At 42.1% G+C, this 548296-nt stretch overlaps 4 protein-coding genes and 1 long non-coding RNA gene across 15 annotated transcripts; 3 read left to right on the top strand and 2 right to left on the bottom strand.

Moving 5' to 3' along the window:
* The first annotated feature begins 155100 nt into the window (after positions 1-155100).
* Positions 155101-156821, top strand: LOC148006253 (dual specificity protein phosphatase 3). Of its 2 annotated transcripts, XM_087659699.1 has the most exons (2): positions 155104-155688; positions 156781-156821. In XM_087659699.1, the coding sequence occupies exons 1-2, from the start codon at positions 155122-155124 to the stop codon at positions 156793-156795; spliced, it is 582 nt and encodes a 193-aa protein (XP_087515825.1). In that variant the 5' UTR covers positions 155104-155121; the 3' UTR covers positions 156796-156821. The 2 variants fall into 2 exon arrangements, with proteins under 2 accessions (XP_087515826.1, XP_087515825.1); XM_087659700.1 differs by lacking the exon at positions 156781-156821 and having other exon boundaries at positions 155101-156200.
* A 1578-nt stretch (positions 156822-158399) lies between these two features.
* LOC147994768 (uncharacterized) lies at positions 158400-173281 on the top strand. 2 transcript variants are annotated; one of them, XR_015686402.1, is made up of 6 exons: positions 158400-158965; positions 159562-159777; positions 163287-163504; positions 170863-170944; positions 171398-171611; positions 171966-172219. It is a non-coding gene; the product is annotated as an uncharacterized LOC147994768 (long non-coding RNA). The 2 variants fall into 2 exon arrangements; XR_015686403.1 differs by lacking the exons at positions 158400-158965; positions 159562-159777; positions 163287-163504; positions 170863-170944 and adding an exon at positions 171022-171197 and having other exon boundaries at positions 171966-173281.
* A 4471-nt stretch (positions 173282-177752) lies between these two features.
* Fam3c (FAM3 metabolism regulating signaling molecule C) lies at positions 177753-226440 on the top strand. 3 transcript variants are annotated; one of them, XM_087657177.1, is made up of 11 exons: positions 177835-178753; positions 178911-178990; positions 191030-191083; positions 194994-195098; positions 203314-203343; positions 204269-204392; positions 210858-210916; positions 211952-212002; positions 214620-214704; positions 223775-223901; positions 224474-226440. In XM_087657177.1, the coding sequence occupies exons 2-11, from the start codon at positions 178921-178923 to the stop codon at positions 224561-224563; spliced, it is 795 nt and encodes a 264-aa protein (XP_087513303.1). In that variant the 5' UTR covers positions 177835-178753; positions 178911-178920; the 3' UTR covers positions 224564-226440.
* A 2728-nt stretch (positions 226441-229168) lies between these two features.
* On the bottom strand, positions 229169-244051 carry Wnt16 (Wnt family member 16). 3 transcript variants are annotated; one of them, XM_087658615.1, is made up of 5 exons: positions 243676-244047; positions 243258-243505; positions 241138-241424; positions 233951-234407; positions 229169-229268 (listed from the first exon to the last, which is right to left on the bottom strand). In XM_087658615.1, the coding sequence occupies exons 1-5, from the start codon at positions 243768-243770 to the stop codon at positions 229237-229239; spliced, it is 1119 nt and encodes a 372-aa protein (XP_087514741.1). In that variant the 5' UTR covers positions 243771-244047; the 3' UTR covers positions 229169-229236.
* A 31281-nt stretch (positions 244052-275332) lies between these two features.
* Cped1 (cadherin-like and PC-esterase domain containing 1) lies at positions 275333-547587 on the bottom strand. Of its 5 annotated transcripts, NM_001431797.1 has the most exon segments (23): positions 275333-277315; positions 298136-298282; positions 301130-301217; positions 301854-301955; positions 302187-302407; positions 314352-314488; positions 321944-322061; positions 388349-388517; positions 390002-390188; positions 395035-395085; positions 397876-397946; positions 401423-401580; positions 403835-403939; positions 405051-405218; positions 406437-406509; positions 407506-407648; positions 439617-439785; positions 443259-443391; positions 470408-470483; positions 484110-484216; positions 516371-516554; positions 546463-546618; positions 547405-547587. In NM_001431797.1, coding segments are annotated over 20 exon segments (2568 nt in total). In that variant the 5' UTR covers positions 484137-484216; positions 516371-516554; positions 546463-546618; positions 547405-547587; the 3' UTR covers positions 275333-277090.
* Between the last annotated feature and the right edge of the window lie 709 nt (positions 547588-548296).

Below are 548296 nucleotides of genomic sequence, written 5' to 3'. Positions count from 1 at the left end.
TGCTAGCAGTCCTCAGTTGAAGATGTAGAACTCTCAGCTCCTCCGACACCCTGCCTGCCTAAATGTTGCCATGCTCCTGCCTTGATGATAATGGACTGAACTCTGAACCTGTAAGCCAGCCCCAATTAAATGTTGTCCTTATAAAAGTTGCCTTGGTCATGGTATCTGTTCACAGCAGTAAAAACCTAAGACACTCATGCCTGCCAGCATCCAGGGTTTCTGGCCTTCCAGGTGTCCAGTCAAGAGTGATGGAAAGAGTTTATGGAGCAGAGGTTCTTTGTTCGTAGAATGGCAGCACACCCTTGACTTAGGACGTGCGTAAACTGATTCTACTAAGGGACTCTTCAGTGACTTATCTTGAGAATCCTCTCCATTTCTTACAAACATCCATCTAAGGAGCTACAGGGAAGGTTCAGTGGTTAAAAGCACTTGCTTCAGGCTGGAGAGATGGCTCAGTGGTTAAGAGTACCGACTGCTCTTCCTGAGGTCCTGAGTTCAAATCCCAGCAACCACATGGTGGCTCACAACCATCTGTAATGAGATCTGATGCCCTCTTCTGGTGCGTCTGAAGGCAGCTACAGTGTACTCATATACAATAAAATAAAATCTTTTAAAAAAAGCACTTGCTTCTCCTACAGATGGCCCATATTCAGTTCCCAGCACCCACATGGTGGCTCATAACCATCTGTAACTCCAGTTCCAGGGGAGTTACCATCCTTTTCTGTCCTTGACAGGCTCCTTAATCCAGGCTGAACACATAAACTCATGTACACATATACATAATACACATAAAAAATAATTAATTAAAAAATTACAACACACCTGAGGATCTCTGGACTCCGGCTGCACCTGGTAACACACTTTTCTCAATCTCTCCCCAATATAGGGATATTTCTGTTTCATCATCTTTATGACCCTAAAATGCAAGGCTGACTTGGTTGTATCCATGACCCCATGTCGCACTCACCTGAAATGCTTACCTAGTCTTCTTAGTCCAAATAAACTCAGAGTCCCAAATATAACTACTCTCTGACAGAGCTGCCCAGATAGCCTTTCACACTTGAGATTCCCTAGGAGATACCTCAACCAGAAGGAATACTTCTCTGGTCAGCAAAGTGGGCCAGTTGAAGAAATGTCCTAACGGGAGGGGCAGGCATCTGTCAGAACTTCCTGTCATAAGAGTGATGGTCCTCAGCACAACTCTGCATGAAAAGCCTCCTGAGAACTCACTTTTCAACCTCTTCTCATGCTTGGATGTTCCTGACTAGAATGAGGAGACTATCTGCTTCTCAGATTCTTACTTGGAAGCCCTGGTCCATGACTTCAACTTGGAATAGGTGTCTGCTATTTTGAAGTCTGAGCTTCCACTTTATAACCTTGTTATAACAGGTTGCATATGTTCTATATTTAACAGCTTCCACTTTTACATATACCAAACTGCCACAGGCCTCACCCAATTGGGAATTAAAATTAAAATAAAAAAAAAGAAACATGCAATCCACTTATTTTGAAACTATGTTGGCAGGAGCGCCAACTAATAATTACCACATCCTCAAGTGTTCCAAAGATATTTTAGGGAGTTTACCAAAAGGGTGCCACACATATGCCCACAGCCCAATCTGTAGCTGTGTGGTGTCTGCCTTTTCCTTCCTTTCCTACTCTCACCTATAATTTTCCAAATTCTCTCTTTCCAGATTTGAAGGGTGTCAGCTCATTTCTGGGTTCCACGCAGCCATGGAGGCAATAGTCCCCTTACATATCACACACTGCATATGCTCACCGAAACTCTGAAATGGCTCCTTTCTCTGAAATGAACTGTGGGCCATCTCCTACTTTCTATAATCTTTCAAATAAATTAATATCCCTTCCCAGTCAAAAGCAAGACAAAACAAACAACAGTGACATTATTTCCCTGACCACTCCTTTTCTTGGCCAAAGCTACTCCTATCCTTAGCTCCCCAAAACCACAACCTCCGTGACCAAAATTCCTTCCTTCGTCCCCCTCTCATCCTTACAGAAAACAGAAATGCCCATGCATGTTGATGGATGGCAGGGAAGGGTGACACAGACAGGTCATTTCTGAGTCATTGCTCTGAAACTAGGGATCCCCACTGTTACACTGCTTTTACACTTTAAACTTGAAGGCCATTCTGGAGATGGGGAAACAGAGTGGCTGACAGTGTACATCTACTTGACGGAAGTGAAATTATAAATATGTAAATTTTACAAATGCAATAGAAAAAATGTCTCTGGAAAGATGTCTAAGGAACTGAGTCTTGGAAGAGGCTGCTTCCAAGAAGAGACGTTGTTGACTGGGAAGAGCGGTAATGAAGATTTCCTCTCAACTGAATCTTATTTTCCATCTTTTCGAGTGTTTTACATGTGCCTATATTCGCCATTCAATATAAATTTTTAAATACTACTCAGTGAAAAGACTTCTAATTCTCCGGCTTTGAAGTTGTTGCCTATATGTCTTTATTAGCTCTACTGAGAAAGAATTTGCAATGGAGAGGGGGTTGGATAGTGGGGAGAGAGTTTTCTCTTTTCCTCCTTTTCACAGGCACATTCTTCAAAGCAGTAATATTCTTTTACAAAACATATCATTCTAAAGGCCATCCATTTATTATATTCTGATAAATATAAATTCAGTAAGTCTTCATTTCTCCAAGGAATTTAGACAATGATAAATTACAGAGTGGCTGATTTTTGTATATTCTTTCTATACATGGTTTCTTCCACAGTCCCTGATGGATCTGGCCAATGTTCTTTTAAATGAACAATATCGAAAGTTTCAAGCCAAGAGCACACATTTCAACATTATTATCCTATACATTTTTAATTTAGCCATTCTAAATGTCTTCATAGCATCGTACCCGGGGGTGCTTCTACTTCCGATGTCTGAACACTCCACTTGATCACTTGTTCCGTTCTCTCCTAGGCTTTCCTCACAAGGTAATATAAAAAGCATTTTATGTAAAAACAGACAAGTTAATTTGTTGTCTTTAAGAGACTCAAGGAATGTCTGTCACTGGTGCTGAAGCATGGCCTCACTTTCTCAAATCCTTAGCAACTGGGCTACAGTCAGGTACAAGGGTTGCTAGAGAAGGATCCAGGGAGTAATTTGGGAAATGGTACATAGAGTCAACACATGCAAGTATAAATAACACATGACATCAAAGACATTATTAGTACTGTACTCTCACAGGCAAAAGTCAGAGATCTCAGCTTCCCTTCTTCCCTCTAGGTCCTTGGTGTGACCAAAAATCTTCTAATAGGTGGAGGTTTCTTTGACCTGAACATTTCATGTACATACATGTGCATATGCACAAGCACACACACACACACACACACACACACATACACACACACACACACCAGTGTGTAACATGCCAACTAGAGGTAAATGGTTACATAGACATAAACATAACACAGACACATGGAGACATACACACATACAGACACCCACAGCTACTCTCTCAAAGCTGCATCGCCCAACTCCAGGTTCTCAAGTGACATGGAGCCACAGGGCTATGTGTCACCTCCTTTTCCTTCCTCCCTCTCCCTCTGCACTCTTCTTCCTGTTCCACACATGGCTCTCCTTTGAATCCTTGTTCACTTCAAAGGCTGAAGCAATGTATGCTGGTCATTCTCTGTGTACCTGGCCTCTCTCAGCATCTGACATTGTAACAATTCTTTGGGAAAGTACATTTGTCTGTGAGCTTCATGAATTTACTCTGTCACTGCTTTTCTCTACTTTTGTGATTATTCAGTTTTGGGAGTTTTTTTGTTTTGTTTTGTTTTGTTTGCACAATTTTTTCATTGTTAGTATCATCAACTTAACCTATATTTATATAGGGCTCTTTCTAGAAGACACAAAGACCGCAAGGTTTCTTTTCCTTCCCCATAGAACATGCTAGCAAATGGAGATGAGACTCAATAAAACTGGCAGTTATAAAAGTAGCAGGTGTCAGGACTACAGCTAGGCCAAATTGGGGCTAGAGCAGAAGCACTTGAGCCTTTAGGTGTATGGGCAGAAATATTATCTGAGAGAAATGTTAAGTTTAAGTCTGAAGAGAAGCAACCATACACAGAAGGGGTTACTCTAGGTTGAACTGGATCAGCTGTTTTCCCTGGAACCTCAAGAGAGAGAAGTGGGTATGAGAAAATAAACACTCAAAAATTGGGGTCTGGAGATTCAGGGATTGGGTAGTCATAGGAAGTTGCAAGGGCTGGTGACTCAGGCCAACAAGACTATGAATGTTACAGCTCCCCATGCACCCCTCAAATGAGAAGCAGAAAACAAGTCAGTAAAGGGCATCAGACAGCAGGGAGCTCAGAGCAGCTCTTGTTTCTCTTTTCAAGGTACATGCTGGTACAGTAGTCAAAGCATTTCACATCTCAGTATCTGGAACGTTGACCACAGCTTTAGAGGGAAACTGTCAAGCTTTAGTCTCTAGCCTCAGCATCCCCAGAGCCTTGGCACCAATCCATTGCTGGCTTGGCCAAGCATGACCCTGACAGGAAACAGAAGCTTGGCACTCCTTGTTCCAATCCACAGGATCCTTTGACCCAACACCTGACACCAGTCAAAGGAAGCAAATCCGTAAACGAGAGAGCATCACTCCTTTGAAGAACTAAGGTGGTTTCACAATCACTTCAATGACATGAGATTTGATAACTTCCATCACTGGTGTCTACTGAGAGCTGAGTTCTAGGGGATCCACTATTTGATATATTCTCTAGTTCACTTCAAACAGTGCCATAAGACAGTAGTCAATATATAGCTAAAAGTTTACTGTTTCTTGGCTATGGTAATGTTTAATATATCTGAATAGGAAGCTTGTTTTATTTTAAAGATTAATTTATTTATTTTATGTGAGCACACTGTCACTCTTTGCAGACAACCAGAAGAGGGCATCAGATCCCATTACAGATGGTTGTGAGTTACCATGTGGCTGCTGGGAATTGAACTCAGGACCTCTGAGACAGCAGTCAGTGCTCTTAACCTCTGACCCATCTCTGCAGCCCCCATAGGAAGCTTATAATCATAAAGGCGCACCTTCTCTCTCTCCCTTGCCTCCTCTGTCAGTTTCCCCTTTCTCCCTCCATTTCTCACCCACACCTGTTTGTTTCATGTCTATCTCCACATCACCCGTTCACACGGGTTCACAGAGGGTCATACCCATTCATGGAGGGTCATACCCATTTACAGAGGCAAAGGCAAACCCAGGCAGCACACACGGGACCTCAACATAAGAAGTAAAACTAAAGCTTCAGGAGAGTTTGTTTGTGGCGATGGAGCCCCAGGACCAGGAGATCAGAAACAGTGAGAACATAAATAAAGAAAAGGGGAGACATCGAAGAATTGGTTGGCAGCAAGGAGAGGAGAGATGCCCAGAGGGACTCTCATGCTCAGGAAAGAGTAACAATAGAGGGGGCATATACCAAACACATATTTTTTAAATGTGTTTTTACTAGTGCATTCTGTTTCATTAGTGATTAAAACTGGCTGAAAATCATCAACCCCAAGTTTTATGGACAATTCCTTATAAGAGAAATAATACACTCACAAACAAGTTTCCACCATTCCTAAGAAATAACATTTTTTAATTTTATTTTTTCTTGGACATTTTATGTATTTACATTTCAAATGTTATCCCCCTTTTTCCCCTCTCCCATGTCCCCTCCCCCCTCTGCTATACCCTCTTCCCCTTCTCCTGCTTCTGTGAGGAAGGTCTTACTCCCACCCACTCACTCCAACCTCAACGTCCTGGCATTACCCTACATTGGGGAAATGAGCCTTCACAGGACCAAGGGCTTTTCCTTCTATTGATGCTGGACAATGCCATCCTCTGCTACATATGTGGCTGGAGTCATGGGTCCCGCCATGTGTACTCATTGGTTGGTGGTTTAGTCCCTGGGAACTCTGGTTTGTTGATATTGTTGTTCTTCTTATAGTGTTGCAAACCCCTTCAGCTCCTTCAATCTAGCTCTTTCTCTAACTCCTCCATTGGGGTCCCCTTGTTCAGTCCAATGGTTAACTGCAACCATTCTCATCTGTAGCAGTAGGGCTCTGGCAGAGCCTCTCAGGGGGCACCCGTATCAGACTCCTGTCAGCAAACACTTCTTGGCATCAGCAATAGCGACTGGGTTTGGTGCCTGCATATGGGATGGATCCCCCGTTGTGCAGTCTCTGGATGACCAGGAAATAGCATTCTTGATAGGCTCACTACCATGATTGACTCTATTTGTTAGAAAGACAGGTGATCTTCCCTTTTCAGTCTAGCTTTAGACTAGGAGCAGAGCTTCCAAACGAGCACAGAATACATGGTCTGCATAAGCCCCATGTTTTATGTGCTTTGTTCTATGTAATCCACCAAGTAAGCTATGCATTATTATCTTCATGTTACCTAGTGAGTGCAATGACAGCTAGCAGTATCAGATAAACTTGTCTGGGAGACATGAGTGGCAGAATGCAATGGGGGTAAAAGCTTCGAATGCATAAGTCCAAAGTCTGTTTCTACTGTCCCCATGTGTGCCTCCTTATGATTGGTAGAGGAATCTCGGGTATCTGTGACTTCCAGCTGAACTGTCTAATCCTCTCTACGTTAGGGTAGAGGTTGGCACACCTGAAAAGTATGCACAGGAAAATAGTGTCAACATCTACTTCAGCAAGGTTTAATATACTTTTAACTTTAATGTTTGTTTTCTGTTTCTTCCTGTGTTAGAACAGTAGATGTTGTACAATGATTTACATGTATTCTGTGTACAGTGTTTTCTCACAGAGTGATTATCATCGTTGGTGTCTGTGATAAAGGAGAATGGGGTGCTTGGATTCACTGCCCTATTGCTGAGAATCATTATTATTTGAATCATGGGTATTACCATTGAATGAAAAATGAAAGGTGATCAGCTTTAGGTAGCAGTACATTTTCTGTCAAGCAACACATGTAATAGTGGACTGAGATGGAGCAAAGCCATTTCTCTTGGGTGTTTAAGTTGAGAAAGAACTGGAAGAGCTTGAAGGGGCTCGAGACCCCATATGTACAACAATGCCAAGCAACCAGAGCTTCCAGGGACTAAGCCACTACCTAAAGACTAAAAAAAAAAAAACAAAAACAAAAAAACAAAAAAAACCAACCAAACAAACAAAAAAGCACAGTACAGGTTTTAATGCTCAGTCTCTTAATGGGGACCCTGGGGAGTCTATCCTTGCTGAAAATAATCTCATTCTTGGAAAATAATCCTATGTGACACAGAAGACACCACAAAAGGGGAGGGGAAAGTACCCTTTTTAATCATCTTAACCTCAACCAAATTCTTTTTCTTCATTTTTTAAAAGACGTATTCATTTTATTTTATGTGTATGAGTGGTTTGTCTGCATGGATGTGTATGTACCACATAAATGGCAGGCGCCCATAGAGGTCACATAGGGCACTGGATGCCCTAGAAATGGATGGTTCTGAACCAACAAGTGAGTTCCGGGAGCTAAACCCAGATCAGGTGCTTTTAACCACTGAGCCATCTCCAAAGCCCCCAGCTGAATCCTTCTTATATGCATAGCATCTTTTCTTTCCCCTTTCAACCAAATCTTGTATAATTCAAAAGTCAAAGGCAAACACCCTTGGAAGCAACTGTAGAAGCATGCAGTTTACATGTATGTATGGATGAAATGCCATTGACCTTTATAAACTGTTCTGTGGAGTCCCCACTTCCAAAATAAGTTGAAAACACAACATTTCCCCCTTGGTTTTTCAAATTTTGTTCACCTATAAGAATCTTTCTTTCTTGAAAGTCATACTCTGCTTAACTTTTGTCTGCGTGTTATGCTTTAGTTTTGCTTTCGTATTTGAGACAGTTCTCATGTAGCTCCAGATGGCCTAGCCTAAACCCCACTACGTACCTGAAGATGACCTTGAACTTCTGGTCCACTTGCAGCTTTTAATTCTGCAGTCCAAGATTCCGCCATGCCAACTCTATGCTAGAGAATGAACTCAAGACTTCACGTATATGAGATAAGCGCTCCACGAAATCTACACTTTCATTGTCACATTTTTGTATCTCAGTTGAACCTCAAACTTTTTTTTATTTCAATCCTGTATTTTCTTATGATCTCTTCTAAATAAATGCCACAAGGTTTTAAAAGTGCCTTGACATTCAGTTTTATCTCTCTCCTTTTGTTTTTGATGTAGAAACTGAGACTCATGAGGCTAGAAGGATTTGCTCATGATTGTTTCAGAGACAGTCACAGCACAGTGTGTACATTGAGTAACTAATTGCATGATCACAGATGAGTAAGCTTGCAGAAGTCAAAGAGTTCTCAAACAGAGGCACTGCCGGGACAGCACCCTCTCTAGTTCTAGTCTTATTACCGAGACTACCCTACGTTGTCTTGAAATTGGAGGTTTCATGGCATTACATAAAAGTTCAGACTGTGGAGTTGTGATGTCCTTCTTCACAACAGCTTTTATAACACTTACTCAAAAGTCTGTTTTATTAGTAAAGAGGCTACGTCATGAAGAGATAAGCTGCTGGGCTAAAAGCCTACATACAGTCGAAGAAAGAATAGGGAGAATCCAAACCCGAGTCTTGAATGCTCTTTTTGCAAGTTTCTTCTCTTTCCATGATTCCACCAGTTCAGAGATAAAACAATTCATCTGTGCTGATTTTTCCTCTTTTTGATATACAGGGCGTCGTGTATCTCAGACGAGCATCAAACTCACCACACTGCAGAGGATGATCTTGAACTCCAGACCCTCCTGCCTTCACCTCCCTAGGGCTAGGAGTACAAGTGCACATCACCACAGCCAAATCAACTCTACGTTTTGAAAGACAGAAGAAATATTTAGGTTTAACCAAACTGATAGCATGCATATTGCTTTTGTGTTTCTTCCCTCAGGTACTTATTCAAAAGGTAGTAGACACTTGAAACACAGGGCATTAATGCACCTCTTCAGGGGGAAAGAAAACAGGATGTAACCTTCCAGGGTGTTCAGCAGAACAGAACTCTCAGCTACGAGCTCTGATTACTGATTTAATGTATGAAAAACATTTATTTAATATGTTGTTCTAGGATGTATACTAGGAAAGAAAAGGAATCTGCAAATAGCATGATGATTAAATAGTCAGAAAGGTGGGAGTTACACACAGGGAATTATACTGTCAACTCAAGAGAAGTCAACATAATAATAGTTTTCCAGGGTATGAAAGACTATTATCCTGACAACGATGACAGATTGTTCTCCATTTCCAAATAAAATAAAACCAGAGGAAATGTAACAAAACCTGGAGAGTTTAGTCTGTTGAGCATGAAATTTAAAACTTTGTTTTAATTCATGGTGGGGAAAAAATTGGAATTTCAAGGACAATGGAATTTTTATCTCATGAAACTCCATAAATTATTGTTTAACCCAGGGTGAACCTTTGATTTTTTTTCCCTAAGTCTCTGAAATTTCCAGAGTTCTATAATATGAATTGTATTTTTAATATCGTTTCATTAAAAATATAATCATACCACTTCCTACATAAGAGTATTCCCAATTAGTTTTGCCATGGCCTCTGCAATCTGGGCATCACAGTCTTGGTCCAGTTCTCCCACCTGTCTACATGTACTCTGAAGTAGGCTGGGTGCGGCGTCAAAGTCCCAGGAAACAGTTTCAAGAGTCCAAGGGTAGCAGTGTTCCTCTGAGGGTCACGAGGACCTAATGAATAGAAACTTGGCACACAGAAGCTGAAGGATGGACTGAGGGGACTCAGTGGCATGCCAGCCGCATTCAGCGACACCCTGTGAGCTGTGCTTTTGGTCGACGCACCTTCAAGTAGTCAGTGATGGCCATGCACTTTGTCGGCTCTGGGCAGGACCGACTTGCCTATCTGTGTTCTCTGCTATGGGTAAACTTAGTGGGTTCTGTCTACCTAAAGCTTTGCTGTCGTCACAATTGCAGTCTGTAAGGGTGGTTGCTCCTTTGGAAGTTCTCAATTGTTAAGAGTCCCCGAGCAAGACAATGATCGGTGATGAACCAGCAAGACAATGCAATGATAGATCTGCTATTGGGCAGCACAGATCTCCACAGGCAGTGTGGCCTTTGAAGAGACACAGAAGAGGAAGTGGGTTTGATCCTGAGGTCTACCCCTCAACCCCTCTCTTCCTGATGTTTCTTCCTGACAGAACAGAGGCACAGTGAAAGACTGGAGGCCATGGGGATACAGAAAATACCCACTGGAAGTGGGACAGCTTTTACTCAGGAGGCAGAGACAGGGAAATCTCTGTAAGTTCGAAGCCAGCCTCATCTACAAAATGAGTTCGAGGACAGCCAGGGCTATACAGAGGAACACTGTCTACAAAAGAAAGGGGGAATGGGAGGACTGCAGACCAACAGAGCCTTTTATTACTGACCCTTTCCTGTGCAAGAAAGAGGACAGTCAACTAATACACTGTAAAAAAACTAGTTTGGGGGCTCCAATTTCTAGACCTCTTCCAATTTTCAATCTACCACTCACTTATTCCACTGCTCTGTATCGCTGATTTAATTTAAGTCTGATGATTTACTTGAATAGTTATACTCTGAGCTTGTTTTTGACTCTTCAAAATTATTTTGTTAGCCAACTATCCCCAGAGTGCCTAAAACTTGAGGGTGGAAATAACTTTTCATTTTTGTGCTCTAATTACCTATATGGGCCACACTGGATTTCCTCACTCAAAAACTGGGGGAAAATATCAGTCTCAGATTGAAAGTGAAAATAAGAACTTGGAGCCCATGGGAAAGAAGAGACTTATAATGAAAATATTTCCTAACAGAGCCCTGATGAAACTCAATAACACAAGTGTTCGAGATAACTGAAACTAGATTTCTACATGGTACCATCTGAATAGTAAAAAAATGTCTAAATCTTGTTGGCCCATGCATTTGTGCCTTCCTTTAGAAAAACACATGTCACATTTTACCTCTTCAAATACTGATTTTTTTGATTCAATCTCTTAATATAGCCTTGTTTTACAAAATGTGAGACTAAGGGCGCTGGAGAGTTGGCTCAGAGGTTGAAGCACTGACTGCTCTTCCAAAGGTCTTGGTTTCAATTCCCAGCAACCACATACTGGTTCACAACATCTGTAACGAGATCTTCTGGCATGCAGGCATATATGCATGCAGAACACTGTGCACAAAATAAATAAATAAATCTTTTTAAAAAACACAAAATGTGAGACTATTTTGTACAGTTGAATAAGCCACGGATAGATGGCGTATGCGATTTGAAATTAAGCTTGTTCTATGATGTAATTGAGCTGACATGAAGTACATAACTCTGTCCCCACTGTGTTTGATCTTTTTTCAAAAACATGAGAATTAAAGGCATCAGCAAACCTAATTACCATGAATTCCTATGGATCATCCCAAATCTATTGTCATACAATGAATGTTCCAGAAGCGAGAACTGTTTGAAATAAGTAGGTCACGCTAATGCTGAACGATAGTTCTTGACGTTTTGAAATTATATTGCTCTGGCCGAGATTTCCTACAAAATAAGGATTTGGCATAAAACTTACCGTTTTTCATTCACCAAGAAACTGTCCATGGTTGAGAAGGATGCAAAACCAATATGCACTGTCAGGATCTATGCAAAGTTTAAAGGAATACAAGCATTTATAAGCAGTTTGCACTTATTGAAAAGAATCTGCAAAAAAATAACTTACTGCTGTAAAGATAAAACAAATATATGCTATTGGGAGAGGTGTGTGTGTGTGTGTGTGTGTGTGTGTGTGTGTGTGTGTGTGTATACATATATGCCAATATCCTGAAGCTATATAAAATAAGTGCCAACCAGATGGGCGGACACCAACATAGGAAGAAGGTAAGGTTTCATCACATTCAAATGGGATTGTATTTTTTTGCCTCTATAAAATGTTAACCTAAAGAGATAGAATCATTGTGAATTTAAAATTAGCATGCAAAATGGCCATGTGAACCTGAGACTGAAGAATGTAGGTTAGAGGAACTCTGAATAAGTCTATGTGGTTCCATAAAGTAGACAAGGATGCTTTATCTCCTAGGGTATGTCTAGACTACGAATGCTAGAAACATGGTGGCAGGGTGGCATTATTCAAATCTTCCCATATTCATCTGAACATTCTGATGGGCAGAGAAGTGCTGACCTTGCTGATTTCTTGTGGCTATCCAATAAATGTGACTATTTTTTTCTCCATCTTTATTAAATTGGCTATTTCTTATTTACATTTCGATTGTTATTCCCTTTCCCGGTCTCTGGGCCAACATCCCCCTAATCCCTCCCCCTCCCCTTCTATATGGGTGTACCCCTCCCCATCTTCCCCCCATTACTGCCCTCTCCCCAACAATCACGCAGGACCAAGGGCTTCCCCTTCCACTGGTGCTCTTACTAGGCTATTCATTGCTTCCTATGAGGTCAGAGTCCAGGGTCAGTCCATGTATAGTCTTTAGGTAGTGGCTTAGTCCCTGGAAGCTCTGGTTGCTTGGCATTGTTGTTCATAAGGGGTCTCGAGCCCCTTCACGCTCTTCCAGTTCTTTCTCTGATTCCTTCAACGGGGGGTCCCGTTCTCAGTTTAGTGGCTTGCTGCTGGCATTTGCCTATGTATTTGCTGTATTCTGGCTGTGTCTCTCAGGAGAGATCTACATCCGGTTCCTGTCAGCCTGCACTTCTTTGCTTCAACCATCTTGTCTAATTGGGTGGCTGTATATGTATGGGCCACATGTGGGGCAGGCTCTGAATGGGTGTTCCTTCAGTCTCTGTTCTAAACTTTGCCTCCCTATTCCCTGCCAAGGGTATTCTTGTTCCCCTTTTAAAGAAGGAGTGAAGCATTTGCATTTTGGTCATCCTTCTTGAGTTTCATGTGTTCTATGCATCTAAGGTAATTCAAGCATTTGGGCTAACTCACTTATCAATGAGTGCATACCATGTGTGTTTTTCTGTGATTGGGTTACCTCACTCAGGATGATATTTTCCAGTTCCATCCATTTGCCTATGAATTTCATAAAGTCATTGTTTTTGATAGCTGAGTAATATTCCATTGTGTAGATGTACCACATTTTCTGTATCCATTCCTCTGTTGAAGGACATCTAGGTTCTTTCCAGCTTCTGACTATTATAAATAAGGCTGCTATGAACATAGTGTAGCATGTGTCTTTGTTATATTTTGGGCATCTTTTGGGTATATGCCCAAGCTATACCAAGAGAGGTATAGCTGGGTCCTTAGGTAGTGCAATGTCCAATTTTCTGAGGAACCTCCAGACTGATTTCCAGAATGGTTGTAGCAGTCTGCAAGCCCACCAACAATGGAGGAGTGTTCATCTTAATAGATGTGACTATTAAAAAATAAATAAAAGTGACTATTAAATAAAATGGTGTTTGGCACATATCAAGTACTCAAGCTAGGAGAACCAATAAACTAACACACTTAGGTAACCTTGTGCAGGACTTGGTTTCCCAAAACCTCACAGGGTTTCAGTGGGCATGTTTTTAATGTGACAATTCCTTCTAATAAATACAGAAGTATCCACTGGAGGACTGCTAACCTTGGGGAAACATACTGAAGTGTTTCCTACACCTGCATTTAAATAAGGAAGGTGCTAGGCTGAGACAGACAGGGCTGTGACAGCAAACCTACTGGTGGCATGTTGTCAGTCATGAAACTTAGCCACTGGCTGTTCTGGATGGGCTCACGGTCTTAACACATGGACCACCGAAGCACTCTGAGAGCATCTGCCTCTACCCTCTGTTGTTCTCAGCTAGCACCTGGGTGGTTCTGGGAAAGTAGATGACAGGTGTGCAGTTCCCAGATTATGTGGCACCTTCAGAAAGCCACCCAAGATCCTGTGAAGAACTCCCCAGAGATCACTGTGAGAACCTTACTCAGCTGGGGACACTTTGAGGGTGCTACTACAAAATGTAGCCATTTGGGGTGCTTATTGAATTCTGGTGAACAGAACTAAGGATCCAACGCATCCTCATTCTATTTAAATTAAGAATTTAACCTAAAAATTTTGTGAATTGTTTTACTAGGTAGCATTAACATATATTACTCAAGTATTGGAGTAGGAGCAGGAGAGATGGCTCAGTGGTTAAAAGCACATACAGTTCTTTCTCTGTCTGCTTCTATCTCTCTGTCAGTCTTTCTCTGCCTCTGTCTGTCTGTCTGTCTGTCTGTCTCTGTGTGTGTGTGTGTGTGTGTGCGTGCACGCATGCACTCGTGCCCCTGTGTATATGCCCATACTTTGCTTACAGAGGGCCTGAATTCAATGCCCAGCACCAACATCAGATAGCTTGCAATGACCTGTCACTCCCGTTCTGCGGGGTTCTACAGCCTCTAAGAGTACATGTGGCATATATTCACACATGCACACATTTGTGCACACACACACAAACACTACAAGATGAATAAATAAAAACAAATACTAGAAATAGAATTACCAGGCAATGTTTCTTCCAAACTGGGATCATTGGACATGGACACAGCTCAGTGCTACAGTGCTTGCCTAGCATGCACAAGGCCCTGGGCTCAAGTTCCAGAAGGACAAAAGAGAGATGAGGGAGGGACAGCACAACTGAAATACTTGTCAAGTAAAACAAATATACAAATGAGAAAAATATTAGTGCTTGCGGTGCTAACTGGCTGATTGATAACGAGGGCGTATTAAGGCTGACATAACTAGTGATTCTGCTTACACGTCATTTCCGGAGCCCTCTGCTTCCAACCTCGTTAACCTGCGACAACTGCCTTGACGTGCACATTAAGGAACATCAAAATGGACAAATTATATAAAAGACAGATTTTGAACTTTGGACGGTTAGCAGTCCAGGACAAGGATGCAACAGAGAAGAGGAACAAATAGGGTAAATGCAACACAGAGTATATTTGCCCAAACTTCCTTCCTTAGTTAGGGCTACTGCTGCTGTGATGAAACACCACGGCCAAAGCCTCTCGTTCATCATCAAAGGAAGTCAGGGCAGGAACTCAAATAGCTCAGGAACCTGGTGGCAGGAGCTGGGGAGGCCATGGGGCAGTGCTACTGATTTGCTTGTTCATCAATAGGATATGGGGGAGCAAATCAATCACTGATTTGCTTGTTCCTCAATCACTAACTAAGAAAATGCTCTACGGCTAGAGCTAACAAAGACATTTTTCAATTGCGGTTCCCTCCTTTCAGGTAACTCTAGCTTGTGTAGAGTTGACATAAAACTAGTCAACCCGGACTGGAGAGATGGCTCAGCGGTTAAGAACACTGACTCTTCTTCCAGAGGTCCTGAGTTCAATTCCCAGCAATCACATGGTGGCTCACAACCGTCTGTAATGGGATCGGATGCCCTCTTCTGGTGTGTCTGAAGACAGCTATGGTGTACTCACATACATAAAATAGGTAAATAAATATTTAAGATCACACAAATATAGAGTTATTTGATAGAGTCCTTAAAACAGTTATAACTGTGCTCGAAATGTTCAGTAGCGTAAGAGCAATCTTGAGACCTCAAAGATGATTATGGAAGATTTTAAAACAAGCAAGATACACAGTGAACCTCTAAAAGGGAAAGTGTCCTACCTGGGGTGGGAAAACTGTTCTGAAAAAGTTAACAGGCACTGTTGACCAGGAATATCAAAAGTTAAGTGGCAACCAAAAATTGTCACAATATATACCAAAATGAAATCGCAGAATATGGCTATTTTTACACTGTCTGGGGTCTTTCCCTGACTTGGTTCAGTTTTTCCCTTACAGATATTTTTGTCATATTAAAGTTCAGTGCTTTTCCCTTGGCAGTGTCTGAATCTATAGTTAGAATGACCTAAAACTGGGAAAGATGTTTGACACGGTGACATTTAAAAAAAAAAAAGTCAAGAGATTGTTGGCATTCCACGAAATCATTCTGCTAAACACTTCCAATGGTTTCTAAATAAAGTATAAAATCTATTTAGGTTTAATAGCACTGTGAGGTACCCAAGGGGGTTTGAGGATGCTCAGCTCGATGATGACAAGAAGGATGCAGGCATGTGATACTTTGGTAATGTATCCTCATTCATCTCCTCCTTTATCACAGCAATAAAAACTTCAATTACTCAGTTATGAAGAGACTATACAATCATACAGAAATCAGCAACCCACAAGTCTTGACAAACGTAATATAATGGGCCCATCACTCCAAGTGGAAAGCCTCCCTATGTTTCTTGAACCAACAACAGCCTTGTTTCCCTATGAACCTGTCTACTCACCGATATTTCATCCACACCAACATATGTAAAAGCAGCCTCGATGTTAAATGTTTGACTTACTTTGTAGGATTAATAATAATGCAGTAGGATATTTCACCAGATGAAACTCCAAAAGTTTTTCACTAATTGTGTTGATGGAATTTTTTTTTATTTATTTTTGTTGTATTTGTTTATTTATTGGGAGTGCTTTAAGACAAGATTTCACTACTGGTTTTGCCGGTCCTAGAACTCACTATGTAGACTTAGCCTGCCTGGAAATCCCAAATATCCACCCGCCTGTGCCTCCTGAGTACTGGGGTTACAGCGTGTGATACTGTATCCAGCTGGCTTTTAATGGCACCATTAGAACTAACTTACTTGAATTTCTGTGTGAGGGAGTCCATGTCTTCTACATAAATGAGCCTGACTGCTTGTAGAAGCCTAAGGGGCATAGCACATTAATAACTACTGTTTCATTTTTAGCACATGTAAAAAGAAATGGGTTGGTAGTGGTGGTTCATGCCTGTAATTCCATTGTTCAGAAGACTAGGGCAAGAGGATTGTAAGTTCAAGGCCAGCCTGGGCTTACAATACATTCCAGCCTAGGCTAGTAGACTATGTTTTCAAAGAAGGGGGAGAGATAGGAAGTAGAGAAATTCGTTTCAAGGGATTCATTTGCTTTAGGTGTAAATGATCCAATGCCTTTTAAGGCAGCCACTACTCCAGTAGGCGTTAATATATCGTCAGAATATTTTTGTCGTCTGGATTTGCAGTCAATAATGTCACAGCTGCATCTTCAAAGCTTACACTTTCTCACCACGTTCATCCTCACCGTCGCTGAGAAACAGAAAGTAATTGCTTATCTTTCCACTAAATATGTACTTCGGTTTGGTTTCCTCTTTTCTTTTTCTGTGATACTGGAAACTGAATCCAGGGCCTTTCCCACGCTAAGTAAATACTCTATTATTAGATCCCAAATATGGCTATTGTTTTATTATCTACAGACATGACAGTTTATACAAACACCTTCCTGATCATTTCTGACTTATCACAGCATTTATTTGCGTGCAACTTTTCTGTCCTGAATTGTTTCGTGAGGTGCAGGGCGCTCTTTTAGCTTTGGAATTTATGATCATGCATGCACTTAGGACTGGCTCCATACAAGTGCGCTGAATGAATATGGCCAGGAAAACAAATTGCTTATTTTTTTAATTAAATAATTTTCTCAAAGAGCCCTTTCTTTACTCTCAAGTTGAATTAGCCTTGGTGAAGTAAACGTTAATCACTTTTATCCTTCCCTTAATTACCAAAAGATATTATAAAACCTGTCAGGTGGGGCTGGAGAGATGGCTCAGTGGTTAAGAGCACCCGACTGCTCTTCCAGAGGTCCTGAGTTCAATTCCCAGCAACCACATGGTGGCTCACAACCATCTGTAAAGAGATCTGATGCCCTCTTCTGGTGTGCCTGAAGACAGCCACAGTTACAGTGTACTTATATATATAATAAATGAATAAAAAAAAAAAAACCTGTCAGGTGGCATGGTCCCTGCCAGCTTCCTTGTGGTTCTGTTGGGTCTGTTCACTGCATCCCGAGTCAGCAAGGTGTAAATGGTCCTTTTACTCCCCTCTATCTGGCCGGGGCCTAGGTATGCTTTTTCTGATATGCTGGGCTTTCTTGTTCTTTCTATAAAGCTTTTTAAAAAAGACTTATCTATTTTATTTATATGAGTACACTGTCGCTGTCTTCAGACACACCAGAAGAGGGCGTCAGATCCCATTACAGATGGTTGTGAGCCACCATGTGGTTGCTGGGATTTGAACTCAGGAACTCGGGAAGAGCAGTCAGTGTTCTTAACCGCTGAGCCATCTCTCCAGCCCTCTATAAAGCTTTCTTTAAATAAAATCTTCCTACAACGTCTAAAGACCACACGAATGAGTAAAGAAATTAGTCTCCTTGAAAGTTAAGAATACATTTGAAAATTCAAATTACACCAAACATCACATAAAATAAAATCAAGTAATAAGACTATTGGGTTATTTGATAAGCAAATTATATGCACCCAGTGGAAAATATTTATACTTTTTCTTACTTTGACATGAAGTATTAATATTCACAGGTGTGGATATACGTCAAATGCCCTGCAGGGCTTGTCAAAACAGAGATTGGTAGAGGGTATGGGGCTGCAGCCCCAGAAGGTTTGAATCAGTGGTCTGGGGTCAGGGTTGGATGAGAACTTGTAAGTCTGCTTAGTTGTTTCTGGTGTGTTTCAACTGAATTCTGATGGTTCAGGGGGCCACACTCAAAGAGCAGCTGGTTCTCTTAAATAATCAGAAAATCCTGTTTTAATCTCTGTTCCTTATTTGCATCATAATAAAAACTCTGTCGTTTAAATGTTGCTTTTCAAGAAGCCTTGTCCTACACTAGTGGCGACTCTTCGAGGAGTTTACTTTTCTTTTCCTTTCTCTTTGCTTTCAGGAGTAGAAACCCCTGTCTTTAACATACCAGCACGACCACAGCATGGGCTCATTTCCAACATGAATGCTCGAATAGTTAAATTCTGCAATGTTGAGAGGCAGGATTCCATTCTCTCCAAGGTTGCTTCCAAGTACTTGCATAAAAATTATTTAGTCTTTGTACTTCAAAAAGAAAACCAGAAAGCCTAAGAGTCCATGTGTCTTTAAAAGCTTGTCTTCCCGGTGTAAACTGAGCCTACAATGGAATTTGAGTATTACACTTTCTGAGGGAGAAGCGATAGCTAATAAATGGTATTCAGGATTCAGTTAGCTGTTCCACAGAACCCACAAGAGTCAGTGGATTGAGGACATTGGAGTCATTTCCACTTCATTAGCAGGTGATGGCTGATTGTAGATTGCTTGGCACCCGTAACTGCCACTGGCTGTTTTCTGAGTTCTGCCAGATGTTGGGCTGCTTCTGGAATGGTCGCAGACAGCTTCTTCTCAGGGCTTCATGGAAAGTACAGGCTTGTACTGCATTTAGTAGAAATCTGATTCTTTAACTGCCCACTCTTGCCCTGAACTTCCCGTAGCATCTACTAGGGAAAGGAGGCACCTGGTCAGTCTGCTCAGTGGGATGCGTGTCATTGACTTAAACCTAAAGCTGTCATCTTAAAGTGTTTGAGTGAAAGCTTTTCCTTCTTCCGTCTTCGGTGGCAGATGAGTTTCCCAATCTTCTCCTTCAAAACTTATAAGTGAGAGATAGTAAGAAGGTCCCTCGTGTGACTGATGAAATGTTTAGTGATTTCTCCCTGGAAAAACACAGGGCGTCACACTATAACCAAGAACATTCTCGGTATTGAAGTTCATGATGAGTTCTAAGCAGCGAAACAGACATGCTCATACTTACTCCTCCAAGTATAACTAGGACCCTCAGGGTTGGTTATAAAATAGAAAACAGGGGCTGGAGAGATGGCTTAATGGTTAAGAGCACTGACTGCTCTTTCTGAGGCCCTGAGTTCAAATCCTAGCAACCACATGGTGGCTCACAACCTTCTGTAATGAGATGTGATGCCCTCTTCTGGTGTGTCTGAAGACAGCTACAGTGTATTCAAATACGATAAATAAATAAATCTTTTTTAAAAAAATAGAGATAACAGGAGGGCAAAGAGTAAAACACAGGCAAAGAAGAATCTCAGGACCCATGGGAATAATCTACAATGTGTGTTTTCGGAGTATGTTTATGTGTATAGCATATGTGTATGTGTGCGTGTGTGCATGTATGTGTATATGGATATGCATATATTAATGTATGTTTGTATATGTATGTCTGTATGTATATGTGTGGATCTGTGGATATGTGTGTGTTTCTATGTATGTGTGTGTTATTTGTATACTTTAACCCCTCATATATCGTAGATATGAAGTAACTAGAAGAGGCTGGTTACCTTGAGATGCCAATGGATGTGGAGCGGAAGTAAGGTCCATAAAAAAGCTTGTTCTTTCTAACCAGAGATGGAAAGGAGATAGTCAAGAAAGTAAGATTTTAGATAATCACTGTGTGACTTTTGACCAAACATGATGATAGGAAAACAACAAAACCGTGGTCCCATGTCCATCCAGGTTGCTAAAAGTCAAGAATGGAGCCAGGACAATCACTCCATCCTCTAAGGAGTGGGAACTTGGCCTGTCCCCTCATTCAGTCGTCAGTAGAGGGCAGCAGGGAGCAAGGAGGAGACAGTCTACCCTGACACTGTCATTGTTATGAAATCATTATGTAAGTTACCAATAAAGAGCACAAACGTAATTTGATGCTCATGACACTGTAGCTCATTGGTAAAGCAGTTAGCCAGGGAAAGCTGGGTCAAGCATCCCCAGGATTTTCTTTTGGCCCTCTTTAGTGTCTGTCTTATTCCATAAGAACTCGAATGCTCTAGTTTCAAATCTGTTCTTGGGATAATGTACATCAGTGTCATGGTCACCCTGCAGTCTTTTTGCCAGTTGGTAATGCATCCTGAAAGGTATCAATTTGACAAACGTTCTTGTTTTGGAAAGCAAACATTCTTCTAGCGAATGAATGTTGAACGCCAGGTTTAAAATGACAAAGAAACCTGTCGGGTTTTCTGAAGATGAATTTCGCCCTTGCCATTAACAGTACATTCATAAAATAGCAGGCCTTTCCCAAGGGGTATTTTCTCTAATTGTTTCAACTAGGAATCCTGTAAGCTGTAAAAGGGAGCTGAACTTATATATTGCTAACACACATGTACGTGTGTGTGTAATACACATACGTACATGTGTGTGTGTGTAATTTATCAGATTTCCAAACTTTGATCAAGTTTCATATGTCTGATTTTAAAAGCTATGAACACTGTAAGGGTTTAAACTGAATTTTTTAAAAGGTACTTAGATTCCTCTCTCTAATGAGTTGTTCTACTGACCCACAAAACACTCACCATGCAGTCACTGCTATTAAGAAAGAGAGAAATCTAAATTTTAATATGTGTGTTTATACATATGTAAATGATTTTATACACATATGAATGCACATGTGTGCGTGTGCGTGTGCGTGTGCGTGTGTGTGTGTGTGTGTGTGTGTGTGCATGTGTGTGTGTGTGATGTGTGTCCCTATATAATTAAATTTTGACCAGGAAGAACAGACATAGTTGATCTCAACAGGAGATCCCTAATGAACGCCCAAGTGCGCTGACCTAGAATTTCACTCACCCTGCTTTGCGGTGGACCAGGCTGAGTTGATCCTCGGGTGTCTTCCTCGCTGTTTCCACACCTCAGACTGCGCCTCATCGGACACTGGTTTTTGGCAGAACCTGCCCAGCAGGGGACCAGCGCACCTTATACTTCCACATCGTTTTGTCTTCCTAAACAATATCGATTCTCTAGGTCATAGGTAAATAGGTAGGTACCAGTATATTCTTTTTACAGAGCTTTGAGAAAAGGTATTTACAACATTAGAAACCAAAAGGGGAGGGGGGATTCTGATATTCAGTGGTCCACGCTCTTTTTGTCCTTTTCAAAGCCAACCTCATCTCCTTCTTTAGCCTAGTGCCTTTGCACCAATAGAAACACCGCACTCGTGAGGCATCCAATCTTTCTCTTCCCAAGAAAGTACCCGCTTTCTAATTGAAGTATGCGGCAGTCTTGAAGACTTTATTAACGTCTTACAAATTTCCACAGTAACGCAGTATCCTGCTTCAATTTTTAATATTAAATTCAATGTGTATTCTAGCCTTATGTTAACTTTAATTGGAAAGTTATGCAGAATGTATTTTAAAAGGAAAATTGTACCAGATTAATAAGAATTTCAAGATAAAAGGACAATTGAAATATTTGCTGAGAACCATGTCTTTTTATTCAAATAAGGCCAAAGCCATGACAAGGTTATAAGATTTTTTTTCCTCAGTATCCCAGAGCAGAACAAGCGAAATCGTGAAGACCGTTACTCACTCCTGCAGAAAAATTCAGAGCAGCAGCCTCCGCGCAGAAAGCGTTTGGGTCGAATACAGATGCTATTGCTCGTCTACATCACTAGATGGCGCCATAAGAATCTAAAATAGCCAGTCCCGGAGCATAAATCCTGAAACAGCTTGTCAGCATTTCTTAAATTGCCGAGCTTTCCACTTTCAAAGAAAAAAAAATATTTTTTTCCTTAAAATTACTTTTAGCAGTTTTGTGAAAAAATACTTTTCGCTAAACGTTTTACACGACAGGGAATTCCAATAGAAATTGTATTTGCTATTGTATTTAAGTCTTGCCACTTTTTTGAAAATACTTTCCTTCTCTGGTTAAGCACGGTCTATGATGATTAGTCAGCCCCGCAGTGTTCCGCCAAGCCGAAAGGGCTGCATTACTGTACCTTAAAAGCTCTTTCCCAAAGAGGCTATGAATGTCAAAGAAAGCAGGGGAGGATGTGAGAAGTCTTTAGAAGTGGAACAGGGAGAATTAAAATACAATCTCAAAAACTAAACAAACAGAAAAGCTTCCCCGGCTCCCCGCATTGCATACATTTCTGAAATAAAATTAGAAATAGTGGTTAATAGAAAGTGTCTTGCCTAAAGTCGGATACGCAAGGTACTTGCCCCACGGAGCCCAGTTTTTCAGATTGTGCAATCCAGAGTCATCAAACTGTAGTTTCTGTGACTTCACGGGTTAGGTCTAAAAACTATGGCCACAGACAAAGCCGAGTCTTTATTTTGATGATGTTGGGAAATAGCCTCTAATTTCCAGATTCGGGGTCATCTCTTAAATAGATGAAATTTGTCAGTTTATGATTTCCACTTGATACAGAACATATTAGGACATATTTTTCCTCTGTTAAGTTATTAGCTAAAGTGTCGCCATCATGATGCGTCCCTTGCACAGACTCTTAAGGAGGAGGTGGGGCGGCCAGGCATGGTGTATTCAGCCACTCTTCACAACTCTTCTACTCACTCAGAGTGATTAAGTATCATGGACAGAGCACAGACACGCACAAAATAGGTAGTGCTTAAAATACTAGCATGATCGTTTGTTTGGCAAATGAGTAAGTGCACCAAAGCCATATAAACTGCTTTTTTAAAACTGAAAGTGCTCTCCTTTCTAAATCTCTGAAGTGCAAATTATTTCCAGAGAATGTGTTACTGTCTGAGCTTCTTTCTCCTCTGAGAAAGGAGTACCTTTGGGCTTCCATTTACTTGGGAAGAAACAGAGAGGAAAGGATCCTCACCTTGGCCACCACTCTTCATCAAACATGGGGATGTCTCCCCACCCTGCCTGAGACAAAATGGACCAAACAGCAAAGGGATCACATACACACACACACACACACACACACACACACACACACACACACACACATACACACACACCATACCACACACACCATAGGCACACACACCATAGGCACACACACACACCACACCACGCACACACACACACCACACGCACATTCATTCACACAAACACACACACACACCACAGGCACATACTTACCCACACACACACACACATTCACTCACACAAACACACACACACACCACAGGCACACACACACACATACCACAGGCACACACACACACACAGGCACACACACACACACAGGCACACACACACACAGGCACACACACACACACCACAGGCACACACACACACAGGCACACACACACACAGGTACACACACAGGCGCACACACACAGGCACACACACAGGCACAGACACACACACAGGCACACACACACAGGCACACACACACACCACAGGCACACACACACACAGGCACACACACACACAGGTACACACACACACGCAGGCACACACACAGGCACACACACACACACAGGCACACACACACAGGCACACACACACACGCACACCATAGGCACACACACACAGGCACACACACACACACACACGCACACCATAGGCACACACACACATAGGCACACACACACAGGCACACACACACACACACACACACACACCACAGGCACACACACACACACACACAGAGGCACACACACAGGCACACACACACACACACAACCTGTTGCCAGTAGACCAGACTGTGTCTGCAGGTGGTTCAACTTAAAGCTTTTATAGGCTAGGAAAGAACTGACAAACTGTGGACCCCATGTACTTGACCTATCAGGCAAGATGTGCCCAGTGGTACAGTAAAGGGGTGAGTACTCTGGGCTGAAACCAGCTCCTTCCTGATTAGCTCTGATGCCCCCTTCACAGGAGGGAATGCATACTTATTTGGTAGACTTACTTGGTCAAAAGCCTATGGTTAGAGAGATCATAGACAGGCCCTCTGGGAGAATCTACCAATATTTTCCTTGAACAAACATAGTTGAAATGCCTTCTAACTATTTATGGTGATACCCACAGACTAGTCCAGCTTTCAACATTGGGCAGAGAAGCATCTTTTGGCAGTGGGGTATGTAGGTTGATGTCGTTATGCAGGTAAAGGCAGGTACAGGATAGAACGAAGCCTGTCATTGGACGAGAAGGAAGGATGGGCGGGAGAAAAGTTTTTAGAGAGGCAGAGGAGGCCGGAGCGAGGAAGGAAAGCATCTGAGAGAACGTGGCGCTGAATATTAAGATTCCTCTCTGCACATATTACAGGTTATTATGACTATTCTTAAGGAATAGATGTTGACAGGATGTTGTGTTGTCTAGATGGGCAAATTATATCTTATCAGTTGGATCAGAGGATATGTGTGGTGTGTTCTTTCACGTGGCGACGTAACTGAGTTCAAGAGAATGTACGGTGGCAGGACACAGAGGACCCACCATGTAATTGGGATGTGTATGCTTCCCTTGATGGAAACCTGCCAAGAGAGCTGTGAGTGAGGGCGGGGCGACCTGACAGGGTGCCGCATTGGACCAGCTGGTGGACATCGGGTCAGAAAGTCGATGGACGTAGCATGGAACCGCTTAGGTAAATTAGTGCCAGGGTACTCAGGAACCATTCACTTCTTTATTTTTACCTCAACAGTGATACACACATACAAATAAATAAATGTCATTAAACTTTTTATATAGAACTGAAAGACAAAGGTAAAAATAATCTGACTGATTCCTATTACCGATTCTAGGATCAGGCAATAACTCAATCATTTAATAAAATAGTGTTTGTGTGAGATGGACAGAGAAGCTTGGCATTGTGGGAAGAAAGAGGCAGGAAGAGAACTGGGAGGATAAAAACTGGTTTTGTTGTCTCACAGCACTTCCCTTATAAGACTAAAATTTCTGCTGAGCAGTGGTAACACGCCTTTACTCCCAGCACGTGAGAAGCCGAGGGAGGTGGAGCTCTGTGAGTTCATGGTCAGCCCAGTCTACATAGTGGGACAGCTGAAACTACAGAATGAGACTCCATCTCGAAAACACAAGAGACACACACACACACACACACACACACACGACTTCAGTTTCCTTACTTACAAACAAAACATGTCTCACAAACGCCACATGGCCAGCATGCACGAGGGTGTCAGAGGACAGCCTGTGGGATCCGTTTTCTCCCTCCAGTCTGTGAGTCCCAGGAGTGGACAGGGATCGGCAGCAGAGTTGAACATTCCTTCCGACCTCAGCATCCGTACTGCATTGACTCAGGCTCACTCAGACTTAAAGCTTAAAAGACCAGACAGTGTCGCTGTATTTTAGTTTGATATAACGCACTTAACAAAAGAAACCATTCTGGCTTTCTCCTGTTCTGCATAGGCTTAATATAGGAGGTGAGTCAAAATAAAAAAATGCCTCCGTAAACTTTGTTAATGATTTTATGGAGAGGTATGACAGGGACCTATTGTTTGAGAGCTGAAGACCAGGCATCTTTAAATATGGTGACTTAGGCTAGGCATGGTGGCACATGCCTATAACTTCAGCACTCAGAGAATCTTGAGTTCTGGGGTCACCTTTGTGGAGAGGACATAGACGAAAAACATAAATGTTCACATTAAAGGGTTGAATGAATGAATCGGCATTGAACTCTGACCGTGTTCAGCCCTGTGGGTTCAAGCCTTGGTGGATGGTAATAAGTTATCATGGAGGGCCCTGGCAGCTGAGCCCCTTGCAGTTAACTGGATGTTCTTGAGGGTTTCGTTGAGTCTTAGTGGCTTTTCTATAAGAGCATGCAAGTGCAGAATGTGGCAATGAATAGTGGATTTCTTTTTTTTTTTTTTTTTTTTTTTTTTTTGGTGTCATTATGGCTATGACAGTGGTTTATCCCAGGATCAATCCAGTCCGTGTTTGGGTGACAATGGGTCAGTCCCACAGGCATGCATTCAGTCGGCTGCGTTTTGCTTCTAGGGCTGCTTCATAGCATAATCTCTAGGGGTGAAAGGTCATCCACAAGGCAACCTAGAGGCCATGGGAGTGCTTTGGGAACTCATAGTTTTGTTCTCAGTGATGGCGAAGAAAAAAAGAGGGAGAAACTTGGAAAACACTGACTGATCCAGAAGAAAATTGGAAAAACTAAAAATTTGTTAAGGTTGACAAGCCCCCCTTCTCGATAAGAAGATCACATCTAATCACAAGTGACAAAATTAGTTTTTCAATAACGGGGAAATAAATCAAAATGGAATCTCAACCAAACACAGGATGGCTTCCTTATCTGTGAGTTCAATGCAATTTACAATAGGGGACAAAGTAGGTCAAAAGACGAGGGAACTGTTTTCTAAATCTGATCATCGAAACATGTCTGCTATAATGTTCTACTGAAATGAAAATTATCTCCTGGTTGCCGTGTTTTGATCGAGGATAACATCAAAACCATTCCTGATTACAAAGTAATGTGGTCTCTGTTTTATTGGATTTGGCCTGGTTCTCTGTACAGGACAGTAAAAATGGTAGCTTACCACATCTTTATTAAGTTTGTTTTGCAGAAAGCTGTCCTTGGAAACTCTAGGTTGGGCTGTCATAAATGCCTTGGAACTGGTAACCAAATCACAGATCCATCACCAGATCTATCCTTTTCTTAAGATCCCCAAATGTCCTGAGGTTCAAGGATCAACCAAAAAGTACCCTTTCTAACTCCACTTGAAGGCCACCAAACCACCTACAGGCCCTAAAGCCAGGGTTTCAGAACTGTTTTCCCAAAGGGAATTCATTATCATTGGCTTCATCAAGTTATCCTTTGTTTCTCTGAAAGACCCCGGGAGAGGACCTTTCCCTCAGGAGGAGTCCCAAGCGCCCAATGACCGAGCCGAGTCCACTCGGATGCAATCAGCAAGAGGGTTTATTGGAAAACACAGGTACCTGCGGGCACACAGTCTCTTCGGAGGACTTGCGCGCCCAGCAGCTCCAGCATGGGGCTTTTATAGGGTTTGGGGAAGCAGAAGCGGGCGTACAGAAGCAGATGCATAGTTACGGGGATTGGTGGATTCAAACGAGGCACATAGACATGTTCATATATGATTGGCTATTTCACATGATGAGGTAATAAGGTATAGCTACACACATTGGCAGGTTTGGGGCGTCCTGAATGTCGGGGGCTGGGGGCTTATCTCTTCCTGCCAGGTGGCCTGTGAGTCAGATCCGGTACTCCAGGTCTGTTCTGCATTCCTTTCCTTTTATGGTCTGTTAGTTCTAGCGGCAGGGCGGGGCTGCCTGGACTTGCTTTTCACAGTGTTTAGTCCTGAGGTTGTGAATTTTGAAACATACTTTTTTAACTTCATATTTTTAAACCCCAAATCTGTATAATTTCCCTTTCATCTCAAGTGTCCACTATGTCAGGCCAGACAAATGTCATTGTCATACAACTCAGCAGACATAGTCTTAGGTACATAACTAAGGCTTTCAACTCTGCCTTCTCAGAAACAAAGAGAGCAGTCCTTGAATCTCTGTGTATAGCTATGCTGTCGTGAAAACAAGATAACTTAATAAAAGGTAGATACGCTGTATTTCTCTTTACAAAACATGATGCATTAAGTTGCTATAAAATGTTTATTAAGGCTCCTTAGAGCCAGAGCACAGAACTCTGAAGCATCAGCAGGATTCTCTCCAAAACCTGTTGTCCATCAATTTTATATGCTGCTATATAACTGTTAATTCCACTAAGTCTTGGGGTAACAATATCATGAATCCATTTTGTTCTAAAGCTCTGAAAACCCTGACTCAGTCCGCTGGTATGGCCTCAGTGTTGCCTGGGCAATGCCGTCAGAAGTTGCATCCGTACATGTCCAGCACCGTCTTATCCCGTGGGGCTCCATGATTGACGATGATGCACTCTGGCCAGTAGCTGATTGCAATGGTTTCAAGGTGGCATCACAGCCAAACAAAAGTGTTCTGTAGAAGGCTAACACTTCAAAGGCCTGTGAGTTAATTATTGATGATTCTCCAAAGTCAGAGGTCTGAATAAGGTAACACTATCGTCACAAAGAAACACGGTCGGCAAGGAAATCTGGTTGTTTCTATAACCCGAAGATTAATGTCAATAGAAAAAGTTAGAGACAAAATATATATATAATGGGGCTGGAGAGGGCTCAGTGGTTAAGAGAACTGACTGCTCTTCCAGAGGTCCTGAGTTCAATTCCCAACAACCACATGGTGGCTCACAACCATCTGTAATGGGATCTGATGCCCTCTTCTGGTGTGTCTGACAGCTACAGTATACTCACATAAATATATAAATATTAAAAAATCTTTAAAAAACTTTAAAACATATATATAATGTAAAAACTAATGTTGTTTTCAAAAACTAGATATTTTATATAATTTATAAAAAATGAACAAAGGTTGTTTTAACTTAGAAAAAAGTTATCAAATAATCCTGTTATATAATATACTGTTAATAAGCATTCAGTTAGAATATGCCAAGAATGTGCTAATACTGCTAAGAAGATTCAGTATTTCCAGAGTAGGTAGACTACGTACAATCTTTACAATAAGGACACAATCGTATGCATAAGTAACTCCTCAGCTCAGAGCACTGGTTTAGAGGATTGACCTTAGTTAGGGAAGTAAACATGCGGCTACCAAGCTAGCATGTTCATAAGGGAGTGAACCCATGATTCCTTATGAAGATCACTCTCCTGTCTAAGACAGAAATAGATAGCGTTAGGTATCTGTACATCGGATACAATGTGCTGAAATCTGAAGGGATTGGCTCACATTATTTATTTTCTGCGGTGTTCTATGGCAGTTAATGAATTCTGTGAACCCCTTTCTAATGTATATGAAGTGGAAATCCTTAACTCGGGACAAATCACAACATCTTCATGAAGTTCTGGTCTTACACTTAGCAACCATTTGCGTTGCCTTTATCTATGCTTTAAGTCCGTCATCATGTCTCGTTCGTGTTAATCTGTCTGTCTCTACCACTCCACCAATTAGAAGAGCAGCACCAACAGTTCTCTGCCCGCTATACACAGAGCTGCACATACCTTGTGTGTGCGATATGATGCTTTAATACGTTACTAACATGGGCAGATTATTCATACACAAGCAAATCCACAGAACTAGCATCTCTCACTGTCACCTTTTGCAGATGAAACAAGAATGAAGATCTATTCTTGGCCATTTCTGGTATATAATGCGATGTTAGTAGCTGCAGTACTCGTGCTGTGCATTATAGTAATACCCTTCAAAACTACAATTGTGTACAGTTTTATATGCACATTGCCAGTCGTCTGGCTTCATCCTCAACCCTGGCGACTGACTTTCTACTATGCTTCTGTGTGTTCAAATAATCACCACACATTCCCTAAGTATTGAAGATTATTCTAGGCACACTAGAAGTTAAAATATATAACAAACACTCACCTACTTGTGTAGAAATTAATATCTTTCAAAGTTAATATCTTACATTTTATTTGAAGTGGGCTTTGGTGATTTAGGAGGTTTCCTCACTATGGTGACAGTCTCATACAGAGACGAGTCTGACTAAACAAAAATACAGACTCTAGAGGGACTCTAGAGGGCAGTCACTGAGCTTCTGGGCACAGCTAGTGATTGGTGTCCTTTACACGGACATTGCTCATCTCCATCCCATCCAGAGCTGACCCTTTCAAGCCAGTGGGCCTTTTCTTTATGCTAATATAATGGTTTTAGTCAAAAGTCAGTTTGCATAGATAATATGTATGAGGTAGAAGGAGAGACGTTAAAATGGAAAGTCTCTAGTCATTAAACTGTGTATTTATTCTCGACATCTTGCCAATATTATTTAAAACCACAGGTGTAAGGCCTGGAGACATAGTCCAATAGCACATTCTCTAAAAAGATAACAGATTCTGTATGAAATAGACACACAGTATGAAATGGTTCAAATATTAGTTTAAGTTTTTCTCAGGTAAAAGTCCGAGGTTTCTAGGCTGGGAAAACAGCTGGGTGGGTAAAGTGCTTGCTGTCCACACATAAGAATCAGAGTTTGATTTCCCAGGATCCACATTTAGAGCCAAGAATAGCCATGTGCTTCTAATGCAGACACATGAATCATAAGAGATCCCTGACCACCTAGCTGTAGATCTGGTGAAAGATCCTGTGTCAAGAAAAATAAGGAATAAAGCTATAGAGGGTGATAGTGAAAGTTGACCCTTGGCTTCCACAAATGTACACAGGTGAACACATGTAAACACACACACACACACACACACACACAGACACACACACACACACACACACACACACAGTCCAGTGTTTTTAACTTTATCAGTCTGTAGATTTTAAGTCATTTGTAATTAAGATGTGGGTATGTCTCTCACATTAGAAATTTGTCCTCTAGAACATCACCACATGCAGCCAGCAAGCAAACTAGAAGTGTGTGTGCAGAAACACATTCTTCTTAAAATCTTTGACCCAGAATGAAACCCTATGTTATATGGGGATGTTGTATTAATGCCAGGACAACTATAGCTATACAATGGTCTAGGAAATGGAGTGTCACTGTGTGACATTGAGGAAAGAGCCAAGATTCTGTGTGACTAACTAGTACTTAGAGGGAGTAAGAAAGCCCAGGGAGATTCACAGCAGTAAAGGGGCCCGGTTCCCTCCAGGATTTACAGGACGTTGACTGGTGGTTTTCTGCACGTGTGCAGTTGTACAACAGAAATGGGCATCAAACAATAAAGACTCAATATGTCGGGGTTGGGGATTTAGCTCAGTGGTAGAGCCCTTGCCTAGGAAGCGCAAGGCCCTGGGTTCGGTCCCCAGCTCCAAAAAAAAGAACAAAAAAAAAAAAAAAAGACTCAATATGTCTTGCTTGAAATGAACTCCTTTAATCCAGCTGATTATAAAGGCCTGCTCTGTGGATAGGACTGTGATGTCACCCACTTTCTGATGGGATACTGATGGACTCTTGGACTCTTCAGGGGCATTTATTTATTTATTTATTTATTTATTTATTTATTTATTTAAACCAAACTCCCTACTCTGAGTGAAAGAAAACCCAAGGCTTCAGGTGGAAAGAGGTCTCTCGTGGGGATCTGGAGACTTATGGGGTGGTCATTTTCACCTTGACATTTTTTTTTTAATTTCTTCTTTGACAATTTCACACCTGTATAGAATTTGTTTTATCTCATTTTCCCTCTCTTGTCCCACTCCCATTTCTGTGGAATCCCTTCTTTTGCCCCCTTTCTTTTGCCAAATAAGTCCCTCTCCCAGTTCTACAATTGTTAAGTGACCCACTGGCTTTAACTTGGGGCTCTTCCCATGAGAATGAGTGAGAAGTGTTTTACTGAAGCAGGAGCAGCTTACTAGTGGCCACAACACTGAAGAAAAATTCGCCCTCTTCCCTAAGCAAGCGTCAGCTGCCTAAAGCTCCTCACTTAACGATGGGGCCTTGAGAACTCCTTCCTCCACCTTGCATCTTTTTAAATCAAACGCTTTGCAGAGAGGGCTATGGTAGTACATGCCTTTGATCCCAGAACTGTGCCGGCAGAGACAGACAGATCTCTGTGAGTTTAAGATCAGCTTCATCTACATGGTGAGTTTCAGGCCATTCAAGGCTTCGTAATAAGAACCTGTGTTGGAAAAAAAAAATTCTGCAGAGACATCTTCAATTATTTTGTTGCTCTAGGAAAACAGTGGAGCAGCCTCAAATAGTCAGGTGGAAAGAATTCTGACTTACAGCTGAGTGTACCTAGCGATGTGAACAATTAACCATCAACACGATAAGACACTTCTGTTGTCTTTAAAAACAAAAACCCTAGCTGTTTGATTTCACCAATGAAGACTCAGGAGCCACATGCGGGGGTAAAAGCCTGAGAGCTCAGAGAGGCAGAGAAAGCACCCAGCTGACCTTCCTACTCCAGTAAAGTCCCAGAAGGAAAAAGCTGCTTCTCCTTCTGAACCGTCTTGCAAGTCAATGTCCCTCCATTCCAATTCCTTAGGTTCACTTCCTCTCAGCTGGTTGCCTGCGCTGCCTCTTGAACTATGGTTGACTTCATTTAGCCCTGTTTACAGAAAGCTCTTTGGATTAAAGGTGCCTGCTAGGGCTGAAGCACACCACAGCAAGGTTTTTCCAGTTCACTCTCTTGGGGGTTCACAATGTGATCAAATGTCCTGCAACACACTTCATCACAAGCAGAGGTTTCAAAACATTTTCCACCCATCATCCCTTTCTCAGAGATATGCTGAAAGAGGTTTTCCACCAAAATGAGGGCACAGACTAAGAAAGAGAATGAAGGAGACAAAGGAAGTAGGCACGCTTGCAAGAGATAAAAACAATCCACAGAACATCTGTTCCTCAAAATCCTCCCACAGAACAATTTCCCCCGAACACGAAAGCAGTGGATTACCAGATAATGTTTGCATGGCTGCGATAAGATTTACACAGCCAGAGAGAGCTAGGAGAAGCTTACAGAGAAGAAGGAGCCACAGTGAACCAGTTTATAGAAATGATCACTGCTCTTCTCCCTTTTTCTCCTCCTCTACTCTCCAATCTCCTCTCTCTCTCTCTCTCTCTCTCTCTCTCTCTCTCTCTCTCTCTCTCTCTCTCATTCATCAAATGATTATTTGATATACCCAAACATTAGAGAGGGGGAGGGGAAGAGGGAGAGAGAGAGGGAGAGGGAAAGGGAGAGGGAGAGGGAGGTTGGAACATAGAGGACAGAAGGGTCATAAAACAAGTAAATGAAATAACTATGTTCTACTCCCAGGAAAGAGGTAGAAAGCAGGGACAGGGCAGGACCTCAGGCATGAATTCTTATCTGCAGCCACAGTGCACAATAACATCATACCTACAACATCTGGTCTCAAAGTTTGAATTCACTGGTGCTACTCAAGGAGGATGCTGATTTTGTCCTCTCTGAAGGTCACATCATGACCTAACAAAATGCCACAGGCAGGAAATTGGGCTGTATACAAGGTCCTTCCAGACCCACAAATCGAGGCACACCTTGTCTTTGCCTATAAGACCTGGGAATTTTCTATAAAAGTCACTGTCTCCAAAATCTTGTCCCTTATTTGGCTGCCTTTGCGGTCAGTCAGCTCTTTTTTCTTTCTTTCTTTCTTTCTTTCTTTCTTTCTTTCTTTCTTTCTTTCTTTTTTTTTTATTAACCTGAGTATTTCTTATTTACATTTCGAGTGTTATTCCCTTTCCCGGTTTATGGGCCAACATCCCCCTAACCCCTCCCTCTCCCCACCCTCCCCCCATTGCCGCCCTCCCCCCAACAATCTAGTTCACTGGGGGTTCAGTCTTAGCAGGACCCAGGGCTTCCCCTTCCACTGGTGCTCTTACTAGGATATTCATTGCTACCTATGAGGTCAGAGTCCAGGATCAGTCCATGTATAGTCTTTAGGTAGAGGCTTAGTCCCTGGAAGCTCTGGTTGCTTGACATTGTTGTTCATAAGGGGTCTCGAGCCCCTTCAAGCTTTCCAGTTCTTTCTCTGACTCCTTCAACAGGGGTCCTATTCTCAGTTCAGTGGTTTGCTGCTGGCATTCGCCTCTGTATTTGCTGTATTCTGGCTGTGTCTCTCAGGAGAGATCTACATCCGGCTCCTGTCAGCCTGCACTTCTTTGCTTCATCCATCTTGTCTAATTGGGTGGCTGTATATGTATGGGCCACATGTGGGGCAGGCTCTGAATGGGTGTTCCTTCTCTGTCTGTTTTAATCTTTGCCTCCCTATTCCCTGCCAAGGGTATTCTTGTTCCCCTTTTAAAGAAGGAGTGAAGCATTCACATTTTGATCATCCGTCTTGAGTTTCATGTGTTCTATGCATCTAGGGTAATTCAAGCATTTGGGCTAATAGCCACTTATCAATGAGTGCATACCATGTGTGTTTTTCTGTGATTGGGTTACCTCACTCAGGATGATATTTTCCAGTTCCAACCATTTGCCTATGAATTTCATAAGGTCATTGTTTTTGATAGCTGAGTAATATTCCATTGTGTAGATGTACCACATTTTCTGTATCCATTCCTCTGTTGAAGGGCATCTGGGTTCTTTCCAGCTTCTGGCTATTATAAATAAGGCTGCTATGAACATAGTGGAGCACGTGACTTTTTTATATGTTGGGACATCTTTTGGGTATATGCCCAAAAGAGGTATAGCTGGATCCTCAGGTAGTTCAATGTCCAATTTTCTGAGGAACCTCCAGACTGATTTCCAGAATGGTTTTACCAGTCTGCAATCCCACCAACAATGGAGGAGTGTTCCTCTTTCTCCGCATCCTCGCCAGCATCTGCTGTCACCTGAGTTTTTGATCTTAGCCATTCTCACTGGTGTGAGGTGAAATCTCAGGGTTGTTTTGATTTGCATTTCCCTTATGACTAAAGATGTTGAACATTTCTTTAGGTGCTTCTCAGCCATCGGCATTCCTCAGCTGTGAATTCTTTGTTTAGCTCTGAACCCCATTTTTTAATAGGGTTATTTGTCTCCCTGCGGTCTAACTTCTTGAGTTCTTTGTATATTTTGGATATAAGGCCCCTATCTGTTGTAGGATTGGTAAAGATCTTTTCCCAATCTGTTGGTTGCCATTTTGTCCTAACCACAGTGTCCTTTGCCTTACAGAAGCTTTGCAGTTTTATGAGATCCCATTTGTCAATTCTTGATCTTAGAGCATAAGCCATTGGTGTTTTGTTCAGGAAATTTTTTCCAGTGCCCATGTTTTCAAGATGCTGCCCTAGCTTTTCTTCTATTAGTTTGAGTGTTTCTGGTTTGATGTGGAGGTCCTTGATCCACTTGGACTTAAGCTTTGTACAGGGTGATAAGCATGGATCGATCTGCATTCTTCTACATGTTGACCCCCAGTTGAACCAGCACCATTTGCTGAAAATGCTATCTTTTTTCCATTGGATGGTTTTGGCTCCTTTGTCAAAAATCAAGTGCCCATAGGTGTGTGGGTTCATTTCTGGGTCTTCAATTCTGTTCCATTGGTCTATCTGTCTGTCTCTGTACCAATACCATGCAGTTTTTATCACTATTGCTCTGTAATACTGCTTGAGTTCAGGGATAGTGATTCCCCCTGAAGTCCTTTTATTGTTGAGGATAGTTTTAACTATCCTGGGTTTTTTGTTATTCCAGATGAATTTGCAAATTGTTCTGTCTAACTCTTTGAAGAATTGGATTGGTATTTTGATGGGGATTGCATTGAATCTGTAGATCGCTTTTGGTAAAATGGCCATTTTTACTATATTAATCCTGCCAATCCATGAGCATGGGAGATCTTTCCATCTTCTGAGGACTTCTTCAATTTCTTTCTTCAGAGTCTTGAAGTTCTTATTGTACAGATCTTTTACTTGCTTGGTTAAAGTCACACCGAGGTACTTTACATTATTTGGGTCTATTATGAAGGGTTTCATTTCCCTAATTTCTTTCTCGGCTTGTTTCTCTTTTGTGTAGAGGAAGGCTACTGATTTATTTGAGTTAATTTTATACCCAGCCACTTTGCTGAAGTTGTTTATCAGCTTTAGTAGTTCTCTGGTGGAACTTTTGGGATCACTTAAATATACTATCATGTCATCTGCAAATGTGATATTTTGACTTCTTCTTTTCTCAACTCTTCTCTTGATGATCATATTTCCAGGTGCATTGTGGGTAACCAATGGTCTCCATCTCCCATAGAATGTGTCCCACTGTTTTAAACCCAACTCTTTCCTCTTCAGGATAAGCAGGATGTTAACCATTAGGTAGATCCTAAAGTCGGTGTCTTAAAGATGTCAGGCTAGGTCTTGTCTGACTATGTGGAGAGAGAAATCTAAATAATTTCCCAGGTTCGCTGGGTGGGAGAAAATCGGTATTTAGCTACTGATGACGTGTTTGCTCTCACTGATACACCAAACGAGGTAGAAGGCTCCTTTGCATCTCAGCATCCGTGTCTGAAAAATGATGCACTTGGACCTGGCAGTAATATAATAGATCTTAGGCCAGTAAACACTTATGGTAAATGCTAATTTGCTCTAACTTGCTGAGAGCCACATATTAAATAGTAGACCTAAAATCCAGGTGTCCAATGAACTAGAAAAATATTCATAATAAAGGAGAGAGCTGATGAATCTGAGAAACTCAGAGAAGGATTTCAGGAGAAGGGAGGGGGAAAGGAAACTACAGAGTGTATTCAAAGCTTAGAACTCTGTTTGGCCCGATGTCAAAGGGCTGTGCTTCTCAAAGCAAACAGATACAATTTGTGCCCACAAAAAACAGCAGAGTGTAGCATGATATCTTGACTGCGGACAGAACTCCAGTTGAAGTGAGGAAGAAGAAAGATTTGAGGGAAACCAGACAAGGAAAAGCCATAGGAATTGAAAACCCAGTGAGCAAGGAGCCCCTCTGAGTCAGCGCATGGATCCCGCAGCCGGTATTTGTTTTGGCGTCGCTGACCTCAAGCATGCGCATTCTTTACTTTGTCTGGTTTTATTACACTCATTTCAATGTGCTGCAACTAAATTTGCCAGCAAAAGTAGCAACCGTCGTCCACAAGAACATAAATGGTGGTTTTGTGGAAGGATGGAATAACAGGTTCGGTTTGTTTCCGAGGCCTTGGCTCTATCTCAAATTACAGAGTGGAGTTAGGATATTGACCAGGTGCACACAATGAGTAACAGTGGCAGGAACCTTCACAGGGTGGTTGAAGGCAGAGGCCCTTCTGGTTTAAGGGGTGAGGTGGTAGGTGGGTGTCCCAAAGGAAGAGGTCACAAATAGTCACAGAGGCTCTATTTGTAATAGTCAAACGCTGGACTCCATCCAAGTGAAGGAATTGTGCGCCTTACCCCCAGACAAGTGCCTCAGGCTGGGTATGATGAGTCCCGGATGGAACTTCTAGCCAGTACACACCGAACGCTACTTCCTCATCTGAAGTCTCAAGTGCCCGGTTGGAAACGCACCACGAATTCTGAGGCTTCCTCAAAGACAGATTTGGAAATACGAATAGTTGCTCTATCCCGTTAGGGTTTTGAACCTAGGAATATTGAAATATTGAATATTGAAAAAAATATGAGTGGATAGTTTTGGCTACCTCACAGCTTCCAAACAAGATTTAGCACCTGCTTACTAAAGTTTTATGTAAGTCTCAAAGTGGCAAACAGGGGACTGTGTCTGACTGAAATCAGCTCAGCAAGGAGACTGGCTAGGTATGGTCCTGAAGGATAGCAGTAAATATACAGTGTCCTGTAAAGAAATGCATTGACACTGTCTTTGGTTGTCCCTAAGGGAAAAACTGAAATTTCCCTGATAGGAAATAAAGAAGACAGCCAGTAGGCTTCTCAAGCACCTCACTGTCCTCTGGCGGAATGAGAGAGCATGCTGATGCCTATGCTGTATATTGGTTTAACTGATAGTGCCGTGTCCCTTACAGCTCCTGGATACAGAGCACCAGTATACAAGGCCCTTGCAGAGTGTACTCCTGCCCTGAAGGCTGTTAATATTTGCTTAATATGCAAAATCAAAGCAATCAGAAATCTTCTACACAGCATCTCTCTTCAACCAATGCTCTCTTTTCCATTACCGATTATTAGAGACCAGTTATTTGTCGATTACTAGACTGTTATAAAATATGCGTTTCTATGAAAACAATTTAAGAGTAGAGCATGTTCAAAGTTCAAGACCTAGTGGAGCTGGGAAATAAAAAGTTGGTATTGAGTCGCTCCTCTTCTTTTTAAAGTCACAATTTTCTCCTGCCTCCTCTTATCCATCTGTCTGAGCTATAAAACGTAGATAGGGATGTAGATCGCTCCTGAGAGACACAGCCAGAATACAACAAATACAGAGGCGAATGCCAGCAGCAAACCACTGAACTGAGAACAGGACCCCCGTTGAAGGAATCAGAGAAAGAACTGGAAGAGCTTGAAGGGGCTCGAGACCCCATATGTACAACAATGCCAAGCAACCAGAGCTTCCAGGGACTAAGCCACTACCTAAAGACTATACATGGACTGATCCTGGACTCTGACCTCATAGGTAGCAATGAATAGCCTAGTAAGAGCACCAGTGGAAGGGGAAGCCCTTGGTCCTGCTAAGACTGAACCCCCAGTGAACTAGATTGTTGGGGGGAGGGCGGCAATGGGGGGAGGATGGGAAGGGGAACACCCATAGAGAAGGGGATGGGGAGGGGTTAGGGGGATGTTGGCCCATAAACCGGGAAAGGGAATAACATTCGAAATGTAAATAAGAAATACTCAAGTTAATAAAAAAAAAAAAAAAACAAAAACAAAAACAAAAAAAACCTTCTCTTAAAGTTGTAAAAAGACCCATGAATTTGGGAGGGAACATTACTTCTGTTAAGCAAAAATGGTTTTATTTCTGCTTCTAGTTTGAAGTGGTGGTTAAAATTAGATTTTATGCCAATGGACCTCTAAGTTTAGCATAGATCGGAATTATCTGTTACGATGGATTGTTAAGCTGTGCTGGAAGTTTCTGATTCGTTCTGGCTGGTTGTGGGACCTGAAAATTTGTATTTTCATGAGTTTCTTGATGATACTGGTCCAAGGAACAACTTCAAGAACTACTCATTTGGGAGCTGGGGAGCTGGCTCTGTGGGCAAGTTTAAAGACCTGAGTTTAGATCCCCAAGACCTACATAAAAGACAGAATTCCAGAACCTGAATGATGAGATACGAGGAGAGACAGAAAGATTCTTGGAAGCTTGGGAACACTGGATATTGTCGTCTGACCTCCAAATGCACTTCTGCACACAAATGCTTATTGAAAGGCTAGTCAAGGTATAGCTCCCTCTACAGTGAGCTTGCTTAGCAAGCATTAAACCCAAGATTCCATCGCTAGCAACACCTAAATCAGGCATAGTGGCAGGGGCTGATAATATCAGCAGTCTGAAGGTAGAGGCAGAAAAGTCAAAGGTCTAGGTGACCTCTCTCTCTCTCTCTCTCTCTCTCTCTCTCTCTCTCTCTCTCTCTCTCTCTCTCTCTCTCTCTCTCTCTCTTATTCCAGTGTACAAACTAGTACAGACTGGAGAAGAAAGAGACTCAGAGGGCATGCGGTACGACCTGGTAATGCCCCCGAGTATGTGAACTGGCTGTGATTGGGTCTCTTTTCTCTCATTATTGGTTACTTTTATGGTTATATGTATGACAAGCCAATATTTATAAGGGAAACGATATTTGAGCATTAAAAAAACCAAAAAGAATAGAATATATAAAAGGAATACACTGATTGCATCTCTTTGCTTCTCTCTGTCCATTTCTTCTAGAAAGCCTACTCCAGCCAGTCCTTGGAACGGGAGCAGTGTGTAGCCATGTTGACCTCTAGCCTGATCAGCTATTGACAACATTGTCCATACTATCAGAAGTGTGTTCATTCTGTACTCAGAAGACGTCCTCTACCTCTACATCTTCTCCTCATCCCTCCATCCTGGAACCAGACTCGGCCAGGAAACCTACCTAGCAGAAGCTAGCATATCCAATGACTGGATGGGGCCAATCAAAATGATTCCTCTTGAAAAAGCAAGTCACATCACACAAGCCAGAGAGGTCAGTTTTAGTCCCTGTTCCTGGAATGTCCGTGGGGTCGGGACTGTGTTTTTCATGTTCCGGAAGAGTCACAGGAAGTGGTGCGAGAGAGTCTGAGGAAGTAGAGAGCTACGGGGAAACCGTGAAACCGGGAGGCCTTGTGAGAGTTTGCCCTAACAGCTAAAGCTCCTCACTTCCCGTTTTCAGAGCCAGTCAGCCTGCTGGGCCTGCCTGCCTGCGTGCCTACTGGAAATATCTCCCAAGGGTTCTCTGAGACTTCCAGGAATCTTTAGTCTTGCTTCTTTTTATGTCAGCTACTTTTGAAACAATCCCTTTCCCTTAAAAATCAAATCACATCGAAACATCCAACAAGTCCCAGCTGTAATACCAGCCCTGAGAGCTGAGACAAGTTAGCTGCGAGTTTGAGTGTAGCTTCCGCTACAGTATGAGTTCTAGGCTAACAGGAGCTAGAGTGAGACCCTGCTCGAAATCAAACCAAACGAATACCACAGCAAAACTAAGTAAAAAAACACATTTTGAAGAAAGCTGCTGCCTAAACATGGACCCAGAAAAGTCTTGTTCAATCTGGTGTTTTTGCTCTCTGAGCTGTGTGGCGATATTGTGTTCCAGCATCTCTTGTGTTCGGGGGACACTGGTTGTTCTCCTTTTTCTGTACAGAAGTAGGAAGTGTGATAATAACCCTCAGCTGCCTTCTAACACCTTCCTAGAAATTACCCGTGGTATGTTTTAGCTCCGAGGTGGGGAGATTTCTCAATCATGATCCAAGCTGTCTGTAACAAGTTTCAACACAAACTATAAATAGCCAAGGCGGGCCATCTGCTTCCCATCTTTTTATATAAGAAAAAATGAGGGCAAAAGCTGCTTGGCGTCATCAACCTGAAGTAGTTTGTTGCCCTTCGTAGCCAGGGCAAACAGTTTCTTCCCTCTTACCCTGAACTCACCAGTGCGAACGCTGCTTTCCCCACCAGTATAGGTAAATGGGATTCGGTGGAAGAATGGCTTTGATGAGATCAGGTTATCTTTGCTAATGGGCCTTAGGGTCAGGCGCGATTTTCTTTCCCCTGTTATGCTCCAACATCTTTGTACCCACAGCTGGGATACAATAATTGAAGTTCCTTTTCGTGAGCAAATTATCTTTCAAAGAGTTTCATTGTGCAGGAAATAGACATGTATTTTCTTGTGTTAATTGACTTATAATTTGGTGATTATATTCCCAGACCCAACCATTGGATTTTATCTATTTATTTCTTTGTTTTTGGTTCCTTCTCTTCTGCTATCCATCTCCTAGTTCCTCTTTCCTCTTCCTTGTCAGCAAGGAGTAGGATCTTACAGGATCAGATGAAATGAGGTAAGGAAGGGGACTAGTAAGAGACAGGTGTGTTTATATGGCATAGCTACTCATCTGGGGGACAGAATTGGAGTAGCCAGAAAGAAAAGTGGGACAGCTACAGGAGAACCCTTACACAGGGTTTGACGTGCGTCTTTTCTTATAGGAGATTATGAGATTGAGTCATGCAGGCCTAAGATGGCCTTTACTGTCCTGTGGAACCTGACTTACAGTACTCACTGCTACGAGAGTTTCCTACACTTCTGCCCTCTGTATAATGTCTAACTCAATCATCACACCCCATCCTACCCTGTGCAAGGCAGGGGAAGACAGTCCATGTTGTAAGCTTAGAGCATATTAGTAGGGTTGAAGAGACATCTCAGTGCATAATGGTGGTTGTTGCTTAATCCTGGGCACTGAAGTTCAACCCCTGCCGTAGAGTCCACCTAAGCATGAAAGAACAGAACTGACTTCACAGAGTTTTCCTCTGGTCTCCACTGTGTGAGGTGGCACACACTTCCCCTCTTCCTCCCCCTCCCCCCCATCCTCTCTCTCTGTCTCATACACACACACACACACACACACACACACACACACACTTCTCCTCACCACACACACACTCACACTTCCCCTAATCTCACACACACACTTCCCCTCACCACACACACAAACACACACACACACTTCCCCTCACCACACACACACTCACACTTCCCCTCATCTCACACACATACACACATACAAATTTTTAAAGATCTATATACATAGAACTATGCATGCTATGATTTTAAATATAATTTTAATTTGATATGAGTCAATTAGTGATTAATATCTTATCTCAAGACTGAAAAGGAAAAGAAAGTCTTATTCCAACAATCTCCCATCCCTTGTTGCCCCCCCAAAAAAGAAAAAGAAAAAACCTCTTCTCTTCATAGTTACTTCATGATGAACTTGTTAATTTTCCCTGACTGTCCCTTTCCTGAACGTGCATAGTTTTATTTCAACAAAATTGTGTTAGTGGGTAAATGTATCCTACAGATTAAACACATACAAAGTACGTTTTCAGGTGTGTTCAATACCTACACAGCAGAAGCACTGGCAAAATAGAGCGGATACATAGCCTGGCTTTCCTGGGAATGCAGAGAAACAGAAGTCACAGACTTCATGCAGACTCCACAAAGTTCCCATTTAGCACAGTATGGACCATGGACATAGGTGCATGTTGGCCCAAGTTGCAGCAGACATAGCTCCTTAGGGATCAATAGGTAGATGGGCACAGTGAAGAACTATGGGGAGAGGCAAGCCTTGCACCATCCAGGCGAGACATCCAAGCACTGTATGACAAAGACAACTATGGCCATCTTTTTTATTCCAGTGTTAGAGGGGAAGCACTTATTCTTTTATAGTTAAATACAAAAATTATTCGTTAACTGTGAAGACTGTTTTGGTTTGGGATATTTGTAAACTTTACTAACACAATTCCGTCTTATGGTTTGCTTAGAATTTTAAAAAATTCATAAATTAGTATTGAATTTAGTCAAATCCTCTTTGGGGCAGCATTGTCATCCATTGAAATTATCATATGAATTTCTCCTTTAAATTCATGAATGTGTTACATAATTTTTAATTTAACACCCATCTTTACATTGCTGACCTAAGCTCTCATTAGATACATTATCTTTTTTATAAATCAATTAATTTGATTTAAAAGAATCTTTAAAGTATCTTTTATATATGTTTATGAGTTAAATCATATATAATTTTCATTTTGTCATGTTCTTATATTATTTTGGATATGCTATTATCTATTAGAAATTTAGCTAAAACTTTTATTAAAATTAATTACATCAGGGAATTATAGTGGACACATAACTTCAAAGCAACTCCGAATCCACATTGTAGCATTTTATGTATATAGGTTCTATTCTGTGGTCTGACTTAATTTCCTGTTATATATCATGTCTTCTTTTATATTTCTTATTATATATATATATATTGGTACACATGATGTGAACGTGTGTGCATGGGTTCCCAAAGAAGCCAGGGTATCAGATGCCTTGGGGCTAGAGGTACAGGTCTTCGTGAGCCACCCAGTGTGGGTGCTGTGATCTGATGGCCCTCATGACAGAACAGCAGGTGCTGCTGAATGCTGGTCACCTCTCCAGCCCCGTGCATCGTATACTGTCATGTTATGACAGCCAAAGGGTTCACCTAGGTTTGTTTTAAAAAGTGAACTATAGTGATTTTTAGCATTGTTTCTCAGGTTTGTGAGCCTGTTTGTTAATCATTATTATCTTAAATTTGACTTTGCTTGGGGGGTGTTGATAAACTTTTTAGTCCTGGGCTGATTTAATCCATCTATTCTTACTATTATTATGCGTGCGTGGGTGGGTAGGGGCTAGGGGTTGACAATCTACAGAAAATGTACAGACAGCGGGGCGGGGGGGGGGGGGGGACAACGCGCAAGAGCTGGCTCTCCTTTATCTTGCTGAGGTAGAACCTCCATTGAGGTTTACATCACGCTGGGGACTCTAGGCTAAGCACCCGAGAGCTTCCACGTGACTCTCCTGAGTCCACCCTCCATCTTCCCACGGGCTTGCTGGGATGGCTGCCACAGCATCTAGACTTTTCACATGGGTCCTGGGGATCGAACTCAAGTTACCAGCTTACATAGCCAAGAGACTCAGCCAACAGAAGTATGTCATGGGCTCCCGGGATGAAATTTAGAAACTGAAATTGGAAAAACGGATGTTTAAGTGTGTGCTTTGGCCCTCTGGTGAACGAAAAGAAGGGCATGACTGCTCTTGCCTGTGGGTGAGGAGAGAGGCTTCATTGTAGATATGGAGAGGACAGTCAAAGCATCCAAAAGGATTCAGACTGAACTGGGCCATGAAAGGAGAGAGAGGTGGAGAGAGCAGGACAAGAAGCTACAAACACCTAAGTGCTTATAGGTTCCTCCCTGATCGCATGGCTAACTGGGAGTTGCTCACTGAATAAGAAAGGTCACGTGGACAAAGAGAGGAGCCAAGAGGGGGCACACACACCCACAGATATAAACTCACACACATAGATGAAAGTAAAATACACTTATTGAAAACTAAGTAATAAAACTGTTACTTGGTTTTAATGTCAAATCTATAGGATGTCTATATTTATAGAGATCTGGTTTATATCTGTGTTTCACCCTACTTTCTTATCTTCTTTGTAGATAATTAAATGATTGTATAAAATATCTCCCACTATTACAGACAGACAGACAGACGGACACACACACACACACACACACACACACACACACACACACCATATACTGTATTACTTAGACTTTCCCATTAGGGTGACAAAGAAACAATTTAAAGGGGAGGATTATTTATTTCAGTTCCTGTGTGTAAAGATTTCAGTCCATCATGGTAAGGAAGACATCATGGAGCAGACATACAACCAGGACGCAGGTTGATGACTATATGCAGGTGAGGACTGGCACGAGTTAGGTCAAGGCCATGATTGGACAGTAAAAATATAAGGTAGGGACAAAGCTTTTCTAAGCCAAGAGAGGGAGAAGGAAGGGGAATCAAGATGAAGAGAGAAAAGGATGACCCAGATCCAGGTGGTCTAGCATTGCCAAGGTAGTTGGGATGGATTTCTGTAGGCAAATTTACCTTATCTGGTTGAGCGGTTTACAGCCTTATCAATTGGTTGTAAGTTTATTGTGCGGCTGTACTGTAGGTTGAGAATTTAGCATATAAATCTGATCATTGGGTTGCAGTTTGTTGAGCCTTGATTTTAATGGGTTGTTGGGAGTTTATACCATAACTATTAGGGGGCAGATGTTGGGAATATAAACAGAGCAGTGGCAGAGAGTTATGAGAGGGTAGCCATGGCTGGGAACAGGAGCTGGATGCTGGAAATGTGAACAGAGTCCACAGTAAGAGAGCCTTGAGATAGGCAGTCTCTGTATGAAACTGGGGTGGCAGCTACCCCACTGGATCAGAGAGACCTTGGGGGCAGTGTGGAGCCGCTGAGATAAATTAGCGCTAGCTTCAATGGCCCTCTGGAGACCGAACTAGTGAGAGCGCAACCACCAGGGTACTCCAGGGAACCGGCCCTTTTTTATTTTTAACTGCAACACCAAGATGGACAGCCAGTGACCAAAATGGGCCACGACAAATGTTTCCACCAAGTTCAGTTTCTGGTGATAGACTGCCTACATCTAAGCTTAACTTCTAGTACCCTCCCAGAATATCACGTTAGTTTAAGCCCATCAGCATTTAAGTCAGAGATGGTGTGATCTAATTACCTCTAAAACCCAGAGATGTGCTGTACTAATCTTCTAGATGATTTTCAGTCCAGTCATACTGTCAATCATAATTAACCATCACACTTCCATTAAAGCATAAAATTAGTATTCACATCCTTTCCCTTCTTCTTGCTTCCCCAGTATACTTTAGAGACTGCTTCATACTGTGTATGAAATTTAATATTTATCTGTTATCATTTTACACAAATATAACAATTTACTGTGTAGGTGATCCATAATTTATTTAGCTGGTCTTATCCTGGTATCACTGGGTTGTTTTCATCATTTATCATATCAAGTGACAATAACTTATGTATTCATCTACTCGTTTACTGCTGTGTATGAGCATGTGTGTGCAGGCGTGCATACCAAGACATACATGTTGAGGTCAAACAACATTTAGGAGTTGGTTCTCACTTTACACCATGGGTTCTGGAGACCAAACTTAGGTGATTGGACTTGGCATCAGGCAACTATCTTCTGAGCCATCTCACCAGCCCGAGAAATCACATAAACCTATGTGTTTTCAAGCTTTTCTAGTGTATGTATGGTTGGACTAGATTTATGGAAGTGAAGTTCTGGGGGGGCCAAAAATAAAAATGACTGCTCACGTGCTCACATTAGGTGTTTTCACATTTTCCCCTCCAGTGGTGAGCATAATATAGTTTCTTCAGCTTTGAGTGAGCAAGTCTGCTTCCCTGTAACCTCAGCATTGTACTGGGCTTTTGAACGCATGAAAGCTTGCCCATCTGATGGCTGGGGATAAAAGTCCCTCCACTACCAGTATCTTGAGGTTTTCATTTATACTGCAAAGAACAAATTGTAAACCGCTTTGCACAGTGTCCCGGAGCCTAAATGAGGGTTTCATTTACCGTGTAATTTATTTCTAGTTCTTATTTCTGTCCTGAACAAGCTTTTGGGTTTGAGGTTATAAACAAAATAATTTGACTGTTTACTTGTGGTTGAACAAATGGCATCAACATACACGTGGAAAAAATCCTTTTTGAAGGGGGAAAAGTAGGGTAATAGTTTCCAAAAATTATCATCTATTTGTATGACAGACTTTTGATTCGGTAAGGTTGTTAAAACACTTGGTTTCTATTATTTAAAGGGCTTTTCTTTTTCCAGTCAGAAGACCTAGGAAAACTGGCTGAAAATATCTGGTAGTCATTTGTTTTTATAACTCTTCTCATGAGAGTGGCTTGTGTTAGAGTCTCGAGCTTTGCTCCCCACTGCTTTAGAGATTTACTTTTTTTACTTCAAATTGTGTTTGGTTTTCTACAGGGTGACTTGCGTTTTGTTCTTTCTTGTTTTGTGGAGTTTTTTTGATGGGGTCTTTTGCCCAGACTTTCCTAGAACATACTATATAACCGAGATTGGACTTAACCTCTTGACTCTCCTGTCAAGTTGACTTGACTCTCCTTAAGATTGCAGGCATTTGCCTCCATGCCTGTATCTTTTATCTCTTAAACAATGACAACAACAAACCAATGTTATTTACTCTTCTTTGCTGGCAGTCATTCCTTTATTTTGCTTACCTTACCTTTCATCTTGGTTTACTCTTTCTCTGCAGCCAACTTTATCACCTGAGTCTTAGTTAGGATTTCTATGAGTGTGAAGAGACACCATGACCATGGCAACTCTTATAAAGGAAAGCTTTCAATTGGGGATGGCTCACATCTCAGAGGTCCCTTGTCATCATGGCAGGAGGTAGCTGAAAGGTAGCTGGAGAGCGGGCAATAGGAAGAGAACATAACATTGGGCCTGGCTTAGATTTCTGATACCCTAAAGCCACCACCCAGTGATACACTTCCTCCAACAAGGCCATATGTACTTTAGCCATACCTTTCAACAGTGCCACTTCCTCTGAGCCTATGGGGGCCATTTTTATCAAACTACTACAGTCATGATTTACAATGCTCCAAAATGAAGACAGTCTTGAGTCTGTATGTCTATCTGGGTCTGTGTGCGTGTACGTCTGTGGAGTGCTCTGCAATACTCTTGATATTTACTAGCCTAGGCTAGCCTTAAGCTTCTGATACTTCCCCCTTATCTCAAATCCTGAGATTGCCGACATACCTATTGTGATGGTTTGTATTTGCTTGGCCCAGGGAGAGGCACTATCAGAAGGTGTGGCCTTGTTGGAGTAGGTGTGACACTGTGGGTGTAGGCTATAACACCCACATCCTAGCTGCTCGGAAGTCAGTATTCTGCTAGCAGCCTTCAGATGAAGATGTAGAACTTAGTTCTGCCTGCTCCTGGTCCATGCTCTCCTACCTTGATAATAATGGACTGAACCTCTGAACCTATAAGCCGTCCCCAATTAAATGTTGTCATTATAAGAGTTGCCTTGGTCGTGGTGTCTGCTCACAGCAGTAAAACCCTAAGACACCTAGCTAAAGATATTGCTTTTAAAAAAAAAATGGTGTCTTAGGGCCAAAGAGTACTTCTATCTATAAGTTACTTGTCTTCTAAGAACAAGGATCTAAATTTCATTTCTAAAGATGCTGGCCCACTCCTGTGTTCCCAATACTGGAAAAGCTAAGACAGTAAGTAGTTGGGGTATTGGGGCCAGCCCCAGAACCTACTTAGAGCATTCCAAGCCAAGACAAGACCCTGTCTAAGGAGAAAAAGAAGAAAAGAAGGAATGTCACTTGAGGACAATGGGTTGTTCTCTGACCTTCATACACACATGTGCATGTCCACTATATGAGTGCATGAGCAGAAACATGTGCATATACACAGTATTGTGCTCCCTGACCTGATAAGCTTAACTCTCATAGACAACAAGAATTACAGGTATAAGGCTGTAAGACTTGCACATTTGTGCTTTCTTCATGTACCCTTGATGATTCTCTGCATCTTTCTCTTTCCCCCACTGATCAAACGTTCTTGGTGTACTTAATAAATTCAAACTCCTGAAGCAGAAAGGAAGGACACATAAACGCAACAGTGTTTCTGTTCTGAGAAGGCTCATCATCTAGTGGCCAGCTGATTCTAGTCAGAACAAGTGACTCTAAAGGGCAAGTGGAAATCTCTGCCCATGCCTGCCACCCTCCTCCCTCCTGGATGGCTGACTCCTACTAATGGGTTACAGTTTCGTCTCGGTGGCCAAATGCATGAGAAACTTAAAGGATGATTTCCTTGGACTCATGGTTCAGGAGGTTTGGGTAATGGTTGCTTGGCCCCATGTTACTTGGTGGCCGTAGGAACCTGTAGAGGAAGGTGTGCTCACCTCAAAACGGACTGGTGACAAAAGGCCAATGAGGAAAGAAGGTTCAGGGACAAAATATTCCGAAGATCTGCTTCCAGGCAGGGCTACCTCCCAAAATCTTCAGAGCTTCCCAGCACAGTGCCAAGAGCTGGGAACTAGCACCTTGATCGCTCCACAAGAGATGAGTCGCTTTTTGGAGGAACGGGTGCACCTCATAGGCAAGCTAGCACACCTACTCACCTTTTCACTGAATTTCCCGAATTCTCCAGGAATCTGTTCCGACTGACTTTTTCCGTTCCCACAGTTGTTTGGTGCCCCTCATGGGGGCTCTCAATGCACGATAACCATTCCTCCTTGTCACTTTTTTACTATAGTATTGTAACTGTGTCTTTTCTTAGCTTGCCGGGGGTGGGGTGGGGGTGGGGGAGCTCTTCAAGTCCCACATCAGATTTTATCATCCCAACACAGTGAGCCATCTGTGAGATGTTCAAAAAGTGACCATATGAGTGGATCACACATAAGTACATATTGTGTACAGTGAACTAAAGAAGTCAACAGAAGAGAAACAAACCACACATCCCAGTGAAAACAGAACAAGCCAGGATACTACCAACAACCTCTCAGAAGACTGATTGGATGAACATACTGTGGATATTGTGCTCTCGTGGACCTTTAGTGTGTTTTAAAATGACTGCTGATTAAACTTATTGAACTTCCTTTAGTGGTAGGGATTGCTACCTACCATGTAATTCTAATGCATAATTCTTTGTGACATTTATAGGCAAGTAAGGTGGCTAGATAAATCTCATGATGTTAATCAGTAATTCCTGAGAGCTCAGGCACCATTGTAAACTCAGACCTTTAGGAACACAGTGAGCAGCGGTTGCATCTTTCCGTGCACAAGCGTAGCTGAAAAAAGAATTAAAGCACGGTGTGCGTGGATTGGGGAAAGGCAGCTTTTCACAAACACTATGTTTTCCTATAATTTTCTGCTTATTATTAACCTAATAGGAGAGAAAGCAGGCGTTAGTTTCTTGATAGGCTGAGTATTTCTCCCGGAGTGAATTTATTTTAACTTTTAAATTTACTCTGTGTTTTGTTAATTTTAAAAAATTTTTTAGATTTATTTTATATCTATAAGTGGTTTGCCTATGTGTATGATTCTGTAACCACAGGCAGGCCTGGTGCAGATAGAAATAAGAAGAGGGCATTGGGTCCCCTAGAATTGGAGTTGCAGATGCCTGTGAGCTGCTGTGTGGGAGCTTGGAATGGAACCCAGGTCCTCTGCAAGATCAGTCAGTGGTCTTAACCACCAAAACATTTCTTCAAACCTGTAATTCAGTAGATCGTTTATCTACATGATTCATTTGCTTCTATAGAGATTATCTCAAATTATTCCTAGATGAATCTTTCATCTTCCTTTTGTGTAAATCCTAATCAACTTTCTAAAACCTCTAATTTTCTTCTATTTTCTCCCTCATCTCCGAACCTCCTAAAGCTTCTTCCACTTAGATGCTCATTCTACAGCATCTGCTTCAAGTTAGTTCTAGAGGCTACGCTTTGGGACCCAAGACAACTTAGCTGAGAAAGTTGCTTGTCAAGGACCTTTATCAGGACTGGCGATGTGTTTGCCCAGTATGCACAAAGCCCTGGGCATCCACACCTTTGCCTAAAACTGGGCATGGCGGCATGACCGAGCCAGCTCATTCAGTCAACAGGTTCTGCAAGGAGGGAGTGAGGATTTAAAAAAGAAGGAGGAGGAGGAGGAGGAGGAGGAGGAGGAGGAGGAGGAGGAGGGGGAGGGGGAGGGGGAGGGGGAGGAGGAGGAGGGGGAGGAGGAGGAGGAGGAGGAGGAGGAGGAGGAGGAGAAGAAGAAGAAGAAGAAGAAGAAGAAGAAGAAGAAGAAGAAGAAGAAGAAGAAGAAGAAGAAGAAGAAGAAGAAGAAGAAGAAGAAGACAATTAGACAACACTTTAGCATGACCCCAGCCAGTTCTGAGGCTAAGGCAGGTTTATTTTTTTTCCTGGTCTGGTTTTATACCATTTTAATTACGTGCAAGTAATAAGTTCAGTTCTAGGTTAAGGGAACAAGAAAGGCAATAAACACAGATAGTCAAGGAACAAGCAAGGCAGTAAACAAAGTCCCGTGATCACTGTTTCTAGGGACTTTTCAGGACTGTTCTAGTCCAAAGCCACACTCTTGTCTGAAGACTACTTCTTTGTTCTAACCTAAAATCAGATTCCTATTTGAGCTTATTTCCCTGTCCTGGCCCAACGTCAAATTCCTGCCAAGTTTCTAGAAGCAACCCCAAAACCTCTCCACGGTGGTACACTCCTATAATCATAGCACTTGGGAGGTAGAGGCAGGAAGATTAGGACTTCAGGGTCATTCTTAACTTTGTACAGAGTTTAATGCTAACCTGTGCTACATGAACTCTGCCCCACCCCACACACAAAAAAGACAGCTGTAACATTACAGATTGTAGATACTTGAATGGGAGTGCCTCTGCTTTTGTTTTCAATGAGTATTTCTTTATCATGATTCTTGTGGAGAAAGAAGCACGTAATGGCTTGATTTTCATTTCCCAATTTCCATTAAAAGGCCAGCTGCTGCCACGGTTTGTATTGTACTGCCCTCTGCATCAGTACAATCTGTACTAAACAAACTTAAAGCAATACTCTGGAATTTCTTACATGTGTTGTGTGTCTGTCACAGGTTGGTAAAGGCATTCCTCCCTTCTTTTAAGGACCCAAACTACTAGAACAACCACTATTTCAACTGTTACTGCTTAGTGTAATAAAGAGAAAAGTCAATTTTTCGATGTTTGGCAACAGTGTTTCGATGACTATATAGTTTTTGAAAGTGAATGGTTTTGGCTGGAATCAGTCACTGAAGGACCCTAGGGGCTTTCACCAGCCTTACACCCACCTATATAGTTACCTGGAAGGATCTAGTGGAGGACTCCCTCCTCTTGAATAAAAACCTTGAAAGAGCCAGAGATGGGGTCAATCTGAGGCCGGTGGGAAAATTCCACCACAAACCTCCAAGCACAGAAAGACCCCTCCCTTCCAGGAGGAGTAGAGCTAGTTTAGTTCCTGGAACAGCTGCAAGCCAAATTGTTGAACGAAGCCACCTGTGACTCCCCATTTCTTGGAAAGTCCTGGAATGGTCCACTGACCACAAGTCAGTTTGGAGGTCGCTTTGCCCCACCAATAGTACCCTGCCTAGTTACCATTGTTCAAATTCTGCCCTTATTGTTAGAAATCTGCCTCTATCAAAGATATATAACTCCCTATTAAAGTGTGCTCGAGGTTGTCTCTCTCCAAAGGGAGGCAACCCCGGTGAGTGTTGGATCAATAAAGCTCCTCTTGCTTTTGTATCGATCACCACCTCTGTGAGTCTCATTCAAGGGGTCCCAGAAGGGGTTCAGATCGGACCTCACAGACTTTTTATTTTCTCTGAGACTTTTGCAGGTCCTGGCCATAAAAGAAAAGAACCCTATAGAGACCAACGAGTCTGTAAAGAAGAGCATCCTCCAGGACCCTTCCACAGTGGATCTGCTGCTAATAGATCTTCCACCCCCCAGCCCCTCTACCATGGCCCTGGTTCCTACAGCCCCTTCTCAAGGATCTCCCTTGAGCTCATGACCAGTGTCCCTTTCCCCGCCTCCTCCTGCCCCAGCAAGAAAGGAGGGTGGGGAGGGACCCTTGGAACAGGGACTGGCCACGGGGACTCGGAGCAAAAGGGCCACTTCACCTGATACAACAGTAGTCCTCCCCTTCCAAGCCTACAGACCTATTGATGAGGTTGGCAATCAGGCCATGCAATACTGGTCCTTCTCTTCAGCCAACTTGTACAATTAAAAGGACCAACACTCCCCATCACTTTTTCAGATAAACCCAAGGGACTAACTAATCTATTTGAGACTGTTTTATTAGCCCACCTGGGATGATATCCATCAACTCATGAGAGTGCTCTTCATGACCAAAGAGTGAGAGAGGATAATACAGGAAGCCAGAAAGAATGTCCCCTCAGACACAGGACACAGGGGCACCACACATTGACCAGGCTGTCATCAACAGCAGTTTCCCCTGACTAGACCTGGCTGGGACTTTAATACAGCAGGAGGTATGGAGCACCTGAAGGTCTACCACCAGAGCTCTGTTGGCAGGTCTCAAGGCACCCATTTGACCAAGGAACATGAGGTTAGACAGGGATCAGATAAATCCGCTGTTGTAGGACCCTCCTTGGCCCCCTCAGTGTTTTCCCCTTGCTGAGCCTTGCTGATGCATATGAAAGCTTTTGTCCCTGACAAAGGAACATCTTGACATTTCTGTTTGGTACCTGGGTGGTAATACTTGGGCAGTATACCTGGTCAGTAACACTGTTAAGTCAGTTCCTGTTTTTTGTTCCTGTTTTTCTCCTGAGGGCAGAAACTTGTTTTTCCACTGTGCTTCCTGGAATTTTCTACCTGGTGGATTTGGGGTATATATACTTTGAACCTCAGTAAAGCTTTGGCACTCTCATAACACAAATGACCTGAGTATGCGTTTTTTCTTAAATCCCCCAGGCCTATGCCTGGTTCTCGGTACCCTGAGGGCATAGGCACTGTCATCCTGCTGCCTTTCTAGAGCAGCTCATGGAGGCTTCACACTAATAGACACCCTGTGACCCCAGCAGTGAGGAGCATAAAGCTACTATGACTATGGCTTTTAGAGACCAGGTTAGTAGAGATATCAGGAAAAAGTTTCAGAGACTAGAGGGACTACAGGATAAGTCATTGAGGAATTTAATGTAGATTGCTGAGAAAGTCTATCTACCATATCAGGGAGACAGAGGAGGAGAAGGAGCAGAGAGTGAGAAAGGAAGAAAATGAAAGGGAGATGAAAAAAGAAAAGAGACAAGAAAGGAATTTACAGAGAATCTTGGCTACAGTAGTTAGAGAAAGCAGAGAAGAGAGACTCCAACCAAAGAGATACAGAAAACCCCTTGAAAAAGACCAGCATGCATATTGCAAGCAGAGAGGCCACTGAAGCCAGGGGTGGGAAATCCCAGGCCTTCAGAAGAGCACCCCCAACACCAAAGGCATTAACCCTGGGGGAAGACAGCGGCTAGGGAGGACAGGGTTTGGACCCTGACGTGCTTGAAAATAAACCTCTTGCTTTTGCATCAATCTTCATCTCTGTGTCTCACTCAGGACATCTCAAAGTAAGTACCACTGACTGAGGGTCAGGAGGTTTTACATCATAGCCCCACCCAAATCCAAGAAAGCAAAGTCTAAGTCTAACAAATAAAGTGGAAAGGTCCTCGAAAGGATAGGAGATGATTGGTGAACATTCCAGATGATTGAGTGACTGCCCCAGCACACTCAAATAAAAAAAAAAAACATATTAAAGTAGGACATTTTGGAGAAGTGTGCACTAGTGTCAATGTCAGGGACCAAATAAATAGGGTAAGTAAATTAGATTAGATTTCAGAGTGTTGAGGAACTCAGTTTGGATCCCTTACATTATTGAACATCAACACTGTAAAAGACATTCTATCAAATCATTTTGAGCTGGAGAGAGTGGTTAAAAACACAGCTCTTGCAGAGAATCCGGGTTCAGTTCAGGGGAGCATGACAGCTCAGAACCATCTGTAACTCCAATTCCTGCCATCCTCTTCTGTATCCTTGAGTTACACATATACACATGCAGGCAAAACACCCATGCACATAAACTAAGAACAAAAAGTAACTGCACATAACTGTGAGCATTATAGTGTTTTAGAGTTATGTAAGCACTGTCGAGAACTTTCCAAGTTATGTCCTTTTCCTGAGGTTTGGCAGTCTTCTTGAAAAGTCTTGAGTTATAGAATCTTGAATAATGTAAATAAGTTCTTTTTATGATACCTTTTGCTTCCAGAAAAGAACTAACTTGCAACTACGGTGATAAAAATAAACAATCAAACTAGCTAACTAACTAATACAGAAGGCCCATTGCAAACATATTAATTACAATGAAAACCTACATTCTTTTTTTCTTTTTGTTTTTTTCTTTTCTTTTTCTTTTCTTTTTTAAAGATTATATTTATTTTATGTGAGTACACTGTTGCTCTCTTCAAACACATTAGAAGAGGGCATCACCAGATTCTGTTGTAGATGGTTATAAGCCACCACGTGGTTGCTGGGAATTGAACTCAGGACCTCTGGAAGAGGAATCAGTGCTTTTAACTGCTGAGCCATCTCTCCAACCCTTGAAAAGCTACATTCTTAATAATCCATTATTTTTTGTGATGCATTTTTCTGTAACTACCTTAAGAGCTGTTGTTTATTAATAATTTGTGACTATAATTAAAAACATGGCCTAAGTAAATGCCACTTTTATAAAACACTAGACTGTGAGTTCATTTTCTGTTGGCTGTCTATGGCTTGGACATGCAATCAACCATTAAGAGTTTGTTTCACCAGTGGGACTCCCTTGGAAAAAACTAAATTTTCATTATCAAGTGATTATTTATTGACGACTGCTTCTGGTTGAGGAACAGAAGCATGTGCCCACTTCTTTCAGCTCCAGTGCCTCCAGTAGTGCAGACTCATGCAGTCCCTGAGCATGCTGCCTTATTCAGTTTCTGTAAGTCCATATGTGTGTGCATGGGTCATGTTGTTTAGAGGGCCTTGTTTTCTTGGTGTCTTCCATTCCCTGTGGCTCTTACAGTCTTTCTGTCTTCTCTTCTGCAGAGTTCACTGAGGAAGGGATTTAATGGAGACATCATATCTAAAACTGAGTCTTTCATAGTCTCTTATTTCATGCAAATATCTGGCTGTGGGTCTCTGAATTTGTTACTGGAAGCTTCTCTGATGATGGCTGAGCAAGGTTCAGATCTATGAGTGTATAAAGTCATTGGGAATCATTATTGCTATTATTATTATCATTATCATTATTATTCTCCTCCTTTCAACAGTAGCATCTGGTTTTACCCTAGGTTTACCCTAGGCTAGCTAGTCTCAGGTTAGTGGTCATCCAAGCAGTTGGGTTGCATCTTGTAGAGTGGGCCTTAAATCAAATCAGACATTGATTGGTTACTCCCACAAGCTTCGTGCCACCAGCTGTTTCTCCATGTTCCATGAGTCCCGTAGGTGTTATCTTTACTCAAGTCAGTTTCTGGAGAGCAACCTATAGTCTTGGCAAAAGTCTGGGTTGTTTGAAGATGCCTATGGGAGTCTTTTGGCTAACTACTCAATTAGATATAGCCAATTCCATTTCTAGAATCTTCATAGGAGATGTCTTATTGGGGTTCTGTCTTATTGGAAGTTCTTCCTTGTCTAATAACTTTCATATCAGGCTTTTTCCTTTTGTTCATTCTTTCGTTCTTCCTTCCTTCCTTTCTTTTTTCTTCATTTTAAATTTTATCTTATTTTTATTTTATTGTATTTGTATATTTATTTTCTCTTCTCTCTTTTTACCCCACAGGTCCTTTGCCTATGCAGCTTCCAGTTCAATGTCTTTATGGGATTCCTGAGTGTGCAAATGAGTGAGCCTCTGTATCTATATCTGTTTCTTATTCCTTCTTTGAGTTCTTCTCCTTCAGTCTGTTTATTTTGTTCTATTCTAACGTGTTAGTTTCTGTTTTATCTTATGATAAATGGTCTGATCAATGGAATACAATATAAGACCCAGAAATAAACTTGATTTTTGACAAAGAAGCCAATACCATATAATGAGCAGGGTGGGGGTAGAGGGAAGCATCTTCAACAAATGGTTCTGGTCTAACTAGATGTCTGCATATAGAAGAATGCAAACTGATCCATATTTATCACCCTGCACAAAACTCAAGTCCAAGTGGATCAAAGATCTCAACATAAAACCAGACATACTGGATGTAATATAAGAGAAAGTGGGAAGCTGCTTTGAGCACATTAGCATAGAAGACAATGTCCTGAACAGACCAGCAATAGTTCAGGCACTAATTTCAATAATTAATAAATGGGACCTTAAGAAACTGAAAAGCTTCTGTAAGGCAAAGGATACGGAACAAAACAGTAGCCTACAGAGTCAGAAAAAATCTTCACCAACCCTTTATCTGACAGGAGTCTAATATCCAATATATATAAAGAACACAAGACATTAAACATCAAACAAACCAAATAACCCAATTAAAAATGGGATGTAGAACTAAACAGAAGATTCTCAAAAGGGGAATCTCTAATGGCCAAGAAGCACTTAAAGAAATGTTCAATATCCTTAGTCATAAAAATTGCAAATCAAAATGACTCTGAGATTCCATCTTAAACCCTTCAGAATGGGTCAAAAACTCAAGTGACATCACATGCTGGCAAGGATGTAGAGCAGGGGGAAGCGTTCCTTCATTTCTGTTGGGAATGCAAACTTGTACAACTACTTTGGAAATCAATCTGGGGTTCTCAGAAAATTGGGAATAGTTCTACCTCAAGACCCAGATATCCCACTTCTAGGCATATATGCAAAAGATGTCCCACTATGCCACAAGGACACTTGCTCAACTATGTTTATTGAAGCTTTATCCATAATATCCAGAAATGGCAAACAACCTAGATGTCCTTAACTGAAGAATGGATAAAGAAAATGGAATACATCCACACAGTGGAATACTATGCAGCCATTAAAATCAAAGACATCATGAAATGTGCAGGCAGATGAATAGAATTTGAGAATATCGTCCTGAGTGAGGTAGCCCAGGCCCAGAAAGACGGGCATGGTCTATACTCACTTATAAGTGGACATTAGCCATAAAGTGCAGACTAACCATTCTACAATCAACAGACCTAAAGAAAATAAGTAACAAGGGGGTCCCAAAGGAGGATGTGTAAAGCTCACTCTGAAGGGGAAACAAAATAGATATTGGAAGTGGTGGAGGGAGGAAATTGGGTGGGAGAAGGTAAGGAGGGGAACGGGGATGGGAATCAGGTATGGGGAGATGGGAGGCAGGAGAGAATGGAAAGTGGTGGGAGGCACCTATGGAACAAGCCTGAGACCTGGGATGGGTGAGGCTCCAGGAAGTCTATAGGGATGATCATAACTGAGATTCCTATGAGAGAGGGCTATGAAGACTGAAGTGGCCACCTCCTGTAGCCAGGCAGGACTTCCAATGGAGGAAGAGGGACATCAACCCACACACAAAACCTTCAACCCAAAATTTGTCCTGCCTACAAGATTCACAGGGATAAGATGAAACAGAGATTGAGATAATGACCAACCAATGACTGGCCCAGCTTGAGACTCATCACATGGGAGAGAGTTAGCCCCTGACACTATAAATGATAATCCTCCATGCAGGAGTGTGTGGTGAAGGATCCTGCCCTTACTGCGGTTAGTTCATTCACGCTGACAGGGCAGTTAGCTCAATTCCTGGAACAGGGTGCTATCCTAATTTCTTTGGACAGTGTGTTAAAGTCCGAGCCACGTGGTGTTTGCCTAAGGCAGCCTTTGTCTTTAAGTTTGAATCTTATACTTGCAGACGGGAACCTAGCATAACTGTCTCCTGAGAGGCTTCATCTCGAAATGGATGGAAACAGATGCAGAGACCCACAGCCAAACATCAGGCAGAGCTTGGGGCATCCTTTTTCTGAGGGTTTGTGCAGGTGGGACTGAGAGGAGAGGAGAGGGGTTGGGATTGAGATGAAAGGTGAATAAAAATATTAATAAAAAATTATCTCATCTCTAGAACTTTATTTATATTTTTCTTCTCTTATTTTACCACACAGGTCCTTTGCCTATATATTGTGTCTTCCAGTTTAGTGTTTTTATGAGGTTCCTGAGTATGCAAATGAGTGAGTCTCTGTATCTCTGTTCCTCTGACTTTCCTTTGGTTTGCTTGTTTTGCCTTATTCTGATGTGGTTTTTTGTTTGTTTGTTTGTTTGTTTGTTTTATCTTATTATATTCTATGTTATTATTATCCCTTCAAAGACTGTTTGTCCTCTAGAGAAACCAGAAAGTGAGTGGGTTGAATGGGAGGAGAGGGGAGGTATCTGAAGAGTAGAAGGTGGGGAAACCATAATAGGATATATTATGTAAAAAGATAGACTTCTACATATCACTAAATGTCAATGCCAAAGTCTTTATGTGGTAGATAATAATTCCTGAGATTCTAGTTATTAGAATCTCCCTGTTCATAATTATCTGTACTTAGGTCTGTTTTTTCATTGTACTACAAGAGCTGAATTCACGTGTGTGTGTGTGTGTGTGTGTGTGTGTGTGTGTGTGTGTGTGTTGCACATACATAACAGGAATATATGGCATTTTTAGCTATAGAAATAACCCCATTTCTTTGAGTATGATTCTGACTTCAATTGAGCAAACCTGCCTTCTTTTTCTCTAAAACAGTTGAACATAAACACAGCCCACAGCCTTAATCTTTCTTATTCTTCTTCAGGGAGACTTGCATGGAGTAAAATTATTCTTATAAGTGTGGGGTAACAGGGAACTCTTCTCCCTCTTTCTAAATATTAATGTCTACAAATCTGCTGAACTGAATTGGTAATAGGGAGAGGAGGAGGAGGAGGAGGAGGAGGAGGAGGAGGAGGAGGGGGGGGGGAGGAGGAGGGGGGGAGGAGGAAGAGGAGGAGGAAAGGCACAGGGACTTCTTCGACATGCGTGAGGGCAACCGATAATAGCGCTATGCAAAAATCCACATACCCTTCTGCACAGGGAGAAGAAAATGGGGCTGGAGGCAATGTGGGGGTAGTCAGTGATCTTTGTGAAAGACAAGCAACTCTGGAGACTGTTGCTGGTCTTCGAGAAAGTTCTCTGGGCTCTGGGTGTGGTATTTGGCTTTCAGTCATCTCTTCATGGTATCCGTCCAATCCAGCTTGGAAAATGAACTGAAGGCGTTCTGTTCTCTTTTTCAGCAGGTCTGCCTTTGCGTAGATAAGACGACTTCAAGGACAAGCATTTCCTTGAGTGACCGGATGGGTGGGTTGAAAAGGGCGAAGTCAGAGCCATCTTGGTTCTGAAACAGCTCGTTTGGTTTTCAGACTTCCTTCACTTCAAAGTACTTGGCATGCTTAAACACTATTTAGAGTATGGCTTTCTACGCCCTCAAAACACAACAACCACTCTAAGGAAGATGGAGGGTCTGTGGCAAGATTCCCATGTAACCAATCCTAATGTACTTTTGAGACATGTTCTGTCAGGCAACTGGGCCCTTTGAGTCCATCCAGGCGGTGATTAGGAGGCTCTGGGGTCCCAGTGCCAGCCTAAATCCCAGACCTGGCAATCCTTCTCCTGTCTGGTCTTCATCTGCAAATTAAGGATAATAGTAGTATCTACTTCATAGATTCTTTGAAGATTTAACCAGCAAATACACTTTTAAAAATATTTGGTGCACAGTAAGACAAAATTTATGCTGCTTTTCTCCCTTTCATTTTTCCTTCTTTCCTTTTTTTCCCTTTCTTGGGTTGAATCACAAATGTGACAAATGTTTAATTGCTACTTTACAAGTAATTGGCTTTTTTTCCATTAAAGTAATTGTCATCCATCAAAGGAAAAGAAATTAGAGTTTGTGACTTAATTGTGGAAACGTGGAAACACAAAGTCAGGCTAATTAAGACCCATGTACAGCCATTGCCCTCAGAAAAATAAGATGAGGCATGAAATACAATTGAAAATAGTTTACAGTGGCATGTGAGATTTATTAACTCCAATATGTCTGGTACCTGAAAGATAACACCCAGGTACTAGAAACTGTATTATTTTAACCAACCTCCTCCCACTAGTTAAGTTCCAAAACACCAAGCAGGATTTGAATCAACATATTTTCTATGAAACTACAAAGAACAAAACGGAGAAGGTACTCCTTTATTCAACTGGAGGCACAGTGTTTGTGGTTTTCCTTCTATGTACTTCAGCTTTTGAGAATTGTCCAAGACTTCATCAAGATGTGGTTCCTGAATTACCGAAAAGTATCTTTTCACTGAGTCATCAATACTGAGAGAGAATGGTAAGTGTTCAGTGTTTCCTTTGCCTCTAGCTCCGTGCATCCCCATATTCAATGTCATCTTAGAGCTAGGCCCTCAGGGATCCCTGTTCGAATGTTTTAAACCAGTTTTCTAGACTTAGTTTTATTCATAGTTCTTAAAAGTTCCTGGGCTTGGCACGATGGCATATGCCTTTAATCCTAGTACTCAAGAGGCAGAGGCAGGCGGGTCTTTGTGAGTTCAAGGCCAGCATGGCTACAAAGAAAGTCCAGGTCAACCAGGGTTACATAGAGAAATCCTGTCTCAAACAAACAAGCAAACAAACAAAAAAATATTACTGGATATTACTGGATAGATTTTTACTTTATTTACTACAATTATGACAATAATTTTGTTTTCTTCGGGGCTAGAGAAATAGCTCAGCAATTCAGAACATGTACTTCTCTTATAAGGACTTAAGTTCAGTTCCCAGTACCCATGTCTGGCACCTTACAAACCGCCTATAATTCAAGTGACCTGATGCTTCTTACCTTTGGGGTCACCTCACTCATCTCACTCATGCTCGGATACACACACACACACACACACACACACACACACACACACACACACACAAAAACTTTTTTTTCCCCCAAAAGTTTTGTTTTCTTCCCTGTATATTTGCAGATGCTAAATAAATACCAGTTAAGTAACTGATTTTTTTCCTATCTATTCAAATATTGCTGTTCTGTTTAGTTTTAACTGTCAGCCTGACACAACCTAGAATCATCTAGATAGAGAATCTCAATGAGAAATTACCTAGATCAAATTTGCCTGTGGACATTAAAGTGGGAGAACCAACATACCTCAATGTGGGTGGCACCCATGCCTAGGCTGGATCCTGAACTGAATTTACAGTAAAAAAAAAAAAAAAAAAGGAAGGAAAGAAGGAAGGAAGGAAGGAAGGAAGGAAGAAAGGAAGGAAGAAAGGAAGGAAGGAAGAAAGCAAGCAAGCAGGGGGAAAGGGAGAGGGAGGGTGGGAGTTACCCAGTACACAAGTGAGCAGGCATCGTGGGTGTATTCATCCCTCTGCTTCCAATTTTGATGTGATGTGAGTGGCTGCTTTAGTTCCTGGTCTAACTCTCCTTGGTTGCTTCTCAATGTAAAATGGTGGACTCTTTCTGCTCTTTGATGAGCTGTCACCAGTCTTTAAGCTTAGACCTCCTTCTATTACTTATTCTGTTGGGCACTGGGGTCTCTGCTACAGTGTAGTTTCCTTTACTGTGGTCACATTAGCATCTCTCCGTGCCTTTCATCATCTGAATGGATGCTAAGGTGTTCAGCTTCTCTTCTCCCAAGGCCAGTGCTATCATCTGGTCTGGAGCGTCCTACCCAGTCCCAGAGGCTGGGGTCTAGGCCTCTGAGGCAGTACTATTAGGGCCTTGGAGTATGTAGACAGGTCATGGGACCTGGCCTTGAAGAATCTCCTAGAATCGTAGCCTTCTTGTCTCTTCTTGTTTTCTGGCCACCATGAAGTGAGCACCTGCCCTTCACCACACATTCAGCCATGTGTTCTGCTTTGCGATAGACTAGAAGCAGCAGGGCCAAGCAACCTTGGAGTGAAAACCTCTGTAGCCATGAACAAAACACATTTCACCTCTTTATAAATCATTTCAGGTATTTTTTGCCACAACATTAGAAAGCTAACACAGTCATCCATTGTAGCACTCTTTATCTTTATCATGCAAAATGACTTTCACAATGAAGTAACCATCCAAGGCATACTCTACGGGTACAGTTCGCTTTTGCTTCGTATCCTATTGTCTAAATGTATTCAGTGGAATGTTTATACTGCATTTATCCTAAAATTGAGGTAAAAATTTACATAAACTCTGGTTGATGTCCTCAGAAAGATAACCTAGAATCCATATAAGAAAACAGATGTTAGCTGGGTAATACTACTACTGCTAGTAGTGCTCAGTAGAAGTTAGTGCTAATGGTAACTTTGATCAGGACTCTCTTGCCGCTCATTAAAAAATATCTCTGGTTTTGGGTAGACCCAAGAGTTAATCCATCTAGGCCTGTCAATCACCTGGCCAAGGAACTACTCCTTAGGGAGGCTAATTCGCCTAAAACCAGGCAAAAGAGATGGGAGTAATAATTACCCCCTTTCCTTCCCAGAAGCCACACTCTTGGTACAGTTACTTTAGAGATGCTGCCATGGAACCATAGCTGGGCTAATCCTGCTTCTACCATGTGGCTATTTGTTTGTACCATAAAACTCAAAGTGAGTCTTAAATACCGGGCAACCCCCCAAGTGAGACACGAGAATGGAGTTCGATGCAAACGCAAGAGGTTTATTTTGTCCAACTTGTCTGGGTTCACCCTTGTGGCGAATGACTCCCTTGTGCCCAGTGACTAGAGGGCGACCCCAGATGGCTATAATAAGCAGTTTTTGTACTTTTTAGGGGTACAGGTTACATCAACAAGGTTACAGTTTATACTTATTGGCTAAGCATACTGGTCTTTGAATCTATTGGCTAGCAAGCATATGACATACATTCGAACTCTATCTGGGACCAGAAGGTCAGGTGACTATCAGTACATTCTGCAGTTTTTCAAGAATGTCCCTGCTCCTCCCTAGAACTGTGGGTGGAGAATGGAACTTGGCCTAGTCTTGACACGAGGCAGGAAGCTGATACTTGGCCTAATATTGACCTGAGGTGTAAGGCTGATGAAAGCCCCTAGGGTCCATTACATGAACCCCGTAACCTTCCTACTTTCTACCAGGCCAACCCTCTTAATATCTCTTATACTTCAGTAAGAATTAGGCTCCTTCAGTATAATATAATATATAATAATATAAATTATTTCCTCCATCTTTCCTATTTTCCATCTTCCCTCTCTGGGCAGGTGCCAAGATTTATAATTTGCCAACCTTAGGGTATCTCTGTTTTCTTTTGAAATACCTTTTTTGAAATTTGATTACTCATAGATGTATTTATTTTACGCATATGAGTATATAGGGGTACAATGTACAGAAAATGGCATTGGAACTATGGAATGGCATTCTGGATGGTTGTGAACCATCGTGTGTATGCTGGGAATTGAACCCAGATGTACCTGCTGCAGTGCTCTTGATCTACAAGCAGTCTCTCCAGCTCCTTCTTTTAAACTGTAGTAAAACCATCCCATGCTTCTTCTGAGTCTGTTCTTAAGTTCCTTTATTATTAAGACTAAGAACCCCTAAGATATGATCCCCAAATTCTCCAGTAACAATAGAGTACTTGCCTAGCTATAGGGAGGAGCTAGTTCAATCCCCAGTGCCACAAAACAGATTTAAAATAAAATAAAATAAAATCCTTTTCAGCTAGGCTGGATTAATGAAGTCATGTGTGGTGATTGTAGTGCTTTAAATAGGGATAGATGGCCCCCATAGACTCATGTGTTTGAATGTTTAGCCATAAGGAGTGGCACTATTTGGAGGTGTAGCTTCATTGGAGAGGGTGTGGATTTGTTGGAGGAAGTGTGTCACTGTAGGGTCAGGCTTTGAGGTCTTACATATGCTAAGGCTACACCCAGTGTGACACAGCCCTTCTGCCTGCAGATCAACAGGTAGAACTGTCGGCTCCTTCTCCAAGGCCATGTCTGCCTGCTTCTTACAATGATGATAATGGACTAAACCTCTGAAACCATAAGTATTTTCCTGTATAAGAGTTACTGTGGTCATGTTGTCTCTTAATAATACTTTAAGACAGTAATAAAAGCAAATCCTACACTATCAAGTCCTCGAGGGAATCAACTGACAATATTTAAATTTAACGTAAATTTGAATGTAAAAGTACTTCATCTATTTCAAGTGCTCAGAAACGATACGGTAACACCCACATGCTTTGTTTTCTGCCTATGAACTGACATTTAGAGGTGATGTGAAGGCCACTGATAACAATTTGCATCTGTTTACATAACTGTTTAACTATGTAGAGTTATTCAGTTTATATGCTGTGGTCCCTAAAATACGAACTGTATATTGAGAGGCTGGTGTCATATACCTAAGGTAACTGAAGTTCCTATGTAGCAGAGCAAGTAAAAGTGAAAATTTCTGATATATGAAAATATCCATTTTCACAACCTAAGTTTGTGTTATTCTGAAAAATGACAAGAGAAAAAGCAGTTTAGTAAAGGGTAAGGCAAAAGGTATAAATCTATGAATAAAACAAAGAGACAAAAAGGGGAGAAAAAAGAAATTAGGCTAGAGAAATGTCCTGGGTAGATTTATGTCAACTTGACACAAGCTAAAGTCATCTGTGAAGGGGGAAGCTCAATTAAGAAAATGCCTCCAGGGGCTAGAGAGATGGCTCAGAGGCTAAGAGCACTGTCTGCTCTTCCAGAGATCCTGAGTTCAATTCCCAGCAACCACATGGTGGCTCACAACCATCTATAATCAGGTCTGGTGCCCTCTTCTGGCTTGCAGGCAGAAAGCTGTATGACGTATACATAATAAATAAATAAATGTTAAAAAAAAATCTTAAAAAAAGAAAAAAGAAAATGCCTCCAAATAATGCCAACCAACCAGAGCTTCCAGGGACTAAGCCATTACCCAAAGACTATACATGGACTGACCTTGGACTCCAACCTCATAGGTAGCAATGAATAGCCTAGTAAGAGCACCAGTGGAAGGGGAAGCCCTTGGTCCTGCTAAGACTGAACCCCCAGTGAATGTGATTGTTGCGGGGAGGGTGGTAATGGGGGGGAGGATGGGGAGGGGAAGCCCAAATAGAAGGGGAGGGGGAGGGGGAGGGGTGTTGGCCCAGAAACCGGGAAGGGGAATAACAATCAAAATGTAAATAAGAAATACTCAAGTTAATAAAGATAAAAAAAAAGAAAGAAAAAGAAAGAAAGAAAATGCCTCCATATGGTAGAGCTGTAGGTAGGTCTGTAGGGTATGTTCTTATTTGGTGATTGATGGAGTAGTGCCTAGCCCATTGTGGGTGGTAGTTACCCTGAGCTGGTGGTCCAGGCTGAGCAAGTCATGAGGAACAAGCCAGTAAGCAGCACCCCTTCATGACTTCTGCATCAATTCTGGCCTCCAGGTGCCTGCCCTACTTAAGTCCCTGCCCTGACTTCCTTTGATGATGAAGTATAGTGTGGGAAGGTGATCCAAATAAACCATTTCCTCCCCTTGGTCATAGTGTTATGTCACAGCAATGGTAAACCTGAGACAAGAAAATCAGTCAAGTATCTACGGACACAATGTGCCTCTATTCAATACTTGAAGACTGTATAGACTCAGGAACCAGGAAGTTCAGAATGAGTCATTAGGCCCCAGCCTCATCAGACTGAGGGACAGTCAAACAGGAAGGTTCCCCCCGATTTCCACTTGAAAGGACCTCCTTTATTAATACTGTACTGAGCTAAACACCAGGCATCCCCTGAGAGTGAAGTGAAGTTGCCTGGAACTAGAGTCCCCCCCCCACCATGACTATCAATGGCTACTACACCCAGAGAAGCAGTGTCATACTTGATACCATGAAAAGGGAAATCACCCAGAAAACAAAAGCAATATCTGAGTCCTTAGGTGGGCCGGTGGAGTGTGTTTGGTTCTGTCTGCCAGTGTGCATACTTGGCCACTCTCTTCCACTCAGTCTGAAGCCTTCAAATATCCCCTAGAGTATCTTCCTTATCAGAACTGCTATACCACAGAGGAGAGGAGAGCACATTCTATATCCTATCTAGAGCCTCCCATAAGTTCCTGCCCTATAACAGTTCCTATGGGGAATGGTGCAGTTAAATTAATTCCCCAAACCACTGCTTAATATCTTATCTAGTACCTGTCTTTACTAATCTTAATTTGAGACTCTTCACCTCTAAGCTTCTAAAATTCATACATGCAAGGAATGTGCACTTAGTTTGAGTTGCTGTTGGATCTCTAACTCTGTCCCACCATGCTGGCCTTAAGTACTCAGTGTTATTTAAGTGATCATCTGAGATCCTCTCTGTTTACCTCTGTACTGAACTTGGAAGAACTGGCCGCCCAAACCCACAGACTTTATAGAAGAAACCACTCTCTCAGGCAACTGCTGGTGCTGATGGCTAAGAAGCTTAAGGAATTCTCAGGCGCAGCCATAGCTACAGGAACACGTTTCAGGACAAGTCAGTATGGAGATAAACTGACACCAGAAAGCCAATAGAAGTGCTACTCACAGAGCCAAAGTGGGCAGTGCAGACGCAGAGCAAGATACATATTTCATTTCTCTTTTTATCAGCAGTGAAGCTGGAACCCAGAGCCACACACGTGAAAGGTGTGCACACTGCCACTCAGCTTTGCCCTTGCTCCGTTTCGTATCTTTTATTTTGTGATAGGGTCCACCAGTGTGCCCAGGTTGGTTTTGTACTACACAGCAATCAAGCCAGCCCTTCAGCTTCCAATTTCCCTGCCCATAATCTCTCAAATAGCTAGGATTTCAGGCCTGTGACACCAGGCTCAACTTGAGTTTTTGGTTGTGTTGGGGTTTTTAAGACAAGGTACTCTGTGGCCCAAGTTAGACTTGAACTCACTACACAGCCTAGACCTTCTATCTCTCAAGTATACAAGGGCTTGCCACCACACCCAGCCACACAGGAGTGTCTTAACAACAGCCACAGATCTGTGGCTTTTGAAGTTACCTTGTTCAGAGGGTGTCATTGACAAGTAGACCTGCCCTTTGTGTTAGGACCCCTTTAGCATACCCGTTTCTCATCGATGAACAGTTACTGAGCAAATTGTAAGGGTTTGGAACAGTCGGATGAATATCTTCTATCCTCTTGTTGACCTTTTTCAAGTCTTGTACTGGCCTATAATCTCCAGTGCCGGGTTTCTTATCAGGCAGAAGAGGCGTATTCCAAGGCGACCGGCAGGGGACTAGGATGCCTTGATCCAGAAGCCTCGTAATGTGAGGCCTTATACCTTGATAACTTGAAGGGGAGTTCTGTGGGGGCCAGTTATTTGGGCCCCTCCTTCCTCAAAATGAATTTGTGTTTTTAGTTTGGTGAGCAGGTCACGGCCCAGCAGAGGGTATGGGCAGTCCAGAACATGTAAGAAGGAATGGGTCACCTTACCGGTAGCCAGCTGAACCCGGCGGTCCGTAGTCCATCGGTATTGTTTTTCACCAGTAGCTCCTTGTACCCAGGCCGTCCGGTCGCTGAGTTGTCCTGAAGCTTGGGTGAGGACTGAATGCTGGGCTCCTGTGTCTACCAGGAAAGTAACCGGCTGCCCCCCAACTTTAAGCGTTACCCTGGGCTCAGGGGGGGGGGGGCTCCTGGCCCTGACCTCCCTAATCTTTATCTAGAGCCAAGAGGGAGGTTCGTGGTCAAGGCTTTCGGGGTCCGCCAGGCTTCTTGGGGCACTCTCTGGCCCAGTGCCCTTTCTCTTTGTAATAGGCACATTGATCTTTATCCAGGTTCAGCCCCTTTCGAGCTCCCCCCTATCTCCCTTCCTTTCTTGGCCCTGAACTACGGCGGCCAAGATTCGACTCAATTCTCTCTCTTCCCTCTCTCTGCGAACTCTATCTTCTTTTTTTTTTTTTTAGCTTCTTTAAGTAAATCCTGTAATGTATAGCCCTGCAAATTTTCTAACCTCTGTAACTTAGTCCTGATATCTGGAGCAGCCTGCTCGTCATTTGTCCTGGGTCATCTGGGTCATAGGGAGTGCACATACGGTAGGCCTCCTTAAGTCTCTCTAGAAAGGCGGAGGGAGTTTCCCCTGCTTGCCGTAATACCTGTTTTACCTAAGCCAAATTAGTAGGGCATCGTATAGCCCCTCGGAGACCCGCTAGAAGCAACTGGCGATAAAGGCGTAGGTGTCCCTTACCTTCAGCTGTATTAAAATCCCAGTTTGGTCTCTTAAGTGGGAATGCAGCATCAATTTTCTCAGGCAGCTGGGTGGGACGCCCATCATCTCCCAGAACATGCTTTCTGGCCTTTAGGAACACTCTTTGTTTTTTTTCTGAGGTTAAGAGGGCCTGTAAGAGCTGTTGGCAGTCATCCCAAGTAGGCTGGTGGGTAAGTAAAACAGATTCTATTAGGTCGGTGAGTGCCACCGGATCTTTGGAGAAAGAAGGGTTGTTTTGTTTCCAATTGTAAATGTCAGCTGCTGAAAACGGCCAGTATTGGGTCTGGCCACCGGTTCCCTGTCTAAGTGGGAAAGCCTGGGAGGTTGTATCTGGCATCACCTCGCGCTTATTGCGCAATCTCCCTGCGACAGGGGAGAAACCCTTATCAGACTGTGGCCCGGCAACTGATCTGGCCAGCGGCTCTGCCTCCTCCGTTTTAGCCGGGCCTGTCAGAGAGAAGATCTATGAGAGGGGAGTTTGGGTCTGCCGGGAGGGCAGGTTTCTTAGAAGGCTCTGATTTCACAAAGGTAGAGAGAGGAAGACGTGGCCGGCAGACCGGGCGGGGCCGAGGGGACAGGCTGGGGGTTGAGGGGAGGCCAATTCGGGTCCACGAAGGGTTCCGCCCAGGAGGGGGGTTTTAAGGTGAGACTCTCTCAAGTGATAATATAAGGAACCTGGTCAGGATGTCTGTGGACGACCCGATCTTTAACCTGTAAAATAATGATCTTATTAAATGTGTCATTCACTGGCCATCCCGCTCCGAAAGTGGGCCACTCGGATGTGTAGAGAGTCTGCCATTTTCCTTTTTTTTTAACCTCGACGGACTGGTTGTGTGCCCGGTCGTGGACGTCTTTCTAATGATCAAGAGTGAGACTTAGGGGCGTTGTTAGGGACTGTCCCATGTTAGTTCTAAGGAAGATTAGAACACAGAGAAAACAAACAACACCAACAGTCAAACAAACAACAGACAGGCGTGCTGCACGGCTTTGGTACCAAACTGAAAGCAAAAAGTCAGATGGAGGTGGCAAAGGTCCGGGGCCCTCTGAAAGCCAAAAATACAGACAGAGGTGCCATTAGTCCGGATCCTTCTCCTCTAACCAGAGTCCCAGATTGGGCCCCGAAAAGTCGGGCCCCTAACACCCTTGGAACGTCTTCCAGGGCTGCGGGGCGAGAAGTCCGAGCTCGTCAGCTCCTTCTTCGTCCCGCCCAAATTCCAAATAACCTGGCTGAGCGCTCACAGAACAGACCCGGCTGAGCGCTCACAGAACAGACCCGGCTGAGCGCTCACAGAACAGACCCGGCTGAGCGCCCACAGAACAGACCCGGCTGAGCGCTCACAGAACAGACCCGGCTGAGCACCCACAGAACAGACCCGGCTGAGCGCTCACAGAACAGACAGAATAGGGCAGAACGAGACAGAATCAGACAGACGCCGGCCGGCTTACCTCCCAGTGGGTGGTCGGTGGTCCCTGGGTGGAGGATCTCCTTTCCCGGCCAACGCACCAAATGAAAAGCTCTCAGGGAGAACTTTCCCTCGGGATGGAGACCCTCCAACTCTAAAGACCAGACTGAGACACCACAGGATGCAATCAGCAAGAGGATTTGGTTTATTGTCAGGATACACAGGCACAGGCACCTGCGGGCGCTTCAGTCACTCGGGGGACTGGCGCGCCCCACGGAACCAAGGATGGGCTTTTTATAGGATTTTGGGGAGCAGAAGCAAGCATACAGAAGCAGATGCATGGTTACAGGGATATAATTGGTGGATTCTAATGTGGCAAGGGTTCAGCCCGGGGGCAAGTTTCCTAGCTACCTTCCTGAAACATAACGACTGACTCGGCCCCCCAAGGGTTCAGCCTGGGGGCAAGTTTCCTAGCTACCTTTCTGGAACACAACGGCTGACTCGGCCCCCCACCAGGGTGTGGGACCTCTCCCGGGGCTTTTCTCATTGTCAGGTGCTCAACCGCAGTCGTCCTGTTGCCAGGCCTTCAACCAAACACATCCTGTTTGGCAGCCGCTTTGTACTCAGTGTTTTAACCTTTCTCTGAACCAGTCATCTTAAGTACAGCCTTGCAAAATGGCGTTACTGCTGCTAAGCTGGGGTCTTTCAATACCACATATACAATACACATACCACATACACACAAACACACACATATTATACACTACATACCACACACATACATACACACATACACACACCACATATACACAAATACACACATACTACACACTACATACCACACACACATACATACACTATACACATGTACCACATACACACAAACACACACACATACTACATACCACATACCACACACACACACACACACACACACACACACACACACAGCCCACCAGGTACAAGACAATGCTGAGATGTGTCCAAGGACTAACAGAACCCTAATCTGTATCTTACAGAGGCAGGGATGTCCAAAATAATACTGTCCTCCTCAGCACCATGGCACAAACTGCTTCAGCAACCCAATATCTCTCTCTCTCTTCCCTGTCACTGACACGCAGAGTCTCCCACAATCAGTTCTGGCCCCTCTCCTCCATCCCCTTTCCTTTCCATTAGAACTATTGCCCTAGGGTTCATCCTCGGTCTCAATTTTATTTCTTCTATCACTGGGAAAATCTCTCTTACGTAGGACTGCCTACACAGAGTCTGTGTCATTCTAGAGAGGGAGAGAGACAGAGACAGAGAGGGAGACAGAGACAGAGAGGGAGACAGAGACAGAAGAGGGGTGTAGGGAAGGAATGCAGTACTGAGTAGAATGTGCAAGCCTAGAAAACAGCTACAGGATTTGCCTCACACCAGGCTTGTTTCTGTGAGCCTGTAGCCTTTATCCTTTCCTCTTGGCCACAAGAGTTCTCTTAGCACCTTTAAAATAGGTTTCATTTGGTTTGTTTTTGCCATATCCATACACAGCTAATTGGGAGTCAGTATTTCCATTACTAAAACTGCTGTTGGATTTCTTGTAGATAGCCCAAGCAGAGAATTGTGCTTGGAAGTTTCTAAACCATGCTTATCCATCTGTGTTCTGGCTTGATGGGTTTTGTTGTTGTCATTTTCTTTTGTTTGTCTTGTTATTGTTTGTTTGTTTTATTATATAATAGTAACCAGGAAACCTGGGATTGGTCCTGGAAAGTGGTGCAGAGAAGTCAGAAGTTCTAAATAAGTGAATTTTGTTTGAGAAATACAACACTATCAGGCAAAGTGTGCTTGCTGTAGACACGGCTTTGGAACAAGCCGATCACGTTCTATGAGAACAGAAACTCTTCATGGTGTTGTTGACCTTGGGCCATCTTACATTCCTCTAGTCAACATTTCATGAGAACTCCAAAGCTGTTAGCTATCCAACTCCCCATGGAAATTCTGAGTCTATTGTTTCATAAACGTCCAGAAACCCACCCTTGCTTCATGAGTTTCTCTACTACAAACTGTAGGAATATTTTGAATGTTTCTGGAGGATGCATTACTGCTCCCGTTCAAGGGATGATGATTGCAGACCTGGTTCCTAGGAGCTAATTAAGGGCCACATGTGTAGCTGAGATGCTTCAGTGCGGTTTACAGCAGGACTTCTCCAGCTTTAGTACACGTTCCTTTAGGTAAGAAGCTTTTAAAACACTGATTGCTAGCTGCCAGCTCAGTGTCTTAGTTCACAGGTCTGAGTTGGGCACTGGAAATTTACATTCCTACGGTTACCGAAAGTTCCTTGTTATGGTTTGATCTTAAATGTCCTCCAAAGGCCAATGTGCTAAAGGTTTGGTCACCTGCCCATGGCTCTACTCGGGGCTTTTAGTGGATGAGCGGGGTGAGAGGAAGTGAGGTCAATGTGTGTGTGTCTTCCTAAAGGAGATATTGTACCCTCACCCCTCCCCCACCTCTTCCTTTATCTCTGCTTTCTGGCCACTGTGAAATTAGCAGTTTTACTCTAATGTGCCTTCCCTGTTATGATGTTTTATCCATTCCTGCCACCAATGGAGTCATCCAACCATGGTTTGAAATTTTGGAGATAATTGTCGCAAGTTATTTTCTTATAGTAACAGTAGGTTGATTGCATATTGCTAATGCTTCTGGATTGTGAACAACCCACATATAAAAAATATATCTTTGCTTTTAACCTTAATATACCTTAGTTTGCACAATGACCTTATTATAATGATAATTATACATACATATATCATCATCATCAGAGTGTTTACTGTATGCTGGTTCTGTCTTAGTCACTGGATGAATGCTGATGAATTCAACTGACTTTATCCACTTGCTATGCATGACTAAGTCCATGGTATATCTGAGAACCATTCCACTGCTCACACTAAAACACATGACTAATAGGGGAAAATGCAGTCAGATAGCTTTCTATTTCAAAGAATTTATAATATATATGTTCATTTAAACATTACTCCTTTTGCAATACCACAGCTCTTCCAGAATAGTGTAGAACACGGGGAAAAGTTTCAAAATAAAAAGTCAGATATCAGACAAGCAAAAACAAACAAACAAACAAACAAACCCTTGAGAACTATATTGTATTTTCCTTAGGTGTGGGTGTGCCTGTGCATGTAGATGCCCCCAGAATCCAGAAGAGGGCATTGGATCACTTGGAGCTGGAGAAGCGGGAGTTTATGATCTAGCTACAGGATGACAGTGCTGGCGTCTGAACTCCGAGAACCCACTGGTGCATCTCTCCAGCCCTAAAAAGCATTATTTTTAAAGTAGAATTTTCCCCCAAACCCTTTCACTTTCACTTTCTGTTTAGCACAAATATGTTCCTTATTTCATTCTCTTTCAGGTAATGGTAGGCACCTGGCACTCATTGTAAGCATAGGTACACACTGAAGCACACTGAAGGACACATGGGGTTTGGTTGGGAGCATGTGCTCCTCACAAACTGGAGTTGAAGGGCGTCTCACACACCTGCATACAACATGCTTTATGTATTTTAAGGAATGCAGGCTACTGAAAGAATGTTGCAGCATACACAGATGCCCCTTGACTTCTGTGGCCTTTTGTCCTGACAGGGGAAAGTGTTGTAAATCAAAACAGCTTTTAATGTGTCTAATGTACTAAACGGCACTATTGAGCAGTTCAGTGCACTGCAGAACTTCGTTTTATTCTCAGATCACGTGGATTACCGGGAGCTGAGAGGAGTAAGATTCCAGATATCGCAAGCCTGTGAGAGGGTCAGAATTCAAAGTAGGGTTTCAATTGCATGCACATTGCTTTTGCCCTGCTGGAAAATGAAGAACTTTACATTACACCATCGCAAGCCTAAGAACTGTGCAGTTGATGCATATGTGGCATGAATTCTGCCACGTACTCTGCTGAATGCCTAACAAGGCAGTCTATTTTAGCAGTGTCAACGCCAAAACCAAATGACCTTGCTTTAAACCTTCAGCTTAGGGAGCTAAGGAAGCGTGAGTAAAGTCCTAAGTGACGTATCATTGAAACAGGTCTTTAACGGGTAATTGGCAAATCTAATCCTCAAAAGGGCCAGGTTCAGGAAGACAATGCCTTTCTCTGTCCAAGCATGAGTGCTTACTGAGGACTGAGCGGTTTGTACAAAAATACCAACAGCAGCTTCCTTCTCCTCCCAGATGTTTATAGGGCACTGCACTGCTTGCCTATGTAGACCTCGTACCAAGAGTAGACAACCCTCCTCCTGCGCTGAGGCTCCCTGTTAGCAGGAGCCTACACACTTCAAAGGGGTCAAATCTTTCTAGTATATTTGCCTACAGTCATAACTGTGTTTGCGTGTATGTTATGCCATTTAACCCACAGAACAGGGTCTGCTGTCAGTGACTCTGTGGGATCCCAAATGACAAGACGTGCTCAGAGAGAACTCACATGACCTACCTACCTATAAGCAGTGAGAGTCTGGGAATGTGCTTTAAAGGGAACACTCTTTCTATTAAACGACATTAAATGATGGTAGAGGTGCCGTTCCATCAGACTGCGCATGCCCTACCTGACTCCAGCGTTTCTATATGTGCGTCTGTCCTCTCTTCAATCTCTCGGCAGAGTTCTAGGACCCCAGCAGTGTGGAACACTACTTGAGCAAGCTGCTTTTGCTTCTGTTTTATCATCAGCAAGACAGAAATGATAACCAAGCCTACCTCAGGAAGATGTTGGAAACGAGGGAGGTATTCCGTGAAGAGTGCCGAGAACACCATCCAGTCCACAGTAGGCGCTTCCTGTGTTTGATTTGTGGCTTGAAACAAAGTAAATAGTTTCATCTGACCAACAGGGCTGTTAGCTCTGTTCTAACGTTGGAGAAACTGAAGCACCGAGTAAGGATAAGTTTCCCAGTGTCAAGATGTAACACATGCAGTCTGGCTAAGGCACTGGTTTGCCCATCTACCTGCACCCTGCCTCTCCCAGGAACAGCTTTTGAAGGCTCAAATACACATCACGAAGGTGTGTAGCACAACCACAAGTCACGACCTCTTTTCTCTTTAAACCAAAGAGGAGGTGAAGCCCTTGATGTAATTCATCTTTCATATTTGAGGTCTCTGAAAAGGACAGTGTCGTTTAATAGAAAGAGTGTTCCCTTTAAAGCATATTCCCAGACTCTCACTGCTTATAGGTAGGTAGGTCATGTGAGTTCTCTCTGAGCACGTCTTGTCACTTGGGATCCCACAGAGTCACTGACAGCAGACCCTGTTCTGTGGGTTAAATGGCATAACATACACGCAAACACAGTTATGACTGTACGCAAATATACTAGAAAGATTTGACCCCTTTGAAGTGTGTAGGCTGTTTAAACAGTACCTGGGGCTGCTGTCTGTAGCTAAGTGTTAAGTTCACAGAGATGACATGGGAGAAGACCCTCACCCTGGTAGAAGTGTAAGGGGTAGTGGCTGGAATTGAATTTATACCATCCAGTTGCGTAACTTGCCTTCTGGGTTGGGAAGCTACCTTAAGATTAGATCATACCTTGAATAAATGAAAATCGTTATTTTCTAGGAGAAAAAAAAATCAACCTCATTAAGATTTTCTGGCCCGCCAGCTAGGCTGTTCTTTGTTTGGGTTACATGCTCTTGGCATTTAATTTCCTCCCTTTTCTTGTGAGCGGAGAACAGGACGGCTGCCCTCTCCTTCCCGCAGCCCTTCCCACTCTCCCTGATCCAGGGCCTTGTCATTCTGATTCTTGTCCACACACTACCATTCATTGTGCGCTAGAGGAGTAGGAAGATGATCACTCCCGGGTAGACACTACTCTGTGATCAGTCACAGCAGCTCCGATTACACGTCTGGAAGAGTCACGTGCTCAGCTGAACTCAGGAGTTAGCCAAGTTAGCACTGTCTAAAGCCTCCCAGTCTACCACAGGACAATCAGAAATGACCAGAACACAGGATTACCGGTTTTAAAAAGAAAAAACCCTCCAAGTATTTATTTTTATGCTCCCACATTTCGTGTGTGTGTGCGCGTGCGCAAGTATATGTATGCCATGCAAGCATGTGTATGCCATGCAAGCATGTGTATCCCATGCCATGTATGTAGAGGCTCAGTGGACATCTTTGTGGAGTTGGTTCTTTTCTTCCTTCTTTACATGGGTTGTGGGGATCAAAATCAGGTCACCGGTCTTGCACAGCAAGCTTCTTCTTTTCCTAGAAGGCATATCACTAGCCCAACTATTTTTTTTTCTCTTTTGAGATAGGGTCTCACACAGCCCAGGCTGGCCTCCAACTTGCTTTATAAATGAGGATGTCCTTAACCCTTGAACTTTTTTACTCCACCTCCCGAGTGCAGGGATTACATGTATGTGCTAATGTAAAGGTCTATGATTTGCCGAAGAATGATACTCAAAGAGCATGTAAAACGCAAAGAGAGTTTTATTCTGCAGAAGTCCAGCATGCTGGGATCTCTCTTTACCAAGATGGAGAGACAACCAAGTGAGTTTGCAGGCCCGATTTAAAGCACACTGGGGAGAATCCCATGGTATGTGACCTTTATCTTACCCTATCTCTAGGCATTTTAGAATCATTACTGGGGAATAGTTTGCTGGAGCCTGGAGTCTTTTCTAGTAACTGACTTGCCTGGGCTTGTCCCAACTTATCAAGTTCTTAGGCCCAGTCTCCTAGACTGTCGATTTGAAGCCTGTCATGGTGTTAGCCTAGTCTTCTCCCTACCATGCCTCATTTATGCAGTGTTGAGGATGGAGCCCAGGACTACATGCTATATATACATACGAGGCAGGCACTCTACCAACTTAACTGTATCCACCCAGTGTCTCATTGTTGGCAAAACTACACTCTTCACTTGGTCAATTCCTTCGTTTCAGTCTTTAGTGTTCTCTATAGGCCTAACGTGTTGAAAGTCTGGTTGACCAGGGCTGAGTCGTAGTAGAATCTTTAAAAGTAAGGGCCTATGAGGGAGGAAGTTTGATTATTGAGGGGTGCTCTTGAAGGTAATATAAGGGACAATCAGATATTGCCCCTCTTGCTTTCTGGTGACAGCATGGTGAGCTTTCTCTATTATACCTTGTCCATCATGATGTTCTTGCCCTACCAGGGACCCCAAAAGGGATGGAAGTAGCTACCATGGACTAAAAGCCCAAAGTCATGAGCCAAGCAACACTCCTCATTCTGACCTGTTTATCTCTTACATTTGTTGTGGTAATAATTTGATCTAGCCAATAATGCTCTGTATAGTCTGCTCATGAGTCTGCTCATGTCTTTTCCCAATCTCAGACCTTTTCTGAGGCCACAGGGGTCAAGAATGCTGGAGCTGGACTTACAGGTAGTTGTAAGCTGCCCAATGTGGGTGCTAGGAACTAAACCAGGATCCCCTGAAAGACCCTTTTAAAATTTTTATTTATTTATTCACTTCACAACCCAATATCAGACCTTCCTCTCCTCCCAGTAACCCTTCACACAAGTCCTCCCCCAATTCCCCTTAAAAGGGGAAGCCCCCACTTCTGGGTATCAATCTTCCCACATATCCCCACCCCACCTTGTACATAAAGTTGCTGTGGGACTAGGCACATCCTCTCCCACTGAGGCTGGACAAGGTTATCTATCCATTTAGGGGTGTAGGATCCATAGGCAGGCAGGTAGACAACAGGCTCAGGGACAGCCCCTGCTCCAGTTGTTTGGGGTCTCTGCATGAAGACTAAGCTGCTGACCTGCTATATATGTGGAGGGAGCCTAAGTCCAGCCTATGCTCACTCTTTGACTGGTGATTCAGTCTCTGGGAACCCCCAAGGGTCCAGGATAGTTGACTTTGTTGGTCTTCTTGTAGAGTTCCTGTCCTCTTTGGGTTCCTCAATCTTTCTCCCAACTCTTCTATAAGTCTTCCTGAACACCATCTACTGTTTGGATGTGAGTCTCTGCATCTCTTTCCATTGGCTGCTGGGTAGAGCCTTTCAGATGACATTTACCCTAGGTTTCTATCTACAAGCATAGCAGAGTATCATTAATAGAAGTTTTCTTTGGGCCCAATATAATCAAAAACCCAAGAAAAGGAAGTTGTGATCCATGTACTTGAGCTTAGTCACATTAAGAGAACACTAATCAGCATCAGAGATACAATTCTTTAAATTCTCCCATTTAAATGATAAACACCTATTCATCTATGCACTTTCTTAGGTCAAGACTTCAAGCATAGCTTGGTTAAGTGGTTGTTGATCAGGGTCTCTACATTGCTCCAAGTAGTTGTGGTGGAGGGACTCTGAAGGCTTGACTAAACAGAAGGATGCAATTCCAAGTTCACACAGCTGTCATGAGTTGCTTCAGCCAGCTGTCTACCTTGTGAGATTCTGTATAGGGCAGTCCACAACACAGCAGAAGACTTCCTGATAAGTAAACGATGAAATAGAGATGAGGAGAGAGAGGCATGCACAGTGGAAGAGGCCCAGAGGAAGCAGTGTCCTTTTAAACTAATTTCAGTGTCAATATGCTACCATTAAATTGTAACTCCTACCTCGTTCCTTTGTCCACTGTCTCAGTTAGGGCTTCCATTGCTGTGAAGAGACACCATGACCAAGGCAACTCTTTTTTTTTTTTTTTTATTAACTTGAGTATTTCTTATATACATTTCGAGTGTTATTCCCTTTCCCGGTTTCCGGGCAAACATCCCCCTCCCCCCTCCCCTTCTTTATGGGTGTTCCCCTCCCTACCCTCCCCCCCTTGTAGCCCTCCCCCCAACAATCTAGTTCACTGGGGGTTCAGTCTTAGCAGGACCCAGGGCTTCCCCTTCCACTGGTGCTCTTACTAGGATATTCATTGCTACCTATGGGGTCAGAGTCCAGGGTCAGTCCATGTATAGTCTTTAGGTAGTGGCTTAGTCCCTGGAAGCTCTGGTTGCTTGGCATTGTTGTACATATGGGGTCTCGAGCCCCTTCAAGCTCTTCCAGTTCTTTCTCTGATTCCTTCAACGGGGGTCCTATTCTCAATTCAGTGGTTTGCTGCCGGCATACACCTCTGTGTTTGCTGTATTCTGGCTGTGTCTCTCAGGAGAGATCTACGTCCGGATCCTGTCTGCCTGCACTTCTTTGCTTCATCCATCTTGTCTAATTGGATGGCTGTATATGCATGGGCCACATGTGGGGCAGGCTCTGAATGGGTGTTCCTTCTCTGTCTGTTTTAATCTTTGCCTCTCTATTCCCTGCCAAGGGTATTCTTGTTCCCCTTTTAAAGAAGGAGTGAAGCATTCACATTTTGATCATCTGTCTTGAGTTTCATTTGTTCTAGGCATCTAGGGTAATTCAAGCATTTGGGCTAATAGCCACTTATCAATGAGTGCATACCATGTGTCTTTTTCTGTGATTGGGTTACCTCACTCAGGATGATATTTTCCAGTTCCAACCATTTGCCTACGAATTTCATAAGGTCATTGTTTTTGATAGCTGAGTAATATTCCACTGTGTAGATGTACCACATTTTCTGTATCCATTCCTCTGTTGAAGGGCATCTGGGTTCTTTCCAGCTTCTGGCTATTATAAATAAGGCTGCTATGAACATAGTGGAGCACGTGACTTTTTTATATGTTGGGGCATCTTTTGGGTATATGCCCAAGAGAGGTATAGCTGGATCCTCAGGCAGTTCAATGTCCAATTTTCTGAGGAACCTCCAGACTGATTTCCAGAATGGTTTTACCAGTTTGCAATCCCACCAACAATGGAGGAGTGTTCCTCTTTCTCCACATCCTCGCCAGCATCTGCTGTCACCTGAGTTTGTGATCTTAGCCATTCTCACTGGCGTGAGTTGAAATCTCAGGGTTGTTTTGATTTGCATTTCCCTTATGACTAAAGATGTTGAACATTTCTTTGGGTGTTTCTCAGCCATTCGGCATTCCTCAGATGTGAATTCTTTGTTTAGCTCTGAACCCCATTTTTTAATAGGGTTACTTGTCTCCCTGCGGTCTAACTTCTTGAGTTCTTTGTATATTTTGGATATAAGGCCTCTATCAGTTGTAGGATTGGTAAAGATCTTTTCCCAATCTGTTGGTTCCAAGGCAACTCTTATAAAGGACAATGTTCAAGTGGGGCTGGCTTACAGTTTCAGAGGGTCAGTCCATTATCATGCTGGGAAGCATGGGCCCAGCCAGGTATGAGGCTGGGGAAGGAACTGAGAGTTCTACATCTTGATCTGAGGGCAGCCAGAAGGAGACTTGACTCTTCCACACTGAGCAGAGTTTGTGCACCAGGAGACCTCAAAGCCTGCCTATCCAGTGCCACACGTATTTCAACAAGGCCATACCTCCTAATAGTGCCACTTCCTGTGGGCCAAACATATGCAAACCACCACAGAGTCAATCCCTCTGCCCCGAGGGAGAAAACAACACAATGTGTGTTCCTTACGCCTGTCTACCGCAGTGTAATTTTGCAGCTCTACCCAAAGGATACCTGAGATTTCAGAGTAGGGTTATCTGTTCTCTGATCTGCCTCCTACACTCCACACTCTGTCACTTCTCTGGGATGCTCAGAGTAGCAACATCCCCCTTTTGTGTTGGACCTTCCCCTTCACCCACACCATCACATTGGAGCCTCACAGCTAAGAAGAGGACAGAGGGAGCACAGATGCCTGTCATTCTGTGTGGAACATCAGAGCTATTTTTACTATTCAACAGCTGCCTTTACAGTCTCAGCCTTGTCAAAATGATCCCTCTGCATTATTAATATTAACTGAAAGGCGTAATCAACTGACAGAGCATGGAACGTATTTTTTTTCTCTCTTTCTCTCTCATTAAACAGAATGTTCCTCGGTCTGGTTTGATATCCCCATTGTTTTCCTCTGCGACATTTAAAAATCTAATGGTGTGCTTTGCGCTGGTTTGTATTTTATCTCTCAGCTACAAGGCGTCTTGCTAAATATAGTCATACACACTTTAATGTTTTAATGATTTTTTTTAAAGCTAGCTACTCATTATTTAAATTATTTTTGGATGATCATGAGACAACTTTAAGTGACAAGTTGCTTTTTAATTATATGGGTATTATTTGGTTCCTAGGGCTCTTTTACCACTGGTACAAACTTTGGAACTGCAAAGCGCCTTGCCTTCTTAGAGCTAAAGTCCTGGCTAGACTTCCAAGTTCGAGCATTTTTTTTCCTGCTATTTCCAATACTGGGGGAGGGGAGACTGAGGAAAGAGAAGTGTCACATAATGTGTTCCCAACTGGCATGGCGTTCACCATGTAGACTAAGCTGGAGTCATAACTTGGCAACACTCCCTCTATCTTTCTTTCCATAGTGCTGATGGATGACCCACCACAACCAGTTTAACCTGATATTTAAAAATCAGATAAAAATGAAGCCTACTACCTCTCTTCCTTCTCTGTCCTGAGTCTTGAGTCCCGTAAGACTCCATCCCTCCTTTCTCACCTGCCCCCTGCTTTTTCCCTATGATGCATTATCATATCCCTATGATAGCCAAAGAGATCTCTGAAATACAGATGCTGCCCACATCAGGAAGCATACAGAGCCCCAAAGTGCTTCTTCTTGCACTAAAAAGGCACACACCTACCATATATATATATATATATATATATATATATATATATATATATGTATATATATATATATATGAACGCTAACTCATTTGAAACCCTTTGTAGCCTGCATGTATACAGCAATGTGTAGATAGAATTAATGTGTGACGTATGATCTAAGAATTGGTATTAGCAACTAAGAATAAAAGAACCCATGCTTACCAACAGTCAGTTGTAAAGAGAAGTCAAGACTACCCCAGAAATTGCAGCCAATGGAACACACAATCCTTCAGAATTTATCATTAATCAATAAATTCTGACCTTGTGGAAAGATGCAGAAATGTCCATTTATGTTTCTGGCCTAGTAGACTAGCAAAAATCCCTCACAGGTGTGCCCCCTGTTTTTCGTGTTTTAGTTAATCCCAGACGTAGTCACGTTGACAACCAAGAATAGCCATTGCGTAGACTAAATTGTTTCTCCACAAAATAAACTCATACATTGAAGCCTTAGCCCACCCAGAGCCTCAGAATGTGACATTTGAAGATAGGGTTCTTGCAGAGTTCATTAGTTAAAATAAGGTTCTTTCGTTAGTTTTGCTATTTTTAAAAAAAAGATTTATTTATGTATTTTATGTATGGGTACACCGTCACTGTCTTCAGACACACCAGAAAAGGGCATCAGATTCCATTAATTATGTTTGTGAGCCACCAAGTGGTTGCTGGAGATTGAACTCAGGACCTCTGGAAGAGCAGTCAGTGCCCTTAACCAGCCCCTTGTTTTGATTTTTGAGACAGGCTTTCACTTCAGAGCCCTGGCTGGCCTGGACCTTACTATGTAGACCAGGTTGGCCAGGAACTCACAGAGATGGAATTGCCTCTGCCTCCCAAATTCTAGAATTAAAGGCATGTGCCCCCACTGCAGCTCGAAAATAATTATCTTAAGGCAGCTCCCAATCTGTTCGGATCTTGTTACTTGAAAACAGAGTTCCACCACTGCTAAGAAATGCCAGAAGCTACTTGCAAAGAGGGTTGCCAGATACTCAGAGTCATCTGCAAACCAATGGGGAAGAGCTTTCAGGAGAAATCAAACTGCTTACAGCCTAGCTGAAACCCACTCTGAGTCCCCAAACTGTGGGTAAATAATTTTTTGTTAGTTAAGCCACCCAGTCTGAGACATTTGTTACAGGTGCCTTAGCAGACATGTACAACCTTTTAGGGTTATTTATTTATTTACTTACTTATTTATTTATTTATTTTTGCCTAATAACTATAGAAGTACCTGATTCAAAGGAGTCAGCCCCACCCCAGGTCTCTCAAATGACTCTACCTCAGAGAACCAGGAAGACCAAAGCAAACGGAAGACAAAAGCATCTGCTTATCAATGTCATCTGGAAGGCCTTCCATTTGCCCGGCCCACATAAGGAATGTCGGTCAGGGTTCTCAGTGGCTGTACAAAACAGATGATGACTGCATAACGATGGAAAAAGGTCTTTATCCTAATCATACTCAAAATTCTCAGAATTGCTGGAAAGGTTGACAAACCAGATTTCAGGCTGTTTCCAAAACACAGCACCAAACTCACACCAGACACGGCCTGATAAAAAAGCAAAGCCAGCCTTGCTGCTTTCCCACTGATTGCTACAGGGAACTTGGCAGCAGCCACGCTGTGGTTCCCACTCTAAGCCAGAAGCTCCACCTTGGATCTAGTGGGGAACTTTCCTGCTAAGGCCAAGACTGAGCGTTTAATATATCGACTGCCACAGGTCCTGGGCAAAACAAAAGCTCCCTTAGGACGTGAGCAACCTCTCTTTGCTTCTCACAGACAGTGTGGGCCCAGTGCCGTGTTTTATCTGGTGGCGATTCTGGGAGTCTGAACTGTGACACTGAAGAAAGAGGAGTGTTTCCCCACTGAAGAAAGAGTGGTGTGTGGGAGTGTTCCCAAATGCTGAATATCCTCTCAAAGATGAAGCGGTAACCTTTAACGTCACAGCTGCGTAACCAGAGGCCACTTGAGTGGCTATGATGTCCACGAGGTACTTACCTCCACTTTTCTCTCAACATTCAGCTTAAAGAAGAACAAAGCTAGCTTATTATATCTTACGTCCATCATTATTATCTAATGACACGCATTCATCTCTTTCTGAGTCGTACTTTGATATGCTGTGTCATGATCAATCTGGGTGGTTAACATTTCCACCTTAAATCTCTGAGACGTTTTTAATTAGCGCATAGCAATTATACACACTTCTGGAGTATGGTATAATGTTTCAATATCTGTACCATGAGTACTGATCTAATCAGAGTTAACATTTCTGTCTCCTTATCGTTCCTTCATGACTTGAGCTCCTCTCCTACTTATTCACAAAGCATGTAATCTCGTCATAAACTACACTCATGCCACCGGGCAGCAGTTCACAAAGACATTAGGTCTAGGACTGCTCAATATTCAGCTAGAAATGTTTCCTCAAACGTTGTCTTCCTTGAGTCTCGATAAAATCCTCACTTCAGTGTCTAGAAAAATAGTCATTGGCCAAAATGACTTTTTCTCTGACACAACAACAACAACAAAAAAATCAGATTAAGGAAGAAACCATAACTCTCTGTCCTTTCTGATAGTTGATTTTAGATGACTTGCTAATAGTATCTGTTAATGAATTATTTGGCTGAAATCAATTCAGTATAGCATAAAACAATTGCTAAAGGAAGAATATTCTCTAAATCCTAGGCAAAATATTATTTCTCATTCACAATGAAAATATTACAACGTGTATGGAATTTCCTTTTATTATTAGTGAAATTACCAGCTGTATTTTGAAAGTCAAATTAATATTAAAGAAGATGTATGTTTTCGGCAATGTTGACCCCCCCACTTTCAAAGCTTTCAATCTTAGTCTCTTGCCTTTGTCTCTACTTCAGATTCCCTTCCACCACACATCTGAGAAGCTCCTGCACGTCCTTGGATGGGTACCCTTAGAACTACCAGAAATTGTGTAATACAATAAGTTGGGGATACCGTGGGCATGGTGTGTGTTCTAAGTGGTTTATAGTCTCTTCCTTGCATAGCTAATCTATTTTGTGATGCCTAAAGTTAGTTATGCTTTAAGTTTAAAGGACGGTGCCTAAGATAACACAAAAACACCTCTGACTTGTAAAACCTATTTGCTGAAAGACAGATGGCTTCCTGGAATCCTAAGGACTGTTGTTTCATGTACGATAACAAGCCATGAGTTTTCACTTCTGTAAGCAAGCTTGGTTTCCCCCAAGTGCACGGGTATGTGTTTGATCACCTGTAGGCAGGAAGTATGTCAGGGTGTGTGTTTACCTCTGATTGAAGAAAGGCAAGAACTGTGTAGCCTTGATGAGTTTTACCTTTATAAGCTTCCGATTAATGTAATTTAGCCCCATACTCATGAGTCTTTTGTATGGACCTGGCTGGCCAGTACCCATGACCCTGGCGAGTATTTAATATAAAGACTTACTTGTTAAAATTTGTTCACAATCAGACTGGTAAATCTCTGGATGACCCCAGACCCATAACAATTTCTAGTCCTGGGATGGGGCAATAATTTTCAGGTCTATACCTATTGACTGCTATGACGGTTTGACCAGTCTGAGGCACAATGCAGAGGTCATTTCTTCATATGAACAGGTCTTTCTTAGGCTTTTAGCATGGGCCAAAGTAGGTAACAAGAAACAATGTCTGAAAGTTTGGAGTCAGAAATTTGTTTGGAAAACATTCTTTCAATTTCTAAATGTATTCAGGTAGAAATGAAAGATTTGGGCTAGCCTGGTCATGTTCATGTCTACAGTCCTTTGGGAACCTGATGAAGGATGGTCCTGAATTCTAGGCCAACCTGGGCTATATATACAAGGAGCTTCAGAACAGCTTAGGTGATATAGCAAGACCCTGTCTCTAACACACACACACACACACACACACACACACACACACACACACACACACGACTGGTTTCTTAATGACTCGTCAAAAAAAACTCCATCTTGGGCTGAAGAGATGGTTCAATGGTTAAGAGCATTGACTGCTCCTTCAGAGGTCCTGAGTTCAAATCCCAGCAACCACATGATGACTCACAACCATCTGTAAGGGGTCTGATGCCCTCTTCTGGTGTGTCTGAAGACAGCTACAGTGTACATGTACATGTATAGTGTATATGATAAGCAATAAATCTTTTTAAAAAGTTCTATTTTGTCAAGAACATATTTAATAATGCATCGTATGCAAATTTATAAACAACCCTTATTCTTATTATTTTATGTGTATGAGTGTTTAATGGCACATGTGTTTGTGCACCGTGTGGATGCCTGGTGCTAGAAGGGGTCATATGGCCTAGGATCCCCTATGACGGCAGCTGAGAACCAAACCCAGGTCCTCCGAAGGAGCAGCAAGTGCTCTTAATTACTAAGTCATCTCTCCAGCCTCCTTATTCTTTCATTTAAGATGGCTATTTTGTGACACCGAATTCTGAAGCACAGGTAAAACAATTCGAGGCTCTTGGCTGGCATCTGAAATGAGAGCAGTGGAGGGTTGAGGACTTATCTCCTTGGGGATACTCTATCTCCGGGCTGTGTCAGAATTAACTCTGAGTACACTCAGTTGACTTCTACTGCTATGCGGATTTCATACTCGCTGTGGAGAAAAATCCCCATGCATCTTTTCCAGACATGAAAGCTTCCATATTGCTTATGGTGTTTGAGCAGAGAAATGGTTAATTATCTGTACAACTATAATTAGTCAGAACACGCATCTTTCTGTTCTCTGTAGGCAGTTATCACTTAAGAAGAGGCAGTTAACAAGAATGTAGCTTAAATCTCTAGAAGAGTAGGATCTCATTAACATCAGCCTGCTAAGATGGGCTGTTTTCCTGAACATTTTATGTGTATGACACTTAGTAACTTTCTAAAATATGTACCTTTTTAAATCCTTATTCCTTGAAATAACTGTTTCGTTTTATTATTTGGAGGCAAGTTGTGCATCATTTGGTTTTTGCTGTTTCTGGGGACCAAGGCCGAGGCCTTGCACATACTAACAAGTATTCTCACACCCTCAGCCCTTTACTTTGCCTTAAGTGCCCAACTTGTGTCCGTGTTGGGGTCCAACCACCCTCGTGTCTGCTCTTGTTGGCTTGGAGCAGTACTGCAGCTTACTAAGGAGTCTTGCTCCTCAGCTCACAGAATTCCAGCACATACTGTCCACTGCCAATCAGCACTCTTCCCAGCAAACAGCTACACCACATCTCCTCATTGTCGAAACACTTTATAGTCCCATATTTGATAAATATCTAAATTTTTTCATCTGAAACATAGGGGTCTAATTTAATTTTTTCTTTTTCTTTTTTCTTTTTGTTGTTGTACGGGGGTTGTTTTGTTTTGTTCATGGTTTGTTTGTTTTTGTTTTTATGAGGCAGGGTTTCTGCGTAGCCCTGTCTGTCCTGAAACTTACTATGTAGACCAGGCTGGCCTAAAACTCAGATTCACCTCCCTCTGCCTCATATGTGCTGGAATCAAAGGTGTGTGCCACCACCAGCCAGCAAAACATGTTTGATTTGTGCCAACATAAAATCTTGTAAAATTACTGCTTGTTTTATAAGAAAAGACTTGTTTCTGTGCTGGTAAAAATAAACCAATTTAAGCCAGATTAGAATATATATATTCTAATCACACACACACACACACACACACACACACACACACACACACACACACACACACACACTGGTCCCAAAAAATGAGACGAGGGAACTCGACATGGGGAGGGAAACAGAGGGGAGGAGGAAAAGAGTAGAAACTTTCTCAGAGAGAGAGATAGAGAAAGAGACAGAGACACAGAGAGACAGACAAAGAGAGACAGAGAGAGAGTAAGGGAGAAGAGATTGTATAGAGAAAAGCCTCTGAGGAAAAGGCAACTCAGCCCCTGGGGTAGAACGTTCAGGGTTAAGGGCAGAGTATGCCAGCCATGCCCTGAATCAGGTAGGGACACAGGGATGCTGGGAGAACCTGGAGCCCGGGTCTGCTTTGGTATGTAAAATATGCACCTCAGCCCCTTGTCCCAAGTCTGAAACCCAACATGGGCATAGAATCTGTCTGAAACTTTCTATCAGCTGGGAATCAAGATTTCTTGCATATTTGCTGTGAAAGTTGCCTATACAAAGACAATATTCTTTTCATAGAGACAATATTCTTTACATGTGGATATGTTTCAAATAAGAACACTAAAATAGCAATGAACTATAGTTAAGACCTACATGTATATAGACTTTTTCCTTCCCCAGATATAGATATATGGAACTTCCTAAGCTCCTTCCTAAGTTATAATAAGCTATAACTTATCCTCCTTGAGCAGCCCTTGTAGGCAATTGTTTTACTTTATCAGGTTGAAATTCCACCCAAGACACCTCCAGGGCCACCTTGTAATCACACGTAATAAATATGAGTAGTAGCTCTATTGGCCAACTTGATACAGCCTAGAGTAATCTAAGAGTCTTAATGAGAAATAATCTAGATCCTGTTGGCCTGTGGGTATGTCTGTGGGGGAAGGGTGAGTTCTTGATTAGGTTAATTGATATGTGACCTTTGAACTTCCTGTTGTAACATAATCTAGGTTTGGGTCTGAGACTACATAAAAAGAGGGACAAGAGGGTTAAGCACTATCATGCATGCTCCTAACTGTAGATGTGATGAATGTATTAGCTACTTTATGTGTTTCATTTCTCCCTAAGTTCATTATGGTCAAACTGTTTTATCACAGCAATGGGAATAAAACCAGAAGAGGAGGAGGAGGAGGAGGAGGAGGAGAGGGAGGAGGAGGGAGAGGAGGAGGGGGGGGAGGAGGAGGAGGAGGAGGAGGAGGAGGAGGAGGAGGAGGAGGAGAGAAGAAGAAGAAGAAGAAGAAGAAGAAGAAGAAGAAGAAGAAGAAGAAGAAGAAGAAGAAGAAGAAGAAGAAGAAGTAGTTGTTGTTTTAGCAGCTTTCTAAAACAAAAATTCAAGAGCCACCCAAATCATATAGAGGGATATGGGTAAGAACAACTCACTCCTGCGTTTGGATGTATCTTGTCCTGTGCTCTTTTCTATTAACTTGCATCGAAATATATTTGAAAAAGATCTCTTCTTAATAAACCAGCTCTGCTTCACACTGACTCAAGTCAAGAATTGCATCTTCATCTGAGGTCTCTGCAAAGGAGTCTTAGGCTTTGGAAGGCAGAGGTGTGGAGATGCTCCTCAATTCAGCAACTACTGTCCAAACCACCAGTGTTGGTCCCTTCTACCCTTATTTTCCTTTCACCCTGATTTCAGTTTGTAGGAATCCTATCAATCATTTAAGAAAAACCTAATTCATATATATATATATATATATATATATATATATATGGATTTATTTGTTTTATTTGTGAGTGTTTTGTCTGCATGTATGTACTAATACCACATGTGTGCTTGGTGCCTGTAGAAGTCAAAAGAGGGCTCAGATCCTCTGGAACTGGAGTTGCAGATGGTTGTGAACCACCATGTTAGTGCTGAGAATAGAGCTCAGATCTTTTCAACAGCTGAGCCATCTCTCCAGTCCTCTGTTGTTTCTTTCCCACACGTTTCCACAAGACACCCTGACCTTCTGTTGCCTGTGACATCTTTGCTCTGCCCTCATTCTTTTATTTTTTGATAGTCAATTACATCTGTGCTTATTTTTAAGATTATATTTTAAGTACATTTCTCCCTACCCTCTGTCCCTTTAAACCCTCCCAGACCCCTCTCCCCATTCTTCTTCAAATTTATGGCCCAATTTTTACCCATTGTCACTGCATTTGTATTCAATTACATTTTTTCCTTTTAATGAAATTCGATATTTTTCCTCACAAACTATATCCTGAGTATGGTTTCCCCTACCTCTACTCCTCCCAGATCCTCCTCATCTCCCCAGCCCTTTTCTGTTTCTAACCAGAAAACAAATAGGCTTCTGGGGGATAATAATAGAATATAATAAAACAAAAGCCCACCACACTGGACTCAGAAAACAAAGAAAGAGGAGAAACAGAAGGAAAAGAGCTTTGTTCTTTGTTCTTTGTTCTATCACAGGGTGTTCAGCCTAACCTGACGTGTAACTTGTTTACCCAGAACCTTCCTTGCTAAATTTTCCTTAGCAAGTGGTTATCAATTGGAGATGATTGCTTCTAGGTAAAGGACAGAGTCTGTCTGTCCACTTCGCTTTCCAACTCTAAGATCCCATCTGGTACAGACCCTTGCAGACCCTGCACATGCTGCCTCAGTTTCTGTGAGTTTGTGTCTGTTGATTTTGCCAACATAGAGAGCCTTGCTTTCTTGGTATCCTCTGTCCCCTCTGATTCTTAAACCCTTTCTGCTTCCTCTGCTGCCGAGTTCCCTGAACCCTGAGGAGAGGAATTTGATGGATACATTGGTTAGGACTGAATGTTCCAAGGTTTCTCACTTTCTGTATAAAGTCTGGATGTGGGTCTCCATCTGCTGAAGGGGGAAAGCTTCTCTGCTGTGGCTGACTACCTTTATTCATTTTGTAAAAAGATTTATTAATTGATTTTATGTATGTGAGTGCTCTATCTGCCTGTATATGCCTGCAGGACAGAAAAGGACATTAGATCTCATTATAGATGATTATGAGCCACTGTGCAGTTACTGGGAATTGAACTCAGGACCTTTCGAACAGTAGCCAGTGCTCTTAACTGCTGAACCATCTCTCCAGCCCCCGTACTCTTATTCTTATACTTTATATTTGTGTGTTGAGTTTGAGTCACTTGACTATTTTATAGAGATAGATTCTCCTTATAAAGCATGAGTTCTTGAAAAACAAAATAATAACAATAACGACAGCAACAATAATAATATAATACCAAACCTTGAGTTCTTTATGACCAAATAGTTCCTCTTTTTCATTTCTAAAACCTCTTTAGAATTTTTTTTTGAGACAGTGTCTCTCTACATACTATTGACTGAAACTCTCTATATAGACCAGGCTGGCCTCAAACTCAGAGATCTGCCTGCATCTGCCTCCTGAATGCTGGGAATGAAGGTGTCTGTAGTGTTGTCCCTTAGAACTTCTTAAACTATACCATTTATACCTACTTGCATTAACTACTTTTGTATTACTGTAACCAAAGCAACTGGCATAAGCAACCTAAGATCAGGAGACTTGTTGGGCTCACTATTTCAGAGGGTTCCCCCCCCCCATGTGACTTAGTGCCATAATGCTAGAGCAAAACATCAGGACACTGGGAGCATGTGGGAGAGAAAAGCTATTCATTTAAGAGCAGACAGAAAACAAGGGGGACTACAGACAGGGGCCAAGAACAATATGACCCCAAGGACATGACTCCAGTGACTCCTTCTCCCAAGTTCCACCTCGAAAAGTTTCCAGAACCTCTGAAAATAGGGCCACTAGATGGAAATCAAAATGTCAATACATAAGCTTTGAGGGGAAACATTTCATATTGAAACCATAATATCTATAGTTTCATGTATATTACTAGGTACAGATGGTTGCATGAGCACTTGTCTAGGTAATAACTGAATGTATTACAAGTCAATGTCATTATTTCCCTGCAATAAACAAATATTTATTGGGGACATGCTATATCCCAACACCTGTGATCGTTTCTGGGAATAAGAAACAATCAAACATGGCGGTGTAGAGATGGATCCGTGATTAACAGTGCTTACTGCTCCTGGAGATGATTTGAATTCAGTTTCCAGAAGCCATAATCAAGTGGCTTACAACCACCTGAACTCCAGATCTAGGGCATCCAATGTTCTCTGAGCTTTACAGGTACCTGCATGTGTGGGGCATGCATAAACTCACTCAGACACACACATACACAAGGTTTTTAAATAAATGTTTGTCTTTAAAAATCAAATAATACAAAAAAAAACAACAACAACAACAAAAAACACGGTAATGGTAGAGAGACAGACAGGTAGATCAATGGAATAGAATTGAAGACCCAGAAATGAACCCACACCTATGGTCATTTGATCTTTGACAAAGGAGCCAAATCCATCCAGTGGGGAAAAACAGCATTTTCAACAAATGGTGCTGGTTCAACTGGTGGTTAGCATGTAAAAGAATGCAGATTGATCCATTCTTATCTCCTTATACAATGCTCAAGTCCAAGTGGATCAAGACTTCTCCATAAAACCAGATAAGATGAATCTAGTAGAAGAGAAAGTGGGAAAGAACCTCGAATATATTGGCACAGGGGGAAATTTCCTGAACAGAACACCAATGGCTCATGTTCTAAGAATCGACAAATGAGACTTCATAAAATTGCAAAGCTTCTGTAAGGCAAAGGACACTATCAGTAGACCAAAACAGCAACCAACAGATTGGGAAAAGATCTTCACCAATCCTACAACAGATAGAGACCTTATATCCAAAATATACAAAGAACTCAAGAAGTTAGACCGCAGGGAGACAAATAACCCTATTAAAAAATGGAGTTCAGAGCTAAACAAAGAATTCACAGCTGAGGAATGCCGAATGGCTGAGAAACACCTAAAGAAATGTTCAACATCTTTACTCATAAGGGAAATGCAAATCAGAACAACCCTGAGATTTCACCTCACGCCAGTGAAAATGGCTAAGATCAAAAACTCAGGAGACAGCAGATGCTGGCGAGGATGTGGTGAAAGAGCAACACTCCTCCATTGTTGGTGGGATTGCAGACTGGTAAAACCATTCTGGAAATCAGTCTGGAGGTTCCTCAGAAAATTGGACATTGAACTGCCTGAGGATCCAGCTATACCTCTCTTGGGCATATACCCAAAAGATGCCTCAACATATAAAAAAGTCACGTGTTCCACTATGTTCATCGCAGCCTTATTTATAATAGCCAGAAGCTGGAAAGAACCCAGATGCCCTTCAACAGAGGAATGGATACAGAAAATGTGGTACATCTACACAATGGAATATTACTCAGCTATTACAATGACTTCATGCAATTCATAGGAAAGTGGATGGAACGAGAAAATATCATCCTGAGTGAGGTAACCCAGAGAGCCAAAAAAAAAAAAAAAAAAAAAAAAAAAAACAACAACAACAACAAAAAAAACAAACAAAAAAAAAACCATCAGAATACTCATAATACAACTCATAGACCATAAGAAAACGAAGAAGAGAGAGATGAGAGAGAAACCTACTCAGAAGGAAGAATAATATAATCGCAGGCGATAGAGCGAGAGAGGGATCTTGGATGGAGAGAGGAGGCAGAGGAAAAAAGGGGGCAGGATAAAGTATGGGAGGAGATGGGGGAGAAACACAAAGGGTCACGAAATTGAACAGAGGTGTGTTGCAGTGGAAAAGGGGGAACTGGGAGCAGGCACTAGAAAGTCCCAGATGCCAGGGACCTAAGAGGTTCCCAGGACCCAACAGGGAGGACATGAGCTGAAATACCCAGCAAAGGGGAGACAGAACCTGTAGAGACAATATCCAGTGGATAGGCATGGCCCCTAGTTGAGGGATGAGGTCACCCACCCACGTCAAAAATTAATCCAGAATTCCTCCTGTCGAAAGGAAATTCACGAACAAAGAGTGGAGCAGAAAATGAAGGCCATCCAGAGACTGCGCCACCTAGGGATCCATCCCATCTGCTGACACCTAACCCAGACACTATTGCTGATGCCAAGGAGTGCTTAGTGACAGGAGCCCAGTCCTGTCCCCTCTGGCCAGAGCCAGACCAATAAAGATGCAGATATATACAGCCAAACATTGGACAGATCGCAGAGCCCCCAAGGGGAAAGTTAGGACAAGGACTGTAGGAGTTTGCAACCCCTTCATAGGAAGAACAACAATATCAACAACCAGACCCCTAAAGCTCCCAGGGACTAAACCACCAACCAAATAGTACACAGGGGTAACCACACCTCCAGCTGGATACATAGCAGAGCAATGCCTTATCTGGCATCAGTGGGATGGGAGCCTTGTGGTCTTGTGGAGGTTTGATGATCCTGGATAGGGGAATACTAGGGTGCTGAGGGAGGAATGGGTGGGAGGGTGGGAGAGCACACTCATAGAGGTAGGGGGAGGGAGGGACAGGGATATTGTAGAGGGGAAACTGGGAAGGCAGATAACATTTGAAATGTAAATAAATAAAATAACCAATAAAAATATTTTCATTAACTCTTTGAGAATCTCACACAATGTATTTTGGGATTCTTTATGTGTTTTACAAAACCACTATTTTGTTGTTCTTTGTTAAAGCAGAAAATTGAAACATGAAAATGGTTAGATTCCTATCATTGAATTCCTATATGGCAATTTGAAAAACTATAGAGTATCTAAGAATATTCAAAAGGATAAATTTTCTGATTAAAATGTTGATGGTAAAAAAAAAAATCAAATAATACGGGCTGGAGAGATGGTTCAGTGGTTAAGAGCACTGACTACTCTTCCAGAGGTTCTGAGTTCAATTCCCAGCAACCACATGGTGGCTCACAACCATCTGTAATGGGATCCCATGCCCTCTTCTGGTGTGTCTGAAGACAGTGACAGTGTGCTCATATACATAAAGTAAATAAATCTTTTTTTAAAAAAATCAAATAATACATGTATTTCTTGTCCATAGATAATATTTTAATAGGACAGATACAAATAAGTGTAAAATTTCATCCCTTACAGGGGCTCTCACGAAGACACATGGGGCTAAAAGACTGCATGGTGTACGTGTCTGCAGCTAGTTAGGGTATTTTCGTGTCTGTTTCCCATGGAACCAGAGAGACAACTTCATCTTTAAAAGGTCTTCAGGAAGGAAAGAGTTAAACTATATCTGAGTTCACTTCACTACGTCTATGTTGTTTAATTCCTTACCAAATGAGTATCAGATCTAATCTCTCAAGACTAGAGTGATGGTTTGTTCCTTGTTTCTGAAAATTGGCACTTTTTCAGTGTTGCTTTCTATGTGCCAGGGCAGAGCTGGGCAGCCTTAGGCTCAGTCTTTGCTCTGGGTACAATCCTCCCTTTGTCTGCAGCTCCCCTGGCTGAGCTTAGCCTGCCTGTGCTATCCTTTCTAGATAGTCACTGGCCAGCGTCTTGGCTCGCACAAATCATCCCATCCTGCAGACCGAGTTACAGATAGTCTGTCAGCTGCTGCCAAGTCTCTAGGTCAGGGTATGCTATGTATTCAATTCCGTCTTTCCCCTCAAAATATAAGGTAGAATCTCAATCTGCCCAACCTGAAAATATGCCTTTCTCTGGATATGAGGCTTTTATAGAGGTAATTAAGTAAAAAAATCAGATCACTGGGGTCTACCCTAATCCAGTCTGACCGATGTCCTCCCAAAAAAGGGAAAGTCAGCAGAGGCAGTCACTCTGAGAAAAGATACAGAGACAATCTGGATTTATTATCTGATGCCCGGGCCTATCAGCATTTAAAAGAGAAACAGTAGGCTTAGACAGAGCAGTCCTGTGGTCTCCTGACCTCAGATCCTATCCCCTTAGAACCCCTGAAACAACAAATTCCAGCTGTGTAAGTCGCTTGTAGTGTAGTGGTGGCAGGCCTCACAAAAGAACATAAAATGTATTTCCATGGAAAAACTACTACTATAAGCCTAAAGTGTCTCAAACCTTCAGCCTATGGTGTGGTTGCTAGGATTTGAACTCAGGTCCTCTGGGAGACCAGTCAGTGCTCTAAACCACTGAGCCATCTCTCCAGCCTAATGCTCACCTTTAATTCCAGCACCCAGGAGGCAGAAATAGGTAGATATCTGTGAGTTCAAGGACTTCATGGTCTACATAGTTAGTTCAAGGCCAGGGAAAGAATAAAGGGTGAAGGAGAGATTGCCCCATGGTTAAAAGCACTCCCTGTTGTCCAGAGGACCAGAGTAGTTTGATTCCCAGGACCTAATTAGTGCCTTACAACCTTATCTATTCCAGTCCCAGAGGCTGTCACCCACTTCTTCTCACCTCTTCAGCCCTCGCTTGCATACACACAGGCACACAGACGACACACAGACACACAGACACACAGACACACAGACACACAGAGACACACAGGTAGACAAGACGCCCATACAAATAAAATAAAAGTAAGTTAACAACAAACAAAACAGTAACTTGAGGCTAGAGAGGTGGCTCAGCAGTTCAGCGCATGCACTGCCTCTTACAGAGGACCTGGACTCCCATCACCACAGAGCGCAGTTCATAACTGCCTGTAACTCCAGCTCCAGACGATTTAATGGCCTCATCAGGCCTCTTCGGGGAGGGACCTGCACTCACATGTCCACACCAAACACTGACACATCATTTTTTTTTAAAAAAAAATTTTTTAGAGAGGAAAGCATGGATATTAAATGTTTTACTTATGATGAACATCTCTCCATGGAGGCCCCCAGTACTTCCCCAGACCGTTTTGGTTAGCCTTTCCTCTCTTATGCACTGCCTAGAGGGAATATCACAGTTACACTCTGAGAACGGAATTAAGGGACAAAACAAACCAGCAAGTCTTCCTTAAGGAGTACAGTGTAGTCATGTCTAGGAGGGTTTTTGTTTTTTAAATGTTTGGATTATTACTATATTTACTTCCAGGATTAAAAACTGAACAGTCATAAGGTCTGGCTCTGTGTGAAAGATTTCAAACTTTACCAGGTTTCTTGCTTCCTACTAAGGAGTGTCCACGTACAAAACAAGTACCTTCTGTTCCTTTTACAATAGGTCAGCAGTAGGAGGGTTTCCCTGTCTGGGATTTGTAGATGGAGAAGGCATCTGACAAATACCCACTGCTGGGGTAAAGAAGGGTGTTTTCTTGTTTGCTTTTTTTTTTTTTTTTTTTTTTTTTTTTTTTTTGCTTCTTTTTTCGGAGCTGGGGATCGAACCCAGGGCCTTGCGCTTCCTAGGCAAGCGCTCTACCACTGAGCTAAATCCCCAACCCTTTCTTGTTTGCTTTTTAAGAGGAGGTTTCTCTGTGTAGCCTTGGCTGTCCTAGAACTCACTGTGTAGACCAGGTGGGCCTCGAACTCATAGAGACCCACTTGCCTCTGCCTCCTGAGTGCTAAGAGTGCTGGGACTAAAGGCATCCACAGCCAATGCCCGGCTTGTTACACATATTTAATCTATTATTTAAGATGAGTTTTACAGTTTAATAATATTCTTGGAAGCAGTATTTGAGCATCTGTCATGTGCTAAGCATTAGGAATAGACAAGTGAATGAGTAGAGACCCAGTTCTCTCCTACAGAGTGGGCAGGCAGGCTAGTAAAGGAAATAAGGACTGTGAATTGTGCCATAATACATACATGCAACAATTCCCGGTGTTGGAAATCTTGTTAAGGATGGCACACTGCAGTCAGTTGGTAGCAGAACAGGACCGGTCAGGGATATCGGGGACATCTCATGGTAAAGGTTTTTAATTTTCTCTGCTTAAACAACACTTGACTTCCCACCAAATGGTCAGAGAATTCCTGATATTCCAGGCTTTAGTGGGAATCAGAAACTGCCTCCCATCCGAGATGCTGAAAATGTCTGACACTTCTTTCCCAGCTTCCCTCCAGATGGAAAGGGGTACCTCACAACCACTCTCATTGGAGGGTTACAGAACTCAGAGGTGGGGGGACTCCAGCAAGTGTGACAGGGGTGGCACTTTCAGTTCCAGGCCAGTGTGGCTAATATGTTGTTCCTGAATGCCGTTAATCCCACAGATGCCAGGAGAAAGACCACCCATCCAATCATCATGGCCACATTAAGTAAAGCAAGCTTTTAAAATTCATGCACACAGGCTGTCTGTCCGTAAAGGCGGGGTTCAAGAGATTAGGGTTGAACACAGGTAAGAGGTTTTTATGGTTCAGGAGTAGGGGGTTCCAAATGGGGGGGGAGGGTTGACAGGCAAATAGGTGGGGTGTGTTTACAGAAGCAGAATATGAATATAACAAGTTGATCCTAACAACCTCCCAGAGGAAAACCATGGTTGCAAGGTGATCATAACAATGTGGTCATCACAACATCGTCATAAGCCTTTGAAACAAAGGCTTGCTTGCCCTTTCCTGGAACAGGCAATACAGAGCAATTTGTAGTTAAGGTTAAAGATGGGGCATAACCCACTCCTTGAGAAACAGATTTATTCATAAGCAGGAATGAACGTTGTCTGTCTTGACTAAAAGATGGATTTCAAGCCCAAGATGGAGTCAAGCTGATTTCTCATGCTAACGCTTGCTTCAACAGTTACACAAATATCCCATCTCTTTGTTACAAATCTCCTTTTTTATGAAGTCTCGAATTTTCCTGTTTGTATCAGGAAAAGCTCTTGTTGTTTATAAATGCAAACTTTGAATGAAACATTTCCCCTTTAGGAAGCACCATTTGCATTTCGATTTGAATGGTGGGAGTTAGTGAGTAGAGAAGAGTGAAGACTAGACTAAACTATTCCAGAGTGAAAATTACAGTTAAGGTGATTCTTAGGGCAGGAGTTTGGGGAATAAAAAAGAGCTCACAGGAGGAGACGAGACGGACAGGTAAATGAGCCACGGTGATTTTAACAGGAATGACAGGAAACTGAATGACTAAGCAATATGAAGGAGCTATTGTTTAATTACATACAACAGGATAATGGCTTGAATATTAAAAGGGACTGGAGAAGGAAAGAAAGTCCTGAATAACAAACCTGGTGGTACTACTGAAATGAAAAACACTAAAAACAGCAGGTTTAGGGATGATTGGTGTTGTATGTGCATGCATGTACAATTCGTGTGTGTGTGTGTGTGTGTGTGTGTGTGTGTGTTTGTGTGTGTGTGTGTACTCATACATGTCTTGGTGAACATGTGAGTGGCAATCTGAATGACAATGACCCATATAGGCTCATGTATTTAAATGCTTGGTTGACAATTGGTGGAACTATTTCAGAAGGATTAGGAGGTATAATGTGTGTTAGCGTTTTGTCTAAGCTCCTCCCCACAATTTAACTGGCAGCAGCCAGGTGTGCCTGATTCACTGTAAAAGGGGCTGCTTGCCTCCTTCACTCTCTCTCTAGCTCTCTTGCCTTCTTGCTCACTGCTCTGTCCTCTCACCCCTGCCCCCTCTTGCCCCATGCCTCTCCCCCCTCTCAGGTGCTCATGGATGGCCTCTCCTCCTCTCCTCCCTTTCCCTCTTCCTCTCCCTCTCCTCCCTTTCCCTCTCCCCCTCCCCCCTCTTCCCCTCCCTCTCCCCCTCCTCCTCCCTCTTCCCCTCCCTCTCCCCCTCCTCCTCCCTCTTCCCCTCCCTCTCCCCCTCCCTCTCCCCTTCTCCCCTCCCTGTTGCTACAGATCATTATGGAAAGCTCTCACTACTGCTCCTGTGCCATGCCTATCTGCTTTCCTCCATGATAATCATGGACTAATCTAACCTCTGAAACTAAGCAAGCCCCAATTAAAAACTCGTCTTCTTTTGCCTTGCTCGTAGTGTCTCTTCACAATAGAACATTGACTAAGACAATGTGAACTGTGAACGTCACAGGACAAGCTCTGGTGTTAGTGCTCTCTGTCTGCCTTATTTAAGGCAGAATCTCTCTTGTTTGCCTCTGGACTATGCACCCCAGGCTAACTGGCACACGGGGTCCTGGAGGAATTCTTCTGTCCATGTGTCCTGTCTTGACACAGGAGTGTTGAGGTTTGGTTTGTTGTTATGTGCTGTAATGCTAAATTCTGTACCAAAATTCTAGGCCTTGTTCTCTAGGTAACAAGGTTTTGTTATGCACAGTTTGATCCTTGATTTAAAACTATTGGTTAAATAAAATTGGCTACAGCCAATTACCGGAGGGAGTAGAGGTAGTCGCATTTTGAGTTATCTGGTTGGGGATGGAGAAGAGTGAGGAGAGATCAAAAAGAGGAAGAAAAAGCAAGCAAACAAACAAACAAACAAATGGGAGAGAAGAGGAAGCCAGCATGATAGAAGAGGAACGATGAGCACATGGCCAGGAGAAAGAGCAAGTATCTGGGGTACACCGCTCGGGAGGTAGTCGGGTCTGAAGTCAGAAGAGTGATTAGGGTTAACCCATGTAATTGTCAAAGCCAAATAAAATGATCATAGTCTGAGTCTCATTTATTTGTAGGCTAGTTGGGGATAAGCTTTCATTGGTTATACTAATAGGAGTGAGAGGATGACAGACTTGGGTTTCAGCATCCTGCTTTTTGTGGTTTCTGAACATCTGAGCTCAGCTGAACAGGCTTATGTGGTAAGTGATTTTATCTACTGAACCTTCTCCCTAGACTTTGGGGTTGATTAGTGGGGGTGAGGGAATGACTTCTGCTACATACTCCTAAATTTTAGGAGACTTTTAAGATACTTTATAGGGCTGGAGAGATGGTTCAGTAGTTAAGAGCACTGACTGTTCTTCCAGAGGTCCTGAGTTCAAATCCCAGCAACCGCATGGTGGCTCACAACCATCTGTAATGAGATTTGAGACCCCCTTCTAGTGTGTCTGAAGACAGCTACAGTGTATTTATATATAATAAATAAATAAATCTTTTTAAAAAGATACTTTGTAAGTAGTTTAGGCTGTGAGTCTATAGCTCAGAAGAGATGTCTAGACCAGGTATATGTCATGTTAGAATCATTGCTCTATGTGTGGGAAACAGAATGGAGAGGAGATACAGAACCACGTTACATACAGTAACAGAAAAACAGCAGCAGGAAAGAGTGCTGAGGGTGGAACCCTCTTCTCTGCTCTCTGACAACATGGAGGACTCTTTACAATAGTGAACAGAGGTGTTTGGAAAGGAGCCAACTAGAAAAGATTAGAAGAACTGAAAGCAGGGTGCTAAGGGGGAGGGAGAACACAGAAGTCCTGGTACTCTCTTTCCATACTGCTAAATGAACTCTTCTTTCTTACTGGCCTTAAGGATGAATTCCCTCACTGGCTCCCCAATTCTTCACAGCAAATTTTATCTATATTTCTACTAGTATCAACATAAGCAATCCCTATGTTACAAGGCAAACGTCCACTGTACTTTCTCTTATTTAATCTCTATTTGGGGACGATTCATTACTTAGAACACAAGGTCAGGACTGACACAATGTTATTAGTCTGACAGAGAGGTTAAATTTACAAAGTACATTGATGAAGTTAACAGGTCTTCCCATAATGAACTTTAAAGTTATAAAATAGCAGGAACCTCAACAATATTATTCCAAGAGTAGTGTACATGTCATGAATACACTACAGTAATCAGCTGTTGTGTGTTCATCAGCTGAGTTCTTGTCACAGTTCTCAGGGTAGATTGATAATTCATTCGGTTGCCAGTCTGTGTACACAGGGAAATGAAAACTGTGAGGAAACTTGTGGTTAGATAGCTACCTCTGGTAATATATAGGGGGAAAAAAGTTAAAATTTAAAAAAGAAAAAAGACAAGAAAAGAAACCAAGGTGAAAGAAAGGGGAAGAAGGGAGGAAGGAGGGGGAGGAGGGAGGTGGAGAAGACTGGTTCCCATTGAAGAGTTTTGTGGGAGACAGACAGATAGACAGACAGACAGGCAGATACAGAGAGTTCCATTGAGGAGTTCTGTGGGAGACACACACACACACATACACACACACACACACACACACACACACACACTGAGAGAGAGAGAGAGAGAGAGAGAGAGAGAGAGAGAGAGAGATTTCGGTTCCCATTGAGGAGTTCTGTGGAAATCCCATACAATCCTGGAAAAGGATTCTCAGTAACTCTGCTTACACTGAGTTGCTCTTAAAACTAGTGAAATGTAGTGGGGATGTCGGGGTACAACCACTGACACTGCGCAGCAGGTTGGGCAACTGTAACCTGTGGCTGCACTTGGGGGCCATTTAGGAGCAGTCCCATTGGCTTAGGGTAAGCCACCAGGCAAGTAATTCCTTGTCTAGAAAATTCCTGCCATGAAAATGAGGATAGACTCTATTAGTTGGTATTCTATTCTGGGCAGATGCTTGGTTTCCTGAATGAAGCTCAGGTATGGGCTTGGAGACAGGAGCTGATACAGAGGCCCTGGAGGGGAACATAGTCAGGAAATACTGAACCAAAACAAGACCAAAAGCCAGTAGGCAAATTCCAAATTCTGCATCTCAATGTCTGATGTGAAAACGCTCTTCAGATCTCCAACTCTTTTCAGTCTTGTTGACTGCTGCACACTTCTCTTTGTTGGTCTGTTTCCACTCCCTGACAGTGGATTTCCTTGGTGGGTATCCCATGGCTCTGGCATCTCTAACTCTTGGAGTCTCCAAAGCAATCCAGGCTAGCACCTTCACAGCTTCACAAAGTGGTTTCTCTGGGTCTCCATGCATGAACAACCCCCTATCACCAACACACACACACACACACACACACACACACACACACACACACACACACACACACACACACACTCCAGGCCTCAGTGACTTTCATTAGCTATGGAGGAAGATTCCATAGCCCAGTTCTTGTATTGACTCTAAAATCAGAACCGCGTGGTTCCTGGTGCTCCTTTCCTCCTCCAGCTGCTCATTCTCTGTTTCTTTGCTCAGCTTGCTCCTTCTCAGTATAGATCTGCATGAGACTGGCCACTAATGACCACACGACACAATCAGTGCTAGGTCGTTTGTAATGTCCTCTGCCAAGCGTGAGTTCATAGCTTTTCCATTTAGCCTAGGGCAGATATTTTTTTGGACAAGGGCAGAAAGCTGCCATATTCTTCAAAATATCACAAAATATCCAAATATCAAAATGTCAGAAAATATCCAAAATATCACAAAATATCCAAATATCAAAATGTCAGAAAATATCCAAAATATCACAAAATATCCAAATACTCAAAATATCAGACAGAAAACATCAAAATAGCCAAATCATCATAAGAGCAGTCTCTAGGCCACATACTAATATTATTCTGAAACCTCTTGATCCACACCCCTGACACTTCGAATCACCCTCAGCAACACTGTCTTCCCTGCCCATTGAGCCCTACTTAGAATGTTTAACTGCTTTTCTCATCCAAAATCCCAAAGTGCTCCATATCCCTCCGAACAAAAGCATGGTCTAGCCTATCACAGCAATACCTTAGCTCTGGCACCAACTTCTGTCTTAGGTATGGTTTTTAATGTTGTGAAGAGACACCATAACCGCAGCAACTCTTACAAAGTAAAGAATTTAACTGAAACTGGCTTACAGTTCAGAGGTTTTTATCATGGTGGAAGCATGGTGGCACACAGTCAGACAGGGTGCTGGAGAGGTAACTGAGAGTTCTACACCTGGACTGGCAGGCAGTAGGAAGAGAGAGTGATGCTGGGCTTGGCTTGGGCTTCTGAAACTTCAAAGCCCATTCCCAGTGTCACACTACCTCCAATGAGGCCACACCATCCAATAGTGACACTCCTTATGAGCCTACAGGAGCCATTTTCATTCAAACCACCACACAGGCTCTCCATGAACTCCTGGCCCTGAACTTGAAACTCTTCTGATAGTCAAGCATCTGCTAACATACCTACCTTAGGAAAGTTTTTTTTTTTTCTTAATTTTATGGATAGTTCATTCATCTCTGTGTTCTGGTATGTTGATTTCTATTAGTCTGTTAGTAAGCTCCTCAGTCAGTCAAACCTGTCTCCCTTCTTTCTCTCTGTCCCCTGAAGGCATTGATACTCACGTGGAAACACCCCCTCAGAGGTGCATTGAAAACATAATCGAAAACACTTATAAAATAAAGCATGACTGAACACTGTGCGCATGAGCGCATGGGTAAAGCCTGGGTTTGCGGAACGTCTCAGAAGGACAGTCAGGGGTGAGGGTGGATTTTCTTTGGGTGACAAACAATGTTCTGTAAGAGAGGCATGCCCCACCCTCTCTAGGCGCTCTCTCCCTTCCTCTCCTCTCTTTCTCTCCCATCTCTTCCCTCCTCTCCTCTCCCCCTCTCTTCCTCTTCCCTGTTCGTCTGCCGAGAGCACCTAGGAGTCCTAGAGGACTTACAAAGACAAAGGCCTCTCATTCCTTTCGTTGACTCTTACACTAGTCCCTTTCCCAAATAAGTGACTCCTCAGCCTTGTCTTCTCCAAGGGATGTTTGTCTGGCTTTTCGAAAGGCCAATGGGGCCCCATTGGCCTCCAGCTCCCTCTGCAGACTTCAGCCACACCCCTCACCAACTCTCCAGTGCAGGGTATCCTAACTCCAGGGGTACAATGCCTGTGTGGCCTTCTAGTCTCTAAACATATATTGCCACCTTTTGTCCACTGTTGTTGCCATTTTCTACTCACAAGATATATATTGGTGATTAACTCCAAGTTACCAGTAACACATGGGTGTCTCATTAAGGAAAGGAATAAACGAATTTCTCCTTGGAATCGTGTAACCAAAAGTGAATTGAGATTTCAATTCTCTATTTCATGCTCCCAGTGGTATCTTTCATCTTCTGGCTGTCTGCTGTGTGAATCTGACTCTGGACCTGCCCCGGAAGCTGTCTTGTAAATCTGTTCCTCTCGTCTGTGTGTCCTCGTATATGTCTGTATGTTTCTATTGTATGAGCTGTGTGTTTTCTATTGTATGTGCTGGTATAGGTCTGTGTGTGTCTATTGTGTGAGCTGTGTGTGTCTGTCTCTAACAAAGGGCTTTGTTCTTTATTAGTTGAACAGTATAGAAAGCATCACATGGGGAATGAGTTGGGTACTTCACAGAAATCCTTAACAGACTTTTACAAGGGAGTGTGTCACTGGCAAGAGCTGATCTCAACTGACCCAGAAAACAAGCATTATTCATCAACCAGTAACCATAAATAGTAGCTTCAGTGTCTAGGGTAGATTGTAGGAAGTTGCTTTCAATCTCTATTTACTGCATTCAGCAAATGATACATGTGCATTTTCTGAGCCAAGGGCATGGGGGTATACATAACTTAAAATTACAGCTATGACTTAGCTTAGGTTTTAAAGCTAATGGGAAATCCAGTGAAGGTGGCTATTACATTTTCTCTTAAATCCAGAGTACACAGTGTGAGTACACAGTAGGTTAGCAGTCTTTTTTTTTTTTGATTTATTTATTTTATTTATATGAGTGCACTGTAGCTGTCTTCAGACACACCAGAAGAGGGTATCAGTTCTCATTACAGATGGTTGTGAGCCACCATGTGGTTGCTGGGATTTGAACTCAGGTCCTCTGGAAGAGCAGTCAGTGCTCTTAACCACTGAGCCATCTCTCCAGCCCTAGGTTAGCAGTCTTAAGTCTTAAATGACCTCAAGGAATACTATTACCTGTGGCTCTGGGGTCCAGCACAAGTTGATACTCTTGGGATGAAAGAGATATTTTCAGAATATTGCATCCCCACAATTGTCTACTATCTTTTTTGTTTTGTGGATTTAATCATTCTTCACTTCTTGTCATTTTAGAAAGTATTTAGTGGGGAGAAATAATGAGAAACACTTGCAGGTGAGAAGGTGACTGAGAACTATTTAACTGATAACTTTCCTTATTGTTTTGACTTCTTCATTATCTAGAAATGCATGCTAAGGTGGGAGAGAGAAGGATGAGAGAGAGAAAGAGAGAGAGAGAGAGACAGAGAGAGAGACAGAGAGACAGAGAGACAGAGAGACAGAGAGACAGAGACAGAGATTTTTTCAGTTAAGCTTGAGCTGTGAGATCATTTTTCCACTGCATAATAAAGCCACTATAATATTTTTCTGACCTTTCAAGCATGAGTGTCTGGGCGTTTGGGTAATAATTAAAGTGCGTCACACTGAAAGCCTTGAGCGTGTCAAAATTTCCTCATCAAAGGATTTTGTGTCTGTAAAGGGAAAAAATTTATAAACTCGACAAATGCCGATTGGTGGTGGCTGCTTCCTGATTCAGCTCTTGAAAAAATCCTTGAGAAAGGTTTTTGTGGCATTATCGTGACTGCTTTTCTAGAGGAAGAACTCAAAATTCCGTGGGTAAAGGATAGCCACAGCCCCCCCCCCCCCAAAAAAAAACAAACCAACCAAACAAAAAAAAAAAAAAAAACCCTGAAGTCTGGATCCACAAAGGATTGACTTCCAAGTCCACATTTTCTTAGGTTTAACCCTCTCTCCTGACCCACTGTCCTTGTCAAAGGAAGAGTCTTAGCACCATACTAACACACGGGTCTCTTTAGCTTTAGGTGAGAGTCACTTTTGCACTAGGAACACTGCCATGTAAACTGTGGCTTAAGAATTGTTCTCCACGCACACCTATTTCTAGAATCATTGATTCACTCTGAAAAGTCAAAACCATATCCCAGAAAGCACACTTGGGTGATCAATTAACTTTTCTTATTGAAATATTTTATAAGATTTTTCATAAGAAGCTTTGCTCCATAGCCCAGGCTGGCCTACAGCCAGCTATGAGGCTCAGACTTTTGCCTCAAGATCATAGCTACTAAAAGTCTACTTCAATGGAGTGCTGCATCTATTTAAACTCAATGGTATTCGTGATTTTAAGCAAAAAGAAGGTTTAAAGGGAATTTTGGCTTATTATGTAACTTTTTTTTTAACAAATTAGGTAGTGCTGATAATATCCTTTAAAAGCAAAAACAGGTGGGGAAAGAGAGCAGACCACCCAGGAGTGCAGACATCCCAAGGCCGCAGGACAGACTGCCACCTCTGCACACCTTGGCCCACATCCCTGGTCCAAGGGGATACTGCACAGTGCCTCTGGACAGAGGGATCTAGGAACAGACAGCCGCCTGTACCCGCAGTTCTGGTCTGTGCCCAGGACCGAACTGATCCCGCCAAACAGCTCCCTGCACCCAAATCCCATGGGGGAGAGAGCTGGACCCTCAGAAGTGTGGATACTCCTGAGAAGTCAGAGGAGAATACCCTCTGCCCACAGTCCAGACTCGAGAGGGAACCATATAGTGCCAACTGTGCCCGATGTGTTCAAGGACCTACACAAGCAATCAGGGACAGGACCCTTTGATTCCAGCCAGCGCCTAGAGCTGGAAGACAGTCTCCAGGTGTACTGACACACCTGAAATCAGAACACGTGTTCTCAGGAAAGACTGAAAGAAAACAGGAAAACAGTTCTACAGGAGTGCTGACACAGAGGCATACAGCAGGGCCAAGTCACTCCCAGAAACAGCAAGACAAGCAAACACCAGAGACAACCCAATGGCTAGAGGCAAGTGCAGGAAACTAATCAACAGAAATCAAGACTACTTGGCATCATCAGAGCCCAGTTCTCCCACCAAAGAAAATACTGGATAACCAAACATACCAGAAAAGCAAGATTTAGATTTGAAATCACATTTTTTGACAATGATGGAGGAACTTTAAGAAAGACATAAAGAACTCCCTTAGAAAAAAATGCAGGAAAGCACAAGTATACAAGTAGAAGCCCATAGAGAGGAAACACAAAAATCACTGAAATAATTACAGAAAAACACAATCAAACAGGTGAAGGAATTGAAAATGGAAAGAGAAACAATAAAGAAAGACAACGGGAGACAACCCTGGATAAAGAAAACCAAAGGAAGAGACAAGGAGCCGTAGACACAAGCATCACCAACAGAACACAAGAGATAGAAGAGAGAATCTCAGGGGCAGAAGATCCCATAGAAATCATCACACAACTGTCAAAGATAATGAAAAACAGAAAAAGCTCCTAGCCCAAAATATACAGGAAATCAAGGACACAATGAGAAGATCAAACCTAAGGATAATAGGTATAGAAGAAAGTGAAGACTCCCAACGTAAGGGGCCAGTAAATATATTCAACAAAATTATAGAAGAAAACATCCCTAACCTAAAGAAAGAGATGTCCATAAACATACAAGAAGCCTACAGAACTCCAAATAGATTGGACCAGAAGAGAAATTCCTCCTGTCACATAATAGTTAAAACAGCAAACGCACAAAGCAAAGAAAGAATATTAAAAGCAGTAAGGGGAAAAGGTCAAGTGACATATAAAGGCAGACCTATAAGAACTACACCAGACTTCTCACCAGAGACTATGAAAGCCAGAAGATCCTGGACAGATGTCATACAGATCCTAAGAGAACGCAAATGCCAGCCCAAGTTACTGTATTCAGCAAAACTCTCAATTAACATAGATGGAGAAACCAAGATATTTCATGACAAAACCAAATTTACACAATATCTTTCTACAAATCCAGCCCTACAAAGGATAATAAATGGAAAACTCCAATACAAGGAAAGAAACTATACTGTACAGAAAGCAAGAATATAATTTCCTTGCAATGAAAGCAAAAGAGAGACAAACAACCATAATTCCACCTCTAACAATGAAAATCACAAGGAAAATCCCTATTCCTTAATATCTCTCAACATTAATGGACTCAGTTCCCCAATAAAAAGACATAGACTAACAGACTGGACACATAAAGAGGACCCAGCATTTTGATGCATGCAGGAAACATACCTCACAGACAAAGACAGACACCACCTCAGAGTAAATGTCTGGAAAACAATTTTCAAAGCAAACGGCCTGAAGAAACAAACTGGGGTTGCCATTCTAATATCAAATCAAATTGACTTTCAACCAAGAGTCATTAAAAAAGATAAGGAAGGACACTTCATACTCATCAAAGGAAAAATCCACCAATCTCAATCCTAAATATCTCTGCTCCAAATGCAAGGGCACCTATATTCATAAAAGAAACCTTACTGAAGCTCAAATCACACATTGTACCTCACATGATAATAGTAGGAGATTTCAACACACCAAGCTCATCACTGGACAGATCATGGAAACAGAAATTAAAGAAAGACATAGAGAAACTAACAGAAGTTATGAATCAATTGGATTTAACAGATATTTATAGAATATTTCATCCTAAATCAAAAGGATATACCTTCTTCTCAGCACCTCATGGAACCTTCTCCAAAATTGACCATATAATCAGTCACAAAACAGGCCTCAACAGATACAGGAAGATAGAAATAATCCCATTCATGCTGTCAGATCACCACGCACTAAGACTGGTCTTCAATAACAACAATAATGACAGAAAGCCCACATATACATGGAAGTTGAACAATGCTCTACTCAATGACAACTTGGCCAAGGAAGAAATAAAGAAAAAAATTAAGGACTTCTTAGAACTCAATGAAAATGAAGGTACAACATACCCAAACTTATGGGACACAATGAAAGCAGTACTAAGAGGAAAACTCATAGCTATGAGTGCCTGCAAAAAGAAACAAGAGAGAGCATATGTCAGTCACTTGACAGCACACCTTAAGGCTATAGAACAAAAAGAAATAAATAAATCCAAGAGGAGTAGAAGGCAGGAAATAATCAAGCTCAGAGCTGAAGTCAAGCAAATAGAAATGAAAAGGAATATACAAAGAATCAACAAACGCAGGAGCTGGGTCTTTGAGAAAATCAAAAAAATAGATAAACCCTTAGCCAGACTAACCAGAGGTCACAGATAGTATATCCAAATTAAGAAAATCAGAAATGAAAAGGGAGACATAAGAACAGAATCTGAAGAAATTAAAAATATCATCAGATCCTACTACAAAAGCCTATATTCAACAAAACTGGAAAATCTGGAGGAAATGGACAATTTTCTAGACAGATACCAGGTACCAAAGTTAAATCAGGAACAAATAAATCCTGTAAACAACCCCATAACTCCTAAAGAAATAGAGGCAGTTATTAAAAGTCTCCCAACTAAAAAGAGCACAGGTCCAGATGGGTTCAGTGCAGAATTCTATCAAACCTTCATAGAGGACCTCATACCAATACTGTCCAAATTATTCCACAAAATTGAAACAGACAGAGTACTACCAAATTCCTTCTATGAAGCCACAATTACTCTAAGCCACACAAAAACCCAACAAAGAAAGAAAACTTCAGACCAATTTCCCTTATGAATATTGATGCAAAAATACTCAGTAAAATTCTTGCAAACCAAATCCAAGAACACATCAAAATGATCATCCATCATGATCAAGTAGGCTTCATCCCAGGCATGCAGGGATGGTTTAATATATGAAAATCCATCAGTGTAATCCACTATATAAACAAACTCAAAGATAAGAACCACATGATCATTTCATTAGATGCTGAGAAAGCATTTGACAAAATTCAACACCCCTTCATGATAAAAGTCCTGAAAAGATCAGGAATTCAAGGCCCATATCTAAACATAGTAAAAGCAATATACAGCAAACCAGTAGCTAACATCAAACTAAATGGAGAGAAACTTGAAGCAACCCCACTAAAATCAGGGAGTAAACAAGGCTGTCCACTGTCTCCCTACTTAGTCAATATAGTACTCAAAGTCATAGCCAGAGCAGACAGCAAAAGGAGGTCAAAGGGATACAAATTGGAAAGGAAGAAATCAAAATATCACTACTTGCAGATGATATGATAGTGTAGTTAAGCCACCCCAAAAGTTCCACCAGAGAACTACTTACCTGATAAACAACGTGAGCAAAGTGGCTGGGTATAAGATTAACTCAAACAAATCAGTAGCCTTCCTCTACTCAAAGGATAAACAGGCTGAGAAAGAAATTAAGGAAATGACACCCTTCACAATAGTCCCAAATAACATAAAATATCTTGGTGTGACCAAGCAAGTGAAAGATCTGTATGACAACAACTTCAAATCTCTGAAGAAAGAAATTGAGGAAGATCTCAGAAAATGGAAAGGTCTTCCATGCTCATGGATTGGCAGGATTAATATCATAAAGATGGCCATTTTCCCAAAAGCGATCTACAGATTCAATGCAATCCCCATCAAAATTCCTACTCAATTCTTTATAGAAATAGAAAGAGCAATTTGCAAATTCATTTGGAATAACAAAAAACCCAGGATAGCAAAAACTATACTCAATAATAAAAGAACTTCTGGGGGAATCACCATCCCTGACTTCAAGCAGTATTACAGAGCAATAGTCATAAAAAATTGTATGGTATTTGTCCAGAGACTGGCAGGTAGATCAGTGGAACAGAATTGAAGACACAGAAATGAACCTATGGCCACTTGACCTTTGACAAAGGAGCTAAAAACCATCCAATGGAAGAAAGATAACATTTTCAACACATGGTGCTGGTTCAACTGGAGGTCAACTGGTCTTCAGCTCGTAGAAGAATGAAAAGTGATTCATTCTTATCACCATGTACAAAGCTTAAGTCCAGGTGAATCAAGGACCTCCACATCACACCAGATACACTCAAACTAATGGAAGAAAAAGTGGGGAAGAGTCTCGAACACATGGGCACTGGGGAAAATTTCCTGAACAAAACACCAATGGCTTATGCTCTAAGATCAAGAATCGACAAATGGGACCTCATAACATTGCAAAGCTTTTGTAAATCAAAAGACACTCTCATTAGGACAAAACAGCAGCCAACACATTGGGAAAAGATCTTTACCAATCCTACATCTGATAGAGGGCTAATATCCAAAATATACAAAGAACTCAAGAGGTTAGACTACAGAGAGCCAAATCACCCTATTAAAAATGGGGTACAAAGGGGAGGAGGAGGGATTAGGGGGATGTTGGCCCGGAAACCGGGAAAGGGAATAACACTCGAAATGTAAATAAGAAATACTCAAGTTAAAAAAAATGGGGTACAGAGCTAAACAAAACATTCTCAACTGAGGATTATTGAATGATCAAAAAGCACCTAAAGAAATGTTCAACATCCTTAATCATCAGGGAAATGCAAATCAAAACAACCCTGAGATTCCACCTCATACCAGTCAGAATGGCTAAGATCAAAAACTCAGGTGACAGCAAATGCTGGCGAGGATGTGGAGAAAGAGGAACACTCCTCCATTGTTGGTGGGATTGCAAACTGGTGCAACCATTCTGGAAATCAGTCTGGAGGTTCCTCAGAAAATTGGACATTACAATACTTGAGGACCCAGCTATACCTCTCTTGGGCATATACCCAAAAGATGCTCCAACATACAACAAAGACACATGTTCCACTATGTTCATCGCAGCCTTATTTATAATAGCCAGAAGCTGGAAAGAACCCAGATGCCCTTCAGCAGAGGAATGGATTAAAAAAATGTGGTACATCTACACAATGGAGTACTACTCAGCTATCAAAAACAATGACTTCATGAAATTCATAGGCAAATGGAATGAACTAGAAAATATCATCCTGAGTGAGGTTACTCAATCACAGAAAAATACACTTGGTATGCACTCATTGATAAGTGGATATTAGCCAAAAAGTTCGAATTACCCAAGATGCAATCTACAGACCACAGGAAGCTCAAGAAGAATGACCAAATGTAGATGTTCCCACTCCTTCTTAAAAGGGGGGAAATATTCATAGGAGGGGGTATGGAAGCAAAGTTTAGAGCAGCAACTCAAGGAATGGCCATTCAGAGCCTGACACCCATGTGGACCATATATTTATAGCCACCAAAACTAGATAAGATTGATGAAGCTAGAAAATGCATGTGGAAAGGGACTGGATATAGATCTCTCCTGAGAGACACATCCAGAGCATGTCCAATACAGAGGTCAATGCTAGCAGCAAACCACTGAACTGAGAATAGGACCCCCTTGGGGGAAATTAGAGGAAATATTGAAAAAGTTGAAGGAGCTTGCAACCCCATAAAAACAACAATGCCAACCAACCAAAGTTTCCAGGGACTAAACCACTACAGAAAGACTACACATGGACTGACCCAGGGTTCCAACTACATATGTAGCAGAGAATAGCCTTGTTGGGGCACCAGTGGAAGGGAAAGCCCTTGGTCTTGCCAAGGTTGGACCCCCAGTGCAAGGGAATATGGAAGAGGGCAATAATGGGGATGTATAGGGGGAACACCCGTATGGAGGATGGGGAGGGGAGGGCATGGGGGCTTATGAACAGGAAACCGGGAAGGGGAATAACCTTTGAAATGTAAGTAAAGAAATATATAATAAAATTAAAAAAAATAAAAGCAAAAACAGAAACAAACACATACCTAGAAGCCCAGTGCTTCAAAAGGCTGAGGCAGGAGCCTCGTAACCTCCGATCCCAGCTGAACAACATAAAATTGAAAATAAAAATGATAAGTTTTAGTTTTATGGAGCCAGACAGCTCCATAGTTGCTGGGTGAATCCAAACAAGTCTTCATTTTTTTATACTTTCCTTCTTTGGTAGAAATAATAAGTACCTTGAGAGATACTGTAGGTGTTAAGGCCCAAAATGGCCTTGGGCTACCCTGAGGGATTCACTGGGCTCAGTCTACTCATTGCAAAGAATCTCACGTGCTAGTTTAAGAACTGGGAGTTCCTGTGAATGTTTGTGGGGATGGGAAGTTTACTGAAAAGACACCTGAGTGAGGCTAGGGGGCCTCCCCTCTGCTGGGCCTGAGCTTCCCTTCTGGTCCCGGGAGCTACAACAGGTGTTTTCGGTTCATTTGTTTTGTTTTCTTTTGTTTTTACCAAAATAAAGACCTTTGCCTTGGGCTGGAAAGATGGCTCAGAGGTTAAGAGCACTGACTGCTCTTCCAAAAGTCCTGAGTTCAAATCCCAGCAACCATATGGTGGCTCACAACCACCTGTAATAAGATGATGCTCTTTCTTGTAGTGTGTCTGAAGACAATTATAATAGATAAATAAATAAATCTTTTTTAAAAAACAGAGAAGAAACAAGGAGAAATGAGAAAAAAAGCCACTGCTCTGTCTATCAGAAACCTCATGAGTTTGAAAGGATGCATGCAGGTAAGCTGTCCCCCATCTCTACACATAGAATCACACACTCTCTTGTCCCTGCGCTGAGCCAAAATAGCCAGTGTGCTCCCTTCCCCCAGTCCCCAGTGCAGATGCCTCTAGTCTTTGAAAAGGGCAGACAAAGGGCAACCCAACCTAGCTTCCACATTTCAGCATCTATCCATGGCACTGAACACTGCACTCCCTTTTCGTGATAATTCTAACTGCTACCACTTCCCGGTTGCAGATGACTTTTGCCTTTGAAGGAGGCAGGAGTTCATATACTTGAAGTGATAAGGCCCACTCGTGAGCTTTGGGAAAGAGGCAATTAGTGTTCCCAGGCAGCTGTGTCCGGTTTGTAAAAACCACATTGGCCTATGGCAAGGGAATGAGTTACTCTTCCCTGGTGAAAAAGGTTCTTTTTCCAGCTGCTAGATTCTGCCTCGCTGTCTGAACAAATGCTGTAAGGTTTGAAGGATGGCACTCCCTTACGCCCTACCCAATCATTTAATGCCAAGGCTCAAGAGCCCCCACGTATGTATTCTCCTATATATGCCCCAAACCCCTAGACACGAGCATTGCATTCCTAACCTACAGAGCTGGAAGGACTGCGATCTGGGTCCAGACTCGTACAATAAAAGCTCTCTTTGTTTATTACATGGGTATCACAATTTCTGACAGTCTCCTGGGATTCCTGAGAATTGGACATAACATTTGTTATTTGCTTATTTCTTTGTGTGGCCTTGGCTAGCCTGGAACTCACTCTGTAGAACAGGTTGCCTCAAACTCAGAGATTCACCTACTTCTGCCTCTACTGCTGCCTCCAGAGTGCTGGGACTAAGGGCATGCACCGCCACACCCAGTTTAGATGGCCCCTTAGAATAGTGTTCCTCAAGGCCTGATCTCATATGCTCTAAAAGGCAAAGCATGTTATATAGGCTCTCCTCTGTCTTCTAATTCTGGTCTACTTTAGTTTTAGAAGACTGAATGATATTGTCAGGGATAAGAATCAATAGGATCTATTGATCAGAGTTAATGCAAGTCTGAAAAGCAAGTCACTTAACCATAGCCAGTGTCCAGGACCTCAAAGTCAGACCCCAAGATCACGTTCTCAGAACAAAGGAGATTTATGCGCTCATATGGGACAGAGGGCAGAGATATGGGACAAAGACAGAAGATAGGCAAAGGAGAGGGGAAGAAGGGGTCAAGGAAAAGGTAGAAGGAGTATTTGCCCAAGGACAACAAAAATTGCCTCTGGATAGAGGAGACAGTGGTGGTTTATAAAGGTACAAGGGGAACCCTTGTTAAGATGAGGTGTTTAATTTAATTTTAATTGGGCATGTTAGTTAGTTAGGTGATCCAAAGGGGGCTTTTGTTTGCTGGACTTAAATACTTTGACAGCTCAGACCTGGGTAGTCAGCCTCCAGAGGAGGAAGTGACCACATAAGGGAATAGACCTGGGGGCTAACTTCAGGAATGTGATCTGGCAGGTTTTAGCAAGGCAGAGGGAATGGGAGAGAAGGGCAAGGCCTGACAGAGCCACCAGGCTTGAGTTGGCTAGAGTCCCTTCAACTAGGATTCTTAGAAAATGCATTCTGTGTACTCCCTCTGAAGTGCACTGTCTGAATGTCAGCCATTCCCTTTCATGGTTTAAAGGGCATTGTTGTGTATTTCAACAAGGTTACTTCAGCATGAGAAGCTTTTGTGACAGTAAGTCGGGCATTCAAAGAAGCAATTTTCAGTAACTCTACATAAAGAATGGTCTGTCTTTGAGGTGTGAGATGATGCCTCACAGAGTTCAAGTAACATTGTGGACTTAGGCAAAATGAAAGAAGCTTTCTGTCCTCCATTTATTACGCCGACTCTCATAGGGGTGGTTCAGCTTTCACAGAGTCTCAGGATTTAAAGGGAGGAATCTAGGCATCCTAAAACAGTTTCCTGAATTATTCAGTAATATATGAATAAGGAAGACTTCTTTAGCCATAAGCCCCAACTCTTACACTTTAATACAAACTACGCCCGACAGTAGACTAAGTTGTAATTAGATTTGATGTCTTTTTTGTTAGATTTCAGACCCAGGATGAGGGGTTGAGGTACATATTTTACCTACCAAAACAGACCTGACCTCCAGGTTCTCCCAGCATCCTTCAGTCCCTACCTGGCATACCTGGTCCCCAACCTTGAACTTTTCAGCTTTGGGGCTGAACTGTCCTTCCCCTCAGAGGCTTTTCCCTGTATAATCCAGACATTTTGATCTCTCTGACTCTTTCTCCTACTCTTCTCTCCCTTTCTCTTTGTGTGATTTTTCTTTCTCTTCTCCCTCCCCTCTGTCTATTTCCCATGGTGACTTCCTTGCGGCCAGTGAACTTGCCTGCCAGAGGGTAGTTTCCCAGTAAACCTACACACACATACACACACACACACACACACACACACACACACACACACACACACACACAATCTGTCTTAATTGTCTCGTTTCACCAGCAGAGAAATAATTTACCACTTTTGAAAACCCCCTCCCCCTTCATCTCTCTCCTCAACTATACGTTTTAACTCATTTTCTTGCCCGGAAAACAGTCCAAGGTCTTATGTCTCTCCCATGATGATCACAGACATAAATCTAGAATGATGGACTCATTCATCTCACTTCTATCTTCCCTTTCCTAGTTACAAGCAAAGACTTCCATTCCCACCACCCAACTGTACACAGATGCCACGTTTCTCTCTGTAGAAATGATTGTCCTAGGTTTTCCTTCATATCTGGGCTAGAATGGGGTGCAAGCCTCCTAAATGGTCTAGCTCTCCAATCCTTGACTCTGCCTTACTCTCTAGCCTTCATATTTTCTTTCTGGTATGCACAGACAGATATGATCTTAAAGATAGTAAGTTCATGGGACTCTTCGACACATCTGAGAAACTGATATTGATGCCAATAACCCAGGCAGGTGTATCAGATCCCTGGATTCTGTGTCTTTCCAGCACTATCTCTGTGACAATCACAGTATCTGATCTAATGTGCTCATTGTGATGGTTTGTATATGCTTGGACCAGGGAGTGGCACTACTAGAATGTGTGGCCTTGTTGTAGTAGGTATGTCACTGTGGGTGTGGGCTTAATATCCTGGTCCTAGGTGCCTGGAAGCCAGTCTTCCCCTAACAGCCTTTAGATAAAGATATAGAACTCTCAGCTCTGCCTGCACCATGTCTGCCTGGATGCTGCCACGCTCTTGCCTTAATGATAATGGACTAAAACTCTGAACCTGTAAGCCAGCCCCAAACAAATGTTGTCCTTATAAGAGTTGCCTTTGGGCTGGAGAGATGGCTCAGTGGTTAAGAGCACTGACTCCTGAGTTCAAATCCCAGTAACCCTATAGTGGCTCTCAACCATCTGTAATGAGATCTGATGCTCTCTTCTGGTGTGTTTGAAGACAGCTACAATATATTATGTATAATAAATAAATAAATAAATCTTAAAAAAAAGAAAAGAGTTGCCTTGGTCATGGTATTGAAAGACCCCCGGAGAGGACCTTTCCCTCAGGAGGAGTCCCAAGCGCCCAATGACCGAGCTGAGTCCACTCGGATGCAATCAGCAAGAGGGTTTATTGGAAAACACAGGTTCCTGTGGGCACACAGTCTCTTCGGAGGACTTTCTCGCCCAGCAGCTCCAGCATGGGGATTTTATAGGGTTTGGGGAAGCAGAAGCGGGCGTACAGAAGCAGATGCATAGTTACGGGGATTGGTGGATTCAAACGAGGCACATAGACATGTTCACATATGATTGGCTATTTCACATGATGAGGTAATAAGGTATAGCTACACACATTGGCAGGTTTGGGGCTTCCTGAATGTCGGGGGCTGGGGGCTTATCTCTTCCTGCCAGGTGGCCTGTGAGTCAGATCCAGTACTCCTGGTCTGTTCTGCATTCCTTTTCTTTTATGGTCTGTTAGTTCTAGCGGCAGGGCGGGGCTGCCTGGACTTGCTTTTCACAGTGTTTAGTCCTGAGTTTGTGAATTTTGAAACATACTCTTTTAACTTCATATTTTTAAACCTTAAATCTGTATAATTTTCCTTTCAGTATCTGTTCACAACAGTAAAACCCTAACTGAGGCAAATGTAAATACTACCTTCAACATATCCCTCCCCTTACTAACAAATTTCATTCCTGTGGTTCCACTTTTTTTTTATAACCTCTATTTTTAGCTATCTTCAATAGTATAGTTGTTTTTCTTCCTTATAAGCCTTTGGGTCCAAATAAGTGAAAGAAAAGCAACTTTTAAAAAATGTATCATCATATGTCAACATCAAAGTCACAGGGTGGCATAAATTATGTACCCAGTTAATGTCTATCAAATTCATACGTTTTTTTATTTTATTCTACGGGTCCTTTGGGCAGAAAACTAAATTTGCTTTCTATGGCACAGAAAGTGCCTACTAGGGAAGGTTCACATTGTTTCAAAACAAACACTCCCATTGACTTCAGTAGGTCTGTCTTTAGCCTAGATCTGAGAACAGAACCTCCATTCATATCCTAAAGAAACAATTCAATAGTCAAGCATCCATTTAATGAGTATGCAACTACTTTACCCAAAGGCAGTCAATTACAATATCATATGATTCACAGGCCAATGAGTTGTAATATAATTCTTATAGATTCATGTGAGTCTCCAAAGGAATATGTTGAAATCTTATGTCTCAGGCCTTGTGAGTGACTTTAATCAGAAATAGTTTTCACAGTTATGATAAGGCAGGGTTGGAACTGGTACACTAAGAATGCCACTCCCTAAAGAGATCACGCTCACATGGAGAATGCCATCAATAAATGACAGGGACAAAAATGATGAACTGTAAGACAAAGAGCAGCATGGGGTAACAGCAATAGCCACCAGCTAAGAAGTGAAGAAGGATTCTACCCAGAGTGTCCATAGAGCATGAATGTCCCTGCTGATCATTTGATTTCAGTCTTCTGGATGCCAGACCTGACACACGTAAATTTCTGTTGTTTTAAACCACCAGGTTTCTGGTGCTGGAGCCCAGGCAAGTAATATAACAACGAAGTCCCCATCTGATCCTCAACATCTGATACTGTGCTAGAATTACTTGTGAAATCAGGGACAACTTCCTACTTCCAGTGTGTATGCTTTCTCTAACAGTAAAACCCTGGGTTCTGGAATGCCTCAGGACGGTGTCCAGCTTCTTGAACTTTTTGCTTATTATTCTCACACTGGGAACCATGATGTCATACAAAGTCCATTTTCAGCAGCTTCTGAAATGTCTCCTGGCATGTCCATGAGAGTGTTGCTACATGAAATGGTTTGGGAACTGAATTGTGTAAAGACTGGAGGATGCTTTCCCTGCACGAAGTAGAGGCCCAAGTATTACCTCAGTACCCCTTGTACATGATTGACTGATGGGGACATTATAATCACATTCTTCGAGGAAGCAGAGGAATTATTGAGCTGTCTTCCTCCCACCCAAGCCTAATTATGTAAGATTTGCTACTTTTTTTTCTGTTCTCCTCTTTGCTTGGACCCCAAATCTAACTGAAGACACAAATAGGTGTCAAGAAACATGAGCACTAGATTAAAAGAATTCAAAGTTAAACCTGCTTGAATCCAGGGAATATTATTGGATTATGGGAAAGACTAGGTTCCCTGTAAAGTGATTAAGTTTTCCCTGGCTTTAAGATAAAAGAAAGGAACGTCACTCACACTCAGGGTTACTATCCCTCAAGGACTTGTAACAAAAGAGCTGTGGTTTTACTTTCAAATGGCCCATGAAGTTGATACAAGCTGTAATTGGAAGATCCCCTTTTCAGGGAGCCCTGAGCATCAGGACAAAACGAAGAAAACCATTTCCAGGAAAGCAAATGAATGCTTCAGACAGCTGCCAACAGGCGAAAATAAATGTAACCTGTAAAATCAAAAACGAGAAGTGTTTGCCAAAGCAGCAGAACAGGTGGGGTACTCAGGTGACCTCGTAAGGTGTTAATTAAAGGCAGCCCTGCAAAATGTCTCTCTTCTCGCCTCTGCATCTGCAGCAACAATCCCCTCTCCCACTCCCACCAAGAAACAAATGATGTTTTGTACTGCAGCCCTGGGAGCTAGAGCAGGCAGCAGTGTAACTGCCCCGTATTGCCATACCAGCTAAAGGAGAATGGCGGTGCTACTCCATTTGATGGTTAAGGTGTCAACCTAGAATACTGTGCCTTTAAAAGCGGACTTACTGTATGGCTCTGCCTCACTAACCCTATTTCGTGACACAGTCATGGACGCCGTGGAAGTGTTGGTTCATTTGTTGGTTTTGAGACCATAGTCTGGTTTGGCCTCTAGCTTACTCTACAACCAAAATGGCTGTGAATTCCTGATCCCCTCGTTCTGCCTCCAGAGTGCTGGGTAAGCACCACCATGCGTGATTTTATGTGGTGCTGAAGACTGAGGGAAGGCCTTGCACACTCCCCATTCCCTGGTCTCCCACCGTGGGTGTTTTCCCCCCAGCAGGCACAGTTGCTCTCCCCTGGAAAGGTTTGCTAAGCATCCATCAAAGGCCTGTGTGTTACAGGCTTTGTGACCAGCGTGTGGTGTTTGGGAAGTGGTGAGTCCTTTAAGAGATAGGAGCTATTATGAGGATATCAAATCACTGAGATAGACTGGAAGGGGCTCTTGGAGACCTTCTCATTTTACTTCTTGCCTGTCTTAATGCAAGTAGCTTGCTTTACTGATCATTTCCCCATAATGTTCTGTATGACTTACTACAGCCCCAAGTATAATTAATACAGCCTGAAAACACCGGAACGGTACGTGAACAGGAACATTTCTTCCACATGAGTTGATTCTGTCTTGTGTTTTGTAACTCTGGTGGATGCCGACTGAGGCACCTCTGAAACAACTCTCAGTTACAGTAGTGAGATACCTCACCTCGTCTGCTACGTAGGCCTTCTGTACTGAAATCAATTTCGTTCCGTGAGTAAGATTTCTTCATCCCAATGTCCAAAAGCTCACCTGAACTAAAGTAGAAAATATAATTCAGTAGTTCTTAGTTCAAAGAAAGGGTACAACTCCTCTGTTACTCGGGTCCACACAGCAAGGACCAGGAAAGTACCTAGAGACATATCAACCATCACAAAGACTCTGGTTCATAGCACATAATGCAGGGTATTGCAGGCCTTGACTCTGCATGCCTGGAGCTAATAGAGAATGACCTATGTCAGATCTTACTGTGAGGAAAACAGGAGACTTACTAAGGGGCTAATTTTTCCTTCTGTTCTTTTCTTGACCATGACCTCATTACCCTTTCACTGAGCCTACTTGTCTCTCTAGAGTTTCCCTTCATCTACCTACTTTCACTACAGTCTTCCTACGAGAAATGACACCGCAGTTTACAAAGCTTGAGTGAAAGCACAAATTACTCAGCTTGGACCTCCACACAGATCCCTTCCAAAGACATCTTTGCTTTTTAGTTGACCATTTTAGACATGAGACCAAATGTCCCCAGCATTGGAGATGGCCCATCCTGCTGTTCCACAGTTACTCTAAGTATTCTGTAAGCATATAACAAATGGGGTGGCAATAGCCCTCTGCCCAGAGGTCAACTGTATTTAAAACATTTTAAAGGAGTTTTTTTTTTAAAGGCAATCAAAGTTGTTCTGTTTGCATTATCACTATACATTGTACAGTGACAGGGAAGGATGATGGGATGGCCATCGGTAGCTCCTACTTTGAAAAGCATCATTCCCATTGCGTCTATGTCCCAACACTACATGCTGATGCCTGAGAGAGTATCTTTTCCTTGTGATCCCTACAAGCTATTTTTCTAGGTCAGCTATGGTACTGACCCAACAGGCTTTCTGCTCATGTGGTCAGAGGTTTTTATAACTCTGGCATTGGGGCTTTCTGCCTTACAGACAGGTACATTTATCTCTGTCCTATTAATCCCTTGAAAGTGGAGGTTCAAGTTGGTTCACCCCTTAGATGAATTTGGGTCTTGATCATCCATCAGCAGTTCTCTTCATAAGTGCATTCTGGTGGGGGATGGTGAGATGCCCCTTTAAACTTAGTGCTTCGGAAGCAAAGATAGGTGGATGGACCTCTGTGAATCTGAGGACAGCCTAGTCTACATAGTGAGTGCTGGGCTACATAGTGAAAAGCTGTCTCAAACAAGCAAAAAGAACTGCTTAGTTTATTGCAATCAGTATAATGTCTTGTAGATTCAACCAATTGCTAGCCTTATTCATTTAAAATCTCTCCCTAAAGTTCCATTTTTTTAAATCTCTGTTAATCCCACTGGTGAGAATAAGACCACTACCACCATTTTTGACCCAAATTTGATGCAAGCTTTATTAAATACTGGCCCAGGATTCCCAGGGTATGGGGTGGAATTAGTTGTTAGCCAGGGACTTATAAAGGCAAACTCCACAAGGCTACATGCTTCCTGCCTTTATCCAAAATCAGCTAAGCATATATCCTGACATATTTCCTGCATATGTACCTCCAACCTGTGTGTGATCAAGTATATCCTGTGCATTTAGGGCAACCAAACTTGTTTATAGAAACAAACAACACACCGCTTGTTATTTTGCATAACAGCCCCAGCATCCCAGGAAGTTATCTCTTCTTGAGAAAGTAAGGCTTACAGGTTGTTAGACCCTGACCCTCAGTCAGTGGTACTTAGTTCAAGACACCCCCGAGTGAGACACCCAGGCGCAGATCGATGCAAAAGCAAGAGGTTTATTTTCCAGCATGTCAGGGTCAGCCTTCAAACAGTCCTTCAAGGCAAGTGACAAGAAGATGACCCTGGTTGACTATTACAACCAGTTTTTATACTTTTTATATAGTACAGCACAGGTTACATCAGCAAAGTTACAGTTCAAACTTATTGGCTGAGCATATTGACCTTTAAATCTATTGGCTAGCAAGCATGACACTCATTTACACTCTACCTGGGACTTTCCAGAGGGTCAGGTGACGATCGGTACATTCTGAGAATTTTTTTAAGATTTATTTATTTATTATATATAAGTACACTGTAGCTGTCTTCAGATACACCAGAAGAGGGATCCCATTACAGATGGTTGTAAGCCACCATGTCGTTGCTGGGATTTGAACTCAGGACCTCTGGAAGAGCAGTCAGTGCTCTTAACTGCTGAGCCATGTCTCCAGCCCTGAGAATATTTTTTACTCAAGAATGTTCCTGTGGGTGGAGAATGGAACTTGGCCTAGTCTTGGCCTCAGGCCAGAGGGGGAAGCTGTAAGGAGGGTGTGGGAATGGAAAAGCCCTTAAGGTCCCTCAGAGGAATTTTTGTTTTGTAGATTGCTTAAGTATAGTAATTTAAACTCAAAACATGTTATCCTTCTGCATAGAAATCATCATTTAACACAACCCTTGTCAGCATTTTTCAGACTTAAATAATCTATACTAGCTTCACAATTTTTCTTTTTCTCATTATAATGTAAATAATTATATATTTAATAACTATCAAAATTATGACCCCATCTATCAATAACACTTATATGACAAGAAAAACTTACTTTCAAACTATAATTGGAACAAAAGTCATGTTTCCACAAAGAAAGGTTGATCCTATACCAATGTTATATGAGTTAGTTCTATAAAGGAAAATCTCTCTCATATAAGTTTATTATTTATTTAATTATGGTTTTTCAAGACAGGGTTTCTCTGTGTCAATCTGGCTGCACTGTAACTTGCTCTATACACCTTAGTCTCAGAGATCATCCTGCTTCTACCTCCTGAGTGCTGGCATTAAAGGCGTGTACTACCATGCCCAACTTCGTTGTGCTTTTGTTAGTGTATACTGTTGTTTGCAATCAGTAAAAGCCTCCATGACACTGATAGTGAGGTTGGAGAATGGAGAAAATTCTTTAAAGAAAAGGAGACTGACTGATGTGTAACAATTATTGGCTCACGGACCTTTTGAGTTTTCTCCCTTTCCTCAATATAAACTTTCTAGAAAACTTAAGACCTTTGAGATGCTTAAACTCTTAATCAAATTATTTGCATGAATAAATGTTTTAATGTATGGTTACACTTTGCTAGGCTGGTTTGGGTTAAACTTCCAATGTGATAGATATAAAGTTAAGTAGTGCGTGAGAGAGCCTCTAAGTACTGTATGGAAACCACGACAGACAGATGCCTCTTCACTGTCACATACACATCCGTGGATTTCAAAAAACCTTCATGAGCTCAAAAGCTATGAATATTCCTTCATCATCTTCTTGCTTGTTTCCCTCCTTCCCTTCTTCCCCCTCTCCTTCCCTCCCTCCCTCCTTCCCTCCCTCCCTCCCTCCTTCCTTCCTTCCTTTAAATGTGTAACCTTTGGGTCTCAAGAATAATATGAGCAAGTATTTTCCCATCACTATTAAAAACACTGGGAAATTGAGTTTCCAGGTGTTCAGTAGAGCAAGTGATTACCAAACATGCAAACATTCCATTCTACTTATTTTGTTTTTCAAACTCTAAAAAATGTCTGGCAAAGACTCTGGAAAGCTGGGCAGCATTTGCATCAAACTGAGTAGAGCAGTCTGCCCGTATTAAGTTCATCATTGTTTTTAGGAAAGGGGCAATGCAATGCCTCAACCAAAACTGAAGAGGGCACGAATGTTCCCAGTGTCTCTTCATATTCACACACAGGATCCCCCAGGTTGGTGTGGGCTTTGTGGACAGAAGTGTGGCTTCTGACCACTGGACAGAAGACCTCACTCTTCCTATTGTTTGCTTGTGCTATTGTTATCTCATTATAACAACTGTGAGGATCATTTGTAGTTAATGAGCAAACCTGTCACTTGCCAACCATTAAATGGCAGACATTAAAAATGAAAGTAATGCTTTAAGAAGATAGAATTAAAAACAGAATCATGTGGCCTTTCAGTAAATTCTTGGTTCTAAAAAAAAAATGTGTATCATATGAGCATGAAATGCTTTAGTCCCATTAGATGAACAGAAAGTTCTGCAACCAGTGATGTGATGTATTCTGTTTTTGTATCCCGATAAGAATTTTAGGATTGTGAAGTGATCTGAGAAGTGATGCTAGTAGAAAGATCTGGAATGGAAAGGTCTGCAGAGATATAGGTCTCTGGGGATTCAAAGTGGTGTTCTAATAAAATAAAAGGCTTTATAGAAGGTGGGGTGCAGAAAGGGAAAGCATTCTCTGGTAGGATGCTGTGTCCACAAATCAGGGCTGTAGAGAAACATTAGCCCCTGTGCTAATATGCTAATTCTAAAGGTTTTATTTTACTTAGGCAATGGAATGATGGGAAGGGAACTTTGAGAGTGGTGAAATCATTTGGTGGAGAGATCTCAGTCAATTTTCAGACTAGATTGGCAAAGTTACTCAAAACACAGAGCACAGAGCACAAGCGGTCCCATGCACACACAACTGATGGATTAGGCATTTAAAGTCTCCAGTTTTTTTAAAAATAAGTGTTGCAAAAGTTGAGGATGGACAGGCATAGCAGAACATTTAATTCCAGCACTTGGGGGTCAGAGGCAGATGGATCTCTATGAGTTCAAGGCCAGCCTGATCTAGACAGTGAGTTCCAGAACAGCCAGACTTACAGAGAAAAACCCTGTCTCAAACCAAAACAGACAAAAAAGAGAGGGCAATATGGTGAAGTAATAAATGATGGAATGGGATATTTCTAGGCTACTATTACATAACTATCACAGGTTTAGCTACTTAAAAGCACTTTCAATATCTTAATATTTCTGCACGTTAAGAACCAGGGCATTTTTTTTCTTTTTTCTTTAGCACTCGCAAGGCTATAATGAGAGGCTTTCTTTGCAGAAAGTCAATCCTCAGGCTCATACAGGACTTGGCAGAGACTGACTCTGAGGACTGTGGACTGAGAACCATGGCTCCTAGCAAACTACTGCCTGGAATTTTTTCTCGTTTTGCTCTCACACAGGCACTCCCAACATAGCAACATTCTTCATCCAAACAGTGAAGGGAAAGTCTTCCAGCGAGAAAAGTCCCTACTCTATGACACTACTCTATGAAACCAGGTCATGACAGTGACATTGGTCCACATTTAGTCTGTAGACTAGAAACAGATTAATAATTCAGCTCAAACCTAAAGGCTTATTTGACACTCCCCCCAAAAAAAATCCACCTTCATACACACTTCCACACTCACCCCCAACACAGAGAGAGAGAGAGAGAGACAGAGAGAGAGAGACAGAGAGACAAAGAGACAGAGACAGAGAGACAGAGACAGAGAAACAGAGAGAGAGAAAGACAAATAGAGGCACAGAGAGAAAGAATTGTAAAACGAGCTATGGTTTAGAACTGGAGATAATTGAAATTAAGGCTTGCTATGATTGCACTGTCTGAATATGAGTGACACTAAAACAAATATATAATAGGAAAAGGTCATCTGACAATGGACAATGGATGGATAACAAGAACAAGATAAATTTAAAAGGAAGTCTTTCAACAGCTAAGAAGAGATGAACTCTTGTAAACATGGGAGGGCTTGTGGAGCACAGTTAAATCAAGTACTGTCATAGGACAGTTGTCAGTTTGACACTGTACTGGCTGGTTTTGTGTGTCAACTTGACACAAGCTGGAATTATCACAGAGAAAGGAGCCTCAGTTGAGGAAATGCCTCCATGAGATCCAGCTGTAAGGCATTTTCTCAATTAGTGATCAAGGAGTGAGGACTCAGCCCTTTGTGGGTGGTGCCGTCCCTGGGCTTGAGTTCTATAAGAGAGCAAGCTGAGCAAGCCAGGGGAAGCAAGCCAGTAAGAAACATCCCTCCACGGCCTCTGCATCAGCTCCTGCTTCCTGACCTGCTTGAGTTCCAGTCCTGACTTCCTTTGGTGATGAACAGCAATGTGGAGGTGTAAGCTGAATAAACCCTTTCCTCCCCAAACTTGCTTCTTGGTCATGATGTTTGTGCAGGAGTAGAAACCCTCACTAAGACAGACACCAACTAGAATCACCAGGGAAGAGGAAACATCAATCGTCTCCCTCAGATTGGCCTGTGGCATGGCTTTAAGGTATTTTCTTGGTTTGTTATTGCAATGGAAAGGCCCAGCTGCTATGGGCCATGGCACTCCAGATTGTCTTGGGTTGTGTCAAAAAGCAGGCTGAGCATGAGCATAAGCAAGCGTGAACTAGCCGTATTCCTCCGTGGTCTCTGTCGCAGTTCCTGCCTCTTGGTTGTAATGGGACCCCAGATCTTCACAGACCCCCCCCAGACCTTAGCACAACTGGCTCCATAATGGAAGTGCCATTCAGGCCATAAAATGAACAAAAGAAAAAAAGAAGAAAAAAGACAAAGAAAGAAAGGCCTAATCCATCAAAGTCCACAGTTCTGGGAAAGTCTTTTTGGCTTCTGTGGTTCCACTTTTGGCTAACTGTTCTTGTTAACTGGAGTATGTCAACCAGGACGTGGCTTTTGTGCTTGAAAGCTCAAGAGAAAGGCTTAGTGCTCCACTGGGATCCCAAACACCCAATGTAGTCACCAGCTGGCTAACAAGGACTTTCTATCGACTCACATTCATGTCTGAGCAGTCTTCTCTGGTGGCTACCCTATAGCAAGACTCCTGCCTGGAGTTTCTGCCTTCACACACACACACACACCCAGCCCCCGTGATGGACCTGTAACCTGTAAGCCAAATGAACCTGATCCATATCCAAGTTGTTTTGGTCAGTGTTTTACCACAGTAACAGAAATCAAACTAGAAAAATCACTTATGGCAAAGGGCGAGAAAGCAGAATATAGCAGATATAGATAGTTCAGCCAGTTTGAAGTTAGAAAGAAGAGAAGTACTTTTCAAACAGCTTCTATTTTCTCAGGAAAAAAAGAGTCAAAGTCACCAGCTTGAAGCAGGTGTTGTAAGTTTAATGTCACCTCAACAGAAATGTAAGAAAGAAAAGGTCAGATCAAGAAAACAATAATGAAGTCAACAGTTATACATTTACAAAGAACCATAAAACTATATTGCTTTTAAGAAATATATCGGGGTTGGGGATTTAGCTCAGTGGTAGAGCACTTGCCTAGCATGCGCAAGGCCCTGAGTTCGGTTCCCAGCTCCGAAAAGAAAAAAAAGAAGAAAAAGAAAAAACAAACAAAGAAATATATCTAGGGCTGGAGAGATGACTCAGTGGTTAAGAGCACTGACTGCTCTTCCAGAGGTCCTGAGTTCAATTCCCAGCAACCACATGGTGCTCATAACCATCTGTAATGAGATCCAGTGCCCTCTTTTGGTGTGTCTGAAGACAGTGACAGTGTACTCGGAGATATAAAATAAATAAATAAATCTTTTTTAAAAAAGGAAATATAGCTATATATTTCCCATAAGTGGGAAAAATTCATAAGGAAAAGACTCTTTATAGACTTACAATCTGGAGAATGTATACACATGAGAAAGCCAGGGTGATTCTTGACTTCTATCCTTGTCCATCTATTCACTGTCTCTGAGGTTTAAAATCTTTAAAAACCAAACTAAGCAAAATATGTCCCAAATATACAAATACACAGCAGACTTTAAATTGAATCAGTCATATGTGTATATATGTGTGTGTGTATATATATGTATATGTATATATTATGTATGTTTGTACAAATATGTATGTATTATATGTGTGTATATATGTACATATGTATGTATATATGTATATGTGTATATTTACATATATTTGATTGATTCAATTTCAAGTCTGTTGTATATCTATGTATTTGGGGTATATTTTGCTTATATATATACACATACATATTAATGTGTATACATATATATTGGTTTACATATGTGAACAAGATAAATTTATGTTTATATATTTTATGACCTATAACACATACATGTCCTTTGCTATGACCTCCTTAAAACTGCCATGTTCTATGGTTTACCAAAACTGGTCTGAGCCTAAGAGAAGACGTTTTTCCTTGCCCCAACATTTGCTCACCATCTCGGTACTTGGTGGTTTTGTTCTTATGCCCATTTACATGTACTTGAGAACCAATTGACAGTACTAAGGGAAAAGCTGAGTATGTATTTCTGAAGAAAACCTCAAAAATTAGTCATATAATACCAACATTACCGAAAACATGTATGTATGTACAAGGAGCCAACGCTTGGATTCCACTATGATACTTCTCATGAAATTCGTCCTAAACTATGACTTATCAGCCTCGTGATGGGTCCTAGTGGTGCAGGCCTGTAATCTGCCACTTGGGACAGGATGAAGCTGGAGGGTTGCAAATTCAAGACCAACTTTGGCAACTTAACACAACCTTCTCTCAAAAATACAATAGCTAAGACCGAAGAAGAGAGGAGGCAGGAGCTGAAGATAGAGCTTCGTGGACTAGTGCTTACTCTGCATGCCCAACGCACTAGGTTCCAGCCTTCGATCATCAACAACTAATTAGAACGGAACAAAACAAACGACTTCTGCTTCACTCTTCAGCTTAAAACTCTGATCTAAGCATGGTCCAAAGATCATGCTACCAGCTATTTACAACTGGTTGGGTATTTTTGTTTTGAAGCAATTCTTCAATAAACTATTTATCTACAAATAAATAACATATGTATGCCAAACCTAAATAAACATTTAGGAACTAATAATACACAAGGATATAACCTCAGTATTAGATTGTAAATGGGGAATGAAGGTACACAGAGTTAGGATGCCCAGGCTAAAGCACTGCCTCCTACCTAAGTGCTAAGTCGTGCGGGAGGAGTGCTCTTTGACACTTTAAGTCAACATCAATACAAAACTGCCCTTTAGTTACTCTAAACTTACAGTTCAGGTGTTTGTTTTCTATACTTAGACATGTGAAAAAAGACACGACCCTTCAATCAAAAGGGAAGATTCTTATTATGAATCAAGAGATCAGTCTACATGGATGGAGAAGTCACTTTATCCATTACAACTGTTTATAGATAAAGTTAAGTAAAAGTTCTAGGCCAGCAAGATAATCTGTCCCCATGATCCTAGCTACTCTGACGGGTGAGACAGGATTTCAAGATGGAGACAATCTTTAGCAAAATTTCAAGATATCTTTTTAGAAGCAAATTCCAATGGGCTAAAAACACAGTTGAGTGGAAGAGTTGGTTCACTCCCCAGTGTCCAGGGAAGTGGGGCTTGCCTCCAATTCCTTGCCCTACTCACATTTTCACAGGCACATGTGCCTGTGTGCAGTAGCATGCTGCAACACACCAATACGGAACATTTCCTCATCTCAGAAAGTCTGGACTGTAAAGGCCTCTATGATGTGTCCCATCTCTAGACTGTTTTCCGCTCCAAGGAAAACAAAGAACTATGAATTTCTGAGGCATCTTGAGAAACTCGTGGACTTGAAACAGATGCAAATGAGCTCTTGGCTACCTCTGTCTCAACCCAGCTTACTAGAGACAGACCCACACAACAAACAACCCGAGTTTGGAAGGAGGATGATACAATGTGCACCTTGAGTGACAGAACAGGGCATGGGAAGGTGCTTTAAAATCTACATAAAGATAAAATATGCCCTCAGTACTTGCCTTCTCTTTGTTGCAGGGATCTCTCTGGGGGGCTGCATTTTTGGTACCATGCTCTGCGGCTTGGCATGATGAATGCAGGAAATTTGAAAGTAGATCAGAGAGGACACACGAGGGTGATAAAGGGCTTGGAAAATAAATGGCTGTGCCGAAAGACACAGAAGCCATTCGTCTTGAGAGAACATTTTATAATTACCTTCAAGCGTACGCACGTGTGTTATAGAATTATGCCCAGTTTCTTTGAAGGATAGCGTGTACAGGATGGAATAATTAAACTAAGTTAATAGCACGAAACGAATTTCCTGACAAGAGTAGTTATGCTGAAACAGGCCCTAAAGGAAGTTTAAGAAATCTGTAGAATTATTTGAAAACAGGAAAAACTCCATTAAAATACTTGACAGCCCGGACTCCCATGGAGGGAGCCCAGATATAGTTGAGGGTGAGTAAATTTATGCACACATTTCATTTTGGTCTCCAGGGGCTTGACCTACTGACTTTAAACTGCCCTGGGCTTCTGTAGCTCTCCAGCATAAAGGAGGACTTCTGACCTCCTAAATGATTCCCTCTGACCCTTACTTCACTTACTGTCCCATGCATTTCCACTGCTGAACATTTCCTGGACATTTTCAGCCACTTTGACCCTTTCTATTTGCCCATTGTGTTCTACATTACCATTCCAGCATGGTCTTGGGAAAGAGACAAGTGTGCTCTGTCAATCCATCATCTTTCAACAACTTTTCACAGTAAGGACTCAAAACACTAAGAAGGTAAAGCAATAAAGACCGAAGAAAAAGAATTAAAGCAAGGTGAATGTCTGCTAGCTGCGATCATGAAGAAATGACAGGGGCTGGAGGAAACGGCTCTAGAACCCCATGACCTACCCCTGCCTTAGTTTCTGTTCTGTTGCTGTGGCAACACACATACTGTACATGTACGTCATCTTCCAAAGAAGCTGGGCATAGTTCTCTCTATAACATGCATGCTATGCTTGAAGATAATTATAAAATGTTCTCTCATGCCATAGCATCATGGCCACCGCAAAAGGAAGTGTTTCATTTGGCTTATGGTGTCAAAGGCTATGACAGCCAAGCACTGGCTCTGCAATAGAAATGGATGAGAGCTCGCAAGTTGGTCTACAACCACCAGGCAGAAAGAGACACTGGGAATAGCAGGAGGCCTCCAGAGACAGGCCGCCTCCAATAAGGTCACACTTCCTGACTCTTCCCTAGAAACTCTACCAACTAGGAACCAAGTCGTCAAATATAGAGCCTATGATACCATCCTCCTTAAATCCACCGTAACCCCCATGTCCCTAAGCACCGACGCCACAGTGACCAGTGTCTTTGCAGACTGATCCTGCCTACTTCTGGCAGAAATCCAAGCTGTGTATGTCTGCGACACTGACTTTCTTGTAGCTGGGGGGGGGGAAAAAGAGAAATAAGTTCATTTGTGTTTTGTTTGTTTGCTTCGCTTTGTTTTATACTTTTGGATTTATATCAGACCTTTTTGTTAAATTAACAAGTATTTAGTACTACACATTGATGAAAACCCAAGTCTGGATTTAATTCGTTTCTTTCCCTCTCTTATAGAAAATAGTCTGTGTATTTAAAAATGTAATGGGGCATGGTAGCAACTCGTCTTTAACCCCAGCCCTCAGGAGGCAGAGGCAGACAAATCACTAGGACAGCCAGGCCTACAAAGAAGGGCCCTATCTTAAAAAAATTCAAAGAGGTTTTTTGTTTTAATTAAAACTAAAATGCAATGGAAGACTCTCATCTGTGAACACTTTCACAGATGAGAAAGGCTGGGCAGGAGCTGAAGGGAAGAGGGGAGATGGTGGCCATGGGTAAGGCAGTGGTCCCACCTAACAAGAGAAAATGCGTGGGAGTGGCCAGCCATCCGGTGCCAAATTGGAACATTGTTGTTTCCAGATGTCTTCTTAAAATCTCATCTCAGTAGCAATCACAGCTCTGGACAGATCTATCTAAATCAAAAACCAGAAGAATTGGCTTGGTAAAAGGTATTGGTAAAATGGACAGTCTTACTCTATTCCTGAGCTGAAATCCATAATCTCTGGGCTCCTGGATGATTTTCATTTCTAGTTTTACTTTCTAGTGTTATTTCCTGATCTAAAATTTTAGTACTTGAGCCTGCAATCTGGTTTCTGGACCATCTCCTCAGAGTTTTCCTATTTGGACGACATCCTGCCCTAAGCCATTGAATCTGTTTTTTAGTCCCAATTTGGAATTCTGCGTTCCTTGTTGCAGACTCCACACTAGACATTGTTTTCTTTTCTTTCCAATTTATGTTTAAGGTTGAAATAAAGTTCATGTTAAACCTAGCAACACATAAATTCAGAAAAGACAAACAAACGTCAATGTTTGAGGGTAGAAGAAATTATGTGTAGTTAGAAATATACCAATTCCTCTTTGACCTTTGAGGATGATAGTTATGTTTCTCAAGGATTTCCTAAACTTGGGTGATACTTTGGTTTTTGTTGTTGTTTTGTTTGGGAGATTGTTTGTTTTTTGTTTTTGTTTTTTTCTTGATTAAAGTGACTCATCGAGCTGTTGTGGCAATCATAGGGTCCCAAACTGAGAAAACCCAGGTTTTCTGATACTATAATATGTTGCAGAGTCATCTCTCCATCATATAATTTTGATAATAATCTAATTTTGTTTTTCTTCATAATCAAAAAGAAATGGCTTTTTGAAATCATCAAGACCTCTTAGTTTTCTCTCTTTACATGTTAGAATTATCAAAATCGTTACCAAAGCAATGATGATTGTGATGTGAAGTAGGTACCTCCCACCCTTTCACATTTTGACAAACTTGCAAGCTGAGAGTATATTGACAGAAGTAGTGGCACACACTCAGGAGGCAGAGGCAGGAGCATCTCTTGAGTTCCGACTGACTTGGTCTATAGAGAGAATTCCAGGAGACCCAGGGCTAACATAGAGAAACCCTGTCTTGAAACAAAAGAAACAAACAGAAAGAGAGTATTTACTTGGCAGTATAGGATAAGCTACTGAAGCCACTATGATCCTGAAGCAGTGTATCTAGGAGTTAGAATACCCCACTGTTTGTTACTGTATCGCTTCAACACTCTCAAGACTCCAGTGGAATACTTCAGAGATACAGTAAGACGTATTTTTTTTTTTATTAACTTGAGTATTTCTTATATACATTTCCATTGTTATTCCCTTTCCTGGTTTCCGGGCAAACATCCCCCAAATCCCTCCCCCTCCCCTTCTTGATGGGTGTTCCCCTCCCCATCCTCCCCCCATTGCCGCCCTCCCCCCAACAATCTAGTTCACTGGGGGTTCAGTCTTAGCAGGACCCAGGGCTTCCCCTTCCACTGGTGCTCTTACTAGGATATTCATTGCTACCTATGAGGTCAGAGTCCAGGGTCAGTCCATGTATAGTCTTTAGGTAGTGGCTTAGTCCCTGGAAGCTCTGGTTGCTTGGCATTGTTGTACATATGGCGTCTCGAGCCCCTTCAAGCTCTTCCAGTTCTTTCTCTGATTCCTTCAACGGGGGTCCTTATTCTCAGTTCAGTGGTTTGCTGCTGGCATTCGCCTCTGTATTTGCTGTATTCTGGCTGTGTCTCTCAGGAGCGATCTACATCCGGCTCCTGTCGGCCTGCACTTCTTTGCTTCATCCATCTTGTCTAATTGGATGGCTGTATATGTATGGGCCACCTGTGGGGCAGGCTCTGAATGGGTGTTCCTTCTGTGTCTGTTTTAATCTTTGCCTCTCTATTCCCTGCCAAGGGTATTCTTGTTCCCCTTTTAAAGAAGGAGTGAAGCATTCACATTTTGATCATTGTCTTGAGTTTCATTTGTTCTAGGCATCTAGGGTAATTCAAGCATTTGGGCTAATAGCCACTTATCAATGAGTGCATACCATGTGTGTTTTTCTGTGATTGGGTTACCTCACTCAGGATGATATTTTCCAGTTCCAACCATTTGCCTACGAATTTCATAAAGTCGTTGTTTTTGATAGCTGAGTAATATTCCATTGTGTATATGTACCACATTTTCTGTATCCATTCCTCTGTTGAAGGGCATCTGGGTTCTTTCCAGCTTCTGGCTATTATAAATAAGGCTGCGATGAACATAGTGGAGCACGTGTCTTTTTTATATGTTGGGGCATCTTTTGGGTATATGCCCAAGAGAGGTATAGCTGGATCCTCAGGCAGTTCAATGTCCAATTTTCTGAGGAACCTCCAGACTGATTTCCAGAATGGTTGTACCAGTTTGCAATCCCACCAACAATGGAGGAGTGTTCCTCTTTCTTCGCATCCTCGCCAGCATCTGCTGTCACCTGAGTTTTTGATCTTAGCCATTCTCACTGCTGTGAGGTGAAATCTCAGGGTTGTTTTGTTTTTAGTCATCTTATGACTAAAGATGTTGAACATTTCTTTAGGTGTTTCTCAGCCATTCGGCATTCCTCAGCTGTGAATTCTTTGTTTAGCTCTGAACCCCATTTTTTAATAGGGTTATTTGTCTCCCTGCGGTCTAACTTCTTGAGTTCTTTGTATATTTTGGATATAAGGCCTCTATCTGTTGTAGGATTGGTGAAGATCTTTTCCCAATCTGTTGGTTGCCGTTTTTGTCCTAACCACAGTGTCCTTTGCCAGTAAGACATATTATTAAAATTGCCAAAAAGCCCTTCTGCTCATTTTACTCATCACCCCACCTAGATTTTACACTGCTTATCCTCCCACAACCCAAGAAAATACTTCCTTTCAAACTACACTAAGCAGGTGTGTATTTTGGCTTTTATTTTTTTTAACCCAGTTATGTTATGGGACTATGTTTGTTTTAATTCCAGGTGTGGGATATGGGACTGCTCTAGATTGTCCATAGCTGCTAACTGTGATTTGTCTCCTGCTGTAGGACGGGTGGGATTTTTCCAGCCTAAAGACAGTTTACATTTGGATTTCTGGGGACTCTTAAGAGGGTATAAAAGTGAGAGCTGGGGAAAGCCTGGGGCAGCTGCTGCCATCACTGTCACTGCTGCTGTTCTTTTTTTTTTTTTTTTTTTTTTGGTTCTTTTTTTTCGGAGCTGGGGACCGAACCCAGGGCCTTGTGCTTCCTAGGTAAGCGCTCTACCGCTGAGCTAAATCCCCAGCCTCTGCTGCTGTTCTTACTGTTGAATTTGCTGCTTTTACTGTGGGTGGATTGCTGGTTGTTGGTTGGAGATATTCTGATAACTGCTCCCAAGGAACTCGATGTGCCTAATCAAGGAAGTAGGAAGTAGTCTAAAGAGGTCTATGTCCCTTTCCTCTCTAACCTTCTTTCTTTCCTACCTAGTGTTGGGGATGTGGTGGAAGGGATTAGGGTGGAATAAGGGTAGAGAAAGGTGGGAGATATAGTGATGTATTTATAAAAAGATAAAGAGAGGAGGAGATATGTTTTAATGGATGTGTACTAAGGTGTGGGGGAAGGGGATGCCTCCTCGGGCATCGGGCATCCCTTCCCTCTGAGGGACACCAGCCACACAACAGTACAGTAGAGTTTATACGGGGCATGGGAAGGGGAGTCAAGAGGGTAGTGGGGACAGAGAAACACAGAGAGGGAGAGAGAGAGAGAGAGAGAGAGAGAGAGAGAGAGAGAGAGAGAGGAAGAAGGAGGAAGAGGAAGAGGAGGAGGAGGAGGGGAGTGGAGGAGGGATGGAGAGGAGAGAAGAGGGGAGGGGAGAGGGAAGGGGAGAAGAGGGGAGGAGAGAAGAGGGGACAGGGAAGGGGAGAGGAGATGAGAGGACAGAAGAGAAGATAAGAGAGGGGAAGAGAGGAGAAGAGAAGAGAAGAGAAGAGAAGAGAAGAGAAGAGAAGAGAAGAGAAGAGAGAAAAGTAGAGGAGTAGAGGCCAGCCATGAGCATGTGGAGAGAGGGAAAGAGTGAGGGAATAGGGAGAGAGTGGGAGCAGGAAAACAAGAGCAAGAGAGAGGAAGAGGCAAGCAGCCTCTTTGATAGTGAGTCAGGCATACCTGGCTGTTGCTAGGTAACTGTGGGGCAGAGCTTAGGTAAAACGCTAACATATATGAACCCAATAAAACCAAAAACAGAAATACAGCTTCATATGTGTATCTACATTTTTAAACATTGCATTAATATATTTAAAAAATTAAAGAGAAAACAATTCTTTTAATTTACATTATGATAACATTGTTGCATTACACATTGCGACTTTAAATGCATAGCCACTATGAGGTATTGGCAATGAAATTGCTGACCTTCACACATGTGACCAAGCCAGTTTAGTCAGTCAACAGGTTCTCCAAGGCAGGATGGAGGATTAAAAAGAAAGACAATTAGACAACACTGTAGCATGACCCCAGTCAGTTCTGAGGTTGAAGGCGGATTTATTTTTTTTTCCCGGTCTGTTTTTATACCATTTTAATTACATGCAAGTAATAAGGTCAGTTCTAGTTTAAGGAACACACAGGACAATAAACACAAATAGTCAAGGAACAAACAAGGAAATGAACAAAGTCCCACGATCACTGTTTCTAGAGACTTATGAGGATGACCAAGATACCTGAACCTACTTCCATGTCCTAGACCAAAGTCATATTCCTGCCTGGAGTAGACCTACTTCCCTATCTGGGCCCAATGTCAAATCCCTGCCAAGTTTCTAGATGGGGCCCCCAAAGCTCTCACCTGTATTTATAGGTTCTGGCAACCATTAGTTCAGCACAGTGTAAAGTAATATTATTAAACCAATCCACATCTAACTTCAAGTAAATGAGATTCAAATTATTATACTTATTTAATAGGCTCTGTGTACTGATTAGGGTTACCTCTAATAAAAAATCTTTTGATGTTAGTCTAGCTACTGGTTCAACTGTGCTCCCTAATTATTTGCCTTTAAAACATTCCCTAAGATACTTCTGCTCCAGCAGTCTGATGTCCTGGGGCTGCTTGCCATGCTGGCATGTGCTGCTGGTCCATCAAGACTCATGGAGACCTACTGTTCTCCAGTCTTCTCATCCTCTGTCCCTCTTCTCTTTCTCTTCCCCCTCCTCTGCCTCTCCCTGGTGCCTACCTGCGACTCTCCCAGCCTGGTAACTCAAACTCCACCCGTCTCTATTTCTCACAGTAATTGGCTGTCGCCAGTTTCATTAACCATAGTTTTAAATTGGGGAGCAAGGTCTGTATAGCATCACTTGGTGTATGTGAGGATCTGCTCCTAATGGGCAACCAGTACTTGGGTGTCAGTATTTAACATTTAAATGTAAGCAGTGCCAGACCAACCCCCTATATCACAGCATTGTCATTCGTGTGACTTGAGTAGTAGATCTGCTCAAAAGCCAACCAAGGCATTGCAACGTTAAGAAAAAATGTTCAGGATATTACTTAGACGTCGCTGAGATTCCTTAGCTTTTCTACTCATGACCTCCTGCTGACTTGGGATTTCAAGAGGTGACGAGAGGTGCTAGGGTATGACTATGTTGAACGATACTGTCATAATCACTCAGGTTCATAGAACAAAAGAGGATTAGTGGCAGAGTGAGGGCAAGAAGAAGAACAGCTGTAGATTTTTTTCTTTTTTACAGAATTAATTTTATATTAAAATTGTGTATATTAAAAAATACACAATCATGAGATCTCTAGAAAATCAATGCTGGAAAGCCTATCACCATTTAACTGTGTGGTTTATTCGGTGACTTTTTTCTTACAAACATGAAACATGGGTTTTAAATTCTAAGGAAGTATGAGGTTGGCGGGAATGTGTGGGGTTCTGAGGGGGTCATGTACCGTGCCAAGCAACTTCCCTTATCCTCCAAACTCCCCAACGTTCAGAGAACAACCCTGTGAAGGGACTGGGTTCCTCCTTATCACTACGTAAGGGCTTGGTATAAGCTTGGAAAGATAAGCTTGGCTAGCTTGGGTATCCCTTGCAAGCATCACACTCTTCACCCCGTTGTTTTAAGCTCAACATTTGCAAAAACAAACAAGCAAACAAAAAACCCCAAGGGGGCGGGGTTTAAGGTGTACATGAGAACACAGACAGACTGTGAACAGGCATTACCTGGTTCAGGGCAGGAACTCATGGAAGAGGCCTGGAGGCCATGTTCAGGCCTGTGGGATAGGAAAGCACTTGAAAGAAACAATGTATCAAATACTACAACAGAGCCTCAAAGGAAAGAGGGGCTTCTCTTCAAAGCCTGGGGAAGAGCTCCATTAGAGGGATAAAGTGAACAGTAATAAAAATAACAATGCGTGAGAGGAGTGGCAGGCAAGACCCAGAAAATACGGCCTTCAGAGAAATTTCACAAACACAGGAAACCATCTGGCTTTTATAAGTGTGGGGGCCGGTGAGAGTTTTTACACCACAGGGTTTAGTTTGGGAGAGCTTCTGTTGCAAAAGCATGGCAGATCCAAGTACTGGGTAGGATCCTAAGGTAGGAGTTGTCTGTACCTCCACATTCCAGAACAGGTTCCTAACAAGGAGAGAGCCGCAAAGGATTGTGGTCCAATTTCTTAAGGCTGTGAGATCAGCCCTCTTAATGTCTTAAAGGGGCAGCTGTAATTGAACCTTCAGTGTGGTGGGGTAAAACATTCCCCCAGCTTGTATTCTTGCTGAGGCCAGTTCCACGTTTAACTAGAATCTAATCTTTGCAGAGACTCCACTGGAAAACGACCCACCTCTATTCTAGGAATCATAGGTCAGGTTGTCCTAGCTAATTATTTTAGTCTTTGTTAAAACGGATGTTTGTTCAGAAGCCACTCCGGCTAATCACGCACCTTATCTTTTGATAGAACTGCTTGATTCGAGCTGTTTACTGTGCAGAACCCAGACCCTGCAAATTGCAAGTAACATTCCTAGATGTCCTTTCTGCCTTTAAAAACCCCTTGTTCTGGACACTTGGGGCCACACCTAGATCCCGGGACAGTCGGGTATAGTTCTAGAAGGAAGAAAGGAATAAAGACTTTAATTGGCTACGTACTCCTCTGGGTGGTTGTCGCTGGTGGGCTCCCAGTTACACAGATCTTAAGTAAACTCATGTTATCAGTTCAGCCAGTACCAACCTTTCCTCCCTAACTTGTTTTGTTTACCCTGTTTTAGCACAGCCATTGGTACAATAAGACTAGAAGTGAGTCTTAATTACTGGGAGAGACCCCTGCCCACAGTGAGAGAACAGAGTTCGATGCAAATGCAAGAGGTTTATTTTCCAGTGTGTGTGGGTCGACGACCCTCAATCTGCCTCTTATAGTGAGTGACAAGAAGGTGACCCCGAATGCTATAACAGTTTTTATATTTTTAGGGGTACAGGTTACATCAGCAAGGTTACAGTTTAAACTTACTGGATAAGCGTATTGACCTTTGAATCTATTGGCTAGCAAGCATGGGCAGATTATGACATGCATTCGAACTCTATCTAGGACCGGAGGATCAGGTGACTATTAGTCAGTACATTCTGCAGTTTTTCAAGAATGTTCCTGCTCCTCCCGAGAACGGTGGATGGAGAATGGAGCTAGGCCTAGACTTGACCAGAGTTGGGAAGCTGTAACCTGACCTAGCCTTGCCCTGAGGTGCATGGGTATAAGGCTGGTAAAAGCCCCTAGGGTCCTTCATCCCCCCTCTTTCTTGTACAAGATCCAATCTTGGAGTTCTAATCAGGAGTCTCTGGTGACAAACTCATATTCTTCATGTCCTGTCCTCAGGATCTCATATCGTTGGCGCAGGACCATCAGCTGTACTACACCTATTCTCTCTTCTTGAAGGCTATAGGCTTGTTCAATAAGCAGAGTCTAAAGGTCAACAATAGGAAGAAAACAATTAGGGTGGTTAGCCAAGGGGAGGAGTTCACCTTGGCCATCATCATACCCCAATGTGTACAACCTGAGTCCCCAAGTTTTTCCCTTTAGCCATCCCATTGTTTCTTTGCCTTTCTGAGTGAATCTGATTATTATTGGGTTACAGGCAGCATTTGCACAGGGGGTATCCCATACCTTTGGCCCCCCTGGTAGGTTCCCCCATTCATGTAATTTATTTCTACCATGTGTGATCAAGTCCTAAGAAGAGGAGGGGTTCTAGTAGGTGCTTCCTGTAGTCTCACATCCCCAGACAGCTCAATAAAACTAGTCTGGACTTGCTCTGCCCGGCTTCTTCATCTGGAGGGCAAACGTAAATGGGGGACTCCTGTAAGTGATACCTCTGCAGGGAACGCACATCCTCTCTCCCCTACCCCACCAGCCCAGAGCACTCTTTCTCCCGTATGGACAATTTGCTTCTGCCAGCACTCCCGTCAGGGGTGGGGATGTTTTACGAGTCAAGCTGGCACAGGTCAAAAGTGAGGTCAGGCTACCAGGTTTTGAGAGGCTATCAGGGAGGCAACCTCAAGTTCCAGTGGAAACCATAGTCCAAGTTTGACGGACAGGCACATGGGGGCTTCGTAGGATGGGGGAAGGAATCAAAATCCAGAGGTACCACCAGGCAGACATGATCAGTGCCAAGTGATCTTGAGCTTGAATGAATTGTCCCTCTTTTGTACCAACAGCAGTGTAGGCAGGGGGTTGGGGGAATTAGTCCCGGGGATCGGGGAGTCTGCAGATTTTACATGGGACAGGTGCACTCAGGCCACAATATCGTCCACCTTAAGGACTGTAGGGGTGGTTAACAGCACCAGGAAGAGTCCCTTCTGGGGTTCTAGCAACTGCTCCCAATGTCTTCAATGTAGACCCAGTCACCAGTCTGGAAACTGTGAGAGACCTCTGGCATTCCTGGAGCATAGGGCAGACAACTTAGGCCAAATCTCTTGTATTGACTGAAGGGCTTGGAGCCTCAAGAAGAGGTTCCTATCAGTGAGTTGGGATACCTCCAGGGAGGGCCCAGTGGACACCAAGAGAGTTGGGGTACCAAACAGGATCTCAAAGGGGGTCAGGTTAAAATGGTAGGGGACATTCTGTGCTCAGAACATGGCCAGGGGAAGGAACACCCAGTCAGCTCCAGTCTCCAAGGTTAATTTAGTTAAGGTCGATTTTAGGGTTCTGTTTATTTTCTCTACCTGCCCTGAGCTCTGGAGACAGTACACACAATGGAGCTTCCAATTAGTCCCTAATATCTTTGCCAATCCCTGACTTACCTTAGAATCAAAAGCAATACCATTGTCTGATCCAATTACCTTGGGCAATCCGAACCTTGGGAAATTTTCTAATATCTTCTTGGCTACCAAGGTAGCTGTTTCCTGTTTGGTGGGGGAAAGCCTTAACCCATCTACAAACACTAGGAGGTATTTGTAACCATATCTTGACTTAACTTCTGTGAAATCGACCTCCCTATATACCCCGGGTCATTCTCCCTTAGGTCTCTTGCCATGTTTGCTCTTGGCTGCATAAGCATTTACTTGTTGACATCCCTAACACTGTTCTACTATCTCTCTGGCTAAAAACCTAAGGTCCATTACATATACCTTGACTGCTTGCATTAGCTTCTTATCCGCTAAATGAGTCCATTTGTGCATTTGACCAAATGAGCATTTTGCTTGTTCTCTGGGGAGTATAGTTTCCCCCTCTTGAGTGCACCATTGTCCTTCCTCCTCTAGTAATAGTTTGGGCCTTTTCTTCTGCTGTATATTCTAAGTGAGGCCATCCCTTAGACCCACCCCATTTCCCAGAAGGTGTCTCTTGCAGGCCTATAACTGGGATAAGCTCCTGCATAGCCACTTCTCCAGCAACTTGATCTGCCTGGTTATTCCCCGGGCTACTGAATCTCTTCCCTTCTGATGTCCTGGGCAGTACAGTTGCTGGCTTCATCAGGGCATCCAAGAGATCCAAGATTTCCTGTTTGCTTTTTATTTCTTTTCTTTCTGATGTGAGCAGTCCTCTTCCCTGGTATATAGCCCTGTAGGTGTGGGCTGTGGCAAAGGCACACCTGCTATCCCTGTAGTTGTTACTTGTCTTGCCGGCCCCAAGTTCCAAGGCTTTGGTGAGGGCAATTAGCTCTGCTTTCTGCACTAATGTGCTGGGGGTAGAGGTTCAACCCAAATGACATTTGTGCCGTCCACCATAGCAGTAACCACACATCTCTGATCTTCATAAAGAAAAATACTCTGTCTGTAAACCAGGTAGCCTTGGCTCCCAGCAGGGGTCGATCAGAGGTCTTTCCTCCACCTATGGGCTTCTGCCAGTATTTGACACTTGTGCTTTGGTGGCTTGAGGTTGGGATTGGGCAGCAAGGTGACTAGATTGAGCCCAACTGGTGGAGAATCTAGTCCACGTCAGTTGACCGGTAGTCCCATTCTCTGGGTCTTTCCATTCAAAGGCAAAGTATTCTTGACTTTGGGGTGTCATGGTCAGGCAGAAGAAAGCATCTTTCAAGTCTAAGACTGTGTACCAAATTTTGGAAGGTGGTTAAGAACTCAGAGTGTGGAGGTTAGGCACAGTAGAGTGGAATTCAGCCACTCTACCACAGTTTGCCTCTCCTAAGTCCTAGACTGGGCAATAATCTTTACTGTCCAGCTTCTTAACTGGCAGGAGCAGTAGGTTCCAGGCAGAACAGAACTAACAACACCCCAAGCTGGAGGAGATGGGAGATGTGTGGCTTAATTCCTTCTCATGGAACATGGCCTAGCCTTGCTCTGAGGGAGGTGGGTGTAAGGCTGGAGAAAGCCCCTAGGGTCTTCCAGAACTATGAGAAGTTAAATACCCTGGTAGAGAAGATGTCTGCTATCAAGAGTGAAGACTTCTGCCAAAGCAGAGGTGGCCTGGCCTAGACTGCACATTTCCCTCAGGGCAATATGTCACCTACTTGGGGTTCTCCACCTCTGCCTTCAGGACATAGCTGGTATGTCCCCACCTTCTTAGCAGTTGCCGTCTACTGCTTCTCTTCAGTCGATGGGGGAGAGGTACAGGTTTCAAGGGCTCCTGTGTCTGTTGTTCAGGAAAACCTCCTCTCACTCCCAGGTCCAGAAGGAAAATTGAAGGTGTTTTTGTAAGTTCCTGGAAATCTATCCCAGAAGTACAGTATCTGCTCCTGTGAGTCTTCACAGGCTGCCAAGGGAAGCAGCTGACTTTATTCCTCTTCCTAGTTCTGGATCATCTATGGAAGTTAAGGAAGGAGAGGCAAAGAAGGTTTTTGTTGTTTTGTTATTGATGGTAGAATTTTTTGTTTTGTCTGTGCTCGTTTGTTTTTGAAATGTAGGAATGGGGATGGCAAGATGCCTTATCACTTAAGAGTGCTTACCCCTCTTGCAGACTGCCCGGTTTGGTTCCTAGCACCTACATCAAGATGTTCATAGCCGCCTATAACTCCAGTTCCCAAGAGATTCAATGCCCTCCAGCCTCTGAGAGCACCTGCATACTCACGGTGCATGTAAGCTTATACAAGCGCACATACACATCTAAATAAAAATAAACTAAAAACAAAATCATTAAATGACGGTGGGTGGTGTTCTTGTAGGACCCTGCACATTTGGGCGTGTTAAGACATCATGGATCATTAATGCTGCTTCTGTGGTGGGTGACCTGTTTTTCTGATGCAAGGCATCTCACCCAAGGCTCTGGGTTTGTTTCTTTGCTTGTTTTTGGTTTTGTTTAGAAGGTTGGTTTTGAGATAATGTCTCATGGTATAGCCTAGAGGCTGGTTTTAAATTTAGCTTTTCTACCTCAGCCTCCCAAGAGCAGGGTAACAGATGTGTGCCTTCCACTTTACCTCTGTGCCTGGCTCACAGGGTGCTGTTTTCAGTGGAACAAAATCACTTGGGAATATTTTCCTTTTCTCTGACACTGGTAGAATTGGTGCTTTGATAAAATACTTATATAAATGTATGTAGTTTTTGTTTGCCTGCTTTCCTCTTTATACCCCTGGAAGTCCTGGAACATGCTCTCCAGAGCAGGCTGACCTCGATTCAGAGATCTGCCTGCCTTTCTCTCTCAAGGGCGGGGATTAAAAGTGTGTGTAATCCTTTCAACAGAGCTGCATCTCTAACACAGCTCTCTGTGGAGATCCTATTTTTGCTGTTGGCAGAGTCAAGAATTGAGATTGCATGAGTTTGGTAATGAAAGAGTCTTTTATTTATTTTAGTGATAATTAAAACGGGGTTTTGAAGTTAAAAAAGAAAAAAAAAACATTTTCTATGAACACTTGCTAAGAATTGGCTGAGGCAAACTGCTGAGGCAAGTTTCTTCTCTGACTGGCACCAGGTTTCAGCCTTTTTCTTCCCTAGTGTGATAAATATCATTTCCTTGGGGACCACTCTGATAGCAAAGGAAGGGTCCAAGTGTCTCTTTATATATCTCCTCTTGCCAGGAAGGTAACATTATCACTGACCTATTGGCTTGTTCTGGCAATGTTATCCTCTCCTGTTTCTCTTCTCTCTGTCTCCCTCCCTTTCTTCTCTCTCTCTCTCTCTCTCTCTCTCTCTCTCTCTCTCTCTCCCTCCCTCCCTCCCTCCCTCCTTTCTTCTTCCTCTCTTTCTGTATTTTAACTGCCCTTTCATTCATAAACACACACAAACACATGCATGGCCACGCAATCTTTCCTTATCTCCAATTCTCCAGCTGTGCGGCCTCCAGTCTCCCTCTCCCGGGTCCTCACAATTACACCCCACATTATAATCTGTTTCTCTCTTACTAGCAAAGTGCACCACTTGATCTCTGAGGATTCTTAGTGGAAGACACAGAGCACTTCAGGCTTCACATGGCTTTTGTTGTCTCTTAATGGACCTTAATTCTGTGTTGTAGTAACTGTTGTTATGCTATAAAGAGACACCAGGACCACGGCAACTCTTATCAAAGGAAAGCATTTAATTGGGGCTGGTTTACAGTTTCAGAGGTTTAGTCTATTATCATTATGGCTGGAAGCATGTCAGCATGCACCAGACATAATTCTGGAGAAGTAGTTCAAAAGTTCTGCAGGTAGCAGGAAAAACGAGGCACTGTGACCAGCTTGATTATTTGAAAACCAAAAGCCCATCCCAGTGACACACTTTCTCCAAGGCCACACCCACTACAACATGGCCACACCTCCTAATCCTTGTCAAGTAGCTCCACTCCCTAATGACCAAGCATTAAAGTCTGACCACAATAGTGCTGCTCTTTGACCCTGTTCATATCTTCTCATTGACTCATCTTAAGAGACTCCCTGGTAGACAGCCAGTAGAGTGATAAAAGCAGTGAATTCCTTAGATGGCTGGCTTTTTCCTTGCCCTCCAGACTTGAGACAAATTGTAGGCTTCTGTCTCCCACCATCAGAGACCCTGCTGATGGCCTGGCTCAACAAGTTCAAGACCTGATCAGAATATGTTACACAACAGTTGTGGGCCAATCTACAGAGATCTAGGCTTCATGAGGGGAAGAGACAGGCTGACTATGACAGGTTTCAAATTGGCACTTCAGGAGACTAGGCCTAGATCTTTGTTTTCAAGAACTGGACAAGTGCAGGCAAGTTAGTTACTGGAAAAACCCCCAGGCCTTGGGCAGTCAATCAGAAACTGCCCCACTATCAAAAGCTGTCCAGCCACCTGACCTGAGGGAAGAGCAATGGGTCAGCAATGGGAACTTGTCTCACAGACAACTTCTCAGACCATCTGATATGATGACTGGAAACCAGGGCAATGATGAGTTTGGGTGGAACCATACTTCTGGACCGGGATGGCTACTCCCTGTCATGACAAGCATACGTCTGTCTCCTTTGTCTTAGGTTTGTTTTTACCTTGTGACTTGTGTAAAAGGGATATGTCAGCTCTAGAAGGGAAGATTTTTTTTAAAGATAGAGAATATCTTATTAAAGAGGCAGACCCATAATCTAACAATAATGCCACTTGTAAAACAGGCCTGGTCAATTTGGAAGCTCTTTTGAACAAATGTCAATTTTTGTTGAACTATTTGGTGCATTTACCATTGACAGGAGAGATTTGGGGGAATCGCTTCAACCTCTGAAATTCTGTGGACCCTCTTGGAATAGAGATAAGAGGATTGAAAAGTTCTGCCATGATTTATGTAATCACGAAGATACTGATTCTTACTAGTTTGGGTCACCTTGAGGAGACTTGAAGATGACCTATCTTTATAAAATGGGCAGAAACCAGTCCCCCTCCCCCCAGGTTCCTGAAGTAGAAACTCTAACTACTCTAGTTCTGCATAAAAAAAATCATTGCATACTAACAATCATTAATATGCTTTAAAAATGTTTAGTGCTTGTGTGTCTGAATATATTTTGGGTCATTTTGAGATACATAAGAAAAATTGCTTCTGTATCAGAAAATTTAAATTTAAGGAAACATGTTTGTTTTAGACTTTATTTCTGTCAGGCTTGTCTAAAATTAATTAAAATGTTAATTTTAAGCTTATTCCTTAAAATGATTTGGGTCTCATGCTTTCAAAATTTAATTACGGGAGGTCAGGTTGAGAGGGGAAAAAAAATGAGATCACGAAATTAGGAGAGCTTACCTAAAATACGTCCTAGACAGATATTTTTCTTAAGTAGTCAAAAAAAATTCTAAACAGCTTTTGCTAGACAAACTGTAAAATCAAAAGATTAAATTAATTCCAGGACTCCAGGGGTAGAGGTAGGCAGATTGAATTTGAGCAATAAGGGAACCTACTTGCTGTCTGATAAGAGGTCTCCTTTAAGAAGCTATTTTTGTCCTTTATAAATTTCAGTCTGCTATGTTATAATAAAAGCAATACCATCTAGAAAGGGGTAATGTTAGAGTTAGAGTCTGTGTTCACTGCACTACTAAGCTTCATATTCAGATTCATACAAATAAGTTGTTCTCATGACACAATGTAATGACAGTTTTACTGTCAAGTCCTTTTGAAAGCTTGTTTTTTATTTTCTGCCTTTTTGATAAGACAATAAGCTCTCCTCTCCATCTTCCCCTGAGCCTTTCTTCAATTTAGACATTTTGTTCTGATAGTTCTATTTCCTTGGAGTATTGAGACCTGTCTTGAAAAACTTGCTAATACAATTCACTGTGCTTAGTGCTAATCATTTTGTATATTTAAAACCCTAATGCTGTGTCTTTCCCTTGCTCATCTTAACTCTGCTTTTAAGATGTTCGATGTGATGAAATATAAATTGCACTATAAGGCGGCAAGTGTAAGGAGGTACCTGGTGGGCTCAGGCCCATGCTGAAATGTCCTCCTGAGAAATCACTGTGCTATAAGCATATAAAAGGGGGTTTATTATGGGAAGGGAGGGAAGGGGAACCTGTAGAAGGGGTAGGGGCAGCAGAGCCAAGAGAAAGTAGGGATAGAGAAAGAGAGGAGAGGAAGAGAGGTTGACCAAGAACATATGGAGAAAGAGGGGGAGAGGGAGACAGAGACAAAGAGGTGGAGAGACAGAGAAGGAAAAGGAGGAGAAGAAGGAAGGAGGGAGGAGGGCTGGGGTAGCAAGCAACCTTCTTATATGCAGCTCAGGTAGTAATGGTGATGAGGAAAGCTATTACTAGGTAGGTGTAGGGCAGAGCTTGGTGGAATTGTTTGTAAGGCAATATATATTGGTATATACAAATATACATATATTCAGATTGTGTGAGTGTGTGTGTGTGTGTGTGTGTGTGTGTGTGTGTGTGCATATGCATAAAATCTCTTACTAAAAGAAGAGGAGACTAAAGTTTAGTTGATGTGTACCTATCATGTCACATGTGCCCCTTATTGCTTAAGGTTTCTGGAAGCTGCTTTTGGATAATAAAAGTCAGAACCTCCCTGCTTGACCCTCCTCTCCTCCTTCCTTCTCTCCTACTTGAAGATCAGTATATAAGCTCTCACTGTTCTTGCTTTTTCTCTGCCATCATGTACAACCGTATAAACAGTAAGTCCAAATTAAACACCTTCATTTATAAATTGCTTTGGTCAGAACATTTTATTACGGCAATATAAAAGTAACTAAGACAAAAACCATGAATCAGCTGTCAGCCTGAGGGTTTGTTAGGAGATAACAGAACCCTGAAGAAGTAGGGTCATGGCCGGTCTGCCATTTAAGAGGATATTGGAATGCTGGTGTCCCTCTGATCCTCCCTTTCACACTCTCCCCACCTCTGCCATTCTCTCTCTCTCTCTCTCTCTCTCTCTCTCTCTCTCTCTCTCTCTCTCTCTCTCATCAAGCCCCCAAACAACAGTAACTTATAACTGTGGGCTGGAAGTCACAGAAGCTATGAAACAAAAGAAATCTTTCCTCTTCATATACAGAGATGGGGGGAGCCCTGAGTGAGTGAAGTTCTGAGTAAGCATGGACACGGTCCATCAAGGACAGCAAGAGAAATGATTCACTCACAGCAAATTGGCAAAGCCATTACCCATGTGGGCCTGGGATGGCAAAACTTTCCTAGGAGGTCTGAGTGTTCATGAATGCTTGGCCAATGTGTACAAAGACTAGCAATTACAATGCCCATCTTCTCTCGGATGTTTGTAGCTGGAGACTGCTTACCTGCAGAGACCTCCTGCTGCAACTACCCTACCTTCCCGCCCCCCTCCTGTGCTGTACCTAAGAAGTGTGTTTGCAGATCCTGGTTGTGTCTGTGGGAGGACCCCACCTGACCCCAGTTTCATTGTTTGTGTGTCTGTTCTTTCTTCATTTCCTTTAGGCTGCTGGCCAGGATTGTGAGAACTAAGCTGTGCCAGATGCAATAATAAGTTCATTCTCTTGGGTACTTTATCATGAATGAAAAAAAAAAAAAACTTACACGCTAGCAATGTTTATATTGTCTTAAAGCCAAATGACTCGATAAGATCACTCAAGTATACTATGTACATAAAGAAAATTGCTCAGACCAAAATTCTCAAGCAATTAAACCTTCAAACAGATAGGAAGCTTCAAGTGAGGAGAGAAGAACTATTATTAATGTGGTTCCTCCTGTGGTGATAAGAAAAAGCAACTAGAGGGAGAAAGGGTTTATTTGGCTTGCCCATCTTAATTACCATCCATTATTGTAGGAAGCCAAAAGCAGGAACTAAAGCAGGGAAGGAACCCAGAGGCAGGAACTGAAGCAGAGGTCAGGGAGGAATGAATGCTGCTGACTGTATTGCTCTCCACGGCTTGCTCTGGCTCCTTTGTTATACAAACCCAGTACCATCCACCTACCTGCCTAGGGGTGGCATTGGCCACAGTGGGCTGGGCCACCCACATCAATCTAGAAAATTCCCTACAGCTTTGTCTACAGGCCAAACTGATGAAAGTATTTTCTCTACTGAAGCTCCTCATTTCAGAAGACTGTAGCTTGTGCCATGGTGAAACAAACAAACAACAAACAAAAAGATCACAACCTCATCAGCACAAGAACCAATCATAAAGTGAGAGAAAATGAAGTATCCTGGAATCCCACGCCCAAACTCTGAATTAAATATTTACAGCATGTATATGTAAGAAGAAAACTTTAAATGAGACAGAGAAGGAGCCAATCACTAAGTAATAAAAAAGAAACCATCCCGGAAGCCAGAGCTGAGAATACAAAACAGAAATCAGACCAACAGAACAGAGGATAGTCAGAGGGGCCAGCACTGAAAGACCACAAGAAACAGAGTAGAGGGTGGCCACAGTAGCTAACCTGGATAAAAATAAAACTGCATGTGTGGTGGAGAAAGGGAGAGAGGACCATAGGGCAAGTCTTGTGAAGTTTTGAAGGGAAAGATAGTTCTTTTTTTTTTATATGTTTTTTTCTTTTTCTTTTTCTTTTTTTTTTTTATTAACTTGAGTATTTCTTATATACACTTCGAGCTTTATTCCCTTTCCCGGTTTCCAGGCAAACATCCCCCTCCCCGCTCCCCTTCCTTATGGGTATTCCCCTGCCCATCCTCCCCCCTGCTGCCCTCCCCCCAACAATCTAGTTCACTGGGGGTTCAGTCTTAGCAGGACCCATGGCTTCCCCTTCCACTGGTGCTCTTACTAGGATATTCAATGCTACCTATGAGGTCAGAGTCCAGGGTCAGTCCATGTATAGTCTTTAGGTAGTGGCTTAGTCCCTGGAAGCTCTGGTTGCTTGGCATTGTTTTTCATATGGGGTCTCAAGCCCATTCAAGCTCTTCCAGTCCTTTCTCTGATTCCTTCAACCGGGGTCCTATTCTCAGTTCAGTGGTTTCCTGCTGGCATTCGCCTCTGTATTTGCTGTATTCTGGCTGTGTCTCTCAGGAGCAATCTACATCCGGTTCCTGTCGGTCTGCACTTCTTTGCTTCATCCATCTTGTCTAATTGGGTGGCTGTACATGTATGGGCCACAGGTGGGGCAGGCTCTGAATGGGTGTTCCTTCTGTGTCTGTTTTAATCTTTGCCTCTCTATTCCCTGCCAAGGGTATTCTTGTTCCCCTTTTAAAGAAGGAGTGAAGGGCTGGGGATTTAGCTAGGTGGTAGAGCGCTTACCTAGGAAGCGCAAGGCCCTGGGTTCGGTCCCCAGCTCCGAAAAAAAAAAAAAAAGGAGTGAAGCATTCACATTTTGATCATCCGTCTTGAGTTTCATTTGTTCTAGGCATCTAGGGTAATTCAAGCATTTGGGCTAATAGCCACTTATCAATGAATGCATACCATGTGTGTTTTTCTGTGATTGGGATACCTCACTCAGGATGATATTTTCCAGTTCCAACCATTTGCCTACGAATTTCATAAAGTCATTGTTTTTGATAGCTGAGTAATATTCCATTGTGTAGATGTACCACATTTTCTGTATCCATTCCTCTGTTGAAGGGCATCTGGGTTCTTTCCAGCTTCTGGCTATTATAAATAAGGCTGCTCTGAACATAGTGGAGCACGTGTCTTTTTTATATGTTGGGGCATCTTTTGGGTATATGCCCAAGAGAGGTATAGCTGGATCCTCAGGCAGTTCAATGTCCAATATTCTGAGGATCCTCCAGACTGATTTCCAGAATGGTTGTACCAGTTTGCAATCCCACCAACAATGGAGGAGTGTTCCTCTTTCTCCACATCCTCGCCAGCATTTGCTGTCACCTGAGTTTTTGATCTTAGCCATTCTCACTGGTGTGAGGTGAAATCTCAGGGTTGTTTTGATTTGCATTTCCCTTATGACTAAAGATGTTGAACATTTCTTTAGGTGTTTCTCAGCCATTCGGCATTCCTCAGCTGTGAATTCTTTGTTTAGCTCTGAACCCCATTTTTTAATAGGGTTATTTGTCTCCCTGCGGTCTAACTTCTTGAGTTCGTTGTATATTTTGGATATAAGGCCTCTATCTGTTGTAGGATTGGTAAAGATCTTTTCCCGATCTGTTGGTTGCCGTTTTGTCCTAACCACAGTGTCCTTTGCCTTACAGAAGCTTTGCAGTTTTATGAGATCCCATTTGTCGATTCTTGATCTTAGAGCATAAGCCATTGGTGTTTTGTTCAGGAAATTTTTTCCAGTGCCCATGTGTTCCAGATGCTTCCCTAGTTTTTCTTCTATTAGTTTTGAGTGTGTCTGCTTTGATGTGGAGGTCCTTGATCCACTTGGACTTAAGCTTTGTACAGGGTGATAAGCATGGATCGATCTGCATTCTTCTACATGTTGACCTCCAGTTGAACCAGCACCATTTGCTGAAAATGCTATCTTTTTTCCATTGGATGATTTTGGCTCCTTTGTCAAAAATCAAGTGCCCATAGGTATGTGGGTTCATTTCTGGGTCTTCAATTCTGTTCCATTGGTCTATCTGTCTGTCTCTGTACCAATACCATGCAGTTTTTATCACTATTGCTCTGTAATACTGCTTGAGTTCAGGGATAGTGATTCCCCCTGAAGTCCTTTTATTGTTGAGGATAGTTTTAGCTATCCTGGGTTTTTTGTTATTCCAGATGAATTTGCAAATTGTTCTGTCTAACTCTTTGAAGAATTGGGTTGGTATTTTGATGGGGATTGCATTGAATCTGTAGATCGCTTTTGGTAAAATGGCCATTTTTACTATATCAATCCTGCCAATCCATGAGCATGGGAGATCTTTCCATCTTCTGAGGTCTTCTTCAATTTCTTTCTTCAGAGTCTTGAAGTTCTTATTGTACAGATCTTTTACTTGCTTGGTTAAAGTCACACCGAGGTACTTTATATTATTTGGGTCTATTATGAAGGGTGTCGTTTCCCTAATTTTTTTCTCGGCTTGTTTCTCTTTTGTGTAGAGGAAGGCTACTGATTTATTTGAGTTAATTTTATACCCAGCCACTTTGCTGAAGTTGTTTATCAGCTTTAGTAGTTCTCTGGTGGAACTTTTGGGATCACTTAAATAAACTATCATATCATCTGCAAATAGTGATATTTTGACTTCTTCTTTTCCGATCTGTATCCCCTTGACCCCCTTTTGTTGTCTGATTGCTCTGGCTAGAACTTCAAGAACTATATTGAATAAGTAGGGAGAGAGTGGGCAGCCTTGTCTAGTCCCTGATTTTAGTGGGATTGCTTCAAGTTTCTCTCCATTTAGTTTAACGTTAGCAACTGGTTTGCTGTATATGGCTTTTACTATGTTCAGGTATGGGCCTTGAATTCCTATTCTTTCCAGGACTTTTATCATGAAGGGGTGTTGAATTTTGTCAAATGCTTTCTCAGCATCTAATGAAATGATCATGTGGTTTTGTTCTTTCAGTTTGTTTATATAATGGATCATGTTGATGGCTTTCCGTAAATTAAACCATCCCTGCATGCCTGGGATGAAGCCTACTTGATCATGGTGGATGATTGTTTTGATGTGCTCTTGGATTCGGTTTGCCAGAATTTTATTGAGTATTTTTGCGTCGATATTCATAAGGGAAATTGGTCTGAAGTTCTCTTTCTTTGTTGTATCTTTGTGTGGTTTAGGTATAAGAGTAATTGTGGCTTCGTAGAAGGAATTCGGTAGTGCTCCATCTGTTTCAATTTTGTGGAATAGTTTGGATAATATTGGTATGAGGTCTTCTATGAAGGTCTGCTAGAATTCTGCACTAAACCCGTCTGGACCTGGGCTCTTTTTGGTTGGGAGACCTTTAATGACTGCTTCTAGGAAAGATAGTTCTTAAAGAGAAGAAACTATCGAAGATGTGCATGTGCATGTGCATGTGCATGTGCATGCTGGTAAAAAATATTCAGAGGGAAAGAGATGAGTGATCCAGCACGGCTGAGTAATTGAAGAGCTGAAGTTCTTGAGAAGCAAGAAAAGGCACCCAAGGGCTCAAGGCCTGAGGAAGACAGCCTTAGCCTTGAGGTCACAGGCCCTTGAGAAAATGTTAACTCCAATTCTCATTGCAAGGAGTTAAGCTCAGAGGTGTGATTCAGTTGCTGGGGTGAGGTAGATAATGTGGTATGGAGACAAGGGGAATGGTTCACTGCTGATTTCTGTTTGCTTTGAGTAAAAAAATGACCTTATCTCAAATAAATAAATAGTAGAGGATCCATGGGATGATTTTTGAGAGAGAGAAAGAGAGAGAGGTGTTAGAGTACAGCAAAGAAGGAAGACAGTAAGTGTAAACTTGCTGGGTGGCAGAAATAACCCACACAAGATGCAGCTAAGTATATATACTTAACATGAAGCCAGCACCTCCCAGTGGTTTTCTATAGCAAAATAGAGAGGGGATAAAGAAATAGCTCAGCAGTTAAGAGCACTTGCTGCTCCTGCAAAAGATCTCTAGTTTTCAGTACAGACTCAGCAATTAACAACTAGCTCTAACTGTAATCCCAGGGGATCTGGTGCTTTCTTTTGGCCTCTGTGGGCACCATACATATATGCATGCAGATATATATATATCATGTGGCACACACACACACGGGGGGGGGCACTCACATGCTTAAAACCAAAATAAAAACATCTCTGAGAAATAAAGAATAATGAGATATTCGGGCAGAAAGGGAAGGAGCAGGAACCAGTACACAGGAGTTCAGGGGAAGCTTTTCAGATGATTTGAACAGAAGTACAAGAAGTGAGGGTAGTTTCCCAGCATTCTACCTAAAGAAGACAGACAGAGTGAAGTTTTCAAGCAGGAGCCTAACTTCTTTGTTCGGTGTAGCTAGCATAGTTCTGAGAAATGAGGAGGAACAGAACCCATATATCTAGTTCTGGAGGTGAGGATAAATGAAAATAATGTTAAATATGCAGAAACCTGATTTAGAACTAGAGTAGCATTCAGAGCTCATTTGGAGCAACATATACTCTTATACACGAAGAATGACACAGAGGAGCTCAATGAACGAGTCTGCAGAGTCATGAGATGGATAGCGGAAGACCTCATCCTTAAACCCCTGTCATTGAGTCCTAAGCTGCTATAGGACTACAGGTAAGCTCCTATACATACTATTTTTCTTTTGCTTTTTTCTTTTTACTTTGTTTCTATCTTTTTATTCCTTTTCCTTCATTCCTTTCTTCTTTCTTTGTTTCTTTGTTTCTTTTTTTTCTTTTTCCTTTGGTTTTTCAACATAGGGTTTATCTTTGTAGCCTTGGCTGTTTTTGGAGCTTGCTCTATAGACCAGGCTGGCCTTGAACTGATACAGATCTGCCTGCCTCTACCTCTCTAGTGCTGGAATTAAAGAAAGATGTGTGCCGTCACTGCCAGCTTCTTTTATTTTCTTCTTCATCTTCCCTTCTCATTCTTCTCATTCTCTTCATCTCTACCCTCTTCCTCCTCTACTATTCTAGGTAGGGTCACTACCTGGATGTCCTGTGTAGGCATAAATGTTTTGCAACCTATTTTTAATAAGGGTTCAACCTCTCCTCCAGCCCACCACCTAGCAGAGGTAGTGGAAGAGAAAAGTTATTAGGATATGGGGGAAGTGGACCTTTCAGCAGTAGTTCTTTGGGGGTGAGCTTGATTACTTTGGGTAGCAGTTCAGTGCCATTGCAAACACCAAATAGGATTTGGCAGCTGCAGAGCAGTCCTCTAGGCAGGCAGACACCAGGCACGAACCAGCAGGTCCTTTCAGCAAGCAGACATCAGGCAGTTGTAGTTCAATCCTAAAGAAACCGACAGACTTGCCAACCAGTCTGAGGAGAGGCCGTGGAAGCAGCAAGGTGTCATAGGTACCTCACAAGCATTTCTTGGGCATATTTCTTCTCTCAATGGCGGTGTTAATACAAGTTGCGCTCAACAACACTATGTAAGGTGAGCCAATATATGTGTATCTTTGGCAAAGATAGCAAGAAGGAGCAAACTGAATCAATGTTTAGTGCTCATCTCCCACTGTCTGTGGGGTCATATTTTACTCCTTCATCAAGTGACCTTTCACATGTTTGCTATATCCTTGCACCTGTGCCTACCTCAGAAAAACAGTCTTTCGCTTGTCTGCTTTAGCAAGACATCCTTTCACCTGTGTGCTCCAGCAAAACATGGTTTGAAAAAACTAACTTTCCAAAGAACAGAAGTTTCCATTTCAGTCCTGGAACTCACTCTGTAGACCAGGCTGGCCTTAAGCTCACAGAAGTCAGCTTGCTTCTCTGCCTTCGGAATGCTGAGATTAATTGCTTGTTTGGCCATGCCCAGGTACTATACGATTTTTCTCAGAGGAAAATTCATAGCATCCCACAACAGAAGAGGGCACACTGCCTTGTTAAGACAATATTCTGGCCCCTCGCTCGCTCCTGCCCCGGCATGCAGGGCCCCGCCGCCGCCATGTCCGGCTCTTTTGAGCTCTCGGTGCAAGATCTCAACGACCTGCTCTCGGACGGCAGCGGCTGCTATAGCCTCCCGAGCCAGCCCTGCAACGAGGTCATCCCGAGGGTCTACGTGGGCAACGCGTCTGTGGCTCAGGACATCACCCAGCTGCAGAAATTGGGCATCACCCACGTCTTGAATGCCGCTGAGGGCAGGTCCTTCATGCATGTCAACACCAGTGCTAGCTTCTACAAGGATACGGGCATCACCTACATGGGCATCAAGGCCAATGACACGCAGGAGTTCAACCTCAGTGCTTACTTTGAAAGGGCCGCAGACTTCATTGACCAGGCCCTGGCCCATAAAAATGGCCGGGTGCTTGTCCATTGCCGTGAGGGCTACAGTCGCTCTCCAACGCTAGTCATCGCCTACCTCATGTTGCGACAGAAGATGGATGTCAGGTCTGCTTTGAGTACTGTGAGGCAGAATCGTGAGATCGGCCCCAACGATGGTTTCCTGGCCCAACTCTGCCAGCTCAATGACAGACTAGCCGAGGAGGGCAAGGTGAAACTCTAGGTTGCCCATAGCCTCTTTTGCAGAGGTCTGACTGGGAGGGCCCTGGCTGCCTTACTTAGGAAACACAGTGTACCCTGTTCCCTGCACCACCAGGCACTCGCCCATGTCTGTCCCACTGTGGTCCCGGGGCCACTCCACCCTTAGGGAGCAAATGAAGAAGCTTGCTGGGGAAGCCATTTTGCTCCTTGGCTGCCCTTTCCTGTAATTTATGTCCCCCTGAGGTGGGACTCAGGGAGGAAACCTGTGGCATCAGTGGAATCAGTGACCCAGGGCAGGAGGCCTATGAGGGTGCAAGACCTGAGACACGGGCACCCCCTTCATAACCCCCTCCCCAACTTGGGTTCTTCCTGAGCGGTCCAGAACCATGGACCAAAGGAACTATGCAAACACGGGCCCTGATCTCCCCACATCCATCGCTGGTCCTCCCAGCCCGACACACTCTACTTAGACAGACGCATGGCATAAGTTCTGAAGCAGAGTGGAGGTAGATTAGTGACTGGATTTCCAAAAAAGAAAAAAAAGGCTTTTGCATTTTATTTCCTTAGACTTAAAGACACTACGTAGGGGCCTGTGGGTGAGCAAAGCTGTTTTTCTCAGAGGGCTCTCTTGATTCTTTGGGATGTTTAAAGTGTGCCTCGCTGGAGAGCTTTCGCTCTGTATCTGCTGCTTCAGAGCCTTCCCTATGGATGGCTCTGTTCCTTCGCTTGTTAGAAGAGCAATGATGCCTTGGGCAGGGTTTTCTCTCTTTTAGAATACAGGGTGTGAGGTCCAGCCTATGAAAAACAAGCAAACAAAACAAACAAACAAAACCCCTCTGTTTGGAGAATTGCAAGGGTTTTATCCTGAACCATAGTCTTGCTGAGCTCAAGTCATCATGCCAAGGGATCGCCATCCTGGTTGCTATTCAAAGAATAGTTAGGAGGAAGTTGGCCAATTCCAGCTCGTGTTTGTGGGTGTGTGCACGGGTGCGTATGTTGAGGGGGTGCCTGTCGCCTTGGGGACAGAAGGAACACGAAAGGCCCCTGTGTTCACCCTGTCCATTTACGGGGTGGCTCTGATGGTTCCACGGTGTCTGTGCAGGATCCCTGGAACTGACTCGCTGGACAGAAATGAGACTTGAAGGCATCACCAAAATGGATCCCTTTTATTGGAGAGAGACAGAGAGAGAGAGAGAGAGAGAGAGAGAGAGAGAGAGAGAGAGAGAGAGAGAGCGAAGAAAGAACTGCCTTTTAAAGAAATTTCTAAGTACGGTTTTGAAACACGCTGGACCTCGTGTGTGTGCACATTCACCAGAGATTGAACACAATCTTCTTGGGACTTTATGTTCTTGTTATTCGTATGTCCCCAGGGTCACACAGAGCAGAGAGGTGGCAGTCAGCCACCACCCCAGCACCTGGCACATAAGCACTCATAAAAGCCTGTCTTATGCTATCCGGAGCTGTTTGAGGACCCCGTATATAGAGAGTTGCCGTTGTGGGACACACGGATTCCAGCATCCTGGTTGCCTGCCTGTAAGGTGTCTGACAGGAGTTTGCAGAGAAATCTTCCTTGGAAGGAAAGAAATATCAGGGATTTTCGTTGAATGTTTCAAACTCAGCTTTAAGTGTAGGACTCGGCAGTGTTAATGGTTAGGATAAGGAGTGTGCCTTTCTCACAGCTGCTGAGGGGACATCTGGCAAGAGCCAAGAGAAGCAGACCTGTCTTAGGGTGTCACTCCCAGGGTGAAGACCTCCGATCCCAGCAGGAGCAGAGCTGTGCAGCCTGGATGGTCATTGTCCCCTATTCTGTGTGACCGCAGCAGGCTTGGACACATGGGGCTGGTCATCTTCCCCCCTCCCCCCAGAGTGGAATGGCCGTAGCCTCAGTCTGTAGTGTTCAAGTGACTTTCTTGCTTAAGACACAACTTGCATCTCAAAATAGCCCTGTAAAGTTGACAGAACCAATTCGTGTGTTATGAGAGGGGAAAAAAAACCAAAAACCCGCAAAGCAAAAACATCTGGGCTAGCCCGGTGTGGTTGCACGTCTGCAGGCCTAGTTCACAGGAGGCAGAGACAGGAAGATCACTGGAGGATCAAGGATAGCCTGGTCTGCATACTGAGACTCCAGCCAGGGCTACGATCCCCAGATCCTGAGTTTTGGTTTTTGGTTTTTGATTTTTGGTTTTCGAGACAGGGTCTCTCTGTGTAGCCCTGGATGTCCTGGAACTCACTCTGTAGACCAGGCTGACCTCAAACTTAGAGATCTGCCTGCCTCTGTGTCTGAGGGGCTGGGACTAAAGACTTATGCTACCACTGCCCAACTAAGTTCCTGTCTTCTAAAAAACAAAAAATTCAAGGTAATTAAGAGTTGCCAGTTCTTTAAAGCTAAGTGGTGGTAGTTTCAGACCTGCTGCTTGAGGAAGCTGGGGTGTTCTTGACTTGGCCCCGAAATCAGCCCCAACAATGTCCAAGTGCCCTGCACATGACTTTGAGCCATCTCCAGAGAAGGAAGTGAAAATTGCAGCTTCCCAGTTGGTTAGGACACAGCCTCACTTTATCCAGGCATCACATGGTGACACGTGGCCTTGAACTCTCCGCTCTGAGGCTGGGCTCCCCTCCCCCTGCCTCATCTGAGTGACCACCCCATAGGACAGCCACAGGACAGTCACCAACATCTCCCTGAGGCCTCTTTGTGGGAACATTAAGGAAAGGGCCTTTGGGAGGTTCCTGGCTTTCCTTTGGGGCTATTCACTGAAAGTTCTGCATTTCTTGGTTGGCTTTACCTCTTGTTTATAAGATTAGCTACAAGTCTTCAGGTCAAATGCTCACGTTGTGGAAAAACCAACTGCATGCCTGCCCGTGAGTAGGGGATGGTGGTGGGGAATCCTGAATAGTGTTCTATCCCTGGAAAGAGATAGAATAGGAATTCAGGGTGTCCCTCCTCCTTCCTCAGACCCAGTCATTTTCTGTGACTCATAAAAATCCAGGTAAAAATTAACAATGTAAAAATGGTTTCTCTTCTCAATTTTAAAGTCTGTCTGCATTTTCCAGGGGGTAGGTCTGTCTCCTTGCCATTCTATTATCTTGAGAGCACAGACTAACACTTACCAAATGAGCGAGCCCTTTTGGCCCACCCTAAGGCTCTTCTGGGCTCCAGCACTCTTAAGTTGTTTTAAGAATCCTGGCTTGACCTTTAGCACCCCCAGGGAAATGGGCGTGAATGATGACGACACGGCCAGCAGGGGGGACTGTTGAGAAGGTTGGTGCCTTCCAGCCATAGGTTTACGGTAAGTTGCTCACAGTATTTAAAATGCTAAATGTTTAAATCAAAATAAGCACTGATCTTAAATATGAAGATAAGGGATTTTTCTCACAGGAAATTTTCTCTCTCATAATTCTTTTAACAGACTTTATCCTGATCGTAGAGTAGAGAGAAGAATGGTTGGATATTTCACTTGCGTTCCTCTTTCCTCTGCCAGCTGTTAGGGTGACTTGTAAAATGCGATTTAGTAGACAGAAAAGTTCAGGGGGAAAGGGATGGTGGAGTGAGGCAGAGCACTGTCACCTGCCTAATATGGGAGGACCTGAGTTCAATTCCTGCCATTGGGGAGGAAGAGGAAAGTTTAATGTCTATTACATCACCGCCAGTGTTAGCGCACTATCAAACTGTAACCAAAATAAATGTCTTACCTTACAAAGAAAAAAAAAAGACAATATTCTGCAATTAAAATGATTCAGCTCATTAGTTTCCCCACACTGAACACACACACACACACACACACACACACACACACACACACGCACACATGCACACATGCACGCATGCATGCACACACATCTGTTCTGGTAATAAAGAGGATTAACTAACTGTTCTGCTGGTCAGTTTATTTTCTACACTGTGAGCTCATCAGTCATAAGCAATGAACAATGGACAAGGAACGTTTCTAGGAAAGCTGTGTTAGTAACAGACTCTGAAGGGAAACTGAGCGACCAAGTCTGAAAAAAAAGGACAGCAACCCAGATGGTTCCCTGGATCTCAATACCGGCAACTCTTAAAGGATCCATGTAAACGAGTTCCTATTGGAGACTTGAATTTCTGGTAAGAAGCTTTGGTTATCCTAGCCTTTGTAAATGGTAGAGTTCTATGATTGACACCCTTTTTTTTTTTTTACCTTTATTAACTTGAGTATTTCTTATTTACATTTCGATTGTTATTCCCTTTCCCGGTTTCCAGGCCAACATCCTCCTAACCCCTCCCCCTCTTCTTCTATATGGGTGTTCCCCTCCCCATCCTACCCCCATTACCGCCCTCCCCCCCAACAATCCCGTTCACTGGGGGTTCAGTCTTAGCAGGACCCAGGGCTTCCCCTTCCACTGGTGCTCTTACTAGGCTATTCATTGCTACCTATGAGGTTAGAGTCCAGCGTCAGTCTATGTATAGTCTTTAGGTAGTGGCTTAGGATTAACACCCTTCTTACATCATCTGGAGTAGTAGAAGAGTTGACCTCCACAAGATGAGATCTTACATGACCAAAACCTAAATTGTCCCACTCTAAGTATGCATTTTATTCAGTCCTTAGATCACAACATGGCTGTTTATATTATCTGCATTTTACTTAAGGGTCAGAGAGGTTAATTACATTTTCAAGTTCACAGAACTAAAAATTAACATTCACGGGTCTTGGCTCAGACCTGAGGCTATATTTTTTTAATGAATGTTTTCTCTCTCCCCTCTTTGCTCCTTTTCTTGATCCTGCTGCTGGGTTAGGGCAAGTCTTACAATAGGCGCATGTGTGGTGGAAGAGTCCTAAATTAAGTGTGGATTTGAAAATTGAATGCACAATCATGGCACTCTTTTTTTACAGCCCTCGACCACCATACATACCGGCCGAGTTTTGGGTTGACCTCACCATATCTGCTCCTTTCTACTTCATGCAGCACTTCATTTTTTCTACAAGTGTTTACACATTTTTAAGATTTATTTCATTCTTATTTATATTTTTGTGTATATGTGTCTGAGTCCACATTGGAGTATGTGAGTCTGAATGCTGGGGGTCTCAGTAGCAAGAGGCATCAAATATAGAATTATAGGTGTTTGTGAGTTACCTAATGTGGGTGATAGGAATTGCATTTTGGCCCTCTGCAGGAGAAGAGCACACCCTTAACTTCTGAGCCATTGACCCAGCCCAGTTTTTAATCTTTCTTAATCAGTTTTACTGGTGTGTGTTAGTCAGTTTTCTCCCACAATCAACTTGTAAAGAAAAATGTCAACTTAGGTTCACAGTTGTAGAGATTTGAGGTTTGTGATGGGTTGCGCTGCTTTGGGCTTGTCATATAATAACCATGAGGATACGTAGTATTGCAATTGCTCACCTTTAACCAGAGCAATGAGAACAGAGAAGAAGAAAAGACTGAGTCCCATCAAGGACATGAATGCAATGCAAAGACCTAAAGACCTCCCGCTAGGCTCTGAAATGTCTCAGCATCCCCAAAAGCCCAAGCCAGGACCGTGTCTCTAACTCATGGATCTTTGTGGCCATAATAAATATTACTGAGTGGGTGTGTTAGACTCAGGGGTTTATTTTTCACAGCTTGAGCATCCATGATCAAAATGATTTCCTGGTGAGGGCTTCCTTTCTGGCGGCAGGCAGCTGACACCACTTTCTTCCTCCTCTTCTTCCTTTTCCTTCTTTATGAAAATTTATTTATGGAGCTGGGGTGATGCCTCAATGGTTAAGAACACTGGCTGTTCTTCATTGACTCTCAGCACCCATCTGCCAGCTTGTAAGTGTCTATAGTACTAGTTCTAGGGAATCTGTGCCCTCTTCTAGGCTCCATGGGCACTAGAAATGCACAGACATATATGTAGGCAAAACACCCACACATAAACAAGACAATAAAAATTTTTTTAAATATTTATTTATTTTTATTTTATATGTATTTGTATTTTCCTACATGTTTGTGTGTTTATATATCACATGTGTGCCTGCTGATGGCAGAGGCCAGGAGAGAACATCAGATTGCCTGGAATTGGAGATTCAGACAGCTGTGATATGCCTTGTGCATGCTAGAACCAAGCTACTTCCTCTGCAAGACCAGCAAATGCTCTTAACCACTGAGTCATCTCTTCAGCCCAAGAGCCAATATCTCCCCATGCTCTCGAAAGGCAGAGAAAGTGTGAATTCTCATTCTCTTACAGAAGCACCAATCTGTTGATGGAACTTCCCTTACCACCACCCTTTTCCCCATCAGGACCTCACCCAAATTTTGGCAAGTCTCAAAGCTCTACACTCAAATATATCAGAAGACAGGGCTTCCACATATGGATGTTATGGGTAATAGGAACATTCCATCTATAACAATGCTTAGCACTTCAACAGAAGGTGGTAACATTTGATAGATACAAAATTCCGTGGTTCTGTAAATGCAGAGCAATTGTTAACAGCTCCTATAGAACAAAAATGAAAAGAGAGTTGGCTAGGGAAAATATAGGTCTACCAGCAGTTTGGCAAGAATTGCTTGCTGCTTTCCAAGTGGTGATAATTGCTGTTCAGAATTAATTTGACTTAATAGATAAAAGAATTTTGTCTATCAAATGTCCAGCTCTAAGTTTTAAGGGCATAATATTTAGATTAAACAGAAAACCAACACCACCAACAACCAAAGAAGTCTTCAACATCCTTAAAATGTAGAGTGAGTTCTTGGCCTCTTTAAAGCCTCTAGTTAGTTTAATTAATCGCTTTTGTTTTTTAGCACCATGAATAATTAGTATGAGAAAATATACCTTTCCTCCAACTTTCCAGTTATTTTTTCTATAAGTTAATACATAGAATTGAGCAACTCTGGCATTTCTGTGGTTAGGCTGATGAGTTACTTTGATTTTTCTCCTTCTGAAATGTCCTTTTCCCTGTCGAATCATTTTCCTGAGACATAAAAACACACTAAAAGGTAAATGAAGCCTATTTATACACTATTCATTGATTTCAAGATCACTATCAGGAGCTGCCAACACCCACTCCTATTTTATGACAGTTTAGTTTTGTCTGCACATCTGCACCCAACTTGAGACCATCGGATTCCTTAGTAGCTGGACATGTCCAGGTGACAAGGTTCTCCATCCATCCTGTGAACAGAAGCCATGTGCTCCACCTTCTTTTTTAAGATATATTTATTTATTTTATATTTGTGAATACACTGTAGCTGTCTTCAGACACACCAGAAGAGGGCATCAGATCCCATTACAGATGGTTGTGAGCCACCATGTGGTTGCTGGGATTGAACTCAGGACCTCTGGAAGAGCAGTCAGTGCTCTCAACCGCTGAGCCATCTCTCCAGCCCAAGGGTGGTGCCCTCCTCCATGTCTCTTGCTTCCTTATCCTGTGATCTGAACTATGAAAACAGGAAATGCAGAGGCTTTAAAGCAACCAAATTCCCAAGAGACGGAAGCCATGGGTCCCAGCGGCCCGTCTCACTAAATTAACATTTTTCTCTCATCTGTATAGTCAGTGTGGAGGAAATGAACGACTCAGTTAACGCTAATGTCTAATTGTGTTTGTTTCTTCTTGTGGCAGGGTTTTATACAACTCATGCTAGCCTTGATCTTGCCAGGTAGCTGGATATACATTGAACTCATGGGCTGTCGGCACCTGCGCCGCCAGTGTGTGAATATCGGGGCGTAGTTCTGCGGGATTGAAAGAAAACACGTACACGGGTCACCCGTTTTCAGCGAGCGCCACCGAGGCTTTACTGAGATCTCCTTATATACCCGAGGCAAAAGCCGTGGAAAAACAACAAGGCAGGTGAAAAATCCCCAACCAGGAAAACAGGTAAAGTCTGTCTGGTGAAAGTTGTGGCCCAATCAGGGGCATAAACAACTTCTTACCAACAACATCCTGCTTCTACTTCACAAGTGCTGGGCTTATAGGCTTGTACCACCAGACCCAGCATTTGTCTAATTTATTAAATATTATGTAGGAATATATAATATTACCTCTCTTTCCAAGTTATAATATAGCCAAGGGGTTGGGAACCTATACAGAACAGATAATGTGGATGGTTAAATTCTTTAAATAGAAAGGCCAAAACTATCAGGAAAAGGGCTACATAGATAAAAGTACTAGATATATTAGTTTGAAAAAGCCAAAAGAAAAAGCACAAGGCCCTGGGTTCGGTCCCCAGCTCCGAAAAAAAGAAAAAAAAAAAAAGCCAAAAGAAAAGTCAGTCAAAGTCAGCCAGCCTTCATAGTTTGTCAGAATGAATACATCAGGTAAGAAAGAAAACTGTCCTGTGAAAGAACATGACTTAGAGTGATTGAGTTGGGCTGGAGAGATGGCTCAGCAGTTAAGAGCACCGACTGCTCTTCCAGAGATCCTGAGTTCAATTCCCAGCAACCATGTGGTGGCTCACAATCGTCTGTAATGGGATGAAGACAGCTACAGTGTACTCATATACATTAAATAAATAAATAAATAAGTAATTTAGAATGATTGAGGTTGAATTTAGGAATAAGGTAAGGGCAAGTAAACACAAGCAGTATATGCAGACATCTGAGTTCTTCATCAATAAAGTGGCATAAATATGACATTAAGATGGACAGATCAGCACACAAAGAGATTCTCCCTGAGGACCTATGGCCCTTGGGCAATGATAAACAATCACGAGCCTATGGTTTCTTACGATGACAGCTGACTAACACGAGGTTTAGCCAAGTTACAGGAGACACCTCTGAGATCATAGGGCCTTGACCTAAGAGATCCTCCTGCCTCTGCCTCACAAGTGCTGGGACTAAAGGTTTGTACCAGCACTGCCAGGTCGAAGATCTTGTTTTACCATATTAATAAACTTGGTTGCAAATGCAATTCACACTACATTGAAAGTGCACGTACTTTCCTTGAGATAAAAATCTCATAGCATTTTTAAAGTTTTGAAATGTTTTACACACACACACACACACACACACACACACACACACACACACACACACAAAGAGAGAGAGAAAGAGAGAGAGACATATATTTATATTTGAAATGTTATATGTATATATCAATGCTGTGGGTTAAAACCAGAGCTTCATGCATACTAAGCAAGCAGTCTATCATAGAACTACACCTCACTAGAATAGAATAGAATATATAGAATATATGTTATATATGCACACATCATATGCATTTTATAATATAATATTTTAATAGTAAAACACATGTGGTATACATGGTGATCTAAATATCCTTTCATGTTAGAACAGTACTCTATTAACATCTTAGTTTCAGGCCAGATGTGGTGGTGCACACCTTTAATCTCAGCACGTGGAAGGCAAAGGCAGGTGGCTTTCTGTGTGTGTGAGGCCAACCAAGTCTACAAAGTGAGTTCCAAGACAGCCAAGTCTGTTACAAAGAGAAACCCTGTCTTGAAAACTGACAAAAAAAAACCCAAACAAATAAACAATCCCTAAACAAAACAAACAAAACAAAAAAAAACCCCAAACAATTGAATTCCATAATTATAATTTCTTTGCTACCGTGTCCCTGCCAGGACACACTACATTAATCACAGGAGTCTTTCCTTATTTATCTTTTAACTTGTCAGATGCTGTACTAAAAGTGTCTATGAAGCATGTGCCCAGGACAGCAAGAAGGTTGCCAGCATGATTGGAGAAGAAATAAAAGGAAAGAGAAGGAAAGAAGATCAGGAGATTTAAAATATAAGTATTAGGCTGCATAAATCTTCAGCAGGAGTTTATAGAGTAGAAATAAACTATATGTACATTGCAGGAAACAAAAATCTCTGTAGTTGATAATCCCAATATAAGGCAATTCTAGGACATAAAGGGGCCCCATGAGAGGCTACAGCTCTTAAAGCTTCTGAGCTTTATCGTGCAGGCTATAACACTGGTTACACAGCATCGGAGGAAAGACTTGGATAAAAAAAATGGTGACCAAAGCAGTCATAAGTGAAGGAGAGAGGGGAATGGTGTTAAAAAAATCTTTCTCTGGTGTTACAGTGTGGTCATAAAGTCCAGTAGTAAAATTGGTCAGTAGCTAAAGCAGAAGGCCAGAGAGGTAGGTCTAATAAAGATTCCGGCGGCAAACTGGGTCAACAAATCCAAAGACGAGCTATGAAAATAGTTAAATCAATAAGTACCTAGCAAGCAAACTAAGAAAATAGAGACAATACAAATCACTAATATCATAATTGAAGTGTAGGCCATCACTGCAGACGCTAGAGGCACTAGAAGGATAAGAACTGGACTCTAGGAGCAACTCCGTGGCCACAAATTGGATGACCTAGATGAAACGGCTTGTTTCTTGAAAGCCAGAATCTGCCAAGTTGCACATCTGCAATCCTAGTGTTCAGGGGCTAACACTGAAGGACTGCAAGTTTGAGGATAGTCTGGGTTAAATTTCGTGAACCTGTCTGAAAAAAACAAACAATAAATCAGTAAAACTTAACAACTAACATCAGAAGCCTGAAAGTTTCTTGGCAGGTCAGGATCAAAGCAAGAGTGCCCCTTCATTCTACCACATTTCCCATGCAAGTTCTAGCTGATACAACAAAAAGAGAAAAGAAAACATAGAGAGATTTTAAATAGAAGAAATAGAATTGACTTTATTTGCCGATGACATGACAATCTACACAGAAACAAAACAAAACAAAACAAAACAAAACCAAAACTCCCACAACCTCTTGAACTACAAACATTAGGTAGGATCCAAGGCTGATCTACAGGACACAACTGCTTTCCTATATATCAACAATGAAGAAGTAGAACTTGAAGCTAAAACCACATCACTATAGCTGGGCCTCCTAAGCTAAAACATGTGGATACAAACTAGCAAAGTGTAAAAGAGCTCCATGAGGGAAACCACAAATTATTGGAAGAACCCAAAAAAGAAATAAATGAATTGAGTTACTTCACATTCAGGGTTAGAAAAGCTCAATGTTATAAGGTCAGCTTTCGAAACTTGATCTACAGATTCTTCAACACAATCTCAGCAAAAGTCATGGAACAAATAAGGACAAAATGATTTAAACTTTTATGTGGGGAGACAAAGGCAGAGCAGGCAACTCAATATTAAAAAAGAACAAGATAGGAGGCATCTACTCAATTTCAAGACTTACTCAAACTCTGCACTAACCAAGGTGGTCTGGTTACAGAGGCTTTAATGTACACACACACACACACACACACACACACACACACACCACTTATTGTGGTCAGGACTTTTTAATGACAACAATATAGAAGTAACTATTAGAGCTATTGAGAGAGATGATTCGAAATTTAGGGGTATATGAGTATAGTAGAATCATATTAAAACAACCAGGCCCAAGAACTTATTGGACACACCAGATCATGGGAAGGGTATTACATGGAAAGAATGTTACTCTCTCACCTGGACACCATAAAGTGGTGGGTACCTTGAGAAGGCTAGGCTGATTCCATGATAGTTAGGCTTCAGACTGACAATTAAGGAGACTAGACTTAAATCTCTGTTTTCAAGAACTGGGCAAGTCCAGTTAAGTCCAGACTTCAGAAGCTGCTCCATCACCTGGCCTGAGGCAAGGACAATGGGACAGCAGCTGTTCCCAGACCTCCCCAAGCAGGTTTCCAGGCCCCACACCCTGGTAATGGAATATCCATAGAGATGGATCCAACAGATAACATAGAGGTCACCTACCCTGGAATTCCTTAGTGTGCTTTAAATCAGGCCTGCAAGCTTACTTGGATGTCTCTCTATCTTGGTAATGGGGAGACCCCAGCATGCTAGATTTCTGTACAATAAAACTCTTTGCGTTTGCAACCTGTTTGAGTCCAGGGTGTCATTCTTCGGTTAAACATGAAAGGGATGTTGCTCTCTCAAATGATGGGTACCTAACACTGTGATGGCTAATACTTTGTATATGTATTCAAGACCAACAGTCATGGAACTTAGGACTGTCCAGCTCTTTGGCTCCCTGCTGCTGCTGTGGTCAGTCGAATGCCATCTGCTGGCCCATCTGTTCTCCCACCTGGACCCAAACCTAGCATTCCTGCTGTTGGACCTTCATTCTGTGGACCTCACAGCTGGACCTCACATCTAGACTCAGCTCTGCAGCTTTGCTCTAAAATCTGACTCTCCCACTTCTGACTTTCCCACAGTCTCAGCAGCAGCTTATGCCCTGCAGCTAGTTTTAGGTTCCTTATCTTATCGATTCAAACTTTACTTGCATTTCTTTTCAGTTCACTGCAGTAATTCTTCGGAACTCTGCTTTACCCTCTCTATCTTGTTTTCATTCTGAAACCACACACATGCACAGACAGATAGACACAGGTATTAACCGTGATATGAGAGTTAATATTAGCATTTAAGATTAGAATACTGGAGCCGACATTGGCCTCAGTCAGACTACCAAGGTAGGAAGGATTATTTGATAAACCGCTGCCATGGAAACCACCACACCTTGTGAATTCTTTGTGATTTGATAAATTCTGGCATTGTGGATGGAAATGAACCTGTTCCAGGTTTCTGGCATGGTGCCTTATTAAAGACAATAGTCAATAAGGCTGTTCTTTTCTACTCCGCAATGAAAAAATATTGAGTCTTGATAGACTATCTTGTGTTATAGCTTGAATCTGAAATGTCCCCATAGTCTCATGTTTTGAATCCTTCATCTCCATTTGATGATATATTTAAAAGATCGTGGGTCTTTTAGTAGGTAGGGGCCTACCCTGTAGAAGTAGGTCCCATGGAGTAAGTCTTTGAAGGTTACATCCAGGCTCCTAGTTCCAGTTGCTCTATGCTTCCTGGTCCAGTGCTGGTAGTGAACACACCTCTCCTACATGATCCCACCCACCACAGCTGAGCCTCTTTGCCACCATGGGATGAAATCTGTCCGAAACTATGAGCCTCAATAAATCTTTCTATAAAATTTTTCCTCTGTTTGATCTTTGATCACACTAGTGCAAAATTAACTAACATACCCCAGATTGCTTAAGTAAGCCCTAAATAATGATGTGTCTTTGAAAGACCGAAAACAGGAGAATCAGAGAAAGAGATCATGAGACAGTAGGTGCAGCAACTAGAGTAGTGTCACCATAATGTCACCAAAGCTAAGGAGCAGCTGTGGCCACCAGAAGATGGAAAGGGTAAAGGAGGAGCTCTCACTGAACTTCAAGGGAATCTGCTGCTAGAGTAGAAAAATATCCTGGCCAAGAGAACGGAATCTCTGGCCTCTGAGGAGACCTACCCTTCCAGTTGGGCTGGTTCAATCACCTTGGCTGAGAAGACCTCTAAGAGATGCTAAAGAGATGGCATGGTAATTCGTCTTTTAATGAGATAATAGTCTTCCTTGTCTAGTGGACCTCAGCCATGTACAGCTGTGAGTCTGCCTGCCTTTTGGAATTATTTAGAAAAGTGTGACTCCTCTCTCTCTCTCTCTCTCTCTCTCTCTCCCCCCCTCCCCATCTACCACATGTCTTTCTTGTCCATCAGATCTGATCTCCAAGCTGGCTTAATTGGCATGGCTTTTCCCCTTTCTCCTCTGTTCTCCACCACGGAGCTCCAGAGATTTTTCTTTTAAGCTAATAAAATTCTCCTCGAGCTTCCTTTTGAGTCCATGCTTAAATTCTGTTATTGAGGTGGCTAAGAACTTTAGAAGGGGACTCGAAAGTTTTGCTGCTAAGACAGCATTTTCATTTCAGGCTACAATCTCCTCTCAGGTCTGTGACAGAATACACTTCTGTCTGTCGTTTAAGACACAAGTCCAAGATCTGTCATGGGAGCCCCTGTAGTAACCTCTGTAATTTTTGATTGTTTGAAGACATTGTTTTCCATGAATTCATTGTATAATGGGACATCTGTTCTTATGCTAACAGAATAGCCCCAGACTCCTTGAATAATTTGTACTGATTGAGTTCTTTTTAGAAGAATTCCGAATGTTCATTCCTGAGTCCATCACAACAGTGAAGCTACAGAATTCCGTTATTGACACAAACAAACTTCTCAAGCCCTTTTATAACTAAATGTACCTTCTTTTCCAACTCTTAGTTTTGGAATAAGAGTTGGGGATTATTTGCCAATATTTTGGAAGATACCAAAATCCTTTAAATGACTTAAAATTATAATTCTTCAGGAATCCCATCTTCTCTGGATAGTGATAAATTCCTCTAGGATGTTCTTAATTCAGTCTTTTGCTGTCAATGTAGATTTACATGCAGTTCTTGAGTTCTTGGGGCAATGGACAGATCTCATAAGTCCTCTGCCCAGTTTTCTCAAACAAACCCCAGCAGCTTCAGGTCCAGGTGGACGAAGACGCAGACTGGCAGACAGTTGAATTGGCTACATCAGTAACAGCAGACTGGGTAGAGCTGAAGGCACCAGAACACTGTCCTAAGTTCCCTTCCTGTCCATCCTGGGTGCACAAACCAGGTATCGGCCATCACAGCATAGTGCTAGTTAGACGTCTGAACTTTTACAAGACTAGAGCAGTTCTATAACTAGTATTTTTAACACAGGTACAATGCCCTGATCTCAGGTTTTCCAGTAGCTATTTCTCTAGGTGATTTGTTCTATGCAATTTGATCACATGTGGTGTCCTGAGTCCGTTGCAACAGTGAACCTACAGAATTACTTTATTGCCACAAACTTCTCCAGTCCTTTTTATAACCATGGCTGCCTCCTTTCCAACTCTTAATTTTTTTGGGGGGGGGAGGGGGAATAAACAAATTGACAAATGGTAAGGAAATTACACAGGGGTGGGGAAGTATCTCAAGATTCCATTTCCAACAACAGAAGTGACAGAATTGCAGCAATATATAACAGGCTTCTGTAGGCCATGGAGGGTGGATTCTCCTGAAAATGATTAAAACATTTTAGGGTTCATACACTGCTCAGGATTGTCCTGAATTGAGCTGATGAGTTCAATGGACACAGGAGTGGAGGAGCTGCTGTGTGCCTGACACACTTTTGATGCTGGAAATAGTCAACTAGCATTTTAGAATTCCTCGGGGATAGCAGGGGAGCAGCTCTAAAATGAAGTTACATCGTAAATGCTTGGTGGAAAATGAGAGGCTCTGATAAAGTTGTCAACTGGAACTATGAGAGGATTGGGGACAGGAGTTAAGAACGTGGCAGGGCAAACTGCTTAGATGCTAAGTTACAGGCATTAGTAAATTAGTAAATGTGTGACCTCCGGTGTCCTGCAGAGGGCCAGTGGATGAGCATGTGGATGAACACCAGTGGCTGTGTCCTGGTGATGAGACGTGACCTTTCTGCTGACTGCTGGAGGTAAGGGAATGAGGAAGTTCTCATGAGTCAATGTGCTGTGACGCACAGTAAACTGTGTGAAGGGTAGTGTAGACTATATGGATTGAAACAAGCTTGCTAGAAGGAATCTCTGGAGTCTGTCCTGAGAACATGTAAAGTCACACAAAAGAGCAGAATGGCTGGCCAAACTGATAAGTAGTTATCTCATCATCTGCATGCAAATTAAGGAAAACATCCCTCTTTTAAGCATCTTTTGGCAACATAGAGACCTAAGGTGAGTTCCATCTCGTACACTAAAAGCTATACTAAAAACAGTGAGAGAATTGTTTTTGTTCTCAGTTACAAAGCTGCCATGCACAGTCTAAACAATTCGCTTCAAGACACTTACTGGCTAATAATGGGTAAAACCAGGATGTAAACTCTTCTAACTCCAAACGCAACCTTGTTACCTCGTGTCTGTCAATATCACCACAGGATGGGGTAGGACGGTGGCCTGGAAGAAGGGGAGAAAAGAGGGAGTTGAGTTGACTTCGAAACCTGAAAGTTACACTTCCCACTGGCTGCCAGTTCTTCTCCACAAAGCAAGCAATCTCTTTGGATTCGGCTTCATGAATAGAGATGGAAAATTTGACCATGGAATGGAACACTGCAAAACACCAGAAGCCGCCTTTGAGCACACCTTCTCTGGGTAAAGAAATTATACAGTAAAGTACAAACTAAGCCTCAAAGAGACCTCAGCAGTTCTACAGAATAAATGTATAGAGAAAATAACAAAGGATTCATTATTAAGTTTTCATGTTCAGTCGGGATATAGTCAGAATAGCTCAGATGTGATACCTGGTTGGTTTCCGTGTAAACAAACCTCTACCATACAGTCTCACCACCACAATAAGTCACTCTACGATGGCTGCCCTGCCATAATCTTTTGAAGTTATAGGTCGATATCTATCTTTCCTTCCATATATATATACTATATGTTGCCAGTCAGGTATTTTGGTTACAGTAACACAAAGATAATTAGTATGCTCTTGATTAACCACAGGACTCTGAAACAACATTGTGGAAGATGCAAATCAAAGAGATATTGAGGAGCATGGATATGAATTTTCTTGCCATGGAGTGGAAGCCGTGAATACACTAATAGTGGCTGGAGAAATGGCTCAGCAGTTAAGAGCACTGGCTGCTCTTCCAGAGGTCTTGAGTTCAATTCCCAACAACAACATGGTGGCTCACAACCATCTATAACAGGATCCGATGCCCTCTTCTGGTGTGTCTGAAGACAGCAACAGTGTACTCAAACAAATAAATAAAAAATAAAATAAATAAAAATCTTAGAAGAAGAAGGAGGAGGAGGAGGAGGAGGAGGAGGAGGAGGAGGAGGAGGAGAAGAAGAAGAAGAAGAAGAAGAAGAAGAAGAAGAAGAAGAAGAAGAAGAAGAAGAAGAAGAAGAAGACACTGTAACAGACATTAACCTAGAATTTGTAAAGCGATTTAAAAAGCAACCAGAAGAGGACAACAGAGAACAACGAGGGGATTCCTGTTCCATATTTAGGCCATAAGTATACACCAAGGAAATATATGCTGCACACAAAAAACAATGTCAGCATTTGAAAGTCCACACAGCCATCCAGGATCCCAGGATTCCTACCTAATTCCTTGCGACAGGCTGTAATGGAACGGGCAATGATTATAAAAAGGCTCCACAAACTTAAGAGTGGGGAATGCCCAGCAGAAACCGAACGGTGTCAGGGAGCTCTGTTTTGCTTTATTTTATCTCTGTTTTGTTACTTGTGCAGTTTTTAGCCCTGAAGTGCACCTATGGGATTCTGGGCCCCCCATTGTTGCTAATCTGTCTGCAATGACTCGGTAATTTCACTAGAGACCAGTCTTAGCCGGATACTAACAATTAGGTGGTATTCTGTTACACGTAGTTCTGTGGTCTTGTCTTGCAAAGCAAACAGCCCATTGCAATGTAATGTGACTAGAGAAGTTAATGTTTAATAAAAAGAGCACAGTCAGCCCAGAGTCCTCTTGTGCTTAAAGGGTTTCCACACCATCTTCTTCAGAAATGAAGTTGCAGATGTAAGCAGTAATGTCTTAGGATAACACGACTTTACTCAGTATTTGTTCAGTTACTTTTTCTGTGAAGCTTTTTCTAGCTGAATTTTTTTTCTTTTTTTAAATGGAATGTGGACAAGTGTTTTTAGCTGACTTGAGGCTTGCTTAATTTTATTTACTGAGATTTAGAGGAATGTCAAAGGTGCAGTCACATATTCCCATTTGCTTCATGGCCGTGAAAATTCTTAAGGGATTTATTTTATTAGTCTGACAAATATAAATAAAAAAGATTTTTAGATGTATTTATTTTTATGTGTCTTGCGTGTACGTATGTGTACCACATTCATGCCTGGTACTCTCAGAGGTTGAAAGCCCCTGGACCTAGAGTTATAGGTGGTTGTGAGTTGCCATGTAGGTGCCAGGAATTGAATCCAGGCCCTGTGCAATAGCATTGAGCATTCTTAACGACTAGGCCATCTCTCCAGCCCCTGACAAATATACATTTTAAAGTACTTTGTATCGTGAACAATTTTATACATATGAAATGCCTGCTTTTGTGTGTATTTGCATTTATGTTTGCTTGTATCTCAGAGTGCACACATATGTCTCAGAGTGCACATATGTGGGCCTGTGTCTCTGTGTGTGTGTGTTTAATTTGATCCATGATTTCTGCTTGTCTTTTCATCACACACTTCACACTATCATATAAACCTTTTATAACGTATTGTAAAACCATGACATTAAATGAGAAAATTCCCTAGGAGCTAATATTTTATGAATTATGCTTATAGAATTACAAAGTACCCTTTGGGGGATCTATTAATATTCTTGATAATTTTTGTAATATTAATTTGCAAATAATCTCAAAGGCAGGTAATTTACTTTGTAGCCACTATTTGAATACATTTTCAGATGTAGGTCACCGTTACACACTGTACCACCTAATTTAATTTATAATGTGGACAAAAATGCTGTTTTTAATGCTTTGAAAGACACCCTAGAAGTAGAATGGAAATGATATCTTTTAAATAATCAAAGTTTTATAGTACTTAACATTTTCTTTTGTTAATAAAAATGGTAATAGACTGAAAACTTAAGCATGCTTTTTATGCAAAAGTAAATTTCATATATATATATATATATATATATATATATATATATATATATATATATATATATATCAAGTTAAACCACTTAGTTTATGGACTGTATTGATATATACCAAAATATAGTGCTGTGAAATTGCCTACATTATAACTTGTTTATAATTATTGTGTTCTTTTTTTTAATATTTATTTCATGTATGTGAGTACACTGTCGCTGTCTTCAGGCACACCAGAAGAGGGCATCAATTCTCATTACAGATGATTCTGAGCCAACATGTGGTTGCTGGGAATTGAACTCAGGACCTCTGGAAGAGCAGTCAGTGCTCTTAACCGCTGAGCCATCTCCCCAGCCCAATTATTATGCTCTTATGAGCAAGGACAAAGCTAGAAATTCTGAATGTACCTTGTTATAAAAATTCTAAATTATATTTCTAAACTACATGTGTATTTTGAATTTTACCCAGCATCTACGGCTACTTTTACTGTGTATCTCTCATTAAATCATCATGCCTCTCTACCTTTTTTTTTTTTCTAGAAAGATGAGTTCCTGGCTACCTCTCACAGTTTGAGCTTTTAATTCAATATATATATATATATATATATATATATATATATGTATATATATATATAATTTTAAAATAATCATACTCATAGGCAAAAATCCTATGATTATATACATTATTGACTACTATCTTAAAACACTATCTCAGAACTTAACAGAGCAAATGTGTGGGCCTGTGGAGATGGCTCAGTGGTTATACTTTAACATATAAAATATGTTTACATTGAATACTAAACTCAAACACTACGCAGGAGGCTGCGCATGTCACTGTGGCAGAGAAGCAAAAGAGAGAGGAACTGGTTGGCTTCCCAATGACCCTCAGTGATCCAACTTCCTCACGGAGACCTTACTTCTTACAGGGCCCCAACATCCTCCAGCAGCATCACAGACCGGCAACCAAGACTTTAACGCATGGTTTTTAGCAACACTAACCCAACCATGAGCCGTCAGAATGCACAGCACAGCATGGCTACATTAGTGCCTTGTTGTCGGTTACTGGGATGGAGATGCTGATCCTCCCCTCCCACGTGGTACTCTCTTTCGCTCTCATCATTCAATATCCTGGTCTGAGTTATCCTACATGGTGATTGGAATCATTGGTGGCCATGTTTATATGTGATCTACTCTTCTAAATGCAGAAAAAAATGATTCTAAATGGACTATTCCAGTTAACCAATATTCTGAGGCCTTTAAATCACTTTTATGTTTAAAATAATGTGATGGGCTCATTAAGTTTACAGACTGTAGTTTCATCTCAAACCCCACACACATTGAACAGAGGATGGATCTTCTCTTCCATCGCCTCTTCTTCTTCCTTCATATTTTTGAGACAGTCTCTCTATGTAGTCCTGGCTGTCCTAGAGCTCACTATGTAAACCAGGCTGGCCTTGAACTCACAGAAACCCACCTCTCTCCACCTCCCAAGTGCTGGGATTAAAGGTATGAGCCACCAAGCCTGAACAATGAATATATATTCTTAAGCAAGCAAAAGAGAAGGACTATGAAGTTATTCACCTGGGTTGAAGCTTGGCTCTGTGAGGTCCTAGTACTTTGACTCTGGGCATAGTTTCCTTTTCCCCCCTTCCATTCCTCCTGTGTATTTATAGGATTACAGGAATAAGCAGATATAACAATCTTAGACATGTGGCGGCACATAGTAAGTACACAAGCAACATTAGCTTTAGAACATGTGATCATCACCTATCGTTAAAACACACAATAATATCAGGTTGGTTAGCACCTCCCGGACCTGTAAAGTTCCCTGCATTCTCCTTACCTGCGATCACAAATCCAGACTACTCCTGCCTACCTACAGTAGACAAATAGAACCCAGGAAGGTAGCCCAACTCTTCCACAGAACAGGCTAAGTCACAATCATTCTGAAGAAGTGACTCATTGACTTAAAAAAGAAATCACAACACGTACTGAGTAAAAATATATGTAGTCTACATTATAACAGAAAACATATACACATACACAGATTCTCACACACTGTGCAGCACATGTTTTAGGAATGGTTTTGGCTCTAGTCTGTTCAATGAATCAAAGTAAAAACGATGTTGGTTGTAAGTCATTTATTAGTTTTATCGTTGACCAAAGAAAGTGTTCTGAGCCTTATCTTAATGTGTGTGGGACATAGGAAATCAAACAGACTTTAGGAACAAGCATTGCTTCCACGGGTGATTTTATCAGACTGTGATAAACATAGTTTCCTTCCTAGTCTGTTAAGTTACAGAGAAAAAAAGCTCATTCCCAAACAGGAACTTACTTTCCCATGTAAGGGGTTTCATAAATTCTTTTAGTGGGATACAGGAACCAGAGGAGAGGCATGTGTACATTAAGTGTTATGTCTTTTCAATACTGTAAAAACCAAATGCCCCTCTCCTCCATGGGTTTATATATTTGAATGCTGAGTTCCGTTAGTGAAACTGTTTAAGAAGGATTAGGAGGTGTGGCCTTGCTGAAGGAGGCGGGTCACTAGAGGTGGGCTTTGAGGTTTCAAAAGTCCACACCAGGTCCAGCAATGTCTATTCTCTGTCTGAAGCCCGTGGATTATGACTTAAAGCTCTTAGCTACTGTTCCAGCAACATTCCTGTCTGCTTCTCACCTTGATGATCATGTACTAATCCTCTGATGCTGTAAGAAAGTCCCCCTTATACATATATGAGTTTCCTTGGTCATAGTGTTCCTTTACAGCAACTAGGTAACTGACAGAGGCCTAGATAACCCTTTGGAATTTAATTCAACTGTTTCCTGTTCCTTTTCTTTTCCTAGGCCATAAGCACTAGGATTCATAGTTCTTTTTTAGGTTGTGTGTTTTATGTTTTGGGGGGAAAGTTGAAATTTGATAAGGTAATCGCTGTAATCAATTCCTATTACTTCATAGCAATTTAATTTTTGCAATCACAAATTATCCCAATTTCCAAAGAAATAAATATTCGGATATGGATTTGAAACTAGAAATACCGTATTCTTAGATTGTGTGTAGTAAAATTTGTGCTAATTTCCCGGTTACCTGTAAAATTTTGAGAAAAGATACGGTTCCTAACAGATGAGAAAAATATTTATCATACCGCTAATAATTTGAAAGAAGAAATTGGCGTACAGCATGCAAACAATACTCTTCCCCTAGGATAGATTATTCAGGGTTGCAGAATTCGTTATGACTCCCCCGCCTGAAGGATTTTTATGTTTGCAGGAGTGAAGATTCCCTACAGTCCTAGAACTCTAGAATGGGACTGGTTATTTCAAATTGCCGCCTGAAAGGTTGGGATTCTGTGTGCGTGTGACTGAAAGGCGGAGGCGCTGACACATTTTTCCCTCCTCCCAGAGTGCCACTCAGCTCCTGGCCGCGGATGCGGCAGCTCCCACGTGGCAAGTCCAGATTGAGTCCTAGACGCGACCGGGGATCTTGGCGGCTGTGGCCCTTCCTCCCGGCACCCCAGCGTCGGCTCGGTCCTCCACCGCCAGGGGGCGGGCGCGGCTCCGCGGCTGCCGGGCCCATTGGCCGCGGCGGGAAGCGTGGGAGGAGGCCTGGGGCGAGCTGGCTTCCTCCTCGGCGCGGGCGGGCGGGAGGCGAAACCGGAGAAGCCGGAGGAAGCCGAGGCGCGATCGGCGCGCTCGGGAGGCGGCGGCGGCGGCGGCACCTCCCGTCGGCCTCCGTCAGAACTGACGGCGGCGCGACCGCAGGCAGGTGAGGCTCGGGCTGGCAACGGGGCTGGGCGCGGCTGGGCGCCTGGAGGCAGGAGCGGAGCACCGTGCCCGCTGCCTTGGCAGCCCGATGTGGGTGGGTCTCCGCTGCAGCGGGGCCGGGCCGTTCGGAGCATCGCGGCCCGCTCAGCGGCGTCTGCACCCAGCGTTGGGTCGCGGCCGCCACCGGGCTCGGGCTGCACCTGGAAGCCGGTGTTTGCCCCTCGTGGTCGGAATCCTGCAGGTTGAGCGTTCCCAGAGAACTGGATGAGATGGACGGGCATCCTGGATTCGAACTCTGTGCCTGGACTCACTTGTAAAGTTTGCCCAACTGCTGCTGTCTCCTTTTGCAAGTGAACACATAAGGTGTTCTGTGTCTTCGATGAGCGCTGTTCATTTTACTTTGATTTTTCTCTGCTGTGTTCACAGCTGTAGTATGCATGATGGTCAGTGCTCTTAATGAGTGACAGATTTGACTAGATGTGACTTGAGGGAAGTCATCCGCTTCAATTTACATAATCTATTCCTATAATATAGAACTACTACCTGATAGAACTTTTGCCTTGTTTCTTTGTGGGCAGAAATAGATGCTTACAAAGTCCCTAATTTGCATCTTTACCATCTTAGATAGAGTTACCTGGTATTTCCAAGCGCATATTTAGTTCTCACAACTCCCCGCTCAGATTTTACAGATTAGAACACACATTTCCTGAGATTTTAAGTTAAGTTGGATGGTAATGGCGGATCCGTGGCCTGTATTTTCCTGGAAGGACCAGTGATAGACTTAAATTTCCCAAGGGTTTGGAAACATTGCTTCTAATACAATGCCTTAGGGGAGCACAGAGAAATCTCTATGAATGAAAAATAAAGTTACTAACTTCCCTGATGCCACTAACCAGAAAAGTGGCAGAAAAGGTAAGATAGTTTCTCCTGTCCCGCTGTCCTTCACCGTGTTTCTGGAGGTTGTTCATCCTGTGATTTTCCGACAGTTTACTAGATTTTGTTTTTAGTTCTATGTAAGCGATTAAGTCTGTTTCATAAATTCCTAAAACATGTACTCTACTTATTAAAGCAACCAGCTGATGACTTCCGGCAAGTTACAGTTAGACTGGTCAAACTCGAATCGTCCATCGGTCGCGACTTACATCTTAGGTACAAGAACATCGTGCATACTATAGCTGTGAACACAGCTGGGAAAAAAAATAGAAAAAAATGAAAAAAAAATTCTTCCTTGTAGGAAGAAATAATAACATAAAAGGGCAAGATGCAATTCCTCTAGTCGGTGACATTCTGTGTCCCCATGGTTGTGGAGATGGGAAGACACAGAGTGATGGAATTATGTGGACCAGAGAGGCAGGCACAATATCCTTTTTGGTCCCTCCCTTGGTAAGACTTGAGCATCTTGTGGGATATTTCGACGGCTGCGCAAGCATCCTGAGCAATGAGTTCCTGGGGCTTTTCATCACAGCTCCTTCCGGCTTGTTAAGGCAGTTCCGAGGGATCAGCTGTGTCAACTAATGGCCCCTTGCGTTACCTGCAATTAGTGGGCGTGGAAGGTTTTAAGGGCATTGGATGGGATCAAAATAGGAACTTGTAAAATTGTTTTAGCTGATAAAATTATACCTCAGTGGCTTCTTTCTTTTCTGTGCCCCTGGCTGCTGACCCCCGCCCCCTTACTATTTGGGCAGACAGAACCAGTCTGTTCAAGTACTTTTTCCTCAGGGGTTCTTTGGCTGCCGAGGTCCGTGAACCTTGGTGTACTTCAGTTTTACACTTGACCTAGGTCTGAATGAAGCGCTGGGGACTCCTGAAACATGAGATTAGGAAGCTGTAAATCCTTATCAAGTGTGATGTGAGGTAGATACATGGGAAATGAACATTCCACCACACTGTGGTGGAAATGTCCTCCCTTCCATTACCAAACCCCAACAGAGTGAGTGCCCTGTTTTTTGACTCCCATAGTTAACACTTATTTTTCTATCTTTTTTGTTTTCTTTTTAAAAGAAGTTTGTTTGTTTTTATATTCCTTTTCACATGTAGGGGGTGGGGCTAATACCCATGCTATGGTGCCTGTGTGGATTTCAGGGACCACTGGTAGGAGTTTGGTTTTCTTTCTGGGATTTGAAGTCAGGACGTCAGGCTTATCAGTGCACTTACCTTCTGAGCCCTTTGTCACTGTGCTTGGTAATATTTGTCTGTCTGCCCGTCTTCCCCCTAATAGGATAGGGTGGGATTAAGGTATTTGAACAGCTGAGGAATTCTAATGGAGCAAGCAAAACTAAATGCTATTTTGTAGGTCTCTGCGCTGGGTTCCAGAAATCTAACGACCATTTCTGTTTTTCAAGTGGCTATTGGATGTTTAAACAAAATGCTGCTTTGCGGAAGAGAAGATCTGTAAGAAAACATGGGAACAGTTCGAGCTAGAGTATGTTCTGAGCCCTGCAAACAGGAATTGTTTCTTCTTTTTTCTCACTCCAGTCTCCAGATTTCCAGCCTGCCTCTCCCTCTTCCTCCTGGCAGACCTGGCCCTGGAACCGCCAGTCTCAGTTCCATTCAGAAAATGAAAAGTCCTATCACAGGAATTGGACTTGGGGATTTGATTTTGTGTTAGATCTGCCTTGGCTTTCTTTTTGATTTTTTTTTCTCCCCACTTCTTTTTCTGTGTGGGTCTGTGTGCTGTCATCCTGAAGCTCTCAGCTCTAAGCCTGAGAGAATCACCCCAAAGAGCTTGTTAAACGTGCAGGGTTTTAATGCCTCCTCTGAGGAGTCTGATCCTGCAGGTCCGCAGTAGCAGACACACTTGCTTGTTAAAAGGTGCACTAGTGATTCTGACCTCCCTGCTGGGGGTAACACTTTATTGAGGCCTTCAAAGAACTTGATAAGATGTGTTTTACTTAAAGCCAAAACTTAAAAGCAAGAAAACAAACATATGTTTGGAAGCTCCTCTATTTCAACTGTTAATGGGAATAGCAGTGTGTTTCTTAAAATTAATAATACACCTTTTTAGGTGTCTTAGGGCTTCTCTTGCAAAGTTATTGTGCATTATTGTGAGGGTTAAAACGTGATATATGTATATGGCTGGGAGATCACTCAGTCTGTTTGCCAGAAGATCTCTGAGGCTCCCTGCTTGGTCAGTTTAGCCTAATGAATAATCTTCAGTTTCGATGAGAGACCACTTGGGAGTAACTGAAGACACCTGACCATGATGTCTGTTTTCATACACACATGCGTGCACACCGTCCTATACAATATATGCACACAGACACACACACACACACACACACACACACACACAGAATAATTCTATTTAATGTCTCTTCAGATGTTCAACCATGTAAACTCTTTGTAAGAGTTTATGAAAGGTGGCCTTGTCTGACAGCTGTTTTGTAACGACGATTGTACTGTGGCTGAGCTTTAAAGTGTGCGTCAGAGATGTCCTCAGGTGTCCTGCAGTCTAGTCTGGCTACCCGTTTCTGTTAATGTATGCATTAGCGGCTTACTAGAAAGCCTTGTAGTTCACCAAAGTATTTTCTTCATGCAGTGTTCGCGTAGGTGTGGTAGTTCCATCTGACCTATAGCTTTCGATCAGTCCTTTTTAGTTAGCTGGTTAGCAGCCCACGCTTACTCCCAATGACTGACTCATCTATGCCTGCTCACACGACATGCTCTCCTGGGTTGAATGGCTTTTAGATGTAGCGCTAATAAGGTTAACAGCAATCTGTCAAAAGAGACCTGAACTCTGGCTGTCCGTTCAAAAAGTAAGACGCTCAGATGGTTTGTGGGACCCCGATGGAGTGTCCCTAGGTTAGAATCCATTTTTCTCTAGTACTGAGAGGTCAGCGGAGGGTAGCCCAGCCTGTGTATGAGCTTCCTTTACAGATGGAAAAACTTGCTTAGCTGTATTATTAGGTTGAAGGCCGAACACAAGGCTATTCTCTTTTTTTAATCCCTTAAGTGTTTTGTTGGGACACATTGTCAAGTGCATAGAGATCAACTGGCATATTTCAGTAATCGGCTAGCTCACGTGCAGGGAGAGGAAAGAAAGAACTCTAGGTGTCTCTGCTTTCTACAGTCTCCAGGGTTCTGCTAGGAAGCTGCCAAGACTGAGCTGTCCGTTGCAACAACTGCTCTCAGAATGTCTGTCAGGCTTGGCCTAGGTGGACACCTTCCCTAACCTGTGTTGAAATAGAGACAGAGGGTATCAGAGCTTCGTTTCCCAGTGTAGGAGAAGGGAGCTTTATTCCGGCTGCTGTAGATCAGATAACAGGTTTCGGAATTCTTCCTGGTTGCCAGCAAGGAAGAGGGATTGCGAAGTAAGGTAGAAGGGCAGTTAATGGCAGACTTCTGAGGACACAAGTCTCACCAGTGCCCTGTTTTGCCTCATTTCCTTCCTACCTTTCCTTGGGTAACAGTCTAGGGGGAAAGTAAGGACTGTCCTGGACTTGAGTGTTTGCACTTGCCCACATTTAGATGTTAATCCTCCTTTAACTCAGTTTGCATCTTGTGCTACTGAAGACAAAAGAAAAGCCATAAGACCTTTATTCAGATAACTGAAAACTTCAGAGATGGCATGGTGGCACCTGCTAGTAATCCCAGTATTCTGGAGACAGGAAACTGAGGCGGCAGGAGCTAGCAGCTGAAATTCTGTCTCAGACAAACAAAACAAAGCAGCCGGGAAGGAGGAGGTCATCTGTATCCCCACTTCCCAAGATTTTTCAATAGGACAATAGTCTAAAAGAGTTGTTCTACTGACTCATTGTTTCAAGTTTTCAGTCTGTGGCTTTGTATTCTCCCGTTTGGAGTATAACTTTGTGGGAGTGAAATGTTGTTGTTGTTGTTGATGATGATGATGATGATGTGCTTAATTTTTTTTCCTTGTTCCTTCCAATCAAAAATCAAAATACAAGATTAGTTTTTTTTTTTGAACTTCTTAATTGTTAGGTAACCATTAAGTTTTTATTTTTTTTTTACCTTTTAATACCTTCATATTCCTTCTGTAGGGTTTTGTCTTTGTGTTTTGGAAGAGTCTCATGTAGCCCTGTCTGTCCTTGTGTGGGCAAGGATGACTTTGGACTCCGTGTCCCTTCCTTTTTACCTTTAAAGTGCTAGGAGATGTATGCATCATACTTAATTTTTGAACTAACTCTCTCTCTTTCCCTCTGTCTCTCTCTCTGTCTTTCTGTCTCTCTCTGTCTCTCTGCCCCTCTCTCTCTCTCTGTCTCTATCTGTCTCTCTCCCCCCCCTCCAGTTGCTTGCTCCTCTCACTTTGTATAGATTATATTTTAAAAAAAAAAAATCTGCATCGTCTACTGTTCAGTACCAAAGTGTCCTGCCAATATTAAATCCTTTTTCAAGTTAGTGTTTCTAGTAAGCATTCAGTGTTAAAATCTTTAACATCACTCGATGCTAAAATTCACCCATTAAATTCACAGTGACCCAGCAATAACAGCCTATGCTGCCTACTGAGATACTGTTTGCTCTTGTTTCGCAATGCAAGGAGCCAACACAGGCTTCTGATGTACCACTCAGCTAAAGCCCTGTCCTTCTTCTGCCGTTTCCTGTCTTTGTTTTGGTCAGGGTTTCATGTAGCCCATGCTGGGCCCCTACTCGTTTCCTACTGAAGGATAATCTTGAAATTTTGATCTTCTCCTCTGTCTTAGTTGCTGTGCTTTGCTGTGAAGAGACACCATGACCAAGGCAACTCTTGTATCAGTATTTAATCGGGGGCTGGCTTACAGTTTCAGAGGTCTAGTTTGCTGTCATCGTGGCGGGGAGCTTGGTAGCACACATGGCACTGGAGCAGTAGCCAAGGCTACATCCTGATCTGTAGACTGAGAAAGAGGGCCTAGCATGGGCTTCTGAAATCTCAAAGCCTGCCCTCGGTGACATTACCTCCAATGAGGCCTTCTAATCCTTCTCAAATAGTGCCATTGCCTGATGACTAGACATTCAGGTCCATGAGCCTGTGGGGGCCATTCTTATTGAAACCACCATTCCATCTCTACTTCCCAAAAGCCGGGATTGCAGGTATATATCGTGACATCTTGTTTTTTATGGTGCTTGGAGATCAAACCCACATGTCTGGTAGGCAGGCACTCTGCTGATGGTACTCATGAGCCCCAGTCCTCATACTGGAATTTTAAATTTAATATTTCTTTCTAATGGATACAGTCTTTTTTACCTGCCTTCGTCTGTCTATTTCAAAAGTTTGTGTGGTCTGTAAAGATCCATCTGGCTTTCCATGGGTTGCATCCTCATGCTTGTGTACCAAGTCCTTTATCTATCAGTCCGTCTCCCCAGCCTAGGAAATGTGTTGAAGGTTATACAAGTTGGCCAAGCATCAGATACACAGTTACCTGCTCTTTCTTAAAGCCGGCCACAGCAATGATCCCATATCGGCAGCCACATAAGGAGAGCCCTGTTACCTTCTTACCGTGACCATGATCTTCTCGGTGAAGCACAGCTTAGTGATCATTTCTGTCTGTGTCTTTCTGTCTTCGGCTACGGGTTTGGAAGCAGTCCAGACTCACTCCCACCTTTACTGTGAGCGAGCGGCTCCAGCTATAGGAAGGTAAAGGTGTTTCCATTTGAATAAGATTCCTCTGCTTCTCATGAAGGATTGGTTGCCTTCCAGGGAGGGTATGCCCTGGGAGTGTTGGTCAACACTCTTTCCGTAGGAGCCGTCGGTATTCTCCAAATACCCGAGCAAAAATGTTCCACTACTAAGGTGTCATTAGGGAAGTTTCCCAGTCTTCTATTTTATTTTATTTTTTTTCTAATTAAACAAATGCCCAGCTTTTGAGGCCCAGCTAACCGTATATGTAAGCCCGTGTAGTCTTTAAGGCCCAAATGAGTTGTTTTTCAGAGCAGGTTGAGAAATAAAATTTGAATTCGTGAAATGTGAAGATGGTATGAAACTCAGATTCTTGTTGTCCAGATAAATAAAACTTTATTAAAACACAGTTGAGCTAGACCTGTTGTTGGTGCACTTGGGAGACACTTGGAAAGCAGAGCAGGCCAGACTGGTCTACTTAGTGAGTTTTAGGCCAGCCTGGGCTATATGTTAAGACCCTATCTCAATAAGAACAACAGACTCCCATCTTTGTTCCATCCAGCTACGCTGTACAGCTGGGGTAGAAATTGTGGGACTTGATGCCAGAGCAGCTTTTACAGAAAATATCTATGCTTTTGCCTGGCAATAGTCATATGTGGAGAGCTGTATGGTATTGCAACTTTTTTCTTTCTTCTTTTGAGACATGATCTCCCTATTTAGCTGTCCTGGTACTCACTATGTAGACCAGGCTGGCCTTGAACTCACAGAGATCTGCCTTCCCGGTGCTGGGCCTAAAGGTGTGCACCACTGCAGCTGCTGTTTGAATCTTGTTTCTAACAGTAGATTTAGCGGAGTAGCTTACCCTAGTGACGCTTATAAATGTAACTTCTTTTGCTCTCAGTATTAACCCATTTCCTCATGCACGTTAAATGCTCAGAGCATGAAAATTTATTTTCCCATCTAATCTTGGCGATGCCTTAATCAGGCCCTGAAAAAAAAAATGATGTATAGGTGATAGATACGTACATATGCATATGTGTGTGTGTGTGTGTGTGTGTGTGTGTGTGTGTGTGTGTGAGCGTATACAGATAGATATGTCTACATATCTGTGTAATAAGCTGTATACATTTCTGTTGCTATGTGATTTATTATATATATTGCAATTTATTGGGGAAAAACAAATGGGCTCACAGTTCCAGAGACTGAGAGATCCAGGCTTTGCAGTTGGCATGTTATCTATCCAGCAGACCTGATGGTACAGTGTGCCTGTGCAGTATAGCATTTTCCCAGCCAGGCAGAGAGCAGAGTCTCCCTATTAGAAAAACCAGTATTTCCTCCTCTACTCAGACACCAAGATAAATGCAAAAGATGTGTCCTTAAAGGGTGACAGGAATTTTTCCCAAGCAGAACACAGAAAGGACTTTGCATCAGATCCCAGGTGGGTGTCCTCTGATGTATTTTGAGATAGTGTCTGTGGGTTGAAGGCCCAGTCTCTAGACCTCTCCCTGTTTAGATGCCAATTACAAATCTGGCCTGCTGTTTTTTTTTTTTTACATATGGGTCTGCTGGACCTGGGCCAGTTATGACGTGGGGCCCCCACAACTCCTTCCTGAGGCTCAAGTAATTCGAGTGGTTTATACTTTACATTTCCTGCATTCAGGCTATTAGAAATGACACTGCTGAGCAGACTCAGAGGTTGTGGTTTGGGAAGGCGGACAGAGTTTCTCTGCACTCTCTAGGTGTACCACTCCTCAGAAACCGTAGCATTCTACCCTGTGGAAGCCTTCTGGGCTCTGTCTGTCCTGTGAGGTTTCGTGAGACTTCATTCCATAGGCCTGACTGAAGCATGGGCAGCTGTGTTGAAATGTGGTGGGACAGAAAGGAAATGAACTAATGCTAGCGGACTGAATGGGGAACCCCAGCAATTCTTCTTGCCTCTTCAGCAGGCCTCAGGACTGAGGAGAGTCTTGTGACCTGTCAGATAAAACTGCACCAAAGGTCATTCGTGGCTAGCGAGCATCAACACAGCAAACTTAGGTTAGGTTTCTATCTCTTGCAGGGCAAAAGAGAAATTAGAGTCTAGAATAACAGGTCATTAGATAATTCTTACATCCTGCCTTGTGGGAAGGAGTTTAAGGCCAGGAACTATGGATGGAAATTCTTATGTCTGAAGAGATAAATTTGGCAAACCAAACTACCTCAGGAACCCTTGTTGTCAGGTCTGGATTGGAAACCCACTGGAGGAAGGCACTTCACCTCCCTCAGTCTAGATTCAGGTGCCAAACATCCAAGAAGGTCCCTTCGTGCACACCCAGAATGGCGTTGACTTAGAGGCAGAGTGTGGCCCTGTCAGTATGACAGGTGGACTTCACCCTTACAGACTGGGCTTAACTAGGTCTATTGTTTTGTAGTTTGACCTGTTTCTATGTGGTCTCTTGCAAAGTGGCAGCTCCCTTGGGGGCTGGAAAGATAGCTCTGGGGTTAAGAGCACTTATTCTTATAGAGCAACTGGGTGCAAACCCACAGTTTCTGTCACCCCAGTTCCAGGGGATCTGATGCCCTCTTCTGAACTCGGTGGGCCCCTGCATGCACAAAATGCCCAGACACACCTATTGAGCCTCCGTACACATAAAATCAAAATTAAATTATCAAAAGAAAGGCCCCGGCCCATTTGAATATTGGAATCGTCTGAATTTAATTGGTTTGGTGAAGATTGCTCTTTGGCCAGCACTGAATTAAAGTTGGGTTAAAGCGAATGGTGGTTCTCTATTTTGTGAAATAGAATCAATCATATTTTCTTTTGTCTGGATTACATCTTTTTATTTCTATGCTATGGTATGTACTTGTATGCATATTTTCTTTCATATTTGTCTTGAGGTGGTAGTGGGATTTCTAACACTCAAACTTAAGTCAGTGTGACGAACTGTCAGATCTCTGGAGCAGTTAGCTTGCAGCCGAGATTAGCAATTCCCAGAGCAATTTGCAAGAGCCAAATTGACTGACATGGCGTTTCGTCAACAAGGTCTTGAGTACATCGGTGTGCAGGGGAAGAAATGGAGCAGGCTTTGTGAGAGTCCTTCCTGCTCTTCTCAGGAACCCCCTTGCCCTCGCCTGTAAGTCCCTCATTATACCTAGGACTATAGACTAGCCTGATGGTGGGAGGACTGCCAAGCCAGACAGTAATTGTTTTTATGGCTTGTTTCTTTGATACAGAACAGTGTTGTGATAAAGGAATGGGAGTGTGGTTGGACCTGTGACCCGTGCTTTTGTTACTGTTGGTCTTTAATGAATTCTAGACAGGTCCTCCTTATATAATGGCCCAATTTTGAGTAACAAAATTGTATTAAATTGGACCAATCTAGGTAGTTGGGCTAAAACATCCAGTTAAGTTAAAGCATCCGGAAAACTGGACTTGGTTCCCAAGACCCTGACTAAAGCTCTCTTCTTTACTCCCAGACCCTGAGTATGCATACACTTCCTTCTGGTCAGTGTTCTTTCACGCAGGGGGCAGTGTGACCTTTCTCCTTATATTTTCAGGTGACATTCGAACCTTTCATTTAGCATTCTTTTTTAAAAGATAATTATGTATTTATTTTATATATATGAATACACTGTAGCTGTCTTCAGACGCACCAGAAGAGGGCATCAGATCCCATTACTGATGGTTGTGAGCCACCATGTGGTTGCTGGGAATTGAACCCAGGACCTTTGGAAGACCAGTCAGTGCTCTTAACCTCTGAGCCATTTCTCCAGCCCATCATTTAGCATTCTTATCTATCTAAAATGCTTAAAGTTATTTTGGTCTATCCCTTCACTTTTGGAGCAGTGAATACCTTAAGTATCCTGTCTTAAATATTTTAATATTTATATTATTGTTTGTTTTGAAAGACAGTCTTTCTCTGCATAGCCTTGGCTGTCTTGAAACTTTCTTTGTAGACTAGGCTGGTCTCAAACTCAGAGATCTGCCTGCTTCCACTTTCCAAGTGCTGGAGAATATTTGCATTTTTATCTATTCTAAGAATATTCTCTTTATTACTAATATTCTGGTTTTGGAAACTAGTTCAAATTTTTGTATCTCTGCCTTTCACTGAGCATATAGAAAATTTATATACGTTGACCTGCTGTCTGGAGATTAGTATTCTGAATCTTTAGCTGAGGCCTTTTTATTCCTTTACTGTTGTGTTTATTGTCTTTGGACTTAACTCTTCTTGATTGCCTGAAGTCTTCCTGAGCTGTTTCTTCCACTCCCTCAGATGTTATATCTTCAACAGCCAGGCATGGTTTGGAATTAGCGCATCATAAACACTCGCCAGACTTTGCTCTTAAATCTATTTCAGTACTCCCGGTCTTCGGATTTACACTTTTGCGTCATTAAAGATGCAAGAAAGTTAATTCAGGAAATTAATTAAAGATGTGTTAATGACCGAGGCATTTTGATGAGATTTTAATAGAGAAATTTTTCTAAATGTTAACTCCCTAAGTTTTTTTTAAAGATTTATTTACTATATACATGTACACTCTCGCTGTCTTCAGACACACCAGAAGGGGGCATCAGATCCCATTACAGATGGTTGTGAGCCACCACGTGGTTGCTAGGATTTGAACTCGGGACCTCTGGAAGAGCAATCAGTGCTCTTAATCACTGAGCCATCTCTCCAGCCCTCCCTAAGATATTTTAATGGAAAACAATTGTATTCACAGAGTAACCCGTCAGGAGTTTAGTAGGGGAATTGCCATTGTAGGGTAGAGCAAGCAGGAGGCTGGTGACTAATTATGCAGGTGTGGTCTTCCCTGGCAGGCAATGGATGCTGAAACAGAATATCAGTGTCTGGTACCCACCTGCTTATTGAATCTTCAAAGAAATTTTCCTAGGTCACATTCAGATAGGAGCGAAATTTTTTGGCATATAAGACAGGAGGAAGGGCCACGTGTGTGTTGTGAACACAGAGTTCAGTTTCACTGGAAACCACAAGAGAATTTATGACCAGTTGGAGTTTCCTTTTGACCAGTTGCACCCCCCATTCCCACCCCTATCCCCCACCCGTTTATGTGAAGCCTTGTGATTACCTCAGTATCTCTTCTTTCCTTTACAATTCTGGCTGGTGCCTGAGGACTTTATAGCTAGATAGTATTGACTTTGTTTCCATAGATAACAAAGGAAAAAATACCAATGGTGAATAGCTCTGTAAAGGTGTTGGTGTTTTTTTGCTTCTGGTTAGCTTTGCGGAAGAATGGGAGGCAGCTGAAGTCATAGGGGGTTGGGATCCATGCAGGCTTTCCACCCCATTGCTTTTTCCAGTGAATAGGAAAACTGGATATTTTTTTCCGTGCCCTCCAGGGAGAGGTCATTTGGGGGCAAAGGGGACTATCTGTGAATTATTAAATCACCATGTGAGTATGTGCTAGTGTGTGCACATGATTGTGTTTGTGAACCTGTGTGGCACAGTGTGTGTGCAAGATATCAGAGGAAAAAAATGTATCTCAGATTAATAGGATCCATTACACAAAACAGTTTGAGTTCTGTTCCTTTACTAAATGTTGCCGGAGGTAGTTGTCTAGCTGAATGTGGGTGTGGCCTTGGTGTCAAAATATTATTTATGGTTCCATTTTAAGTAAAAGTTTCATGCATTTTTGAATTTGGTAAGAAGGAAAAGCAAACACGTGGCTTTTCTTCATTTTTTTTCCTAGCCTATGTTGCCAGTTGGTGAAATAATATCAAAGAATAGTTTCTATCCAGAGTTCGCTGTGAATGCTTACAACAGCGATATCCAAATTATGTTATTAAAAAACGACATAAGTAATTTGTTAATCTCACCAGGGAGAAAAGACCACTACCACAATTTTGAGCCAAATTTGAAGCAAGCTTTAATTAAATACTGACCAGGAGGATGGACTCTGGCTAGGTATATGCCAGGGTTCCCAGAAAATGGCCACATTTTGCAGAGGCTTAAAAAGGCAAAACTTTTAAAGTCCACCATATTTCCTATTAGGTCCAATCAGGGGCAAGCAGACATCCTGACGTGTTTCCTGCCTAGGTACCTCCCGCCCACCTCCAGTCTAGCACACAAACTTGTGGCTTGTTATTTCCCAAAAACCATAGCCCCCAGCATTCTAGGAATTATCCGTCCTTGGGCAAGTGGGGCTTACAGGTTAACTTTGGCTCTTTTATATCCTGTACTGGCATGAACTGGTCTATCTGAACTCCACTTCTATAGACGATTTCTGTTACTTGGTAAAGAACTTATTGACCTGATGTACTCCCCAGTGTTTGAATGTAAGTTCCTAATGAATGTGCGATCGCTGAGGGTCATAATCACCCTCTGTGGGCACAGATATAATGGCTCATGGCCTTGCTTCTTTATCTGAGGGAGCAAAGGACACAACCAGAAGGAAGGAGAGATCTTTCATTTTCTTTTTAATGGCCTAGGGGAAGGAGTGGCCAGTGATAAAGAGGTTTTTTTTTTTGTTTTGTTTTGTTTTGTTTTTAATTAAACCTTGATACCAACAGAATACTTACAAATGACATGGTATTTACTTAACTGGTTTCACATATATTTATCCTAAATTAACCTCAACCTAAGGAGGAATATTTGTTTTATAACTCATTGTGTTTGCCTTTCCTTTTGTTTTTTTTTTAGGTCATTCTTTCCTAGAAGTGCTAGAGAGTAAGAAGGCAAAAATGAGGGTAGCAGGTAAGGTATTTATTTAATCCAGTGAAAATAATTTTTTATTTCATAATTTATTTTATAACCTGTTTATGCAATCATGGCTAAAGAAAAAGATGGATGATTCATTAATTCTCTTTCAACTTTCATCTTTCTCCTCTCCACTTCCTGGGGTTGGGGGTGGACTGTCTTGCTTCCTAGTCTAAACTGGCTTTAAGTTATCTTCCGGTCTCAGGTGCCATCATAGCTGTAATGTTTCGGATAGTTAAGTACCAGGCTGAAATAAACTGAATCATGTTTAGCCTTTTTGTTTCATGTAGTCATCCAATCACCACTCGTACATCTAGTCGGCATTAGATAAGTTTTTGTACATTTGGCATATTGAAATTATGCCAGATATTATTAATATTTATTTTTTATGGGGTAAGCACATTTTCACCTAATGGTACATATAAAATACTCAAAGAATAGCTTTGAGAATGGAGAGAATGACTTTTTCTTGCCAAGTTTAAAAAATAAAAATAAAAAGAATTCTAAAGTGGAACTGTCTCCGGTGTGAAGTATGAATTATATATGAAGAATTTACTAAAATGTGGTTTGGCTTTGATTTTTTTTTTTAGTCGAAGTATAAATCCAGGGCATCAAAGCAATATAAAGTAGTGTGTTATTTACATTGAGAATCCTTGGTAGATGGCCGCAGTATTAATGCAGGTATTAATAAGCATCTTTAAAGGGTAGAGCCATGAATACCAAGTTGGCTTTGCCTACCTGAAAGTGAAAACCTTTTTCTCTTATGCTGCCTCCAGCCACAACCCCTTACCCCACCAGCCCAACCAAAAGGGGGGGAGTCTGAGGAAGCCTGCTAACACTGTGCTACAGGAGAGGACAGGCTGTTTTTCCAATCTCAAGATAGTCTTATTCTTAATCGTCATTTTCTTTCTTTTTTTTTTTAAGATTTATTTATTTACTATATATGAGTACACTGTAGCTGTCTTCAGATGCACCAGAAGAGGGCATCAGAACTCATTACAGATGGTTGTGAACCACCATGTGGTTGCTGGGATTTGAACTCAGGACCTCTGGAAGAGCAGTCAGTGCTCTTAACCACTGAGCTATCTCTCCAGCCCTAATCGTCATTTTCTTACAAGCAAAACCCAGGGTTTTCCTAGAGTTGTTTATCAGAGGTTCCCGAAGTCGAGGCGGGTGGACAGACAGCTCTTTTTAATTTTATAGTTGCATAGAATCAAGCAGAGTTGATCAAATGCCATGATTACTAAACCAAGTTAAGTGAGGGTTGCTTCGTATGCTTTTGTAAAAAATATGGAAAATTCGACTCTCTCTGCTGTGGAAACTGCCATTTCTAGGTAGTTATACACGTGTGGGGTAAGAAGACTCCAGAAGCAAGAGCTTGTTTGTATTCTAAAAACACATCACACTCTTGCTTTGTTTGCTTTGCATTTTGTTTCTGTATGTTCTTGGGATCAGCAGGACGATTTGTAACTGTGGCCTCCTGAGGATTTTTAAATACGCCCTTCAGGGACGATGACCAGAGCCAGTTCTTGTTTTGCACATAATTCTAAATGCCCTCAGTTAAATTAACTTCATCTACCAGTTCTTGTGTTTGTACTTTTCTTAGCTTACGTCGGGGGGGCCTTTGATGGACTGTAAGGACAGTTAGCTATGTGTTCACCGTTTTGAGACCGTATTCTGTAGCAAGCTCCTGGAGTCTCCCACCGTAGAGACTGCGAGTGTCTCTGCTGCTAACTTTTCTGTCTCTTGGAGCAATCTCTTTCTCTCTTGTTCCAGTGTAAGTGAACAGACCCTGCTCTAAGACTCAGGCTAAGAGCACTTGATGCTCTTGCTGCAGAGGACCAAGTCTCCGTTCCCAGCACCCACACGGTGGCTCTGAACCGTCTGACACTAGTTCAGGGGTCTGACACCCTCTTCTGACTTCTGCGGGCATCAGGCTACATATTCACATGTGTACACATAGGCAAAAACACTGACGTGCGAAGTAGGGAAAGGGAGTCATCAAAAGGAAAACAGCCCGTCGATGTGACCCTGAGCAAGTTCAGCCCTGAATAGTGCAGGTTTCATCCATCTGCTTTAGGAGACAGTAATAGGGCCTATCCCCTATCATAAGTGCCCATGGCTGCTTGAAAATTAGGTGGAGCCTAGCACGCCCTGTCCATAGCTATACGGAGGAGACGCTAGAAAAATCTCTGTACCTTCCTCCCAGTCTGCCTGTGAATCTAAAACTGCTCTAAAAAACACATAACCCAGCATGTGATCGCCTTCCCCCAGCTTCTGTCCACTTCAACATCTTACCTGGTAAAAACGGCGTGTGCCATCTGCCTCACTCGTTCATCCGCCGAGCGTATGCGTGTAGTGTTGAAAGCACACGTGCTTTTTGTATGAGAAGGTGGTCCAACCCAAATGGAATTTTGCTTGCTTATATATTAAAATATAGGCAGTAGTTGCTCTAAAAAAGCAGGAAGCAGATTTTGGAGGGAGAGGTGAGGGGGTGGAGGAGAGAAGGATTAAACAGTTGGACAGACTTATTGCCATTTCATTCCTGAATTAATAGAATTTTCTTTTTAAGGATTTGCTTTTTTTTTTAGAGTGTTTTTAGGTTCACAACCAAATGGGGAGGTAGGTACTGAGATTTTTCTAGTATCCCTTCACACGTAACGATGACTAGAGAATCTGAATAATACTGAGGAGGCTCTGGATGTGGTTGGCTTTTAGCATTGGAGGCCTCTCCAAACCTCTTCAGTTCCTTCCTGCCCTTCCCCTTCTTGAATATCGACCATTCTTTTGGGTCTGTGAGATTAGATGACCTTTTTCTTTTTTAATTTTTCCTACCTGCAGTGTTGATTTTCGCAGAAGAATATGTCATTTAGTGTCAGAACGGGGGAGGGGGTACTGTATAGGACACTAGTTTCTGCAGGGAGGCTTGAGTTCTGGACCATGTGCAGCCACTGATTTCTTTGTAATCTTAAAGGATTTCTTCATGTCTGGGATTTTTTCCCCCCTTTAAAGTTGGATAACCGCAGATTTCATCTACCTCTTTCCCATCAATAGAGATTAAATCTCAGCTCTCAGAATGAACTAGCAATTGAGATTGATTAAGGCACCAATAAATTAATACCGTTTCCCAATAAGCACACCCTGTGTCTGAAGTCCAGCGGTTGAGCGGGAAGCCATAGGGCTGCTCCCCTTTATACCTTGCACTTTGTGATGCGCTCCATAGTGGTACTTAGGAGCAGGAGATGACTTCATAGTAAGCAGACGTGGCAGTGGTGAGTAGTACAAGGTAGTCTGACACCATAAAGATAGAAAGTCAAAAGCTGAGGAGCAGGCAACGACTGTGATATCCAAGCCTGTCCCCCGGGGGAAAAGTCCTGTCTTAACATAGGTATTAGGAGGAGGAGGAAGGCCCTGTTTGCGTTCCCCGTGGGATTAGCTAGCTCTAGAAGGTGGGTTGGTGAAAGGATAATAAGCTTGCTACATTTCTCGTCAATGCTTTACTTCCTGCGTGTCCAGGCCTTGGCATCTCCAGAAGGTCTAATGTTTCGTCTCATCCCTGGTGGGCATTGCTCTTTAGGACTGGATTAGGAACCTGTAGTCCTGAAGGCCTGGTGATTGGTGATGGAGTTCCGCTCACCGGGACTCTATGGGCAGCCAGCCGCTCATGGCAGGTAGCCCTCCACCTGCCCCAAATCCGTCTTCCCTCTGAGTTGCTCGGGAAAAAATAATCCCTTGACTTGGTGGCTATCATCAGAGTCATTGGAACCCCAGTAACACTGCGGTCTAGAGGATGACAAAATAGAACTGTAATCCTCTCCGTGCTTTCGGAGGAATGCAGTGTCTGCAGCAGAATGCCGTCCCTTGGCAGCTCGTCCACGCTGAGTTGCTTCTGCCTTTTCCTTTCCAGGAGCCGCAAAGTTGGTGGTAGCCGTGGCAGTGTTCTTACTGACCTTCTATGTTATTTCTCAAGTTTTCGAAATTAAAATGGATGCAAGTTTAGGAAGTCTATTTGGTAAGTTCCACACCCTCCCCTCTTTTATTCCTTTTGTTCTTTTCTGTTTGTTTCATGTGTTTTTTTTTTTTTTAGTATGAACTTTATGCTTTGCAAAAAATTCTTTTGACAATTTCATACATGTGTAAAATGTATTTTGACTGTGAACACCCCATTACACTGTTATCCCCTTCCCACTCCTGTTCCTGTCGGGTCCACACTCTCCTAGTTTCATGTCCTATTACTATTATTGTTATTATTATTATTATTATTAGTAGTAGTAGTAGTAGTAGTAGTAGTAGTAGTAGCAGCAGCAGTAGTAGTAGCAGCAGTAGTAGTAGCAGCAGCAGTAGTAGCAGCAGCAGTAGTATTAGTAGCAGTAGTAGTAGTAGCAGCAGCAGTAGTAGTAGCAGCAGTAGTAGTAGTAGCAGCAGCAGTAGTAGTAGCAGCAGTAGTAGCAGCAGTAGCAGTAGTAGCAGCAGTAGTAGTAGCAGTAGTAGTAGTAGCAGTAGTAGTAGTAGCAGTAGTAGTAGTAGCAGTAGTAGTAGTAGCAGTAGTAGTAATAGCAGCTGTAGTAGTAGCAGCAGTAGTAGTAGTAGCAGCAGCAGTAGTATTAGTAGCAGTAGTAGTAGCAACAGTAGTAGTAGCAGCAGCAGTAGTAGTAGCAGCAGTAGTAGTAGCAGCAGCAGTAGTAGTAGCAGCAGCAGTAGTATTAGTAGCAGTAGTAGTAGCAGCAGCAGTAGTAGTAGCAGCAGTAGTAGTAGCAGCAGCAGTAGTAGTAGCAGCAGTAGTAGTAGTAGTAGCAGCAGCAGTAGTAGTAGCAGCAGTAGTAGCAGCAGTAGCAGTAGTAGTAGTAGCAGTAGTAGTAGTAGCAGTAGTAGTAATAGCAGCTGTAGTAGTAGCAGCAGTAGTAGTAGTAGCAGTAGTAACCCATTCAGTTTAGTCTTGCTCACATGAGCCTGACTTTGGGTTGTTTACTACTCCCCCTCCTACTGTAGCAGTGACATTCTGGTGACTTCTCAGGGACAGGTAGTATCTCACAGTTTCCTCCCCATCAGTGTCTGAACGTGGCCCATCTGGTCTTCTGCAGGCAATCACAGCTGATGTGATTTCCCAAGCGCTGCAGCCATGTTATGTCTCTGGACACAGCACCACCCCTTTAAATTCCCTCTGCTCTCTCTTCTCCAAGGCTCCCTGAGCTCTCAGCGAGGAAGGCGCAGGTGTCTTGTGTGGGACTGAGCACTCAACAATCATATACTTATAGCACTTTGACTAGCTATGAGTTTCTGGAGTTAGCTGTCACCTACTGTAGCAGAGCTTCATTCTTTAAAGAAAATTCACCTTATTACTTTGTGTGGCCAGGTATTTGGCCTGCATATATGGCTGTGCACCATGTACAATGCCTGGTGCCATAAGAGGCCAGAAGAGGGCATCAAACACCCTAGAGCCTGAGTTACAGACAGTCGTGGGCTAATGTGTGGGTGCTGGGAATAGATCCTGGGTAATCTGGAATGGCAGTCAGTACTCAAGTGCTGAACTATCTCCCAACCCCAGACTCTTATTTTTAATTAATTAATTGACTAATTAATTAATTAACTTTATATCCTGATCAACTTTCCCATCATTCCTCTCCTCCCAGTCCTTTCCCTCCCTCCCCCATCCACTCCTCTTTTCTCCTCAGAAAAGGGGAGGCCTCCCATAGAGATCAACCAGCATTTGCATATCAAGTAGCCGTAAGATCAGGAGCCCAGTAGGGGGAAAGGGGCCCAAAGGCAGGTTACAGAGTCAAAGACAGCCCCTGTTTCAGCTGTTAGGGGTCCCAGATGAAGACTAAGTTACACAACTGTTAGATAGCTGTAGAGGGCCTAGGTCAGTCCCATGTGTGCTCCTTGGTTGGCCGTTCAGGCTCCGTGAGCCTCTAGAGGCCGAGGTTAGTTGATTCTGTAGGTTTTCAGTGGCACCTGACTCTCTGGCTCATACAAGCCTTCCTCCCCTCTTCCGCAGGATTCCCCAAGGTCTACCTAATGTTTGACTGTGGGTCTGTGCGTCTGCAGGCTCCCACTGGACTAGTCATCGGTGGGCCATTCTGCCAATTTCAGCTCATCTTTACCCCTGCACATCTTGTAGGCAGGAAAAATTGTAGGTCTTACGCTTAGGTTGATGTCCTAATCCCTCCATTAGAAATCTTGCCTGGTTATGGCATTGTTTTTAATAGCTGAGTAGTACTCCACTGTGTAGATGTATCACATTTTCTGTATCCGTTCCTCTGTTGAGGGACATCTAGGTTGTTTCTGGCTATTATGCTATGAAGGTGGTTGAGCATGTGTCCTTGTGAAATGGTGGAGCCTCCTTTAGGAGTTCAGGAGTGGTGTAGCTGGGTCTTGAGGTAAAACTATCCTCAGTTTTCTGCCAAACTGATTTCCAAAGTGACTGTACAAGGTTGCACTTCCACCGGAATGGAGGAATGGTCCCTTTGCTCCACATTCTCCACATCCGCATGTGCTGTCACCTGAGTTGTTGATCTTGGCTATTCTGATGGGGCTTTGGAGGAATTTCAGAGTAGTTTTGCATTGTATCCCCTCATGCCTAAGGATGTTGAACATTTCTTTAAGGCTTCTCAGCCATTAACGATTTCTCTGTTGAGAATTCCCTGTTTAGATTTGTACTCCATTTTTTAGTTGGGTTCTTTGGTTTGGTGATAATCTAGTTTCTTGAGTTCTTTATATATTTCGAATGTCAGCCCTCTGTCAGGTGTGGGGTTGGCGAAGATCTTTTTCTCATTCTGTAGCCCACACTTTTGTCCTTTTTCATTGCCTTATAGAAGCTTCTCAGTTTCCCGAAGTCCCATTTATCAATGGTTGATCTTAGGGGCTGGAGAGATGCCTCAGTGGTTAAGAACACTGACTGCTTTTCCAGAGGTCCTGAGTTCAAATCCCAGCAACCACATTGGTGGCTCACAACCATCTGTAATGAGATCTGATGCCCTCTTTTAGTGTGTCTGAAGACAGCTACAGTGTACTTTATATATAATAAATAAATTTTTTAAAAAAAGTTATTGATCTGAGTGCCTGAGCTATTAGTGTTCTGTTCAGGAAGTTGTCTGCTGTGCCAGTGCATTTGAGGCTATTCCCCACTTTGGATAGCCTATCTGGTTTTATGTTAAGGGCTTTGGTCCATTTGGACTTGAGTTTCATGCAGGGTGAGAGATACGGATCTATTTTTATTCTTCTACATGCTGACATCCAGTTAGAACTGCAGCATGTGTTCAAGATGCTCTCTCATTTTTGATCGTATGATTTTGGCTTCTTTGTGAAAAGCCAAGTGTGTGGATTTACTTTTAGGTCTTCAGTTAGATTCCATTGATCAACCTGTCTGCTTTTTGCCAGTGCTATGTAGTTTTTATTATTATTTCTCACTATTACAGCTCGAAGTCAGGGATGGGAATACCTCCAGAAGTTTTAGCTATCCTGGGATTTCTGTTTTTCCATATGAAGTTGAGTATTTTTCTTTCAATGTCTAAAGACTTGTCTAGGAATTTTGATGAGGATTGCTTGGACTCTGAAGGTTTTGGAAGATGGCCGTTTTCACTGTGTTAATCCTACTTATCCATGAGCATAGGAGATTTTATCTGATATCCTCTTCAGTTTCTTTCTTCAAAGACTTGAAGTTCTGGTCATACAGGTCTTTCACTTGGTTGGTTAGTGTTATACTAAAGTATTTCATATTACTTGTGGCTATTGTGAAGGGTGCTGTTTCTCTAATTTCTTTCACAGCCTGTTTATTGTTTGTGTAGCATGAGGCTACTGATCATCTTGAATTAATTTTGTATCCAACCACTTCGCTGAAGGTGTTTATCCGCTATAGGAGTTCCCTCATAGAATTTTTGGGGTCATTTATGTATACTGTCATATCATCTGCAGATAGCAATACTTTGACTTCTTCCTTTTCTAATTTGAATTCCCTGATCTCCTTTAGTAGTCTTATTGCTCTAGCTAGCACTCAGATACTGTATTGAAGAGATACAGAGAGAGTGGACAGCCTTGCTTTATCCCTGTCTTTAGTGGAATTGCTTTAAGTTTCTCTCCATTTAGTTTGATGTTGGCGGTGTATTGCCTTTATTCTGTTTAGGTATGTGCCTGGTGTCCCTGTTTTATTCTTAGCATGACTGCCCAGCGTATAAGTTCTCAGCATGAGTTCACTAATGGTTTGTCTGTCTAGAGAAAGAATTATTGTCTGAGTAAATGTCATTCAGTCCAATAGTCTAAAAAACACATAAAATGTCTAAGAATAAAAGCATAAATATCTAAGCAATCGATTTTTCTGTTTGACATTTTAAACATATTTAATGACTGTTTTCTGCATGGTGATAAGAAGCATTAATCATGGCCCTGGAGTGCTCACTGTAGAGAATACCATACCACTGTATTGAAATTGTTTCTTCATTTGAGTTAAGTGCTTGAATGTGGACCCATACCTAGTTTGTATAAGAGTCAGAGAAATGTATCATCAGAGTCAGTCCTTAATATTATTCTTTTCTCCGGTGATTTTCATTTTCCCCCCCACATATGTAGTGTTTTGACGTTGCAAATGTCCCCACATAAGGTCCTTTAACTCACATTACATTTTCAGGGCTAGGGGTCCATCCTAGTGCCTTGCACATGCTAGGAAGTTTTCTACCAGCGTTCTACTTTCTTAACTCAGTATCTAACAAAACCCTCAACTCAACAACACGGCACCAGGTCTATTTAATGCTATTTAGACAATTCTGTATCTTCTTGATTTTTTTTTTTAAAGATTTTCTTATTCTAGAAGTGTACTCTGGTTTTCCTGTGGCACTCCAGGCTATCTCAGAATTTACTGTGTAGACATGGTTGTCCTTCAGCCTCCCCCACTCCTCAAGTGCCAAGATTACAGGTGTGCACCAGCAAATGCCCACCCTACAGTTTCCCTTTCTTCTGAGTGATTGGAAGTCCAACGAGGGCTTTGTGTATACCAGACAAGTGCTGTGCCACTGGCCCACATCCATGCTTAACACTCAATTCACGTCCTTTTGCATGCAAAGATTCTGTCTCAAACCAGCACTTAACCCTCTGTGTTAAAATACTCTTTGGAGCACCTTGATGACTCAGTATCTGGGATATGGTACGCCATTCTTCCTTCCCAGTTAAAATGAGCTCACGTCTAGTACTGTAACTAGAATACTTGTCTTTCCTCATTTCTCTGGCGTTTCATATTGCTAGGAGCCTTCTTATTGTGTGTTTTAACTGTTGGATTTTGACACTGTTTAGAGAAGGTATTTGTTTTAATTTTGTAACTGTAGTGCGTTGTATCTGTAAAATGTTATCTATTGGGTTTCGGTCTACCGGTACAAATATTAATTGTGGGGTTTGTTTTATTTCTTGTTTAGAATAGGTTGGTTCTCATGACCATTTATGTAGCATCCAGCTTAATTTAGCAGAGGTCATCAGCTTGAGTCTATATACGTTGGTTTCAGGAGCCTGGTTTCTAGTTACCCACAGTGGTCACTACAGTTCAGTCAGTGGTTTCCTTTCAGCTGTCCTTTGTAATGACATAGCTTGAACAGATCATCTTTTCCTTTTTATTGGAAGTAGATTATTTTCTCATACAATATATATCCTGATTACAGTTTCCCCCTCCCTCTACTCCCCCTAGTTCCTCCTTACCACTCTTTCCATCTGGATCCACCCACCCTGTTTCTGTCTTTCATTTGAAAAGAACAGGCTTCTAAAAAGATAGCAGTAAAACTTGACAAAATAAAATGTAGTAAGATAAAACAAAAAGTCACCACATCAAAGTTGATCAAGACAAACCAAGAGAAGGAGAAGAACCCAAGCAATGCTTTTTTGTTTGTTCATTTCTTTGAGAGAGATTTCCTTTATGTATCCCTGACTGTCCTGGAACTCACTCTGTAGACCAGGCTGGCCGTGAACTCAGAGATCTGCCTGCCTTTGCCTCCGAAGTACTCAGGCTTTTTACATCGTAGTGTTTTAAAAAAAATAAAACAGATATTTCCAGACAGGAAGAATGAAAAATTTGCTCAGAGTTAATAATTGAAATTACCAAGATAGATTGTGATTTAAAAGAATAAAATAAAAATTAAAAGGCAAAGAACCATAACAACTAAAAAAAAAAACAAAAAACAAAAGAAAACCAACCATCTAGCTCTCTAAACCTCGTATTCTGTCATGGGGATGTAGCCCTGTGGTAAGTGCAGGAGTACCTGGCTTAGCATACCCAGATTCAGTCCCCAGCACATCTCACCCCCAAAATACACAAACACCGTTTTTTTTTTTTTAAAATGAGGCTTAATCTTGAAAGAATTATGGAGTCACACTCCATTTGTAAAAATAATACCCGGAGACCCTGGATACTCCTGACTTAATTCCACCCATTACATTACCATTTTAGGAACTGTAAACTGTCACAGGCAGGACTTGTACGGACTGCGAGACATGTTCCTGGCCGTGATTTAATGCAGCGTTAACTTTCAGCACGGACATTTAACTAGTACAGAAGTGAGTGAAGCCCAGGTTACCTCTGCAGATACTGCCTCAGTGAATGTTGTGGACCTAATTATTTTTAGCCTCCGGTCTTTAAGCCATTGGTAAGCGGTATATGCATAGGTTACTTGAGACAGTATTAAAAGCTTAGGTACACCGTAGTTCTAATCCTGTGGTCTGACTTAATTGAAGGACATTCTTTGAAGTCTGTCGAGTCAGATAGGGTTGTGTCTATCCCTTGATGTATTATCTAAAGCAATTAAAGACTGGGGTTATCACCTAGAGTTGGAAGTAAAGTGTGCAGGTGAAGAGGGGCTGTTGTCTTCTAGGTATTGCTTGCCCCTGATTCTCTAGCAATGCCCTGTATTCATGAAAATTAGGTCATCTGCTTACCTGCAGGTTGGCATTCTGGTAATTGCAACCCAAGGGAAAGTCTTTCGGCTTTGATGGGTTTTGGATACACATAAACTGACAGGGAAAGACAGATGGAAGTTTAGCATGTGTGGTCTTCACATTGCTGTTTTTGCTCCGGGGATTAGTTCTCTCATTCAAAAGAGTGAATGCGTGGAATCAAATTTCTGTCAGTGTACTAGGAAATGGAAGAGTGAACTAGGGAACGCCAGCACTAGAGTGTACGGTCGCCCCTCCCCACCTTTACTCCCACCCCCTCTTCTGTTTTGTTATTGGCTTCTTCGAGTCTGCCTTTCCATGGGAATCTTTCTGTGCTTAGGTTATGGGGTCCAGGAGGCTGTTTTGCTGTGTCCCGTGCACTACTCTTTCCCTGCATGATAGCTGTGTGACTTCAATGGTGCACAATATTCTAAGGGTTCTCCTGAGAGTTGAAACTGTTGACTTGGCTTCTTCTCTTTGAACATCTAGACACTCTCTTTCAGCTTTAACTTTCCGTTCCATAATTTGAATAGTACGCTTACAGGAAATCCGCAGTTATCAAAGATAGCACAGGAGTAAAAACTAAGTGCCTATTTATAGCTAGCCAGCTGGCCAGCTTCTCTCGAAGTGTATTTATTAGCCAAATCAGGAGCCAGCTGCCCACAGTACTTTGATGACCCTGGTCCACATTTCTTGGACTGGGATCAGACACTGGTGAATTACAGAGCACCGAGTGTAACTGTAATGGAGGACAGTTGAGACCCAACTAAGAGTTGACCTTTGCCTTTCTTGAACTGATGAAATAGACTCTCAGTAATTATCATTATGCCCAGTACACTTCTGTTCTGAGAAATTCAGGTTCCTCAACCTTCTACCTTCTTGTTTTACTTCCAAATCCTTGCCAACCCCCGCCCCCGCAAGATGGGTTTATGAGCTGTGTGGGGACCCAGCACTGCCCAGAAACAGCGGCAGCAGCATTTAAACATTATCATGTTCACCAGCACGTCTAATTTTTTTTATAAAGATATATTTTCAGACTAACTTCTTGAGTAGGATTCAAATTTGTAGTAAATAGTTAAATAACATAAAAAGTTTTAAATGATGTTTCAGTTATAAAACACAGCTCTCCGTGATTTCAACACACACTTGCCCATACTGAGTAGGAAGGTCCCACCTCTCTGAAGTGATTTAGGTGTTTACTGTATATGGGCAGTCACTCAGACGCACATTGCCTAGGCTTACAGATGCTTTAATATGTTGAAAGTAGGTTGTTGCCAGTGAGTGGGCCTGTGCCTTCTAATAATGTGAACTGTTTCTCTCCATAGCCCGATCTGCGTTGGACTCAGCCATTCGCTGTAAGTCCCTCATCTTGGTATATTATAAGTACTTCATCCAGTGTGTGGCCATGCAAAGGCTTTTATCCAAGGAGTGTGGGCAGGTTGTGAACAAACCCTGAGGGAGACAAGTTGAGTGGGACGGCCTAGTGTCATAAGTTCTTCATTCTCAATGGGCATTGGCTCTTCGCTTGTGTTTCGACCCATGGAGCAAGCACAGACAGTGTTTAGGGAATAGAAGAGTCAGCTGCAGCTAACGACCTGGATGGAGGGAAGGTCCGAACTCTTACTGATCTTCATTTTGGACTAGACAGGCAAAGGAGGCAATTAAGAAGCCTCAGGCACCCTGAAATTTAAAGATAACTTCAAGAATAATGAAATAACATCCACCTTGCCTGCCCGGCAAGATCCGTTTCCGTCAGCGGTTAGCTCATTCCTCGGGAGGATCTCAATGGTACCCCTGAGTCCTTTTATTTCGGAAGCTTTGCCTTTCTTCCTTCTTTCCTTGTTTTTTTTTTTGATACCATTAGAGAAAAAAGTTCTGACAGATTTTTAAAGTCTTTATTATTTATATTTCACTAAAATATGTGTATGTCTCCTTTTTATTTACTTTTAAAGATATGTATGGTGTACTGTCTGCATGTATGTATGTGCACATGTGTTCCTAAGAGGGCATATGATTCTTTGGAACTTGAGTTACAGATGATCATGTGGGTGCTGGGAATTGAACCTGGGTCCACTGGAAAAGCAGCCAGTGCTCTTAATCACTGAGCCCTCTCTCTAGCCCCTAACTAGGTATACCTGGATGTCATATATGTGTGTGTGTGTGTGTGTGTGTGTGTGTGTGTGTGTGTATCTGTGGTTTGAGATCTAAAACTATCTGATTACAAAATCTTACTAATTTGTTTGCTAAAGAATCTCAAATGTATTTCTATTCTCCCTGAAGCAACGAAGCCTCCCAGGTACAAATGTGGGATCTCAAAAGCGTGCCCGGAGAAGCATTTTGCTTTTAAAATGGCGAGCGGAGCAGCCAATGTAGTAGGACCCAAGATCTGCCTGGAAGATAATGTGTGAGTATCAGATGTCTTGGAGCCCGAGGGTGGTGTATTGAGAAACAGCCAGTGGACTTGAGATGATGGCGTTCTGAAATGCTTTTACTAACTGCCCGTAATTTTGATAATCATTGTATGGCTTTCCCCCCTGTGCATTAAAGAGAGTGACCAAGAGACCTGCATTTATTGGGCTTTGTGTAAGGATGCAGATGGCTGTTTCATTTGATTCTGAAGTATTAGAAAAAAAATTAACTCATTTAAATTCATTAAAATAAAAGCATTTCTCTAGTCCGGCCGTATTTCAAATGCTCAATGCCTCCACGCAGCCTCGGACCACAAATCCCATCTAAAAAACATTTGTGACAGAGCAGAGTCCCATTGACAGCTTTTCCCAGAGCAGTGAAAGCTTCACATCTCAGTCTTTCCTGTTTGAGGCTTGAGTGCTGTTTGCTGAGGTGTGACGTGACCTGGTGGTCGAGGCACTCATACTGCTCTGGACTGAGCTGAGCGGCTCCCAGGATGCATTGCTCCACACGGATGCTCTACACGGGATGCTCGAAGCTTGTCATCGCGCCTCATAGGCTGTCACAAGTTCCTGCTTCTGACATTGGGAACCCTGGTTTTAGTGTCCTTCATCCAATTGCCCAGAAAATTTAGGGACATGAGCTCATTTGATGTTAGTGTAAAACACCGGATGTGACGTCAGACTATGTAGGCTAAAGAGTAAGATGGCGTAAACAGGACAAACTGGGCTTTTTCTCCCCGCTCTTTAGATATGAATTTTAGGTAGAGCTTTTAAATTAAAATTTCAGCGAACTACGAAAGGATTGGCCTCGTGTACCGACACTTTCTCGCAAAATTGATGCTTGTTAAGCTCTGTTCATTTTCCCGCATGCTATTGGGCGGCCACTGTCAATCAGTTACTTTCCGACTTTTCAAGACCCCAGATCTGTTTAATGGCACAGCAGGGTGTGCACGCTTTAGAAGTTTCTAGGCTTTTTAAGAAACACTCCCTTTCATCTCACTGAAGAGTCCAAGTCTGAGTCTAAATATTAGGAGGAAAGTTCTTTTGGAGTACCTCGCCCACGGATAGTCTGCTGACTTTTGCTCTGCCTCTTTGAAGCCCGGAGTGTAATGCAAGGAGGACATGAAACCTTTTTCCAGAGCTGGTTTTTCAACCGCAGTTACATAGGGTCAGAAGATGAATGTTTGTTGGCAGTCGGGCTTAGTATAACTGTACCTGGCTGGCAGCCAGATCTTTTGGTTCTAGCGCGGTGAGCATGTCATGTAGGATTTGTACTCTGTTGTAGTTTGTCCGACCAAAAAATTGAGGCTGCCCACTAATCAGATGCATTTCAAGAATCCTCCTGCCATTCCCACGAGAGATTAATAATTGATGAAATTTTATGGCTAGACCTCAGGTCATAAAGCTGCTCCCTGTAGAAGGGCTTCATAATTGGCCAAGGATCTCTCTCTACTGGGGAGATGGCAGGGACCATTTCTTAAGGCCGCTGCCTTTTCCTGTATAATTATTACTGTATTGGTTTTTAAACAATGCTAACTAACTTAAAGAGACTGCCTAGGCGGCCATTCATTCTTCAAGTGTTGAATGTGCAGTCTAGCAGGGGTGACCGATACCTACAAAGAAATGTAACTAAGTGACGTCAGTCAGGACCCCCGCCGTGCAGGCAGTGAGTAAGGAGTGGGAGTGAGTAAGGTAAGGTTTAATTTGAGATTGTAATTGAGCAGAAAGGGCCTAATTCTAGATCGACCGTTGAGCTTAGAATTCTAAGACACCGAGTAGAGTCTGAGAACATCAGGATCAGGAGACAACCAGAGGCAGACCAGACATTTCTGAGCCTCCCAGACAGGAGGCACAGTTTCACAGGCCACAAGGAAGGAAAGTTCTAGAAGGGAGTATGGGCCAGGCCACACATGAACCTCTGAGCAATGCAGGTCAAGGGCTGAGATAATTTCATAAGTGTATTGAGCAAGTTTTCAGACCCTTTAACTGTGTTGTGATCTCATTTATACTGAAAAACTAATTTCACAGCCGTATAAGATGACTCACCTGGGAACAAAGAAGGCGGGGGAGGGGAGCTCTTGCCTCAGCTGTCTGACAGAGCATCTCCATAGAGCGTCTCTATTTGTAACAATTTTATTTTTTGCCTGTTACCCTACAAAATGTGCTGCAAGTACATAATAAAATGTATGTGACCTTGCAGCTGTTCTGAGTTCAAGAACTCGCTGTTGAGATGATGTTGACACACCCAGATTGGTCTGGACATGGCTGATTTGGCTCCCTATGCTAAGTTTGTTATTTATCATAGCTGGGAGGTGCCAACTGTAGACCCAGGGCTCTCCACACTTCTAGTGCTCAGGCACGCTTCCCCACGATGCTTAAAGTAGCCATAGCTGGTGGCAGGTATTTGAAGTAAAAACTGCATTTGAAAGTAAGTGTATAGTGTTTGTGCCATTTCCTGAAGGTTCTTTTTGTCTGTCTGTCTGTCTGTCTGTTTGTTTGTTTAAAGGGGTGTGGTGGGCCAGAGGACCCTTCTCAGTCATAAAGACTAAAGTAAATGTTTTAATTACTGTGACTACTAATGTGTGGGTGTGTCTTGGGTGGTTTTTTCCTTGATTGCGGGAGTTTTCCCTGCTTTAATCTGTAGCGTGATGGGCTGCTGCCCCCTTGTGGGAAGCCTGCAGCACTGTGCATCCCTGATGCCTCTCTTTGCTCTGTGATGGACTGAAGCCTATTGGGCTACAGAGCATGTTCCAAGATGACATAAACAGTCCACTTGGAAAGTCGCTGGGGTTTGATTATCAACCAACACATTAGCTGTAACTAGTGCCTTTGGGGACCATCCAGTGTACTCCTCCAGGGTCTGGAGCATGTGCTTTGAGGCGCTCCTCCCAATGCAGCCCAGCCAGTTTTCCTGAGGTGAAGCTTATGGGTGTGCTCTATGCACGCATTCTTTTGTTAAAAGAGCTTGGAGATGTAGCTTATATATACCTACTCTTTACACATTTGTAACTCATTGTTGTATCTGTAGTATAATTCATCCTCGTGCACAAGCTCGTGTGGTGATTTGAATATCCTTGGCCCTGGGAGTGGCACTGTTAGGAGGTGGCACTGGAGGAGTAGGTGTGGCCTTGCTGGTGGAAGTGTGTCACTGTTGGGGTGGGCTTTAAGAACTTTCCTATCTGCCTGGGGATGTCAGTCTTCTCCTAGTGGCCTTCAGATGAAGCTGTAGGACTTTCAGTCCCTTCTCCAGCACCATGTCTGCCTGGATGCTGCCATGCTTCCTGCCATGATGACAATGGACTGAACCTCTGAACCTGTAATCCAGCTCCAATTAAATGTTGTCCTTTATAAGAGTTGCCTCGGTCGTGGTGTCTGTTCACAGCAATGGAAACACTAAGATAGTCTGCCATGGTCATTTTAGTCTTCTTCCTTTCTTTCTCTTTAATTTCTCTTCCTTCCCTCCTCTCTCCCCTCCTCTTTCCTTCCCTCTCTCCCTCCCTCCCTTACTATTTCCCTTCCTTCCTTCCTTCAGCCTCTCCAGAATGCTGGGATTGCTGGCCCAGCTTAGAACACTTTCGTACCACCAAAAGAAACTGTACCAGCTCTTCTATAATTCTGGCCCTTCTCTGTTTTCATTCCACTCCACACCTCCCACCCATGTCCATTGCTTCCGTTCCTGTAGATTGTCTTGGTTTTGATGTTTCACAAAGATGTGTCATCTTCAGTAAGTGGCTTCTTCACTTGGTATAATGTTTTCAAGGATCATCCACCTTGTAGCTTGTATTAGTTAATTCTTTTCATGACAGTGATGGTTTCTATATGCTTGGCCCAGGGAGTGGCAGCATTAGAAGGTGTGGCCCTGTTGGAGTAGGTGTGTCACTGAGGGTGTGAGTTATAAGACTAGTTATAAGTTCTAGCTGCCTGGAACTCAGTCTTCCACTAGCAACCTTCAGATGAAGATGTAGAGCTCTCAGCTCTGCCTGCACCGTGTCTGCCTGGATCTTGCCCTGTTCCCACCTCAATGATACTGGACCAAACCTCTGAACCTGTAAGCCAGCCTAATTAAGTGTTGTCCTTATAAGAATTGCCTTGGTCATGCTGTCTGTTCACAGCAATAAAACCCTAACTAAGACACTGGCTGAGTGATTTTCCATTATCGATATGCCTCATTTGTGTGGCCCTTTATCACGTATGAGTTATTTCTGACTATTAAGATCAGTGTTTCTGAAGCATTTTCTATACAGGTTTCGTGTGGATGTGTTGTCCCTCTCCGTGCTTGAACTGTAGTGACTTTTGGTGCGGATAGCTGTCTGGCTTATAAAGGAACTGTCAGACTGTTTCCCATAGTGACCCCATTTGACCTTTGTACCAACCATGTGTGGAGTCCTGGGTCCTCCATATGCCTAGAGACTACAACATCTGGTAGGAGTGAAGTTGTATCTCATTGCAGCCTTGATATGGTCTCATTGTGGTCTCTCTAATTGTGGATAAAGTCTTGCATTTTTAAAATCCACCACAGGGAAGTGTCCATTTGTTTTAATCTTGGTTGTTGATTACTAACATTCCCTTGCTTGGTGGTTTGCCGGCATCATTCCCACCCTTTTACTTCTATTACCGTATCCTTGTTTCTGATGAGCTTACTCTCGCCGTTGTGGTTGGGTAGTGTGCGTGGTTCTCTAGCGACCGACAGTTTGCCTTCCGTCTTTTGTTGGTGTGTTTGAACTACTTGTGTTCACTGTACTTGCTGACGGCCGCAGCCTTAAGTCTATCGTTTTGGCATTTCCCTTTTCTGTTTTCGGAGATCTTTACTCTGAGCTTCATGACCATTTTTTAAAGTTCCATCCGGGAGGATTAGTTGGGAAGAGGAAGTGGGGTCAGCAGGAGTCACCCGGAATGAGGAAGGGTTATGGGATACATAGTTGAAATACTTCCTAAACACATGCAGAATTAATGAGACCCATTGATACTTATATATGGTAATAAAAGCATTTTAAGACGTTTCCTTAGATCTACCCACTGTTTTTGAGTGTATCATTTTGTACAGACTTACAGTGATACTGTCTGTTCCTTAAGGTTTTGGAATTAAGGTCTGGATGAGAGAATGTCTATAACGTCAATGAGACCTAGACATACACCATGGCACCACGTTTGATTCGCACTGCAACTAGCAGAAAGTGGAAGGAACTGGCTAGCAGGAAGAACTTACTTGATCTAGTAGAGCCCTTCTCATCATCGGATACTTGAAGCTTCAACGTTATTCTTCTTCTGTACTTTGTCATACTCATTTGCATAAACAAATATGTCACTCAGTATATGTACTGGAATTATGTTCCATGCAACTATAGTTCAGTTACAGATAGGAGTTCTGTGGAAGTCACTGACACCTTCTGTGAGAACCAGTTGACTATGAGGAGTGTGTAGTAAATGCGCTCTACATGCTATGTCACATTTGCAGTGTGCTGATGTGAGCGTACACATGCTCACATGCCTGCACTGCGCCCCCTCTTACAATACACTGCTGGGGAAATTGCTAATACCTGGAATTCTTTTTAACACGATGTGAAAACGTCAGTTTCATATCCCATAAAATAAACTGTTGGCAAGCCAATATGCCACTGGGCCGTCCATCTTCCGGTGTCACCTGGCCCTGTCAATGGTCCGTAAGCTGCCGCCCTTAACGATGGCTATCTTAGGCAGCCGGTACGTGGGTGCAGTGAGGTAATTAGTCAGTACAGCCTTCCTTCCAAGTGCAGAGAAGGTTTACGTTGATAATGACTAGGAAAATGTTCACAGTTGGCTGGCACGGACACAGTAGTGCGTCACTACTCCTAGTTTTGGATTTTAAAGTGTTTGTATCGCATATGACCCCAGTTCATGTCATCCTATCATAGCGAGCCTACAGAATGTGGAGAAGAGAGGGTCCTGTCCTTTGGCATTTTGAGAATGGTAGAGACTGCATTCTGTGGTGGGCTTGAAGTATGCCATAGATGGCACAGCACAGTATTATACAGAGCAGCAACAGTGTGGCATTTCAACCGTAAATTATTTTAAAGTTAAAGAATTTGTTTTCGTTTGTGTGTGTCTGGGTATGTGCCTGTAAGCGCAGGCGACGGAGAGGCCAGAGGCGTGCGGTCTCACTGGAGATGGAGTTAGAGAAGGTTGTGAACCTCCCGACGTGGGTGTCTGTCCTCTGTACAAGTCGTCCGTGTTCGTGACCACCGAACCATTTCTCTAGCACGATTATACCTTTATGTGTAGTTTTTTTAATTTTATGAAGTATTATTTGAGTTCACATTACAGCTGACTCAACATAAGGCTGGGCTTGATGTTAAAATTTTTTTTTCCTTTGCCGAGTTGAGTATTTGGTTTGTGTAGGATACCTTTCTGCATTTTATTTCTGTGACATGTTTACGTATGCTACCCGATCCTAACGTTTGTCTTGTCCTCTGTCCCTTTAGTTTGATGAGCGGTGTGAAGAACAATGTTGGGAGAGGGATAAATGTTGCCCTGGTGAACGGTAAGGAGAACGATTGTACCTCATCAGTGTAATGAGTGGGTATATATATATATATATATATATATATATATATATATATATATGCCCCACACTAAAATTTACTCTTGGGAGAGGAGAGTCGCCAGCACCACCCAACCCTGAGGCCTTGCCGACTAGGGCGCCCTCTCATCTACACCATTGCAGACAGAGTCTACTGACGGGTAGCAGGTCTTCTTCTGCACATTGCAGCCGTGTGCGTTGCGCCGCGAGCTTCTTAGGAACTTGCGAACTACTAGCCTAGCGCTAAGCTGGTGCTGTGTGGCTGTGCCTTTCAGAGTTCTGACTTAGTATGAACATACGAAGACGTAAGGGCTTGTAAAATGGCAAGGGATGGCGGTGGATTGTTAGGTAAGTGTGGGGAGAAATAAAGCCATGATCGGTTGTAAGTTTTCAGTCCTGGGTGCATTCTTCTCAGAGGTTCAGACGAGACCACCGACTCCCGGACGTAGTGAGTGTTACGGTGTTACAGAAGTCACATAGGCAGCCAGCCGAGGGGTGCGAGGTGCTGCCCGTGTGGCTGCCTCTGCTCAGGCACACATTCCTATAACTGTCTGGGATGAGTAGAGAGAGACTGCCCACAGTTCACCCACCCCACAGCAGAGAAAATCTGTTTGCTTTATTCATAACAGTAATTCTAGGACTCTGTACGGAGTAAACATTTTGATGTCCCTTTATGCATTTAACCGATCTTAAAGGCACAATACGTGTAAATTTTGTTTTAAAAATAACTTTTATTTAGATTGTTGTTTTAGGTAGATAACTTCTTTGCTGTACAGCTTACGTATTGGTGGCGATTCTCACAGGACAGTGACCCCACGTAAAACTGGAGCGTAGCCTAGAATTGGTCAGAAGCCACTGGGGCGCACCTACGCGTATGGTTCAGATTGTAAATTATAGAAGCACTCAGTGAGTTCATGCCACTCGCTGACAAGATCATTTTTTTTTATACACTGATATTTCAGTTGTGTGATTTAACATGTATTCTCTCTCTTTCAGGGAAAACGGGAGATGTGATAGACACCAAATATTTTGACATGTGGGGAGGAGGTACGTGCCACTTTCACAGTGAACCCATCTGGGAGAGAACTATGCCACCGTTCACGTTCCCTCCCTCGGGCCTCAACTATGTGTCTGGTCATATTTAGGCAATGTGTTGCATGCAGTCTGGTTATTGTAGGAAAGTTGCATGTGATTGAGATTCCGGTGAGATTCGGAGGACAGCAGTGCCCTTTGCTGGACAGGACACCTGCCTCAAAGCTCTGAGTTTGTTTCCATTTCTGCCTGAGATTAGAAACACCGGAAGACCAGTAGTATAACCAGTTCACACAGTTTTTGACTAGATGGGTTTGTGTATGGTTTCTGAATCTCAAAAATTAGTCAAAGGCGGGAGCCTTCGGTAGATAAGGTAAACTCAGGTTCTAGAAAAGCAGTAATCCCGTTAATTCATCCAATTTTTACCTTTGGGCTCTGCTATTACAGAAGCAAAGATTCGAGAGAGGGCATAGACTTTTTCTCAGCAATTTACGGGGCTCAGAACAAGCCACACGTATTTATCCCTTCTGTGTTTGGGAGTCCCAGGGACAGGGCAGGGTCGCCGTCCTGCTGAACAAGCACTGACTCCCCAAAGAGTGTTACCCCAGAGGGAAGGATCTCTTTAAAAGGTATATTATTTTTATTATTGTAGTTCTGTGTAGGTGCGAGTCTGCACGTAGGTATATACATGGAAGGATGCAGATATCTGAGGAGGCCAGAGGCGTCGAACTCCTAGAGCTTGAGTTACAGGCATTGTGAGCTGCTGGTGTGGGAGCTGAGAACCAAATTCAAGTCCCCTGAGCACTGCTAGCCTTTGAGCCATCTTTGAAGCCCACAGAGTCTCTTCGTCTTTAAGGAAGGCAGTTTACCTTTTGGTCCCCTGGCCTTTTTACATACGCCCTGTAAACCGGTAGCTCCCAGGCTGCCAGATATTTATGTTGAGTTCCAAGACAATCTGACGTGTCTAATATTTCTTCAGCCCTTAATAAGATACCGTGCGTTATTTACTTAAGCCTTAGAGAATGTTTCAGAGCTGTCAGAGCTATATTAAATTACACCGTTCCCATCAGTTTTAAAGTCTGAGGGCATAATTGCTCTTGGTATAATTTATGGCACAGAAACTCTTCCGTGAAGCTGTTGAAATCAGGCATGTAAACAGAACTCTGGTATTGCTCTCCCTGCCCATCACTGAATCTGATTTGCTGCCAAAAGCTCTTCCTGGTTCAGGAATAACAGCAGTTTGGTGCCGTCTTTTCATTACAATGGGGAGGACTTGTTGGCGTTTGTTTCCGCATTAAACATGCTCTTGTTGTGAAATGCAGTCAACCAGTGATACATGTTTGGCATCCTTGCTGTTGAAAAAGAAAGAGAGAAGACTTGAAGTAATATATCTTTGGAGTCGTTTTAGACTTACGGTCTCTAAGAAAAGCTAACACTGCAAAGAGCTCTCGAGAGAAAATGTTTTAGTACCTGACCAGTCTGTCTGGCAACACCGGTTTGTACTCACTGAGCTGGATTACTGTGAAGTTCCTGTGTGTGGCCTTGATACATAAGAGGACCAAGTGCTGGCCCTAATTAGTGTGGCTTTTAGTTACTGTCTACATTCCTTACCCCAATTTGTTATAAAATGATAGACCTAGGAACTCTTAAAATCTGCCTTTTTACATACCACAAAAAGGTCTTACAGGTGTCGCTGAGTGAAAAGCACCCATATTATCCTTGAAGGCTATGACCCCTCTGGACCCCCAAACCTCACATGGATCTCAGAAGCAGGCTTCCCGTGGACTGTAGACCCAGTTACACACTTCCGAAAGGCCTCTGAGGTCCTTGCTATACAGATGATTCTCTTGCCCGCACTTGCCAGGGATTTTTTTTTTTTTTTTTTATTAACTTGAGTATTTCTTATATACATTTCAAGTGTTATTCCCTATCCCGGTATCCGGGCAAACATCCCCCTCCCCCCTCCCCTTCCTTATGGGTGTTCCCCTCCCAACCCTCCCCCCATTGCCACCCTCCCCCCACCAGTCTAGTTCACTGGGGGTTCAGTCTTAGCAGGACCCAGGGCTTCTCCTTCCACTGGTGCTCTTACTAGGATATTCATTGCTACCTATGAGGTCAGAGTCCAGGGTCAGTCCATGTATAGTCTTTAGGTAGTGGCTTAGTCCCTGGAAGCTCTGGTTGCTTGGCATTGTTGTTCATAAGGGGTCTCGAGCCCCTTCAAGCTCTTCCAGTTCTTTCTCTGATTCCTTCAACGGGGGTTCTATTCTCAGTTCAGTGGTTTGCTGCTGGCATTCGCCTCTGTATTTGCTGTATTCTTGCCAGGGATTTTTAAATGGCCCCAGTGATGTGAGTAGGAAAAACACACGATGATTCAGAGCTGCGAAATAAATCATCAAGAGATCATATTAAGGTGTAAATTTGGTAGTTTTGTTTAGTGGATTTTTTTTTCTTCCTTAGGTAAACTTGAAAAACTTGAGTTTTTAGGCTTTTCTTAAGATTCATGGATCTTACCTGAAATTCCTTTTCATTAACAATTAATCGTTTTGTAGATACTTCATACATTAATTCTTAGAGGTCATTGTGATAGTAATTCCATTATTTACAAAGAAAATCTCCATCCTTTTTTCTTCAGATGTGGCACCATTCATTGAGTTTTTGAAGACCATACAGGACGGGACAGTAGTGTTAATGGCAACGTACGATGATGGAGCAACCAAGTATGTAAAATTAAAGCCTAGCACAACTCTCGGACCTATAATTTATACTTTAAGAAGCAATATATTTTCACTGAAAAATAGTCTATTAGGTAGGTAAGGTAATTGTAGATAAGTACTATCAGCTTTTAAAAAGTTCATTTTTGGGCTGGAAAGATGACTTAGTGGTTAAGAGAACTGACTGCTCTTCCAGAGGACCTGAGTTCAATTCCCAGCAACCACATGGTGGCTTACAACCATCTGTAATGGGATCTGATGCTGTCTTCTGGTGTATCTGAGGACAGCTACAGTGTACTTATATATAATAAATAAATAAATCCTTTTTTAAAAAAGTTCGTTTTCTTCCTATCGTTGCATGTAAAGTTCATCATTCATATGTTATAATGAAATTTGAATCATGCTGCATATACATATCTTATACTTCCTTTTATGTTGTAGCAGGATTACACTGTTTTCTCTAACCTTCTCCTTTTGCTCTTTGGGTTAACATTCTTTAGTAGCATTTTTATGGCTCAAAGCGTTTTGTCCTATGGGCTCATATTTGTTAAAGTTCCTCCTAAGCTGCCAAGTTTTTCTTCTCATGCGTAACACTGTGATAACTCTCTTTTGCACATTTTGTTTTCTATTTTGGACCTTTTTTTATAACCTTAGGTTAGTTTCTGAAAGTGGAACTAAGGTCAAGGGTACAGATGAGAGGAGAGCCTGTGTGTGTGTGTGTGTGTGTGTGTGTGTGTGTGTGTGTGTGTGTGTGTGTGTGTCTTTATTGCTTATTTCAATATTTGTGAGGTTAGACTTATGTATGTGCTCACTGGGTAGGTTTTTATTTTCTTTGTTTTTTGCACTTGATTTTATAAAATATCCTATGACCATTCAAGTTGACCCCATATTGATTAGTAAAAGTCCTTTATATATTAAGGTATTAACCAGTTCTCTTATCAAAAATACAGTTTTTGTAACAATCTGCTTTTAATTTTGTCAACTTAAGGCGCCTTTTCTTTTAACAGAGTAGGGTGGCTTGTATGTAGTAGATAGAGCCTGTGGGTTTTTCCTTTTAGTTTCTCTGACTCTTAAGCTCAAGAAGTACTTTTCCATCTCCAAATTAGATAATTGATATATTCTCTCTTGCAGTGATTTTACTCTTTTCCTGTATTTTTAAAACCCATTTGTAATTTCCAGAGCTTTGCAGCGTCTGCATTATGTCAGATTCTTAGATGGTTCTAAGATGGTGTAGATTAGTTTCTTGTTCTCTTCTGTTAACCTTTCTTTCTGCTTTCCTCAAAGACACCGTTTCAGCTCCCTTATGACTGTGTTGTAAAAATGAATGTGCTTTATTTCCCTCTGGTATCGTCTTTTAAAGCATTCTAGGAACAACAGTGACATTGTACATTTTTAAACTGGTTCAACTGATGTTAAATCATGAGGCTTAATATAACTGGCAGATTCAGCTGATCTTACACAGTAAACTAAATAGAGTACAGAGACTAATGAAGCTTCCTTGGTTAGAAAACGTGACTTGTGTGTTGGTTTGTAGAGACTATAGGGTATTATGTGTATAGTGTCTTTTTTTTTTTTTAACATAAAGCCTCCCTTTTTGTCTAGACACATGTGATCTTTCTTTTTTCATGCTTTTATTACTGAACCTGATGGGAATCAGAACTCTGATGAGATACTGACGTAATCTTGAGAAGGTTGCATTGTGGGTGTCCTGAAGTCCTCCTGAAGCAGCCAGCCAGCCTGAGCAAGTCTCTTAAACCTCAGCCCTGGTCCTTGGACTCCCCACCTGCTGGAGGCCAGCACTCCTTTCCCTGAGTAGCCGTGCAGACTGTAAAGAGATACTGTCTTCTCAGGGTGGGCTCTAAATTCTGTTCAGCATTCCTTATTTTGGGTAAATGGAACAACAAGAAAATAGACGTGTTCCCTCGGTACCCAGTACTAAAGTATTTGAAGCTAATTGACGTTTTCCTTTTAGTTTTCCAGGCTCAGTACACATAGCTCTTTTAACCTCTTATCATATTATGTTTCTCATTCCTTTCCTGGCTGTGTTTCTTGGGCATCCTTTAGTTCATTATTGTCTCCCTTAAAACGAGCATCTCAAATTAAGCACAGCATTCCAGATGCGGTCTGGCCAGAACTGGCTCTAATGGGGATGCTAACTTGCCATGTTTCAGAGATTACATTTCTTTGAATATTCATGCAGACTGGAATTATATTAGTTTTCTCTAAGCAATCAAATCATATTTTTGGCCCGTGAATTTTTGGACAAGTTAGATTGTTAAATCGTCAGATCTTTCCCTTTGATGTCAGATTTCCCCCCTCCATTCAGAACTTGGTTTTGTTTGATGTAAATGAAGAACTTTATATTCATTTATTCCTGCTAGATTTGATTGTGCTGATTGGGCCTGCTTGCTCTGACGTGTGTCCTAGGAGGGTTCCACGATCCAGGCTTTTGTACTAGCTCCAAAGTCATTCATGTGTCTAAATGTAAGCCCTTGATAGAAGTGCTTACCAAGGGCAGCGTGCCACCAAACTAGAGACTGGTTCCTCACGGAATGCTTCTGCTAAGCCATTGCAGGGATGGCTCTGCAGACAGCTGCCAGTGTACCCCAGTAGGCGTGCTATCCCGCCGCACCCTAGTTTTTTACTTGCAGCAGCTATTCTCTGGGGCTATCAGATGCTAACTTGAAATTCATAGAGGAAACTAATTGCAGTGCCCTGATCTGCTGCCATGGGGCTTGGGTTTCAGAGATGTCATTTAACTTGGCTTGACTCACGCCTGTGCCCTTCCAGCTGCTCCCCCCTTGCTCGTCTCCCTTCGTTGTTATTCTTACAGGGGCTGTTGTGGTCTCCCAGTCTGGATTTTTTTGTGAGGAACTGGAATTTGTTTTATTGGAACCAGGGTTATAGGTGTATCCTGTCACTTCTGGCTTGGAAGTGTGCATTTAGAATCAAACCTGTGTCCTCTTGCTTGCCCAGCAAGCATGTTACTACTGAGACATCATCCCCTTGGCCCCGTTTGCCTAAAAACAAAGCAAAAACTAGATAATCAATTGGTGCGCCCTTCCCTAGCAAAGACTTTCTCAGCATTTCGTAATTGCCTGTAGTTATTCTTCGGGGTTGAGGCCTCAAGAGAGCCCCTCCCTGCCACCTTAGCCTGCTTATTGGTATCGTCTTTGTTCAGGTCATGTTTAAGCATGTTTGGTGAGACTTTATGCCTGTAACTACTGACATTTCTGGAGATACAGAAAAACTATCACAGCAAACTTCCTTTTCCTTTGGCTTTCATAATCTTTCTGACTTATCTTCTGCAATAATATCTGTATCTTGCAAGCCATGTTATATTTATTTAGGAACACACACACACATACACACACACACACACACCCCACACATACACACATACCACACCACACAAACAAACCACACATACCACATACATACACACCACACACATACACACACACATACACACCACACACACACACACCATACATACACACCACACACACACATACACACCAAACACATACACACACACATACACACCACCCCCACACACCAGACACCCCCCCCCACACACACACCACACATACACACATACCACACCACACAAACAAACCACACACACCACACACATACCACACACACACACACACACCACACCACCACCACCACCACCACCACCACCACCACCACCACCACCAGCAGCAGCAGCAACAACAACAACAATTAAAGAATAATAAAAGTGAGCTGGAGAGATGGCTCAGCAGTTAAGAGCACTGACTGCTCTTCCAGAGGTCCTGAGTTCAATTCTCAGCAACCACATGGTGGCTCACAACCATCTATAATGGGATCTGATGCCCTCTTCTGGTGAGTCTGAAGACAGCTACAGTTTACTCATATACATAAAATAAAAATAAAAATCTTTTTAAAAAGAATAATAAAAGTTATTTTTTAAATAAAACACAATATTTGTAAAAAAGAAACCCCTAGAGTATTAAACTTGTAACAGCTTAGCATCTCCAGTTTTTATTTCTAAAACAATTGATATTTCCTTAGAGTGTATCAGTGCTTTGTAACAATTAGTTACAACAATAGTTATAACAATGTAACAAATTACGTTTGTGATTATATATAGATCCAAAGGCCAAGTTGACTTTAAATTACATACCTGGACTTGGTTGAGTTACTATTTTCTTTTTCTGTTATTCAAACAATGCTCGCCTCCTGGGAAGATTGCCATGATCAGACAGTAATACTCTTTCTGTAAATCAGAGTTCCTTCATTATACTTCGTTACTCCTTTTGTCTTGTAGCAGAAATTGTAGTGAAAGTTATTAGTTTTGTTTGTTTGTTTGCTTGTTATATTTATTTTTTGTGTGTTGGGGGAGTAGGGGAGTGTTATATGTGTGGAAGTCAGAGGACAGCTTTTAGGAGCTGTTCTCCATTGCCATGTGTACCCAGGGATCAAACCCAGGTCACTAAGCTCGTTGGCAGGTGTCTTGACCGACTAAGCCATCTCCCAGGCCCACGTTTGCAAGAACTAGATTCTCAGAAGTATTTCTGAGGAACTTTTTCACCTCTGGTTTTTCTATTTAGTCTTCAGATTCTACAGGAATGTGACTGTTTTCTTTTATAATTCCTGTTATTTATATTTCCTGGCTGATTCTTCCCCTCTAATCAGAATTGATCCCAGAAACCCAGCTCTCCCTTTTCCTTTCTGTGTTCTGGAAGCGTGACTCAGCTGGATGGTGTGGGCCTGCAGGATATACCTGCTCTCCTCTCTAGTAAGAATGGAGCCTGATGGAGACTTTCATCTCTCGTCCATCCTCTCTGTGTTGTGTGTTATTCACCAGAGAAGATTGTTTGGACATGAGTTTAAGCCAATAGAAAGTCTCTGTTAGCTGGCCTGCCACTGCATTGGGTGTTCAGGATCCCAATAGAGCTCTGAGCCTTACTTGGAGTGAGTTTTTAAGCAAACACACACACACACACACACACACACACACACACACACACACACACACAAATGTTCTGGGTTAACATACTTCAGTTAACGAGAACATTCATCCAGAAGGGGAAGGGGAACTACAGAAACAAAAAGGCAAGGTTAGTATATTTAGAGGCTTTCCCAGAACTATGGACTTTGACAAATATTTTATTTTTGGCAAGTAGCACTGTCCGTGTGCTGAGTTCTGCAACTTGGATGGTGCTTCTATCATGGAGTCAGTTGCGCTAAGATCTTGGGGACTGTTCGGATCTGGGGCCCTGTTAGAGCAGTTTCTGTTCCAAGGAGAGCCTACGCAGCATTAGGATGCCTTCAGTAAAACACGGCCCCCTTGCTTTGTTTGCCTCTCTCCTGATGGAGAAGTTTTCTATTTATCTTAAAAGAAGTCTTCTCTAAAACAATTGATTCAAGATAATTCTTTTTAAAAACGCATTATACTTTATTCACGGTAGACGTATGGATAAGCACGCATTCTGCCGATCGCGTATGGAGGTCAGAGGTCAGATTGCCAGAGCTGGTTCTTTACTTCCACCATGTCTGTTCTGGGGACCAAACTCAGGTCTTCCACGTGGCGTCAAGAGCTTTTATCTTCTTGAGGGATCCTGCTGACCTCCAAAATACATTTTTGAGAGAGAGAGAGAGAGAGAGAGAGAGAGAGAGAGAGAGAGAGAGAGAGAGAGAGAGAATGCGTGTGCGTGCGCGCATGCGCTCTCCTGAGGACATGAGGTGTCCTCCTCTTGCTCTCTTCTTGTCCCTGAGAGAGGTCTCTCAGTGCATCTGGGACTCATCATTTTTCCACCAGGCCATCAGTCAGCAAGCCTCAGCATCTTCTTGGGGCCTCCATGTTCTCTCCCTGGCACTAGGGATACAGATGTATGTGGCCTCACTGGCTTTTTAACGGAGGTGCTGAAACTTAAACCTGGGTCCTCATGCACTCTTAGCAACCAAGCATCTCCTTAGCTTTTTCAACCTCGCCCCAGAAGAACTCAGCTAGGAATACCATTAGTAAGTACTAAACATACACCACACTCAATTCCTCATTCAGAACAAAAAGTTTACATCTCTAAATTTGACACTGTATTTGTTCTCCAGGCTTTACATTTTTGACATATATATGTGTTGTGTGTGTGTGTGTGTGTGTGTGTGTGTGTGTGTGTGTATGACATTGTTTTCACTCAGGGTGTTTTTGCACTGCTCTAAACTTCGTTTGGAAATATGAAATTACCCTTTGCTTATTATAACGAATAGAACAAAAAGGAATGCCGAAACAGTGCGTAAACTCTACATAGGAAGTTCAGAAAGCATTACAGGTCATTGGGAAGTGATTTTATAGTTGGACATTGGTGTCCGGGTTTGTCCTCATGGCCATGATTTCTTGGAGGAAAAGGGAGACCACAGTAACCAACAAAGGCATGATCTGGGGCTGGGGGGTTGGGGGAGGGGAGGCTGGAGGGAAGTGACCAGGTCCTTTTATTTTTAATTTTAAAAATGCGTGCGCGTGCCTGCATTTGTGTGGTAGATGCACAGAAGTGCCTGCCTCCATGTGGAGGTAGTAGCAAGAACTTTCCATGTCTTTTCGTATTGCTCTCTGACTTACTGCCTTGAGACAGGGTTTCCTGCTGAGCTGAAAGCTTAATAGTTGATTCCAAGGGCTGCCCCATGAGCCCTTGGGATCAGTGCTGGGATTACAGGGACATGCGCTGTGCTTGGCCTTCCGTGAGGGTGCTGGGATGTAGACTGAGGTCCTCTGCTGTCAGAACAAGTACTTTACCCTTTCAGTCATCTCCCCACAAGTATCGCTCTCCCAGCAGGGTTGTACTAGACACGCTCAAATGATCCAGCCGTAAATGAAGACAGCCCGTATAAATGCCGTCACCTGGGGAGTGTATTACTCGGTGCCCAGCATTTCGATCAGAAGCTGCTCATGTGACCATCGTCTGTGTTACCTATCCCCAAGTTGCAGACACCCACACAACAGGTGTTCAGTGTAAATGATGTCATCTGTGCACCGCAGGCACAGTTCTGGAAAAGGGTGGGTGCTCGCCTCCTGTCCAGGTGTCCTGATGCCAACAATGCCAGCCTTGCTGGCAGGCCTTCCTAAGGGGGCTCAGGTCTTTCATGTTAATTGCTTCCTGCACAAGAACATCGTAGTGTTCCCGTGGAAAATGCAGGAGTTAGTGGAGTTGAGTTGATTCTAGCTCTCTGGCTAAGTTGGCTTGGATCGTAATGTTCAGTGGTAAAGTTCAAAAGGAGAGAAAGAGGATTGACTGTCCCTTCAGCAGTGTGTGTGTGTGTGTGTGTGTGTGTGTGTGTGTGTGTGTGTGTGTAATAGGGGAACTTACTTGCGTTTGGATAATCATCTGCTTGGAGATCAGACACTACTGTTGTTTGTGAATGTAACATTCATTATCAAGATGGCAAACTGTACTTTTTCCGAGGAATAAATGCGAATGGAACTAAGTGGCTCTCTGAGAGGCACACGTTGGCACGCCGTGAGCCTACTGCCTGCCATCCACATTGCAATGCATTTTATTCTCCAGGGTCACAGCTCATCAGGTTGTATTGACGGAAGCAAAGAAGTCTTTAAAAAGTGGCTAAAAGTAGAGCACATATCCATCCTGAAGGGCTTCATAGATGCTCAGATGGTGTAGGCTCTTTTTTTTTTTTTTTTTTTTTAGTAGTGTGTGCGTGCATACACGTGTGCATGCAAAGTGCCCTCAGAATTCCCTAGAGCTGAGGTTGTGAGCCACCCATTGTGGGAGCTGGGAACTGACCTTGAGTCCTTTGCAAAACCTACACAAGCTCTTAACCATCGCTTTGTTTTTCCAGCCCCTTTAAACATTCATTCGTTCGTTCATTCATTCATTTTCATGGCCTCCTTTTGAACATAGATGTTACACTCCTTTTCAGTTCACTTGTTCACACTGCCTTCAGAAGTGAGTGTGACAGGTTGCATATTCCAGGGGCTGTTGCTTATTTTTACACTGATTCTAGAGAACTTGCTCCAGGGTAACACCCATCATCAAGCCGTATTTGAAACGGTCCCTCCCCCGCCTCCCCGTGGATGTGAAGCTTTGAATCACTTGTGGAAGCCGAGAGGGTGTGTTACATATTTTAGAAAGCTCCTCTTTAAATGCAAAGTACCTCACTTCAAGTTAGTTTAAGACAGTGGGGGTTTTGGGTTTTTGTTTTTGTTTTTCTACTAAGCCACAGATCTGGCGTGAAGCAGCCCCTTCTCTCCAACTGTCCTGGCTTCGGATGGAGCACTTCGCCTTGCTGTTAGCAGGGCGGCTCTGTCTAAGTCATCTAGAAGTTGGTTTGGTGGCGGTGGCGGTGGCAATTTTGTTTGTTTACATAGCATAGGACCTCATGTCCAGTAACCAGGGGACCTGGCCCCCGGTTTTCTTTTTGCTCTGTAGCTAGCGTTCATTTGCTCCCTTTCTGCTCTGTGAGACAGGAGAGGGAATCACTCAACATTTAACTGATCCTCATGGATGTTTTAATGGCATCTGTCAGTTGAAGGTTTCTCTTCCAGCTAACATGTGTCCCTGCCTTCCCACAAGTGTTTCGTTCTCGTGTGAGTCCTACAGCCATTTTTACTAAATAACCAAAGTACAATTTATAAACCTCTTCTCAAGATTTGTTTTAAATGGAGGACAGTGCTAAGCAGACTTCGATCAGCACTTGCTTTTGATCCGTTCATGTGGAGTTTTGGTAGTCATTGAAGACTCTGGTTGCTTGAGACCTGGATATAGCCTGGGCCAGCGTCTGTTAGCAGAGCCACACTCTCTTTCTGATGAATGTACTTAGAAACAACTAAGGGAGGACCAATTGCTAGGCAGTGCAGATGTTTAACAGATGCTCTCTAATTAACTTCTTGACTTTGTCTCCCATCACTAAAGAGCTCAAGTGGGAATGTTGTTATAGAAATTGTTTTTCTCCGTATCCACTTTTCAAAAATATTCTCTGATGTAATTTGAAATGTTTTCACCTTCATATTCAGGGACTTTCTTGGTAGGTGTTTAGAAAATGCAATACCCTGTGCCCATTGCTTCGTCTTCTCTTGCAGACTCACGGAAGAGGCACGGCGACTCATCGCCGAACTGGGGAGCACATCCATCACCAGTCTTGGCTTCCGAGATAACTGGGTCTTCTGTGGTGGCAAGGGCATTAAGACAAAGAGCCCCTTCGAACAGGTTAGTGTCTGGGGCGTTCATAACCAACGGACAAGAATAAACTAGCGAGGCTCTCTCATACAACAGTTTCGTGCTAGTTGTTTGAAAATTAGACTAAGCCAATAACTGAGTACGTCCACATAGTTCTTTTTCTAAGTTCTCAGTAAGTAATTAAAATAATGACGACTTTTAAAAAAGAGCTTCAAAATGACTTAAAAAAAAAATGATTTCCCTCATACGACAGTGCGTTATCACCCACGCCTGGCCCTTTTGAAGAACTCTAATTATTAGGGATTCCGGGTCTACTTTGTTACGAGAATCAGCTGACTCTGCAAACGTCTCAGAGCTCAAATAGAACATAAAGTTTTTGACAAAAACTTCTTTAAAAGTAGGTTCTTTTTGGACGGTTTGCCACAGAGCTCCCTGCCCCCAAGGGTCATCCATTTAATATCTCGAGTCTAAAACGTCGTGTGACCTCATCGTTGACGTGGGCGTTACTGAAATGAGGGCGGGCAGGCCTCGCCTACTCTCCGTTAGCAGATCACAGACTTTCTTTTTTAAAACGCCTTGTGTTGTCATTGTGTTTCCCTTAGCACATAAAGAACAATAAAGACACAAACAAGTACGAGGGGTGGCCCGAGGTGGTCGAGATGGAAGGATGCATCCCCCAGAAGCAAGACTGACGGGCACCGGAGGCGAGGACAAACGCACTTCGACTCTGTGGGAGAGCTGTCAAGCAGCCGCGCGGTGTACATATTTCAGTAGCATGAGGCCGTCCAGGGTGTGCATGAGCAAGACCGTCTCTGTTGATGCCAGGATTATTTATTGCTAACAGAAATGGCTACCTTTGTAAATAGAACTCATTGAGCCAATCACTGAACTCTTTGTAAGCACATTTCCCCCAAAGTCCAGTGTTTAGACGACAGTGGCAATAATGTATTCATTCTAGTAGTCAGTGGTAACCAGGCAGCTTGTATAGGACATTGATATTTACCCTGGTTGCTGTGAAACCCTATCCATGGAATAACATGGCTTTTAGAAAAGGAGGAGATTTTGTTATATGTGTCTCTGTATAAATATCTGGCATGTGCTGAGAGTATCCTTTAAATTAAAGAGATTTTTGGCTAGTTGTATATGTACTGTTACCCTACAGTCTGACTCATGTTGTATCTGTTCACAGTCTTTATTTTTTTTTCCCTTCCAAAGAAATCCAGAAATAAAAACTTTTCACATGAAAATTTACACCAGATTTGTTAAAAGCACAACAGTTTTGTTTTTTTTTAAATGTAACAGGGAAGATGTACATTAGTGTAGGTGTCATTCAGCACTCACTGATTGTGTGTTACCGACGTGAAGTCTGTGATTTTGTATAAGCTATGCAGAGTGAGCCTAGGGGTGGGATTCCGGAGAACCGGGGGACCAGGCCGAGTCCCTCCCTCAGCCAAACCAGATCATTCTAGACAACTGGGTCAGTACATTTAGACTAATGCAAGCACTTACCTGCTTTCTTCCCTTCCTGGACCACATGGTTTTAGAACAGGACTATCCTACTGTCATAGCTTTGGTTTGTAAGCCAAGAAATTCTTGTTATTTATTTCTAACTTCATAATAGCAACCGTTGCCTAAACGTGTCGCAGAATATTTGAAAACTCCTGATTAACTTTTTTTAGGGTGGGCATTAGATACCTTTTGTGCATGACATACATCAAAGCCTCATGTATGGAATCGATTAACACGCAACATAAATGAAATGTTCCTGCTGCCTTCCATGGGATGAGGCAACACTTAAAATCTGAACCTAAAATTTAGGTGGTTTGTATAAAAGTCTAAAAGCAGTATTTGCTATTTTGTTAAAAGCTGGAAGCAATTCAGATACTTTGAGACTCTTACTGACCTTGTGGTACTGTGTCTTTCCGAAAACTGAATGTAGTCCATAAGGAGACAGGTCTTCTGTGTTCAGAGAAGTTTTGTAAACTTTTTAGAGTTCTGGTGCTTCTGTACTAACTCACACACATCCAGCTTATATGTTTTAGCTTTTTTTTTTTTAAAAAAGATCTAGGGATTAGAAAATAAATATTGCAGGGTTTTGTTTTTTAATACTGAATATAAGTACTCTTGGTTTGGCATTGTGAATTTTTTCTTTTTTGTATTTGACAAAGCAATATATCTGCAGAACATACCATGAAATCCTTCCAGTTCGTTTTTTTTTTTTTTAGTCTTAACATGTAAAAAATTAAGTTTTTGCCATTCAACACAGTAATATCATGTCCTCTGGATATATTTGAACATGTATAGACGTTAAGTTGCTTGACAACAGGCTAGCCCTTTGGGAGATGGGTTTTCCATTTGTATAAACTGTTGGGAGGGATAAGACTGGTGCTCTAACTGCTGTGGCTGCCGTGGGTTTTGCCTGGATTCTGTCTTGTATTGGCTGCACCGGCTGAACTCTGGAAGCAATAACCGACTGTTTTCCGTTCACATCAGCCTTAGAAGTGGAACAGTGCTCATTTAATGTTGAGAATGAATTCTCTTTATTAAAATCGAAACTCTTTAACACTGACGTGTAGCAGTTGCAGTGATGTGTGAAGTCGGCCGATGCCATTCTGCCTGGGATCACGGGTGCTTTCCGAGAACGGAGCAGGGAGGTGGGGGTCAAAACAGCAAAAGGAAGGTGAAAAACAGGTGGATATCTGGGAAATAAGATAAGCAACAAGAACCTTTCTAGTCTTTGTTTTCATTTGGTTAATGGTAAGTTCATTGTTCCTTCTGTTTTGTCAGCCCCATCTCCCTATCCAATTTAAGTGAAAAGAGAAATGTACTCTGCTCAATGCCCAAAGCAGTTTACATCGGAAATACATTTGGTAACTTTTCAAGTCAGTATGAGAAGGGGAAATGCTTCCTGCTCAGGTAAAAGATTGACCACTCAACCAATTCCTTCCACCTCTTCAAATACATACGGATGTGGATCTGTAGAAAAGGATTTTCCCATTTTTAAAGCATTTCTAAGGTTTCTTTTCCTGTCCTTACCGGGATGACTTTCTACCATAAACTTGGTTTTTGATTTTCACAAGTCAATGAATGATCAGTCAACCCTCATGTACGAAATCCCTCTTTTCTCCTCGTATTACTTCTTCATTCTTGAAACTCTTGGCATCAGCCAAATCAAGGGTTAGATGGAATGAAAAACAGGCAGCTGCATTTGTAACTTGTCAGTTCAGAGCCAAAAGGACCCAGTTAGTGAAGTGGACAGTAACCTCCTTAACCAGTGGATGCAGCAACACTTGAGGCCATCCATGATCTCCAACGCCCTGACTTTCCAATATTCAGAACGCCAGAGGCCTCGCCACATGCAGAATTCAAGATTTCATGTCTTGTAGTTGGTGACCGTTTGAAATCTAATAAAAAGGGCTCCAATCGCCTAGGATTGCTACACAAAGGAGGAACCTTCAGTGGGAACTTTGAGACTTTTATCATTATTGCTGTCATTGTTTGCTTTGGCAGGGGGAGTTCTAAGCACATCTCCCATGATCTGTTAACCATTCAAATGCATTCCAGCTTACCCAGGACACTGGTACCACTGTTTGGATATGGCCTCATATGAACAAATTGAACCTAGGAACAAGTGAATTCTCTGCCAAGTCTTGCTTTTCTGCATTGCCAGTAGAATATGGCCAGTAGAATAGTATTGCATGGCTACTACTAACCAGAAATGTTCCCCTTCAAGCAGGGGAAACTTAATACTCACTCCTGGGACTGAGGTTTTAACTAAAGAGTTCAGTGTAGGCTTCAATGTCTTGTCTTAAACCGAACTGTCAAGTATTTGCATTTTTATTTGTTTATGCATGTTGACCTTAATAGAAATATGAATACTTTTCAATTTTGGCTACTACTGTTCTTAGGTTTGGTTCTGTTTAATGATACCCGGTCAGAGACAGGAATAGAAACAAACGGCAAGAGTTTCTTGAGTGTTCAGGTCTGAGTACTGGAAACATTTAATCGTGTTGGACACTCATCTGAACGTGTTCAGTTCATGGACAAGCCAATAGTCACTAGCGTCTGTAAGTTGGGAAGTCCAAGAAGAGCACAGAGGGGGAGTTCCAGTAGGTGAGTTTCCTCAGGTGTGAGGAGTGGGAGCTACAGAATGTGCAGACTTAGTAGCTGTGAGTTACTAGAGAAGCAGATGAGGCTGTTCTAGATTCCTACAGAAATCGGAGCTCCAGGTGGGAATAAGGCTGAAGCCAGCAGAGCTGTCTGTTATATATTTTGCAACCATGTAATCCCTTTATGGAAATATTCTGGAATGGGTTCCCTGTGGTTCTAGATCCCAGGGCATCAATGACAGGCATTGCCACAACCAGAATTTTGAGATTGTTTCTATATTTAGTCCACAAAGTTTAACATACTGTATCTCGAGAAATGATAGGTCTGTCATTTTAAGAGAGGTCTTCAAGTTGGCAAAAGGGGGAATTTCTCAAAATAATGAACTTTATCTTTGTGAAATTATCCTGCACTCATTAAATAGAAGATGGGTCAGAGACCATGTATCCACTCCATTGACCAGTTTCCCATTTAGCTGCCTTACTGTATGAAGTAACTTGAGAGGAGCAAATATTACTATTCCAGGGGGGTTAAAATATAGAGATGGTAATGGGTAGGACTAGGGAAGAGTGGAGCTTATGTACTGGGAAAAGGAGATTATTGACTTAATTTCTGTGTCCCTTTTGCCTGCCTGAGAGTTTAGGTTGTATTGAAATATACAGGAAAATGAAAGACTCAATGGACACAGGTTTACTTTAGCTTATTTTTGGATCCCCAGAACTAGGTGGATATCGATTATGACCACAGATGCTAGGCTGTTACTAAGATGTTTCTTGGCAGCCGTGGAAGTCAGTCAACCCCCGGCTGGACCAGCTCTTTAACAGGGGCAGTCTTTACTGCACTATTTGCTTCCAATTCTTTTTTTTTTTTCGGAGCTGGGGACTGAACCCAGGGCCTTGCGCTTACTAGGCAAGCTCTCTACCACTGAGCTAAATCCCCAGTCCCTGCTTCCAAGTCTTACAAGTCGAATGAAGGCTTCCACACACTTTGCTCACTAAAAAGACATAAGAACCTTTAGTTTGTGTCAACTCCATCCACACTTACTGTTATCTTCTCTTCGTGACACTTAAGGTTTCTTTTCAAAGCTTTAACCTGGTGCAAACCCCTCCTCTGTTATTGTTTTTCCTTGTGTGCGGAGATAAACCATTACAAATGATAATCTTTGCAAAGAAAAAAAACTTACACAGCAATTGGCTATCAGAACATCAGTGAGGGTGTATTTATTTTATTTTGACTTAAATTATTTTATTTACTCAGATCATCTCGTCTTGGGTAATCCAACTGTGAGCCCTGTTGGGATGTAAAATAGAGGCTAATTTCAATCACGTTGAGCTACTTGACCAAGTTTATATAACCAAACACTGAAACGTCTCGTCTGTAACTTTATTATACTTACAGATCCCTCAAAGTTTACATGGTGTCTACCTGGTCCTGAGGATTTTGATACCGTGAGGTGCACAGTCAGAGTACTGTGGCTGTGGAGGGCATATATGTTGCAGCTGGTCCATCCTGTGTGAGCATGGCAGGGTATTTGATAGGAAATTACTATCATCTGGGAAATGGAGCCATAATAATGGTGCTGAATTTATGGAGTTGTGAAGATTGTTCACATACACATATGTATTAATTATATATTAATTATATATTATATATTTACATGTACGAATGAAACTTATTTTACCAGCTACACAGCAAATGCTTTCAAGGTGTTTGCCAAAGTCATGTTTGCCTTCAAAGGAAATGAGTCTCCTATCTCTCTCTGGCATGCTACTCTATCCTCTCCTTTCATGCTGTGACAGCCCTGTTCTTCATGCAAGGCATCTCATACTTGTAGCATTGCGAAATTGAAATTAAAGCAAGGATCGGTACAACTTAGCTCTTCTTAGAGCTTTGGCTTGGGGTCTATTTGTCGTTCTGGGGCAAAGAGTTTGAACTTAACGTTTTCTCAAATTGGCTTTGCAGATCATGGTGCTCCAAGTAAGGGACTGACTAGTGGCTTATTTTCCAATCATGAGGCCTTACAGGTGGTGATATAGAAACTTCCAGCAACTCCTGAAGGGTCTGCACCTCCACTTCCACAGTTGCCATCTCCACAGCTCTCCTCTAGCCAATAACTTGTTGAATTTTAAGGGTTACAGTCAGATGTTCAATACTCACCTTAGCATCAGTACTAACAAGGCTTCAGAAAAACTGTGTTTCAAAATACCTACTGTGAATATCACATAATTCTAAAGCTGCAAGGACATGTAAAGTCGTGGCATGTAAATATTTATAATGAAATGTCTTTGTTCTTCATATAATGTGTGCTCCTTAAACTAGAGAACAAACCAAATACATCCAAATGTAGGGAATGCCAGGGTCATTTATGCTCAAAAGAATGAATGGGTTCTGTAGTGTGCTGTTACCAGAAAAAAATGCTTTCCATATTCCTGATCCAGAGGATACAGATACTACTCTTGTTTACTATACTTTCCCTTAATTAAAAAAAAAAAAAAGATGAGCCCTGGCTAGATTTGAACTCACTCTGTAGCCTAGACTGGCCTGGAACTCAAAGGTTGGTGCTTGCCCCCACCTTCCCACGTGCGAGCATTAAATGTGTGTGTCACCATATCTGGCTTATTTTTTCTTAATTTCATTTTAAGATGATCCATTCTTTTTCATTAGTCCTAAATCAGGAAAACAAACAAACACCCCCCCACCCACCCCCCACCTCCACCCCCACCCCCCCGCCAAACCTTAAACGAACAATATATGAGTGGCACTGCTCCTATACACATAATCCACAAGATCTGGGCTTGATTTGTTTGGCAGTGAGTTCTACCTGATGCCAGACACCACAAACACATCCCTAGAACTAGGATACGTAAAGCTCTGTTGGATATGGGTATTTAAGTACCCTTTCCCGGCAAACTAATGCGCTGGTTTTCCTCTACTCATAACCCCTCCTCTCCGATCTCAAATGGTCTAAATTGGTTGGACTTAAAACCTCCCACCCAGCAAGGGCCCAGATTGCTATTAGGCAAATACAAATACCTGTGGATCGCCCCCAGCTCCCAGTTGTCACTGTGATTGTTTCAAATATGAGCACAATTAAACCGGTCAGTGCTATCGTCAACACAGACGATCTTTGCCAGACCTTTCCAGGGAAGGAAACGTCCCTGCCTTCCATGTATACAACTAGATAATGAACTCTGCTTTCCTTTCGAAGGCCAGCTCTGCAAATGTGGCGGTCACGTGACCAAGAGAAGCAGAAATGGAGCTGCTGGAAGGTGGGGGCAGGGCAGGAATTTGAGGCACACAGATACCGAGCCTGGCATTCGAGACTGTGCCGGAAACCAGATGAAAGTCATGGTGAGAGCCGAGTGAAACATTTCTGAGTCAACGTTTGCCTTGATGTCTATGTCAGTCTCGTCTGGGTTTATTGCTATTTGCAACGTAAAGACAGATGGTGGAAACCTCTAGGATGACTGCAGGGGTGGGGCCAAAGATAAGACGCCAGATACAGCTTGGGCGTGAGAAATTCTTCCTTGGCATCCTAGAAAGCACAACCAGATAGACTTTGGATTTTTGATGCAACGGCTGAAGCTATTACAGAACCAGAGGCTGGCTGGTTCTCAGTCAGTTGACAGGGTGATGTTTTCTTTCTTTGTTTTAGTTACATGAGTACACTGCAGCTATCTTCTGACACACCGGAAGAGGGCATTAGATTCTATTTTAGATGGTTGTGTGCCACCGTGTGGTTCCTGGGATTTGAACTCAGGATCTCTAGAAGAGCAGTCAGCTCTTAATCACTGAGCCATCTCTCCAGCCCCAACATGAAGTTTTCTAATTAGTAGTTAATGTTCACTACAGTCTTCCTATTTTAAAGTAAAAGGATGATTATGTTCAAGGTAGATAAAGTACAGTCACTTTGTAAAAAGAGCATGAGAGTGCCCTGCCCCCACATCTCTCCAGTCAGAGAATAACAAGAAATAGAAGGCAAGTCTTTCAAATTAGCTTTGTATTTGTCCGTTTGCCATGCCCACATTTCTCACTTAGCAAATAGTAGCTGTTAGACTTTAAGGGTCACGAATAAACGTTCAAGTCGCAATTTATAACATCAGACTCCAGAAATCTTCCAGAGGTTTGCTTTTTGAATTGTTACTTTGTATTGCTTTAGAAAATTAATAGGAAAGAGATCCAAATCTTTGATAAATATTGATCTTATTAATAAGAAAAGGGATATCTTTTTGTGTCCATCCTGAACTTAGAAAAACTATTTTCCATATAACTCTAAAATATTGAACAAAGTAGAAAAGCATAAGCATTTACAGTAAAACAATCTAAAAACAGCCCCGTGTGGCTTCAGTGGGTACTTCTGTCAAATATGTAGATTAAACTAAGAAACAGGGGTTAGGGGTTTAGCTCAGTGGCAGTGCACTGACCTAGCAAGCGCAAGGCCCTGGGTTCTGATCTTAGACCCATGCTTCACCCCCCCACCCCACGGGAAAGAAAAGAAAAAAGAAAAATGAAAAGAAAAAGAAAAACAGCACTCAGCATTCAAATAGCAACACTGTATAAAATATAATAAATACCCAGAGTATCAAATCTGACATTATTCTGGCTTAAATTCTTTTTCCCAGCTAAGACCTTTACTGTAGAATTTAGTATAAGAAAGCAGAGCTAAGGTTGAAAAGAGAATTCGACCACTTTAGCTACTGAAATAACAGGATTTTCAGTATTTTGTAACATACTTTAATCTATAGCACAGAAAACTGTCAGTTTTCAAGACAGCCATGTCTCTGCAGAGAAACCCTGTCTCAATTTTTTTTTTTCCTTTTAAAGAAAACTGTCATTTTGGCAAGAACTACACATCCAGGTAACTGCCTCAATTATCTTCCCCCCAATGTTTTAAAAAGGAATTAGTAGTATGAAAAAAATGAAAAGCTGTTCTCATTTCTTGATGTAGTCTTATTATTCTAGTACTTTCAGGCTTTAACGATGAATGTCTTTACGTCGTAATATGTTACATAAGTTAAATACTGTATTTACAAAATATAAAACATTTGAAGTAAAACACTATACAAAATACTGTCTTTACATAATTAAGGGTGCTTTATCTTTTTCCTTCCATTTTCTTCAACTCCTTTTAAGGATTCTCCCAGTATATCATAACTGAGTGTTTAAGAGTAGAAACTGGTCTATAATAAAGGAAAAAAATAAATCCAAAGATTACAAGTCTTTACACGTCTTCCACTCCCCAGACAAAATCATCTTGGTTAAAAACACTTAAAAATACAATTCATGTTTTACTTTTAACATTTTGATTATAAGTATTACTTAACATCTTTAAAGGGATTTTAAAAGGAATTTTGTATCTCTGAATGGGGATCCTTTTCAATGGCCCTTCTTTTGAAGTGTTTGAAAGAATAAAGTAAGCCACCTGCCCCTTGGTTAATTTTCAGCATCTTTTGTCTATGCACAAACAATATAATTAATTCTATTAAAATATTAAGGAAAAATGCAACTCGTGTGTACTGCTCCTATAAGAGATGTCTTTAAAAATTATCGATGTGCACCCACCATGACTGATTTCTGTAACTGCGTCCCCAGTCTAAGATCTTATCCTAAACCTGGACCAGTTCTCTGGGATAAGGGCTTTCTTTTCTTTTTTCTTCTCTTCTTTTCTTTTCCTTTCTCCATATTGCTTTGGAAACAGATTGCTGTTCCCTATATGCCAACGTATATTCCCCAAACTATCCAAAGGCGACTGCCAACCTTTTCAACTTTAGAATCCCAAGCAATCCTGCCGTGCAGCTTGGGATTTGAAGTCTGCCAGAAAGAAGAAATCTCAGCCTGGCCCAGGGGTCTGGGAACACTCTTACAGGCAGCGACTTCCCCGCCGTGCACAGTAGGGGGCGCCCTTCAGATGACAACACAGCTGGTTGTTACTGAGGCAATCTCATGCTAGGCTGGATGGAGAGGTTACTTACAAGTGTGGACATCGGTCATGCTTTCACACCTCCTGCAGCGGACGTAACAGCACCAGATAAACTTACACTCACACCTCTCCACGTGCCTGACTACGTGGGTGTTGTAGCCTCGGCCACAGCAGAGGAGGTTACAGCCATCCGCGCCTCCTGACGTACGGTTGCACTCTCTGCCCTGGGTCCCAGGAATACCCAGTTTCTTGTTCTCCACGCAGTAGTTGGGAGACTTATGGACGTATAGCAAGTCATCCTTGAGAATGGGTGTCTGCCTCTGGTCTTTTTCTCTCCTGCGCATCTTCCTCTTGGTTTTGTCTGAGATCTGGATGCTGTTTTCATATTTATCCTTTAAAAAATACCCAATCTTTTCAAAAGAAGACATAGTTTTCCAGCAGGTTTTCACAGCACAGGAGCCGGAAACACCATGGCAGCGGCAGTCCACAGACATTAACTTGGCGACAGCCTAAAACCAACATCGAGTGTGTTCAAAAGTCATCATCGGTGCAGTGTTTCATTTAACAGCAGAAACGGTTAAACTAGCCACTCAAAGTTTTTTCTGCTTTCCTCCATAAAAATGATGGTTTGAACATAAACCATCTTTAAGGTTGTTTAGAGTTCAAATATTTTGTCATTTATTTCTGTCTAAATGTTTTGACTCTACACAGAAAACCTTCCCACACTACATTTAAAACAGTGGGGGGGGGACGGGGGTGGGGGGGGGATCTAGCCTGAAGGTCTGAGTTGGATTCCTGGGAAACCACATAGTAGAAGGAGAGAACCAGTTCCTGCAAGGTGTCTTCCCGACTCCCATATGTTATGTGCACCATGGCATGCGCATTAACCACCTATACTAAATCAATGAACAGCTACATAAAACCTGTAAAACACATTAGCGTCAGGTCACCTAGTTTTACTAACTCATCGAAGACGGTGTGAAGTCTCACTCACTCCGCGGTGCCCGCCTGCATGTTTCTGATACCATTTAAAGTCTTGCTATTCAGAGTGTGGACCAACAACTCCAGCATCCCTTGTAAGGAATGTAGACAACCCTGGCCCAGAGCCAGATGTGCAGAATGAAAAGCTACACGTTAAACCAGAGCCTCGGGATCACCCAAAGCACTAACAGGGAAGTCTCCTTCAGCTTCCACACTGCACACACAGAAACATCAAGAGAACTTTCCAAGAAGACAGTTTCTAAAACCCTTGAAATCTGATTGGCTAGGGTGAGCACAGACATGACATAGTTGGCACCCTGTTGTGACACTTGCTGAATCTATTGAGTCTCCCTGGGTTTGGTCACTATAAAGTCAATTACATGACTAGGTAAGGAGGGAGTGAGACCATGCTAAGTGCTGGCCATAGACCACACAAGCAACCTTGCCTCCAGCTAAAGGAGGAGAAACGAGAGTGACAAACCCTTCCACTTTTCTGGAAAATTAGTTGAAAACATGGCTCCTGTCCTTTTTGGATAAACAGCATTATTTTAACATGAAGAATAAGAGAATTGCAATTCTCGGGAGGGCGAGGCAGAAAGGCTGTGAACTTGAAGCTAGCCTGGGACTCACTATGTTCCCCAGGCTAACCTTGGTTGCAGAGTCGGACCTTGTCTGAAGAAAGGAAAGGAAGTCCATGCTAATATCGTTTTAAATTTATTTCTAAGTGTGGAGTTCAGTTTATACAGCCTAGGGCACTAAATGAAGTCACAAACATTTGTAATAACCCATTGTTTGAGGCATGTTAAGGTCTAACTACTCCTCTCTGTGATGAAGTCAGCATAAGAGTTAAGACGAATTTTTCAATAAGCCTCAACTAACAATCAAAAGGGTTCTTAAGTTTTAGGGCTCTAACCTCTTCTGTATCAACATTGTTTCCTTCGGTCCCCAGACGATGGCAGAGCAGATTAATAAATCGTCAGGACTAGTTGTAGGGTTCACATTCTGTCAACATGCTGGGCAAAATGAAAAATGAATCCGCCCAATTCAATGACTTAAAAATTAAGCATATAACTTCACAAAAGCAGTTTAAATTCTACTTACAGCTCTTATCAAAACTACAAAATGACCAAGGCTCTATTACTATTGAGATGTCTGCAGAAGGGCATTTTTCTAACATTCTAACAGTCTAACCACAAAGAATATTTCAAACAAGTAACGTTGAACTGCAGACTTAAATGAGAACATATGATATTGATTTGTACAATGTTTAATACTTCTTGGTAGCACTTAAAACAATCAATAGAATAGAATTCAAACCCTGTCCTGTCTAGACCGTCTGGTATAATCATTTTTGTTACTAAAGCTTCAAAACTAATAACTGCATCTATTTCTTAATATGCAAAAGCAAAACCACCCTACGGTGATAAAAGAACAACTCACTTCATAAACTATGGCACTTGGATAATCTGATACACAGCATTTGATATGCACAAAATACTTGCTCCTTTAAGAGATCTGTATGCAGATAAAGGTTTAAAAATAATGCAATCAGCAACCTTTGTTCATATATAAGTGGTAATGTATATGGAAAAAAAAAGAGAGAGAGCTCAGTCAGTGTAGGTAATAAAATAAATTGTCCGAGAAGCCCAGACCTGAGAGTAAAGCGTATGTTTAAACCAGATCAGCGTTCCTGATAGTCATCACTTGGTGATTTAAAGCTACCTTCCCTTCAGCTCAGGACTGAGAGCCCAACTTCCTTTTTTTCACTGGTTTAGATGTGGGTGGTGTTGGTTTGCAAAGCACCAAAGACAGGGTGGATGGCACACCTAAGGACTTTTAAAGCCTTCACTCACACGGAGCAGTTTTAAAACTTCCTCAGTGGCTAACCTGACTGAGAAGAGGTGACACAAAGTATCTCCATGAAGCAAGGTAGCTGCTGGGGGGGAGGGGGTGTCAATGCCTCCCAAAGACCAGGAACTGAGGGCTTTCCTCCAGCTCAGTCATAACTCTGTCCCAGACAGTGTGAGTCAGCTGAACTGCTTCATAGTTTGGGAGAATAAAAAAAGAGACTTGCAAATTCGATTTTGTCACCTACTAAGCTTATATTAGGATTTTAAGGGATTTTCTACTCTAGAAAACAACTCTTTAAATAACAGGAGTTCCCAATTTCTACTATTATGTTTTTAAACTTCTAGTTCTATGACTTTTGATCGAACTTGGACCTAACATAAGTAGAAGAGATAGTATTCTTATCACAGATGGGACACATTTTTTTTTCCTCCTCTAGAATTTACATATTGAAATGAACTTTGAGGAGAAGAATTCCACGAATTTGAAACAAATTTGAACAACAATGTCCCCATGATACTCCAGAGATAGAATTCGGAATTGGAGTAGAGCAATACAGTTCCTGCTTGGAGAATTTTATGAAACAAGGAGTTGTTTTAGGCTACACACGCACACACACACACACACACACACACACACACACACACACACTCACGCACGCGCGCGCATACACACAGTTTAACTTTGCCAACATTAGTGTTTCTTGGAACAGATTTTCATAAATCACAATCACATACTTGATCTGGTTTTATAGCAAGAAATTCTTTTCACTTAATATGTAGGTAATGAACAAGTACTTAGTTGTGATTCCAATTTTATAGAAAAATAAACAGTGTGGTTAAGACACTTGTCTTACAGAAATTGGTGATATATGATATGAAGTCTTTTTAACTCAACGAGCTAATCTTAGAAAAGCAGAGGAGTGAAAGTGGAAAATATAAGTATATTTAAAGATATTGCCAAGACCCTCCAAAACGCACGCCCTGTTGTATTTTCTGCTGTGGTTCTTAATTAATGTTAAATAGCTAGTGGAACTGCAGGGGTTGCCTGATGTTTTCTGGTAACTGGAAAAGAGAATAGCAACCGAATGAATTGTGTGTGGTTATAGGAAAATTCCTTTCTCCCCTCTAGTTGAGTTGTTAAGGTTTATAACAATGTTAACGAAGGAAGGTTGTGTTAACTATTGCAAACAGATGTGCCCCGTTTGGGTGGCTATAGTGTAAACAATGGAAGAGCAATTAGGAAGGTGGCATTTAATCTGTGGGGTTCCTCACAGAAAGCTTTGGGTCGGTAAGTTTCTAATAGCGGTGAAATAGGAAAGATGTGTCGCTGGAACTCAGTGCGGAAAAACAGACAGCACCCAAGAGATGGTTTTAGGACTCACTGCTTTCCAGTGTTAGATCAAAGGCAATGCTGTGGATGAAGCTTGTTCTCCACACACTACTTTATCCTGACTTTACTAGGAATAGCCAGAAACTGGTGTGGAACATTCTAAAACCAACAACCCCATTGTGTCAGCCATCAGAGGATCTGTTTAAGAACTCTGAGCCTGAGGACCGGGTGGGTGGATGCGTGTGTAGCACTCCTACCCCTCTGACCCACTTCATCCCTTTCCATCCCCAAACACACTTGAACCTGCCGAAAAGCAAGACACTGTTGTGTCCGTCAGCTAGTTAGAAATCTTCTCGAAACAGGTCAATGAAAATTTGGGGGTCTGCCCTTCCCACTTTGTTGAGTTACTCATCATAAAACAAATTATGGGGTAGGGAAACTTAAAAGTTTATGAGGTAGACATGGTAAGAATGGAAATATTTTCAGCACACCAAAAGAAATACCCATAAATATTCCAAGTCACATTATTCCCAGAAGTTCTGCCCCTGGAAGACATCACATCATTCTCGCAGCCAATCACCGCCCGGCAACATTATTCTTGGAGTCATAACTTTAGGAATGGTGTCAGAAACCAATTGGGAATCAGAGTATTTAAGGTCAGCGGTTAGAAAATCATCTATCCTGCTCACAGCGCCACTAAGCGCCAGTACCCACATTTCTCTGACCGCTTTCCTACAGTTCGACTCTGGGATTTTGAGACTAGAAAAACCAACTCAATTGAATGCAGACTTTAAACTTGACTCGGACAAATATGCCTGACAGATCAAAATCATAACGGCCAATATTAAAAATTGAGTCAGTTTCTCGTCCGTGGTAGAAAAACCTGCTTTTTGTTTATGTAGACTTTTTTTTTTTAATGCTACTAGTGGAAAGAAAAATACAAAAATATTTTGAATTATAATACCTCCGGACAAAAGACCAATAAAAACAACCATGTATTACCCTAAAAATAGCCAGGTAAACGGTTTGTCGTGCTTTAGGATTCCATCTAGAACAACGTGAAGGAAAAAAAAAATTCGGCAAAGGAAACTGAAATTCGCCTAAAATTCCCTCTGAATGTGCTGAATTGTTATTTGCCAATACAGAAAAACAGCAAAAATCTATGTAATATGGAGGAATTGAGTTTCTCCCTAGCCAACAGTGCATTGTATTAAAATTGATGCAGAACAAAATTAAAACATAAACAGCAGTTTAAGACCGGTTTTAACGATGATAAATTCAAACACTGCAAACTGATTCTCAATTGCTAACATCGGAGATGAACTGAAACTGAATGTTAATAATAAAACTAATTTTATTCAGTGCAAATGTTTAGGGTCTTTCATAAGTTCAGGCACAACTTTATTTAAGAGGTCATCATAAGATGAGCTTCTGAGGTTTGGTTTTCTTCCTTCCTTCCTTCCTTTTTTTTTTTTTTTTTTTTTTCCTTTGGTGAAATGTTTAAATCACTATCAAACCATTTAAATAACACCTAAAAACAAATACTTACGTAACTGTTTTCTCAACTTTAAAAATGCAATAATTTGATGTGCCCTGGTCATTTCCTTGAGCATAATGATAGAGCTTAAAAGAAAATGCTTAATTGCGTTTAACTTCGTTCATATCAATGTGTTAGAAATAATAAATGTCCCTTTACTTCAAGCCAGTCAGCACCTTACTCTTATTCACAAAAGCCTTAAGGGAAGCAGTGCTGACCAAGAGCAGCTGGAGAAAAGGCAGGCAGCTAACAGCAGCACGGAGCAACTGCTAGCAACAGGAAGCAGATTTCTGAAGCCCCAGTGAAAACTGTGGGACACTTTCATAACCTAGTCACCGAGTTTTCTTGTGTTCTGTTTTGCCTTTTGGAATTGCATAGTCAAATGAAATGGAGGCCTCGGGAGTTGTAATATTTTACCTAGTCTTCTAGCTTCCAGCATTTTCAGTTGAATAAAGAAAACTGACTGGAACTTCCAAGCACTGTGAATGTGCCCCGTTATTCTCTTGGCAACAATGTAAAAGACCAACAGCAACATAGATTTTAGCTATTCCTAAGAGAGGCTGTGGCTTGTCTGAATTTACTTCAGGAGGACGTGTCAGGTTCTAGTAACTGCATTGGGACCTCGGCAGGTAATTGGAAATTCAAAATAATATGCTGATATGTATGTCTTGAAAAATTCATTATGACACGGAAAATATATTTTCATAAAAGTGTTACGGTCTTTTGGGAAAGTTGTAGCGAATTGCCAAACTACAGCAGTGTTGTAGAATCCGAACTTTATTGTATGACTAGTCAGTAATGTAAATATATAAAAGTTAAGAAAGCTACTCACATATTTCTTATTAAGAAAACAAATTTTAAAACCAGAATTTATAAAGGAGTTCACTAGGTGCTAGGTTCTTAAATTCAACTCCTCTCAACATATTTCTAATATCGCTATGTTTTTAAAGATGTCTTTCTTTCCTTTTAATATAGCCATAACTTTATATTTATATTTTTTATGAGTTTTAATTGAACCCATTTTATGCAACTAACAATTTTCCATTAAAAAAAAACTTTTGCTTTACGAAAAAAATAGTGGCTGTAGATTCCCTAAGAACAAAAATTGGAGAAAAATAATAAAAACCGTACAACATATGAACAGTAGATTTAAAATGATAATCAAAATTCAAATGTGGGGAGAACAGGTGACTCCGCCTAACACATGATAGATAGTATAATTCTGGGAATGACAAAAAGCAGGCGATTGAGAACCAATAAAAGAACAGGAACTTGTGTATCTTTTAGTTAGTAATGTTTCTATTTACAAAGCACACCAACAATAAGACATCCTGCTGCAGAATCCAGCTTCCGCCAGTGGTATTTGTCTAGACTAAGCCAATGTAGCTGATCCACACTCATGAAGGGATACACACCTATTTGTTTCTCATACTGCCAGCATTTGACGTTTAAATCATTGGCATGAATTCACCTGGAAGCATTAGCCCTAGCCTTATTTACCTGAATTACACTAACGTTTTACTCAGTTTTCTAATACATACCTGCCGCCCTGCCTCGTTGTTGTGTAGATTCATGGCTAGCAGGACTTTGCTTTCTTTTTCTGTGGTGTTTCTGACGGGTAAGTCTAGAAACTTTCTGCTGAACCACATGCCGTACTGGACATCATCAGAGCATCCACCCCAGTGCCAGCCTTCACTCGCTGAGCCACCGTTCTGCAAGGTGGTGTCACAGGAACACTCGGTCATGTTGCCTGCACTGCATGACCTGGTTACAGAGTGCACCAGGCCTGCAGCCATGATGGCATAAATGAATGCTGTCTCCTTGGTGCCTAGGAAGAAAACATTGATAAATTACGGAGCCCTCACTTTCTGTTGACATTCAATCCTAAACCTAATCATCTTGTCTTAGGAGACAATCAATTTTTCAAATGTTCATAGAGAATGCTATAATATAGGAATATTTGGAAAGAAAATCTACTATTCTAGACTTTTAGAAAAGCAGCATTATTTTCCTGGATTCCACATCGGGATGACAGAAGCCTTATTGTCACCCACTCTCCTCATATATGACAATTCATGCTTTAAAAAATTGTAACCCTTACTAGTACCTACCTTAGTGTTTCATAGCTAGAAGTAGCTTATCAGTGCTCCTTGACTATAAATCTTTTGCATGGACATTTGTAAATGACAATTAAAAAGGAAATAGATCCCTTATCTTTTTTTTTTAAGTGCAATCACGAAATACAAATGGAGAGTTTTTTTTCTTTAAATAGATACTATGCAAACTAAAATTAGCAAAAAAAAAAAAAACAAGGCAACTGGCAGATACGTGTTCGTTTTCTTTCACATCAAAGATAAGATCTTAAAACGGGAGAATATGATTAATAACAATCGCTAGTATTGAGTTGTTAACATTTTATGCCGTACAGCTGGCTTTCTAGTCATATAACTAATGAAAGCAATGTAATTAAAAACGAGCAAAAATGCATTGTTGTGGGAAAGGATCCTATTTTGATACACTCTGTACTCCATCAGTCGAGTTGGAGTTAAAAATCTTTGAAATCAAAGTTCCATTAAGACATTCATAAAACAGACTAGGAAGGACTCAGCAGGCAACATTTTTTTTTTCTTTCCAGATGTTTAGATTGGAATAGAAACAGCTTCACGCCTGTTGTCCAATAAACCTTTTCGGCAACGAATGCTTCTGCACGGCAGCAACTGTTTAGGACACATCCTTTTTTTCTTACTCTTTCTTTCTCCTCCGGCTTCTTAGCCCCCACCGCACCCCCACGCGCAGGCCAGGGATCCTTCAGCCTAACTTGCCAGACAAAACTCAGAGTTGGGACGCACAGCTCTGTGGAGGAGCGTGCAGAAACTGAGTGGGGAAGGGTCAAAGTGCAGTACGAACGGAAATGAACTTTAAAAGACGGCAGCGCATCTTTCAGTGCCTCAGGCCTAAAACACTGACTTGGCTAATATCACAGGAAGCATCCTAGTACCATTATTCTTCTAAGTCCCCAGGCCTGTTGAAGAGTTTCTTTTTTTTTTTTCCCCCCCACTGCACTTTCGCATATTGCGGAAAGCACGCCGGGTCAAGGAGATATGGAAGAAACAGAAAACTGGGGGACGCAGAAGAAATCGCGCTCAGGTGACAGTCCCTTTAAAAATCACCTTTCTGCACTAAACCTGGTGTTCCTAGGAGTCAATAAAAAACGTGGGGCTGTGCTTCAATTAGCCACTTGTCCGCAGCTCTGGGCGCCACAGAGCTGCTTAAATCAAAGCAGATGCGGCAGCAGCATTCCCGGCTGTAGACCTCATGTTTGTCCAGCTGGTCACCCACGGAGCGGGGCGCCATGGGGTCCTAGGGGTCGACGGGATGGGAACTCAGAGTTTTTCTGCAACTTTGGCAGGGGCCACGGAAAGGAAGGAGAACCGCAGCCCTACTAAGAGTCCCTCTGCAGATCCGGACGTCCCCCTCCCTAGGGCCACACCTGCACACTGGGGTCTGGCCTTTGTCACCCCAGTTTTCCCTGCACCAACCGTTCTATATGAAGACCTCGCCTGCACCGGATGGTGCAGGCACTATTCTCTCTATCGAAGGTACAGGCAGAAAAGCTGTCGCCTCATAAGTCCCACCATCCCCAAGGGTCCCGGTGACTCACCGCTACTCAGTTCATAGCCAAAGAGGGGAGCTGTAGCGAGCTGGGTGGAGGTGGCAGTGGCGACCATACAGTTCCACCTCTCGTGTCGGAACTGGCTTCTGCACTCCTGAATGCCCAGCCTGGCGCCCTCGCGGATGCTAGGCAGCAGGTACGGTTTCCTCTTGCACAGCTCCTTCTGGCGGCTGTTCAGCGGCAAGCCGGAGCAGCCCAGCTTCTCCGGTACCCCGAAGGAGGCGATGCCCAACCACCTGTAAGACGCGGCGCCCCTGAGATAAGCCGCTCCCTTGCCCTCCCCCACCCCAAAAGTATTAGGTCAGCGTTCCTAGGGTCTCCACCCCTTCTCCAGTTGAAAGTCCCGTGGTACCGGTCATCCCTTTGACCACCTACCCCTATATGCCTCCGCAGCGCCCATACTCACATCCAGTTGCCCTGGGTTCCGCAGGGGAGCAGCGACAGCACGGCTGCCCACAGCGCACACAAGCTGGGCAGGGCCAGGAGCGCCGCTCTGTCCATGGCCCATGCATGGAGGCCCCCAGCCCCAGTCACTCCTCTCCTGTCTCCTCTCTCCAGAGGCCCGCAGGGCCTGGGGTCAGTTTCCTAGCACCCAGTTGTTCCTTGCCCTCTTTCCCCTGGAAGGTAACATTAAAAAGGTCAGCAAGGACAGAGACAATCGGCAGTCCCCTAGGCAAGATGCGGTGGAGAAAGTAGCCTAAGGTCCACTCGCGCAGAGGTGAGTACGTGCTGGAGATGCGGGAGCGTCCCTCGCTTTCCAAGGTGAGAAACTTCTGCTGATGTCTCTGTGTCTCCATCGCCCCAGGCTTCTCCTCGCATCTCCTCCCCCGACCGCGCCTGGCGCCTGATTGGCCCAGCGGCAATCCCGTACTTCACCATCTGGAAACTTCAGTGTCTCATTGGCTAACAGTGAGCTCTGCGGGGGGCGCTCCCGGGCTGAGCCTGGGCGACTGTCTAACTAGACCTAGGAGTGTCACGACCTTTCCTCCTGTCACAATGTCCTTAGAAGAGGTCACTGCGAGATTGAGTCAAGCAAAAGAGCAAGGATCTGATGGGTACTTCTTAGCATCCTTGAGTGAAAATCTAATCACATCTACATTTACCGTCTGAGTAAAAGAGTGAAGGCGTGTGTGTGGGGGCGGGGAGGGCACTCTGCTCTTCTTTCTTGTATTTCTCGCTGGTGAATTATCTTTATAAGGTCAAAATTGATACTACAAAAAGCTGACCTGTCCACCCTTGGCAGTGGAGAGGATAGGTGAGAAGGACTCTCTTTTCCTGTCACTTGGATATACATTTATTTTTGGCATTGCATCAAATTTCCCATATTTTAGTTGGGTTGTGTGATGGCTTTTCTCATTCGTCTTATTTCTCTAGCTTTTGAGCGCACAGCGCGGGGGGGGGGGGAATGGCAGGCAGACAAATGGGTGAGAGCTGACTAGAACTTTCCAAACAGCTGAGGGTTGTCCCTACCCTCTTCTGACCCACACTGACCCACCCAGGGATACCTTACACAGTGCTACGGAGTGGAAACAACGGCGACAATGGCAAAAGCAGAAATACTGCACCCACCCCAACTGCATACCCAGATTTATGGAAGTTTGTAGAAATAAGACCCCTTTCCATAAGTGTAAAACCCAGGCAGGAAGACAAATCCAAGGCCAGAAAAATTCTGATCGTCAGTAATGGAAGTAAATGGAATTGGCAGCTTACACCTTCATAAAAATGTACTTTAGAAGCAGGAAGTGTTCTGACAACTAGTAGTCAGATTTTTTTTTTTTTTTTGTCTCCAAGAACCCTTTGAAGATGCTGGAATATGCTTTGTTGTGGTATCAAAGTGCCCCGCCTTCTCTCCTTAGAGGCACAGTGTTTCTATCACCGGACCCCCAGGAGGACGTCTGGAATGTTAGCAAACTCTCCAGGTGGTGTCATCTCAGCGGGTGCCCCCGCTTAGCCACGTCACTGAAAGGCTTTCACAGGGCCCGTGTTCCCTCGATTCTAATCCTCTGCATCACTTAAGGTCACTCAAAGCTCACTCAAACCCCCATCCGGTGGTCCCATTCACTCCTTTACCCAGCAAACATTGCACGCACACTACGACGTACCGGGTCCTAAAACCACACTGTAATTTTTAGAAAGTCAAGTTGATGATAGGGTATGGTTACTGATCCAGAACTATTTTGGCTAATAGCTAGTGGCCTCTCTGAAAGTCGGAGCCTTTAGCCAAGCTCACTCTATCCTCTAAGCCTCTCCAAGAAGGGACCAAGGCACATCCATAGCTTTACCAGTGCCGTTGGTCCAGAGAGGCAGATCTTCTTTCCCGAAGCACAATTTACTGAGTGGATTAATGTGATGAGGAACATCTCGAACAGATGCCTAAGTGGCCTAAATGCTGAAAATAGAGACATTTCTTCCTTGTAAGGGAAACTGGAGAGGGTGCAATCTTGGGTTTGGGAGGAGGGTGTGGAGCACATCAATCGCTTGCGCTGATTTTTAAAGGCCAACAGTGTTTGATTTGTTTTTATTCAGAAATATATATTGAGACTGCTTTGGGTTAAAATGTGAGACTGGCACCGAATCACATGGTAGAGTAGAGCTCATGATTTATTTGACAAAACAGACAAGTAAACCAGCAATTACAATGTGATGAAGTGAGAGTGGGAAGTGGAGTACACCGTGAACATACAGAGGATATTCCAGAATTACGGGCCAGAGGGACGAGTCTGCTGAACGCTGCCTCTAATTTTCCTCCAGCACTGTGTGCCGGCATTCTGGTAGAGCCTTGGGAGAGACACCAGAATATGCCATTCTGGGAGTCAGCCTTCCAGCATAACATTTTCAGGTCCCAGACACAGTTCTATAGTGTCTCTTTCCTGTGGCCTAGGGCCTTGGGGACGGGTGCTATTCCGTGTGTGCTTTTCTCACAAAGTAGCCATGTCCATTAGTTCACTGGCTGGAGGGGTACCATTGACATTCAGTGAGCAGACAGGTGAGTGCCAGGCACTGTGAACTTTCACAAGTGAGGGCCTGCTGTATACCTGCAGATTCTCTTTTACTCTGTCTCTCTCTTCTTTTCCTTTTTATTACTGTTCCCCACTCATGCCCGTATAAATAGACCTTGGGCTGTCTGAGGATGATAATCAACAGGGATTGGTTCTCTCTTTCCACCATGTGGGGATTAAACTCAAGTGGTTAGGTCTGGCAGCAAGTGCCTGGGATCCTTGAGACAGCTCAGAGGCCTCATATCTGTCTCCTTTTCCTTCCTTTCTCCCTCTTTCAACAATTACAAAATTCTACTCTCCATGCATAATTTATACTGATATTGTACATAAGGCAATACATTTGCGGGGAGAAGGACGTTTGCTTGAGATCTCTCTGCTCGTAGCAAAGAGCCAATGACCAAGTTTATTTCAGATAGCCCAGCCCGTCTACTACACGCTCTGCTGTAGATGCTCATTCGAAGCTACCATCTGCTTTTCTTTTGACAAAAATCTCAGATTGTTAAGTATTAGGGCCTAAATTTTTTTTTTATCGTGTCCCTGGGTTTTTAACACAAAGCACACGGTGGCTACTGTTTGTTTTCGGGAATACACAGAACCTGTAATCGGAAGGTCTCCCAGAGATCTCTCTGAGAAGACTGAGAAGACGGTGTCTCTGAGGCAGGTGGCAGTTTCCTGGGGCAGGCTTCCATTTCCCTTTCTTTGCTGAATTGGGCATGAGGAGGGCTCTGGAAAGAACAGTGCGAGGAGCGCTATCCTGGGACACTGTCCTGGGACACTATCCTGGGATACTACCCTGGGACACAACCCTGGGACACCATCCTGGGATACTACCCTGGGACACCATCCTGGGATACTACCCTGAGACACCATCCTGAGACACTATCCTGGGACACTATCCAGGGACACTATCCTGGGACACTATCCAGGAACACTATCCTGGGACACTATCCAGTGACACTACACTAGGACACTATCCTGGGACACTACACTGGGACACTATCCAGGGACACTATTCAGGGACACTACCCTGGGACACTATCCTGGGACACTACCCTGGGGCACTATCCTGGGTCACTACCCTGGGACACTACCCTGAGACACTACCCTGGGATACTACCCTGGGATGGCCAGTTGGCAGAGGAGATAATCTGTGCGACACACCTGAACTAGGTCTGAGCTATCTGTTTGTTAAGAGGTCAGAAGCTATGTATCTGTCAGATGTGAGTCTCTTGCTGGAGCTCTCCTACCAAGAGAAGGGAAGCTGCCGGCCTGACAGGTGTGTCTCCCTAAGACATGGTGGGGCACGGGCGTCTTACATCTTCACAGCATGCTTCCTTCTGAATTTCAATGAAATGCATTATTTAGATTAAGAAAAATTTAAAAAATGATCAAATTGTAATTCGTCACATTCTAATCAGATCAAATGAAATTTTTATTGTCAGAATTAAATATGCTATAGGTACTTTATCTTGGAGGATGAAATAAAGAACTCGTTTATGTTCTAATTTAGTTCTACTAAGATAAGTGGGCTCATCTCTACTTTTGCTAATAAACATTAATGCTCTCTCTTAAGATTAGAGGAATAACAGAGAAGATATGTTAAATCTAGCTATACATATACCTACAGATTTCAAATACTTTGCTTCTTTAGCAGAATGTTATTTGATATTTTTAGTTCTGTAATTTGGAGGGGGAGACAAAAATCTCACCTGACCAATGGGCCTCATGCTCAGGGTGTATGACTCTCACGGATGCAGGTGCCACCTCTGTAAGTGGTCATTGGCTGAAGAGGGGCTTCCTGGGGTTCAAACTGAGGGTCTTATAAATGCTAGGCAAGTACTCTGTCATGCCATCCAATTGTTTATTCCAGAAGTGAGAACTAATATATTTGTTTGTTTGTTTTTGTTTTTTAAGACAGGATTTCTACGTGTAGCCACAGTTGTCCTAGAACTCACTTTGTACACCAGACTGGCCTTGAATTCAGAGATCTGCCTGCCTCTACCTCCCGAGTGCTGGAATGCAAGGCACGAATGAGTCACCATGCCCAGCAAGCCGTGAGAACCAAAGTTAATGCCACCTCAGACCCTGAGCTTATTATCCCAAATTTGACCAATGCTATTAATATGACTTTGAATTTTCAGAGGCGACTAAACTATCTGTAATTTCTTGATTCCATAAGAAGAACGTGGCCTTGAACTTCCTTCCTTAGCAAAGAGGGGGTGTTTTGAGCCGTGCCTCTAAGAAAGAGGTTTTGGAGAGAAGATGAAGACTTTAAAGGCTCAAGGAACCTCTTCCCTCTGCTTTCTTCACTCGCCCCACGCCCCCAGCATGCTCCCTCTCCTCTGTGTGGTCATCTCTGTCAAGATTAGTAACAGAACCAGAAGAATATCCATTTGCCAATAAATCCCACCCCCAACCTGAGACCATTGTAGATTACTAGATGTAGAAACCAGCGAAGTCTGTTCCTTCTGGTTGTTTTCTCCCAGCCCCTGAGAGCTCAGTAAAAACTCTGCTTGCATAGATATGCCTTGGACTCTGCCTCTGGCAGCCCATCAGAGAACGAGACTTCTAAGGGCCCTGTTGTAAGAATTTCTGCTGCAGATCACAGAGACTTATGCACCGGAAACTGATACCAACAGCAACCCAGCTGGTCTTAACTCCCACGACAGAACAGAAGACCAGAGGTGGCTTTTCACATAACTGGGTTTCCATTCATTCTATTTTAAAATTCACCTGGATTCTACAAGTGTGGAACAGAGCACTGGCTCCCGGGAGAGGGTGGAGAATTGTGTCCTGGGCATCCCGCTGTCCTTTGGTGGCCAGAAAAGCCTGTAGGAATGACAGACCCAGGGTGAGGGGAGACACCAGTGGTCACCTTGGGAGAAAGAGCAGGGTCTGGAAAGGGATGGGAGCTTTCTCATTAAATTTGCACAACTACAAAAGGTAAGTATCTATTGACTTGTCCTGTAGTTCAAGGTTGAAAAAGCCTCACATGCTGTTAATAGAAAGTGGACATCTCCTACTGTCTTGCTTAAAATACAAAATGGATGTGTGTGTGTGTGTGTGTGTGTGTGTCTGTGTGTGTGTGTCTGTCTGTCTGTGTGTGTGTCTGTGTGTGTGTGTGTGTGTCTGTGTGTGCGTGTGTCTGTCTGTGTGTGTGTGTCTGTCTGTGTGTGTGTGTGTGTCTGTCTGTGTGTGTGTGTGTGTCTATGTGTGTGTGTCTGTCTGTGTGTGTGTGTCTGTCTGTGTGTGTGTGTGTCTGTGTGTGTGTGTGTCTGTGTGTGTGTGTCTGTGTGTGTGTGTCTGTGTGTGTGTGTGTCTGTCTGTGTGTGTGTCTGTGTGTGTGTGTGTCTGTGTGTGTGTGTCTGTCTGTGTGTGTGTGTGTGTCTGTGTGTGTGTGTCTGTGTGTGTGTGTCTGTGTGTGTGTGTCTGTGTGTGTGTCTGTCTGTGTGTGTGTCTGTCTGTGTGTGTGTGTGTCTGTGTGTGTGTGTGTCTGTCTGTGTGTGTGTGTGTGTCTCTGTGTGTGTGTCTGTGTGTGTGTGTGTGTGTCTGTGTGTATGTGTGTGTGTGTGTGTGTGTGTGTGTGTTTAAACTTGGTATATGGTATGTGCTCATGTGGGCAGGTACATAAATGAGGAAGCCAGAAGAGGACGTCAGATGTCCTACTTTCTCCCTGAACTTGGAGCTGGGCTGGCAGTCAGCCAGCTCCATCCATCAACCTGTCTCTACCTCTCACAGTGCTGGGGTTACGAGCTCATACAGCCATGCCTGTCTTTTACGTGGGTACTGGGATCTGAACTCGGTTCCTCATGGTTTGTGAACAGCCAGCACTCTGACCCACTGAGTCATCTCTCCAGCCCTAGGATTAAAGTTTTATAAAGTTCATCTTGAAATCAGCCCCAGATATGATTCTTTACTTGCAGTATGTGTGGGAAGCATGCAATGGTTTTAGGGTGGAGGGAGGAAACTGCAATCTAGGCAAGCAAGAAGGGTCATTTTTTTAAATCTATGTCTAGTAAAGAGAAGACAAAAAACTGAAGTATACACAGAGACCATGTATTCTTTAAGTATTCCTTTATAATTTTTCCTGAACTTTACCAGAGAATACAGTATTGCTACAAAGAAAAAAACCTAACAGATTGTTTTTCCTAGAGCATCTTATTAAAGTTGAACAATCAAAATTTTTGAGACAGTTCATTTAATCTTGACTACGCTCGTCTTGGTCCAACTGGGGGTCTGTGTAATTACACTTAATACTGTGATGCCATAAATGTCATTTAGCCAGCGAACACCAGTCAAGACCCAGCTAACACTCACGCTGCATTTTACCTCCCATGCTGTCCCCATGTGAATACAAAGTTTCTTGAATCTGGCCAAGAAACTAATGACATTTGGTGTTTACTCAGGCCTCTTTACATTCGGCGAATCACCTAGAAACCGGACCTTGATGCTTTCATCATCTTGACTGGTATTTTTCTTATTTTTAAACCTTTTCCTATGTCAGTTTGAAGCCCTCTGGTCTTCATTCATTTGCGGTTTTATCTGTAGTCCTTATTTCTGATTAAATTCACCTCCATCCTTATTCTCTATATGTATCCTGAATTAGACTTTATCATTTTCATAAAAATATGCTTCCGGATTTACATTCAATTTCTTGGGACACACTGTATGAAGATTAGAATTTCCTCTTCTTATTTCTTCACTCAACCCATTTCTAGATTACAGCACTTCAGGAGACAGCCATCTTTCTAACCCTTTCTGAGATCACAGCACTTCAGAAGACGGCCATCTTTCTACCCCTTTCTTCCCAAATGTTGCCACCACTGTAGCTCTCTAGCAGGACATTTTTCTCTAAACTTGCTGTCCCTTAGAGTAATCCAATGAGCCCCAATATTAGCCATCGGTTATATTGCGTCTTTAAGTCATGGCCTACAAGGAAATGTTTGCATCTTCCATTGCGTACCACAGGACCGAGCACACAGTGAGCATTAAGTAATGGCTGAATTGGTGTGGTTTTAACAGACAAAGAGGCTTTCATAAGAATGGTAGATGCGGGAAGCATTAAACTCAGCGTTATCAGCACTGGCATGATGTACGGATCCTTCACTTCTCAATAGGAAATCAGCTATGACTTGTATCTACCCCTTCTGTTTGGATGTGACATATAACTAACTGGCCCGAGTTCCAAGGGGACCTCTAGGCTTTGGCCAGAGATGTCACATCTTTTGTTTCCTCTAGTGTTAAAATCAGTAAGCCAACTGAGATTCTTAAGTCGTTCTGGTAAATCTGCAGTCATGCCGTGTGCTTACTTACCTATCGGGTAAGCATTTGGAGCTATGCTAATAATTCTTACCGGGGTTTTCCCTGGAGAAAGCTTTGATTCGAGAGGGGAAACGCACAGAGTCAGGAGATTTATGAGGGCTCGGAGACAGAAAACACAAGTGCTCTCAGTAGGTGTGAGGTATGTTCCAACGGCAGCCTCCCATCCTCTGTTAATGATTATGGGAAAGGAGGCATCAATACAAAAACAGGCAACTTGAGGCCTCTCAAGTTCACAATCTGATGAAGTCTTCTGGTGCCAGACCAACTGTTTGGGGTTGTCACATGGTTTAGTGGGGCAGCCTCCAAAACGGGCTGCAAAGCCACAATTTTGATATACTGGGCCAGACGCCAGAACAGAATCGGAATCCAGCCGACTGAAGCAGAGATTTCAGTTGCTATTTCAGCACCAGCACATTGTCCGAAACCCCCTCTCCCCTCCCCCGGGCTCGCTCGCAAAACCAGCCAATACGGCGGACTAGCTTTTTAATGCTGTTGTGGGGAGTGAAGCAATATTTGCCGAATAGGTTAACTGAGTTAGGGCAGGCTTCACTGGAAGGAGTTCCCTTTCAGGAACTGATTTGGCCCTCAGCATATCTTAATCTTATAGTAATTGTTGGCAGCACAGGGTGGGGCTCAGCGCTGGAATCTAACATGTTATGCTCCACGCCCCTAGCCCTAGGGGTTCTGATGAAGAAAGCTTGCATGCAGGGCACTGAACTGGTTTGAGTAAATATCAGTGTTCTGGAGAGAAAAAAAAAAAAGCTTCTTAGTGGGGCGAGACTATGTAAAATTCATCGGCCGAAACTGGAGAGAGCATGGCCGATGGGTAACACAGAGCTGATCCAACATTCACACCAAGCCTCAGGCTAACGGACAAGCATAATAATCTTCGACCAAACAACATCTTTCACAGTTAGCTAAGCACTAATTCTAGACCTGATACTGGAAAGAGGCATCGGGGAGTGGAGTGCTTGCTCTTTTTTGAGGACACAGAGGGCCACGCATGGAGAAGGAGGGTGGAATAGTTTTCTTTGGAGGCTCCCACCAGAAATGAGATCGAATTCACCAACTACGTTTCTTCCAACATGAGGAGATGAGAAATCAGGTCAGATTGCTCACCATAGAAGGAAAAAGGGAGCGTACAGAAAATTCAAAGAGGCAGAAAGATGCTAATTAGGTCTGCACTGTGCCATAAAATGTATTGCAGGCCCTCAAAACAGCCAGGCAGAGTGAGAGATGGTGGCCCATATCTTTACTCCTAGCACTTATGAGGCAAAGGCAGACTGATGTCCCTGAGTTCAAGGCCAGCTTGGTCTACAGAGTGAGTTCCAGGACAGTCAGGCCTACACAAAGAAACCCTGTTTCAGGCAGTCAGAAAAGTGGCCCGGCAGCGGAAGGTGGCACATCTGCAGTGCGCATGCTCCGAACTGTATATTGAGAAAAGGAAAGTCACATGATGACATTTAGCTGCTGTGTGTGTGGAGAGCCCGTCAATCACCACCAAACACTATGCTATTTATTATCAAGTTAACAGAGAGAAAAAGATTTCACTAAGCTCATGGTGAGCCTATATGATATTAGGCTCTGTGATTTTTAACTGTAGAACATGTTATCCTTTTCTTTCCCCCACTCTTCTTTCTTAACATTAACATTAACTTGTCATTCCTCATACCTTGTCACCTTAGGCAAGTGGGCCAGAAACATATGGAATAGCTATTTTGTGGGAGGCTGGAAAGCTGGCTGAGATTAAAGAGAAAGGAAAAAAGTCAAACAGGGTCTGCGAGAAGGCTTAGTGGGTAAAGGGGCCTGCTGTGCAAGCTTGAAGATCTGAGTTCGATCCCTGGAATCCACAGAAAGGTAGGAGGAGAAAACTGACGCCAAAAAAGGACCAACTTCACAAAGTTGTCCTCTTGCCCCTACACATATTCATACTCAGGCGTGCACCCATGCAGACTTGCATGCATACAGTGATAGGTTAAGGTTTTTGAAAAATTGTCTTGCAATATGTCTGTCACATTTGAGAAATATCACTGAAGTAGGCGGATGAACATCCAAATGCTGAAGCAATATTCTGATTCATTTCCTACTCACAATTATATGTTGATAGGTTATGCACTGTGCAGGCTCCAGAGTACACACTACATGTGTGTGACTGCTACATCTAAAAAGTTCTGACCCAGCTTTCAGGGTGATTTAAGGCAGTCGGTAACATTGTGATATTTTTGGCAATTGCTTTCTTTAAGGTGTGTCTGCCTTGGAATTCAAAAATGAGCAAATAAAGGCATTTCGAGTCATGAATATATTTCACAGCTGGAGAAAACAGAAGAGCAAGGCTGGGCTCACACAGGGTTGCTTGTCCTGCAGGCGTAGCTGTTCTTAGTAACTTCAGCAAGTCAAGGAGTTTTTCTGTGCCTACTTTTTAACCTTTAAACGTTGCTGTCTGACCAAAGACATGAAACAGACTGGAGTCAGTGGCACATGACAAGACAACTTGAGTGCGGTGATCTTTATGTAACAATGCTGATAACACCAGGGCTTACAAAAAGTCAGATACATAGTGTGGATGGTCCAATAAGTCATGTAACAAAGAGAATCTCCCAGTTTCTCACTTCCCCAATTGTCTTTCCCCAGAAGCAGTAACTTCTGTTTCTTCAATTGATTCTTTTAGAAATTTTCTTTATATTATTATTACTATTACTATTATTATTATTATTATTAATTATTTGTGTGTGTGTGTGTAGGTCATAGGTTGACGTCAGATGTCTTCCTTGACCACTTTTATATATCTACCATATATATAATATATATTATATGTATTATACCTCATACCTTATATAAGTGGGGTCTCTCACTTGAGCCTTGAGATCTCTGGTTCTACTTATTTAGCTTGCAGTAGGGATCCTGTCTCTTCCTTGCCTGGGACCGTAGGCATGCCACTGCACCAGCCCAGGATTTACCTGGGTGCTTAAGGTCTGAAATCCAGTTGCGGCACTTGTATAGCAAGTGCTTTGTGTCTCCACTGAGTCACCTCTCTTGGCCTACTTACTACTTTTTAAGTTGTAAAAATCTTAGACATAATCTACTACTTTTACCCCAATTGCTGGACACAATGCTTTGAAAAGTCTTTTGTATCATTAGCATGGATATTTCAAGGTTATCGTTAGATTAACAACGAGCCTCATACTATTGTTGTTGTAGAGACCGTGTCCCATGGGATAGCCCTGTGTGGCCTGGATCTTGATATACAGACCACACTGGCTTACAGCTCACAGAGATCCACCCATCTCTGCCTTCCAAGCGTTAGGAGGAAAGGCATGCCCCAGCACACTTGCTGAGCCCTTACATTATCATCTCTGTAACTATTCATGTTACTCCATGTTATACTTTTCCCGCCTTACATCTTCCATGTGACTAGTTTTCCTTTCTGATTTTATTACAAAGTGAACATTTTTAATTAAATATTTTATATGCTAATTATATATGAAGTGTTGTTATTATCAGCCTCCCAGGAGGACGAATGATGCTCACTAACCAACAAGGCATCACCTCAAACATCCATGGTTTTCTCTCTCTCTCTCTCTCTCTCTCTCTCTCTCTCTCTCTCTCTCTTGTGATGAGGATAGTTGAAGTTTGTTGAAGAAGAGGTCCCATTTCTCCTCCCCTGGTGTGTGCCTCCCAGTTTTGTATAAAAAATCAGACGTCCATGGATATGTGGACTTATTTCTGGGTCTTCAATTCTGTTCCATTGATTAACATGTCTTTGGTTGTTATTGCCCTGCACAAAACTCAACTCCAAATGGGCCAAAGACCTCATGATGGTGCCAATGCACTGTTTGACAGAAGAGAAAGTGGGGACTAGCCTTGAACTCAGTGGCACAGGAGATGACTTTCTGAACTGAGTACTGAGAACACAGGCACTAAGAACAACAATTAATAGATGAGACCTCATGAAACTGAAAAGCTTCTGTATGGTCAAGGACACCTACCATTTAGCAAAAGCAACAGACGACAGACTGGGAAAGATGGTTTCTTACCAACGACACATCCAACTGAGACCTAATAACCAGAATACAGAATGAACCGGAACATCAAGAAAGCAAATAACCCAACTAAAACTAGAGGACAGATATAAACACAATTCCCAAAAGAGAAAACTCAAATGACTAAGAAGCACTTAAAGAAATGTTCAACATTCTTAGCCATTAGGGAAAGGCAAATCAGAACTATCTTGAGAGTCCATCTTAAACCAATCAGAATGGTCAAGATTATTAAAACAAACGACGTCTCATGCTGGTGAGGATGTGGAGTAAGGGGAAAACTCATACATCGTTGGTGGCAAACTTGTACAGTCACTATGGGAGTGAGTGTGACAGTTTCTCACAGAGATGCGAATCAATCTACCTTACGATCCATCTACACCACTCTTGGGCATATACCCAAAGGATGCTTTGTCCTACTACAGAGTTGTCTTCTCTACTGTTCATTGTTGTTCTACTTGTAATATCCAGAAATTGGAAACAACCTAGATGTCCTTCAAAAGATGAACAGATAAAGAAAATGTGGTACATTTATACCATAAAGTATCACTCAGCTGTTTAAAAAAATCAAATCATGAAACTCACAGGCAATGAATGGAACTAGAAAAAAAAATTATTCTGAGAGAAGCAACTCAGTCCTGGAAAGACAAATATGTACTCACTTATGTGTAAATGTTAGCTGTTATGTCCTTAATAAGCAAGCTACAATCAGTACAGCCACAGAGGTTAGGTAGAGAGTATGGACTGGTGGGGAGGCATGGGTTTCCTTAGGAAGGGGAGATAGAATAGATAGTTATGAAGACATGGGGGTGGAGGACTGGATAGGAGGAGGAGGGAAGAGAGGATGAGGGAGAGAATGCATGGAGGGACAACTAAAGCCAAGGGCCATTGTAGGGGTAGTGTGGAAACCTAACAGAATAAAAGCTTCTTAAAATATGTACATATATGAAGACGATCTAAATGAAAACGTCGAATAACATGGAGGCAGAGGCCCAACTGGCTGTCACCAAATGAAGCTTCTAGAACTGTGAATGGGTTACACTTAATCAAGTTTTTGGCCAAATGGGTTCCCTAGGAACCCACAAATAACCCAGGCTGTTGCCAAGACTGTTGATGGCTCTCTAGAACTAATGGTAAGGCCATATTGTGGAAGAAAGTACCTATATAATTCATTGAACATGGAGAAGTCAAGCTCTTTAAGCAAATTTTGTGTCTTTATAGGGTTTTCCTGTGAGCTAACCACTATGCCTGTGGATCTATATGCATATGTGTGTGTGTGTGTGTGTGTGTGTGTGTGTGTGTGTATCCTTTTCTTATTTGTTTGTTTTTGTTTTCCCTTCCTTTATTTTATTTTAATATTATTCCTTAGATGCCTGTTTTGTAATGAAAGACAGAAAGTTTACGGAACTGGATGGGAAGGAAGGTGGGGAGAAACTGGGAGGAATAGGGAGGGAAAACTGTAACAAGAATGCATTGTATAAAACTATTTATCTTCAAAAACCAAGCGAAACAGGTAAAGCTTACTCTCAACTATTTTAAAATATACAGCACACACAGTTGTAAATTACAGTGGATGAGCTATGCAGTAGATCTCAGGAATCTTAATCTTCCTAACTGAAACTTCAGAGTCCTTCCTTGTCTCCATCTTTCCCTACCCAAGGCTCTGGTTTTCACGGTCCACTCTCCGTTGAGTTTCCTGTGTTCTTGGCTTTCTGTGTGTTTATCCAAATTCACACTCAATCCCAAGCAATTTTGTAAATCTCCCCTCATGATTTGGAAGTGCTGGCTTCTTTAAAAATATAATTGCATCCATTTTTACTGTTTGAAATTTTCATAAATACATCTAATGTCCTGATCAAATCTATCCTTCTATTCCCCCTGCTCCATTGTCTCCTCTATCTCCACCACCACTTTCCACTCCCAACGTCACGGGTTCTTATTTTTCTTGTTAAACCCACTGAGTCCATAATGTTGCCTGCATATACAACATGGGTGTAGGACCATCTACTAGAGCATGGATAGACTCTCAGAGGCTTCCCCTCTGAGGAAAATTGATTCTCTGTCAGCAGCCATCAGTTGCCAAGAGTTCTGCAGCTATAGATGAGACTTTATAAGCCCCTCCCACATTCTTGCTGGAATTTTGCCTGGCTTGTTCTTGTTCTGGTCATGGGCGAGCATTCATGAGTTCATGTGTACAATAGCCCTGTCACATCCCACCAATACTGTTTTGATGCAGATGCCTAGTACTTCTGGCACTTCCAATCGTCCCTTCCCACTTCTGCAATGATTCCTGAGGAGTGGGGGAGGCGTGATACAAATGTCCCCTTACAGATGAATGGTCAGTCCATAGTTCTTATTTTCTACATGTTGACTAGTTGTGGGTCTCTGTATTAATTGCTATTCACTGTAATCAGCTTCTGTGATGAGACAAGCACTAATATACAGGTATAAAGAAAAGACCATATTACTAAGTTTATTTAGGAGAATAACAACATTAGGCTTCCCTTTGGGGCCTGGATCTACCAATCACAGATTTGGAGGCCAGATAATGGTTATATGCATGGGTTCTGTCTCTTGGGTTTATATCCATCTGAGTTGACGTAGTATCTCTTAGTGCTTCCTTGACCTGTGTGAATCAGGAATGGTTGCTTCTACCCTGGGGCCTAACTCTTAGGAAATTCTCTTCCCTTTCCTCAGAGGGATCACCTTGTCCTTGTTTCTGTCTTGGAAACTAATTTTCTGAATCTTGTGTTTGTGGTGGTTGCTGTAGTTTTGTCTTACCTAACTTCAGAGGCTACTGAAAATGCATGTGAGTAAATGTGATAAATTCCCATGGTCAGACAGCCTTAACCCTCTCCGATCCTTTGAATAGATATTGAATTGTAGGTTAGCAATACTTTACTCTGAGAATTTTGAAGATAATTCCCTATTGTTATCTAGTTTCCACAGTTACTACTAGACTACTTCCCCTCTGGTGTCCTTTGAAGTATGCCACCTTTCTCTGTGGCATAGAAACTTCATGACTCTGGTTAGATGTAACTATCGGTTTTACTAGACTCCCACTATGCCATGTTTCACCAGCAGAAAAAAAAATACTGGAAAACGATTTTGTTAATTTCCTTCTCCTTCCTGAAGAATTCATATTTTACGAATATTGGCTCAGCTTCATGGTTCTTTAAATGATACTGATCAGTACTACTTTTTCCATTAATTTGTATATTTTCTGTAAGGTTTTCTTAATTATATCTCACTTATTTCCATTAGATTTTTCGTTTCTGCTAATATACATGTAACTATGTGCAGGAATATGATGTGTGTGATGTTTAAAAGCTCCTCTTCTGTTCTCTGTATACTCCTTTTTTTTCTTTTTCTTCTCTCATTGAATCACACAATACGTCCCATACACAGCCTCCCTTCCCTTCAGTCTTTCCAGCACCCTACCCTCATCCCTTTCTTTTTTTCCCATAACTATTGCTCCTCCATTTCCCTTCAGAAAAGAACAAGCCTCCCACTGACTGAACATAGCATAACAAGATGCAGTAATACTAGGCACAAACTCTCTGATCAAGGCTGGATGAGGCAAACCAGTAGGAGGAAAAGGATCCTGAGAACAGGCAAAAGGTCAGAGACACTCCCACTCCCACTGTTAGGAGTTCCACAAACATTCCAAGCTAAATGACCACAACATGTATGCAGAGGACCTAGCACAGACCCAAGCAGGTTCTGAGATTGTCACTTCAGTCCTTTTCAATCTTATGAACCCTGCTTAGTTGATCCTATGGGCTCTGTTCTCCTGGTATCCTGGACCCCTCTGGCCCCTACAACCCTTTTTCCTCCTCCTCTACAGGGTCTCCAGAGCTCTGCCTAACTGTTGGGTGTGAGTCTTTGCATTTGCTCCCATCAGCTGCCAGAAGAAGCCTCTCTGATGATGGCTGGGCTAGTCACCAGTCTACGAGTATATTAGAATATCATGAAAATAATTTCATTAACTTTTTTTTTGACCAGTCGTATTTAGTTCTACTGTAGATCTCTGTGCCATCCAGCTATCTGATTCTGGCAATCCAGGGTCTTCAATATGCTGAACTATGTCTGATTAGGGCAAGAAACTGTGGTAGAAGTCCAAAGCTGTTCTGACATTACAATTGATTGTCTGGCATGGGTATAGGGGTGAAAGATTAATCAAATCATTTAATAGCTGATTTTCTTTGAAGTTTTTTCTCAGGATAGCTATTCACCAGCTATCCTGTGGAGCCCAAAATCCCTCCAGTTTTATGTGGTAAATTGAATGATTAGAGGTCTTGCGTCTGTAAGCCTTTAGAATAGTGAACCATTTCTTTCTAATTTTAAATTGTGATATCTTCTTTTATCATTATGGGTATGTGTGTGAATCTTGATTTCTTATTGTCCTCATTAGAAATTCCTACACATTTTCATTTGTTTGTTTTGAGACAGGGACTCTTTATCAAGTAGCACTCACTGTCCTGGAACTTGATATGTAAAACTCGCAGAGATCCACTTGCCTCTGCCTCCCAAGTGCTGGGATTATGTGTGTGCAATCATGCCCCACTAGAAATACCCACACTTTTAATAGCTTACAATAAAACACATTCACACCCATACAGTTTGGGAGATCAGTGGTCCATCATGGATATACAAGACTAAATTCTGCTGAATTCTCTAGGAGAGAATCTTTCATTGCCACCTATATTCCTTGGCTTGTGGTCTCTTCTTCACATTAAACTGTTCCCTGCTCTTGTCTCATCTTCTGTGACCGTGACTATACTGTTTCCTATTCTTAAGGGTCTTTGTGGCTGTGCTGGAAGCACATGGACTATCCAGAAAATTCTTCTCATTTCATACATTTGTAAAGTCCCTTGTGCCAAGTGAAGTAACTAATCCATGGGTTCCCAGGTGAGGACACTGTAGGGGGCTTACTGATTACCCAAAGCTATATGAACATTCTAGTACCTAGTGACTATGAATAATGATGTTGACAGATAGAGTTAAGTTAAGCATATAGAAATGAGATTATCATGGACTCTCTGTGAAGGTTCTAGCTATTTTATCAGAGGCAGAAGAGCAGATACAGGCATGGAACAGGAAGAAAAATTCTTTTTTTTTTAATTGACATGATGTTTTTAATTGAATTTTTTATTTACACGTTAAATGTTAACCCATTTCTTGGTTTCCCCTCCAGAAACCCGCTATCCCATCCCTGCCTGCTCCCTCACCCACCTGCCCACTCCCTTCCACCTCCCCACCCTGACATTCCCCTACACTGGGAAATCATCGAGCCTTGACAGGAACAAGGGCTTCAGGAGGAGAAATTCTTGTGACAAGTGGGGCGGAGTCTGCATTGGTACCAGGAGGAACCTCTAGAACTATGGTAAGTTAGATAAGGTGAGAGCCTTTCTTTCCTAGACTATCTAGAGGAGCACAGTCCTGCTGGCATTTTGATTTCAGAAGTCTGACCTTCAGTATCCAGACACAGCACATGTCAGCTACTGTGAGCTACGATGCTTGTGGTCTGTTGGCTATGTCAGCACTAAAAAGCCAACACAGAGTACCACACACCTGGTGGCAGAGAGGTGTTATGTTACCTAAAAGATTAGACACATTAAACAAATCTTTTAAAATTTGTCCTGTTTTCACTTATGCATTGGTGCACATGTCTGTGAAGAGGTGTGCACATGTGTGTGCGAGCCCACACAGAAAGAAGAGGGTGTCAGATCCCCGAGAACAGGAGTTACTGGCAGTTCTGGACTGTTGGATATCAATCCTGGAAACCAAATTCCAGAGAACACATACACTGAATCATGTATCTAGCTTCGCTATATGAATATTCTTTTGAAATGTCCGTCCTTCTGCCTCTTCTAAGTTTCCCTTTTCTTCTGTTCATTTGTGTCATTTCAGAAGTGCCTCAGATGTCTGGTTATCCTTGATGGATGATCATAATTATGAGGGTGTATGGGAGACAATCGGCAGCTCTGAGCGTGTGGGTGGGGCAAGTATTGACTTGGTTTTCTATTTTGCCATGACCTCGATGATGAGTCATTTGTTACGGCAATTCTCCAACGTCAGTATGTTTGTGCTCTGCCCCTTAGGCTAGCTAATTCCCCCAAAATAGAATATTGCAATCTCCTGTTTTGATGGCTAATGTTCACCAGTTTTTTAGAGGTAGAGGACTTGAGAGGACTTAGTACTTTGTAGGTCTCTTTAATGAGTTAAGTATAGTATTTGTAGTCCCACTTTGGTGTCCCTTCATCCTCACACTCCGATCTTGACATATTCAAAGGGGAGACGACACTGTCATCTGCTAAGAGCCTAGGGGGACACTGGCTAAACTCTCTGCACTGGGAAAAGCAGTTTAGGATCAAACTGCTTTTTGAGTTTGTAGTTCTTCCCTTTGTTTTCAGTCCCATATTTAAATAGACTTATAGAAATTGTGTTTCATCCCAGTTTTGGCTTTTGGAAATCCTGTGACAAGTTTTCTAATGACTTGGGGCTCCCCTCACCTGAGTCTGAGAATGTAGTGAGCCTTTAGCTTCTGATTCTGGTTTTAAACTCATGCTACCTCTTCTTTCTTTCTTGATCTTTTCTCTTGGATGACTGTTCTTTCAAAGTAAATTGCCATGTTTGTAGGAGATTTTTGAAAAAGAACAATAGTAAATATTTCTGGTCACTACATCACCACAAACTACACCATAAGGAGACACACACACACAGACACACACACACACACACACACACACACACACACAGATATGGATATTATATATCCTTGTTACTGGTTGGTTTTATTTAGTGTCAGGAAATTTTACTCAGTGTTTCTAGCTTTTAATCGAACACTTTTATTTTGTCATTTACTATAGAAATCTAATTTTTAAAACTTCTTGATAATTCTTTGAAGGATCTTGCCCGCACTAGCACATATTTCTTATGTAGAAAGACTGTCCTTTTGTGACAAGTACAAAGAAAAGTCACTTGTGATCCCATGAGCAGAGCTGTTCCCGTTGACATTTTATTGTATGTTATTCTTTATTTTGTCCGTTTGTGTATGTTCCATCCACAATACCATGTCACGCAAACTGCTTTAGTAAGTCTACTTTACATTTAATATATAAAACAAGATTATTTTTAATTTTATTTAATAAAAATGAAATTGTAATTCAATCTTGTGGTTACATTACCCAGTGGTTACGATTGTTTGGTAATTCTTGACCTAGCACTTTGAGCCACGTTTGTGAATTTGTTGTTGCTCTCAGTAAGAACCAAACAAACATACAAGTTTGTTTATACTCGAATATTTCTCTGGGAAATGTATAGCCTTGCATCGTGTTTCAGTCCCCAACAATCCACAAAACCTATATGTGCCGTTTACAGTCTAGGCTTGTAGCAGGTGGGGCCTCCGAGGGTTGTACAAGGTCTATCTGTTGTTTACACAGTGATGACTTTGCCAAAGGACAGAACATTCAGAATCCATCCCCTCTTGTTAGGTAGCAAATGGTGGCATATTCTTTCTTTTTCTTTTTCTTTCTTTTTTTTTTTTTGAAAGAAAGAGAATAGATTCTACTGAAAGCCCTCAGGACGGTACCTAGTGTCTATGGTACACTTTCCTACAGCTGCATAGAATTCATTTGCTCAGATCTCAAATCTGCAGCTTGGGAGTACAGAAATGGCAACCACTTTCATCCCGGGTACAGAGTACACAGGGAGTCTCTCAGGAATTCAGGGGGGACATGAACTGTGTGGAGTCATCTGTGTGGACAATATCGCTATACACAAAGCATAGCCAAGTGAGACTTGGATGTATCTGGAGGTCACATCTTGAGATGCATCACTATGGCAGCTGCTCCTTGGTATGAACAGCCTTGGTTACTGTAAGGCAGTACTGTGTGGTACATTGTAATGCCAGTTAAAACTGAGCAAGCTGTCCCAGAGTTTGGGATCATAGTTATCAACAGAGATGCTGTTGAGAATGTGTACTGACAATGAAAACAAAATCTGGAAATTAATCTTCAGATATTAGTTTGGGGCTGCAGATGGATCATCTTTAGTGTGTAAAGCAATTGGGACTGTATTCTAGGGAGAACAATGAGCCATGGCCAAACTTGTACTGAAATCTTAATGTCATTCACTGAAATAGCTGGCGAACATAATGGCTTAAGTTCATACCCTGGGGACACTCAAGTCACAGTAACCAACAGCTTCCATTCCTGGAAATTGTGACGAATACAATAAGCAAATGAATTACAGCAGGTTTAGCTTATTTCTGATGCAGAAAATCTCATGATTCTGAAAAATAAGCTAAGAAAAGATCTAGTCCTTTTCAAAAGGGACTTTTGAGAGCACCACTAAGCAAATTAGCCTGTACAAAGCAGCATATTTTCTTTTTGTGAAAATCCCTATCCTCTCTCTGATTAAGAGACTCTTTGGTTTGACTGGCCCACCAGTTATCATGACCATTTAACCAAACACACATCTGGATAACTGGGTTTTACTCTCCAGCTAAATGCTAAGACTCTTTACTGCCTGGTTTTGGGGTAGTTTCTGAGAATTACTTGTTGAGCTTTTCAGTAAATTCTCCATTATCCTGGATGACTGGTTATCATGATACCAGTGGCTACCACTACCTCCACTTCCCTAGGATTTCCATTTTATTTCATTCTCACATCTTCCCTCTTAAAAAAAAATTAAATCTTCTTGAAATAGAACGTTGTTGTCATGTTCTTCAGCATTCTGATTCTTCTCATCTGCTGTCGCCTGCCTCTCATTTCTTCTTATATTCTGAGGGAAAAAACAGGCTTATCTTCTCAACTGGAGTCCTGGGAGGGTAGATGGGAGGTGTCTCAGGGTTCCTTATGGAACTAAAAAAAAACCATAACCAAAACCAAACTCCCCCCAAACAGAATAAGTTTTTCTATTGCTCCTCTTATATTATAATATAGGAACCAGCATGGCAGGTTTAGGTAACATTTACACCCTTAACTGCTACAAAGGAGACAAAGAAGTTTTATAGTTGGTTCTCCAGCCACTGGACTATACTGTATTTCTCTGGAGGTCAGAGGACTACATGTGCTTAAAAATTAAAAATACTTTAAGAAATAGAACATTGCACAGACATTCCATAACATTTCATTCAGTGGATTCCTCAGCAAAACGTTCTCTGTATTTGTTTTTATCCACTCACGTCTTGGATGACTGGCAAAGTCATGTCCTTAAGGGTATGTTTAGAGGGTCTAGAAGGCAGCTGTTGCTATACAGTTGTTTGGGTAATTTTCTTTTCTATCAGAGAAAAGCCTGAAGCCTCGTGCCTGCATGGAGGAGATGGGACACTGACTGTCCCGGATCCGTCAAATAAGCCCAACAATCAAGAAGCAAAGTTTTTTCACATTCAGTAGGTAGGAAAGGATGGATATAAACTCGTAATTGCATCAGCAGTAAAGTCGTGGCTGTTTCTGTACGAACCGTGTTTTCTATCCTTGGCCACCGTCCCAGTCATCTGTGTTTAACTGCAGTTGCAGACAGCGAAAGACAGTAGTGTTGAGCCAAGGCTTCGAGATGAATGTCACCAACTGGAGAGACGGAGGGGACAAGATGGTGGCTTTCGTTAGCCCTTACGGCTGCCCTAATATCATTAAACGCAAACCAAGAAGTCAAGGGTGTAGCCAGCTCTTCTCTGAAGTCATTAGCTCTCGGGTAATTTGTACCTCCTTAGCTCTTCTTCAAACTGGAAACTTGCCAAACCCTTTGCTCAACTCTGAGTGGCTCTAAAGCTCAGCTTGCAGGGACGGGCTCCGCACACTTTAGCACTTGGCCACAGCGGTCGATGGCAGCCAATGCTCTCTGCTACTCAGGTTCTTCTCCCCCTAGAGGAATCTGCATTTCGACAAGATGTCTTCAAAGATAAGTCCCACGTCCAACCCTTTATCTGCACAGTGCAGTAATTTAGCCAAGTGCAGAAGAGAGAACATGGGAGTAAAGTTTACTCAGGGTGAACTGCCTGCTGACCTCTAGCCACCCAACAAAATTGTTATCTTCAGATACTCTGGAGGTTGACTTAGGTGATTTCTTTAATTGATAGGATTTTTAATATGAAATCCCATGATACATTGTGCACACAATGCGGAACCAACCAGTTACAATTCCTTTAATTCCATATAGAGCCATGTATAAAAATATGGGTACAATTCTCAAGCTTTGCCATCTTCTTCATACTTCTCAGATACATACTTGAAAGGCATATGTAATGACACTTGCAAGATAGATTACTAGAGAATAGATCTGTCAACTTATCTCAGGGAAAAAAAAAGCTTTGCACTAAGTCATGGTTGCAAAAAAATTTATATACAATGGATGGGTAGAAAGATTCAAATACCTTTGTGAAACTCTCCAGAAACAGGGCACTCCCTTCCCCCTTACCTGTGCTTTTCAGTGTCAATATGATCTCTCCATCCATGGTGCTTCCAGTTCTATAATTAAATTCAGTTGCATCGTTAATGCACTGTTGACGTTAACTTGTATTTTATATACACAAGGCTAGCAATACACATGTTAACTTGGAACAGCTGCTTTCAAAACTACTACAATATGGACAGTTTTTGTCCATGGACCATTATGTCCTTCTGTTTAAGCATGATTTGCAACTGTCAGGACTTATTAGCTATAAAATTAAATGGGGACTTATGACATAAAATGGATTTTGCCGCTACACTAATATTGCACTTGACAAACATATGGTGGGAAAAGGAAGCCAGAAGAGACGTTTCTTTAGGTCAGCAGCCATACCCCTCTGGTGTGCGTGTCAGAGGGACAGAGACTGCATGGCTATCTTTCCACACACTTTAAGCTCCTCTTAGCTGACAGATCTGAATGAAGTCACCAATCCTGTATCTCTCCCGCTTCCTATGATCTTGATGTAAGATTGCGATCGTGGGGGTAACTTATGTGATGCCCTCTCCTTCTTCTTATAATCCTAATACTGGTCTGATAGCCTGGAATTCCACAACCAAAACAATATTACTTTACGTCCTTTAAAAACTTTAGTACGTTTGCCTGGCCCTGAAGTAAGCAGCCTCGTTACTTCTTTAGACATGTGCATGATGTCATTCAAACCTTTAAGTTTTGATAGGGGCAGAGTAGAGAAAGCACCGTCCTTTCCTGCCACAATAAGCAATGTGCAGACGTATGAAAAGGAGGGGCCTGGAGCACTCCATGCCCGTAGAAGCCTCACGCCACCTTATTCTGGGTCAGCATTCCCATTCTAGGCAGTCAACTTCTGTTTGAAGCACACATCTTCCCAAACTACTGCCATAGCACAATGGGAGCCAACAATTGGAGCTTACTTATGAGGGTTTCAAAAAGTGCTGACATTATTTCCAAAACAGCGCATTCTCAAAGCCTTTTCTATTTGGAACCCAATTTCTTTTTTCTTTTTCTTTTTTTTTATTTTATTTATTAACTTGAGTATTTCTTATTTACATTTCGAGTGTTATTCCCTTTCCCGGTTTCCGGGCAAACATCCCCCTTCCCCCTCCCCTTCCTTATGGGTGTTCCCCTCCCAACCCTCCCCCCATTGCCGCCCTCCCCCCAACAGTCTAGTTCACTGGGGGTTCAGTCTTAGCAGGACCCAGGGCTTCCCCTTCCACTGGGAAGTGCTAGTGTTTGTTAGAGCGCTGAGTCATTCATTTTATAAAAAATTAGTTGTGCTTTCTACACTAAGCAAGTAATTTTTAAACAGTATGTAAAAAAAAATAAAAACTTAATAAGAATGAGTAAAAGGTTACGCAGTGTGTGAATTTATTCGGGTGAACATCCAGAAAAGAAAAATAAACATCCATGAAGGAAAAACATATATCAGTGTTGCCTAAGTGTGGGGATGGAGGACAGGATGTGAGAAGTGTGGCTGCCATGTTTCCTGTAGAAGTAAGAGAACATTCTAAAGTTCTATTACTGTGAGTAAGCTAACTGTTTAAGTGTATTTAAATGCAGGACACAAATGTATTTACAACTCCAGAATTGTATACTTTGGAAAGAGTAAACCTGGGAGAGATGACTGAATAGTTAGGTGAAGTGGAAGTTTCTGGTTGTGTCCTGTGATGTAGACTCACGTGATGTGTTGCTGAGGCATGACCCATGGAAGGACACATGATGTTTGGAGAGACTGTAAGTAGGACTCAAGACAATGATGGGGTGCTTACATTGCTTGCCATGCAACGTGCCTTTGGTCTCCCTTCTTCACTCACCTTCACTGAGAGAGGCGCAGCAGAGAACTTCTCCTGGTATTCCTGCTAGTCCTGGTCACTCCCACTGACTTGTGACAATTCAGCGGAGGCCTGGCTGTTTCTGCTGGGCTGTTCTGCTGTTATTCCTGTTTGGTGACACTTTTGGAACTATACTATCAATATCCTGACACTACCGAACTGAACTGCTGGTATCCTGACAAGGGAGAGTGAAATCACCCCCTAAAACTACTTCTAAACAGGTCCACATCCCCTTGTCCTGTTTATCACCTTTTCTCCCCTACCTTTGGATGGTGGGCAAGAAGAGGGTCCAAAGTGTTTGTGAACCCTTATTAAAGTAGATTTTGAAAAATCTAAGCCTACAGTTAGGAGTATATACTGATCTTGCAGAAGAAGACTTGAGTTTGGTTCTTACCACTTTCACCTCACAACTGCCTGTAATTCCAGCTCCAGGGGCTTTCACAGTCACCCAAACTTTGACACACATAGACATACAGACAATGGAAATTAAAATAAACTTCAACAAGTGTACACTGTATGGTAAGAAAATTATATCTTGATACTTCAAGTCATAGGCAGAAAATTATCAAACAACAAAAGAGTAACAGGAAGCTCCACAGAACTAAAACACCCCTTGTCCTTATTTTTAGCGTGTTCTACACGGTTAAACAGAAAAAGAGATGGGGACTGGCCAAAGGGTGACCAGAGAGAACTAATTCCTAAGAGAGGACAAAGAAAGGCTTAACATTTGGGTATTCAAAGAGAGATCTCTAGAGGGGACAGAATACAAGATAAAAATGTTTATGGAGCCTCTGCCCTGTTTAAAACTTTGCTCACTGTAGAGATGTGTGGGTCCATCCTGAGCCTTGAGACACTGTTTATTAGGGCAGAATATACCATAGGTGGTATGAAACTGGGATAGTAGGATGACAGAGTGGGGAACCACAAAAGGGGGACATAAGTTGGGGCAGAGGCCAAATAAAAAACTTTACTTTGGAAGAGGTTGTATTTTTAACACAATACACTGTACAACTGTGATCTAGTCAAGTGACTTCTACCCAATGGCACTCTCACCCCCTGCTCACAGGATGCAGTTAGACTGCTTGTCACCACCTCAGTCCTCGTCCACCAATCTCAGCAGCTGGCAGCGTGAATCCCATGAGGTCAGGAGTACAGGAGCAAGCCGAGCAGTTGACGAGAGAACAAAGAGGCAATGTGCATCACCGGGTTTACTATTGGGTGCTTTCTTCAACAACTCTGTCGAGCTATTCGTTTTCAGTGGGTCCCAAAACTGACCTGCTCTCCTTCTTTCTAGTTTCATAGGCGAAACCTCTGTGGCGGCTCCAGTATTTCTCACTCTCTTCCTACCCTGGTGATCTGTGGCTGTTCTGGCACTCGTCACCTCTCAGGAGAGCATCTGACAGACGCTTCACCAGCACAACCCTACAAGTGCTGCCACTGCTTGGCATAGACCTATGTTCCCATTCCCCACGTGCCCAGACAAGTCCCTGGCAAATGCACCCAGAGATATGGAGCCTGTTATCCTAAAGGTTTTACATACTGCTATAAATCAAAACGAAGAGGACTATGTTAAGAACCATTCAATGGGAGTAAGATTAATTGGTACTTTTATCTATTGCTTGGCGGATGTATGTGGCCATATGCATATATGCTTTAAGTATACATCGCACACAGTATGGATGCTTTCATTTAAAATAATACGGAATGACTTAAATTTTTTTTTTTATTTGACACACACCCCACCCGGACACAAACCGGAGACGTTCTGGTCTTGCCTCAGTACTTTAGGTTTTCTGTTTGCAGAAACAGCGTGACGCGCCCATGCTGGCGGTAAGGCATTTATTTTCACTGCATTTGGTAACAGTTTACTGGGGATGTCTGCCCAATGATGCTTCCATCCAAGATAAGTCGACTTCAAGGAAGACAATACATCAAAGACTTAGGATGGTCCCAGGAAACGGAAAAACACAACTTAAGCCAATTGCCCATTGGAGATTGCCTATTCTTCTGGGAAGCAGAAACCTGAGAGGCAGTATCTGTAGCAGCATCTTCTCATAGTCTATAAATAATTCATGGAGGGTATCAATTTATTCATAAGATAGGTGGCCAAGAATGAATTCTGTTTATCAATAACACGGCCTTGAATACTCCGTCCTATTGGCATGGCTAGCTTGTGATGACGGTTAGGTCCACACCCCTTTAAAAACACGCCGCTGGTTTTGCATAGCTAATGCGAACGTTGAAATGCATAGTCTCTTGAGGCGTGTATGAACTGGCTTTCCCCAGCGGGCACGCACACATGGTGGAAACCAGAGGATCCAAGTCGGTGCCATTTGATGACTGAAGTGACTTTAGGCTACCGAGGTATTGTTTCAATTCCACTCATACTGTTCTTAATGCACAGCAAATTTTTATGTTACAGAGAGTAGCCGCAGATAATCCCGTGTTCTGCCAATTACGTGGGCAGTCGGTTCTAACAAAAGGCTCATAAATTCCCTTTATGATACTGTAAAGCTGGGAATCCCATTAAGCATAAACTTCATGTTACCTGTAATTAAGGCATCGGGGGAGAACATATAATGCAAGCTTTAAGATAAATCTTGTATTGCATAGTAGATACACACAGAGAAATGCCGTATAACGTCATTCTCAAGGACAAAGGTAGAGATGAACGGGAATTGGAATTGCCCTGAAGAATGACCCTTTGGTGGGGGTTTGGGGATCCGGTGTAGTGGAAAATGAACTGTCATTTCAGGCTTTCCAGACAAAGACCATATGAGCAATTACAGCACATCTTCTACTTTCCTTATTAAATAATATGCAATTAAAAGCACATTTGTCTGCTATTTGGTAGTTTTAGGTTACCAAGTTCGGCTCAATAAACACACAAAATGATCATTTATGGTTTTTATTTTAGGGGTCATTAGACCTTGAAGACTGGCTTACACAGTAAGGGGAAGGTTTGAAAAGGCACCTAACACTTGCCAAGGCATCTGGAGGATGCTTACGATCTGTGTCTTTCTCAGGACCTCCTGAGGCCCGAACAAGGCCTGATTCCTTTTCTTTCAACTTCATGATGATTGCGAAGTCCTTAGGGACTAACCTGGGCTACACTGGATGCAATACTGGCATCATGCACTGTCCTCTCATATCACACATCTACTAACAAGGGTCGCATGGATGTTCTCAGAGCTTTAGGTAAAAATGGACTGGAAACCAAATGACCGTTCATATTTTGAAGAGGAATTGCATACACTCACCTACCTGAAAGGTTATTGTGGTCATTTATTTTAAGATTCTTGAAAGTTTGTCTGTCTTTCCTTTCTTTCTTTCTTCTTTCCTTTCTTTCTTTCTTTCTTTCTTTCTTTCTTTCTTTCTTTCTTCCTTCCTTCCTTCCTTTCTTTTATTTATTTATTTCATTCTTTCTTTTTCTTATCTCTCTCTCTTTTTTCCCCAAGCATAGTGTCATAGTCTTATAACTTTAGCCTTCTAGAAGCCAAGATTGGAAGACCAAGGCCAGCCTAGGCTATAGAGAGAGGCTCTAGCATAAAACTTGCAGACCAACTTTTACTTTCTAAGACCAATTAATGTTCTAATCTTTGAAATATGTAAACCATGGACCCAATATGAATGAAAGACTTTAAGGAAAATTAAAATATTGACTTTGATGTCGTACTTACGTGAAAATGAATTCTATAAGATTTCAACCTATCGATTTTTATTATAAAAGCAGGTAGAGCTGCAACTGAAGGAAATATGAAATATGTCTGAACCGCGCTCTACTTGCTCACATTCGATAAAAGTTTCACCAAGTTGACACACTGTGCCCACTAACCATATAATAAGCAAAACCACTACATGGTCAAGAATCAACCAGATATATTTTAAGTTACTGAAACCCTCTTACTTCTGTATGCTTATGTGATCATAATCAATTATAATCACTTTGCTTTAAATGTATCTCAGCATTCTTATGGAGACTTGTGGAATTACTTTTTTGCAATAAAAATATACATTTTTATTACCTCTAACAAAATGAATATACTATTTACGTATGGATATTATACATAAATCACCAGAGGGGGGCAAAAAAAATCTTAGTTTGAGATAGGAAATACCTTTTCACAAGTTAATCAAAAACTGTAATTATTTTCCAAGATATATTAAGCAGTATTAGAAAAAAGGCTTTAACTAAGTAAGTGAAAAGGTTTTTTTTTTTTTTTTTTTTTTTTGTGGAAGCTTAAATGTGTAGTTAGGATGCCAGCCACCATACATCCAAACCTAACCTATGTGAACCATTGCCACCAGGTAAGAATGTGTTGTAATGTTTCTAAATGTAGCTATGTTGTTATTTCAGTTAGAGTTAAAGAATTATGCTGACTTAAACTGTAAGTAGACTTTCAGATTACCCTTGATAAGTAGTAAGAGTAAATAAATAGATTGTATATTATTGAGAGTGGTAAGGCTAAGCGAGTCACAAAATAGACGCTTTAACTTGCAGTGAACGGAAAGAAAAGTAGATGGTGATGTTAGGAACACGGTTTGTATTGGTGAGGGAAAAATGAGTATGGCTGTCTGTACACCAACTGAGTGAGTCATTCGAGGGCTATGGAAGCTGATAAGAGCAGTTACTGCAGCAATAAAAACACCATAAAAGGCTCTCAAACCATAGGAAACCGTGGAGGCTTTGCCAAATGCAGAATCTCCTTTGCAGGCATGCGCAGAAGCCTCTTGTCTTAATCAGGTCTTTGGGGTGGGTGTGGGAGTTCTGACAACTTCTGGATCTTCTCCGTAAGCTGGAATGATCTACCAAAAATGCCTTCCCTTCCAAAAGCAATCAAAAAAGCATTTGAAATTTAAATGTATATAAAAATTACAGGCAGGCATGATGATTCATGATGGTAATCCCAGCATTCACTAGGAGGATCTTGAGTTCTAGACCAGGGTTAGCTACATGGAGCCTCTGTCTAGAAAACAAGCAAACCAAAAAGCAAGCAAGCGAGCAGGCAAACAAAAATCAAAGTACCATTTGCAGAGCAGTAATTCCTTGATCCATTCAGAATGGTGGGATCCGGGTATTGCTTTTTTGTGCTGGGATGCGGACTTTTGAAATAATTGTTACATTTGTTTATTTTAACTGTAATATTAATAGTATAGATTTGGGTGACTTTCTTGTATTTCTGTTTCCTCATTTACTTAAATGAAGGATAATGCTTAGTGTAATCTTGGCTCAAGCTTTCAAAATAGTAGATGCCTCTTTTCTCCTTCCGTGCCAAAGCTGTGGACTTGTGAGAGGAATTGTTTTTAATTTTTAAAATTTTTTTATTCGATATATTTCTTGACTTACATTTCAAATGTTATTCCCCTTCCCTGTTTCCTGTCCATAAGCCCCCCTCTCCTCCCCTCCCCCTTCCCCATACGGGTATTCCCCCCATACTTCCCCCTTACTGCCCCCCCATATTCCCCTGCACTGGGGGTCCATCCTTGGCAGGACCAAGGGCTTCCCCTTCCACTGGTGACCCGTGAGAGGAATTTTTATTGAATAATGTAATTTTAGAGACATTTTAATATTTGTTTTGGTATTTTCCAGTGAAATGGAACTAAAGGGACCAACGAAAGATGCAGGATACCATTGAAGTTTATTTTCTTCCTTATTTCCATTAGTATTTGTTTTCAGTAAGTTCTCCCAATGCTTTAAGGTGAGACCTAGTCCTCTGTGGGGAAGACTTCTAGACATGAAGGAAACTGGTCTAAAAGGGTTTGATGACTGCAGTACAAGCCAGATCAGCAATACAAGATGAGTGCATTTTGGCATCTCTATAAGGTTCTGTTTGAACCTTAACACACACACACACACACACACACACACACACACACACACACACAATGTCCCCTCATGCACAGGTACATGCACACTTGTACACATATGCACACGCCAACACCCTTGCTCAGTGTCAACAGAGCTGCATGGAAATGTTTATGAAGTTATTCTTGACTTGTAATATTATAAATGTTGTTTTAAAAGTTGAGTTTAGATTGGATGCTGATCAACTCTTACTCAAAACAATACGCTTCCTGTAACTTTCACACTTAAAAGTGTTTTTAAAGACCTACTCCTGTTTCCCTCTGCTCAAATTAAACCTTTCTAAAATAGAGAAGTATGTTTGTAAAGGCACGTATTCACATTTATTTACCCATTGCAAAATAAGAGTTTCTTCAATTTAAGAAGTGTTGAAATAGTCACTAGAATTTCAATGCCTTCTCTGGCCCTCAGTGGAGGGATGGGACCACCCACCCATCTCAAAATTTTTAATCCGGAAATGTTCCTGCCTAAAGGAAAGACATGGGCAAAAAAAATGGAACAGAGACTGAAGGGAATGCTATCTAGAGACCACCCCACCCAGGGATCCATCCCACTGCAGACACCAAACCCCAACACTATTACGGATGTGAAGAAGCGATTGCTGACAGGAGTCTGGTATGGCTGTTCCCTCAGAGGTTCTATTAGCACCTGACGAATACAGATGCTGACGCTCACAGCCAACCATTGGACTAAACCTGGGGACCCCAACAGAAGAGCTAGGCGGAGTTCTGAAGGAGCCGAAGGGGTTTACAACCCCATAAGAAGAACAACAATACCAACCAACCAGACCCCCCGGAGGATCCAGGGACTAAACCACCAACCAAAGAGTACACATGGAGGGACCCATGGCTCCAGCTTCGTATGTAGCAGAGGTCCTTATCTGACATCTATGGGAGGGGAGGCCCTTGGTCCTGTGGAGGTTTGATGCCCCAGTGTAGGGGGGACGCTAGAGCAGTGAGGCAGGAGTGAGTGAGTAGGTGGAGGAGAACCCTCATAGAGGCAAAGGGGAGGGGGAAAGGAGGGATGGGATGGGGGGAATTGTGGAGCAACCAGGATATCATTTGAAATGTAAAGGAATAAAATTATTAATAAAAAAAGAAAGAGAAAAGAATTTAAGTGTCTTCTTATACAAAACTAAAAAGAAATACTTATTATTGAACTGTATTCAGAAGCTTAGGTCAGAGCAGGGAGTACATCCCATGCGCTGAGACGCCAGAGCTGAAACAACTATGCGGCCAATCCTGCTTCTCACGCCCTAGTGTGTGGATCCACTTGGTGGTGCACCGTCCCAGTTGTCAGTCTTCGTGTGGTTGTGTAACACTAGTAGACAAAAAGGTAAGGGCCTCAGTGTTAGGAATACAAGTTCAGACAGAGGACTAGTTTGATTCTCAGGTATTAACACGGTGCGTCAGAACCCTCTGTAGTTCCAGTTCCAGGGAATGCAATGGCAATGGCCTCTCTGACCTCCATCAGCTTGAAGAACTCCCATGACACACAAAATACATACACACAGGCGGAACTTACACACACACACACACACACACACACACACACATAAAATGAAATAAATAAACATAACGGTTGTAAAATCATCTGAACACAGATGATTACAAACTAGACATTTATTGATAACACATTACAGTTCTTTCAAAAATCTAGTATTATTTCAATGGTGAAGAGGAAAATGCCAGACCAACTTGAGTCGGAGGGTTTCCACAGTTATGAGGAGAGTGAGGCTTAGCGCTAGCTGGGCAGCGTGGGTGAATATGCAGTCCATCGACAGTTGACTGGAAAAGCTACATCGATTGCTAACATGTTCTATCACGGAAAAATAACTGCAAAACCTAAAAACGGTGTTTGTATATAGATGTAAATATGAAAAATACTTCATTTTTAAGTTAATTTAGTACCATTGTTCAAAAAATCTATTTCTAAATGCATATAATGTTTATATCAAGTGATATTTGTACTTAAATATAATTTAATACAGTAAAATATAAATTCATGTTTATATTCTTATAAAATATATATAAAAATAGAGCATTTGGCAGAGGTGGAAATTCATTCTAAATAATTGATGGGTCAATAGGTCAAAATAGTTTCATTTTTTTTTATGGCGATGAACTTGAGGTATTTGAATATTTAGTAATCTCATCTACGTTCTGAGTTATCCCACTCAGCTTCATTTCCTCATGCCCAGATCATCCTTTAAAACCCACCATGGCAGTGAAATGTTATCTCCCAACAAAGAATTTGTATAATAAGGAAATCTGCCATCTTGTGCCTAAGAAGACAGAAGAGAGAGTTTTCAATGCTAGCACTGGGTACATTCCATACCTATACCACAATTCTCATCAAAATACTTGTGTGCCTATTCTCTAATTCGAATTAAACATGTTTGTTCAAAGAAGAATATAATACTAGTCAAATAGTACTATTTGTGGATATATAGGAAAGGCTTCATGCTTTTACATTTGAGAATCTGCAATCCTTTGCACAATATCTGAAATGTAACCATTGTCTTAAAATAAATAGGTCTATAGGGGCAGGTAAAGGCAGTAAAGGCTTCCTTAGTAACAGCATCCACAAATATACAGCATAACAGGCGGGGAACTTTATTTTGTACCACACTTTAAAAGTATGCACATCCTCCACTTAGACTGTGCTTCCCATCTAAGCTCACAGACGGGTGGGGGGATCTTTGAGGAACACACAGGAACTCAGAGTTGAATATAACGTTGCTTCTTATTGCTCTCGGAGAATCTCTGAATTCCACTGTAGAGAATCACTCCTGTTCTCTCCCTTCCATCGTACCATTTTAAAAGCATAAGAAGTGTTTTTCATAAGCATTGGATCCACAAAGTTCAAATCACCGTAAATACCCCGCTTCTCCCGGTAGAGAACTTCGGTGTTATTCTTCCCTACATGTGGAATGTATTTGCTTCTTCGACGTTTTTTCATTGGTAGAAAAACGTTTTTTCTCCTCCTATGTCGAGGAGAGCACAGAACCAGCATCGCCCTATCCCCACGCGGTTGCATTTCTGTCTTTCCTTTTATCGTTGCAGTCCAATACCTGGTCCACACGGTCGTCCTTTGTGATCACAGTTCAAGTGATCTCTGTATAGCTCTGTGCTTCGACCTGAAACTAACGGATGCTCGAGGTCACTTCTGAGTGTGTATAGACGTCAGAAAAGTGTGTCATTGCGTGTCTGTGGGCTGTGTGCTTTGCTGTGCATGCTTGCACTGGTGAGGGTCGTCATTGCAAAGTATGTGTCAGGCACGTTTGGCTCTCAGGTCCAGGTGAAAGGTTATGTCTAACTGTGAACTGGGTTCTCCTTCAGGGAACCCGTGCAGACCTCTGACTCACACACATCCTGCTGAGCAGGATTTCAGCACAAACCTGGTTTATCGGGCCTCTGACATGATATGGTGAGTGAACATTTGGGGCAGAATTGTGTTGCTTCAGTTTGCTTTGACTGCTGAAGTATTTCCCCACAATATGGTTCTTGGATCTTTTCATCTTGATCACGTGGTGCGGTCTGGCGAACTTAGACTTCACTACCTGCAAATAGAGAACAACAAATTAGGGGGTGCAAAACCCACAGATATTTGAACACCGCACAGAGCAATATGGCTGACTCTCAGGCTTGTCCTGCATTGCTGCCACACAGATGCTGCAAAAGGCTACAGATAGGATTTACATCACAAGAACTAGTGTAACCCGTGTTTCAAAAAAAATCAGAGATGAAGTTAGAATTTCTTTTCAAGTCTTGGGTCGTCTGTTGTAGTGCAACTGAGAAACTGCTCCATATGCTGCCTTTCCTATTCTCTCTCTCTCTCTCTCTCTCTCTCTCTCTCTCTCTCTCTCTCTCTCTGTGTGTGTGTGTGTGTGTGTGTTGGAGTGCACACGAGCACAATCACTGGCGTATTCAAACCAAATGTAGCCGTATACAGCTTGACATTATCGCTCTACAGTAGAGCAGACATTATGAGTTTCCACGTCATTGATTCAAACTTGGCACTTTAAGTTTGTCATGGAAGAAAATGGCAAGTAACATTATGTTTTGAGAAAATAGAAGTACTTTTCTAGTCCTTATAGAAAAGATCACAGTTAGCAGTTGCATTTCTATGGGCAGTTAGTAAGTCGTGGAACCTGCAAAACAGCCTATGCCTTAAGGATTTTTATATTTTTGTATTTATATATGCTCCTATGCCTCTACTTCAAACATTATTTTGAACAGATGATATAAAGCACTGGTGGAACCTAAAAAGTCTATAATCAAGTTTCCTTCCCATCTCTTTTCCTCCCTGAGCCTCTCAGATGTCTCTCTCCACACTACCATGTTTGTGTGTGTCACAGCTACTTGGTAAATATCCCCATCCATGTGCACATAAGGCTATCATTATGGTTAAGGTTTACATTTCTCCAAAGGTAGTCCTGGTGGAAACCTAAATCATTATCTCCTGCCTTTGAGCGAGCAGAACTCAGCGTTAGAAGTGAATGCAAATCAAGACAACTCTGAGATTCCACCTCATGCCAGTCAGAATGGCTAAGATCAAAAAATTCAGGTGACTGCGGATGCTGGCGAGGACGTGGAGAAAGAGGAACACTCCTCCATTGTTGGTGGGATTGCAAGCTGGTACAACCACTCTGGAAATCAGTCTGGCAGGTCCTTAGAAAATTGGACATTGAACTACCTGAGGACCCAGCTATACCACTCCTGGGCAAATACCTAAAAGGTGCTCCAACATATAACAAAGACACATGCTCCACTATGTTCATAGCAGCCTTATTTATAATAGCCAGGAGCTGGAAAGAACTCAGATGTCCTTCAAGAAAGGAATGGATTCAGAAAAAGTGGTACATCTACACAATGAAATATTACTCAGCTATTAAAAACAATGACTTCATGAAATTCTTTGGAAAATGGATGGAACTTGAAAATATCATCCTGAGTGAGGTAACACAATCTCAAAAATCACACATGGTATGCACTCATTGATAAATGGCTATTAGCCCAGTAGCTTAGAATACCTAAGATACAATTCACAAGCCACATGAAGCCCAAGAAGAAGGAAGACCAAAGTGTGGATGCTTCAGACCTTAGAAGGGGAAACAAAAATACTCACAGGATGAAATACAAAGATAAAATGTGGAGCAGAGGCTGAAAGGCCATCCAGAGACTGCCCTACATGGGGATACAGTCACCAAACCCAGACAATATTGTGGATGCCAAAAAGTGCATGCTGACAGGAACCTGATATGGATGTCTCCTGAGAGGCTCTGCCAGAGCCTTAGAAATACAAAGGTGCAGCCATTGAACTGAGAACAGGGTCCCCAAGGGAGGAGTTAGAGAAAGGACTGAAGTAGCTGAAGGGGTTTGCAACCCCATAGGAAGAACAACAATACCAACCAACCAGAGCCCCTCCCCCCTCCCCCCCCCCCCCCCGAGCTCTCAGGAACTAAACCACCATCCCAAGAGAACACAGGGATGGACCCAGGGCTCCATCTGCATATGTAGCAGAGGATGGCCTTGTTGAGCATCAATGAGAGGAGAAGCCCTTGGTCCTGTCAAGGCTTGATGCCCCAGTGTAGGGGAATGTCAGGCCAGAGAGGTGGGAGGGACTGGGTGGGTGGGTGAGGGAGCACCCTTGTAGAAGTGGAGGCAGGGTGTGGGTTTCTGGAGGGGAAACTGGGAAATGGGGTAACATTTAAAATGTAAATTTAAAATTGCAATTAAAAATAATAAAAAATGAAGTGAAGTTTTCAGGAAGTGAACTAGGGACCCTGAGGGAAGTTGGCGAGGGGCAAGGTCCCTGGGAAGCCAAGTGAGAGAAAGAGAATACTAGTAATGATGTCCAGAAGCTCTTTACAAACTATTAATGAAATCAGAACGTCATCACCTTCATTACTCATGCATAATAGGTCTTGTTCTATCAGTTCTTGGGGTACAGGAAAATACTCACTGATAATAAACAAGGACATATAATTTTACCTAGATTTTCTTTATTCTTTTATATGAGATGCAGTGATTAAGGCACATATAATTTGACCCCATAAAAGAAAATGCAAGGGGAACAGTTCCTGAAAACAAAACAGGGTATTTAGAAAAAAAATATAACCTCACACATTTGGGAAATAAATATTATAGTTACACAGTAAGCACTAACTATTTTACAAGAAGTATTGAAACAGAAACTTTGTAAAGAGCTGGACCAAAATCTTACACAGGGTGGCATTTCAGTATGAGGACTCTAGGTGGGTTTAATGTGTTCTGTTAAACTTTATCTTAGCTTTTTCAAAACATAATGTGCATGATTTTAAGATAATGAAAAAATGAAAGACATTAGAATTTGAGGGGAAAAGATCCCAGTAGTGTAATCTAAAACCAGTAGTCTTATTTAACCCTAGGGCGTGAATTGCTTTCTATGAGAATCACCACCAGGAGAAGCTGGCTTTTTCTTCTATCAGACCCTTAGATTAGGTGACACATGTGAAGGGCAATGAAAACATCCACTTGTGGGAAGAATCCCCATGCATTGTGATTTAGACCGCAGCTTGCCGTTAGCCTTGGGCTGACACTTCGGATCCCAAGAGTAGCATTCCTGCTACATCCTTCTACCTGGAGGTGGTTGTATCAGAACTCCAGCACGGTAGACCTGAGAAGGCCCCAATGCTTCCTGAAGGTCTTCTGCATCTTAGAGGAGAGTGTCCTCAACGAATATTAGTGAACAACACTCTAGAAAGTTTGTATGACATGTAACCTTGACACGATATTATTGCGGTGTTCTGCAGCTAAAACAAAGGCAATTTTTCAAATATGATTGAATCTTAAGTTTGGCTTCTGCAGTTGGCATGGTTCATGAGTTAATTACAAGCAAAATGAAAACAAGTCTATATCATAACACACAAGGCTATAATGCTTTCAACATTATTTTAGTACTTGCGCCCGAAGTATTAGCTACTCTTAAGTGAGACATGTAGATAGGGTATACGAAAATACATGTTGGTATGTTCTCTGAAATAAAGAAATTTCACCTAAAGGTAGTTTCACTGTTTTGCCATGTTTCAATGGGAAACATGATAATTTAGCTCTGATTTTAGAAAGTATGAGGTGCTCTTGAAAAAGAGAGATGGGATAATGGGCTTACTCAGCAGTGTCTGAAGGCCAGGCTAATTAATACTCCTGAATTACCAATGTTCCTGTTGGAAACGGAGCCTGAATAGCCATGTTGGTGATTGGGCCCACCATAGTTAGTTCACCTTGCTTTGATTTTGAAAACTATTTTTAGGGAATAATAAAACATCATGTTTCCAGTCACTTAGTTTCCAGTCAGCTTAGTTTTCTTTCTTTTTTTTTTTTTTTTCTTTTTCCGGAGCTGGGGACCGAACCCAGGGCCTTGTGCTTGCTAGGCGAGCGCTGTACCACTGAGCTAAATCCCCAACCCCGGCTTAGTTTTTTTTAAAGTCACTATTGATTTGATACTGAATCCTGAATGCAGACAAATAAAGAGAATTATTTCCATTTTGATTTACCAAAATATACATGGATACAACAATTCTCTCAAAACTGCTCTTGTGAATTAAATCCATTAAAAAAACCCTGTAGTCATATTCGTCACACCACCAGCACATACAATTTACTTCAGGATGGAAAAACACTTCAACATTATGAAATATTTCTTTCTAGGAAATTACCAAGGCATTATGTGGAAGTATGTGACCATTTACTCTGCAAACTCAAACGCATCTACTGAAAATGATCATTTATTCTAAAGCTAATGTTTAGAAATGAGAAAGCTTTCCCATAGCCTCTCAGTATACAATACCAAATAACCACATCCAACAGTGCTCTACTGGCTGCGGGTGAAGACTCCATCAGGAGGTTAGTGAGGTACAAATGATACAGGGACAGATGAAGAGATAAACCACGTCAGGGATGCACAGGTGATTAAAGTGCACTTTACATTTAAAGTGAAATTGGAAGATGCATGTCACCTCCTAAAATACACTCTAAGAATCAATACAGGAAAACCACAGTGATCACTTGAGAATGAAAAGAATGGAGAGAAACTTGAAGCAATCCCACTAAAATCAGGGACTAGACAAGGCTGCCCACTCTCTCTCTACTTATTCAATATAGTTCTTGAAGTTCTAGCCAGAGCAATCAGACAACAAAAGGAGGTCAAGGGGATACAGATCGGAAAAGAAGAAGTCAAAATATCACTATTTGCAGATGACATGATAGTATATTTAAGTGATCCCAAAAGTTCCACCAGAGAACTACTAAAGCTGATAAACAACTTCAGCAAAGTGGCTGGGTATAAAATTAACTCAAATAAATCAGTTGCCTTCCTCTATACAAAAGAGAAACAAGCCGAGAAAGAAATTAGGGAAACGACACCCTTCATAATAGACCCAAATAATATAAAGTACCTCGGTGTGACTTTAACCAAGCAAGTAAAAGATCTGTATGATAAGAACTTTAAGCCTCTGAAGAAAGAAATTGAAGAAGACCTCAGAAGATGGAAAGATCTCCCATGCTCATGGATTGGCAGGATTAACATAGTAAAAATGGCCATTTTACCAAAAGCAATCTACAGATTCAATGCAATCCCCATCAAAATAACAATCCAATTCTTCAGAGAGTTAGACAGAACAATTTGCAAATTCATCTGGAATAACAAAAAACCCAGGATAGCTAAAAATATCTTCAACAATAAAAGGACTTCGGGGGGAATCACTATCCCTGAACTCAAGCAGTATTACAGAGCAATAGTGATAAAAACTGCATGGTATTGGTACAGAGACAGACAGATAGACCAGTGGAATAGAATTGAAGATCCATAAATGAACCCACACACCTATGGGCACTTGATTTTTGACAAAGGAGCCAAAACCATCCAATGGAAAAAAGATAGCATTTTCAGCAAATGGTGCTGGTTCAACTGGAGGTCAACATGTAGAAGAATGCAGATCGATCCATGCTTATCACCCTGTACAAAGCTTAAGTCCAAGTGGATCAAGGACCTCCACATCAAACCAGACACACTCAAAACTAATAGAAGAAAAAGTGGGGAAGCATCTCTAACACGTGGGCACTGGAGAAAATTTCCTGAACAAAACACCAATGGCTTATGCTCTAAGATCAAGAATCAACAAATGGGATCTCATAAAACTGCAAAGCTTCTGTAAGGCAAAGGACACTGTGGTTAGGACAAATCGGCAACCAACAGATTGGGAAAAGATCTTTACCAATCCTACAACAGATAGAGGCCTTATATCCAAAATATACAAAGAACTCAAGAAGTTAGACTGCAGGGAGACAAATAACCCTATTAAAAAATGGAGTTCAGAGCTAAACAAAGAATTCACAGCTGAGGAATGCCGAATGGCTGAGAAACACCTAAAGAAATGTTCAACATCTTTAGTCATAAGGGAAATGCAAATCAAAACAACCCTGAGATTTCACCTCACACCAGTGAGAATGGCTAAGATCAAAAACTCAGGTGACAGCAAATGCTGTGGAGGATGTGGAGAAAGAGGAAGACTCCTCCATTGTTGGTGGGATTGCAGATTGGTACAACCATTCTGGAAATCAGTCTGGAGGTTCCTCAGAAAATTGGACATTGAACTACCTGAGAACCCAGCTATACCTCTCTTGGGCATATACCCAAAAGATGCCCCAACATATAAAAAAGGCACGTGCTCCACTATGTTCATAGCAGCCTCATTTATAATAGCCAGAAGCTGGAAAGAACCCAGGTGCCCTTCAACAGAGGAATGGATTCAGGAAATGTGGTACATCTACACAATGGAATATTACTCAGTTATCAAAAACAATGACTTTATGAAACTCATAGGCAAATGGATGGAACTGGAAAATATCATCCTGAATGAGGTAACCCAATCACAGAAAAACACACATGGTATGTACTCATTGATAAGTGGCTATTAGCCCAAATGCTTGAATTACCCTAGATGCACAGAACACATGAAACTCAAGAAGGATGACCAAAATGTGAATGCTTCACTCCTTCTTTAAAAGGGGAAAAGAATATCCTTAGGAGGGGATAAGGAGGCAAAGTTTAGAACAGAGGCAGAAGGAACACCCATTCAGAGCCTGCCCCACATGTGGCCCATACATATACAGCCACCCAATTAGACAAGATGGATGAAGCAAAGAAGTGCAGACCGACAGGAGCCAGATGTAGATCTCTCCTGAGAGACACAGCCAGAATACAGCAAACACAGAGGCGAATGCCAGCAGCAAACCACTGAACTGAGAACAGGAGCCCTGTTGAAGGAATCAAAGAAAGGACTGGAAGAGCTTGAAGGGGCTTGAGACCCCATATGAACAACAATGCCAAGCAACCAGAGCTTCCAGGGTCTAAGCCACTACCCAAAGACTATACATCGATTGACCCTGGGCTCCAACCTCATAGGTAGCAATGAATAGCCTAGTAAGAGCACCAGTTGAAGGGGAAGCCCTTGGCCCCGCCAAGACTGAACCCCCAGTGAACGTGATTGTTGGGGGGAGGGTGGTAATAGGGGGAGGGGGAGGGGAGGGGTTAGGGGGATGTTGGCCCGGAAACCAGAAAGGGGAATAATAATCAAAATGTAAATAAGAAATACTCAAGTTAATAAAGATAAAAAAAGAAAAGAAAAAAGAAAAAGAAAAACAAATGGAAGGGGTTGGGGATTTAGCTCAGTGGTAGAGCGCTTGCCTAGCAAGCGGAAGGCCCTGGGTTCGGTCCCCAGCTCCGACAAAAAAGAAAAAAGAAAAAAAAAAAAAGAAGGCCACACATAATATTTGTCAAAAAACAAAAACAGTTTAAGCTGGGCATGGTGGCACATGCCTATAATCCAGGATTTGGGTGGTGGAGGCAGGTGGATCTGCAGCTCAGGGATGACACTTGCTACATAGGGGGTTTGAGATCAGGGCTGTGTGAGAACTTTTCAAAGAAGCAGGGTACAAAGAGAAGTGAGATATTTATCCTTAAGTGTTACTGTCTTCTAATAACAAAATAAACATAGGTTTTTATCTGATACTTGAGACATACTGAAAATACTACTTAGAGATAACCTTTGCTATTGTTAACAGTCATTTTTTTAAAAAAAAATCACATATTTCAAATTGAGCCCCCCCCCCAAAAAAAAACAAAAAGAAAAGGACTGGTTGCTGGGGGCTGGGCTTTCTGTAGGAGCTGTTCATCCCTGAGTATAAATCAAATCTATCCTCAAAACTGATCATGACTTAACTTTGTTTGCCAAAAGGAAAACCTTTGCTTCCTTTCTTTCCCCACAGTGTGTGTGTGTGTGTGTGTGTGTGTGTGTGTGTGTGTGTGTGTGTGTGTGTGTGTGTGTCTATTCTGTGGTTGAATCCAGGGTCTGGTGCATGCTAAGCACTCAGGGCCATTGAATTAATTATAAGGCTCCCAGTCTTTAAATTCCAAGTAGAGCTGTGTTCCCCGAACCGCTCAATGTCCTTCAGAAACACTTCTGCCCAGCTTTCCTTCTGCTCTTCCAGATTCATGCCAGCTAGGGATATCTTCTCTTAATGCCTTTATAATCCAACATCTAGGGAACAATTCTAATCCCGTCCTCACCCTGATGGCCAACAGGATATTTATATGTAAGATTTGATCAGCCACTCATCTTGGAATTAGGGTCTCTCAGGAGCAAGAGGAAAATATGGGTTGAACAACAGTGTGCTTTATAGAGAACCCCATGCCTACAGATGCAGTTACACATCGCCTGTAACATACGCATAGGGAGATATTCTGGCCAGGCTTCATGATTTACTAAGGCTAAGAAGCCTTGTGGGGAAACCTAAACCATGCTTCCCACTTAGATGTGACTTATCTATAGTTTGAGTCTCATCAAGAAGGCATTGGTCCATGCTGGAGTAACTCAGAGATCACTGAGCTCACTGGAGTGGCTTGTCCCAATGCACACATGACGTCGCCCTGTCTTACTTTCAGGAGTTGGAGTTCATCATGACTGGGTGGGTCGTATTGGAGTGTGCGGGGTAACATACTGAACCTATCTGCGAGTCTCTCCTTAGAGGTCAGAGGTCTGAATGCAGTTATTGGCCAAAATCCAGCATTAATCACATGCTCGATGCTTGTTACACTGTCAAGCATATTTTACCTTATATTATTACGTGTCTGCCTACACTGAGATTGAACATTTCTTTATGGAGAGCATCCTTAAATGCAACTTTCTGGAACTCGATTGTAAAGTTTGGGTTCAAGGGGCCTGTACGACAGCTCAGTGGCATAGGGGCTTGCCACCAAGCCTGACAATCTGAAACTGATTCTCTAGAACCCATGTAGTGGAAGGAGAAAACTGACTTCCGTAGATTTGTTCTCTGAAGGATACACATATGCACATGCACACGTATAAACAAAATAAACAAATAAGGATGTAATAAAGGCCATCAAATTATATACATTCAAAAGCACAGGCTACTAGCTGACTGTAGGCAATAGTCAACAGCGAGTTGTGAAGAGCAACGTGTACTCTACAGATTAGAAAGCACTTTATACTTTTCATCTTTATGGAGAAATAAATTCTAAGTTGCTTTCAGTGTCATATAAATCTAGCAACCATAAATGTTGACAGCCCAACACTTCTAAGTAAATAGGATTAAAATCAAGAACACAGTTTTAAAATGGAGCTGTGCACCACATTGCAAATGTACATGGAAAGGTTCTATTTTTACTGCCTATACTTATTTTTAAACTCTTAGAGTGAACAAAAATTTGTGTAATCCTTTGCGATGAAGAAGAAAAAGAGAAATAAAATAAGGTAGCATTTCATATATAGATACTTAATGACTCCCCCCCTCCATGTAACACCCACCTGTCAATATTCAGAGTTCTCTGCGCTAGGAAACACATGGAGGAATTCAGATCTGGTCCCTACCCTCAAGGGGACTATATAAAGACACATGTCTAAGATACTTGAAGTAGGAACAAGAATGAAATGACTTCAAAGACATTGTCTGGGACTAGATCTACAAGGTCAGGCACCATGTTGTTTCCATGTTCCTGGGCACGTTAACAGAACTCAGGGCTAAGTTCTCAGGGTAAGCAAGAGAGTCTCTTTACAGCCCTATAATTTCTTTGAACTTATTTGTAAAACTTAGCATGTAGCCCTGTCTCCAAGTATCAAAATATCATCTTATTTTACTTCCAGTCTCCAAAGTGGAGAAAAAGTAATTTAGACACATTCTTAAGGGTTGGGAATGCTATGCCAAAGAAGATGTTTGACACCTGTATAGTAAAAAAAAAAAAAAAAAAAAAAAAAAAAGCTCCTTCCCTTTGATCTTTTGTGGAAACTAGCCAATTGGGATCCTCCCAGAATTCAGAGGAACCATTTGGGGCTGCTAAAAATCCAACCGATATGTCAAGTGTAGTGTACCTTTGAAAGAGAGCAGCTAGTAACACAAATGACAGGTTGCCTTTGAGCAATGACAATTAATGTTACAAATTAGCTATTAGAAAAAAGAATCAATGAAGGATTTAGTCCTTGAAATCAGGCCAAAGGACGCAGATGATCAGGTGCATGAGACACCTCTCCCAAGGACTAAAACTTAGTCACACACAGAAACACTGCACTAGGGTGGGCCACAGAGGAGATGACTCATGGAAAGTAGTCACGCTTACCTAGTAAGGAAGGGATTCACTCTTGAATGGTTAATAGTAATACAGTTAATGGCACAGGCATATATGCCTCAGCAAATGTTTGAAGTATTTACCTAGAAATATTAAGCCATAAGCCTTTCACTTTCTTTAATCCAAAGTGAGTCCTTTGACATTTTTTTCTTGGCCTACTTTCTTTATTTGCTGTTGTGAACTCTATTTTAAATACAGAAGACGTAGAGGACAATTGGCCTCCTAAATGTGACAGCCTATGGTCGTGATAGCATTGTTCAATATGCGAATGTCTTATCATTTGTCATGGTTTACAATAAAGATTTAGCACAGCAAGGACCTAGCTTAGCATGTGATACACATGGGCATAGAGTTCTAACTTTATTTGCAGGTAAAAAAATCACAGTCTTTCAATAGTAATTGTTATGTCAATCTGCTAGCTGTGGTTCTTAGGATAATTTGAGAGTGGAAACCGACGTGAAAGGCGGATTAAAAACGTCATGGGCGATTGGCTGCTTGATGCCTCAGTGGAGGGAGAACAGAGACTTTGTCCCTGGCAGCCCAGAAGTAACTTTTACTCTCCCATAGTTTTGTTTTTTTAAAAATGCGTTTAGATATCTCTTGGTTTGCAATTACATGTTTTTATTTCTTTGTAAATAAAAATGCGGTCGTAGAAATATTTTAGAATGTGTAGCGATGCCAGATATCAACTTGATTACTTTAGACCCAAGATTTTTGTTAAGACTTTCCAAACGGAAAATTATTTTAAGTTACACCATGAAACTAGCATTGAAAATTTAACTATAAGCACGGGCAGTTTCGACACTCAAAACTGATTTCACATAAACATTCATCAGAACGAACATCTTGCCATGGCCATTAACAGCTACGTCTGAAATAACTTTCAGTTTTTCAAAAGCCAGGGCAGAGAGTGCATGCAGGCTTACTGAACTGGAAATTCATCAGGCAGATATGCGACAAGCAAATACCTTTTCTAAAACTGATCTCGACCTGAATAACCTCCAAGGGACTTTTGATGTGATTCCAGGTTCAGAGAACAAAATAGAAAACAATTTCTATGGCGCGAGTCTTCCAGAACTGCCCTGGACTGGCCCAGAGGGGCATTCTGACTGCAAACTTGAATGATGACCCTGGATGGAGTTTGAAAGCTACAAGGTGACCTGACTGCTTTCTCAAGCTAAAAAACATGCCCTCCACCATAGCAAATGCACTGTCAACTGACGAGTATACACGCACGGATGACGTACTGTCTGTCTGTAGCCACTTGGCATGCCAGCGAGGCTAGCTGAGAAGCCTAAGAATCAACAGAAACGGGATCAAACTAAAGCGATACAAAGCATCCAGAAGCGTATTCCTAATTTTTAATTCTACTTCAGAGCATCACACAACTTTGGAAGACAGAAGGGAATGGTTTTTCTTTCACTCAGCCCCCAGATATTTAATTACGGAACACTTGAAAAGCTGTATTGATTCAAGGGAGTCCAAGTTTCAAGGGAAACAAAGATGCTGAGGATTGGGGCACGAGATAGGATGTTTTAAAGGGGTGAATCGTGGGATCCCACTGGTGCCTCTCTTCCCTCTGCATCAGACATGCTAATTTTTGTTGCCTTTTAAGTCACATTTTATAAGATGAGTTCTTTGGGTGAAGTGAAGAGCTTTCTGATTTTAGAGTTTTGTTCACACAGGAATTCAAGTGAAAGAGAAAAGCAATATTCTTATACCTCCCACTTTAGCCTGAACCCCAAGCGTTGATGCTAGGTCCATTCACTAGGCCTGCTTTCCCACCATCCATAGGGGGATGTGAGTAGTCGTCCTTAAAGTAAAGTGGACCGCACAAGAGAACAGGGTTGTTAAAATAGTCAGGGCTTGCTGTAGTTGCGATTGGTCACCATTCCTTTCACATCCGGTCTCCATACCATTCCCAGAGCTAATATCAGTGCTGTGCTGTGGTTGGAGGCTCACAGTGTCTCTGTGCCATAGGAGTCCAGGGATGACTCTGCCATCGGCAATGGGAAGTGGTTACTGATTGTGGTGACTGTTGTACTTTGGATCTGGTTTGTTGACTCTTCATTTATAGTAAGACAGCAAGTGCTTAAGAAATAAGGATGTTGGGGCTGGAGAGATGGCTCAGCGGTTAGGAGCACTCACTGACTGCTCTTCCAGAGGTCCTGAGTTCAAATCCCAGCAACCACATGGTGGCTCACAACCATCTATAATGAGTTCTGATGCCCTCTTCTGGTGTGTCTGAAGACAGCTACAGTGTAGTTATATATAATAAATAGGGATTGGGGATTTAGCTCAGTGGTAGAGCGCTTGCCTAGCAAGCGCAAGGCCCTGGGTTCAGCCCCCAGCTCCAAAAAAAAAAAAAAAAAAAAAAGAAAGAAAAAAAAAAAGAAAAAAAATCTTAAAAAAAAGAAATAAGGATGTTTTAGCTTTCTCATTTAGCAGATATGAAGTTTTCTAAGAAGTACCATCTCTGAAACATTGATCAAACCCTATATAACCCATATCTGATTCTAAATACACAAATGAACTTACGAACTAAGAAGAAAAATGTTTTCACACTCAAAAGAGTTTGGAAAAAAACAACCTAGACATTAGTATCAAACTAATCTAGACATTAACTAACTAATTAATCAACTAGTTATTAATCGATGAGATAGCATCTTACTTTCTGTCATCTTGTTCTGTTGTTCAAGCTGGTTTCAGTCATCCTCCTGCCTCAGCCTTCGGAGTGTTGGGATGAACGGTATGCACCATCATATTCAGTTCGAAGTTCAACTTTATTTATTGTAAGGGTTTTGAAATCACTTAGTATCCTAATATTGCTTGAGAATCCCTATAGTAGAGTCGTAGTATTTTTCAAATATACATCCTGTCTTCGCCAAGACAGAACAGGAAACAGTACAGATGGGACCACTCCTGGTACCTCAGAATCTCAATTAGGTTGTTTAATGTTGGTGGTGAGCTTCTTGTCATCATGGTCTACTGCATTAGCATGACGTGCTGAGGGGTGAGCTCACTTTTCTAGCCATACTGACATTCTGGGCTCTGGTATAGCAAATTAGGGGATGCATAGTTACCACATAGAAGCAAAATACCAGTTCAGCATAAAATAAAGGCACTCCTTGTTTATCTTTCATTTAATTATCCTTAAGAGGAGGACTTGGATTTAAGTGCTAATGTCAGCTATTCAAGATATAGTACTATTTTTTTCATTGAAAATTAAAAATAGGGGTTGGGGATTTAGCAAGCGCAAGGCCCTGGGTTCGGTCCCCAGCTCCGAAAAAAAAAGAAAATTAAAAATAATCTGATTGTGCTTTCCCCTCCCCATCTCCTCCCAGATCCTCCCTGCCTCCCCACCCACCCAACTCCACACCATCTTCTTTCTATTTCTAGAAAATAGGCAAATAAAAAAGAAAACAAAGAACAATGCCTATAATAATAGTAAAAACAAAACAAAACTATCAACAAAGCAGAAGAAACACAAATCGGCTTAAGACATTAAAACAAAATCCATTAAAGAAACAAAATCAGAAACCACCACTGAGTTTGTTTTGCACTGACTGTCTCCTGCTAGGCATGAGCACTGCCCTTAAGTGTGGTTTGTGTACCCAGTGAGATGCCACTGGAGACAATTCATTTGCCCTTCGAGAGAGGGTGTCAATTAGAGAGAGCTTCTGGGTTAGGGATGGGGGCATGTGTCTACTTCCCCTCCCAGCACTGGGACCCCATCTGGCTTAGGCCTGTGCATGCTCCCACAGTCTCTGTGGGCTCACATGCATGTCAGTCTTGTTGAGTCTGGAAGACACTATTTCCTTGCTATCCCCCATCCCTTTTGGCTCTTACAATCTTTTCTTTTGCACAGCTCCCTAAGTGTTGAGGGGAGGGGTTTGCTGAAGCCATCCCATTTAGGACAGAGTGCCCCAAAGTTAGAGTGCTACCTTTAAAATATTTATTTATTATGTATATGAGTACACTGTAGCTGTCTTCAGACACACCAGAAGAAGGCATCAGATTTCATTACAGATGGTTGTGAGCCACCATATTGTTGCTGGGAATTGAACTCAGGACCTCTGGAAGAGCAGTCAGTGCTCTTAACCTCTGAGCCATCTCTCCAGCCCCCTAGAGTGCTACCTTTAATAGAGAATTTTATACCCAATCATCTTAGAATGTCCAGAGTCTCTCATGGCTGATGAATTCATCCTTACTAGGTACTGACCTTTAATCTAAACCCATTGTCGCCAAACACTAACCTATCTCTAATCTAATCCACTTGTAGAAAAATGTGAGAATGTGCTCGCAGGTAATGGAATGAGTCCTGGTTGTTTTATGCAGAAGGAACTGTCTGGAATCGGTTTCTAAAACAGGGAGGGGACGGTACTGGAATGGGAAAGACGTATCCTAGAGCTAGAAACTGGAAGCTATGTTACAAAAACATCAAAATAATCTATCACAGGTAGAGGACAAAGAAGAGACACCTCCCCCACCTCACACCGGTGACTTTGACTTCTTGCCCATCTTTGTGGAGGGAGGCATTGCCCCAACAGCCTCAATCCTATCTGTATTTTTAACTCTTGATTGTTTCTCTTGAGGAAGCAAACATGACAAATGCCTTTCTCGCTTAAACCCAACATCTTTCTCCCTTCATCTTTTTTTAAATTGTTATTAGATAAAAGGCCTCTGAAATCCTGTTTGCACATTTGTTATGTCTTTACAGTTGACTGTCCTCTCCTTCCTGCACCAGTGTCTTTGACACTTCAATATCAGATAGGACCTTTACCCCACTATACAATGAGGATGTGAAGTCCTTATCTAAAATGAAGTGTCGACCACATTTGACATTGCTGCTTCTGTCTTGATGATTTTGTTTTACTCCGGCTTTCCAGGGCACCATCCGTGGAACTGTACAAACTATACTACAGCTCTGCCTCTAACATGCTGTAAATTTACGCAATCATGCTTCCCCGAGCTTTTCCTGATCTATTTTTATGGCTTCAACTATTGCCTATTCACCGATGACTCCTGATCCTACCTCCAGTCCCAACCTGCCCCTTGATCTTCATACCTGTGTACCCAACTGCCCATTCAGAACACCACCTGGATGTCCTACAGGCATCTCAAATGCAACATGTTGAAAACGGAACCCGTCATCTTTTCCCTAAGCCGATCCCCCTTCAGTTCTTCTTTGTCTCACTTGATGTCTCAGCTCTCTAATCAGTCATGCAACTTAGGAATCCCCTTTGATTCTTCCCACTCCTTCATTCCACAGATAAAACCTACAGATTATGCTCTGTAAAAATAGCTTGTGTTCGTCCACTTCTGTCTTAGGCTTGTCGCTTCGGCACCCTTTGGAGTGAGTAGGCCTTTACCTTTTCTCATCTGACTTCTGGAAAAATTAGTTTACATTCTTGCTTTAGTTCTTTCCATATCCCTCCCTCCTCCCTCTTTGGCTATATGCCCTAACTTTTGAAAAATAAATGTATCTATTTTTATTTTATGCGCACAAGTGTTTGCCTGCAGTTAGGTATGTGCAACACGTGGGCGCAATCATCTAGTCAAAGAAGGCATCCGGTCCCCTGGAACTGGAGTTGTGGACATTTGTAAGCTACCATGTGAGTGCTGGAAATGATACACTTGTGCTCTGTAAGAGCAGTGAATATTTTAAAGACATCTCTCAGGTCTTTCATTATAGCGTTTTCAGACAAAAATACCACCACCTCAGTCTTCCCTGGAAGTTTCAGGGGCTGTCCACTACCTACAGATTTAAAGGCTAAGCTCTCATCATGATTTGGGTCATGACTATTTTTCTCCAGTCCCTCTTTTTCACTGATCGTCTACGATATCCAGAATTGCTCCTTGTTCTCTGAGAACAGCATCTTATTTCAGAGTTTCTTCTTGTTCCATTGGGGTCAGAATGGCCTATATCCTTGGGTTTGGCTAGGGCCAGGTCTCCACCACAATCCAAGTAAGAAGATTTTGTTTTTGGTTTTGATTTTGTTTGTTTGTTTATTTTTTAAAGAGGCGTTTCACTCATACTCAGACCAGGTCCTATACGTCTTTTGGTGTAACCACTATGGCCTTTACATATCATTAACATGTTACTCCATATATTGTGTTATATAAGTTTTTATAACTTACATTTTAGTAATGCGAGGCTAGGAGCAAATGTGCCTTATTTATTTTTACTTTCTACTGTTTAGCTCAAGAAATGAACTCACTAAACAAATGCTGGATGATTGCCTCAAAGAATAAACAAGCTTGTTGTGTTTGGAACAGAATATAGGGCAAAGGCTTAGAAGAGTATGCACATGTAAACAGGACTTGGTAACCGACTTGTTTGGGTTGTTAACTGGTAAGGAAGGATAAGCAAAAAACTTTGTAGATTTTTGTTTGTAGGTCTTAGTTTGTAAATGGCAGTACAGGCCATACTAATGGGGGGGGGGGAAATTAAGAGATTTGAGTCTTGTCTTTGAGGACATATGTCTTACGAGATTTTTTGGAGTCCTATAACACATTATGCAGCTGATTTCGTAACAGTAGTGAAGCTCTTAGAGTACTTAACATTTTCTGAAAATATTGTAGCAATTTATTACAAATATGCATGGTTTGCTAAGATCTCCCTAAAGAGGTAACAGTGGCATTCCTATTTAGGAGGTAACCAACACTTGTGTGATTGGACTTAAAGGCCCACTCAACAGGAAGGAAATCATGAAGGTTTCTCGGAAACTAACCAATCAATCAACTAGCACTACCCAGGGCTAGTAAAGTCATGGGTCTTAGAGAAGAAACATATTACAACCAATTTACTACACCAGTATAATTAATCCCTAAATGCATTCTAAATGCTTGTCTCTGTACTCACAGATAAGCAAGCTTCTCTTTGCAGCAGATAGAGAGCATTACAAGATGCCACAATGATCAAAGAGCAGAGCAAAACTAATCATGTGGGTACCCAGACCAAACGGATACATCTACAACACAACCATACATCAAAAGCATAGGGAAGATCGTGGAAGCAGTGGGTGCAAACACATTATAAAGGCCAAAGGACCAAAGAAGTCAACTATATGATTGCGTCTCCCAGGAACAACAGGGAACCTTCACCTATGACCTCAGCAGCATAGTTGCTCAAACAAGACCTGAACGATGACAACACCAATAAGCAAACTAAATTGGAGAGGGAAAAATATCACAGGGCTCCACCCCTAGGCAAAAAACTACTTGCAACTATTGACTGTAGAGGAGAGAGAGAATAAGTCTTCCCCCGGGAATGAGCACCTAATTGGTCTGAGCAAGTGATCATCCCTAGAATTCTGTATATACAAGCTATATTAAACAGACTTAGCAGATTGTATTTATACATTTGTGCATGCATGTATATGTGACAATACTAATTAGGGGTGAGGCGGCTATAAATTTGGAAGTGAGTGAAGGGGTAAAGGAGGGAGTGGAGAGAGGAGGGGGAGGAGTCAATGATGTAATTATATTTAGTTTTTAAAAATTACAAAAAGCAAAACCATGCTGCTTGTTAAATTCTAGGATTTTTTTCATATCAGTATGTATTCATTTTATTCTTTTTCTTCCCTCAAAAGTTATTACTTTGGTTTTAGATAGATGAATATAAGGGGTGTGTGTGTGTGTGTGTGTGTGTGTGTGTGTGTGTGTGTGTGTGTGTCTGGGGCTGGGGATTGAACCTAGGGTTTCATGCATACTAGGCAAGTGCCAAGTTTTCTATCACTGAGTTACCTCTTCAGCCCAAAGGTACTTTATTTTCAGTTTATTTTGTGTTTAGATATTAAATCTTGAAATATGATGAAGAGAAAAAAAATCTCTCAACTCCATCATGTCATTTATCTAATTAGGTCAAATAATAAAGAATCATGGAGAAAACATCTCTAAGAGAACTAACACACTTTCCTCTTTTCTCTCTATGTCTACATACCAAGGCAACCTGTTGGGTCTTAAGCCAGACCCTTCTGTTGCCTGAATCAAGAGATAGTCACATTTGCCAGACATTAAAGGAATTGTGGAAGGCCTGCACAACGGATTAGACTAATAGCCACCCACCTATTGCTGTGGGTTTGTCCTTTCTGCAGCTAGGTTTGGGCTGATATTTCTGAATAGTTTTCAGGTCTCTGCTTTTCACAGACAATATCTGCTATTGAATCCTCTGTTGGGCAAGAGTTCCTGGGATCCTGTTTGTTGTCTGGCATAAACATTGAGAAGGTAAGATTCCATTGCCATCCATAGAAAGAAACACCTGCCTTGCCACTCAGTGAGGACTTTTGAGTCAAGCCGTGCACACCGTTTGGAAATAGCTCGAAGATTCATGGTGACAGCCTATTCTCTTTAGGTGCCTTGAGAAATGAGACTTTCCAAGACCTTCACTTTCACCTGTGACAGGCAGAGTTCACAGAGTCAGGTTTCTTATGTCTGCAGTAGAACTCTGGCAATACAGCAATGAGATATTAATTTCTCATTGCACTGCTTATACCAACTCCTCAAAAGTGCCCTTCAGGTACATGAGGATGGTTTGGTTAAGAAGATGAAACTCCAGCATCACAATTCTTGACATTTCTTGTTTTTTTTTTTTTCTATTATTTTCAGGTAAACTTTTTTATTGATAGTCTTGTAAGACATGAACATAAAACAAAAGATGATGATCAATGGAAGTTTTACATTTCAATATGTGATACTATAGAAAGACTACAAAATGTCAGTGTCATTATGAGAGATGGCCTGAGGTACCAGGGCTTCAAAATGCCCATAAAGGACGATCATGTCCGTGGTTAGTGAGTGAGTTTGACGAAGGTGATCTCATCAACTCCACATTATAGCTACAAAGGCAAATGCTCCTGGCAGCTGATTTGCTCACAATCCCGAGAGCTTGAGCGTGAACCTCAGTTCTCAGGAATCAACTGATGCTATCTGTCGGAGATGCCCATGGCTTGCCATCAAAACCTCAGGAACACCATCCACAAAACACAGTGTGTGTGTGTGTGTGTGTGTGTGTGTGTGTGTGTGTGTGTGTGTGAGGGGGGGGGCGCTGTAGAACAGCATAACCTCATAAGTGAAATATTTTGCCTATCATCTTTCTTTTGTAAATTAAAGAGAGTTTGTGCTAGAAGTAATTACAAATCAGTATTATTCTACTGTGGGAGGCTCAAAGAATTTGTGCGTGTGTGTGGCTTTTAAATTCCAGAACTATTCGTGTAAATGGCAGGAGACGCATGTAATAAGATCATGTGGGAAGGACATCCTCCGTTTATAATCGGGAGCTGTGTTCTCCGTCTTTGGAGGACAATTTCTTGTTAGTCTTTCTGAGATCTACTGCGGAAAAAGAAAAGCACAGACCCATCCTTCAGTGTACTAATGGAAGACATATTATATAAACATAAATAAGTAAACATATTCTGAAAGACGTTTGAAAATGTATGCTGTTTTTTAAAGTGCCCATTGTCCTTGAGTTTGGGGACGATTGGCTTGCTTTTGTGATACACCATGATCCTGGGATGGTTCATTGTGCTTTGTTTTGTTTTGTTTTCTCTTCCAAACTACTCAGGCTTTTATTTCCAAGCATGTAGTTTTTATAAATAGGACATGTACTCTATGGGTGGCATATTTTCTTATGGAAGTCATTAGCAGACACACAGTGTCCTACAACTTAAAATCTGTTCTGAAACAACATGGCCAAGTTTCAAGCTGATAGTTCAAAACTTCGAAGTTCCCCACTGTGGCTTCTGACTCACTTCTCTGAGATTTAGTGTCACTGGTCACTTAAGAGGATGTGCAGCTATTACCAGAGCATAAAGAACAAACACTGTCTTAATGGCTTTTGGGTATTGTGAGGATCTGGGGATCAAGGCGGTGTGACGTCAGATAAATAAATAAACGGGATCGAAAATAAACTGCCATCTGACTAGTCAACTGACTAAATGTATCCTGGATTGTAAGAGGAACCGATCAAGGAAGAACAAACGGAGTGAATCAAGATCTGATGCGAAGGCATATTGGAAAACCCTTCCTCTGAATGCCAGCAGTGTTGTTGGAACCTGCATTCACGAAAAGGTTAACAAGGGAACTCAGATTGCAAGTGTGGTTTGGCTGTTTCTTCTGAACCAAAGCATTTCCTCCTAGAGGGAAGTGGGAGATTCGAACAACTCAAGAAGCCCAGAAGGCTACATGATTTTCAAATACGATCTCCATTAAGCAGTGACACTGTTCAGGGGAGGAGACTACGATAGAGCAGCGGGCAGGTTGAGCAGGGTACTCTGGGAATGCAGCTTCTGTGATACATCGCTGGTGTTGGCTGGGCTTTTCTGTGACGTAGATATCCTCAAGTCACATGTTCCTGTAAGTAACCTTTCCCCGATGTTTCTGGGAGAAATCCTAATGAACTCAGTAGGATTTCAGGTGCAAGGGAGGTGTGAAGTCTCCCGGAGAAGGCAGCCCTTTTCGGGCTCCCACACCTTCCTGCCCTCAGCCACCCATGATCCCGAGTTTTCCGTGTCGGAACACTGACTTCTAGTGCCTCATTTCACAAAGCTGGTGGTCACTTTGTCTCCTTTTCTCATGTAATTTTTCTCATGCAAAACAACCCAGGTGATACCTTAAAATTATAAGGTAAACAAGCAAGCAAGCAAAAACCAAACCCAGCAACCTAAAGCGACACAACTCTGAGAGCCTGTACAAATACCTCATGAAAATGGCATCCACAATTGCCCTGCAGAAATTCTTTGTGCCGTCCCATCGTGATAGTGAATGTGTCTACTACTTCATAGCCATATTTTTTGGCAGCTTCCAGAATACTCAGATTTTCTTTATATAAGTTCCGTACTTCACTCTGTATTGCCAAGCAAGAGACAAAGGGTTTCTATTAGCAGGATTATTTTATGCTTTGGTAACTCAAAAAGACGTTATGTAAATATCTTCTTCTTTTATCAAGTTTGGTTGTATCGGAGATGAATTCCGTGTCAATTTCTAAAATAAAGACGTGCTCTATTTTTCTCAAAACATCAGCATAACCTTTTATGTATATATGATAAAACAATTAATGAGTATCTACAGAGATATATAGTTTTGAACTTTTCCTTACCTAAAAACAATTGTTTATTGCTCATAAGTGTATTTAAAATTTGAAAACTGTTATTTGACACACCACAAGGCAGACCTTCATTTACTTGGATTCTCATTTAATTAAGCCACTTGAATATGATCCAGCCCGTTTTTTTTGTTTGTTTGTTTGTTTGTTTTTTGTTTTTGTTTTTGTTTTTTGCTTAGCTTCTTGCTAAGGACAGAATGGAAGGGAACATGGTGTGTGGTCTGTGCTTGTAAAACACAGTGTTCTAATTGGAGAAATGGGTATATCCATGGCTAATAAACCCTTTATTGGGGGAAAACACATCTTCACTGACAGGAGGAGTAACTGCAAGGAGAAGTGGTGCATCTGTACCATGACGCTTCCAGAGAAGGTTCCAGACTAGTCTGAGGGAGGCTTGCTGCTGGGATATGGAGGAGGCATGTGGTTTGGGGGAAGCAGCAAAACTGAGGGAGGGTTCCAGCTGTGACCCCTCTGGTTCCAGCTGCTCTTCCCATCTTTCCTAGTGTGTTGCTGGTGGTGACACAATCTGGCTGAGGTTCTAGCTCAAGTCCAGCCTTTTCAGAAAGGACGGCATCACCAATTACGCTAACTCCAAGACCTTCCCATAGCCTGGTTCAGTTTCTCAAACCCAGCCTTCCATCTGAGACACTCCCTCCCCAGTCCAGCCTACTTGCTCCTCCTTTCATATCAGATACTGTGTTGAACTCAGTCTTCAACAGGTTGGCCTGGCTGTTTGGTGGCTACACAGTGGAAACTGAATGAAATTCTTTGGAGAGCAGTGCAAATGCTTCCTGTCACTCCCCAGGACTTCCGTTCATCCTTTCTACACAGTTCCCCAGCACATCCTCTTATCCTATTAATCCTCCAACTACCACAGGGAAGGAATCCCTTTCCCATCTTGGAAAGGTAATAGGAGTGCTTGATTTTTTTTTTTTCATTAGGAAAGGCAAACAACAGCAAGATAAAAGAGGTGGGATGCAGCAACACGGTGTGTTTTCCTGCTGCCTCTGCCGGTCTCCACATGCTTAATTTCATCTCCCACCGAAAGAAGAGTGTGTTCTCTAAGACAATGCCAGTGAATAGAGAAATCTCAAGAAGAGTCAGCCCCAGAGGAAGGGACACTAAAGCTAACACTTGGCAGGTGTTTGGAAGTTACCCAGGTGAGGAGGTGGGGGGAGAGTGTGATCCATGAAGACGAAGCACTGGTCTACACAACTGGGAGTCACTTGAGAGTGTGGCATGCTTGGTGTGTGTGTGTTCGCACAACCCTTCTCTCCTGTGCATGCCAGGAATGAATGAGTCTACAAAGCAAGCCAGAGGCCCATCTTGAACAGCTATGAGAGCATACCATGGAGTTCAGAATGGTGTGCAGAGTCACTGGCCATAGTACCTGGCTCCTTTCTGTTTTCTACCTGTCTTCTTCTTGTCTTTTGTCTTCACTGTTTGTAAAGACTGGCGAGCTCTAGGGGCAGGTGGAATCTTAACACAGGGTTTACAGTAGGGCAAGCACAGAAGATGTACCTGCTGTGATGAATGGATGGGCGCTAATAACCTAAATGTAAATGAAGGTCACAGTCCTAGCCGCTGTGAGGGACAGTGTGGTAACAGGAATGTCTAGACGTGTGCGATGCTATTCAAATCTCTGGAAGGAGCTGCCGGGTTTGAGTCACCCTGAAAAGGCTCCAACTCGTAACGCACAGCATAAAACTACCCAAGTCCCCTCTCTTGATCTGCAATTGTCCTAGATCCTTCTACTGCCTAGAAGTTAAAGGCCTCGACTTTCTTTAAGTTACCCAAACCCAAGATGTCCTCACTGTGCTGGCTTTGGAGTGTTAACGCTGACTACGGTTCTCCTGTGTTAGAGGATACTTGGCATTCAGGGAAGCAATGTTTCGAGGAAGGAGAGAGCGATCCCATAGTTCGTGCTTGAGAAAGCTGGATGGGCTCAACGCAGGCGCGGAAAGCAATCTTAGCCTGCTTACGTATAAAAGGGACAGTGTGCTCTTGAACCGTGACTTGTGTATACACTTGTGTATACACTTGGGCTGGTCTCTGTGCTTGAGTAGGAACAGCTGGTTCTCTGACCTACAGATATCTTTCTTTTCTGTGCTTAATTTTCCTACTGAGACAAATTTACTATGTTTAAGAACTGGCTAGAGGCACCTAATCCCTTTCATTCGTGGATAGCCAACTAGGGAGAAAACAATGATAACACACACACACACACACACACACACACATTAAATATACTGTTCCACAAGAGATTCACTGATATTGACAATTTCATTCGTGGTTTCAGCATGAATCTGAAGGAGGAAAAGTCTCTGAATATAACGTCTAAAGCTTTTCATCTATGCATTCAGTGTTGTTTAGCACAGCTTGGGTGTGTTTTTTCCTCCCTTGAAGACAGCACATCATTTATAGCACATTATGGGCTACAGTCTTCTGGTCTGCAGGAACTGTTAGGATGTATTTGGGATCACATTGGATTTTATTTTTATGGAGGCGGATGGGAATCGTAGAATGCCTCTTAGACCCTTTGCTATCAGGGATCCTAAATTCACGCAGCCTAAGGAGAAATGGCCTTACCTGTGTTAAGAAATGCACTCCATCCACTGGCAGGTGGAATCCAATCCCCAAAGTTTTGATGATCACTAGGATATTCTGCAAATTTTCCCTGAATAAAACGATCAGAATTTTAAAGTCACAAATGTCTGGTGCATTTTTACATGCTTGTCAATGACATAAACATATATGACAGAATCCTTTTAGAGTGTGGTCATCTGTATACAGGACTAAATTCCTTTTTAAATTAATTTATTATATAGTAAGGTTTTATGTAGGCAGAATTTAGTGTGCTGATGGATATCATTTAATAATGATAATAATCTGTCTTAAATATATTCATTACTTTGTTTCATCCAAAGAATCACTTCTATAGCAATGAGGATGTTTTTAGACAAGATTATTAGAACTTTCAATATACATGTTTGTTTGTTCTGAGGCAAACTTACTCGGTAGCCCCTGTCCGATTCGAACTCACTATCCTCTTACATTAACCTCATAAACGTTTGAATCACAGGTATGTGCTACTACACCTGACTAGAAAATAGGTTTTGATCACGGAGAAAGTTTAAGTTAGAATGCTAAGGATCCCTGATTAGATATAAAACAGTGTAAAATTCGCCTTTATATTTTAAATTTTAAACCCTAAACCTGCCCTTTCATTAAGCCCTGGTTGAAGTTTGGTTATGAAAATGGTCCTTGCAAAGAAAAGACGAAGACATTGATGACAGCGGCTGCAGGGAGTTACCTCTTTAAAACCTTGTGAATAATTTGCAGGTGATTGGAATTAAGCCACTGAACACCACCGACAACCAATACCGTCTGGTCAGTATTCTCTAGGGGCTGTGATCTGAAATCCAGAAAGAAAAACAACACATGTTGCTTTAGAACAGATGGTAAACATTTTAACTGGATTGCCTCACATTTCAATGAACCGTGCCTGGCTTCCTGATCACAAGACTTCCTTGTCATTTTCAGCCACATTAGTGAGTATCTAAGCTTTTCAGCACACTTGATATACCGTGTGTAATTATGACCACACAATGGCGGCATTTGGCCACTCATAGTAGTTCCATCGTACCTTTGCAAGAGACGTTCAAGTGCTTTCTCAAATGCTGGTCTCAATGAAGGGCTTATCCAGAACTGGGGATAGTAGGAGTAACTGATCAGCGTCTTCCCGCCATTGACACTGGGGTAGAGTTTAGTGCCATGCAGCTTCTGCCACTCCTGAAGTGTTTCATTCAGTCTTTCAATTAGATAATACATCATCCCCCTGTTGGTGGAATCTCCTATGAAAAGAATCTGTAAAGAAAACATATGTCATCAAGTCAGGTGATTACATGGCATATAATAAAAGTATTTTATTAAATGCTCACATAATTACACATCTAATTCAAGGATAGCCCTTGATAGCAACATCCTTAATCTCCTCCATCATAATATCCCCCAAACTTTTATTTCTTTCATATTTTTAGTAATGATATCTCCTGATTGATTAATGAACGTGTGAAACTTTTATTTCATGTTATTTCAAATTTTTCCCTCTCCCTTATATCTCTCATTTTAATTATGTCATTTCATTTAATCGGGTAACATGATTTACTGATCTAAAGATCCATGGTCTACTGCAGAGCTCTAGGGATGCTTAGGATTTTCAATCTGTGTTTGGTAGATGTGCACACTCAGAACCCACTGAGGTAGCGCCATAGAAAGGGTGCCCTTACTTAAAAGAAAGAAAGACAGTAACTCAGGACCGGAATCTTTCTGAGCAGTGTTTCCCACCCTACATTGCATGGCTCAGTGTCATTCGTTTTTCAGTGAAGTCTGTCATACTGCCAGAACAGTCCAGCTTCAGGTTTGTGCTACCTCAAAGCTGTACTGTTGCTAACACACCACCACTCGCATCTCTTTTTTGGTACTCCAAATCATTCGGTTTTCTCTTATTTGCATACCCCAAAATTGTATCCCTTACCATTGCCCGCAGAGTCAATTGTGAACTATTTGGGTTCAGCCAACAGTGACTGAGACTTTATTACTTAATAGTCTCCATTCTGGAGAGATTGCCACAGATGGGAAGTTTGAGACTTGGGAAGACTGGGGCCATCAATCTTGTAAATAGTAAGCACAAGACTCCAACTCAGGCTCTCTGACTTCAAGTGCAGGTCAGTGGCCCGCCTTTTCCTTGCATCTCCTCGCATTAGCGGGCAGACTTAGGCTTTCTCAGGGAACATGATTTGTATTCTACAACATCTGTTTGTCCCTTGTGCTAATCCATCTGCCTTGAGAGTTCCCCCTTGTACAATCCCGCCTGTCAAGCATCAGAACCAACATAAATGGAACTCCTAACAAAGGTCTCCCCTAGTGTCCCAGCTACGGTGACTCACTCCGTATTCTGCAAGTCCATTAAACTTTAGTTTCGTCATAGATTTTTATCAAGGCTACGTGATGTTATGACTACGTGTGTGTGTGTGTGTGTGTGTGTGTGTGTGTGTGTGTGTGTGTGTCTTTTCCACCATATCTTACCAAGAAGAAGTTGAAAAGTAAATTTTGAAGTTTGCTTTCCCTCACAATGCCATGCATACACTTGAACAGCACTTGGTGAATTGAGTGTGGTATGACTTTCACCATAGGTGATTCTCTTTGAATGTTTTTGGATAAGACTTAACTCTTTCTTCAGGGTTTTTATTTCCTCTTTGGGATTTGGTTTGTCTCTTACTAATGCACACATTTCCTCTGTTACACTGGGAACAGCACACACCACCACCCATATTCACACCCATGGGGAATTTACTAAGACCCTGCAAAGGCTTGTACTTTCTACAGTACCTCTGTAAGGAAGCCTAGAAAGCTGCTATAGATGCAATACTGCTGTCATAAACAAGGTTGCTAAACAGAAGAACCCAGCAGACCCCCTCACTGATGCTTTTAGTCAAATCTGACTGAGTGATAATATCCTAGTACAGTAAAATAGTAAAATAAACCCAACTGATTCTTGCTATGCTTTGCATTTGGTTTTATGGTCTAGATTTTTGATTAAAATAAAAGAGAAATATCTGTAATGGTGGCGATTGAACCCTGATCCTCACTCACACGAGGTAAGCATTCGGTCACTGAACTAGGTCTCTAGTCCCTTCTTTATTTTCCATTGTGAGCCAGGGTCTGAGTGGCCCAGGTTGACCTAGAACTTGCTGTGTAGCCTAGGCATGCCTTGAGTTTGGGAATAGATAGGATTCCAGGTTGTGGCACCATGTTCAAGAGAATACCTTTCAAGTGGACTTTTGAGCCACCAGGAAAACTCATTAGAAAGTAGTGATGGCTTCCCTCCTTCTGTATTAGTTTACTGGGGCTAGTTACCACAGACTGAGCAGCTTCAACAACAGAAACGTTTCATAAGCATTGCTGGAAGCTAGAAATGCACAGCCAAGAGGCTGACAGGATTATTTCCTTCTGGAGGACTTTTTAGCTGGTAGATAATGGTCTTTCGTGTCTTTCCGTGGTCTTCCTCTGTACATTTGTGTCCTGATCACTTATGTAGACTGTGGCCATACTGTATTTGGGACCGTGTTTTATCCTCTTGGCCTCTTTAATGGTCTTAGGTCTGAATATCAGAACTTTCTGGGTTCCTAGGCCTTAGAAGTTCAGCTTATGAATTTGATGGCAATGATACAATTCAACTCAGAACACTAAGTTAAGAATCATCGAGATAGAACCTTTTGTTGTTATTATGTTAAGATGGGGGCTCTATAACACCCAGGTCTGCCTCTAATTCATGATCCTCCTGCCTTGCCTTCTCAGATGCCAGCTAAATAAACTAAAGATTTTTCATTGTTTCTTTTCATTACTGTATTGAAGTTAGCCCTTCCCAGACAGTGAACCTTGCACTAAGTGTCCCAAGCACTAGGTAGCTATAATGTGGATTACAGCAAGATGTGGAAGCTCAGAGAAGTCAAAGAAATTACATATTACTGCAAGAACATCTCCCGCACGTCCTGATTCCCAGTCTTTTCCAGGGGTTATATCTGAAGCCCACTAAAGCACATTAGAAGCAAATTAGCCCTATTTCAAAATTCCTGGGCACTACTCTTTCCTGACTGGATAATACTTTACATAAATTGTGTTTCTTTTACAAAGGTTTGTTTCCTTGAATGTAAATTGGAGGAAATAACAGCACCAATGGGCTTAAGTGAGATGTCAAATACTTATTCCTGGCAGGCAGGCAGAGAGTACAATATGAATGTATGCCGGTTTCAAAATGTAAGAAAGACGGGCAGCACATTTTTTTTTCCAGTGTGCATTAACACACAGACAGACACAGCCGAAGTAAGAATCGTCGAGGCCCCAGCTGGTTCTCTCCACCCCCATCAAGCCAACTACCACTGAAAATCAGAACCCTGGCTGGAGGAGTAAAGCAATTATCCCCTACTCTGAGCGCTCTCACTGGGGCGCTGGAGTCTCCACAGTGGATTGGCAACCAGTAAGAGCTACATGCAGATTGGTAGACCCTGTATGCTCCCTGATTAGCAAACAAGCCTTGCTACACATGACTCTGTAATGCAGGTGGTTCTAGATAACTGTGAAGATACAGGCCATGGAAGAATCGTCTGGAGGGTTATTTTATCCAAGTCTTTCCATTTATGAAAGTTTAGAAATGATAAAATCTATCTAAAGCATTCAGCCATGATGTAGTAAGGGAACACATCTACCTTTAAACCATCCATTCTTTCAGTACAAGGAGCACAATTAAACAATAGTATGATGACAAGTTGACTTTCAGTCACGTGATTCACATTAATCTTTATGTGTTTTAGGTAATTCTGTTCTGTTAAATTATTAAAGTAAATAAGTTATCTATTTTGAGGGATACTTTCCATTTTAAGGGACTTATATTATTATAACAAATATCAGTATCTGTCTATTGAGTTGAAAATAGCCTTTCATGAAACTGCTGCCTTGGGAGAATGTCAGGGCAGGGAGGCCACAAAGGGAAGGTGGATGGGCAGGGGAACACCCTCATAGAAGAAGGGGGAGGGCAGATGGGATAGGGCGTTTATGAACAGGAAACTTGGAAAGGGGATAACATTTGAAATGTAAATTTTTAAAAATCCAATTAAAAATGTTTTTTTAAAAAAAAATGGTTGCCTTACCCTGGTATGCAAAGGTATTGGTTGGCATAAGTAATTAAAGAGTAAAGAGTAAGAGTTTATAACAATAATCAACTTTGGTAATAAAATACTAAAATGACTAACCCCTAACCCCAAGTTAAAGAAAATTTAAGAGCTGAATGACCTTACAAGGATCGGGTAAACAAACCATTTCAGGCATTGCTAAGTGCCAGGAAAGTAGACTTAATTCCCTTGTTATACTCTTTACAATCTTTTAATGATGTGTTTTCAATTTATGTGTGTTGGTATTTTGCCTGCATGCATGTCTATGGGAAGGTGCCAGATTCCCTGGAAATGGAGATACAAACAGTTGTGAGCTGCCTTGTGGGTGCTGGGAACTGAGCTCTGGTCCTCTAGAAGAGCAGGCACGAGAGTTCTTAACTACCAAGCCATGTTCCAGACCCATTTTCCTATGATATAAGTCTGTAGTGACTTGAGCATTCCTGATTAGCACAAATGTTTGCCCAAACTGGCCAGCGAGATAAGTTAAAGCAGTTGCTTTGTTTACCGGACCCTAAATGTCTGTCAATGAGACAAAATGCAGCTGAGACAGGTTAGATGGCTAATAAAGTTCAGGTCATTATGAAAAGCTAGCGCAACAAAAACATTTCTCTGTAAAGTTTGATATGGTTATAATGAGTGTTTTCCAGTTATGCATTTTAATTATATTGGCTGTCCATACACAGCCAGCTTGCTATTTGGGGTAAAACTAAATGTAAGATGGAAATTTAGGCAACTCACACTCAACCACACAAAAGTGGGCAAGGAAAGAAAGACAAACAGCTGCACAATGGCAGAGAGATTTATTCCTTCTACCTTGGGCAAAATGATTAATCTCTACTGTTCCCTTGTCTCTTGCTGAAGGAGGGCATCATGCATAAGTGAGTCACCCTTAACCAGCATGAAGAGTCCTTCTTGTTCACTCCAATTATTGAGACCGACAAGTGACAACGAATTGTGTAATCTTTATGGAATTCTTGTGTTACTAAGGATATATTTTAAGTCAGACACACCTGAGAAAATTAAACACCTTGATGTACAAGATCCATGTAAACCTTTACATGTTAATCAACAGAATAGAATTAAAGACCCAGCCATAATTTTATACACTTAGAGACACCTAACTTTTGAAAAAGAAGAAAAAAAATACACATTGGAGAAAGGATAGCATCTTCAATGAATGGTACTAGTCAAACTGAATGACTGCCTTCAGAAAAATGAGTATATATATATATATATATATATATATATATATACATATATACATATATATATCACTCTGCACAAAATTCAACTTCAAATGGATCACTGACTTAAATATAAGACCAGATACTCTGAACCTAGTAGATGAAAAAATATAGGGAATAAGCTTGAATTGACTGATACAGTTCAAGCCACTGATAGCTTCAGCATACAGAACAATTAATGCACGAGACCTCATGAAGCTAAAACAAAATAAAAAACTTCTGTTCAGCAGAGGACATCACCATTTGAGCAAAGAGGAATGGGAAAAAATCTTTTACGAATTGTAAATCTGATAGAGGGTTAATATTTAGAAGAAGAAGAAGGAGGAGGAGGAGGAGGAGGAGGAGGAGGAGAAGAAGAAGAAGAAGAAGAAGAAGAAGAAGAGGGGGAGGGGAAGGGAGGGGGAGGGGAAGGGAGGGGGAGGGGAAGGAGAGGTGGGAAGAAAGGGAAAGGAAAGAAGAAGGGGAAGGGGAAGCAGATGGGAAGGGGAAGAAGAAGAAATGGAAGAAGCAGAAGCAGAAAGAGAAGAATAACAACAGCACATCAAATAGCTAGAAAACAACCCAAGTAAAATTAGTATATAGGAGAAAAATAAACAGTTTTTACAGATTGAAACACGAATGTCTTAAAAAAAAAAGTGAACATTCTTACCCACCAGGGAAATGCAAATTAAAAACACTTAGAGATTTCATCTTACTCCAAGGATAAGTAAAAGAAGTAACATCCCGTGCTTGTGAGGACACAGGCAGAGGGGAACTCGAGTTCTACTGATGGGGATGCTAACTGAAGTAGCATCAGGTACTGAGGCAATCAGTGTGGAAATTCCTCGGAAAGCTGAAGATTAATCTACTGCCAGATCGTGTTGTACTTCCGTTGAGCACACACCCAAAGAACTCTTCATCTTGCTGCAGACATCTTTGCTCATGCATGCTCATCGCTATTCTACCTGTGAGAGCTAGGAATTGGAAACAACTTAGACATCCACCAGCTAACGAATGAATAAGGAAAATGTTACTGAGTGGAATATTACTCAGCTGTTTAGAAGAAAAAAATCGATCCATATAACGACAGAGGATAGGTAGGCTGGAAAGGAATCAGGGGGGAGGAGGGGACCCTCCAGGGATGGGAAATACAATAAAATGCTATAAAGAGATAAAGGGGAAACTCGAACAGAACTCGATTGAATGGGAGAGGAATGGGAGGGCAGGATAAAGCAGGAGTATGGGGAGGTACAGTTAACTAAAGACTTTTTGGAAAATGTAATCAACTGTCTCTGTTTATCAGCCATGTTTAAGTGTTTTATTTAAAATATTATGCATATTACTAAATATAAAAATGGCGACCTGCTCAGTACATTTAATGTTTCTTCAGAGTGACCATTTGGTATTGGATAAACAGCTGTGCTGAATTGTTCTAGAGGAGAGAAGCTACCAGTAGTCCTACCCAGCCATGACATTTATTTCTCTCTCTTAACAGGACTCTTCTTTCAGACGTTTTCTTATTGGATTGAAACACGAACTGTTTTCCACTGACAACCAAAGTTATGCTGTTCAATGAATTTGATTTTTTTTCAGCTATAAATCTGTCATTCTTCTAGACTACCTCACATGGTGAGCCCCGAGTCCTGATGACCCAGGTTTATCAAAGTTCCTCTCAGAGTTTATGGAGAGACGAGGATTAATTTGTAGAAATACAGTTATGATTAATATCCTAGTTTTTCGATTGCTTTTACTTTGATTCAATATAGCTACTACTGTATATCACAAAAGCAAACACATACACAAACACACATGAAATAACTACTTCGGTAAAATTAGTTTACAATTGAGTTAAGTTTAATAGGAGTCCTACATTTATCTGCACCCCCGTATACGCAGGTTTAGATGAATTTCTCAGCCGCTCTGATATTTGTTGCTTTTCTATTGGAATGTCATCCTGCGATTCTTCTACTCAACCTAGCTGAAGAGAAGGAAAACGCCTGAGGTGTGGGAAGTCCAGCTCTGTTCATTTGCCATCGAGTGAGTCTCTTGGTCGAAGTTTCTGGAAACTTGAGCTAAACTTCAAATCCTAACTGGGTTGTGTCTGTTTCCTTCCCACCAGGTGGGCTTGCATTTCCAAGTTCAGTGTTGGCGTTCACCCGTGGAAACCATAGAGAACCCGTAATAGGGGTTTAACAAAGCAACTTGGAGAATCTCAAGGAAGCAGAATGTTGCTAGAGGGTCCGGCTATATCCCATGATTCTCAGTGGCCTACTCAAACCCTGTTGCCATTATATCTGATTCTTTGGATAAAGAAAACTCAACGTAATATGTACCCCAAAGCAGAGGCTTGCTAGGATTAGGACTCAGAAGTCTGCTTTTCTTTAATACAGTATGTCCAAACGCCTTCAAGGCAATGGTTACAACTGTGGGCTTCCATTGCTAAAGATCTGAGGTTTTCATATGAATTAACAGTCTTCAGGTTGGTAAGACCAGTAATAAAAAGGGCAGGCTTACTACCTAAAGACTATACATGGACTGACCCTGGACTCTGACCTCATAGGTAGCAATGAATATCCTAAGACTGAACCCCCAGTGAACGTGATTGTTGGGGGGAGGGCGGCAATGGGGGGAGGGTGGGGAGGGGAACACCCATAAAGAAGGGGAGGGGGAGGGATTAGGGGGATGTTTGCCCGGAAACCGGGAAAGGGAATAACATCCAAAATGTAAATAAGAAATACTCAAGTTAATTAAAAAAAAAAAGGGGGCAGGCTTTGATACGGTCTCACACCCATGTAGTCCACACTGCAGGGAACTGAAGTACATGTGAGCACGTGACCTAAAGCCCACCTTTTTCATTCCCTCGCACAGTCCTGCTCCTTTATTGCTTTTGCCTTTTGCACCCATTCTCTCAGCAGGAGGGAAACAAGAGACCTCCTGGTTTGAGCGATAGGATGCTTACAGCAGATGACGCTCTTGAGAAAAAGTAACATGCTAAATAAGTTTTTCTTTTTATCTCAATAGAGCTATTTTGAACTAACATGACAGCTACATGGCTGCTAATTCTAAACACTTGTCTCTCTAGCTGCCTGCCTACTTTATGGTAACTTTGCCAGACGGTCCCTGCATGGATCTATCTGGTGCCTACCTCTGGGCTTCTCCCTGCCTATGCGATTCTCTTACTAGTGTTTACACTTGAAATCCAGCACCTGAGGTAACGTGTACTCTGCTGGAACGGAGTCTTAGCTCAGCAAACATTAGGTGGACGAATGAAAAGTGTGACGTCACACAGTCAGAACTTGGGAAACGATCTGTAGGACTCTGCCCTGCAGGAGCTCTTCAGGCATAAAAGGCAGTGCAGGGTTTCCCAGACAGGTAGCAGAAATAATAGACAAACTCTATGAATAGAGCTTTGGAGGAACCAAGGCATAGCTGTTTTCCTGACTGCCAATCCGAGGAGCGTCCAACCTCATGTCTTGCTCTCCTCACCATATGTGAAGTAAGTTCCTGAGCATTGCTAAGGTAATATTTAGCACTGCTAAAGCCTTCTTGACTACTCGACATGTTAGAGAGGTAAAAAGTCAGCATTTCACGCATCTAAAAATAATAAAACGTGTCTTACTTCTTTTTCTGTTTTGAATGTATATAGTATCAGTGTCAGTGTGTGTTTTGTGTATGTGATGTGTGCAGAGACCAGAAGCTGATGTCCCATGTCTTCCTCTGTGGTGGCTTCCCCTTGTTATGTCTTCACTCTTACCTGTTTGGTACGCCTAGACATTTTCCATGTACATAAGCATGTTTGTATGTCTACCTTCGTTTGTACACTGATGGGAGCGTTTGCTATATAATCTACACCTGCATTGTGTCTCAGCATTGCATTTTGGAATTTTGTGGGACAGCCTCTGTCTTCCTGACTCATGTCCTTCTGTTACAGTCCCCAGACCACTATGGGGTGATGTCCTGCTGTCACAGTCCCCAGGCCACTATAGGGTGATTTTTCTGATTCTGGTGATGTCACTTCTTTGCTCAAAATGGAGAATGCTTACCTAATGAATGTAACTATTACATACAAACTAAGTGAGCATTCTGGTGAATGCATCAGAACACGTCACGTGAGGGCAAGTGTGAGCTAAGTGTGCTGATGGCCACCCCCTGAGACTAAGAGGCACACGATGGGAAGCCCTCTGTGTTCTTTTGCAGGCCAGTGGGTCTCTGCTCAAGTCACCTGCACATACGCTTTGGTTTTCTGGTCTTTTAATAACATACATTTCTCAATAACGTGAAAGAAAATGTCCCATTTTTACCATGCCTTGTAGAGTCGCTGATAACCAGCTTTGTAGCCAGCTGAGACAATGTTGCAGACTGTTTATGACTAATGAGAGTTCATATATCAACATAGTAAAAACCCACTGTGGCCACCACAAGTGGAACTCCAGGGAGGTGACAAGTTTAGACTCGGTAATGAAGGTACAGTCCCTGTGGTGTTCTCCTAATGAAAAGAGGATGTGACTTCCACACCTTTTCTCTCACGTGTGGACACAAGAGGGCAACCAGCAGAAACTGGAAGTGACCTCAAACTCCCCAGCCCAGAAATTTGTCTGAGCCACCGAGCCTGTGGTATTAGACTATAGCGTCCTTAGCTTTCTAAAGAGGTGATCCATCCACTGTGGAGGCTTAGGGTGTATTTACTTATCACTCTACAGATGGAGAAAGGAGCCTGAGAAACAAAGTCACATAATTTAGTGACATATTTGCATCAACTGCTTTTCAGGTCAGCAGACTGTGACATCCTCTTGGCTTTGTGCCCAGTACTCTGGATCCTGAGGTTAGAATGGAATTTTGGGTAGAGAGCTCTCTGACTGGTGTTACAAGGGTGATTGTCACCTCTATATGGCTAACATGCAGTCAATGCATGGCCAAAGTTAGTGTAGTCACAATGGTTCACAAATTTTACCAGTGAACTCCATCTCTGGGAACATTTAATTTTCTCAAGTAGACAACACGCATAACATCTACCTCATAAAGCCGTGATTAAGAATAATTAACATTTTTATTTATTCACTTATTCAACAATTATTGATTGTGGTAGAAAATTTTAATTCCAATTTGGGGCTTCATTTTTGATTATTCAGTTCTCAGATAAAAGACACACACCTGTTATTATTACAATAAGCCCTAAACAGAATAAGAGCTTGGCAGACATCTACCCTCTGTGCTATTAGAATCTACTTTGCTGTCGACAACCCTGAGTTATTACTTACTAGGTTTCATCTGGGCTGCTCTGAACTCCAATTGGCCAGCCCTCAGGGCTATGTTTTCATGACCCACCTAACTACCCCATGGTTGCTTCTCCTCTATTCACTTCTTCTTTCCCTCTGGTCGTTTTCCACTGACCTCCAGCCCGGAAATCCTAAACTCCACCTATATCTCTTCTGCCCGGCTATTAGCTGCTGGCAGCTTTATTTACCAATCAGAAATAACTTGGGGGCAAGCTCACATAGCATCACTTGGGTCTACTTGCCACTCTCTCATCTCTGAGGCAGCCTGGCCTTGATGAACCAGTATTAGCATTAGAATACAAGCAGCATCGGGCCAACCCACTACAATGAATTTCGTGTGCAGGGGATTAAAACCGGGGTCCTTGCATGGTTTAAGTTCATACTTTACCACTGAGCTTCAACCCCACTCCTACTAATACTCATGAAATGATTACTATTCGTCACAAACTGTATATATAAATCAGGCTATTGCAGTGAATCAAATACACCGCTTACCCCAATGAAGTTTAAAGCCTAGTGGGCTTTAAGATTTTAGAGTCAGAACTGTTCCTCACACAGAAAAACAGCTCAGTTAATGTTGCTGACACCAAGCTTCCACATCAGTGTTTTCTTGCTCTCTCCTTTTTACAAATTAACCAATACTGCTTCTTAATTGTTGGTCATGTTCTCAATCTTGAGCAGTACTCTCCTTCCGTTGAAACGAACAGCACATGTATCTTTCTGCCCTAGCCCGCCCCTTTTCGCATTCTTCTTCAGCTAATTACTAACAGAAAATTTGGCATGCATTCCACACCATGCTGTTTTTAAACTCAGCTTTTGAAACGGGCCTGCCCATATGCGAGGGCTTACACATGGTGCATGAGGATAAATCCATCTGATGAAAGGCTCTTCGAAAATCTGGTTAGGATTACGTCCTGAGATGTCAGCCAAGCATCTCAGCCTATGTGCCAGTTTGACATGTCTGGAGGTTCTGCTGGGCTCTACCTAGTCAGAACATGCCTAGCGAGAAGAAACTGTATGGCCAAGAAATCAGTTTAGGAGCCCCAGTAGAGGGAAAATCAGCGTGCTGAGGTCCACGAGACCTGCCCAGCAATTCGAGAAAAGGTCAGCAAGGTTAGAGTGGAAACACAGCACTGTGCACTTGGGAAGTCCTAGAAGTGAGTCTTGCACGCAGGGCATTTGTCTTCTCTCACTGAGCAAAAGATTTCCGTTTCAGCTATGTCGTATGCTAGCGCTACCAGCGATGAAGCTGGCTGCTCCAAGCTGCCCACCGTCAGTTGACCTGACCAGCTCCTACAAGTCGTGCTACAGAAACAGCATGGAATTTGGACAGCACAGCACATGGTTTTAATATACTCCATCTGCCAGATAGACTGATTTGGAGAAACATGACCATTGTGAGCAAGAAGTATTAAAGATCATCGGTGATAATGTCTACAGGTGATTCAAAGAGCCAAGGGACATGGAGTTAGTTTTCCTCTAACTGCAAGAGGCCAGAAGCTGGTTTAGCACATGCAACTATCTGGCTGCGGTGAGTGGATGGCAAGAATCCCAGGCCTTCCTGGCTGAGGGCAGAGCCTACCTTCCTTCCTTGCAGGCACTGCTGAAGCTCTGGCTTGCTTAGGATGTCATGTTGGCAGTTGTGTGGTTGCCAGGTTATTTCTCTCCAGTCACAGGTCCTGTTGTCTGAACAAGTAAGGCAAGGCACAATCCACTGGCCTAGAATACACAGCAAGATTTTTGTTTGTCTTGTGAAACTACACATTGCAAGTGTCTAAGTCAATGTCATCCAACTACAGGAACGAAAATGAGAAGACCATTCTTGACTGATAAATCCAGTGAGAAAATGCAGGGCCTCCTGCCAGTCGAGCAGAGGGACAACGTGATGTCCTGTTGTGAAATAACACCGTTCATGCTGCAGTCAGGGGTTAGTCCCATGAAACCGCATGAGTACAAATGGAACACGTGATTGCCTGCTAGTCAATAATTACCTCCCTTGTGAACTTGAATAGGACTAAAGTTGAGTGGGAGTCGCCAAGTTGTCCGTGGGCCTCGAACATTTATCACCCTAACCCATAACTAGGTTGCCAGAATGAGAAGAGACTTATTCACTGTGCTCAAGAAAGTTAGACACAAGAAACATACGGCGGTATTTTGATGATTTATAGTTTTCACGACCGGTTATTAGTCCTTCATCTCACTGATGGCACTTTGGGTGTGGCTACTTTCATTTTCTATATAGCTGTGCCCTCTTGGTTCCCTCACAGCTTGGTTAAAGTGAGTAGTGTTCTTGTATGTTCAGCGTGAGGATGGCAGAGTTTTGCTGATTACGGAATTATAAAGAAAAACTAAAAAAAAAAAAAAAACAACAACAACAACAAAAAAGCAAGAAAACAAAAAACAAAACAAAACAAAAACCTCAGGGCTGGAGAGATGGGTCAGCGGTTAAGAGCGCTGACTGCTCTTCCAGAGGTTCTGAGTTCAATTCCCAGAAACCGCATGGTGGCTCACAACCATCTGTAATGGGATATGATGCTTTCTTCTTGTGTGTCTGAAGACAGCGACACTGTACTCATCCTCATTAAATAAATAATATTTAAAAAAAACCCTATTCACTTGTGGGGGATGCAATGCAGGTAGAGGTTGCTAACAAACTTTGGGGACCCCTCTCCTGCCACAGTGGGGCAGCAGGCTCTCATTTGCTGATTTTTTCTGCTGAATTACCTATTCCCACATTTGCTGGCTGGGAAGCCTCTGGGAGATTCTCCTGTTTTCACCTCTCTTCTTTCCACAGGAGTTCCAAAATTACAGCCCTGTAGCACCAGGTCGAGCCTTTTCATAGATTCCAGGGATTGGACTCCCTTTTTTAGGCTTGTACCCATGAGCCATCTATCGCTCCAGCCTCAAGGAAACATTTTTAAATAAAACTCTCTACTTTCTCTGGGTCTGCTTTTGTGGTGCTTTTGTGTCTGCAAAGTCTCTTGTGTGATAGGAATGGCAGTGGGAAGATTATCCACCTCCCAGACATGAGTACAGTACCTATCCCATTCACAACCTCAGGGGTGTGGTGTCAGAATTATGCGTGGGAGCGTTGGTGTATGCTGAAATGGTTGTAAATAATAAACCGTAAAGAGAAATATAGTGCATGGCCTTTGAGGATCTGTCACCGTATGAGGAAACTATGAATTGTAAGAAAAGAGAGGAACAACAGAACAATATTAGCAGGCACAGTGTTAAGTCAAGCAGGAACGAAGCACTAACATTTCAAAGGATGCTGGTACATATGCCCTTCTTGCCATATTTTTTTTTTAAATGCGAGGAGAACTTCAGAAAATGGCCTTATCCCATGTCTACCCACGAGCGCTTTGTGTTTCAGGAATAGTCATCATCACAACATCCCTCCTCGTGCAGACCGCTCTTACAGGGTATTGTAGCTTCCAGCATCCAGGATCTATCGTGGTGAAGTGTTAGTATTAGGTACTGTGATATTAAAACGTCACAGGGATAGCTAGTACTTGTACATGCCAGTCGTATTCAAGAGGTATATTAACTTGTTTAAACTCCAGAACTACCTTGCCTTTTCTCCAGCTGGAATCAGGAAGGTGGATACTGGATTGATGTCCACTAAAGAGGCAGTGTAAGGAGGATTTGAGCGGAGCAATTTGGAGCCCACACTTTTAATTACAATGCTAAATCTCAGAGAAAAGCAGCAATAATAAAATTTGAGGTTTACCATTTATACATTGAAGATCATAACAGGGTCTTGATAAGGTGATACTAAATTGAGTAGAAATATCTATGGTGGTGAAATACCTCAGACTGACATCCTCAGACGCTGCCTCTTCCAGCTAACCTGTAGAACACAATGCTGATTGCAAACCTCACCCAGAAAGCTTTCTAAAATTCTTGTGCCTAGGATGTGCCCCAGTGCAACATTTAGTATGAGACTTGGTCATCTATATTTTTGAAAAATGCTTTCAGATGGTTCCACGGTGAAGCCAAGGTTGCAGCTCACTGTTTCGATTGGACAAATGACTTAATATTTTCATGATTAAATTTGCTACTTTATAAGGAAAGTATGCATAACACCTGCCATGGTGTCTGGCACCGAGCTGCCCATAAATAGATTTGAGTCCTGCGTCCTGACCACAAGTATGCCATGGTGGCTCATAATAAAGTGGAAACAGAAAAGTTCTGGAAATTTCATTAGACGTAAACGGGACTTTCTCGTGAGATGAGAGTCAGAAGCATTGAAAGTATGATGGTTTGTGAATCCTGCAGGGATGAGCTTGGCCGAAGGAGGACAGATCTCACTGGCTTCCACAAAGTGCACAGCCTGGGAAAGTACAGGGTCTGCCATGAGAAGCAGTTTCCTTCGTGTGCAGCGTGCAGATAGATAGGTAGGCAGACAGAGAGATAGACAGACAGACAGACAGACAGACAGACACGCACATGCACACACACACACACACATGCACACACACATGCACACACACATGCACACACACACACACACTATTGCGCAAAGAAGATGAAGGGGACATGGAGGGTTTTAAATGACAAAGGAAAGAGTTGGCCTCCAGAGTGTGTGCACATTCTCCTGGGATGAAGTTGGAAAGGGAACTCAGAGCTGGTCCTCACCACACTCTTGTTCCACAGATGAAGCAAACAGAGGCATCAAGAGGTAAAAGTGAAGTGAGTGTAACACGAGAGCTGGACCCTAGTCAACTCGCTCCATTGGGTTAATTCAGATACCACACTATGCCGGATTAGCACAAAGCCGTCAGCTGAAAGTGATATATGACCCACTATGTCCCTTAGCGAGGGCCACGTTATCTGATTATCTTAACGATTTATTTCTTTATTTTTAGGAAGCTGAATTTAGAAGCCGGAGAGTTGGATGAGTGATGAAGAGCACTGGGTGCTCCCATAGAGAACCAGGGTTCAGTTCCCAGCAGCCACGTGGCGGCTCACAACCACCTGTAACTCCAGTTCCTGATATCTGCAAATAGCAGGTCTGTACATGGTGTGCCTCCATGTATACACACATATACACAAAATAAAAATTAAAAACTTTTTTCAAGTTGAATTTTCTCAATGGGCATATGTGTTGGTAAAGACTGTGAATGGTACTTTCCCCTGATAGGATAATGGCATGCTGGACAAGTATCTCACGTCATCTCGTCTCATCTCATCCTTCCTCTTTCTATCTATCTATCTATCTATCTATCTATCTATCTATCTATCTATCTATGTATCTATCTATCCATCCATCCACCCATGCCTGCATCCATCCATCCATCCATCCATGCATCCATGCATCCATCCATCCATCCATCCACCCATGCCTGCATCCATCCATCCATCCATCCATCCATCCATCCATCCATCCATCCATCCACCCATGCATCCATCCATCCATCCATCCATCCATCCATCCATCCATCCACCCATGCCTGCATCCATCCATCCATCCACCCATGCCTGCATCCATCCATCCATCCACCCATGCCTGCATCCATCCATCCACCCATGCCTGCATCCATCCATCCATCCATCCATCCATCCATCCATCCATCCATCCACCCATGCCTGCATCCATCCATCCATCCATCCATCCATCCATCCACCCATGCCTGCATCCATCCATCCATGCCTGCACCCACCCACCCATCGATCCATCCATCCATTAATCTGATCTTTGTATATCTAAGTGCATCATGTATCCAGAACTTTCTTAGTTCCCCAACCTTGCTGATGCCTAACTTTACGCAAACAGAGACCCTCTGTGTCTACTTCCATTATGAAGAAAAAGTGGTCATCTGTAACAAGCACTCAAATATGGATGCAATTAGTTTTGGGGCACTAAGTTTTACATACATAAAAAAGGCTTCATTTGGTATCTGCAAAGTTGGCCCCTATGTCACAGGCTGCTATATATTTATGCAGCCATGACTTTCTCTATTTAGTCAGTTAGCAATGCCTTTTATTTACTGTGAGTTGAAGTGGCCATCTGTATAACATCTGTAGGATTGGGGTTCTTGACATTTTAAGTGACACCAGCCCTTTAAAATTGTCAAAAAAGGAGGGGCATAAACCACAAATCCTACATTATATATTTAAACACAGAGTGACTCAAAGCTGCAACTTCTGAAATTAAGTCTGACAGGCATTTTAAGGAATGACATTCTGAGGACCACAACTGTCCTTTAGAAAAAGGAATTTTCTTTATGGTTTGAGCTCTATGGTAAATGCCACCTGAGTGAATCATATTGGCAGGTATCATGGAGGGAAAAAATGTTTTGTCTTTTAAGACCATGGTGGAAATAAAATCATGTACATACTAATACTAATTATTGCTATATAATCTCATAAAATAAAGGTTTAATTTTAGTGAGTAAAAACATATATTATAAATATTAGAAGTGCAAGTGTTTTTCACATTTTCTCACTAAGAATAAGTTAGAGAGAAATCTTTTCACTTTTTAATATATTATGATTTGAGGAGGTTTTTAAAGTTCTTATTTAATTATTGTTGCTGTACACTTCCTTTCTCCAAATTAGAAGAATTACTTTTACTTTATCAAGCATTTGAAGAAGAGAAATGACAGTGATTCAAAACTATCTAAGCTAGTGTATTTAAAAAAAGAGACAGTTTGACATTGGTATATTACAGATAAGAAGAATAGATCCAGTATTGTCAAACTGTAGCACACCATTAAAGTAGCTTTCTGGATGAGATGTTTGAATAAACACACAACTGCTCAGAAGATTTCCCTCCAGCATCATCTACCAGGATGGGTTCCCCCTCAAGATGTAAAAAGTCCTGTTATGAGGATGGATTCATCTCTGGAAACACACAGTTCATTCTAGAAAAATATTTCCTGAACTTTTTCAGTGCCTTTGAGTCTGTGTTCTTGTTGCATGCATGTGTGTGTGTGCGCGCGTGTCTCTCTCTCTCTGTGTGTGTGTGTGTGTGTGTGTGTGTGTGTGTGTGTGTGTGTAGCCTCCCGATTGTTTTATAGAGTTCTGTGGAAGGGACAAGGTTTAAATCTTCGTTTAGTTTGGTAAACCTTTTTAAAAATTGTCTATTAGGCATTGGAAGATTAACATAAACAATTTATGTTCTCGAGATGTCTAATCAAAGGAAGCCATCAGTAAAAATGTGGCTCATGCACCCTTGACGTCTTAGTACATGCACACTGTAAGATATGCAGATTCTCCTATGTTTATATATCGCGTCCATATCATAAAACATGGAAATAAAAATGGTGAGACCCGAAGCGGTTGCACATATATTTTCATCTTTATTGGCTTCATCCCCAGGGCTGCCCTGTTCTGTTCTGTTCTCTTCCTGGTGTTTATCACGCCATTTTGGGAGACCACTGGTCTCAGACAGATCCAAGTAAGTATCCACTTGGAAGAGAAGGAGATAGCACTATGCAGATTCCTTTCTTGATTGCTACACTGGGAATGTGGTGGAAAGAGGCCGGCTAGAGAAAAGGGTATGGCTAGAGAAAAAGATAGGAAATGACAGGATGGACCCATGGAGGCGGCAGAACAGATGGGAGGAGAGCTGGACATCTCAAAGCAGGATTCTCAGCACAGAGAGGCAAGGAGGTTGAAAGGTAAGGAAAAGACAGGAGGGGCGATCTTGAAATTCTGTGATATAAGATGTGGGGCCTTCTCTAAAGGGGTCTAATGCACCAAATCAAGTCCACGTAATTGACAGAGATGATTCAGAGCCCGGCTGATGTGACGGGGTATTTCACAGGCCAGGACAAACTGCTGTCTCCTGAGCAGAAACAGTGTCATGAACTTAGAGGGGAAGAGCTTTGACTTGGTTGTGGTACAAAGAATAGAATTAAGTTGTTTTACGATTGTCATAAATTGTCGTCTGATTAAAACAATATTGAACTGGACACATAGGTATCTCCTTTGAAGGCTGGGTCTGTCTCCTTCGGCAGGGAGACACAGATCACGGCACCTGACCCTCCTTAACAGGCGAGTCCCTCCCTGACTGGAGTTTATTATTTAGAACATATGTTCGAGAATGGGACATGCCCACATTTGCTAGCTGCGTGACAAATTGCAATTTGCCCTGCCCATTTGGGAAACACATTTCCCATTGCAGCAGCCGTGTGAAGTTCACGGTAAGGCTAGTGCAGCTGTGTGTGTCTTCTCAGGCCTTTCTGAGGAGGAGAGTCATGGGGTCAGGATGGAGCAGTAACCAGGACCGTTGATGAACACATGCTCTGAGCCTTAATTACTTTGAGTACATTCTCAGTACCAGCTCTGCTTGACTGCACTCTGCCTGCTTCAGGAAGCCTGAGGGGATGAGAGCTTAGAAAGTAGTGTCTCACCGAGCGTCTGTTCATGACTCATGTGAGAGTTAATGCCGAAGTCTGCAATCCTCATGTCCCTATTTGTAGGAATGATCAAAATATGAGGGATACTTGTGGTTATTTCCAGTACTTACCCTATAATGAAAATAAATTCTTTAAAACTGGGTTATTTATTTTCTGCCCACCATGTGTGAATTATGAATGGAGTATGTATGTATGTATGTATGTATGTATGTATGTATGTATGGAACTGGCAAGACAGCTCAGTGGGTGAGGGTGCTTATTTCTGGGCCTGATGACCTGAACTTACTCTCAGAGACTCACATGATGGAAAGAAAGAACTGACTCGTGCAGGCTGTCTCTGACCTTCCATGCTCGCCTTGCATACAAATGCTTGTGCGTGGACACACACTCATGCACACACACACACACACATACCACACACACACGTAATAAAAATTAAAGTGAAAAGGCCAACTTCCTGCCCTCATTTAACCATGGTCTTGTGAAGAATGACACTAGGCAATGACTCACATATTAACTCATTTGTAGAGACTGTGATACAAGAAAAATACAGAGTTAGGGAATGAGTTAGAGGCTAAAGGAAGGCTCCTGGCAGAAGCGACCTCTGATCTGCCATTTCTTGAAGGCAATGGGTTAGCAATGAAACAATGGGTTTGCTTAATCAAATGTTTCAAATATCAAAACAATGCATTTACACTTGTAATATGTCTTGTGCGGTTAGGTCCTTGTTTAAAACAAGGGCCAATTAAGCATGTACTCATAGACCAAGGGACTTATTTTCGAGAAAGGATACCCATGTAATCACCTTTAGTGTCCCCAGATTGACAACTCTGTATTTCAGGCTGTGAAATGGCTTCAATGTAGTCTGCAGAAATAGGCTGCAATCCACAGGTTTCTTCTGGGTGAATCAATAAATCGCAATCCTGCATGAAAATGAAAAAGGAAATAGCTGTCATCATCATGAGCAGATCGCATGGTAAGAAACCTAAACAGCAGTGTGCAAAGCAGAGGCCCGGCACTCACTGGCCGGCCAGCCTAGCCTACTTGATAGGTTCCAGGCCAGTAAAAACCATGCCTCAGAAATACGGTTGGCTCCTGAGGTTGGTCTTCAGCATCTCACGCATGCACATCTGCACACACACACACACACACACACACACACACACACACACACGGTAGGAGGGAGGGAGGGAGAGAGACAGGGTGAAAGAGAGGGAGGGAGGGGGAAGGAAAGACAGAGGGAGGGAGGGAGGGAGGGAGGGAGGGAGGGAGGGAGGGAGGGAGAGAGAGTTTCTGTGACAAATGACCTTTAAGGATGAAAGAAGTATGAAGTCAGTGGGTGTGAGAAAAGGGTGCTCATCTCCATCCATTGTTGGATATACTGTGTGAATACTTTTTGGAATAAGAGAATGGAGAGACACATTGGAAAGAACTCACTGAATTTAGGAATTTCCCATCTCATGAACTTGCTGGGATATCAAATCTCTCTAGTTTCCTCAATTCCCTCTTCTTTCTCTCTCCTCCAGCAGAACAAGATGCCCAAGGGGAAGAAGGTGGCCCCGGCCCCATAATCGTCAAGAAACAAAAGGCCACAAAGGTGGTCAATCCTTTGAGGAAAGGCCCAAGAACTTCAGCATTGGGCAGGACATCCAGCCCAATGAGATCTAACACTCTTCGTCAAGTGGCCCCGCTACATCGGGCTGCAGCAGCAAAGAGACATCCTCTGTGAGTGGCTCACGGTACCTCCTGCCATTAACCAGTTCACCCAGGCCCTGGACAGGCAAACAGTGACTCAGCTGCTTAAGCTTGCCCACAAGTACAGGCCAGAGACAAAGCAGGAAAAGAAGCAAAGGCTGCTGGCCCGTTCTGAGAAGAAAGCTGCTGACAAGGGGGGACTTCCCAACTAAGAGACCGCCTGTCTTCTGCGCAGGGGTCAATACAGTCACCACCTTGGTGGAGAACAAGAAGGCTCAGCTGGTGGTGATTGCCCCATGATGTAGACCTCATTGAGCTTCTGGTTTTCTTGCCTGCCCTTTGTCAAAAGATAGGGGTGCCCTACTGCATCATCAAGGGAAAGGCCAGGCTGGGGCGCCTGGTCCACAGGAAGGCATGCACCACTGTTGTCTTCACACAGGTTAACTCGGAAGACAAGGGTGCTCTGGCTAAGCTGGTGGAAGCTATTAGGACCAATTATAATGACAGATATGACGAGATCCACCGCCACTGGGGAGGCAACATCCTGGGTTTTAAGTCTGTGGTTCACATTGCCACACTGGAAAAGGCAAAGGCTAAAGAACTTGTCACTAAACTGGGTTAAATGTACACTAAGTTTCCTGTACATAAATTAATTACAAAGTTAAAAACAACAGTGAAGGGCAGAGAGAGGGGAGAAGAAAAACTTGTATCACATGAGTTCAAGTTCCGTGGCAGACCGTGGCCTTTGGTGCCTGCACGGTAACCACACTTATTTCCTTCCCCTTTCCCTTCCTCTTGTTTTGTTGTTCTATGTAGCTCTGTGCTCCATGTTTAAAACAAATCTATTTCCAAGCATAGATCCAAGAACTGTACATGAATTTCAGGTGTGGATTTCTGGGAAAGATTTATGTTCCACTGAAACCTTCCCCGTGTCTGTCTGTACCTCCTTCCACTTGAGATGCAAATCTGAGACTAAAGAAGGCACAGCCTCCTAGCGATCATGAGGGACCTTGGAACAGGAAGGGTGTAGAGGACACCGTGGCTGCTCTCCTGCCAATTTCACAGCAAAAGAAAAGTCACAGAACAAATATCACTGACAGATACCACAGTTGGGTTACAGTTTATTTGCATTCCACTTTTTCTCACTTTCCTCTCTGGAAGAGAGAGTTAATACCACCTTGTCTCTCTTACAAAAGGGAGTGACCTTTCTTCTGAGCTGAATTGCTGAGAAGCCTGTGCTTTCTGGTGTAAAATGTCTCCTTCCTCGTAAAAAAGGTTTCTAATGATTTTAAATGTGAGTTTATTTATTTGGGGGCAGCATGTGGATGTGCATGCCATAGGACACGTATGGAGGCCAGAGGACAGTTTGGCGGGGAGGGAGGTGGGGTGACAACTTGAAGGAATTGTTTTTTTATTCAATCGGTGGGTCCCCAGGATTAAACTCAGGTCCTCAGTCCTGAGAGCCTTACCCACTGAGTCATCTCAGTGGCTCCCAGAGTTTGGTCTTTGCTCTGTCTTTTGTGGCTTCCTGCCTTTCGGGGCAGGGTGTGTGTTAGATTGAACAAGTATTATTCAATATGAGGGAAAGCCCAGCATAGTGATGATATAATTCAGACTTCCTTGATCTGCAGCCTCTGCTGCTGGGTGCTTTGATGTGTAAGAGGCAAAGAGCCCTTGCTTAAGTTATTAGTCAGATTGGTGTTACACACAAAACAGCCATGTCTGACCTTGCAAGCTTCCAGCTTACTCTGTCTCATACCCTCTCAACTCCTCAGGAGCTCACACGGGTCTCCGTTTCTCGGTCAGACCCGTTATCAGTGTCTCTTCATTTTCCCTAGCCTTCAAGGAATCCCCACACCTTTACTCACGATATGTACCTCTGACTTCATTCTTTTTTCTCTTGACTCCACTGTCCTGGGCATTATATTCATACTATATTCATTTACCACAGGAATTGCTTTGACCTCTTCATGGAGTGCTCTTGTCGGACCTATTGCTGGCACACGCATCCGTTTCCTGCATTGTTGCCAAATATCTTCCCCAGATGCAAATCCTAATTAGTTCTGTTCTCTAGACTACACTGCATGTATTCTACGTGGCCCAGCTCACTGGTTGATCCAGGGCATCTTTCTCTATTCTCTCTGTGCCTTCTCACACACAGCTGTCTGCTCCATCACTTGCTTAACTGCTCCTCATACTCCACACCTGTCTCCTGTTTCTGCCTCTTCTGGAGCTGGCTCCTTCTTATGCTCTAATGTTGGGAGTGTGTGACCTTACTCTTTTCTTACGGTCCTATGGCTGCTTTCTGTATCAGCCTTTCCCTGTGAGGACAGAAAGCCCGACTTCTATGTATACTGCTTTTGTCTTTATTGCACGTCACTAGGAACTCAACAGATACGTGAGTGGATACTGGGAAGGCATCAATGCACCATGAGGGACCTAGGCTTGGTGTGCACCTGGGAGCTCAGAGCCACAGTTGTGTTGTTGCCTTCCAATTGTGAGGGGGGAGGAAACAACGTTTAACTGATGCTATTTCGTCCTCAGGGCTTCTAAGAACTTTTCCTTAAGAACTTGCATTTCTTTTGTTTAGGACATGTCCTAAAAGTTGACCGCTATATTGTAGAAAACAACAAAAATTAAATGGTACTAAGTAAAACACTTAGAATATTGTTGGTGAATATAGCTTAAATCACTAGAAAAAATGATAGAGCCTGACATAAATAAAGTGATTTTTTTTTTACTTTTCCTGAAAAAAAATCTACCATAATCATCTGAGAAACTTTCATGGTGACCTGTAAGATACGATATTCTACAATGAGTACTTTAAAAAAAAAGTACTTTGGTTTTGAGATTTGCTAGGTTCTTCAGTGAAAATCAGTGTACAGTTTTCATTTTGAAGCCTTTATTTTCTTTTGGCAAGAAGGTGGTCTTCCTAAACATATATTGAAGAATAAGTTCCTATGTCCTGAGTTGAATGTCACTCAGATTTAAAATGCTTATTAAGAAAAACTACACCATTAATAAGTGTGACCCGGTGCAATACTCAAGTGAATAAGGCCATTTATGGATTTAGGATTTGTGGGGTTTTATTGTTACAGAAGTTCCGTATGGGCAAATGTGAGAAGAGATATTACAAAGCATCCGTAGTCAAAAAATACTGAGTAGCTCTTTTGCTCTGTGAATACTGGGTTGAATATTAAGTTGCTGGTTGGCATTCTAAGATGCCTTCCTCATGAAAAAAAAATCCCAACAAAAAATCTTCATGTCCTCTGGTATAAAACTGAAGCAGAATGATCACAATGGTGCTAATTGAAACCACCGAGCTGCTTCTACACACCAACCCTCACGTTAGGTGACTTACAAATCTTATAGTCTTTTTTCTTGTGGCAGTTCATTAGTTTAGAGATAAGAAAAGAGCTATGCTACTCCAGGTAGGATTTAAACTCAGGTCTGCCTCACTTCAAAACTCAGCTACCTCACTGCAGAGTCTTGATGATGTCCCTAAAGATAGAGCAAGACATTATGTCTGTCCCCTGAGTTGAGGCCTTCAGGGAACAATCCAGTACTTTTGCTACTTTGTTTTGCCCCAGCCCCAGCCCCAGCGCCAACCTCAGCTCCAGTTGGAATTTGGTTGGTCAAGATTCAGCTAAACACGGGCTAAGTTTGGTGTACAATAATTTATGATGCGAGCCACAACACTGTGATTATTCAACATGATCATGGGCATGTGATAATCATTTTAAACATGGGTCCCAATTGAAAATAATGTCAATGTATGGAATCAATAAAAATAAAGAGATTCACTTAAGGGCATGTACTAATTCCAGTTAATGGGCCACTGGAACAAAGACAAATGAGAAGTAAAAATAAACAAGTCTTACAGAGAATCTGGCATGCTATAAATCCAGGCTGTCAGACAAGATGTGCCCATTGGTGCAGTGGCATGATGGGTAACAAACCACTTTGGGTTTGTATATGAGGCCTGCCCCAGAGAGTAACATTTATTCATAGTAAAACTATCTTATCCCAAAGCCCATGGTTCGGGAGGAGGGCCTAGGGAAGAGCCTATTACTGGTGTCTTGCTAAATTCATATATTGCCAAGTTGGAGAAGCTCATAACTGGTTGGAAGGATGACCATAAGTGACAATTGAATATAGTCAGCTGTAAATGGTACATCTGTGTCAAATCCCCTCCTAAGGCTTAGGGAAGACCATGGAACAGAAAGAATTTAAGAGCCAGAAAGTAGGGAAGAGGGCTGTGAACTTCTATCTCTAGAACATGACATGGGCATGAATTCATTGTAGATATAGTTACCTCCGTAAGACCTGTCCCTCTAATAGAACATTTGAATGCATACAGAGAAGGACCATCACAGAATGCAAGACCGTGTTTCTTCCCTAAGCAAGTATCAGCAGAGAATGTGGCCAAAATATCATATTAAAAATGTTTTAAGTTAGTCTCCAAAGACCTCAGGAGGAAGGGAAACTGAAACAGATTACAAGCAGATGAATTCATTATTTTCCACTAAACAGATTAATCTGACATCAATATTTGGAATACTCCATATTTCTCATGCATTCCACATCTCTACGCTAATATGAGATTTTATTTCCAGCATAGACCTCAAATCAGCTGAGATGGGGCACTGTGATTCTGAAAGCTCTGGAAAAACATATAGTCTTGATTGAGAAACACACACATGTCTCTGGGCTTTATAGAGTTTGGACTGGAAAATCTGGGGATCTGGGGCTTGCAAATGACTAATACTCGCCACTTCCGGGGATCTAGAAACCCCAAGGAAAGCAGCCTTTATTGTGGCCGCTTAGCACTTTTGGTTTGGGTTCCAGCTGGACCCCAGAAGGATAGATATAAAGACAAGTGAGAAGGAAAACTGCATTTATATGTTTGGATGTTCTGAAAGCGCTCGGCCCCTTTTGATTCTCGAACAAAGTGGTGCAGAGCTGGGACTGCACATGCTGCTTTGCACTCTCTTGCAGTTGGAAGGATCTGGATCTGTTTGGAAAAAGTCAAAACAATAACAACACAACAACATCAAGGAAAGGTTACTTCCCTTTCCAAAGAGCAAACCTGTTCTTTGTAGATTAAAGCTTCAAGAGCAATGACTGGAAATAGCCTGAGGGCCACAGAGATGTTTCTAAAGACAACTTGAGGGGAATGTGTGCTTACCAGGAATGGTAAGAATAAACATAATAGATGCTTTCCATACACTGAAGAGTAACCGTCTCTGCCCAGGAGACAGTGATTAGGCACACTTGCTGTTGTAAGTATTTTAGCTTGGACTTTGACACTAGTAAGTTGTCCAGTGCACAGGCAGGCCAGATTGTAGTCTTCAAAATACTCACAGGAGGAGACCGGAGACTAAGTGTGGAGCAGAGACTGAAGGAAAAGCTATCCAAAGACTGCCCAACCTGGGGATCCAGCCCATATACAGTCATTAAACCCAGACACTATTGCGGATGCCAAGAAGTACATGTTGACCCTGATATAGCTATCTCCTGAGAGGTGAATGCTTGCAGCCAACCATTGAACTGAGAATGGGGTCTCCAATGGGGGAGTTAAAGGACTGAAGGAGCTGAAGGGGTTTGCAACCCATAGGAAGAACAACAATATCAACCAACCAGGCCCCCCACCCCCTCCAGAGCTACCAGGGACTAAACCACCAACCAGAAAGTACACATGGAGCAACCTATGGCTCCAGTCTCATATGTAGCAGAGGATGGCTTTGTTGGGTACCAATGGAAGAAGAGGCTTTTGGTCCTGTGAAGGCTTGATGCCCCAGTGTAGGGGAATGTCAGGGTGGGGAGGTGGGAGGGAGTGGATGGGGAGGTGGGGGAGCACCCTCTAGAAGCAGGGAAAGTGGGGATGGGATGAAGGGTTTGTGCAGGGAGAACAGGAAAAGTGGATAACATTTGAAATGTAAATAAAATAATATTCAATAAAAAAAAAAGATGTGGCTGTAGTAGGGCACATTCTGTCCAGTGGTACCAACGGAGTTGGCTAATAAAACATGCAGTTACATTAGCTTTGGAACATTTGTGTGTTTTCCATCTATATTTGTCAGGGGAAAATACACATATACCAACTTACACATACACAATGCACTCGTGTGCATGTATGCATGTGTGCTCACATACGTGCACGCAGGCACGCACACACACACACACACAAAATCAGTGGTCTTAAGACATATAGGACTTTAAACTTGAAGCCCTTTAAACTTTTTATTTATTTATTTATAGATTTTTTATTGGTTTATTTTATGTATTTACATTTCAAACCCTTCATCACATCCCCCCTCCCTCTCCCTCTATGAGGGTGCTTCCCCACCCAACCACCCTTAAACATCCGTGAGCAAGATTAGATTTGCCTTAAGTCCCAGCGCAGTGCTGAATTCTTCCATTCTGTTTGAGTGGGTCTGGAAGCAGAAGGATGTTGGGATGCCTACCAAAGACTGAAGGGGCCTCAATTCAGCTGCCAGCCACCATGTCCTACTGAGTTTATCATAGGCCACGCTGACTGAGCAAAGTCAACTCTTCCACACTGCCCTTAGAGACTCTTATGACGCAAGCACGAACACGCAGTACATATTGGACTAAAGCATGCACTAGGATCCATTGACTATTAGTACGGCTCCATAACTAACCAATACCTCAAAGGACTTTTGAGAGAAGATACCAGGAAACAAAATACCAGCATCTTCTCAAGATATCTGTTGACCTAGACAGAGGCAGTGCTACTTAACGTCATTAGCATATTTATATGGAACCCACTAAAGACAACAAGAAGAAAAGTCCATGAAACTTTTTAGGGAGGTAGATTACCTGGACACCCGAGGCTGTCTTACAAACCTTTGCTTGACCTCTAAAATAAACCTGACTTCTAGTATTGCTTGGATAAAAGTTGTGCTGTCCTCTAACTAGACCATATTGCCAAATATGTTCTACATCAGGATAGTAATTAAGGTAAATCTTTCCCCAAAGGACAGTATTCCAAGTGCTTTCTCTGAAGATCGGTATGAACTGAGCTGACTAGAGTTCCTTCAGTGTTCAAATGTGAAGTCTTTGTAAATTCTGCCACTGAATAAGCACTGTGGACAATGGGCCACTGTGACTTTGGTCCTTTTCTTGCTTGAAAGGGAGTTTTCTTTGTGGTTAGTATAAGTTTGGAGGAATCTTGACACATAACTTATCTTTTTTTGACTATAGGTCACAGTGTCTACAGTCAGGGGGAAACAGAGCCAGAAAATTTCTCAGAAATCTTAGACTTAGAACAGTGCCTGGCATAAAGAAATGACTACATTTTATTATTATTGTGTTATTGTTGATGATACATATTCATTGTTGCATTATTCTTTTTCTGAGGCTGATTTCTACTTAGTACTTTCATGGCTAGGAGCTTACACGAAAAAGAAACATGTAAGCTAATGCCTTATAAAAATTCATTCAGGCCTCTGAATAGGTTTAAATGATGCTGAAGTTCACAAAAAGGCCTGGAATTTTAGTTTTGGGTTAAATTGCACTGTAAAGAATTGATGTCAGAGGGGTTGGGGATTTAGCTCAGTGGTAGAGCACTTGCCTAGCAAGTGCAAGGCCCTGGGTTCGGTCCCCAGCTCCGAAAAAAAAAAAAAAAAAAAGAATTGATGTCAGTAATATTCTCCCACATAACAGTTAAGGAACTGGAATTTACTTTTTGCTACATGTAATGTCAAATAAATAATGATATGAAACTATAATTAGTGCATTAAAAACATGAATCAAAAGGCAGGGGGATACTCAGTGATTAAATGTACTTATGCAAAACGGAAAACCTGAGTTACATCCCTAGAACCCACACAAAAAGCCACTCATAGTATTGTACATCCATAACCCTAGCACTTTTATGAGAAAAGGGAGGCAGAGATAAGAAAACTTTCCAAAAATGCATGGGTCAGCTACCCTAGTTCACTTGCATAAAAGAAATGCAACAGGCCAACTCTCAAAAGATGTCTACTGATCTCCACATGTACATCATAGTAGTCATCCACACTCACAAATAATATCACACACACACACACACACACACACACACACACACACACACACACACACACCAAAGCAAACAGTGCTCACGCCAGTTTTGAGGTCAGTTTATCTGAAGTTTAGTTTTGTTAAAAATACACAATCCAAATTGTAGGCACTGAGTGACCCACATATTAGGGACAATATGCAAATATGCAGCATGTGATTCGTTCTCAAACGTTTTGTGAAATGATAGACTGAATTTATTTTTCTTTCTTAAAATTTTTTTAATTTTTATATTTTTCCATTTTTATTAAATTGGGTATTTCTCATTTACATTTTAAACGTTATTCCCTTTTCCAGTTTCCTGTCTATCAGCCCACTAACCCCTCCCCCTCCCCCTCTATAAGGACATTCCCCTCCCCATCCACCCCCCTTACCGCTCCCCCCCAACAATCCCCTACACTGGGGGTGAATTTATTTTTCAAGGTGCAATAACAAACAGATACTTGCCACACTGAATGGTATTTTATCTAATGTGGAATGCAACTCATTTCTGGAACAGAGCCCACCGCACGGACCTCAGACACTAGGTGTCCTGGTAGTGTGCGCTCACTAGAGAAGTTCCTTTGCATAACCATAAACACATGGCATCTGACCATGGCCAATCACCACACTAACTCCTTAGCATAGAGCTAAAGCTTGTTTTTCACTGTTTATTCTAAGTACATATATGCCAAGTAGAATATTTTGTACTGAAAGAGAATCATTTTGTTATAATTGCACATCTTTCTTTTCCTTTTTTTAATTGGATATTTTTTTATTTACATTTCAAATGTTATTCCCTTTCCCGGTTTCCTAGACATAAGCCCCCTGTCCCATCCCCCTCCCTTTCTTCTATAAGGGTGTTTCCCTCCCCATCCACCCCCTTCCCCTCCCCCAGACATTCCCCTACACTGTGGGTCCAACCTTGGCAGGACCAGCCATTAAAAGATAGGCTCACAACCAAAAATATATTACACATCTTAAACTTGGAAGCTTTACTTTCTACTCAAATGTTAGTAGTAGTGGTTTAGTACTAAATAATTTTTCAAAGTTTTCTCCTTGATTGACATGAGGTTCATCCACTCATTTTGAGTTAAACTCGAAAGATGTTAGGAATTAAAAGATTTTTTTTTGTCTAGGAAAAATGTTAATTCTTTCAAAACCGAATATCCAAACTATGAAGACATTGTGATATCAAAAGGCTTATCTTCATCTTTACATTAAAATATGCTAATACTTAAAAACTTAAGTATTGAGGTCTGAGGAGACGGAGCAGCTGTTAAAAATACATGCTGCTCTTCCAGAAGATCTGTGTTTGGTTCCCACAGCTCCTGAATTTAGTTCCCAGCACCCGTGTCAGGCAGCTCACAATTGCTTGGAACTCCAGCTCCAGGGATTCAAGCCCTTTTCACTCCCTTGGCACTTGCACCCACATGAACAAACTTACATGCACATAAAACCCTAAATACATATGAAACATAATTATAACTATGACAGGCAGAGTTCTCTGTATGCATGTGAATCAGTATTGGTCTAGGAGCCATCTGAAGGTCACTTATGCAGTATCACACAGAGAGAATATAATGTGTGGTGGAAAACCCAGTAGCCACTGTCTTCATTTAGTGACCAAGAGAAACAGGTTTCCAGTACACCTTGGTTTCCCTTTGAGAGTCACAGTGCTGCTCTGTGTGGCCCAGGCTTTTGGTTGTTGGTCCTCCTGAGTGCTGGGTGTACCAACATACACTATCAAGCCAGTCGCCCATGACTCCTGTCCCAATTGTGTTACTTCATCTGCAGAAACCACCGTCTAATTCCAAACTTGGACACATTCTATGAAATAACTGACCTTCATTCATCAAATATCAAGGTCACAGAGGACAAAAGTGGAAGAGTCACAAATAAGGGAAGATAAGAAACATAACTAAAAGCAACATGAAATTCTTGATTAGATCCTGCAACTACCGCCCCCCATGCCTCCCAAAGCACCCCATGTTACAAAACAAACCCACCCCACTGGCTAACTTCTCAGCATTGATAACTGCACTGTGTAAATGTTAGAGGGAGCTGAGTAAAGAGACTCTGGTAACTTCCTATAAGTTGAAAATCAACCGTTACAATGAAAATGTTAGTCCAGTACTGTTTGGAAAGTTTTCTAGAAGACAAGAGTACACTCACAGAAGAAGAATGTTCTAACCTGTATGAAAGCGGCTTTTAAATCCATCTGTGGAAGTTTGTTTTTAAATTTTAAATCATTTGTTTGGGGGATATGCCTCTGTGTGATATGCCTGTGTGTGAAATATCTGTGTGGTATGTCTATGCGATGTGTCTCTGTATGATATGTCTGTGTGTGTGATACATCCGTGTGATATGTCTGTGTCTGATATATCTGTGTGATAGGTCTGGTGTAATATGTCTCTGTGTGATATGTCTGGTTTAATATGTATCTGTGTGATATGTATGGTATAATATGTCTCTGCATGATATTTCTGTGTGGTATGTCTATGTGATATGTCTGTGTGTGATATGTCTGTGTATGATATGTTTGTGTGTGATATGTCTGTGTTATATGTCTGGTGTGATATGACTGGTGTAATATGTCTGTGTATGATATGTGTGTGATATATATGTGTGATATGTCTGTGTGATATGTCTGGTGTGATATGTCTGTGTGTTATATGTCTGTGTATGATATGTCTGTGATATGTGTGTGTGATATATCTGTGATATGTCTGTGTGATATGTCTGGTGTGATATTTCTGTGTGATATGTCTGTGTATGATATATGTGTGATATATGTGTGTGATATGTCTGTGTGCTATGTCTGTGTGTGATATGTCTGTGTGATATGTCTGTGTATGAAATGTCTGTGTGTGATATGTCTGTGATATGTCTGTGTGTGATATGTCTGTGTGATATGTCTGTGTATGAAATGTCTGTGTGTGATATGTCTGTGATATGTCTGTGTGATATGTCTGTGTGATATGTCTGTGTGTGATATGTCTGTGTGTGATATGTCTGTGTGTGATATGTCTGTGTGTGGTATGTCTGTGTGATATGTCTGTGTGATGTATCTGTGATATGTCTGTGTGATATGCCTATGTCTGCTATGTATGATAGACTTCACAGGCTTGCTCTCACATGTTACATTCCCACACAGACACATATACACATAATTAAAAATAACCTAGGGGGGTGGGGGACAACCATGGGAGGAGATTGGCTAAGGAAGAGCCAAGGCAGCCCCAATCTTAAGGGCCAAAATTTGTGAACTTTTTCTCTTCCAGGAAGGCTGTCAGAGAGAGAGAGAGGGAGAAAACTCCATTTATAACAAACCAAGCTTACACAAAGCCCTTTGGTAGGTACTTGCACTGAATCTTTCCAGCTGTTTTCCAGCAGACATTACCATCTCTGCTTACCAGATGAGGAAACCAGAGCTCTCAAAGTTTGCTTTTCTGAAGTCACATAGCAAACAATTAGAATTTGAACTACAGTTTTATCTGACTTCAAACTCGTGTTCCACAGACTGAAAAACAAAACCAGGCAAAGCAGAGCATGCTGTACTAAAAAACAAAGGCTATGTTTGGGAAACACTTACAGACCAATTAAAACCTCATCAGGGAAGACTCTTGATGCCTGCAGATGGCCTCTCTAAACACAGACAGCTGCACTCAAAATGCTTACAGTTGGTCAAGAGTGAGACCAGGCAAGACTATGAATAGTTTAGGCCAGATTCCCCTCTTCTGGAAAAAAAAAAAAAAACAAAAAAATTAAGCCTTAAAGCCTCAGAGCACCTTCCCAGTTCACACTGTACCATTCATGTAATTTCTTTATCGAAAATTAGTGATTAAGCGAAGATTTGAGTTTAATCCATGGTAGACAGTGAATTTTTTTTTTCCAGATTGACTATCGAGAAGGACAATATCTATTCCATTGGGGTCCATCTGTCACGTGTTTTCGGTTCTCCCATGAAGTCACGGGAGAACAGTCAACTGGCTACGGAAGTTGATAGTTTATGACATTCACCCATTTGTTTTTTTGTTTTTTTTTTTTTTCCTATCGACTCCCTGGACAGACATTTGTTTAACATCTACATGAGCCAACCACAGCCCCAGCCCTCACGGAGTTCTAGCAGAGAAAACAGATATGTAAACACACAAGTGCTGCACAGAACTGAACGCCTTAACGAAGATTGCTCCAGACAGCGTTGGCTCGAGGGAACCCAGTCGACGCTGCTTCGTAAAGGGGATGCTTCAGTTTGAGCGGGACACACCAAAATTTACAAGACAAGCAGGGATGATGGCTTTCCAAGCAGAATTTTTTTTTTTTTTAAATGTAGCTGGAGATGAGGGAGACCCAGAACGGCAGATTTTTTTTCCTGCACTGATATTTTCAGAGACCTGGGCATCTTTAATATCTCAGATTAACCGAACCTTGTTTTTTAAATTGCTACTTTTTCTTCCTGCCTGTGCCCATTAGTCTGCGATTCAGTCCATAGCCATAAAATACAGGGGACAATCTGGAACAGATTGGAAATGGATCTTGTCAAGTTGTGTTTAGGGGCTGCGTAAAGCACATGGTGTCAGTTACAATGCTCTGAGGCAGTCTGTTCGAAACCCAACCCGGGCGTATCAGTTCCGGTTTTGATAATGTCAGTTATCTTCCAGCGTGCCCAGGGAGGAGCTGGCATTTTCCTGTGGAAAATATGTTATTGTCCTTGGCATGTAATGTAAAAGGAAGGATAGCTTATTTTAATGAAAGAACTTGGGAGTCTGTGGCCCTAGATTAAAAAAAGAACGTGTCCTGGAGAAGTTTCAAGGTATACGATTGTCATTTTGGCTTGTCTTAAACTCCCTGTGGGGTTTTAATTAGCTCATTATTTCCTGAACTTGAATGCTGTGGCCGTGATTTGATCATTACAGTTAAGCAGTTGTCAAAACTCACTGTGTGGCATCTCTGAGACGACTGTTTTATTCAAAGCCAAGTCTGGTCAGTGTGTCTGTTTAAACCACTTAACTGTAAGTCTCGACATCTTCAGTTTCAAAAGGCAGATGCTACGAATCTGCCTCAGGTTGCTCATCCCTCCCTGCTGATGTCACTGGGCCTCGCCTTTTGCTATGTGCCTCCCGACTGTTGCTTCCTTCTTGCCTATATCCATGTAGCTCTCCAAGCTGAGCTCCAGAGTCTGCACTAGACAACAGCTGTTCTGGGATCCTGGTTGTCACCTACCAGATATCCCTGCCTCATCCAACCAAGTGCAGCTACACTCCTTTAAAGTCAAAGGCTTGGTTTTTCTTCTAGAGAATTCTGCCTCTGAACTCTGCCCAGATCTGACACTGTGGCTTCTTCTGTAGTGTTTTAGTCCTTTAAAGACTAGCAGTATCTGAACGTTCTATTGTGCCGGCTAACTTTCACAGGTTCAAACCCACGTGGACATAGCACAGGACACTTGTAACTTATGCTGAGTTCTGTTCCCTCTCCCTAGGTAGGTAGTACTTTTAATTAAAGCGGGGTGTGTGTGTGTGTGTGTGTGTGTGTGTGTGTGTGTGTGTATGTGTGTGTGTGTGTGTGTGTGTGTGTGTCTATCTGGTTAACAGTGGAGAGTGAAATACCATCTAAGGAGGTAAACTGATCAATGGATGATGATTTCTTTTTTAAAATTATTGGCATCAAAAGTCATGTAAGAATTCATAGAAAGACCATATGATCTCCAACATGCTTGTCATAAAATGGAGGCCTGGGGACAACTCAGTTGTTACCTCAGTGGAGAGAGGCTGACTTTGCTGAGGAGGCTGGTATTTTGCATGAAATACCTTTAACCACGAAAGAATCTATAACTAGGTCATCTATATAAACGAAGTAAGGTTTCTGCCCAAAGAAATGCCCCAATGGGGGGAGTGGCTGGAGAAATGGCTCAGTGGTGTAGAAAACATGCTATTTTTGTAGGGGACAGACCTGAGTTATTACCCAGAAGCCAGCTCAGCTCACAATCATCTGTAACACCATAACCCATGACAGATGGCTCACAACTACCTGCAACTCCAGCACTGGGGGTACAACATCTTCTACCAGCATACGTGGGCACCCACACATACATGACACGCACATATACATATAAATAAAAGTTTACTAATGTCCTTTGGGGTCATTTACTCTGTGGCAGCAAAGATCGAAACAAAAGAAAATACCACAAAGCAATATGGAAACAATTGCTCTCCATGCACTAAGCTCTTATCATATAAACAAAAGAAATGTCTTATGGCGACAGACATGTACTGGCACAGCTAAGAAGTCACTCCTAGGAGTGAATAATTGGTCCTTGAAGCAGTTGAAAAGTTTCTTTTTTGAGTAAGTCATACACTAAGCACATAAAACAGACATTCTATGAACACACCCACTTCTTTGTTTACAATGTTTTTTTCTTTGTGTCAATAGTAAAGCCATTAGTCGGACAACATGCAATGTGAGTAAATGTAACTTTCAAAGTCTATCTTTGGTGCTTATAATATCAAAGTATACAGACAACATGAAACCACGATATATGGGACAAGACTAGGGATTATATATATTGTGCTATTTGTGACAGAAAACCAAAAAAGTGTTGAAGGGAAGTTATATTTTAATTAGGTCTGGGGAGTTTTTCATTTTACAAAAATACCCTTTCATAGAATGATTGGATTTCTGTGATATTAATACTCACAATGCCTGAGTGCCTATTTTGGCCTACTTAATGCTTGCTCTTCAGAGAAATAGAGATCAAAGATTCTTAATGATCTGTTTGGGGCTTATTAAATGAGAAATGTCATTTATTTTGCCTTGATTGGCATCTCAATGAAAGCTTTTTGTCCTATTTCTGGGAGTTCAGTTATTTTCATTCTTTCTTGTTTTCTTTTGAGGCAAAGTCTCACATAGCCTAGGTTATCCTAGAACTCACCGTGTAGCCAAGGATGGCACTGAGTTTCTGATTATCCTTCCTTCACCTCCCAAGGACACCATCTAGCTGAGTTTATGAGGGACTAGGCATCAATCCTAGGTGACCATGAATGCTGGGCAAGTGCTAGGGTAATAGTTACGTACATTCTTCCCCCTCCTCCCCCTCCTCCCCCTTCTTGCCCTCCTCCTTCTCTCCCTCCCTCCTCCTCTCGCTCTTTCTCTTCCTCCCTCCTCCTCTCCCTCCTCCTCCTCCTCCTCTTCTCCCAGCAAGACTCCGCATCTTGGCTGTTTTCTAAACACAAAGTTAGGTGGAAGATAGGAGGTGAGAGGTTATGGTTCTGGTCTCTTACAAAAGACGCAGATTGCAGGATTTACCTGAGAGCAAAAGTTGCAGAGAACAGCTGTGCATGCAGCACCATGTCTGTAGGCACCGTCTTTCTATAGACACTGGGGCTTATTCGGTGCAAAGCTAACTCTCATCAGCCTAGTTAAGCCAACATATTGGCTGGGGAAAACAGCTTTTGACTTGCTCCCAACTGTGTTTTAAGGAGCGGTTTACTGTCTGGGTATTTAACATGTAATTGGTCTGAAAAATTCATGCAGGATTCTGTGTCATCACAGTTACAGGATTTGGTAAAACGTTAGCTGGAAGCCTGGAACTAGTACAGCCTCGATGCTTCTGAGTGGAATTTTAGAAAAGTAAGCGCTGTGAACAGGGTGAACTTTATTTCTTTATTTTAAATCATATGTCATTCCACTGTTCATCTCAGAACTCCTAAAGGAGTAATTTATTACAGTCATAATATAGAGCTCAGTTTTCTGGGAAAAAATTACAGTGAAAAGTATGGTGCCAAAAACTTCTATAAGTGAGAAGAAAAAAAGACGATTCCCATGTGCCTGGAGACAGACTTTTGTGAATATCATATAAGGAATAATCATAAAATCTTTCGACAGTGTGAAAAATGAACAAAGAATTCATAATTCCTCATGGGGAAAAATTCAAAGGGGATGAAATAGTTAACTTATTAAAAACAAAAGCTTTGCTTCATTGATAGATAACTGGGAATCATAAATTCCCGAGATGCAATAAATGTTACTTAATTTCTCTATTTCTGATTAGTAATGAGCAGTGTTTCTAATGGCCTCCTAAAACACAGAAAGGATTTTCATGCTCAGTGATATCCCCAGATTTAGAAAGTCAATATACAAATATAAGAAAACTTATAATCATTATTATTCCTGTTAGTTGATTCTAATACATGGTTCGGTAGTGGTTAAGATGTATACAAAATAATCATGGAAGAAGTAAGTGTGGTCAGCTTTCTCCTGAATGGATAATGAACTGTGTTACAAAGAAGAAAGCCAGTGCTTTATGGTGGTGGCCCGCAGCTCCCATTTGAGTCATCAAGATTAAGCAATGACTTTCTTAGGGTTATATTTATCTGACCATTTCAACAGGAAAGGAGCGTTAATGATTCCATAAGGCTTCCACACATGTTACACAGAGAGGACTGTGTGAGTCTCTATTTTTCCTGCCTGTAAATGACTACATGTCTAGCACTTGCCTGAGGCAGAACTGGCTGCTGGGGAAACTTAACCTGTATCATGGGCTTAATGAAGCTTTAACTTTGTGCGCATGGTTCTTTCTATTTCAAACTCGTATTGTATCCAGGGAGCTGAGATAATGAACCTCTCTTTATGGCCTCATCTCGGCTATGGACCAGTGCTCTGAGAAGCGACAGGCAATGCGACCTGGACACCAGTTGTTTTCTGTAATTTGCCCTGTCCTTTGCTGTGGGGACTACCTTCTGAGGAGCTGCAGAGATGCTTCACGAAAGTCACCGAGGCTGAGAGAGGGTGAATGCTGACTCTCAGACATGAGTGAGTATTTTTGTCTGCAGTTGACCACTGCCTGCTTTCCCAGGTGACCAAAACAAAGATCGTCCCAGCATCTTCGGTTAGGAAATCTTTCCCTTTAGCATTCTGAGCCCTTTAGGATCTCTCTTACTATTCGGAAAATCCACTTTTATGAGAATGGAATTTAGACTTTTGGTCTTCTCAGGTCACCACAAGAAGAAACAATGGATATTACAACTTTAAAAAGATGTATTTAATATTTATACATGTGTTTGCAAATGTGCGTGTCTGTCTAGGTGCTCATGGAGTCCAGAAGAGGGAGTCAGATTCCCTGGGCTGGAGTTCCAGGTGATTGTGAACTCCATGACATGGGTGCTGGGAATCCAATTCTGGTCCTCTACAAGAGCAGCAAACATACTTAACCACTGAGTCATCTCTGCGTGCAAAATATTTTAACATTTTACAACTTCAAAACATTAAAATACAATTACACAATTTCTCCCCTTCCTCAATCCAGTAATTCTCAACGTGTGGGTCCTGACTCCTTTGGGACTTGCCTATCAGCTTTCCCACCTATCAAATATTTCTAGTAAAAGTCATCAGAGTAGCAAAATTTACAGTCTTGGAGTGGCAATGAAATAATGTTGTGGTTGGGGTCAGCACAACATGAACTGTATTCAAGGGCTGGAGCATTCGGATGCTTGAGAACCAGTGTTCTACGCCCTCTCGTGTACTCCATCAGTCACTCTCAAACTAGCAGTAGCCTTTCCTCTTACATTTATAGACATAAATATACAAATGCGGCCTGCCGAGTCTGTTTAGTATGGTTTGTGCTTAAATTATTTCAGGGCTGATCACTTGGAGTTGGGTAATCAATTAGGGGTCTAGTTAGATAACTATTTAGTAAGACTAATTCTTACTCCTTTAGCATTCATTAAGTGCTCAGAGTTCTTTGTGTAGGGGTGCTATGGAAAATTCTATAGAATTTTATCCTTCTACATTAGCATTTCCATTGATATTGCCACCGTTCAGGTCTTGTTTAGGCAGCCATATTGCTAAGGTATCATGGATATGGCTTCCCTGTCTAGTTTAGGAGACGCAGTCTCACAATTTCTGATCACCTGGCTCTTACAATCTTTCCACTCCCTCTTCCCCAGTGTCCCCTAAGTGTTCAGTATGAGGTCCTGTTGTAGATGTATCCACTGGAACCAGGCAGCCCGTGGTAAGTTACCCCCTTTGTTTTGACCAGCCGTGGCTTCTGTGATGGTTACCTAAACTTCGGCTAAACCTTAGTTTGTATCCTAAGCTCTCCTTTTTAACTTGGGAGTAAATGTTCGCAGCTGAAGCATCACTAGGTGAAGGAATTTGGGTGGCCACTTCTTTCTAGAAGTGTGTGTATCTCAGGTGCTGTAGATGCTGCCGTGTCTCCTCTCTGAGCCCTTCTATGCTTCAGCTTCCTGACAGTGAAGACGTGATGGGACTAGATGTACACGCAGGATCTCCAGGGGAAGTGGGTGATGAACCTCTCTGGTCTTGTGCAGTAACAGCTTCAGAACTAGACCCAGCTCTACAGTGAAGGACCAAACTCGCAAACAATTTCCAAACCTATGGTAGTTCCTATTTTCCTATGCTTTCTAGTCTTCTTGCACTCAACATCCATATAAAACATGACCCCATGTTCTTCTCCTTCTCATCCCCCACTTCTGTCGTGCCTATTTTTATCCCCTGTTATACAATTATTAACAATATCATTGGCCTTGTTTCCTTCGGACAAGAAGTTAAGTGCCAGCACACTATGAAATCAGAAGGAGGACAGGAGCAGGGCATAGGATTATGGGCTTCTACACGGAGAACAGCTGGTGTTTTAAGTGACTTGATTAAAGGACACTGTGACAGTATGGCATGTTGTCCTGTGAGAGTGGAAGCTGTGCTCCTCGACACTTACAGAAGACAGAGGTCAGGGAAAGATGGTAAGATGGCCCTGGTGGTATCAAAGATAAAGAATTATTTTAAAATACAGAGATGGCTTAAATGTTTATTGACAGAAGGAAGCAACAGAATGGATGAGTATGAAAATGAACTTGCTGAATGAGACTGCTAGGTGTTAGGAGGTAGTGAGCTCTGAGGAAAGAAGAGGGAGGAGGGTCGCCTCTTCTAGGAGAGAGAGGGGAGATCTTTAATAGTATAGAACACTGGTGTCAACCTTCCTAGTGCTGTGACCCTTTAATAAAGTTCCTCGTGTTGTGGTAACTGCCGAACATATAATTGCTTCTGTTGCTACTTCATGATTGTAATTTGATACTTTCGTGAATCTTAATGTAAATACCCGATATGCAGGATATCTGATATGTGACCCCTGGGGGAGGGGTCATTCAGAGAACCACTGGTATAGAAGGATTTGGAGACGTCGTGGGTTTATACCAGCTGGCTTTGATCTTCCTAATGATCTGCTGAGACTTGGGGCACAGGAATGGAAGCTTGAGAAGAGAAGGAAAGATCAGAAAAGGCTGGGTCATGTTCTCTGGTGATGGGCCAGGTGTGTCACCTTTATTTACGATGGGCGGCAAGTCAGCAGGTCTTAAAATAGGAGCAACTGGTCTCAGAAATTAGCAAGGGGCTCCGCTTAAAGGAAGGGATAACTCTGGAAGACAGATGTAACCGGTGAGTGTGCAACCAAGCGTGTCTGGAAACTTACTGTGCACACAGCCTTTTGGGAGTCCTTTGGCAAATGTGTTATTTACCAGTAGAGTCAACTACCTAAGAGCCTGGATGCTTTTAGAATTCATCTATGCCCTTCACAAACCTATCACTGTTGGTACTCTGGTGTGCTGTCAGGGACAATAGAAAACGTAACATCCTCTAACTTCAGGCCAGGCTTTCTCTAGTTTAGTAGCTACCTACCTTGCCTCATTTTCTCGGAGTGTCAACCAAGTTAAAATTTTCAAATACTATCTTGCAGACTTTTTACCTGTTAACCACTGATGCCTGGCCTAGCTCTCTCTTTTCTTGTTCTCAAAATGCTATGCATGAGACTGTGCAGTCCTTTTTCTTTCCAAAGCCAATAGCCATGTGTGATGTGTGATGATGAATATTGCTGATTTGTTCTACTATAGTAACCATTTCGTTATGTGTATCCTGTAACTTGATGCTGTGGGTCTTAATTACTAACCCCAAATAACGTCCTATGGATCTGTGAGACCTGGTTCCTCTTTACGCACAACATTCCTGCAAGGGAGGGCAGCCGCTGGTACTCAGTGGGGAGCAGAGAGCATGGCTTCACACCGTGTTTATGCTAACCTTGCCATTTCCTCATATCGTCAGTGACTGGTCACTATTCCTGAGCTCGCTCCAATGATGAAGACATCAGTGTTAATTCCAGCAGAGGCACAACACAGCGGCCAAGTGCAAGCCACCAGAGTTCTTTTGATCTTCAGCCTGGCGCATTCCTTGGGTAGCCAAAACATTGGAAGGACACACTAAAAGATTATGTCAGGTCAAAGGTCGTATTCTGGAGAGGATTTCTGGAGGCATGAAGAAAATTGCCTTTTCTTGGTAATGTCTGAATGTACAATATGAAAAAGTTTCCCCCCAAAATCTATCTAAGGCTCTAGGGACAGTCCATGACCTACAAGTATGACCAGAGAATTAATTTCTCTCCAAGTTTATCATACTCAATGTTTCTATTTTACCTAGCATTAAATGTTGTCATTTAGAGGAGAGGAGTGGAGAAGGAATGTGATTACTTTTCTTTCATGTTTAGGGCATAGAAAAAACTCTATTCTTAAAGCAAGGATATTTATTTTTTCAAACAACAAACACCTAAAAGCTACAAAACAGGTGGAGAACCCAGGAAGGAAGAAAGGCAGAACCATATAGGGCATCCCTTTCTTTTTTTGTTGACAGCGTGCATTTGTAATAGAATTCAGAAGCTGGGTCTTAGCACCACTAGCCAGAGGGCATGGATAAGCTGCCACCATCTAGATATGAGAAAGCAAGCACAAAAGCTGTGAAAAAAGTAACTTCCTGGGCGTCTAAATAATTCACTTTTGTAAACTTTGGGTTTCCCACGGGAGCCAAGTAGAACTCCTCACTGTGTACTTTCTTCCCTAGCCTCTAATTCTTCACTTTCCCACCTGATGCACTCTCCACTCCTCCTCCAGCCTTGTCTCAGATCTCCTCTTCCTAGAAACTCAAAGGTCTATCTGCTAGAGACAAAAATGTTCATGTGCCGAGTACAACATGCTTGTTTTGGATTCTCAGCCTTGCTTTGTCTTTCACTGATTCCTCCATAAAACGAACCTTTAAGGTGTGATTCCCCTGACATGGAGTGCCCAAGAAAAGTTAGAGGCTCTTGGCTGCTGTGCCTGTGGTGAGGACACTTGGTTCATGTCGCTTCCCTTCAGCTTGGGGTGTAGTGTTTCTTGGCTTGTGAATCCAGTGCTCGCCATCTCTCTGCTTTGCCCTGATTGCTCTCAAACCATTCAGTAAGTCCACTTACTGATAACTATGTTGTGGGTTGACTAGGTATAGCCCACATAGAGTCATGTGTTGGAATGCTTAGCCACAGGGAGTGACACAGGAGATAGGGCCTTGTTGGGAAGTAGGTGTAGCCTTTTGGGAGCAAGTGTGTCACTGTGGAGGTGGGACTTTGAGGTCTCCTGTGCTCAAGCTATGTCCAGTGTGGTGCATAGTCTCTCCCTGCTATATACAGATCAAGATGTAGCACGCTTGGCTCCTCTAGCACCACATCTACCTGTGTGCTGTCACACTTCCCACCAGGATGCTAATGGACTAATTGTCAGAAAGTGTAAGCCGGCCCCAATTCATTGCTGACCTTTATAAGAGTTGCCATGGTCATGGTGTCTCTTCACAGCAATACAACCCTAAGACACCTGCCATGTTCTAGTATAAGTTAAGATCATTAACTAAGTCCTGCCTCTCTTTTCAAGAAACTTCAGCACTTCTGAATACGACAGCCAAGCACCCAGAGTCCAAGCACAAAGGTAGATTGTTAGGGACACACTGGAGAAATAGCTGAAGGGCATACAAGGACCACAATAACTATTCAGAAAAATTGTCTCACTCTTGTTTGATTTCCAGCTTCCTACATCACTTAATTTGGTTTTAAGTCAACATTTTCCACAGTAACACTAGTCCTGAGAGAGGCTCTGCGAAGGAACAATTTCATGACCAATTATGAATAGAAAGTGCGCACATATAACCCTGAGCACTCGAGGTTTTCACCAGCTGGAAAGCCAGAGAAAATGAGGCTAACCCAGGGTTCTCCAATCCTATGCACTCTGGCATCCTTCTTAATATCACAGATGAACAGCACTGTCTTTCTGACCATGCTCCAGGAAGCACTACTGTAATTGTCTAAGATGGTGATATCATAAAAAAATCATATGTTTGCAAAATGCTATTTTTATTATCATTTAAGAAGAACCTTTGTAATGGCAAAACTGCGAAATGCCTAGAATTGTGCTGTCTAATATGGTAGCCAGCCATCACATGTGAGAACCGAACACTTGAAATGTAACTGCTTGCCGTGAGCTCTGTTGTGAGTTAAAATACACACCAGATGTGGGAGTAATGCAGAAAGATTTGTTAGTAGTCTAATACTGATTGTGTATTATAATAACATGTCTTAGATTTACTTGTTTAAGCATATGTTATTAAAGTTAACTTCTATTTTATTATTTTTCTAAACTTTAAAACTTACATTTATTTACTTTCTCTTTTCTCTCTCTCTTCATGTGAGAGGGTGTGTCTATATGTGTGTGTGTATGTGTGTATATATTTGTGTGTGTATGTGTATGTGTGTGCATGTGTGTGTATGTGTGTGTGCATGTGTGTGTATGTGTGTATGTGCACGCACACGTGCATACGCACGTGCACATGTGAATCTTAGGATTGTATTGTGTGTGGAGGGTGGGGTACAGCTTTGGGGAATTGATTCTCTCCTTCCACCATGTTGGCTCTGGAACTTTAACTGAGGCTATCAGGCTGCAAGCATCTTTACCCCCTGAGCCTCTCACCACCCCTCTTTCTTTATTTTTTAAAAATGTGGCAACTAAAACATTAACAACCGGAGCTGGAAAGATGGCTCAGTTGTTAAGACCCTTTGCTGGTTTTATAGAAGATCTTGATTCACCTCCCAGAAGCTGTGCTAAGCATCACCTGAATCTCCAGCTCCAAGGCTCCAATACATTTACTTGACCTCTACAGGTACCCATGTGGTACCCACAGCACACATGGTAGACACATGTATGCATAAATTTAAAATATATATATATATGATTTTAAAAATTATATATAGCTCCTATTATCTTTTTACTATCAAGTACTGCTGTATGAGAAAGAAACTGTATATTTTTATATTTTTAAGCTTTCCTAAAACTCACAAAAGAAAATATACCCAATTTAAAGCATACTTATTGGCTGAATTAACTTGGTTGGCAAGGTTTAAATTAGGAATAGGACTGAGTCTTTCTCCAAGGCATTTGGTGTTACCTGTTCCACTCCTGCTGTGGGTCCCTATTATCAATCACAGGAGCCAATGCCGTACTGACAGCAATTCCATGAGACCCTTGTTAGCATCTTCTCAGGAGCCAGCAAGAACACCCATGAGTCCTTGAAGCTCTTGCCTCAGAGCAATCCTTCCCGGGGCCTTCCTGCACATTGCAGCAGTGTTTGGGTATGCACTGACTAGAGTTATTCCCTGGCATTTAATCTGCACTTGCTACATTGACCATTACTGGGTTTTTATGATCCAGAATACCACTATTCCTCAGTGGGTAAGAGATGAAACAGTGAAAAATCCCAAACTTATTTTTGTTTCCTAGAAATGTACTTTCCATATGGGCTGAACTCTGAAGGATCATGTCATAATCCTGGGAAAGAGCTGGCAAAGATCTCATTTTTGTTGTTGTTGTTGTTGTTGTTTACTGATGAGAATGAACTTGAAATAAAATCTGATTGACAGTTGTGACACACCCCTGAGAATCATCTCGACAACATATACCTGTTAAATTATCAAGGTATGGGGTTGGGGATTTAGCTCAGTGATAGAGCGCTTGCCTAGCAAGTGCAAGGCCCTGGGTTCGGTCCCCAGCTCCGAAAAAAATAATAAATTATCAAGGCATGGACATGGGGGAGGGGGTGGGGTGGGTAACTGTAGTTAACTGTACCAGAACCAGGGAAGGAGACCGAGGCACAACTTTGAGCATGAATGAGGAACATCATAGTTTTCTGAACTTTGGATAGAAGTTAAAAGGCTGCAGAGAGACGGAAATGAGCAAGATTGAACAGTGCTTCCTAACACATACATCAGGAGACAATGAGGGAACACCTCCAAGGAAAATACACTGCAGATGCCTTCAGCTTGTGCCCACCATCCAGAGAGAGTTGCAAGGAGAATTTGTCAGATACACTCATCTTTCATGCAGATCCAACTCACACACCCAAGAAAGTTAATGGTTGGGATTATTACCCTTGGGCTTGCATTTAAGAACCTTAGAAAGTGTTGAGAGTAGCATCGAGAAGTTGGCGCTGGACAATAGATGATTAAGTCTCGCAGGCTTGTCTGGCTGCTCAATAGTCAGTCTTTGATACGTTAGTCAGTAGATGCCAGCCTGAGGGAGGTGCTTGCTTTCCATTGAATTTGAGACAGGTCTTGCTGTAGTTCAGTGTGGCCAGGCATTCGGAGTCCTCCTCCAGCCTCAGTCTCCTGAGTCCTGGGATTTCAGGAATGCTTATCTATTTTGCTTTTTCTTTCCTTTACACTTAAAATGTTGTTTTTGCTCTGTTTGTTTCACTGAGATGGGTTCTCTTATAGCACAGGCTGGACTTACTATATACCTAAGACTGGCTTCGAACTGCTGATCCTGACTCCCCCCCTCTATCTCACAAGTGCTTGGGTTTTAGGGATGTCCTCTGCTTGCTTTATCTCTCTCTCTCTCTCTCTCTCTCTCTCTCTCTCTCTCTCTCTCTCTTTCTCTCTTTCTCTCTCTCCCTATCCCTCCCTCCCTCCCCCACACCCCTCTCTCTCATTCTCTCTCATTCTTGACAAGCTGGGAATCTAACCTAGGACCTTAAACATGCCAGGCGTATGCTGTACCACAGAGCTGAACCTCAGCCAATTTTCTTTTTTTCCAATCATGAAACGCCCTGCTGAAACCACCATGTATTTCATACAGTGCTTTCTATCCTCAGACACTATTTGCGTTGGCTAATTGTATGTCGGCTTGACACAAGCTAGACTTATGTGAAAGGAGGAAACCTCAACTGAGAAAACGCCTCCATGAGATCTAGCTCTGGGTTATTTTCTTAGTTAGTGATTGATAGGGGAGAGCCCAACCCATGGTCGGTGATGTCATCCCTGGGATGCTGGTCCTGGATTCTGTGAGAAAGCAGGGCAAGCGAGCCATAATGAGCAATTCAGTAAGCAGCATTCCTCCATGACCTCCTGATCTCCATCCATAATGAATCATGTTAAAGAAGTGTAAGCCACATAAAATCTTTCCTCCCCGAGTTGCTTAGATCGTGGGTTTCATCATAGCAATAGAAACCTTATAAGTCACTTTTTTTTTTTGCTTTTTATGTATAATTTTATGTTAAAGATCTCACGCCAGGCTTCATCACCATGTGATCACATTTTGTAATTAGATTTAACCAGGACAATCCAGTTCCCAGGTCATCGCCTATTGGAAACAAGTCAGCCATTTGGTGACTGGGGATGTAGCTTGGTCGGCAGAGTGGTTTCCTTGCATGCATTAAGACCCTGAGTTCAGTCCCTAGTCCTGAAGAAGAGAGGCTTCAGCTGGTATAGTGTTGATTTCACCCTCAGAAGCAAACCCCAGTCCTGCCGCCCTGGTTAGAACAGTTGAAAAGTCAACTACTTCCCATAGTTCTTAGATGAAAGTGGTGCTTGGCCTTTGGGGATTTGGTTTTTGTATAATATTCTAGTGAAGTCTTCTCACCCATAATCAACTTTGTATACTCTAAAGACAAGGTGGTATGGCTGTGTGGTCCCCGCTACTGTGTCTGGGCTCAGCCTTCTCACCTCACATATTTAGTTTCTACAGAGTCCAAGGTGAGCCCAGGTTGTGTTTGTCACAGTAGCTGTCATCGTAGTCTGCGAACTCTCAACATTTTTCTCAGCGCTCCGGGCCTCCCTCCACACATACGCCCGGGTGTGTGATCAGTTCTACCTGAGTTAAACCCAAGCCTTGCCAATTACTAGTGGGGTGATCTTAGCTCTATCCTCTCCCTGCTTCGTAGTGGGGGAAATTAAATCAGTTTCCGTAAATCACTTTATAAAGTTCTTATAACATCAAACATTTAGTCTTTCCCTAGGGCAGTTAAAAATACCCTATACAGTGATTTTATTGTTCAACAGGAGTCATGATGGTTCCATTGGTGGCATTGTCTGTTATTTCTATAGTCCTGAAACTGCTTCTCAGTGTTCCACTCACTGTACTTGGTCAGTAAACATTTATGATATGGGAGAGACAATAAAGGGGTCTATGGTGAGAAATTTTAAGATGAGAATCAACGCATTAATTTGTTACTACTTTAAAACTAAGGAGTTCTGCCTTAGCAGCCCCAGGTTATATTAGATGCAAAGGAAAACACAGCCGAGGAAGAACTAAAAACAAAACGAAATGAAACCCACAGGTCTATTAGCCGTCCAGCTGCCGAATGATACTTTGCAATTCTGGAGAAGCAAGCATTTGTCTTTATATCTGATGCAATTAAACACCAATAAAGTTACACACGTGCACACACGTGCACGCGCGCACACACACACACACACACACACACACACACACACACACACACACAAATGGGTTCAGCCAAGGCTAGGAAATAAAGATGACTGAGGGGAGTTTTCCTCAGAGCTGAGGACCGAACCCAGGGCATTGCACTTGCTAGGCAAGCTATCTACTACTGAGCTAAATTCCCAACCCCCCTGAGGGGAGTTTTCAACTCTGCAGTTGACCATCTATGCCTCTGGGCTCATTAAGGATGCCTTGCTATACTGAGTTAAGACTCCTAGGAAGAGCTTTAAAATAAAGAAAGAAAGCAAAAAAGGTAGGAGGGAAGGAAAGGAGAAATAGAGAGGGAAGAAAGAAAGAAGGAAGGAAAGAAAGAAGGAAGGAACGAAGGAAAGAAGGATCTCAAACGCAGCTTGAGTGTGTGTCTGTGTGTTCTTCTGTGTCTATGTGAAAGTACTAGAAACTGTATCTCTCCTCGGCCTTTGAAAATCAATGTGCATTTGGTGGGAGAGAGCGGCGACCTTCAGTCACAGTGTTTCCCTGCTGTCTTATAACCATGTCCTGCTCTAAATTTAACATGTCCCCAGACTCCCATTTAATTCTCACAGCCGGGAGACAGGACTTGTCCGGCCTTTTCTACAATACCCACAAACCTGCCCTTTAATAATTTATTCTCTCCAGGAAAATGCTCTCTTACGAAGCTCTAATAGATTTTGCCACACGGTTGCTGCTTTAATCAGAGAAAAGCATTTTAGGGGTTTATTAATCGTGCTCTCTTTCAAAAGCTGCTGATTAGGCTTCGCCTCCTGGTCGCCAGCAGCCGGAAGGTACTTGCGCCGGCCCACTTGCTACACAGCAACCTCGTGACCTGGGACAGAGTGCGTACAACCAGGGCCAACTGAGCAGACTAAAGTTTCAAGCCCCCTTGCCCCGCCCCTTCAGCTTTTAGCAATGGATTGCTCAAGGCTCTCTTCTCTCACTATCTGTTCACCAAGACTGTTCCAGCAGCCAATAGCAAAATCCCTCTCCGCTCCCCATAGCCCAAAGCAGTTAAATTACTTCTGAAAACTGAATGACATGCTTGGCAAAAGCATGCTATACCGCGAGGCCGGGCTCCCAACAAGATTTACTTTGGCCTCCTCAACCAGCAGACCCACTCACTCCCTTCCCCTCCCCCGGCCTTCTAGGAAAGTAGTGTCCTCAGCCACATGGTCCCTTTATGTGTTCATCGCACACAAGAAAATCTGCCAAGCAACACAAGAAGACTTCCTGTACTCAAGAAAACCTCGCTTCTCTGAGGCCAGTTTAGCGTGTGCTCATGAGAACGCACACACAGTCAAATACCAGCCCAGCTTGAGGCTCTGAAAGGAAGGCACCAGGAATAAGCCGGGAGCAGAATTTTATTAGTCACACAAAATACATTAACTTAATTTATGTATTGTATTTAAAGTTAAATAGTATTTGCAAAATTCACAGTTCGTCTGGAAGTCCTAATTTCTTAGACATGTGGGAAAAATTCTTTTGCTTTACTGGTTATGATTAGGAAGAGATGAGCAGAAATATTGTTGCGGTGAGTTTAATCATGGTGGGTTGACAGCCTGTCCAGAATCCTCTATATTGGGTCTTAAACATTTCCTTAAAATTTAAGTAAACATTCATAGTCTCGGCATCTATGTATCATATATACATCTCTGTTAGTATAAAATGCCCGGTTTAAACCAAGTTGCAAATAAGGAGATGTCTCAGTGGGAAGGGTGTCTCCTGTGTAAGAGTAAGAGTTGTAGCCTCCAGCACTCACATAAAAAGCTGGGTACAGCTATGCTAGTTTATACCCACCCCCCCCAACTGTGGGGTTAGAGTTAGGGAGAGCCCATGAGTTTGTCAGCTATAGCCTAGTAGAAATAGGCTGGCTTCCTGGTCAGTGAGAGATTATACCTCACAGCAGTATGGTCAAGAACAACAGAGAAAGACACTTGACATCCTCCTGTGGCTTCTGTGTCTTGTGCACCTGCTCGCTCTCTCTCTCTCTCTCTCTCTCTCTCTCTCTCTCTCTCTCTCTCCTTGGATTAGTGATATTGGTGTGTTGATACACCCCCAGTCACCAGAAAAAAGAGCAATTATTTTTAAATTATTATTTAAAAGCTGCTCTCATGAGCTTCAAGGAAAACGCCGCTTTCTTAAAATGTAGAGGAAACCAAGGAAAATATTAAAAAATCATTTGTGTGTCTCAACACTCAGGTTATTACCCTCTGTAAAGATTTCTGGTGTCAGTCTTGTAGGTACCTGTAGATATTCCATTGTGTGTGCTAAATGGACCTGGGACCGAATGCATTTATTTTTGTATCTATTATTTTGAAAGAATTAATGAACTAGTCAATGAAAGAGGATTGGTTCTGCATCTTGTAATAATGCTAAGGGGGAAAAACAATGTTTGCTAGACAAGCTAATGAAAATGGTGCATAAGATTCTCTCTTTCTCTCTCTCTCTCTCTCTCTCTCTCTCTCTCTCTCTCTCTCATAATGATCTATAAAATTAAAAACAAGAAAACTCTCCTTTAGGAGACATTGGAAAGTTCCAAAATACAACCTGCTTCAAATTCATTTCTTTTATCCACAGCATAATATATATTTTCAAATAAGCATTGAGACCTACTTTGTTGACAAACTCAATAGATTTAACAGAAAAGCAAAACTCAAAACCAAGTCAGCTCATAATTAGAACCATGTATTGCTGCTGTTGTGTGGATACAGCACGTGCTGTGCTCCAATGGCCTGCAGAACTGAAATTCATAGTTGTTCTGTGGCAATTAAATTACTCTAAGTCGGCATTATCCAGGTAGTGCTACAAAGGACATTTATGGCTTCTACTTACGACATGGGCATCACTTATTCATCTGTGTTTAGTGCAGGTCAAGAGATGCTAAGCTTTAGTAATTATTACACACACGTAGTAAAATGTATCTGATTTATTTCTGAGGTGTCTCTTGCTGATTTCACAGGAATACGTAGCAGTAGAAACAGTCCTTACATTAAAAGGAGATTTAAATCTGTACCATCCGTGCTGGACACGTTACTGACCACCTATCACCTCACAGTCTTCGTCTCTAGAGTTAATGCATCATGGGTTTTCTGTGAGGCAATTCTGTGCAATCAAGTCCCCCTAGCTAGCAGTGGGTGATCTGAAAATGACAGCTTCTCCATGTCCTCTGCCTCACCTCTGCTCTCTGTCTCCATTCTTCTCTCTGTGGCCCCTTTCTAGAACCTCTGGGATCATGGAACACACTATGTCATAGATGAAAACTTCAGACGATTGACAAGAAAAAGAAATTAAAAAATGAAATTGAATTAATGTGTCTCTGACATGATGGATTGAAATGACTCCATAGGAATCTCAGAACAAAAGAAAGAAAAAAGTATTACAGCCATCAAACAGGCCTTCAAGGCATCAGAGGACTGTCCGTGGTTTGTTTTTTCAGCTAAAGTATCCAGACTATTCACATTTTCCATTGTGTAGTTTGGTATCTTTAATAAATGTTGGCCACTCCAACAGGTCTCACATTTCACTTCTGGTTCTTTTTTTTTCTTTTAATTTCTTTATTGAACATTTGTTCATATGCATTGTAATAACAAATAGAAATTAACCATGGCGATCGCTAAAATGTAAACCACAAACTTGAGTCAGCAGAGGTTTTTCTGGGTAAGCAGACATTCCATGTCTCTGTGTGTCTCAGCCCTCTGTCGACTCATTCGATGATAAATGGAAGAGATCAGAACAGAACACAAATTAACCCCTCTTAAGAGTTCTATATACTCTTGGTCAGATCTTAACCCCACAGGGAAACTTGATCTAGATTTAGAAAGTACTTTGGTGTTTCAGAATGCTTTGACTTGATCGAGATCCAGAAAATATGTGGTATTGACTGGTGACAAGTTGTCAAGAGGCTGAGGAAAAGGCTTTGTGTCTCAACTGGGGAGCAGAAATCCTGTGGGCTCTGTTTATTATTATTATTTATTATTATTTATTATTATTATTATTATTATATTTCCTAATATTCACTCTTTGTCACTAGGGATAGCTGTTGATTGATTGATTACTTGATCGATCAATTTTAAAGTATGTGTTTTACACTTAGACATAGAACTAAACAAAGAGACAACTTTCCCTTCACATCCCTGTAGCCACTTTACTATTCTCCCTTTGCACTGATTTCTAACTAAATATTAGTCCACTCTACTCTCTCCCACAAAGCCTGACTGTAGTCATTCTAATTTGAACACAATGTACCAAGTATTTTTTCCACGATATTAGACTATGTGAAGTGCACAAAAAAAGAATGCGTTAAGGTCTATGCTCAGGGAATTTCTTGCTTGATTCCAGAAAATGTGTACATCACCCACCACCCACGGGTGTCATCCTTTGTGTAGACACTTGGAGATGGCTTGCTGTAAGAGAGGATGAAAGAGAGTGGAAGACAAACTATATAACATCAGGGTGCCCATCCTATTTAGAAAATGGCCCACAGGCATGATGGGTATTGTTTGCAAAACCGACCACGCTATTGAAGCTTAAGAGCTTCCCCTGAACACATTCATTCTCCCTGCCTTTGACTCTTATCAGACCAAAAATGAGATTGTGTCTCAAGACGTTTTCAATGTATCTGTAAAGGTTGGCTTGTAATAGTTCCTATTGTCCATAAGAGCTTTTGTTGCTGTCATCCTGACAGAGCAGACATTTTGACTAAAATATTTATGATAGAACTAATCATAGTTCAATGTTGTTATTAAGCCAAGGAAATAATGCTCAAGGAACTGTGTAAATTGAATTGTTCTAACAAATCCTTTTCTTTTCTTTTATAACATCTTTCTCAATTTCTGTGATGAGCTTGACAATTAAAAATGCGCTCATTTTGACTGAGGTCTGAAACTGATACACCTCCTAGAGTTTTGGATGCAAAACTCAACGAAAGGGGACCACAGAGGCATGCAACCAACAGCCATCCAAAGTTGAATAAATGACAGTTGTTCTGTTTCGCCACAGCAGCCAGAAAGCCACAGGCATCTCACTGCTCCAACAGGGTCTGGGGAACTGAGCGAGAGTGCACAATGTGAGCACAGGCTGCACATGGCTGCTGCTTCGTTTGCATTTAAGAGCCACAGAAAAAGACCTCGGTTTCCATTCAAGAGCATCCCTTGAAACACCAATGCATTTCAAATAGCAATCCTCATTTTTAAAACATAACCAATACTTGGATAGAACCTTGAAATTCTCATCCTAGAAACACTCCACAATTCTTTTTGTTAGTTAGGGAAGCCGAGGTATAGGACATTGCCTTATTTTCTTCGTATTTTTATACTTGAAAAATTCAATAATGGGCAGTTTCCTGGGAGAGAGCCCATTGATGGGTTTTACTTCACAAAAGTGTAGTAAGAACTTCAAGCATGTCAAGACGAAATTCATTGGTTCTTGATCATAGACAAGTAAAAGACAAGGTGCCAGACTTACGGAGCCCTTAACTATTTCCCTCCTTCCATATTAGCATATTAGCATGTCTGTTGATATTGTCATTGTTCAGGTCCCCTTTAGGCAGCCATATTGTTTAGGTATCATGGGGTGTCATTCTAGGAGACACTGTGTCAAAGGTGTTCTATGACACCGCTGGGGTTTAAATATTCCTGCCCATCCAAAATCCATGTTGACACTGAATTTTCTTGTTGTCTGGCATTAAGAAATGGAACTTTTGGGGCTGGGGATTTAGCTCAGTGGTAGAGCGCTTACCTAGGAAGCGCAAGGCCCTGGGTTCGGTCCCCAGCTCCGAAAAAAAAGAACCAAAAAAAAAAAAAGAAATGGAACTTTTTTTGCAAAGTCTCATTGAGCCAAAATGACCATATCTGGGTGAACAGCATCAATGTCCTTATTAAAGAGGCATAAAAGGTATCCTCATCCCTCTGTGACACCCCTCCCCACCATGGCATGCATGCTTTCTGCCGTTTGCACTGTGAAGTTGGGGTAGAAAAATGCTGACTGTGTTACAGACCCCCACTAGACACTGACTCTACTGACTGTGTATTCTCGGATTTTCCAGATCTATGGAGAAACAGATCTCTATTGCTTATAGGTTATTATGCCCAAGGCATTTTGTTACAGCAGCAGAAACAAGTGAATAGGGGGACAGGTAATTTGAGGAAGCCCAAAAGATTGAGACTGGCAGTGGGTCAATGATATCTTGTACTTCCCTCACAAATGACTTTGACCTTAACTAATTTGTGGTTGAACTCATTTGACTTCATCAAGGTTTAATGAAACATTGCCAGCACATTCAGGTTTCAGAGTTCAGCCACTTCCCCTGTGTTGTAGAATAATTCACACCTGGTTTCATTTCACAGCTTTTGAGAGACAATAGCATTGAAGAGAAGCTCTCTGGTGCAAGGAAATCAAAGTGGAGAACACAAAAGAACTTTTGTAGGCATCGCGTGATCGATATGTGTTTTCTAGCTTTCCCACGTCCAGACAAACATTATGCCTTTAAAGACATGATGTTTGTCTAGACTCAAGAAACTAAAAAATACTAATCACTGGATGCCTCAGTAGGAAAAGTGCCCCATGAATGGAAAAACCTGGTTTGTTTCCTTGTGCTTCTAATCTCAGTACTGGGGAGAAGACAGACATTCACTGGGGTTCACTGGCTAGCTACTTGGAAAGCTCAGGTCACAAGTGAGAGACTCTGTGTCAACCAACAAGGTGGACAGTGACAGAAATATCACTCACGGTTGAACTCCAACTTCCATACGCATGTGCACACAAGAGATGGAGGTAAGATTCAATTCCTTATGGTGCTTTACTGAGGATGCAGCAGCCGGTCCTGGTCTACCCCTCTGTCCTCTTCCCATGTTACCTTCTCCCTTGCTCAACCACTCTTACCACACTGGTCTTCATGGTTTTTTCTTTAAAAGTGATAAACTGTTTCCTGTAGCAGCTAAGCTCTGACACAAGCCTTTTCTTTCTCCAGGCTTTATCGCACGAGTTTTCATTTATTGTAGACACACTACTACAGCGAGCCAGTCTCTGATAGCCGTTCCTACCTTGTCAGTGTTCCCCGCCACTGTCCGTCCTATTCTTTCCTTTACAGCACCGCATGTAATTGGTAGCAAGCATGTTAACTGATTTGGCAATTTAACACCAAGTTTATCAAGAGCCTTGAAAACTTCATTTTGCACAAGGCAGACATCCTGCTAGTTTTGTTGATGGCCTGGAAGATTGCATCTACAATGACGAATAAGTCTGCTGCAGAGCTAGTCTGATGTGCTCAAGGCCCCTCCCAGCTTCAGGGAAGCCAGAAACACCAGAGAGACTACAGGCATATCTGATCTTTTTCAGGACACTATCTCAGTACACTGTTCAAATGAACCCCTTACAGTTTGACATCTTTGTGGGAGTTTGAGGAACTGGGTCAAGAATTTCTTCTCTCCTCTAGAAAAGGCAACACAAATTTAGCCAATTTAAATTAATGGGTAAGAAATCTAGCTATTGACTGGATTGTTTAAACTAGTGCCAGTACCCTTTTTAGATTTAAGATAATATTTTTTTTTCTGGCACCAGAGATCAAACAGAGGGTCTCACATGTGTTAGGCAAAAATTCTACCCCAGCTTCATCTCCAGCCCTAAGACAATATAAGATAAAACTATTTACAGTGATTTTTTTTTTGCACAGTATATAACTCTTTCATTTCGTGAGGCCTCACAAAACTTTGTTTCTTCAATAAATCTCTAAGCACCTATATTGGCTATTTTATTTTGATAATTCGGGTGGATGCATAGAGCATGTCTTATCTGATCAGAATCTCCTAAGAATCATGCTTGTCTTCAGTTTTCCAGGCATTATGAAACCAAACAAGGATACTGGCCTAGGGACAGTACTCTGGGGGGGGGGGGGAGGCCTAAGCAACAAGACTTTGAGACACATCCCTTAGGACTCCCATTTATAAGAACCATACGGAAGGTAAATGTTGACGTCTTGCCATAACACTATTTTATTATGCTCTTTTTGCATTTTTCTCAAGTGTGTGCTGTGTGTATGTGTCTGCATATGCGTGCTTTGTACGTACAATGCAGGTGCGAGCACTTTCATATAGAGACTGATGTCTGCAATCATCCACAAACGTTCTTCTACTTTATTCACTGAGGCAGGGTCCCTCAACCTCAATAACCGGCCTGCTCTGGGTTCCTTCGCTCCTGCCTCTAAGGCTGGGATTACAAGGGACTACCACCCCTACTTAGCATTTACTTCAATTCTGGGAATCAGAACTCTGGTTGTCATGCTTGGGGTGCAAGGACTCCAGTCATCTCCCCAGGTCACGAACTCTAAATTTTATTGAACATTAAACTTCTGGTGAATCAGCACATATGTAATATTTAGATAATGTACAAACATCATTCGAAACGTATGCTATAAAAGACAGAGAAGGAATAAGAGGTAGTGACAAAAATTTGGACAGCAGCTACAAATTTATCTGCTCAAAAGTGTAAATAATAAAGTGTTAATGCTGGCATATTCTTTAAGGCAGAGAAGCAGATGAAGACATGAAAATAAATGTTTTTCTTCTCAACTAATTCTTTAACGACCGTGTGGAAGGACGGGCAATGGAAACATACATCCCATAATTATTAGGGCTGCACCCAGATTTGACGCCTGTGATGTACACACCATAGTGAACTGTCATATGGGACTAGGCAGTTGTTTGCACGTTGACTACCACTTGCTCACTGCAATTTTCCTAGCGTATTCCCTCCCTCCATCTCCCTGTAATAAATGGACGAGCTGTTCAAGCACAGAATCCCAGTCATCAGCCGCATGCCGTGGAGCTAAACATCCATTAGGAAGCTGTGATAATTGGACATGTGTCGGCAGTAGCAGTTCATTGCCGAGCACCCACAGAAGGTACACAGTTTGCCCACGTTCACCACCTGCAGATGCTAGAGGGTTTTTACTCCTGAATGATGCTGCTGGAGAGAAATGGACACGCCGGCTGCTGTCTTTGTTCACCCACTGCCAAACCCTCCACTGTTCTGTCGATTTTCATTCCGCGACTTAAAACTTTACACTTTACTAAAATCGAAAACTTAATTATTTTCCATGGTCGGAGCTGCCCTTTGTGAACTGTATGTTTCGCACTGTTTTAACTCCCATGGTTTAGGAGAAATTTTGCTTCCAGTAGAAGCAGAGGGTGTGACATAATCAGCACGTGAGCATCTTTGGGTCTCCTTTCTGTCACTTAGGAAAGGCACGGGAGTATGTGCCACAGCATCTTGGTGTGAGCTAGATCCTTTGTGACATTTCTATCAAGAAGATTTTGTTTACGTGATTTCTATTTATGATTTCTAGGGGCCCTAAACCATGCCTTTTACGTAGAGTTTAGACTACTGGCCTGGAGCCTTGTCTTCTAGGGCAGCACTGAGCCGTTCCCTAATGCCCCACTGTGTGCTCATTTATGATGAGCATTTCCTCCCCAAAGGTCTTGCTGTGTGTTCTTAACCATTGGGCAGAGTGAGGCTAACCTGCTCAAAATGAATCGCCACCCATTCTTCACTCCCCATTTAACCATGGGGTTAAATAGTTTCAGGCACAACAACAACAATTATTTTCTGTTCTCAACCGTCTGCCCAATTGCATATTGAGCCTTGTTTCCCTCTGTAGATCTTACAAAACTCCCTTTATGAAATAAGCCTAACTGTGTAAGTAAAATTATCTCTTTTATTTTTATCCCCCATTAACTTCCCGTTGTTTTATGCTGTTCCTGCAGATAGGCTCAGGACAATCCAACCTTTTTAAACCACAGCCATCTATCAGTTGAAAAATAGTAGGAAAAATGGATAAAAACAAGTCAAATCTCCCACATCTAACAAAGAACATAACTGTGTTGCAACTTCCTTCCGCTTAGAAGAAAAACATGACACAAAGGGAATAATTTCTAAAGAAGTGTGGGAAAAGAGAAATTCAATCCCCAGTAATGCAAAACACACACACACACACTCACACACACACACACACACACACACTCACACACACACACTCACACACACACTCTCATACACACTTTGCAGAGAACAATTCCCCCAACTGATTTGCATGAATCTTAGAAAATTGGAGTGTGTGTGTGAGAGAGAGAGAGACAGAGAAAGAGAGATAGAGAGATGGAGACAGAGGGACAGAGAGTGACCCCTTTGTATGAATCCCGACTCAAAAGTTTAGTATTCCATTGATTACCAAAACTTAAGCATTGACACATTTCTGCATTTGATACATTCATTCAATTCCATTGCTTGTTTTCTCAATTAGTTCTGTGCAGAAAGACACAGACAAGGCCCATGCCTTGAGAGATTTACAGACAAATACAGGCCTTTGGGACTACTCTGAGGATATCTGGTGTCTTAGTTGCTTTTCTATTGCTATGAAGAAACACCATGACCAAGGCAGCTTGTAACAGAAATCATTTAATGGGGCCTTGCTTACAGTTTCAGAGGGTTCACCCATTCTCATTCAAACAATCACTACCACTTCTGGAATTCCCACCTTCCTCTCTCTTCCTCTGGGATTTGAGGTTGAATATCCATTACGTTGTCAGATATAGGCCTAAAGTTCAGTGATAGTTCTTGGTTGGCATATACCGCCAACTTTTATTTTCAGAAGTTTGTAAAAGTCTGGACTAAATATTAATTTAAAAAATGCCATTGCTGTACACAACTTCATTTCCCACTGACAATTTACACACTATGAATTTCTAAGGTGAACAGAGCCACAAATTGCTAGAGAAGCTGAGGGGGGGAGGGGAGAAACATGTAGTCATGTGCCGATGATTCTGGGGCCCAAATAATTTGAATTTATACATTTCATATGTGGGTTCTAAGAATTATCGTTATCAGTGTTCTATCAGTGAATATAATTTGCTAGCAGAGTCTCACATTTTGTGAGCCTTTGAAGGGAAGCAGAAAATGCTGCTGTTGTTGTTGTTGTTTTGTTTTGTTTTGTTGCTGTTTTATTCTTGTGGTGGTTGTTGCTATGAAAGGATAAGGTTGGACCTCAGGATAATAGATCAGAATAATTCTATGACAATAAAAACAGTGCTAGGATAAAGAAGAGCAAAGGGAAGGAGAACAAACATATTTCACCCACCTTCCATTGCCAGGTACCATGGTCCTCATGTTACATGTGCTGTAGCCTTTCACTCATATGACAGCACAGTGAAGTGGGGGCTAGTATCCTCATTAAAGATGAAGTAAAACCTCTCCAAGTGGAGACCCTGACTTTCCACCTAGGGCTGGCTAGCTGAATCTAAAAAGACCTCTCACACTGCTTTTCAGTGATTTCTATTCTGTAAAATAGCAGAAGTTTTTAGTGCATCGTATGGGCCCGCAACCTAACAGCTTTAGGGGGGAAAGAACCATGTTGGACACAGCTGAGTAGACACCAGTGGCTTTTTACATGATGTTTTCCAAAATGTATTTTGGGACAGGCGTAGCACTGAGTGCCTAGACCCCAGCTTTTTCCCTAAAATATCTAACGCAGATGAAATATTAGGAGCCATGTGGTTGAAAGCTTTTTATGTGTACCCAGAATTCCTTTGCTCATAGTTACCTGACAATAATCTTCCTGCAATGATACGTATCAGGCCTTTAGTGGTGACTAGTGGTGCTTACCCCTCTAAGTGACACCAGATTCCAGGCTAGACTGGCTAATTAATCATCTAAGGATCCTAAGGACCATTCTCTGTCGCTGTCATGTTTCCTCATCACACATTCATTGTGTAAAGTGACATTTATGAAGCAGCACAAAATTCAGGCAACCAGTAGGAGCAGGACACGGGGGTATACGCCATGGTCTTAGTCACTGGGGGATGTGTTACAGGCATAGACAGATGGTGTCTTATGTCACCTTGGAGTTCGTCAGAGGTCCCTTGATGCATTAGAACAAATAACTGTTGGATAATTTGAGAACCCTACTGGCTTTGATGTATAATGGGTGTCCTTAAAGGAATTACTGGAAATCCGTTTGTCTTTATGTTGACATTTTCAAAGATAAATTATCACAGTTAGCTTCAGTTGTCATCATGGCACAACCCGCAGCTGGTACCGACCATTGAGGAGTTGCCTTCATTGGGCTGGCCTTGTTGGCATGTATGTGAGAAAGTTTCTTAATTTCTAATCGATATACGGGGACAGAACACAACGTGGTTGGTGCTGTCCCTAGGAGGGTGAACCTGGGATACACATGAGTGAGCCAGGGTGACCAAGCTGGCAAGCTACTCTCCTCCATTGTCTCTGTTTCAGGTCCTACCTCCAGATGCTTAGCTTCTCCATGACGGACCTGTATGCATCCTGTAAGCTGCAAGAAACATTTTTCTTTCCCAAGTTGTTTTGATATGATATCACAGCAGCACAAACAAAACAGAATATGCACTTTGAAAATCTGTGGCTACCATTTGTATGTTGAAATAAAAAAAAAAAACTAAAATAAAATAGGTTATCGATTGGAAGAGTAGACGAAAACAGGCCAGCATGACTCTCTTCATAGGACTCACATAGTCTTTCCAAGTGCAACGAGGGAAATGCCTCATCAAGGGGATTCCTCAACAACAGGATACCTCATCAAAGGGATGTCTCATCAAGAATGCTAGGCATTTTAGGGACCATGGCTGATGCAATTCTAAGATTCTGAAAATTCAGCAAATCTTTAGGGAGATAAAGGTTATACATTATGAACGTTGACTAAGCCATACATCACCCAAAAGAGAAACAGAGCTGTGAATCGTGTCTGTGTGAGCTGTGACGTCCCATTGTGCATCACAGGACACAGGGCATTGTTGTTAGGGTGTTCATTCACAAAGTCTGAGTTATGACAATAACTTGATAAATTTAATGTTTACTGCAGACTGTCAAAGTGATGCAATTAATTTGACTTCTTATTATACTAATTAAAGTGCACTGATTTCTTTACTTTCCTGGTCCAGGCTGAAGAATAACAAAAATCAGTCCACAGTTACCAAGAAGTTAGCTATAACCCCCCAGGTTCCATTTCGATTAGCTCATTATCACAGAACTAATATTCATTTCAAATCTTAAGTACTCAAGCACACTGTAATTCATATAGGCAGATAAAGATAGTATGCTAGGAAAATAATTTCCACATTAAAGGTTTGAAGGTATGGACACAGAGAAAAATCTTGTCTTCCTGTTTGGAAGACAGGACCAGATATACCTGCTAAAGATAGCAGCAATAGAAATAAAGATAGCAGCAATATCTGAGGCATAAACATATCATCAGGTAATCTCCCCATCCTTTAAATTTATCATGTATATGCATTAGAATGTAAAGGTTTTCATTAAGTTGGATGCTTTCTGTTATACTTGGCTTGATCTTACTCCATCACGTTCCCCTTCATTCACTGCCAGACTACTTTCTCTCTCTCTCTCTCTCTCTCTCTCTCTCTCTCTCTCTCTCTCTCTCTCACACACACACACACACACACACACACACATACACACACACAAACATAAAAGAGAAATATACATATATATGATAATATATATAAACTCAAAAATATATAGTTCTCATATATATGCACTCATACACATGTATATATGTATGAGTATATATGTGTGTGTGTGTGGTATGTAGGTATGTATGCATGATAGCTACATATTATTGATAACTCTCCCTATATATTACTATACCTATATAATTAAGAGCTACACACACAGCTATCTGCTCTTTTCGCCATTCTTTCTTAATTTTGCCATCTTTCTTCTGTCCTGTACATTACAGTGAAGCAGCTCCCTTGAAGGTCTCCAATCTTCCAACTGAACAGAGGAACAGGTCAGCTTATGGTTTTACTCTTGCCCTGTCTACACATACTTCTCTGATGTTTGCTCTCCACTAACACTCCTTCTTGGTGCGCCTTTCATTTGGGCTCCCAAGGCATGGCACCCCTTGCTTCTCCTCCGTGCCCTTACACTTGGCTTTATGCGGCTTGCCCCTTCCTACCCCTTAAACACAGAGCTTCTGCATGGTGCTCTCCTGGACTCTTTTTCTCCGCTCTCTCCTTTGGAGAGTCTCGTGTAGCTTAGAGGCTCAGGATTCACTTGGTATCAAAGGCAACCTTGCCTGCAACCCCAGCATTAACTCCCTACAGATTTCAGTTAGTTCCCGGTAGCCCTGCTACTCAGCTCGCAAGTACCGTAAAGCTCAGATGAGGTGCAGATACAAAGGGGAGTTTATTTAAATATGTCTCCCCTTTTATCGTGGTGTGTGTGATGCGCATGTCCGTGTGAATGTGTTGATATATGCATTCATGTTGGGGTTAGAGGGCAATGTCTAGCATCTTTTGAATTGTCCTCTACCTTCCACTTTATACATTAAACTTTGTTAGGATTCGTTCATGCCCATTCATATACATATTGTTACCAGCTACTTCGTTTTACACAGGAAGATGGAGAAGCTAGGGCTTATTCTACCAAGCTTATTCTGAATTTATCACCAGCTATTAGGCCACCATAGACTGAGACAAAGTCTCTCAGTGAACCTGAAACTCATCAACACAGCTAGGCTGACATGCCAAAGAGCTTCAGGGATCTACTTGGCTGAACCCACCTCTCCCAGCAATCACTGGGGCTGCAAATGGGTTCCACCCTGCTCAATTTCTCCATGAGAGCTGAGGATCCGAACACAGGTCTCGTGCTTATGCAGCAGATGTTTTACTGGATGAGCTCTCTCCTAACTCCTAATGGAATTTTCCTCAGCTATGAAGATAAATGAAATCATGACATTTTCTGGGAAATAAATGAACCTGGAAATTATTACCTTAAATGAAATTTCCTGGACTCAGAAGGGCAAATAATATGGTTTCTTTCCTCATATGAGTTCCTCTGAATTAGTTTATATAGATACGTGTTTGGTGTGTGTGCGTGCCTATGTGTGCATACGTGTGTGTGTGTGTGTGTGTGTGTGTGTGTCTGTGTGTGTGTGTGTGTGTAAAGGAATATAGATAATGAGACTATAAAGGAGACTGTAGGAAGAGAAAAGAGGTCTTAAGGATAGAAAATTAGAAAATGTGTGGCACAAGAGAAGGAGGAAGAACAGAGGAACAGAGGAGAGAGGAGGGAACTAGCAGGAGGGGCTTCAGAAGAGGGTGGGGAAAAACTGTGTGTATGGTGAAAACGCCATACGGACACTCACTGTTTTGTATGCCAGTCAAAAGGAACTAATCACATTTTTTTTCAAAATTCTGTTGGTGAACTGCAGGCTGTCTGTGTGTTTAATGTGGTCACCCCCGAACCCCAGCTGTCTACATGCAAATCCTTGTATCTGTATTCTTCCCGTGACCCTTTCTTTCCATCACCGTGCTTCTAGTCCTTGCTATTACGGTGCAGACTGAAGCACCTGGTACAGCCCTGTGCACCAGTCCACAGCCGCCTCTTCACGGGCCTCCGAGCATTCACTCCGGCATCTTTTTGACCCAGAAGTGTCTCTCTGCTGCTCTAGCCCCATCCCGAGTTAATGTTTCCTTCCATAACCCAGGAAGCTCAAGTCAGTGTTAGCATAATTGCTCCGAGCTTCGCAGAACACAGGCTTTATGTGCAAGAAAATAATTTCCTTTTTCTGAAAAGAAATTAACTTCTGGTTTAATTTCTAGTCTTCCTGGACAAAACTTTTAGATGTGTTTGGATGCGTTTGCCCTGAGTGATGGGGCCTAGGATGCTTGTCGGTGTTGCCCAGGGTGGCGGTCTTTGCTTCGCTCCACCCTGCTGCTTCTGTGCTTGCCATGTGCTGGCCCCAGCTGCCCCCGCCTCCTCCGAGGCTGTGAAAAAGAGGGAGAGAGAGGTCTCCTCTGCTGCTGACTTCCCAATGGCTGTGTGATTACGGTGATAGAAGGATCTAGATGCAAGGACATCTTTGTGCGATCCTCAGGACCAATGCTCCTCCCCCTTCCTGCCTTTCTCTTGGCTATAAATTCCAGGAATCATCTGTCCTGGTGGCAGATTCAGCAGACTGGCTATCAGGGAATTTTTCAAGTAGGACAGAACCCAGCTTACTCTCTTTTTTGTTCTTTTCCGTGTGCGAGCTCACTGGCATGTGTATGGTGGTGTTAGAGGTAGAATCTGACAGCTCATTTTCGAAGACGTTTTGAGCCAACTTAGGTCCAGCTTCAAATGAACAGAAAACTCTAGAGCTGCTAATGCCTGCTAGCTCGGCCATTCCCACTGCCTCTCTAAACTCTGCTAAGCTCCTCACGACTTCCGTGCTGTGCACACATACAGGCACTACACACATGCACACACATACTAGTTACATACGTTTTTAGAAAGTAATGGGTTTTCCGATGAGTGTGGTGGTATTGAGTGTAGAGATCCCTTCGGTGATGCGGGCAGACAGTTGCTCATCCCTCACACGTGCACTGAGCAGACGTCCACCATGTCCACCGTTCACCATTTGTGAAGAGAAAGCATGTAGAAGGGATATGCATGGACACAGGAGTGTCGGCGATGTGACCAGTGTGAAATGAACATGGCTGAGCCATCCATACTTGGGGGAAAACGTTTCCAAACATAAAGTCCTTCAGCATGAAAAATTACATTTACCTTGGATATTAGTTCAAAATTAATGTATTAATGCCTGACGGGAATCACATGTCAGCGCTGTTATCTGAACAGAGTGAAGATCAATTCTAGGCTGCTTAGGCTCTTTCCCAGGTACACAGCCTGAATTAGATCATTCATTTATTGACTGGCTATATTGACACCTTTCATTGCCTACTGTATGTCAGAAGAGCTGTCAGCCCCTAGGTGACAAGGGTGATGAGCTTCAAAGAAGCACATCCATTAGCTTAAAGGATGGAATTTTACATAACACCCAGTCTGACCTTTTGAACTAATTTTTGAGATATTGAGCAGTTTTTGTCTTAAGAATTATGAAATAGAGATTTAGTTTTGAATTAAGTGGAATATTAAAGAGGTTAAGAGGTCTGCAGACTAGTCACCAGTGTATCAAAACTGAACGGAAGAACAGCCTTGTCACTAGGTGTCTGTGTTCTGCTGAGTCAACCAAGGACCCGACCTTAGCTCTTGGGAGTTTAAGAGCACAAGACTCTTGAAGGTGAGTTGAAACTGACGGGTCTAACAAGTTCTTTAATACCTTACAAGCCCACTGAGCAGTTAGCTTTTATCCCAGATGCAACTATATGAAAGCATTTTTCCTCTTTCAACTGTAATCACAGACCACACCTCTGCTCCCTTCATTAGGGTTCCCAGCCGACTTTATACTGGAATCCCTTTCAGTAATCTCACAGTTGTGAACGTGAATCCCCATCTGCTGAGAACGTGGTCCTGTCAGTTAAGTGGTCCTGAAAGTGGAGGGCGACCCTTTTCTATGTAGGTTGTATTCCAGAAACCCCCCTTAAAAATGGCTTCTGTGGCCTCCTCCTGGTCCTCCCCATTTCTACAGGGATGGAGGAAGGCTCCTTTTTCTCTAGTTTTTCCATATTTCTGGTTGCACCCAGATTTCATGAACTCAGAGTTAATCCTTCTTTTCTCACCAAGTGTAAGCAGGCCAACTTCAAACAGATTACAAAAGGTCACAAGATCTCATGGGCACAGCAATAATCACCTAAATTACATTTCTAGGACTGATGGGGTAGACAGACTTAGAGACCTCCTTCTCCAGCATGCACTGTTAATCAGCAGGGCCGGTGTCTCTCTCAGCATGGCTCCCCCGCCTTGCTCCAGGAAAGGGGAGAGGCTGGCTCCCACTGACTGGTTACCAAAGACAGCTGCGTGAACTTTCTTCTCTCATCCTGTCTGTCCCTAAAGGACTTGAAAGTCAAATGTGGCTGCCACTCAAATGTGAGATGCACGCTTTTTATCTCTGGGAATTATCTGACTCTACTTGTAGTTCACAGTCCTCGGTCCGACAGTTGTCACTGGTGCTCAGGGCCTGTTAAGGCTTAGGAATTTTCACATTAAAGAACTCCCCCTCTGCCTTGGTTTCTAGAAGCATCCAGCAAACTTCCGTTGCCAATCGCTTTATTTTCAACTGTTTCTAGATTCTCAACTTTAGAAGAAAGAAAAACCTTGGGATTATCCTGATGGTTATTTTAGAAGGAACTAAAATAACCTTACCTCTTAAAATTAAAAAAAATAAACCATCTTTGGGCATGGACAGAGAGGATATTGCCCTGAGGTGTTTGTCCAATTCCACCTTTTACATTCTGGGTACATATGTGATTTCAGTTTCCTTTTCTTTCTTTCTTTCTTTCTTTCTTTCTTTCTTTCTTTCTTTCTTTCTTTCCTTCTTTCTTTCTTTTTTCTTTTTACATTGTACAATTTTTTATTTACATTTTAAATGTTATACAGTTTCCCCTCCATCTCCCTTCCCCCTACTTCTATAAGGGTGCTCCCTCACCCACCCACCCACTCTCTCCCACCTCCCTGCTTCTATAAGGGTGCTCCCTCACCCACACCCACTCTCTCCCACCTCCCTGCCCTGACATTCCCTACACTGGGGGTGTAGCCTTGACAGGACCAAGGGCCTCTCCTCCCATTGATGCCCAACAAGGCCATCCTCTGCTACATATGTGAATGGAGCCACAGGTCCATTCCTGTGTACTCTTGGGATGGTGGTTTAGTCCCTGGGAGCTCTGGGGTTTCTGGTTGGTTGATACTGTTGTTCTTTTTACTACTCAGCTATTAAAAACAATGACTTCATGAAACTCTTAGGCAAATGGATGGTTTCCGTTTCTTATCAGAGAAAGATAAAAAGCCCTGCACAGGACTGAACTGAAACCATTCAATCCTCTGCCTAATATAAAGGTGACTAGGAAGCCTCACCTCCCATAGGCACACTGTCTCATTCACACGAGGCTTTTGTGCAAAACTTCATATCATTTTTTAATAATGACCCGGTGAAATAGGTTGGAACTGTGTCTCGATCTATTTTGCATAACATAGCAATTTTCTGAGAAGTTAAATGGTATGTTCAGTGTCACTGAGATGAAAAGTGACAGAGCCAGCACACAAATCCAGGTCTTGTGATGACACATTCAGTCCATGTAAGTATTATGTGCATGTTTCATATGTGTATATATGTGGCTACATGTACATATATGTCTTGGGCACTATTTTTCAAAATATGACCTTCCAAGGGAACTTGATAATTGTTTTCCTTAAAAAACTATTTGATCGAAGAGGCCCAGATGGTAACTTGTAAGTAAACTGTATTTACTCAAATTAGCCTTGTAAAATGGACAGAATCAGATATACTGAACTTATTTAATAAGAGAGAAGTTGATTGTCATAATAGCCACATTCATTATACTATTTCCAAAATCTTGGATAGCTGTCAATAGCATGAAGTTTATATAAACCACAGAAATATGAAATCATATTTTGGTTTGATGCCGAGACTAGAAATCTATCAACCCATGTGAATGATATGCACAACAATCAGAATCAAGAAAATGGTTGACGATCCAAATTTCTATTTTTAAAATATTGCAAAAAGGACTTTTTCTGAATTATAATAGTTTAACTCCCACACACAATAGAGAAAGAAAGGAAGGAAGGAAAGCAGGAAGAAAGAGAAATAGGGAGGGAGGGGGAAGTAAGGAAAAAAATTAGAAACCAGTGTAGAGCACATTGTAAACTGCCATGGGCCATGGGTGTACTGGGAATCACACGGGGAGAACTCTGAGTCTCAGAAGGATGACTAGAGAACACCCTGTCTTAATAACACAGAGCAGTCAGATGCTTACTAAACACTATATCATTCTATCATGATTAAATACTAGGAGAAGGGAACAAAGACGGTTTGAAAATATTTATTGTATCTCAAACATAAACAGTTATTTTATTTTCACTACTAATCAATTTTGTTTTTCTCTCCTCCTCATCCTTTTCTTTTTTTGTTTTGTTTTGTTTTTGTTTTTTCTGTTTTTTTCTGTTTTTTTGTTTTGTTTTGTTTTTGTTTTTGTTTTTGTTTTTGTTTTTGTTTTTGAGACAAGATTTCTCTGTGTAGCCCTGGCTATCCTGGGTGTCATTCTGTACGCTAGGCTGGCCTCAAATCAGAGATTCGCCTACTTCTGCCTCCCAAGTCCTGGGATCGAATGCACTGCCACTTCCTGGCAAAAAAAAAGTTATGTGCATGTTTGAGTGGCTGAGTGTAGGTATGTGTACCACATGTGTACAGAGGCCTTATGAGGTCAAAGAGGGTGCAGGATCTCCTGAAGCTGGAGTTACAGGTGGTTGTGAGCTGCCTTGTGGCTGCAGGAATGGAACCCGGGTCATCTACAAGAGCTGCAAGCATAAACTTTGACTCATCTCTGCAGCCCCAGAAATTTTTAACTTTTGATATCTGACCAAACAAAATGTTGTTGCTCCTTAAAAGAACTTTTTCAAAATCAAACATAAACAAACAAAATCAAGAAATCCTGCTACTGAACGCTGTAATGATTTTCAATCCAACACATTGGTTGGCGGGTCTTGTACGTGATGTTTGGTGAACGTTTCATCTTTTCTTGTGTTCCATTTATCTGTTTTAATATATCTGAATTATATTTGACAAAAGCTAATAAAGCTGAAGTAGTAATTCATGTCATAGAAATAATTGTTTGAATACTCAAGTTAATGTGACATTTTGGATACGAAAATCATGGATGTCCTGGAAAGTCTTTAAGATGTCAAGAAAGAAAGGAAGAATATCTTCATTGCTTAGCATCGCATCGGGAAATCTGGGCAGTGTGAGATAGATAATGAATAGGAATGCATTGTATTATAATACAATATTATATTACAAAAGCAGTCAATATCAGGTTCGCAGTCAAATCACTGTAAGAACCACAGCTAAGATTGTGGCAGTTTCCCATTTCTATAGCAAATGCCTAAGATAATCAACTCATCAAGACAAAAGGTATATTTTGGCTCAGAGCTTCATAGCTTTGGAGGTCTCCGTCGCTGGTTGGTTGGTCCTGTTACTTTGGACATAAAAGTGTCTTTCCCAGCTGGGACACGTGACAGAACAAAATTGCTTAACACATAGCCAAGGGATGACAGAGAAGAGGAAGAGACTAGGGTAACAATCCCCTCCAAGGGCATGTCCCAAATATGCTCAAACCTCTCAGTAGGTTCCACCTTCGAAGGGTGACATCACGGACCAAGCCTTGTTAATATTTTGGTCTTTGAGGGATACCACAAAGCCTAGTTATAACAGGAGCATTTTGCTTTTTGAAAAAGAATATTTGCCTGATGTCAGTAACTAAGAACCAAGCTTTTCACAAGCAAAGACAGGTGTTTATGAAGAGCTAAGAAATAGCATTTCCTAACATGGAGTACAGAGCTGCTTTCTATGAGACATACACATGAGCTGCGTGAACCTAAAAGCACATATATATATACATATATATATATATGTATATATATGTAATTGCCTTACATTATATATAATTGCCCTACATCATATATAAAAATCTATATATGAAATATATGTATAGATGCATGTATACACATATTATAGATATGATGTAGAATGATTATATATAGGTTATTGTATATGTATATGATATATAGATATATTATATGTATGCACACACACACGATACAAGGCAGAAGCAGACTCTGGGAACTTTCTACACATGCAAAGTGTTGGGCTCCTCCCAAGGTCTTACTGAGCCACCACATGATGTTGGCCCATGATTTCTTTCAAGGCGTCTCCAGAGACATCATCAACACATGTTCAAGTTTGAGAATTGAAAGCATAAAGAAAAACCAGACAAAGAAGAAAGAAAGTGAAGTCAGCTGATGACAGCAGGGGCAGCCCTGGCCCCAGTGGCCCTGTGCTCTAGAGGGAGGGATTCATAAATACCTCCAATGTACATAAGCAGTCAGAAACACTTAAAAACCTAGATGTATTTAAGTTGGGAACACCGCAGGATGCTAAGAGAAACTGGGTGGCCAACTGTAGATGGGATCTTCAGGTCCTGTGTGGCAGGCAGCCCCTTTAAACCTCAGACCAGGTAGCCAGGAGTGGGCAGGCTGTGCAGTGCCTGGAAGGGAAATGCTCATAGGGCTTTACAGGGCTTTTGACTCAGACTCGGATATTATGAGCTTTTATGAATCCTGGGTGCTTATAAACATCCAAACAATGAAGGGAAGAGAATTCGAGACCAGGAACACGCTTCCAGCTTTTCATGTATTTTTAAAGTCTGTGTTTGAAAATTTAAATGAGATCCAGAAGTTGTTTGGTCCTATTAACCCTACAGTGCCTGAGTTAGCTAACGTTGCCACGATGGTCAATTATTGTATATTTTTCACAGTTAAAGGGAAACAAGATAGCTATTCATTCTTCACTGGGGACCTTTTGGAAGGAGAATAGATTCGCCCATGCTAACATGGTGGCTGTCTTCTTTTGGGCGGCTCAATAATTATTCTCACAGGAGTAATGACATTCATTGTTACCATCCATTATCTAATCCATTCTTGGCTTGAAGGAATTCTGTCTTATAAAACCAGGAATGTCTGTTCCCTCTGTCTAGGACATTATGCAAGGACATGGGACCTAAACTTAGCTAACTGGATGTCTTATCTCAACCTTTTTAACTTGGAGCAGTGACACATTGTTTGAGGGGGCAGATTAGAATTCAGTCACAGCTCTGTGACCAGCAGTACAGGTAAAAGCATCAGCCTATGGGGTCTGGCAAAGGGATTGTGTACAGGGATACTGTAGTCGGTGGCATGTAGAGTATGTGGCTCCGTGATGTGACATAACTAATCCTCTTATTCTCTTTAATTCTATTTCCACGTTCTTTCACCTTTCCCTCAACAGCTCAAATCCTTTGAGTTATCAGACAGGCTCTGAGTATGCCCTTCTGCTTGGGTTAGCCAGAATTGAGTTTTATTCCCTGTGCTCAAGAACTTTGGCTAATAAAGTAAACATAATGGAAGGCTTTAGGCAGCGGGGAATGAGGGTCAAATAATAAGTCCGACAGAAACGCTAATGAGAGTTGAAGGTGGGTTTCTTCTTAACTGAAGGTGATCCACAGACAGTAGGAGAAATGGATGGAGTCCATTCGAAGGGAGTGGAGGTATGACTCTCATTAAGAATTTTTGGATGGAAAGTCTTAAGACTGGAAAAGGTGCCCTCTACATGGACTCTGGCTTGTTCTTCTTTTTTTTTCCCTCAACACCATCCCTCTGTTTTCCTTGTTGATTGCTTGTATCTGTGCAGTTGAATCTTGTTCATAGACAGCCATAGCATTTGTGAGGGATTAGCTTCTCACTGTCTCTAGGATGGGACTTCATTGGCTTAAATCAAACAACAGCAAACACTAAGTCCCATCACAGATAATGAGCTGTTCACAGATTTTATAAGAACATCTGGGAATGTGGTAAGTCCTGGAGTCTCGTACGGCCACAGCCATACACAGAGAAGTAGGACATACGTCTGCCCAACAGCTCCTCTATAAAATGTGAGGGTGGGGGACAACTAGAAAGCACAGTAGTGGGGCAGGAAAGAAACAGGTGACACCATTTAAGCACACGACTGTACAAATAGCTACCAACTTTTCCAGTTGTACCAGTTAGTGTTCCCTTTCTCTTGGATGCCAATTTAAATTGGACTCGACATGAGCGGTATAAATCATTCTGACCGTTGCCTCTTTTCTCAACGTCCATTCCTCTCCACACACAGAGATTTAGATTATTATTATTAATGTGAGTGGGTTGGAGAACATCAAAAGACACAAACTAATGGCCTCTGGGTTGACTCTGATCTTAGCATTTTATTTCTTTGTTTGTTTGCCATGTGGAGTGCTCCTTTCTTAAGGCTTAGCCACCAACATATAATCCTGGAGAGATCTTCCATTGAAACCCAAATCTTTGGTTTCTTCTGAAGGATCAGATCTGACACCACCAAGCCAGCATTCCAAAAAACAGCAGCTGTCATCCAGCAAGGGCTAGGTACTTCCACAGTTAGCAGGGCGGGCACTTCTTTTGCAACAGTGCATCGCACACCCTTGCCTCAAAATCGTCCTGATTCTGTCATTCGCATTAATCCACCTCTGAATGCATTTGTGCCTCTAGCTCTTTAGAGTTAGCCAGACCTGTCGTAGGCCCTTCAATTGATAAAGAATCTACAAACCTTGGGAGGAAGAGAAGCTAATACTTACATATTATATTTAGCAGCCAATGAAAAATTATCGGGGGCAGCACATGAATGGATCGGGAAGATACCCACAGCGTTGATAAACATTTTGTTGTGTGGCTACATACGTTTCCTCACTTGGCATCATGGGTAAAAGCTCTACAGCACTTAAAGACCAGCCTTTTGTCTAACAGTTACTGTATCAAGGCTCGACACCAGACAGAACAGAAGGGGCCTTACATCTAGGTCTGCCTCTTGTGCTTCTTCTTTGCTGTGATGATCATACCCTCACACACGCTTTCATATATATATATATATATATATATATATATATATATATATATATATATGAAAGTGATCAAGATGTGGCAAGAATAATATTTGGCACGTGGGAATGCCTTAGGATAGATTGTCCAGTATGTGAGGTTATCCTGGTACTAATTTCAGTTGGGGAAATAGAATTTTATTTTTCCAGTAACTGCTACTACAATGTTCCACATACCAACCCATCCTCTTTCTTAATGGGCTTGGCCTTCTTAAGCTATGAGAGTTTTAAATCATCATTCTTTAGTCATTGCCACTTAGTAAAATCAGCTTACTTACTTACATTTATGTTGGATCTAAAGCCCTCCTTAGGTGGGATAGAGTTGTTGCCCCATAGCTTATGGTGGGTGGAGACATAAGTCTAATAGGATGGTAGGTGGAAGACATATGTCCATCTAATAGGGTGGGTGTACTTTTCCCTGTAGTGATTTAAGCCTCCATAGTCAGGGCATTAATGCAGAATTTGAAAAGTGTAGTCAAACTCCCGATTCTGCTTACCTTAAATTAAGGACCTTAAACCTGAGGTCAGAGATGGAGAAGGTGGAGAGACAAATCATGAGAGGGGATCCTACCTCTTACTGTTCACTACCAGCTTAAGAGATGGTGGGACTACGTGGCAAGGATGTGGACAGCTTGCAGCAGCTGTGAGCAGCCCTTGGCTGCCAGCCAGCAGTCACACACACAGCTTGGAGAGACTGAATTCAGTCTCCCCCCGGGTGAGCTTGGGGGTGAATGCTTCTCCAGGACCTGTACAATTCGGCCCAGTTAACCTCTTGATATCAGTTTTTAAGACCTGAGCTGAGAACTCTCTTTGTGCTTCTGTGTTAGGAAACTTTGCACTAGTAAATGAGGGTCGTTTTCAACTATGAAGTCTAGGATGAATGGTTGCCCAGCAACAGAAAAGTCAGCCTCAAAGGTTTGAGGATGGCCACACCAATCTGTTCTCATATCTTGTCTCTTAGTTTCAATCCCTCTTTAATCTGGGGTTGAAATAAGAGCAAGGGGAGACAAATCTCTTTTCCAGGCCTGTCGCTATTGGTCTAGTTCATTGTCTATATTTCATGTAGGTGGGGGATGCTGCTTGGGACATTGGAGTCTCAGTCAACTTAACTTGTGCATGCTTATTAAAGTCTCTGGTGTTTCTCTTCCATTGTTGCATCCCCAATAAGCCTGTCTACAGAACCCAGGTTCCTTTGCTTTCTACAGGCTCCAAGTCTGTGTTCCTGTATTCCATGGCTTGGAACAGATAACATCTCAAAGGTCCCGAAAACTTCCTGGCTGATCTTTAGAACTCCTTGGGCTGACAAAATGTTAACAAGCTCTCAGCAAGTTCCTTCAGACCATTCCTCAAGCCCTGTTACTCTACCGACACCCACGGAGATGGCGGCACTTCCTCTTTCTCTTCAAGTTATCTCCAGACATCCAGATGTCACAGATCACTGCTCCGAGGAGAGGAAACCAACCAGGCTGATTTCTTTCCTCCAGGAAGTGGAGGCAAGAAGGTGCCCCCTCCTTTTCCCTCTCCCTCTCCCTGCCCCTCCAAAGAGAAACAGTCCTCAGTGTCCTCCTTAAGAGTCCCTAAGTCCTTGAGTACTCAAGAAAGACTGAAGTTAGGAAGGAAAAGGAAAAAAAAAAAACCAACAACAACAACAAAACTCTTCTAATTCAAATGACCTACGTCAAAATAGAATGGACTTGAATTGGTCCATATAATTTAACTTAAAAAAAATCCAATTCCAGAAGTTATAGTACATAAGACTGATTAATATGTGCTTTTATGCATGTATAAGAGGCAGCTAGAGAATACAGACAGGGGTGGGGTGGGAGGACCCAGCAACAGTGTTAGTTGTGTTTGTTTCCTCTGGTGCTAAAGCAAACACGCCGACCATTATCTTCTCACCTTGAACCACACCCAGCTAACAGGTGAGGAATTCATATGGATTCAGAACGTGAATGAGTCTGCTGGGGTATTTTGGCAAAAATAAAAGGCAGGTTTGCTAAAGAAGTAAAGTCTAAAAACAGCATTTTAAGGTTTATACGTCTGTGCTCTCTCGAGTTCCTTCTTGGCGTGATGTGAATCTATGTGCTTCCAGTTTTTGACTGAGACAAAGAGAACTTTCATTCCTCTTTGATTTCTCCCAAATTGGGATTTCATTGAAAATGAATGGCTGTCCTTCCACTTGCAAATTCCCCCTCCCCAAAATTCTTGGAAAAATCCAAATTTTCCAAATCAGAAGGATAAACTGCACGCATGCCTTTCTCTCTCTCTCTCTCTCTCTCTCTCTCTCTCTCTCTGAATGGGAAATTTAGAATTTGCACTGTTTTTTTTATACCCAATAAAAGGCAAAATCTTTATTCTTTGGGTCTAAAAGGCAACTTTTGAAGTCGGATGTATTTATCAACATATTCCTTAGAGGCAGTTTCTCCCTCCAGTTTGGAGAGCGTTTGAAAACCAATACCAGTATGGTTTAGATAGTCATAATTGTTTACACATGTCTCGGTAACAAAATATATTTGGGGGGGTGGCACTTTACTTTTAGGGTTTTAGACAGCTGGAAATTATTACCATCATGGTTTAAAATGTTCCAACTGGATAATGGTGTTAAAAAGAATATAACATTCTAGAACGCTTCCTCATAGCACGAAACACCACTCATTTCATTAGACTGAGCACTGAGTTATGTACATGGGGATCGGCTGATCAAATTCCGTGCGAAGGAATCTGAAGAAATATGTTCCTTCACACAGCGTCGCAGAGAAAATGCCTGTGTCTCATAGTTAGCAATGCTATCGGTGTTGGACAAGAAGCTTCAGTGTCCCGTTGAGCTAACATTTCCCATTTGCAGTGGCAAGATCTAATTCAATCTTTAAGAAGTAGGACGGCTTCTTTAATCATAAGCATGTCACGTACCTTAGGGAAATGCAGAAGTTCTGTTCATATCTGGTTCTCAGGAAAGAAAGAGAGAGATGATTAATAAGGGATTCTGTGGCTCCCTCAACCTGTTTCTTCTAAGCAGTTAGATTGTGTTAAGAGCCAAGAGGGAGCAAAGTTCAAAGGAAATTCATCTAATATTTGTGCTCTGGCTGAGAAAGGGGCTGAGAGGCTGTGCGTGTGGCCAGTTGGCAGTGTGGGTAGCATGCCGGGCTAAGGAGCCTTTATGATCACAGATGGACTTAGCATGGGAGAGACAATGCTAGGACCCCAGGCAGGACAGGCTATTTTAGGGACTTTGCACGAATCATTTCTTTTGAATTTGTTGCCAGTTTTGACACAGAAAAACAGCTTCACGTAGCTTCTCACTAAAATGAAAGCCATCCACAGCACTAGAAATTACTGTAGTAATTACATCCTATATGTTGACTCCCTGGCCTGAGATCACTTATTGATTGATTGCCTACTAAGGGTTTGCAATTGCTCATCCTGGGAGATAGCATCCCAGGAAGATTTTGTAAGTCCTAATTTATAACTCTTCCAACTACACTGCATTCCTCTTATAAATATTTTATAGGTTTTACATTTTATGATATCAAACCATCCTCACTGATTCTTAACCAATGGGAACATGGGCAAGCCAGCACTTTTGCTCGCTGGAACAGAGGAGCCCTGAGTGGAGTGTTACACTGCGTGCCAGCCATTTGTTGGTTGGATTTGTGACTTGCTCCATAGGAAGGAATTCGTGCCCTGCTTTCTGTGAGCTTGGTCAAAGAGCCTCATGGCTGAGGAGGTCCTGGTCACCAGTCTGGAACACACGACTATTATTTCCTAAATTCACATTATCAGATGGTCTCCTCGGTCTCATATCTGTCTCCACAGATGAGTGGGACACTCAGAGGACTTCCTTACTGCAGCAGAGAGGGATCTGTGCAGAAACCAGCACCTGCCAAAGTGCAGAGAGAATTCATGATGGGGGACTGTTCAGCTCTACCTGGTACAGCGACATTACCTGCCCCGAGGCTCGGATGACGTCTCCAAACAGGACACAGAAAGAATATAAGAGCCAAAGGTTGAAGGGACGTACAGCAGAAAGTTTTTTTTTCTTCTAGACTTGGCACAGCTGTTGCACCCATGAACTTACTGCAGCTGTGGTTCTCTGCATAAAACCTACTGCACAACATTGGGTCCGAAAATATGTCATTATGGATGTGGGAAGGGCCATAAGGTCCCACTCCCCACAGAAGGACTGTGACAATCGACAGTTACTGGGAGAAGGGGTAGCATTTGTTCAGTCAGCATTTGTTCCTTCACTGTTAAGTCGTCCTTGATACAGTCAATGGCCTCTCACCTGTACCTGGGCAAGAAATTCCAAATAACCTTAGTGCATCACACACAAAAATAATACCTGAGAGTCGAGAGGCCTTGTTGAAAATGGGTTCCAAAGGGATAGAGGTAGGTGAAGGTTGTGGGGTAGAGTAAAAACGACTGAAATTTGTTATATAAACATAGGAATTTGTTAAACAAATGTTAGATTAAGAAGCAGGGACTCTTTTTAGTTAAGGGACACAGTTTTCCAGTTTGTAATAGGTCATCATCTTGTCATACTACAATGACTATTTCATCACTTTCTGGAGGCTATAGGGCTGGCCTAGCAAGCTCAGGGACAAGTTTGACTTCAGTTGCTGTCCCACAGATGAACAAAGACCATTGGTAAACAGTATGAACGCTGAATAAATTCCTGAGGCTTGTTGATCCACAAGGCAAAGAGTTGCTTGTCAACGATGCCCCTAACAAACATAGAGAGACATTGGAACACCAAACAGCCAAATTTTGACTTCAGAATCCTGATATTAGTCCTATATCTAGGGCCAAGCTCCATGACTCATTGCTTCCAACGAACGTTTTCATCCACTCAAGGCCATCTTCTATGTGTACTAGTTATCAGTCTCCTTGGTACAGCCCTTCCATGAGTCCACTCATGATCTTTCCATGGTGTTAAGAGTATGTGTTCAGTGAGTTATATCCCTCTTGATTTAAAATTGTCTTTTATAAGGCCAGCAAGATGGCCAGCTGGCTGAGAGCAGTCGTTCTCAACTTTCCTAATGTGAGACCCTTTAATACAGCTTCTCATGTTGTGGTGACCCCCAACTATAAAATTATTTTGTTGCTGCCTCATAACTGTAATTTTTCTACTATAATAAATTGTAATGTAAATATCTGATGTGCAGAATATCTGATGTGTGACCCCTGTGAAAGGGCCACAGCACACAGTTTAAGAACAACGGACTTAGAGCACAAAAGTGTTTGTCATTAAGCCTGAGTTTGATCCCCAGGATTAACATGGTTGAAGGAATAAAATGACTCTACGAAGTTGTCACAGAGAGAGAGAGAGAGAGAGAGGGTGGGGGTGGGGAGACGCACATGAGCTCACTCATTTCTAAATGTTCTTAAAGATTAAATTTTTCTTTTAGAGAAAAAAATTAACTCTTTGGCTGAAGGCTATTGGAAACTTGTGTTGTTTTGTGATCTTGTTTTAGAATGACATATTGCAGCCAGTAAAACAGCTTTGATGTAGCGCTGGGACCAGATTCCTAGTTCAAAGTAGACTTTGTCCTTAAGAGCTGGGTGACATCAGCTAGTTCTCTGAGCCTTTGTTTCTCTTATCTGTGGGAAAGATGTAAGATTGTATACTCTGTGTTTTGTTTTAAAATCCCAGTTATTGAGCCTTAAGCAATTAAAATAGCACCCAGCATATAATACGTGTTAAATAAGGTTTAAACTCCAAGCACTACAGAGAGAGAAAGGAGGGAGGGAGGAAGGGAGAAAGGAAGGAAGGAAAAATTTTCAGCATAAAGTACCCTGATTTCTGTCTTCTCAGAACATACGATAAACCAGCTTACATCCCCACAATTACTGAAGCCATCTGCAAATTAGACTCCACTCTCTACTCTTGCTCCATCAACACATACACCAATAGTAGGAAATGCCACAGTTAAATGCATGTGCAAAATCTTCTCAGCGATACCTAACTGAAACATTGGCCAACCTTTCTTCGAATCATTACAGTCTGCTGAAAGAAAGCTCATCGATATCTCTCACTAATGACAATACAAATGGCCCCAATCTGATGATAAATTACTTCATGTTTTCAGAACACCATCCCTGACAGCTCATAAGTACTTTGTGAGTCTATGAGAGGAAGCAATAGAAGCGTATCTCCATACAGATGATTGTCTCTTCAGTAAGTATTATACTTAGTAGCATTTTGCTTGGAAAAGCATAACATCATTGAAGGGCCACACATGATTCCAAAACACTATGCTATAACATAGATACTATTTTTTTACTAGAGCCAGAAATGAAACAATCATATGTAATTAGCAAACTTCCTGAAAAAAGTAAGCACTCAATAAATTGAATGTTACCAGTACATATTTACTTAAGATATGATATTAACCTTCTTATATCTGTCACGATTCCTCTCTAGATTTTGAATTTTTAGGGCAAAGACATTTACCTGGGAGTTTTTATAATTCTGAAGTAGCATACCCCATTGGCCATGAATGTCATGTGTTTCGCTGGAGGTTCAAAACATTCATCAGGGACTCAGGGGCCTGCCTTGTGAGCTTCTGACAGTGCCAAGGACAAGAGGCATCCTTTGCTTTCCCTTGTCCTACGGAAAGCCAACCCATGTGGCTTACCATGCCTTTTTCCAGTAAGTCATGTTCTACTGTTGGTTTGGTCTCTTTCCTGGTGAAAACTTTTGGCAGAATTCCTTTGGACTTGAGAAACAGGGAAGGATGTGGAAAATATTAGAGAAAAGCTCTGGGACCCTTCAGAGATATTAAAACTGGAACAAAGTGGGAGCTGGGGTCTGATTAAAGAAACCCCCTCCATATACTTTTCTTTCAGCTATGCTCTCCTTCAAAGTTTTAAATGTCATATTTGAAATCCAGATTCTCCAGAATGTTTTTATAAATACATGAACAACAACAACAACAACAATAACAACAAAAAGAGCACCCCCTACTCTTTTCTATTTCTCTGCCCAGCTTAGAAATCAGAGCACAAGTTCTCAGACTGTCAAAGCAGGCCTTTGAGGAAAGAAGGTAGAAATGTTCGTTCTAGATACAACTGTCATATACAGAAGAGCTTCCTGATTGACAGGTTCCCTCCAGGAGGGAAGGGAAGGCATATGAGACTCAGGAGGAAACCAAAGTGCCTTCTCAGAGAGCAGAAAGTCAGGACATTCTTGAAGGCCCCTCCTCAGCTTATAAGCAGAGTAAACGACTGCCAAGGAGATTTGTGAGGGCTCCTGTAACTACCTACAAGTTGCCCAGAGAGCTCCCAGGCTGCAGCTTCTGAGATGTCACCCCTCTTAGGATGGGCTTTTAAGTCACCCCTTCTCCTGTAAGTAATCCCTCGCACATTCCTGCTAGAAACCCCGATAGAAAGTCATTGGTTCACTGTGTTGGAATTCGCGCCATCATTACTTCATTCTGTTGTGGGATCCCTGTCAGGGATGAGAGAGAGATGTATGTGTTGGTGTGTCCTTGGGAAGAGTCTCTCACTCAAGACACTGAAAGTAAGAAAGACGCAGTTTTCTTCCACGTGGCATTGGCCTACTGTGCTAAGAGAGGGAAGAGTGTATTTCTAATAATGGAAGCAGATGTGGCTCAGAAAGACACACAAAACAGATGTGGCAAGCAAAAGATTTTATTTAAACACTAATTTGTCTGACCATAAGTTATGCACTGGATGAATGTGTAACACCACTCTTTTACCAACACAGAGTGGTAATTTATTTTGAGAGCTAAACAGAGTGTGAATTAAAGGGCACCCTGCCCATTGTCACATGCTTTGGAGAAATTGAACCTCACACAAAGAGGCTATGGCTTGGGTGAAAATGCCTCCTGGCTACCGAGACGTCCTGTGCACTCAAAATGCTAGGTGACACACTGCTTACAGACAGAACCCTGCTCGGCCTTCCCTCGGCACCATGTGGAACTTTGAAGAAAGCTCATAAAAGCTCACTCAGTCTACAGCCTCAAGTGTGCAAACCCAGCAAGACTAAGCGTTTCAGTCAAGAGTCCTTACTACATCCTGGGTCATTAATAATGAGATGGGATCAGTCGCCACAAATCTCCCAGAGGGAAACAGAGAAAGAGGATTCAGTCTTTATTAGGCACAAAGCCCAAGGCACACAATATTTTGGGGGGCTCATGACAATGTTTGAATGTCTGAGCCTACTGAAGTAAATTTACTGTGGTAAATTGTGATGCCTGGCAGTTAGTGTGCTAAATTAATTTTTTAAAAAAATTGTTATACTTTTGACTTTGGTGGTGGGAAGGGCAGAGGCACACGGCCCAATATTCATTTGGAGGTCAGAGGACGACTCACAAGAGTCAGTTGGATCTCTCCTTCTACCATGTGGTCTTGGGGATCAAATTCAAGTCATCAGGCTTGGCAGCAAATGCTATTCTTCTGAGCCATCTCTCTGGCCTCTAATTGAATTTTAGACAAGGTACTTTCAATGCATGGGAGACTTAACAGGATGGAACCCAGTGTAGGCTGAAGAGAATAAGTAGCAAACTCCACTTTTGCCACAGATTACATAGAAGGCCTGGGCTAGGTTTCTAACCACTTCTAAAGTCTTGGCTTCTCAGTGCATTTTTTTTTCTATAAAGGGGAGAGGATCTTTGTTTTTTAATTTACTCATGTCCAGGGTTACAAGTAAATAAAACAAGATGGTGAAGTGCTTGAGTGAAGGCTTGGCACATAAGGAAAGTTCTGAGTTTGGAGTTCCATTCCCATCTCTTTGTGCTTGCTAGACTCCCTCCCGGCACACAGTGTGTGAGCAAAGCCCAGGGCAGAGCAGGCGCTTTGAACTCATTACTAGTTGAAGAGCACAGCACAGTGCTATGGATGCCATTGTGGGGAAACCCGGTAAGCTGAAACTAATGGATGTCATCGCTCAGTGAACTAATTGACAAATTATCGATGAATGCATTCCTAGTCTATTATCTCATTTTGCTAAGACATTAGGCAAACATCTCTGGACTACTTCTTGGTGGTGTTGGGAAAGGTGAAAGAGTAAATGAGTTATAAAGCATTTCTAAACACTGAACTGGGGTCATTTGCATAAAACTTAGTGACATGGCATCTAAGTGGCTAATTTCTCTTTTTATAAAGTAGCATATGCCAGTTAATAAAATGTATAGATAAACACTGAACCTCTTTTCAAACACTATTTCCTCTTTCCTCAGGATTTTCCCCTTGTGTGCAATAATACATTTTAAGATAAAAATGGTTCTAGCAAATACATCCATGGAACTCGGTCCTCTAGGCTTCAGCTGTCTGACCTTCTTGCAGATCTTATTTAAGGCTCTTTCCAGACACGATGCTTTGGGGGTAAAACGTACACGAGACTGTAGATCAAGCACACAAATCACTTTCTGTGTAGTCATTGTTATCCACATCAAGAATTAGATTTGGAAACAGGTAGTAAAAGAAATATTTCTCCATATGTATTTCAATTTCCTTAGAACATAAATATATTTTATTATTTCCTAAACATGACATTTTTCAGCCACAGTAACAGTCTATTTATTACTTTCTAAGCCTTTATTCTTAGCAGCGAAGCCTTATATATTGATGGATAAATCTCAATGCAGACAGGTTCCGAGTGGATTTAGGTTTGATTAGTTTCTGTAACTGAATGCACACTTGTGATTGTAGTAATTGCATTAGAAAACAATGACTTCATGAAACTCATAGGCAAATGGATGGAACTAGAAAATATCATCCCGAGTGAGGTAACCCAATCACACAAACACACACACACACACACACACACACACACACACACACACACACACACACACGGTATGCACTCACTGATAAATGGATATTAGCCCAAAAGCTCAGATTACCCAAGATACAATCCACAGACCACATGAAGTTCAAGAAGAAGGATGACCAAAGTACAGATGCTTCAGTTCTTCTTAGAAGGGGGAACAAACATATTCATAGCAGGAGATATGGAGACAAAGTTTGGAGCAGAAACTGAAGGAAAGGCCATTCTGAGCCTGTCCCACCTGGGGATCCAGCCCCTACACATACAGCCACCAAACCCAGATGATATTGCTGATGCCAAGAAGTGCATGCTGACAGTAGCTTGATATAGCTGTCTCCTGAGAGGCTCTGCTAGAGCATGACAAATATAGAGTCGAGTGCTTGCAGCCAAGCACTGAACTGAGAACTGGGTCTCCATTGGAGGAGTTAGAGAAAGGATTGAAGGCGCCAAAGGGGTTTTCAACCCCATAAGAACAACAATACCAACCAACCAGAGCTCCCACTAAACCACCATCCAAAGAGTACACATGGACAGACACATGGCTCCAACTGCATATGTAGCAGAGGATGGCCCTGTTGGGCATCAGTGGGAGGAGAAGCCCTTGGTCCTGACAAGACTAGACCCCCCAGTGTAGGGGAATGTCAGGGAAGGGAGGCGGGAAGGGGTGGATGGTCAGGTGGGGTAACACCCTTAAAGAAGGGGGAGGGGTATGGGATGGAGGGTTATGGACAGGAAACTGGGAACAGAGATAACGTTTGAAATGTAAATTTAAAAAAATCCAATAAAAGAAAAGAAAAGAAAAAATGTCTGGAGAGTGAGCAGAACTAGAATTAACAAAATGTAGGGATAATAAAATAGAAGAATGAATCTCCAGCACATAACATTTAAGGAATACCTGTAAGGAAGAATGGTTATTGCTTTACGTAGGTGGCTTTTCACTGGTGCTGATTCTGCACCATGGGAGACATTGGCAATGTCTGGGGGCACACACTGTCACCACTTTCAAAAGGGTCCACGATAATGTTTAGATAACTTGCCTTTTATTATCTTGGACCAAAAGGCAGTGGTTCTGGGGTTGAGATGGAGTGGTTCCAATCTAATTGTTAATATCAATTATATAAAAAAATTTCCTTCTTTACCTACAATGACTAAAACCCCTTTGGGGCAACTATATACAATTTTAAATTGTCATAACCATAATTAAAATAAAGATACTGCACAATTTCAGTTATCATGGTCAAATACATAGTAATGCTCAGACACGTAAAGGATAAAAATGGTTTATAACTTAAAGATCTTATCATTTACCAGAATACCAAAGTAACTGGCTTTTCACTGAGTGCTTTGGTTTCTAAATCTGCTTTTTCTTCCCCATTAATCTTCTGCTGAAACAGTAGTGTGAATACTTGAGTCCCAGAAGGAGAAAGGGAGGAAGGGAAAGGAGGCACCTCCATAGCATCCAAGTTGAATTATTCTGCTTTGGTTGTTCGAAGGTGGGTTGCTTTCTGTGTTTGCTATGGAATGAAATACCCTCCCCCAAGTTCACGGGTTAAAACAACTAACTGCACTGAAGCAGTAACGTGAGGTGGGACTTTTAGGCTATGATTACATCATGAAGGCAGCTCCTTAGCTCTGTGGTGCCTTTTGAGCACGCTGGAGGAGACTATCTGAGGGTCTGTTCTTGCTCTTTGCCCTTTACGTGTGGAACACAGCACACAGCGTGTGTCCTTTTGACCTCTACTACCACAGAATTACCCAGAAGGCCTTGGCAGTTAAAGGTCCAAAAACTTGATCTTGAGTTTCTCAGCCTCCAGAACTGTGATAAATAGACTTCCGTTCTTTATAGATGACCCAGCTACAGGCAGCGTGTTATAGCGACAAAAATGGACTAAGATGCTAATTTGAAGCTGAACGTAAGAGTCTGTTAAACCAAAAATCTAATTTGAAATGCGGGGAGAAGTTGCGATTTCTCCTTCTGCCAGAAAAAATAAAGTACGATTAACATTTAATTTCTTTCCATATAGGCTTGCATCTATATTTTTGGGAGTTCAAATTAAACAGCCCATCCGATGATTTGCAAGTAGTGTGCCATGGGACTTTAATCTTAACAATGAAATAGCAGAAAAGGGGGGAAAGTTTGGAAGATCTAAACATATGCGTACTTTGCTGAGTTTAATTCTGAAATTCTCAAGTGACTAAGGATTGGTGACTAGACACTCCATCCCCCCTGCCTGCTTTCCGTTCAAACCTCTGCCGTGATATCAACACCAAAACCAAAACCCTTGATACAACTCAGCAATAATCTTCGCAGTCTGTTTTGCTAGATTCTTTGGACTTATGTGCAAAGTATTCCTCAAACATAGTACACGAGGGCTTTTTCCAAAGTGGTTGAACTGAGAAGAGAAGGCCCAGTTTAAATGGGAGTGGCACCATCCCCAGCCAGGGCCCTGCACTGAATCAAAGTAGCATCTGGGCTGAGTGTTTACCTCTGATTCCTGACTCTAAAGGAAACAGAAACAACCACCCGGTGCTCCTGACCCCTGAGCCTTCCTGGCTATGCAGTGTGTACCCGATAACCAGCTAAAGTGAGCTCTTTCTTCTCCAACTTGCTTTTGTCACATATTTTGTAACAGCAGTGAGAAAACCACCCAGCTTCACAGAGCAGCTCATACCGAGCTAAGCATTGGAGGTAAGCTACGTTATTCACGCCACGATTTTTCTGCTCACACATTTGAGAACTTTTATAAATGAAAGGCTGAGAAAATACTATTAAACACTTTCCATGTTATAAAATATAGCACTTGCTGAAGGACCACCAAACCTTCAGAACTAAGGACTCCTGGAACAGATCCATAAATAACTGAAATACTTTCCTGCAATTGTCTGTGAGAGTCATCCCACAAGAATTTTCAGATATTTTTTCACGTTATGGTCATAAGTCAAATCTATTCTCTGAGGTAATTATTGCATGATAATTAACTTGTTTCTGATCAGTACTGTGTTTGAGAAGTGAACCACGTCTTGGAAGATAGCAATACAAACTTTCCTTCTAACAATATTTTTCTTACTTTAATGAACTAAAATTTATATGCAAATCTATCCAACCATTTCCTACATACTTTCTGTATTACATATGTAGCATACAGTAAATTATATAAGTTTTACGTGCACAGTTTTCATATATTTATATACCATGTGTTCATAGAAGTAGCTGTCACCCGGGTTAAGATATAGGACATTTCCTCAAAGGGTCCCCTCACATTTAGGTGCATTGACATCTTCCAGAGAACCACCGTTCCATTCTCTATCCTTGTGAGTTACTTTTACCTGCTCTTAAATGTCACATTAATGAGACACAGCGAGCCATTATATGTCTGGCTTCCTTTTTAATGGAACATATAAGAAAAATATTGGATGGGGGAAAACATGATCAAAATATATTATATAAAATAAAATGTAACTTAAAGAAATAAATTAGGAATAATAAGATAAAGGTTTCAACACACATACAATCCACAAGTATTAAGGAGGGAGAGACTCTTGGAGAAGGAGAGTGTCTTTGTAAACTAAAATAGATGTGGACTTCTGACGCATCCCCCTCTGATTTCCTGAGAATTCCTAAGTTCGGGATTTCCTTAGAAAATAAAAACATAATGAACGGATAACCTTATGGAATGGTAAATTCTTGGTGACAGATGCATGTGACTGTGATGGGGAAAGGGAAAGATTATGGTGTCCGGCCATAGATGATCAACAATCACGGGGTCCTTAGCACCCACCAACATGCAGTAGGTCCTATCCTTGTTTAATCTTTTCTATTGCAAAGCCTGCTGGCCGCCAGCACACCCGTCCTTCGGATATTATATATCTGTGATTATACTTTCTGAATGGATTAGGAGACAGATGCTCAAAGTCCTAACTCCTGCTTTCTTGGCATCATCTGTACTGACAGTATGTGCATGCTATGAGGAAATGTCAGGGGTTATGTGTTTACTATCTTTAAGGAAAAGCAAGAGAAAGCTGACAAGACAAAGGCAGAGTCACCCTCCGTCCAAACCAATAAGGCTAGAAAATGGAACGTGTTTCTCAAAGGAGAAGCCACAGTCTTGAGACATGATTAAGGTCTGAGGCGTGAACGAGATATACATCTATGCCAAGCAAATTTCATTCCATTTTTTAGTATCCTTGATATAAAAAGGTTCCATAAGTTTTACTCTCATTTTTCTTTTTAACAATAAATTCTACTGGATCCAGCTTAAAAATTTTGAAAGGAGATCCAGGGACAAATCCAAGAAAAACAAGAAACTTAAAGAAATGGGCAGTGTAAAATCAAATCCATAGCTGCTGCTGGACAAATTTAAATGGCAACCATGATAAATTCCTAAGCCCAGTGAGCCCAGAGTGTGTCTACCTCCCTGAGAGGAAACCCCGGAGTGCAGGACTGCAGATACCAGCGTGGGGTGCGGACTTTGCTGCAGAGACCACAGCTGAGGGATGCACAAGGCTGCACGTGACAGTTCCACTTGGCGCTTCTCACACGGATTAACTAATCAGTCCCAATTCAACACAAATGAAATGCAAAATTCACTCACTTGTACAAAGCCGCACGCTGTGAAGTCCTCGAAGAAGGGCAGACTCGGGCGGTCTTCTCTGTAGATGGTGAGTTTATACGTGGTTAGGGCGTCACCCTCTGCTCGAGATTCATCTACCACAAGCATGGAGATTCTGTTCATTCCTAATCCCAGAGGATAGTTGGCAAAGCTGATGGCGGGTGGTGGGAGGAGACAGAGAGTGAGAGACGGATGAGTTAATATGCAGGGAGACAATTATTGAGCCCAAACGAATTCAGACATCGGCATTAATTATTATTATTATTATTATTATTATTATTATTATTATTATTATTATTATCATGGTGCTCACCCGCCTAACATGTTTAAGGTCTTCATAATTTCATAAGAAATATGAAATATAAAATACGAAATCTCTCTTTCCTAGTTCTTTTCTATACTAGGGGTCACCTTCCAGGACAAGTCATACATCTTTCATTAACTGGAGGGAAAGAAATATTTATTAACCACCTCTCAGGATCACGCTTTACTTCTAATACAATACCTCTTCACAAAACCAGGATTACCTTAATATGAACACAGAGACTATTGAAAAGAACTGTTATCAGTACTTCTGGGTCACAGGAAGAAAAGGCAGATGCAGGGAAGGAAAGAGGAATTTTTTTTTTTGTCATGCTTTGGAGGAAGAAGAACAAACACAGTAACCATCTGTGGTCTGAAGGTTGGGGGCTGGAGGTGGGAGCTGGGGGCTGTGACCTCCGCTATAGGAGGGTTGCCAAGGACGTTTGGCAGGGGCTAGGTGGGATTAACCACTGACAATCAGAGACAGGTGGAGAGATAATAAATTGATAAGGACTAGCTCTTCCAGACAGGAGAGAGTAACACCCAGCAATTATGCCCAGAAGGCAAGTTGTAATGTTAAAAAAATAAACCAAAAAACCCTGCTATCAAATTGCCTCAAGTTCCATGGTAGAGCCAAGGTAGGACCCGGATTGGAGTGACATCAATCCTCTTTTGCTTTCTATATCTTCTTTCATTTTTTCTTCTTTCTTTTCTTCCCTCCTCACTTCTTCAACTCTTCCCTTCTTTTAACAGATGTTATATAGCCCAGGCTGACCTCCAAGTGAGTAATGAACTAAAGGTTTTCTGCCTGCTAGGCAAGCACTGTACTAACAGAGGTACACACTGAGCCCACATCCTCTTCTCTCTCTACTAAATGGGCTGTCATCAATGCAGAGTACATTCCCCGCTTACAACATGCAATTGTATCTTCCTCTCTGAAGATACCGTATGGAAATGAGGTTCTACTCCTGTTCAATTTTCCAAGTTGGGGCCTTTTTTTAAAAAAAAAAATCTATAGAAAATAACAATAAATAAACAAACAATACATCCTGCAAGATGAGAGGAAAGTTAACATTACTATGCCCACAAATTTCTACCTCTGGCTGATCAGACTGGCTTAGGGTAAAAGGGGGGTGAGTGGGTTGTAGATTGGTAAAGAACCAATTTGTTCTCTAAGTACATGAAGCCTGAAAACGGAAGGCTTTCACACCACCGTGCTCTCCAGAAGGAATGTGGTTCAGCTTTTCTGAATCACGATTAAAGTCGGGAGAGACAACTGCTTCCTGGTGAGCGATCAAGTTGTCCCTGCGCATGCGCCTGTCCAGCCCATACCTTGGCCCTGTCTGCTCCTGCAGGTGCACCTTGCACTGACACTTGGAAGTCTCGGCTCTGATCCTCACGGTTAGCACATCAAAGGGCACTTCGCAGTAATAGTCTTTGATCTTCGCATTAAACTCGGGACTCAGTTCTAAACGGGGATAGGTGACAATCTTCTTGATCTGGCACTGTGCCTCTTCCTCTGTGGCAAAGACAGAAAGATGACCATGAACCACACAGAGATTCCAGAACCGCACGTGATTGAGGTCTTTCCTCTCCTACTTTTGTGTACAGTTTCAGTGATCAATGGCTATCCGCTCGGGACCCAGGCACAACTGATTTCTGGCCTCAGCTTGATTTCCCAGTTGTCAGCTATGGGGAGCCTCGGTAGACCAGATGTCCACTTTATCTGGTTCAGTACAAACAGTATTCGTTTCCTAGTCCTTGAAAGAATAAAGGTACAGAAGGTTGGGGAAATGTCTCCCTTGTACAAGGGTTAACATTCTTATAAGATATAGGACATCTCAGTTAATAACGTAAATGGAGACAACTCCATGGGGCAGCGACAGAAGAGAGCTAGCAGGTCATCAGGAAACTTTCTTAATGGAAAATGTCATTAAAATGCCATTAGTTGATAGAGGAGGAGTAGGGTAGAACAAAGAATGTCAACATTGGTATCATACCACACAGAGAGGTCAAAATATCCACAAAACATCCTGAAATTCCTCCCCCAAGATACCTCGACAGGGAAAAATGTCAGAAAGTAAAAAAAAAAAAAAAAAGAAAAGAAAAGAGAGAGAGAGAGAGAGAGAGAGAGAGAGAGAGAGAGAGAGAAGAACAAGCCATACAAGCCATATCTGCTTAAACCTGTTCTTGAATCTAGAATGGTTTCATGCCATTGAACAGAAACTTTCCTTTGGCACCTCATTTCATAGCGAGCCCTGTCTTGGTACAAGAAAAGAAAAACAGCTGTAGCAGTGCGTACACACAGAGCAGCCCCTGTTCAGCTACATCTAACAATATTTGGAATGGACAAATGCCCAAGAGTTTATCAAAAAACGGTTTTTTAATATCCATGAGTATCTATTCTTTATGACACTCGACACAACTCAAGCAAATGCAAGTGCAGAAAATGCTCCTAAAATGAGCAAAGGAAAGGCACCCTCCAGCCACTTGGCATTTGGTGATCTTGACTTGCATAGCAAGAAAAGGTACAACCAAGTCCCGTGCCGGAAGGGACAGAACTGATGATAGCAAGAAGACACTGTTCTGGCCACACCTGTTTCTCTCCTTTATAAAAGTATCACTTTGGTTTCTCTAAAATCAGAGCTGACAGTTTGTTTCCAAGTTCTAGTCATTTCTCATCATTTCCAGAGACAAACTAAAGCAGGGGACAAGCATTCCACAGGTTCCTCATTGCTTTGCTATCCGTCAATTCTGCTATCACGTCCTCGACTTTGAGGCGCTGAGGGATATAATGAGGCTTCACTCAGTGTGGGGACCAGAAACCATCAATCGCTGCTGAGTACTCTAGTTCTGAGACCTACGTCTCCAAACAGCTACCTGTGTGCTCTAAACAACGAAAGTCTACATATGCATTTCTGTCTCCCGTTCTATGGGTTTTTCTGCCTGTGGGAGAAAAGCCATTCATCAAGTATAAGTTAAGAGGATAATAGTATCACAAATATAATGTAATTTCAGTTTGCAGAAAAGCCTTATTTTTAAAAAAAAAAAACCCAGCAAGTCAATTTTGTTCACTCTCTCACTGATTTGTGCAAACTGCTTAATTTTACTTGACATTTGAAAAGAACCAGCCAGCCAAAGATTGTTATCTGGCTGATATATAGGTAGACTTGATCTATAATATTAATAACCGGTCTCAGTTTGATTCATAAGAATATAAAGACAGAGGATTACAGCACGCACTGAAAATAGTCATTGCCTTTAATTCAAATTTAACTGGTTCCTGATAGGGTACTGATTTTTAAAATCAAAGTCTCTGCCCCACCCACAGCATATTCTCTGTTCAAGGAATGGAGAAAAGCAGAGAGAAAACAGGAGGTGAATAGTCATGGGATTTGATCCAAAAGAACGCTCTGACCCCAGCATAATCCTAAACAGGCAGGAGCTGTGATCAGCACCAGTTAGGGAGGGCGAGGTGCCCAGCACGAAGGGCGTATAGATATACTTCTGTGCTCAGAACCACTTGAACGAATGGCAAAGAAGTAAATTGTCCTATCAGCATGAATCATAGGAGATGCGCTTTAACTTCTTAGGCTTTCTTTCTACTTTTATATACTTCATTTATTTCATTTGACACAAAGTCTTCCCAACACATCCCACTCTGGCCTTGAACTTGTGATCTTCTAGCCTTGGCCTTCCCGCTTCTGGGATGACAGGCATGCACCACCTCTATTGACCAAGAATATGCTTTTATGACAATTCACTGAGAATTAATTTCCTTTTGGTTTTTACTATTTTATGCTTCTTTTCATATTTCACGAAGTAGTCACTGTTTTCAAAGAGTGTTTATACTTTTTATAAATCGTACTTACCTCCACATAAGATGGACTAAATGGGCAGTTATTACCTTAAGCAAGATTTTAGCAAGACAGCCCGCCCCCCCTTATCCCCCAGGACCACCAAACTTTCCACCTCTGGGCTGCATCCAGGACCCTTACTTGAAAGTTGATTTATCTCTGACATCACTGCAACTGAATGAAGCTTGCTGCCTGTAAACACCTGGTGTGTCCTTGGCAACTCTCCCAGTCCAGTTCTAACTTGTCTCGGGCCAGCTTACCTTAGATCTGTGGAGAACCCAGCATGAGGGATGGTGGTAGCAGGCTGCTTAACCTATTTGGCAAGCATGCGTGGGAAAGCTGTTTGAAGGTTTGGCAGTTTTTAACGGGTTTCTTTTAGCCATAGGATTTTACTGCTCTCTTGATAGATCATCGTAACTCACACAGAACACGGGAAACGCTTATACTCTTGAAGATAACCCCACCTGGGCAGAAGCATCTCCCGCTGCATTTTTAAATCTTATATCAGACCCATAAAAGTGGGGAGATTAATTGTAAAGATCCAGATAGAATGAATTTTTAACCAGGGAACAAGCAACTTGAACAAAGCTGAAGAGGTTTTCTGACATCGTGCCCCTCCTCTGTGACACGTTGCCTGGGAACCGAAAGCCATGAGATCATCCGGTGCAGGATACAGAAGCCCAGAGAGATGCGGGCTTTTCCAAGTTGCATTTAGCCCTGAGACTACTACCCCTGGATACACCCTAAAAATACTACTACTGACAGTTCTCCTTTTCTCACAGAGCTGAGTTTCTGTTTTTCTTTTTTTTGTTTCTTTTTTCTTTTTTTTTTTTTTTTCCGGATCTGGGGACCAAACCCAGGGCCTTGCGCTTCCTAGGCAAGCGCTCTACCACTGAGCTAAATCCCCAACCCCTCTGTTTTTCTTTTTAAATCATACTCCAAGCAGCAATGACCAGGGAGAAATAACCAGGTCTTGTAAGTGTGAGAGATCAGTAGTTGGGGGTCGAGTGGGGACACCTGCTCTCTTTTCCCTGTTAAATTCAGCAATACTTGAAAAGCTTTCAGTCCTTAATGGAATGCACTTTTTTGGTTTCTTTAAACACTAATACTACTCAATCTCGCATGATATTTGATGTGCTTGTTTTAAAGGGTTACGTAAACACCAGTGTTTAGAAGGCAAACAAGTTAGATAGTATTAATTATAACTTTTATTTACAAAAAATTAAGCCTAAGTTTATACATTTATACACTCCAAAATATGTTTTCTCCTTCCTTCCCTCCTTCCTTCCTTCCTTCCTTTTTCTTTTCTTTTTACTTTCTTTGAGATATGGTTTCTTTCTCTTTGTAGAGAAAGTTCCTGGCTGTCCTGGCACTCTGTAGACCAGGCTGGTCTCAAATTCAGAAAGCTCCATGCCTCTGTCTCTGAGTGCTGGGGTAAAGGCATGCACTACCATGGTCCAGAAGACAATTTTGCTAACTGCGCATTGTAGCAAAAAGTATATGGATTGATAGATATGGATCTATTTGAGAGGGATATATTATAAAAGATAAACCTTCATTGGAGAGCTCTTATTCTTTAGTAATATAGGACAGTAAGAAATTTCACGACTCTGAAGAATTGGCTCAGTGGTTAAAAGTGCCACACTGGCTGCTCTTCAAGAAGACCCAGGTTCCTTTCCTAGTGACTACACAGTGGCTCACAACCATTTGTAGTTTTGATTCCCTGAGTTATTAAAAAATGAGGGGACCCAAGACCCTCTCTGGCCTACTCAAGCTTCATGCACTCAGGAAATGCACAGACACATTCAGGCAAAACACCCATATATGTAAAATAACTAAGAACCATTTTTTAAAAGAAAATTTAGGAGCTTAGGATAAATCCGAAGGCCATAACCCACCTCAGCCATTTAATAGCTACGTGATCTTGAAAGTCAACTGAACTCACTAAAAAAGATAGGTTTACAAAGCTAATGTAAGGAGATAGAACAGGATGAACAAAATGATTTTCAAATTTAAGTTTTAAAGAGACATAAATTGCATGTATCGTTTTACTATGTTTAGTTAAAATTCATGGTGTCATATGAAAATAAACTGAAAATTGAGTTTGAAATTCTCAGGTGGTATGAAGAGAGCTCAACTTCAGTACCCTCCATTACAGCAACTGCATAGGAAGGAAAGATTACTTCAGAATAGTGAGACTTCGAAGACGATGCGTAAACCAAATTCCACCCCTAATGTAAAGCCTTAAGATTCCTCAGGCCCCTAAACATGAGTCTTAGAAGTCACTGTCAAAAGACAACATACACACAAATAAAAAGCAGAATAAATGGAAATGAAATGCGGAAGTGATAGATATTAGCTTAACCAGAAATAAAACTTCTCGAAATTGACTTTAAAGAACTAGCAGCCTAAAGACACGTGAGTAGGATAAAATGTTTATAGCTTTTCAAGGTTGGGTTGTGTCTAAACTTTGAGCTATACTATGGGAACTCTTCAATCTCAACTCACCATCGCTGCAATGTTTATCTTTATCTTCATACAAAACTTGTGGAACTGCAGCTGAAATTTAAAAAAACGGGAAATTTAAATTTAAAAATAAAACTTTGAATTTAACGTAAAAATTAAGGGTTTCAATGAATAATCATCTCTCTGTGTTTCTGTCAGTTTCTGTCTGTCTCTCTTTCTGATACTGTGGCTGAATGTCTCTATCTCTCTCTGTGTCTCTGTCTCTCTCTGCCTCTCCATTTCCATCTCTCTGTCTCAGTGGCTTCCTCCCTCCTTTTCCCTCTCCCTCTCTTCCTCCTCCTCTTCCTCCTCCTCCCCTCCTCCTCTTCTTCCCCCCCTCCTCCTTTTCTTCTTCTTCTTCCTCCTCCTCCCCTCCTCCTCTTCTTCCCCCTCTTCCTCCTCTTCTTCCTCCTCTTCCCCCTCTTCCTCCTCTTCTTCCTCCTCTTCCCCCTCTTCCTCCTCTTCTTCCTCCTCTTCCTCCTCTTCTTCCCCCTCTTCCTCCCCCTCCTTCTTTTCCTCCTCCTCCTTCCCCTCCCCTCCCCCTCCATCTCTCTCTCTCTCTCTCTCTCTCTCTCTCCCTCTCCCTCTCCCTCTCCCTCTCCCTCTCTCCCTCCCTCCCTCCCTCCCTCGATCTGGAGTTCACTGATGAGCTAGTCTGACTACCCAGCAAAGCCCAAAGATATCCCTGTCTCTACTCACCCCTCTCTCTCCCAAGCTCTGGGGTTACTGATTTGTACCAGAATACTCAGAATTTTACTTGCATTCTAGAGATGCAATGTGGGCACTCACGTACAAAAAGCAAGCACTTTGCTGTCCACTGTTCACCTCTCACCAGCAAACATTTCTAAGTAAAGCTGACCGCTATAATACAGCCACTCAGCTATTGAATTCAAAACTCAAACAAGGAATTACTTCCAGTAGGAGAATATTGGAGAAACATCTTTACCCTAAAGGTAAACTATTACATTTTCTTCTAGTCCTGTGGTCCTATGCTATAATATCCTAAATTATTGAGTGAAGACATTCTAATAGTATTTTTTTTCAAGTATCTGGATAACTAAACATCCATCTAAAAAGAAGTTCTAGTAGATATTTATGGACAAATGGATGCATAAACTATGCCAGATGCTTTAAAATATTCATTTGAAAAGAGAAAAAGAAGAGAGCAGTCGCTCTTGATCGTCATCTGCCCATTGCTAGGCCTGCCGATTTGCTTTGTTGAATTTGTACTTCTCAGACGAGTGTCCTTCAATCTCACTGATGAAACTTAAATCACTGTTCTAGTTAGAAGGCTCAGTACAGCACCATGGAGAACCACAGTATTGGACTGGACCAAGGATATCCCTTGACAGGGAAAACAAAAATAGATTTTATTGGTGGACGGGGGTGGGTGGGGTTGGGAACAGGAGGAGTCAATTGTGTGTGTGTGGGGGGGGTCCTGGGAGAAACAACACAAATCAGGGGGCATTTCCGGGATGAGATAGGAAACCCAGAGCAATGGAATCTATAAAAGTAACCCTAGCAAAAACTCCTAGCAATGGGGGACACAGAGCCCCAGCCAGTCCTCTGTAACTAGGCTAGGTCTTAAGCGAGGGGATTGGAATATCAATCCAGTCCCAAAACGTTCCACCTACAGTTTGTCCTGCCTGCAGTGTTCTGGGGCCAGAGACTAGCAGAACTGTCATCAAAAGGGCCAGAGAAACTTCATCCAGGAACGCATGGGAGCAGAGTCCCACAGGCAAGCATTAGGAGGAGCTCAGGGCATCCCGCAGAGGAGGGAGAGGAAGGATGGAAGGGACCAGAGGGATCAGGGACACCATATGAACATGGCCTGCAGAACGAAGCAACAGAAACTCATGCGGGCTCCAGGAGATCATGGAGACTGTAGGGGTCTGACCCAGCTCCTCGGTGTACATGCTATGGCTGGGTAGCTTCGTGTCCCTGTGAGACTCCTAACAGTGGAAGCGGGGACTGTCTATGACTCTTTTGCCTGCATGTGGGACCCTTCTCTTGCTGGGTTTGCCTCATCCAGCCTTGATGTGATAGCATGTGCCTGGTCTTACCGTAGCTTGTTATGCTGTGCTTGCTTAATGGCCTGGGAGGCCTGCTCTTTTCTCAGGGTGGAATGAGGGTGGGTCTGGGGGTTTGAGAGGTAGGGGGACTGTGGAAGGGGAAGAAGGAGAAATTGAAATCAGGATGTAATGGATGAGAGAAGACTATAAACAACAACTAATTTTTGTCATACAAGAAGAAAATATTAAGGAAAGCGATCCATCAGTATATCTGCTTCTTTTCACTAAGGAATCCCGGTTATAACCAGGACTTTGTCTGGTACTGTGTGGTTCTCAGTACTGACTGGGGCTGCACTGGATCTTCTAAGCAGAATTTTGGTTTACAGTCCATCACTGAGTTTGAGAACGACACATATTCTTGATTACGTTCTTAAAACAAATATTTAGCAGTTGGATTTCTGGTCTGTAAGGAGACATTTTATTTAACTAAATAATCTCTCCCCGTGCACTAAGGGTTGAGCCTAGAGCCTCTGCATACCAAGTATGTGCTCTAGCACCGAGCGCTAAGGCTCCAAGAGTGACTTTTAAACCACACTTTCTAAGCTATCAAGTGCCCTAATGTAAACACTCACCATACTTACGAGACTACTCACTTCCCCTCACTCTTCTCCTTCTTTAAGAAAAAAAGCCCAGTTTCGAGGAGAAAAATACCGTTCCCTTGTTTAATTTTTGTTTTTGTTGCTAACGAGTTTAACCATTTTAAACATGCTTTTTTTGTTAGCCAGAAGCCACTTTTCTTTATGCTGTACTATGTAGAACGATATGCTTTTACCTTTTTTACTTTGGATGGCTTCCAATGACCTGTGTGGTTTCTCAACGGTCTGGTTCCTTGTTGAAGAATTCCTGCAAATACAGTACCAAGGGAGTCCAAGTCAACGAGGTGACACACTGTCCCTCATCCCAGGTGAGCACAGTTATTTTGGCAGAGACCAGAAATGGTAGATTTCATTCCGCAACAGCCTCTCCAGCCTCCAGTGAGCTGGTGGCAAGCTTATCACCTCTAATCAGTAAATGCACAGTTGAAGAAAACAAGTTTAAAAAAAAAAAAAGTTCATACTCTAGCGGAAAGTTGAGCAACCTCAGAAAACCTGGATCCAACAGAGGTGATTCAAAAATGCACATTTTCACTGGGATCTCTGCCTAACATTCCGTAGCTTTGAAGCCAAGAGCCTTGGAAGTCCTGAGGCACAGCCCCGAGAATGTACACAAAATTAGAGAAACGGGCGTGGCTATAGGAAACAACTGGAGCTGCCAAAGTGTGTGCTCTTACCCTCCCTGGTAACCACAGAGATGGCAAGGGCTGTTTATATCTTGGCATGATCACTTCGCTTTCTGTGTTGTAGAAGTAACCAAAAGCTCGGCTGGATGAACCTTCGAGTCCTGAAAATTGGAACTAAAACAACCTAAAGTGCAATCAGAAACTTGTCCGGTCTGGATAATAGAGAACACGGGGCACTGTGGTCTCCAGCCCTGGACGTGTCTTTCCTGTGTTATGATGCTGTGTTGTCTGTCACCCCATTAAAGTGGAGCTAATAAGTAGTATTTGCTGTCCTCAGGAACACTGTGAGGACCCCATGAAATGCTAGCGCCAGAAACTGGGCTGAGCGGCACAGAGGTCAGCAAGGCATCCCAGAAGCAGCGGGAAGGAAGTCTTAAAACAAAACAACCAAAAACAAACAAACAAAAAAACAACAACAAAAAAACCTGATGCATTAAAAAGATTTCTCTGACTGCTAACTAGTATTTCTCTCATTGTCTAAAGCCTGTTCTCCATTCGTGTACATATCAAAATGGAGGCAAAGCTGCAATGATTCCTTCCAAGGAATGGAGTAACGGATAAAGGATCTGTGGCAGAAGACAGGAAGTTTTTTGATGGTGGTGAGATTCTCAGTTGTTTGTTTATTTTTGTAATGTTGAGGATCCAACGCAGGGCTTTCTACACAGTCAAAATCTCTCCACTACATAGGTAAATTTAGATAAAGTCTAGATTGAAAACAAAAACCTAAGAATGTTTCATGAAGAAGGACTTCATTCAAGAGATACAGCCCCGAAATTCACATGACCTGAGTTGTGGAAGCGTGGCCGTCTTAATGGAGTGAACTTGTACACAAAAGCATTGTGCACTCCTTCCTCGGATGTCTTGGTGGATAAATCATCTTGAATTTGTATGTATTTCCACAGAGCAAAGCCCATATACTACTTTATTTCTAGGAGCGTGAAAATTAAGGAAGACTCCTTCGCCACTTACATTGAGCCCTTGGGTCTCACGCATAATGTCGCCCACGACTGCTGATGTTCTAACTCCATTTTCTCACCTCATTGCCATGCTACAAGCAAATGCTCTCTCTGTGTTTCTGAGGAAACATGAAGTCATTCGATCCAAGGGCTGAAGAAAAGTGCAGAACAAAGGTTGTTCTGTATGTGTGTTCTGAAGGTCAGTATGCCAGTATTGGTGTTAGCCTGATGTCTTACGCTGCTGATCTGCCTTAGAACCTCATTCTCCCTCACATTTATAGGAGAAGTAGGATCCTCCTTGCAATAAAGTGTGAATGATCATGAAATATGCAGACCCCCTGTTAAACTGTTAAAGATAATTTAAGCTGAGTACTGCAGAGACATTTCTAGGAGCATAATTGCTGCTTGACTTTTGATAAATATCAGAAATAGACTTCTGTCCGTTAATATAGAGAGCTCGTTTTTGTCCATATATGGCTCTCCTTATAAAAAAACAAAACAAAACAAAAAAAAACAACAACAAAAAAACACCCTCACCAAAGTTGCTAAAATGGCCCCTGAGTGGCACAGGAGCACAAACGGGTACACTGCTTCTCATCACCTATCGGTACCTCGATGTGAGACACATAGAGGCTTTCTTAGGTAATCTTCTTGGAATATTACAAGGTAGGCAGCCTAAATCATAATTGCACGCAAAGAAACTGAGTTTTAAAGGACTCACTTTGCCCACTGTCATCAATAAACTAGAACGCTAGGAATGTTTGATCCACCTTTGTGCAGTTCAGAATGGTCGGTCCCTATCCTTTATAATTATGCTCAACAGTGACCACTATTACGTTTCTTTAAGGCAAGAGAGCTTAGTCTTCTCATTTTAATCAGGGCGTTGTCAAACCTGGTCATATATGAGGAGCTGGAAATAACATGGCCAGGGAATAGATGTTCTAAAGCTTGCAAGTCTCTGGAGGGAACTTATTGAACGTCAAGGTCAACACAAGCAGGCTCCTTGGGGATTCGTGCCTGTTCCTCGTGTATCTATCCTGATGTACGGGGCAGTCTTGGATGTTAGAGTGAGGGTTAAGTGTGAAAGGTGGCTTTATATTGTAGTGTTTAAAACAACTTTCAAGCACACAAGGAAAACCGCCTTTGACTTATTGAGGGAATCGAGCCAAGGCTACCGAGCTTTTGCAATCAAAGTGAATGTTAACAGTGGGAGAAGTTCTAAGAAGTCCTCAGATCCACGGCTACTTGTATCTTTAATTCCAAGTGAGTTTCTTACAGTCACTGTCTCCTGACACAGAAGGGAATAAAGGACAAGGGAACATTGCTGAAGCTATTCCCAACAGTGACTGGAAGGGACATAAATGAGTGTCATGTCCCTTAGTCTTTCATCTCCCTGGGAGGCTTAGGTCTAATTCTGTTTTCCTGGCAGTAGAAAAATCAAATGCTCTCTTAATTCTATCCATATTAAAGAACAACAAAGTTTAAGTGCATCCTTTGCCAGCTTCTAGAGACATTACTATCTCACCTGCCTGTCCCCTCATTGGCTGCCTCCCCTTAAAGTAGAAACGAAGATGGGAAAGCACTCTCTAAATCAAACCAAATAAAGCCCAGTATATATTTATAAAATCAGATTATTTTTTATTCATAATAAAGCCATGCCTTTCTAACTCCCAAATAAATGTGCCTGCTGTATCTATCTTCAGGATGATGGATGGCTCAAAACACAGCCCCTGTCAAATCTTGCAGATGCTCCGGTAATCCAAAGGTATGGATCACACGGTGAAACAATACTAGAATGTTTAATTTTAAACATTACTTTGTTATGGAGTCACATCTTTGTTTGAAACTGTTGGACGGCCTTTTTTTTTTTTTTTTTTTTTTTTTTTTGTTACAGGGTCTGATGACCACCAGAACCATTATGGTTTCAGTACTTGAAAATCATTTATTTTCCAGACCATAAATTTTTGGGCGTACTTCCTTTTTTTTTTCTCCTGCTCGCTTTAATGTAGGCAAAGCCTTTTGAAATCAATCTTTTAGACTTAAGATTTCTTGGATTGCACAATTCACATTTGTGGCTCTCTTACCATTCCAGTGAATGTAGCTGTGCCTTTTTATTCACGAGCCAAAATTGTTCAAATACATTTAAAAGAGACCAGTAGTGGGACAGGACTGAGCCAGGAGTTGCCGTATCATAAAATTCACCCATCAGAGACTGAATCCCAGGAACAGTGGATGGGAAGAGCTGAGAAGAAATGTTCAAAGAAAACATCAGCAGAACAAAACAGATCAGCTGAAACTTTGAAACATAATTTAAATGGTAGTGTTATGGATACTAATTATATTTTAGTTGGATATTGTTTGGTCAAGCAATTGTTTATTAAAGACCTGCTGGTCATAGGCTGGGTTGATAACACAGTTGCACTGAAAGCATAAAGACCTCAGTTAGATCTCCAGATGCTACAAGAAAGCCAAGCATGACTTCATTCAGAATCCAGCACGGGAGGCAAAGACTCATGGACCCCCTGAGCTCACTGAACAGCTAGCCCGGCCTACTTGATGAGTCCTGGGCCAATAAGAGACTGTTGCAGAAAACAAGGAAGAAGGCACATGCGGAGTGACAGCTGGTGTTGTCTTCTGACCTCCATATTTACTGGATGCACTCATTCTTGTACACACCCATGCTCACACACACTCACACAGAGACCACACACACACACACACACACACACACACACAGAGAGAGAGAGAGAGAGAGAGAGAGAGAGAGAGAGAGAGAGAGAGAGAGAGAGAGAATCTACTGGTCACTATTATAATTTAAATTTTGGTACTAAAGGTTGCTTTTAAATGCATTATGAAAGTAATTGATGATCACATTTCTAAATGAAGTCACTTTTTTCCCCTTTCAGTGACTATAAATGGGTCTCTCCTTTCCAGCAATTGAAACCTGAAAACAGCTTGGTAACAGAGGAAGTCAGGCAGTGGAGAAATAAAAAAGTCCCTTTGTGCTACAGGCAGGTTATGCCAGGGTGAGAACTATGAATCTCACAAAAAAGAGGAAATTGGTTATCTTGTTTCTATGCTGAATCAAGAAATTGAGGATTAGCCTTGTTTCTTTACTTCTCTTGTTCCCACAGAGGCTGTCTGCCTCTCAGTGTTTTGAGTGATGAATTTCTACATTTGAGTGGGTGTCTAAACCATTGAGCTAGACTGTCATTTAACACATGTGAACTAATTAAAATAATAAGTATATTGGCTACATTGTCTTGGATTCATCACGTTTCTCTCAGTCCTCCATAGCATGAGGCTAAATTGCATAAAATACGTCAGGCTTTTATTGGTGAGCTTGGTCAACTGGTTACAACTTGAATAAGTAGTGTGTATACACAAGTTGAAAAAAACTATAAGAAATATTTGAACCTTGTATCAAGTTAGTAACTCAACAATTAACTTTAAATACTATTTTAACATGGCTTTATAGAAAGAAATATCAAATAAGATACAAAGTAATTATATTCTATAGTCTACATTAGTGGCAGAAATGAAAGAAAGCACACTGAACATGGGCAGTCATATGTAACCACTTAAGCTTTGATATTGACCAATAAATTGATGAGCCTCAAAAGTACCAGGGTGAGGAAAACATGTCCTCTGACAGGTTGACACCAGTAAGAGCTGCTCTGAGTAAACTATTCAGTACCCTCTATTGACTCTTGCAATATTGTAACTACCAATGAAGATTAGGCTGTTTTTCCCAGCCAACCATCAGACTGAGCACCGAGACCCCAATGGAGGAGTTAGTGAAAGGACTGTAAGAGCTGAAGGGGTTTACAACCCCACAGGAAGAACAACAATATCAACCAAGCAGACCCCACAGAGCTCTCAGGGACTTAACCAACAACCAAAGAGTGCACATGGAGGGACCCATGGCTCCAGCTGCATGTGTAGCAGAGGATGGCCTTGTCTGACATCAATGGAAGGTCCTGGGAAGGCTTGATGCCCCAGTGTAGGGAATGTAGGGGGAGTGGGGCATGGGATAAGGGGGTTGTGAAGGGGAAACCCGAGAAGGGGAATAACATTTGGAATGTAAATAAATAAAATAACCAATAAAAAAGATTAGGCTGTTTTAAAAGTCTTATTATGTTAAATTATATTTAATTTTGCTCAAAAAGGGTAATAAAAATAACAAATATTCGTTCCTTGTACATGCCCCAAAGCTAAAAATGAAATGCCCCTTAGAAAAATATCAGCATCTTCCCCCAGAGGACCATGACAGCTACTGTGATGTCACTTCCTTCACCTCTGGTAAATCCCATATTATTAGCAAACTCTTAAAGCAAATCATATACGTCTTCCCAAAAGAGCAAAAATAGCTTACAAAAGGGTTGTAAAGAAATATCTGTGTGCGATTTGAAGGGGAAAATCGGGCAATTTATGGCTAATCTATTAATACCATAATGTCAGTCACCAAGTGGAAAGAAATGTCACTTTTGTTTTACCAGTTGGAATTGGCCCAGATTCCCAAGTTCCTTTACAAAAGTCCTAATTGAGTGAATTTCCTCTAACGACAGGCACTGATTTAACTCCTTCTGATACTTTCCATCCTAGAAAGGAGAGAGGAAAAAAAAAAAAAAAGCCTTCAGAGACCAGGAACCAATCAAATCATCTTTCCTCACGCCTGCTCAATAAATTGACCAGACTCTGTAAACAGCTAAACTTACTAAAGTTATAGAAAGTTACTAAAGTCATTGAAATGATAAGTTGTCACAACACTATCCATCCAAAGATTTAAAAAAAATATCATGCTTGATAAGAGCGACTGTCTGAGCTAAGCCTACGGAGCCTTGGTAGTAAGGTCGGGGTGGGGGTGAGTGCAGGAGACAGAATGCATGGGACAAAAGTTTGGGAATGCGAGATTTCCCTTGGGCCTTCTGAGCTCTAGAGGCTAAAACATCAAAGCGTTTCTGCACAGGAAGTCCCAATGCGGAACCACACAGGTGGAGGGCTTCATAGACTTGCGAGCCCACCTCCCAGCCCAGGTTTCCCAGCATGCATTTGCTTCCTAGTGTGTACCTGAGATCGAGCGACGTTCTGGGAAGAGGCGTGTATGACAGGCACTATGAGTACCTTTGTGAGATCTTTTACATTCTCCTCTTCCAAATTCTCCAAATACGGGGTTCCAAAATACACATGGAGGGGGTATAATACTATGATAACCTGATCAGATTTTTTTAGTGTATAAAACCATTGTGCTAGTCTGCCATAAAAAAACAGCACGAGTCTGAAACACTCCACCCTGGTTGTCAGCATCTAGCCAAATGTTAACAGACATGAATATTTAAGCAAATTCATGTTTTAATTCAATTCCTCTGGAGTCATCCTGGAGTAACCTGGCATCCTAGACGGTCTTCAAAGCGTTCTAAGAGTCTTTGTAAAGTGTTCTAAAATGTATAAACATCTATCATTGTTTCAAAATATCTATAAACATTCCTCGACTACCACAAACTTTTTTTGTCATTTTCTTCATAACCCTTCACACGTACACTGGGTCAATATGAAATGATGTTGGTCCTTAGGTCGGAGGGAAAAAAATCCAGAAGCTCACAATAATCGGTAACAATTATAAATTAATTTCAAGTAAAGTATTTATCAAATTGCACAATAAAAATAACCAGTGGCTGAAAACCACTTGTCAGTGTTCAAGTGTGGGCTTACCACAGATGCACCTGCCCTCTCAGGCCTCTGCAGCATCTCAGAAACCACGGGAAGGGAAGACGCATTGGAGAAGAGGAAGTCGAAAGTATCCCTTAAGAGGATTCTTTCCGTATTTTGGTCCTCTACGTGGAGATTCTCATCATCGTGAAATTTTAAACGCTCGTGTACCTTGGAAGGGAGAGAGGTAGAGGAGGAGACAGCACAGTGAACGGAGCTCTGATTTATTTCAGGTTGGATTGTAGACCAGAACTGCCATCTAGTGGTCTTCTCGGGGCGAACAGTTCTGTAAACCTGAGGACCGCTTCTGATGAGAGAATATACCATTCTTTCAAGGTAAAGGAGCCTGAGTCAAATTCTTTATATCTCACGTCTATTTCTCCACGGACAATATACGTGTCCTCTTTTCCAAAACACGAGTTTTTTTTAAATATCTACTATTACAGTTGAAAAGTGAATGGCCACTTAAAGATTTCATAATATTAAAAATTTTACAGATGAATCTTAAAACTGCAAGCAAATAAAGTTTGAGAAAAAAGAAATACTGGTGGGGTTGAACTCTGGTTACCCATTAGACTGTTGTGTTTCCTGTTCCTTCCCACTTTATAGCCCAATAGACAGCTTCGTTTTTTAATAAGTTAACAATTTTAAAAATTTTTTTTTACCACTGAAGGCTGTTTAGAAGAAAAATATGCTTAGGAGAAGTGATCTGAAAGAGTTATAACTCGAAGCAAACTTTAAAAAACCCACATTTATATATATATACATGTACCAGAGAAATATTTTTAAAAATACATGGACATTTTATGATTTTAGATTAAAATTTAAAAATAATTTATTTGTATCGATAGGATGAAATCTACAACCTAGTGTATTCCAGGCAAGAATTCTGTCACCAAGCAGTCTGTCTAGTCCCCATGGACTTCTTAATTAAAGGCTCAGTGGTTAAAAGCACTGACTGTTCTTCCAGAGGTCCTGAGTTCAATTCCCAGCAACCACATCATGGTGACTCACAATCATCTGTAATGGGATCAACGCCCTCCTCTGGTGTGTCTGAAGACAGCAACAGTATAGTCAGTCACATATATTAATTTAAAAAAATTTTTTAAAAAGTAGACAAGGACAGAACTATCTTTTCAGGACACCACGCAAGTCCCTGCATCATCTTATGTTGGTTATTATTGATGTGCCCCGCTTTTCTTCATGAATTAAGGGGAACTATAGAAAACTCTGTGCTTGTCCTAGTGTGTCTGCAATGGTCGTCCAAGTTCACAGACTCCCCCCTTGTTAAGAAAACCATGGGCACATGAGCCTGGAGTGACTTCAAGGCATGTTATTCTTAATCAGCTGGTAACTGTGAAACCCGCTCCCACCCCAGCACACACTCACCTGCAGCACCACAGGATTCCCCGGATCTCCATAACCAATGTCAAAGGTCATAAGCTGAAAGCAGTGCCTACATCTGGAAGGAGAAGCCGTAAGTTAGCTACACTTACCCGCCATCATAGCATTGCTAATGATTGATACCATTCAGCTTCAGTGAGTAAAGAGGTCAGTGGACAGTAGAGAATCACGCGAAATGGGTTGTGGGTTCGAATCTCCTTTGCTCAGTGAAGACATTGCAAATCTGCCTCCGTTCTCCATGACCCACTAAGGTAACCATGATGTTAATGCCTGAGAACCTTAATATGGGGAGCAGTCTCCAAGGCCACCATGCCTCACACTGATACGTGCAGACTGAGCACCTCTCTCTTGTTGGAAAACGGGAGTTAGCATCTCCTTAGAATAAGGAAAAGAAGCTATAGTCAAAGGAGCTGAGATGTGAGAGTAGAGGTGGCCAAGTTCTGTTATCTAGAGCTTTGGTCTCTTCCTCAGCATTTTGAAATCATAAGGATGTTTGAGAACAAAGTGTGACACGTCTAGGTAAAGTTATACACAGCCAATACTTTAGTATATTTGATGAAAATACTTTAAAGGTGGCCACAGTTTCAAAATAATTTTAGGATCCAAGAACAAGCTTGGAGACTCAGCACTTAGGAAGTGGAGGCAGGGGAATCATAAGTCGGAGGCTAGTGTAGGTTGCAAAGTAAGATTGCTATGATGAGGACAACGATGATGATGGTGATGATGGTGGTGGTGGTGGTGGTGGTGATGATGATAATGATGAGCCCTGTATTTTATTAATTTTCACTATTTAGATACAAAAAATAGCATGTAACAAACTCTGAAGTTTTAGAATCTGTAAATCAGTCCCTGCATGCTTAAAAGATCATATTATAATATACTGACATACAATTTCCAAGTACTATTTACTTTCAACGATTAAGTTTTTCACTAATAAATTTTAGAATCTCCCTCCCTGCCTGTCTATCTCTGTCTGTATCTCTCTCTCTCTCTCTCTCTCTCTCTCTCTCTCTCTCTCTCTCTCTCTCTCTCTCTCTCTCTCTCTCTCTCTCACCTATGAAAGGTCTTTGGTCCCAGAGTAGATGAGTCACTAAACACCTCAGCTACCAACAGCAGCTTGCTAATGGCTTCCTTCAGGCTGTCCAGGGCTTGCAGAGGTGAACTGGTCCTCAGGAATGTCTCAAAAAACATCTGCAGCTGTGAAAGAAGCAAAAAAAAATTGATATGGCAAAATAAATTTTCGTCTTCATATTGTTTCCGAGGGAAGTGATAGGAAGTGATCCTTTAGGCTAGGTCTCCATGTCAACTTCAAAAAAAAATTTTTAAATAGAAAAATGTGAGAATCTAAGATTTAAACATTTTTCAATTTAAGTCACAAAGAAGAGACCTTGTAACTTATCCTCTTTCCTCTTTCCTTATAGTATGGACTCACCAGAAGGAAACGTGCACCTAAAGTAGTGTGGGGGTTGCGATCTGAGCTCTGTGGCTTGACATGTGGTTCTATCAGTAAGGAGAGTGGACTTCCCAACCTCTCCCTAAACTTGTTTCCTTACTTTACACTGAGGCTAATACCCACTCACGAGAGAGCTGTGCACCCAACGTGGGAACAATACAAAGCTATTGGAAAAACAGTATAAACGATGAAATTCAAATATTTGGTTCTTTTTTTAACCGCTCCATTTTCTGGGCCATATCAGAATAAAAACATCATTTCAAAGTTGTTTGCCTTCATCTCATTTTTCTCTGGGAGCAATCTAGACAGGCAGGGAGCAAACTAAGAGAGTCACAGGACTGGGGCAACATGCTTTCCTGTGCCGGAGAGGATGGGTAGCATTAGGGAAGAGAAGACGCTAAGCGTCTATGTCTTCCTTTGGACAACACTGTTAGCCTCACAAGAGGCTGTCCTTGTTCACTTAAATGTTAAGAGTCATCAGACAGAGCTACCTTTTGAAGATGCTTAGCCTTAAATTTCATGTCAATATTTTTCAAAAATATAAACTGAGTCTCATTGAGTCGCAGACTTTCTCTAGACAAACATGGGCTTTCAGGGATAAAGAACAAAAAATATTTTTTGAAAAAACAGGCAGCAGGCATTTGATGAATGCTTTTGGAAGAAGAGGAGAAACCTGTCAGACTGCAGAGGCTCACACTCGAAAAACATCCGTCATGATGATCATGAAGGACAAAGGTTGGCAGAAGTCATCGATGGAAAACGGTCACCGTATCTTTAAAATATGCCAGCGAAATTCCCCAACATAAACCACAAAATACTGAGACCATAAACTTTTACAAGCCAAAACCAGAAACCTAACGAGACCAGACATTAAGACCCAAAGAACATATCATCAACATCTGGCAATTGAGGTATTTTTCTGTTTTACTTAGGAAAATGAATGGAGTAATCGTATAATTAAAAGAAAACAAATTAATGCTAACAGTAAGATCATTAACATCCGTGAGTCAAATTAGAATAACATTGCATGTTTCTGAATAAAAGCAATATAAATCTCACTTCGTTCACCATCGCATGTAGGAGAAGTTGCCAATGACATTTGTGCATTCTTTCCACATATATGTCACCTGAATGTCACTCAGTTTAAAGTTAATGATATAGCAAGGTTGAAAAGCTCTGCTTAGCATATATGATGTACAAGACTGAGTGTCAAATGACAGCCTCCAAACGGGAGCATGGCAAATTAGTATTTGGGATTTGTATTTACTCCTCTAATATGCAAATGATTCTTTCTCCCTTAATAACTAAACAGTCAGCAGTGGGCACAAAGCCTATTCAGTTAATCCATTCCCACTTTGGGTGAGATTTCTATCTGTAGAAAGCATGCGTCCTGTGACTTGGGGACACGTTTCACGGCACCGTGCTTACACTCCAACTCTGGCTCTATGCCACACGGACACTTCATGGAATTAGTAGTTTCTGTTCTGTTTACTTATTGAACTTACTCAGCACAATGTCGACAAACATCATGTGTCAGAAATAAAAAGAGAACTATCAAGTATTTGTGTGTGTGTGTGTGTGTGTGTGTGTGTGTGTGTGGTATGTGTGTGTGTGATCAATCTGCAGCAAGTCTCCCAGACACGGCGTAATACATTTAATATTCCCCATAACTGGATCACTTAGACTAAATGAGCAACTAATTCCTGTTTCTGTTTTTACTGCAAACGACTAGGCTAATGGTATTTCCTTTGTCAAATTATCTGGGATCTGTGCACCTCATTGGGCAGTCAGTTGCACAATGACATGTGCCTGATGACCTCATCAGAATTATCCGGTTAGAGACAATTCGATGTCAGTACCTGAAAAACCTTTCACTCGGAAGATGTCACCTCTCTGCCACAAATCCAAGAAGGAGCAACGTTAATATCACCTTGCTGCTCATCCGAAACATGGGAACACAACCTAAGTATTAAGCAGACTCTTCTGTCCTAGAATGATGGATGACACTTTTTCCCATTTTTTTCGGTGCTAGGTGTTGCCCTTGTGCATGGGCAGTAAGTTTGCCATGACACATGCAACAACTTGTCCCCAGTCAACATCTCTAAGTTAAATAAAGAAGACAGTATAACTTCCCAAGGAAACCGGGGCCTTGACTAAAACCTCAACTCTTTAAAAATGTAGGTGTGGTGGTATACATGTTTGATCCCAAAACTCACGAGGCAGAAAGAGGCAGATCATCTTGAGGACCCCTTGGGTTACATAGTTCATTTACAGCCATCATAGGCTACAGAGTGAGACCCAAGTCTCAAAAAACCCAAGTCAAAGCAGGCGAGGACAGCGACAGAATGAGTAAAGCTTCTCAAAAGGTGACACTGTTTTACAGACTACTCATTTTCCTGTCTGTGCAACGACACCCAAACTTAGTGCTAAGTAAAGGATAGAGAACAACCTTCTAAGACCGCAGTCGTAAAGATGGTCAGCTTGGACAGCACTGCTCATGCGTACTTATAAATCAATAAATAAATCAGTCAGAGAGAGGCGTTAGCATTTATGACGTAAATCCATTCAAGCGACGAAGACACAGGTAAGAGAGCCACAATTGTGAATTGAAATTGGAAGGAAGGGAGAAACTGAGAATGCACCAAAGTATTTGGAGGGAATCTTTAACTATGCACTTGAGATCTTAAAATACTTTGAAAGTGTCCTAATTATTCACCTGATTTGCATACCTCATCACCATCTCAATGTTTCTCTTTTCCCGTGAGAGACTGGACCAATTATTCTCAGCTTATTGATTGGTTCTCGATTAACACATGCTAATAATTCTGTATCAGACCTGTTGATCTTCTTGTCTGTTCTTCTCTTTAGATTGAGATATTTTAGGCTGGGTATGACCGCCGTTACTCTGGACATCCCGGTACCTGAAGCAGGATGCGTGTTTAGTAAGGTTGTTGAATGAAGAATCCTAAATATGGCTTTATAGAAGCCCCAGAAATGTTCATCGGAGGAATTGGTTTCTACAGCTTCTAGATAACATAGTTTTAAAACAATGTATTAACTAGGGATATAGCTCAGTGGCAGAGCAGAAGACCTTTTGCTTAGTCCTGTACGACAGACACATGGGCTACTCAGTATTTGTTCCTCGTGTGCATCTCACTAGAGTGAAACAGCAGGCATTGTCTTCATAGCGACTTTTAATAAAGTCTTTGAAAAATAGGAGCCTACAGCTATTTGAGAGGTCTTTTAAGATAAAAAATTTAATCCTAGAGCTAGAGAAAAAGTTGGAAGATTAACCAATATTAGTTTTTCGTAAGGTAAATACCTTGACTAACTTGGAACCTTTAGCAGAATACTAATGTATTTTGACCTGGGCTTGTATGCTGTAATGTTTTATAGGTAAATTAAGTTCCCCATGGCATTTTTTAGTGTTACGGTAAATGCTAAAGAAACATGTTGTCTTCTTTGATTGAAGACTATTAGAAATTTAAGTATTAATATTTACAATAATCATGTTAAAAGGTGGGCAAATACTGTCAATTGCTGGGGAAATACACATTAAAACTACAGGAAGGCAAGCCCTCAGACTGGTTAGGATGACTATTATCTGATAATCATCTTCAAAAACACTTATATTTATAGGTACCAGGAAGTCCATGAAGGAATTATGATCCGCAAACTCCATAGAGAATGTAAAAAAAAAAGTGATTTCTCAAAAGCAAAAATGGGGCAGATTTATTATCATTGGCCCAGCAATGTCTCTCGGAAGACATGAGGTCAGATCTCAGAGAAATAATTGCACCCACATGCTCATAGTAGCAATAGCTTTCGTAGCTCAAAAGTGGAAGAACCAAGCAGACTTTGACAAAGGAAGGGATATGAATAAGTGTTCTTCGCTGACACCAATATTACCCAGTCTTACATGGGAAAGAAGTCCTGTAACATGTCACAATGTGGATGAACCTTGATAACATTCTCAAAGGAAGAATTCATCTCAGAAATCACAGATCCTCTCAGTATGAGGTGTCTAGAGAAGGTAAATAGGAACTGCAAAGTCTCTAGCAGAGGCTGAGGGGAGAGGGGATTAGGAAGTTGTTAGTAACAGGTAAAATAGGGTTTCAGTGCTACTCAAAGCTCTGGAGAGTATGGAACAGTATACATATGGTTAACATTCTCCAACTGGACACATAAAATGGTCTCTATAGCATATGTTAGGTGCAAATTAGCACAGTGAAAAAAATTCAAGCCTCTCGGCCATTTTCTATCAACTCTTGACAACAGCTAATTTCTGTCGCCAAGGTCCAAAGGAATGCTGCTTGGCTTTAATGATCAGGACTTTTCAAAATGAAGTGAAATATAACCAGACCTCATTCACTCTTCCCTCGCTCCACTGACTAGTTCCGGCAAACAGTCCAAATGCCATGTGTCTCTATGTCCTCATGGTCTCTGCCTTTTCTATGAGCAGGTTTACCCTGGCCTTGGATGTTGTTTGACCAGGGTGTGAAATAGTACACAGAAAGCTTGCATGTTGGAAAGAACAATCCAGAGGAGAAAACAAATGAGATAGCGTGAGGTTTAAGGCACGAGGGTTTCAGGTATTTGTCAACACTCAAAAGAAAAAAACCACTTAAGGTTTACACTCACCTTCCCATACAATTAAATACGCAGAACCTGAGCTTCCTGCCTCTTTGTCTGAGTGAAAGTGGGAACAAGATGCCTTTGACGGTTTTTAATGCAGATGGAATTTATTTTGGAATTTAAGTCCTCTTGCTGGACACGATTATTCTGGCTTTTTGAGACCCACCAAGCACCTCTGACTTTCAAACAACCAGTTTGTTTTGCAGAATCCTTAAAATGTATCTAAAGTAGTTCAAATAGTTCAGAAATTTACAGTGATGTATTTCATATACAAAATATTTTTGATCGTCTTATAATTCTCAATTAAAAATATGCCCATACATTTTTGAAATTTCAGTGACCATATAGTTTTAAGCCATAGGAATAAAAATTAAAACAAAAAGCCCAAACATATTTTCCGAAGAGTTCTGATGCAGGTATTGGTCATACGTCAATTGCTCAGAACAACAGAAATATATTATAAATCTTTAATGAGATCTTTTTGATTAAAAAAGTAAAATCATACTGGAAACACACCTTTCAGATGAATATACTTTTTATTGAATTAACTCATGTCCATCTGGAAGCACATTTCTAATTATTAAAACAGTATAAATTCAGCATCAGTTCTAATAATATTTTAGCAGCAATATGGATGAAACTTGATCACATAGATACGTAGATATATAAGGAAGACTTTACTTAAATCATCGTGAAAACATGTTGATTTCCCCACAAAGTGTATTAGAAAGAATAACTTTAGTCCCTGCATTTGGGAGTCAGGGGCAGGCAGATCTCTGTGACTTCGTGGCCAGCCTGGAGCTCCAGCTAGAGCTCCATTGCAAGACTTTGTTTAAAGAAATTACATAATAATTTATCACAACATAGGAGATTTTGTCAAAAATAAATAATTGAAAGTATTTTCTGCTGATGCAGAGACTCACAGACAAACATTCCAAGTGGAGCTTGGGGAATCTTGTGGAAGAGGAGGAGGAGGAAGGATTGAATAAGCCAGAGGGATCAAGGACAGCATTAAAAAACCTATACAATCAACTAACCTGGACCCATTGTGGCTCATGGAGACTGAACTGTCAATCAGAGAGCATTCGTGGGACTATCTTGGGCCCTCTGAACATGTGTAACAGTTGTGTAGCTGGGTCTTCAAGTGGGACTCCTAAAACAGGATCAGGGGCTGCTCTGACTACAGTGCCTGCCTTTAGATCCCTTTCCCCTCCCTGGGCTGCCTTGTCTAGTCTCAACAGAAAAAGATGCCCCTAGCCTTACTGCAACTTGATATGCCAAGGCTGGTTGATATCTATGTAAGGACTCCCCTTTTCTGAGGAGAAGGGAACGCTGGGTGGGTGGGAGGAGGGGAAGGAAGAGAGATGGACTGGAAAGAGAAGGAGAGGAAACAAATAAATAAATATAACTTAATAAAAAAAAGGAAAAGAAAGTGATTTCTGTTGTCAAGGACTTGTTATCCAGTTGTTAGCATCTTTTGCTTTCTCTAACAGATACCATATTTAAATTTTCTTGTAGGGGCTGGAGTAAAGTAATACTCCTGGTCATCTTGACAGGCCATAGAACAGTGTGGTTCTCAACAAACCTCAGTCTCCAAAAATATTTATATTACAATTCATCACAGTAGCAACATAATAGTTCTGAAGTAGCAATGGAATAATTTTGTGACTGGGGTCATCCCAGCATGAGGAACTACATCAAAGGGTTGCAGCATTAGGAAGGTTGATAACTGCTTCTGCAGAATACATGCCGCTTGGCACATCTGCGAGGTTTCTACATGAGGTTAGTAGAGGTGAGAAGATCTACTTAACTGCCACACCAGAGAGGAATAAGAGAGTAGGCTAAACTCCAGCAGTCATCGCTCTCTGCTTTCTGACTATGGTAACAATGTGACCACCACCTCCTTCTCCTGCCACCTGGTCTGCCATGGCGGACCCCATCCCCTGGACCTGTGAGCTCAAATAAACCTTTTCTCCCTTAAGTTGCTTTTGTTGGGAATTTTGGTAAAACAGTAAGACGAGAACCTAATATAGGGGTGAGTGTTAGCTGTGAATATTTTTTCCACTATAGAACATTCTCCACCAAAATATTAAGCCTAGATTTTCTTGTTCTCACGACGATGAGAAAAGTGCTACTCCAGAAATAAGAACCTGACTCAGAAATTCCTTCTCAGCAAGTTCAAGCTTTTAGCAGGCATACAACATGGCGTCAGACGCACCAGACGTCTCTCAATTTTTATGGAAGCAGAAACTTGAGGTTACGAATTCCAATCATGAGCCTGAAGCCAAAGAGGAAAGTGTCACGAACCACCGTGGTGTCGCAGCAAGTCTGCTGGGCTGCAAAGCTTGCCTGCGACTTCTATGCTGATACCCTCCTGCCCCCTCACTGATGTGGGCAGACCGGAAGTACAATGAGGACGAGCATCTGTGGTTTTTACGTCCATAGGAAATGAATGACTTCAAACCTCCATGCTTTTCAAAGCACGCACCTTTTCAACAACATTTCTAAAATATCATTCTCAACCATTTGAGCAAGTCCTGAGCCCTAATTACTTTATGGGGGAAAAAAGAGAGAACTTTTAACAATTTAAATTGTCTGGATCAAGGGGAGGGGGGGAGATCTCTTGTTAAATCGGATGATTTAAGAATATAAAAATCTCGTCACTTGTTTTAGTTCGTTGAAAATGGCTTATTTTAAGGTAAACTGTGGGAGAATTGAATGAGGTGGACTTACACTGGGATACTTGTTTTGTGCATTATTTGGAATTAAATCACTGGTTTAAGTACTAGGATGAGCTCCGAGTCCTCAATGACACAACTGACACAAACCACTTCATTAACTGATTCTTCGTGATAACCTAACGCTGTGATGCCCATACTAAGCTTAGAAAATCAGAATGCGGATTCTGCGTGATTGAAGCGGCTTCACAGTTAAACGTCTTGAACTCCCCCACAAGAATGCGAAAGGACTGGAAAGAAGCAGAATTCAGGAATCCGAAGGGGCCGCCAGAAGCATAGAAAATGAACGATTTGCTTTGAATGGCAAAACCTTGCTCGCATTGTACTGGCCCGTCTCGGAGAACTGCCGGGCTGCCTTCATCATTCCTTCCAGACTTTCTCCGCAGGAAATAAAGGAGCAGAGAGATTTCGCCATAAAGAGCAAAAGCTAAAGTTATAAAGGTTTTATCATCGAATTATGTGTAGACCTGCTCAGTTTCTCTACATAAATGCCATTGTTCAAGCAGGTCGCAGCTCTCTCCGCTGACTTTAAAACGTAACCCTTCTTTAAGCCTCAGTAAGACCTAACGGGTCATTTGCAAACTTTTCCTCTTTTATTACCATATTAAGATGATATCGATGCTTACTATAAGTGGCATATATTAATTGTGATGAGCAGCATACAAACTTGCAAATAGGATGTTAGAAAGATTCCTATTTCACAAAGTGAAGGAGGTTGTTCAGCGGTAAAGAACTGGTTGTACAAGCATTTAGACCTAAGTCAAAAATCATTAGTGCCCACTTAAAAGTTGGATTGGGGTGTATGTCTGTGACCCCAGCACTAAGGGACAGAGACAGGCAGATCCCTGAAGCCCACTGGCCAAGCAGTGTAAATAAATAAATTAGTGAGCACCAGGTTTGAGTGAGAAAATGTGTCTCAGAAACTAAGCCAGAAGACCTCTGGCCTCCAACACATGTGCAGGCATGAGTAGTCACATGTATCTATGTGCATGCACACAAACAAGTTCATGTGGAAAGCCGTGATAACATTTGCCATTACAAGATGGCGCCGGCTTCCGCTGCGCCAGCCCGACTTCCTTTCAGGAAACTAGCTGTATGCGCATGTGCAAGAGTGTGTTCGCGCCAAGTCTTTGCCCACCCCGGGGCGTGCCAATGAGATCATGGGTAAGCAACCAATCAGGCGTGGACACGCCACATTAGGGTGTATATAAGCAGCACCATTCTGGGGCTCGCTCTCCTCCTCTTCAAGATGCAATAAATGCTTTGCTACAGAAGGATCCTGGTGTCCGCACGTCGTTCTTGCTGGCGAGACGTTGGGCGCGAGACATTTGGTGCTGAAACCCGGAACAAACACCTCACCATCGCCGGCGCCGAGAAGAGCCTCCGCTCGCGGAGAGGGTCCAAAACTGCAGGACACAGGTAGGCTCTGAGAGGCATGTTTGGTCTTGATCTCTCCCGTCTCTCTCCCCCATTAGAAGATGCAGTGGAAGTTTTTGTTATCGTTTTGGCAGCGCTCATTCTTTCTCTTTTGGTTTTCGATTTTGCGACTGCCGCTAGGCACAGTCAGAAGTCGTGCCTAGAAGATGAGAAATGCCGCCCAACAGTAATAGCAGGACAAGGGGCGTTAGAGGAGTTACAGGACAGCATGTCAGAAACAGAGCGAGGTGAAAGATTAGAAGCTTTAAGAAGGAAAGGTGCACCTAAGAAAAGAGGCCCTTCCAAGGACCTTGGATCCGAGGAAGCGAGAGATAAGGGAAAGGACGCCCTGGGAGAGAAACAGGGAGGAGATAAAAGGAACACAGTATTTTGGGAGAAAAATTTTGTCTTTGTGCTTGTAAAAGGTGTGATTAGGCTCTGGAAACTTCACAGAGTCATACTGATCAGATTTGATAGAGGTAGACCGCCTGAAACATTTATTCAGGAGAATCAAACAAAAAGATATCTCAATTCTAAACTTTTGTCTTCAGAGTTATATTTTACAGAGTGTGCCTACTTAGATTCCTGGTCTCAAGGACTTTTAGCTGGGACCAGTCAGAACATATCAGCTACAGCATTAGTTTCATTTTTCCTACCCCCCTACCCCCAAGGACATCTCAACGCCCATGCACAGCTTAATGGAGTTAATGTAATTGGGTTGTAAGTGGAAATATTCAGGACTGTGTTTCACTTCCATACCATTTGTGAATGTCAGTCGTGCTGCTCAGATATCCCGTAGTATATCTCAGTATCTTACAGGAATTTGGTTTCAACACGTTGATGGACTAGTCCAGGAATTGAGACAATCCATCGTCCATATCAACTCCTCTCGAGTGGATGGTCACCGTGGAAGTGGTGGGAAAGGGGAAATCCTACCTCTCTGCTGACTCCTATTGGAATCTGGGTCCCTTCGGTGGGACACCATCTAGTTTTTTCCCTCTATGTCTATTGTCTGTCCTTGGTGCACCAAGCTGTCCATGTCTGTCAGTTTATGTCTGTGGTTTTTGTTTCTCGTTGTTTAAATGTTTTATGTTTCGTGTTCAAAAGAAAAAAGGGTAAAAACTTTATCTGTCAATCGTTCACACCTTGATTTGGTTTTAACTCGTTTCAAAAAAGGAACAAATGAATAAAAAGCAGTTTCAATCAGTCCTTGGAGCCCTGTACCTGTAGCCAGGTGTCTAGGTCAGCTGGAGAAGCTGCCTGGGGGCTGAGCGTCTGCACAAGCTGATCTTAAAGGCGCCAGCAGCTCCTCAGCTTCTTTGGTACAGGAGCTGATGGCTGTTTCTCTTAGAAAAATCCCTGACTTATAATTAGACTTAGCAGGTGACAAGGTGCTTCTCTTAAAATCATAGCTAGAAAAGTAAACGTGGTGCTTGGTCTAAATATTAAAGATATGTGTAGCCACTTCAATTTTGTTTCTGATTGGTTTTAAATGTATAAATATACTCTACATGCCTTGGTTATGGACTATTGGCTTTTAAGTTATTAAATATGGTTTAAAAGGTATAATATTGGTAACAGAAAGTTGACATAAAGCTGGTAATTTGTATGGAGTCATTCTAGACAACATGTGGCATGAGCCAACCTAGGGAAACAGGTCTAAATTGAGATAATATTTTTATGGAATTCTTACTCTAGAAACTTCTAAAAGAATTTAGGACAATGTCTCTTTGTTGAGGTATTGGAGACCGCACCATCGTGCGTTCATATGTAGGAATTGACAGTCAAACTTTGTAACGGTGTTTTGGAGACTGGATTTTGGAGACTAGATTGTTAGAGGTTGAGTTTTGCTTTCCAAAGTTGTGGTTTGCCCTGAAGTTATCTGTATTTTAATGCTAATTCCACTGCCCCAAGGACAGCTGCCTAGTCACTACTCAGAACTCAGGTGACCTTGTGGTTGTGCTCTGGTGTTACAAGGAGAACTTAAGGATTGTGATTAAGGATTGCCAGTGTTTCAAACTTATTTATTATTGAGAAAAAATCAAACAGATAAAGATTGTTACAGGATTTATGAAGGATTGATGAGGTTTTAGAACTTGTGAGAGCATTACAGCCTGTTTGCTTACTCCAACTGCCATTTCAAGATAGATTTAGAGGATGTCCTGGCGATTGTAAGTTTTCATTTTGTGAGCTTGCTTATAATTTTAGAGAGCCCATGAAGTGATATCATTAAAAATTTTTACAAAAGAATGGCTAATAGCCTTATTATGTAATTTTGTTGCTTCTTCAATGTAAGAAGTTAGAACTTTGAATCTTTCAGTGTATATGGAAATTTTTACTACAAACCTTTGCTCTCAAAATGAGCTTTAATATTTGGGGAGTAGCTGTTACACTACTCCAGAAAAGAATATTTGAAACTAATTTTAAACTTCTAAGGATATGTTAGTTGGCTAAGTACCTCACCTTACCAGAGGACTTAGGTCTTTGTTATCCTCATTGGAAATAAAGTTTGTGAGGTGCTAGAGAGATGGCTTAGTGGTTAAGAACACTAAATACTGTTCCTTTATAGGCCATTTAAGAACTCAAACTGGATTGCCTGGACCCCTTAGCAAGGGAGGACAATGATACCAGGCATATTATAGGGCTTACATAGAAACAATTAGTCAAAAAATCTCATTCTTTATATCACCAAAACAATAATGCTAGAAACAACAATTTGGTATACAAGTCAATTTATAAATACAAGTGCTCAGTGTCCTCAATTTAATCCTCAAGAACTTATCTTAATAAATAATATTTTAACAAAATTTCAATAAATAAAAAGGGGGAGTTATCCCTGTATGCTAAATAATACTCTTTTTATTTCAATTTTAAATTTTGGATGCCAAGGTTTATGGCACCCTACAACTAGGCATACTTCTGCCTAGGTGAAATAGAAAGATCCATATATTGGCATGATCCTGTCCAGATATTTTATATGGGGAAGAGGGAATGTTTGTGTTTTTTCTACAGGATGCTACAAGAGTATGCCAGCTGCCTGAGTGGTTGGTGAGACTTGTTGATCCTGGTTGCATGAAGATTCAGCTTTCGTGGTTCGGGTCCCTGGAGTCATTCCTCTGCCCTGAGAGGAAGATGGAAGATCCCCCCTCATCTTTTGTCAACCACTGCATGTGTCCTGTCCCACTGTGGCCTATGCTCAGACCCTCTGTGCACTGCTGCTTGCTGGAGAAGACTGGACTCCAGCCGTTACCCTTGCCCCCCTTATTCCCCTGGTAACTCTTGCTGCCTTAACTGGTGTTGTCATCTTGCAGTCTGTAGCTTCACAGGAATGCCATCTGCGTGAAGCTGCTGTGGACTGGGGAACTCTGCCCTGGTTGTACAGATCTCAGACATGGTTCCATTGCCTGCTGGTTGTTCCAGAGAAGAATGACCGATCCTAAACTGTCCTGGGAAAGACCTTGTTACTTTCGCTGCTATTGTAGCAGCCATTACTGCTGCAGCCATTGTGTCTGCAGTGTCTGGAGTTACCCTCCCCCAATCTATTGTTAGGCAAGCACAGTGGGTGAACTTTCTGGAGTAGTTGCTAACAATTGGGAATTCTAAATTTTATTATAGGAGTGGCTTGACTATGGCCCTTGGTGGTATGGCCATAGCAGCTGAGGAGAACCAGATGAGGTGCCCATTACTTATCATCGGGAGAGGCTCAACCTCTACAATCTCCTAAATTATTACTCTTTTGCCCCTGGGCTCAAGTAAGAGGAATGAGAAGATGACCCGATGTAGTTTCCTCAGCGACGGGCAACTTCCTCTGACCCTTGACCAATCTAAGACATGGAACCTTGGGCGCGACAAGGTGATCCTATGACAGATAAGGCTGGGGTTCCAGAGGTCGATCCTAAGACAGAGGTGGCTACACCCCGTTTAAATGTACGGGCCGGTCAAATGCTCCTCTGCCCAGTTTCTCCCCCAAAAAACACACATATAGCCCATGGAGGGACTCTCTTCCTGGATTTCTTCAGCCTTTTCTTACTTCAAAGAGTGGGTGGGAGTGGCTCTGTTTGGTGCAACCCTATGCTGTGGATTAGTGTTCATGCTATGGTTGGTTTGCAAACTCAGATCTCAACAGAAACGTGACAAGGTCGTTATCACTCAAGCACTTGTGGCCATTGAACAAGGGGCCTCCCCTGGAATTTGGTTATCTATGCTCAGGAATTATTCGGCATCTGAGTTCTCTGCTCTTGCACCCCATGGATTTGCGGATCCATTGCACTGGGATGAGAGAGACTCAATGATTCTTTGATCAGCCCTTCTACATCGCTGAGGTTTCCTCATTGCACGTGATAGGGCGATCATGATTTCCCCACTAACTCATTTTCTGGCTGGCCTCTTTTGTAGAGTTCGCCCTAGATCGTTTAGCAGTTACTGTCACACAGCACTGCAGTATCCAGAGACGGGCAACTTTCCTCATGCACAGACCAATCTAAGACACGGGGCCCAGTGGCGATAGGGTTACCCTACGACAGATAAGGTTGTGACATTAGAGGAACGACCTAAGACAGGAGCCACAGCAGATGGACGTAACTGCAGAGGCCTAGACCAGCCTCATTCTAGTAAAACAAAAAGGGGGAGATGTGGAAAGCCGTGATAACATTCGCCATTACAAGATGGCACTGGCTTCCGCTGTGCCAGCCCGACTTCCTTTCAGGAAACTAGCTGTGTGCACATGTGCAAGAGTGTGTTCGCACCAAGTCTTTGCCCACCCCGGGGCATGCCAATGAGATCATGGGTAAGCAACCAATCAGGCGTGGACACGCCACATTAGGGTGTATATAAGCAGCACCATTCTGGGGCTCGCTCTCCTCCTCTTCAAGATGCAATAAACGCTTTGCTGCAGAAGGATCCTGGTGTCCGCACGTTGTTCTTGCTGGTGAGACGTTGGGCGCGCGACAAGTTCATGGGCCACATCCATACACAAGATTCCCGTCTCTTATGTCTACAAAGTGTAAGGAAGTCAGAAGGAAACTATCTTTGGATATTTTAGACATTTAATGCAGATGATCTAATTTATATCTTATCAAGTCTCATGGTCAAGCACAGAGGGAAGGAAAATATATTCATTATTAAAAAATAATAATAACGGGCTCTGTGGGCTGAAAAGATGGCTGAGAGGTAAAGGGAGGAGACTACTTTTGCTGACGGCCCAGGTCCCGTTCCCAGCATGCCAAGCAGCTCACACCCACTGGAAGTTACACATCCAGGAGGATCTCATACCTCTGTCCTCTAAGAGTATACGTGCTTGGGTATCTTCCTGTACATGCATGCTCCTGTGTGCACACAGTTGCGTGCACGAACACATACCCCCCACAATTTAAAATAATAAAAACTTTTAAAAATGGTTCCTACTGGTACAACAAAGAGAATGATACAGCAACCAGTCCAAACTTAACTGCTGCCATGTTAAAGTGTTGAATCCATATTAGCTTCATTACAAGCCCCCCTGCTATTTCCTTAGCCCTCTCTTCCCCCAGCTACCGCTCTCTCACATAAACAAAATTCAGCATTTTACGCACGCTATTTTAAGAGAGCATTTAGTTATGAGTCATCGTTTTAAAGCTGACAGTTTTATATCTGGTAAATGCGATGCTGTCTAGCACGAACTGATGTGTTCTGTTTGTTTCCGGTAGCTGAGGGCTGACTCCTACTCTTCCACAACACATTGTCTTTCCCATTGCTACCGAGTCATCCTATGAAGACGAGCTTGAAACACATCTTTTTTCAGTTCATAGAAGACAAGAGTCCCCAGTAGTTTTGATACAGCCTTCTACCTTCGGTACCACAAAGTGAATTTAAAAAAAAAATGTGAGAACAAAACAGTAGTAGCTAAATTTCTTTAAACATTTTTTTAAATCCATGAAGCCTAAGTGGCTATTCCATTGTCAATCTTGTGACAGAGAGCAAGGCCTTCTACTTGCATATGGTTGCACTAATTAGAATTGTAAGTCGTGACTTAACAAAATCTCTTCTCGGTATATGCCTATTTCACTGTAGTTAGAGCGACAACATTTGAAAGGAAATCTCAGAGAAAAATTGTTCTAGGGTTCTCAACCTTTTCTTCCACACAATTTGAAAGCTGTTACATGCACACTCGTTTTGCTGAAATGTTTAAAATCAGCCTTGCCACACTGCCTTGGTAAGCACGCTGGCTCTGAATGCTTGCTTGGGGCCTCAGACTGCCAAGGGGTAATTAAGACGTTCTATTCTCTGGAGATCTGGAGTCCTAATCCTAACTGACATTTATTAGCTGGCTCCTCTCCACTGGATCATGAATCTTCGTTTCCTCATCCTTGGAGAAGGTATAAACACACACCTCTTCCCAGGTGTGTCGAAAGTTTCGGATAGAGCTACTTACGAGAACAGATTCAGCACGCTATAAAGTGACGACTGTTTTAGAATATTAGATTCCTCACGGCTCAAGCTTTTCGGAGTTTCCTTAAAATACCTTATCTGGGCTACAAATCTTGTACTTCGTTTTTCCATGCTCCCTCAGAACTCCCTCCGCATTTCCTTCCTTAGCTTTCTGCTGCTGGAACAAGATACCTGAGAAAAATTACCTTAAAGCAAGGAAGACTGCTGGGAAGGGGGACAACATTTGAAATGTAAATAAATAAAATAATCAATTTAAAAAAACAGGAAGAGAGACTGGCTGGTGGTTTCTGGTCACCATTTCTGAGCTATTTTCTAGAAGTGTGTCATAATAAGAAGAGGGTGCTGCTCATTGATAAGTGGCTATTAGCCCAAATGCTCGAATTACCCTAGATGCTCAGAACACATGAAACTCAAGAAGGATGATCAAAATGCAAATGCTTCACTCCTTCTTTAAAAGGGGAACAAGAATACCCTTGAGAGGGAATAGGGAGGCAAAGTGAACACCCATTCAGAGCCTGCCCCACATGTGGCCCATACATATACAGCCACCAAACTAGATAAGGTGGATGAAGCAAAGAAGTGCAGGCTGTCAGGAACCGGATGTAGATCTCTCCTGAGAGACACAGCCAGAATACAGCAAATACATAGGCGAATGCCAGCAGCAAACCACTGAACTGAGAATAGGACCCCCGTTGAAGGAATCAGAGAAAGAACTGGAAGAGCTTGAAGGGGCTCGAGACCCCCTATGAACAACAATGCCAAGCAACCAGGGTTTCCAGGGACTAAGCCACTACCCAAAGACTATACATGGACTGACCCTGGGCTCCAACCTCATAGGTAGCAAAGAACAGCCTAGTAAGATCACCAGTGGAAGGGGAAGCCCTTGGTCCTGCCAAGACTGAACCCCCAGTGAACGTGATTGTTGTGGGGAGGGCAGTAATGGGGGGAGAATTGGGAGGGGAACACCCATAGAGAAGGGGAGGGGGAGGGGCTTGGGGGATGTTGGTCCGGAAACCTGGAAAGGGAACAGCAATGGAAATGTAAATAAGAAATACCCAAGTTAATAAAGATGGAAAAATAAAAAAAAATTAAATTAAAAAAATTAAAAAAGAAGAGGGTTCACCTCGTGGAACTTGAGGAGCAGCAAGGGGGTGGCGGCTGAGAGCAAGAGATCCCCCCGAAGTACATGTCCTCGGTGTTGTACTGCCTGTGAGTAGGCTTTCATTCCCACCAATGATGAACCACCTCCTACACCTCCCTCCGGTGGAGCTGAAATCTCATCCACTCGGAGCTCTACCCAGTGTTGCCCGTGCTGAGCAACTCACGGACACTGCCGGAAACTCTTCACTGTGCCGGAAACTCTTGAGCTGTTTATTGCATTCCGGCCCACGCTGCAGTTATCTATAAATATGTATTTTTTTTCCTGCCGCTGTAGGTAGCGTTTCTTTTGTGAGTTCTTTTCCATGGTGCCAGCACGCACTAGTCATTCTTTGAATGATTTCTGGAAAATAAGTGTGTTGGATTAACCCGTGGGTGGTTACGGAAACAGTCGATACTGCTTTCTTTTGAGTTGTTTTTGACTTCACGAGCGAACGTAAATATCTCACGCAAGCCTGAAGAAGGAGATAGGTGTGTTCCTTCCCCACCAATGTTTATGAGAACATTCTCTCTCTCTCTCTCTCTCTCTCTCTCTCTCTCTCTCTCTCTCTCTCTCTCTCTCTCTCTCTCAGGGTGAAGGTATACAGCCATTAGATGAGCAGCCTTTTCTAGAAGAGAACCCATCAGACGGAACACCCTTTCCCTCTTCTCTCCTGGGCTCTTGCATCTAATTTAAAGATCTCCTTATTCTCGCATTTGTGTTTTAGCTTGTTCGAGCCTGATGATAAAATGCCCTAATGGGAAAACACAAAACTCCTGACTTCCTATGACTTCTGTGACAGATTACTTATATTCCGGTGACCTGGCATAAGAAAATCTATTCTCTTACAGTTGTAGAAGCTGCAATTGGGGTGTCCTTGGGGCCTGCGTTTCCTGCTAAGCCTCCAGGAGACAACAATGTGTTCTCTCTACCGCCAACTTCTGGTGGTTGTTTACGTTCCGTTGAGTGCAAAGGCCTAATCTCTATCTCTTCTTCTTCCGTTTCTCCGACCTTTTCTCCCTCCATGTTTCTTCCTCTTCTGTAGCAGTCATCTCTCCTGACTTTTGTCCTGTAAGGTCCTCTATCACCGGATCTGGAGTCTGCTGTGAAATCCAGGATTGTCTTAACTGTGGTAGTTCAAATAAGAATGGCCACCACAGGCTCCTATATTTGAATTATTGGTCCCTCTTTGGTGGAACTGTTTTGGGAAGGATTTAGAAATGTGGCCTTATTGGAGGTATGTCGCTGGTGCTAAGGCCTTCAAATCCCATGCCAGTCCTCCCCTCACCCCTACCTGTGGAGAAAATGTAAGTTCTCCGTCTCAGCTATGGCTCCCCACGCCATGCACCCCACCACAGAACCAAGTTATCCTCGTGACCCTGACACCCCCAAATAGCCAGATCTGTGAATGAGACCTAGCTACACCACTAGCTGGCTGGGTAACTGGCAGCTCTCCACAAAGATCAGTGGCCAAACAGGCAGTGAAGAGGAGCGGTATCCACTGCTTCTGTGAGAGAAAGCTAGCTGTGTGATGAATCAGATCCCACCCCCACTTTGCCATTCACACTTCCCCACAAAGTTTCTTTAACCATATTTGTTTTACTAACATTTTAAGCTAGCATAACAAAGTGGTGAGTTCCATTTGCCATTTTTGTAAATACTGTCACCTCATTTGTTCCCCTCTCCCGTTATCCTCCTCGGACCTCTTGCTCTGTCTACTCCCTCTCCCCTGGCTCTCTTCCTCTTCATGTTTGCCACTGCCCCATTCACAATAGCTCAGAAACATCACCAGCCTAGATGACTACCAACAAACGGGTGGAAAAGGAATACGATACAAGAACATAATAGACTGTTTTCAGCTGTGAAAAAAATTTGAAACATGACGCACGCCTTCAGAGAAATGAAGAGAATTGGAAACCCTTATATTAAGAAACATAAGCCAAATTTAAAAAGAGAAAAGCTGTAGGTTTTTCCTAGATCCTCTTGCCCTGCCTCCCCACCCCACGCCCGCCCCTGCCTCAGGACCCAACAGCCTACCTGTCTCCCGGGAGTCTGCCATAACCAGGAACACAAGTGAGATCCCCTACCCCAATACCCACGCCAGCTGGGACCCCCACAGAGCCCAGCAGATCCATGAGCATCACCTGCCTTCCTGTCTGCACCTCTATCTGAACCCCTGGCAAATCATCAGGCCTGCCCCTACTCCCACCTCTCAGCCTACCTGTCTCTTAGATCTGCCATAACCAGGGACACAAGGACACAGGAGGCCTGCCCTAACCAGAGACAGCACTGCCTGCCTCCCAGGAGGCCTGTTCTAACCTAGGACACACAGCCCTTGGAGGCAGGCTTCAGTCTGAGACACCCAGACCAATTAACACTAGATAACCAGATGGCAAACAGCAAGATCGTAAGCTATAGAAGCCATTATAATTTGGCATCATCAGAACCCAGTTCTACCACAGCAAGTCCTGAATATTCTAACACACATGAAGAACAAGATTCTGACCCCAAATCCCATCTCACGTAGATGCTAGAGACCTTGAAAGAGGATACAAATAACTCCCTTAAAGAAATGCAGGAAAAGACAGGCAAATGGGCAGAAGCCCTTAAAGACGAAACAAATGAATCCCTTCAAGTTATATAGGAAAATAAACCAAGCAGGTGAAGGGATTGATGGTCCAAGACCTAAAAGTGAAAATAAAAACAATAAAGAAATCACAAATGAAGGTAACCCTAGGCATGGAAAACCCAGGAAAGAGATCAGGAGCTAGAGACGATAGCATCACCAACAGAGTATGAGAGGTGGGAGAGAGACTCTGAGGCACTGAAGATACCTTAGAAGATATTGACACATCGGTCCCTAGATTCTCTCTACCAACTCCAGATTTCAATGTGTGTTTGGAGGTGTGGCATAGGTAATGACTAGAAAAGGGACCATAAGAGACAAAGGAGAGATCTTGAGAGGAAGGTGATGGGATAAACGTGCCTTCATCCCATTTGATGCCTCCTCAGTCCGGCATCTCGGTAAATGCCATGATAGCTCAAATGATTGTGAGGAGTCCTCACAGATCATGTCTCATTCTCTCTGTTCTCTTTCTAATCCTAACACCAATTCTCTTCCCTCCCCTCCCCTCCCCTCCTCTCCCCTCCCCTCCCCTCCCCTCCCCTCCCCTCCCCTCCCCTCCCCTCCCTTCTCTTCTCTTCTCTTCTCTTCTCTTCTCTTCTCTTCTCTTCTCTTCTCTTCTCTTCTATCACCCAGATAGAGTTTCTCTGTGTAACAGCCCTGGCTGTCTTAGGACTTGCTTTGTGGACCAGGCTGGCCTTGAACTCTCAGAGACTCCACAGAGATTTCTCTACCTCTGCCTGCAGAGTGTGCAGATATTAAAGGCGTGTGCCCCACACCTGGCTAGTTTGTTTCTACCTCCAAAATATGTCCTTACCTCTCCATTAGGCCCCCATCTCATCCACTTCCTCTGAGCTCCCAGCATCTCATCACGCTGACCTGTGAAGAGGTTCTCCGCCTCTCCTCAGCTTCCTGGCTAGTCTGTTCTGCACACAGCAGCAGTGTGGGTATAAAATGTGCAGTCCCTGTGCCCTGACAGCTCCCACCGTGGGGGAGGGGCTGCATTGATCCCTTGACTGTGAGACGTGTGTGACTCACCTCTTTTCTCTGCAGCGTCCATGTGCACGCTCAGTATTTGTAGTGTTCTGGGAATCTGCAGACTCTCTGCTACCTAGACACTTTGGATTGTCACTTTGCTGGGAATGTTTAGTCCCAGATCTTAAAATACACTTGGTTTGAACAGTATAGATGTCTTTTAGGAAGATATATTTTTTAACCTATCATATACTGGATAACACAATTATTATTTACTCCTTATACGTCCGTTTCATACCTAGTGCTATCAAAGAACTGTAATTACATTTACTTGTTTACATGTAAGTATTTTTACATTTCTGTCCATCAATATGTACAGGAATAAACTCAACAAAAAGCAGAAATTTTATAGTAAGTCACTGGGGCCTAGCTAGCATCATGTGTAGCCCATAGCAGATCCCAATGAGTATCTCAAATGGGATTTTAAAAAACTTGCTTAAGCTATATGAAAACTATTATTATTTCATACATCCTCAATCTGTTAGTTGAGGCTGAAACACTTACCTATGGCCACACTGATCATAAAGCTAGTTTTCCACCTTACGTCCCTTCCCAGTTCTCTACAAAGAGAGCTTTAGGATTTTTTGTTTCCTAGCCTGCATATCCACCTTACAGCTTTCAGACTAGTGATACATTTTTCTCTCCCTTTGGGTAAGACTGCAATCAAATATTTGTTTATTATTCAGTCTGAAAGGAGTCATCACTGGCCTATTCATATTTTAAATCGCATTTCTTTTTACCTTCACAGCAAAGTAAGATGAAATGCGTTTCTTTAGCCTAATGTTTTTCTTTTGTGACTTCTGAGTTTAGATAATGATTGACTCTATGGCTTGAATACAAAAATTTTCCTGGCAACGAACCCAGCAACCAAACCCCGGGAGGATCTTGCACACCTTTTGCACCCTCCAAATCTACATGGGAAAAAGATTCTGTTGTAATAGCAATTTCTGTGAAAGCATCAGCTTGGAATAGACTTTCAGAAAGGAGGCAGGCTCCGGTGCCTGGAACTGCTGGGTGCTGGAAGACACCAGGTGTCGGGAAGCTGAGCAGAAGGGAGCCATGCTGTGAATGGGTTCATGTGGCAAGGGTACCAGCAATCCCTTCTGTTTGTAGTCTCTTTGTCCAAATTTTAAGGATGTATTTCACAGTGTTCATAGGAACTGACTGCACAGGCTTTGGAGTCAGGTAAGTAGGTAGGTAGGTAGGTAGATAGATGATAGATAGATGATAGATAGATAGATAGATAGATAGATAGATGATAGATAGATAGATAGATGGATAGATAGATAGATAGACAGACAGATAGATACATAGATAGATACATAGATACATAGATAGATACATAGATACATAGATAGATACATAGATACATAGATAGATAGATAGATAGATAGATAGATAGATAGATAGATAGATAGATAGATAGAATGAACCTCTGTGTGACACAAAGGGTTGAGGGGGTGTGCCAGTCAAGGTGTCTTTTTTGCAAACAACAAAGCAAAAAAGTATGCCTTTGTGTTGTCCTGGGTACAGAATGTAGCTCTGACCATACGTGAAGAACCCTAAGAGATAGCCCAGTGCTGCCTTGAGTGCCGAGAGAAACCAAAGACACACTTTTGGTTCTGCACCACAGTATTAGCTCATTGGAACAAGCCAATGGCATTCAGCTTAGCAGAATCAACGATTCTAACTGAAACCAAAGGCGTAACACAATAGAAGTAGCTGTCTCACATGTTCAGACTAAAAGCCATTATTAGTAGCTCTACAGTAGTTTCTAAAAAGCTTTGTGTGGAAGCGGGGAAAGAATGTCCAAGGACTGACAAAGTCTGAAATCATCCCGAATAATTTTGTGGCCTAGGCAACTTAAATTGCACTGACGAATTAGCATCTTCCAGCATCTATGCTTAGAAATATGGCCATCCTACTGAAATAACCACAGACAATCATCAAATAACTCCTTGACAATAAATATGTAAAACACAATGGGGAAAAAGGGCCGAATTTCACTGCCTAAGTGTATTCTTTTTTCTATTAGTTAGCTCAGATTATTTCTGCAACACCAGAAGAGGCCGCTTGGGGGCAGTATAGTAATTTTTTTGCATCCTGTAACTATGCCAGTTTCCTTGGTGACAAAAGATAACCGTGTCTTCCAAATGTGAAGCCACATTTTAATATATGGAAGGGAAATGGCTGTATTTCATTTTAAGCTTACAATGCATAAATCACACAAGACAAATGCAAGTCAGATTTTCTCTTGAAGGGAACAAAAGTCTGGCTTCTTTGAGCGGGCAAAGCAGTTTTACCTACTTGGCACATTCGGAGCTATTTTATATTTAGGATTTGCCGCAGACTCTGAGACAGATATCAAGAAATAAGGAAATTGTTAATAGAAAAGTTTTTGAAAGGCAAACGTGCCAAACTTCAAATGCACTAATGGAAACATAACTTTGTTTTTGTACCTTAAGTTAAAATGTAAAAACCGATTGGTGTTCCTTTCTGAGTGAGAACATTTTCTGTAATAATTAAGCACTAAAGGAATCAGGTCCGGTAGACTTCTATTGTTTTCAGTGTTACTTTGTAGTCACTTATCACAATGTAAAGTGTTTTTACTTCTACTGATTCTTTTCCAAAGTTTAACCGGTAGCAACTCTTTCCCAAAGCTTCCTGTGTTAGCTGAAGGCTGGGTTGAATCCTGGACTAAGGGTTTGCTTACTATTTAAGGGAAGAATAACTAAATGTCTCTTCTTATTTAATCAAGTACACTCATCTTTTGGCCCTTTCCCCCTGCTTCTTTACCAATGCTATTTGATTTTTTTTTTTAATGTCTCCTTCTATTTCCCATCAGCAGATGCAATTTAAAATTAGCTCAATGATAGAAACCTGAGGTCAGCCTGGCTGTCAAAGTACAGGGATGAATACTTATAAAATTATACGCCTAAATGCTCCATGTGCCAGCATAGAGTGGGAACGTTCAGGAAGCCTGCAGACAGCTTTGCCCAGTTCCTGGCTGTATCGCTGGAAAATCGCCTTAGCGATTCTTACTCGAAGGAGCGAAGCGAAGAAAGACTTGCAGCTCTTCCAGCTCTGAACATCTTTTTGGACCAACCAGGGCAGTTTTTAAATGTTTGCAGACTAGAAAGAGTGGGGAAGGGACAATGAGAGGCCAACCAAGGCACTGAGTTCTAGGAAGCAACAGGAATCTTGTGTGAGCTGTTGCACAGTTTCCTGGCTACAGACACCCCACAATGCATTGCACATTTAAGATGTAAGAAGATAGACTTTGAGCCAAGTGTAGTGGCTCGCACCTGCCTGCAACCCCTGAGCTTGGAAGACAGCATAAAAAATCTGTCTTAATTCCAGATCAGACGCTACCGATAAGACCCCAACTCAAAGAGCAAAAGAAAGGTTTAAAACCTATTTTTGGAAACCCTCATCACAAGAATCATGACCATTTGAGAAAGATGGTTATTTTTATTCTTTAAACATTATATTATATTTATACACATGGCACTCTAGGAGTGTGTGCACTTTTCACCTTTTTTATGTATTAGTTAAAAATAAATTTAATGTAACTATTAAAGGTACTATAAGATTTTTCAGAAATTAAAACTGTTTTCCTTTATGAATGCCTAGAATGTTCCAGAACACTCTTTAGATTAGGCCTTTTCTCTTATGGCAAGGATGACTTATCTTATAGAAATATGGTCCTATAGGTACAACAGAAATCGGGATGTCATTTTTATGCTAGAAAGAGCTACACAGATTCATTATCCAGAGCCCCTGGGAAGTACACAGGCTCCAGTATATGGAGTAACACTTACATTTGTCCCTTCTCCAGGGACTTTCTCTCCACTGTGACCCCATTAGCTTAGGCTTCGTATAGAACAAGAGAGCAGGGTAGTTGTGCAGGCATGAGGCCACACACATCTAATGTACACAAGAGAGCTCCTTTCCCATCTCCTGGTCGCTCTGAAGGAATTCTCCTATCTCCCCTGACATCACACTGAACCCTTGCATGTTAACTCACCTCCATATTTTCATATATCAATAACTATCTAACATTAAAGGGAGTAATATTTGCTAGCAATTATTAATTGGGCTGAGATTCATGGATTTGCACTTCTGTTGTCACTATTTTACATTATGTATGCATTTAACCTTCCCACAGAATGCTAAAGACACACGTACCTGTTACCATTTCCTTATACATTAATGTTGTTTTAATTGCCCAGAGAAGAATTCCACTGTGTTTAGGAGGCAGGGCATGCACTCAGGATTAGAGACAGTCATTAGGACAGGAGCCCTATGCTTGGCATGAATAACTCGCATAAACAGGACTGGCTAGGCTGCAGAGATGTCCCAGTGGCTAAGAGCACTTGCTGCTCTTACAGAGGACCGAGTTCAGGTTCCAGCACCATATACTGAGTCACAATCATCTGTAGCTCCAGTTTCAGGGACTTCAATGCCCTCTTCTGACTTCTATGGGCAATGTACACACATGTCACACACACACACACACACACACACACACACACACACACACACAAAGGCTCACACCACATGTTCTGTCTATCTTAGGACTTGCAGCAAGAAGATTTGTCGCATAGGTAATCCCTCAGTCGTGGACTAGATCTCTGAGCCATGATTGATTTTATAACTTCCCAGTCTGCAGTGTGAACAGCAGTGGAAAGCACACTAAAATATTGCCAGTTCATTATACCTGTCAGTTGATGACATTCATTCTGAACAGATAGTACATGGACATTAATAAAATGCCTGTAAATTAATCACATGTTTGTTTGTTCTCCCAAATCAGAGGTTTTGATGTTAGTATCACTTGCGAATTTACTTTTCTATTGCTGTCATAAAACACCGTGACCAAGGAAACTTGTAGAAGGAGGGATTTATTTGGGCTTATGGTTCCAGAGGAGAAGAGTCCATCACCATAATAGATGAAAAATGCAACAGCAAAAGGTCACCCCAGCTAGAGGAGCAAGTTGAGAGCTGGTATCCTCAACCACAGACAGGGAGCAGAGACTGAACTGGGAATGGAGCATGGTTTCTGAAGCCTCACGCTTGCGCATCCCCAGAGTGACCTGCTTCACCCAGCAAAGCCACGCCTCTTAAATCTATCCAAACGGCCCCACCAATTACGGACTGAGTACTCAAATGCCTGAGCCTATGGGGAACATGTCATCCAGGCCACCACACTGTCAACGGGTACCATTAATTCAAACGATGGTGTTAGCCATTAATAACACTGTGGGAGAGTCCATGACCATTGTATGGGTTTCTCAGACACAGACTCAGGGCCTATCTCTCTGAAGTCGATGGTCATGTGATAAAATTGCCACGTTTGACTGGAAAAAAAAAGCCACGATTAACGCATCATTCTCTTCCTATTTAGGAGAATAATTTAAGATCAATCTTAAGAATTAATGAGCCTTCAAAATTATCTGACAAATCTTTTGTGGAGTACGGTTGGAAATGAATTAATGGGTAAAATGCTTTTGAGAAAACAAAATTACCATCAACGACATGAATTATTTTGAATTCACTGGAAATAAATAATAATAGTAACACTATTGTGAGATGATTAGATAAGCATTTGGTGGTTATTAGTTATTCTCTCCTTGAACATCGCTCCTATTTGCCTAATGCTGATTATCTGTGATTTCCACTTCTAGAAAACCAAACTTAGCACGAGCACTTGAACACAAGCAGGCATTGGCTAAGTGATACGTCAACTCATTTTACACACTCTTGGGAGCTGACGTTTATTCACATCCCTCCTACCGATGACATAAATCTCTCAGGCCTACTGAAGGGCCAGATGCTCAGTGAAAGGCTTTTACAAGGTGTGCTCCACAGCCTGCAGTGTCAGACATAAAAAGGAACACCGGAGAAGAACGCTTGCTACGGTTGAAACCATAGTGTAGCTTTATTACTCTCTCCAAAGACACTGCTCCTCTTTACCCTGGCATTGCATTAGCTGTCTCACCTGGCGTTGTCAAAGCCCCTGCACCAATGGGGCTAACTCCAATCCTGCCACCGCGTCATAATGCCAAATGGAAAAAGAAATAAGGGATCTATGCGCCTGTGCTAAGTTCTGGGCTCTCCTCTTTACACACTTTGCAGAGTTCATTGATACACAATGAACGGCAGGTCCCAGACATGGCATGGTCCCCCAGAGTGGGGGTCAGCGATTAGGAACCAGTGAGCCATCACAGTTGCTCGCTTTAACTTTGTTTTCTGCTGGGGACAGCGTACGATGACAGGGACGCCAGCAGTAGGCCGGGATGGAGACACCTCAGAAGCCCGCGGCAGCTCCTTGTAAAAACTGGTTGTTCCCATTTCCCCTAACCTTAGCCCTGGACAACGGCTGCATAGATTCCATTTGTGCGCGACTGCCTTTCAGTTGGCCTTGGTGTGCAAAATTATTCTATTATATCTGACTTTCCTACTTCTTGCTCCTTCTGCTCTGGTGAATTCTGTGAAACTAGATGTTCCTTGATATTATGATTCTTAAACAATTGGAAATTGAGGCTTAGCAATGGCCCAGGTGTATGCTGTGTGTTCTCATCTTAGAAACAATGGAGTAACTGCACAATAGTAGTTCCAGATTAATGCTTGACTTGCAAGGAAACTTTAAAGAAATTATTAGAAAATGAATTAGAGCCAACATTGGGACCCTAAGAAAGGAAAAAGTTATTGAAGTTAGGAAATAAGTTTTATATAACATTTGAGAGTGGTTCCTGGATAAGGAAGTATAGAATATATAAAATTATATACTAGTAAAACTAAGTCAAAATACTGGGACTCTTATGAGAGTCATTGTGTGCAAGGAGCAGAAAGCTAGCGGAACCACTGAGTTAAGGGTTAACTTGATTCTTTCTGGCCACTGCCTGGCAGCTTTGTCTATGTCATTTATCATTAGAGCTTCACAGGAAAATGCAAGTAGCTGACCTAGGAGCTCTGAGCTCTGAAGTATAATAAGTTAAAAGTTAAAGTTTAAATAATGATAAGTTTACAATTATTATTATTATTATGGCCACAGGCCTGGGAATAGGGGAAGCTTGAAACTTTGGGGAGCAATTGTAATTCTTAGTTCTCTGTGGGATGTGGTTATTCTTCTGAATTTGATTTGGCAATGATTATACCATGTCTTTTTTTCTATCTACTTTTGAATTATCAATGAAAGACTGGGGCAAGAGAAAGGCTGGAGAGCATGAGAGAGAGAGTGAGTGAACATGTGAAGAGTGAACGAGAGAGGGCATGAGGGAGAGAAGGTGAGAGCGAGTGAGCGAGCATGAGAAGAGACTGTAAAGAGTGAGTGAAGAGAGAATGTGAGGTGTGTGTGTGAAGATTGTGTGTGTGAGTGAAAGGAGAGTGCATGTGGTGTGTGTGAGATATGTGTGTGAATATGTATGAAGATTGTGTGTGAGAATGAAAGGGTAATGAACAGAGGTGTGCATGAGTGTGGGAGTTTGAGAAAAGAAAGCCGCAATAAAAAATAGCAGAGTACACAAGGGAATGCAGAGTGTGTGCAGCCTCAAGCTGAGAGAGAGAGAGAGAGAGAGAGAGAGAGAGAGAGAGAGAGAGAGACACTTTAAGCCTTAAAATTGCCTGTCAGTTTGTATCCAAAGAGTAGTCTGTGTATATTTATTATGCGCCATCCAGATGTCCCTGCTTCCAGTTGAGAACTCCGATCCTGTGTCGAGGCTGGACCCCGGCAGCTTTTCCACTGATGATCCTCACTTGAGAAATGGCCACGTCCCTCAGATTTTTCTTCAGATTTTAAATCAAAGTGCCCAGGAATCTGGGTGGTGGCAGCCATCTATGGCATGTACTAGAAAGCACCATTACCACCCATGTGTCATTTGCCCACACAATTTATACCACAGTAAAGCAGAGTGGCTAGCCTTAGAGCGGTCAGGAGTAAAGTAGACTCAAGCAGTTTCTTCACACAACCAAAAAGTTCCAAATGAACTTTAATTCCATTCCACAAAGATGAATGCATCGGAAGATGATTATATGCGAGGGCTATCCCCTTATAAATTTTTACTTGACATCCCATATGTCAAACAAATTTATATCTGGTATCAAGTATATGATAGTTGATCAGTGACTTCATGTAGGTTAGGCTTCAAATGGACAAAAATAAGGCTCTGACAAGTTTCCTGCCTGGAGGCACAAATCACTTTACATTACGTTTTCATCAAAACTGCCAACTACAATCACAGGTGCAAAGAATCTTCCAGCCTCATAAAAAAGTTACAGACGGCAGAGATTTCTCTCTGCTGGGTGACTCCAGATTCTGTGATTTACAGCGACTAAAGGGATAACTCATGACTTTTTACTCTAAGAACCGAGTCTAAATTTATGACATTTCTCACTGTTAATCTGTGTGATTTGTGTGTGAAGACAGCTGTGGATGCAACTAACTAAAAGTAACACTTAGAAAGTCCGTGAAAGGCTCCACTCAAGTCTCCGGAAGCTTTGAAGGAAGGGAGCAGGACATTTTTTGAATGAAATATTGCACAGTGTTGAACCCATTCAAACAATAATAATGCCATGACAGAGGTGTATCTGATCACTTCAGTTCCCAGGAGAGGACACAGTGAACCAACGCCGTATTTGCCTTTTGTCTGTTCCTGGTTTTTCTACCTACTCCTTTTGAGTATGAGCGTCCTCTGAGTGACTTGACACGTCACTGAAGACTTTAAATATTTTCATCCCAACGTGACTTTTTAAAGTTCAGTTAATACGTTTTATTATTTCTCAAGTTTGTGTGTCTTGATATTTTTTCATCTGCTCCTGGAGTGCTCACAGATAAAGCATCTCAGCAGCAGGCCTAATTGGAAATAAATGAGCTCACAGTCTTATCTCTCACTGCCTTTGTGTTGCGGTGAACTGCCAGGATGCTCTATACACAGCCACCGCTAACCAGTTTAGTGGGGTTACCTCACTGAATAGGGAATAAATCACTGCTGATCTAACTAAATAATTCTGCCTCTGAATAGAGGGTTTGTTCCACGAACACGCGCACACACACACACACACACACACACACACACACACACGCACACACACACACCTTATGAAATTTAAGAACAGAGCACATCAGCATGCTGATATAACATGATTAGTCTTGAGTGAGTTTGTTTACATTTTGTTCTCCACATTGACGTGAAGAGACTTCTGTGTATTTTTACACATCTTAAAATACCAGAAGGAAAGTGTTTTCCACAATAAAAAACAGACCAGCTGAAGGAGTATGGCCTTATATTGTGAAGCTTAAGAACTCAGGTGAAGAGTAAATAAACACCACCCTTGTCTTCTGAACGCTGCACTGTCGAGCATAACGTTGACCTACTAAGGAAACAGTCACCTTATGTCTGTTAGCTCAGAAAGCCATTCTATCTCAACCTGAGAGCAGATAACGGTATCTTAGGGGTAATCAGCAAGGTCTTTTAAAAGATAAATCCAAAGAACAGAAAGAAACTGGCAAGGGCTGCATGTTTTCCTGTGCCACAGCCACTGCTCACAGCTGTCCCAAAGATACAGCAGAAAAGGGAAAAGGAGAAAACAGTGAATGGAGCCGGAAATGTGCAGAAAACTGACTTCCCTGGACTTCAGGGAAAGCGTAAATAAAACAGCTGCAGAAAATGTATCTGAGGTCATTTCTACCACAGTGGGTGGACTGGCTCCTTCATAAGCAGAAAAGGAGAAACTTCTTGGGTTAATTAAGATCTTGGGTTTCCCATCAGAAAGGTAAACTAGCGTAGATAAAATGAGAATGAGGGATGGGTTGGAATGAAACTTCAAAGCTTGTGCCAAAGGCATTCTGAAAGCAATTTTGAGTTGGCCTAGCCTGTGGCAGCCATGGGCAGGGGAGTGTACAGGCCGATGAGGGAGTTGCTGGAGGCCACAGGAGAGTGTCAGTGAAAGGAAAGGACTTGGACTTCCCTACTTCCTCTGCTGTGTTGTGTTGCTGCTGCTGTCTCTCTTCCCATCACGCTCCCTTCTGGGATGCTGAGTTGCAGGTCCAGGACTTTAGGATAATGTCCTGCTCAGGTGAGTGGTTGAGGTATGTGGTCTTCTACTTTATTAACTTACTTATCAGTCATACGCACTTTTAATTTTTAACCTTGTTTACTCTCAAACCGCCAGCCACCTTCACTGTCTCAGTGTTCTATTGCTGTGAAGAGACACCCTGGTCAAGACAACTTATAAAGGAAGGCCTTTACATGGGGGTTTGCTTAGAGAGTTAGTCCATGATTGTCATGCTGGAGGGATCTGTGGCAGGCAGACAGGCAGGCAGGCAGGCAGCAGGCAGACAGGCAGGCATGGCATTTTAGCAGTAGCTGAGATCTTGCATCCTGATCCACAGGCAGCAGGCAGATAAAGACAGGGACTAGTGCGAGTTTTTGAAACTTCAAAGTCCTCCTTAGTGACTAACCTCCTCCAAGAAACTCACACCTCATAATCCTTCCCAACCAGTTCTCCCATCTGAGGACCAAGCATTCAAACAGATAAGCCTGTGGGGGCCATTCTCATTCAAAACACCACGTTCACAATCTTGGATTACATAATGACAATCGCAGTGTGCTTCCTCTCAGGGCTTTTCTGAATCTGAAAATTTGGGGAAGGGGGAGGGTAAAATTCAGAACCATCAAATGGCAGCGTCATGTCATCAAAGTAACTCTTCAGGGCTTGGTATTTTCCCTCCTCGCCTTTGCTCACACAGAAAGGCTGGTCTTTCCCAAATACTATCCCAACTGGACTACCCAAATCCACAGAAGGTAGCAAGGTAGCGCGTTTAAGGGCTTGAGCCATCAATCCTGCTGCTAGGGCTGAAGGATACCTACAGCTGTTACTAGATCTGTGAGTTTTTCGTTACAATGTTTAAATGAACAATTAAAGTGTCACTGTTACTGGAACCCTTTTGAGAGTTCAGAACGTAATCGACATAAGGCAAATTCAGAAAAAGAAGTCATCCCATCACTTTTGGTCCTCAAGACCATAAACAGCCATTGTGCCTTCTTGTGGTTTCTTTCTGTTCTCTCCTGTCTTCAATACTCTGAACAACGATTCTTGCACAATCCAAGTTCTATCCAATGTGTTTGCAAGGAACTTATTTTGAACCAAGTTAACTCAGATTTCCTCTTATAACTCAACTTTTCGGAGACATTAGTAAGCTCTTCCTGTAAACACCCTCATTATCTCTGATACCACGGCTTGTAACATTAGGCACGTTTCATGGTATTTTCCACCCAGCCAATACTGTCAGTATCGACTGATGTAATGAAACAGCCATTGAGTTTCCTAAAGACGGAGCAGAAAGTGTAAAGCCTAAATTATATTTTCATTTGTTACACTGACTATATATTTTTTTTCTTAAGTAAATGGAAAAACCAGGAAAAACAGAGAACAGGCAAGAAGCTGCTGGGTAATAGGTAAAAGAACTGATGGTGGACTGAGGAGAGAGGGAAAAAGGGATCCTTAGTGAATTAAGCTATTTCCAGCTCATTTTTGAACTTGCACGTATTAAATGAAAATGTCTCCTTGCAGCAATAAAAAAGATGCAATCTTTGTTCAAAGAGGTTTGATTGCCATAAAGGTCAGAGAATGGCAGCCCGACTCGTTTTACTTATCTTCCGCGTTCTGCGTGAACCGACAGCTTCCGTAGGATCTTTACCTTGACGGTGAAGCGTTTCTTCTTCGGGGGGCTCCATACCGTGCCAGTTGAATGAATGAAGGCACGCAAGGGCCTTAAGGAGGTCACCAACACATACGCTTTAAGAATCACAGATAGCTCTTCTGCTCTGAAGATTGCTTCACGCGGAGCAACGAGTGTAGTCTGATTCCTAAAAAAATAAATCATAGTGCTGCATTTAAAATTGAGTATGCGATGGGTGAATGAACTAAACCTTGATAAACTCCTCCCATCCCCCCTTGGAGCCCAGTCCCAGTCAGTGGCTTTCCTGAACCGATTGCAACTGTGGATTTTTCTCTCACCACCAGGGGGTGTACAGGCACAGAGACAGGCCGTCGATGGGTAGAGGTCTTCAGACTGGATGACTGAATCAAACGATTTTCCCCCAAAGGAAAACAGTACTTAGACTAATGTTTAAAATTTTCTGAAAATTAAATTAGTCACCCTCTCCGTGACCTCGGATTCGTGGGGCTGTTTGAGCAGGAACGAATGAGTAAATGTGGGTGAGAAACACTCCCCCTCCCCTGCTTTCTTGGATGCTCTCTTCTGTTTGTGCAGAGGTTGAATTATTTAACAGCAGACAGGCCATCAAGAATATGCTTGAATGGGCTGGAGAGATGGCTCAGCCGTTAAAGGCTAGGCTCACAACCAAATATATAAGAATATGCTTGAATACTTCCCTGACTACTGCACATCTACGTAACAAACACCCCTCATTCCAGAAAAATAAACGTCAACTTAAAGAAAGCAATAAACAGTTCTTGTTCCCTGTTTTGTGATGAAACAAACACACTTCCGGAGTAAGCCGTACCAAAATATAAAATTATTTGTATTTCTGTGCCGTGTCTATATGTTGAGAATCTAATTCTAATCAACAGTATGTGGCCTGTGTTTGTGAAAACTGCGGAAGTTAAAATATTATGCAGGAGCTGCAAATGGTTTCTCCATAAAGACTATTCAATGCTGAAACACTATCTAGTAATCATACAAGCAGATGAGGCAAACTCATTTATGTCTTGAATGGCATAATTAAAATACGTATTTTCCTCCTGTGATCTATACACGCTCTAAAATCCTTTACTTGGATTCTGTAGAATTTAGGAAGGCAGGGAGGGACCATTGGTGGGGAGAGGAAAGAAAGATCTTAAGGGAGGGAGGACGGTAGAACAGGGGTGATATGAAAGAAAGGGGAAACGTGGAGGGAGGTTTAAGTGGGGAGAGGAGTGAGAGAGAAGGGCAGAGGAGGAGACTGGGGAGGGATAACCAATACTAAAGATATTCAAAATAAGCCATGGGAAACCCACTGTTTTATAAAGTTCATTTTCCATACAAGAGTTTCATCAGAACAGGGCAGGGTATGATGCTCCTCCCAGCAGTCATAGATTACAAAATAAAAGCCCAGTGCATTGTGGGATGCCTCCCTAACGTAGTTGATCAGGAGTGACTCAGAGATCTTCCAATAACGCAGGCAGTGGCCATTGTACTCGGTTACCGACCAGGACCAGATGGTGAGATTCTATTGCTAATGACACCGCACACTTGGGTCACAGGACGTGGAGGGATCAAGTTGGTACTGACCTGGGAAGCTTCCTTCCCTGATAGCCAGTGTTTGTAGTACTCGAAAGAGCTATGTGTAGATTCCTGAGGCAGGGGATTGTCATCCACTGTCCTGCCCAATAGTAACAACTACAATAATGGCTTAGGTGGCAAAATGTGCCCATAGGAGCAATAGTGGTATAAATGTTATTGGTAAGCAACCGCCTTTCACTTGGACTTACCTATGGCGTTTTCCACAGAAGGAAATGGATGTCTACTACTGTGAATCTGGCCAGGAATATGCCTGGAGAGCTCACAGGCTCCAGGGTTAAACCTGCTACTAGTTTGTTAAATGGATGGCGTATCAAACTGCTCTCTACTCCCATTTCTATATCCATAGATGAGTGAAGCTCTCAGGTCTCATCAGTGAGGTTTCTTTGTGGACAGTGGTTAATGCAGAGACTCACAACTTGTCTCGGTGCAGAAGGTGAGTGTCAGTGGGATGCTCAGGACATCCGTGTTATCTCTGCCCCACAGAAGAGGAAGGCGAAGGACTGTAAGAGCCGGAGCTCAGGGTGGACCAGACTGAAACTGCTGAGTTCATGACCTCACAGCTTTGGTTCTGCCATCAATAGACCTGAGTAAGATCAAGCCAATCAACCATCCACCACGAGGCAGGGAGGGTCCGACAAGCCCAGTCCTAACTGAAGAGCGATTGATGGCTGATGGCTTAAGAGAAGAGTCTGTTTCCTTTAAGAATGTGACCTCTGGTAGGTTGATTAAGCTCTAGTGGATGGTTCCTCACTCATGACTATATAAGTGGTACAAAGTACTATATAAGTAGTAAAATGAATGAATGAATGAATGAATGAATGAATGAATAAATAAATAAATAAATAAAAGCATGACACTGTTGGGGGGGTGACTGATGGATCTCAGAGATGTTAGGAGGAAGAAAGGTAGAGATTAGGATCAAAATACATTACATAAAATTCTCAAAGAATAATACAAATGTTATATTTAAAATATCCTTTCCTGGGCCATCCAGAGACTACCCCACCTGGGGATCTAGCCCATATGCAGTCACCAAACCCAGTCACTATTGGGGATGCCAAGAAGTGCTTCCTGACAGGAGTCTGATATAGCTGTCTCCTGAGAAGCTCTGCCAGACCCTGACAAATACAAATGCAGATGCTCACAGCCAACCATCGGACTGAGAACAGGGTCCCCAATGGAGGAGTTAGAGAAAGGATTGAAGAAGCTGAAGGGGCTTGCGACCCCATAAAAACAACAATACTAACTAACCAGAACTCACCATCCAAACCACCAACCAAAGAGTACGTATGGAGTGACCCATGTCTCCAGCCACATATGTAGCAGAGGATAGCCTTGTTGGGCATCAATAGGAGGAGAAGCCCTTGGTCCTGTGAAGGCTCAATGCCACAGTGTGGGAAAATGTCAGGGTGGGGATGTGGGAGGGAGGGAGTGCGTAGGTGGGTGGGGGAGTACCCTCACAGAACCGGGGAAGGGAGAAGTGATAGGGGGTTTCCTGAGGGGAAACTGAGAAAGGAGATAACATTTGAAATGTAAATAAAGAAAATATCCAATAAAAATATTTAAAAGATATTCTTTCCTGGAAATACCTTGGGTAACTTGATACCTTTTCTTAGATCGTAGAAGTCATAAAACTTTAATAGCTAAGAAAAATCCATTCAGCCATATTCAAAGACTAAAGCAATGTCATGCAGATATAAAATAGAAGTTAAAATTTTATAGTTTTCCATTGTCAAGGTTCTAAATTCAATTTACATTAATGTAACTTACTAGCTAAGAGTCCAATTTACCCAAATGTTTATTCTACAGAAGCAGAAATTTGAATTAGTCTAGAAGAAAGTCAATGATGTCATTCCCTCTTAAGCCACAATGACTGGGCATTCTTTTGAGCGGGGCCTAGCAATTTACCAAGTCACAATCTTCCCCCCTGCCCCATCCCAATGCCCAAGCTCTGAGATCCGAGTTCTAGGGTTTTGTTTTTTACTTGCTGCCTACAAAATGTGTTGGATAGAACATCCCACACCATTATCTTACAACTGTTCGCGTTGCCAGTTCCATGGTTTCCATATACGTGGCTTCTCTGCTTTTGAGAGATGACTGGAAACACTCAGCCGTGACTGTGTCCCCTGACCCAGGCACACAGAAGAACTCACTGGAAGTCGCAGTTCTGAAAAGAGTCACAAGCAAAAGACAGTCATTCTTGCTGGTTCCTCCTGGAGCTGCTTCTAAATTACAGTGTACTGGACTGGAGAGTCCACCCCTCCATTCTGAAGTCAGGATGCATCAACGAAGTAAGAAACTATGATCAAAGAGGAGTTTGTTTTGGAGGGTTCTTTGTTTGTTTGTCCCCACCACCACTGCCACCATCATCAGGAAAACAATGGTAGTAACTGGTTTTCTCAATTTGCTTGCTCAAAAGGGAAGATAGGTTCATATTTCTAACCTTCCAACCTCAAGCTGACCTACATCCACACTGCTGAGGACGCTCTGTCACCGATAGGAAGGTAGCTGTAGGCACTGACTGTTTGAGGTGTGAACAGAACTCAGAGAGGGAGTTGATTTCCTAACAGTACATTGCTTCCTATACTTACGTTGGTTGTGCCTCGTGACCTCGATCCCCTCACAGGGGCCTTTATTTCGAAAAGATTTAAGTTTACGCAAATGGAGAGAAGCTATGTCATACTTCAGAAAGGTCATACTGAATTATTTAAAAAGTGAAAATTTTGGATATGCTTAGTAAGAGGACCCAGTAGTTACAAAAAGCTGTAGAATTAAAACGAAAAGCCTCCTCCATCAGCAGTGAGGGCTTGAGCATCAGCTTTTAAAATCCAGAGGAGCACAGGACATCTGGAGCATTTTACTGTTTCTGAAACATAAATGGATACAACTGAGATAACTAACGATGTGCCTATACTAACCTAGATGCCTAAGGATTTGGTTTTTAATATATAAGAGAGACATCTCCATGGTCCATGCCTGGCTTATTTCCCAGGTTTATGTAGAATTACTCCACACACTCTTCTCAGTAGCTTACAGTATTTCATTCATGTGTGTGTGTGTGTGTGTGTGTGTGTGTGTGTGTGTGTGTAATTGATTAGGACATTCTTCTCTTCTGTGCACTTACTTTTAAAATGTGTTTCCCGTGACATTTTCATAACACTGTGAGGAACATTCTCACACACCTATTTTGGTGTACCTATACAAGTTTGCCCGAATTCTTCTAGGCATGTAGATTCACCAGGTCAATAGGCAAATGTGTCGTAACTTTATTAGACATTATCAAATTACCCCTTCAAATACTTATCCCAATTTCTATACCATCCCAGAGTGTGTGGGACTTGTTTTACCCCCGGGTCACAATACTTTATTTTTAAGTCAGACAATTTATCTAGGTCTCAAAATGAAGCAAAGCCTTTAATTTTCCCCCCTCTGGTACACACTCCATCAATGCCATCATAGTCTAATTTAAAACATCTCACCCTCCCAAGTAAAAGTCACAGACGTAGGACTGTCTGATGCTTTCCCATAGGCCACTGTAACACAGTGTGATTGTGCCAGAAAGTGCCGATAACCTATTCGTAAGGCTCCCTTAGCAATGAGGTTCCGTGTATCACAACAGCAGAACTGAAGTTAGAAAAATTGCTTTGGTTTTAAGTTGACAAATGAAAAAGCATAGAAGTTAATTTCTCTCCTTGGAAATCACAACCTCACATTTTTTAAATTCACATTGTGTGTGTGTGCGTGTGTGTGTGTGTGTGTGTGTGTGTGTGTGTGTGTGCGCGCGTGCGCGTGCGCGTGCAGGTGCCTGTGTAGGTTTAAGAATAACTCATAGGAGTTAGTTTGTCTCCATCTGGCATGTGTGCAAGTCTCAGGGCCTGAACTCAGACAGTCAAGCTTGGAAATGAGCACCTTTACCCAGGGAGCCATCTGACTGACCTAGAAACCACAGCTTTGAAAAGGTTGATAATGGGAGCCAAGGTATGCAGCCTAGTGGTAGAGCATGCATTTAGTATATACATGACCTTGGCTAAAACCCTTGGCTATGCAAGAAAAGTCAAATGTCCACTAAATTCCTCAATCTTGTACAAAGAAAATAAATATTCTCAATTAAAATTTCACTGGATATAGTTATTTGTCAGAAGTTATTACTGGGGAACTCCTTTGTAGCTCTCTTTGATGTGGGGTGAGAATAATGTCATTGATTCTAATTTCCCTCATCCTTGCCACAAGAGGCCCAGCGTTCGAAGTCTATGCACAGTTGCATTTGCAGAAGCTAGACAGCCTAGTTTTACTAGGCTAATAACCTAATGGTGTCATGAAGGGAGTGTCAGATAGAAAGAACAAATGAGAAAACAGAACTCTGTCCCCCTTTGCTCGTTTGTTTCAAGTGGTGGAGATACAGGAGATGCTGGAAGAATGGAGGTGAGAATTACCAAGGCTATGTAAAGCTCCTTCATTCACCCCTAAACTGAGATGCAATATCAGAATTCAATACTGATTTTAAAAATTTATAGTAATGTTCAAAACTTACACATGAGTTGATAAACTCCGGGCTTCCTTTATATTATTTAAGACTTGTTCATTATTTTGTGATTCTCATAAAACAATGACAAAACCCTTTTGCAATTTGTTATAGCTTGATATCAAAATGGACTCTTATTCTATTTGAATATGGGGAAATGAGCAGACATAAACTCCACTAATATATAGAAAAAGTGGCTGTGTTTCTTGGAAGTGTTATAAATGGTTGTGAACACAGTTATCTTATGTTACATAACAGAATCAGATATTGTTGGAGGGGCCTTTTAGGTCTTTGGTGTTTCCATCCAATGTGTTTTTCAATAGGTTAGCCCACCCACTTCCTTCCTTTTCTACGTCCCCCCTCCTAAACCCTAGACACATGCAGAAAGTCTAGAATTCTCCCTCATAGTACAGCTGAAAATATCTTCTGTATTTTTAAGGAATTTGGGAGATGAAGGACTCTGTCCCATGGGTAGTCTTCCAAATAATTCTCTAATTCGCTCACATGGGGTAGTTGAAATGTTTCATAGGCAATTGAATGTGAAATGCCTCGCACGTATCTGTTAGGTTTCCTTGCCCATGGTCCAGAGTCAGAGTGTATAATAGATTCAGATGGGAAATGCCATCCAGTGAGTAGTGCTGCGCTTTTATTTAGTGCCTACTCTTAGTTCATTTCAGAGAGCACCGAAGCCTGTAAGCTTACGAGTCGCCTGGAGTCAAACCGGACCATTTCTTAGGGATGCAGCAAGGCTGCCTTGCTCATGCCTTTTAATATGTAGTAGAATGTGGCCGAGCGCCTGCTGACTGGGGTGGTGTTGTGTGAACAGGAAGACCCAGCCAGAAGTAAAAGGCCTGTCTTTGCGTTTCTGCTCTTGCCAGGCAACAATGGGCTTGTGACCCTGTTGAGGAGTCTTCTAGATTCCAGGATGTGAATTCCATGAGTTGTCTAAACTTTTCATAGTCCTAAAACAAGGCTGACCCATTCCTGTGAGCAATGAAATAGTTTGGAGACGGTTAGCCAACTTAAGGTTACAAACCAAAATGTTACCCTGAGGAACTAAAAATACTTTCCCTTGGTTAGTAATCCCTCCCGCTCTGTGCAGCATGTAATTATGTACAGCACAGGTAAAGACTAAACACTGGAAAACATGTGTACTGGAAAAGATGAGCTGCCAATTTTCTGGTGTATTTGATTTAATGTTTTGCCCCATAGCTAGTAATTAATATGAAAGCAATAGCGAAAGTATCATTATGTTTCACCAATGTTTGGATGTTGTCTTGCATTTCTTATTAAGAAACTAAATACAGTGTTTTGTGTTTTAAATTTACAGGGAAGATGAACATCCTTGATTAGCAATTAATAATGATTTGAGATTAGCAGTATAAATAAGTATAGTTATGAGTATTAATTGCTACTCCTGCCTGTGGGCATTTACAAATGTAAATGCTTGTCTTGCAGGTATAAAAGCTACACAAATATAACCTTAAACCTCACGTGTATCACAAATATGACTTTAGAAATGCACACGTTGAAGTCACATGCAGGAATAACTTCTATTGCAGCCATTAAGTAAAGACTACAGGTAGAGGGGCACATGTATTTCCAAGGCAAGAAAGATAGGGAATAAATGACCCACCATTTTCTACCCCTAAGCCTGAGCTCTTGCTAGCACGCAAGGCCAAGTAACCCACATGGATGGAGGCTGTGAAAGACAGGCATCTAGAGAGAGGCCTAGAGGGAACTGCAGGGGTAAATGGAGGGGATCCAACACAAATACCACACTCGGAAAAAGGAGCTGTATCCACAGTTCTCTCCGCCATGTTTCTATGAGTTCACATGTAGGAAAAAAATAAAAGAGAATCTACAACAAGAGTATTTACATAGGGCAGCAGGCGATGGCTTAGACTGAACCATATGGAATTGCTGTTTCTAAGTAAAAACAGTAGACATTGGTCAAATATCAGCAATTGCACAGTGGTCCACCCAATGTTTCTTTTACTACACCACAGGACCTACTGGAGAGAAAAACATCAAAAATGTGTAATCAGGTAACATTGGGTGCCTGGACTCAGGGAACATCATGGAAGACTGGGCAGAAAGTTCTAAGGGTCAGAGGTCAGGGAAGACCTGAGGGACACAGTGTCATTTGACCATGCCAGGTACTGCTGTACTCATGAACTCATAGCAGCTATGATTATCTGCCTAAGACCTGTGAAATCTTAAGTTAGTAAATAGTCCAACATTTGAGTGTGGGACAGGTCCATGAGTCCCTACCTCTCTTTGAGGAACAATTGACAGTCAACGGATGATAGGGGAGGGAGAGTGAGCTTTCTTTAAGTGTGTCGGACCCTGATAAGTCTACAGTGTTCCAGGGGGTAGCCCAACACTCAAGGGCATATGGGTAACACTAATTGGATACAGACAAATGGGATATTGGTAGAGTAAAAGGGAATCCAAGAGGAGTCAGGGAAGTGAGTGTGATCAACATATATTGCATAAAACATATAAAAATATAAAAGATTATAGGGGGAACAAATATTCATAGGAAGAGATATGGAGACAAGGTTTGGAGCAGAGACTGAAGGAATGGCCTACCTGGAGATACAACCACCAAATCTAGACAATATTGATGCAGTCAAGAAGTACAGGCTGACAAGAACCTGATATATATATATTTGTTGCAAACAACAAATTTGCTTGCAATATTTGTTGCAATATTTTCTTGCAACCCCATAAGAACAATAATACCAACCAATCAGAGCTCCCAGGGACTAAACCACTAGCCGAAGACTACACATGGACAGACCCATGGTTCCAGCTGCATATGTAGCAGAAGATGGCCTTGTTGGGCACCAATGGGAGGAGAAGCTCTTGGTCCTGACAAGGCTGGACCATAGGGAGATGGGAAGGGGTGAGTGGTTGGGTGAAAAACCCCCTTACAGAAGAAGAGGGAGGGGAATGGGATTGGGGGCATATGGATGGGACACTGGGAAATGGAATAACATTTGAAATGTAAATAAAAATATCCAATAAAAAATATTCTTCAGGAATAATCTGTAGTCTATAAGGTTTTATCTTGATGTCATCTTTAAAATTCCTAGAATTCAAAAAATATAAAAGAGTTAATAAAATATTATTTTAAAAATCAAAACTGATTCTAGTAAGAGCACATAATCACACAACACGCAACTGAAAGTACCTACAGGTTGGTCACCTCTTTTTAAGAAAGAGGTGACCCTGAGGTCACTCATGAGTGTTTAGCATCTTCCTTGTAAGCAATGGAGACACACACAAGTCCGAGTCTCTTACAAGGCAACAAATATCCTCACGTCTTAACCTGCTACTGTTTTGAATATTGGTGAAAAATCACAGCCAAAAAGCATGTTGGGTGCAGAACAAATGTTTGTTGAATGAGGAACTAGATAGTAGCTAAGGTCATTTACAAATCTAGTTTTCTTGATTCTGGATACAAAGTTGCCATTTCTAATACAAGGCTTAAGGCAGAATTAAATGTCGAGAACTCATTGGCTACAACTGAAATTCCTGAGAATTTAGCATATTGCTTTAATCATGAGCATGTCACAGGACCAACCAGCTGCCCCTCCATTTATGAAACCCAGTAACCTTATGGGAAAGAGACTACAGACGGATGCTCTCTAAGCCACCAACCCCTGAAAAGGTATTTGAGGAATATCAGTCAATCATCCTCTCACCTCTTCAGAAGAGTACAGAACAATAAGGGATACAGCCACAAAAGAGTATGTATAATAAGGAGGACTGTGTAGACCCGACTATACCACATCTTTACTCCTAAGTAGATCATGAAGATTTACACCCTGTTCTTTCCTCAGGTTTAGCTTTGTGTGGTCCCAAGGGAGGAAGGAGCTCAGTTCCTGTCTCGTTCACTCATTCAAAGAATCTTCATTAGGTTCTAATACCGGGTTAGGTCCTGGGTAGAGTAGGATTGGAACCGACACACTTAGCATATCTGAGTCGAGCCCTCTGTACTTTGTTCAAAGAAAACTTCCCTGCCAGCAACAGAGATCTAAAAAGAATGAACTCCTAAATGGATTCACAGCAAAACCTCCTAGACATCATCTTTGTAGGTCATCGTTTGAGGTTTTGCATATTCCAAATGCACTGAGTCCTTAACAAGTTTTATTGTCATTTTATTAAAATCGCACTGACCAAGGTATCTTTGAGAGAATGAGTATGGCAAACACATAAAAGTGTTATTAGGACACATCTCTGTCTTTGTTTGAGCAGTCCACTGGTAATTTCTCAAGACCTGAAATCACTGTGCTACTCTCTGTCTCAGTGACTTCCTCTTGATGGCCTCAGAGGTCTTTCTCATGATGTTATCTAGAAGGACATGCCATATCACAAATATATATATCACACAACACTTTAGTATCAAAGTCTTTGTGGGGGGGGAAGCATCACGTGCATTCCGTTATAGGAAATGAGATGTAATCCCTGCCCTATAGTAAGTGGAGACACAATTTGTCCCTTAGAAATGACCAGCTCAGGCTGGAGAGATGGCTCAGCCATTAAAGGCTAGGCTTACAACCAAAAGTAAAAGAAATGACCAGTTCAATGACACAGCAACGTGCTTTGAAGGAGTAGTCATTGTACAAAAGCCCCGCCAACTGATCAATCCATCAATCACACGCCTATCAAGCGTTCAGCAAATGCAAGCTGTAAGTGCCCTTCATTCAGTTCTTTCTCAGTGGAAGTGTCAAAGTCACACAGTTCTACAAAACCAATTTTCCCCATGGACTCCTCTATGTTTTGACCATGACAACATAAGAACCTTGAATTCTGCTCATTTTCCGTGGTAATAAAAGCTGTGTCTAGACTACCACTTCAATTTCCTTGCCCTCTGATTTCACTGCAATGACCAAACAGCATGAAAGATTGTTTTATTATTTTATGGCAGCTTAATTTTCCTCTGATGTTTTTCTACATGAGTTTTTCAGAAGACAAAAAAAAATTTTTTTAAGAAAAAGAAAATGCTTGACTACTCCAGCAAAGCCCAAGATGAATAATTTAATATAAATTAATGAATGTCATTAATAACAATTTGAAACACAGCTTCCCCCAAATATTAATACATAAGAGTCCAATAAATATGACAATAAAATAGATGCCCAAATCCACCTGCTGTAAAAGAAGTTAATCACTTTATTAATATCAAACCATTTCCCTCAGGACACATTTTCTGGAACAAACCATGAAATAGTATTGATTTAATTTGCATCAGAATAATTAATGGCTTACTAGAATCTGCAACAGTAATTATAAATTCCGTTTAAATGTAGTGTAGTCAATGATAACTTAAATGTAGGATACAAACACTGGGTGGGAGTAATGGTTGCTATTTAAATGAAACCAGGCATTAACATGGTCTAGATAGTAAATCCACAGGGTATTTCCCTGTAATTTTTACATCATATTTTAATATCTTAAAGTATACAGTGTTACTATCAAGTAGCTTCTCGATTTGTATATTGTTTGCAAACAAAGATATTATATTTGAGCCAAGTTTATTTTTATGATAGCAAGATTTCCGTGATCTTTGAATCCGAGGATAAGAATATAGAAGACACAGAGACTTGCAAGAGTTGATTAAATGAAGTCTCATGGGAGATGGGGACTTACATGACAGAAATAGGTAACCAGTGTGGAACACTCCAGGAAGGCAAACGAGTACGGAACGACTGTGTGATTCTGAGGGTCTTCCTGGCCATCAGCCAGCAGTGTGATTGGAGTCTGTAGAACTTAAGTTTGACCGTTTGGCATCGGAAGACAGGAGTGGATTCTAGCCGACGGAAGACTGCGGACACGTGGCTGAAGCCAGCCACACTGTAGCCTGACTTTCTGAACTGGGCTCGAGGTTTTCAGCCTTCGAGAGTGAAGAGGACCATTAGCCTAGAACTTCTGTTGTTTTGTGTCTTGTACATCACCAAAGAATTAACCAAACTCCATGCCGCAAACGTGGTGGGAGCTGCTCTTTAAAAATGTTAATCAGGCAATCCAAAATGTCAGTTCTTTCTTTCCTTATCTGAATTATTAACTTTCATGTTACTATTTCTTCTCCACAAAGAATGTGAGCATTTAAGCTAATTAATGAAATAAAACAAATATTTCTATACAGATACTTTGCAAATCTTCCTCAGAAACTGTTCATCTCCTGTACTGGCAAGATTATACATAATGTATTAGATATTACAATATATTATATATTATATATATAATTATAATGTATATATTCTATATACATTAAATTACTGTAATAGTATTCGTAGATTTGCCACATCCAAAGCCTGGCTTTTAAGTTCAGTTTTGTGGCTCGAGTGTCCCTTGTGTGCTTGTCACACACTCCTCAGCTGAGCTACATCCCAGCTCTCCTTCTCATTTGTTATTCCAACACAGGCCTTACAAATTTGCTTAAACTCACTCTGTAGCAAGGCTAACCTTGATTTCGTGGGCTTCCTGCCTCTGAGGCGCGCCTGGCAAGGTAGGGTCCCATTTAACCTTGCTTCTTTGCATCTCCCTTGTGCTAGTTACTTTTTATTGTCAAGCTGACACAACCTAGAGTCAACTGGGAAGAGGGAACCTTGACTAGAGAATTTGCTGCATCAGACAGTGAGCATGACTGAGGGGCAGTATCCTGACTGCTAAATGATGGGCTCTACCATCCTTAGGCAGGTGAGTCGAGGATTTTATTTTTTAAAGAAAGGTAAATGAGCACAATCAAGGAGCAAGCCAGTAGTAGCTTTATTCCATGGCCTCTGCTTCATTTTGTACCTCCAGGTTTCTGCTTGAGTCCCTGTCCTGACTTCCCTCATTGATGAACTGTGGCCTAGAAGCGTAAGCAGTGTGAACCCTTTTCTTCCCTCTTTCTGTTTTTTTGTCATTGTATTTTTGGCAACAGCAGAAAATAATGCAAACCAGAACATCCCTGTAAAGCAAACTCTTTACGAAACCCCAAACTTGAGCTCCTACTTAGATGACTGAGAAAAAACTGATAGTAAAAAATAAATAAATAAATAGTATATAAAATGAATTTTGCTATTTATTTTTAAATATCCTGAAGAAAAAAATTGTGACATTCAATATTATTCCAGCCATCTTCAATAAATGAGGGTTATACAGTCATTGATTTAAAAAGCCCAGAGAGTCCTAATAACACTCAGTGGCCAGGAGTCATAAAAAGAAAATTCAACATTATTTCTTATCACAATAGATTCCAGCCAGGAGATGGTGAGTTTAAGAATCAATTTAGAAGTGGCAGAAAGAATTCAAGATGGCTAGTAGCAAAGAAAAAAATCTATTAAAAATACTGGGTTTCCTCTTTTTGTTCCTCACCTAATGAAGAAATGATGTTGACTTAGAAAGTGAGTCTTTATTATACCCTGGCATAAGGAGTGAATATCAATTGATTACTTTATAAAGGTGAGCTGGAAAGAGAAGAGTGTACAAAAAGTTCCATGAAGGGAGTGACTGGGAAAAATGGTGTTTTAGTGAATTAGAGGGAACTATCAAGGAAATTAGAGGCTTTTATATGAAGAATTTGGCAGAATTTTGTTTTGTGATGGGGGACAGTGAGACAGACAGTTCAAAACACAAAGGTGCTTGCTGCCAAATATGAAGACTTGGGTTTAATCCCTGGAACCTTAAAGGAGAACACTGGGGAGAGCATTATGTGCCCTGACCTACACATGTGTAATGTGGCTTGTTTCTCCCCCAGGTCAATCAATCAATTAATCAGTCAATGAATAAACAAATGTTGTGGGTTGAGTGATCCTAAATCTTCCTTCAATATCTTTTTTTTTCAACCTTATCACCTTACAAATAAAGTTGGGTTTTTTTTTGTTTGTTTGTTTGTTTGTTTGTGTTTGTTTGTTTTAATCCAAACTACCCTACAAGGTCTTTGGGATTAGAGATGATGTAGGAAGAGGCTGTTTTACTTTGCTTGCCCAATCAACGTGACCTCAGCTTTCTCAAAGGGTTGTTTTGGTCTGGCCCCCCTGCCACCCTGGCTCAGTTCCCCTGTGGCTGGAGTCAGGTTCCTCAGCTCGAGGGCTTGGGGTACTCTTCCCAAAAGAAGTTGGAGGTCACTAGCAGGCCAGCAAAACTGGATTTAGAGAAAACGCACGTGAAATGTCTATAAGGATTCTGAGAAGTAAGAGTGCTCATTCAATTTCATGGCTCTAAGGTGAAACGTGGCAGAGGTCCGTGGCTACCATTATCCATCAAATGATCTGCAGTTCGGGCTTTCCGCCCTGCTTCCGAGGCGCTTGCCCAGCATCCTGCAGCTGCTGCTGGTTTCTCTCAGAAGGTGGTTCCTTACTCAGCGCTCTTGTCTGTCCCTCAATCTAACTTTTCTTTCCCAAATCACTTTAAAAATTTCTCAGTATACTTTAGTCCCGGTGGCACCTTGGCACTCTATATCCTTTTGCTCTTGGCTACTGTAGGTTTACAAATACATTGTGTAATTGGGACATTTTAAATATCATTTTGTGGATTGTACCTTGCATGTTATAGCTGGCTATGATTATAGTTGAAGGCTCTTTCTCTTAAATGACACAGCACTGATCTAAAACTGGCTGTAGACCGACCCATGCTGGGTGGAGGAGCACGGTAAAGAAACTGAAGCGTTTGCAAAACAGGGAACCGAAGATAGATGAACAGATCCAGTTTACTTAAACACATCATCTTTCTTAGTAATTCTATTTAGAGGCAGAGTAAACATTCCTGTGCCTGCAATATTTGGATTACTGAGTCATAAATAGTGATGGCTTCGTACTCGAAAAGTAAGTGGAGCCAAGTAGCTCCACTCCGTTCTAGAGAAATGTGTTGAGTCCAATTGTGGCCCTGTTACAATTCAGTGATATTAAGCACACCTAATTCTGACATCAAAAGGGGGAGTGACAGGCAGAGAGACAGACAGACCGAGAGAGAGAGAGAGAGACAGAGAGACAGAGAGACAGAGAGACAGAGAGACAGAGAGACAGAGAGACAGAGACAGAGAGAGAACCTATTTCCCAACTTTGTCCCCTTTTTTACAGTCTGTGGTCAGTGAGAGATGCTGAGCTGTCATCTGGTGATTATTTACTGGGGCGTCGGAGTGTTTATGTGGAATGTCTGCCCTACTAGTACTCCAATGTGTGTGGGCTTGACTCGAAGAACTGTGCGTGAGGTCTACCAGCAAAGGACCACCCTTAAATTAAAATGGGGTAGATAGCAATAGGAGTGCCACATAGCAGGATGACATACAATAAAAGGGGAACTTTCAGTGCGGTGTTTTGTATTCTGTGGACTCCTCTCTAGACCAGTGTTTTCATCCTTCCTACTACGGTGACCCTTTAATACAGATGTAGTGACTCCAACCATCAAATTATTTTTTGTTCTACTTCATAACTGTAATTTTCCTGTTATGAATCATAATGTAAATATTTTTTTTAGAGGTAGAGGTTTGCCAAAGGGGTTGCCACAGGTTGAAGAACACAGTTCTAGAGCATACATATGTTTATGTGTATATGGAGGTGTTTATCCATATCTATTCATATGGGTGTCTTTTATCATTTTCTGTCTTGTTTTTTGAGACAAGGTTTCTCACTGAACCTCAAACTTACCAATTGGCTAGACTAGCTATCTGGTATCGATTTAATTCTCTACTTGGCACAATCTAGAATTACCTAGGAAGAGAGTCTTAATTGAGGAATTAACAAAATCAGATTGGGTTATGGGCATGATTTTAGGGGACCTGCCCTGATTGCTAAGTCATAGAAGAAGACCCAACCTACTGCAGGCAGCACCATTCTTTAGTCAGGTAGTCCTGAGTAGTATGAGAGGGAAGAAAGCTAGCCTAGAACAAGCAAGCAAGTGAGCAAAGACCCATGGGTTTGTTACTTTTTCTCTTGATTATAAACGTGATCTTTAAGTTTCTGACTTGACTTCTTCACAGTATGAACCTTATCCTTGAATTGTGAGACAAATAAACCTTCTTCCATGTGTTGTCTTGGGTCAACAGTAATAGAAGCTTTTTTCATTTTTATAATTTTTTATCACAGTAATAAAAATAAAACTCGATCACAGTTGTGGTTTCAGTAAGAATGTCCCCCATTGGCGCATATGTTTGAATGCTTAGTTATGATGTCATGGAACTGTTTGAGAAGGATTAGAAGAATTAGGAGGTGTGGCCCTGTTGGAAGAAGTATGCCAACTTGAAGTGAGCTGTGAAGTTACCAAATCCCACTCTTCTCTATCTGTCTGTAAAAGAGGATGTAGATCTCAGCTTTTTTCTCCAGGGCTATCAATTCTGCCCTATTCCCACCATAACCCCCCACCCCCACCCATGATAATGGACTAACTCTCTGGATCTGCAAGCAACCCACCAATTGAATGCTTTCTTTTATACGAATTGTCTTGGTCATGATGTTTCTTCACAGAATTGGAACACTGACCAAGACAAGCTCTTAGCAAGATAGTAAAGAAAAACATCTAACGGCCATGAACTTCGCATTCTGCACACATAACATGCAGAACTCCAAGTAATTTAAAGATGTGACCCTGGTCTATCCTCCTAAAAGCTTTGTACTAAGGTTGGTGGTGTAGGCTCATAATCCTAGAATTCAATGAACGAAGGCAGGAGGTTCTCTGCAAGCTCAAGGCCGGTCCAGGCCATAAAATGAACTTAGGCCACAAGGATACCTAGTGAGATCTTGCCTAGAAAATAAACAGTAAGAACAAGACAAACCTCGGCTAGAAAACTGTGGTCTTCCCTCTGTTCTAGACAGAAAATTAAAGCAAAGAGAAGGTAAGAAACTCACCTAAGGGTGCTGGGCTATTAGGTGGCCAGGATGGGATTTACACATAAGAGGCCTGGCCCTTGGTGCACACTCCACTACCCTGTAGTAGCTCATAATCAATTCGAAGCAACCTCCACCCCTAAAAACAATTTTTACAAACCATTCATTCTGCCAATTCATACACTTCCTCTAAAACACAATTTGGCTCCACTCAGAGCCACTTATGCGGCCTCTTACATTTGTGCTTTTCAAAAACACAGCACAGTTTGACAGCACAATCAGTTAATTCTAAATGACACCATGGAATCCTCCAGTAAAAGCCAGAAAAAAAAAGCCACCAACAACAACAACAACTATAAGATGCCAAAGTGGTCAGGGATTTAGCTCAGTGGTAGAGCGCTTGCCTAGCAAGGACAAGGCCCTGGTTCAGTCCTCAGCTCTGGAAAGAAAAAAAAAAAAAAAAAAAACAGAAAAACAACTATAAGATGCCAAAGTAACTAATTCTAGGACTTTTGTAAGTAGCCCAGGAAGGTGGTACCATTATACTCGAGAAACCCAGACCTGAAGCTCCTGTGAGACTCACCCTTGACCCCTCACCCCTGACCCAAAGTGTGTGACTACTGTATGAAGCCTCCCATGATAGGCTTTCCTTGTGCTTAGCAGAGCTATTGATAGCTCGGGCAGTTGACTCAAGTACAGTCGCACAAGGAAAGGTGTGACAGGAGAAAGTACGAAGGGGACCCTACAAGGTGGCTTACTAGCAAATAGTGAGGACAGGAGAGTTTTCTCTCCGGAGCCTAGCAATTCTGGTCTGCTGTTGAGTTTCCTAACAAAAAAATAACCATCTTCTGCCTATTGTAAGGACACATTGCACCACTCAGTGGCTGATATCAATGAGCACTGAGTCAAGAGGATTATGTTATCGGATGAAATAATAAAACCAGAGTGACCAGATGTAATTTATTATTAGGCCCAGACATAATAGTGTCTTCCAAATAAATTCTTCCTTAGTTTGGATATTATAATCAGCCTAAAAATCTGGTATGATGGTGCAGTAGGGTGATATGGATCGGATCATGAATGTATTTACTCCATAAATAATTATGTGAGGTCAAAGAGGGGATAGATATGGTCTGTGTCTGATGCATAAGTAAAAATTTAATGCTATGTCTTATTTTTTTTTAGGGCAGCTTATCTATAAAATTATCCTGGCATATGAGGCCTTATAAAGTCCTACCAGTTTATGTTTAAAACAAGCCTCATAATAATTCTGTTACTACTAACTTATTGATGTCTATGCTTACTGCTCTCACATATACACACATACACACATATGTATATGTGAGAGAAATGTATGTATATGTAGCATGTCTATGCGTGTGAAGAGAGAATGCTTTAGTTCATTGTGGGAAGCTAAAAGCCTCCCTCAGGTTTCCTTTACAAATCAGCTTGTGGATATCTTAAACAACACAGAAACAATGCCTTATGTGGTCGTTTGAATGAAAATGGTCCCCATATGTTATGCATTTGAATGGTTGGTCCACAGTCAATGGACCAGTTTGGGAGGGATTACGAGGTGTGGCCTTATTGGAGGTATAAAAGCCTGTCTGTCTCTTTCTCTGTCTCTGTCTCTTTCTCTCCTCTCTGTCTGCCTCCCTGCCTGTCTGTGGATTAGGATGTAAGCTCTCAACACCCTGTCTGCCTGCATGCCACCATACTCCCAGCCATGATGATCCTTGACTAAAATTGCTGACATTGTCAGCCAGTCCTAAATTAAATGCTTTATTATACAAGTTGCCCTGGTTGTGGTGTCTCCTCACATCAATAGAACAGTAGCTAAGACACCTTATATGCTACGTGTACAGATTTATAATAAAGCTTGCTGTATGAAGAATTTTTATAACAACTGTGTGAAGCAGGAAAAAAATCAATAAAATCGTTCCACTTTATAAGTCTAAAAGAGGGGCAAATGGAACTATTTTCCATAGATTTTCTTAGCAGCTGGGTGAACACTGAAAGAGGCCTCTCCCTCTGGATCCTAGGACTCCTGACTCCCTGTGGGCTAGAATTGAAGTCAGGGCTTGCATTCTCACAAAAAAGGTTGGGTGAGACACTTAAGCCGAAAAGGTCCCCTCACTTAATATGGGTGAATTCTTGCTTTGTCATTCTGAGGCAAGGTGACCCCCTTGAATGCTATACATTTGCATATGAACTGACAGTGGGCTCCCTGCTCCTTTTCTACCAAGGCCTTTAGTAAAAATGGAGGAAAAGAGGAAAAGAGAACATCCCCCAATTTTGCCACTAGATGGCGCTAGAAGTAGTTTTAGAAAATAGTCTCAAAAGTTATAAAGGCAATGAATCACAGGGTTTGAAAGATGTTTGCTGTATGATAAATAGAGTCTGTGCTTCTCTCGCAAACAGGAGCATGTCTGCCCCATCATTAAAGGGGAAAATTTCTTTCACAGCTACTGTATTATTCAGTTAATTACATTTCTGCCAGGACAGGTGTCCTTTCTAATCACAACTTCAGCTCAGGATGAAAGATTCTGATTCTGCATAGGAATCTGCACGCGTTTCATTTTCCTTCTGCTGTGCTGCGACTTTCACTTTCAGTCTCTATCAAGATTATTTTTTCAGTGTAATGTGTTGGAAGAGACCAAATAAATGTGTCTTATTATACATACGTCCTACAGTGTGATGTTCTAGAGGTGAGTCTTAACAGACATGATCTCCTTCTGTGCTGTACAACATACAGAGGAAGCCATGCACACGTCAGCGAACGCCTCACGTTAACGGACTGTTATTTTATAACAATGGTAACATGTTCAAGTCAAGTCAGTGTCGTGTTCTGGATGGCTGTGAAAATGAGTGAACCCTCGAACACCTCAAAATTATTAAGACTGTTTTCTTCCATAACCGTTGCAAAATATTGAGAGAAAAATATTTGTCTTTACCACCAGAAGAAGGTTGGGGGAGTGCTTGACTTGAAATCCAACATCATATATCTCCCAAAACTATTGACCCCCTCCCACCCTCTTGTGTGTGTGTGTGTGTGTGTGTGTGTGTGTTTGTGTATGCGAATGCATGTGTTTGTGTGTGTGCATGTGTGTATGCATGTGTGTGCATGTATGTGTCTATGTGTGTGTATGCTTGTGTATGCATGTGTATGTGCATGTGTTTGTGTGTATGTGTGTGTATGCTTATGCATGCATGTGTATGTGCATGTGTTTGTGTATATGTGTGCTTGTGTATGCATGTGTATGTGCATGTGTTTGTGTGTATGTGTGTGTATGCATATGTATGTGCATGTGTTTGTGTGTGTGCATCTGTCTGTGTGAATACGTGTTTGTGTGTATGTGTCCCTCTCTCTCTCTCTCTTTCTCTCTCTCTCTCTCTCTCTGTGTGTGTGTGTGTGTGTGTGTGTGTGTGTGTGTGTGTCCCATGTCTCCCTCTCCCTCTATCAGTTTTGAGACAGGATCACTCATTGGACCTGAGCTTCTCACTGGGTTTAAGCTGGCTCACCAGAAAGCTCTGTGGATCCTATTTCATCCATCCTAGTCTTGGGATCGCGGGCATATACCGCTGTGCCTGACAGTTTGCATAAAGTACTAGGGGTCTGTTTTATTGCTGTGATAAAATACCATGACCAAAAGCAACTTGGGAAGGAAAAGGCTTATTTCCTCTTACTTCTCAGGTCATACTCCATCACTTAGGAAAACTGGGGCAGGAAATCCAGGCAGGAACCTGGAACAAGGAAATGATGCAGAGACAATGGAGGACTGGTGCTTTTTGGCTTGCTCCTCTTGGCTTGCTTAGACTTCTTTCTTATGCAACTCAGGACCACTTGCCCAGGGACCGTACTTCTTCTCACCTCCTGGGCTCTCCCACATCAACTATTAACCAAATAAATGACCAACCGGCTTCCCTACAGACAAGAGAATTACAGTCTATGGTGAATGGCCATGTGAGTGCTAGAAATAGAATGGGAATCCTCTGGAAAAACCATCTAAGCCACTAAACCTTTGAGCCATTTCTCCAGGCCACAAACTATATATTTGAAGGAAGACAGAATATCGGCACGAAATAAAATATCAGATTAGCCCCATAAAGAGAAGCAAGTTCAGAGAATGTTTGTGTGAGGCCTGAACTTGATGTTTATAACTTTATATGATCCAGAAAGACAGGTATCCTTGTCAGTCCGCACAGGCCGGCTACGTAGCCTGTGAATAGAATCTAACTCTCGCTGCTGAGATGTAGGAAGGAATGCCATTTCCACCCTTTCAAATGACTTGGTGTTCATTCTGTCTGAAGACTTCTGTGAACTTTACCATAACCAGCAAAACACATTTACCGATCATGTAACAATACCTGTTGTTTCTGTCTGTCAAATGCTACTTTCCTTTATGTCCTCACTGATGTAGATTCAAAGCAATGACCAATGACCAATCACGATGCCCCTGACTTGTCCACTATGAGTCCATATCCTTCTCCCTTAAAATATGCAGGTTTAAGTCTTAACCAGGGACATTACTAGGTTTGGAAATAACTCCTTTTGGGGTATAATTAAGAGCTAATAAGTCCATTAGGATAGCCTGTAATACACTAGTTCTCAACCTTTTTAATGCCGCAACCCTTTGATATAGTTCCTCATGTTGTGGTGACCGCCAACCATAAACTTGTCTTTGTTGCTTTTTCATAGCTGTGATTTTTTATTGTTATAAATCATAATGTAAATACCTAATATGCAGGTGGTCTTAGGTAACCTCTGTGAAAAGTTCATTTGACCCACAAAGGGATCAAAACCCACAGATTGAGAACCATTGCTCTAATGTAATGTGCTGGTGTCATAAGAAGAGGAAATGAGAATACAGATGTAAAAGACCATCTGAGGACACAGCATTTGTAAGTGGAGGAGAAGCCTCACAAGAATCCACACAAGTTGACACAGTAATTGCGGACATGTTTCCAGAAGTTGGAGTAATAAATTCCTGTAGCTTAAACCTTGCAGTCTGTGGTACTTTGCTCTCTAAGTACTAACAAAATAGCATCTAACCAACTACTAACAGAAGCTATTCTCTTAGGCATAGTATTGATTAGGCTGGTACATAGACCATGATCACTCAGGTTGGAGATACAGAAGAATCCACATTTCTAAACTAGGAGTAGATGTAGAGAGTGGTTCTGATGCTAAGGTCCTGTTCCCTAATTGGTTCTTGATTGTTCACTGAAGATGCTAGGGGCCAATTGCTGGGCAAAGGGAAAGAGGCGGGACTTCCAGGGCCCCACAGGCCCTGAGAGAATCCTGAGAGAAGGAGATTTGCCATGCTTTGGAGGGAGAAAAGCCACCGATCTTGTGAGATCTAAGATGGAGAGGCCATTGGCCACTTCTCTGACTCAGCCTGCAGTAGCATAACTAAGCTAAGGGCAGATTTAGGGTGTTGAACTGGAAGTGAAAAGAAGGGTGCGATAACCAAGGAAGGCTTAGAAGAGCCCGATCATTGAGCTAAAGCAAAATAAAAATAAGCTAATATCTGTGTGTGTCTTTCATTCATGGATCTGAGAGAACCTGGGCAGGGCTGGTAGTGCAATCTGCACAGAGCTTAAAGCAGGGTAGCAAACCTACACACAACAGTAGATATGAGCCATCACCTGCTCAAAAAGAGGTGGGGGGAGATCTTGTAATTTTGTCCCTAAATGCATATCTACTTAAGATTTACTAGTTAGCAACCAAACCCTTTGTGTTCCTGTTAATCCTTTTAGGACAGAGTAGCTGACAAAGTTGCACTAAATGACAAATCCCTAAAGGATATAAGAAATAGTAAGTGTTGGTAATGCATAGGAAAAGAGAAAATGTATTTTCTGGTGTGATCTAGGTAAAACAAAGGCATAAAGAATAGGTGTTCTAAGGAAGAGAGACCAGGGAGGCATCCCTAGGGCCACAGAGAAAAAGGAAGAAAAGGTAAAAGAAAAAAAAAACAGAAAAAGGTCTGAATATTAGTCAAAACAACTACGTTTCTTCCTCTGAAACTTTAGGGTATTGCTTCTATTTTTTTTTCAGTGTTTAGAGCTAAATAAAAAATATCCACCAAAATCCACTGCAATCCAGACAAAGTCTCTTCCTTTCTGGTCTAGGATTAGTAGCTGTTCTCACACATCCTCATGCTCTTTTGTATGACATATGCATAAAAGAAACACAACAGTTAGCCAGATTTATTTCCTCTGGCTTGAAGGCAGAATCACTGAAATGAAGAAACTGCCTGGGGAACTAACCTATGAGAAGAACAGAAGAATCCTTGGAGAAATAGAGAGAGGCTTCTCGCCATTGATTTCCTGCTCCATCATTAGGCTGTCAGCACTTAGACGCCCCTCGAATGAAACAATGAGAACACATCTGAAGACAGGACAAACTGCAAGCCTGCCTGAGAGAAGCGCTCACCCATCTCCACCTTGCCTACATAAAGGCCAACCAACAACCTGAGAAAGGACTCGATTTGTCTGTTTAGTTTTCGTTGTTGTTGTTGTTGTTGTTGTTGTTGTTGTTGTGTTTGTTTTTGCTTTCGTTTGGTTTTCAGAGCAGTGAGGTAGGAAGACCTTCTTCTGCTGCATAAGATTTGTTTATAGCTCTCCAGAGTACACGTGGATAGAAATCTAAGACTTCTCAAGTTATTCTGTAGCTGCAAATGTCTTATTAAAAATGGCTGCAACGTCAAGGGATGAGATGCCTTCCCTACTTCTCTGGCTCTTGGTTTCTGACCTGTAGCATTAGATCAACACTTACGTCACAGTGAGTGAGTGGGTAAGTCAGTCTGTGCACCGACAGGCCCCTCTGATGATTGGTAGGACTCTCCTCCCCTTACTCCAACACTCTCCACTAACAACCTTTCTGTTTTCGTTAATCTTTAACATTTCAAAATGGTAGTAATGATTACGTTGTGTTACTGCCTTCTCCCATGGCTGTTGCAAAAGTCCTCACAAACACAACTTAAGAGGGACAGGTTTACTTTGGCTGTCAGTTTAAGGGTACAGTCTATGGGGTAACAGCAGGAGTGTGAGGTCACCGGTCACACTGCACCCACGGTAAGGAAACAAAGAGACAAATGCTAGTGTCCAGCTCTCATCTTGGCTTTCTTCTCCTCATTCAGGATGGAGTCCCAGCTGGGAGACAGTGACACCACATACAGAGTGGATCTTGCCTACTTAGTAAAGCCTTCCTTAAAACATCCTCACAGACCTCCCGTCAGGTTAACGATAAAGATGAGTCAACTCATCCATACTAGGGATGATGATCTTGTACTAAAGTTTAGTACTGAAGTACAGTTCTGCCTTCAAGGAACCTCAGTCCTTGTAGAGAAGCAAATGGAAGGAAGACGTAGATGGTTCCTGCAAGCTTTGAAGATGGGTGGCCAGGGAGATACTGAGCGGGAATTCCAAGGTATTTCCAGAGGTTCTTCCAAATGGACATTCACCGAGTTTGTGAATGTCTTTTATAAAAATGCAAATATAGTTAAGAGACTCTGTCTGTACCCAGGTGAAGTCAGGTGGAATCTTAATTAGCCGTATAAGCTAGAGTCTGTGATTGAGCAGTGGAAAAGGAGGCGGAGCTGAAAGTTTAAGAGAGGGTGGAGACAGAGACAGACAGGGAGAAGTTGGAGGAAGAAGATGAACCAGATCCATGTGACCTGAAATAGCCACAGGGAGCTATGGATGTCGTAGAAGGACAATAGAACAATGTAGGGCACATTTGTCCCATCTAGGTATGCAGCTTGTATCAACATTAATTGAGCTTTGAGTTCTCATGTGGGCATTTGGGGAGTTGAGGATTTACTGTTATGAATCTGGCTGGTAAATTACAAGCCTCCGGAGTTTTCATTATAGGGGACTAGGGGTTTAGAGCCAGAGGCAGCCAGTCTCAGCAGGCTAACTGCAGGGGAGGGATGGCCTGGGAAGCTATGAGTGTTTTAGAAGCAGCTAACCAATGGAACCTGTGGAGACCGCTGCTCATGGCTCCCCACGGGGTGGCGAGAGCAAGGTGTCGGCTCATAGCCAAACTTAGTGTGCAGTGTTTTTTAATAATTACACGCTACAAGACTACCTGGAGTAAGGGTGTAGTTGAGTATGACCTGTTTCTGTCAGCCTACTTTCTGCTCTCACTTTGCTCAAGTCATACTAAAGAAGTGATATTTGTACTTAAGGGGAAGTGTCTTGTGTCAGGAGTGTAATCCAGGGTAACATAGAATGCAAGGGGTTTTGGAGTGAAAAAAGCATCAGGAAGCTCACAGAAAACACAAAGAAAAGTGTCAGGATTCAAGAACAAGCAAACCTTGGAAATATTAGACCTGGAGTATACTTCGTACATATATATCATGAGTCAATATTAAAAACTAACTTCAATTATGTTATATAAATGATAGATTTTTTTATCTCATAACTAATAATTAGAATTTTTAAAAAGCTGCATCTTGTTTGCATGTAATCAATGCCTTTATTATAGTTTACCTTCCTTTCTTTTCTTTTCTATTTTCTCATTACTTTTGGTAAAGTTACTAAAAAGCAATGAGGATGTAGGTCCTAAAATGATCCAAGTGTTGTCTCTGAGTGGACATCTTGGTCTCCTTTTAAAATTCCTTACAAAAGCCAGGGCTTAGACCTAAGATAAAACTACTTGAAAGAACGAATAATACTCAAAACAAAACAAAAACCTTGGCACACTCTGAACCAGGGTTCCTTGGATGGCGTTGCTACACTAAGAACAAAAACAACCCTGATCCCGCAGAACAGCCCTCTTATGTTAATGTTTTTGTAGTGCAAATATGGGAAAGCAATTCTTCCTATCCAAAAAAAAAAAAAAAAGGAAATGTCATAAAAAGCACAGACAACAAGTTTGAGCCAAGCAAATACTATAAAAACTTTCCCCCCACAAAAGGCAAAGTATTAAATGGCATGACAAAAATAAATCTCTTCACTAGCCAGAAAACTTTCCATGGGTGTATGTTCTCCCAAGTGAGTCACAAGTCTAAGGTCAGGTACGCACTGGCTGGGGAAGAGACACAATGTGTGAGCTTTACTCCTTATCTCTGACCAAACTACTGCTCCAGCCAAAACTTTGTCCTGTTTCACTTGCCTGGGTCCCAAGTACATCCCTTCTTGGCATCTTGATCTGGATGTATTTTTGAAGACAAAGCCTAAGACTGCAAGTCTCCGTGGAATCATGGGCTCTTACAACGTTACTGCCTACTTCCAACCTTGATATACAGAAGCAAAGCTATGTTACACAAGTCACCCTGGATTGCACACTGATTATGTAGAGTGAGAACTTGTCATGGATTCCCTGAAACTGATGGCAACGCTTGCCCATCCATGCATCTTTTATATTTTGGCACATTTCACAGACATATATATATATATATATATATATATATATATATATGTGTGTGTGTATATATATATATATAAATTTTCTTCCAAACTTTTTTTAAAAGGTATTTATTTAAACGATAATCTCAGAAGATAGAAATGACATCTCATTCTGGGATGTCAAGAGGGAAAGCTTTGTTTTGTGTCTAAGGTGACCCAGGTGAATTCCTTACATAGTCAAAGATGACCTTGAACTTTCTGCTTCCTGCCTCCACCTCTGGGATTACAGGCAAGTACCACTATGCCTGTGTTTATGTAGTGCCAGGGACTAAACCTAAGCTTCATGCTTGTAAGCTACCACTCTACCAATCGAGCTCATCACCTGTCAGGAAATCTATGAAGTCCAAAGTTCCTCTCCTGATGCAAACCAGGGCATTTATAGGTGTCACCTGGCCATGCGCGGTGAATAGGGTTTGGTGAGGAGGCTCAAATGCTGGGCAGTGCTAACTACCATTAACGCTGCAAATACCAACTCCATTTGTTTCTGATTAGGCATTTTATAGCATCCGACACTATCCAGTAAAGTGTGGCAGGTGTCTTGTGAGCTGTGAAGTAGCTCACAACTATCACAGTTTTTCAGAGGAACATAAAATTCTTGTCATAATCAATCATAAGAAGAGAAAGAAATTTAAATAATGTGAGGTTGTTGCTCCAGTTTTCAGAAATAGAATAGTCCAGCCACTATTAAGCATATGTATTAGATATAATATACAGCTAGATTTATTTTTTAAATCAGTATATATACATGGGAAAGCTTATATATATATATATATATATATATATATATATATATACACACATATATATATATATTCCACCTGATTTTAAAAACTAAATTATGAAATAGGCCTATAGGCCTTATAATCTGTACTCATAGATTTAAAAACAAAACCAAAACCAAAAAAAAAAAAATTCCCACAAAATGAAGAAATTCACATTGCTAACTAAAGACAGAGCTGAAAGACTCTAATTTTAAACTTTTATTAGCCTCTAAGTAAAACATGGTCTAAAACAGTACAGGCTATTTTGACCTTAAACAAAAATACCTCTCTTACATAGCATTATGTTTAATTTTGTTTTTCTATGTTTGTTTTCCCTCCAAAAATTATAGTTGCTTAATGAGCTCTGTTCTATTGCGAGCACCACGCTAAATGTTTCATAGGCACCATCTTATTCTCGTGATCTTTTGACGTATGTAATATATACCAACCACTTTCCTCACCAACCTCCTTACCATTCTGGCAAACCCTTCTCTCGTACGAATCTGTCTTTCTCCCCCTCCTCCACCTTGTATGAGTTTATTCATTTTGTTTGTGACCCACTCTGTGTGTCCCTTAGGTTTGATGCTGTCCCCCGAAACCCAGCTGGCTCAGCAGAGGGTAAATGTTTCATACGCGTTATCTTATTTCCCTGGATTTCTCTTGAGACAGTGTGTTGATGTGGAACCCAGGTGGCCTGGACGTCACAATCTTGCCTTGTCTGCTGGGTCCAGGGATTAGAGATAGAAACATCACTGTCCTCAGCCCACCTCACCCCTTGAATGATCCCGTACACTACAGTACTACAGTTATTTACCAAGTCTGCTACTAAAAATTCAACATTCACAGTAAACCAATTAGTTCCACTTTGTGAACAAGTTTTTACTATGTTTTGTGTATTCATAGAAAAAGAGTACGACAAAAGCTACTGTTCATGAAATTCTAATCACAAATGTCTGCTGTAGGTACGTTATTTTTAAAGCAAGACACTTAAGAAAATTACCTTCCGTTCGAGAACGATAACGTGGTAGAAGTTATCCCACAAAACTGTACTGTTATTCACAGAGATAAATAGAAAATTAGCATATAAAAAAGATAGAGAGAGAGCAAAAAGGGTTAAATATTTCTAGAATTGGTGGTGTTCTTCAGAATAAACTGATTTCCAAACTGAAAAAGGCAGAAAAAGCTTCCTAATTCTATAGAAGCAAGGAAAAAGGTAACATATCAGACTTTCTTGAGGAATACATAAATGTATGTGCATGTGTGTGTATATATATGTATATATGTATGTGTGTGTATGTGTGTGTATGTATGTATGTGTGTGTATGTGTGTGTGAGTGTGTGCATGTGTGTGTATGTGGGTGTGTGTGTGTATATGTGTGTGTGAGTCTGTGTGTATGTGTGTGTGAGTGTGTGTGTGTATGTGTATGTGTGTGTATGTGTGTGTATGTGTCTGTATGTGTATGTGTGTGTGCGTGTGTGTGCGTGCATACATACTACAGAGGCTGCTCGAATTTCACTGCTGTACTGCCCTCTGTTTTCCATGACACTAAAGGCTTTTGTTCTGAATCAAACATTCTTACATATAAATTACAGCAGGAAACAGAACAAAAAACAAAACTGCTTTAAAACCTGTAAGCTCTGTTCAAAATGCAGACAATTTGGTGGTGGGGATTATCTTATCAGAAGGGACTCTGGGATTTATTAATATTTAGTAGTGGAAATATTGCTTTTACTCAGCCCGGAAGAGCATTATCTTCTTTGTCTATTATTCTATTATTTCAGCGTTTATATGTCTGCACAGGGGTGTGTGCATGCATGTGCACCTGTGTATGGAGGACAGAGGGCAACCTCAAGTGTCCTCCGCCGTCTGTCTCTACCCTAGTTTTTGAGACAGTCTGTGATTGTACCTGGGGCTTACTGAATTGTTAAGACCTTGCTATTGGGGTTCAAACTCAGGTCTTCGTGCTTACAGGACAAACAATTTACTGACTGAGTCGTCTCCACAGACCCACATTATAGCGTCATAAAATCGTAAGCTATCGAGATCTATAGCTAAGTGGTCAAATGCTTTCTTAGCACGCACAAGGCTCTGGTTCAAGTCCCCGTCCGTGCAGGAGAAGTGCGGTGGGAAGGGGATTTCCAGTCAGCGGTGATGGCATGCACCTTCAACCTGAAGCACGTTGGAGTTAGAAGCAGCGGAATCAGAAATTCAAGGACAGACCTGGCTACCCAGAGTGTTTGAGGCCAGGCTGAGCGAACCAGGCTTTAGCTGAAAGGAATAAAATTAAAGGACTAGGGTGTACGAGTCAGCCTTGAGTGTGGTATGAAACAACACAAACAGGAAAAATTCACGCACTATTTATTTTAGAAACGTGTCTTAAATCTAAAGGAAGATTACTGATTCGTTTACATTTTAATTTCAAGTAAGTGAATTAGAGAGAGGAGACTGCTGTCAGTACATCAGGACATGCCCGTGGCTGATGTTTGGCGGGAGGCAGAATCTCAACCCATGGAGAAGCCAATGGGTGACAGTACGCCATGGTTTCTGATTCTGTCATAAATTAATAAATGCAGAAATGAAGTCATGCAGATCTAAATTTTAATTACGTGGTAAAACACCTCCTAAGGGCACAAGCATTAATGGGTATTAAACAAGAAATCTGAGGTACTCTCACCACTGAGCGCTAAAGCAGGCTATAATTTTATCTGTGAAGACTTATTTCATCTCTAGTGGCCCACTTCCCTTCTGATGTCTTTTTCTCTGGGGCAACTGTGCAGAAACTGGAGGTAGTGATTTTTCTCCCAAATTCCTGATACAGTCAAGATGTAATGTCTTCGTTGAGTGCCCTGCCTTAAACCCACTTTGAAGATTTTAGAGAGGGGAAAAAAAACCAAATTTTTTTTTCAACAGAATAACTGCTCTAGTTTGCTTCCTATCGCTGTGATAAGACACCATGACCAAAAGCAACTCGAGAGGAGAATGTTTGTTTTGCCTCACAGCTACAGGGAAGTCAGGGCAAGAACTGAAGGAGGGTACGGAAGCAGAGGCCACAGAGGGGTGCTTCTTACTGGCTTGCTGTCTGTGTTCAGTCTACTTTCTTATATAAACCAGAACCACTTAGCCCATGCTGGCACTAGCTAACAGTGGTCTGGGTCACACCAAATGTTAAGGAAGAAAAGGCACCACAGTTTTGCCTACAGGCCAATCTGATGGAATTTTTTCCCCCTCAGTTTAACTTTCCCTTTTTCCTGTTGACCCTGGCCTGTGTCAAGTGGACCAATCAAAAGTCAAAACCAAACCAACCCTAGCACAATGACGCAATCATAAATCCTGGTAAAACTTCAAGTGATGGATAACTAGGAACCACCACAAAAAATATTTTTAAATTACGGCAGAATTACTTCAAGAAGAAGCAGATAAGACAAATAAAAACAGATGCCTAAGAGCTCAGAGGGAAAAACCCAAAGACAAAGTGCCCGTTGTGCTAATGTGAGATATTATCAGGGCCTTCCTATTGCCAATGCCTGGGCATTAGGGGCGATGTGGGGGATGGGGTTGATAGAAGGGGTGTTGGAGATGCTGCAATGAGGCCTTGTTAATTGCTACTTATGTACAGTAGCCTACGGATGTCAGACACCTCATGCATAAAGAAGCAAACTAAAGATTACCTGGAAATCTTCTGATTATTTCACACAAGCCTTCTTTTCTGCAAAGCTGAGGCTGTATTTCTGGTAACACATTCACCTGAAAGAATGAAAAGATTTTAGTGATTTAGGTGTTCACGAATGACAACACCAAAGAAAGAGATAGGTAGATAGATAGATAGATAGATAGATAGATAGATAGATAGATAGATAGAAAGAAAAAGAGAGAGATAGATATAAATAGATTGATAGATACATAGGTACAAAGATACATAGATAGATACAGATGCATAGGTACACAGATACATACATAAATATATAGATAGTGGTAGATATTAATCATCATCTGCTGTAGCCACATCCACAGTTAAAAAAAAATCTGTAAGTGAACTCTTGAATCAAGAATGACAAATTGGCGGCTTTGATTACATAAAATAAAAAATGGCCCTCAGACAGCTTCAAAATATCTGGGAATAACTCGGGAAACCTTTTTATTTCAAAACCATCATATGTGCTAGATATAAAAAGACATACTTATGCCAAGTATAGTGACATAGCTTCACAGTTGCACATGGCAAAAATACTGCTAAGAGACTAGAAAGACGCACAATGGAGTTCCAGAGGCCATGGTGACCTGGGCCACTCAAATTTTCAGTCCATGCCTGGCCAGTCCCATTATCTCACACACAGTCTTTACTTCATCTTTACTCCATAATGAAGGGCATTGTTGTTTCAACCATTTTAAGAAGAGCACCTATTCCAACAAGTTTCACCCTCTCCTCTTGTAAATTTACGGTTTGATTAATTACCTACATCAACTACATCCCCAAACCAAAACCAAATATGGTTAAACCTTGCTAAAGAGAGAAAGAGAGAGAGAGAGAGAGAGAGAGAGAGAGAGAGAGAGAGAGGAATCTATTTAAATTTGCTTGAAGATCAGATTTATTCTTGAGGCGTTATTGGTTATTTTCAAACTAACTCCCTCTCTCCCAATAAAGTATTAGAGTTTCTTCAAACATCCTGATGGCGTGACTAGACAAAACTCAACTGTGTTGGAGAAAACAGGGGGAAAGGCCTAGCTGCAGTACTAATTCTGCACTTGACAGAACCCTAACCTCGAGCCTGGTTTGCTTGTTTGTTCTCAATTTCTCCACTTGTACAATAAAGTATGTAGGGCCTTGGGTATCTAAGTCGCACTTTGATCAATTCTATAATAAGATGTAGCTTTTTCCTAATGAATCATTTAAAGTGCTTTGGCCCAGTCTGATTAAATCTTCCCTGACACTTGGAATTGTATTAACTTACTCATTTACTCAGCAGACTCTCTGTTGCCTAAGTATAGCTCCAGGGAGAACAAGCCCCAGTCCGGGTCCTGTAAGCAGACCTATGCTGTGCCTTGGCAAGGTGGCTTTCCTTCCTAAACACTGTGTTCTGGGCAGAGTCTATGGGGATGCGCAAGTCTACCACGTGTTTTGCTCTAGAAATCCAGGGAAAGCTGGCAGTGTGGAACACTTACAGTTATAGGGCTGTCTACGTTTCTCAAATTCAAAAATGGGTAAGTCTAGAGACTAAGTGTAAGGCAAGGACAGCTTTCCTAAGCCTCTGGCTCAGCACTTTAGAAGTCTTAAGATAAGCTGGAGGAACAGGCAGGCGACTGCAAAAGCATGAAGAATCTGTAAGAGAAATTTTCGCTTTTATTTACTTATTTTTTGTTCTAAGTTGCACATGCAGCATCTTTATGAGATTGTGCAAAGATTCAAACGGCAATAAATGGAGACATTTTTCCTTATGCAAGGCAAAAATCATTCAGTTGCTAACAACTTTTAATAGAGTGTTTGGTGAAGGAAGGAACCGGAAAGTGAAAACCCACTAGAGAAGCATCATTAAGGATCATGGACGAGCCCATGTCCATTCCAACCTTCTAAAGGTCTCAGAACGCATGGGTGGCTACTGTGGAAGCTTAGAACCCTGGCTCCGTCTTCTCCTCCTGCCCTATTAGGAGGCAACGGAAGACTCCCAGATCCAAAGGACACTATAACTGCACAAGTGGGTCCCAAGAACGAGTGGGTCCACTACAAAGGCAGAGTACACTAGCACAGATTTCAGACAGAGAGTGGACAGACAGTGATGTGTCTTCTCAGAGCGGTGACTTCTCACGAACTAACGTATCAGAAAGACTGCATGCAAAGACCACACTCCCCAAAGGCAAGTGAAGTCAAGGCAGAACAGTGCAGTTCTGGCTTTTATCCTGCTCTCACCCACCTAATGATTCCCTTTCAGTGCATCCTCGGGAGAGTGACTTCTGCATTCAAACTTGCAACCAATGTAACTCTGGGGACATGCGACTGTGATGACACACAACACCAAAATGCCATGTCCCTTCTCCTCTGGACATGAACACAAAACTGAGAGTTGAAACTGGTCAACTCAGCAAAGGAAGTGAACCATTAGCACACCATGTACCACACAGTTGTTGCAAATCAATTACGTCACATATTTGACTGCTGAAGCTAACAGTGCCCTCTTGCATCCAGGTGAATTTTGTTCTAGTGTGTATTACAAAACATGGAGGACTTGCATCATTACCAACTGGAATATTGCCCAAGGAGTTTTATCTGAGTTAACTAACTTAAATGATAAGCTTCTCCAGTATAACACTGCAACAACACTCTTAATAACATTTACTTTTTAATTGTATTTTTAGTGTGTGTGTGTGTGTGTGTGTGTGTGTGTGTGTATTCATGTGTGGGCAGATGTTAGTGGGAGGAACAGTGCACATGCACATGTACGTCCATGTATGTGGAGGTAAAAGAGCTAACTTGATGCCATTCACCTTCTTTGATACAAGGTATCTCATTGGCCAATAGCTCACCAATTAGTGTAAACCAGTTGGCTATCAAGGGCATGCCACTATACCAGACACTTATACGTGGGCTCAAGGGGTCACACTGATTCTCCAACTTAAGTGCGTTGCTGATGGAAATATATCTCAACCAGTTAATAACCATTATTTTTTTTTAAATAACAGTTTTGGGTTCACTAAAAAATAGAGCAGAAGTTAAAGAAGTCTCTCATATACCCCAAGTCTCTTGTATACCCCAGTGCTCCCTTTTGTACATGTCCACTACCAATATCAACAAGTAGATATTATGTTTGCTAGAATTAATACCATTATCACTCAAAACTCATTTTAATAAGACTTTTGCTCTTGCTTGTGGGCATTTGTGTGCAGACATGCACATGTGTGTGTCTATGTGTATGCATGTTAATGTGTGGGTATATGTGTCTATATCTTGTATGAGGTTAAATGCTCCATATACATATATTTTGCATATATATATGCATATATACATATATAGAGAGGGGGGATGTGAGAAATGACTGCTTTTTTCTTTCCTTTTTTTTTTTTTTTTTTTTTTGGTTCTTTTTTTTTCGGAGCTGGGGACCGAACCCAGGGCCTTGCGCTTCCTAGGCAAGCGCTCTACCGCTGAGCTAAATCCCCAACCCCTGCTTTTTTCTTTCCTTAGCATAAAAAACACTTCACAAATGAGAAAGTATATATAAAATGGTAAAGCCATTCACTACTGAAATAGTTCTTAAAGATACAATTGAGAAGACAGAAATGTGTATTTTTAAAAGATTTCAAATAGCAAGTATGTCTCTATAAATTTACTCTGTAATTCATGTGCCTGAATTGTTTCTAATGCAAATTATCATAAGCAAATGTAAAAGCCAGGCCTGGAGAGTGACTCAATAGATAAGCAGAGGTCAGATCCCCATGCCAAAGGCCATGCTGATGTGGCAGCCTTCTTGTAATCTCAGCGCTGGGCATGCAGAGACCCATTCCTTGAGGCAAGATGGCCAGCTAGACTATCTGGAATTAGAGAACTCTGGATTCAGAAAGTGACTTTTCACAATAAATAAAACTGAGAGCTACTGAGAAAGACACGAAACTTCTACTTCAGGTCTCCATAGGCGTGCACAGATACATGCACACAAACTTGATAACATGCATGCACACAGATACACACACAAACACTCATGTGCATGTGCACACACACACACACACACACACACACACACACACACACACACACACGTACAAGCAAAAGAAAGAGTCAAAGGCCTGACTTTTGAGGCATTGTTCATTCAAATAAAAGCAAAACCATTACATGAAACATGTAAAGTTAGAAAAATAAAGCCCTTGCAACATTGTTATCTAATTAAAGAGCATGAACATTTAAACTGGGACTCCTTAAAAATAAAAGAATTAGATGGGAAATATTTTTTCTGGTCATTGTACAATGAAGAGTAACAAGAACGCTGCACTGGGGCTTACAGAATATTCTTTCTGCTGTTCTATCCACAGAGACGATCATGCCTCTTATTTGGTCAGGGTTTAGACCTTCTCCGAAGGCTATTCAAGGTCATCAGCGATGAAAATAACTAATGTCAGAAAAACAAAACCAAAACCAAAAGCAGAACAAAACTAGGAGTCCCAGCTAGTGAAAGAAAGAAATGTCTTTCTCTTCTGTCTTCCAGACACTATCATCATTCCATGAGAGTAACAAGGAAATGTCCTGCGTGCTTCGCGGTAAGGGCCATGACAAAACTTCCCAGTGCTGCAAACACTGAAATCAGCATCTGGTCTCAGTGACTGCTAATCCCACAAACATTCGAAGCTGGGAATGAGCTCCATTGCTTCTGTAACACTAGCACCCAGCTACGCGAGATGAGAACTCCAGTTAAAAACTGCCGAGTTACATCACACAGTGGCCTCCCTTCACAGAGTCTCATGGATAGACCCCCTTTTAAATCCATGTTTCTACCCTTCAGGCCATTCACTCACTCATTCATTCATTGTCTGGTTGCTCAAAAATCTCGTGATTATTTTCACCGACTACTGAAATTGCAGTTTTAATTCATAATCCTAATCTACTCAGGTGCCCTCCTTCACGCCAAAGTGGTTGACAAGTCCGCGACAACCCCAACACACGTGAAAGCAATTCTGTCTCGAATACGTGGCGTACATAAGTCACGGCTCATAAGGCTTCAGATTACTTTTTCTTTCCAAGTGGAGTCAATCCGTGTTTTCTTTCAGAATTCTCATTGGGTTACACGGTCAGAACAGTGCTTGAGGACTTGATTTGAAAAGTTTTCTGAGAAAACAGGCATTTGAAATCAGACTTCCTGAGTGTGGATCCTTATTAGTTCTTTTATTACTAAGAGGCCTTAGAGAACTGACAGCCTCGGTGTGCTACTGTCCCCTCTGCTGTAAAGAGAGAGCACCAATGTAGACGGGAATGCTCAGGATGCGATTGGTGCACAGTAAAACCTCACAAGAGTTAGCTACTGTTATCTCTCATTCATTATCTCTCATTCATTCATTTATATATTTATGTATTTATTTATTATATACTTATTTCTGTGATTTTTTTACAGTTCAGACTTCACCCCCCTCCTCCCACCCCTGTCTCCAAGATGTCGCCACTCCCTACCCCAACCCAAGCAGACCTCCCAACTTCCCACGGCCTCTTTGAGGGTTAGGTGCATCTCCTTTGACTGAGCCCTGACCAGGCAGACTTCTGCTGTATATGTGTTTGGGGGCCTCATATCAGCTGGTGTATGCTACCTGATTGGTGGCTCAGTGTCTGAGAAATATCTGGGGTCCACATTAGTGGAGACTGCTGGCCTTCCTGTAGGGTCGCCTTCCTCCTCAGCTTCTTCCAGCTTTTCCCTAATTCAACCACAAGGGTCAGCAGCTCTGTCCATTGGTTGGGTGTAAGTATCTGCATCTGACTCCTTCAGCTGCTTGTTGAGTCTTTCAGAGGGCAGTCACGATAGGCTATTATCTCTCATTTCTATCGCCACCCTGGTTGCCGTAAAGCTAGTCCAATTCACCCTCATCCTGGTGAATCATTGCAGAAACTGGCTTCCTCCATTGGCTCATTGTTTCTGAAGTGTTTACTTCAATATAGCTGCCAGAGGAGAGCCGGTAAAACTGTAATGAGATTCCTGTTGGCCCTCTACTCAAAATCCCCCATCAACCCACCACTTCACCAAGGACAAAATCTTTGGTCATTAAAAGGGTCCCCAGGTCACATATAAGATCCCATTCCAAGAACATTTCTACCTTCTCCTGCTACACTAACTTTCCCACAGTTATATGGGATCCTTGCGTTCTTAAAACATACAAGACAGCCAGGAGAGATGGTTCAATATTTAAATGAATTGGCCTCTCTTCCAGAGGACCCAGGTTCAATGCCCAGCACCCACATGGTGGTTCTGTAACTCCAGTCCTAAGGGATCCAGCTCTGTCTTCTTGCACTCGATGCACAGACATTCATGCAGACAGAACAGGAATGAGAACGGCTTCTATATGCTCATGTATTTGAATGCTAGGTCCTTAGTGTATGGACTCTTGGGGAATTATTAGGAAGTGTGGCCTTGTTGGAGGAGATATGTCACTCGGGAGCTGACTTTGATATTTCAAAAGCCCACTCCGGGCCTAGTCTTGCTCTCCCAGATGTAAACTCTCAGCTATGTATAGCTCCTGGATCAAGCCTGCCTCCTGCTGCCTTGCTCTCCCCAGAATGATGATGGATGGATTCACCCTCTGGAACTGTAAGCTGCCTCCAGCTAAATGCATTCTTTTGGAAGTTGCCTTAGTCATAGTGTCTCTTCACAACAATAGATAACAGAGACCACCACACATGCTTAAAAAACTGAAAACGAAATAAAAAAACAAACAAGAAAAACAGACAAACAAAAACCAGACTACTTCCTTTAATCCGATGCTGATTTCTCCTTTCCTGTGTGTCTGAAATTTTTACCTGAGCCACTGACACCAAGATCTTGCAGGCTGAACTCAAATGTCACTTGTTTGGGAGTGTGGGAGATGCTTGACAGGGTTTCTCTGTGAAGAACTGCTTATTCTGGAACTCACTCTGTAGACTTGGCTAGCAAACTCAGAGGTCCTCCTGACTCTGCCCGCTGTGTGCAAGGAACATAGGCATGTATTGCCACACCCTGCTCCAATGCTCTCTTGATGGAGCCTACTTATCGGAAGTTCAACAGCTAGTTTTTTGTTTTCTCTTTTTACTTTGTTTTTCCTCCTGGTTCCTTTTGACATCTACTGTGCACCTTTGCTAGCCTTTCCTTTCCCTGTCTCCTATTGAGAGTCTAATCCCGCAAGAGCAAGGATTTACGTCTGTTTTGTTCATTTATATTTACTCAGTATGTAAACAGGGCTCAGTACAGATGTCCGTCAAGTAACTGCAGACATAAGAAAGGTACAGATGTGTTAATTAATGCACAGACAAATGAATGAGTGACTTAAAAAAAAGATTTGGCAAGGAAAAGACTTGGAAGGTGGTGGCCTCCAATGTGATAAATGGTATTACTCTAAATTTACTGGAAAAAGAATCTCGAAGGCAAAAATTCTCCCACACGAGAATTTACTTTTTAAAATAGAAGGAAGTCAGACTTGGCACATGGATAGAAATAAATCTCCCTGATATGTTATGAAGATTTACAACATAACAATTATAAAAGAAATGCAGAAATACAAACTGACCATTAAAATGGATAATACTGATAACTGGTAAGGTCCCTGACTAGATGTTAAAATTGTTGGCCCAAAGTTTACAGAAAAGCAAAATATTTCCACAGTCTCAAAGTGTCACACTCTAAATATTTACAAAACCAAAGGAAACGTAGCGATTCTACCGTGGAGAGAGGCAGCTGATACCACCTATGCCAGATAACAAGGGAAGCAGGACCAAGGAGTGCTGTGTACCTCCTGATCCTTAAAAACACAAAATATATTATCTCTTCTGTGCCCCTCTTAGTTATTTTTCAGTTGCTGTGGTAAGACGTCATGATCAAGGATCTTATAAAATGAATAGTTTATTGAGGGCTTACAGTGTGAGAGGATAAGTTCGTGACCATCACGGCAAAGAGCTTGGTGGCAGGCAGGCAGGCATGGTGCTACAGCAGTAGCTGAGAGACTTCAGACAGACCCCACAGTGAAGATGGCAGAGAAACTGAGACTAGGCCTAGCATGGGGTTTGAAACCTTAAAACCTCCCTATAGTGCCATACTTCTCCCGGCATAACCACACCTGTTTTTTAAAAATGTTTTTATTAGGTCTATTTCTTTACTTACATTCCAAATGTTATTCCCTTTCTTGGTTTCCTGTCCATAGCCCCCATTTCGTCCCCATCCCCCATGGGGTGTTCCCCCCATCCATCCCCCTTATTGTCCACCCCACATATTCCACTGCACTGGGGAATATGGGCAGAACCAAGGGCTTCTCCTTCCACTGGTGCCCCAACAAGGCTATTCTCTGCTACATATGCAATTGGAGCCCTGGGTCAGTCCATGTATAGTCTTTCTGTAGTGGTTTAGTCCCTGGAAGCTCTGGTTGGTTGGCATTGTTCTTCTTATGGGGGTGTAAGATCTTTCAACTCTTTCAAAACTTCCTCTAATTCCCCACAAGGGGGTCCTGTTCTCAGTTCAGTGGTTTGCTGCTAGCATTGACCTCTGTACTGGACATGCTCTGGATGTGTCTCTCAGGAGAGATGTATATCCCGTCCTTTTCAGCATGCATTTTTTAGCTTCATCAATCTTATCGAGTTTGGTGGCTGTATATATATGGGCCACATATGGGGCAGGCTCTGAATGGCTGTTCCTTCAGTCGCTGCTCTAAACTTTGCTTCCATAGCCCCTCCTATGGATATTTTTTTCCCTTTTTAAGGAGGGGTGGGAGCATCCCCATTTTGGACATCCTTCTTCTTGAGCTTCCTGGTCTGTGGATTGTATCTTGGATAATTTGAGCTTTTGGGCTAATATCCACTTATTAGTGAGTGCATACCAAGTGTGTTTTTCTGTGATTGGATTACCTCACTCAGGATGATATTTTCTAGTTCATTCCATTTGCCTATGAATTTCATGAAGTCGTTGTTTTTGATAGCTGAGTAGTACTCCATTGTATAGATGTACCACGTTTTTTTAATCTATTCCTCTGATGAAGGGCATCTGGGTTCTTTCCAGCTTCTGGCTATTATAAATAAGGCTGCTATGAACATAATGAAGCATGTGGCTTTGTTGTATGTTGGAGCATCTTTTGGGTATAAGAACACATCAAAATGATAATTCACCATGATCAAGTAAGCTTCATCCCAGGAATACAGGGATGGTTTAATATATGAAAATCCATCAATGTAATCCACTATATAAACAAACTCAAAGATAAGAACCACATGATCATTTCATTAGATGCTGAGAAAGCATTTGATAAAATTCAACACCCCTTCACGATAACAGTCCTGAAAAGATCAGGAATTCAAGGCCCATATCCAAACATAGTAAAAACAATATACAACAAACCAGTAGCTAACATCAAACTAAATGGAGAGAAACTTGAAGCAATCCCACTAAAATCAGGGACTAGACAAGGCTGCCCACTCTCTCCCTACTTATTCAACATAGCACTCGAAGTACTAGCCAGAACAATCAGACAATGAAAAGAGATCAAAGGGATACAAATTGGAAGGGAAGAAATAAAAATATCACTATTTGCAGATGATATGATAGTGTACTTAAGTGACCCCAAAAGTTCCACCAAAGAACTACTTAACCTGATAAACAACTTCAGCAAAGTGGCTGGGTATAAAATTAACTCAAACAAATCAGTAGCCTTCCTCTACTCAAAGGAGAAACAGACTGAGAAAGAAATTAGGGAAATGACACCCTTCATAATAGTCCCAAATAATATAAAATATCTTGGTGTGACCTTGACCAAGCAAGTGAAAGATCTGTATGACAAGAACTTCAAGTCTCTGAAAAAAGAAACTGAAGAAGATCTCAGAAGATGGAAAGATCTCCCATGCTCATAGATTGGCAGGATTAATAATAATGGCCATTTTACCAATCTACAGATTCAATGCAATCCCCATCAAAATTCCAATCCAATTCTTCATAGAGTTAGACAGAACAATTTGCAAATTCATCTGGAATAACAAAAAACCCAGGATAGTGAAAACTATACTCAACAATAAAAGAACTTTTGGGGGAATCACCAGCCCTGACTTCAAGCAGTATTACAGAGCAATAGTCATAAAAACTGTATGGTATTGGTACAGAGACAGGCAGATAGATCAGTGGAACAGAATTGAAGACCCAGAAATGAACCCACACACCTATAGTCACTTGATCTTTGACAAAGGAGCTTAAACCATCCAATGGAAGAAAGATAGCATTTTCAACAAATGGTGCTGGTTCAACTGGAGGTCAGCATGTAGAAGAATGCAGATTGACCCATGCTTATCACCCTGTATAAAGCTTAAGTCCAAGTGGATCAAGGACCTCCACATCAAACCAGATACACTCAAACTAATAGAAGAAAAAGGGGGGTAGAATCTCGAACACATGAACACTGGGGAAATTTTCCTGAACAAAACACTAATGGCTTATGCTCTAAGATCAAGAATTGACAAATGGGACCTCATAAAACTGCAAAGCTCCTGTAAGGCAAAAGACACTGTCATTAGGACAAAACAGCAACCAACAGATTGCAAAAAGATCTTTACAATCCTACATGTGATAGAGGGCTAATATCCAAAATATACAAAGAACTCAAGAATCTAGACTCCAGAGAGCCAAATAACCCTATTAAAAATGGGGTACAGAGCTAAACAAAACATTCTCAGCTGAGGATTATCAAATGACCAAAAAACACCTAAAGAAATGTTCAACATCCTTAATCATCAGGGAAATGCAAATCAAAACAACCCTGAGATTCCACCTCACACCAGTCAGAATGGCTAAGATAAAAAACTCAGATGACAGCAGATGCTGGTGAGGATGTGGAGAAAGAGGAACACTCCTCCATTGTTGGTGGGATTGCAAACTGGTACAACCACTCTGGAAATTAGTCTGGAGGTTCCTCAGAGAATTGGACATTGCATTATCTGAGGACTCAGCTATACCTCTCCTGGGCATATGCCCAAAAGTTAACCATACCTCTTATCTTTCTTAAGCTCTTCCACACCTGGGAGCCAAAGTATTCAAGAATATGAGCCCATGTGGGCCATTCTAATTCAAACAACCACAGTGATATTCTTACAAAAAGTCCATAATTTTGTGAGAGAACATCAAATAAACCCAATCAGGGGCATTCTACTAAATATTTAGCCAGTTTTCTTCATAGATATTAGTTCCATTAAGAGAAGAAAGGCCTGGGAAACATCCAGACTCGGAGAGACTATGGAGACAGGTGGAAAGTGCATCTAACACAGGTACTAGATTGAATCTTGGAACAGAGAAGGGACACGGTTTTAAAAAGATACAAAAACCTAAGTACTGCCTGTAACTCTGTGAACAGTTTGAGTTGATGGTAATTTATTGTTTTGATAAATGCACCGTATTGGATATTTCACTAAGCTTAGAGCAAGGTGAGAAAAAGCTACATGGAAAATTTTTATTATTTCCATAACCTTCTGCATGCCTAAACTATTCTTGAAATTTAAAAATATGAAGAGGGAATTTCCACATAATAGAGATCACACTTTATAAGCACCCCGTCCAACACACACACACACACACACACACACACACACACACACACATATATTTGCACATTCTCTCTCTCTCTCTCTCTCTCTCTCTCTCTCTCTCTCTCTCTCACTATATCTCTGCTCTTCTTCTTGGTTCTGCATCATTACAAAGTCTCTCTTTCATGAGAATTTAAAGATGGGTTCTAATGCCTTCATATTTTAAGAAAAGGCAGTGATGGTTACAGAAATTACTAAAATCCTTTAGTTGACCTGTGATAGAACAGGAGTTTATCATGAAAGACCTTGTTCCTGAAGTGCCTTAAGGTTTCTCAGCTTTGACACAATCACTGTATCGGGCTTCTTTATTCTTAGTTGTGAACATTAACCAATATTTAACAGCATCCTTGGCTTTGACCAATAGGTGCCATAGCACATTTTTCTCCCATTTGTAACAAACGAAAGATGTCTTTCAGTACCATTCAATAAGGAGACAAAACCTCTCCTTATTGAGGAGGAGTGAAAACAAGAACTGATTAAAGATATGTGATGGTCTTATACTTGGGTGTGTGCAGGGATGGGAGGGAGGGGGACACAGGAAGACTTTTACAATTTCAAGGTCAGCCTAGACTGCATAGCAAATTCGAGGCCAAACCTGAGCTTTGTCAAAACACAAAACCATCCCAAAAGAATGTGCTTAGCCCAAAAGTCAAGGGAATGAAATATTATAAGAAAAAATTAGAGGAAAACCAAAATTGTCTAGACCTTCTTTGCCATCGAGCCAGCGGCATAGGCTACTATGACTTCAGTTAGGAGGCAAACACCAGTGTGGTTTTGGCACTTTCCTCACAGGCTGGCTGTAAGCATCAACACTGTGTAACTTGTCTAGCATAATGGCTAGCACATCACACAGGCCTTCATTTCAGCCTCATTTTTGAAAGCTCACACATTGTGGGTTTACTAGGACGTCCCAGTTTCCTTTCTCCTGCCATGATAAAATGTCTCCCGCCCAGAGAAACCTTGGCAGGAAAGTGTTCACTTCAGCTTGTGCTTTCTTGTCCCAGTTCACCAGTGAAGGAAGTCAGGGTGAGAACTCAGGCGGAGCAGGAGTTTGAAGCAGAAAACGCCCTGCTGCTTGCTGGTTACTCTCGCATGTGTTAGCTCCTGGGTTCATGCTTGACTAGCTTTCCCATACAACTCATGGCCACCTGCCTAGGGATTCTACGGCCTACAGTAGGCTAGGACCTCCTGCTCAAAAGGCCAATCTGACCCAGGCTATTCTTGAGTCAAGGCTTTCTTTGCTCTTGGATGACTCTAGGCTGGGCCACTGTGGTATTTGAAGCTGACTAGGATATGCGCTAAGATTGAAACAGCCGGTACAATGCTACAGAAAATATTTTTTCTACTGTGATTCAATGAAGTGAGGATAAGCAGCATCCAATAAGGCTGCATAGTTGCAGGTAAAGTTTGTGCCCTACTGAATTAAGGAAAGAAAAGAAAAGAAAAGAAAAGAGTACTTGTAACAATCAAGCTAGGGGAAATTATATTAAAACAAACAAACAAACAAAAAAAAAAACAAACAAACCCCAAGTCTGTTTTTTTGCATTACATGTTGAAGAATAAGACGTGGCATTTCCTGTTCTTATCATCAGTGTCCCCAGAGGCCCACAGGGTACAGGGTTAGTTTGTCACTGGTTAGCTAACCCTTGTTTGCTATTGGGACCTGCTGATATCTTTGGGAAGTGTGGTTTCACTAAAGGAAGTTAGACCATTGGGAACAAGCTGTTAAAGGGCACATTGTGACTTTGGCCATTTCCTTCCTCTGTCTCATTGCTTCCTGGATACCACAAGGTGAGTGATTTCCTTTACCCCAGATTCCCCTTCACGATGTACTTCCTCAACACATGGACAGTCAACAAGGCCAAATGACCATGGTCTGAAACTCTGGAACTGAGAGTCAAAGGTAAATCTTTCTTCTTTCTATGCTAGTTTGTCCCAGGTGTTTTGTTACAGTGTCAGGAAGCTAACTAACTCTCTTTAAACTTTTCCCAAAGATAAAGTGGTTCCAATTCCTGAGGAATTAAAGACAACAATATATGGACCCAAACCTTCCAGCTGTAATACTATTCCATAGGGTTGACCAAATGTGTTTATACTTTGACAGTATTTACCCTTTGATGTAGGCTTAGTCGACACATGTGCTCCCTGGGTATGCAGGGTTTCCCATCAGCTTCCCTAGAAGGCAGGCAAATGAACAGATCCCAGGAGTTCAAACCACCTAAAAACATTAAACAACATTTAGCTCCTTGCCAGTAAAGTGTGTGGTTATTTAAACTCTAAAACATACTGCAACACTGTTTATAGCAAAATGCTAATACTCAGAATAACTTAAATTTCAACTCTGACTCAAAAGCTTAATGTTTTATATTTAGCCTTTTAATATAGAGAAAATCTGGATATTCAATATCTATAAAAATTCTGTTGAAAACCAAAATTTGAGAATGTATAAAATACCTTAGTCTTTTTTAAAAAAAAGTAAGACTTTTTATAAAAAAAAAGAATTTGCTGGCAGGAAGTAAACAATAAAAATTTAAAAGGTTTTCTGAAAAATTAATTTGAGATCTCCCTACAGATATTGAAATGAGGTTCAAAATTCAGAACACAACATGAACTGGAACAACTAATATGTCAGCTTTTACCAAGGACAGAATTCTTTGCCAATAAGTCATCCGTTTTGCCACAATAACTTCTTAACTTAGAAGAGCGAATGCTGACTCACAGGTTATCATTTATGAGCACATGCGGGTTTATTTTCGTCGATTCCTCTGTATCCTTGTGAGTGTGGTACATGTGTGTATAGCATGTGTGCTTGAGCATGTTTGTGCGTATAACTTTCCTGATCCATCACACTCAATCGCACACTGAACTTAGAACTGTGCTCACAGCCTGCAAACCTGAGTGGCCCTCCTGTCTTTTATGACACAACACTGCTGACACAACACTGCTGACACAACACTGCAGACACAACACTGCTCTACGGGCATGAGTGGCCACCTTCCATTTTTTTTTAAGTGTGTGTGCTGACGTCACAAGAACTCAGGTACTCTTACTTCCTACATGGTACGAGTTCTTACCACTTAGCCATTTCTTCATCCTACTCAGTTACTCTTTTCTTTCATTTCTTTTCAAGTCAGCATGTCTTAAATGTAATCAGTGCTGGTAAATGGATAATCCCCGATAGAATAGTAAATGCATCACCTCTTGGAGACAAAGAGTCAGACAGAAGAAGAATATGTTTCGATTGTCGATGACATGGATGATAAGCAAACAAGTGTACTAAGAATAGTCAAGATGGACTGGGGCTCAACCTACCAACTAGCGTCTCTTGAGACATTTCCCCAGCATTTGACTTGAAAAATTAACTTTAAGAATATTTTCTGTGAGTATTGTCTCCCTTATGCGTCATGAGTTGAACATTCTTTCAGAAACTTTTGATGCCAGATCCCCACCATTCCTGCATCATCCAGAAGGACTTAGTCTAAAAAGCTTCGGAGGCAACCAGCTTGTCGAAAGCCCTCACTGCTCGTTTCTTTTCCAGAAGAATTTCTCATGTAGAAGTGTAACACTTCCAAAGGAAGGCCGAGCAAATGAAAGAGCTAATAAAGGGGAAGAATTTATAATGAGCAGTGAAATCTCCCTCTTTGCCAACCAAGTACTCTCTCATTTAACAAGCCCCATGCAGTCTGGACTATGTTTTACGGTGTTGGCTGCCTCATTGCCAGAAGGAAAAACTTCCTGGCAAATAAAATGTGATCTAAACAAAGAAAGTCAAGCTCTCAGCTCACAACTGTGCGGCTGGCTTGTTCGTGAAGACACTGAAAGGCAACATGGCTGTTCAAAGGGGCAGGAGTGAATTCAACAGATGAGCTGGGACAGTGAGTCTCATCCAGGCAACAGCAGCCAAGCCTCAGGCTTGGGAGAAGGAGGCTGCTGTGTGTACCCTCACTTTGAAGACAACTTCAGACCAGTTCCTGGAGCTAAAACCAGACACAGGGCAGTGCTTCTAATCCTCTATTTTGAACATTCAACGGGCTTTGTCAGCCAACATCTTTTGATTTGAATTCAAAGAGAAATACAATGCGTTTTTTATTTCATACTGTGTCTGGTTCAGGAAATAGTGAAACCCTGGGGGGGGGGAACCCTCCTGTCGTAAGATCCCCAACTAAATATTTTAAGAAGATAAGGAGATGCAAAGAGAGAGAGAGAGGGATTTCAAATTAAGGGCTTCATTGTTTGGCTCCTAAAACCAGAGTGCATTTTGAATTTCTCCAAGGCATGCCTCTTCTGACTTTGCAAGCATACGCAAAATTTCTAGAGGTGGTAGAAAGAAACACGCATTTCAGCGATACACGTTTAAAATTGAGAGACACATTTAAATAATTCAAGGCAATTCATTAAGAATGTTCAGCGAGCAGTACTTTGCTCAAAATATATTTTTAAAAATGTAAAGAAAAAGAGAAGGCAGTAAGTGCCCTCAGCGGTCTATTGGAGGGGTCTAAAACATTAAAAAGAATTTAGGATAATATAAAATATTACACAGTCTCTTGGCATTCATAAGGTGACTTCTCATCCCTCAAAAATATTCAATTAATATTTTAACTTAAAAATGAATAATTCAAAAGAAAAGACTCGTAGACCTTCAATGTTCTCTTAAATGAAGTAAATTATAACAGGAATTTCAAGAGATGTCTTCATATTCTTCTTCTGTAACTATTGTTCCCATGGTCCAAACAGGGCTGATTGTTTCCATTCAATGTTCCTCTTTCCTTCACTGAATTCTATGCCAACTTCCCAAACCTCTATAGGTTAAATATTTACTAATGTTTTTACTTTATCTACATTTCTTTCTCTGGCTTCAGAAGTCAACTCCCTCCACTAACTCTTGCTACCCTCCCGCGCTTTTTTAAGCAAAGATTTACTTGTTTCAGGAGACATAATCCATGTTCAGATTTGGCCAAACACACTCAAGCACCATGTTGAAAACTAGAATTAGTTTGACTGTAGATATTCACCAAGTACATCTCCAAATCAGCCTTGGAGCATTTCAGGTACAAATTTCTACCTTAGTAAAATTTCAAACTATTGCGAAATTTGGGGGGAGGATTGAACTCCACCATTCACTAAAAGACAATATAAGCCACCAGCAGACACATGCCCAGCATCTAGCAGAGCTCACAAGCACAGAGCTCACAGGAACAAGTGCCATACTTGAGTAGATTGTGCATGGCTAGGATAGTGGATAGGAATTTGTCATATGCAAATGTCAGCAAAATCACACTTGAAAAAAACAGATTTCAGCCACTGATGGAAATTCTAGTATCACTTGGACTGTATCTTGCAAGGCAAGGCTTCAAGGAGATGACCAGGAGTTCTCTACTTGGCCCTACGGTTGCTTTTTCTGCATCTAGAAGCATCAGTTTTTGACCTGCTGTAAAATACTGGTATGCCCACATTCTATTCATCTATTCTGGGAACCAAGCTCTACTTCTATACCAGAGTAGCAAGCATCTCTGAGCTGAGCCATCTCTCTAGCCCCAACAGGTAGGAATTTTTGAATATTCATAATGTTCCTCATTTGACAAAGTGATGTTTCTGTTTTAGCTCGTACTGATCTAAATATGTTTATTAGCTAAGTTGGTTTTGTTGAAAGGACTTGGGGTCAGTTAGTGGTAGAGAGATGTCTGAAAATCTCTTTGATGCCTAGACTTAGCAAGTCGGCCACAGGATGAGAAAGCTTAGCTTAACTCCAGCTATGTTTTATTAGCTGGGTTAAAGTTGTCAAAGACTAAAGTATGACCTTTCATGGTCTTCCTTCCTCTCGGAGCCTAGAAATACTTAGATTTATGGCTGTCTTTTCTTGGGGTGGGATACTGAACTCTCTCGCAAACCGCAAACCACTCCTTTTTAGGCTGACCCATCAGTACTCACAACCTCACTTTTGACTCTGAACATATGACTTCCAGGGGCTGTTGTCTTATTGTTAACTTTCTTTAGTGAATGGTCAAACATTATAGCCCTTTAATTGTCTTTTTGATATATTTCTTTCATATGTAGAGATAGAAGGGCTGAGAAGTAAAACGCAGGTTTGAGTTAAAATTAAAAAAAAAAAAGAAGAAGAAAAAAACAGGCAAGAGCGTTCTTGGTGAAACTGACGGTTCCTTGAGTTGCTAGCCTAAAGAAAAGTTAAATTCTATATGGTATAGAATACTAAATTGGAATTTAGGGTCCAAATCTACAATGACTATATATAGGGTAGTATGGGATGATGTCACAGGTGAGGCAGGTACAGGATAGAAGGAGGCCTGTCATTGGATGAGAAGGAAGGATGGGTGGGAAAAAGTTTGAAGGAAGAGGAGGAGACTGGAATGAAGAGGGAGGAAGAGAGGAGGAGGAAAGGCCGAGTAGCTGTGGCAGGACGATGGTGGCTGACGTTAAGATTCTGCTCTGTGTATTTACAGGTTCTTATTAATGTTCTTAAAAGATGGATGGTACTGGGCTTTGCATGTTTAGGTGGGCAATTATATCTTACCAATTGGGTCAAAGATTATTGTGTTGTGTGGTCTTTTATGTGACGATTTGAGTGTAGCAAAGTGTGCGGCGGCAGGGTACACTGGGCCGCCGAGGAGTTGGGATGTGTTTCCGCCAAGATATCTAGCAGATATCTTGGGGCACCATGGTGCAGGACCTAGCGGGTTAAAAGACAAGCATACTTTTTTATTTTTTATATTTTACAACAACAGGGTAGTTTCAATGAGAATGGCTCCCACAGAGTAGTATGTTTAAATACATAGTTCCCAGTTGGTGGGACTGTTTGGGAAGGACTAAGGAGTGTGGCCTTGTTGATGAAGATGTTTCACTGTGAGCAGCTTTGAGGCTTCAAAAGATTTCTGCTATGCCCACTGTGCTTTCTCTGTCTCATGGCTGTCTCTCAAGGTGTGAGTTCTTAGTTGTTCCTGCCACCATGCCTTTACTCTTGCATCATAGACTCCAACCTTCTGAAACAGTAAGCCCGGGTGAAAATATTTTCATTCACAAGTTGTCTTGCACAGTGTTTTATCACAGAAACGGAAAAGCACCTAAGTAGCATTGAATAAAGATAGAAACATCTAACAATTCTTCTAAGATTTATTTTATTATCATTACTATTATTATTATTTGTGTTCATCAATGTGTAGTACACACACACACACACACACACACACACGTGCATGCACATATGCATGTGCATAGATGCCCTTGAAGGCCAGAAAAGGGTATGGGATCCCTAGAAGCTAACGTTACCATTCTTTCTATGCTGCCAGACATGGGTTCTGGGGACCAAGCTCTACTTCTCTATCAGAGTAGAAAGCATCTTAACTGCTGAGCCATCTCTCTAGCCCCAACAGGTAGGAATTTTTGAGTATTCATAATGTTCCTCAGTATGTTGCAAATATTTGTTTTAATTAATCTTTTACTTCAGTGATGGACTTTACTGGATATGGGTGTTCTGAGAAGCACAGAAGGACTAGATAATTTGCCCAACAGCTTTCATGTAGTTAATGGACTTGAGTGCTGGATTTCTAGGTCTAACAGCCATGTTCTTGTCACTATTGGCCTCTTAAATCACAGGGGAGTGACAGAGAAATGTAGCTTTTGATGCCATGTACATTTATGTAGTACTTGTGACAGCTATGGGTTAGAAACAAGGATTGCACAGACTTTAGAAGTAAAGATGGACAGGCAGACACACAGACACAGACAGGCAGACACACACACACACACACCTTATATAGCTTTGGTCCTTTTTTTAGTTATTTCTCAGGAAGTCTATTCTCCTCTGGAAACTTGGAGGGAAGAATGACTGTAGCAGGTATAATCTGGCACCCCTAGATCCTCACACAGCACTAGACCCAGTATTAGCAATGCTGCTGTCAACTGAACTCTGTTCGTTCTTCCTGTGTGAAAGGAACTTGTCCCCAGTCACACATGCACGCAGAAGCTACAAGTACTAACTTGGCTTCCACCTACTTTCAAAATTAAACTTCTAAAAGTTCCTTACACTGTTTTTTACGTGACTAGTATTGCTTCTTTCCCTATCACAATGAAACCAGGGCCCTATGAATTAGACTAGCCAAGAGAGGTCATAGGGTAAAGTTCTAGACAAAAAAAAAAAATCAAACCGAAACAAAACAGGATGTGCATGTCCCATTCTCCAGCTCAAAATTACAAAAACATTCACACCCTGCAGGCAGCTATTCCCAACCAGCACACGGCTGAAGAAAATGCTCTGTAGCCCACCACAGGGTTTGCTGTGGGAAAAGAAGATGTCACATACAATCCACACTTATGAATTCACACTTAAATCAGCACTGTGTATACTTTACTTCCTTCTCAGAGCCTTCTCCGAAAGCAGTTGACATGTCAGTTTTCAGCATGGATTTTTTTTTTTTTTAAATCAAGAATTTATCATAAGGAGTGAGGCTGTCTTCAGAGCACTTCCGTCTCCCACAGGCAGGCTGCCACGAAAAGCAAACAATTGTTTCCTGGTTCAGAAATAACTTCCCTCGTTGATAAAGGGTGCAGGATCAGTAACATAATCCAGAGCATAGAGCACTGCGACATAGTGCTGTTCACACTGGTACCATTTGCAAAGAAGCTCTTTCTTCTCAAGGAAGGAGAACTCTACACACTGAAAACAACCTCTCCAACAAACAAACAACAAACAAACAAACAAATAATATTACATCTATCCCTGCTCTATTTCATCACAACATTTACTACCTCCTTCTACATTATATAGCTGCTTATTATCTATTTTTCCAATTTGTTATTATTTGTTGCTTGCTTGGCCTTGGATTGGTTTAGATTGATTGGTTTTTCGGCCTTACTATGTGCCCTTGGTGGGTTCTGAACTCTGATCTTTTACCTCTGCCTCCAAAGTCCTGGGTTACGGGCACACATCATTCCACCCATGCTTTTGCCTCTGATTTGAATTTGAGCTCAGGATAGCAGAGACTACAGCTGTTTATTCAGTCTTACAATCTTCGTGCCTATCGACCGGGTGAAATATAGAGAGAATGTGTGGCGTATTTGTTAAATGTATATAAATGAGCAAGTTAGTAATGTGAGCAACAGAAAAAGAATTACAACTCAGTCAGAAGCTAAAATACTCCCTGTGTCCAATCTCAAGCATGACATACTAAGCTAAAATAAAACAAAAGAAAACAAAAGGCCAGGGAAAGAGAGGCCAGGGAAAGAGAGAGGGCTGAGTAAGTAGAGAGAGGGCTGGCTGTGTAAGCACTAAGTTCGGAGCCCCAACATCCACATTAAACCCAGGCAAAGTATCACACACCTATAATTCCCAGGGCTGAAGAAAGAGACACAACCAGTTTGGTAAGTTCTAAGGTCAGTAAGAGACCCTATCTCTCAGTCTAGAGAAAGATACCTAATATTGTACTCTGGCCTCCAAATGCTTGCATGCACACACCCTACATATACAATACAAAAGTAGGAAGGAAAAGCCCATTTAAAACTTGTTGATAAATTAGGATCTATACTTGATCCCATCTCAATATTGATTATATTCAAATATCTATATCTTCTCTCCAGTCTCTCAAGGTACATAAACTCATTTTTTTGTTCTACACACATAATCTGATTGATCTATTGATCAGTAATTTGTCTCCCATAATTAACTTTATTCAGTGCTGTTCTTCCAGAGAAGGGCTATTCATTTTATAATCTCTAACATAGACTCTGTAGATTCTGGTAGGTGTTTCTAGGTTAGTAAGTTCAGCATTTAGCATTAACCTTAAGGCAAGCATTCAACAGGAGTCTGTTATCCTTAACAAATCGGACAACACGATCACCACCCATTATTCAGTTGGGCTCTTTGCCCCAGTAGTCTGGCCATAGGTGTTTGCACTGGCTCCACATCCCTTCCAATCTGATGATGGAATTTCGGTGTCTCAGGGCAGAATTTCCAAAGCTTTTCCTCTCTGCTTCCCGGAACATTCCTCAGATATTCACCCCTTGGGAGCCTGTGAGGAAGATCATGGAGACTGTTTCTGTAAACAGTTCTCAGCTCCTGGAATTCTTCTGACCTACTCAGAAGCTCAGGAAAGCAATGGTACTTACAGATCCTGAGAAATAAAATACTCTCACTATGTGGAAATTTGCTTCACAGAGCATGTGAATTTGCTCCCAAGAAATAAGATACCTTATGAAGCGGTTGCTTCAGGAGCCGTGATACTGTTCCCTCCATAACGTTTTAATATACCCGTGCCATTTGTTAACCTCCCTTTGAACTATATTTAGGGGCAAGTGTGAGTGTGCCTCTCAGACTATGTTCTATCTGAGAGAAAACTTTTCTTTACCAAAATTTAAGATATTGAGGATGGTGGCCAGATTAAAATGTTTTGATAGAAGTTAACGCAGCAATAATCTGAATTCTTTTTTAAAAAATGGAATATACATCCTGTCGAATACTCTAATTAAAACGGAGCAAGTTCGTGGGGAAATGGTTCACTCAAGGGCTACTGAAGGAAGTTCATAAAATGAGCTTAAAGTACTGAAGTCCCAGGAAGTTCTTTAACAGCCTAAAAACAAAGATTAAATGATAAAACGGTAAAAGTAGTGCTGGAGCCACTAGTGTCCATGGCAACAAACCAAGTAAAATACTATTAGATTATAAGTCCCTGGTACCTATAAGTAAGTGGGGACAGATGGCTGAATCCCCATGTAGAAGAAGTCCAGGTACATCAGATAGCTCTCATCACAGCCTCAAAGAGGCAGTTGCTTTTTTATTGCTATGATTAAAAACACCAAGCCCAAAGCAACTTGTAGAAGGAAAGGTTTATTTGGGGTTTACCGTTCCAAAAGAATGGGGCCTGTCACCCTAACAGCAAGGCAGCATGGCAGCAGGCAGAACATGGCAGCTGATGCAGCAGCTGAAAGCTCACATCTTAAACCACGAAGAGAAAGCAGAGAGAGTTTACTCAAAATGGCACTTGTCTTTTGAAGTCTCAAAGCCTACTCCAGTGACATATTTCTTCCAGCAGAGCCAAATGTTCTAATCTTCCCCCAAACAGCCACCAACTGGGACCAAGTATTCAAATGTCCAAGATCTATGGGAAACATCTCATTCAAACCACCACACCTTTAATAAAAATGTATATATTCCCAACAGTTCAGAATGCAGAGAGGCAATAGAGGAAGATTTCACAGTGGGAGGACCTGACTATCTCAGTGAGTCAAGCAGAGTCACCTCAGCAATGTCCATTGGTGTTATATTTGCTTCCAAGCAAAAGAGCTTCCCTGTTCTCAAAACAGTCAAGATAAGGGGGAATAAAAGGAGGAAGTTCTGAGACAGACTCACAGCCAAGAAAAGCTTGGGGGCATGTGGTGACTTTAGAAAAGAATAGTGGAAATAAAAATGTAATGTGGTACTCTGGGTGGGAGCTTGGAACAAACAAGGCACATTGGATTAGAACCGAAGGGGATGTGGTAATGAGGGGAAGGATTTGTAAGGGTAGAACTGGGAGGAGGGGAAGGTCTGGGAGGAGAGGAGGAACTGGGAGGGGAGGAGGGACTGGGAGGAGAGGAAGGACAGGGAGGAGGGGAAGGGCTGGGAGGAGGGGAGGGACTGGGAGGGGAGAAGGGACTGGGGGAGGGGAACAACCAGCGTGTAAAGTAAATAAATAAAAATATTTTAAAAACTAAAAAGTTATATTGAAATTTTTAAAAAGAGACTTTAAAAATTAAAGATCATGCTGTTTAAAACATCCGTGCAACAAAAATCTCTAGAGGAAATAAGATGAAAACTGTTCAGTGCTTTCAGTTGGCAGAAACCCACATACACTAAGAAGGAGGAGAGCAGACATGTGACACATGGCACACGGAGTTTAGGAGCGGGACCATGAAAGTAACAGATCTATTTTTCTTGGACAGAAGCTAGAGATGTCTTTGAAAGTGACCAGGCCAGAGGCCAGGAATGTCAAGAAAGGAGTTCAGGGTCCCTGTTTCTCTTCCCCTAAGTGAGAACCACTGTCCTGTGTGTGTGTGTGTGTGTGTGTGTGTGTGTGTGTGTGTGTGTGTGTGTGTGTCTGCAATCTACCGAACTCTCTTTTTCTGAGCAACTTTGGAACTGGATCTCTAGATTTTCACGGTGAAAGTGGATTGTATTCATTCTCCAACTTCAGTTCATCCCCTAAATGATTTTAGAGTCATATCACTACTGTCAAAGGCTTAGAGGCTATGGAGGGTGTGTGTCAGGGAGCTGTGGACAAATCTCCTATGTGAATTTTCCATTATAGGCAAGCTTCTTCTTTCTGGTTAAGAGAACAGCATCACCTTTAATCCCAGCACTCATGAGGCAGAGAAGACAAATTTCTATGCCTCGGGGGCAAACCAGTGTGACAATGCCTTTCAGGAAGCAAAGGCTGTACAGTGATGCCCTGTCTCAAAAACAAAACAAAACCAAGCAAAACAAAACAAAAAGAACGGACTATATGGCCCTGGGTAGAGACATAGCATCCTGCTCCAGTGATTAAAATATTAATTATTAGTCTCTCCTCCCCTAAGAGTCAATCTGGCTTGCCCTGTCAATCAATCACTTGGGCAGGAGATTGCCCCTCCCCCCAGGAGACCAAAGCCATGCTACTTAGATAAGAAGATAATCATTACTTAATGAGATAACATGTATTCTTCCCTCTTGTGCCTTCCCCTAGCAAATGCTTGCAGTTTGCTTTCTACTGCTATGACACACCAGGACCGGGGCCAACGTGAAAAGGAAAGGGTTTCTTTCTGTTTACAAGTTACATTCCATCACTGAGAGAAATCTGGGCAGGGATCTGGAGGCAGGAATTGAAGCACAGGTCCCAGATGAGTGCTGCCTTCAGGCTTCTTCTTAGTGACAAGCTCAGCTGGCTTTTGAATACAACCTAGGCTGCCTGCTCAGGGGTGGCACGGGCCAAAGTAAGCTGGTCCTTGACCCATCAATGATTACTCAAGAAAAATGTCGGGATTGGAACCAGCGAAGTCAGGCAGCACTGCGAAGCCTCCACCATGCAGGCTGCCATTGTCGTCATCGTCGTTGTTGTCGTGTCGTCATCATCGTCGTCATCGTCGTCGCTGTTGTTTATCAGTTGTTGTTATCTCTTTTGTCGTCTGGACACTGAGTAGAGCCAGGGCAAGCTTTCTCCTCTGTCCTGGGCTTTCTCACTTAGTCTCTGAATGTTCTCTCAACCCCTACTCCTTTCCACCCTGTGACTACTTATAAACAACAGGGCTTTCTCTCTCCCTTTTGCCTTAGTCTTCCTTCTCTGGGCAGCTGCCATGATTTACAGCTTGTCTGTCTACCCTTCTTCCCTTAAAACTCTAATAAAATTGTTCTCAAGCTTCCTTCTGAGTCCATTTCTAAGTTAACTTTATTAATGGAATAAGAACCTAAACAGGAACCCCTGGCTCCCCAGTAATATTAATTGCATGCTCTGATAGAACCGAATTCTGGGATGTTCCAAAAGCCATGAGCACTCACACATCACCCACACCCTCGAGGTGCAGTAAGCTTTAAGCAACAAGAAGATTGCAAACCGATCTTGGTCTTCGGGAATTCAGGACCCCTTCTTAACACTTTCTTTCTGTAGGTGCAGTACCATTTCACTCCTGTGTGCACTTCTTTCTCTCCATTGCATTGGCTATTGTGTCTCCACGGATGAAACTAGAAAATATCATCCTGAGTGAGGTAACCCAATCACAGAAAAACACACATGGTGTGCACTCACTGATAAGTGGATATTAGCCTGAAAGCTGGCATTACCCAAGATGCAATACACAGACCACATGAAGCTCAAGAAGAAGGATGACCAAAATGTGGATGCTTCACTCCTTCTTAAAAGGGGGAACAAAAGTCTTCATAGGAGGGGATATGGAGGCAAAGTTTGGAGCAGAGACTGAAGGAACAGGCCATCCAGAGCCTGCTCCATATGTGGCCCATATATATATATATATATATATATATATATATATATATATATATATATATATATATAAACCAGGTAAGATTGATGAAGCTAAGAAGTGCAGGCTGACAGGAATGGGTTATAGATCTCTCCTGAGAGACTCAGCCAGATCATGTCAAATACAGAGGCGAATGCTAGCAGCAAACCACTGAACTGAGAATAGGACCCCCATTGGAGGAATCAGAGAAAGAACTGGAAGAGCTTGAAGGGTCTCGAGACCCCATATGTACAGCAATGTCAAGCAACCAGAGCTTCCAGGGACTAAGCCACTACCTAAAGACTGTACATGGACTGACCCTGGACTCTGACCTCATAGGTAGCAATGAATATCCTAGTAAGAGCACCAGTGGAAGGGGAAGCCCTGGGTCCTGCCAAGGCTGGACCCCCAGTATAGGGGAATGTCAGGGGGGCAAGAAGAGCAGTGGATGGAGAGGGGACACCCTTATAGAAGAAGGGGAGGGAGATGGGATAGGGGGCTTATGTCTGGGAAACTGGGAAAGGGAATAACATTTGAAATGTAAATAAAAAAATCCAATAAAAAAAGAAGAAAATAAATAATTTCCCATTTGAAGTTCCTTGTGCTTCAGAAGACATTTTCATTTACATTCTGGAGTATACGCTGGGCTGAACAAGTGCAACTCTATGCTCATGGAGTCCTAGTTTCAACAACGGAAAAAGACAAAAAAACCACATATCCCCTTCTTCCTTCCATTATCTTTGTCATCCAATACTTAGCACTCCCTCCCCCACACCCAGAAGCGTAGGTCATCTTTAGCTTGTCCTTCCTTCTAGTCCTACCTTCTGGTACAATAAATTACATCAATTCTTTCTAATTTAATTTGATTTTTTACTTACTCACTTTACGTCCCGCTCACTGTCCTCCTCCCACTCACCCTCTCCCAAATCCTTCCCCCATTCTCTTTTCCCTTCTCTTCTGAGTAGGTAGGGTCCCCTGTGTATCCCCACCCCCACCCCATCCGCTCCCGGGCACTTCAAGTCTCTCTGCAGGCTAGGTGCTTCCTCTCCCACTGAGGCCAGACAGGACAGTCCAGCTAGAAGAGCGTATCCCACGCACAGGCCACAGCTTTTGGGATAGCTCCTGCTCCGTTGTCTGGGACCCACACGAAGACCAAGCTGCATATCAAATTGCATCACTTCTAACATAAACTTCTTAATTATTTTCTGGGCCTTACAAAATCCTACCCCAAAGCTTGAGTCTGAGACCTCTGCCATCTCTGCAAAGGCTCCCAAGGGGCCTTGTCACTGTGAATCATTTAACTTTCTCTGGTGTCACTTCCTTGCGGCTGCCAGAGATGTTCTCCCAGCAGACAGATCTTATCACCACCAGAACAAAACACAGCAGACTGGCAGAACAGCCAAGGTCCTGCAAATCTGCCCCAGCTGGGTCTTCTAATCTTCTTTCCCTAGACTCAGCCTGTACATTTTCACAAAGGCCCTTGTCAATCACACCTACGGATTGGCACCTGAAGCATTTATACACTCACAAACCTCTCACATGCGATTCACACGGCTGGATGTTCTTGCCTCCAATATTTGCTCAAGAAATCGTTTCTTGGAGGCTGGAGAGATGGCTCAGCGGTTGCAAACACTGGCTGCTTTTCCAGAGGTCCTGAGTTCAGTTCCTAGCATTCCATGTGAGCATCTATAAAGGGATCCGATGCCCTCTTCTGGTATGCAGGTAAACATGTAGCTAGAGCACTCATACATTAAATCAATAAAGCTTTAAAAAGATCATGACTTTCTTTTTAATACTTTCAGAGGATAGTCTCATTATGTGATCTTTTTGATGATAGTATTACCAGGATGACCTTGAACTCGATATATAACCCGGGCTGGCCTTGACTCTATTTTGTGCTATATAGGGGCCCTGAATTTGTGGTTGTTGGCCATAGCTTCGTGAGTGTTGGGATGTGCCATGTATGCATAAGTATATTAACTTATCGCATTCTCCTGGGTCTCAACATTCATAATTCCCTCATTTTGTTTTCTGTACACCTGAAATATTTCGTTTCTACCCTGTACCCCACTGCAAATGATATTACAGTTAAATATGGATATCCAGGGCATATACTGATAACATACCCACACTGCCACCACCCACCCAAAAGCTTGGTGAAAACACAAAAGTAAGATTAGGTGAGAATCTGTCCATCACAGGATACCCAGATGGTTTGTGTCTGCATGCAGGTCTGGGAAACGCTGATGCTTGCTTTCCCCAGTAATACTGTGGAAGGTCTTACTTGTCTTCAATGCTTTCTTCCCTATCCACAACAGTTATAGAGACCTACAAGCTTCTCTTATTGAATAAAGCTTGAGTGCTTAGTGCAAGCTACAGGATGTACATATGCCTGACTGCAGTGATGTCCTTTTCTTTCTTTGCTAGTGGGGTCTGAGGTTTTAAATTGGGTTTTATCACTTCCATACTTGACATGCGTTTTGGGTTGTTTTTTTTTTTTTGACAGACACCCCTTATACTAAATTCTACAGAACGGCCAAATGGGTTTTTAGTGTATAATTAGCACTGCGACATTTCACTTAACCAAATATTACTCTCCCCTGCTCTATTTAAAGTTATTTTTGCATGGCAGCTTCTTTTAAAGGCAACAACAAAAACCTAGTCCTGTCTGTTTCAACGTGGTAAAATAATTCATTGGGGGACTCTGAGTATTCTGAGAGGGAGGGGACAGTCATTGATTCCTAATTTCTTCCAGGAATAGTTCTATATTGATTCAGTACAGGTGAGAAGTAAGGCTTGAGAGAATATAATTCAAAACCTGACAAAAAGCCCAAGCGTGCCTCAATGGCTCATTATCAGATGCTGAGAGAATTTCTAACAATCTTTGCAGGCTTAACTTAGCCAATCCATGTTCCTGTGAGGTTCATGAGGGGCGGTTCTGTCTTCTATTTTCAAACCAAGTCACAAATAACCTAATAAGCTTGTTCAAGGTCATTTCAAAAAGGTTAGGAGAGGCATAAGTCTGAGCAATAAAATGCAGCATTTGGGGAAATGTTAGGGTTAAATGACTTCCTATTTGGTGTAGCTAGACTCCTGTCTTCAGATTTGATAAGGTTTCTTCTTTTTCTTTTCCTTTCTTTTCTTTTTTTGCATATACAAGTAGATACAAAGAGATGGAAAATTTAGATCTAAGTGATGAACATTGTTTCTTCTCAGCCTATCTTTGACGCCTCTGAAGAAACACACAAATACATCATGAAATAAACAGTTTATACTTTGCTCATAGTAGGAAGAAGCTCAAGAGTCATCAGAGAGAGAGAGAGAGAGAGAGAGAGAGAGAGAGAGAGAGAGAGTTGTGTGGCTGGGGTGGCGGTGGGGGTGGGGATTCAACTTAAGAAAGTCCAGGGACCTCAGTTAAAATGTATCCTTAAACTAGGGGCAGCAACCTTGTCTCATCGGCATGACAATGAATTCGCATGCACAGGTAACATTGCAGGTGCTGAAACATGAGCGAGAAAAGTGCATTTTCATGAGTCAGTAACAGTGGATCCCATGTGATAGGTACAACCTGGGCATTCTCCCAAGACTCTTGGTGCCCAAAACTGGATAAGTTAAATAAGGACGGGGATGGGGAACAGGTGGGCAAGGCTATCACCTAAGACAAGTTTCACGAACTTCACATTTTCTTTCTTCTGAAACTGGCGATGCTCCCAGAAGCCAAGAGTATATCAGAAGTGTCTCCCGAGGCTAATAATTCTGTCATCTTTGAGATGAAGAATATTCAGCCCACCAGAAAGCTATGCCAAGTACTGTTAAAGTGGATTGTTCCTACGAGTCTGAGGAGCATATTTTACCCAGCATATTTTAACAGAATTTTGCTGGGTCATAGCATCACGTGGTCTCATTAGCTTTCCACCTTTACAGAGATGCTTAGACCCTAACACACTCTTTTCGCCTCTAAGCATTTATTACAAAAAATTTCAGTAGCAATCTATTTTTATGAATCGTCGCTATTTAAAATTACTTTTGCTGTTTTATTAACGCTTAATTTTAATAGTCATGCATAAATTTTACAACTGCTTGATTGTTTAACTTCTATCGTATTGTTTTCCCTAGAATACATCTGTTTGCTTCAAAAGTGTAAGTATTTTAAATTTTATAGATTGATCAGCTTATTTTCTTTAAAAATATTTTCGTAAGTAATGCATGGAAACTGCTTTTCTCAGAATCCCCATCAACCTTAGGTAATAGTATCAATTTTCGATTTTGACTGTGCCATGAATATAAAAATGGCCATATTTTACATCATTTTTCCCCAGCACTTTATGAATTTCAGATTCTATTCTTTTCTGCTTTGGCATTCAGGATTGCTTTTCTATGAATATCCAAATACCAAATGCTAATTATAAAAGTCTTACAGATAAAATTTTAGCATTAAAGATGGGACCGAGAATATAATATTGTTTAATTGATGAGCAGATAATCTCCATAAAAATGAAAATATGTGTCCCTTTTAATATCATCAGACTTAAAAAAATATGGTACCAGCTAAGACTCTAAACACCTAGGCCAACACCGTATGTAAGGAAAAGTAAAATAGGAATCCACTGATCCAATAATTCCTTATTACCACTCAGATATCCAAAATCCGATACAGATGGATACTATAGGAAAGCTGTATCTTATAGTAACAAAAGGAAAGGCTTACTGATCAGGTATAGCCATTTAATGAAGAAAAAAACAAAAGGAGAAAATACATATTCCCTGCAGGGTATACAGGCAAGATGTTGTGATTTACGATTTTATTTTTATTTTTTGAATTATGTGTAGGTGTGTGTCTGTCAGCCTGTCTGTCTGTGGGATTATACATGAGAGGGCAGAGCTCTCGGTGGCCAGAAGAGAGTGTCATAATCCCACAGAGCTGGAGTTACAGATGTTTTTAAGCTGTCTGAGGTGGACGCTAGGAACTGAATTTGAGTCTTCTTGCAAGGAAGTATGTGAGCGTAACAGCTGATCTATTTCTCTTTATTAAAAGCTGAAGTTGACAGAGAGAGAGAGACAAACACACACACAGAGAGAGAGAGAGAGAGAGAGAGAGACAGACAGACAGAGAGAGAGAGAGAGAGAGAGAGAGAGAGAGAGAGAGAGAGAGCTCTTGGAAGCCACTTCATTTTCATCCATCTTCATGTATGAGCTATATAAAATACTTTGGAGGGATGGGTGCTTTTGGAACTGAAATTTTTGGCCACAAACTCTAAATGCCTACTTTATCTCCTTCTGAAGAGAATTAAGTAAGTTAATACACACGTACACACACATATTATATTACAATACATTAATTAATATGCAATGAAAGATAGCTTAAAATCATTTAATTTGAAGCAGTAAAAAAAAAATTGAAACTATACCTACATGGGAAGGTGTTTTATCACCAACTATATCTAAACAGCAGGAGATGACAGAACTGCTGTGTGGGCTCCACCATCAGGGATACCTGGAAACACACACCATTGTTGACCCGTTATGTGGCAGGGTGATGGGATTCAAGGTGATTTTTAATGTCTTCTTTGTAGTTGCCAGTCTCTGGCTGACTATTCTGCCATAGACATAGAACATGGTCCTAAACATAAAAATGCTCTAACTTCCTAAGCAATACAGTTAGAATATGCACAGGGGTAAAGAAACAGACTTCTTTGAGATATCAGACGTCTTTGTACGCACTGTGTATCTGCCAAAGTGCTTCAAAATTCCAATAAAATGTTTCGAAGTTGACATGAGTCTCGATAATGTTAAAACTCAAAATGCCTCTAAGACAGATTGCCTTAAAGATATTCAGTGGGTGTTGGTTGTGGTGTCTAATGCCTTTAATCCCTGCACTCAAGAGACAGAGGCAGATATTTCTCTGAGTTCAAGGCCAGCCTGGTCTACAGAGCAAGTCCCAGGACAGCTAGGGCTACACAGAGACATCTCTGCCTCAAACACAAAAAGGTTATTTAATGGGTAACCAGGTTTATTTCTATAAAACCAGCAAAAATAAGGTTTTGTAGTGTTATTTTCATGCTCTATTCATTTACAAATTAGGTATTTCAGGCATCAGACAAACTAACACGCTGACGAACTTTATGTTATTTCTCCAGAAGATGGATAAGTATTGAATAAGCATCCCTGAGAATATGAACAAGAAGGTGAGTGCTCATTATTTCTGACAAGGTGGCTATATGGATAAACCATACCGATAACTCACAGTAGCAGTATACTTTCTTAGTGCCGTGATGTCAAGAGGACCAGGATGTAGCATCACCAGGAATCCACATTCTTGTTTTTTTTTTTTTTTTTTCAGAGCTGGGGACGGAACCCAGGGCCTTGTGCTTGCTAGGCAAGCGCTCTACCACTGAGCTAAATCCCCAACCCCAGGAATCCACATTCTTAACCTGCCTCCCAAGCCCACTGAGTCAGATCCTCTAAGAGCCGAGTTCATAGTCTGCCAACTAACAAGTCTTCCAGACAGTTCCACTGCCTGCCAAGTCTGAGAAGGATGGTCCTGGCAAATCAGCAGGTACCACGGTGGAGCGCTACCAACATATGTTTTTAGCAAACAGACAGGGGTTCCCTTTAATTGCTGCCGATCAGAAAAAGTGCTCCTAACAGGTGGAAATGCAAGTCTGCTCCACCCGAGACCTCTCTGTCTTCTGTGCCCTCCGTCTCTGCTTGATCAGTCTGATAAGGAAGTGGCATGCTACAAAGATTTTTTGAATTCCAAGAATTCTCTGTTCCAAGGGGGAATACTTTGCTCCATAAATATATACGCCTTTCACATTTTTTTCTTCAAGAAATAACTGAAAGCTGCGGTCGTTACTATTACCTTGTTGGTAAACTCTTTGTTTCTTAGAAAACAGAAGGGAAGTCACAACAAGGTTCCAGAGAGCCTTTACCAGGAAAGAGGTGAGTTCTTTCCTCGGAATAGTTATGTGCACATCCATTGAGTATATGAAAGGTGCTATGCTATGGTATGCTATGGAGAATACCATATAACTGGGTAATAAAATATTTTCAGTTTATGTTGTTTATGCTATAGAAGGAGAGATTAGACAAACATGTGAAATTGTTTTTAAAATAGCACAAAACATTCTCTAGGCACCAGAGATGTATTGATGAAGCATGACGAGGTCTCAGACAGTAAATTTATTGTTTTTTAATTCAAGAAACAGTTATGGGGAAGTTAATGTATTTGTAGAGTTTAAGAAATCACATACTGGAAATGCTGTGATTCGTGTATGGCTCTTATGTCCTGGGAATATTTGAGTATTGGAATCCTGGTCCCTATTGTAGTGGAGTGGACTGGCTTGAAATATTTTTAAAGTGAGACCCAATAGGAGGTCCTTAGATTGAGTCAGAGCCAGCCTACAGAAAGGATGTGGGAACAAGTCTTTCCCTAGCTTCTTATATGTGACCCTTCTATTGGGAGAAAAAAAAGAAAACCTAGATTTACACAAGAGGAAGCACTAGGAAATAAAAGTCTGAACAGCCAGTGTTCGGATTCTATCTAAGCTCCACCCCCACAGCTACCTGGGAACAGCCAGGTATGCTCCCCGCTACAGTTGCCAGGCAACAACTAGCTGTGCCTGACTATAAAAGGGGCTGCTTGCCCTCTCCCCTCCTCTGCTGTCTTCCCTTCTGTCCCTTCTCTCTCCATCCCCCCTCCCCTTCCCTCCATATGCTCATGGCCGACCTTTCCTCTCCTCTCTTCTTCTCTCATTAAACCTCTCCACATGGAACCATGTTGGCTTGGTGTGTTCTGTCTGGGCACGGGCTGAGATTTAAACCCTAACAGCCAGTCCATGTAGAAGGCTTTGGAATGTGATCGAGAAAATCACTGTAGTTCACCATTCTACATATACGTTAATGTCATTAGGAAATCCATTAAAAAATAATGGTATCTACCTCCAGTCCCTTACCAGAAAATTCTTATTTAATTTCCTCCAGTGAGACCTGGGCATTGGCTTAAAATATTTCGACCTCCTTAAGTTATTCAGAGATGTGAACAGGCAAGCTAGAGCAGGGAGACGGAAGCATTAGACACCATGGCGTAGAAATGCCTGGGCCCCACGCTTTACTTAAGAAGCAAATAAGAAGGTACAGCAAAGCAACTGCAGGATGCTGGTGCCCTGGTGGAGGCACCCAGCACAGGAATCCTCGACAGACAGAAGTGTGTTGTTGGGGAATGAAAGAGTCTGACATTGAGCTGTCGTCCCTAGGAGGGACATGGAATATAGAACTCGGTACAGAAGCATGTCAAACAAGAACAGCAGATGGTGCTGGCAAGATCCATTCTGTGTGTCCGTTCTGTGTCACGTGTGTCCAGGCAAGGTACCAAATAAACAATGCCTTTCTGACAGTTGCCTACTGCTTGCCTCTCAAAAGTTTACCTGTAGCCGGCGGATTATGATTTACGCTGTTTAAGGATATGTAGGTTCAGTAAGTAAATTACTGAACTTGCAAAGTAGAAAAAATATCGATGGAATGTCAAGATAAGGAGCAAAAGGATAGATGTTTCGGAGAATTTGGAGGAAGAACACAAGGAGGAGGGTGTTTAAAAGATGGAAGGAGCCATTGTGACTCTCCGTAGTGGTCTCCATTTTCTCCAAAAAGATGCTTCTTTGGTGAAGGCTGAGAGCTACAGTTACTCATGGGTATAAGTTACTCACTGAGAAGGCAGTTTGGAGTGATAATGGTTTAGGAAAATGACAGTAGTAGGTTGTTCTCTAAGATCCATGACTCCACTAGCCATAGTTGATAGTGCCAGGTGACATTTCTTTCCTGTTCATTCAGTTTTAGTGCAATAAGACAGAGGTTGGTTACAGCCAACACAGAGACATTGTTGCACACCTCTAAGTACGGTTCAGGGAACACCGTGCAAGCTGTTAAAAGACTGTAAGACCCAGAGGACCAGGAAGTCCACCGTGAGATTGTGTCTTTTAGATATAGCAGGGAAGCCATACGCATGACATCTCAACAATATGGCTGCCTAAATGAAACCCACACAATAACAACACCAACTGACTTGCCAGCATAGATAAGAGAACTCTCATGGGTGTCAAGCCATAAAGAGGCAAACCATGAGTGCTGAGAGAGGGAGAATTAGTGTCCCCAGATGTGAGACCCTGTTTGCTTTTCCAATACCAAGCAGTCAGCCATAAAAGCATATACATACAAGCAACACTAAAAAAATTTGAGAGCAAAAAGCTAAGACAGCATGAACAATTCAAAGAGAAAAGGACTAGCAACATGTCTACTCCATAGCTGCTCCTGGGGCAAAGGTGGTTTTCAATTTATCAGTGTTCCCCAGATTTGACAATTCCAGGATAAGATTCAGAGAACTGAGAAATTATCTCAGTGAACTTGCATTAATGTTTAATTTTATATTTTTTAAATAATTATATAACTTTTAACAAACACTGATATCATACATTCAATTGTGTTCTTACACCAAAAATAACTCACCCATAAAGGCAGGCATCTGATTTTGTATCAAAAGGAGTTTTTATTTGTTTGGCTTTTTTGTTTGTTTGTTTGGTATGTTTGGATGTTTTTGTGGGGGGAGTGGGATTTGAAAGTGTGATTTCGGGGTTGGGGATTTAGCTCAGCGGTAGAGTACTTGCCTAGCAAGCGCAAGGCCCTGGGTTTGGTCCCCAGCTCTGAAAAAAAGAAAAAAGAAAAAAAAGTGTGATTTCAGGAACCAGCTATGGTAAAAGACAGGAGCTGAACTTGTGTGGGACCACCAAAGAGAAGACATCCTTTGTCCCCTACTCTGTCTCTTTACTGTGTAGGCTGTATGGCAACACACACACACACACACACACACACACACTCACACTCAAACACTCACAATCACACTTACACACACACTCACACACATTCACACACGTACACATACACACACTCACACTCACACACACACTCAAACACTCACACCTACACACACTCACACCTACACACATTCACACACACTCACACTCAAACACACTCACACTCACACCTACACACACACTCACACACACACACACACACACACACAGAGTGCTCTTAAGCTAGAGAAGCTGAAAGTTTGAAAGGACATCAAGGGGTGATCTTAATTTATTTGAGGAAGTGGGATTCTCAAAAAATTGTTTGAGGCAGTTTCAACCGTGTTATCATACTGAGATTAGAAAGTAAAAGCTGTACAATATTAACAGGTTGCTTTGGGAATATGGTGTGAGGTTGCCAAACTCCTAAATTGGAATAAAAATAGTCCAAGTATTTCAGGCATCTCATCCCTAATGAAGTGATTAGTGAATCCTCATTAGTGAAATGGGCACACACTCTAATTTGGAGTCCCAGCCTCCCCGTCAGACAGTGTACAAACACTGTGCCTTGAAAGCTCCCAGATGAGTTTGTTTTTCTTTCTGGGAGTCTTTCCTCAATCTAAATATAGTCCAGATACTACTTATTTTTGCAAATCACATCTGCCATTTAAAGCAGTTTAGTCTAGGGCAAAACCAAAAAAAAAAGAAAAAATCTAATTTATTGTTTGTAAATCTTCCATTCTAAAGCTATATGAAAGGAATAATGCCTTGAAATAAGTTATTCATAAAGACTTCAATGTTGTATCTTTTTTATAAAAAAATGCTGTAAGTTGAGAAAAAGTACATTGAACAAAATAGTTGAGAGAAAATATCTTCAAAGTATTATTAAATAGTTCCCGGCTTTGGAAAATTCATATACCCAATCTGGTTCCTATGAAGATCAAACATTTACCAAGAAGCTGGGCTTGAGGGAGAAACGCTATGATTTCAGTACACATCTGGTTGCTATTTTCTTTACAAGAATGAATTCACTTAAGGAAGCAGTTTAGTTTTGACCGTGCTTTTAAAAAAGAGAGAGAAAGAGAGAAAGAGAGCAATGGACACTAGCTTTCTGTTTCCTTTGTACTGTGGAGAGGAGAGGAAACATCCAAGCAGAAGCTCACTCCAAGCTCAACTTTTATACATAAGAAAGAATTTTGCAAAGTTAAAGTAAATTGCACTCAAGTGTAAGCAAGTCAATGGAGTTAAGGCTACATAAACAATGCCTTGTGCTCCACTGTGCCAATTAAAGGAACAAATTCTGTTTGGTTGTAAATACATCAGTATTTCCATAAGCACCGAGGAAAATAACAATAAACCTGGGCACGCAATTACTGAGTGTCATAATACAATAAAATAGAACGGTGCAGCTTTATAAGTTTCTTTGATTCGATTTCTTACTCTTTTTTTTAAAGCCCTGGTTTGATTAGTTAGAGTTCAGAAGCACTTCCGATACTGCCCTGAGCCCATTACTCACATAATAAAAAGCGCATGCGAGATGGGTTCTAGGTGAAACATCGATGGGGCAAAACACACTGCGCCTTTTAAAATGTGGCCTTTGCTCTTTTGTCTTCCTGCTAAATAGTTACACAGCAAATTAAAGCCAGGAGAGCGGCCAGGTACTGGTAGTGGGGGAGGGGGAGGAAAAGAAACAAGAAGTTCATTAGACTCTGGGGTTTCAGTTATCAATGAAAGCGCCTGCAGTGCATATGTACAAACAGCCAAAGGGAACTAGCTCCAAAGCGGGCCGGAGTGGTGATTGTCTGTTCCTTCCTGTCCTGCATTCTTCTCCTCTGTCCTTACATTACCAGATAAAAGCTAAGACGAAAGAAATGAACCCCAACAACAAGAAGTTTAACGTTTCATCTAGTGTTCTCTCTTTTCATTCATTCATTCTCTCCTCCTCCTCCTCCTCCTCCTCCTCCTCCTCCTCCTCCTCCTCCTCCTCCTCCTCCTCCTCCTCCTCCTCCTCCTCCTCTCTCCCTCTGTTACTGTATCATAAGCTGGGAGGTGGTCATTTACTAGTCTTCCTATCCAATGCGGTAACTCAACTCTCAACTGTACCAGAGACTTGGTTCTGTTCCACCCAAACTTTCTGAAGTTAATTAAGAGATGGACTTTTCCATTAGGATAATTCTGACTGGGTTATGCGTGCTCAGCCTTAGTCTAGAGTTACAACAAACAAACCTTGCTGGAAATCCTCTTGTTAAAAACGGGAATGCAAATATATTGGTTCAGCTGCAGGAGGGTCCCCTAGAAAGAGTTTTTGCAATAGGAATACACTAGATTTTATTTTCCAATTCTTGCCACAGTCTGATTTCTGCTACAGCTGGAGAAATATATCTTCTTCAAGGATCTGTAAATAATTCTGACTTGACAAAAAATATATATTCTGTCAGAATTTTCTGGAGTGTACCCTGAAAGGAGGTCAATAATTCTGAGAAAATATCTATTCTCCTTTAGGCACTGCACCATTCTGTGAATTAAGGCTGATTTTCTAAACAGTACCTGGATGTTATAAAAATGAGGAATTTGATGGTGCATTTTAAAAATCTATTATTTTGTTTTAGTTTTGGTCTTTTTGCTTGAGTGAAGAATACATTATGAAAATCCTAGCTCATAAAATATATCTTGTTTAAAAAAAAAAAAGACAAAACTGACAGAGGTTGGGGATTTAGCTCAGTGGTAGAACACTTGCTTAGCAAGCACAAGGCCCTGGGTTCAGTCCTCAGCTCTGGCGGGATACTTTACAGATATGAAAAACAGATAAAATATATTTTGTGAAAGGAAGGTATTAAAATAGCACAGAATGAATCTTTTGCACTATGCCTTTAACATTGCAACTGCCAAGAATAACACAGAGGACATAGACAGGCCCTGGGGACAATATGGAATCATTCTTGCTTCTTTCTAGGTTCACAAAATCAAACAAAAACCTCACTTTTATATTCTCTTCAGGGGAAAACATCTTTAGGCAATACCATTCGCTACCTTGCTGCCTTGCCTTACAGAATTGTAGCATTCTAAGATTGTGGCCTCTCCAAATCCACATGTCCTGCTCTGACATTTCTAGTGTCCATTTACCTGTGCAAAGATTAGAGTACCTGCATCTAAGTCTGTTTGAACCCATCTGGCCTCTCCTCAAAGCAGCAGGCAAAGAGAAGAAGAGATTCTTGAAAACTCTCGCAGACCCTGCACAAAGAGCACAGTAGTCTTTTTTTTTTTTTTTTTAAGTTTCTAATCTGAACTTAGATGACATATGAAGTCCAGGCTCCATGGCATGCCCTTGTTACATTTGTGTCGTTCTTGCCATGACACCAGATTAATCCATGAGTAGAATAGCAGTGCTCTTCTAATGTTGTATAAAGAATAAAGAGCTAAGCCAAGGAAACTGAAGTGTGGGTTTGAGACTAGCCGGGCCAGCCTGAGCTATCGACAGAAATCTCAAAAAAAAAAATCAAAATAAATAATAAATAGTTTACAAAGTAAACTGTAAGATAAATTCCATGAGATAGTCAGTCTTGAAGCCTAGAGTGGTGTACTTTTAAATCTTCCATTCTTTCTATAGTCAATAAACACCTCTATGTGGAAGGAATGCTTTTAAGTGATGAGCAGAAAACTGTATTTCTGAATTTGGGAAGTTTCCAGACTGTATATATGTGTAGGGTATCCTAAGACAATGTGTCTAAAGTTTGTTTCTAATCCAGACGAACTCAGGAGAACATGTAGGTTGACATCGTCCAACTTGAAAAACATCTAGAATGTTTAGTTAACCCTCGGTGCCCACACCCGTGTGCCAGGTCATAGTTTACATCCGCTTTCCCACAGACGAACATCATATGCTCCTCTCTGTAACTGGATCCCACAATAACGATATTATCTACCATCCTTAGAGCATTATACACTGTTCTCCAGAGTCAATTTGAATGTATATACCCATTAACAGTGTTAAGCCAAGCCTAGGGACCACAACTCTGCTTCCGTCTGACTCTATAGACTACGTTTTTGATCACTTGAGCCCATCAGTCCTCTGCAGAAGACGTTTTGGTGGTTAAGTGCTTAGTACTAGGGATGGCCAATATTAATTATCAACTAGACAGATCTAGAATCTAGGAGACAAGACTGTGGGCATGTCTGCCAGGGATCATTCTTAGGGTATTTAGTGAATTGATGTGGGAAGACTGGCCCACTGTGGACGGTGCCGTTTCCTGTCTGGGATCGCAGACTCTATAAGTAGAGAAAGGATACTGGACAGTTGCCGCATTCATCTATCTCTGCTGCTGATGGTGAATGCCCTGTGAGCAGCTGCTTCACGCCCCTTCCTCCTGACTTCCCAGCAATGATGGACTATACCTTGAATGGTGAGCGAAGACAGGACCTACCTCCCGCAGGCTGTTCCACTTAAAGCACGTGCCACAGCAATAGCAGAAGGAACTCGCAGATAACTTAAATCAGTGCAAACAGTAAAGAAAATTTTGAATAGTCTTTTAACTGTTGTAGATGAAAATCGGAAGAGTAAGATGCTGAAGAAACATCTGCAGGGGGAACTTCCTTCTGTGTAACCTTAAGAAACAGCTTTTGAGAAGTCACTAAACACACATTTCAAACCTAGATAAAATGTGAACACCACGTGCAGAAGCACATCCATGTGTTTGACTCTAACCTACGTATATCTGACTAGTTTGAAAGAACAAGTGAATGTAAATTAAAATACCAAAACATATTAAACAAACCAGATATGGCGGCTCATGCCTATAACCCTGGTACAGGAAAGGGAGTATTTTTTTTCCTTCTTTGCCATAGTTTTTGTATTGATTAGGGGCTGTATCTCTTCACTCCATAAACTAAGTCTTTTATTGTATTTCCCAAGATGACATTTGGGTAAATTACATTAAGAAGCAACAGGCCGTCTTAGAGCCTGGTTTTAAAAGATGATTCTTCAGAACATGATGGGTCAAGTTCAATGTTAGTACAAACACTGAGCAGTACTAATATAGTAAGGCCCTGCCTCTCAGAGCGATGGTTTCGTTGAAACCCATTGACTTAGGATGCTCCAGCCCTTTCTGGAGGGTTCTGTAAGAATCAAGGTTTGCAATTTATTTTTCAATAGAGTTGTTTCTCCGGCCCCCGAACCACTGCATTACTTACTGTTGTTTATTTTTTCTTTTTAAAACTCTTCTGTTGATTATATACACACACATACATATATACATACATATGCATATACACATATACACATATACATGTACATATACACATATGTGCATATACACATATGCATATACACATATACACATATACATGTACATATACACATATGTGCATATACACATACACATATGCATATACACATATACATGTACATATACACATATGTGCATATACACATATGCATATACACATATACACATATACGTGTACATATACACATACACATATATGCATATACATATACACATATACACATATACGAGTGGGTCCTGTGTGAGGCTGGAAGGAATGGATGTAGCACCTGTTCCTTTCTTCTGCAAATTTTCAGCTGTTGCTCCAGATCTTTGGAGAATGCAGAGCAAAGCTTAGCTTACACTATTGTTGCTAAGAAGGAATTTCCAATGTGGGCATGTCTCCATTTTGGTACTTGTTTTATTATCTGCTTTATTGCAAACCAAAGAATTCTTCCTGAGTGAGGTTTGTTGCAGCTTATAAAAAGCAGAGCATCTTAACAAACCTAGGTTCCAATTGTCAGTTTGTTATCGGATCAAGACACATCCAATTATCCATCTAGATACATCAGTCAAAATAACCTTTCCATAAAGGTGCACCCATATAAATTTTAGGGAGTAGGACCATGCAACATCCACTGCAAATAATCAACTCCATTGTCATTAAACACGACCTGAGAAGTAAAGAGTGTGATTGTGTTCCAATAAAGCTTTATTTGCACAAACAGGCAATGGACCAGATTTGGCCAACCTTGGCAAGTAAGGCCTATTACTTTTTTTGTTTTTCTTCAGAAAGCATTCCATGGAAACCCCTCAAGTAAGAAAACACTAATATTTTTCAAATTCTGCAGCTTTGAGACCAGGTTTGGACTGTAACACAGAGAATGTGAAAGCCTACAAAGTGTTTGAAAGTTGAAAATTCCTCAAGCACAGATGAATAATTCTGATCCAGTATGAAAACTACTCGGAGTCAGAGTCTCTAGGGCACATTTTATTTAAGCTTCTACTTTTTTATATAAACTTCTATGTTTTACATCAAACATCGACTCTCTTTTAGGCCACTATGCACTAACTCACTGATTTATTAAATAGTACCTGAGTGGTGGGAGAGAGAGTATCTTTTCCTTAGAGAATTATCTGCTCCCCTGAATGCAAGGACATATGGTCTATTTTTCAAAAGCAAGGAATTAGAAGGCCATGAAAGTACGTTTTCCATCTGTGACATTTTATAGACTTAGCTCTAAAGGGACTATTGTCCTTGTGCTGTTCTCGGAGCCAGTGTAAAGATGAAATGGTGACTGTAAACACCTACACTGTTAAATTATAATCAATATAACGGCACAGCAGCGAGCAGGGTTTTCCATATTTTTTCTTTCTAAAATTCAACCCTGAGAACTGTTGCTCCTTGATCTACCCCTTAGATCGGTGTCCCTAACCTGGGTGCCCGTAAGAGTCGCACGTATGTGTTTTTAGCATATACAATTCAGGATCCATCCTAGAAACATGGTTGAGGTAAAATGTAGGCAGGATTCTATTGGCTCCTTCTCAAACAGGGCTGGAGGACGTGATTAGATCCCTTCATGTATTACTTAGAAGTAAATATTATGGCTACCAGAGATCCAGAGCTGCAAAGACTTACACCCATAGAATCCCAGCTTTTGTTCTTCACGAAGGGACTCATCAATTTCTCATGTGCCCCTAGATGGAATTAACCGCTAGGGAAGGAGAATCCATGACGTTCACGTCCTACTTTACGACTGCCGACTTTTTCTCTTACAGGGCGTTTATTTAATATTATTTAAAAACAAACAAACAAACAAACAAACAAACAAACTACAAGGCCAGGGGCAAGAGAGATGGCTCAGTGGTAACAAGTGCTGCCTGCTGCCTGTAAAGACTAGGGTCCTATTCCCAGCACACGTAGGAAGTTCACAACCGTCAGTAACTCCAGTTCCAGAGGATCTGACATTCACACAAGCAACACACAGACATATATATACAGGCAAAGCACCTGCCCACATAAAACACAATGAAAATAAAAACAGAGTTAAAAAAAACAAAACAAAAAAACCCAGAAGTTAGAATGTTGCCTGGCTGGCCCATGACCCTTTTATATTTTTTCCCTAACTTTTATTCTTTTTGATCATCCTGTAAAGGCTTTTAGAAATGACTCTAAGTTGGAAGAAGGCCACCTTTTCCTTAATGGCTGGCATAAAAAGAGAACTCAGTAGAGTGATCAGAGCAAAGTTAGGGCAGGGGAAAAGAGCAGGTAGAAAGGGCATGGTTTTTTAAAAAAGAAGAAAATAGATCTCACACTTATTTCCCTTCGTCCACAAATGCACTCTATCAACACATCAGCCTGATGCCGTGCCCTCTGCTGCCTGGGCATACTTTGGTTTTAATGTCCTATTTTCAGACTGTGGGTTAGTCCCAGGAAGGAAGTGCAAAGACAGAGTAAAAGGCATCTAGGACAGGGCTGGGCTCCAGGTCCTTCAAATTGTTCAGCCTCAGGGCCTAAGTACACACGCACACACACACACACACACACACACACACACACACACACACACACACACACACACACACCAGTACAAGTTCCTGCTCTGCTCATGCACAGGAGGTGAGATAACATGGCAGTCAATGTGTCCTGGCAAAAGAAACACGAGAATCCCATTCCGAAGAGGCATTTCTGTAGAGTGTGCCCCAAGTATAGTTCAAATACAGCTTATAGGTTAAATTGAGGTTCGTATAAAATAAGTTGTCATTTCTCTTTTAATCCCATAGACGGTATATGTTAGATTAGAATCACAGGGTTGTTTCAGTTCAGGTGTTCTCTGCCCGGTGCTCCACAGTGAAGGGAGAAAAAAAATTAAGAACCAGAATCAATTTTCATACTTCACATATTGCGAAATTGATTCCTATTGCTGGTGGCAATAGGCAACAGAGTAAAGGAACACAAAACTCAGCTGAGAGGATGCTTTTAGATCTGGGGCTCTGTGGGAAGGGGAATTGAATCAGCTCCTTCACGATGGCTGCTGGTGACGTGGTGCAATTATCTGGTTATCGGGCCCAGCAGCTCCTCTGGCTGCCAGGTTCTATTTCTCCGAGCTGCCTTTGCACTTTTGTCCGACTTGGAAGCTGCAAAACAATTCTCCTTAGTTTGTGTCAAACTGACTCACAGACATCAAGGGGAAGAGGTGATGCAATGCCTCTGTTTTGCAGCTGGGGAAATTTAAAATGGAATTGAAGGCCAAAGGCACAGATGGCCCACACCGTGTGTACCCTAAGTCAGGGGCAGCATCAAAACATGGTGCAATATAGGAATTTTAGACAGCAGTAGCATGTCATCGGGGGCCCTTGTTGTGACAATGGGAATGCTGGTCACATAATGGGGAAGTGCTAGGCAAAGACACTGCTCAGTGTGGGATAAGAGAGATGTTGAACAGTTTGTATATTTTCTTCATCCAAACGTATTCTAATGAGGTTTTAATGATGTCGTTTCCAAACGTTCCACAACTTTAGCTTGTTCCCTTGTAATAGAACTGAACCAGGCACAACTTAAAGGAGGTCACCGATATTGTTTTCAGCTCTTCTCTTACATATTCCTGTATGTTTCTCTTGTTTGTAAGTAGAGGTCGCTGGCTTGGATTTCTAAGCCCCTCTTAGAAGATAGTACGTTGCATTCTTAGAGGCCTGCCTTGCAAACAGCACTCTCAACACCTTAAGGCTGCCTTCTCATCAAACAGATCTTCACCGGTTCTAGTCCCTGAGACCTTCACCAGCCAAGTGTGAAGGGTGAACAAGGTCAAGTGTCATCCATCTTTCTCAGAAACATCTTGCCAACTTCCTTTGATCCCCACCAGCCAGGCAAGGAATGCCACACTTCCTGAGAAGCCAGCTTGCTTCTCAGTATTTGGGTACCAGAATCTGACTATTCTCTACCAAAGGAAGCTACCATGGAAAACAGCAGTCAATTCAGACTATTCCTTTTGCCTTTCTTATGAAAAGAAAAAAGAAAAGAAAACAAAAAAGCAACAGATGCACACACAACCTTTTCATATTTAGCATTTCACTTCCACGAATCCTACTGTGACGATTATTTTTTTTTACTGCTCACATATTCATTGAAAGTGAAGAGTTCCCATTGTCAGCATTTCCTGAACAATGCTCTATGTATAATAACTATGCGTGTTGTATTTTCATTACATTGGCTATTATAAATGATCTAGAAGCGATTCAAAAAATATGTGGGAGGGCTATTAGCAAAGACTACCCTATTTCACAGAAGGGATTTGGGTATCTGTAGGGAGTATTGGAAGCAATCCTCTGTGGGCACTGAGGGATGGTTATATTGTGTCATTATAAAAAAGAAAATGTGACTGGCTTATGCTTCTTGCACAGTCTGCATTAGTGTAGGTCCCATGAGTTCTGGGCCTTATAATGAGCCACAAGAGACTACGGCAGCTGAGGGACAAAGAAGGAAGATAACAGGAAATTAGAGTGGGACTCGGGGCCTCCCGTCCATCCTTTCCTTGCACCATTATGGACCATCTCTTTCTGGAAAGACACAGTTTCCTCTCTTGGAATGTGAAGAGAATTCATGTTCCTCAGTCTTGGTCAGGCAGTGACGGAGAGTGTTGAATAATGTAGCAAGTACGAAGGTTAGCCTGGCACCTGCCCTGTGTTCGGCTGTCGGAGAGCTAGTCTCTGTTCGTCTTTCGCCCTCTCAACCTTCGTCATCTACTAATTTTCTTTCAAATAATTTATTGAACAAACTTGTCTCTTAATTTTCTCTCCAAATGATAGGAATGAAAATCCTTGATGACTAATGGCGTGCATAATAAATGTCCTTACCACTCTCATATTTAGAGCCATCTGTGAATCCCATTTCAACTGGCTTTGCAAAAACAATTTCTAGCTCATTCTACTTGCAGTCAAATGAAGTGGCAATTTCCTTAAAATATGGAGCAGTTTGGTGCTAGGCAGAATATGTATTCACACTCATACACATAAACATTTTTAATGTAGCATTTAAATACGGGCTATGTGACTCGAAAATGCTACAGAAATACAAACAGAATAATTTCAAGAATAAAGAGATCTAACTAAAGAAGACTGAGGAAAAGGTAATAAAAAAAAGAGAGAGACACAGAAGCTGGGTGTAGGATATGAGATGTTTGATCGTGGATAAAATCTTGTTTCATGAAACAGTTTGAGGGAAAGAAGATAAACAACATACTCTAGAACCCATTGATGCGTTGAGTAACTTTGAGAGTCATTTATTATTCTGACCTTGGTCCAGCAGCTCCAGGCCCGGATTACCACCAAGTCTTTCTTCCACAGTGACCACACTGTAGCCATGCTGAGCAAGGAGGTTCTGGTGTGTCTGAAGCTCTGCTCCACTGGAAGATGGAGGTCTATGGAGGACAGCCCTTCTGCTGCGACCGCCAAAGTGTCTCTCAATCAATTCTTCAATCTAAGAGGAGATAGAAGGCATCAAAATCCAAGGTGAGAAAGCAATTCGTTTCCATCGAAGGCCACGGTCCCTACACTCCAAGGCCATTCAGAAAGTTATCACTGTGACAAGGACAGAGACAATTGCAGGAAGGCACTGAAGGTGAACTGAAGTGGCTCTCGCTGTTGTGCAAAAATGAATGTTTAAAAACACAGAGCTCCTTGGGGGAAAACTGGTGCCTAGAAAGACAGGGAAGCCACAAACCTAAATTAACAGTAATGACTGACATCAAAGGAGTCCCAGTGGCGTTATGTTTTATCTCATCTAGGCAAATGTCATAGAGGACGGGGACTCAGAGAGGACAGGGCCTGCGCTTGGGACACTGTTGATAGGAGGCAAAGCTGAAAGGCTGTCAGCGATGTCTATGGGGGCGAATATTGGTGGTTGACTTGACAGGATCTAGAGTCACAGGTCAGACAAACCTCTGGGCATCTATGCAAAGGAGTCGCAAGCCACATGTCAGCATTTATATCTCTCTGGGTCCTGTATCTATCTATATACCTTATGATTAGCCAGTCCTGCTACCATGCCCTTCCCAGCAATGATGGACTGAACTCTAAGCTTGAAGCTAATTGGCTTTGTCTTGTCGTTTGTTTCCTTAATGACAAACATGACCAATCCTCTGTTGTTTTTCTCAATTATGATAGAGCAAGGCTGACGGTATCTTCGTGAGCCAGGGAGGGTCTTACACGTGAGCCGATAAGAGTTGCTGGGACTTAGTGATTCAGGGCTCTTCCCGTAGCTTATCGCTTCCACGAATACACATTCCTTTTTCCTCACTACACTGCTCAAGCCATTCCATGAATAAAAGGCATTTTTGAATACACAAGTAGAAAGTGGCAGAAGTTTAAATTCATGTATAATCTCTTCCTGGCAGAAACTGAACATTTTTCTGAAACTCAAGAGTAAGGCTTGATAAAACGAGGTTGGCTTAGTCTTGGAGGTGATGAATGTAGACGGTGGTTAAGCAAGAGGTATGAAAGGCCAGAGACGGGAAGGCGAAGAAGACGTACGGGAATGAAGCGGAATCAATTCTTGGTTTTGTTGTTATTTTTTAAAAATGTTTATTGATTCTTTGTGAGTTTCCCATCATGCACCCTAGTCCTGTTTATCTTCCTGTCCCCATATATCCACCCTTTGCCCTTGCTGTTGGCATTCTGTCTAAGCTCCACCCCCACAGTTGCCTGGCAACAGCCAGGTATGCCTGACTTACTATAAAAGGGGCTGCTTGCCCCCTCCTCACTCTCATTGCTCTTCTCCTGCTCTTGCTCTCTTGCTCTAGCCCTCTTCCCATCTTCACCTTTGTCCCTTCTCTCCCCATTCCCCTCCCCCTTCCCTCCACATGCTCATGGCCGGCCTTTACTCCTCTCCTCTTCCACTCTTCTCTCATTAAACCTTTCCATGTGGAACTATGTTGGCCTGCTGTGTTTTGTCTGGATGCAAACCGAGGTTTCTAACCCAACACTTACAACCTCCCCACCAAAATAAAACTTTGACAAACAAACAAAGAGCAAAATACCAAAGCATAGAAAACATCTGATCTTGGAAGCTGTAGTGTGTCTCAACAGCACATCCCTCTGTCCACACTTCTTCACTTGCAAATGCCATCAGGCACTGGTCTGGTTCAATATCTCTGACTTTTGAGACACCAACATTGGATCCTCATCCTGACTTCTTATAGTTATCCTGTTGTTGCCTTTTGTGCTCATGGAGATCCTGCAGCTTTGGATCAGCAGGATGGGCCCTTTCAAGCGGCCCAATCATTCACAGATGATACAGGTTATGGGGTGGGCACATTCAGAGATCTGAACCTGGGCCTGGTTGGTAGCTGAGCGGGTTAGCCTGTGTGTAGGATGATGTCACAGGTGAGGCAGGCACAAAATAGAAGGAGGCCTGTCATTGGATGAGAAGGAAGGATGGGCAGGAGAGAAGTTTGAAAGAAGAGGAGGAGACTAGGACAGAAAGGTAGAGACAGGAAAGAGGGAGAGGGAGAAGCCGTGGCAGGACAATATGGCAGGTGACATTAAGATTCTGCTCTGTGTATTTACAGGTTGTTATCAATGTTCCTAAGGAATGGATGGTACCGGGCTTTGTATGTTTAAGTGGGCAATTATATCTTATCAATTGGATCTAAGATTATTGTGTTGTGTGTTCTTATATGTGACGGTTTAAGTGTAGGAAAATGTGCGGCGGCAGGAGACAATGGGCCGCCGCGGAGTTGGGATGTGATTCCGCCAAGATATCTGGCAGATATCTTGGGGCACCACGGTGGGGACCTAGCCGGGTAAAAGACAAACTATACCTTTTTTATTTTTTATATTTTTACAACAACAAGCCTGCTGTCTCTCCCATAACTGCACATCAAGACAAGCTCCCTAGAATGACTCTGGCTAAGCCAACCAATGTAGTCATCAGCAGGAGGCCGGGGCAGCTCTCTTGCCTTCATGCCCTTGATAGGAAAGGGGTGGGAAGTGGCTCACCCCCACCCATGCCTTCAGACCCAGCTCCACCGTGCTGCCTAGCCAAGGTCCGGGGCTCCAGGTTTCCAGGAACTGGAGATTAAGTGGTTGAGAACCACCCAACATGAGAACCAAACTGAGAACCAAACTCTGGCCTTTGGAAGAGCAGTAATTGCTGGTAACCACCTGCCTACTTATGAAACCCTGGACCACCAGCTCAGGGATGGCACCACCAACATTACTCACTAATAAAGAAAATCCTCTACAGGCTTGCCTCCAGCCCACTCTTTTTTTTTTTCCGGAACTGGGGACTGAACCCAGGGCCTTGCGCTTGCTAGGCAAGCGCTGTACCACTGAGCTAAATCCCCAACCCCACCTCCAGCCCACTCTTATTGGAGGCATTTTTCAGTTGAGCACTCCTCCTCTCAGATGACTGTAGCTCATGTCAAATTGACATAAAACTGTGCATCACTAAGAGTCTGTATGGAAGGGTTTTGCATCTCTCCTCCAGGTGGCTTCCTTCTGAGCTAGGCTCGCCTCATTGGTTCGTCTCTACTGTCTATCCCAGTACACTGGACTCGCCATATGCTTAACAATAGAGGGTATTTCAGTTAATGAGCTGCCCTGCAGAATCTCTAAGGCTATTCGTGGAAAGAAGAACTAGACTTAGCCTGGCACAGTGGCACATACCCAACTGCAGCACTCCAGAAGTTGAGGAAGGACTATCAAGATCAGTTCAGTATTAGCCACAGTACACAAATAGGCTGCCCAAGAAGGGAAAGGAGAATGTGAAGACAGGAGGAGGAGGAGGAGGAGGAGGAGGAGGAGGAGGAGGAGGAGGAGGAGGAGGGAGGGAGAAGGAAGAGGAGGAGGAAGGGGGAGGGGAGGAAAGAGGAGGAGGGGGAGGAAGAGGGGGAGGGGAGGGAAAGAGGAGGAGGGGGAGGGAGGGAGGGAAGAGGAAGAGGAGGAGGGAGGGGGAGGGGAGGGAAAGAGAAAGAGGAGGAGGAGAAAGAGGAGGAGGAGGGAGGGGGAGGGGAGGGAAAGAGGAGGAGGGGAGGAAGAGGAGGAGGGAGGAAGAGGAGGAGGAAAGGGAAGAGAAGGAGGAGGGGGAGGAAGATGAGGAGGGGGAGGGGAGGGAAAGATGAAGAGGGGGAGGGGAAGGAAAGAGGAGGAGGGGAGGGTAAGAGGAGGTGGAGGAGGGGGAGGAGACGCTGGCAACCTAGCTACAAACTATTGCTGTCTGCAACTGTACAGAGCAAAGCCCAGGGAAAGTAGAGAATGCAAGCTTGTCACCTAGACTTTGTAGCACTATTCATACGTTCTTTGACAGTATCTCTCTTCTGGGAGTGCTACAAGGGTGAAAGAGTTAAGACTTGTAAAGCATGGAGAGCCATGCTTTCTACCTAGCAAGTACTGTGCTTGTGTTTTTAAAATAGTAATGTCTCATCCTTAAGCGTGAGGAGCCAAGGAAATGTTCTGAATCTGAGCTATGTGTGACACATATGAGTCTGACGGGTGCAGCCAAAATCAACAGCACATAATCACCTTCTGTACAGGACACTTTGGGGGGGAAAACATACTTAAAGCAGTCATTCCCCCTTGCTGAAGAATATGGTATTTTGTGGAGGAAGAAACTATTTGTCCTAGTTTGCTTCCTGTTGCTGTAATAAGACACTGACCAAAACCATGTCGGGGAAGGGAGGAATTTATTTGGATTACAGGGTACAACCCATCGTTGAGGGAAGCCACCTCCGAAACTCAAGGCAGGAACCCAGAGGCAGGAACTGCAACAGAGACCGCCACAAAGGGCACAGCTTACTGGCTTGCTCTCCATGACTTGCTCATCTTGCTTTTTATACAACCTGCAACCGCCTGACTGGGCTTGACATCACTCACAGTAGGCTCTCTTGCCAATCGGTAATCAAGAAAATGCTCCCTCCCACCCCCGCACCCGGCTCCGCCATCACTTGCTTACAAGCCAATCTGATGGAGGCGTCATCTCACTCAAATTTCCTCTTCCCAAATAACTCTGGTTTGTGGCAAGTTGGCAACTAGCCCACACACTCCAAGAATTTACCTGCAAAGTGGGATGCGACTCCTGAGAAAAATGTATTTGAAAAATAAACGTAGAAGGGGTGTCTGGAACTATGCCTAGCCATGTCCTCTGATCCACATGGGATTATAGGGAATGTGTGATCCTCACTAGGCCAAAGTAAACAAACAGGCGTCTGGGTGAAAGGGGGAGATGGATGTTTCCAAATATATCAGTGCCGCTCAAGTGAAATACAAGGATCCAGCATTTCTCTCCTCACACTATTTTTTCCCTAACCACAGGACACGCCTCTGTTTCAGCGGGCTCGAGCACAGCACAGATCGGAAATGAGCAGAGCGTGTCTCCAACTCTTCAATCATTTCATTTTGAAAGCTACCATGCCTTCCCCTCCACCCCCCTCAGCCAACATCGATTTAAGTAAGAGCACTGTAACTTTCACCAGCATGTCCTATATCGGGCCCATTTTAAATAACGAAGAAGTGCTGGCCCTGTTTTATTATAACCTCGATAACTTGTCCTAAAATTCCAACTCACTTCTGAGACTACAGTGAATAGAGGAAACAAGGTTGTCAGGAAAACGATGTTGCTTTATTCTGTAGCGTAAATGTGTCCTTGTAATATTTATAACACAGCGAATCAGCAGAGTGGCCCAATACCAAAGGGCAGGGACAGTTTTAGCTAGTCCAATAACAGGTGCACATGCTTCGTAAGTGAAACAGAAACTGTGCAAATAATTATGTCAACCGCACCAGCAAATGCAGGACTATCAAACGTGAGAACTAGCGCTTTGGGAAATAGCTTGTGCTCACACTGTCGGTTTCAAATGCGTACCTTTAGTGGAACCATGCGGCTAGCCACTGTTTGCGACTCCAGTGTCCACTCAAGCTCACAGCCCTGCCGGCCAGGATGTAGCAAGGCAGAGGTTTTCATACTGCAAACCCCTGAATTACTTGCTGCTTTCTTATTGAGAGGTTTGTAAAGTTCTTCCCCGGAAATCAAGTTGCTAGACTAGGTGAGAGCCTTTTTACGGATGAGCACACTATTTTTACTGGAAAGACTTCAAAATCTGAACTCTTTATATCACCTTAGATGAAGCGAAGGTGGATTATTGCAATAAAGTACTGAGACTGTTTGATGGAGGAATGTACAGCAAATGGAGAACTGGATCGATCATCACAACGTGGGCTTGAATTCTGGCTCTGCTGCTCGCTTTACAGACTGGGTCGAGTGTTTTAATCTGTCTATATCCAAGCATTCTCAGGCATGTTGCTGACAGAACAAATCCTACCACTTGTGCTTGTGTTGAGAGCAAATGATGTTTTGATATAGAAAAGCCCAATAACACAATGGTCTACCACTCAATGATGCTAAAACGTACATAAAGGTGAATTACAATAGTGTAGTATAGCTGTCCTTTTATATTAGGAATTCTCTAAATTGGTAAGGTTTTGTCTCTGTCATGAAAAACAATTGTTATAAACTATATTCTTATATTTACGATGTTTTCCTTTATGGGAGGTCACCATCTTTTGTTATGCAAATAGAAGTCTATTTTTTTTTTAAGTTTTATGGTTTTATTTCAGTTTTAGCTTGTAGACATATTGCAGAGCAACTGGGGACTGAGCTGGGATTCTTTGTTCCTGTTGACCAAAATTCATCAAAAAAACAGCAACAAGAAGAACAAGAAAAACCAAGCCAAAGCAAAACAAAAAACTTGTCTGCTAACTGTAGAAGCCTTTTCACAAATGCCTGCTAAAGCAATATAAACCCATCACTTCATATTTGTAAGATTTATTTGTTTAGCTTTGCAGGGTGAAGGATTGAACCAAGGGCATACGGCATACTGAAGTCTTCTTTTACTAAATTATTATGAGCACATTTTTCTTAGTTTTATTGAAAATAGTTTTTACTGCAAAGCTTCTGTAAGGCAAAGGACACTGTGGTTAGGACAAAACGGCAACCAACAGATTGGGAAAAGATCTTTACCAATCCTACAACAGATAGAGGCCTTATATCCAAAATATACAAAGAACTCAAGAAGTTAGACCGCAGGGAAACAAATAACCCTATTAAAAATGGGGTTCAGAGCGAAACAAAGAATTCACAGCTGAGGAATGCCGAATGGCTGAGAAACACCTAAAGAAATGTTCAACATCTTTAGTCATAAGGGAAATGCAAATCAAAACAACCCTGAGATTTCACCTCACACCAGTGAGAATGGCTAAGATCAAAAACTCAGGGGACAACAGATGCTGGCGAGGATGTGGAGAAAGAGGACCACTCCTCCATTGTTGGTGGGATTGCAGACTGGTAAAACCATTCTGGAAATCAGTCTGGAGGTTCCTCAGAAAATTGGACATTGAACTGCCTGAGGATCCAGCTATACCTCTCTTGGGCATATACCCAAAAGATGCCTCAACATATAAAAGAGACACGTGCTCCACTATGTTCATCGCAGCCTTATTTATAATAGCCAGAAACTGGAAAGAACCCAGATCCCCTTCAACAGAGGAATGGATACAGAAAATGTGGTACATCTACACAATGGAATATTACTCAGCTATCAAAAACAACGAGTTTATGAAATTCGTAGGCAAATGTTTGGAACTGGAAAATATCATCCTGAGTGAGCTAACCCAATCACAGAAAGACATACATGGTATGCACTCATTGATAAGTGGCTATTAGCCCAAATGCTTGAATTACCCTAGATCCCTAGAACAAACGAAACTCAAGACGGATGATCAAAATGTGAATGCTTCACTCCTTCTTTAAATGAGGAAAAAGAATACCCTTGGCAGGGAAGGGAGAGGCAAAGATTAAAGCAGAGACTGAAGGAACACCCATTCAGAGCCTGCCCCACATGTGGCCCATACATATACAGCCACTCAATTAGACAAGATGGATGAAGCAAAGAAGTGCAGACCGACAGGAGCCGGATGTAGATCGCTCCTGAGAGACACAGCCAGAATACAGCAAATACAGAGGTGAATGCCAGCAGCAAACCACTGAACTGAGAATAGGTCCCCCGTTGAAGGAATCAGAGAAAGAACTGGAAGAGCTTGAAGGTGCTCGAGACCCCAAAAGTACAACAATGTCAAGCAACCAGAGCTTCCAGGGACTAAGCCACTACCTAAAGACTATACATGGACTGACCCTGGACTCTGACCCCATAGGTAGCAATGAATATCCTAGTAAGAGCACCAGTGGAAGGGGAAGCCCTGGGTCCTGCTAAGACTGAACCCCCAGTGAACTAGACTATGGGGGGAGGGCGGCAATGGGGGGAGGGTTGGGAGGGGAACACCCATAAGGAAGGGGAGGGGGGAGGGGGATGTTTGTCCGGAAACCGGGAAAGGGAATAACACTTGAAATGTATATAAGAAATACTCAAGTTAATAAAAAAAAAAGAAAATAGTTTTTATAGAATGTATTCTGATCCTAGATTCCCATCCTCCAACCTCTCCCAAGTCTTTCTACCTCCCCACCCACCCAATTCCATGCCCTTTCTTTCTCTCTCTCTTTAGAAAACAAAAGAATAAAAATCCAAAGAAGTCAGAAAAAAAATGAAGAAACACAGGAGTTGGGGATTTAGCTCAGTGGTACAGCGCTTGCCTAGCAAGCGCAAGGTCCTGGGTCTGGTCCCCAGCTCCGAAAAAAAGAAAAATAAATGAAGAAACACGGACACACAAAACACATAAAAATACAAAATTAGAAACCACAACATAGAATTTTTTTAAAAAAGTAAACAGAAAATGCCTGAACACAAGCAACATGAGACAAAAAGTCTACAAAAATACCTTCGAGCTCATTTTATCTCAGTCTTCTACTCCCGGGCATAGGGCCTACTCTTAAGTGTGGTCTATATACCCAAGATTCTTTAGAGAAAACCATTTTTCCCTTTGTCAGTGGATTTCAATTGCAGATAGCTTCTGGGATGTTAGCAGAGGCCCTCAACCATCTCTCCCTGTCAGCACTGAGATGCCGTCCTGCTTGAACCTGTGCAAACCCTGTGCTTGCTGCTGCAGTCTCTGAGAGTTTGCAATTGTAGCAGTCCTGTTGGGTCTTGAAGAAAGCGTTTTCTTGTGGTGATCCATTCCTCAGGCCCACACCTGGTTCTAACATCTCTTCTCCATAGCTTCCTGAGCCCTGAAGGGAGGAGCTTCAAGAAGAAGCACCATTTAGAACCAACTGTTGTAAAATATCTCACTTTCTGTACATTGTCTACTTGTAGGTTCTGTGTGAACGCTCATCTATTGCAAGAAGACGCTTCCCTGATGCTGGCTGAGCAAGACGCTGACCTACAGATAGAGCAGAATGTTGTTGGGAATCATTTTATTGCTCTGTTCCTTCAGCAGAATAGCATTTGGTTTCCTCATGGTCTATCTAGTCTCAGGTTCTTAGCCACCTAAGCAACCGGCCCAAATTCTATTTCATGGAGTAGGCCTTAAGTCCAATCAGAGAGTGTGTGGTTACTTCCACAACTACTGTGCTATGTGTACATTTTTTATATGTATGAATGTTTCTCTGCATGTATGTGTGTGTTCTATACCTACGCCTGGTGCCCCTGGATGCCAGAAAAGGGCATTTAAATCCCCTGGAATTGGGGTTGCATTGGAATTGGTTTTAGGCTGGTACGTCAGTGTTTGGGACCAAATCCAGGCCTTACATAAGGCCAGTGTCTGCTCTTAACTACTGCTGTCCAGCTGCACATTGGTTTGGCAATCAGTTATGCACTAATGAAATGTGAGGAGCAGAAAAGCCTGCTCCGCTGTTTCTCCCTTCAGTGTTTTCTTTCTTAGAGGTAACTTCTTCCTTCCTTTTTCCTTCCTTCCTTCCTTCCTTCCTCCCTTCCTTCCTCCCTCCCTCCCTCCCTTTCTTCCTCTCTTCCTTAAACTCCTTTCAATGCTGCTTTTGAATTGTTATTTTCTCTATCCTTTGCAATGTTCACATATGCACACATTGTATTTTGACCACACCCCCACCCTCTTCCCTGCTCCAACTTCTTCCAGAGGTCCTCCACATCCTCCTCCCAACTTCACATGCTCTTCTTTCTTCTTTGTAACTCCGAAATTGAAGTCAGATCTTCCCTCGTGCCCACAGGTTTACCGCTGCCCAGTGGAGGGAGCATAGGCAATCAACTAAAGGCCACACCCGTTGACCCTCCCTCACCTGCCAGTAGTTCTCAGCTAGGGATGGAGCCTCACAAGCCCCTCTCCCATCCATAATTGATCTTGTTCAGACAGCCCCACAGCTGCTGGGAGTTCATGAGTGCAAGAGCCATGCTTATATCCAGAAGATCCTGTTTCGCAAGAGTCCTCCCTGACCCCAGGCTATCACGACCTTCCCACCACATTTTCTGCAAGGTTCCCAGAGACTTGCCCTGAGGAAATGAATAGTTGTCCTGGTTGGAGCTGACCACTGCTCAGTTCTTTGCTCTCTGCAATTAAACTAGTAGTGAGGCTCTATGGTAAATTTCACATAAGAAGTCTCTCAAGGGGCGGTAGTGGTGAATGCCTTTAATCCCAGCATCCGGGTGCAGAGACAGGTAGATCTCTGTGAGTTTGAGGTCAGCTTGCTCTCAGTCTACAGAGTGAGAGTTTCAGGACAGCCACAGCTACATAGAGAAACCCTGTCTTGAAAAAACAAACGGAAAAAGAAGTTTCTCTAAGGAGGGCTAGGAGCTGCACTAACCATGGATGTAAGGGTAAGTGGTTAATGTGATCATTTAGGAAAACAATAATATAGATTCTCCCCTAGACATCAAAGGGTCATCACCTCTAATAAGCAAGCATTATTTGTTTTATATTATGTCCACTATCGGCTTCCTTACATCCAAAGGGAAATAAGTTTGTGTCTGTTGAATTCCCCTTTGTTTTCTCAGCCTAAGGACAGTATTAAGCATAAAGGCACAAATAACAACTATGTTTTGAATGGATTCATGTAAACATTTTATTCTTTAATATGCTCAAAATGGAAAGTAATTAAATTTATGTCAAGAAATATAGTCTAATAAGATTTTATATTATAGCAGTCATGGCAAAGATGAGTTTGTATTTGAAAAACACAATGAATTTACATTAAAATACTGAGTAAAGAAAACATTCTTAATGTATTATATTTCTCAGTTACTGTCAAAGTCTTCACTGAAACTCACACAAAGTCAAAAAGTACAGCTCTTTAAAATAGTATAGGGCCAGAAAATAAAACTTGCTTTTTTTTCCCACATGACAAAAAGACTTTTTGGTGGATTTATTGAAGTAACCGTGTATTTATGAGAGCTTTTGATCTCAAGTACAAATCATATGAAAGACTTTGGGATGAGTGTCATAGACGACTAAAAGTTAAATTGCCTTTTTGGTCCAGACTTTTGGCATTTAAAAATATTACAGAATTCTATCATAGTGAATTATGTTTTAATTTCCCCACTGTAAGAATAAAATAGGTTCTTTCCCACCCTCAGGGAAATGTACATTTATATAAGAGAATTTAGGTAATAAAATGGAAGGTATTTTTTTTCAGACACATATCAAACATAGTTTTACTTAAAAGTCTAATTGCAAGACAGTAAGAACCCAGCGGGTTCCTGGACTTGCTGGGAAATCCTCCTAAGAGCATCTCCTGACCAGAATTGGCTCAATGGCAGTATCACTTGATGCACAGGCTTAAACCCAAGTTTGAGCTCTAGGACCCATGCATGTGGCCCCATCGTGGCCCCATCACACACAGAGTACCAATAAATGAGTAAAGTCTGAGGGCGCAGCTCTTGAATGAAAGGTTGGTGAAACTTCATCTACATCTTGCAGTAGATCCAAAGGAATCTCAAGATGGTCGCCAGATGGCCACATTTTTCAGAGCACAAGAGTCTTTTGATCACACTCCTAAATCGTAATGGGGTATCTGGACTCTTGGTTCTTCTGGACGGACAACTCTTTCTGTAAGTTATTCTGCGTTGGTGCCAAGCAAACAGCAGAGTAACTAAAGCAACAATGTGTCAATGTGGCGGGCAGCTTTTCACCAGGGATACAAAATATTCAAGCGACCACGTGGCTTACCTCCTACACTCCAGGAACCCACTGGCACTAAGAGAACTAACAGAACTAAGAGTCCACCATGGAGAACACACAGAAACAACCGGTTACAATCATACTAACATCCCTCAAACCCAGGACAGAAGATGCTGAGGAAGCAGGGTTCTCTCCAGCTGCTTTCTCTAATTCTCTCTTGCTCTTTCCTGCCGCTCATTTGCCATTCGTTCATTTACCTCTTTTCTATTTTTCAAGCATGGTGGGCATGATGCTAGGACTCCGGGAAGGCAACAAGGAAAGGCCTAGTGAAGTTCCAGACCTCGCTGGAAGCGTTTGATGAAGTCAAGCACAATGTGACTTCCAGAGGAGATAATGGTTCTGGCCTGCCAGATAATGGCTCCGGAAGAACGCCTCCTGGATGGCATGTCACCGTGGCTCATCTGTTTCGTTGAATGTAGCACAAGAAAGAAGACAGAGAAGCAGAAAAGAGATGAGAAAGGAAGCCCAAAGGTCCTTGAAGTTCAGCGCCATGGCATTCTTTACTGTCTGTGGTAAATATGGTCGGGTAGGTAATAAGAACTGTACCTGAGGGGGTTTTAGAGAAGAGTAATGCGGACTTACGGGTTGTCAAGCAGCCAGTAGGAGATCCAGACCCACGTAGTCAGGACGATAAAAGTCCATCAGTTTATGCTGACTCCTTAGGAAGGTCTTACTTTAATGAACTTTGAATCCTTCTACCGAGAGCATGGAAGGGGAGACTAGGGAACTGGACTTAATGCAGGTAGAGGGACGGCAGTTCTTGTTTTCCTGTTTTCTGAGAGCATGAGCGTCTGGATAGGTTCTTGAAGGTCAGACAGACTTTTGACTAGAAGCACTCCTAAAACCTAGTAGCTACTTCATGTCATACAGAAAGTGGGTTTTTAAAGCTGTGTCGGTGGGCGGTAACCCGAGAGACTCAGCAGGAAGACCGAAGGGTGAGGCTGCACTCAGGTGACTCCACCCACGAGGGAAGCCTGGGAAAGAACTGTAAAGGCCAGCTATAGGCTCTACACCGTGGAGCGAGGCCTGGTGTGGTAGAGGCGGGCGGGGGTGGGGGTGGGGCAGACCAGCAACTGCATGGTCCAATACGATTTGAGAAATGGTTTTGGATACATTCAGTAAACAGCCAAATATGACCCTGATTAGCATACAGGGGAAAGGCAGAGAAGAGTAGACACAGCTGGACCGGGCCATCTGCACAAATATTTGTGGATACATGATCCGATACGAGAGTTGTAATATGTCCTTGAGAAACATCTGAAATACTAACATCTAGAGTACAAAGTATGAGGCTTGCTTATCAGGAAAAACTCCACATCTAGAAAACACGAAGTACGCTATCTGCAGGCTGTGTCTAAAGGCTTCCCAGGTTGCTCTACCCAAACCTGTGAAACAACACGATGCCTTCCTTCGAGGGGCCACACTGTACAGTTGCTGCATATGAAGAGAGAAAGAGAAGCAAGAGGAGAGGAGCAAGCTGCAAGACAGAAGGCAAAATGAGGGAAGGGAGCAGCTAGCTTCTCAGCCTGCACACTCCAGCAAGGATGCGGCCATGCTGTATGAGGGGTCATGTCTGTGTCTACTCGTTCCTCCTGCAGGGAAAGGCTTGCATACAGCATGGATCTTGGAGATGAGGAGAAATTAGAAAGGAAACCAAGAATACAACCATAGCAGTGTCTCCTGGAGTCCTAGCCATGACTGATGGCCTACCCTGGTCCTGTCATCCCATCTCTGTCCCCACTCCCTTTCAGATAGCACTAAAAAAACCTATCCTCTCTCCCACCTTGGCTTTTCCTAATCTGCGACCCCCCTCTGTTTTGAAAGTAATAGAAAACCTGTTTTTCAGCCTCCTTTGGAAGATATTCCTCAGGCGAATCCAAGACTCCTTGCTTTGAGATGCCACCCACCATGCACAGCTGTGGGCCATCAGTTTTCTGCTTACTATAACTCTGCAGACATAACAAAGCCCCAGCTGAGAAGATGAAAACACAGCGAGAGCTGGGACGCAGTGATCAGCCTGCTCCGTTCAAGATGGCTTTCGGAAAGAACTGTCTTGAAACGAGATCGGGATGGAAATACTCTCGCCTAGTTAGTAGCTACTCTGTACTGTGGAGCCAACGGAAGCCACTCCTTAACTGCGTAGCCCACTTTAGTCTCTCTGCTTCCTTCTGTCTTCTTCCACTGTATCCTCCTCTCTGTGCAACCTCTCCAAACTCCGATAAAGCTTAACTGGAGTAGGAGGTTGTAATTTTCTTTGCAGCCCAAGCTCTGGTCACACCCCATCTATGGCAGAATAGCTGCCCAGCTCCTTTGTGGGATCCTTCTTGCCCTCCGACCCTCCTAGCACTCCTTACAGGACATGGTCCATAAGAAAGAAAACGCGGAACCGGAAATCCACCCTCATGAAATAGCAAGGCTCGGACAAGGAAAACCTTGTTCTTTGGAAACATGTTAGAATAATAGCCTCCATCCCTGGTGCCTAAACAAGGAGGTAATTCAGCAACTCGGCCTTAAAATAGCAAGTCCCTACAAAGTGAGCGGAAGAGAAAGGAAGGCACACTGGGGCTGTTGCCACGATATCAGTACCTAAGAAAGCACCAGGACCCGGCCCGGCGTCTTCACGGATGCCTGACGCTCTGAGTCTCAGTTTGAGGCTCTTCCAGCAACACTCCAAGGCCTGCTGAGTACCAAGTCTCCTTCTCGTTCCCATCACACCATGGTCCGTTAGTCAGTTATCTTCTGTCCAGTCCTCCTTTGACGCATTCGGTTCTCCTCACCCACCCTCGGCAATATCATCCCCCATCTTTCCACTCCTGCCAGTGAAAGGATCAAAAGCCCATTCAAGGAAGCCTCCAAAGCATACAGTCTTTCATGGATGTAGAACCTTTTAAAGGAAATGTCTTAAACGCACATACCTTAGAGGTATAGGCTGGCCAAAAATAGGTAACTCATAAACTGCACGGGTTGATATGCGTTAATTATCAGTTTTATAATAATGTTCTATCAGTATATTCACACATCAGGATATCAAAAAGCCAGTTATTGAACATTACATTCCCTGCTGTTGCTTAGAAATGATGGTCATTCCTAAACACTCTATGGACCTTCCCATAATGCCTACTTATTCAGCTCCCAAACGTCCCAGTTTCAGCCTCCATCTCATTCTTCCTTCTCCTCTTCCCATGTGATGAAAGACAAAGCTCGCTGCCTGTCTTCCCACTTCCAGACCTGTTTATGTCCCCAACTGTCTGCCTATGCTTGCTATCTTCTCTGCGTGTCACCTCTGCAGTGGGGTCACCGTGAGAAACCATGTGGCAGCTGGCCTGGAATCTGACTCTGGCATCAGAGCGTTCATGTTCCCCTCTGGGCAGAGTCCAGCCTGAGGAAGCACCTGCCGGATGTGAGGGTAGAACTCAAGCTCTGAACTAAATGACTGAGAGGTTTTCCGTCCACTCGCTGCTACCTTATATTTAAACCCCCAAGAGACAGGAGGATGGGTTCCTTAGCCTACATTTATTTCATATGATCTAAACCATGCGTATTCCATCTCTGGCTGTTTCTGCCTTCCTCCTTCCTCTTAACATTCATAGCTGGTTTATCTGGATTCCTTCCCAAAATCCATGGCTCCAGGAACAGCACTCCATGCAGGTGTTCCTGTGTCCCCAGGGCAGCTGAGGTCAGCTCCAGTTCTTGTTGAATATCAGGCATGGCTATAAGACAGAATCACAGACCTGCAAACTCAGAGAAATCCTTATCTCCCCTGTGCAGGAGCCAAAGTGGTAAGAGGAATGAGGGAGAGCGCGCTTGGTATTCAAGAATCACGCCCATGTGGAAGGAGTTGCTGGCTTTGCCTACAGCACACAGATGTAACTTGCCACTTGTTCTGTTCCCTCACTTCTTCTGAGTGCCCACTCGACTGTTCACTCCCTAGGGGCTCTTATCGTCCCCTGAGTTCTGCATTTCTGGGCTGTAACCTTGGCTGTTCCTTGCAGATGACCCTGAGCAATGCTTTTTCCTCTCCTTAATAGCTGCTTACATCAGCAGATGTTACAGATGATGAGGAAGGCTCTAAGTACGCAAACGACAAACTTGTTCCATAAGGTGTTAGATGCCGGCTCCTTGCTCCCAGAATCAAGACTTGGCAACGAATGGTAGTCTCTAAAGAGACATGTACATAAATACTCAACAATTCAGACCCATCTCAGCATTCCCAGTTCTTTTCTCCGTGGGGCAGGCTATGTTGAAAGTTTTATATGAAGTATGAAACTCTGTTGAAACTTTTAGATATTTTTTGTTGGTGGTGGTGGTGGTGGTGTGACAAACAAGTTCCCTTCCTAGACGTTAGTTCTTAAAGTGTCCAGCAGAAACCATCCCTTTTAACAGGGCAGATGATTTCTAATCTTCTCAATCCAGCAGGAAGTAAGTATCTTTTAAGTGGAGGAGGAAATGGGAGGGGAGGTGAAATACTGGTGAAGATATCAGAATTCAAGGATCCAATCGCAAGTCCAGAGGACAGTTGGTCTCTCTAGGACATTTTATACTGGATACACAACACAAAATGGCAGTGCCTCCCCTTCGTCCATTTACCTGCCACTCAGTGTCAGGACTGAGGTAAACATGATCTCTGCCCTGACCCCTTCTTAGCAACTTAATGGGAGGTTTTGCTTTAACGCCAAGCTTCAAGATTTTGGTCACATTGTGGCAAATGCTTGGCTCCCTTGTTTGGGATTTTGCTAAGACGGGTATTTAAGATTGTTTGCACACCGTTGTATGATGAGGCACACTCCCTTTATTAGCACAGGTAATTGTTAAAGCTTCCTTTTAGGAGCTCATGATTTTCTATTAAGCTAAGTGAAAGGGGGCTGGAGAGATGGCTCAGAAGGTAAGAGCACTGACTGCTCTTCCAGAGGACCTGGGTTCGATTCCCTGCACCCACATGGCAGCTCACCATTGTCTGTAGCTACAGATCCAGAGGATCGGGTATATTCTCATAGACATGCATTCAGGGAAAACACACATATACAAAAAATAAATAAAATTAAAATGTAGAAATTGAGAACACAAATTAGAATAAAAGATAGGTGAGTAAAATAAATGATAGGTGAGAATCTTGAGGTTTCAATATCTAAGGAATATATTTCCACTAATACATTTTACCCCTCTCCATCAGTCTCTTAAAAAATAGATACATGGGGTTGGGGATTTAGCTCAGTGGTAGAGCGCTTGCCTAGCAAGTGCAAGGCCCTGGGTTCGGTCCCCAGCTCCGGGGGAAAAAAAAAAAAGAAAAAAAAAGAAAAAAATAGATACATTTTCTTAATTTTTTTGTAAGAAAAAGAACGAGTTTACCTACTCCTGCTCCCCCCCCCCCCCCCCCTTTGCTTCTTTGTAACCAAATCTATCTGCTTCAAATAGCTCTGAAATCCTTGGGCCAATTGATTCATCTTATACTGTGGGAAACTTCAGATGTGTTGTTAATGGTTCCTGGTTGGAGGGGTATAGAAAATACTGATAAAGATGAGCAGGACCTAGGGAAATCACGTCTGCCCTGGGTGAGTCTAGGGAAGCCTCATGGCTCCTCTTTCTTGCAGAGGCTTTGCTGAGGTCAAAGAGTTCCTGGACAGCCAAGGAAAAGTTAATTTCCTGTTCTATTTCTCCAGGACCATTTGTGCATCTTGGCTACATTGTTGCCCATTCTTCCACTAGGGGAGAAGCAGGCTTGCCGCTGAAGCTCTTGAAATGCCATTAAACTTCCTACTGCTTGTTAAAGAAGCAGAGAAACATCCAGAGGAAATTCAATTGCGACAACACAATTTTGGACTTCTACTAGCGTTTTAGAGCCTAACTTTGTAATTTGACATCTGTGGAGCACACTCTATGGCAACTTTTTTAAAAATGAAAGTAGGAGTATTTCCAGTAATCACATTTATGGTTCATATTATGCATTTTTTTCCCCAAGAGCGGCCGAAGGCAATGAGGATATGCTCATGACATTGTCCTTTAGGAGATAATTTCCCTGCCTTTTAGAATCTCAAAGTATTTTGAAGCTTTCTCACCTAGTGCCTAATTTGATCCCACAACAGAAAGATAGTCACTGCCATTCCTAGGCCACATTAGGAAATTCAAACTGAGTCTCTCTCTCTCTCTCTCTCTCTCTCTCTCTCTCTCTCTCTCTCTCTCTCTCTGTGTGTGTGTGTGTGTGTGTGTGTGTATGTGATAGAGAGAGAAAGAGACAGACAGAAACAGAGACAGAGAAAGACAAAGAGAGAAAGGAGAGAGAGAGAGAGAGAGAGAGAGAGAGGAGAGAGAGAGAGAGAGAATATCACTCAACTCCAGCACTGACCTAGAACACCTGATGCCAATCCTGGACAATGTCCCTTCTGTTTGGGGAGGGTTTGAGGGTCACAGCAAGTCCTGTCTTATACACAGGTTGTTAAGGTGCTTTTCAGGACCATCCACTACTATCTGAACAACACACCCATCTTTCTATGCTTGCGAACCAGAAACACTAATGCCCAGAAGCAACAGCAACGTTGCTATTGAAGTACATGACTTTCCTCATACATATTTTTCACTGCTGTGAGGATTTTCCTGTCACCTAACTCAGCCATCCTGAACTGACCAAATACCCAAAATAGCAATGTCCAACCTCAGTTTGTCAAGCACATCTGTGAGGCTGGTTCTAAGAGGTTGCCTAGAACACTAATTAAAATGCCAAAGTTTACGAATAATGGACATTCATGCCAACAGTCTTATTTTTATCAGGAAAGGCAGGCTGCACTTCCCCCATCAAACACACGTTCTTGAGCAGGATAGGAGACATTTCTCACAACCAGGAAAGCGTTAAACCGTATACAGTTGTCATGGGGGACAGTGACAGAGGCCTGGTGCCAGAAGACAAGTGTCTTTAAACATTTTCCTCTACAAATCATAAGGAAGGAAGGAAGGAAGGAAGGAAAGAAAGAAGGAAGGAAGGCAGGCAGGCAAGCTGAGAGTAAAAATACGGGCTGTACTGAGTATCATAATAAATGTACTCTAATCCATACCACGTGCTTTGTGCAGGGTCCCGTTCAACGTTAGATTTGTTTCCATTTTTTCCCTCAATTTATTTATTACTCGCTTTACATCCTGATCACAGCCCCCTCCCTCCTCTCCTCCCGGTCCCACCCACATGGCCCCCTCCATATTCAAAGCTAGATCCTTAAGCACACAGCACTGCATCTGCAGACTGTGGCCCATGCTTGCTTGATGTGTTCAAGCATGTGAGTTGATTCTTATATGTTGTCCTCATTGTTGGTTTTTCCCCTGTTACTGTCTGTGATAAACCCTCTGACCAAAACAACCTGGAGGCCAAGTAGTTTACTTGGAGTTCAGGTCACAATCATCAAGGGAAACCAAGGCAAGAGTCTGGAGAGAGGAACTGAGGCAGAGACCACAGAACTTTGCTTACTGGTTTGCCTTCCAAAGTTTGCCTGGCTTGCATTCTTATACGACCCAGGACTGCAGACCTGGAGAGGATATCACCCACATCAATAACTATCCAAGAAAATACCTGCATAGAAATGTGCACAGGTGTATCTGATGGAAGGAATTCCTCCCCTGTCTGACGGTCCCTCTTCCCAGATGCGCTACTTTGTGTCACATTGGACAAAAACTAACTGTCAGCTTAGATAGTTTTACTTCTTCTCATGGAAAGACTGGGGTCTTACAAGGCTAAGTGAAGTTTGCTACGGCCCTATACGCAACAAATTATACAGCCTGCTTTAAAACAGACCCATGACAGTAACAGACTTACTCACTATAGTGACAGGATTGGCACGGGAGGCTTTGTTGGAGACCTATGTGTCCATCCCCATTGGTAACATGCAGAGCTGAGGTCTTATCCCTTACCATGTTTGGACGGGCTGCGTACTAAGCAGACTGGTGGGGAATGGTGACAGAAAGGTGGTTATATTTCAGGGCATATCAGCGGGCACACTTTGCATCACTAAATTCTTTTGTCCTGACTTATAATCATCTGTGCGTTTGGATCATAAACACCGCAAGCTTCCCTGAACTTAATTGAAAGGAATACCCTTCTACATATGTAACAGATTCACAAAATAATTTCTCGTTATATAATATATTCCATCCTGGAACCTCATACTAAGTTAAAAGGATGGTTTACCTTTTGAACATGTATCTGAAATTATAAATGGCCAAGGTACAACTTATCTTGTCTATTTCCAACTTTGGCATAGTGTATAGCAGAGAACACCAATCTAATTATACAAATGAGCTCATTTTTTTAAACCAATGTTGCTTGTCTGGGGTGGGGGGGGCGGAGTATTAAAAGGAAACCAAGAGGAATTTGTCTGTTTTCTTTTCTTTCTTTCTTTCTTTCTTTCTTTCTTTCTTTCTTTCTCCCTTTTTTAGAATTAGCAATGCTTTTATCATTTGTATATTTTGTTATAAAATTTTTAAATGACTCCGAATCAACCAGCTCAGAGCAACCCACAAGCAATGAGTGCCCACCAGGCAGTCTACGTTCCTCAGAGCAGCCATACACCCCTTTGTTTGCTGGTAGCCTCCAAAGGTCTACTGCGCACGGGTTCCCATATTTAAAGAGCGTTCTGTCTGATCCAGTTAAACTGAAGAGTACAGGAAAGTCCAGTTTTTAGTACAATAAGTCTACTAAAGGTACAAATTCATTGATAGAGAGGTGGCAAAGAGGACAAGAAGGATGGGAAGAGTAAGGCAGGGAAGCAGAGAGAACAGCTTACCAACCCAAGACTCCTGTTTGGGTTACACATACCACCATCCTTGTTGAATTGCACACTTGGCAGCCTGACCCCTTTATGTTCTTATGTGTACATACTGTATCCATCTCCAGACGGTAAACCTGGCAACCTCAAAGACTCCTCAGACCACACACACACCCTTCTCTGAGCATTAGCATGTGCCTTCCTGCCCTTCACAACTGTCAAGTTTAGAGAATTTCCATCCAAATATACTTCTGATGTATTCTGTGTGAACAGGGGAAAGGCCAGCCCAGTCTGAAATGGTTCTGAGTGTGTAGCAAGAAAAACTACATCTTCCAAGTGAACTTTTCAAGCAAATCCCCTATTTATCCTCCTAGGTCTCTGTATAAATTATGTGTGCCTGTGGTTAAAATCAAATGCTTTATAGGAAGGAACGCTTGCAGAGGGAAAAGTGATGTAGGACTTAATCTATCAATCAAAATAGGAAACAACTCAAACTTTAAACCGCACAAAAAAAAATTAGACCTCCGACTATATATGACCTGAAGCCCTAGAACAGGTTTCAACCTGTGGGTTGAAACCCCCTTTGGATGGTGACTGACCCTTTCACTAGGATTGTCTAAGATTCTTTGCATATCAGGTATTTTTATTATGACTCATAACAGTAGCAAAGTTGCAGTTATGAAGTAGCAACCAAAGGAATTGTGTGGTTGGGGTCCCCACAGCATGAGGAGCTGTTTTAGAGGGTGGTAGCATTAGGAAGGCCGAGAACCACTGCTTGAGAGTACCGTGCACCTGTGTCTAGCTTTCAACCTTGATGGTCCATCTCTTTCTAATCGGATCTATCATTTGTTTCCAAATAAAGTTATCTTCGCTACTTGGACAAATTTGTCTAAGCCCTTATTTTAAAATCTTTGTATCAAGAATCTGGGAGAATCTGGCCAGGACCCAACCACCTGAAACAAAAGCATTCCCTTTCAAAATATATATATATATATATATATATATATATATATATATATATATATATGTATATATATAAATTGTTCGTACACTAACAATTCCAATGAGACAAAAAGGGCAAAGTAACAGAAAAGATTGGGTAAGAAGTCATGGAGCAAATTCAGCAGATCGCTTAGGAGTCCAAGAATGAGCACGGGAAAGCTATGGGGGTTACTGCTGCAGGAAGGAGAAAGCTGGCACTCCTTGGAGAGCAAAGGAAGGAGGTCTTGTCATTTCCTGGCGTTGCCTTAGAGTTGGACCACACTAACCCTCAGGTCCCCCACAGTCCTTACTCAGTGCCCACTGCATTCCAGGTACAGCCTTAGCACAGGAGATGTACCAGTAAACCAATGAAGTCATCTCTGACTATACGCAGTCAATATTCCTTGTAGAGAAAGACAATAAATTAACGAATTGGTATGCCTGTGTATTTATTTGGGGTCCCAAACAATCTTATAGCTGCTCCTCACTCAGTTCACCTCTCCAAGTCCTCAGCTACAAGATGCTGTCAATCATAATATCCTGTGCTTTAAAATGTATCTGATAACATTTCAAGCTGCACCCACAGATAAGTAGATCCACCTTTCGATCTCTCCAATCCTTGCTTGATTCTAAAATTCCACTTCGCTGTGAAAGATAGCCTTGTGGAGGTGGGGGAGTTGCTGTTCACTGCAAAAGCGGTTGCTCACCTACTTTGTGAGGGAAACGATTAGGGAATATTAATGGGGATGATGGAGCTGAAAAACCCTACGGCCGAGTCTGCCAGGTCCGGCAAATGTTTCAAAGGTTTCACGTGACTTAGCTCACTGGAGCTCCTTGTTCGCCATAGGACAGAAGTACTAACGTATTCATTTTCAGGGAGAGAAACTAAATCCCAGAGAAGTCAAGAAGTGGGTCCAAAGGAACAAGTTAGCAAATGGTACTCATTTAACTCCAGAGAGTTTGGTTACTAGGGCATTCTGCTTCCCCGGTTCCCCTAGCCTCTGAAGATTGCATGACAAAGTACCAAAATCTGAGTGGCTTAAAACCAGACAGTGGGGGTTGGGGATTTAGCTCAGTGGTAGAGGGCTTGCCTAGCAAGCGCAAGGCCCTGGGTTCAGTCCCCAGCTCCTAAAAAAAGAAAAGGAAAAAAAAAAAAACCAGACACTGGTTATTTCATAATTATGGAGGTGAGAGGCCTAGAATCAAAGTGCTCATGGAGCTACACTGTCTCTGAATCCCAAGGCGGGATCGCTGTGCCAGCCTCTGCTGCTCATCTCGGACGCTCTTAGGTCTGAAGCTTCGGTTACATCCCCACCTTCAGCCTTGCACAGCATCTTTCTTAGAAGATCTTCACCCACATCGCATTAAGGGCCCACTGCACTCCAGTGGGACCTCGTCTTGACTGATCGCATCTATTACAAATTTACTTTCAAATGCAGTCACGCTCTGAGCAAGGGGTTTGGACCTCAACCTGTCTTACAGAGGAAGGTAGCTAATTCAACTCTATAACACTAATGGATGGTTACAGGGCATGAAGAAGAACAGAGACAGAGAACAGGTCTCGGTCCATTCCTGTCTTTACTCTCAACTTGAGGCCTCATTTTGTGAACCTCATTTTCTTCCTTTATGGAAGAAAACCACTGAATCCAATATTACCTAACTTACTTTAAGTCATAACACTCTACCTTTTATGGATAATTATAATGAAAAATGACTTCCACCAAGGAAGTTTGAAAAACATCCACTTATAATAATAACGGCTAGAATTAATAAAGGAATGAAACTTCATGGGCTTAAGACAGCTTTAAGAGATTGTGAAGATTTATTGATGGAGTTATCTTGACTGGGGCTTACCACTTGGAAGAGACTTTAGACAGAGGGAAGATTGGAAAATAAAATTATAGGCTGGGTTCTGAAGTTTGATAGACAGGCAGAATTCCAACAATAGTAGAAAGGAATCCTAGGCCATGGCAGGATGAAGTATAGTTCAGGACTTAATTATCTTAGTAATCTTATTAACTTGAACCTGAAATCTTTGGAGGTGGGGTAAAAACAATTCCACCTTATATTTTGCACTTGGTATAAATAGCTAGTATTAAGGCCACATTTACTAAAGTACTCTGTATAACAGGTTAAATATCTTTCATGGTCTCAGAGAAAAATCAAAACTTATATCTAGAGAAGGAACTGTGTGCCTAAAGGTGGTATATAAAGGACACAGAGGAAATATAAGGGTGTTTAGATGCTAAAAGCACGGCAATAGCTCAGGAATCAATAGGCAAACAGGATGAGATAAATGGCTCAAAATATGCATTGTATATACTTAAATGGTTAAGAGTATACATTTTATAGCATATGTAAATAGTTTTACCAACATTAATTATTTTTAAAAGGATTAAAACACAGCGCAAGAAAGAAATACGATGAATGCTGTGGACGCTCCAATTTGGAGCCAGTCTTGTGACTGAGTGACCAGCCTCAAATCTGGTCAGGAGCCAGATCACTAAATTTAGAAAGGACAAAGTAATCCCATGGTTCAAAACCATATATCAGTATAATCAGAAGACTGTAGGAGGAAGTCAAGTCTTATCATTAAAGTAGGAAGGTCGAGGAATTGTTGGTGTCATCATATTTAAATGTGCATAGGCATTTTTACCACTCTAGACAGCATAGCAGAGAACGGAAGGAGTAGTTGATGAGTGACGCATTCGTTCATCAAGGAACAAAACAAGAAGAAGCCGAGGGATGAGAGAGGGAGATGTCTACCTCTATCATCATCATGGGAAGAAGGGACATGAGCGAACCTTGAAAATAAACCATCAATTACTCAGAGATCATGGGATATTTCTATTGTCCTGCTCTGGTAGAGAGGGAAATTTTAAGATGTTTTCTTTAGTAACGAAAGATGCTTCTAGAGGAAGGAAGAAGGTGAAGGTGTCTAATTATTGATTGTTTGTCGGGGGTAGCCAGGAGAGGAATTCAAAGGCTAGAATGGGTGGAGATGACCAGGGAGTAATCATAAGAGAAGCAGTTAGAGTGTCTGTGAAGGGAACGAGAGAAGGAGCAAGAACGGTAGGCAGATTTGTCCTGTGCTAAGAAGCTTGTGGCTGTGTTATCCTTACAAGCATGCTTATTGGGCCAATGGAGATGCCTGAAACTTCTTATAAGTAACAGAGTAACATGGGGCCAATCCTGAAGGAGACTGAATAAAAAAAAAGTGCTTACAAATGATCAAGGAAGGCTGGCAAAAGAGATGTTTGTTTAATCAGCTTCCCAAGCGGTCTCTCTTTAGTTCTACTTGGCTTCAGTTCCTTTTGTAACTTGTCTTCTGGAATATTTTCTCATGAATCAATGTGTGCCACCTCTGCATTCTGTAGGGATTGCCCTATACCTTAGGAGTTCAGACAGAGAATTATGCACACACTATCAACATCTGGGCTTTTATTAGATTTTTTTGCACATATGTTTGAGAGCACACACACACACACACACACACACACACCACATGTGCATGCACCGTAACAGTTTATTAAGGTACACAGTGTTTTTCATGTAGGATTTTATGCTTGCTGCACCTTAAAAATAATCTCCAGGTCCTTCTTGCCTCCTCTCATTACCTCTAAAGAATAGAATTTATCCGTTTTCTGGCATTACACTTACTCTGTCTCGCAATGGCTTCTATTGCTGTCACCAGTATTGTACTCGTTTCCCTGCTAGTATCAATAAAAATTTATACATTGAGTAAAAATGGATGAATAAATGTTGAAAAAAGGATCAAGGAGAGAAAGAAAATGAGAAAGTGAAGAGTTTTTTTCCAATTGAAGAGTAGAGTTCTCCATGAGACAATTGCAAATATTTTTTTTTATTAAAGAGATCAAAGTCATTTTCTGAGGGGTAGAGCCATGGAGATGTGTTGAGCAGATGCTTAGACAGTAAAATGACTACCACTGCCATAACAATTGTCATTAGATTTCTGTGCTTCCCCAACCTTCTGGTGGGTGACTATCACACCATTCCTGTGGCTTTCAGACAGGACTGTTTTTCCTGTACCCAACCCTTCACACACACACACACACACACACACACACACACACAAACACACAGAGAGAGAGAGAGAGAGAGAGAGAGAGAGAGAGAGAGAGACAGAGACAGAGAGACAGAGACAGAGACAGAGATAGACAGACACAGAGAGAGACAGATAGACACAGAGAGAGAGTGACAGAAAGAAAACATTCTCACTGCCACTAACTCTTACTCACATTATATATTTAAAAGAAGGGGCCATTTCAAACAATTTCGTACTGGCAAAGTGACACCTATGTAGGTAGGTCCTGACAACCCCTAATGGTTGCCCTAAGAATCCAGTGACTTTGGATGGATATCAACCAATGGAAGACAGGAGAAGAAGAAATCAGGGTCTCCTCTGGCTTCTAATGTCTAAGATTCAGCAGCTGAAGACAGCTTCTCTGTATGTGACACCAAAAAGTGCCACTGACCTTTCAATCCATCCTTCTTTCTCCTTTTTTTTCCCTCCACTTTGGTATTCCTGAGATTGTGTTTGCCAATAAAGTGTCATCATATAAGAGTTTATCTAACTTCCTGATGCTACAAAACTTGGACTAAACAAGACATTTTCAAGACATCTTCAAATGCTAACTCTGTTGGTTATCTTTGCAAACACAAACACAACGGACTGGAATATGTTTAGTGAAGACATTTGCTTACACTGGGCTGTGCTGGATCCCGGGGGTAGTAAAACGTACACAGACCAGTCCTCCAAACTGAAAGGAGAGTGAGGAAGACTTGAAGCTGCAAACGGTCCAGCAACAGTCTAAGGAATAGTAGTCCTCATTGTGTAGGCTCAACAGGAGATAATCAGAAACACATGGCTCTCATGAGTCTAAACCCAGTCCCCAAATAGCTGTGTTTCCAATAGAGGAGCGTGGGCTAAGGAGATCTTACTCATTGTGTCTGTTTATAATGTAATGTCTTTGGTGTTATGCAATGCTAAGGCATCGGCTTCCATGAAGTAGAGAGATCTACAGAGGAACGTACCTCAGGGAAGACAGCATAACTTTTATAATTAAGTTGGAATGGGCTTAAGACGTAGCAGATTATTAAATAATACTCAAACTTCCAGTGCGGAGAGAAAAATTCAGAAGAAATGACAATATTACGACTGCTTAGCAGGGCACATTGGAAAGGACAAATGGAAAAAGGCATTAAATTTGGCCGGAACGAGGGAGCGTGATTCCTTGTGGAAAGTTGGCAGGGCGAATCCTAGGATCTCACTGGCACTGGGAACAGTTTTAGTGCTGAATCGAGTCCCAGTGGGGAAGGTGTGGAAGGCAGTGTTAGTGTCTTCAAGTTTTCCAACTCCACAGTCCTCTGTTACTGTGTGGAGAGAGTATAAACAGTCTCTTCTGAGAAGGAATTGCAGCTCCAAAGACCAGTAAACCCTTCTGCTTATTCATCAATGACTGACAACTGTGATTAGAGAAATATTCTGTTATCTGCTAGTCTCAGAGTTTACCCCAAACACAGCTCTGTGTCATTTTTCCTTTGTTTGTTTTAAGATTCTCATTTGGACACTTAATTAAGATTTTTTATTCATTTTAGATTTACTTATCCAGACCAAAATTATATACTCAAATTTATGTACACAGAAAGCCAGACAAATTTATATGCAGTTAATTAAATATTGAAGAATGCAGTGGTCTTGGTATGTTTTTAGTTCTGAGATCTCTATAGACACATACACACAAGAGTTTGCATGAAATTTCCAGTGTTTGGAGATCTTTTAAATAACCAAACACACTTTATTTTTAAAATGTAGGTAATAAAGTCCAGTGGTTTTAAGCATCTTCTAAAGGTGTTTATAATAAAGGAGAAAAAGAAATGAAGGATTCAGGTAAGTTGAATATTTTGATCTATCAATAAAAGTAATCACAAACTTCGAAATATACAGATAAAAACAAATCTGTAAGATATCATATCTAAAAGCCACTTGTAGGTCTAAACACCCACCTAGACAGTGTCTCACTGGTCATTTCATTAGTGACTTTTAGTGGTAGGAACCAGGCATTTTTTTAAAATGATCTATATAGCATTCATAGATTGTTTTCTCTCTCCACATTAGATATCTGAAGGAATGTTTAATCATTGCAGATGTTATCACTTGATTCCTTTTGGAAGATAGGTGATGAACAGGATTTGTTGTTTCTGGTTTTAAATAAAGCCTACATGACAACACCTTCCTATCTTCCTTGCTGTCAGTGGGTTGCACACATTAAAACCAGAGGCACAGAGTAAATGTTTGGAAATACCATTTTTTTTTATACTGACTGAACTATAATTTTGAATTTAGAAACTTGCTTGTGATTTTTAACATTTAAGACTGTGAATCACTTGGAGGCCAAAACCATCATGCGTTTGGCATTCTTTTGGTTGAAGAAAATGCTAGAGTGAATGTTTTGTTTTGTTTTGTTTTTACACCAACAGCCAATATGTTTCAGATGTTTCCCAAGGAGCAGGAGTTCTGAAGCTGAAATGGAATTTTCTGTGACAGTCTACAAATAACAGTTAGCATATGTTTAAGTTACAAACAAGGCAGGAATCAGGAAATGCTTAGTAAGGAAGTAAAGGAGGCTAAAAGTTAATTAATAAAATATTTCCGTCTAAATTTCCTAGAAAACATTTAAGTATTTAAAAAAAAAGATGCTCCTCCTCTATTTTTAAAGGGCATCACTATTACAGACCACCAAAAGGTAGCTTTAAAATGAAGGAAAAGTAGCTTTGAAATCAGTTACATCTGTCATAAATCCAAAGTGTTCAAGAAAAGAATAATAAAATGGAAAGTTATAGTCATATAAATTACCCGAAAGTATATACTTCTGTGATTTCATAGCATTTAGGGACTGACTCATACCGAAGCTTCCTTTAAAGATGGCTCTGCCCTCATCGTCTGCCATAATTTTCTCTGTCCATGAGTCAACGCAATCCTCATATTTTGCTAACAAAGAATACACTCCCATGGCAGTCTTCAAAAGCTAATCATCTCCACTGTGATTTGGTGTGGGTTCTTCAAGTCTTAGCTTCAGAAATGGTCAGGCCAGTGTTGAGTTTGTTTTTATTTAGGGCATTATATTGCGGTGGGAACTAAGCAGATTGACTACTGTGGGATGTGGCAGGGCATCCTGCTAGCCATGTGGACCACTTGAGCATCCCTCGGTGACAGCCAAATTGGGTTAGTTACCAGCAACCCTACCCACTTCCTACCTACTTGGGTTATGAGCCTGAAACGAAATGAACAGAGTTTATAGAACACCACAGTGTCCCCCCGAGGTGTTGGTACTGACAACAGCGATCATGCTCCTACCCAAGACAAGATTTTGCTCCAAGTACAACTAAGCAGGCTCAGAAACTCCCCCTATGTCTACACAGATAAAAGGCAGTTCCTGCAGATCCCAAAGGTATCTTGCTGTATAATACTTCAAGGGCCACCCACTCGGTGGGCTTTCCATCACGACTTCTTGATTAATTAGTTTTTCATCTTTTTTTATTTTTCTTCTTTATACTTGGCAGTGAAAGACCTGCACTTGACTGGCAGGCCTGGACATAGTGGAGTATTAAAGCAGACATTTTATGTTTTCTGGATTTGTGTTGTTCCCTATACTTTACAAGTAAAAATAGTGAAACCCCTCCCCAGTAAAAATGATTTTTTTCTCCAACATTTTGTTTTCCTTCCTTCCTTTTTCCTTCCCTTCTTCCTTCCTTCTTTTCTTTTTCTTTTTTACTAAACAGTGTCTTATGTAGCTGAGGCTGGACTCAGGCATAATGTAATTAACCTAGACTGGCCTTTAACCCTTGACCCCCTGTCTCTCTGCCTTTCCAGTACAGACTATCAGTAGTCCATCACACCAAGCATAAATGCACACTTTAAATAAAAATGCCTCATCACTTAACACAGGCAGGCCCAGAACTCTTCATGTAGATCAGGCTGGGCTGGAGCTTGGCATAATTTTCCTGCCTCTGCCTCCTGAGTGCTTAGAGTCCAGGTATGGGCCCAATATGAACAACTAAATAGCATGTCAATTGTTCTTAAGAAACCTATAGGACTATTCTTTTAAATTCTTCAGAAATGAACACATTAGTTTTAAAAACAAGTCACCAATTCAGAACCAGGTCTTGAGATGGAGTTCTGGAGGAGTTCTAGAATTTGGGAGTCTTGGCATTCATACTCTTGGATTTATGGAAAGAGATACAGGATTTTTTTTTTTCGGATTTTTAAAACTAGCTTTTGTTTCTGATGTAGAAATCCTCAACTCTCTTAGACTTCTAAAGTTTTAGAAGCTATTTTCTCTCGCTGTAATGAAGTTAGCCTCTAAAAGATAAAGGGCAGAACTCTGTAGGGTTAGGGAGCTTAGCAGCTTATGTAATTCATCTCCCAGTCACCAGGTCACTCTGGTCTGTTTATACTCTGGCTCGCTTTCGGACCTCATGGAAGTTAATTTTAGTTTTGCAGAAAGGAGAGAGAGGCCGACCAGACGCCCAGGCTAAACTCAGACTTACCTTCCTGATTTCTTGAGCGTTGGCAGAGAGAAGGAAGCACCGTTTGTCCTGCGGGTAGTCTTTCTCACATCTGCTACCCTGAGTTTGAGAGGGGGTGTGTGGGACAGTCCCAGAGACCTCCGCTGCAATCTTCTTAGTCCCTCTGAGTGTTAGGGTCTGGTAAAAGAGACAGATTGCCACCACCAAACCCACCAGGAAAGGTCGGGGGCAAAATCGCCGGCGACAAAGGAACCCAGGTCGACAGACCATGACCAGTCCAGGTTCACTTGGCCCCTGGCCACGTTGTCAGTATGAAAAAAACACACATCTGTCTTGCTTTTGCACAATTCTAATCAAGTTCGCCCCATCTCCACTGGAGAACTTTCCGAAAGTTCATGCCAAAGATTCACAGGACCCAGCGGTCAGACGTGGTTAACAATAGCCCTTCCATGAAGGACAGTAAGAAGTGACTGCCCTGATTTTTTTTTTTAAGATGTCAAAATAAAGATAGTTGTAAGAAATCATCCAAATGCATCCCCAGCTGCCAAGAGTTCCTTCCGGCAATGTCTTACTTCCATAACATTCTTAAACTCAGGAGTTCAGCTTGTCTCTTCTTTGGGGGCAAAAAGAAAGCACAGTAATGCGGGTCTGAAGGCAGAAACCAGCCCTGAGAGACGCAGCCGATTAAACGCGGAGAGCCTGTTGCACAGCTGGGCGCCGGCCAGGTTGTCCTAGCAGTTTCTCATTTTCCCTCCGCTTTTAAAGCCATCCCGCTCTCAGCCTTTTATGTTGCAGAACTGCTTCCTTTCGTTCAGTTTTAAATTGCCACTTGGCTGCTAGCGTTCACGGCTTTTAACATAAAAAGAGGGTGGGGGATAGCAGTTTGGATGTATGTGGTCACTGTCAGGGTTTTGCTTGCGTTTGGTCTCATTCCGTTTCAAGTTCAAAGTTCTGTGTACTTACTCAGTTTTCATCCTTTTAGCCAGATTTTTTTTTTCATGATCCCCTTAATGGATTGCTGATGAAAATCACTTGGGAGGAAGCACCCAGGCGTAGGACTCCACTTCATCTCACTCTCACGCACGGACACACACGCGCAGACACGCGGAGACACGCGCGTGCCGGCTGCACACAGGGCCGAGAGCCGGAGGACCCGGGCCATCCCTGCCACCCAGGCCGAGCGGGGCGGAGCTAAGCTAGGACTTTTCTGGCCTTGGGGGCTGTCCGATCGCACTATGAGCTCGTCACCAGCAAAGGGTGCATAGAAACAGCAGTTAGACATCCTAACTTGGAACGTGGCAATCTATCCAGACCTGCAGAATTAGAAACATACTTGATCTCTGCTCTTCTCTGTCACAGCGTTTTCCTAATACAGAATAACAAATGGCTTCTAGTCAATAGATCCTCAAGTTCGAGGAGGAGATGAAGGCCGACTCCGAGCTAACTGGGAGGTTCATCACTCCAGGGAATTGCGGTTACGCTTAAGCGGACAAGAGAGTCATCAGGACAGTCTGGACCACAGACTAGGAAACATTCCACAGTCCGTGTAGCTAAAAGTCCCCTCTCCATTCCAACATAGAGTCCTTCCGCTGTTACTACTGCTCTGAAGTTTTCCCATTGCAAACAGCCTGATGCTATTCAACTGAGCTGACTGTAGCAGCTTATTGAAGTCCTAACTTTTGCCCAGGAGAAAGGGGTACCCAGCAGGCCTTTTAATTCCATGCCAACCCTCTCACGGGCTTTGTTAACAGGGCAGACTGGCAAATTTCATCACTGTTGGCTCAGCAGGGTGAGAGACCATCGAAAGAACCTCCAGGTTCTTGCTTTGACTGCTCTGGGAAGGACTAGTTTAGGC

This window comes from Rattus norvegicus, chromosome 4 (genome assembly GCF_021556685.1).
Source record: "Rattus norvegicus strain SHRSP/BbbUtx chromosome 4, alternate assembly SHRSP_T2T, whole genome shotgun sequence".
Lineage (NCBI taxonomy): Eukaryota > Metazoa > Chordata > Mammalia > Rodentia > Muridae > Rattus > Rattus norvegicus.
The sequence above is the reverse complement of the archived record's forward strand: the minus strand, read 5'-3'. Positions and strand labels throughout refer to the sequence as shown.

Excerpts from the sequence above, each read along its gene's own strand:
- LOC148006253 (XM_087659699.1), top strand. The coding sequence starts at position 155,122 with ATGCAGGGCCCCGCCGCCGCCATGTCCGGCTCTTTTGAGCTCTCGGTG.
- Fam3c (XM_087657177.1), top strand. The coding sequence starts at position 178,921 with ATGACTTCCGGCAAGTTACAGTTAGACTGGTCAAACTCGAATCGTCCA. Across the intron at positions 191,084-194,993 it reads GGCAAAAATGAGGGTAGCAG|GAGCCGCAAAGTTGGTGGTA; the intron begins GTAAGGTATTTA and ends TTTCCTTTCCAG. Across the intron at positions 204,393-210,857 it reads ATCTGCCTGGAAGATAATGT|TTTGATGAGCGGTGTGAAGA; the intron begins GTGAGTATCAGA and ends CTGTCCCTTTAG.
- Wnt16 (XM_087658615.1), bottom strand. The coding sequence starts at position 243,770 with ATGGACAGAGCGGCGCTCCTGGCCCTGCCCAGCTTGTGTGCGCTGTGG. Across the intron at positions 234,408-241,137 it reads ACAACGAGGCAGGGCGGCAG|GCTGTCGCCAAGTTAATGTC; the intron begins GTATGTATTAGA and ends TGTTGGTTTTAG. Across the intron at positions 229,269-233,950 it reads CATGACCGATGTCCACACTT|GGCTCACAGTTGGATTACCC; the intron begins GTAAGTAACCTC and ends ACATCCCAACAG.
- Cped1 (XM_087658613.1), bottom strand. The coding sequence starts at position 516,439 with ATGGCTACAGTGTGGTCACTGTGGAAGAAAGACTTGGTGGTAATCCGG. Across the intron at positions 407,649-439,616 it reads AGAAACGCTTCACCGTCAAG|CTGCAGATGTTTTTTGAGAC; the intron begins GTAAAGATCCTA and ends CTTCTTTCACAG. Across the intron at positions 322,062-388,348 it reads CAGCGTGCGGCTTTGTACAA|GATTGCGATTTATTGATTCA; the intron begins GTGAGTGAATTT and ends ATTTTCATGCAG.